Source organism: Hetaerina americana, unplaced genomic scaffold (genome assembly GCF_022747635.1).
Source record: "Hetaerina americana unplaced genomic scaffold, ioHetAmer1.1.p SCAF_6, whole genome shotgun sequence".
In the NCBI taxonomy this organism is placed as follows: Eukaryota; Metazoa; Arthropoda; class Insecta; order Odonata; family Calopterygidae; genus Hetaerina; species Hetaerina americana.
The window spans coordinates 16,124,748-16,701,463 of record NW_027287205.1 but is presented as its reverse complement, the minus strand read 5'-3'; the positions used below and the strand labels follow the sequence as shown (position 1 = coordinate 16,701,463).

General features: G+C 39.0%; 9 protein-coding genes across 16 annotated transcripts in view; 8 read left to right on the top strand and 1 right to left on the bottom strand.

Annotated features, from left to right (window-relative positions):
• ena (ENAH actin regulator enabled) overlaps positions 1–19,080 on the top strand; it is a 47,063-nt gene extending 27,983 nt beyond the window's left edge. The window contains exons 6-10 of one of the 3 annotated variants that reach the window (XM_071593473.1): positions 1,259–1,613; positions 1,657–1,759; positions 3,485–3,706; positions 7,287–7,584; positions 12,088–19,080. In XM_071593473.1, coding sequence (XP_071449574.1) covers positions 1,259–1,613; positions 1,657–1,759; positions 3,485–3,706; positions 7,287–7,584; positions 12,088–12,116 — 1,007 coding nt within the window. In that variant the 3' untranslated portion in view covers positions 12,117–19,080. Of the gene's footprint in view, positions 1–1,258; positions 1,760–3,484; positions 3,707–7,286; positions 7,585–12,087 lie in introns of those variants that run through there. The other 2 variants (XM_071593472.1, XM_071593471.1) reach the window with 2 other exon arrangements.
• A 2,868-nt stretch (positions 19,081–21,948) lies between these two features.
• Positions 21,949–130,583, top strand: LOC139695407 (uncharacterized). 5 transcript variants are annotated; one of them, XM_071594144.1, is made up of 18 exons: positions 21,953–22,843; positions 57,997–58,092; positions 59,406–59,585; positions 65,940–66,167; positions 68,235–68,304; positions 73,342–73,450; positions 74,710–74,905; positions 75,586–75,724; positions 80,343–80,467; positions 84,427–84,450; positions 89,477–89,521; positions 93,987–94,062; positions 95,123–95,344; positions 106,054–106,216; positions 108,296–108,403; positions 111,648–111,802; positions 126,109–126,134; positions 128,431–130,583. In XM_071594144.1, the coding sequence occupies exons 1-17, from the start codon at positions 22,241–22,243 to the stop codon at positions 126,132–126,134; spliced, it is 2,565 nt and encodes an 854-aa protein (XP_071450245.1). In that variant the 5' UTR covers positions 21,953–22,240; the 3' UTR covers positions 128,431–130,583. The 5 variants fall into 5 exon arrangements, with proteins under 5 accessions (XP_071450246.1, XP_071450244.1, XP_071450245.1 ...); XM_071594145.1 differs by lacking the exon at positions 126,109–126,134 and having other exon boundaries at positions 21,949–22,843; positions 80,376–80,467; positions 111,648–111,800; XM_071594143.1 differs by lacking the exon at positions 126,109–126,134 and having other exon boundaries at positions 21,951–22,843; positions 111,648–111,800.
• Positions 130,584–136,223: 5,640 nt separating this feature from the next.
• Positions 136,224–238,922, top strand: LOC139695088 (pleckstrin homology-like domain family B member 1). The gene is made up of 16 exons (XM_071593715.1): positions 136,224–137,022; positions 193,697–193,833; positions 199,519–199,841; positions 202,713–203,086; positions 209,767–210,391; positions 216,072–216,188; positions 219,726–219,925; positions 221,735–221,834; positions 226,217–226,441; positions 227,688–227,798; positions 229,966–230,260; positions 231,883–232,198; positions 234,094–234,253; positions 234,584–234,766; positions 235,407–235,757; positions 238,241–238,922. The coding sequence occupies exons 3-16, from the start codon at positions 199,551–199,553 to the stop codon at positions 238,427–238,429; spliced, it is 3,537 nt and encodes a 1,178-aa protein (XP_071449816.1). The 5' UTR covers positions 136,224–137,022; positions 193,697–193,833; positions 199,519–199,550; the 3' UTR covers positions 238,430–238,922.
• A 5,928-nt stretch (positions 238,923–244,850) lies between these two features.
• Positions 244,851–325,856, top strand: Polr1A (RNA polymerase I subunit RpI1). Of its 2 annotated transcripts, XM_071593798.1 has the most exons (33): positions 244,851–245,080; positions 246,217–246,265; positions 246,361–246,532; positions 249,679–249,852; positions 252,051–252,239; positions 253,014–253,224; positions 254,547–254,618; positions 261,483–261,624; positions 264,023–264,163; positions 266,466–266,609; positions 269,842–270,062; positions 271,092–271,227; positions 274,786–275,011; positions 278,300–278,414; positions 280,842–281,034; positions 283,932–284,111; positions 286,275–286,433; positions 287,251–287,420; positions 288,666–288,951; positions 293,431–293,559; positions 295,344–295,508; positions 297,691–297,854; positions 300,322–300,553; positions 302,957–303,234; positions 305,127–305,285; positions 308,767–308,914; positions 311,243–311,360; positions 316,310–316,416; positions 317,570–317,689; positions 320,052–320,213; positions 321,773–321,883; positions 324,225–324,417; positions 325,625–325,856. In XM_071593798.1, exons 2-33 carry the CDS (start codon positions 246,257–246,259, stop codon positions 325,726–325,728), a joined length of 5,130 nt encoding a protein of 1,709 aa, XP_071449899.1. In that variant the 5' UTR covers positions 244,851–245,080; positions 246,217–246,256; the 3' UTR covers positions 325,729–325,856. The 2 variants fall into 2 exon arrangements, with proteins under 2 accessions (XP_071449899.1, XP_071449900.1); XM_071593799.1 differs by lacking the exon at positions 246,217–246,265.
• A 1,870-nt stretch (positions 325,857–327,726) lies between these two features.
• On the top strand, positions 327,727–342,496 carry Dus2 (Dihydrouridine synthase 2). The gene is made up of 8 exons (XM_071594044.1): positions 327,727–328,165; positions 328,243–328,381; positions 329,931–330,087; positions 331,593–331,768; positions 334,491–334,841; positions 338,765–338,864; positions 340,962–341,281; positions 342,295–342,496. Exons 1-8 carry the CDS (start codon positions 328,006–328,008, stop codon positions 342,401–342,403), a joined length of 1,512 nt encoding a protein of 503 aa, XP_071450145.1. The 5' UTR covers positions 327,727–328,005; the 3' UTR covers positions 342,404–342,496.
• A 6,411-nt stretch (positions 342,497–348,907) lies between these two features.
• Positions 348,908–404,435, bottom strand: LOC139695057 (serpin A3-4-like). Its single transcript, XM_071593664.1, has 7 exons — positions 404,292–404,435; positions 377,359–377,616; positions 370,429–370,598; positions 364,765–365,147; positions 358,464–358,671; positions 354,724–355,130; positions 348,908–350,404 (listed from the first exon to the last, which is right to left on the bottom strand). Exons 2-7 carry the CDS (start codon positions 377,540–377,542, stop codon positions 349,858–349,860), a joined length of 1,899 nt encoding a protein of 632 aa, XP_071449765.1. The 5' UTR covers positions 377,543–377,616; positions 404,292–404,435; the 3' UTR covers positions 348,908–349,857.
• Positions 404,436–424,788: 20,353 nt separating this feature from the next.
• Positions 424,789–456,637, top strand: LOC139694980 (sodium-coupled monocarboxylate transporter 2-like). Its single transcript, XM_071593535.1, has 13 exons — positions 424,789–424,955; positions 427,289–427,448; positions 427,958–428,023; positions 429,235–429,286; positions 431,089–431,156; positions 432,145–432,299; positions 433,460–433,600; positions 434,943–435,051; positions 439,746–439,855; positions 445,345–445,528; positions 449,573–449,659; positions 455,241–455,443; positions 456,315–456,637. The coding sequence occupies exons 1-13, from the start codon at positions 424,807–424,809 to the stop codon at positions 456,586–456,588; spliced, it is 1,758 nt and encodes a 585-aa protein (XP_071449636.1). The 5' UTR covers positions 424,789–424,806; the 3' UTR covers positions 456,589–456,637.
• Positions 456,638–473,304: 16,667 nt separating this feature from the next.
• On the top strand, positions 473,305–518,212 carry LOC139694978 (sodium-coupled monocarboxylate transporter 1-like). Its single transcript, XM_071593534.1, has 14 exons — positions 473,305–473,408; positions 487,491–487,769; positions 488,246–488,405; positions 488,920–488,985; positions 491,149–491,200; positions 493,813–493,880; positions 497,272–497,426; positions 504,211–504,351; positions 505,012–505,120; positions 508,280–508,389; positions 511,026–511,209; positions 514,636–514,722; positions 517,187–517,389; positions 517,870–518,212. The coding sequence occupies exons 2-14, from the start codon at positions 487,507–487,509 to the stop codon at positions 518,153–518,155; spliced, it is 1,884 nt and encodes a 627-aa protein (XP_071449635.1). The 5' UTR covers positions 473,305–473,408; positions 487,491–487,506; the 3' UTR covers positions 518,156–518,212.
• A 2,349-nt stretch (positions 518,213–520,561) lies between these two features.
• On the top strand, positions 520,562–526,087 carry LOC139695261 (uncharacterized). Its single transcript, XM_071593955.1, has 2 exons — positions 520,562–520,659; positions 524,409–526,087. Exons 1-2 carry the CDS (start codon positions 520,562–520,564, stop codon positions 525,568–525,570), a joined length of 1,260 nt encoding a protein of 419 aa, XP_071450056.1. The 3' UTR covers positions 525,571–526,087.
• Positions 526,088–576,716: the final 50,629 nt, after the last annotated feature.

Genomic DNA, 576,716 nt, shown 5'->3' with positions numbered 1-576,716 from the left:
GAATTGGTTAAAATTTTACTCAGAATTTATTTGCTGTGGCCAAATTCTCATGTTTATTCATTTGTCAACATGCTTCAAAACTCTAAAGGAACCGCCACCTTGTGATCATGTCTGTATTTGAGCCATTGACAGTGAATAGGGGGGAGGGCAGGAGAGTGTTAGAGCCAAAATGTTATGCTATCATATTATGATTGTTCAATTGCTATTTGTGAATTTTGCCCCTCAAAAAACAATTACAAGGGTCAGGACGACAAGGGAAATTTGAATAATGGATGATGTTGGATGCCTGAGTAATAGAGTTCCAATATTTTTTCTATACCCCTGGTCTTGGTCTATGTGATATGTGAGATGGTTCTCCATATTATTATAATTCCTACTTTGCAACAGAATTACAAATTTGGGGTGGTAACCCAGTCGGGAATACGTCTGGAATCAATCAATTTCTTGATATATTCTTGATTAAATGCGGAAAAGTATGAAATTTTCCAAATGGGGAATGGGAACTTAGATATCTGAAAATGGTTTGATTCTGAGCCCTGGGAAGAAAAAAATGAGGAAGATAATGGCAGGCTGGTCGGCAAATGAAATCAAGAAAGTAAGTGGACACAGTCAAATGAGTGGTACAGATATTTCAACAGATTATGATATTGTCAGTTTAACTACAAAGTATACAGTTAGTTTCATTTGTAATTCTGTGGAAAAGTAATAATCAAAATAGTTTATGGGTTTCACCAAGCTAAGCTTGCCAAAGTACTTGATTTCAACTGATTGTGGTAAGGTAGATTTCAAGTGCCATGAGGTTGCTTGTGGAGCATCATGCTGCTCAACGTTGAGGAAGATAAATATTGAGCGGCAAAATGCTCCATAGACAACCATCCTGAAAAGCAAATTTCAGCATCGCCGTGAATACCTACAATCTGAGTTCTTAAGGGTCATACAAAAACTAGTTTCAATAAGCAGAATGTGTGCATGTAATGATGCCAGGGAATGATACACTCTGTTGAAGAGTAAACGGATGAGCCAGAGCATTGTGGTGTGTGGGTGATGCAGAGAGGGGGAGCGGGAGGTATCCTCGAGAGGAGAGGGCCTGCCCACTGGCGCGTGCTCTCCCGGGAGAGCAGTGCACTGCCGCCACCCCCATGCCCTCGCTATCTCTCTCTCTCTCTTTCTCCCCCACCCACCCATCCACCCACCAACCCACCCACCCTCCTCTCTCTCCCCCCCCTCTCTCCCCACCACTCGCCCCCGTCTCTGGCAGTAATTGGAACGATGGCTGGCCCTAACAGTGCCTCCTCTGTCCCCCCCTCCTCCCTGCCCCCGGGCCACCACCGCACCTCTTCGGCGCCGCCAGCGCCCCAGCAGCCCCCCGCCCCCCCACCCCCCCTGACCCCTACGCCCCACCAGCAGCAGCAATCGCCCTCCTCCTCCTCCTCGATGGTGGTGGCCGCCGTGCCCCCGTCCCCTCCGCAGCAGCAGCCGCCGCCGCCGCCAGCCCTCCCCCACGCCCCCCCCGCCCCACCCGTGCCCCCCGCGCCCCCGCCCCCCGCCCCGCCGGCAGGTGGACCCGCGCCGCCCCCGATGCCTGCTGGAATGGCGCCGCCGCCCCCCGCCCCGCCGGCTGCCGTCATCGCCGGGGGCCCTGCACCTCCGCCGCCACCCCCCCGCCCCCAACATGAGCCGGTCGTCGAGTGCCGATGGACCAGAGACGTATTCCCTGGCGTCGGCGCTGCAGAACGCGAGGCTGCGCAGGGCCAGCAAGGTGAGTGCCAGCAGGGGAAGGGGGATAGGGTTGAATTCATGGTGGAGAGGAACCAAACAACGAATGGCTGCAGGTGCAGTGTTGGCTCTGACGGGAAGCTAGCATCAGCAGTTCTGCTGCAGATTGATCACACTTTACTCTGCTTGCCAGGCTGAAGAGTGGCAACCTTACCTGCTGGCTATACCAGAGGTTGCAAGTTCGTTGCCAACCTAGTAATTTGGTTTTCTCCCACCTCAGAATTGGCTATTGTGATTGACTTTATTTTTGTTTCATCTTTCTAATCTATTGTATACATAGGCAAAATGTAGGATATTTTTGCATTAGTGCCAATTCAAAATTGGAATGGGTTAGTTTCTGAATTAAAGGTGTCATTTGTAAGTACTAAATTGGATGCTGGATTTCATAGCAATTTTTTAAATGGCTACTACTGATAAGGCCCTTCATTGTTAAGTGGATTACATTTTCTGGTTAAAATGATGCTGTGAACTATTGGATAGAATGGTACATCTTCCCTAGGAGCTCATTTCCCAACCCCTAAATCGGAGTAAGTCTTAATCCATGCCCATGCCCTTTGGCTTGGGCTTTGGCTTTCCTCTCTCTTTTTTTGGTTGGGTATAGGCATCTGGAGTTGGGCAGTGTCTTCCTATAATGTCTTGAACTAATTAATTTGTCACAAAGTTCAAATTCAGTAGCATGATTCCTCATCAGCTGAAAGATAGGGTACATTAGCCCCCACTTGATTATCCGTTATAAAGGGGAAATTGGAAATTATTTGTGAGTTTCACAATATATTATAATTGCATGGTTTTGACAACATCAGTGGTAATGTACATTAGCATAAAATATTTACCAAAATGGGGAGGCCCTAATTTTTCCTTTACCATTGATTTCTACATGTCTTTAAAATGCTTTGTGCACACGTTTATTTTAAATATTGGCTTGGGGTACATGTTTTATCCTATTCTGAAGCCTTATTAGCTTGTATGTACTCTTTATGTCCCCTTTGCTTTTTTCAACTATTTCCCCTAATTCTTCTCTTAATGTCTTTCTTGTGCAAGAGACTTGAATATAAGTGTCTGACATCATAATCACAGCCATGTTTAACTTGAATCAACTTGCACTGATCTATTTTCATCCCATTCCTATTTCAGAGATAACTTGTAGTTCCTTGAGTGTATAATGATCTAGATTGATTACCCTCTAACAGAACTCATGGTCATGCAATACACTTAATACTACATAACTGATTTTGGTTAGGTTTGTAGCATTAATGCACTATAATAAATTTCTAAAATTTTTGAATGCTTATAAATTAAATATTTTTTACAATGCAACAACTTCCAAGTGAAATGCGCATTTGCAGATGACTTTGTTGAAAGTGCCTGTCTTTGCATTCCTCGCAGTTTATTTGAATTGTTAACGAATATATTTGGTGTATTTATGATCAAGCATTCACATTAAACTGATACTATATTGGTAATTAGTTGTTACTCTGTAATGGCCAAAATGATATCCATTCTTTCCAAAGAGCCTCAGACTTTGTGAAAGTCTCTTATTCAAAGTTATGATTCTATTTTTGGGAGTGGAATCACATGAGCCTCTACTTGAATCCAAGGTGCCTTGTTTGATTTCTGTGGTCAAACTTTCTTTGTGCCACTTTTGGAAGAGGTGGCTGTGGTCTATGGAAACATGAGCGTGTGCTTTTATTATGTATTGGCTCCTCAGCAGGGGAGTGCCCCATCTCCCTTCCCATCACAGTCAACGGAGAACAGCGGGAGCAGCACAAGCAGCAGTGGAAGCAGCAACTATGGCACGCTGGGCCGAGGAGGGGGAGGAGGAGGCAGTGGTGTTGGTATGGCCAGCATGATGGACGAGATGGCAAAGACGTTGGCACGCCGGAGGGCTGCTGCCGAGAAGCAGGACTGCACAAAGGTTGACATGCAGCAGGTTCGGCATCCCTCTTTTTTCTTTGTAGACACTTGCATGGTAGGTGTTGGCAAGTCAAGTGTTTTCCCTCCAAATGTTTTAAGTCATTCATTTTATATATAAATATTAATTGGAAGTCCTACTCTGTAGCTGCCAGCTATTATGTAGGTTCATTTATGTAAGCATAAAACATAGTTAAAAGTCACAGCAAGAGTTTTAGATTGCACAAGAATTATTTTTTCCTCTGTTTCAATGTCTCATTACATGGTGTTTACATCCTATTGTATTTTATTTCTACTATTGATGTACAATGTGCCCCTCCATACACAACTGATATATTACATGGCACATTGTATACTCTCCCATGGACTACAACCTAGATGTGGTGGAAGAGCTTTTGCATTTTGATGACCCCTAGAGCTTTGCTGGCTGGAATAATTGAAGTATTTGCTCCTACTACGGTTGCCCATCCCAGATAGGTCAAAGGGAATTAGACTGACGATTGGTAGTCATAGAGCATCTGATCCTCAGTGGGATGGCCATTTGAGTGATGGTGTTACATTAACAATAATATAAAAGATGGTAAAATGAAACTACCTCAGTTAATTTTCCTAGGGATGTTATGTAAAGCATGAGTGATGGGAGCAGCGCAAAAGACACAAAAGAGGACCAAATTAGTTAGAATAGAGTCTCAAAATGGGGATGACGTAGAGGATAAAAAAATTATAAAACATAAAGCAAGAAATGGAGAGAGTAAGTGTAGATATTAAAATGCTGTGCCAAGGGAGATGGAAGGATAATGTAGAACAAAATCACACAGTAATATACAAAGCCTGTCCCAAAAGTAGTAGGATTGAGTCAATTCAAAAATATTTATTGCCAGAATTGATACATTCACTCAGAATCCTTTAAAGTAACACCTTTGTGCGTCCACACACCGCTACTAGTGGGTTTTCCACGCTTTGTGAGCCTTCTGGAAGACTGCACCTGGAATGCTTCTAAGCTCATTCATCATGGCCTGTTGTAACGCTTCCACTGAGCTGTAGTGTGGCATCCTTTCAGCATGGATTTGAGGTGGGGGAAGAGGAAGAAGTCTGTCAGGTGGGGCATTGTCTAAAAAATTTGATCCTCACTCACATGAAGTTGATGCACATCACTTGTAGGGAGCCAAGTTCATTAGAAACCATGCAAACACTTCACATCTGAGATCCCTGTCCAACAGAGCCTTCACTCATGAAATATTTTCATCACTTTATGGGGTTGAGGGGCATCCTGAATCTTCAGTATCTACTCTACCCTCCCAAAACAACTTCTACCACTCAGAAACACCCGAGCTACCTTGAGCATCTCATGAGTCTCTTTCATAGTTTTTCCCAGTTTCATGCAAAATTTGATGGGGTCATGCTGTACCAATAACCGGTTCCTTGCGGAGTGGAACATGGTTATATTATTAAGGTTTTGCTAACAAATGATCTGCACTTCGCAAAGGCTGGGAGCCAACTGCCTTTAAGCCTCTCCTGAGACTCCCCTCCCTCGAACCCAGCCAGAGGAACCACATCCCATCCATCTGTCTATCCGGGAAAAAATAAGTCATACTACTTTTGGGACAGACCTTGTATAGTGGTGGGGATGAGGGCCTGCAAGGAGCGGTAATAGTATTGAACCAAAATGTAGGGAGAATGGTAGTTAAGATTGAGCAAGCTACTACTAAAATATCATTAGTAAAATTGTTAAAGGTGAACCGATGAAATTGATCCTTGTTCAGGTGTACATGCCACATTCAGGCGTACATGCCAATCATAAATTAGTAATAATGAAGTGTGGAGTCCAATTCAAAAAGATAAAACAGGAAAGATGGTTTTAGGGAATGGAATTTGGAAGCATTAACCAGAGTGACAAGAAAGAAGTATCAAAACCATGTGTTCAAGTGATGATTAGAAATATAGATGAGAGTTGGAAATAGAAATTGGGAACATAGTATGAGGTAGAAGGAAGTATAGAGTTAAATAATAAACTGAGGGAAGAAATAGTCAGACAGAAAGAAGCGTAGAGGAATACATAGTACGAGGGTGTGGAAATTTTATGACGTACAGGCGAAAGTAGTGTGCTGCAAAGGAAGGTGAAAGCACTGTCCAGAAGTAAGAAGGGAAAATTCATGAAAACAATCCAAGATAAGCCAGGAATCCAGGATATGTGGATTTTAACTTAGGGAATTGGAAAACGCCTGCTAGAGCAAGATCTGGAGAGTAGGTTAGCTGGGGGTTCAGCGGTTTGCTGTTTTTGGCCAAAAAATTGGTAACAATCAATTATGTGTGTGCCAGTGTGTTGTCGTGATGAAAGCACCAAGACAAGGGTTTTTCTGCATTACTGGTCTCTTCTGCAACATGGCGTGTCTCACCTTCTCATTACCACTATTTAGTGTTGCCCATTCACTGCTTGTCCTTTGGGAAATATTCATAATGAATAATCTCTTTCCAATCAAAGCAAACGATCGATATCACATTCCTGTTCAATCGTGACATTTGAGCTTTTTTGGGTTGAGGGAAGATGCCCTTTTCCGCTGTGAAGACCTGGCTTTGGTTTTTTTATCATAGCAATAAACCCAGGTTTCATCATCTGTGACAATTTATTTTAACAAGTTTAAGTCATCGTGGGAACGATCAAGCAGTTCCTGACTGATGTCGTGATGTTTTTGCTTATTCATCTATAAACACTTGTGGTACAAATTTGGACGTGGCACGCTGCATGCCCAAATTTCCGTCAAAATGGTGAAACACAAATCAACAGCAATATTAACTTCATTGGTAATCTCCTTGACAGTTAACCTACTGTTTCCATGCTCTAAATCATTCACACTGTTGATGTGGGCATTGTTAGTTGATGTCGATGGTTGTCCACTTCTCAATTCTTCATCAGTCGAAGTTTGTCCAGACTAGAAGGTTGTACCAGTAAAATTGTGACTGACATATATGCTCTGCCAAATACCTCTTGAGCCATTGCAAATTTTCAGTTGCTCTTTTCCTGAGGTTAAAACAAAATTCAACGCACATGCACTGCTTCTCTAACAGCTTCATTCTCACAGCACAAGAATTTGTACAGCAACTATGCACAAGCTGAGACAAGAATCGCTGTAGTGCAGAGACAAGTTGACAAAAATGCCACAGTCGAGGTGGTGTTTGATTTCTTACAGATGCCACTGGAAGGCGACAACTCACTGATTGTGATCTGTCAAGCAGTCAACGTGTAGAAAGTTCAGTCTCATCTTTTTTTGTGCAGACCTTGTATAACTCTGTAGATTCGTATGTTTTTGGTAGTTTATTTTTCATGTAAATTATTACATGGCTATATTAAATATCAATATTGTGTATCCTGTTTGTCAAGACTCCCATTTGCACCTGATGTTATTGCAAAAATAACTTGGTGACTCGATTTAAACTCTCTAAATATTATTTGATCTTGATAAAACTTCACCATCAGCGTTTTTAAAATATTAGCAACATAGGATTGATTGATAAATGATGCAGAATTCAAAAAGGAAGCAATACTTAAGTGTGTGTGAAGCCTGGAGTTGTCAACTTGTCCCCTTGTTAAATTATTGCAGGAGGGGGATGGTGATAAGAAGCCCTGGGACAAGGGACCACAGGCCTCCGGTGGTGGTGCTGCCACCAATGGCAGTGGCTCCAAGTTCTCGAATGGGGCATCGGATGGTTCCCCAAAGCCATCCCGCAAACGGTTTGGGTCGGCCTCAGAGGAGTCAGGGCGGCCATCTGGTGCTGCTGAGGGGGCATCTTTGTCTGCCATCAGTGCCGCCACGCCCCTCGAACTGGAATCCTTGAAACAGGACATCCTAAAGGAGATGCGCAAGGAGCTGGGCCGGATGAAGCAGGATATCATTGATGGTGAGTGGGAAGGAATTAATTGATTTACATGGACAATGAGAAGCATAATGACGGGCAACCAATGGATCATCCGGTCATTGTACCCCAATAAGCCATTTTTTCACTGCATCGTATTGCAAAAGGTTTGGGCATTCCTAGAGCCAATAAATATTGGTGCACGATGAGATGCTTCCATATGAGTGGTCCCTCAAGTGCAGGGACATCTGTTTCTGGGAACATCTTTAGTTTAGATTTGTTGACAACCCTAATAAGCAAATCATTCATAGTATGTGGTAATACTGCATAATACACCAATAATAGTGAAATATGTAATTACAGGCAAGCAAATCTACTTACTAAGTTGATAAAAAGTAATACTGTTTGATCTTGGAAATAATGGCTTGAAATGACATGTGGATTTCCTTTGTTTGGGTGGAAGCTAGTATTTATAGTTAATTCATTTATTTAATTATAAATTATTTTAGAGGTGGTTATCGAGCTTAAGGTTACTTGAATGGCAAGTTATGTGTTTGGCCCCGCAAGAGGCATTCCCTCTTATCCCATTCGCATCCATTGCCTTTTCTCCCACCTTAGTGAAAATGGCTCATGACATTAAAGGAAGGGGATCAGGATGGTGAGGTGGCTAACGTACTGGCTTCCCATCCAGTGGGCCCAGGGTCAAATCCCAGTGGTGGCAGATATTTTTCAGTGGTATCCTGATCCCTACTTGAGGTGTGTGGCGGTTCATTTGTTGATGTAGCAGTTCATTTGTTTGTGCAATTCAGGGGTGTGCCGCGAGGTGTCACCCTAGGCACGACCCACGAGGAGGCATTTTGACCCACGTGGAAGTAGTCACTTCTCAACCCCAGCCGAGCGTTCATCCCTCTTGTGCACGTTGCGCCCGTGGCATATATCTTACCGTGTTGACCTTGGTCTTTTATCCACAGCACTCAGAATAAATCTGCTGTTCATTCAAACGCTTTATATGTGCTTTATTAGTATTTCCTAGCACCGCCTGCGCTAAAATAATTTCCAGCACTCCCTCCCACAAGGTGCTTTGTATAGGGCACTTTGGGGAGCGCGCCCGAGTCCGTCATATGGGACGTTAAGCTGCGGACCCCTTGGTACCTTTCGTTAAGAGTAGGCTAATGCCAATGCCAGGTTTTTCTCCACCCTTCATCCTTTCCTGTCCATCCCTAATGGTGCAAATGATCTTAGCTGTCGGTGGCCTTTCCTAAAACTACGACTACATTTATGAAAGGTCTTCCGCCACACTGTAATAATTTATTCACCTGGCTCTTGAGCATACAGTTAATTATGAGTGCTCTAGAACATTGCTTTATGTTAGCATGAGTTACTGCGAATGTTGCTAAAATTGGTTTTTAAGCAGCCTTATTTATTTTTCCTTTGGAATGATTGAAAAAAGGAGAGTTACTTCCAAATTAGGCTGTAAAAATTATTTATAAAGTGTCATCGAATATTCATAACTGAAACACTCGTAGGTGAATGGTAATGTAGATAAAGCTATCTGTATTTAATGCTGGGTAGAGGTGATTGAGGCTTGTATTGCTGAGATCTCTGAAATGTCTCTCGCTGGGAACCACATAGCAATGTCCTTTGAAGCCCTAAGTTTGGTTCTCTGCTGTAACACCCTTCTCCGAGTGCCCGTTTTCCGGTGGCAGGAAGTGTGAATGTTGGTAGATATCATTGGCAATGCTAGTCTTAGCCAAACTTTTCTATTAACCTTTTCTAGGATAATATCCAAATCCATAGGGCTGATTATCCAATTGATAAATCTAGCAATTTGGTGTAGCAAGCACACAGATTTATCATAAATAATTTGAAACAATGACATGAATTTAAGTAAAATGAACTTCACAACTGATATGTTGCATTGCACATTGTATACTCTCCCTTGGACTACAATCTTGATGTGGTGGTCGGGCTTGTGCATTCTCTTCATCCCAAGGGCTACTCTGGCGGAAGCAATGATATTTGCTCCCGGTAGGGTCATCCTTGTTGGATAGGTAGAAGGGTGGAAGCCAGACACAAGGTAGTCTGCACAGTATCTGTACCTCAGTGAGATGGCTGCAAAGGCATCTGACCCCAGTTGGGTGGCCATTGAGTGATGATGTCATGTTCAAAACACTGATGAGTAAGGCAGCAAAAGGCCAGGTCAGTTAATTATACAGTAATGATGGATATAGATCTAAGAGTGAGTCTGGACAACAACAGCACTTGGCCCACGGGGCCTTGTGTCATTCCTGGCAGGAGGAGGGGTAAGGCTTCTGAGGTTGTCGTCACAACAACAACAGCAGCAGAGAAGAATACACATAAGATAACTGAAAAAGGTGGAATAGAGGATTGGAAGGTTAGGATTGTGTTGAGGATGGGAAAATCAGGAAATATAAAGTGAGAGATAGAGAAAATAGAGATATTTTAAAGTTGTCTTAGGTTAGATGGTAGGACATTAGGGTATTGTGCAATAGTTACAGGGTAATATATACAGTAGAGGGAAGACAACCAGCTAGAGGTGGTAGTAGAAATGACCAAAAAGGTAAGAAAAGTATAGTTAACAAAGAGCAGGCAAGTTATAAAATATTTTTGGTAAAATTAAAAGCTGAACCAATGTATGTGGTCATTGTTCAGGCCTACATGCCATGCCACTCAGCAGTAATAGGTGGGAAGAACTTGATAGGGTATACATATGATCAATTAGAAGAAATAATTTCAGGTGTTTCTGGGAGGAAACATTTGATAGTGATGGGGAATCGGTAAATTGAGAGATAGGCATGAGGAAGAAGACTGCAGGTTAGGAACAAGGAATGAATGTGAAGAGAAAGCAATAGAGTTCTGCTGCAAATAGGGGTTAATCATAGTGAACATTTGGTTTAAAAATCAGCATAAGCATAGGTGTACATTGAAAATGCCTAGGAATTTAGATGATAATAATTCTACTTATATTATGGTTAGGCTCAGATTTAGAGACAGCATAATTAATTTACACCGTTTTCTGGGAGCTGATGTAGATTCAGATCATAACTTACCACTGGAGAACAATAAAGGAAAAAACTGATTAACCACTCCAGCCAGTATAGGTATTGAAATGCCTGGGCCCCACTTCCGTTATTTCATTCGTTCAAATCTCTCCCTGTTGCAGCATTGTTGAAAATAATTTATATATTTTTAAATATTTATTCTAAAATTAAAAAAAATTTACCTTATGTTAATTTGCTTATTTTATTTAGTAAAAATTTTATTTACATTATATTTTATATTTTCACTTTTTTATTTGCCTTCAAGTTTCGAGCCTCTGTTATTTTTGTTCAGTTTTGTGTGATATAATTTGAAGCAATCCTCTAAATATAGGCCTGCATTGCAGGTGGGGCACCAGTACACTATATCCCTCCTTTTACCTTGTGCAGAGCACACCTGACATCTTCTTTGAGGCCTGGACTTCTTTCCGGTCGGCGGTATGTTTTCAACGAAGAGTCTCTCAAGCGAAATTCCTCACTTGAACTTGCACTATCACATCCAATACCCTTTTCTCTTTCTCCATCCAGATGTTCCACTATATTCTCCATATTATTTTCAATCAAAATAAGCTTATCCGTCTTAGAATGCATTACGTTATAGACAAGTCTTTTGTACTTCTCTTTCTCAAGAAAGAAATCTAACAACTGAGGCTATAGATGGTGGTGAGACCTTTTGCCCTCGCAACTGTTATGATGAAACAGACAGAAAGAATGATACACGAATGGTTCCAGAGAAATTAAATAGGGAGATCATATCAAGCAATAAAGACAAGAGTTATATCAAGAGCCAGGAATGACAAGGAAAAAAATTACATTGAAAATTGATAAAATGACAAGAAAACCTTGGATTAAGGACAATATGATTAAGAAGATACGTAAGAGAGGGAAATGGAAGAATGTAAACACAGAATTAGGTTGAAGAGGGTAGAAATAGATAAATAATAAACTGAATTGGGAAAATAATGGGGTAGAAGAAATGTAGTGGAAGACACGGTGAAATTAAATTGAAAGTTTATAAAGGAAAGGTGAGGTTGGTGGGCTGTTCAGGAAGTTGAAAGCATTGTCAGGAAGTAAGTAGGAAAACCTTGAATATAATAGTTAAAACATTGGACTAGAGGGATTTAGTATTTGATTGATTAATATATTCTTATGATCATGTTTTGTTTGTTGGCATCCTGTAATTGACTCAACTTTGGTATTGACCGTAGTTGGAGGAGAAAATGTTGTGAGCTAGAGCAGTTCACTTGGTAAAGTTACAATTCATGTGCCCATAATCCAATATGCAGCCACCATTTCCATATATTTGCGGGCATGTAGAGCCTCAATGAAGATAATTTCATTCTGTCCTCTTGATTCTATCCCTTTGTTATTTTTGCGTGTGTCTGTGTCAGTCGCACTCATGATGCAAAGTCTCAAGGTTCATATGGGGAAAGATTTTTGTCCTGATGAGTGTGTTGACTCTCATACTTCCATTTTTATATTTTTTCAGCAATCAAGATGGAGTTGAACAGGAGGTAATGCTTCTAGTGGTAAGTTTGCGCAAGCCTAGTTCCTAAAAAAGAAGATGGCATGGAGACATTGTGAGGAGGGAAGGGGGGAGTGTTTCATTTGGGGGCTTGAGGGAGGTGTGTTCTCCACACCACAAGGTGCGCAATGAGGGAGATGAGTGTTGGTGTGTGGCTGGCTGGTGTGAGCATCCCCATGAATGAGAGAAGATTTGCATGTAGGGGTGCACAAGAGTGTGTGTTAGAGTGAGAAGAGGCAGTGCTTCTCACTTGTCGTTGGTTGCCCCAAGCAGAGGGGCGGAGGGAAGAATATGTTTTGTTTAAGGGAAGCTATGTGTAGAGTGCCCGACCCCTCTCCCATCTTATATCAAAATGACCTTCATACTTTTCATTGTATGCTATGCAATTATGTCCAAATACACACAACATGGTCAATCCATTACACACATTTGGCGCTAAAACTTGTAGCCAAGGGGAATTGATGTGGGTGAATGGGCTCCAAGGTACTTTGTCCAGATGCATGGCAGCTTCCCCTTCGTGTCATTATGATTGCCACTCCTTTCTTTGACTTTTAGTTGCCACAAGGGTGTCCAACAACACATGAAAATAACATCCATATCAATATTATTCTCTGTACATATAAAATATCTACTCCTATCTCTTCGACCTGCTGCATGCAGGGATAGAAAACTGCTTTTGATGAGTATCTCCAATTGGTTTAACCATGTTACGTGCAAAGCATATGAGTGCTGACTGTAGCCAAAAACGTTTTGGAGTAAGTAGTTTCAATGATTACTTTAATTTTGCTGAAAAGGAAGTTGCTCATGCAACTGCATGATACTACTTTGGTTATTCTTGGTATTAAATAATGGGATGTTATCAAGATAAGGTGTTCATAATTGAGACACTAACTTCCATTTCACTTGAATATGACTAAGTTCTAGGGAGTTAAAGAGTCATGCTCTGAACATTTAATTTATATCCCTCCCTTGTCTGGACAATAGATGTGATGAGGACTGAGGAAGTCTGCTTAAAGTGTGGTTATTTACTGGTACTGTTATTTCTTTGGGTTTCTCATTATTCCAATCTAGATGATTTCCAATCCGTAAATTCAGCATCTTAGATGTAGGGTTGTCAGTTTTTCTTAGAACTTTTGAAACTTTCATGAAAGCCCCTTTTTTTTTAAATCCAAAACGTGGGCCCACATTGTTTTGCTTATCTATGAATGCTTTGAATGTCATTGCCGCGGTTAAACTTGTGCATTGAAGGAATGACAATGGTATTAGCTTCATTCAGTATTTGCCTGTGTGCTATCCTGGGTTACAAAATTTTTGTCGGGTTGTTTAAGAGGCTTTGGGAACATATATTTGGGGTAATTATATTTCTGTGGAAGAAATTGTTCAGTACACGTATGTGAATAATTTTCTAGTAGTCATTCACGGCAGTCAGTGGAATATGCATTCATTTTCTGGGTGTTGCCATGTGGACAAAATATCTTCTTGGGAGGTAGTATGTCGATGTCAATGGTAGATACTCCCTGGTGAATATGTAAATAATGGAAATAATATGAACACTAATTTATATTACGGGGTGACTTATCATCAGTGAGGTAATTATAAGGTGTAAATCAGTGGTGTTAACTACAAGAAGATCAATGCGTGAATGAAACCTTAATTTAACTCCATTAACAGGTAGCAAAATGACTGAATAGGGATATTTTTGGCCAGGCATGGGTATCTTATATCAGAGTTAATGCATCTATCATGCATACTGCAATGCCTTAATGAAGATGATGACTGGAATATTAGCATTTAAGTATTTATTTACACATTTTTGCCTAGGAGTATCCACTATTGATATCAGCAGCAGCCAATGACAATGACTTAAGTACGCATCATTTCAAAGGATGTATTGTTTATTGAGGATATGGGTCAAGAGCTGAGAGAGGCTCATACGTGGATGGCAGAGGCAGGAGACAAGTGCGTGCACCCATGCATGACCAGCGGGCTCTGTTTTGCCCTGCCTGCATCTTTTTCTCTCCTGATACACCAGATGTGTGTAGGTGGAACTGCAGCCAAAAGGGAGGGCTGGTTGATGTGGGGTTTCCCAAGGGCATGGAGGAGATTGCTTGCCCTTGGGAGAGGGAGTTGCACCGCTCTCTCCTTCATCCGAATGCACGCACACACCTTCATACGGTACAAGGGGGTGAGGAGTGCCGTGATCCCTCCCGCCTCTTGAGAAATTGCATCCGAGTAACCAATTGTGCCATGAGGAGCACCTTGGACACGAGGGGTTGAGATGAAGTGTGATGTCAAGGAAACGGGTGGAGCTACTCTCTGTGTGTTTTAAACAGAAAATTATGTGCTTGCAAAAAAATAAAATAGAAGTAAGCATGCTCTGTAAGGCATTCGTGCAAGTAAATACTCTATACATATGCATTTAAAAAAAATAAATTTGTTAATTTAATGGTGCTTTATGTTCAGTAGAGAAAAGGTAAGGAGAATTGTATTTAAGTGAGAATTTTTTAAGTTTATAAGGTAGATGAAAATATAAATACATTCATATGCAGACATATGCTCTAAACCTGTTCATGAGGTTCTGATGCCATTTTAAACTTTCTTGACAAGTTATTCCATAGAAGAGAATGGTTGACTGACACGGGATTCTGCATATATATTTGAATTTTGAATCAAGGGTACAGCTTTGATGAAGTTGCATGTGACAGTATTGACTTTATTGCCATCTTTACCGTTGTGATATAATTTTCACCTCCTGCTTCTGAATTAGTTCCAATTCCATATATGTCTTTTGGAGCTTTTGAAAGGCATCCATGTGGAAAATATTTCATTCCTTCCTGTCCCAAATGATGCGTGATAACAATTAGTCTTTACAAAATATAGTGTGATTTTTATCGATAAGTGTTTTGAGTCACAAGGAGAAAGCCCCTGTGACAGAACTGTTTGTATGTTATTGTTCTACCGGCATAGTTTGCATTTCTCTGGTCAGGTTGGGTCTGTTGTCTTTGTAATGGTAGAATAATAGTCCCTGAAGAAGAGCAGAGGTCTTTGTGGTACTTTGTTCCTTGTGAGGTGCACATTTAAACCTCCTGTCATGCCTACCAGTCAATGACAGAGCCTGTTATTGTCACCCATCAGTAGAAAGGGACTTGTGAAGTAGATAAATTGGTAGCCAAACTCAACTTTCCAACAGTTCATAGGAGTTATATAACACCCTAATAGCCCAACCATGCATTTGCTTCCTGTGGCAATCAGGAACATCATAGAAAAGAAATACATGCGGAGTTCACTCGGGAAAACTTTTATTTGTGAAGTTGCTTGGTATTGTCTTTATTTTTCTTGTAAAGAAACTTTCTTCTGCTGCAAAATGGTCAGTGTTCATATGTAATTAAAAAATGCTTAACATTCCATTTGAGCAATGCATCCAAATCTCTAAGTGGTAATTGACCCTTGCAATGGGTAGGGTTGATGGTTGATAGAGAGAGAAATTAATCATTAAGGGTTTGGTAATGAAGGAAGACACTTAGCTTTTCTGCATAGAACTTTTTCTTTATTAAAACCAAGGTTTTGTTACAGTGCAACATCTTCAGGTCTGAACACCTGAAGATGTTATGCTGTAACGAAACCTAGGTCGTAATAAGAAAAAAATTCTATGCAAGAAAGCAAAGTGTTGTCTTTCATCATGAAGGATTTCCACCATGTTATGCCTGAAACTGTATATTAAGGGTTTAGCTTTTTTGGAGCTCATTGTGAGAAAAAAAGAATAATATTGAAATGTGTCATCATGCATGTGTAATTGCAGCAACCCATCCTAACATTTATTTTGAATGGAAGCTGTTTATGGAATTTTTGATTTTGCTCCTTGGTGGTGTTTCACCAGGACTGCCCCCTTTGGGATCCTCCCCCCTCTCACTTTTCTGTGCAATTGCGTACAAATTTCAGTGGATTAGCTTTGTTGCTGTCAGTATTCATTTGCATTTGCCTTATCATGGATCAAAAGTGCCCTGAGGTCAGAGAGATGGCATTGGAGCTGTAGATCTTGGGAGTTGTGATGCCCTTCCATGTCATTTGAATGAAAAGGCTGTCCACCAGGGTACATCCCTCTCTGCTGAAGGCATATCTATGCTCTTCTCCTTCTTAAAGGCCTGTTGATCAGTTGATTGGTTCATCCTCTTGGGTTCTGTATTGAGTGACCTGGGAATCTGTGAATATGCATGTGACAGTAGACAGCATGTGGTTCAAGTCGCTATGAAAAATGTGTGTACCACAATCTGAAGTCATGGTTAAGAGTTTGACTGCAAGGCACAGGGACATGGTATCTTCTTAACAAGAAGGGAGATATATTCTTATGTGTAGTCCAGGGATATTACAGATAGTGCTGACAGAGATGCTCACTTGAGTGTATGGGAGGGCAATAGTTAATGCCTGATAGTCTTGTTTTGCATGCCACAAAAGAAAGATAAGGGTGTCCCCTTTAATAATCAGTTCTTTGATTCACAATATGTCATCACATAATCTCATGGCACCATACTCGTACTTTCCCAACTCTAGTCTCTTGATTCATTAAAAATATTGATGTTAATTTTTCCGAATTTGATGAGCCAACGTAGTAGAGATGAGGGTATGGGGGTTGAGCAAGTGTATCTTGTGAATGGGAATGACTTCAGAGAACCGTATGTGACCACTTGAATATCCCCCATCCAGCTGGCATAATTAATTTTGCTGGAATGTTTTCCTTAAGGTTCAACCATCCATTGCAATTAATTTTCATGCATCATCATTGTTTGCTGTTTCTTTGCTAACTACCAAAATTAATAATTGCATTTCTTCATATTTTCTGCAGACTGTTCTCTTTTGTCAAATTTTTATTTTGTAAATCAAACAATACATCCACTGAGACCTTCCAACTATAAGAAACGTGCGTCTAAGATGTAGGAGAAGTAAATACTCGCGTAGAGACGCGTAAATACTCTCACAATTTGGGGGGCTCAGCGATGGTTTGAGTTGTGAAGTATGAAAGAACTGCAGCCATCCTGTGAATTACTTATGAAACACTTTTCCTTATGGTCTGCCAAAGTGAGATGCTTCTTGAAAGTGATGAGTGATGGCACTGACAGAATAATGGAAGCTAAGCTCTCAAAATAGAGTTCATCAATGGAAAGGAAGGTGATTACATCAGTCTCTATGCTTTATTCACAGGGCATGGTGAAATTTTAACAAAAAAATGTTTGAGTCATCTTGAGTGCAATAATAGGTTTCATAGGCAATCAGTTTCCAAAATACTTGAATCTAAATTGTGAATCCGGGCCTGCACAAGGTCAGGGGATCTTTGATAGCAAGTTTACTACAGCATGCTTCAAGTATTAGCCAATAAACAATTTGTTTTTTGTTGAGTTGTTTGAACTTAACAAAGGAATTTCACGTTAATAAATGGTCAATAATACATTGAAATGCATTATGGTATTAGCATTTAGGTACTGACTGCAGCTGGGCATTGCTAAACATGCCCTATGAATAAAATTTCTGATTGGACAATTGCTGTTCATATCCGTACACTTTCAAGAAATATTTGAGCAAGTTATCAAGTAAGGACTTTAGTGAGAAGTATGAACTCTCCCCAATTGATTCAAATTAAACCTGGCTGTTGGCCTTGGTAGTGACATTCAAGCATCTTGTCGGAAATAACAAATTGAGCAGAAGATTTGGGAAGGGGCTTGAGACTGATGTGTTGCCAATTGAATCATTTACCGTTCCAGTTTCTGTTTCTCTCAATTTAAATATAAATTCACTACCTGTATTACATTTTACCAATTCTGAGGAGACTTCTAATACCATTCCTGTCAACATTTTTATACCTTCCCGACAGCCATGAGCCTGTCATCACATTTTCAACAACAACTTCCTGATAATAGTTAAGTATACTGAATGGCATATTTGATACTGATAATCAATGATATTTGTTTTGCATTAATCTCCTGTGTGAACAGTGTTGAGAAGGATTAAACTTCCTGCTTCATACTCCACCACATTGGCATTCTGCTGAAATGGATGTAAAACACCATAATTAGTGTTAACTAGAATTGTATTTGTTGAATTCTGAGCTCTGAAGTGACTAAGATGTTGAAATAATGTCTAAAATTCACTGATCGCTTCTAATATCCAGGAAGATCAGCATTGTGGTACACAAGTTCATAGTCTGTGGCATCAAAATTGGATTGGTCAAGTAATACAACTGATGCTCAAAATATTATAATTATGTGTAACTCCCACTCCCAAGTAGACATTTCTTTCATCATATTCGAAACTTTCAACTAATCCTCAGAAAGTGGTATGATGAGTGTGTTATTGTAAATATTTTTTATCGAAAGAGCATTTTCGAATGGTGGAGAAAAAACCTATTACTAGCAATTGTGCATTTCATGTTTTATTTCTAAGGCCATACTTGATGAGGTGAGAATTATATTACAAGGCATTTGCACCTTCTGATTACAAAAACTAGTCTTAATATTAAATGAAAGGATTCCATCTTTTTAAATATCAAGAGGCTGTAATTGATGGGTTTAAAAAAATAATACTTGTTATTAATAGGGAATGCTTTTTTGCAGCATTTAATGATGCATTCAGTTCACATGTTTCTATATTTATAAATTTTGGATGAGTTTGAAGTGTCCTAGGAGCATATGGGGAGGAGAGGATTGATTGTTTTTTCAAGCAAATTGTGGCTATTCCCCAAGGAGGGTGAGAAGTACCTATCTTACATCATGTGAAAATTATAGTGTTACTTCTGCCCAAGTTTATGTTATGTCCTTCCTAGGTAGAGGTATCAGTGCTATCCCATATGGCCTATCTGTGCATTGAAGAAGAAAAAGAGAAGGAAGTCTCCAAAAAAGAAAGTGTGCGAGTTCACTTTATATGTATGTGTGTATTATATATATATATATGTATATATAATACACACAATGTACTATATATAATATATATATTATATATAATATATATATATATATATATATATATATATATATATATATATATATATATATATATATATATATATATATATATATATAGATGAGCACACTTCAATGAGATTGTTTCAAGTGCATGATGAGTGTGTGACAGTGTTTGAGGTATCCCATGAGCACATGAATCATTCTCTCTTTAAATGTTTTAAGTTTGCTAACTCATGTGTGCTGTCCTGTAGATTAATAGGTTTTTGTGTAGTCAAGTGATGACATTTTGTACAGTTAAATATGGGATGTATTGTGGATATATTCATGTAGTTGTATCATCAGTATAAATGCCATGAAATTCATACAGATAAAAACATATGACATTCTATATTTATAATTGTACATTACCATATATTATATTGTTATGGTTGGGATTTTGCATTTTTATGTACATAATGACAACATCGTAAGTTACCCTCAATTTTCATGATCTTACTTTGATAATGAAAGTTTAGTTGGGATTCAAAATTCATCATCTCCATGTGTTTTTTGGCTTTTTTGATGGTGTATGCTTCAAAAATTGTATGTCTGGGATTTTTAGTGAATGGTTATGAGGTAAATGTCATCATTATTGTACGAGCTGTAATGGCCAAAATAGATTTTTTATCAAAAACCAACAAGTCAGAATTTCACTGCTAGAAGTGTGTGTGTGTGTGTAAGGCTGAAAATTAAAACCCTTTGAATTCTGTTCCACTTTTGGATTTTGTTAATGCGCAATGTGCCTTGAAACCAACACATTTGTTAAATGAATGATAAGTATAACTTCTGAAATGTTTTGATGATAATACTACTTTGTTTTATAATCATCTTATCTACCTGTGACCTTTTTGCTCTGTTTGTGTTTAACTTAGTAAATAGGGTGTGGAAGACCAACCTGCAAATTTACTCCTTCTTTTCTTGTATACCTATAATTCAGATATACCCATGGAAAACCATGCCCGATATCATGGTAGTTATATCTGTATTTTCTTTTTTGTTACTCCACTTAATTATTTAAATACCAGCAAATCATATTTATTGGCTGTAAATAAAAAATAATTAGACATTTAACTGTTGAAAGTGAACTGAATTTTGATTTGATGAAGTGTAAATAACATTAAGTATCATGTGAAGGTAGATCAGTTTCAAGAACTTTGAAGTTTTTTTAGTAATTGTTCTTCCAACGTTGATATATCATTATTGATGAGCACTTAATTCAGTTTTGCAAAATGTTTTAAACGAATTTTATACTTTCTGTTAATAGTTATTAATTATTTCAAAGGCTGCATGTTAGGAAAATTTTAATGTTGATTCATATTCCCCAGTTTATTAGACTCTTTAGAACTGCTATCTTGTATCATTATATATGTATTTCGTTTATGGAGAAAGTGGTTGCAGAGATCTCATTTTATGTAGCAGAAGTATGATTTAAGGGTAAGACAACTCCTGGTTTACAACGTTGTGTAAATAAATGTATATTGTATGTATCTAAATCACAACTTGTGTTTCCCACATCTTTTGCTGGTAGGAATTGGTACATTTATAGTTTTAGTCAATTTTTTGTTTGTTACCATGGAAAACATTTTTTTAAATCGGTGTGGCCTTCTGCGTTGTTGTATCACTAATAGTGTACAACTTTTCAGGACTGGCTTGATAGCTAGTTTTGACCAACTGCTCAAATTGTGTCATCAATATGCTTTGGATGTAGGTATGCTAGGCCACCATGGTTAACATGCCGGACGTTTTCTACCCGAATTGACAAGTGTAAATGACATTAGATCTCATTAGGAATGCTTTCTTTCATGCACTTGTGTACAGGATCATAAACAGTGGATTATGTTCGAACTGCCTGTAGTATAATAGTGAAGTTTATTCCTATCCTCATAAGTATTTGTCATTTTGCATTGTATTTTGAATAAATTTATGAAATTGGAAGTTGTTATTGCCATTAATTATTCACGTGACAAGCGAAGAATTAAAATTGAGGTAAAGACGCAGAACTGTATAGCCATACGAATTGTGTTCTTTTAAAAATGGATGAAATTCATAGTGCTTGCGTAATCACAACCGAAAACTCAAAATTAACTACTGTAATCATCCATTAAATTTTGCAAATCATACCTACCAGGAACAATGAAAGTATCCCCTCTTTTAAGGGGAACTACGCCCTCGCGCGATGGTTTATTTTGCCGCGACATAGAAGTTTCATTTTATGGAAATTTCCTTTTGACGTTATGGGTTAATTTTAATACTAAAAATATTTAGCCTGGACTTCACATCACGTTGATATCCACTGGGAGGTATGGAAAAGCAGGACTAATTGAGCTTGTTCGCCAAATGCAGTGGTAAGTACTCCGTTGAAAGCTAAAATATTCAGGCTAATACAACATCCAAGCTGATCAGAATATTAAGGCACTTAAGATATTTTACATCGTAGGGCATCGGTTGGCCTAACAACGAGAATAAAGAGTTCAGCGAAGCATTGCGCAATTAGTGAGGGCAGTGGTGATAATACCTAGCAAGCGTAACTTGAAGAGAACGACGAGTTACTTTCATTTCTGATTAGGAGAACTAAACACCGAGCATTTAGATGTGATTAGGTAAACAATAACATATTATGTACACCAACCAATAACATTGTGGCAGACGACGCCATCGTATTATCGATCGTCATTTGCTTTCGATGCGGGCGAGAAATCGATTTCAGCGCAGCGATGTCGCAAACAAGGGTGCCCCCTGTTTTTTTCTTCCTCCGCGGCGCGGGGAAGGTGGGAGGGGGGATTATCGCAAAACAGCTGTTGACGGATAGATGAGTAAAAGTCGGCGAGAAACTGAACTCGCACGGCGAAGGCACAGCAGCATTTTGTCGCACGAAGTGAAAGAAGAGAGGACTGAAGGAGGGATCGGAAGCGCACAGAGGAGCACTACTTGTGGCGGCGGGAGCGACCACCCGAGTGTTGTTACCGCGCACCTAGCGCGCGATCTCTGTCGGCAGGGAGCCCTCGGTCCAAGCAGGGAAACCCGATCTGGCGGCTAGTCGTAGCGGCGGGGGCTCGGGAGCTATTTTGGCCCCCCCCTCTACGCGACCACCCCCACTCTTCCCTGCTTGTCGTTATTTATAGAAAAAGATGCCGGATCCTGTCCCGATGCCGATTTGGAACTGGCTGGCGGAGGTATGGAGCAATATGGCCGACTTGGCCGACCGGATAGACGACCTCATCTGCAGCTTCGAGGGCAGCGGTGACACCACGATGGACACGGTGGCTATGCTCATCTTCGCCTGGATGGTCTTCGGGGTGTTCGCCCTCTTAGTCGGCCGTTACATCTATGGCCGCTTCATCTCGGGCTCTAGCCTCAGCTGGGGCAGCCACAAGTCGTCGGCGGACGACCCAGCGGCCGTCGCGGCGGCCTTGACGGCCGCCGTGGCTCTGCCCCCGGAAGAAGGTTCCGCCACCCCCGGCGCTAAGGGGGGAGAACACCGTCCCCGTTCGGTGGTGCCCCCGACCCCTCCGATGCGCAAGAGGCTGTCGGCCAAGGGTTCGGCGCCAGCCCCTGCCCTCAAGGCCCCCTCCCTGTTCCCGCCCCCGGTGACCACTGGCCCGGAGATCGAAAGCGTTAAGTGGGTGAACGCAGTATTCGCCTGGCTTTACTCAGACCTCACGCTCGTCAACGACCTCGTGGGCGCCTGGATTCAGTCGCTGAACGAGGCGACCAGGAAATCGGTGACTGAGGTTAGTTAGTGTGTGTGATAAACGAGCGGAACAACGGCTCCCATTGTTCGTGCCCCTCTCGAAGGTCGATGATATCCCCGAACCATTCGCGAGTCCATCCAACCTAAATCACCGCATGTTAAAAAAAATAATCCGTTTCACGCGATCGATGCCGGAATTTAAAAACTCATCCTCCCCAGAGATGCATCTGTTATAGCCGCGAGTTCAACTCTTTTTAAGATTTTGTGCATTTAAGGATGTATTTATATCTGCACTTGAGGATATGTTCATTGCGCTAGCATGAGACGTAGTAACACGGATTGCCCTTACAACTGAACGTGATGGACCAATATTCTAATGTATCATTTGAAAGTAGATTGAATAGGGGCTCTGTCAAAACTCTCCTCACATAATGCTAACTGACGGAAATACGTGTAATGGCTTTTCTCTGTATCAATTGGGTAATATATTGATGTTGTGGAGCAACACCCTCCGAAATTAATGCATTTCGCGCATTGTGATGACAAGTTAATTGAAAGTGAATGTTTTTAACATTTTTTGGATTTATGGATACGCTGTGTAGGATTTTGCTCTCTCCTGACGTGCTGTATTTTGTTTGTGCCGTTGCCAATAGCAACAGTGTTATCGGCATGATGAATGCGGTAGGTTGTTTTAACGACGTTTAAACGTCTTCGGTGTTCAAGTTTATTGTGCCTTCACTTCAAGTTCCGTACTGGATTCTTTCTGCATCGCCATCGTTTGGGTGAAATGTGAAATTTCAACCTGAAGCACGCAACCTTTTTTCCGGTATTCCACGTACCCCCTATTCGTGGAAGTGGTTTGATTTCCAATGAATCTATTGAATATGTTCTACGGCCGATGTCACGGTTCACGGAGAAACTGTTCGAAGAGCTATAGATGTACCCTGAGGTACCCACCAATACTCACGATTGACATGGCGTATTTGAATTTTTAGTGCTTTAGTCGTCAGCACGACGCGGTAGCAACCCCCTGCAATGCGACGGGACCAGTGGATGATCATGACTACGGCGCCGCGGAGATGTTAATTCGTAGCTTCTCGAAAGATGAGTTATCTGATTTGCGAATTGTGGGCTTCCACGGATGTGGTCGGAGGCCTACGAGTGAACAGAAAGTATTGTTATTCTGAGAGAAGTCACTCCACCTTCAGTGTGATTGTTTGTGCCCTTTAGACCGAGGGGTAAGAACCATCTACGTAGAGATAAAGCTTAGGCCGTGAATTAAAATTAAATGAAGTCAAGACATAATCGATTTGTTCTTTCCTGAATGTAGATGTTCAACATTAATCGGGCCCGTGAAACCCTATTGCCGAAAACTGTACCGCATTGTATTTAATGCGACCCATAGAATAGGAGAGGTCAGAATTAGCAACAATTTGGCGTTATCAATTTATTTTTAACGGGTATCCTGTGGCTATGGAAGGCACTAGTTCCTGCACACTTTCGCACTACTGCGAAAATACATTCAATGCAAATATACTGTACACTTTCAGACTTCGTGGAATTGTTTAATGTACTCATTCCAATGCAAAGTGCACATTGACTTAAAAACTATCCCGATGGTTTATTTACGGATATTGATATAACTTCTCCAACGTCTTGGGACATATTTTTGGACTAGGGCAACTTTGAACTAAATGCACGAGGCTTTTATTATATGTATTATTTACGTGTATGTTGTCTTTGGAGTTACTTCTTCAACAATATCTGCATCCCCCTTTCTCCGAATTCGCCTCCCCCCGTGCTTCTTATTCCCTCGCTCCAGAAGATTGTGTTTTTGGAATCCGAAAGAACCCTGGAGGTATTCAGAGCCTAATTACGAGGAATACATTTATTTTCAGTCATTTCAGGACTATTTATTATATGAAGCATTTGCAGACGGGAGGTACTAGCTGATGAAGGAGAGTACAATCTTTCAGGAAAGATGTGCAGTAACCTCTCTCTCCATATGTGGCCCCCACTCAGTCGTAGGAGGTGGTCTCGAATTGGCCTTCGTCTTTGCAAGGCAGGCAAGTGGAGGAGGATGAGGACGCAGTGGGTTGGGGGCTTTCGTGGATGAGCGGTGAGGGAGAGAGTGAAAATAATGGAGAAGGGCGGAGTGCGAGTGCGCGGGGAGAGAGGGCGGGTGGGGTGGGGGATTGATTATGTGGCGGGAGGGGGGGAAGAGTGGCGCAGGCTCTCCGACATGTCCAACCCCAGTGTGAAACGAGCGGAGGGGGAAAAAGGAGAGGTCTCTTCGCGCGAGGAGAATTCGCGGAGAGAGTTTACATGTACGGCGCCTCACCGTGGCGTCCCCGGCGATGTCCTTCCTACCTCCGAGGGCACTCAGGAACGCCAGCGAAAAGCGATCACGGGCCCCTCCCTCCTGCGACTGAGCCACGCGGCGGATGTCGCTGAGGTCACTTCCACGTGAGCCGCGTCGCCGCGCGCGTGGATGGCGTGTGGCATCCACGCGATGATTTCACCGCGTTCGCGGGGGAAGAGGCGCGTTTGTGGTCGTCGAGGGGGCCTTCATCCTTGGGGTCTGGGGCTCGCGGAATTTTCGTGGGAGTGGGCAATTAGGCCCCTAGGGCAATTAGAGGTAGTATTCTCCCCTAACAGAGTGGGTAACGTAGTGGGATGAAATGTTAGTCTTATATGTATGCACTCCTATCCGTATTGTTGGGAACCTTTCTTTTGGTTAGAATTTTGGACGATTGTCGCTGTCTGTTGGTTTTTACTGTTTTTTCAGTTTTAGGCAAGCGAAAATTTGACGAAAGGATGTCAGTAGAAAAACTACGAAAATTACTAGAAAATTACCCATCCTCTGGTATTCATTTTCTCTTCAATTAACTAATCGAGTTATTAAAATAGCGTTTTAGGTTGATGGTATTGGATGAGTGCTGCTAAAATTGCAGCTGGAAGTGTGCTCCCTCCCTCCTGGGAGCGTCAACCATTTGTACTCATGTTGGTATTGACATTTGAGCTTCTCTTTCAACCTCCAAAATTACGAGTGACCAATGATTCCAAAAATGAAAACCCAGCGTCTCACGCTGTAGAAAAGACCTTGTTCTCTTTTTTTCATTCACGCGTTATAAATAATTCCAAAGCCTTAAGAGTAGGACCACATACAGTAGGTACGTCAAGGCTTAATCAATTTCAATGTACATAAACAGCCCAATTACGGATCCTATTAACTTCGTTAATTTTGATATTAGCTATGAAATGGTGGCTTGGCTACCATCTACCATGAATTAGCTATTTCCCGAGTCGCCTTTTATTTGTTTACGCGAACGAATATTGTTTGTAGGAATTGAAAATCCTACACCGATGTTCGTATTTTTTCGGTGTGTTGATAATTTTTCGATTCTGGTCTACCTTTGCGCTAATAACCAAGTTAGCGCCTGTGGAGAAAATTGATATGAATTGTGAATGCTTAATGTACTGCTTAATCAACCACGAACGGAACAAATTTTCCAATTTACCCCCAATTCCAATATTCTTTGTGACCCGGGTGATATTTCTTGTGAGTTACCTACCGCTTGACATTGCTTGTTGTCAAAAGAATGCATTAAGTTGATCAACAGTGATAGGGACACACAGTCTTCTGCTCGAAATTCAATTATCAATACGCACTTAGGCTCTGGATAAATATATACCACGAAACTCGGGTGGAAGAATGAGGGGATGACTATTGTATCAAGCAAAGCGTTGCATTGTGACCAAAGTGACCCTTTAATAAAAATGGAAAAAAGATTCGCCCTATTCCTTGATAATAGTCGGTAACTATCAATGATCGCCAAAACAAAACCCTCACTCATTCCAGGCCACTTGGACCTTATTTACTACACGCACAGTAATTGCATAGCCTAATAATATATAAATCTGAAAGTTAAAGTGTTTGTATGTTTGGAGGCACATCACACCACGTCGGTAAGGAGTAAGGGATTTTATTTTTATGCACGAGCAGGTTATGGCATAGCATTTTTCTCCCAGAATTAAGGTGTGAATTCATTCACGCAACAAGGTGGAACAATTAGACTACCGCATACTTTATGTAGGCTTTGTATCTTGTACAACTGTATATTATGTTTCATGCCGACAGCTAAGCAGACGCTGACGTACGTTGTGAACAGATGCTACCAAATCGATAGTCTCGAATTATTTCCTTAAAAGGCATTTTTTCGGTCAACGGCTGTAGAATATTTTGTTGGTCTTAAATTATTTCTTTGAGAAATACTGTAAAAGTGCATCAGTTCGTTTTTTTTCGAATTCCGTGGTCCCGACTTAATGCACCTATCAGGTAACCACAAGCCACTTTAAAAACCCTCGTATGTGCATGGTTACTGCCAGCCACCGCTAGAGTGTCTGGGCATGGGTGATTACACCATAAAATAGTCCAACTGATATATTCCTGAATCCTCCGGCAGTTTCACCAATGTCCGTGCCTAATGTAGTGTCAAAACCAAATGTTGGTGATGATTAACCCCTGTCCCCGGTTTAACTATTACTTTTTTCCCGCGGTCATTTCTGGTCCCTGAACCGTCGTCCGCCACATACCTACCATCTCCTCGTTCACCTACCGTCGCATTCCAGTCCTCTATCATTATCAAATGTTTCCCCTCGGGAGCACCCACAATTATGTATGCGTCTAACTTGCCGCACACCCGTATCAACTTCTTCCTCTTTATGATTGCTTTGTGGCATATATGCCTGAACAATTACCAAGTTCGTTGGTTTAAGTTTCAAGGGTAGAAAGAAAAACTTAGCTATTCCAAATAAAATATTCATTTTACACGACCATGGTTTAGATGCTATGCATCATCATTAGATGGTGTTTTCTCCCTACCCTCCTCATGAAACAATGCCGCTAAGTAAATCCCGACACAGTAATGCTAGGTTCAGCTTGTCTCTCCCAACTACTGGGTACGACTGACGGCCGATTGGGCCTAGTCCTGTTGTTGCCAGGACTCATTCTAATAATCCTGTCCATCATCGGTTCATGGGGATAATTTGAAACCACCTCGCATTGAGGTGGTTTCCCGTTGCTTTCCTCAATAGTGTTTTTAGCATGACACCGTGACTCAATGGCCGCTACAATGGGGTCAGACGTTGCACGGACTACCTTTCTTCTGGCTCCTAACATTCGTCCTATCTGACGTGGGTGACCCTACCAGGAGTAAATATTGTGGCTTCCGCCAGCACAGGGGTCTCTAGGGGTCCTCAGAACGCCCAAGTCCCTTCATCACGTCATTGTTGTGGTCGATAGGCAGTATCCTTTTTAAGTCTGAATTTTAATTTAATATACTTCAAGTCATAATGCCCATGCAAATGTAGTTAACGGCTGATGAGCTAACAGAAATACATGAATGATAAGTGTCTCATTTCGTCGATTTTCTTCCAAAATTCCTTAGTGGCTTAATTGAATATTTTTTCGTGTGTAGATTCTTTGATAAGATTTAAGTTGATAATTAGGACTTTCCGGTGACGTTGAGTGCTTTCACATACTTCAGCTTCATAGGCGCTAGAAAAATTCAACTTCATTTTCATGCGGTTTATGTCTGCATGTCAGTTATCCTGCATTTGAAACCCCAGGTCCTTCGGAGAACTCCGAGAAAAATATGTCTTCGACTGTTTGTCAACATCCTCTTTGGGCCTCACGGCTGAGTGAGATGATGCTTGCCAAATCAGTCTTGGAAACGTTGCTGTGCGTCATGTGGCGACACGATGATTAACTCGCTCAAAGCAATAGTGATGATTTTTCACATATTGAATATTCTATTAATGCTTGATCAGGTAATTAGTTGAATATTCCTAAGTACCCTCAGAATTAGTTTTTTTGGATGATTAATGGTTTCATTGTGACTATTTCCTTATTGACCGCGCCCCGCCTGCTGTTTTCCCTTCTTATCAGTGTAAAAAAATACGAAAATTGAAGGGTTTTATTTCTGTAAAGAGGATACATTTAATTTTAGGTCTTCTTCGAGGAATTTCCAACAATGGATCATGGAAATGTATCGATGGATGGCTCCGTTACAAAAGAATTTAAGTGATCTCGCCCAACGTACTCTCGCGCAGCCTACTTCGCTCCTCTCTTTTCCTATGCGTTGTGAAGGGAGACAATGCTTTTCCTCGCGGGCGTTTTAAAACTGGAGAAATAAGCGTTCTCAATTGTATTATATTTTTTTCGCATTCTATTCCTCTAATTCTTTCTTGTGAAAACCAATGCGAAACGATTATGGGTCCACCATCTATGAGCAATATACATTGAGTATTCCTTTAGTAAGTTTTTATTAAGTGAATAACTAATGGAATTTTCCAATGCTGATACCTTGCAGATTGTATAAGACGATTTGGTCGTCTAGGAATCATATGGAAACATCGTGGTTTCCGACAAGGGTAATCATTATGACTCGTGATATTCGAGGATCAGTAGAACTGGACCTATTTTATCGATTTGTGTAATAGGTGAAACGATTGGAAGAATTAATACTTTTATTTTATTATATTTTCCTGATATTTCTCTCGGCTATTTAGATAAAACAATTTGTATAAAATTATGTTGGCTGATTTAGACACCATTCATCAACGGAGTCTGAAAAATCCCCTCGCTATCCCATTTTGTCGAGACAGGCATATCTTGAGGAATCCTTTGTTGAAAATTACTAAGTTAGTTTACGCCCCCACCTTCAGATAACGGAACTATATGGTTTGTATAAAAAGTATCGGGAAAAGTTGCGGAAAAATAGATTGATTTCAGATATTGATTCCTACAATGCCTCAAAATTCTCCCAAGTCATCCCTTGAGCGACAAACCACTTTTACCAGCGGCTTTTCCACGACTCGAAGGCTCCCTGTTGGCAGATTCCGCACGGACCCCTAAGGGTACCCGTGCAAGCTTCTTTGATAGCAGTTAGGATACCATGGTTTTGTCCTTGGAAGGAGGATTTCACTTATGGGAATAGGTAATAGTCGGCTGGTGCCAAGTTGGAAGTGTAATGAGGCTGGGGAATCGTCGCGATGCCGTTGCAGAAAGTCTTCGCAAGCAGCCGCTCGACTCTGCTTTGGGTCCTTCGTCTAGACTTGCGGGACGACTTTAACGCAGATCTTTCGCATCTTCAAATTTTCAGTGATAATGGTGTGCAATGTCATCTTACCAATACCAATGCCACTTTCTTTCAGTTTTGAGAGACGAGGGCTTTGAAATTTCAGGTCAACCGTGTTCTCAATGTATTTTAAGTTACACTTTATCAAAGTCCTTTCATTTGTCAATTGTCGGTTTCTTTGCTGGTGATAAATATCCCCGAAAGCGCCAAGCCGTTTTTCGGTCGTTGACTGCTTGCAAGAGAAGCCGTCTTGATGGCAGCATGTGAATTTCGTTTTTATGCAGATTTCACTTAAAAAATGAAATGTAAAACTGTTTTTGGTACTCATCTGAAATATAGTCATTATAGGCCATTTAAGAAAGAGTATTAGTAATGAATGAATATTAGAATGAGTATTAGAATGAGCAAACTCTTCGCTGATGGCTAGTTTTTCGAGAACCTTGAAAAAATCAAAAATATCCGATGAATCAAAGTGGGAATGTTGTCTCGAGTGGTAATAATATTAGCCACAAGAGGTTTCGTCACGGCCTGCTATTTTCAGTTGTACTCGTGCAAAACGTCCGAACTAATGTGGCATATCTTACTTAAGTGGTCGTGCACGTTTCAATTTTACTTAGCAGGTACAACCGTGTACCGTCGACTCAAGAGACCAATTGTCAACTGAAAATAGTATGTCGGCGGTCAAGGACCTTAAAACAAATACTTTAAACCCAAGCACTTGTTAACAAGAATAATTGAATACAACTAATAAGATCGGGGAAAATTTAAGTTTATTTAACATAGTTAACTTTAATTTACTACGGCTCGTCACTTCTCTTATCCTTTATTTTTACTATCTTATTGGTTGTGGAATGTCTTGCCGATTGTATAAACTTTCGAAAACCCTTCTATTAATAGCGCCTGTTTGAGAACAATCTTGATAATCAAATAGTTAAGTGTGTATTGAAAAACACCGCAGCTCATTCCACAGGGTTTTCGTTTTTTTCGAGTTGAATGTTAAAGTTATAAAGGTTTTTGTCGTCTTCCTTTGTGAATATGCCAGGTAATAAATAATCATAATCTCTGTGGATTAATGATTGAATTGGCTTCCCGTTGCCTACCTCAGTAGTAGTTTTTTACGTGACACCATCACTCGATGGGTGCCCCACTGGGGTCAGACGCCTTTGAAGTCGCCTCACGGAGGCGGGAGAAATATTTACTCCTGGCACGGTTGACCCTGCCAGGAGCATATATCAATCCTCCCACCATCACCCTTGTAGGGTTCATCATTACGCTTAAGCCCTTCCACCACGTCAAGGTTGTAGTCCATAGAGAGTAAATATCTCTATAAACTATGTTTACATGGGTATCTATTTTTTTTGGAGTACCTTTTCGAAGGCATTTTGAATTCTAAAAACTCAGTATCCAATTGTGTATTCTCTCCACCCTATGTCAACATATTTCAGAAGCAAACTTACCTAAATGTCGCGTACGATCTTTTTTTCCCAAACCTGTGCTGACCCCGCCGTAATGTGGTCCTGATAACTAAAAATAAAATTATATTGTTACGAGACTGTCTTCTATCGACTTGTGAAAAAAACTTAGGAAAAAAAAGGTGCTGTGTCTTTAGCATGTTACTATAGAATTCTAGTCGGGACCTGGTGATTTGTTTGTTTCAATAATACGGGAGTGTTTTTCTGTTTCTTCGTAGGACAATAATAACAATAATATTCCGCTCATGAGCTCTTCCGATATCTGAGAGGCTTCGTTTTCTGGACTAATATTTTGGTCTAGACTTGCTGAAAAAAAATGCTTAGAATTTTAACCCTCTGTAATAATGTCACCATTTTCTACCTTTAAACAGTGTGCCGAGTGGACGCCTCTCCAGTATTTCCCTGACTTACGACCGAAATGATTCAGAATCGTCCTCGAAGTACTTTGCCTTTGAAGGCGTAAGGCATTGCGCATAACACTTTTCCCTATGATTATATTAGCTTGTCTTTTTTTGGGATTGCAAGTTTTGATACGTTGTTTCCGTGAATATTACGTAATGTTTGATGGCCCTTTTCGCACGAATTGTTGACTCGCAAGTTTTCATTGCCTAGTTTTTGAGACGGTTTTTGTCTTTTTCTTCAATGCATTGAACGCAGCGGCAACGCTTCCCATTCTGTGCAAGGCTCGTGTGGATGTACCCCCTGCCACACACCTTGCTGATGAATTGTAGCATACCATGTAGATAAAACGGCCAGCTTTCCTGTTTCATCCTGTTTTTTAAAAGAAATTTAGTCTTCCTTAAGGGCAAGGTCTCAAACAGTCACGATAAGTGTGCTCGCGGGGATGACGAGCATTCTTAATGCGGAGTATCGAATCATTTGGATTGGTGTGATTCATCGAGTGACGTGCCTCACCTTTGCGTAATTGGGAGTAGCGCATCAAGGCCGCCGAGGTTCGCTCCCCCTCTCTCTCAGCGACCCACTGCCCGCTTCCTTGACCCCACCGAGACGCCGAGAGAGTCACGCGCTCGAAATGGAAAATGCGAGCGGCTGCCTCGTCTCTTCGTCGATGTGTGTTCAAGTGTTTGTCGCTTTGGGAGGAGAAAAAACATTCCTCTTTCTTGAACTACAATTCATCAATTTATAGACATTCATCCTCATTGGAACTAGTCCTCCGAGAAGAATATCAGTCGATGGTGTAGGAATGTTGAATTGTATATTAGTTTTCAACTTTCCATTAGCCTTCTCTGAACGAATATCTACCTCATCCGACAAAAGAAACGGAAATTCAAAAAAAGCGAAAGAGGACAACATGTCAATCCTCTGATGGTATTTTTCTCTTGTTCTTGCCGTGTTGACAAAATAATATTTGGTTTGAATAATTTATGACTTCAGTGGTACCAAATCCATCAACTCCCGTTGATGAAAATTTCTGACACTACTTTTATCCCGTCATATAATATATAATATCCCAAAATATATGCAATGATAAATATTTCTCATACCCTGTATGTGTCGATGTTTAAACCCTAACAGCCTATATCTTTAGAGAATACCAAAAAGTCTTCGAATTATATCTTTCTTTGGGATGCTGAGATAATATGAGTAAAAATGCAATTATGAAGATTAAATATGTGAAAGCCTATCTGAAATTTTAAAATGAATTACATTGAACAGAAAAATGTTTCCAGTGAATGACGAATTTATTCTGTGAGTAAATGGGGATTTGGATCTCATGTGATGATATTTTTATCTTTTAATGCGTGATAAGTTCGATATGAAAATTGGTTATCGGAATCTTGGACCCGAGGAAAAGTTCATAGCTTGTTGATCCCATGTGGCATTAAGAAGTTTTTTGAATTCCCTGCATATCACTTTTAGTAAAGAAAGCATAGATATGTGGGAATATCAATAGCAGATTTGCATAAGAAGCGTTTACAAAGAGACGGAAGCTAAAAGAAAATGCCGGAGATGCCGCAGCATAAACTTTTCATCCGCTATTGCAAATTACAATGCAACAATTTGGAAGTGATTCCAAATCATTCGCCTTGACCGGGATTCGAACCCCGAATACCTCGAGGAAGAGAAGACTAGAGGAAACTTAAATGTGGATCGTTGTTTTGCATTGTCCTGAATATTGTCGTTGAGGCAGGAGGATAAACGTAAATTTGAGACCCAAGAGGTGTGGGTGTGGAAAAGAATGGAGTACTAAAATGAACAGCATGGGAAACCGAAGATGAGGTTTTATGCATGGTAGGGGAAAGAGGTTGTTGGTCTTCACAAATGCTACGAATTAAAGAGGAGAAGTGCATAAAGGAGATGGGGGGAGGCAGAAGAATGCTGAAGACATTGAGAGAGAGGCAGGGAGAGTGCCGGCGAAGCAAGGGAGAGGCAGGGCGAAAGAAGAGGCATTTTATGGATTAAATCGAGGGAGGTTGGAAGGGTGCAAAGCTATAAAATGAGTAATTGTGACATGCATTTTGGGGTTTAATTTAGGGCCATTTCATTCAGGGCTTAGGAGTAAAGTAGTGTGTGTATAGTGCCAGGGTCTCTCAAAAACCCGCCTTAGCGGTAGAATACTACTGCTTATAATAATAATAATAACAACAAAGAATAACCTGAGCCTATACTAGTAGATTACTAGGAATAGGTCGGAAATAGGCGCAATAAGTGTTGTGTTGTGAAGAAGAAATGTTGCGCAGGGATGCTACACAATGTAAATGAACAATAGTAGCATTTATTAAAATGTGTCATATATAAAAACTGCGCTTGAATTAGTAGCAAGTGATATGATATTTCCCGTACTGTGGAAAAGTCACAATAATTAATTTGAAGCCATTTCAAGTTAGCCGTCGCATTAAATTAAGGAAAAATCGTTGGAAATTACGTGTGCGTCGATGTGTTACCCAGAAAGTCACCGTTAGGGTGCATGGCAAGGGATTATTCAATCCCACAGATTTTCGTAGTTTGAATTTTTGTGAAATAATTCAAGTATTGTAGATCCTGATAGCTACAGGTACATGCACACTACAATATCAAAGTGTGATACATTTCTATGTTTATACGAGACGAGATGTTGGTGAGAAGGACAGTGAACTAAGATCATATGAAATAATGACAACATTCCGACTGCCACTGGTCTTTGAGTGGCAGGAATTGATTTCACTACAGCCAAAGAAGTAAAAATTAAGTTGTCGTAAGGTTTGTCTCCAACAAAAATGAAAGCTATTTCAAATAATGGAGCTAATGCTAACTTCAGCCAAATGCACATCACTATGTAAGTGCAAAATACTTCTCTACGCATGGGAGCCGAGTTTCTAGTAATAAGAAGGGCAATAAAATGAAGGTTAGAAGAAGTTAGATGACACCATGATAGGCTACTTAGAATAAAAAAAATTACATTTGTCCCCATTGTGCGGTCGTTTGCAGCTATTCTGATTCCTTATCGTCTGTGGGAAAAATGACCAATTAAATCTGTCTGTTCTTGACTCAATCCTTCTAATTTAATTTACATCATCTCTTCTACCGTAAAACAATGGAGATAAAAATACATTTTCAACGTCATCACTAAAGAGACCTTCCAATTTATACAAGAAATTTAATCTGCACTTTCACATTCGCTCCGCGAGTGATTCCTAACCTAGTTCCGCTAATTATTTTGATACGCTACTCAATTTATCATATCAAAATTATACAAATCAAGCTCCTCTACGCTGCACGGGTAGGCATTCAATCCAACTTCTTAAGGATTCCATATGCTTGTAGCATATTCCGAATGAGGTCTAACTAGCGAAAGATAACGTTGCTCGGTCTCTCGCTTCATTTGAAACTAAATAATTTATCAATGAGGACTTTAGAGACCCATTGTTTGATCTACTCGCTGACCTACACAGTTATCTAAAAGAGGCCTGCATTGTTGGAATATCCTACCAGCTACCCACTTGGCGCCCTCGGACGTGTGGTGAACACCAGAGAAGTGCAGAGGGTGCCTTTATGATTGAATTGCCAGACGTAATTCGACGAAGGAGGCCTGGATGTCCGTACAGAAATGACGCAACCTCTGGTTTATGACCTCCACTTGGCTTCGAACCAGAGCTCCACGATTAAGCCTCAGGACATGGCTATAAATCGCGAGTTTAACATCAGCACCCTCGACGCCACCCACCACTCCCAATTCAGAGTTCATTTTCCGTGAAGGAATGTAGAATTCCCTCAGATCTGCGGTCCACGGCATCGTTGGCGCCAACACGAGCCACGACCCGCAGCCCAGATCACTTCGTGCCCGCAGCCGTCTTAGTCACCTGAGAAACGCCGCCACTCGGAATGCAGCAACCCGCCAGCCGCTGGCTCACACACTCATGGTCTGCCCTTTCCAGCATTACGCGCTTGACATTACTATTGCCTTTCCCCAGAATCCCCTCCTCTTTACTCTGAATGTTCCTTCTGGGTGGGGCTGCAGATACCACAAGACAACAGGGCCAGCACCTGACATCTGTAGGATACGTAAATGAGGATTACCTTCGCATCTCCCATCCCTCGGCGCTGAGTTTACTTCTCACAGTTACTGCGCTAGACAATTTTTCACCCTTCCGATTTGCGGATTAGCGCCTTTACTTCACCGTGAGGGCAGCTTATCGAGCGCTCTGCCGCTTGTTGCATTCGGGCGAACCCATGCCGTCCGTCCCATTAGCGCAGCGAGTTGTCGTTATTCCACCCAGAGCCATATCCTTCTCCAGAAGAGTAGCCTTTCCTTCCGAAGCTTAGACGCGATACCCTCAAACGTAGCGATATGGACCCTTGGAACTATGCCTTCACGGGTGCAGATGAGCATCTTGGCAGTAGTTCCAGTAGAAGTCATCCTTAATCAATCGAACTTCCCAAAATTTTGAACATAGGCTCGGACAAAACCCGGACAATTACGATTTACGATGTGATAATTTCATAAGGCTTAATGAACGCTACTTTAACATTGATTTAAATGTAGAGCTACCGCCTGGCTAACTAGTATACCCACCTCCCACCCAAAATCTGTGATGAGAACAGACACCAGAGTGCCCCGGTTGCTTAAAAGATCGCGTATCTGATTGAAAATTACGTTTCCTGGATAGCTCAAGTGGTTGGAGCATCCGCCCGGCAATTGGAAAGATTCGGTGTTCAAGTCCCGGTCTAGGAAATATTTTTGCGCTTGTGATCTGCTTAATTCCGCCTTCCCCACCTCTACTGTGTTTGTCCTTTATGTGTGTTCCTATCCCTTTTCCTTATATCTATTTCCATGTGAATGAGTTTGTGTGTGTGTGTGTATATATATATATATATATATATATATATATATATATATATATATATATATATATATATACAGCAGGTAGGTAGCGGGTAGATAGCAGGTGGGTGGAAGTAGGTAGAGAGCGGGAGCTCGCAGAAGCACATTCTTTCATTTCAGTAATCTTCTCCTGTTATATTGGGTATCAAGGACAAGATGCTGATCAAATCATTAGAAATTCGCGTTCGAAAAGGGTTTTTATTTAATTATCTAACTCATGAATTTATTAAGAAGGTTTATTCCCTTGGACGCGTTAATTCAAGTTTAATCGCCGTATGCGGAATATTAAAAAAATAGTACGTGACAGATTCGTTCCGCTTGGAAAAGTATTGGTTTTTTTCTCATTTTATAAAAATGAAAATGTTATTACTCTTCAATAAAAAATGACCCTAATCATTCTTTTTACGTGTAAGCAACGTCTTGCATTTCCTTTACTCGTCCTCCAAATTTTAATGGTCCTTCTCGAAGTAGTCCTCATTGGATACATTGCTCTTTTCCCGCCACTTTTTCTAAGTCTTCAAAGATATGCTGGAAAGTATTTTTTTATTGTTCCTTTGAAATTGTCAAAGTGGCCACCGACACTGCTTATCACGACGAACAAACGCGAGTGAGGAAAGAAGTGGGATACAATTGAGGAAAAATAGGAACATCTGAAAAAAGGGACATCGAAAATCGCAAAAGAAACAATAGGAAGAGGGTAGGGAAACCATGGATTACGGGCGAGATCATTAAAACACGAAAGTAGGAAATGGAAGGATTTAAGCAAATACGGAGAAGGAAGTATAAAGAGTATAAAATAAAATTAATCGAATAATAAAAAGAGCAAAATAAGCGTAGTGGAAGACGCAGTGCGAAAGTATGGAAAATTTATAAAGGAATGGCGAAATTCGTACGCTATATGTGCAGGTAGGTTAAAACCCTGTCAGCAGGTAAGAAGGGAAATTCGTGCAACCAATGATAAGTCAGGGAAATTTATAACTGAACCAGGGAAGATTAAAGAGATGTGGAAGGAATATATAGAAGATCTATAAGGTAAATAGGGGCTTGCAAGCTTTGATGTAGACAATATGACGTAGAAGATGATAGGTTATGTCCAGGTTTACTCAACGGCGTAATAGAAAGGGCATTGAGGAAATTAAAATCAAATAAGGCCGTGGGGGTGGACAGCATCCCAGCGGACATACTTAAAGGTTTAGGGAAATATGGGAGGAAGAGTCTATTGGGATTAACTCATAATTGATTTAATAATAATTAATTCACATCTATGAGGAAGGAATGTGGCCTAAAGGCTTCGTCAGGTCTGTGTTAGGTCCTATGCCAAAAAAGAGAAAGGCAGCAATATGTGAGGACTATAGACCAATAAGGCTGATTTCGCACGCGGCTAAAGGGTTTCTCAGAATCATCAAAAAAAGGATGTAGAGCCAAACAAATGATTACTTTGGGTTCAGAAAAGGGAGAGACACACTTGATGCCATTTCAGTAGTGAGTTCACCAATAGAGAGGAACATGTGTATATTGCAATGAGGATGTATTCGTCTGTGTCGTAGATTTCGAGAAAGCGTTTGATGGAGTGAATTAGGTGGAATTAATTATTGTATTACAGAAAATAGAAGATTGGAGGGATAGGATTCTTATCCGCGTGATGCATGTGTCAGAGAGTGCTCAGGTGCGAGTGGCGAACAGAGAGTCGGGACGCGGTAGAGATGGAAATCGGTGGAGCATTCATAAAACCAGATAGGTTTGCTGATGATCAAGGTTTAGTGGCCAGTCAGCCAAAGGTTTGCAAACGTTGCGGAGAGGAGGACTTTTAAAGTGTAAAAATCATTCGCCTTGACCGGGATCCGGATCTCTCGATGTCTAGCCGATTGCTTTAGCCAGTTTAACTACCGAGGCGTCCTCTTACACTCAGAAAATTTCATCCTGGAGAAATCCCGGTCAAGGCATTTGATTTTTACAATTTGAAACATATGCGTTTTAATGTATACTAGCGGATAGCTCCGTTAAAAGTTCCTGTCGCGGCATCTCCCGCAATTCTTTGAAGTTGCTGTGAGCTTTGAAATGTTAGTGCGATAGGTATAGGATGTGAATAGGTATTAGCAAAACAAAAATTATTCGGTTTTTGAGAAGGAGGAAGTTCAAGTTAAATATTAAATCAGGGGGTCATGAACTGGAGTTGGTGGATGTTGGAGAAATCCAAAGGAGGCAGGGAAGATGGATTAAGAGCCTTTTGATTGTGAATGGGATGTTAAAGAATGTAATAGAGGGGCGAACGGGGATGGGGAAGTACTGGGATAGGCATGTTGGACGGAATGGAGGAATTTGCGAATTGGGGGATTGCAGATAGACTGACTGTGATACCCGTTTTCAGGATGTTTTTTGTTAGGAGAGGTCTTGTTGTACAAGGTTTTATGCATTGTCCGTCTAAAATTATATATATAAAAATGTATATATTTGTAAATATATATATATATATATAATATATATATAATATATATATAATATATTATATATAATATATATATGTATATATATATATATATATATATATCTATATGCACATCTATATGCATATATGATCCCGGGCACCTGCCCGGGAATCGAACCCGGGATCCTCCGGTCAGTAGGCCAACGCTCTAACCCCTGGACTACCGCGACCCACGTGATATATATATGTACATATGCATATATGTATATATATACATACACATATACATATATGTGTGTATATATATATATATATATATATATATATATATTTATTTATTTATATATAAATATGGGTCGTGGTAGTCCAGTGGTTAGATGGTTAGATATATATAATATATATATATATATATATATATATTTAGTCCAGTAGTTAGAGCGTTGGACTGCTGATCAGAGGGTCCCAGGTTCGATTCCCGGGCAAGGCACTCTTGGTACCTAGAGCTCCACCCAAGCTAAAGTGATTTTTCGGGTCAGTACCAGATCTTCCTGGGAAACTATAACCGGCACAGGGAAAGGAACTGGCCCCCCTACCATGATGTGTGAATTTTCACACGCCGTATAGGGCGTACTGGGTGATATCTATCATCACCTACTAAACAGACCTTCGGGTTGATTACTGTGTTTGTTTTTTTTATATATTCGTTCGTACAGTCACCCTTCCTCTATTTCTATCCTTAATGGTGAAAATGACCTGAGCTATAGGTCGCCTCCCCTGAATCTACTACTCCTATGTCTAACACTAAACCGTAATGTCTTGGCTTGATATAAGGTGTGAAAGATTTTTGCTGAGAGGGAAGAATATTCGTCGAAAGCTAAATTAATAATTTTCCCGCTCTTAAAGTGTTTATACGATTGCCAATCATTTCAGAACATCGATTTTTCGTCCTTAAGGATTTAAGTGTAGGATTGCGGAAAAAAAACTTCGTTGACACTGAAGACCCCCGGGTCCACTTTCTGTTCAGATTGAGTGTCTCTCCTTGTTAAACATTTTAAGCCGTCTTCTGCCTGTGCTTTGCGGAAGAGCACTGTCTCCATTAACCTCCTGTCGCTGTAGACATGGGTCGCTGCTGACGATTTGTTCCATCGAAAGCAAAACTTCGACTCAGTGTAATCGTCGTCGCGGCCTTCCCCTTACTTACCAAAGGCGAGCTCGACAGGATTTAGCTTGAATCGGCTGCCTCTGGTGCATTACTGGAGTTGAGTCAGTTGAAATCTTTACGACATATGCTAATAAACTTAAGTTCAATAATACGAATGAAAATTTAATGGTCGCTCTTTATTCAACGGCCTTCCTATAATTTCTTCTGTGTTCGAATTAGATTTTTTAAACCAGCCCCAGCCCAACAATTAATTTCATTCTGGAACAAAACTGCATGTTTTCTATACTTGTTTATTTTTCGTTCGCGACGAAAGTATGCATGTACCCATCGCAGCCTCTATTTCGTTCCAGAATGAAATTTTACGATTGAAACAAGGAATTGAGTTCCGTCCCCGTTCTTTTTCACCAGCAGTTTCGGTTCAAGTCGGACATTAGTTATGTTTCGCTTCACCGCAAACTTTCCAGAATGGACACACGAAGCACGAGAATTCGATTGCATGTTTGCATTTGGAGATACAAGTATCACCCTTAGTTTTTCTTCGCAGACTGATTAATGTGTTAGGACTTAGAAAATCTCTCCGAATAATGCTTCTCCTTTTGGGAATTATCCATATTGGAAAATAATGGAAAGAACAGTCCAGAATTACCTCTGATTTTATTTTCGCGTCTCCGAGTTTTGATTCCGTGAGTCACCGTCAGGTTTCATCGCTTCACGATCGACCTCAGACCACGGGAACAACTCGTGACCGACCTGTTCGAGGTGAAGGGTTTGATTTTTGCGGCCGCTCGTGTCCCGTCAATAAGAGTTTATTGAGGCGGTGGAACGAAAGTCGCAACGGTTTCAGTAAAAACCAGAGCGAAACTATTTGGAGGGCGAATGCGATACGGAAGAGTTCCTTTTAGTTACTCCTGACTCCCATTCAAAATATTTCGTTCCACTTGCGGTTCATTGATCGATTTGCATGTAGGTTAAGGTAATACCGAAGGATATTACGAAGTGGAGAGGGGTTGCAAAAGGGAAGGCGAATTATTTAAAGGCTAGAGTACACGATATTCTGTCATATTAAAAAAAACATTTACGGCGAAAGAAATTGAATGGGAATTACGAATCCATTTCCAGAGAGGGAAAGATTTAATTGAAGTGACGAACATCTTATAATGTGATGATTTCGTTGGAAAATCGTCGTTAAATTCTTACGCTTGACGGAAAAACTTTGTGATTATGTGCCATTGCTTTTTACATTCAATTTTTTATTTTACCTGCTCCGCGCCTTTTTCAAATGAAAATACGCGTGTAACATGAATGTGTCAATTCGTTCCTAAGAATTGGCTGAAAAAAGCCGCCTGCAATCCGATCATATTAAGTTGGAATTCAATGCGATTTAATATGATGTAATTCTCATGTATCACTCCATTTATGAAAGCTAATTTATGTTAACAGCAAGCTAAATTAATTCTCATCAAGACTGAAAAATGCACTTTGGTGTTCAGATGAAGCTATTTTAGGTTCGAATTTTATGTTATATTACGAGAAAAATGTCGTCAGTTACGTTGATTTAGCCATGGATACGTTGCACATAATGCCGATAAAATCGTCAAAAATTCGCATTCAAAGTGATATTTTTTATGCGTGAGTCGTTCAATAAGTCCTTTGGAATAAATAGAAAAACAAATTATTTTGGGTAGATTCTTTTTATTTTTCAACATAATCTCCATTTAGTTCGATAAACTTTTCCCAGTGTTTCTATGACTTTCCCAAGACTGTGATTTTTGAAGGTCGTTAAAATAGGCATATGGGCCTGGCGATGACATCCTCGTTCGATGTGATTTTTTCCCCGCTGATAAATTTTTTCAAGTTTGGAAATAAAATCTCACTTGGGCTTCATTTGGTGAATGTGCTGGATTTTGTAATAATTCGACCTTAAATTTCATAATTCCGCTGTCGCAACTGCGCAGGTGTGTACCCATACATTGTATTAATGGAAGCGATTTTTTCCTTTGTCTAATGAAGATGTTTTTCTTGATTTTTTCGCTCAACCCAAGCAATAGATATTCATAATACTCTCCAGTTATCGTTTGTCCTTCTTGTTGCTTGAACTCATTTACCCAATTAAAAACAGTCGCAAACACATCAGCTTTTAAAAACCCGCAGGCCACATGTGCCATAAACTTCATTCAACTCCGTTTGGATGCCAAGCCTTTCAAATAGAAGTGCCTAATTACTGCACGAAACTCCAATTTTGGAAATAAAAAATGCGCATTACTTCAGTCGACTATGAAAATAAACCATTATACGGTATAGCTGTAACTTGAACAGCAGTCTAGTGGGAGATGTGGCTTCCCAGATACTACGAGCGCCATTTCTTGGTTTCAATAGGACTTATTGAACAACCCACGTGTGTACAGCGAGAGAGACAATAAAATGGACTGAGAGAAAGCTTAATTGTTAAGCCGTACTTAAGTTTCGTGGCCGTAAGTCAAATATATCATATTTTAATGATTGAAATGAAATCGCATACCATGACAACGTTTTTCCCCATTAATTCACGTTGAAAATCATAACAGTTACTGGAGCGCGGACTCGACCACTTTCATAAGCTTTAGTAATTTTTCCTCGTCATCCCCGATGAACAGCAACGACCTCTGAAAAATTCACCGCTTTTGCAAGGGTAAGAATGCTCTTTTTTTGCCAATGAGTCGGTTCGCTTATAAATTTTTAATCAAGCATGTATATTATACAGTAAATAGTTACCCGCATTTTGCATGTTGGATTAATGAAGCGAAATTAATATGCAAGACAGGATTGACAATCGTCAGAAAATATTTGAGGGTGTTTTCAAACCGTAGTATGGTTGGAGATTTCACTATACTTGGTGCATAATTTCCTCTACAAATAGTGCCTTCACTTTCAGTTACTCGCCATCTTGCATTTCATCTTTAGGCGATACCGAAGGATCTCCACGGTTGGTGAGAGAGTACGTAGAGCAGCAGCACACAGTAGGCTCGCATATTTGCATATATTATTCGCATTTGCTTACAGAATTCAGTTATGAAAACTATTTCATGTACCCATTCAACAATAGAGAATATCATGCAAACTAAAAATTCAGAATAGTATAGACATTTTAAGTTCGCCTTTCGCGTTGACGAGGTTCGTCCGTCACCTTGCAAAAATAGCTGCGGTCATAGCGGAAGGGCTTATAAATGTATTCTTACCGGAGGATGGTGCCGTGCCCATCCGCTGGGTTCTCTGGCACTCGCTCATGACGGCAACAGACAGAGATTTTCCTCGAGGAGTATGCTACTGTGGAACATACCGAGTTTCTTATTATTTAATAATAATTTATGAATGTTGGGCTCCTTAGTGGCGTTATCTATCGCATTCATTGCGAGACTTGAAGGTTAACAAACGTGAGCTCTATTTTGGATTCACTTTCCGGAACCGGGAAAGTGGTGTTTATTTATTGGGCTTTGAGGGTGGTGGCACGAAGGATGACATCAGCCGATTGCTGCGCGCACTCACGCATGTACTTACGACATCCAATGCCGTCATCACTTGACACCAATTCATATGAGGTAGGTTTCGAACGCGCGGCCAATAGGAGGCCCGATCTGCTTCCATCGTAAGGGTGGAAAGATATGACAATGTTGTAAAATTTCACAGCGGTTAGGTAGTTAGCAGCCCGACACGCCTTGGAACGTCATAGTCAAGTCGCTAAAAACAGCACAAGTACAAAAATAGTGTGTGGTGGTGGCCGGACGGTGAGTGCACCATTTGAGTTATGTTATCACGTTGTAAACACTATTGAGGAAGGCAATGGGAAACCACCTCAATTAAATATCCCCAGAAGGTTCAAATGATGTAACGTAATACGAAAAAGTGTCTTGGGAACTGCAGACTCGCCCACGAGGGGGCGCAGTGTCGCCCCGAGGACGGGGCAAATTCGTCATCAAACGAAATATTTGCCCAGCCGATCGATGCTAACAGAAGTGAGACAGAAGAGGGAAAGAAGGGTCCTTGAATGTTAGGGCGAATTTGGAGGCAAGGAAATTTGGAAGCATTAAGGTTGCAGAGGGGATTATAGGCCTATGCGAGGTGAGGGAAAAGCTGCGGAGATTATTGGAGCGATAATTGCGGCGCAATAAGAGAGCTGTCCAGAAAGTAGTTAACGTTTTGAAGTGAAATATCAACCTAGTTACAAAACAAAGTTTTATAATATACATTTGAAAGGCACATTATTTAACTATTTTACTGCATAGTTGTCATTCAAATGGAGGCATTAATCATAACTATCCACAAACTTTTCAATTCCGTCTGTGAATAAATAGACTCCCTGTCACAAGGCTAGTCCGACTACTGCGGTCCTCGTCGTAAACATTGACGCGACAATTGTTAAACTGAATGTGGTTTTTGCCCGTAGAAACTAATCGCAGATCGCACTTCACAACTCGTGGGAGTTTCTACTCTAGCGCAAATGTTAACAGATTGTAGTGAGCAATGTAGAAGAAGCGCAGTCTGCGCACTACCACCGCAGGATGCGTACTGAGTGTAGGGACGTTTAGACACCAAGATGGTGGCTCTAGTCCTTCCCACCGTCATAAGTTAAGAAACGTAAGTTACTTTCTGGAACGCCCTCGTTAATAGCGGAAGGCCAGCGTGAGGTTTCCATGGATTTTAATGAGAAACTGGGGAGAAGGGTAGTTAACGTGGAGCTAGTGAATGACGGGATGTAATTAGTATAAATAGGAGCAGACACGCTCTGTCTAGTGGTGACCCTGTTGCGCATGCCCTCAATCAGTCATTTGGAATAAGAAATAAAGTGTGTATGTACGATATGTGTGACGAATTAATTGCTAATATACCTGGATGAAAACACTACGTAATGACGGAAGATTATAATGCAGTGTTAGTGAAGGGAGAAACGGTGATAAGGTAAGAGAGTACGGTTTAGAAGAAAACAACAGATCACCGGAAGAATACTTAAAGATGTTTGGATTTGTGCAGCTTGGTTTAAATAGCAAATGTGTTAAGCAAAATGGTCGACGTAGAGATGCACATGGGAAACACCGGAAGATAGAGGGAGATCTTAAATTAGATTATATTATGGTTAGATTTACAGAGTACCCTGCTAGCCACCGCAAGGGTGAGGCTGGGGGAATTACACACCAGACTACCCTTAACCCAAAACACCGTTCACTCGTATAAAGCGAACGGTAACTACGGCCTTATGAATATAATGGGAAGAGTCAACCCCAGCCTTACGATACGAGTACGGCTGGGGTTGACTCTTCCCATTACACCTTTCACTCTTAGCGAACATATATTTAGAACATATATTTGAACTTATATTTGGTTGATTATATGTTTAGGAATAGTGTGATCTAGTCACACCGTTTCAAGGGAGCAGATGTGGATTAGAATGTGCTGTCATTGAAGTGCAATGTTAAATTTAAGAGAATTAGAAAGCGATAGTGAGTAAGAAAATGGAATGCAGATAACTTAACCGATACGAAAAGGAATGAGTACTTAGAAGCAGTTGATTAAATCCTGAGCGAGGGTACGGGGACGAGTGTAGTAGAAGAAAGATATTCCAGATAAGGAATAAAGAAAGCCGAAACAAAGAGAAAAAATAATTGGGCAAATGTAACGTGGTTGAAGAACTGTTTGAAGATATGGATGGTTTACAGATACCGGGCTAAATGAGCTCGCTGTACTGCAAGGTGGTGAACCTGGGAAGATGTACGAAAGGATATTCCATTTTTTCTATCAAATATTCTCTATACTGTCCATCATAAAAGTTTTGGGTATCGTAGTTCAGGTGGTTTCCCGTTGCCTTCCTCAATAGTGTTTTTAACGTGACACCATCACTTGCTGGCCGCCTCACTGGGGGCTGTGTCCTTTGCAGCCGCCTCACTGAGGAACAGACGCTGCGTGGACTACCTTTCGTGTGGCTCCTAACCTTCGACCTATCTGGCATGGGTGCCCCTACTAGGAGCAATTATCATTGCTACCGCTAGCACAGCTTTATGGGGCATCGGAACGCACAAGCTCTTCCACCACGTCAAGGTTGTAGTCCATGGGAGGGACTATCAGATTTGCAACGGGTAAAATATTAATCGAAGCTGAAGGAGTTATGACGGGATTAAATACTACTTAGAGTAACTACATGTATGGTTTAGATTGAGTTTTGATATTCATTCAATGTATTTCACGTATTTAAAGATGGTATTTGAACGGCCCTTAATAACTATTTACCTAAAATTTACGCTTAAGTATCGTGAGAACTTCCATTTTCTTTGTCATGCCATATATTTCTTTCTGGGTCTCCATTATTTCTACCTGCATGCGGTCCAAAAGCCCGCTCTCTTTGTTCCTCTACCTCGCTTATAGCTAAGGTTCTCCCGTGTAATGCTGCGTGCAACATCCTTTCAACTACCGTTCAATAGTTTCTCCATCGAATTCTACTGTACCTTTGTCGGAATTTTCCCCAGAAACTTCCTCTCTTCGCCCACCTTATTTAACACCTTAGCCTCTCCACTGTCCGACTTATTTTCTTCGTTTTCCTCCGCCACCCTCACGACTACGAAAGCCTCCAGTGTGCGCTCTTTTCCTTCGCCTCTTGACTTATTGTACACTTAGACAATTATTCTTGTAGATGCCTCTTTTGCCAAAGCCATTCTTTTTCTAATGTCTCCACCACTACTAATATCCCCTTGTACTCTAAAAAACTGCCCAAATAAATGAACAGCTCCATCTACTCTAGTTTATTCCCTCCTGAAATATTTAACTTACCTTTTCTACTTATGGTGAATCACATTATTTTTGTGTCCTTGTGATTAATCGTCATCTCTTACCTCGCTCATTATTCCCAAAAAGAACTCAATAATTACTCCAATCCCTTGGGTATTGGACTCACTATTGCTGGATCATGTGCAGACCTAACTGATTAATCATCCCGCCGTCCACCCACCGCTAGGTCTTCCCACGCTGCTCTGAACATCTTCTCAGAGTATACGTATGAGGAAAAGTACCGACGATAACGGCCAACCCTGTCTTACTCTCTTGCCAATCCCTGTCCATCCCAGTACTAGAAGACGATCAGGCAGCACAGAAAAGGCAGGAAGGTAATCCGTAGTTTATAAATACTAGCGGAGTAAAATAAATGAAAATGAAGAGAATTTGTTTAAACATCTGCTGTAGTTCAAAAGTTTTCGTTTAATTACAAATCTCAAGATGTTGCTACGTGTCTTGTTATCCTATGAAAGTAAATTTCAGCTTCTCACCGGCGTTTGCAGTCATCAATGTATTTCCTTGTTTTTCATGGAAATCACAAAAAGAGCTGCGTGGCTCGTCAGATCAACTTGATTATTGATTGTGTGTGTTAGCCCTAAGATTTCTCCTGCGGACGATTTTAGGGCCTGCAAGCTAAAACGATAAGCTGGGAGGCAGTGGCAATAGTTTTAATGACTCTTGTTGAGGCAAACGCTGCTGTGTAAAAATATCCACTAGTGAGACCTTGGCGATGAATCATCGTTATTTTTCATTTTCTCAGGCATCCGTTTATTCATTTGAAATTGAAGCTTAAACTATCGTGCTAGCTTGTAATTCATTGCAGGAAAACCTATAACGATGCCTTCAAAGTGTTACGCATTTATTTCAAGATTAAATTCAAGCGAAATATTTTTTTCTCTGGCACATTCTCTATGCATGAATACTGGAAGATGTTGGCTCGGTTAAGATAAGAATATTTCCTATTGATTTTTTCAATTGTTAATTTACCCACTGAAGATGGTGGAGATTAAATATATTTGAAGGTTTTGCAGCACATGATAGGTAGGTGGTAATATTGAAATGAAAAGTATTGAACTACATCCCGCGACTTGCGTTTGAATGGTGAGACCTCGTGTTTAGTCTCCTTTTCAGCATCACTCACACAGCTTCACTAAGGTATGAAGAGGCAGCTTTAGACAGCCGAAAATACCAAATAGAAAGATACTTGTCCTCTTCAAAAGGATATTGAATGCCTTTCAACGTCATTCGTTCCGCATGAATGATCCTCTCGCTGTCATTAATGCGAAGAATGAGGCCTCTTTGAACTCTCCCGAACTCTCTTGCCTTATTTATTTTTTCTAAGGTCTTTTGACCGCCCTCCTTGTAGGCCTTATGCTTTACTGTCTCAAAGCAAAACTTGACGTCTAAAGTCAATATCCGGCATCATCTCGGAATCGCTAGAGGCCATGTGATCGTTTCGAGGCCAAATATAAGGTCGCTTTATCCGCATGGCCCGGCCGTAAGGGTTTCGGAATAGCCGTGGTAATTAACCTTTAGGAGACAATTCAGTTTCTCAGCGAGTTTAGGCCATGGTACCCTGGAAACCCCTTTACCTGGTCTTTTTCAACTCTTCTTTTATCTGTTTTAGGTAATCCGTAGTCGAGGTGATAACGGTCTCATATTAAGCAAGCCGGAACGTATATAAAGAGTTGAGCCATTTTTTAAGTCTCTTTGTGTCGCTCCTATATTTGTTTTGGCAACCTTTCTATCATCAAGAAAACTTTTCACTTCAAAACAAGATCATTCTTAATGCAACAATTTCAGAGCGTAAAAATCATTCGCCTTGACTGGGACTCGAACCCAGATCCCTCAATATCCGGTCGAGTGCTTTAGCCACTTAAGCTACCGAGGCGTCCTCTTAAACTCTGAAATTTTGGGGCTTTTAAAGGAACTAGATGTTATGACGAAATACCGTACATACAATGTCACATGCATTCCTAGTCGTGCGCGAGGCGCCACTATCCACGAGGTTAAAGCCAACTTTAAACACTGGTGTTTTCCCTTTGACAAATTCCAAAGAAACTGCGGGAGATGCCGCAACAGTAACTTTTAACGGAGTCATCCGCTAATGTGCATTTCAATGCAACAATTTCAGAGCGTACGAATGCTATGACATTGCATTATGCTATGCATTGACATTTACGAATGCATGTGACATTGTATGTACGGTATTTCGTCATAACATCTAGTTCCTTTAAAAGCCCCAAAATTTCAGAGTTTAAGAGGACGCCTCGGTAGCTTAAGTGGCTAAAGCACTCGACCGGATATTGAGGGATCTGGGTTCGAGTCCCAGTCAAGGCGAATGATTTTTACGCTCTGAAATTGTTGCATTGAAATGCACATTAGCGGATGACTCCGTTAAAAGTTACTGTTGCGGCATCTCCCGCAGTTTCTTTGGAATTTTTCTTTGGAAGATCATTCTTATCGCCACTCTGTTGTTTCTTTAAGCGGTTATCGTCAACAACGATTTCTTGACGCGATGATTCATTCGTAGCAGCGATGCTGACTGGGGTACTTGACTAGTTTGGCAAAAAGATTTAAACTAAGAGATGATATACCCGTACCTGCTGCTACCAGTTGTCGATTACCTTTAAATCCTTTCTTTGAAGTACTTGCACAATTTGTTACTAAATTGAGTGCTGATTTAAACAGAAGTGGTTGCTAAGTCGGGGTCAACTTAAAACCCTCGTTAAACGATTTTCCGTTTCGGGAACTTATAGTCGGACAAATTCGCAAGTTTTGGATGGCTAGGATGGATTTAGTGGTTTGCCTTTGCCTCATTTATGACAGCATTTGAAATCTGGTGACCGTAGGGTATTTTTTCACACTTAAACTTCCAACTTATTTGTGCATCGACGGAAAACTCGAAAATAAAATCCCTCGCCAAAGACTTGATGGGGTCATCAGTCACAAACTACTCATAACTATGTAATGTGTTGACCAAATCTCAGTGGAGGTAGAAATGGCTAATTTTTATGGAATATCTAATGTCAAACCAGCCCTTGAGGTCTTTCTGTTCCCAAATCTTCTTCGAGATAACTGCCGCACCAGCTGTTACGGTGAATGACTTCGATCTCAAAGCCACATCCATGGCTATAATTCACGTTTTCAGGTACTTATTGTTGAAATAGACAAATAGACAGACAATTCAGTATTCGATGGATAACTCTAGGTAAAATTAAGCCTTCAGTGTCGTAATAACAGTACGAACATCTCAACTTGAGATTGAGGCCCAACTTTGTGCAATCTTTCCATCATGGAAAACAAATCACTTTTTAACATTTCACACCAATTTTAAACTACCGAAAATGGTTTCAGTTTGTATCTTGATGCTGACAGTTATGAACAAGTGTTCATTATGATTAAACCCTGTCGCCTGCAGATATCAATTTCTTCCTGCACGCGGTCATTCCTAGTTCCTAAATCATAGTCCCGAACCTCATTACCACATCTTCCTTAAGACTACCGTTGCATTACAATCCCCCATCACTATCGAATATTTCCTTTCGGAAACACCCGCTCCTCTTATTTCCTCTTAATTTATCATGTACTTGTAAATTAATACCTCCCTATGAATGTGTACGTATGAGCGCGTATAGCGGAATATGTGGACAAGCTAAAAAATGTGTATATTATTAGAAAAGTGTTGAGGAAATGTGATAAAAAGGTGAAAGAGAAATATTATCTTTCGCTCGTTGGGCCTCATTTAGAATATGTTGCTAGTATATGGGATTCTCATGAAGTTGGATTGATTTGCCGAATCAGATCGCGTGCAGCGTAGAGGAGCTAAATTAGTGAAGCGTTGTTATGAAAAACTGAGAAGCGTATCAAAATTATTAGAGGATCTAGGTTGGTAATCACAAGGAGCGACGGTTAAATTAAAGAATAAATCTCTAGCATAAATTGAAAGGACGTCTCTTTAGCAATGATGTTGAAAATGTTTTATTATCCCCATCGTATTACGACGGGAGAGATCATGCCAATAAAATTAGAGAGACAAAGTGTAGAACAGATAGATTCAAGAGGTCATTTTGCCCACGAACGATAATGGATCAGAATAAAATAACGTTTGTCCGACCGCGCTGAGAGGGAAAGGTGTTTTGGGTCAAGGGTAGTCTGTTGTGTAATCACCCCCTGCCACGCACTGGTGGCTCGTGGGGTACTAAATAAACTATTTAACTAAGTAAATCTGAACCTCCTATTCTCTGTTTTCTTCTCCCCTACTGATGTCCATACCATTTTAGCATTTGACTAAGGGAGCATTTAAAACTTATTTAGAGGATAGTCAACGGAATATTGAGTGTAGAAAAGGTAATTCTTTTTAGGAATTGTCAAATCTAAATTAGTCCCTTTGAAGTGGCATGTATGCAATGGTAAAAAAATGAGTTTAAATGTGACAACCCATCAAAAATTGTAAACCTGTTTAAAATGTATTTTATATCACTTTTTGTCACTCAAGGGAACATTAATTTCAGTATTGACATGCAAAATAGTATAGATTAAGTATTTGAAGCTATTAAAACCATTAAAACTAAAAAAAATCAATTGGCCTGATAATATTCCCGCTCCTATAGTTAAGAAATGTAAGAATCAGGTGTTCCCCGAGGAAGTGTCACCGACCCTCTTTTTCCTTATTCATTAACGACCTTAACTCAGTGATTAATTGTATGATATGTTTATTTGCCGACGACTCAGTGGCCAACAGATATCCGTACTCCTAAGGATAAAGTAGCTTTGGGAGACGACCTTAACGTTATAAAACGTAGGTGCGATACCTATCAATTAGAACTAAACTTAAAAAAGTGCGTAGTGATGAATTTTTGGATTAGGAGCTGTTCCATTCCTTTTAACACCTACTGCATCAGGTGCGCCTAAATGGAAGTTAGACTCGATAAAATAATTAGGCGTAACCCTTACTCCCGATCTCTCTTGAGTGAAACGTGTGCTAGGATATGTAGACCAACTAGAAATATATTACTTTTATTAATATAAAATCCTGACGTTGAGTAAGGATGTTAAGAAAAGACTCGTCAAAACTTTGATATGGAGCGAAGTTATGTACGGTGCGGGAACATGGTCATTGAAGCAGGATGATAGAAGTAGAATGGAGTCTTTTGAAATGTGGGTGTGGAGAAGAATGAAGAAGGCAAAATTGACCGAAAGGAAAACAAATGAGGAGGTGCCAGGTATGATGGGGGGAGGAAAGGGGATTGTTTGGAGAAATCATAAGGATGCAGGAAAAATAGATGAAAAGTATATTGATCGGCAGTGTGATGTTGAAGACTGTGATAGAGGGGAGAATATTAGGCAAACAAGGAAGGGGCAGGAAGAGGATAGGGATATTGGAAGGAATGAAGGAAGGAAGGAAGTATACGGAGATGAAGAGGGCCTTGTTGTAGAGTTGGATATTGAGTTGTGTTTTGTTAGGAGATAAGATATTTATTACACATGACGTATTTGGTAGTTGTGTCCATCCAAAACTTATCTTAACTGGTAGATTGCCTAATAATAGTCAATATAACAAGTCACCGCTAGGGTGTGTGGCTGGGGGTAATAACCCACCAGGCTACTTTTTACACAAAATACCCCCCCCCAACGAGGTTGGACAAACGCTATTCCAATCCTTTATCGTTCGTGGGAAAAATGAAACCTAAAATCTATCTGGTCTACACTTGATCTCTCATAAGGATGTATTAGAATTAAAACGTATTAAGATGTATTGGAAAAGTGTTGGCTAAATGTGATTAGAAGGTTAAAGAGCGATGTTATCTTAGGCTAGTCGGTCTTCATTTAGAAATATGCTACTAGTAAATGGGATCCTCGTGAAGTTGGATTCATTTCCAAATTAGATCGCGTGTAGCTCAGCGGAACTAGATTTCTAAAAGTTGTAATGATTATCCGAATGTAAATTACAGTTAAATCTCCAGCATAAATTTGAAGGAGGTCTCCTTAGCGATGACCTTTAAATGTATTTTTAGCTCCATCGTTCTACGTTAGGAGACATCATATAAATAAAATAAGAGATTTAGTGAATAATATATTTAAGATTTCCTTTTTCCCACTAACCATAAGGGACCAGAATGACACCCTATCCGACTGCGTGAGGGGGGTGGGGGAAGGAAGTACAGTATATTGTTTTTTTTCATTCCAGGAGAGTAGAGTCATGCGTTGTCTTTATCTAATCCAGTTTTAGTTAAAGTTTTGCTTGTTGTCTGCAGCTACTTTGGCATGCGTAGAGAAGTATACAGGGTCCGTACAATAAGTATCGCGACTGGTTCGCTGTAGCTTCAACGGAGCGGTGGATGGGGGTCCGACCGGATATCGGTTCGACTTCATCGAGGCGGTTCAAGCGGCGACGACAAAGGCTCTCAACAGTATTCCGGAAATCGACTTCCAGCGGGCTTTTGACGAGTGCCAGACGCGCCGAACTACAGGTGTATCGATGCGGGAGGAATGCATTTTGAAGATTATTAAGTAATTGTAATGATAACTGCAATAAATTTTGAGTTTTGGAACCAGTCCCGATACTTATTGTACGGACCCTGTAGTTCACTTAGATACCGTAGTGCATGTACCTGTTTTTATAATGAACTTCTTTCTTTGAATTATTTTACGTAAATATATTGCTACTAAATATTAATAAAAACTGAATTTTTGATATAGAATCCCTGGTGTGTAATCACCCACACATCCATCCTAGCGGTGGATTGCAGGGTATCACGTAGAATAAAATAGAAAATGGATGCAGATCGGGATTCCTTTTTGGCGCGGGTTCGAAGCCCACCTCATATTGATTGGTGTCAAATGGTGACACTATGGATATCATAAGTACGAGTACGCGCTGCCATCGGCTGACATCACTCCTCCTGCCACCACCCACAAAGTATATATGAAACATACCACATAAATGCGATATATGCCACTTTCCCGATTCTGGAAAGGGAATCCAAAATAGCACTCATATTTGTTCACCTTCAAGTGTCGTAAAGAATGCGATAGATAACGCCACTCAGGGGATTGACAATTCAACATTCATAAATTATTATTGAATCATAAGATACTCAGCATTTTCCAGAGTAACCTACTCCTTCAGGAAAATCTCTGTTGCCATCACGAGAGAGCGCCGGTGACGAACCCAGCAGATGGGTTCGGCACCAATCTCCAGTATGAGTGCATTTTTGAGCCCTTCCGCAATGATCGCAGCTATTTTCCGGCATAGAAAGCGCCCAGTAATATCTTCAATATGCTACAGGTGCAATAGTAAACGAATAATACTGAACTTCATATTCGGTAACGCGTTTACTGAATGTAAGCAAACGATTTCCCCCTTCCATTTTTCCAGCACTGAGTGGCATCGCCTTCGATAAGGACGTCGCAAGCGTTCATTTTCGAAACTTAAATGACCTGGGCGTGAGTCGGCAACAGTTACGAGTACAACGTCGCGGTCAGTCCTTCAATTCTTTTCATTCTCTGAAGGTGACAATCGGCGGATGTGACCGGACACCCGTACATTCCCACGCCCCAAGGCTTTTGACTTGTATACATTTTCCCAGCATGGATATTTGTGAAAATAACATCTTCTAATTTGATGTAGTCCAGCAATACATAAGCTACTACCTAGATGTTAGGTAAAGGCAATCTATGATAGGGCTACCAGTGGCCAAGCTCGGCATCGCCGGACCATTTTATCCGCACAGCTGTAACTGTTTGTCCCCTATACATTTACACACAACTTCCATTTTCGCAGCTGCCACCCACCCCACGCTTAAGGTCCCGCAATATTTCCCCATCCCCTCCGTGCGTGTCCACCGAATATGCAATGACGAACGCCCCCTTCCCATGGCAATATGCTGTGCGGGCAATCTCCACCATTCCCTCGGCAAACGCCCGCGAACTACTCAAAAAGTCCTCGGACCAATACCCATACCGCCCTGCTTGACTCAGCATTTTCACTCCCCCGACAAAATAATGATTCAAAATCCCCCCCCCCCTTTACGACCAGCCCTTCCGACTTCTTTACGTGTCCCCGCAAATTTCGCGCGGCGTACTATAATCCATAAGACTGCCACTTTGTCCCCCTCCACTCGCTCTCCCGACTTCCTCCACCCTTCCGCCTCCTCAGCCCCCTCTTCCGACTGAAAAGGGTGGTAGTTGAGGCAGGTGGTTGTGCCCTCGAGAATTTCAATCAATCCTCGTATGAGTTTCCTTCATTTTTGCGTGCCCTTTTTTTATGTACCTCTGTATGTTGGTATATATATGTATTGCATAAATCGCGGTGGGATTTGTTTTTCGCAAATAGCTCAGCAATGATGAGCAGAGGGTTTGAAAATGCATGCCACACCTCTGTCATAAAAATGCGAGAAGGATACCGACGATGTTTACGGTTTAGCATGTAAATCCCCTCCGGGCGTATTATTTTAGCAGATAAATTTCCGGTTTATAACTGGTCATTCGTATCTTTTCTGGAAATTTATGGCCCCTTGGAACACCTTGGCCCAATCATGTTCCGAGTGAAATATCTTATCTAGCATGTGTGGTTTTTTATGTTTAAACTGGGACAGTACTCCACCCATTTGATGAACGGGAAAGAATTAGAGCGAAGCCTTCCATATCAAATACTGTGCCCTGAGCCACCCGACGATATATTTAAGTCACCCAAATCAGACGAATTACGTTTCAAGTTCCTTAGCGTTGGCTGAACTCATTTTATTGCCTCCTGAGGTTTCAAACGAATTTCATTAGCTCCACATCGTCTGGGGCGAAGGTGTTGGGGGGGGGGGGCATCATCGCCATGTCGCCTTATTGGAGTGAGGGGGGCGGGGTGAGAGGCTGAAATTGAAGGAAATAGCCCATTGACCAAAGTTATTACCTCCTTTAAATTGGGAAATTTGCTAATTTTCTTACTGTATCTTGATTGTTTTATCAGCTCAAAATTTAGATTGTGATATTAATGGGTTCGTAGCTGTAACGCTGGGGGCTTAATATACGAAATTATGGCATGAATGTGATATTAATTGTGATCTAAATAAAGAAATGAGTGAGAAAATTGGACAGTCTGTGGTAAACTACCACTGTTCACTGAAGTATGTAGTAGTGTGTGCTTGTATAAATATATAATATAATACAGGTATATATAGCACCTGTATATATATCACTTTTTGAAAGTCTCACGGACGTGAATAATAATGAATAACACTTAGCGCTGGTGGGCACAGACAAAAACACAGAAACACGCAAAAAAGAGACTCACTATTTTTCGAATTTTCGGTTGTCGTTGCCACCTTCATCAAAGAAGAGAGGGATAGAACTGAGGCTTCATGTACTTTTATGTTTTTTCAAAAATTATTTATTTATTCATACATATCTATTTTTCCCCTTCAAAGTAACCCCCATTAGATATTATACACTTGTGTCAACGTTTTTTCCAATCCTCGAAGCACTTCAAAAAATCATTTTTTGTGATCTTATTTAGCTCCTTCGATGCAATTTTTATCTCGTCTATCGTAGCGTAGCGTCGTCCTTTCATGGGCCTCTTCAGTTTCGGAAACCAGAAGTCACTGGCCCCCAGTGACTTCTTCTGGTTTCGGGGAATACGGTGGCTGCGGCATCATTGTTGTGTTGTTTTTGGCCAAAAATGTGTGAGCAGGGGCGTTGTCATGGCGCAAAAGCCAATATATGTTCTTCCACAAATCAGGGCGTTTAGGGCGGATTGCTTCGCGCAAATTGCGTATGACTTGCAGGTAATATTCCTTATTTACCGTTCTTCCCTGTGACAAGAACTCATGATACACCACACCCCTGCAATCGAAGAAAACTGTAAGCAAAACTTTCACATTCGACCGAACTTTGCGCACTTTTTTAGGTCTTGGCTCTCGCTGCAGCTTCCATTGGGATGATTAGGCTTTAGTTTCCACCTTATAATCATAAACCCATGATTCGTCACCAGTTATGAGCAAATTTGGGTCGTCACGGAGGGAGTCCAACACCTCATTATCAATGTTAATGCGTTGCTGTTTTTGGTTGAAATTGAGCAATTTTGGTACTTATTTCGCGGCGACCCAGTTCATGCCCACATCATTGGTAAAAATCGAATAGTACCAGCCAATCGATATGTTTAGGTCCTCAGTAACTTCTCTAACGGTGATTCGACGATTGGCCAATACTATTTTCTTCACTTCATCAAGGTTTTCGTCTGTTGTTGACGTGCTCGGACGTCCGGCACGCTCCTCGTCGTTCACAGCTTCTCGGCCCTCTGAGAACATTTTGTACCACCGATAAACGTTGCTTCGATTAAAGGGAGATTCTCCATATGCCACAGTCAACATTCGGAATGCGTCCGCGCACTTAATTTCGTTTTTCTCACAAAATTTTATACAGGTTCTTTGATCCATTTTTGGGAACAGGCAAAAATCGAAGACCAGCCGAAACACGTCCCTGCAAAACAGCTGTCAAAAATTACCGGAGCATTCAAAACGGCCGAAATTTTCGGGATAAGGGAGAGACATAATTACCATGCATAACGTCACAAAAAAATCAAAAACAAATATATGTAACCCGCGGAAATTCAAAATTCGCGATACTTTTTGGACAGACCTCGTATATATTGTGAGATCAGTGTCAGTACCTTTTCCGAAAAAGGTAAAGGCTACAGCATGTGAGGACTGCAGAAAAAAATATTGAGCTCAAACCGCAACCCTGTTTTAATTATATTAAGATAAGATCGCAGCTTAAACTTAACTCTCCTGCATTGTACTTTCCTATGATGCAGTGAATTGAAAAAGGTACCATGCCATGTTGATTAAATGTTTAACTAAGCTCCTGTTTCTTTCTCTCTTCAGCATGGCGTTGGTGTTGAGTTCGTCCGTGTCCTGCCCGAGACGCACCCGCCTTCCTTGACCAACGTCTTCTCCGACTGCGCCCCCAACGACGATGTGGTGAGTCTTGTATTGCCTGCAAGCCTGAGTGGTGTGCTATACGCTAACCTACTTGGTGTTATTATTTGTTAATTTTCAGATTGACGGCAGTATTTCTCAGTATATCCTGAAATTGAGATTTCTCACAGAGGAAACTGACAGATGATACGCCATATCATGATAGTGAAGAAAGTTGAACAATTTTGAATGCCTCGGCATAACAATTATGTAATATTATGGGGTTGTTGCAGCATACCTAGGTGCCATTACTTTATTCCATATTCACTTATATTGAGTGAAATGAGAACTATAAGGAGATCCAAAATTTTGGAATATCATTCAAATAATCCAAAAGTAACATGAGGGTTAATGTTTTACATAGCTCAAATAATGTTTGTCCAAAATACTTGAACAGTGTAGCTTTATAGTGTAAACTTTGTACCTCTTAGCATTGTAACATCGATATATACATACATACTCTCCTGTGCCTTATTTGTGAAAAATGATCTCTTCCCGGTCAATTCCAGTTTCCACAATCTCTACGCTCACTCCAGAAATGACATTCGTTGCAGTCAGCAATACTCCCACAGCTTATATCTGAAAGGTTATTAACAATTTATAATAATTTCTGAATTATATTTGTTCAGTTTCTTCAACTCTGGTTTTTACATCTAGACCCAACAAATGTAACTTACTAAAGGCTATTGGTATATATAAATGGTTTTCTTGTTGATGGCATTAACTAGTCTATTTAGTGCGATTAAATATAAGTGCTAATTATTCATAATATATTTCTAATTAATAATTGTAATATTTTTTCATGTACCTAATTGACAAAGCTTGGGGATGATTATGACTTAGTGATGTTAATAAATTATTATTATTACTATTGCCGAGGGCCTCAGTACTTTAATTCTTATATGCAGTAATTTCATTCATCAACTGACCAAGGGTGGGTCCAATCAGGGTCCAACCCTTGGCTATAATGGAGATCAAATTGAAGGTCCTTTTATGTTATTTATTGTGTACCTTTTTATATTTTTGGTTGGTGTAATGTTCTTGTGATTCATTTCATTATTCAAATTGCTGATTTAAAAAAACTAAGCTTTTATAATTTTTTTATGCTGCTTCCTTATTTGAATAGTGCACTTTTCCACTGACTCTTTGTAAAAATTGTTAGAAAATATCACAAATTACTTCATTTGGTGTGACTTCTGTTTTGTTATCAAGCTTAGACTAATAAACTGGCTTTCTCTTCCTCTCCCTTTGTTTCCTTTGCATCACTGGGATATCCACACCACATGCTTGCATTCCAACTGATGCTGCTGCAACAGACGATAACGTGCGACTGCGAGGCTTCCCCAGCCCTGCAGCTGAAAGCATTCCGACAGAAGGGAGACAAGGTAGATGTGTCCCACTACCGGGTCAATGTCAACAGACTCAGGGCCAGGCTCAACATCTTTGCCATTTCCGAGAAGCTGACCACTGACCTCAAGTTTGATGGATGGCCTGAGGTATGTAATCAGCACAATAAAAGAGAATGTATGTGTGAGTGCGTGTGGATGCCTGTCAGTAAGGAAACATGTTTACAACACAATGCCGCTAAAAAACAACAGTTTCTTTAATTTTGATCGCTGCACTCAGTTATTCTATCGCAAAAAGTGCCATAGTAAATTAAATACATGTGTAATACACATTCAGAATGTGAAGTTAGTCAAAATGCATAATTGTACCCAATTTTGTTTGCATTTAATAATCATTATAAATGTGCATTTTAATGAATTTTCATACAATTTCTATGTACTGTAAATAAGGTTGTTTTCAGTGGATGAGGAAACTGAATAAGGTTTTTTAGTCTTAGCATTTCTTTGACACAAAATAGCATGTGATCTTTCAATTATCCCATAGTCCATTAGTTCTCAGCTAAATATGCTTCAGTTGGCTGGTTTTCTATATAAACGTGAATTGAGCACTTAATTGAGAATTAATGTCAATTTTGTCTGAAAATCAATGAAGCTGATTGATATGATTTCCAATCTGTCATGAAATATTAATGTACAGTGTGCGGTGCTTAAATCCGGACAAAGATCCGTTTCCTCGAATGAGGTTTCCTTGCTGGGTTAGTGAAACCTTCTACAGACTTCTCTGAAGCATTAAACATAGCCAATATATCATAAATAGTCGATCTGGGATACCCGAAGAATCAAACTATTTCACTGGGCGAACGCCCAGCATGAAGACTTACAATAATAGGGGCTCTACAATTGTACTTCACACTTGTACCTAACATCTCGGCCAATTAGAGGTCATGACTGTTCACTAGATGCCTATAGCTTTCAAGAACGCCAATCGCGACCTCCAGTGGGACTACGATATGGCGGGAAATTCAAATTGAAAATTGTCCAGATTTAAGAATAGCACCCTGTATATACTTGAATTTTTAGTAACATTGTCAATGGAACATGCACACTGCAAAGGGTACTTTGATGGCTTTCAATATTGATTATTAGTTGTAATCAAGTTACTATATACTGACTGATTTTTATCCTGTTTATTTTACCAATATGTTTAACATTTTCTAAAATTGCCTTACCACATAATACTGACACTACAGCACCTCATATAATTGCAATGGAGAAAATTTAACCCACCTTCAAGTCATTGTTGCTTTGACCTGGCCTGAGCTATCCTCATTTTTTTTGAAGTTAGTAATAAAATCTCTGCTGGCCAATATGAGATTCCTAGCAAGTTACTCAAAAATGTGGAAAAGAGTCAAGATCTTTAAGTTATCTTGGATATTAGTCCAGTGTTTGCTGGTGTGCCACAGAGCTCTATCCTGGGACAAGTTATGTTTCTCATTTTTATAAATGAATCACCTGTAAATTTTATATCCAATGATAGCAGTGATATTTCATGCATGCTGATGATGTGAATATTGACAAAGCGCTCGTTGATTCGTGAAATGAGGCAGCATTTAAGATGCTAAAGTGGTGTCTGGATAATAAACCAACTCTGAAAGGCAAGAAAATTCTTATTTGACTTTTCTCAACTTCCCCCATTTGTCTATTTGATATTATTGACTCACAACTGAAATGGTCTTTCCACTTTGAATAGTTGTGTAAGAAGCTAAATTCTGCCTATTATATTTTGGTTGTACTAAAATATTCTCATAGTGTGTGTGTGGTAAATAATATATTTCATTCATTTTTATTCACACGTCTCATTTGGTATTTTCATCTCCTGAGGTGTAAAAGGTTTTTAATATTCAGAAGTAAATCATAGTGTCTATGTGTAACTCTGAAGCTCATTGTTGGCCACTATTCAAAAGAGATTGGGAATCTCTGCTGTGCCATCCATGTATGTCTTTAATGTGACAGTTAATGTAGAGAATGAATGGCTTTATTTTTAAGGAATGGCAATTACCATAACCATTTCACCATGAAAATGAGTAATATTGTGCATTTAAACTTCAAAGTTTGTTACCTAGAATCAAAAGTCATGTGAATTAAGTTATAAAATCCTCTCCCATCGCATTTGAAAGTGTTGACAACACTAGAAGCATTTAAAATACAGTTACATAAGTTCCTTCTTGAGTAGTATCTTTACCATGTAGATGACTATTTCAATCTTCATGGATAACTGTGTGTTCTCTTTGATGCGTAATGAAATGTGATGTATCTTATACATTTAATCCTATGTCTCTTGGACAGATTAAATGTTATTATTATATTACGAGGATCGTCTGAAAATTATCACCCGTTCATGCCATATGGAGCCTTTGCGATGCGAGTAGCCACAGCTGAATCTCAAGCACCTTCAGTTGTTTGTCTGCACACTGTGTTGAATGTTTCGTAATGCAGTGATTGTTTTTGTTTTTCCTCTGAGTGTTATCAGGGTGTAAGAAAATTGAAAATGCAGCAAATTGAAAAGCACTTACAAAGTAAGGGCTGTGATCAGATTCCTTGATGCAAGAAATATGCGACAATGTGATATTCACCATCAATTAAAGGATGTTTATGGAGACAATGTAATTGATCAGTCATCTGTTCGGTGCTGGTGTCAAAACTTTAACTTGATAAGGGAGAACTTCCATGATGATGAGCATTTGGGGTGCCTGCTCTCCTCCACGGCAATGTCAGGCTTCATGCGGCTTGGAAAACACAAAATCATATAAAAAATTCAAGTGGGAAATGTTGAACTATCCACCTATCAGTGCAGACTTAGCTCTTTCAGATTTTCATCTCTTTACAAAGCTAAATGACTTTTTGGCAGGAATGAAATTTCGAAGTAATAAAGAACTAAAAGAAGAGGTGACTACTCTTTGCAATGGACTGGAGACAGAGGAATGTGAAGCTGGAATACAAAAACCTGTCAAACATTATGACAAATGTATAGATTTGCATGGTGGTTATGTAGAGAAGTAGTTTAAGGTTTTTAATTAACATATGAAACATTTTTCAAGAAAAAATGAATTAGTTATTTTTCATTTCCAAAATGGTTCTACTTCCTGGTCGATCCTCATGTCAATACAGAACAGTCTCTCAAAATGAGTTGGTACAAGGAGCAAGATAAGGAATCCCTGGCAATAATGCTCAATAGAACTAGTCACATGATAAAACCCAAAAAATAGTCCTCAAAACTTTGAAAGAGTCAAAGAATTTGGGATAAGGAAAGAAAGAGTTACATTGCTCTACCAACATGAATGCCATTGTAACAGTATGAAGCACTCAGAAAAAATTCTTAGTAAAATGAAATTACTTAAAAATGTAGAACATATTAAGGGGAATGAGACTTGGCATTCATTTGGTGATAAACCATTAACACTTGTTACAAGAAAGAAAATACTCTATCCTCTCCTCTTTTAGACCCATGCGTGATCTCTGAAAGTTACCACTCAAGAGTCCTCAAAGAAAGAGTCCTTTAGATATTTTTGGAATTGTCTCCCATGTACATCAATAAATGAGACTCAAATTGTTTGAATCAGATCATTGGTACCGGGTGATGCATTTACTTTGCTTTTACACAGAGACCTACGGTACCTTTAAATTTCTTCCAAATCAGATGTTTTTATTTTGTAGCAATATATTCACAGAAATCAATATCTTGAGAAGTAGATTTGTTATCATAGAAATGTGCTCTAAGATATAAATTATTTTCTACCTTACTTTCTTGAGCATTGTTCAGTGAATGGACGACAGAGACATCATTGCCTTGAGTAATTAATGTGAAGTAAAAATCATACAGTTATTTGCACATTTGATGCTCTTTGTCTACATTTGGATACATGTTTCCTTTATCTTCCATTTTATACAACCCATCAACTTAAATTCATTATAAATATTAAGGGTCATGTTAGTCGAGGGTAAATCGTTGGACTACTGCCCTGAGGGTCGGGTTTCGATTTCCAGGCAATCCTCCCTGGGCACCCTCAGCTACACCCAAGCTTTGTGATTTTTTGGGTACCAGATCTTCTTGGGAAACCATTACAGGCACAGGAAAAGGAACTCACCCCCCTACCCTGAAGTATGAATTTCATACACCATCAGGCTTAGTACTGGGTGAACTCTGTTCCCTACCAAACCGACCTTCGGGTTGATTTCAGTGTTTATGGCTTTATGGTGTCGAGACATAAAAAAAATTCAATTTCTTGTGGCATCAATCGTGGAAGTTTTGGATATTCATAATGAAATACAGATACAGGAATACTTTTTATAAGTGGTTATTGGTAAAATGTGCTACACAGTAGAGGTGGGATTTTCAGTTCATTTTAATGATTCAATGTGATTTCATTCATGCCAATGACTTAATCTTTCAAACTGTTCCCAATGAGTCAAGTTACCACTAGGAACCAAATCCTTGATCAAGACCAAGATCATCATATGGTGATGAACCAGCACTGTGGTGAGATATGATATAATTAAAACTTTGTTCTGCATATTAAGTGATTCATATGCACATAATGCTGTGAATTGCAGCAATTGATTTTGATTTGTTTAGTGTCAGGAACCCATATATTGCATTAACTTTCAATATGGAAAAGATAGAGGTTTGTGGAGTGATTAAGCTCCTTTTGATGAAATACACAATAGCTGTTTATGGAAATGATAGCTGATCATATGACACAGTTATGAGGCATAAAAAGATTTTTCTAACTGGCCACATATCAATCATAGATGATCCAAGAAGTGAAAGACCATTACTCATGGGCAATACTGCCACAGTGAAGAAAGTGCAGGACTTAATTCTATTAGGCCAAAGAGCAACCACCCAAATGATCATGATTGAGACTAATCTTAGTAATGTGGAAAATTATTCATGAAGAACTGCTCATATGAAAGGTGTCAGCATGCTGAGTTCCACGACTACTGACTCCTTTTTGGAAACAAACAGGGCGTGACCTGAAAAGGGAGTTGTTGAGTTGTCCACTATTACAGTATCCTCATATGATATGGAAGCTGCTTGAAGTGGTGGTCTATTCATTCTCTCAGGATGAGCACTTCTCACAAGGGTGCAGCATTGAGTGCATTGGAGCAATCTCTCCATTGTGGCCAGAGAGGGTGCAGGCTGATGGCCACTTGCTCTTGCTCAACTCATCTCGTCTCATGAGTGTTTTGAGGCGGGCCACTTTTTCATCTTTTATATGGCCATTGCAACATGATCTTCGGCAAGAGTGCAGTCGCCATAGATAGTACTCTCTTTTTTCCTTACATGCAAGCATGCATTTGATCACGTGTTCATGTTTGTCAGGGAATATAATGGCCCAGCCATAATGATTTAAGAGGCAGAATTGAAGTTTTTTGGAATGAATACCTGAACAGCCTGAATGCCAATATGCTATGTTATACAATCCATGTTAAGAATGCCAATATGCTATGATATTTCTCTATTATTTTACAGTGGAAATGGAAGTAGTCATTTTAAAGTTTCTTTATTCATTTGAAATTGTAGCTATTGTATCATATTTCTAGGCACCCACATAGTAGACTCCCCAACCTCATTACAGTCCAAAATTTGGATTAAAGAATGTCTTGTTTGTAGGCAGGGGGTATGATGATAGATATATTTAGCTTACAGCAGTTGGCAGCCAACATCTAGTATCCTTCCATTCCCATCAAAAATCTTACTTTGCTAAAATTACCCTGAAAGAACCCTGGCAAACTGTCAATATACACATTTGCAAAAGTAATATCACTTAATTCATGATTTATTGTCAACTGCATTTTATAAACTTAACCTTTCTAATAATGGGTAAAACAGTTAACGGTAAATCTGTTCAGATCCCACCTTTGAGTCCTAAGTTTTCCATCAGTACCAAAAAAGAGATTGGTAGAATGAAATGACTAGTTTTACTTGTACCTTCAACTTTAGTGTGCTTTGTAGTCTAGTAGTAATAGGTCTTCTTTTGACACTTGATTTACATGTTAGAATCCCTGGGATAACCCCCATGAACGACCGAACCCATCTACTTTGGAAGCTCTGTGGTATATTCGTCTATCGGAACTTTATGGGAAACCAGAGGCAACATAGGAAAGCAAACTGGCCATCTTTATTGAGTCTCAGGAATATCTATAAAGTGGGCCGATGGGAGATCTCTGCCATGCCAAAGTCAACCTATGGATCTTTGAGGGAAATAGCACTTGAGAAGGACACTGCCTCTCTCGTCCATCGTTAATTATACCCCTTCCTTTTTGTATTCCATTGTGCCTTTGTATGTAATTACCTACTCAAGAGTCAAAAGTAATGACCTCAGGGTTGATTTATGGAGGGACAAAGCATTAATTGAAATTGCTCTTTTCTCTTTTGCCTTCAGACACCTCAGTTTGACTAAACACTTGACCCACTATTAATGATTGCACCAATTTCAACAGGTCAAAGTGTTCCTGGCACCAGTGGGTGTGATAAAGGCTTCATCCAGTGGTGGCTCTGCCGCCCTCGAGGAAGAGTCGCAGCTTCGAGAGGTGATAGGGGAGATAGTAGTGGGTGCCATACGAGGCACCTGCTTCTCATGGAACATGGGTGTGTACGGCACCTGCCCACGACTCCTCCGAAATGTGCAGCTTCCCGGCCACCGACTTCCCCTGCACTACGACAGCATGGTGAGGAATAGTGCATGAGGAGGGGGTGCAGCAAGTGGGTGAAAATGATTTCTTCTAAACAGTCAGTATGTCAAGTTTCATTGAATTGCTGGCGAGTTCATTCATGCTAACGAAAGTCCAGAGGGGCCATAATGGATCTTCTTTTTCATGTTACTGTTATCAATAGCCATTAGATACATTTTTCAACCTCAGGTTAGTTCGCAAACCTGGTTCTTGTGATTCAATTCTAATGAGTTGTGGGAGTGCCAAGAATGTTGATTCGATAATAATTGTGGGAGTTTAAAATAAAAAGAAGTGAAATTTGACAGGTTCTGTGTGTGTAACTATGGTTCTTACATTAATTTCTTATATGTAGTTAAGATTTTGCTGATTAAATCTTCAAAAGTACTCCTAAGACAAAAATATGATTTGAAAGAGTTGGAGTAACCACTTGGAACAATTTTTTGCCTGCGATTCTTATATTAATCTTTTTCTTTGGTTACATTTTCTCTTACTACTTCCTTAAATGATGTAACTTCTTCTTTAGCTTAGTTTTCCAGCTCAAAAATATATTCATTTTGAAATTTTGTTTAAAAGTTTTTACCATTCATTCAATATTCTTTGAGTTTGAACATTTTTTTCTAAAACCATGAGGTGCAGTGTCAGGTACTGGGTAAAACCAGGTACCCTGCACCACCGCAATTGTTATGATATTTTTTGTGAGCACTGCCAGACCATGGTGTAAGTTAACAGGGTGTGCCTCACACCCCAGTCATGTTGCCTTCGATATTAATTCCTTTTTATCATTGTATGACCTGCACTAATGTTTTATCCATGTCTGCCTAGTTACTTTGCCTATTCCTTGACTAAGCATAGGTTATTAATGGGAATTTTATGAGAAATTCAAAGCGATCACTTCTATTTCATTTTTATGAAGCCTCTTTTCAGTATGTTTCCTTTGCTCCATGGTGCACTAAAGTTTACAAATACCTTTATTGTAAATTCCTTTCATGTATTAAGTGTATTGATTAATTGTAAGTTATGCAGGTCCTTTAATAAGTCCTTAGAAAATCCAAGAGATGGCACTAATAGGTTTCATATTAGTAAGTTCTTTCAATAGACTGCTGTTTAAGTTTCTGCTTTATCTATCACATGGTTTCATTTTCATAGTCAATTAAAGCAACTAACTTTTTATTTAAAAAAAAATGAAAAAAAATTGGGAATAATGGTCATTATTCTAGCTTGCTGATAGAAAGGCTTGCACTGCTCATTTTTTTCCTGCCATAGAGATAGCCCGTATACCTTTTTTTCTGTAATGACAGCATGATATGTTCTGCTGGAATGAGCCCTGAAAATCATACCAGGATTAATTTGTTTTTGAAAATAGGCATAAACTGATTGCAACCTTTGGTGATGCCATTGGTCGCATTAATTACATACAAGACCATGCTAAACTTTATGCATATAGTATTTATATCCCAAGATAGACTTTTATCCAGGTAAAAGTCTAAAAATTTTATCTACGTTTAGATTATTAACTTTTCTCAACTCTTAAGAAAACTTAATGGTTTTTGAGTCATTTACAACTATTCTTTATCTCAAAGCCATTTATTTCAACTTGTGTTGTCGTGAAGATTCACCTTCAGTACGCTGAAGAGGGCTACTTTGTGGCTGAAATATGTGTATTCGCATTCACCTTTCTTATCCCTTTCCTTATTTACCATTTAACCCATCCTTTGACTTATGGCATTAGCCAACTTATCTCATTTGTACTTTGTTTTGAAAGGTAAACTGTTTACGGCTATTCAAGCTTTAAGTAATGTTCAGGTTTTTAAAAAGATATTATTTCTATGGATGGCACATTCTCAGACTGGCAAAAAGCCAAACTTAGAAAATATTATTACAAGGGTGTGTTTTCAAAATATTTATGGTAATCCACTATTTTTGTGGATTTTTTATTTCAGGAATAATTTTAAAAATTTGACTCATTTATCATGAAAAAATTTAAAATAAATTGGCCTTCATTTGTGCCTAATCATGTTCTGTGCCTGTATGTTGCATATTATTATCTTACCTCTCTGATTTCAGATGAACTCGACAGCTGAGAGGAGGTTGTTAGTCAAAGTCATCAAGGCTACTGGAATTGGTGGCGACAGAGGTTTGTGGTACTTTGTCTTTGAAATCCTCTTTGCATTCCTCATGACTAGAGACTGAAAATTGGTGAGCACAATTCCTGAATTGCACTGAATAAATTGGCTATTACTGTTCAAATATGTGGTGATAAAGTGGAAATTTAAAAATTTATATACCAAAAAATTTTAATATATTTAGTGGAATTATGTAAGATGAGAACTCACAATCCTTAAAGAATTCGATGTTTTCTGGCTTAACTTTTTGGAAAACCATTATCACTGAAGTAAATAAACCAATATATCTTTCCACTCCATTTCATTTGGTACTACTAGTTTTGACAGGTCCGCGTCATCCTCAGGTTAGGAGGATGATGCTGATGCGCCAATAATAGTTGTACTGAATTAAATTGAATAGAAAGATATATTAGTATTTAACTTCAATCCTTAAAAAATTCATGCTTTGTCAAATTTTTGAGATTATCAATGGCAGTATTATACATAATTACTTTTCTAAATATTATGACTGCTAGGGTATGATAGAGTATTTTACATAAAAATTTTAAGGAAATCAACTAGAAAACTATTAATGATAATTGATTGTATTATGCATATATAACAAATTACCATCCCATTTCCACAATCCCTGTTCTTGTTAAAATGTTTGAAGTTATAATGAAAGATCAAATATGTTTGTTTTTTACACAAATAACCTGTTTTCCAAATCACAGCATGGTTTTTGATCTGGGAAATCTACAATTATGACTGTAGAGTCCATAGTTAATTATGTCATTAATGTATTTAAAGAGAAGGAATCAGTCTCTGTGACACCATGTGATTTTATTAAGCCTTTCAACTGTGTTAATTATTCAATATTACTATCAAAGCGAGAATATTATGGTATTAAGAGAGTTGCACTGAAACTAATGAAGTCATATTTGGATGATCACTACCAATTAGTTGAACTGGATGGCTTTTGATCTGCAGCTCTTAAAATAAAATGTGGTGTCCCACCGAGCTCTGTGCTTTGCTTAATACTTTTCATTGTCATGGTCAATGATTTGTCCTTTAATATGAAATATAGACCTGTTTTATAAGCTGATGACACTGCTTTTGTACAATGTCAGCATATAGAAGAAGGCACTATGTAGTGATGCTCAAAGACAAGCTAAGGAATGGTTTGATATTAATCATTTACATTTAAATGCTGCAAAAAACCAAGCATATTGTATGCAGTATCAAATAAAAAATAAATGAAATTGAAACTGCTAAAATATTAGGAATTTATATTGATACAAAACTTAACTGGGAGACCCACATTAATCAGATCTGTACTAAACTGAGTAAAGCTGTTTTTATATATATCTTTAAGGCTCTGATTCATTCATGTGAAAGTTAATCTAGAATCCTACCAATTATGACTCATCCATGAGGTGAATAATTGTTTGTCTACTTTAATTCTATTATGCTTATAAATTTAACCTGTTTCTTCCTTCATTGATGAATGTTTTTTCAAAGCCATATATTTAATAAATAAATTTTGAGCTTTTAGGAACCCAAATGGTTCCGTTGATTTTCACCAAATGATAGCACAGTACATAACATTCATTTGTAAATTTCTATGTGAATTTTTCAGTCCTGTTTTTATTTTGCAGGGAACTGTTTATACTTTTGTAAAATATGTTTTTTTTTGGTAACTAGTGGCCCTAGGAACTTCTATTCAGATTATTGTATTTCCCTAAGTGTCTTTGTTATGATTGAAGCATTTTTTCGCTGTTAAATAATGTAGTATATTTTATGTTGATTTATATGTATTTAATTTTTGGCACCAAATATGGCAGCCATCACCACACTAGGTTGGAACAGGATCCTGTGATGCTTTCCATCCACCACCTTGCCACAGTCATGATTAATTTGTTTCTGGTCGTCACCTTGATTCGATTTGAGTTCTTTGCTTAGTCATTCATTGACAATCATAATATTATAAACAACAGTTATTTGTTTCTCCCAATTCTACATTAAGTGCTGTTGGCTTCAAAGTCTCCTGAAAGATGCTTCCAAGGTAATCATTTTCGATGCAACCATTAGGATGAAACAGTTGAAAAATTGAGTATCCAGGGAGTAAATGCAAATTTGTTGATGCATGTAGATTATTAATGTGTGAAGACTGCATGCTACAGGGTTCCACTGTGTGTGTTGCCCTCTGCTGATAATAGTGTTGCAAACGTTACAGTTGATGTCTTCAGGTCAAAGGGACAATGCAATTTTGGCTGCCCTTATATAGGTGGCTTGATGGCATTGCTTGCTCTCTGATTGCCTCTTGCCATTTCTATGTGCTGTAGAGCTGGTGACCATCTTCCCTGCTGAAATTTGCTGGTTTAGCAATTTCAATGGTCCTATGGATAAGCATAGGATAGTGCTGTGACTCTTCAATATCACATTGGCTTCATCCATGTTTGTCCTCTGTCCAGGCTCTGACCAGGCATGTTCTGCCACTGCTGAAAGAGGGAAGAGTTTGTTTTTCAGGGCTCTCTGGTGTTCATAGAGGTACTATTTAATTGATCTGCCTGTCTGGTCTATGAAGGACTTTCCACAGGTGCACTTCATCTGTTGTACTACTTCGTAGGCAGTGTGTGGGATATCGCCAGACTTCTAGGCACAATTTAATCTCATCATGACATCATATCATGGTAGTATCCTAGCAATCTTCTCCATGGTTTCTGCTGCTGAAGTTGCTGTATGGAGTCAGTTTCGGTTTATATTCCTCCTTGGAGGTCCTTTTTGGGGCCAAATCCTGCATTTATTTCACCTTCCAGGCAGTACTTCTCTGAATCAACTCTCTGGGAAAACCATTCTTCTGCAGGGAAGAAATTAGGTGTCTCTTCCCTGAGGGAAGAGATTCACCATCCAAAATGGAGTGTCTCCGGTGAACCAGTGTCTTGATCAGTGATGCTTTCTGTATCAGGTGGTGGTGGGAAGAGGAGTGAAGGTACCAGTTGGTGAGCATCTTCTTTCAGTATACTGCATGACCCAGTTTCCTGTCTGCTTTCTTGGTTACCAATACACCCAGGAAGGGTATTCAGCTATTCTTGTCCATCTCCATGTTGACAGTTCAGATGCTGGAGGAATTTTTTGATCTCTTTGGCTCCATGGACCTGGATGACAAATGTATCATCCATGTATCCTACCCACAGAGTGGGTATCTTCATGTATGAGTCCAGGACTTCCCTTTCAAAGTCCTCCATGTATAAATTGTCAACAGCTGGTGAGGGGGATCCCATGGTGGCTCCCTCTGTCTCTTCATAGTCAAGTCCATTCCACAGAAAGTTTGAGTCAATGAGGCAATGCTCCGCCACCTAAGGGAAATCTTCTGGTACGCCTTCATGGGTCAGCCACCTGATGATATCGATGGAGTCTCTGATGGTAACATTTGTGAAGAGAGATGCAATTTCAAAGAAGACTAGTGGATCACCTTCACTTAGAGTGGTTCCCTGAAGAATCTCTTTGAAGTGAGATAAGTTCATGATGTACAATGTCTCTCCTGAGTAGAGGTGGTGAGTTAATTCCAGGTACCACACCAAACTGTAGGCGGAAGAACCAATGGTGCTCACAATGGACCTTGGTGGTACTCCTTCCTTGTGGTTTATAACCCTGGTGATTTGGAGGCTGGTAGTAGAAGAGCTTGTTGCTCCTCAAGTGGTATGAATGATTGTTTTGAGACTTCTCATTAAGTGCTCCTTTTTTTGCAATTGATTCAGACTTCAACTCTTATTAAATGAAGAACACAATGTATTTTTCCACTGCTCTTGACAGTGGACAAAGAACAGTGGAAAAATAAATTGTGTTCTTCATTTAATGATCATGAACTTCCTCAAAGTTGAGCCAGATACAATTGAGGGCATCTCTTATGATAACAGCAAGCTTGCCATAGTTTTTTACTTTTGAGATGTGTACTGTAGTGTTCCCCTTGTCTGTTGGGATTATGAGGAGATCTTCGTTGCTCTTATTCTTCTTACGTGGTTTTCTCTCAGCCACTGTGGCATTCAGTATTGGAGGCAGTCTCTTTTGAAGGATCCATGATACATCTTCTTTAATGTCATCAGAAATGTTCCTAGGCAGGTTGCGGATGAATAGCTCTACTTCTCTGACAATCTTCTCCTTAGTGATGTCAGTGGAAGCTACAGCAATATTAAGTCTTATGTTTAAAATAGAGAGGGCAGAGTTGCTCAAGTTACGATTTGTATGGTTGATGATGTCTCGATGGTGCTTTTCAGGACCAGTGTTTTGGTATAAGGGATGCTGTCCATTCTTTGTCTCGTAATCCTCCATCTGCATCTCCTTGGTAGAAGAGAAGATTGTATGGAAGGAGTCATATGTTATCTTCAACTTGAAGATACTATTTATTACGTTCTATTTAAGTATATGACTTTTATTATTAGTAATCCAGATAAAGGCAGCATGTTCCCTTAAAGACCCAACTAATGGAAAAGAAAGCAACCTAAGGCAAAATGTTTCCTTAAAATATTTGGCAATTCCAATGGTAAATTGTTAGTGAAGTGAGACAAGTTGCTTTCATCTGTATTTTATCATTTGCCTCACCACCTCATTAGCATGATTTTACCCTGGAAAATATAGAATGATACAATGACCACTAAAAATGCTTGTCTCAAAGAAGAGAGTACTAATTGTTGCTGGGTTAAATAATACCCATGGAATTTTCCTTCAAGGTGAAACCAAAAAGAAAATTTCAGGTGTTTGCTTTTCATACACTCAATTTTTCCATTCAAAAATTATCAAAACATTTTGCTGTGGTGCAGGCTTTATTTTGAAAATCTTGTGCTAAACGAGGATTAATTAGTGTGTGGGTGTCATTAGCAGAAAGAATAGCTTTTGTATCTTTTATTTGTGGTAGAATTAATAGAAGCCTAGAGAGTTTTCCTCCATTTGATTTAATATTGTAAAGGCCATAAGAACCCACTGTATGCTGATGTAATGTGCTCTGTGCATCTGTTTGGGAATTGGTGCTTTGTGTTATGGTGAACCCATTTCCCTTTTGATCATTACAGACGTTCATGAGCCATTTTGTGTGATAGAGCTGGATGACCCTCCGCAGAAGAATCAAACGGCTGCCAAGAAGGGCACTAACTGCCCTGTCTGGGACGAGCACTTCCTCTAGTGAGTACAAGTGCTGGATGTACTGGTGGCCTCTTTTATTTCACGGATGACATGCTCAGTACTGAGTTCTGATGGCATTAATGAAATGGCTGATAAATGAAAATTGATAGTATGAAGAATTTTGATGGAAAGCAGTTGGTATTATAAAAGCTATTTTGATTATAATGATGTATATTGGTTCCTAAAAGACATGTTTGTGACATTTGTGGAACATGTCACATTGGTTGAAAATATTGCAGACCAACAAAATACATTGCAATTAGAGTTTGAATACAAATGATACAGTCACAAATTAAAAAGAAAAGAGTAAAAAGGCACACTAACAAAATACATTAGAATAAAATTATTCATCCTCAGAGAGGGACATGAATTTATCCACTGTATAGAATTATGTTGATGGAGTTATTTACAGAGGTGGTTTCTCATTGCCTAACTTAATATAGTTTTTAATGTGACACCATCATGCAAATGACCACATTACTGGGGTCAGATGCCTTTGCAGACACCTCACTGAGGAGTAAAAGCTGCACAGATTACCTTTTGTGTGGTGCCTACCCTTCCACCTATCTGGCATGGGTATGGATCAGCCTAGTAGGAGCAAATAGTATCATTCCTCCTACCTGCACAGCTGTAGGGGTCATCAGTATGCACAAACCCTCCCACCAAGTCAAGATTGTAGTTTATGAGGAAGGATTTCATGAATATGAAAATTTTTTGCTTGTTATAACTTTTTATAGTGTAAATCCATTTAAGAGGGAATAGCTTTTTAAGTAGGATAGGATTTGAATTTGTTGAAAACTTCCAATTTATTTTTGATTTGTAATTTGAAGGAGAAATAGTGATTTTCTGGCTGCCATATGAAAGGAACATGCACACATATGGCTTGAAATGCAAACCCTATGAAGGAAACAAAACTACACTGCTGGTGCAGTTTGCTCCCCCCCTAGGTAAGGCATCATGATGATGCCTGGGATGATGTAGTTAAATTGTTTCCCCAATCTACTTGGGCACACATTCGTTGGCTCACCATCATGCTCATGTCATAACAGTGGAGTAAAATGGAATGCAAATATTTATTGAATTTTTCTCATAACAAATTTCCATCGTATGGAAAAGAAACATTCGAAATTGAGGAGTGGATGCAGATGTAATTCTGTTGTGCCATGGTATGGTTTCCTACATTGACTTTACTCAAATGGTATTTAATTAAAGTCTTTGGAGACTGTTGTGAAAGTAAGAATTATTAATTGGTCTTGCAGTGACTTGAGCTCATCCTCCGCTGAGATCTTGTTTGAGATCTATGACCGAGGTGCTAAGATGCAGGAGAGTAAGTTTCTTGGCCTGGGTATAGTGGGTGTGGAGGAGTTAATGGTTAACCCTTCACAGAGGCAGGTCATTGCCCTGCAGTCAAGGCCATACGAAGCCGATGATGTGACTGGCTCTCTGACGGTTGAGGTAAGAGGCTCTTCACTCTATGTAGCATTAGTCCCTCTATTCAAATTTTCCTCATGTTGCCATGGTACCAATAACCTAAGGGCATCCGCCAATCTTCATTCACATGGATTTGAATTATTTATTTGGATTTGACTTCCTTGGAATATTCTCTGAAACCATTGAATCGAGCAATTAGGACATGCATTCCTGTAGCCACATCGTTGGTTGCTTTATTTTTACTTATGCTATTTTGTTTGTCTTGAAATAAATTGGCCTTGTGATTTAATTATAGTTACATCAGAGTATCATATTTATTTAAGACACATTATTTATAAATTTAGTATTTATACTAAAATTCCTTATTACTTTGCCTGCCTTCATCTAAAACACTTCAAATAAGCAGAGTTCTCTCATTAGAGGCCTCCTATTTTGTTTTTACTCTTTTCCTTCCTTTTTGAGAATCGTTTTAAGGAATATATCATATATTTTAAATCACTTATTGTGTAAAATGTTAATTGAAAGATATGGTACATGTTAGAAAGGACTCAGTGTCATTATAAACCTTGGAATGGAAAATCTGCTGAGACTTGGAAATTTTCTTATATTTTTACTTAATCAGATATATTTATTGTGTTCAAAATGTTTACTCTTCCCCACACCAAGTGGTGCTTTCCCATCATCTAAAATATGGCATCTTTCAGTTCCTGTTTATCGAAGGTGCAGAGATTCCCTCATCCGGCATCTACCCCAGCTACAAGCTGAAGGAGACTTCCAAAACACTGTCTCCATCTGGAAAGGTTATCACAACCACCAAAACAGTCTTCTCCAAGGCAGGAGGAGGTGAGTTGAGCAAGGGAGCATGTTCAATTCGTGTACCTCTTCCTTCTGAAATATTTTTAACTCTCTGATTAAAATTTTAGCTCTCAGCCTGGTACCCATCCAAAGTCTAATGATAACATGTTATTGGCAAGTTGAGGGGCTTGGCTTTTAAATGCGAGTACTGAATCTCTCGTGTTACTATGGAAAATGGGATAACATTGGATATTGACTTTTTTTCTCATAGAATATTTGTATTTAGTCTTTTCTCTTGCGTGTGTCATGGATGCTGGCTAGAGCTGAATTTTTTAAACAGGCTGTTTTTAAAAAAACTAATGAATATTTCTATGATATGAATTTCTACAATGGAGATCCAATGTTCTCAGAAATATCTCATCCAAAAGTATAGAGTCTGGAGAACTTTACTAAGTCTTATTGAATGAAATTCAATGTCCTTATGACTGGTAGGAAAAATAGACCAAGGAACTCCACTTCAAGTTTAGAAAAATCTTTTCTTCCCCTTTTCTTAACCCTTTGCACTCATGTGTAACTTTGTTGATTATCACAGGCTACTCTATATTTAATTTTTAATCACCTCATTTTTACAAGTGATGGTACCTGGGTGAAAGACTACATTTCTCTTGATATTAAATTTTTATTTGGAGATTTTAACAGTGAAAATTATTTATTGCATTCATTCAATTATTTTAATTTCTATAATTTTTCATGGTGTGATATTTTCTGAAACATTCACTTATAAGAAGACCTGGATGAATTACACATGTCTGGCATATATATTTGCATGTCTCGCATATAGAAATTCCTCTCTTCTTCGATCTGGCTTTTCCATGATAATTTACCTCTAGGAGTCTGTATTCCATCTCTGGATTCCCCCATGAAATCATGCACAAATATCCGAATAAATTTTACATTCGGTATTGGTTTTTCATGTTTTCTTTTTTGGTATTCTTTGTACAAAATGTAAGAATTCATAACACCGACCTCAAGCACTGAGGAAAACAACTTTCATCACCATTTGAGTGTCTTTCTTAGAAAGCAGTATGTGCTTGAGTAGTTTTCTGCCAAATCAACTCCCACATAAATTTTGTATAGTTAGTCACTACCTTGGGTTTGCAAATCTTTTTGTTCCCATCACCATGCACTCTACTTTCCACTGACTCAGTCAGTGAATTGTCCCATGTGCTGAGCATTAGACTACCCTCTTGTCCTTCGATAAAAGAAGTATTACACTTGGATTCCTATAAGCCACTACCTCTCCTTTCTTTAGCTTGGGATATTTGGCTATGGTGGGATTGTTATTTCGACTGGACATTATTGCCAATGTCAATGGCATTATATCTATATCCTATATTATCATCACTTTCACTTGAGTAAAAAATTGTGCATCTCCATTTTGTCTTTGTGAATTTAACAACATTGTCACTCTCAGTGCATTCAACCTGTTCTTTGGATGAATGCAGGGATGTTTTCCTTTCCCTAGTTCCACTTAGACCAGTGCTAAGTTCATCCTCATATGCCAGATCAGAAAACTCACTTTTGTCACTATTATCTTCTCAAGAGTTCCTTCATTGTTATATAAAATTCATCTTCACTGCTTACAAACTCCTTGGAAAACTTATCCATCTTCAGGAGTGTTAATTTCTTTCTGATTATTCAACCGCTCATCAGAAAAGCATTCATCCAACTTCAGGGAAAGCATCATGTGAAAAAGAACCCACTGTCATGAAAACAGCTGAAATATACTTTTAGGAATATAAGCAAATGGAAGGTGATTTGTAAATTCCTAATTGTCTATCAAGTTTCGTCTGAATCTGATACGTGATAATTGGATGCTACCATTGCAAGAGTATAGGTAATTAGGTTGTTTGTCAAGAAAAGATGATACACAGTATGCTAAAACAGTATGACTCACTGCAGGCACCTTCTAACTCAAGATGTTGATTATATAGAAGACAAGAAATAATAGGCAATTGACTGGACTGAAAAAGCAAATACAGGACAGTTAACAGATATATGCGATCATCTGCTATGATGATGATATTGGTTCAAGATGGCATTAATGTGTAGGTTTATTATAGGTGCACATTATTTATTTATTAAATAATCTCATTCATCGTAGTTATAATTTTCCACCCATCCTTAGATACTGATGGCAATTAGAGAATTAATTGAAAAATAACAAAATCACCTTTTCCCAAGCAGTAAAACTCCATGGTGAGTGTTGCTTGACAAACGAGAACTAGTTGGCACCAGTGTTAGCCATGTTGAATCAAACTCAGCATCCAAGTGCAAAAGATTAATAGATAGCGGCACAGCACAAAACAAAAATGGCTTATGCTACCAGTCCAATTGAATGATGAATCTCTCACACCATGATTACTCAGAAAAATCTGTAATAGACATATCTATGGCTTATTTTGACCTTCAATTAAAACTTTTACCTAATTTATTTTTTGATATTGAATCGATTTCCATGTCATACATTAATTTATATGGGAAAAATTGTTTTCTTTATTGAGTATTTTGCTTTACGAGAAAGATCCTGGAATGAATTATGTTCATGGTGCGAGATTCCACAGTAATAGAGATAACCACAGGTAAAAAACACAGATATTTTAATGTATTTGAGAACCACTTTTTTGTCCAATGCCCAGTGTTATAAAAATACTAATATATTAACATATATTCAAACAATTCTCACATAAAAACATTTCGCTATTCATTTCTTTACAAGTTTATATGGCCGAAATGTAACAATAGATTTTAATTGTAAGCCAGTTTTCTTCATGGACATGTCTTCAATTACAAACACTGAGATGCTTTCAGTCATTTTTTCAGGGCATGATAACATTGGAAATCATAAATATTGCAAAGAATTGTGTAAATCTCTTGTGCAGTTTTCAGTTTATGATCATATGTATTTTTGTCGCATACTTTTGCATCCTTATAAGTTGTAAATTTCATTTTCTTTATTGACTATTGACCACAGGCAGACCATGCTATTGGTCTAAAAACCATTGTTTATGTAATGGGATCATGGGAAAATTAATAATTCTGTAAGATTGCGCTGTTATTTCTGTTGAGGATCAGCTGAATTTTGATGTCTGCATTAGTTTTAATAGAAAAATACTAAATTTGTATATGATCCCAGGTTAGTCCAATGGACAGAGTGCTAAACTACTGACCAGTGGTCCCAGGTTGGATTCCTGAGTATGACTCTGGGCACCCTCAGCTTACCCAAGCTGTGTGATTTTTCATGTACCAAATCTTTCTGTAAATACATAGCCTGCTCACAGAATGAGTAATTGCCACCACTTGTTGTGAGCTAGGTGAGCTCTACCCTTACCTATCAATCTGACTTTTGGGTTGATAATAATGGTTTTTTTAATGTAAGGTCCCTAGAAATTACATACAGTACACACAAAAATGGCCACTTTAATTCAACCTATGTAATTGTTTTTGTAAATTTTAGGTCTCCTATGTGTTTGTGGGAATAGTTATTTTTGTATGATATTTTTGTTTTCCCTTTAAATAGAATGTATTTCTTGTATGTTTGTTTATTAATATGGATAACTAAAGCCAATTAATTATTTCTTATGAAGCAATTTTGACCATCCCTCCAAGATTTGGTGGAAATCTGGTTTTTCTATATCTGCATTTAGAACCTAGTTCTACTGTGATAGTGTTTCCCTGTTTATGTGGGCAAAATGCCCTTCAATCCATGCACATGATGGACAATTATTGTTGTATTTGAGTACTATCCCTGAAAAAAAGACATTTAATTAGAGCAGTATACCTGAGAACTGTTTTTTATTAATATCGACATGAATTTCATCAAGTGTCATTTTAATGTTACTAGTTAAAAAAATAAGCTATACAAAAAATCATTGTTGCCATGAAACTTGAACCATGATATGCATGAAGGACCAAATTTTCTTATTCTTTTCACCATTTTCAATACCTCCATGTAAAAATGTATAAACGTGTAGATTTTGAGTGATTTTTGGCCCTTTGGAATGTGGTCAAACCACACTGTCACTACTGGCCCATACTCCTGTATCAATGCCATCTTAGAAGAGATTATATCTGTGGAAATTACAAATTTAAGAATCAACTGTAAGGGAAATAATTTCTAAACTATTACTTTCTTACTTATCACTGGGGCACAAAGGCCTTGCAGTATGTCACTGTCAATTAAGAAAAGCCATTCTTATCTTTTAACATTAATAAGAGAATAGTATGGAAAAGTAATGTTTTGCCGTCATCAGATTATTTGGGTTCACGCATTATTGTATTATCGACCAATGACAGTGGAAATGTATGCAATCCTGGTGCTATATCCCATCCTGATCAGGAGGCTCAGTAATGTCATAAATGTTTGGTCATACCATTAGCTGATTCATGCCCTACCTCTATTTTATCTCATTCGCTACTCATCAAACAACTGTAGTCAGCCAATAATTGTCCACCATGAGCAAAGCTTTAAGGTCACTTTTCATTTCCACATCATATGTGTAGTAATGGTGGAGAAGTGCAAGTTGATTTTCTTTTTGCTATGGACTCTCTCTTGCCAAGCATTTTTTTTTGGTTGAAATGAAAGATGGGGAATTTATTGTCTCAGAGAGCCTGACGAATGGAGGTGATGTGTTGACAGACTCTGCCCTCAGGGACCTTGAGATGAGGACGCGGATCCCGGGAGCAGTGCAGCCCAGCAAGAGCACCCTGATCATCCACAGTGTGCAGAGGGTGAGAGAGAGATTGATTTGTATGTGTGTGTGGGTTTGCATTCAGGCCTGTTGTGCATGTCACATATCCTATTTACACACACATGTGTGTGTGTATTTATGTATAAAATAGCAGGTTTTCCGCCTGAGACAAGTTAAATAAATAGACATGGATATTATGGTAGAAATTGAATTCTTAGAAGTTGGAATAATAATTGATGCCATTAATTGATTTACGCTCCAGGGATAGGGGAAGAGCGATAGAGTTGAATTTAGGGACCTTGCATGCAAAGCCTTTTTTTATTGTGAGTTATTGGGTGCACTGATTGGGGCATCATGAAGTGGAATCTTTCCATTACACCAATATTGATTTTTTAACTTGAACATCCATCACAGAATAATCCTGATGATCAATTTGAAAATATATAACAATGAATACTTTTCAATCACACAGGGAAATAATTATACATGGATTACTTGTTTTTGTGAGTTTATTACTCTTACACCAAATTAAATTATGGGAGGGATTTTAGTTTCAATTAGCTATAAAAACATGTAGTAGTTGCCTTTATATGATTTCTATTATTTAACCAACATTCAGATCCATGCTACAATAATGTGTCTTGTTCCTGTAAAAATAGATCCTGAAATGACATGCTCTACTTCTATAGAGAATCGAATTAATGTCATCATGTCAGAAATATAAAAATAAGAAAATTTGAGTCCTAATGCTTATTGCACATAAGAGAACAATGATCCCTGCATTTAAGAATGCAAGAGTGGGGAAAAAACTATTTGATTGCATAAATAACTGATATCACATCACGTAAAATATTTTTCTGTCATCGACTTCTCCTTCATTAGAAGAATTGCAATGCATCTTCTTGGAAATGAATTTTTGTGTGAAGTAAATTTTGAGCATGATGGAGTAAATTTAGTTTGATACATTGGTATTCATAGAAAATGCATTCATTCTGTTCATTTAACAATCAGTTGAAATATTTAATATTGTAGTGAATGTGTTTCTCATTTGAGCAATTAATATTTTTATCAAAATAATTGAGTTAACTTTGGAATGAATGCATGTTTTATAGTCTTTGATTATCCTATGCTAATCCTTTTAAAGTATGATAATGTACTCACATTTGAGTGTCGTATTCCTTGCTGTCCATTGGGTTCTTAATTAGGCCAATTAGGTCACAGAATTTTCAACTTTTATCACTATAGATATAGAATGCTCATATTTCTTTTCACTGATTAAGAGGCAGTATAGTAAGGTGTTGCACCTCACTAAGTAGGCAATTACTGTAAGTTTCCTACTCCCAAAGGATAAAACAAATAATGATTTTATGCATTTGATTAGTTTCGTTAGCATTTTTATTCACACAGTCTGGTACAATATATTCTTATTTATTGGTACTTGTACACTGGGTGTTCCTCATACCTGTATATGAGAATAAATGTAGAAAATTTGTGTTCTAATAACTTTCAGTTTTCATTTTACTTGGTAGTACTTCAAACCAATTACTTAATATAATAGGTAACTGGATGAAAGCATCAATGAGTCATAGTTTATTGATTTTTTTCTTTCTCTAAGGCTGCAGTTAATCTTTAATGACCTGCATGGTTGATATATTTAATACTTTTACGTTAGTTTTATCTCAGTTTATATTTCTTTATATTGTGTATGCAATATCTCAAGTGATTTTTTTCAGTTTTTATGTTTGAAATTTTATATTGACTTCAGTTTTTATATATAAGGTCTGTTTAAAATGTATCCCAAAGAAAATAAGTTTTGCATTCAATTGGATTGGTACATGCACAGGTTTACCTCCAGACATTAGCTGTGTTTTTTGGCCCGGAAACATTTAAAACCTGCCAAATTCATCTGACTGCCATGGAAATTTTTGTTGGAAACGTGTTTTGTATCGTTATCTAAGTGATAATGTAAAATTAAAGTCATTTAATATATGTACATATTCAATCTCCTACTGTGATAAATGTCTCTGCTTCTTTTTCTGGTGTACGTCCTTTTTTGATTACCTGATTAAATGTGCCTAATTGATAACACAATGTCCATTTACTAACAGGTTCTGAATCCTGATTTTAAAATAAGAATATATCTTGCCATATATTTAGCAGTGATGTGATTTAGCAATAATGATACTTTATTAGCCAAACAAAAAACATTAACAACAATCATGCACCAAGTAAAAATATTCATTCATAGAGTTCCTTATTATCATAAAAACGTATATCTATCAAATACATGTTCAATTCTTTGGTAAATTTTGGGGCATTTTTTAGCAAATTTAACCGTTTTGGCAACACATTAAGTAGTTTCAATGCGGTAGCATGAAGCGGAAGCTTCCTTGAAATGTTTCTTACAATTAATAATTTACACTCGCATGATTATTACCCATGGTGTCATGTGTGTGATAAACATTATTTTTGTCAAATTAAATAATATCATTGTGAGAATATACTGATTTATGAAAAATGTAGATATATAACCGAACTAATTTAACCGAAAGTTAACTTAAACCTTCATTTAAGGCCAAAACCCAGTTTTATGATCAATAGTTGAGTTCAAAACTAAGACAAATTCCAAAGAAACTGCGGGAGATGCCGCAACAGTAACTTTTAACGGAGGACGCCTCGGTAGCTTAAGTGGCTAAAGCACTCGACCGGATATTGAGGGATCTGGGTTCGAGTCCCAGTCAAGGCGAATGATTTTTACGCTCTGAAATTGTTGCATTCAAAACTAAGCATTAAACAGCTCAATAACTGGCAGAAGAGATTACTATGATTATGTTAGTCTCATTCACTAATGAGCATTCTTATTTGTTTATAAAATCAGATTTGTCCGTGCACCCCAAGTTAAGTTAACACCATCCATTGTAATAATCTTTCTTATCCAAATGGATAAGAAACTAACCATTCATGAACAGCATCTCTAATATCAATATACCAGTATTTATTTATAAGTAGGGTATGGTCAATTAAGTTGAATGCCTTATTAAGATTAAAAAACAAGACATGTTTGATTGCGTTTATTATATTCATGAAATATAAATTCAAAATTTGTTAGAAGAGCTAAGATTGTACTCTTGGCTTTTCTGAAACTAATGACTGTTAGATAAGGTACTAGTATTACCTAGAAAATTTATCAATCGGTTGCAAAAGATATGCCTATTAAAAATGATAGCGAATTAAGGCATTGGTGACATGGGTCCATATTAATGTCATTTTTATCCCCTTCATTTTGGAAAAAGGATACAATTTTTGAAATTTTTCAATACCTCAGGAAATATTCTCTCCAACAAAGACCAGTTCATAAAATACAGTAGAGGTTCAATCTTGGCTTACCCATCTTTTTTTAGAATTTCTCGAGGTATTTCATTTGTACCAGCAGATTTCCTCTTGCCAATCCTTAGGAGATATTATTTTAGTTACTACATATCACCATGTTTTAGGAACCATTTATTACTGCAATGAGTCAGTATAAGAATCTAGGTATTTTCATTCGAAATATCCCTATCCTATTGATTTTAATTTGTTATGCAGGCTATCGCAGACTAGGTTAAAGCAAGTTGCTTACAAAGATTGTGCATTTTTTTCAAACAAATATGATAACATATACCGTTTACATATTAGTTTTTCAGGTTTCCTTTGTTTCACATTTTTTTTTACCCTTATTCTACTGGCATTAGTCACAATTTATGTAAATTATGCCTTTTTCATTTTTTTTTTAAATGGATACAAATTTATTATTAGATTTATTGCTATTTTTAGTGTCATAAACCTAGGGCTGGTGCATTAACGATTTGCATCACATAACTGCTAAATATGTCCCTATGTCATGGATGACTATTGTAGCAATATCATTTCCCTTTGTAGTATGTGACATAACCCTCTTTATTTAAGTTTTAAGGTGTGCTCTAATGCTTGTGTTGTTTTGCCTGGGATCTGTGGAAATAGCAACCTCAGCCACATGTTGTCAAGGTATGTGCAGCAAATTATTTTCATTACTTGTAAACTTAAAAGCAATTGTGCTCATATCTAAATACTTAAGTAATGATAAAACAGTATCAGCTGTAATTTGACTAAATACTAGAAGAATACTTAGTACTAATCTATAAAAATATACATTTACGAATATTTTGAGAAATAATTTCTATATTGTAGTGCTCTTGTATGATATTGACAGAAAAATGTTTACAAATAGCTGTCAACTCTCCTGTATTCATCAGTCAAAGTTTTTAGCACAATTGTACAATCAAATTACTTGCCAAATATTCTATAAGCAATCTACATTGGTATATGCTCTTGAATATGAAACAGAAATGAAAATGAAATGGCATTTGAATAAATTCTTCTGACAGTATATGCTCCTTACCCTCGGAATCAAATGCTATCACATGGTTCAGTCCGAACTCAATTTTCTATGATGATTCAATCCTAATGGATAAACTGGATAAAACCTAATTTTCAATTTAGGTTAATTGCTGAGATGAATAATGTCAATTGTTTCAGTTATTTTGGCCTTAAAACTTACAATTTTTCAAGATAATATAAATGGTAAAGTCAAGTACTAGGAAAAATAAATTTGGATGCATATATCTTTTGGCCTTATGCGAGCTCTGAATTGATCCATTAAAGACATTTAAGAACTGACTGAAAATAACGGTGACAGTTTGATGAAATTGTCTTCTCTTGTAATGGTGTCATATTTTTTCTCTCAATGATACCTTGAAGCAAATTTGAAAGTGATTTTTACCTAAGCTCTACATAAAAATTACCTACTGTACTACTTTATTTATCTTCTACTACCTTGATCAAAAATTTCCCGGAATTTATTCAGAAAATTAAAAATACAAGTTTATTCATCTAAATCTATATTGTCCCCTTCAAAGTAATCCCCATCGACTGCAACACACTTATGCCAGCGCTTGATCCAATCCTCGAAACATTTTTTATATTCGGTTTTCGGTATGTCCATCAGTGCTTCCTGCGATTTTTCCATTACTTCCTCTCGGCTGCTAAAACGCGTTCCCCGTAATGGTTTTTTAACTCGATTGAACAGAAAGAAGTCACAGGGAGCCAAATCAGGTGAATTCGGTGGCTGTTGGATGGTATTTGTTGCATTTTTCGTCAAAAAATTACGAATAATGATAGCACTGTGCGACGGTGCGGTATCATGGTGCAAAATCCACGAGTTTTCTGCCCACATTTCTGGTCTCTTTCGGCGAATTGCTTCACGCAAACGTCTCATAACGCCCAAATAATACTCTTTGTTTACTGTCTGGCCTTCTGGCAAAAATTCATGATGCACTACACCGTTGTAATCCATGAAAACCGTCAGCATTGCCTTCTTTTTTGACTGAAAACGACGTGGTTTTTTTGGTCTCGGCTCATTTGGTGAACGCCATTCACTTGCCTGATGTCTGGATTGCGTGTCGTACTCATAAACCCACGTCTCGTCTCCAGTAATGATCCTTTTGATGAATGTGGGATCGGATTCAGCCTCGCAAATCATGTCTTTTGCGACGTCAACACGGTCTCTTTTTTGCATGAAATTGAGGTCTTTTGGCACCAACTGCTGCTACACGACGGAAACCCAAATCATTAACCACAATGTCTTGGGCGGATCCATAGGCAATGTTCAAGTCCTCCGCTATTTCTCTGATGGTTAATTTGCGGTTATTGACCAACATTTCTTTTACTTTATCAATTTTTTCACCGACTTTCGATGTCGATGGTCTGCCACTGCGTTCATCATCTTCGATTGACTCACGACCACTTCTGAACCGCTCGTGCCACTGGTAAACGACCGTTTTTTTTAGAGAATCGTTGCCGAAACACTTTTCCAACATTTCCAACGTCCGTGCGCCACTAAATCCGTTTTTTACGCAAAATTTAATACAAGTTCGTTGTTGCAAATTTAAATCCATTTCTGCAATTGTAAAAAATCGCCAACACACACAGAGATAGATGTACTCTTGGCTACGTAACTTTTGCAAATGTCAAGTTATGACACTAAGATTTAAAGGGAATATCAACAACAGATGTACCAATTTAACAAAAAAAACAGAACTCAAATCGGAACGATGGGAGCGCCACACGGTGGTTATTCCGGGAACTTTTTGATCAAGGTAGTATATTCTGATTGATATAATACCTATAATAGAACTTCCAAAATTAATAGGAGGTATGCACAAAATGGCATATGATTCCCATCAGAATATTAATGCTTGGTCTCTTTTATGTCAAGTAAGTGGTCTGTGAGTCAATGAGCATTTTGGGTTGCAATCTTTCTTTCCCATCCAAGCTGCTCAGAGTTCTTGTTAAAAAAATTGCATTTGAATACTATTCTTAATTGACTTTGAAATTTAGTAATAAGTTTTTATATTATTCATTAATTTATTATGTAGAGTAAATAATTTATGGAATTTGAAATATATAAGATTGTAAAAGTATAGCATAATGTGAAATCATTGTGTTTATAGTATCAATAGAATAATGTTGCATGTTTCAAATGCATACTCCTACATGTAGGTATGTAGATACTGAAAGTGGAACCTCGTGCAATGAGCACAGTGCATTTTCCAGTCTTTTTCATAAAGCAAAAACACTCGTTTAGTGAAACAATTCTATGCATTTAAATTAATGTAAAATACAAAAATGTGTTCCATGCTGAAAAAAAATAATTTGGTATGGAATTAAATACACACAATCAAGTTACCCATTTGCTTCCCTTAAATACTACTTCAGCAGTTGATGCTCTTGACATTTTATAAATGAGGTCAGTGAAAGTGATTTTCACTGACCTCATCACACCTTCTCACAAATGATGTTCTCGTTAATAGTGTCACATTCCAATTGCTTTCTGTTTATCCATTTGAGAAGCAGCCTTTGAACATTTTTGAGAATACATAATCATTGTGTAAATATTCTTGTCACTCTCTTTGAAGAATCCATCTTCTCAATCTGTCCTTGTTGTTAAAGAGAATGAAAATTTTTGATGTTGACCAATTGTATGTGCGTACTAAATCAGCCATGCTCTCACACCTTGTTACCACTTTTCAATGATTTCACTTTTAATTTATACTGTTATTTTATTATATTATGGTGGTCTCCTTGTGGATTTTTCATCAGAGACATTTTTAAAACTATGCACAAAATATTATTAAACTTTTCACTAATAATGTCTGAATATTATTAAATTGGAAAAATATGTGATCTTTATGGACGCTAATGCTAGCAGAATGAGTGCTAAACACAAGCTGAAGTAGCAGGTGCATAATTATTCTGTGAATTCCCCTCTCCTTGTCACTCATTATGCAAAAAGTCACTTGTTTAGCGAGTCAGTTTTGGCAACATAATTTTACTCATTATGCAAGGTGCTTGTCAAGTGAGGTTCCACTGCATATATTATTGTAAAAGGATGTATAAGGGTAATATGTTGTGTATACTGCTGCTTTGGCTGCATACATACTTCACCAATTGCCCAGCAATGGCATTATATGCTACTCTCATTATAATGAGTGATACTTTTCCATAAAATAACTTTGTGGAAAAACACTATTCATGGCATTATTCAAAGCTCCCCAAAAGTTGAATTTGTTGAAGCAATCGACTTACTTATCTCCTCAACATTGACCTTTAATTCAGAGATATATGTCATAATATTAGGCTAATGGATTTGGATCTTTGGTTTAATTAAAAGAAGTACTTTCAGCATTGAACAGATCAAGTCCGACACTACTGCCTGCATTTTGAGAGTAAATCACATTTGCCTTCTAGGCTGATGGTCATTTGTTGACCCACCCAGGAATGGCTCAATAAGAGCGGCATTAGTGGGCGTTCCATTGTCACAATCATGTGTGATGGGTTTAGTGTCTATGTAGGCTTTGGCGTAGACGGAGAGTGGATGGAGAGAAGGATTGCGTGGAATGGAGTTGGATGGGTGGGTGAATAAGTTGATCAGGTTTGCATAACACCAGGGGATTGCAGCCAAATTCTGAGCACATTCCTGGAAAAAATATGTGTTCAGTATTAATCACAATTAAATGTTAGCATTCAGTTTTTGAAGAAGTAGAAAGGCTAAGTTAAAAATCACCGTTGAGAGATCAGTTACGCCTCTTGGAGCGGGAGATTTGGGGAGTGCATGACAAGGAGGAGATTGGGCATAGTCATGAGAAGAATTGAATTCAGTAAATAATCATTTATTAAATGGTAATTGATAATTGGGATCCTAAATAAAGACTAATAGAAAACACTTTTGAAAACATTGATATAAAGCATAGGTGGTGCATGGCTCCAAAACTTGGCCGTTGAGAACCGAGGATGAGACGCCTGGAGAGGCTTTAGAGATATGGAGAAAATGTAGAGAAAGTAGACTAGATGAAAAGGAATACTTATCAATGAATTGCTAGGCATGGGAATAGCAGTGATGATAAGTTTATTGGGAGAAATTCAAAGAAGGTAGAGAAATGGATCGAGGAGGATGACTGTGGAGGAGTGGTATGCTGACAAGGATATGAGTGATGAATGTTCAGAAGGGAGAATTTAATGAATGAGCAAATGGTGGGAGAAAGATGAGAGAAGGTATGGAGGGTGACAAAAGCAAGTATGGAAAACTGAAGAAGCTTAGAGTGTAGAATATGATAATGCAAACAAGAGAAAGTGCCAGTGAGTAAGTCACACACTTTGCTGATTTAGTAGTGGCGAACTATCCAACATTCTAGTGAGTTGACTAATTGTCATAGTAAATAGATGAATGTTAAACTTCTTATTAGTTCAGACCAAAGGTTGTCCAAATTTTAATAATTTATTTTTCTCAGAGGAACCAAATATTGTCCTAAAATCAGTTTGCTGTGTAGCTAATGGTGAAGTGTGTATGCATAGTTTTGTACTTCCTGCTGTTTGTCATTAGGGAGTAAGTGAGGGATTTGAAAAATCCCTTTAATTACCTTTCACCGCTGTGTGTGTTCTCTTACTGTGACTTCCACTTCCTTGCTGCTCACAGGTGGAACAGACAGAGACTGGATGCTGGCAAGAGGTCCCTGAACAGGTATCACATGCAATTGTTCTTTATGTAGCTTTATGTATGTGGGGAATTTTTTTTACACACGTTGTATGATAATTATAAAAATGAAGATACTCGTCACACGTAAAAGTGATTACTTAGCTTACCTTCTTCAGATTCAATATTATTAAAAACCATGTTGTTCAACAGAACTGAATGGTGAAAGTTGGTTTGTATCATATGAATTAAATGTGGCTTTTGATTATGAGTGCTGTAAAAATTGTAAGCCTTGTATGATACTTCTTGTCACTTCATAACGTAGGGCCTACTTTTGGTTCGGAAATTAAGTTTTAGACTCTACTAACAAAGTGAAAGAATTTACTATATGTTGTGTGTAAATGTTCTTTAGCATTTCGGTGGAGGACGAAAGGAAAAGTATAAATATTGGAGTTAAGTGTATGGAGAAATGTGTGGAGTAAAATGTAAATTTCCAGTAATTATTGGGAAATAATCAAATAACATATCATCAAGGGTTATACTTCCTGTATTTTCTCATTGCAGAGTTCCTCTTTGAAATTAAGTCAATTTTTAAAGAAAAAAACGTTTTTCCTGCTCTAAAAATCTATTTCATATTCTTACCTACAGGTATGTGAATGTTAACACAAATATGGCCGCTTCCAATGAATATCCTCTTTAATCTGTTGCCTTCACCTGTTGCATAGGACTACTACTGAAAGCTTCAATATAATAATCCAGATCGTTAACTGGCTGAAGCTTCTATTGGCTCTGACATTGACTATAGTGACTCCAACTGAAGTAATAGTAAATATGGGTCACTGTGGTAGTGTATAATCAGCCAGTTAGTTACCTCCTAGTCTCACTTAACAGTGGCCCAAGTCTATGTGATAGGTGCAGAGTAGATTGCCCATTGTCTGACATCCTGACTTTGTCATCTGATGGGTTGATCGTCCATTAGTCCAAGCAAGCCTAATTGCCTTATGCAATTCCTCTCCTTATGTCCCTACTACTCTGACTCTGTTGGTCCAAAATAGATGTAATCTGCTTTGTCTCAAGGACTTTGGTTTCAAATGGAAGCATTGTTATGGAGGGAAAAAGGCAAGTATTAGTGGTAGTATAATCCGTTGTTATAATCTTGTAAGATTGTTTCTAGGTACCTCAAATTATGATTTCCCTAAAATGATGTTATCCCATGGGGTATACTCTTTTCCTTTGCTCCCTATGAAAATTTGAATGGTGGTTTTGTTGTAGAGATATGCTTAATTTTATATTAATATTAACTCACTACTTCATTTTAGTTTATATTATAGGTTCTCTTAGTAGGTTTCTCAAGTCTTCATCATGAATGAAATTTAGTAAAGCCTTGTCTCAATGTAATTATCACTGTTTTTTTCCTTTACATTGTAAAATGGGAAATTGCAGGAAGAGAAAAAAATTGAAGTAGGGAATGATATTCAATGTTGAGCACATTTTCTTTATCAGAATTATGGACCACAAAGTTAGAAACATCAGTTTTTAGTTTGTGATTCATTCCTTAAAAATGTGTTTCAGATGTCTTGAGATTTCTATTTCATTTATTAAATGTTGAAGTGAATGTGTGCGCTATTATTAACTGGTCAATAAAAGATTAATTGGAAAGTACCTAGGAATCAAAGTTGATGTTGAAGTTAACTCTATATCCATTGTAATTAGGTAATCTTAGGACAGGCAGTAGTAAGTGCTGTCAATGCGAGCTATGTCATTGATGAATGTGGATATAAATATATCTATAAATACATAAGGACAGTAGAAAATGAACCCTATTTTAATCCAACTTTGTCATTCTGATTGCATTAACTTTTCAAGGCATGTTAATTATTTTTTGATGTTTATTTAATCTTTGCAATAAACTGAATTTAAACCACATTTATGAATATTTTGAAGTGACGTTTTTTCAAATTTTCTCAAAGCATGCTTCCCATTGAACTTTTTCCATTTTTCTTTTGCTGAGATATATGTGAAATGAACACACCTGTCAACTGACATGCATGCCATTTTAAAGGTCGTCCTGAGTGTTTTCTAGGTTTGGGGTTGCTGTTAATTCTATTATAATATGGAATCTGACGTGACTGCAAAAATTCAAAAGGTTTCATTTGGGTTGCTGTAATCTTACTGACTGGAATAAAATATTCACCTCCCACTCCTTTCACAATAAAGGAAATGGTTTTCCTGTGAGCAGTCCATTTAAACTTGTGCTAAATGGAACACTAAGTTTTATATTAATTTGATCGAAGAGTTGACATAAAGACAGTTGTATTCACATCATGGATCATAGTGAAGTAGTGAATGATATGTTCTTCTTCTCATGTGCAAATGTACACATGCCATTGATGTTTTAATTGTGCTTATGTGAACCATTTATCTACATTTAAATGCAAACCACTGCAGTTATACTGTGGTACATATGGAGAGGATGTAATTTTGCTTGATCTATTTAATTTTTTATTGATGCCATCACTATCCTGGGCTGTCAATCTGTGGATTGGTTTGCAGTGACTCTTCAAAAATGAACTTTATCAATTAGCCAATCTCTCATCATCCAACAACCTTGCTCTGAAATTTTCCATTATCTGCTCCTCATAGTTCATTATCAAACCTTGGTAAATCCACCGCTTAATATTTCCTTCTGTAAAGATCTTCAGTAAGCTATTATGCTACCAGATATAACAGTTAGTTTCTCTCTTCTTCTTTTTGTGAGGGTCCTCCATAATCTTCTCTCTTCACCCACTTTTTGAAGTACCTACTTTTTCATTTGATATTCTCATTTTGAACTCATCATTTTACAGGACCACTTGTCCATAACTTTTCAACTTTGTTAACTCTTCTCTGCCGATCCTATTGTCCATGTCTCATGGCCACAAAAGAGTGAACTCCATATGTAATTCCTTATTAGTAATTGTCATGGGTTGATTCTACTGATATTTATTATTTTATTTTGGCATACTATATTTCAAATCCCTATTCTGTTCACTTTATCCTTCATGCCTCTTCCATCACTAGTGTTTGTCATCCCTAGATTCCCATGAGAGCGTAGAGAGCACAATTTTATTTTTCCTCTTTCTCTCAGCCTCTTATCCCATGATGCCTTTGGGGTTGGAGTTCCCATCTTTGATTGGCTCCCTCTCTACTCTTGCCCCTGTATCTCCTCCTCAAATGCCTATTGTCCACGTCCCACCCATCCATCTTGACTCAGTCTTCTTTTTTCCTCTTCCGTACAATTTCTCTACTCTTTTCCAGCATATTTTTTGCCAAATTTCAAAGAAACTGCAGAAGATACCACAACAGTAACTTTTATCGGAGTCATCCGCTAATTTAAATTTCAATGCAACAATTTCAGATTGATGCATTGATATTATTTGCCCTTCCACTCAACTTGTCCAAACTGTCTTAGCCTTCTCTCCTGAACCTTTTTCAAGAATAGACCCCACCATGACTGCTCCTGTGATCTGATCATTCCATTCTTGCCTGTCCTGGTAGCACCTTTGCACATTCACCTCAACATCCTCAGCAACATCCATTTCCTGGGTTTCATTAAACTAGCCATTTCTCTGCATCACAGGTCTCGCCTGATATCTTTCCTTTCATCTTAACATTCACCTTTCTGTTGCACTGCATTTCATTCTTGGCCATTTCCTCTGTCTCCAGCCATCCATTGCTCCACATCTCAATCCAGTCCAACTCTTTGGCTAATGGTAGCTTTTCTTCATCAGGTTTAACTTGGATGCTCTCCTCATTTTTTATGTCATTACCCCATTTTAGCTGTGATAATCCTCATCACACCCCTTTCACCACTTGAATCAATTCTTAAAATTTTCTGATATAAATTAATCATGCCCAATTATCCCAAATTTTTGTTGTACACTCATAGTTTTCACAATGATAGAATCAATCAAGGAACAATGCTGTTTTTGATGGGATCTTAATTTGTCATATGCAGTCACCTAGACTCACAATAATCACCCCTTCAGACTCAAAAAGCAGTGCAGTCATTTTGAGTTAGCTGATGAAATTACGATATTTGGACATTTTTTCAAACATCTTAATTACAATTTACAACGCATCTCTCAGCATTGCCCCCAAACATCCATTTTAGAGACAACTTCTCAAAGTGAATTGTAATGATGCATCCTGGAACCTAAATTTAAATGAAGTGACAACTAATGGAAATATAAATTTCACACCATTCATAGTCCAATTCCACGGAACCAAATCATGTCACATGTAATGACACATGGAAATAGGATTTTCTCAAAATTCAAGGACTCAACGGTGACTATTCATAGTTTTCCACTTCCTTTTAGTGGTCCTTTTTGTAGGTGATGTGTTATACCAAATATTTTTCGCTCTGATTATGTACATGCCTAAATATTTTGTGAACTTAATTTAATATTCATCATACTTGATGTGTTGCACTAGTGGAAACAATATCTTCTCCCCATGTTGTCGATTCCAGCAGCCAGGGACAAGGGAGGCGGGAGCGGTGGGCATGGACGTCGATGGACAAACTGTCAGCTCACAGAGCTCCGATGGTGAGTGTGTGCAAATCTTACAAGTCAATTAAAATGCACACTTAGGTCTATATGTTAAAACAATGTGCTTACCTACAATCAAATTTATTAGAGAACATAACTAGTTTTGATGAATTGGCTATCATGTGGTGAGGGTATTATGAGAACAGGATAGAAGTATACATCTTTGATTGATGTAAGGTTGGGGCTGGATTGTATTATTTATTTCTGGTGTAGGTGAATATATTTCATTTTGAAAAGAAAGAATCAAATAAGACATCCTGGAAAAGTTTGAAGATCTCAAATGCATGCATAAAGTTTAGCAGAGTTTCATATGTAATTAATGAGGCTAGTTTTATCACCAAAGATTGCGGTGAGCACATGCCTATTTTCAAAACCAAATTAATTTAAGGATTTTATGTACCTTACTGCCAGATTTAAAAAAGAACTAGGGAAAAATCTATTGTAATGGGTTTGAAAAGTTGAATAGATTACTTAATAAGGTCAGAGTAGTAACTGATGTCAGTTTTATAAGGGATGACAAACGGTGGCCACAGACCTACTCATTATGCGGTATAAATGGCTTTTTTTAGCCTGGACTTTTTGGACTAGGGATTGATTTTTTAATGAATTTTGTTATGTTGTATGCCTTATACTGCACTCCATTTTATCTTCAAATTACCTTTACTTTAGTATTATATTTTATTAAATTAGAATGAATATAAAAAATAATGTTAACCTAATAATGTCTCTAAATTTCACTACTTTCAAATTCCATGAGGAGTGGGGTGATCTATATGATGAACATTGGACAACCTCATGTTCAGTCTTCCAGTCTCAATAGTGTAGTAATAATTGTTGAAGTAATTGAAATACTACTCTAATACATGATTGCCAATTTTTGGTTTAGTTTCAATAACAGCATGAGTAACAGAAGTGAGAAATAAGTTTAATGACAAACTGTTATATTCAATGGCCGATTAAATTTGGGTATGATTGAAGTAAGTTGCCTAGCATTAGCTTATTCTCCCTTGAGATCTCATTGACTTTGTTTGATTTAATTTGTAACTGTGTTGCTTAGAGCGTGGGAGGAGTCGTCGGAAGAGGAGGGACTTCTTTGGCACGATAAAACGTCGTCTTGGGCGCTCCAGGACACGCTCCAAGTCGATGGATCCAGGGGACCGAGGCGAATCACTGGGCTCTGGCAGAGGCGGTGCTGTGGATCCTATGGGGGTGTTACCACCTGGTGCAGCGAGGTCCATCTCAGCTGACAGGGCGAGGGACGTTTCAGCACACTCAGCAGGTGCCAAGTAGACACACCTCATTCCCTTTTGTCCAATGTTAAGAGTTCTCTATGTCAAGAAAATTGACCCAGCTCATTGCCACAGAACACTAAGCTGTGACAGATGTAGAAATAGATAGACACTATGGTCAAATAATAATAGGATGAAGAGGTTCCACCCTTCCACTGAGTTCATTTTCTTGACATTATAGTATATGTACCTTTAATTCATGCTTAATGCATTCCTCTTCATATATCAGCATCAGGATAAATAATTAATCTTTGTAGCCCTCAGACAATTGAAGAAATGTGAGATTTGATGGAAGTAGAGACACAATCAAAACATTTTTGATAGTTAACCCTGAGTTTTCTCAGATAATTCTGTCACAGCATCACTAGTATGTTTAGTATAAAAAGCAGCTAGTAAAAAGTGTAATAATTGTCAATGTTCCATCCACTTCAAAACTACACCATGATAGACGAGTTATTATGCTATTTTCAAATCAAACAAATTTATATTACTCAGAAGAATGCATCAATGAATGTCAAGAAATATATTGTATCATGAGCTTCATAATGTTGCTTCCTCTAGTAAAACTTGAGTTAATGTAAAAAAACAGAAACATTGGTATATGGGATCGTAGATTTGGTACCTTTTCAATTTTAGGAACTGGACATGCATCAGGTCAAATGCCAAGTTAGCATTGTCAAAATTTAATGGTAATTACCAAGAGTCGTACAAATAGAGTTAGACCAAGAAAAATTCAAAGATTAATATAGGTGGAAAGATATGGTATTTATTCCTCTGGTATTTATTCAACCTGAAATAAATAAAAAGTAAAGAGGGACACAAGGAGGCTGTAGCAGCCCCTTGGGAGGAAACCTAATAAGACCAAGCTTACCCTTGTGGTGGAGGCCAGGAGAGAGTACACACTCAAACAAGTCTGACAATCTTGTAAAAACTTGAACATACTCGTGCTAAGTAAGAACAGCAGGCACATTGCATTGCTTATACCCTTGACACCATTACTTTTTGTGAATGATACATTAAAAAATAAGAGTCTGATCATTTTTCCTTTCAGAATATTCACTCCTATTAACTAATTTCTCTTACACTGCCCAATGTTTGCCATATTCTTTAACCTCTTTCTCAGTTCTTATTATGTTTCACTTATTTACTCTTCTCTTTCCTAGACTTCTGATATTCCTTGTTTTAATAGTAAAAAGCAAAATAAAGTAAGCAATGTAATTACTTCAAAATTGGGGAAAAAATTTAGTACTGTAAATGAATTAATTAAAATAAATAATATTCCACATTGCAAATGGAAATTAGTATTGCATATGGTGCATTTATGCATTAAGTGTGCATTTAAATACTAATTACTTAAATTTCATTATTTTTTGTGAAAAGAAGGTAAGTGAATACATTCATTTACGAATTTTTTTAAAAGGACACAAAATATGGAAAATTCACTGCACATTTAAGTTCTGTCAATTGTAATTTGAGGTAAATAGTCACCATGATTACAGTTATTTTGATCATCTTCCTTTTCAAGCATATATTTGTTTCACAGAATAAGTGATAAATTGAAAAATCAATAACAACTGACTAGAAATTACAAAGTTTTGTATAATTCTTAGGGATTTCTGTGCATCGAAACAGCATCATTTCATTTAGATTCTTTGGCTAAAAGAGAAGTAATAAATTCAATAATTTCATCTTTCTTAGACTACCTTGAGAATTAAACTTGAAATAACTTAAGAATAAAGGCATTTGGATAGTCTAAAAATATTTAAAATATACCAACCAAAATTTTATAGGCATAATATTACAGCATTTGCTCTCTGTTTTCATTTTTTGCATGTCAACATGATACCATTTCATAAATATTATCTATTGATGTGTTTTGGATATAGTTGATAGTTATAGTTATTCTACAGTGCCAAATATATGATTATTATGGAGTCGACATTTACATTTTTCCTGGATGCCTTATTTTCCATTTCTTTTTTCAAATCCCAAAATTGTTGCATCGATGATCAATAGGTCGTTTGCTCCCATAACACTAGAGAAGCCACAGTGTGCACTCAATTATATTTGCCTAATTTTGGGCAGATTCTGACTCTGTTCCTATCTTTTGTAGTGAATTTTAATTTCAGGTGTGTTAAAGTAGTTATGAAGTTTAGTGGTATATTCTGTGAAGGAGGCAGATAGTTAGATATAAATTTGACTAGTTGGTTACTGTGTTGATACTGCTAACCAGCTGTTTTTTGAGGCAACCTAATCTGTTGGCATGACCACTCAAATGCAAAGTGCAGACTCTTTATTTCCGTCTTTTACTATTATTAAATTACCAATAAGAAATGAGAATGGCATGATTGTTGTCAGCAAAGGGAGAGCACTACTGCTTGAAGTGGTAACAAGGAGACGATTTCCCACAGATGTATTAACAGGATCCATTGAATCAAAGATAATATTGGACATTTTAATCCTCAGAGTAGGAGGAGGAATATCATTGTTCTTTTGGGCTACTGCAAAGGGAAAACAACTATTTCAAAAATATGCCGGCAATGTCACTGTGCAGTGAGTTGCCGTGGAGTAAGTATGACTGTGGAGTTTGTGGGCTATTCATATTTCCCCACCTCCTTTTTATGATCTCTCAATGCTGAAGTGTGACAGTGTTTGCTTTATTTTTGAAATGTGAATTTCTTGATAAGAGAGCACAATTTTAAAATACATTGGAAATTTCTTCACAAATATTTTTCTACAATGCTTTCATTTGCCATGAATTCATTCGGTGTGGCCCATATTTACTTCAGTCATGAATTGCTCGTAACCAGTGAATAATGATTCAACATTGTGGTGAAATAGATAAGCTACTAATTTCTCCTTTAGTAGAATAATGTGAAGCATTGTCCATATTTCTTGCATAGCATTTGACTTTTTTCTGATTCTATTTGTCACTTATCTGGTATGTATTTATTCCATAATGAGCAATGGTTTATATGATTTATTTTTATTCTATGGGTAATATACATTTAACTAAGAAATTGATGCTTCTATTCTTTAAAAGGCTGGAATATATTATTGATTGAATTTTATTCATAATGTCTGTAATATGTTTGTTGTTGCTGTTTAGTGCATGTCTATTAATTTAGTAAATAATTAAGTGATATTTTCTTCTTGCATCTCTTCCTGAATTAATGGCATTTGGATTGGTAAGTGTAGAAAGCATTTAGGTACTATCATTCTTCCTAGTAAATTAGCTAGCATAATTACCTCTTACCTAATTCTCATTATTTGTATTGCTTCCATATTCAAATCATTCATTGACAGTATGATGTAAGTTGGTAGAATGTGATTGTAACTGTAAAGTAAACTATTAGAATGAATGCCCTATGTTGTAATCTTTAGGAGGGTGGGGTAGTTCAAGAATATGCAAAAGGAAAAGGGATGGGGGAACATTCAATCTAAGATAACAATCAAATTCACTCTTCCACTCAAGTTTGTGGAGAGCAAAGAGCTCTTATACCAGTGACCTTTGAATCCTATTTGTCTATGTTGTACTCTTTAGGAGGGTGGGGTAGTTCAAGAATATGCAAACGGAAAAGGGATGGGGGAACATTCAATCTAAGATAACAATCAAATTCACTCTTCCACTCAAGTTTGTGGAAAGCAAAGAGCTCTTATACCAGTGACCTTTGAATCCTATTTGTTTTTTTCTCTTCGTTATTTCTCTTCATAAATCCTGATTTTGCGTTTGTGTGTGTGTGATTGCTACTCATGAGGGACACTGTGCTCCAAGCAACCCTAAGTGGCTGACTGTGTACAACTCTTTATATTTTATTGTTTTTCTCCTTCACTCTTTTTTATTTAAGTTTGATTTATAGGCTACTGCCATTGCCACTATTACTGAGTTCGTCATCAAAAAACCTGATTGCGTGTGTGTATGTGTGTGATTGTGACTCACGAAAGTCACCAGTTTGCTCCACACTATTTCAAGTGGGACAGTGTATTGCAAAACTCTAAAGAAACAGCCATGGGCATTCATCCCAATCATTAATGGTATGATATTATAATTTTTTTTAATTAACATTTTCAGCCGAGGAGGAATTTATAACAGTGTTATCATACAAAACATTTATTGTTTTAGATCAATGAAAATAATTTCTGTTGCAGTTTAAATCCAGGAATTTGATTGACATGCAATTGCTCACTTGACTTTATGCAATGTTCTATTTTCATTTGGGTTATCTGTTAAAAATTCTCTCATGTCCAAAAAGAAGTATTTGGGGTTTTCCTTATGGTTATTGACAATCAGATGTGCATGATTCACTTACTTGTGCCCCATAGTGATGCTACAGGCTGGAAATTCTATGGTTTACCGATAGAAATTCTGCTTGGAAGGTTTGTTTTGGAGATAACGTGCATTGAGGACCGGTCAGTCAGTATCCATGTGTTACCTCAGCAGCTCTAGGATCTTCCCTCCCTCTACCCCTCTTTGTCAGTCTTCATCAGGCCAGATTGTGTCTGAAAATCTATGTAAAACGAAGTCTCCTCTTGTTTTCAAAGTCTTCGCCAAACTTCTTTTGTCTCTCATCCTTTTAGACCCTTTTCATTAGCAGTTATATGTGTCAACTTGATCTTCACCTTAATCCTCCATATTTCAATCAAAATCTGATTCTCCTAGTCTTCTCCTTTCCACTGTTGTTGTCATTTACCTCATGTCCACAAAGCAGGCATCTTCCTCAGATGCCTGCTTTTTCTTTAATTGTTTCCTTGTTGGAGGAAGCCAGCCATTAGTAGATTTACTTAATACTTTTTCACATGGGCCAACCTGTATTTGTCTTCAGATTGCTTCCACCATTGTAGTGGATGTATATCAATTCTTCTTGATTCATTAAACTTGCTTGCTGGTTAACATTAATCTCTTTCACCTCATTCACTCTCCTATGCCATCCCATTTCTCTTATTACTTCAAATATTGTTTTATCTGCTTCTGCTTCCATCCTCTCATGGAGAAAAATATGTCTGCCCTTGTGAAATGCTTATTTGGTCCTTTTATCACCATTGGTTTTCTGCTGTTGCTTGCCCTTTTCACACTCTTTTTCTGTGATGTCTCTCCATTTTTGTCGTACTTCATCTTACTGATTCTGTTCTCTTTCAAATTGCCAGCCATCAGCATATATTTTCCTCTCTGACTCTAGGACCAGCTCCTACAAATTTCCTGTCCCTAAATTGTTTCTAATACATAATTCTTCTTTTTTCCTCATGGTAGTACCTAATGACAACATTTTTAGTCCCATTTTTTCCATTTAATTTCCCTACATCTACTGGTCTACAACCATTCCCAGCTTGGGAAACATCTGTTCATAATTTGTATGCCTATCAAATGTAGATTTTGATTTGTTTCTGACAACTATTACTATATATTGCATGGGATGCCTGCTTACTGCAAATCTCTTTTACCCTATGCTATTTCCTTCTTTGGCATTTCTTTACTTCCTACCTTCCTTTCATGCTTACTCTCTTTTCCTCCCTGTACCTGCCGAACATCTCATATATATCACTCATATCCCAGACAGTATCACACTCTACCTATCTCATTGTAATCTCCTCTCCATCCGTATTTCCTGCCTCCTTCAAATTTCTCCCCACACCATTATTCTTCTCCTATGTGTATGTATGTGAAACATGGAAAAACGTGAAAAAATTTGTCCTATGTCTTCCCCTCCCTGCTTCAAATCATTACCTCCATTCTTCTCAATGCCTTCTCCTCAAAATTTTCTTATCTATAATTAAAATGCTCATTTCTACTTAAAGTAATAGCCACAATTATGATGTCATGGCATTTGCAGAAGCATTTGGGGAATACAGCCTTGAATGCATTTACCTAAGGGTGGTTTAAAGCATGTTAATTTTTGCAAATTCTGTTAATTTCATTTCCATGTTGTTTATTATGATTAAAAATACATACACTGTACCACATAAATCTTCTATCTTTCTATCATAGCTTCATCATTTATTTAGAGTTTATCTCGTAAAATAATACCATACTGCATAAAGCAAATTGTATATGTTTATAAAATTCCTTGCTCCTATAACTGAAGAATATGTCATCTTTAAGTAATAATCTTGCTGAAATTGGAGGAGTAGGTATCTTTGGAGGATCCTTTTGGTTTCTAAGTGACTGTGTCTTTATTTGCCTTAGTTTGATACGGACAGTAGACAGATGTCTACCTTCTCAGAGGCAGACAATTCATTAATAATCATTAAATGAACAAATGCATTTCATAATTGTAATATTTTCACCAATATTTCCTTAGCAGTAGGCATGTCTTAATTGTCTCTAGGTGATATTGTTGTAGATAAAAGTTTTTTGTCATACTTATGGTGTTATTTTCATATGGTCAACATTTTATCATGAAACTATGATAATGCATCATGGTAAGAAAAATGTTATAATAGTGCCGAACTTTGTATTATCAATGTTCATAATATCATTGACTCTTCTCTTCCTGCATTGTTTTTGTCCTAGATAGTCTGAATTTAAATTATCGCCTCAATGCAAAGTATTTGAATGATACATTTTTTTATACGCACCCAGAGCATTTAAATGTATACCACCCAAAAGTACAGTAATTCAAAACTAGAAAATTTAAGGTGCCACCCTCTACATTGGTACAAATTATGAAGAAGCATAACCCTGATAAATGAAGGAAGAAATAAGTTCTAACAAAAACATAGGGTTTGTACTGAGTTGCAAAATATGTATTCCTTTCAACACTTGGTCAAATTAGTGAAAATATTTGGTCTCGGCAGTCAATTACTGATGACTACATCTACGTTTTTGTCCCATCCAATGAAATGTAAAATTTACAAATATCTGGACAGACTTGTGTCTTGGGTAGTGACTATTTAAGGATTGTAAAACCAGAGTTACTATAAAAACAGAATCAATTGTTTGGTAATGGTTTTGTTAGAGATCGGATTACATTTCACTTCAGTGGAACCACTGAAAGAGGTGAAATAAGTTTTAAAGTGAAAGATTAACTGGAACAAAAGTATAATGTAAGTCTGGAGGAATAAAGAGGAATCATTCCAGATTAGGTTCTCCCACCTGATAGTTTCATTCTTGATTTTCCTTTACCATTCTGATTTTAATGCATCCATGTCCCTTTCTCTCTACCAAAACTTTTATGAATGAATCACTTTATCTTCGAGGGCTGCTCAATGAAGACTGTCGATAAGCTTTTACTCTTTATGTTTTATTACCCAAATATTTAATTTCATGTTATATTGTTACCTTGTGTAATGTGTAATTGGTTAACTTTCATTGAATTGACCCGGGCCGGGCATTGTTTCAGGAGCAGCAATTGTAAGTGGAAAAAATTAAGTTTTCCTTTGGAAAAAATGTAGGCAACATGTGATTTTGCATTGAAATTTTACTTTTGCCTGAACAAACCATCACCCAAGGCTTATGTCATGCTACAGAAGGCTTATGGAGAGTGTGTTCTTCCGTATAACACAGATTTAAGATGGTTTAATGCTTAAAGAGGAGATGCAACACATTTTAAAGGAAGGTAGACCCACAGCTCCAGCCACTGCTCTTAAGGAAGTAAACATTAACAACGTAGCCGCCATTGTGAGAAATGATCATCAAATAACATCTAGAGCACTATTAGAAATAATGAAAATTTCATTTCAATACACCTACCCATACATTGGGAACAGAAAAATTACACAGGAGACGTGTGTGGTGGGTTCCAAGACTGCTCATATAGCAGAATAAATGCTTGTTCAGATGCAGGTTTGTTTGCAGTTGATGCTATAGGAAGATGGGGAGTTTCTTTTGAAGGTTATCACCGCAGATGAACCTTGGCTACATCATTTTGACCCTTAGAGCAAACAATGAAGCACCTCTTGGTCAAAATCTCCGGCAACACCAATACAGAACGTAGCCAAAGTGGTGACTGTCATATCAATTTTGGATATTCAGGGAATGGTATATCAGCATATCATACCAGTGCATGCAAATGAATGGCAGTTACTACATGTAGGGATGTACTTAAAATTCTCCAAGGTTATATCAATCACAAAATAAATTTCTATGCGACAGGCTCTGTGCTTCATCATGCTAATGCACCACGGCACAGTGGGTGGTGTCCTTTATATTTCTAAGTGTGTAAGGATACGTATTTTTGGTGGCTACTTGTTTTTATTCCTTTTGCCAAATATGGTCAACAATTTAGCAGCATTTTAACCATTGGCATAATCAATGTTTTATTCCGTTCAATTTTTGACTGAAGGCATTAGGGGGAATGGGAATGTAAAAGTAGTGATTCAAGAAGCAGACGATTTATTTCCTTTGGGGAGGGCGACATTTAGAAAATGAATGTATTGCATGGTCAGTTGCATAGAGAGAGTTTCAAGTAGATGTTGCATAGTTGGGTGCAATTTTGTAGATGCATGGTTAGATCTAAGAAAAGTAAGTCGTCAAATTTTTCTATTTACTATTTACTATAATTTTAATTTATAGTAGGTGGATGGAATTTAAATAGCTTGTGTTTATCAATCTTTATATTCCATTCCATGCAGAATACAATGTCAACATTATAGTGCCAGGAAGCAATATTTTGTTGGTAGTGGATTTTTCATGGAACAGTTTAGATTCACAGATATCCATGAAGCTTTGTGATATGTTTGAGGATGGTGCATAGTGAGCCCTTCAGGTTGTCTTTAGCATTTGTTGATAAAAAGTTATTAAATTTGGAAAGTAAAAAGTGCCAACAATACATGGATGTCACTAATCACAGTCAGTAGAATTTCATTTTAAATAAAATAATGTGCGTAAGATGAAGAGCATCTTTAGTAGAAACATTTATGAGTAGATTTTTTTTTAATCCAAGGGTACTGTTTGGAAATAATCACCAGCACACCTATGATAGATAGCATCATAGGGTAATAGAGATGTGAAAACCTTAATGTATGTACATGATGGTATTTTACTAGTACAGGAAATACATTTTACCCATTTTACTGGAAGTTTTTCAGAAAAGCTGATGTATTTTGTATCCAAATTAAGGTAATAATCAGAAGAGAAGGGCAACTCTGACTTTTACCCACGTACAATAGAAAGAAATACTAGCAAAGAAAGATTTTCCATGATATGGTTTTTGTCTTTTCATCTTAAGTAATTAACTAAAGAAACCCCAGTTTTTAATGGCAATAATATTAAGGTATTCACAATGACTTCCAAGTCAGCAAGATAATGAAAGGCGTAATTCATAGAAGAGTTAATTCTCTATAAATTATAACTGTATGATTCTAGATTTGGGATTAAATAAAGCAAGCATTAGCTAAATGCTTCATTGGGATTTTGCAAGCACCATGGATGTGGTATTGTAGGCTTCATATTTTGCTGTTAATGAAGGCATTATTAATATTATTTATAGTGTTGCGTAGAATAGGACACTTTCATACTTTGGAGACATTTGAGTTACCAAATGAACGAGTCACCTGGTTCATGAAAACTATTATTCTACTTTTAATTAGAAGTTTTGGTGGGAACTAAATGGGCTCACTGAAGATATTGGAAGAGCAATGGTACCAACAATAGGCATCTTACATATTATAACAGTAACAGATGACTTGCCTGTCATGAAAATAGGAACCCTAGCTTAGCTGTTTTTGCAATAGAAATCTAACCCAACTCAGCCATGGAAAAAATAATCGCGCACTTTTCTTAACAATATTTTCTATGGGATGGATGTCCTTCAAGTTTACTTCTATTATTGGAAACATATATTTACTGAGAAGTAAGTGACCCTAGAGTTATGAATTTATTGGTAATAGCTTATGAGTATGGTTTTATATCATAAACCATCTTCGAGCATATTTCAATATTATGCACATAATATCCACATAGTTTAAAGGCAATGAATGTAGGTGATTTCTGCATATTTAATAAGATATGGGTTATTATGGACACCTCCTGGATTCAAGCCCTTTGTGTGGGCTAAAAAGAATAAGAATTAAGGGTTATAATTTCGGATTAAATATCTTCAAACCAGATCTATGTGCTGTCCCGCCACTGATGAAATTCAACACCACTCCACACTAACTTATTCTGCTGTGTTGCAACACCCAAGTCAATGAAAATGAGTCATGCAGGGAAAAGTCCATAAACTTCAATTTATATATTGGTTGAGAGCATCTGCCCGGCAAGTGGAAAGATCCGGAGTTCAAGTTCTGGTCTAGGGAATATTTTTACACTCGTGATTTTCCTGATTCCGCCTTCCCCACCTTTAAAGTGTTTGTCCTTTATATATGTTCCTATCCTTTTTCCTTATATCTATTTCTATGTGAATGAGTATTTGTTCGCCGTTTGGCAGGATTTCATGTTTGAATGTGTGCGTGTATATTATATATATATATATATATATATATATATATATAAAATTTTTAAATGCCTTGCTTGGATTATTAATAAATCTCCTTATCATTTTTCTGTCCTTCATATTCCATTTAGATTAATAATGTTCATCCAAATTTGGGAAGGTGGTGGTGCTGTTATTTGTATGTTTGATGGGTGGTTGCAATGGTACCACCAGTGCTGTGCTCCCTCCTCTGCATCTTCTTCCTCTTCTCTTATTATCATCGGAACTTCTTGTACAGCCCTAGGTTGTTCATGACCTCCAGCTCATTTCCTCTTGTTTTATGTTGGCAGGGGGGTACTTGAATGTTCCAGGGGTGGGAGGAAGGGGCATAGATGGTAACTCAACCCGTTCCAGCCTGAGTGAGGCATCTGGAATCAGTGGAGCATCAACAAGGACTTATGTCAATGAAGCATCAACCCTGGTCCTTGAAACCGTTGAAAATGGCATCAAAAGGTGAGCAGTGTCCACATCAGTGGGTATCACTAACTGCTGATATTATTTAGACATGATAGTAACTAAATAAGTTCACTGTTGTACATTCTCTAAATCATCAGAAAGGGCAAGATTATGGAGGTTATTAATATGGTATTATTTAAGGAATTTAAGCATTTTGTTTCAAGGTGCTTTCTTTTGTGCCTGTTTTTGAAATTAGTATTAGTAGCAGTAGACTATCACTCAAAGGCAGATTTCTGATTGGCACTTCAGAGGCATAAAGTATTTCAATGCTTCTAACCCATGCCCAGCATTACACCAAACTACTAAAGGGTGTCCACATTGCTGAGAACAATTCTTCAGCCCCAATTACTGTCTACCATGTGCATGTGGAGTATGTTGGTTCTCTCTTCCTTCTCCCTTTGCTTGCAGCCTTAGCATTCTGCTTTCTACATGGATATATGTACACATATGACCCACATCCTTTTCAACATCTTGTGATATAATCTCTTTCAGCATCCACTCTTCCTGTCTTCATTGAATTTCACCCACAGCCGTGTTTTGTATTCCCTTCCTCCATGCCTTCATTTTTTTTCTTATATCTGCCCATTTAATTTTCTCCATTTTTTGTCACACCTACAATATCTCGGGAACTTTAATTCTTGTTCATACGTCCATATTAGCAACCAAATTTGGGAATCGCTTAACATAATAACTACTCCTTTTCACTTATATTTTTTTAGCATCTTTGGCCTTGTCATTAACTCTTTCCTCTCTAAGATCAACAGGCTAGGCTGTCATGTGGTGGGCATTACAAATATTAGAAAGAACTATCTGATTACACCAATATTTTTTATTTAACTTCCCAGTTTCAAGATAGCATTTTCTCATAAAGGCACCAATTTTTTTTTAAACCCAGATGTGTTATTAAAAGATTTAAAAAAAATTTTAATTTACCTAACTTCCTTCCTCTGTTTAAATGCTTCTTTGCTCAGTTCAAATCTTCTCTAAATGCCCTGAAAACTTTATGCCAAATTTCAAGTAAATTGGTTGTCCATGGGCTTGGTCATCCCCTTGCTGGACTGCATGGCCACCCTCAGATGCAGTGCTGTAAATCAAGTCATCAAGTCTGTCAGGGTATGGTAGATCCTCTTGGGGGCTTACTGCCTTAGACCACCTTAGGGACAACTAGGCTGGTGGTGGAGGTCTTGTGCCCTGCACAAATCAGGCTGGGGCTGGTTCTTCCTCTTGGGCCCCTAAGGGTTGATCAGGACCCCTTTGTCCTGACTCCCCTGTGGTGCACACAAATGGAAATCACCACTGTCGTGTGATCAACCCCAAATGCACCTTCGAAGCCCCCGTAATAGCAGCCTTGAAAAGTAGTCGAAAACATAATCTGCCCAATTATGTATGCAAGTTTGCCATGGGGTTATATTTGCTATATCCCTAATACATCTTTTTGCATTATAAAAACTCTAATGAAGCAAAGTAATGCTCCCCAGAAAATAATTCCGTAGCTCATATGTGACTAAAAGCAGCCATAGTAAACCATTTTTAGTATATTTAAATCTATCAACAATGCTCGTAAGAGTTCATAGAATAAATCCACTGTTTGCCAAATGGAACATTGGCCATTGGTATGGATCCCCCAGTTATAGGGGGAAATGTATGAATGGAATCAAAGGTAATTCATGGCACCAAATTCAGGGTGACACTGGTACCTGTACATTGTACTAGGTATAGCAAAATGACCATCATGTTACCCTAATAGTATTACATATTCCATTTTGATTTTGCAAGGGATCACTCTAATTTGGGATCTCGGCATCCTTATGAGTTGATGGGGCAGGAGAGTTGTTCTTCCAAAGGCTGCCTGCCTAGGAGTTTCATTCCATATTTCTCTCAACATATGTATCATGGAGAACCTGATAACTAAAAACAACAATAAAATAATAATTAATAATACATTGTGGTGTGCCATGTAATTGTTTGAATCTTATGAATAATTCCTCAAATGTCAATTAAAATATTCTTTGTAAGGTGCTTTAACTCCAAAAGGCATATTTTAATCTACCTTTTCCTGAATTTTGTTCCTCTCAGGCATTATTTGGTGCCAATCACCATGGCAACGAAAACTAAATGGAAGAAGAAAGGTGTGAAACTGCATATATACAACGACCACACATTTGTAGCCAAGCACCTGTCTGGGTGAGTACTCTTATCATTGAACACCTCTCTAGAAGAAAGATGGAATTTGATAACTTAGATACCTATTCTTGATTACAATAATAATAATAATTTTTATTTGTCCAGAGACCATCATACAAAAAAAATGTACATAGTATAGGACACGTCAATATATACAATAATACACAATGTAAATACATATGCCTATTCTAAGTTTCATGTTCCATGAAATTCCTAATAGAATAGAACAAATTCCTTTGAAGAAAAGCTCTCAATTTTCTTTTAAATAGATAAATGTTTGTGCTGGATTTCAGGTCCTCGTTTAGCTTATTAAACATAAGGAGACCCATAGATTTAGGGCCTAGTGCGGTGGTTCTAGTTCTTACGTAAGTTCGGTGCAGATCATTTTTAGACCTGGTCCCATAGTGGTGAATACCACAATTTGTGTCATACATTGAAAGGTTTACAAAGGTGTACACCAGTAATACATAGATATAAATACATGGCAAAGGTAGAATGTTCAATTTATGGAATAATGGACGACAAGGAGCATTATGCTCTGCTTTGACAATTAGCCGTACGGCTCGCTTTTGAATTTTAAATATTGTGTCTGCAAGCGGAGAAGAACCCCAGAAAAGGATACTATATACTATACAGGAGTAGATATTTGCATAATATATTGACATGAGGACATCCATTGTTACGGTAAACCTGATGCTTCTAATAAGGAAGCAAATGGTATTAATTTTTTTGCCCAGGTGACATATATGCTCCCACCAGGACAACCGCCCGTCTAGAACTATTCCTAGGAATTTTGCATGGGGCGCTTGGGGAATTAGTTTTCCACTTGATTCAATTGCAAAAGTGGCCATGTTTTTGTTTTTATTAGCAAAGTAAAGTAGTTGGGACTTTTCCACATTTAAATTCAGCTGATTCCTGCTACACCATGAGTTCAGATGTTGAACGGTTTGTTTAGCATTGTTTGTTAAACTTTGGACTGTAGAGGCAGTGAGTATGATACTGGTATCATCTGCAAATAGGAGTGGATCATCCCTTTCGTTGGTTCTTATATTCTCAGGTAAGTCATTAATGTAGAGGAGAAACAGGATAGGACCCAGAACTGAACCCTGTGGGACACCTTGGCATACAACTTTACCCGGATAGATGAATTTTTTTCCATCATTGAGCAATACCACGTGCTGCTGACGGCCCTGAAGATATGAGACTAACCAGTCATGTGCATTGCCCCTAATGCCATATTTATGCATTTTTTGCAATAGTAAATTGTGATTTACTGAGCCAAATGCGTCAGAAAAATCAAAGAACATTCCTACAGATTCTAACTTGCAATCAAGAGCTGTCAATATATTATCAATTGCCTGATAAGTAGCAGATTTGGTGGACCTATTCTGCCGAAAACCATGCTGAAATTTTGACAGAATCTTCTCAGATTCAACATATGGGATGAGGCGATTGAGAAACACTTTCTCAAATATTTTGCTAAACTGATTTAGGAGAGATATTGGGCGATAAGAATTCATTTCGTGGGGGCTACTTTTCTTTTTATAGAGCGGGATAACTTTTGCAACTTTCAAAGGAGGTGGGAATATTCCTTGCAGCAGGGATTCATTTATAATATGTAATAGAGGTGTCCTGATCAGATGAAATGAGCGTTTAAGAACTGGGCTGGGAATCTCATCCAATCCTGAACTAAATTTATTTCGTAGATTCTGAAAAATATTTTTCAATTCTATGTCTGTGCAGGGGTAAAGAAATAAGGATTTGCAAGAGCTGGTAAAGCTTGGCTCCAATGGGTGAGCTGGATTTAGGGGGGCACTTGTTTTGGAGAAAAATTCATTGAAACTATTTGCTAGGATGCTGTAGTTGGAGATAGGATGGCCTTTGGGGTCATTGATATTGAGTTTGACTCTTTGTTTTCCTGCTCCCTTGGCTTCATTAATTATTTCCCATATGGCCTTAGTCTTATTTTCTGCCTGATCAAGTCTATAGTTGTTACACGACTTTTTAGCATCATTAAGCATTTTGCGGTATAATTTTTTCAAGATTTTAAATTGAACTACAGTTTCAGAACTTCAGTGAACTTCAGTTTTTTAAATTGAACTACGGTTTTACAATATATGCTCACATCTAAACACATCTGCTAATCTAATGGAACTTAGGCCTAAATTTATAGATCTAATGCGGGCCAAAAAAATAAAACTTTACCTAAAAATTCAAGATACAAAAATACCATGTAGATGTTTTGGAAAATGTATCTATATTAAGATATCATTACTTTGGTTAGATATAATTTAATTTACTCTTTGAAGGTTTCTGTGCAATTCAGCCTAAATTGATTAAGAGTGATTTAATGTTAATTTTCATTGTAATTTCAGAGAACTATTTTTTCTGCTCATAGCTCATATGTCAAAGAAATAATTATGCTAGAATATTTATGTGGCACTGTAAGGTACTATTGAAAAGGTATAAAATATTTATTTTTGGTAAAGCATGTGATTTTTGCAGTAACTTTTGTATCTGGGATGGTTAATTTAATACAAGCTGATAATTTAATTTCATAACTATCATAATTGTGAGTATTAGTTGTCTGCAAATATATTTTATTAGAAAATCTAATTTTTTAAGAAATTAATTAATTTAGTCCTATCTAAGTATTTTGTATTTGGAATATATGAATGCATTTGAAATGGGAAATCTTTGTCCTTCAACCAAAATGTATCACTCTTTTTATTTTATTATTTACTTTTTTAGTTCTTAAAGTGTTGGGATAAGCTCTATTTTGTTCCATAATTTTTTTAATTTATCAAGAGCAGTGTTAAAATTATTCATCTTTGAATTATCATATTGCATTATGATGCTCATATTGATGGTATTTTTTTTAGTGATTTATTGAAATATATTACCGTATTTTCCCATCGATAACGCACACCTTATGTATAATGTGCATCTAGAACTTAGTAGTTATCATCAATTTTGTATAGATACCTATATTTGGTCAAATAAATTAATTTTGTTTCGAAGAATTGATGAACTCATAAACTACTCTTTAACAGGGTTGTAAGATTCAAGGAATGGAATATTAGTGCCTTGACATGAAAATGGCCGCCCACTCAGGAGAACTAGAAAGGAACCTATTGATATTTAATATCAGGCAAATCATTGTATCTAATATTATGGGAAATGATTGACACAAGTAATAATAACAGTGATCCTGTGTCATGAGTCTTTTGTGTTTCTGTTGCAGTGGGACGGCCTGCCAGGTGTGTACCAAGTCGGTGGCTAGGCGAATAGGGAAGCAAGGCTACGAGTGCCGTGACTGCAACCTTAAGTGCCACAAACACTGCCATGTCAAAGCGGACAATAACTGCCCCCTGTCGACAATACACAACATAGAATTGTAAGTATAATTACTTTTGCATGATTAAGGGTCTGTTTGTCATGGGACTATGGAACAAAATAGACATTTTAGAAGGTGTAAGAACATGCTACAGGAATTTATTCACCATTCACTCTACTTCAAGCATACAGCAAGAGAGAAGTGATATGATGCATCAATGACATCAATCAGTTACTAGATTATGAATCAAAAATGAGTTAATAAAAAAATATATCAATACATCCCCTCAATCTAGGTACTCCTGTATTACAAGAATTTATGCATTTATCTCAGTTTTACCAAAAAAATTTCACAACTTAGGAGACAATTTAACTCCTTTACAAATTTCTTATTTTTGGGGTAATATGGGGGCTTATTGAGCCAATCTGCAAATAAATGCTCGGTTGGAAGATCTCAAGTTCAGTTTTCTTAGCTTCCACTGCATCTTTCTGAAAATGATATTATGCATCAACATGTTTCACTCACTACGAGACATTCTGTTGTTCGAAATATTTTGGGTAGATTGGCTATTATCATTGGCACCTTGGAGTGATCCCATATATTCAGCAGCAGTGCTTGAAGTCATGAAAAAATTTTGCTTTTTACCTTCTCAAGATACAACATTATTTCCCAATTGAAAGCATATTCTGTATAATACGTCATATCATCGCAGTCATATCTCTATTATAAATATCACAATATTCTAATTGCACATTGGCAGTGCTCCTCTTAATGAGAGATATTATACTGAGACAATACATTGGTGACATGAGTAATGTGTGGCCTATTATTTACATCAAGGTACATAAGACAACCTATCAAATTTTGGTTAGGAGAATTTCCACATTTTTCCCCGTTTAAGAGTCTAATTTATTTGAATAGGAATATGCACAGGCTTGGCATTTCCCTGTCATGCTTAATAGGATAAACTCAGTTTATTTGCTCTGGTCAGGATAAATAATGTTGTTCTCCCTGATATGTTTTTCTAGTGCATTTGTGGCAAAACCAAGATCCTGAATTTTAAACTTGGTCATGAGATTTAACTTAAGTCTTTTGTTGTGTTAACTTTATCTCCAAACACAAAAATGTCACCTACAAGTAAGGCTGCAATTATTTTTCCCTTATCTTCAAAATTAAAACAAACACATGGCTCGAGTTTACAATTATCATACCCTTGGTAACTAAACGCTTTATCATTTTGCCATTCCAAATTAGTGAAGATTAACTTAATCCATATAAAGGTATTTGAAGTTTACACACTTTTCCTTCATTGCCCATTTCAATGCATCCTTCAGGTTGGTACATGTACACAAAACCCTTCAAATCTACATGAAGAAAAACATTTGTTACATCTCAATGGATAATATCACACTTGTTCTGAAATGACAAAACTAACAGAATTGGTAGAGTTGAACCTCAAACCGCTAGAGAAAAAAGTTCTTTATAATCCACTCCATACTGTTAAGTGAATCCTGTAGCAATAAGTCTGGCCTTGTAGTGCACACTGTTGTCATTTGGCTTTTTAAGTTTAAACATCCTTTTACCTGCAGCAAATTTAGCCTCTGCAGGTCTATCAGCTGATTCCGAGATTTTATATTTTCTAAGTAACTTAATCTCCTGGTGCATTGGTTTTTCACGACATTTTCAATCAGGTCTGGACATAGCATCTTTAAGACTAACAGGATCAATATCACCACTCACATTTTGATGTACCACCTAATCCTTAAATCTCATGGACAGATGAAATTCCCTTCTAAGTCTCTCAGCAACAACCCTTGCCTGTGGTAATTCTTTTTTCATACCTCTGGCTGATCCAGTGCATCCACCTCTTGATTTGACCCATCACAGGCTTCATTCACTTGGTGACTTTCAGACTCATATGTAGCTAAACAAGGAAAAACATAAACCATTTGTGTTTGACTATCTGGATTTAAGGTTGTATTTCAGATGACTGTTTTGAAGCATAACTTCATCATGTGATCTGATAATCTTTATTGAGTTCTTGGAGATAATGAGGCGATAACGTTTTGTTTCTTCTCAAAAACCTACAAAAACATGCAGGCTTGATTATGGATCCCACTTCATGCATAGTTATTGAGCTATGTGAACGTAGATAAAATGTACAAAAACCTTGAAATTGCTGATGTCCACCTTCTGCTCCATCCATAACTCTTCTGGGAACACTCAAACTGAATGATGAGCTTCTCTATTCTATAAAGAAGTACTATGAGTTGAGCAAGCTTCAGACAACTTTTGGGCAACGCAAAGAGCCTGTTACCATGCACCTACCCATTTCACGAACAGTTCTCAATGCTCTCTCAAATCTTCCATTTTGCTTCGGTGTGAACAGGACTGATGATGCTCAATGCCCATGTTGTTTGAAATAATTCTTATGCATTCATCCACATGCTTCTTACTGCTGTCTGTGTTAAAGGATTTTATCCTGCACCCTGTAGCATTCTCTAATTTTGGTTTATAAAAAGAAAAATTTTTCAGGCAGCTTATCATTAGTCTCCAGCAAATATGAAAAGGTTTTCATAGTGTCAGAGTGCTCCAATTCCAGCTTCTCTGCTGTCGCTGCTGCTTGCTTTATCTGCTGTCTTCTGCTTGCTCTTGAGGCACAAGAATCTAAGTAGAAATCTTATTGGTTGGGTATGCCACCTACAGGCAATCCAGTCAATGAACTGGAAGCACCATATCTTTGCTTGTTGTTCCAGTGATATTTCTTCGTTGTATTGGTTTTCTGTGGTGTGTGATCCCTTTCTACTGAAAAATCAGAAATTCTACTTAGCATTCAGGTTTAAATATGTCCCTTCTGTCCACATTCATAACAATGAAGATTTTTCTTCTTATGCCTAAGATAGTAGTTTTGCTGAGATTTCTTGATTATCTTCTGTGATGCACACACTTGTGATTTTTTTCCAGAGACTAATACGGCTGACTGACTGTAAGCCTCATCTGATATACAAGTACAGTCTTGCAGAAGTAACTTAGTTCATACAGGCGGAGAGGTTATGCAAACACTTGAGTTCTCCAATGCCATTCCCATCTGTTTATGCTCTGTTAGAAATCCTCACAACATGACAATAGATATCAAATCATTATTCAATCCATTGTCAGTGCCCTGGATTTTTTCTTGTCCCACCTCTCATTCAGGAGCACATCAAGCAAGGCTATTTGTTGATTCATACTTATATCTTCATTAACCTTTGCTAATTCAGATCAAGCATTCCTGATAGTCTGGCAGTAGCATACATGCAAATATATTTGGATGAAAACGTGAGCAAATTTAGGGGCATGATCGCTTTGTTGTCTCTGTCTTCATCAGATGGGATACCAGCTATATCATGCAGTTCACCAGTTGCAGAAACCCAGTTTTTACATTTTTCAATAGGCTTTTCAAATAAAATTTTCAGTCATGGTAGTCATAAGAATCATGTAATTTGTCAACAACCAAACCTTGGATCTGCATTAAGAGTCAATACAACCTTTGAAGTGCAACATGGTTTCATCCCAAAATTAATTTACCATAAAACACAAATACTGGCTGTAAAAGTTTACACCCAAAATCCAAACTTAACTATGGTGATGTAGTTGGTGACTTAATTGTTCTGGGCTCATAACCTATTGTCACCTTCACAAGTTTAAGTGTCTTTTTACCATGGAACTATTAATTGAAGTGGCCCATTTTCAAAGGCACCGAAACATACAGGGACTTTACTTACTCTGTGATCTCATCCAAACAAAAAAGAGAAGTAATAGTATATGATACATTGACACTGCAATCAGTGACTAGATTAAATGATTAATTATTCAGTGATAAGCATATTCCAATTATGAGCATGGCTTGAGGAATTCAATATACATGGGTATGTATGAGCAGCAGGTGGTGCTGCTATTTTTCCCTCCTTGACATTTTTTCCATTATTCAATTGTTGGAGGGGATATACACTGACAAACACTCCATATATAGTAAGTTATGATCATGACAACATTTTCTTTTGATGAAGCTTTTTGATTCAAGTTAAATATATCCAAATTTACAGTGAACTTTCATCTCTCAAGAGAAGTCATTTTTCACATTGTGCAATATGAAATTAATTGTGTTACACACCCATTCTCAGTACTTTTTGTTCAAATATTCATAAGGCACCAGTTTATAATTAGAAAAATCTCAATTCTCTCTCAAACATGACTTCTCCTTTTGCCAGCCTGGAAAATTCTTGCAATTATGGTATCCCCCCAATGGTGTGCCTACTCTGTAATGCTCCTGTTGAAAGCAAGTGCTGTATCTTGCATTTATTAGGAATCTAGAGTAGTGACAGGATTTCTTTTTTTATTAATGTGAAGAAACAGCAGAATGATAACAGAGGTTGCTTGAAAGGATGTGGAATGATGAATTAGGTACATTCCATCACCTCTTACATTCCCTCTGATAACATTCTCAATCTTCATCTTGACATGTAGCGTAGCAATAATCATCTTGGATGGGCAACTTGAATTCATTACTCATTCTGACCAATATTAATTACACCTTTGGTGGGAAAAATAGCCATTCATGATGTAGCTGGGTGGACAAGAATATAATATATCCACTGGCCAAATCTCAGTAAAAATCAATTTCAACACAATGATGCTGACTGCATTGCTAGTCATTTCATCAATCTTCCCGGTGGAGTTATGCTAAAATCCTGTTGTCAATATACATAATTCATAGAAGAGGTGATGAACTTCTACCTTAAATGAAGGGGTTAAGAATTAATTCCTGTAATTTTTAATTTAATTTTTGGAGCATACTTTTGTGTAGCTACAAATCTTGCCCATGGCAGAGGGAGTTTGCGAGTAGGTTGGAGGCCTTTGAGAGATTGTGGTTGTGTCCAGAGGTAGAACATGGTAAGAATAGAAGAGAGTGGTTTAGTTTCAAAAAGACTGCAAGATTGTTCATTGGTTGTACTGTGTTCATCAAAAACAACTATTTCTGCTAGTCTGCTTTTAATAATTATGTTCTTGGGCAGGTGGGCAAGTGCCTGGTATATAATGGCTTAGTCAGGTCAGCAAAGTGAATTGCTTGGACTTGAATCAGTCAATGTGTAAGGATTTAGTTGGATCTGTTCCACTTCCATTGACAACCCATTTCCGATTTTGTGCCTAATGGTGTTGTTAGTTTAACGTGAGTGGGCTCCCTTGTGTTTGGAACTCAGGGTGTGGTGCAAGAAGTAGCAAAAGGTCTCCACAATTTTCTGGTTGAGGCAACAATGCTAATTCTTATAAATTATTGTCAAATGTATTTGCGGTGTAATCTGCTTAATTTTTGACACCATATCTCATTCTGTTGTGGTTGATGAAAGAATCTTTAAAATTATTAAGCCCTTTTTGGGCTGGTAAATGGTAATTAGATATATTTTGCATCTGAATTACATTTAGTCCCTTTATGAATGCTTTGAATGCCTAAAAGTGCTTTTCTCAACTTTGGTGGTGGTGACTCTCTTCACGTTGATAGTAATTAAAAAGTTGTGTTCACTCTAACAAAATTTGGTAAATGCCTCAGTCATAGAAGACCTATTGAAGAATTTTGTGAATGTGTTCAACTACTTCAGTGGAGCAACGATCTACATAAGAGTTTGATGAATTTTGACATGAAACTGACTTCAGAATTAATCGCATCATATTTTAGCCTTATATGTTATAATCTCTGAGTTGCTGCAACTCTGATTATTTATGATATTTGAACATTTCCTTATCAAGAAGGAGAATTTCAACACAGTATGTTTGTCTACCTGCTAGTCATGCTGCCTAATTTTTCATGGTATTGCCAAAGTATTTGTTGAGGTAGTCTTAAATTTTGATAATATTAGGCCTTATCTGTTAATGATTCTAAGAAACATACTTAGTTGGTTTCACAGAATGTTATTTTGCACAACTTGGTTCAAAGAAAAGCTGACATCTTCTGGTGTATTCATTCTGTGCTATAGCTTTATAAAGTCACCACAGAGTGAGAGGGTGGGGGAAGAGGCACAGAGTGAAGGAGATGATTTTTACTTGGTAAGAGGAATTAATGGGAAATTAAACTTCCTGGATCTCCATTGGTACATGTTGTGGCAGTACATATGGATCTGCAGTGTTTAGATAAACCTCATGTACTGGCCTAGTCATCCATTTCTGCTCCTTCATTCACATTAGCTGGAGCTCTCCATCATTTATTTTATGATCAACAGCCTTATACATACACCACTTTTTAATAAGGATTTCCAATTCCAGATAGAGGCCATCAGACGTATTGTAAATAATGAATGCATATGTATGTGTGTGTGTGTGTATATATATATATATATATATATATATATATATATATATATATATATATATATATATATATATATATGTATATGTATATATATATATATATATATATATATATATATATATATATATATATATATATATATATATATATATATATATATATATATACACACACACACACACACACACACACCCACACATACATACATCCATCATTTAAGGAATCCATCATCAAGGAATATATAGAAGAACTGTACAGTAAAAAACTTAGACCAACAAAGTTAGACATAGAAAAGGAACATGACGTAGAGGCAGATAGCTTAGGTCCAGGCATACTCAACGATGAGATAGAAAGGACATTAAGGGAGATGAAACTAAATAAGGCCGTGGGGGTGGATAACATTCCAGTGGAACTACTGAAATGTTTAGGAAAATGTGGGAGGAAGAGGCTATATGGGCTGATTCGTAGTATCTATGAGGAAGGAATCTGGCTGGAAGACTTTGTGAGATCAGTTTTATTTCCTATTCCAAAAAAGGTAAAGGCTACATCATTTGAGGACTACAGGACAATAAATTTGATATCCTACGCAGCTAAAGTTGTTCTCAGGATCATCAACAAAAGGATTAAGAGTAGGGCAAATGATTACTTAGGGGATGATCAGTTTGGGTTTAGGAAGAGGAGAGGTACGCGTGATGCCATTGCAGTAATGAGATTATTAATCGAGAGGAATATAGAACACAACCAGGAGGCTTTTGCCTGTTTTGTAGATTTTGGAAAAGCATTTGATAGAGTGAATTGGGAAAAACTAATGAATATATTGAAGAAAATAGGAATCGATTAGAGGGACAATCCGCAACCTGTACATGTCTCAGACTGCTCAGGTGCGAGTGGGAAATGGGGAGTCCGGATGAACAGTGTTAGGAAGAGGCGTAAGGCAGGGTTGCCCATTATCACCATTGCTGTTCAACCTGCATGTAGAGGAAATAGTAAAGAGGCATGGGAGGAACTGGAGGTAGGAATGAAAGTGGGCGGGAAATTTGTTAAATCAGTTAAGTTTGCTGATGACCAAGCTTTAGTTAGTCAGTTAGTCAAGGGGTTGCAAGCATTGCTGAGTGAATTGGAAATTCAGTGCGACAGATATGGGATTAGAATCAACATTAATGAAACAAAGGTTATGCGATTTTCTAGAAAGAAAAAGGCTACGCTAAACATTATAATAAGAGGGCAAAAACTAGAGCAGGTAAAACAGTTTACGTTTCTCGGAAGTGTTTTGGACCAACACAGTCAAAGTAGTAAGGACGTAAGGAGAAGAATTGCGCTAGGCAAAGAGGCTTTCACAAGGAGGAAGGAGTCAATGACAGGGTCATTGAGTTGGGATTTTAAGAAAAGACTCATAAAAACTTTGATATGGAGCGTAGCTATGTATGGCACCGAAACGTGGTCATTGAAGCAGGAAGATAGACATAGATTGGAGGCTTTTGAAATGTGGGTGTGGAGAAGAATGGAGAAGATGAAATGGACCGATAAGAAAACAAATGTGGAAGAACTTGGTATGGTGGGTGAAGAGAGGGGTTTGTTGGGAGAAATCCAATGGAGGAAGGAAAAATGGATGAAGGGTGTATTGATCGGCAGTGGGATGTTGATGACTGTAATAGAGGGTAGAATGTTAGGCAAACGAGGAAAGGGAATGAACAGGATAAGGATGTTGGATGGGATGAAGGGAGGAAGGAAGTACTCAGAGATGAAGAGGGACCTGATGTAAAGTAGGATGCTGGATTTTGTGCTTTGTTAGGAGTCACAAAATATTTATTTGGTAATGGTGTCCATCCAAAAATCTACCTTAACTGGTAGATTACCTAAGATCAATATATATATATATATATATATATATATATATATATATATGCACACACCATAAACACGGTAATCAACGCAAAGGTTGTTTTGGCAGGTGATGGTAGAGTTCACCCAGTACCAAGCCTGACGGTGTGTGAATTTTCACACATCAGGGAAGGGGGGGCCTCTTTCTTTCCCTGTGCCGATTATGGTTTCCCCGGAAGATCTGGTACCCAAAAAATCACATCACTTGGGTGAAGCTGCAGGTGCCTAGAGAGGCTTGCCTGGGAATCGAACCCGGGCCCTCCGGTCAGTAGTCTAGTCAGTAGTATATTTATATATATATATATATGTATAATATATGTATAAATATATATATATATATTTATACATATATATATGTATAATATATGTATATATATATATATATATATATATATATATATATATATATATATATATATATATATATATATATATATATATATATATATATATATAGTTGTGGTAATCCAGGGGATATTTCTATGAATTTATAGATTTAGATTTCTGTGAAAGTTACTGACAGGGAACGCTTTGGGAACAATAGTCAGCTTTAAAATATGTGTATACATATTTGTATGTACACTCGTGTACTTATGAGCATGTATTTACACACACATATTTATGCATACAGCATGTATATATGTGTTTTTTTCAACACTTTGTGGTCATGAAGTCTGTCTGTCCTTCACAGTTTAGTCTCTGTAGTTTACACGAATCACCTGTAGCTTCAGATTTCATCACATCTTCAAAATTACTGCATTGTGCATTTCACCACACTGCTGTTATAGTGCGTTGAATTGTGTTTCATCTTGTTTCTGCAAAATTATTATTCATTCATGCCACGTTGAATGAACCTTCCTGCTTCCCACCATACCTGTATTCTTTTTAGTAATTGATTTATCAATTTGATAGACCTTTTTTGTTGCACTTGGCAGTCTACAACCCAGGGTCAAGGTTGCCCTTCCCTTCAGCCCCCACTCCATCTACCCCTGTTTCCTTGCCTTCATGTGTTTCTATTCATTTGACCTTCATGTTGAAATGCAGGGCATTATGGTGAGTCCTTATTTTATTCACTTTCCCATCATTCTGTGTCATTTTAAAAATTGCTGCCAGCAAGATGCAGTGCCTGTTAGTCTTCCATGAACTGTACAAGTACTTGTACACTACAGAATGCAGTCAAGCAACTAGTCAAAAAACAAAATTCTGCCAGTAACAAAATAATTCAGTTGGAAGGCTGTTTGGTATTTACTATAGCGAAGCTATCCACTGGCATGATGGGGCTCTCTTTTATGTATCCAAAATGGATTCCATCATCCATACTGTAAACAATAATATATGGGCATATGATAGTTGATGGCCATCTCATTGTAGGATGATATAGTCATATGTTGAAGGAATGGCATGTCAATTCATGACCCATGGAATTTTGTCATATTATCTTGTCATTCTCATCTGTGTGTACATATATGGAGTTGCAGAAATTGTCCAAATAATGCACATCTGCTTCCACTTCATCATTGTTATATCAACATAATCACCCACATTTACAGAATTATCCAAGTCATCCATATTTTCAATACTTACTGGCTCTCAGTTAAAAGTTCCTCAAACCATCTGTACCAAACTGGTTTACATGAAGAAGTACTGATATTATGTCATTGTACTTCCATGCTTCACCAGTGCTGCAGGCATGGGGGCATGGGTCAGGGCTAGTTTTCTCCTCAATTTCCTAAGTCCGACCCCATTTATATCTCTGAGAACTGCTGATTTTTGACTTTAAATGCCTTGGCCTAGTCAGAGTGTGAAAGAGGACTACGATGTACCAGTGACTATAACCTTGATGTTTTATGTGGAATATACTAAAGCTTAAGGGGAGAAAATTTAGAAACTGGAAACTATCACCTCCAAATTTTCTTTACAAAGCACTTCTCTTCATCTACAGTCCTATTCTCCCCTTAACCTCTCTCCCACATTACTTTACACAATCATCAATGCATTTCACGCACCATAATGAAGCCAGTGAAGCAAAGGGAAGAAAGTGAATGGCCCTGAGAAAGTCTTATTTTTAATCCGTCCATATAGCAAACTCTCTTTGTCAAATGTGCTCCACTTGTTTTGAGAACTTATTTTTTTTTCAATTAAGTTCTGCAGGAGACCATTTAATCATAACAATCACTTGATTGGAACTCCATGATAGGTGAACGTAAAATGGATTCACAGAGATATTAATAGATTGTGTTATGATTGGATGTAGTTTCAGAAACAGCATGATTAATTTACACAGTTTCTTATAAGCGGATGCAGATTCAGATTATAATTTAGTAATAATAACATCAGGTAAAGAAGGATAAAACAGAGAAAATGGATGGGGAAATGGAATGTAGAAGCATTAAACAGAACAACAAGAAAGGAGTATGAGTGGGCTTCAGAGAAAATTATAATTGAGGAAAGTGAGGTGGGTACCATAGAGTAAAAATGGGAATGTATCATAAAGGAATGTCAAAAAACACAAGTGAAACTATAGGAACAGTAAATGAGAAAAAAAACAGAAAAGTCATGGATTAAAGATGAGATAATTAAAAAGATAGGCATGAGAAGGAAAAAAAATATTGTAAAAACAGAATTACAGGGTCTGTCTCAAAAATAAGTAGAATGACGTTTTCCCACTCTCTGAAGCTGGGTGAGTTGTGGCAGGATATGTGATGGGAGGAGGTCTTTGGAAATCAATGTGACCCACATCAGTTCTCTGCAGGCAATTAAAGTGTGCAGATTGCTGCTGTACTGGACCCCTGCTCAAGGTTCACCTCACGAATTCATGATGCCACGTTCTATGGAGAAACAAAATGTGATAACATTTTGTGTTAATCTTGGAAAATCCAGTTACCATGACCATGGTTAACAATGCTTACAGAGATGAAGCAATACCCCAAGGAATTTTTTTCCACCTGCACAAGATGCTCTTTGAGGGTAAAGACAAGGAACTGTGTAATGAACAGGATGTGTGCGATGAACGGGATATGTGTGATGAAAATGTGCAAAAAGTGAGAGACAGGCTCAATTCCAACCAATGCCTGAGTGTCAGAATGGTTGCAGAAGAGTATAATATTCCAAAAACGGCAGTGCTTGGTATTAATAAAAAAGATATAGCCATGAGAAAGGTGTGTGCCCACGGAAGATGAGAAGGTTGCTTGTGTGACAATCTTGCATCATCTCTTGGACCACTGTGAAAGTGACCTCCAGCCCCATTGTGGCACCACTAGACTTCCTTTTGTATCTAAGAATAAAGAGCAGCTTATATAATTAATGGTTTCTGGCATAACTTTATGGAACCGATTCATTATAAATAAATGAAAGGACTAACTTTGTAGTTCCACACGAAAACGATTTATTCACACGACCCGGGTTTCGAAGTAAAACTTCATCATCAGGTGAGGCTCACCTGATGATGAAGTTTTACTTCGAAACCCGGGTCGTGTGAATAAATTGTTTTCGTGTGGTACTACAAAGTTAGTCCTTTCATTTATTTATAAAGAGCAGCTTGAAAGGCAACCATTTTGGAATGCTGGATGTAACGTCTGAGAGACCATGACGAGGTGCCTGAATGTACCTGTACAGTTTAAGTGGCAAAAATTATGTAATTAGAGTTTGAATTATAACAACATTCTTCATATTCACCAGATTTTGCCCCTAGTGATTTTTTAATTGCCAAAATCGTAAAAATGGCTTTGTGGAACACGACTCAGTTGTACAAGCAGGTCATCGCTGACATAGAAAACTATTTTGAGGTCCTTCAAATATTCTCCTTTTTGGATGACTTAGAAGGTTGAAGAAGGCTGGGAAAAGAGTAACAAGCTGGAAGAAGATCATGTTGAAAAAAAATCTACGCAAAATAATTTTTTTTCTAAGGACTTATTCCTGAGGAACAGCCCACGTACTGATGATAATGTAGATAAATTATGAATTGACCCTGGAAAGATATCAAGAACAATGGAAAGAATACTTACAGGATCTATATTAGGCCAGCAATTGTAGACATAGAAAGAAAATATGAAATATGTGAGGGTAGCTTAGGTCCAGTTTTACTTGATGGCAAGATGGAAAGGGTATTAAGGGAATTGAAATCAAATAAAGCCTCGGGGGTAGACATCATTCTTAAAGAACTAAAGGTTTAGGAGCAGGGGAAGGAAAAGTTTTTATGGACTAATTCATAGCATTAATGAGGGAGGAGTTTGGTCAAAAGACTTTGTGAGATCAGTGTTAGCTCCTATCCCAAAAAAAGGGAAAGGCTATTTAAAGTGCGGACTTCAGAAGAGTAACCTTTATTTTGCATGCAGCTAAAGTAGTTCTCAAGATCATCTGCCAGAGGATTAAGAGTAAGGAATATGATCACTTATGGGATCAGTGTGGGTTCAGGAAGGAGAAAGGCATACCACAGTAATGAGTTCACCTAATGGAAAGGAACATAGAATACTTTTGGGATGTAATAGTCTGTTTTGTTGATTTCATGTAGGCTTTTGGTAGAGTGAATTAGGTGGAATTAATGAATATATTGCAGAAAATGAGTAGATTGTTGGGATAGAAGCTTTACTCTCAACCTGTGTGTCTCAGACTTCTTACGTGCAAGTGGTAGATGAGAGTCTGGATGGGCAATGTTAAAAAGAGGAGTAACAAAGAAATGTCAATTGTCACTTGTGCTTTTCAATGCATATGTGCAGGAAATGGGGAAAAATGAATAGGAGGTACTGGAGATAGAGCAAAAGTAGGTGGGGTATTCATTAAACCAGTTAGGTTTTCGGATGATCAAGCTTCAGTTTGCCAGTCAGTCAATTGGTTACAAGCATTGCTTAGTGCATTAGAAAGTCAATGAGATAGGTATAGAATGAGAATAAATGAGGAGGTGGAACTGTCAATGTGTAATGGAAGTGTTCTGGACCAAAATGGTGAAATAATTGGGGACATTAGAAGAAGAAATGCATTACACAAAGAAGCTTTCACAAGGAGGAGGAACTTAATGACATGGATGTTGCATAAAAATGTCTAGTAAAGGTTTGTTGAAACTTTGATTTTGGGTGTGGGACAAACTATGATCATTGAGGAAGGAGGATCGATGTAGATTGGAAGCCTTTGAAATGTCGGTATGGAGAAGGATGGAATGGTTAAAAAAAAGAATAACTGACAAAGAAGTGCTAGGTGCAGTTGGGTAGGGTAAAAGGAGAAATCCAAAGGAGGCAGGAAGTGTTGATGCAGAGAATTTTTATCGGCGATGTAATATTGTCGAATCTGAGAGTGGGGAGATCCTTAGTCAAGTGAGGGGAGGGAATGGACAAACATATTGGATGTGCTGAAGGGATATAACCTGTATGTGAGCTAAATTTAGGGTTTATTTCAGGGTCAGGTTGAGTTTTGTTAAAAGAGGCCAAGAAAAGTTTCAGTGTTCAGACTATATCCATTGAAAACTTACCCTTTTTGGCAGACTATCGAACAGGGAAAGGAAATGGGGTTCATACAAATTTTTGTGGTGACATCATGCACCTTTTTGAGCTTATATCATGCATAGACCTTATTAGTGAGGTGAGCTACACCTCCTAACTTATCAATGACAGCATTTTGGGTGACATCTGTAGCATATGGAATAGCTGTTGTGAGAAATCAATTCTTTCTTGTATCACTTTCGTCTTCTTCTATGGATTTACTACTCAATCAGGGAAAAGCAAGGAAGGACTGTTAATATGCAATTATTGCAATTTCCTTTTGACTGTTCACTACCCTCTGACAATATTGCAAAAAATATGAGGCAGTATGCAAATCTCTAAATATTAAAGGAGTACTTAACGTTAACCTTATTGATAACCCTGAAGCTATATCAAGAATAATTTTGTTTTCAAAGGAAAGTGACCTTTTCCAGATTGACTAATACTTTTTATCCTATTATTAGTGGTAAAATATTACCGTGAAAGATACATCATCTCAGGAAATAAATAGTATATTTCATACAATATTCCTCAGATTTGAATTCCTTTCTCTCTATTAATATAGGCACAGTAAGGGGAAAATTACCTCAGTGTGTGTTCAATCAATGTTAGATATATATACATATATATGAAGTGTACTAATGTCTTTTGTGTGCTCTTTTCCACTATGGGTCCCTACTGCCTGTATTGAGTGAATAGGTAAGTTTATTCTTTCATTACTACAAGATGCTGTTCATTCTTTGCTTTTTTGAAGTGTGCATGGGTGTGTATTCCTTGCATCTGTTGTTTCATGCCTTGTCTGTTCTCATTGGCTGCATACATATTCCTCGTATGATGTTTAATATATACAAAGTACTTCCAAGGTATGATGACTTATATAAAACTCCTTGTGAACTCCTAAGGATTGACATTTTTAGCCAGTTCTATTACTCAAACATACAGAATTATTTAAGTTTTACTTAAACGGCAGAAAAAGGTTATCTGCTCATGAATAAGTAATTCACTCATGGTGGACAAATTAGAATATTTGGTTGGACATTGCTGTGATTGTGTGAGTGTGATTATTTCATCTCCAGTCATTTGCTTTCAGGTTAGATATATTTAATAAAAACCTAGTTTGTGGGATTGACCAAAGGCTGCACTCAGATAGTTCTCTTAATGTGATTTCTTGCTTACTTTCATCTGCATAAATTATGCATTTTAATTTTTTTTAGCTGTTTTAATGTACAATGCAAAGGGGTTACATTTTAGATCTTAAAGATGTCGAAGTGTTCCATTCAAGGGGAATGGACTACGTGTGTGTATTTCAGGGTACAAGACATTATAAAACTTTTTCATCACTTCTGGCTAATTTATGATCTCACACTGTTCAAGAAAATTTGAACTAGAATAATTTCTGAGTCATTAACATCTTTGTGGCTCCCAGTGCATCGTTTATTAACATAACAGTTTTGCCCATTCCATTGATAGTCAGATAAGAAGAGTGCCTCTAGTGGCATTCTAAAAGCACCAAATACTCTTGAAATGTCTATTTTCTGTCACATTAGCCATTTTAAGAGTGAGATATCACCCACTGGAATTAAGGTTGGAACTCCCTATTCACACTCAAATTTCCTAATGTATGAGGTCTATCCCAAAGGTATCAAAGCTGTGCTCATAACTCTGCACCAGAACATTCAAACGACTTCTTTGAGCTATGAGCGCAACCAGTGACTCTTTATAAACTCACCGGCTGCTGCAGTTACCAAAAGTACATGTTAATTTGTGCGCGGCATGTATTTTTATACAATGTATTTTTTGTTTGTCAGATTTTGTTATCATTGGAAGTGATAGAAGAGATTTGACCAACCAATTTGCATCATGTTTTACTTTAAACTTAAAAGGAGTTGTGTGGAAACTATTACAATGATACAGAAAGCCTTTGAGGGCAATGTTATGGGTAAAACACAGATAAAAGAGTGGTTCAACCAGTTTAAAGATGACTGCACATCTGTTGACAGTGACCCACTTTCTGGTCAACATTTGAGCACAATAATACTGGAAAATTTCAAAAATCCATTTATGTTCAGCCTCGTGGTGTTTATTTGGTGAAAAAGTTGTCATTAATCTCACGATGATGGTGGGATGCATGCTGTAATGAATAAGGGATGAACCAGAGTGGGACTGGAGGGAGTTAACCCAGGACAATTGAGATTGGGCTGTGAAGATGAGAAGGGGCTCTGGGGATGAGAGATGGTCAAATGCACAAAAATGTTCCTTTAGCAGCTGCCCATGCATGCAGACACAGAAGTTCATCTCCCACAGCATAGGGTTTTGAGAGGCTTCTCTCCCTCGTAAGAAGGCCTGCACATGGCTCTTTGAAGCCAACCAATATCCATCTCTCAATGTTGTCCACTCGGCCTTTCCCCCTCCCCTTTTTTGCACAATAATTTATAACATAAATATGCTATCGTGTAAATATTTCTTTCCAGCCAGTTGCAGGTGCTCACAATATAATTCTTTTACATGCTGTGCATTGTGCTATTTTTCCCGTGTTTCTAATATATTATCTTTAGGCTAATCACAATAAAAAATATTTTGGTTTTACATGCTAACCTGTGGTTAATTTTTAACATACTGTATTGGAAAAGTTGTGATAGATTGGAAATAATGCAGCAGTGTCAACGTTAGTGTTTTCTTGATATTAGTTGAGCTTTAAATGTCTAATGTCTTGGAATTTGTGTGAGGACTAATACATTCCTTTCCCAAATGGAAGAGATTCTCTTCGCAAAAGTGTATTTACCACGCAAAACATTTACAACAAATGTGATGGCCTGTCTGAGTATTTATTAGTAAGCTTGTGTATTGGTTCATTTTGGATTTTGATTTCAAAATAATCTCTCCTGGATTTCTTCAGTGAACATCAAGACAGCCTCATCTGATAGCAGGTGCAAATTTTATCGAATTAAATTATTTAAATTCCCTCCATGTGATTGTGTGCATTTATCTTTTCCAGGGTGTTGCCCAGGACACCCAGCAAGCTTGCTTACCCAGGGAAGAGTCTCTGATTTATGCCACCATCCAGGGGTTTTAATTATGTTAATGTTGACAATGAAAATATTAACGACAGTTATGATAATAGTTTTGTATGAATGTGCACGCACATGTGAGTGAGGCATATGCCCAGCAGCAAGAGTGATGAATTGTGGATCTGTCAGAAGAATGGGATGGGCAGTTGATAAGAGTTTATCTGGATCTCATTGTTTGTTTTTACCAACCCAGAGGACAGATGTTACAAACTGTTTCAGCATTTTTTGTCTGCTGAATACGCAGTGTGTGCTTGTTGCCTTGTTGTTTGAGGGTTTGACGACTGGCAAAGGAATGTCATGCGCTGAGGACTGGACTCCAAAGGTGTACTTAACCTAAAAAGAACAGCTTTGTGTGTGAGGAAGCTTGGTCATTGCAATTAGGTAGCTGATGCTGGAATTGGGACTTATAAGGGAGTGTGCTTACGTCTTTGTACTTCAAACAATTCGAATCTGTATGTACGTGATAACTGCCAGGGAGAATGTTTCTATTTATGTAGTTATACTGAAGGGTGTGTTTAGTTGTCTCCTCATTAGCTGGGATGACAGAGGAGCAGAGGATTTGGGATTGCGTTATGTGGATTCCGTTCCATTTTTATTCATTTGTTGGGATGGAAGAGATGCAAAGGGATTTTTGGTTGTTGGTGCGTGCATGTACTTACCTAAACTTTGTTCCTGAGCCCCTGGTAAACCTTCCTCTGAGCCCCTTTCTTACTCAAAAACAAAAGAGTGATGATAAATGTAATCAGTTGTGTTTACACAGTATGTTCTGTTGGTTAGTGGGATTCTTGACTGAGGGCGGTTGTTGTTTATAGTTGGGGAAAAGAATGGATTATAGAATGAAGTTTTTTCATCTTCTCTCGAAAGAAGATGAGGTTCTGTGTGTGTTTGATTTTCACACCTGCAACTGGCCTGCCTGGATGCTTATGCCAACAACTGCCCAAGTACTTCTTGTCACGCTTTTGAATCTTGCTACACAACAATTAGTCATGCAGGAAAAATACGAGTGTGTTATCAATTCATTTGATAATAATTAGTGTAATATCTATTTTTTAAGCATGTTGCTGAAGGAGTTTTCCAATAAAATATATTCCAGATATAATCAAAAGGTTTGGTAACTAGTTGCCTCACCTTCTACTGTCATTATTTTTGTTATTTTGAAAGAAAAAGTATTTTGGAGTGGAGGTTGACTAAAATTCATGAACAAAACATGAAATATTTGATATATAAATATATATATATATATATATACACACATGTTTGAAAGAGGGATTTGTGTTACCTGTGACACTGTTGATCTATAGTAAAATTTAACTCCGGAAAACTGAGTCTAAATTTTTTAAAATTAAAGAAATGTTTAAAGCTATTGAAAGTACACAAGAATAAATTTTAATGAAAGGGTTTAGATTCCTTATCATGTTACACATGAACAAATTTTAAAGTGACAAGTTAATAATTTAAATATATTTAAATTTAGGTGAACAGATAGTTATGACAAAGTTGAATACTCTCAATTCTCATTGAAAACATCCAATCTAAAATATAATAATTATAATATTTATGTAATATGTATATCACATTTGTGTGAATAGGTGCATGGCAGTGCCTGTGCTTGCCTTATCTTTTTCCATGTGTCACTTGCACACTTTGTTTTATATATAATATCCACACACTTGTCTCCCCTTTATGCATTTTTCAAGGAACATTCATTTTTCAAGTGAAAGGAACTTCCTGTTGTAGTGAATTGAAAATTTGAATAGTAATTATTTATGTTGCTGTGTGTGTGTGAGTAAATATAACTATATAATTTTACACGTGTCTGCATGTCCAAAAGCATTCATTGTGCATATATCACACACATGTATTTTGGAAAATTGCTTGTGCTAAATTTTACACTTAGTTGCAAGATTATGCATTCAAGATCATTGCTACAAAGTATGAGTTTAACTGTTCATTTGAGAGCTGAATACAATTGATAAATCGTCTGCACTGCACAACACTGAAATCAAAAGTTTTTTAGGGAACTCTTATAAAATCCACATGATTTGTGCAACATAAATTAGAGCTTCGCTTGTTGTAGAGACAACTGATTATATATATATATATATATATATATATATATATATATATATATATATATATATATATATATATATATATGTTTGTATTGATTTAAGTTTATTGAAGTTTTATACATTTTCTATGAACACATATTTATACTCTAAAATGTAAATATTATTTGCTCTGAAAAAACAAAATATATTTATTGATTGACCAACTCAGTTGAGACTTCTCTTGGTATTGGATTAACAAAGGTCACTCTGTTGCAATGTTTTAATGGGAAACCTTTTCATTTGCTGTTAATGCTGAACTGGAATCATTTGGACTGTTTTGGTATAACTGTAAATTGTTGAATACTATATTTGTTAAATTTATGTAATTTATGAAAATAATGAAATGTGTATCAATTTTTATTATTTGGCATGTTTTTCATTTGATATGAAAGTATGTTTCTAAATACATCAGTGCCTGATACCGCTAATTTTCTTCGTATTTTTTTCACTTCCCCAGAGAAATTTCATTGTCGACAGTTCTATGGTTTAAAAGAAGAAAATTGGTATAGCAATTGAAAACAAACTATAAGTGGTATGCAATATTTGGGTTGGTTATAACATATTCTGAACCTCCCATGGTATTCAGTGTGGATACACAATGATTACTGGTTTCCATAGGAGAGGTATAACGGCAATATCCAAATAAATATGTAGGCAATCTATACAAATGCATGGCCACCTACAGAGTCTGTATAGGCATCTGCATAGGTTACTAGAGCTGGTGTAAGTGGCTGCAGAAGCATTGTCCATGCAGGCCAAATTGGGCACTTCTTCCTTTGGGATGAATAATGTGAAGTGTGTGGCATGACCTTCAGTAATATTTTCTTAACTCCATCATTTCACCTTCTGGATAATACTTCTATTTATGATTAATAATAAGTACACTCTTTTGCCAAAAGCGAGCGTACAATCATACCAATACACCCCACTAGTTGCACTGCTTGTTCCCCGGCCTTCTCGGGTTGTGCCAGAGATAGGGCGGTGTCCCTCACTGTCTTATGCCGAATGAATATCCAAAATGCTTGCAACAGTTTATTGCAGTAAATCCTCACTAATCTGAACTATGTTGGCGATATATTTCAATAATATATATCACCAATCTTTCCCAAAAAGTACTCTGTAATAATTCTTGAGAAACTTTGAACAAAAACATCGAAATCCGAATTTAATTCTGTAATATCCTGTACATTTTATCTACTGCTTTACATTGGAATTAAGAGCCAAATTTTATTTAAATTAATTAAAGATTAAGTTCAGAAAAAACTGAGCCAGTTTCTGTTCTAATACTCAACTGCAATGACCCAACTTAAGGTCACCATTTTCTGACATACTTAATTGTTATCATGGTAGTAGTAATATTAGTTGCTTTAGGGGAGGCAACCGACAGTGAAGGCCATTTGCACAATTAAGGATGGATGGGGAAGGAGGAAGGGTGGAGAAAAACCCGATGTTGGCATTAGTCTATTCTTAAAAAAGGTGCCAAGGGGTCCACAGCTTAACGTCCCATTTGACGGACGGCATACTTACTCAAAGGGCCCTCCACAAAGCACCTTCATCGTAGGGGTCGGGAAATGTTATCATCCACCATCAAAGTGTTGACTACCCAATGATGCCTGTATTAATGTGTGTTTGTGTGTGTGTATATATATATAAATAAATAAATAAATATATATATATATATATATATATATATATATATATATATATATATATATATATATATATATATATATATATATATATATATATATATATATATCCATCCACACTCTTACATTTTTTTGATTTTCATGAAATGCTTCAGCTGATATTGTTTTATATAATGGCACGATTTGATAAGAGGCGATTAAATCACACCACAAGAAGTACACTACTTTTACATTTTGAACGAAGCTGGGAGGCGTCTAAGGATACACGGTAGAGAACGTAGTTACTCGGCTGGTGGCAAAATAGTATGCATCGCCGTTGAAACGAATGTTGACATTTTATGGCTATTTCGATAGTAATGAATGATTGGGTATTTTTAGCTGTCTCGAATTCTTAAAAAATCCCTTCTCTTTTCCGTTGGAATTATCAAAACATTGGGTCACATTCAGTCATCGGTGCTTGCAATTACTCTCTTCGTGGTTCAAAAGCGTATTTATCAGCAGTCGTGGTAGTCTTTTATCGATAATGAAATCCCTCCTCCAAAACCAGCGAAATTCACTGCATGAAAGTAATTGGCAAGTTTTTCCGTACTATTTCTTGTGTTTCATTTCCACGCATTCCTAAAAAATGTGATCGTTCAAGCACGTACCAACTGTGATTGGCCTATAATATTTTCATATTATGATAAATTTACAATTATTTGAAACTTCTGATGCCAGCATGCATGATTTCCTTCCTGACCGTAATAATGTTTCCCCATCAATTTTCTTTGCCACGGAAGCACAATCCAACAACTTCCTACCCTTTCCAGGCATTTTAATAAAAAGAACCCGAATAATACGTCGACCTGCAAAGTATTTACGAAACCGTCGCAATCATTCCTTAACATCCCTTGTTCCCTTTCTTCGCACTCAAACAAAAATCCTTCTTTTATTTCGTTACAGGACACCTTTTGCTTCCACTTCATAAGCATTTATTTTCCAATGAAATCCTACACACAGACACACCTACCTTTCACCAATTACTGACAAAAAATATAATAAACTCGCTTTATATTCGTGTTTTACCTATGACCTTCAAGCTATTTAAAAAACATGACATAAAGTTCTTTCTCAAACGAAGTCAAATAAAAAACTAATTTCACGTAGTGAAGATGGTACGCCTACTCTTCAGAAATCTGGTTCCTAAATTGAAAATTCGATGCCCACGCCCTCTTGCAAAAACCATGTACCGGACAAAAGAAAAGTTAACTCCTCATCAAATTCAAAGAAAATTGAGAGAATTGTAAATACAATAGACCGGTAAAATCCAGCATTGCCAAATATTTAATTAAATCCAACCACTCCGTAGTATCTTCTGCAGACTTAAACCTCCTAAGTAGCCCACCGGCCATTTCCTTGACCCCTTCGAATGAGTTGTCATCCGTAAACTCATCATTAGTTTAAATTCAGATCGTGGCCACATTGTTTCTTCCCCTCTTCCAAAAATTATCCTCACGGATTTCCCCCACTCATTCCATCCCCTTCCGCCTCACTTCCCAGCGATCTGTGGTGCAATCATTCTTTGCCTGAAGAGCGCCTTCGAGGGTGACGACAACTTGCCAGTGACCACCCCTTTGCTCGTGCCGGTCTGATAAGTGAATGGACCACCATCATCGTCATCCAGGTTACTCCCACGGTCGCCGATCATCGTCAAGGGATTCTTTCTCCAGATAGCGACCGAGCCCCGTGAGACACCATTTGCCCCGTTTAATCCCCACCCCTCTTACCTCGTGTCTCCCCATTTCACCATCACTGACCATCGAAAACACTCCCAAGAAATCATTCTCCACCTGCACCCTCTTTCGTACATTTAATTCAAAACTAAGATAATACCGAGTTATCCTTCGTCGGGCTTGTAAATGTCTCAACCGATGTAGAATCCTTAGAGAAACTCAATTTTTTAGGAAATAACATTATCTGAGGTTCAAGGTTGCATACATATACTTTCCCTTACTGATGCCTATTTTTCGCCTGCCAAGTATTTGCTATTCTTCGAATTATCGGTATCTTAATGCTTCTTATGTCGCTGGTTATCCCACATAAATCATGCAACCGTTAGGACGTCATTACTCGATCTCAACGCATAGTTACCCTTAGCCGTAGAATAAACTGAGAAAAAGTAGGTTTTGTCGCAAACATCGTGAAGTTATTGGGGGGAGATTGGATTGTGAGAATATGAGGAGCAATGCAACAGGAGAAGAAGAATTAGAAGACGGCAGTAGGTGAATCATTCATAAAGGAAAATCTCAAATTTCTGACAATTTTAGATTGGGTAAGTTTTCAACTTTCTGTCATAATCAATCCGAGATTGTGTAAACGACATCCATCCGCCAGTCATAACAGATATTTTCTTAGGACAATTGTTCCACGTGAACCAAGGACGTGAAAAATTGAAAAAACTTCCGAATGCTAAGAAAGACATCACGGGGTGTTAGCGAAGCGTCTGGAAATATCCGTGGCTGATTTCAACAAGCTCGGAAAGACAAAGAATGATTGTCTTTGAGTGGCGCATTGAAGTCTTCCCCCAATCACCCTTCCTTACACTCCCCTCTTTCGTCATTTCGTTCTTCAGTTCCTCGTACCACCTACTCGGCGTCAGCACTTCTAAAATAACCATACTTTTCCACATCTTTACACAAATCCTGTCTCGACCATTAGCCTTCTACCTTTCAGCATTTCCTTCGCCCACTTCTGCAGATTTCACCCTGCAGCTTCCCCACTACTTCTGCATAAAACCTCGTCTTAAGTCTCCCTCTCTGAACCATATTACTTTCTCCATGCCCAAACCCCTTGGGGTCTAAATCTTTACGCATCCTCTTGCCTCAAAACCTAGGGTTTGCATCCATACTCGCTTACGCTCAATATTAGTCTTTGCTTATCTCTTTTTGTTACATTTACTTAGGTCCTAACATCAAAATCCGTTGATAAAAATGATTATTTTGGTAATGCTTTCTTCTCATAATATGTTATAATAGAATGTGAACAGAGTTGAAATCATCCTAATGTTTTGCGTAAAGTAATTTCCCGTAATAGAAATGTCACGGCTGCGTATAGGTTCAATAAAAAAGAAAATATTATGAACTTGTCACACCATTGTAGGTGAAATGAATGATAAAATAAGTATAGGATCGCGAAAATATATTTATATATGCCCGAAACAACACGAGAGTCAACTCTCTCACATAGAGGGGTCACGAACACAAATGCACTCACAACTGGCGTGATCTGCCGTCCAAAGCCACTGCGAGGTGAGCCCACGAACACTAACTCCTAGGCTACCACACCAATCGTATTAATTATTCACTGGTGCACAAATGGGCGATCATTTTCCTATATCTAGTTAAGTATTTGACTGGGACCTAATAATTATTCCTTATTAAGTTTTGATAATTATTTGATATTAATTGCTTATTAACATCGCATTTTCACGAAGTATGACTGAGATTTAATAGGATTTATGATCTTAAAAAGTCGATTAAGATGTGCGGCAGAAAAGGGAAGACAAGGAGAACACCATAGCGACAAGAGGGATTTGAATTGTTCATACGATAAAACTCAAATGTCAAAATAAAAGTTCGATGTTCTTTTACTTCGTTGACTTATTATATCTCTAATGTTTCGTGTCCTGCTGTCGGAGATTCATTCTTGATGACACCCCGGGCATAGAACGCAAACATTTGAAGAAAATACCAAATAATAATACATATATGCCCATAAACATTCAATCAAAATTCAAACCAATGGAAACAAAAAAGAAAAACTCACAAAAAGACTTCAAATGAACCCGGCGAACGATAAGATCCTTGGCGCTACTAACGGACAATTTTGAAACTCCTTGCATCCCTGCCCGTGCTACAAGGTACTATCCTCCCTCTCTCGGCTCGGGCCTGAATTAATTAAAGAATAGAAACTCTACTGTGGGATACGGTGAAACGAAAACTTCTTCGGGCAGGAAGTCGGTTTGTGATTCGGTGAGAGCTGTAGTAGTTATGAGAGGTACGAGTAACGTCGAGGGAGAAAGAAAGGGATAGTTTCCGCAATTTGGACGTCAAGGCGGGATGCTATATCATCCTCCCGCGTAACTTTGATGTTTGTTTTCCTATTCTCGGGTTGATGTGTGTGACCCCGAATACAGGAGTATGAAGCTGAGCAGCCCGCCACTCCTTCTTTGCCGCCAGGCGGGCCTCATCTCACGAATCTTCACCGTCCCTCGACAAAAATCCATGCCTAGCCATTGACGGTTGCTTGTTGGTCCCATTCAGTGTTGTTGGTGCGTTGCCCCTACATTCAAGTGCGTCAGTCTCGCTAAACTTCGCGTGGTTGTTATCACTGCCGATAACCCATCGGCAGCTACAGGTGTGAGCGTGTGACGTAATTATCAGCCTTTGGATTCCGAATTAGCTTGGACCCTGCGCCGTCTCGATTTCTGGCGTGTCGAGGAAAGAGAGAGTGTTCTGGGCGTTGGATACGTGCTTCTCCCGAGGAAAGTGATGCGAGCAAACAAATGTCCTCTCCCTGTTATGGCGCGAGTGTGTGGGTGTTTTGTGTGCTATGTCAGTTAATTTAAGGACTGCATTCACCACTGTGCGCTGAGTGTGCACACCTTACTCCTAGTGCAGGATCAGTTTCTGCTTCTTCCCCGTTCCTGCCCTCAGCTGCATTTTTTCAACTTTGTTCCATGCTACAATCTGACGCAAGTCTATATAAATAACATCTCAAGGTGAGTTTGCCTTTCGTTTAATCTTTCGTAAACCCTATCATCTACGCCGAGGTAAATCTTTTAAATGCTCGGATAGTAGATCCGATTGAACTTGAGTGCTCAGTTGTCTCTTGAACAAGTACTTGATTGAACTTAGTACTTAGTATTGACTAGTTCGTTTTCGAGAGATGGGTTTGCATTTTAGGTACCTTTGGCCCCGGCCCTCAATTGGAGCCCGGGCCGCGGCCAGTTTCTTAGCTGTCTCGTTAATAATAATCGCACTATTCGTCGCCGTGTTAATTTTGCTTTCCCCATGGGAACGTTCTTCATCACTTTGGCCGTTCGCCGCCACTATTATATTCGCAACGTTCGTTGCAGCTGTGGTCAAGAAAAAGGGACCGAGGGAGCAAGCAAGCACGCCTCACTCACGGCTCACTGCCTTTGTGCCTCGTCTAGCCCGAGTAAAATTTCTCTAATAAACGGTCCAAACTTTTACTTGGCATCCAGACCACGTTCTACGAAATGTGAATTATGGTTTCCAATCGCCGTAATCGTTTCGAATTTCACAGATGCTCGCGTTGGTGGATTGTGGAGTCGACACGACGATTGTCTGTTATCTGGTGAAATGTTGTTTACGATGGAGATTTCGCAACAGCGCGGTGGCGCTTCATTAATCGGATTGCACCGTCATGCGATGTAGCATATTTTTATGGGATTACGTGGGCGTAGGCTTTAGGTCACGACTAAAGTGGGTTCGGCAGAGGCGAAATACTCTCGGGAAATTAAACGTTCAGTTTTGTCTACAGTGATGTTCATTTCTTAGGTATGCACGTAACTCAATTGATGTCAATTACACAGGTCATCAACGTGCTTTTGATCTGTTGTGGTTAAGTCCTCTATGATAATAGCTCTCTCAGTGAGGTGTAACTAAACAAAGACAACTGTTACGATAAATATCGGTTTCCTTAGAGACCCTCTGCCTGTTTATGAATACCGAACTGCTTTCCATTCCAGGCAAATTTACTACATATATTGAAAGTATGTGTTTTTGTTGCCGATTGCTTTTATTAGTCAGTCGTTATAAATGGCGAATTATCTGTGAAGTGTCCCGTCTTTTGTGGCTGTTTATAGGACGTTTAAAACATTCATGCGGATAGTAACAGAGTGAAACTGACATAACTCTGCTATTATAAATTGATGTAACTACTAATTTTTCTAGGTTATGAGTGAAGCTATACAAAGCCAAAGCTGTCACCGAATGCTTCCACTTGGAATCGCTTTCGTGTTCCTTGTGATTTGAATGACAGCCGTTTGTTTAAGGAAATAAATGATCATATTTCACTTTGAATCCTTCTGCACTGTTAATCAGGTACATGTAGTGCAAGTATATGCTGTAATTGTGTTCCTGCAGATAATTCTCCCGCTAAGACAAAAAAGTCAAGTGGCGTGTCTATTTTTTAGCATTAATTTAAAAAATAGCCTCTCCGCAAGATAGTCGAAAATTCTCTATCTAGTTATCTATAAAAATTCTCTCCTCAGTGAATACAAGCATCATAGTCTGTTAGTATTATTTCCCTGATTCTGTCCTCAGATTATAAATGCCAAAGTGAATGGATATCGCTTCTCAATCGAGAATTGCTTCTTTGGGAGGCGCTGTGCAGAGTAGTCTCATTCATTTCCTAGGAATCACTACCAATGTAGAGTACTTAGTCGAGTGTCTTTTCGTCTTTGGTTACTTACAGCACGACGAAGCTAAATCGTTACCAAGATCATATCAAAATCATGATAATGACTTGAGCTACCGAAACCTACGAATTAAGAATCTTCTCTTGCATTTACTATTGGGTAATTTACTATTGGGTATGATTAACAAGGCAGTGACGTATATTTTGACTTAATCTTAGAAGAATCACACTCTATGTGATGATATTGTTTAACCTATACACTTTCGGTTACCATTTAGATTGTAAACTTGTAAACGTTGTCAGCCGTTGGCAGAAAAAAATATCACAACATTTTTGCCATCGATCGTAGGCTTTCGAATATTCCATTTTATGGTGTAATTTTGAATGAGGCTGTCAATAAATGGTAACATGTTAGTGAATATAAATTTCAAGAAAATGTCTGGAAAAATTATGATATAGTTTTCTTCAAAAATGCTAATTTAGGCATTTGCCAATTTGGTTTAATACAGGACGTATTTCGTAAAACGTTCAACTCAATGATACTTGAATCGAAAACTGTAGCCGCGGATAACATGGTAAATATTTGCAATTTATAAATTAAATAACTTGTTGTCGAAATTTGGTTTATACGATAAAATCGATGGAATGACAAATGAACTTCAAAGAGAAGTGTTACTTTCGTTTGGTTGGCGCTTATCGAAATCTCGCCCTTGGGCGATGAGCGGCTGGCTCTTTGAAGGTCCCGGGTTCAAATCCGGGTGATGACGTCTCGGGTCACCGGCGGGTATGAACGCGATGAGTTATACGTCCACACCTAACCCTGCGAGCCGCCACGAGGGTGTATGGCAGGGGTTATAAGAGTAATCTGTGATAGTTAAAAAATAGCATTCGTGTAGGCATATTTCTAGTGGCAGCCTGCTGAAACATTGGGTGAAACGAGGTGATGCTGTTGGCTGGAGACCTTTTATACTTGCCATGGATGTAGTGGGAGGGCAACCTTCATTTGTGCATCACCGGGCGGTATTAAAGATTGTTTGGCTGGGCCAAATTTATGTTATTACCGGGAATGACGCGTTCACTAAAAATGTCTTGCGCGCAATTGATAAGAAGCATTTTTTAAATCTTACATCCTAAAGCTTTTACTCTACTCAGTCTTTCAAAAATAAAATTAATAAAATACCATTTCTTTAAAAAAATTCATTCTGAAGTTTAAGGCTCAGACTTTTATTTTGAGCCTTACTTCAGGAAATATCCAAGACCGAAAAGGGCAAAATGACCGCTGCCAAAAGTGAAGGTGATCAAACCGAAGTGTATCCCGTAACATTATTTATTCAATGCCTTGGAATGGATTTAATTTATTTAAGCATTGCATAATCATGGCTATTTTTACAGTAATTGAACCAGGGCTATTTTATAGTGTACCAATTTATGACACCTGGACTAATATTCGAAATGAAAAAGCGCCGCGCTATCCTTGCCAGGATGTCATGACTACGAGCATGAAAGATTTGAAAGAGATAAAGAATACAGAGAGGATATCTATGGTTAACATATTAGGTCAGCAAGCTTAGACATGGAAAGTAAAAGAATATGACTTTGTGAATAGCTTAGGCCCGGCAATATGTAATAGCCAGATAGAAATGGCATTAAGAAATTTGAAATAAAATTAGGCAGTGGGGTAGACAACATTACCTCGGCGCTGCTTAAGAGTTAAGGAAAATATGGAAGGAAAATTTCGAATCCTTGACAAGGAAGGAATTTTGCCGGTAGACTTCATCAGATGAGTGGCAGTTTCCATGCCACAAAAGAAGGAAGGCATATGTGAGAACTATAGAACAATGTTTGATTTTACCGCAGCTTAAGTGGTAGTCAGGATCATCAGAGAGAGGATTGAGAGTAGGGCAAATGATTACTTACAGGATAATTAGTTTGTGTTCAGGAGGGGTAGAGACCATAGCAATGATGAGGTCACTAATGTTAGGGAACATCTTATCTACACTTAATCTCTCTAATTTTATTTACATGATCTCTCCTACCGTAGTACAATAGTACTGATAACACATTTACAGCATCATTACTAAAGAGACATCCTTCTAATTTATGCGAGAAATTTCACACGTAAAGTAACCTTCGCGCCGCGTGTGAATCCCGACAGGGACCCTCTAATAATTTTGATACGCTACTCCGTTTTCATAATGTTTTGCAAATATATCTTCTCTACGCTGCACGCGTACTAATTCGGCAATTAATCCAACTTCGTGGGGATTCCATGTACTGGCAGCATATTGTGAATAAGGTCTAATGAGCGAAGTATAATATTTCTCTGAAAACTTTTCATCACGTCTCTCCAATACTCTCGTAATAAATGTAATTTTTTTATTAGCTCGTCCAAATATTCCCCGTATGTGTTTCACCCAGGAGAGGTCAGTGTAAGAGATGGAGTCTTTCCATGGTCGAACAAAATATCATATAATTGCTAGTTACACAGTGGTACGCATCAATAGTCAACAATTATATAGACGATAAAGAGAAACATAGAATACCTTTAAACTATATTTTTGCCTGTTTTGAAGATTTCGAAAAGGCGTTTGGTATAGTGTATTGGGAAAAAATAATGAATATACCGCATAAAATAAGAGTAACTTGGAGGGTTGGGAGACTAATCCTGTACATATCTCAGACTGCGAGTGGTGGATGACGAGTCCGGATGGGCAGTGTTAGGAAGAAGAGTATGATAGCGTTGTCCATTATCACGTGGTGTTGAACGTATGTATTTGCGGAGGAAATTATTGAAGAGGTGTGGGAAGAACTGGAGATGGGAATGAAAGTCGGTGGAGATTTCCTAAAATCAGTTCGATTTGCTGATGATCAAGCTTTAGTTTGTCAGTCTGTCAAGGGGTTGAAAGCATTGCTGAGTAAATTGGCAAGTCAGTGCTATAGATATGGGATGAGAATAAAGGTAAATAAAATAAAGGCTATGCGGTTTTCCAGATGGAGAAAGGCTAAGCTAAACGTTAAAATAACAGGGTAAAAACTAGAGCTAGGAGAACTAGTTTATCTAACTCGGAAGTGTTTTGGACCAAATTGGTCGAAGTATGAGGAACATAAGGATACGAATTGCGTTAGGCAATGAACGTTTTATTCCTGTAAGGAGGAGAGAGTTGATGACAGAGGCATTGAGAAAGGACGTTTAGAAAGGCATTGGTACAGCGCGGAAACGTGGTCATTGAATCAGGATGCCAGGCGTAGATTGGAGGATTTGGAAATGTGGCTGTGGGATGCGAAGAATGGAGAAGGTGAAATGGACAGAAAGGAAAACAAACGGTGAAGTGCTAGTCATGGTGTAGGAGGAGAGGGGATTGTTGGGAGAAATCCAAAGGAGGCAGGAAAGATGAATGCCGAGCCATCTGGCACTGATGTTGAAGACTGTGATAGAGTGGAAAATGTTAGACAAGCAAGGAAGGGGCAGGGATAGGATAGGGATGTTTGATAGAATGAATGAAGGAAGGAAGTATACGGAGTAGAAGAGGTACTTATTTTTTGTTATAAGTAGTCTGGTGTATAATCACCCTCTGCTAAACACCATAGCGGTGTTTAGCAGAGGGCGCAGAGTGAGATTGGTGGGTACTATGTAAGTAATAAATAAATAAAATAGTCTTCTTCGTGGCAGGTGAGTCGATGTGCTTCCTTGCTCATCTCTTTTGTCTCCAGATGATGTTGATAGATTGAAGGTTGTACCAGGCGACCAAAAATATCCTTTTCGTCTTGCTCCGAAATATTCAACATCTCCATTGACAGGTCGCGCCATGTTTGCTTCTGAAAAGGGGTCAGTAGTCATGGAACCACGCGTGTTGTCACCTTTGACATGTGCAATTATTGGTGAATAATTTTCCCCATGCCGTAAATTCAATCAGTCTCATTTGTGATCATTTGCGTAGTTGCTATTTGGTCTAATAAGATCAAGTTCTCCACTTTCTTCACTGTGGTCGTCCACTTCATGTATCGTCTGTGAGGGACATGTAGCCAGCTTCCAAATTCCTTTTCCATCTCACAACTGTATCATATTACGGGCTATCATTTCCATGGATAGCCATCATTTCATCCAAGTGGGGTTGCCTGGCACTCTCTCACCTTTCAAATGAAGGTATTCAATCACGCTGCGTACCTCTATTATCTCCATTCTGTGAATTACCTCAATTGCGGCTTTCTGAAACAAAATATATCGGCATTAATAGCAGTAATTGGCAGAATAATATACATATGCATTAATTAATTTGCAGATTACATTTTATCCAGATATTTCGGTTATTTCTTAGTAATAATTAAAACCGCATGCGGCACCCCGTCGTGCATATATCCGTTGAGGATCGCGTTTTATAAGTGTGACACTGTTTTCCATAATAATGCAGAACTCGTGCCATATTTTCATTGTTTTCGTACATAATTATCCTAGGGAAAATTGGCGGGGTCTATGTAAATACATGTATTTCCAATGCATTTTAACAGCATTCGGAAAGGAGATGTAAGGAAGGGAACGATTAAAATTTCAAAAGAATTTTGAAAACGTAATTTATATTTTCAATGTTTCAGTCGCGATAGTTCTGTGAGTGGAAAATGGAAATATACGTTAAACATAAAAGGAGTTGACCACTTTTATATCAGAGGCTATGAAGCCCACTCGAATGAAGTATGTGCTCATAGTTCTATTTCTCATTTGCAATGAAGTTTTAAGTAATAACCCAGTGAGGTGTGCGTGCATATTTCTTTTTTTGGATGAATCATTATACTTGATGTTATATTTGTCACAATCTGCGGTGAACTTCGTCTTAAAGATAATATTTCTTATTGTTTCCTGCTTACGTAAGCCACAACTTCTTATTCCTATCTCATGTTACGATTCTTGAATATTTCATCTTTTCCTATATCGTTGGAAACCAGTTGTGGAGATAGCTGAACCTTAATTTAGCAATTTTTAATAATAATTTCCAGTGGAATGAAAAGTCAACAATTTAAATGAGGAGAAATAGTACTTTCTCAATTTTATTTCCGACCTAACCCTCCACAATTTCAGCAAAGGCTATGTGAGCATTGCACGCGTTTTCAATGCAAGTCGCAATGAATTATCATAAGGATTACAACTATTACAAAAGTTGGCACCTCGCAAGGTTGCCCCAAAATATTAACACGGATGTAAAAATTAAAAATGTTTGAATTCATTCAAGAAATTATACATAATGTCAGCAGCTGCAACACTGGGATGCTACATCATGTAGCGAGAATGATGAATTTAAGCAGCGGTCACACCTCGAGAACACGTTTCGCTAGTTGTATATTATTCACGCCTCAAGTTTCTTCAAATGCAGAAATAGCTATATGCTAGCACTCATTGCCAATGCTAATTTTATAGTCAGCTGTAAAATAGTAAACTGCAAGCCACCGCTAGGGTGAGTGGCAGGGGGTGATGTCACACCGGAGTACTTTTGGTCGAAATTACTCTCTCCTCCCCCCCTCTACCCCAGCGCTGTCGGACAGCGTTATTCCGACCCCATATCGTTAATGGGAAAGACGACGCGTTATCTATCTGTTCTACTCTTAATCTCTCACATTTTTTTTACATGAATTCTCCTAGCGTAGTACGATGAGGCTAATAATACATTTTCAACGTCATTGCTAAAGAAAACACCTTCCATGTCGTACGTATCCTGTATCAGGATACGTGTACGGGATACGTACGACATGGATATACGTATCAGGATTGTCTTCACATCATTTTAGGCATCCCTTAGTGGTCGTCGTAGTGAAAATCAATACAAATGTTGTAGTCACTTTAAAGTATTACTCAGTATCGGAGCATATGTTTATTTTTACCTATTCTGCAGAACTTGTAGCAATATCAGTTAATTTACATGCGTCGCCCATTTTTTTGTCTACGATTAGAATTGGGAAGTGTTCCCCCTCCATCATTCTTTCGAAATTGGATTGGCTGGTTTGGTGGTCTTGCAAGGGAATTTCGGCTGGCAGGAATGCTCAACGCTTTGTTGCCACTTCTCCTTTGTGGAAGGGGCGGGGCCAGATTATTACGACCGAGGGTCGCTATTATCCGACGCCATTTATTGCGACCCAGGATTCAGAATCGCGATCGTCGCTATTACCGTCTGTAGTATATCGGCGATATACTACCTTGATCAAAAATTTCCCGGAATTTATTCAGAAAATTAAAAATACAAGTTTATTCATCTAAATCTATATTGTCCCCTTCAAAGTAATCCCCATCGACTGCAACACACTTATGCCAGCGCTTGATCCAATCCTCGAAACATTTTTTATATTCGGTTTTCGGTATGTCCATCAGTGCTTCCTGCGATTTTTCCATTACTTCCTCTCGGCTGCTAAAACGCGTTCCCCGTAATGGTTTTTTAACTCGATTGAACAGAAAGAAGTCACAGGGAGCCAAATCAGGTGAATTCGGTGGCTGTTGGATGGTATTTGTTGCATTTTTCGTCAAAAAATTACGAATAATGATAGCACTGTGCGACGGTGCGTTATCATGGTGCAAAATCCACGAGTTTTCTGCCCACATTTCTGGTCTCTTTCGGCGAATTGCTTCACGCAAACGTCTCATAACGCCCAAATAATACTCTTTGTTTACTGTCTGGCCTTCTGGCAAAAATTCATGATGCACTACACCGTTGTAATCCATGAAAACCGTCAGCATTGCCTTCTTTTTTGACTGAAAACGACGTGGTTTTTTTGGTCTCGGCTCATTTGGTGAACGCCATTCACTTGCCTGATGTCTGGATTGCGTGTCGTACTCATAAACCCACGTCTCGTCTCCAGTAATGATCCTTTTGATGAATGTGGGATCGGATTCAGCCTCGCAAATCATGTCTTTTGCGACGTCAACACGGTCTCTTTTTTGCATGAAATTGAGGTCTTTTGGCACCAACTTTGCTGCTACACGACGGAAACCCAAATCATTAACCACAATGTCTTGGGCGGATCCATAGGCAATGTTCAAGTCCTCCGCTATTTCTCTGATGGTTAATTTGCGGTTATTGACCAACATTTCTTTTACTTTATCAATTTTTTCACCGACTTTCGATGTCGATGGTCTGCCACTGCGTTCATCATCTTCGATTGACTCACGACCACTTCTGAACCGCTCGTGCCACTGGTAAACGACCGTTTTTTTAGAGAATCGTTGCCGAAACACTTTTCCAACATTTCCAACGTCCGTGCGCCACTAAATCCGTTTTTTACGCAAAATTTAATACAAGTTCTTTGGTGCAAATTTAAATCCATTTCTGCAATTGTAAAAAATCGCCAACACACACAGAGATAGATGTACTCTTGGCTACGTAACTTTTGCAAATGTCAAGTTATGACACTAAGATTTAAAGGGAATATCAACAACAGATGTACCAATTTAACAAAAAAAACAGAACTCAAATCGGAACGATGGGAGCGCCACACGGTGGTTATTCCGGGAACTTTTTGATCAAGGTAGTATATAGGCGATATGCCAGCAATTTATTCCGACTCCTAACCAGAATAGCTACCCTGGGTCAGCTAATGTTCAAAAATCGCGCAAGAAAACTCTTCTACTCTGAGATCATTGCACATTGCATGACATTAGAACGACAATGTATTTGTGTTTTTATATTTGCTGATTTATTTTTCCTAATTTTTTCATGCAACAATTATTAAAACTTATCTACATCTACATAATACCTCGTAAGCCGTCGCAAGGACGTGTGGCAGGGGCTGGTAGGTCACCAGCCATCCTACATATATTCCCTCTAATTCCTCATGCATCTGGCACCTCGTGATCCATCGAAAACCGCTTAGAAAGGGGGCGACCGAACACGAATCAAGCAACAAGGCTACATGTATCACTAGTATTACATGGTTAGCAGCTATTCCTATACCTGCAGGAAGAGGATAGGAAAATAAGTTAAGAAGGCAGGCACACATGCAATTAAGACACTAATTGGTGGTTAGTATTCTACGCATTCCGGACGGACAATTCACAAATACATTACTTCATATGCATTATGCACCTACACTCCACCTGGAACAAGGGCGCACGATGGGGGACGTTAGGACGCAGGCTTGGAGAGTATTCTGTGGGAATTTAATCTTGTATACCCCTATTTTCAGCAGCGTATACCTATTATTTTCTTAGATGTTCCCCCTTTTATTGCTGTCAGGAATAGTGTGCGGGAAAAACGAATACTTGAATCTATCAGTTCGACAATCTCTTTAATTTTGTAGCAATTGTCGGCCTTGTCAATGCAATTAGGAGGCCTAATTATATCTCCAATGTCGGATTCAAAACCACAAGCTTTATATCTTAGTAATAAGTTTAATCTAGCCCCGAGTCTTGGCATGTATATTAGGGTTCCCACCCCAGATGCCCTATTAAATGTGTGACGCTTTTGTGTCCGGTTCGAGTTTTTAACAAACCTAGCGGCCTTTCTCTGTACCCTATTCAATTTTGTCATTGATGTTTTTTGAAAAGGATCCCAAATGCTCGCCGCATACTCAATGTGGGGCCTTACTAAAGATAAATATCACGTTTTCTTCTCTTTATCGTCGCCAAACCTTCCGACTATGCGTTTGACGATTGCCAACTTTTAGGGCCCTTTACACAAATCGTGCGTATATGTTTTCCCCAAGAAAGATCCGATGCAATGGTGACTCCTCAAGTATTTTACTTCACCCACGACGCTCATCCGAGCGCCTCCGAGTGTGTCTGTTGGTAAACTTTGGTTGTGTTTTTTATCGTATAAGAAATGCATGATGATACATTTTTTTCGTATTTAATTCCAACCCCCATTCTTCGCACCATTTTTTAATGTTGTTTAAGTCAGTTTTTAGTGATTCACGATCTGCGTCATTGGCTATTTCCCTGTAGATTACAGTCTCGTCGGCAAAGAGTCATATACTGCGTATTGTCCTGGTGATATCATTATGTATTTAAGAAATAGTAGTGGTCCTATGACACTACCCTGTGGGGCGCCGGATGTTTCTTGCACATAATTAGAGCTTGAGCCATCTATCTCTACCCTTTGTTTGCGGTCAGTTAGGAAGTACCGAATCCAGTTTATTATTTAGTCGTTTTTCCATAACATTGCAACTTGTGAATTAATTTAGCGTATGGAGTTTTATCAAAGGCCTTTTTGAAATCCTAAAACATCGCACCTACTTATTAGTGTTTCCCCCCGATTGTAGAACGTCTTGTATATAAAGGCCCATCTGCGTTTCACATGATCTCTCCTTCTGAATCCGTGTTGTCTGGATAATAGGTTGTAAGTGTCGAGGAATGCCATGACGTTACTAGGAATAGTGTGTTACAAGACTTAACAGGCGAGGGAGTTTATATATATTGGTCCGTAATTACCGGGGTCTTGTTTATTTCCGCTTTATAAAATAGTTATGATGCTGGCTATTTTCTAGTCCAAAGGGACGACACCTTCTGGAATCGATTTATTAAATATGTATTCAGAAAAAGGCATGATTTATGGTGCGAGCTCTTTCAGTACCCATACGGGAAGATCCTCTGGTCCGGGTGACTTACTGGGTCCGGGTGGCTTGTAGGGTGCATAATTAAATAAATGAAATGAAAAGAAGGACTTCAACTGTTAGTGCGATGCTGAGGACAGGTAAGTTATGAAATGCCAAACGACAAATGGAGAGAAGAAATACACGCATAGTAGACCTGTGTCGGGAAGAGGTTCATGAACCAAGTTAAGACGTGTAAGAGCTACCCCGGCGCAGTAATTACAACCTGGTGATCATGGACAGCAAACTGCGATACCAGAAGGTGAAGAACGAGACACAACCCAGATGGAACACAAAGGTACTAGAAGTAAAGAGCGCAAGAGAAGAGTTCACCACGGCCGTCGAAAGGGAAATAGAAGGAAATAATGAAAATACCAGCACTGACGGTCGATGGAAAGTATTGAAGGATATAATTCCTAAAGCTGCAGTTGAGCTACTTGTGAATAAGGCGGAAATACTCGTATATAGGAAGCCGTGGATAACAGCTCAAATAAGGGGTCTCATAGACGAAAGAAGAAAATACATGAATCCAAGAAAGGAAAGTGATGAATGCCTCTATTAACAGTTGCTGAACCATGTCATACGAGAGTGCAAGAAGGCAAAGGAAGAACGGAAAGAAAGCTGCTGTGAGGAAATCAATGACAACATGAACAATGGCAATAGCGAGACGGCTGATAAAACTAGTGAAGAAGGAATTCGTAGAAAGAAAAAAAATCGCTAAACATCCGAGCCGCTAATGAAAAATACTAATAGATGGTGACGGCATTGGGAATAGATGGTATGAATACATTGAAATACTCTATCAAGCTCCCAAACCACTAGAAGATGGCTTAACAAAAGACGGAAGCATGATAGGTAAAAATGATCGGGGTCCGCATATATTAAGAAGCGAATTCGACAGAGCCGCGGCAGACCTGAGAGACAATAAGCCACCAGGAATTGACAAAATAAACGGAGAAATAATCAAGTCAGCCGGGGTCAAAGCGAAGGATGCCCTCTATGGAATAATCCAAGATAGCTATGGCAGCGGAAAGATACCAGAAGACATTGAGAAAAGTATAATGATTGCAATACCGAAGAAACCGAAAACAGATAAATGCGGAGAATACAGAATATTGAGCTTGGTGACTCAAGTATCGCAAATCCTTACTCGGATAATTAGCCGAAGGATAGAAGGAAACCTCTCAGAGAACCAATTCGGATTCGGGAAAAACCAAGGAGCAAGACAGCAATCCTCAGCTTGAGAGTTCTGGCCGAAAAAATGAGACACGTCAATAAGCCATTACATTGGCATTAGTGGACTTGGAGAAGGCCTTCGACAACGTCAAATGGAACAAGATGTTCAAGATATTATAAGCGCTTGAATTGGACTACAACGACAGAAGAATTATCCATAACCTCTACAAGAATCATTTTACAGCAATACAAATGAAAAATTGAAGAAAAAGAGAAGCCAAAATTAACAAAAGAAAAAGACAAGGATGCAACCTCTTGCCAACAATATTCAACGCATACCTGGAAGAGGCAATAAAAGAAGCCCAAGAATATAGGGTATCAAGGAGTCAAGGTAAATGGAGAAGAAATCAACATGCTCCGGTTTGCAGATGGCATCGCAGTAGTGGCGGACACGCGAGAGAACCTGGAAGCAACTCTAAGTGCTATGGACCAAGTACCGGGGGAATATAATATGAACATCTACAAGAAGAAAACTAAAATCCTTTTGCCGGGAAGAGAGAAGCTGAATGCCGGTATCACAATTCGAGGGGTGAAACTAGAGTAAGTGGAATCCTTCATCAACCGGGGCAGCAACATAGCATGAGATCGAAGAAGTTCGACCGACATCGAGCGAGGATTAGCTCAAGCTAAGAACGCATTCATGAAGAAGGGGCAATTAATATCTCCAAAGAACCTAAGGCTGGAAACAAGGGAGCAATTCGTCACCTATTTTTGTGGAGCATGCTGAAGATCAAATGGACAGACAGAGTAACGAATGAGAAAGTATATAGAAGAGCGGAAGATTATAGGACCATATGGAGAGTTCTGCGGCAAAGAAAGAAAAAGATGGATTGGACACATATTGAGGCACAATGGATTGAATAGGAATATAACACGAGGAATAATTTCACGAGGAAGACCAAGAGACATGCACATAGGACAAATTAAGGAGGACGTAAAACAGAGAAGGTATTAGGGATTGAGGGAATTGACATTCAATTGAGTAGAATGGAGGAAACCAATCCTAGGATTGAAATACTGACGATGGTGATGAGGCCTGTGTGAGGTGAAATAGAAAGTGGGAATAATTGGAGCGATAGTTAAAGTGTAATTTATAATGGGGGAGGAGAGTCATCGTGGGGTAGTTTTCGTACTGAATAGGAAATTCGGAGTAAGGGCAGTGAACGTAAAACCAATGTGATAAAAAATAATTCGTAGAAATAAGAGCAATCCCGGGCAACTTATTGGAAATCCAAGTGTACGTACTGATAAGTAGGCAGGAAGAAGGGAGTAAGGTTAATTATCCATTGAAGTAAATAATCATATATTTGGTGACATAGGAGTTGTGGTTCGATTCATAGATTACATGTTGTGCCTAATTGGGTGAACAATCTTTGCGGGCGAATTTACGTTAGTAGTAGTAGTTTTATGGGAGCCAACCGGCAGCTAAGGTCATTTGCGCCATTAGGGATGGATGGGAAAGGGAAGGTGGAGAGAAACCCGGCGTCGGCCTTAGCCTTCTCTTGTCGAAAGGCGCCAAGGGGTCCACAGTTTAACGTCCCATCCGAAGGACGTCGTACTCACTCAAAGTGCTCTCCTCAAAGCACCTCAAGTAGTGATCCGGGATACCACTGAAAAATATTTGTTGTGTCCAGGATTTGAACCCGGGCATTCTCGGTGGGAAGCCTGTACGTTAGCCAACGCACCTTCCCGATCCCCTACAAATTAAATCTCTTGCATGAATTGGAAGGATGTTTCTTTAGCAATGATATTGAAAATGCGTTATCAGCCCCATTGTTTTACGGTAGGAGAGATTGTGTCTGTAAAATTCGAGAGATTAAGTGCTGAACAAAAAGATTTAAGATGCCATTTTTCCCACGAATGATAAGGGATCAGAATAAAATAACCTTTGTCCGACCGAGGTGGGAGGGAAAGGTGTTTTGGGTCAAGGGTAGTCTGGTGTGTAATCATCCCCTGCCAAACACCCTATTGGTGGCTCGCTGGGTACTAAATAAAATAGAAATAGGATATCGTTGCATTCGGCCACGTCGCAAAATATGTGCACGCATCATCTGCCCAAACAACCCCAGCCCTCTTTTGATTTCATCGTGCGGGGACCGTACTTCAAATAAATTTCAAATAACCGATACCTATGACAGTGTAACCAATTGTAATCTGTTTACGTTGGTGAAATATCTAACGCCCTTCCTATCCGAACTAATAACTACCAGAAAGTCACCGTCGAAGAGTCTGATATCAAAACATGACCTCATCCACAAACTCTAATTCGATAATTGATTTTTCGTTCCTATCCTTCACGGCCTTCATTCCAGTACGTCGAGTAGAGATCATCAAATATGGGGTAATCAATAATTTGGTTAGAAACGTCATTCTACACGAGATCACTCAAGAATGTTCATTAAACAGCATTGTCTCCGGATCCGCAAACATTTATCTAATCCTGGATTAGATAGTTACCCTTTCCTCATATCCAAATTGAATGCCACTCCTGCCAATGCCATTGTAGCCTGCCCCATTCTTCCCCCCAACATACCGTTCTCCGCTCCTATCCTTCTCCTTCCGTCCTCCATTCTCCTCCCGTCCTCCATGTACTATCCACAATAGAACAAGACACTAGCAATTCGTTCTTCTTCTGCTGATGAATGGGCCGCTATCTGGTCCCGAAACGGGTCGCCATATAATGAAATCCTTGCAAAACGAATACGACGGTAACAGCACAGAAGACGTCCATAATAGTTATGATAGGGACATAGAATTTTAGAGCGATATTGAGGGCGGGACAATTAAGAGAATTTAAAGCGAGATATGGCGAGAGGAAATATAGATATTTTACGTATGTGCGAGGTGAGATGGAAGGATAGTGGGGATTAATGGAGTGATAGTTATATAGAGTAATCTACAGTGGAGGGGACGAGAGCCAAGGAGGAGTTGCCCTTGTATTTAATAAAAAGGTAGGAAAAAGCTTAATTGACGTAGAGCAAGAAATGGATAGAATATTATACGTGTATGTAGAAGTAAATGCGGAACCAACGAACTTGGTCATTGTTCAAGTATTCCTACCACCGAGTAATCTAATGGAGCAAGAAGTCGATAGGGTACACTATCAGTTAAATGATGTAATCGCGGATTTTCTGTGCAGGAAGCATTTGGTAGCAATGGGGGATTGGAATGCGACGGTAGGCGAAGGAAGAGATGGTGATGAGGTGAGAGATTTCGGTGTAGACACTCGTACGAGTAATAACCGTTGGGAGGAAGCAGTTGAGTTCTGCAGGATACGGGTTAAAAACGAATACATGGTTCAGACACAACAAAAGGAGTAGTTACACAAGGGAAAAGCCTGGCGATTGAGGAATCTATCAGATAGATTATACGATGGCTAAGCACAGTTCCCCGGGAGCAAATACGGACTCAAGACTATTATTTAGTCTAAATGAAGTGTAGCGTCGGATTCGGAAATATAAAATTGGAAGACACCTTAGGAAATGGAATTTGGAAGCATTAACAGGGACGGCAGCATGTTTGAGGAAAATTATGAGTGAGAACAGGGAGTTGGGTACTATAGGGAAAAAATGGGAATACATCAAAGAAGAGACCTGCAGGGAGGAAATCGTGCTGGTTTTTCATCAATAACCCTTGACTATCGAGGCTTTTCGCTATCGAAATAGCAATTCCATGTTCCATGATCTTGCATGATATGGATATGAGGAAAATACTACCTTGATCAAAAAGTTCCCGGAATAACCACCGTGTGGCGCTCCCATCGTTCCGATTTGAGTTCTGTTTTTTTTGTTAAATTGGTACATCTGTTGTTGATATTCCCTTTAAATCTTAGTGTCATAACTTGACATTTGCAAAAGTTACGTAGCCAAGAGTACATCTATCTCTGTGTGTGTTGGCGATTTTTTACAATTTCAGAAATGGATTTAAATTTGCAACAACGAACTTGTATTAAATTTTGCGTAAAAAACGGATTTAGTGGCGCACGGACGTTGGAAATGTTGGAAAAGTGTTTCGGCAACGATTCTCTAAAAAAAACGGTCGTTTACCAGTGGCACGAGCGGTTCAGAAGTGGTCGTGAGTCAATCGAAGATGATGAACGCAGTGGCAGACCATCGACATCGAAAGTCGGTGAAAAAATTGATAAAGTAAAAGAAATGTTGGTCAATAACCGCAAATTAACCATCAGAGAAATAGCGGAGGACTTGAACATTGCCTATGGATCCGCCCAAGACATTGTGGTTAATGATTTGGGTTTCCGTCGTGTAGCAGCAAAGTTGGTGCCAAAAGACCTCAATTTCATGCAAAAAAGAGACCGTGTTGACGTCGCAAAAGACATGATTTGCGAGGCTGAATCCGATCCCACATTCATCAAAAGGATCATTACTGGAGACGAGACGTGGGTTTATGAGTACGACACGCAATCCAGACATCAGGCAAGTGAATGGCGTTCACCAAATGAGCCGAGACCAAAAAAACCACGTCGTTTTCAGTCAAAAAAGAAGGCAATGCTGACGGTTTTCATGGATTACAACGGTGTAGTGCATCATGAATTTTTGCCAGAAGGCCAGACAGTAAACAAAGAGTATTATTTGGGCGTTATGAGACGTTTGCGTGAAGCAATTCGCCGAAAGAGACCAGAAATGTGGGCAGAAAACTCGTGGATTTTGCACCATGATAACGCACCGTCGCACAGTGCTATCATTATTCGTAATTTTTTGACGAAAAATGCAACAAATACCATCCAACAGCCACCGAATTCACCTGATTTGGCTCCCTGTGACTTCTTTCTGTTCAATCGAGTTAAAAAACCATTACGGGGAACGCGTTTTAGCAGCCGAGAGGAAGTAATGGAAAAATCGCAGGAAGCACTGATGGACATACCGAAAACCGAATATAAAAAATGTTTCGAGGATTGGATCAAGCGCTGGCATAAGTGTGTTGCAGTCGATGGGGATTACTTTGAAGGGGACAATATAGATTTAGATGAATAAACTTGTATTTTTAATTTTCTGAATAAATTCCGGGAAATTTTTGATCAAGGTAGTACGGTAATAAAATTGATCGGTTTTTCCTTGCCTCCGTTTTTAAATGATATTGCTACATTAGCCATTTTCCATTCAATGGGAACCTTCTGTTCTTATAGCATTTTCTTAAATAGGATTTCTAGATGGGGTGCATATTCCGACGCTAGTTCCTAAAGTACGAGTATAAAAGCTGGTATTTGATTTAGCCAGGATAATTCGTTAATGTTAAAAATTGTCAGCAAACGTTCTATTCCATTGTATGAAAGTCAATGTTGGGTATCATTTGGCGAGAACGATTTGGTAAGCTATCGAAGACATTCATTTCGACGCATTGATAGAAGAAATTAGTCGAGTCGGCCTTTTCCAAACTGCTCGTTATTCTTTCGCCTTTCTCGTTTTTGAGTGAATCAACTGTTGACTTACTATATTCCCCTGAATCTCTCCGACATAAGACCAACATGCTTTCGGAATCTTGGTAAAATTTTCTGTCAATCTTTTCCTTATGTATTCGCGTGACGCTTTTCGAAATGCCTTCATGGTATTCGCTCTAGATATCTCATAATCGTGGGTGGTCTCTTTCCTTTTGTCGCTAGAGATGTCGTTCCTAATACTTTTCATCTTGGCGTGACATAGCTTTTGCGTCGTAATGATTTTCTAATATCCGCGTTGTGCCTTCTAGGTTCTGTGTTATCTTTTGTAAATTTACGTGGAAAAAAGCTGTTGACTGCTGAGCGAGTGATTTTAAGGATGTGATTCCTCGTATCCTCAGCATTTCGGAGTTTACTACAGGGTTCGTCCGGAAAATAAGTGTACTGACTCCTGGGCTCTGACGGGCTGCGATTGGAGGGGGGTATGTTGGCAAGCGACGCTGAAAAAGGCAGTCGGCTCTGAGCTGTGGTGTAGTGAGGAGCTCTGTTAACGCGAACCTCCACGCTCGACCCACGTCACGGAACGCGATGCCGAAGTTTTTGGAGCAGAGTTATTCCATCAAATTTGCGGTAAAGCTTGGGAAATCGTCTACCGAAACTGTCGGTATGATTAACCAGGCTTACGGGGAGTCAGCCATGTCCTGAAACATGATCTTTCGGTGGCACAAGATGTTCGTTGAGGGCAGAGAAGAGGTCGACGACGAGTCTTCGAGAGGTTCCCGATGATGCCTTCGCGGGAGCGTTCCAGGAATGGGAACGCCGCTGGAACAAGTGTATCGACTCACAAGGGTCCTATTTTGAGGAATATTAGCTTAAGATATGTAAAAGTGTAATAAATTTTTTTTCCTGAGCTCAGTACCCTTATTTTCCGGACGAACCCTCTATCTTCCTTAATATTAGCAAATTGACTCCGTTACATGCATTTTAAGCTATTAGAGTCCTCTTCTTTAAACAAGTAATTTTTTTTCAATATTTGTCAAGTAAATTTTTATTTTGAGCTTCTTATATCCGACTCCATTTAGGGAAAACTTAGTGTTTACTGCTCCGTGATCACTAATTCCTTTAATAGTTTCTGCATTGAAGACTTTTTCGGGTAAGTTTGTAGTTAATAAATCTAGAATATTACCGCCCCTAGTTGGTAGAGTGAAAAGTTGACGCATGTAATTCAACGTAAAGGAATCTAATAGCGACTCGCTGCTATCTTTGTCTTTACCCTCCGTTTTAAAACTCAATGTGCCCCATTAGATAGATGGGACATGGAAATATCCACCGATTTTAATCTCGCGATCGTTGTATTGGGATTAGAAACTTTTGATTGGCCGGACAAATTCTAATATTGAATTATCATTATCGTCCGGCGGCCTGTAAAATGCAAACGCAAAGTCTATAGAATTCAGGAATTTAATTGAACCCGAAACGCTTTCCAAACTGTAATCTGGAATCGCCGCAGCTCTGTGAACGCAATTGGTTTTTTACTGCAATAAAGTCACCCCCGATTTTATTTACTCTGCTATATCTGTAAACGAAAATGGAGTTAGGCCTCCCAATAGCACTTCCTGACTGCCCTTTTCCTTCTCGAACTATGGAGTTCCCGGCGTTTGGGGTGGATCTCACCGCCGTCATTTGCTTTCTATTTGCGTAGGGTTAACAGTCCACCTTCTTCGTTTTTTACGTGCTTAATTTCCTCGGTGCACTGCGTGGCGTTGTCGTCATCCATAGTCCCAGATAAAATCTTGGAAACCTCCCCAACTGAATTGAATACTCCCCTTTGTTGCGCTCAAAGGATTTTCCTCTCGCCGGAATAATTTTACTAAGATCCTGTTTCTTCTATTTCTTCCATTTTATGTGTGATATAATTCAAAAAAAGGGAACAGTCTGGGAGGTTTGCCCTTGAATCCCTGCTAGGACTCATGAAAAACTAATTCAGAATGGATATCAGGGGATGGATATCCATCGTTCGAGATGCTCCCATTAGCTAATATTCACGGTAGTAACCATAATACCATGGCTATCTTCACGTTTATTCCTCTGCGGACCCTGAAATCATTAAAGAAAAGGTTTTTGCCGATATGCTTGTACTATAATGGTCTTTGGTCTCTCCTATAATATTCACTACATTTGGAGCTCAACTCGTAAGCTGGCTCGTCCTTTGAGAAAATAATTTTTCAAACGTCTTCTCCTCATGCTTTCATGGAATATATGTATGTACTCGATGTCCCTCTTCAAACAGTTCAGAATGTTTTATTCTTGAGCTTTAACTCTTGGACGCGGTCCCGTAGCCGTGATTGGCACGTTTGCGGGCACAATTGAAATGCAGTACTGCGTGGCACTCAGGGGCGTGTGGCACACGTTCCACTCTACTGTCAATCTGCAGGCATCCGGAGATGTTGCCTTTCCCGCTGCCCGAAATCATACCGTGGCGTTAATGTTGTCACTGAGTTTGGCGTTGAATTGAATGCGAGGAATTTTAAGGGGATCCAATTGTCCTAGTGGTATTGATCTCCAGGATAGCTTCCGGTGTAATTCAGTCAGGGTTTTGTGGCCTATGGGTGAAAATCAGTGATTTTTATCTTCCGTGTACAACTCAACTTGCAAGTGCTTTTTCAATAATTCACTCAGAAAATTGGTTCCTTGATCCGGTTGTTGAGTTATCATCATTTTTTTTGATTATCATCAGTTTTTTGTTCGAGTTACCGAACTTCAGCACCACATTTTCTGAGAATGGTCTCGCTTTGGTGTTTGCATCGTTCTTCTACATTGGTACCTCCATATAGTGGGGCCGTATCCGTGTCTTACCGGACGAAAGTCTAGAAATAAAAATTCCATTTTCAGTATTTGAAACAGTAAGTTTGTATCCGATACTTGATCTGCGTAATGGTGAATTGAACTGATTAGTAAGTATGCACCTGCACGCACTAATCAGTGTGACGACAGGCGAACGGAGCACTCATGCCACGGACGCCGATTGCGAAATTCACCGTATACTTCAAAGTAGCAATATGTACATATATGTATCTCTCTAAATTGCCTGATTTAAATTTTGAAATATGAAATAAAATCATGAAAGTAAATATTATTTGAAAATGTTTTAAACGTTTTATCAGCTAGATTAATAATGAATAACTGATCGTAGCACTTTTACACTTGATAGTGGAAAAGTGCTACGATCAGTTATTCATTATATTCGACTTCCACCTCATCACGCCCAAAGCTTGTCAATTGAATAATAATAGTTCATTTCATGGCATGAAAATTTAGTTATTTAAAAAGATGTCATTGTGTATGTATGTATGCATCTAAAAGTTATATTGCCAAACGAGTTCATCTCAAATTTTGAAACATGTTATAGTGTAAACCATAAAGGATTAAAAAAACTAATATACTTACTGTATTTATAATCTAATAATCATTTTAATTAAAAATTAGTGTTCAGCGATCTAAAAAAATGTAAATATAATTTGAATTCTTTTAGAAGTCTGAAAATGCATTAATTTATTTTTGTTTGCTTACGGTAGCGTTTTGCCCCACTGGGTGCCATGGCAAAGCTAGAGAGATCTTCATGTGAGGTGTAAAGGCTCATGTTACCACTTGTACTGACCTATAGTTAGGGGCCCTAAGATATCTATTGCACATTTTCAGGTGTCGTCAGAGTTACCTCCGTGGGATTGCACGGTTCCCTCGGGTTATTTTATACTGTTGGTACACCCTGCCACTATGAATGTATGTCTTTATATCATGTTTCATGCCTTACCTTGTAACATATGTTTTTTATTCTCTTTTTGAGTTGTGCTGTCCCCCAGGCGGCGAATCGTAGAATTCGCGATTAATTTTTATTTTGCACTCTTGGGAAGATTCGGCGGCATTTTCCTCTTTATTTTTCCGCGTGCGCCATTTCTTCCTCTTCGTCCTCCTTCCAGTCGGTTTCTTCGTCTGCCTCTCTCCTTTCTTCTCTTGATTTGCTACTCTCTCTCTTTATACGATGCTAAGCGCGTCAGCATTCGAAATGGGCTCTCCCCTTTTGTCCACCACCCGATAGTCCCACCCTTCTTTACCTTCAGGCGCCAACGCATGCGCTTGGGAACCGACAGCCTTCACGTTTGAAGGTCCCCGGTAACGGCTGGTCGGATTGGCCTTCCGTGGAGGTGAGATCGGATGCATTTTGGACTCCAGGCAATTTCGAGAAGCTCGTCCTCATTGGTGGAGAATGTCTTCACCTGGGTCTCATCCAGGGTCACACTCACGAAGGAGATGAGAAGATCCCTTCCGGGATTTCCTTGAGAAGGTACGATGGTTTCAATGCCTTATCATCTGTGATCAGGACGGATTTCTTCCCGAGATCCTGCTGCTGCAGAATCGGTTCGGTAGGGTTCATCTGAACATCGTGTTCTGCTCGTAAAGCGTGCCCCCCCATTCTTCTCCATGGGTGCAATTAACGGTTTGGTTATTTGGCTGCAACCGGGGTGAACGTTCGTTATTACCTTATTAACCCACGAACCATTTTCATTCTTTTGTGGTTGTTTATAGGTCATCAACTTAACAGCTCAGTCTACTTCGGGTTTGTCGCCGTCCTCCGTGATGTTGTGGCTCGGGTACGTCTCATCCTTTCGCCGAAACTCGAATTAGTCGGGATGCACATTCAGCTGGTGTTCCAATTATCTGTTGAGGATTTACGAATGCGAATCGAGGTTGAATCTCCATGAATGACGATATAGTTTAAATGCACGGAGCATTTTATACCCTGGAGTCCCGTGAGCACCGTAATCATTGCTCCCTGGAATGTGGTCAAAAGTCATTCTGGAGCATTTAATGTGTCCATGTTTGACATACTCAATGCCATTATCTCTCTTTCCTCCTCCTTCATAGAAATATGTGGAAACCCACTTGCCGTTTCGAGTTTTGCCCTGTTGTTGGGAGGGGGGAGGAAGGCGTCTCTCATCGTGACGTCAGTCGGTTTGAAATTACCAACTACGGGTACTATTCGCCATTTTCTTTTTGACCGGATGATCACCATAGGAGGAGAATTCCATATGCGCTTCAACTGTAAGTGATAATCAAATGTTCCGACTTCTTCGTTCGTCGTTAACTTTCCCCCTTCCCCTTGATGTGCCTCGAGCTTTCACTCTGCTTGGCTTTGCTCCTGTTGACCGAGTCAATTTGAATCTTGGCGGTAGAATCACGTGCTTCGCCACGCTATTGCACGGCAGAGAGTCTCCCAGTTGGCAAAACACATCTCTTTTAAAATACTTAAACTCTCATATCCCCCTGGGTGTGTCCTCTCTCGACTTCATCTCTCCCAATCGCGAGACTCCAGCCGACGAGATGAAACTTGATAGAAATATGCCGTCATTCCTCATCGCCAACTTCTGGTGACTTGGGTCCCCTTGGCCTTTTTCTCACTCGATCCCTTCGATTGAATCAGTTCGGCTAGCGAGCGGTCGACGTTCCAGCGCGGATTCTGAGACTAAACCCACGCCGACGCTCTCGTGCACGAGAGACATGACATTTTCTCTGCGATGCCCAACCTCCAAAGTGACGGTGGCCTTTTTTCTTCTAGTGGGGTGCACATATCTTATTTCCGCCGATCTGGTATCCGAGGTGGCCTTTTTTCACTTATCTGTCGGGCATCCAATATCGAGGACGTCCCCTGAATCTCTCCTCCAGTGAATTCGGTAGCCTATTCAGTGGCTTCGAGATGAGCTGTCTCTATGGCCTGCCAACCGTGAGATCATTTCCCACTGCGTCTCACTGCAATCGCTGTGCCTACTCCTGACCCCGACCGTTGAATATCGTGTCCCCTTGACTTTGAGTCCCTGCAAACACTGGTTGCGAATGCTCGAGTGGCGTGGTGCCAACACCAAAGAGTGACACTCATTCCATCGATCACCTGTGGACGATTCTTCATTGCTGTTATTCATTACGTGGTGCAACCTCTGTTCGGTGTTTTTATACCGTTACGGGGGATGCAGCTGGCGAGGGAAGAAGTGGGTGTTCTGTAGCTCACCGTGAAGTGTCCTCCGGTACAAAAGCAGTCGTATTTGATGAGTTGAAATGGGAAGATTGCTGAATGTAAACGGCGGAAAATTGGAAACACTAGAACAGTAAACATGAGCAAAATGGACGTTTTTGTATCTTCCGGCATGGCGTTTGCGAAAGTTGGCTGAATAAGCGGAGAGATGGAAGGCACGCGAATCCTGGAGGAAAGGGAATGGGTTGCGTTCAGTTTAGAAGGGTGGTTGACGTAGATAAAACAAATAACAGTGTAGTCCATTCCAAAATTAATATATTGTGTGGAACAAAAACTCATGTGCGAGAATGATTGTACGATGTATTGCGTGTGAGTGTACCTTCTACTGTAGTGGTGTTTGCATTAAAATAGGTGAGATAGGAGAGCGAGGAGGAATGGGTGGATTGGCGAGGGTATGCAAACATCTCACTCTGTTCGATGCGCAGAAAGAGAGCGTGTGTGAGAGTCGACCCACAAGAGAATATGTGAATAAAGAAGGACATGGAGTCATAAGAAGATGGATGCATGGGTGTGCAACTGAGAAGAATGAAGTATGCAAGGATATTGTGGTGTGTGGGTTTCCTGAAATGAGTTTTTTGACTGCCCACACCGAACTGGATTGGCATGGAAGGGGACGTAATAATTTACAGGACTAATGGTGCATGTAATTACGCAGGAATGATGGGCTAACAGCAATTGCATCGCACCCAATGTCGAGGGTATCCGTTGGCCGCCAAGGAGGCGAAATGAGTAGGCGGGCCGACGCTGGATCTCGTCCCTTCCCAGTAAGCTGGCCCGCGCCCCTTCGACTGTTGCTCCTGTTATTTCGAGAGCCGAGCGCGCGAGGGCGTGGGAGGTTCAGAGGCCGTGGGTGCTTGCTTGAAAGGAAGCGCACGTGTTTACAAACACCGGCCGCCCCATCTGAAGATTTTTATCCTTGCACTCACTCGCGCCGTTCCACCTAGAGCGGTAAGCAAAGTCAAAAACAAGTCTCAATGTATTTCAAGGGACCAGCATACCATCGAACCACCATCCATCCCTCTCTCTCTCGATCCACCAACCCTACCTCAGCATGTCATTGTGATTCCCCTCCATGTTTCCTTCAATTATGATCTATTGTCAGTAGTAACATGCCTCAGGATGTGTCAAATACGAGTTTCTTTGTTCTTCGTAAGTGTCCTCCACTTCGAAGAAATTTTCATTTGTTACTCATTTCATCCGTTTTATTCTCGTCGTTCTCTAACAGCACCACCGTTTCCTTGTCTCCAGTCTTCTTTCCTCGTCTACTCCTGTATTCCAAGTCTCTTTTCTGTAGCAAAGTAGACTTCTCACGTATATAACACTTGACAAATGGTTCCATATATCCATCCTAGGTCTATTTACCGCCGGATGTTGTTTCTTCTGATATCAATCTTAGCCATGCCTATTCTCCATACTCTATCCCTCTTGCTGCTTCGATCGCCTGTTAACCTACTGCCTAGGTATCAAAACTCTTCCACGTGTTCCAGATTTTCTTTTTCTTCTCGTACTTGAAAATTATATGTGTCATTCTTGACTGCGTCCAAGTTTCTTAGTCTTTATCCTGTTATTCTTGATATTGTACTTTTCGTCCTCTTCTCCAGCATAACTACTATTCTTTCAAGGTATTCTTCCCTCTCCCCAAGTCAATTTATTTCGTCCACAAAATGCAGCTCACCTGCTTTTCTCCATGTATTCGTACGCCATCTCTTCAGCTTTTCCTCGATTCCTCTGATTGTCTTCTCTCTATGCCCATATGTGTATGTATGAAATTGGATAGGCAAAAATGAGCAGATCTGTCACATAGCTATTTTCACTTTATTTTCTTACTTTCACTGTATCTGATCACCACTGGTTGTTCTCTACATGTATGTAGAGCGTGATTCAATCTCGTGTCGATGTCATTCATTCCGATTTTCCTTAGGATACGAGCTCTTATTCCATTCCACGTTTTCAAAAGCTTTCTGCGGCACAAGAAATAGATCTATTGATCTTTCTGTATATTCTTCTCCACGATAAGTTTGAGTTTGAAAGTAGTTTCCCTTCAATTGTCCCCTTTAATTGTTCCTTCCAATTGCTCAACTTTGTGGAAGTTCATGTTCATTAAATGAAGAATACAATGTATCTTTCCACTGTCCTTTTATTCACGTACAACTAGTTCCAACGCTCAAGCGTCATCATCGGGTACCTACCTGATGATGACGCTTGCGAGAAATTTCGATTCATAAGTCGTCTGGCCGACTGCTCTAAAGTTTTCAAATTATCCCACCTTTCTCTTTTCTTTCGCTTGGACATAATTACATTCTTCTTTAATTTAATTCGTATTTCTCCGTTCGTATACGAGTACATATAAAATATTATGTTGTATAGCTGTACTAGATCTTATTTCCTGCTCTCAACAGCTTCCGAGGCGGTATCTTCGATAAATGATGCCTCTTTTGATAAAGTAGCTTTAGCAGATGCAATACTTGGTAATTAAAGTCAAACTTAAAAGTGCGTAGTTATTAATTTTTGGAATAGTAGTAGCAACCTCCCGATCGTCTACTACAGGGTACGTTCCAAAAGTAATTCAATTGAATTTCCCGTGCCACTTATATTGATCGGAGTGGGATTAAACCAATTGCAGTAGGTGGAGGGTGGGTGACGCTAAGCTTTGCCGCAAAGCCGGTCTCAGTGATCTTCAAGCTGTGGAAGCGGCAGGACGTCAGTTGTATATAAACCTCTGCTCACCGACCGTATCACGAAAAAAAATGGAATCGATGATCGAGCAACGTTTTTCGATTACTAAGTTTTGTGCTAAACTGAAAAATATCTCTTGAGGAGACTAATAAAATAACTCGTGAGGCTTACGGGGACAATACTCTTTCTTAAACTAGAGAGCTTGATTGTAGAATAGATAGATTTTAGACATTTTTCCCACAAGCCCAAGCGAATCACAATAATACTATCATCCACATCTACTGCTATACACTACCCCGCAAGACGTCGAAAGGATGTGTGGCAGAGGGTGTTAGGTCACCAGCCATTTTGCATCTAATCAAATACTTCCACGAATACTTGGCATCCGGTGATCCTCTTTTAAGGGAACGTGGAAGGGGGCGGTCGGACATCATTGACTTAACATTTGTTACACACATTACAAATGTTATAATTTTTTTATATACCCTGAAAGCCACCGCTAGGGTGTGTGGAAGGGGGTGAATACACACCAGAATAATTTTACCCGAATATGACCCTACAGCGGTCGGACAATGTTATTGTGATCCCCTGTCTTTCATGGAAAAAAAATACGTGCATGCTAATTACGTATTCCCCTCCCCGGACTACAACCTTGACGTGGTGGAAGGGCTTGTGCGTTCCGATGACCCCTAGAGCTGTACTGGCGGGAGTAATAATTATTGCTCCTGGTAGGGTCACCCATGCCAGATAGGTCGAAGGTTAGGAGCCAGACGAAAGGTAGTCCACGCAGCGTCTGTTCCTCAGTGAGGCGGCTGCAATGGCGTCTGACCCCAGTGGGGCGGCCAGTAAGTGATGGTGTCACGTTAAAAACACTATTGAGGAAGGCAACGGGAAACCACCTCAATTATCATTCCCTAGAAAAATATGATGGACAATAGAGATATTTTGAGTCCTGGCAACCACGGGGCTCGGCCCAATCGGCCGTGTGTCGTGCCCGGCAGCGGGGGAGGCAAGGCTTCCGCGGTCGTCATCCCACGAAACCCTTGCAAGGGAAAACCAGCAGCAGCAGGACAGAAGACGCAGGAGAAGAAGACAAAATTAGTTAGAATAGGAACGTGGAATGTTAGGACAATGACGAGGACAGGGAAATTGGAGAATGTTAAGCGAGAGATGGAAAGGGGAAATATAGATATTTTAGGTCTATGCGAGGTGAGATGGAAAGATAGCGGGGATTACTGGAGTGATAAGTATAGAATAATATACAGCGGTGGGGACGAGAGCCAACGAGGGGTTGCCATAGTATTAAATGAAGAGGTAGGAAGAAGCGTAGTCAACATAGAGCAGGTAACGGATAGAATACTACTAGTGGAGATAAAAGCAGAACCGACGAACTTAGTTATTATTCAGGTATACATGCCACCGAGCAACCATAAGGAAGAAGAGGTCGATAAGATATACGATCAGTTAGAGGACATGATCGCGTGTGTTCCAGCAGGGAAACATTTGATAGTGATGGGGGACATGAATGCGACGGTAGGCGAAGGAAGAGATGGTGATGAGGTGGGCGACTACGGTTTAGGCACGAGGAATGACCGCGGGGAGAAAGCAGTTGAGTTCTGCAGGAGACAGGGGTTAGTCATCACCAACACTTGGTTTAGACACCACAAAAGACGCAGGTATACATGGAAAATGCCAGGTGACTCAGGAAGATAACAGCTAGATTATATCCGTAGCATTTATGAGGAGGGAATCTGGCCGGAAGACTTTGTGAGAGCAGTTTTAGTTCCGATTCCGAAAAAGGTAAAGGCCACGTCATGTGAGGACTATAGGACAATTAGTTTGATATCCCACGCAGCTAAAGTTGTTCTCAGGATCATAAACAAACGGATAGAGAGTAGGGCAAATGATTACTTAGGGGATGATCAGTTTGGGTTTAGGAAGGGGAGAGGTACGCGTGATGCCATTGCAGTAATGAGATTATTAATCGAGAGCAATATAGAACACAACCAGGAGGTATTTGCCTGTTTCGTAGATTTCGAAAAAGCGTTTGATAGAGTGAATTGGGAAAAACTAATGAGTATATTGCAGAAAATAGGAATAGATTGGAGGGAAAGGAGGCTAATCCGCAACCTTTACATGTCTCAGACTGCTCAGGTGCGGGTGGGAAACGGGGAGTCAGGATGGGCAGTGTTAGGAAGGGGTGTAAGGCAGGGTTGCCCATTATCACCGTTGCTGTTCAACCTGTATGCAGAGGAAATGATCAAAGAGGCATGGGAAGAACTCGAGGTAGGAATGAAAGTGGGCGGGGGATTCGTAAAATCAGTTAGGTTTGCTGATGACCAAGCTTTAGTTTGTCAGTCAGCCAAGGGGCTGCAAGCATTGCTGAGTGAATTGGAAATTCAGTGCGACAGGTATGGGATGAGAATCAACATTAATAAAACAAAGGTTATGCGATTTTCTAGAAAGAAAAAGGCTAATCTTAACATTAAAGTAAGAGGGCAAAAACTAGAGCAGGTAGAACAGTTTACGTATCTCGGTAGTGTTTTGGACCAACACGGTCAAAGTAGTAGGGACGTAAGGAGAAGAATTGCGCTAGGCAAAGAGGCTTTCACGAGGAGGAGGGAGTTGATGACGGGGACTTTGAGTAAGGATGTTAAGAAAAGACTCGTAAAAACTTTGATATGGAGCGTAGCTATGTACGGCGCGGAAACGTGGTCATTGAAGCAGGAGGATAGACGTAGACTGGAGGCTTTTGAAATGTGGGTGTGGAGAAGAATGGAAAAGGTGAAATGGACAGAGAAGAAAACAAATGAGGAAGTACTTGGTATGGTGGGCGAAGAGAGGGGTTTGTTGGGAGCAATCCTATGGAGGCAGGAAAAGTGGATGAAGGGGGTGTTGACCGGCAGTGGGATGTTGAAGACTGTGATAGAGGGTAGAATGTTGGGCAAAAGAGGAAAGGGAAGGAACAGGATAGGGATGTTGGACGGGATGAAGGGAGGAAGAAAGTACTCAGAGATGAAGAGGGACCTGGTGTAGAGTAGAATTTAGGGTTGTGTTTTGTTAGTAGTCACAAAATATTTGTTTGGTAGTTGTGTCCATCAAAAAACCTACCTTAACCGGTAGATTACCTTAAAAAAAATTACGTATTATTAGCATGATCTCTCTTACCGTAGTACGATGGGGGCAGTAATACATATTCAACATCACTGCTAAAGACCTTCCAATTTATTAAAGAGCTTCAATCTGTAATTTAACCTTCGCTCCGTGAGTAATTCCCAGCCTAGCTGCTCTAATATTTTGCGATAGGCTACTAAGTTAATCATAACAACGTTTTACAAATCTAGCTCCTCTACGCTGCACGCGATCCAATTCGGCAACGAATCCAACTTCGTGAGGATCCCATATACTTGCAGCATATTCTAAATGAGGCCTAACCAACGACAGAAAACATTTCTCTTTCACCTTTTCATCACGTTTACCTAGTCCTCTTCTAATAAATTCTTATCTTTTGTTAGCTTGTCCACATATTCCCCGTATGTGTGTTATCCAGGAGATATCGTGGGCGAGGGTAACGCCTAGGTATTTAATTGAGTTGACAAATTCGATTTCGGTGTACCCAATGCAATAGGCGTTCGGGAGAGCATTGCTTTATTTCCAAAAATGTATCACTGCGCACTTTTTTAAGTTTATTTCTAATTGCCAAGTGCCGCGCCAGCGTTATATAGCATTAAGGTCATCTGACAAAGCTGCTGTGTCCTCAGGATCACGGATATCACGGTAAACCACAGCATGGTCGGCAAATAAATATGTCTTACTAGTGACTACTGAGTCAATGTTTTTAACTTAAAGTAGGAATAAAAGATGTCCGATAACCCTTCCTTACGGATAACAACTGAAGTAACTTATGTCAGTAACCGCTCCGTTGACTACAATACGAATAGAAATGAGGAATCCTATTTAAAAATGCGGGCTAACATGAAATGCAGTCGCCAACTGTCAGGTAGAATTCCACTCATGCGGGACGGACCATTTACAAAAACATAAAGTAAATTAGATGTTCAAATTTATTTACACGACACCCCACCACCGTGGCCTACGGGTGCGTGGCGGGGAGAGAGGGAGACCCCAGCCATTAAGTCAGTTGAGAAGGAATGTAACGTGTATGTTCCTAACTATTTTCGCCGGTGCCAACCCATTCCCGGCTTGTTTCTTCCCCCTTGAAGAAATTTTGTTGCGAATAGTGCTCGGGAAAAATAATAGCTCGATCTATCCGTCTGACAACCGATCTCTTCTTTCGTGGCAGTTGTTTGTCTGATAATGTAGTTTCGGGGCGGAATTATATCTACTATGTCCGATGAAAAACCACGTGGTTTATATTTTCGCAATAGGTTTAATCTTGCTCTGAGTCTTCGCATATCTAAGAGTCCCTATCTCAGATCCTGTATTAATGCGTGACGCTTTGTGTTCTTTCGTACGATTTTTTCGCGAATCCGGAGGGCTCTCTCTGTACCTTGTTTAATTCTGTAGTAAGTATTTTTTAGATGGATTCGATGTGCTCGCAGCTCACATTGTGTAAGGTCTCACTAAAGAAAAATAGCCCTTCTTTTTTACTGTTTTATCGTTACGTTTTCCAACTATACGTTTGACGAATACCAACATTACTAGGGCCTCTTCGGAAATAATGCGCATGTGCTGTCCCCATGTTTGATCGGATGCGATGGCGACGCCCAAATATTTTGCGTGGTCTGGAACATTCATCCAACCACTTCCAAGTTTGAAAGTTGGTAAAGTCTCCTCGTGATTTTTCTTAAGAGGTGAATAGCCGTACAATACAATTTTTAGTGTTTGAATCCGAACCTCTTTCTGAACACTCCTGGTGAACTTTATCTAAGTAAATGTTTAGTATTTGACGATCCGTGTCGTTCGCTATTTCCGTGTAGATTGCAATGTCTTTGGCAAACAGTCTCATGTTGAGTTTTGTTTTCGAGGTGGTATCATTAATGAAAATAGAAAAAAGCCAATGGCCAATGACGCTGCCATGAGGGACGCCGAATGTTACCTTTACATAGTTAGAGTTTGAGCCATCTATTACTACCTTATGTTTGCGGTGCATAAGGAAGTTCTGAAGCCATTTTATTACATTATCGTGTATTCTGTACCCTCAGAACATAACAATTTGGCATGTGAGACTTTTATGTAGGCCTTTTCAAAATCCAGGAAAATCGCATCTACTTGTTTGTTCTTTTTCCCCAATTTTAGAATATTGTCTAGCACCAGCTGGCTTTCACAAGTTCTCTACTTTCTGAATCCATATTTTTTGCTGGATATGAGGTTGGGAGTACGTGAAATGCGATGGCGTTGCTAATAGTGATATATTCTAGGATTTTTTAGGTTAGGGGGTGTTAAGGATATTGGTCGATAATTACTGTTTGTCTTGTTAATTTTCACTTTTTAAGATAGGCTTAGCATCATCCAGTCAAGAGGAGCTATGTCGTGGTATACAAGGGAATAAGGACCCCATCAGATTATGGGCTACTCTCTACAGACTAAGACACCATATCGGATCGGTGCAAGGGATGGGAATTAGTACTTAGCTTAGGCAAATGCACAGTTTTGAAATTTTGGAGCGGAAGAGGTGATAAGTAGTATTGTTATCATAGGTAATATACCGGTGAAGGTAGGTTTTGGACGGATAAAAACTACCAAATAATTCTCTTGCCTCTCCCAACTAAACGCAACCCATACCTATCCCATTCCTGCCCCTTCTTCATTTGGCTAACATTCGGCCCTCTATTAATCTTCAACATCCCATGGCCGATCAATATGATTTGCATCAATTTTTCCTGTTTCTTTATGGGTTCTCCCAACAATCCCCTCTCCTCGCAGACCCTACCTAGTACTTCCTCATTTTTTTTCTTTCAGTCATTTCTCTACACCCACATTTTAAAACCCTCCAATCTGCGCCTATCATCCTGCTTCAATGACTAGGTTTCCGCGCCGTGCATGGCAATGCTCGATATCACTGTTTTATATATATATATATATATATATATATATATATATATATATATATATATATATATATAACAGTGATATAACGAGCCTTTTTTTAACATCCTTACTCATCGTCCCTACCATCAATTCTCTCCCCCTTGTGAAAGCTTCTTTACCTGATGCAATTCTTCGCCTCTTGTCCCTACTAATTTGATCATTTTGGGTCCAAAACGCTTCCGAGATGCGTAAAAGGTGTGATCAAAAAAAGACAGGTCTGATTTTTTAACTTGTTTATTTCGAGGGATACAGCTTAATTGAACTTGTCACCCTCAAAGCACATGCCTTGGCTGACGACACACCTTTGCCAACGTTTCTTCCAGCTCTCGAACGCTGCCTGGTAAGCCGCCTTAGGGATCCTCTTCAGGTCCGCCCTACAATTAGTTTTAATGTCCGCAATAGAGTCAAATTGGCGTCCTTTCAAGGTTGATTTTAACTTTGGAATCAAAAAAAAGTCTGATGGAGCCACATCTGGAGAGTAAGGTGGCTGCGGGATCACGGAAGTTCCGGTTCTGGCGAAAAACTCTGTCACGACCACCCGCACCCGCGGGACGAATTTTGATGCGACGCGCGTCATGCCCCAAATGTCTGTCAAAATTGTCTGAAAGGTTCGAAAATAATGTTCACTTCCTCGGCTCTCCATAACTCCATAACTGTTAAACGGCGATTAGCCCGCTCCAAATCGTTCACAAATTTGACATGGCTGGGGTATGTCGAAGTGGAAGGCCGCCCCGTTCGCGAATCTTCATCTGTCGAGTTTCTGCCCGATTTAAAACGATTGTACCACTCAAAACATTGGCTTCGACTCAAAGCTTCATTAACAAAGGCTTGCTGAATCATTCCAAACGTCTCTGTAGCACTTTTGCCAAGTTTGAAACAAAATTTCACGCACACACGCTGTTCCTCTAGCGCCTTCATTGCTGCCGTTGAACGCTGCGACGAACAGGCCATCCGGTCTTTTTTTTTTATCACGCCTAGTATGTTCCACCTGCTCGAGTTTTTTCCCTGCTATTTTAACGTTTAGCTTTGCTTTTCTCTCTATCTGGAAAAGCGCATAACCTTTGTTTTATTTACGCTTATTCTAATCACACATATATCGAAATCGCTTTGAAAGAAGGAATTTAATAATTTAGCCTTCTTCAAGCCTCTGGTTACTCTTTCGCCTTAATCATTTTGAGTGAATTTTCAGTTGCCACACACCCTTGCGGTGGCTTGCTGGGTACCAAAAAAATGCTAAATACTAAAATCTCCCTGAACCACTCTGAGACACGATCAAAATGCTTTCGGATTCTCGTGTGTATTTTCAGTTAATCTTTTCCTTTTGAATTCCCTTAAAGCTTTCCGAAATTCCGTCTTGACATTCGCCCTAGATATTTTATAATCTTTTGTGATCTCATTCCGTTTGTCGCTGGAAATATCGTTCCTTATCTCTATTTTTCATCTTGGCGTGGCTTAGCCATTGATGTTTTAATGATTTCCTTGCGTCCGCCTTACACCATCTATGCTAATTGTTATATTTTATATATTTACTCCTAATGACCCTGTTACCTGCTGAGCGCATGATATCAAGGAAGTGATTCCATGTATCCTCGGTGTTTATTATTCTTCTTAAAATTTGCAAATGAACTCTGTAGCAATCAAAAACATTCTTTTAAAAATCGAAAGGCAGTATTATGGTCGTGATAATACTAGGAAGAAGAGCGCACACTACTTTAACCGTAATTACGTAATATGTGAACACACTCGCCTCTCCTTCAAAAATTCCGTACATGTAGTGTGTTCATGTTATATTATAATATTTTGGTGTTTCCTCTTCATACGATAGCATGGCATTTTCTGAATTCATTTGATTACTTTTGCACATTTTTTACGTTTCTTTGCCATTCTTCAACGGCTTTAAAAGATTGCGTAAACTTCCTAGAGCCATTCCGCGTTGGTTGTTATAGATGAGGGCACATAGCGGAGCAAGACTTCGCTCCAGAAAATGGCGTTGGCTCTCTCAGAAGTCGAGAGAGAAGGGATCGCATTCGAGGGGAAAGTCGTAAACTGTTGAGTGAGCGCTGCTCCCACGCGACTCTCGCTGTCGCACGGAAACATCGTAAGTCGTGTCATATTCTGTCGCGCCGGTGGTGTGCTCTGCTTCGACAAGTACGAGGTATGAGGATACGTATAACACTAGGTCATGAGCTGATATTTTTCATTCATATTGCGGGTTACCTCGGAGAATTCCTAACCGAATTTTAGTTCTTGTGCTCTTTCACCACTCTTTTCTGGTGCCATTCTTTTGCTTAAGCGTTTTCGAAGGAGTCTAGAGAAAAAAGTAGGATGCTTGAGGTTGTATTAACATGTGTACGAAACTTGCCCTCAGATGTCCGTGAATTTCGATCTCACATTAAAATATACGCGACTACCCCGATATCCACCGAAATGGATTGTAGCAGGGGGTCCAAATGTCAAGTGGAAAGGGCGTTGAAGACTGTGATGGAGTGGAAGTAATATTGAAGACTGATAGAGTGGATAATGTTAGACAAGCAAGGAATGGGATAAGGATGTTGGATAGAATGAATGAAGGAAGGAAGTATACGGAGTTGAAGAGGGACTTGTTTTTTGTTATATGTAAGTAGTCTGGTGTATAATCACCCCCTGCTACACTCCATAGCGTTTGATTGCTGGGTACTATGTAAGTAATAAATAAATAAAATAGTCTTCTTCGTGGCAGGTGAGTCGATGTGCTTCCTTGCTCATCTCTTATGTCTCCAGATGATGTTGATAGATCCAGGATTCATCCATTGTACCAGGCGACCAAAAAAGTCCTTTTCGTCTTGCTCCGAAAGATTCAATGTCTCCCTTGACAGGTCGCGCCATGTTTGCTTCTGAAAAGGGGTCAGTAGTCATGGAACCACGCGTGCTGACAGCTTTGACATGTGCAATTGGTGAATAATTTTCCCCCATGCCGTAAATTCAATCAGTCTTATTCATGATCATTTGCGTTGTTGCTCTTCGGTATAATAGGATTAAGTCCTACACTTTCTTCACTGTGGTAGAATCGTCGGCGAGTGATGGTCATCCACTTCATGTATCGTCTGTGAGGGACATGTAGCCAGTTTCAAAATTGCATTTCTACCTCAAAACTGTGTCATATGACGGGCTATTATTTCGTCCGAGTGGAGTTGCCGGGCACTCTTGACTTTTCAAGTGAAGGTACTTAATCATGCTGCGTGCCTAATGCCCTAATACTGCGGGTTACTGTAATATATGGCTACATGAAACAAAACAAATCAATATTAATAGCTGTACGAGTACTTGAGACCTACGGGCTGCAGGATATTGTGATAGAGGGGAGAACGTTAGATAAACCAGGTAGAGAGAGGAAATTTATCTATGCATCTATGAGGGTTGTCTGAAAGGTTTCCGATCTCAACATGAAGATGACAACTCTCTTCAACAAAAGTTGGGGAAGGTGTTTGCCGCTTGCGTTGAAAGGTACTCAATAACATACCAGCCATTTTGGACGATGTTGTTCTTTGACAGTTGTTTGATAGAGTCGTTATGTGGTTTTTGTGAAAATGGAAAAATATTAGTCGAGCTGTCATTAACTATTTGTTTTTGAAAGACAGTATGTACGCCTACAGATCAAAGACGGGTTAGATGCTGTATACGATGACTCAGGAGCATTATTCACGACCGTGAGATTCTGGCCATCTGAATTTAAACGTGGACGTTGGCTGGGCAGCTGAATTTAAACGTAAACCTTGGCTGATGATGAGCGTTCGAGATGGTCAAAAATTGCGATAACCGTCGATAACATCGATAAGGTTCACCAAATGGCACCGGACGCCCGTCTAATTGAGGTTAGAGGGCAGAGGCCATGGGCGTATCGAAGGAACATGATTGTCATATGCTCTTATTGACTGAAGAATTGGACATGCGTAAGCCGCGCTAGGGGGAAAGGTATTTTGGGGTAAAAGAAATCTGGTGCGCCTTCGTCTGTGCCTTGGAGGATTCTTTATAAATAAATAAAATAAAAATATCCGCGTGTTAGTACACTTTGGTCTAGAAACGCATTCGAACGAATATTTCTAAGACGCTTTTGGAAATACGACACCTTTTGAAGAAAGTGTTTTCTATCGGAAAGACTCATCTGCTCATACTACGGCGGTTGCCATGGCTAAAATTCACGAATTGCACTTCGAATTGCTCGACCACTCAGCGTATTCGCCAGATCTGCCCCCCAGCAACTTTTCCTGTTTCCTAACTTTAAAGTTTCGCTTGGAGGAAAGAGATTTTCATCGGGCGAGGAAGTTATCGCGTATGTAAACGCCTATTTTGCGGAGAATTACGTCATCTACTCTTTGGAAGGGATAAAAAAGTTAGAGCATCACCGGGATAAGTGTATTGATTTACAAGGAGAATATGTTGAAAAATAAATTTGAAGAAAAAGTTTGTTTATTCGTTAGGTCGGAAACTTTTTAGACTACACTCGCACATGTTACCCGGAAAGCTACCGCTAGGGTGTGTGGCAGGGGGTGATAGCACGCCGGGCAGCCCAAATTAAGTTTTTTCTGGATTTTTAGTTGCCCTATATATGCGTGCAAAATAATTCAGTGTGCGTTTGAGAGTGCGTTGCTTTGCGTGCTCGCGCACGCACGTGTACCTCGCTCGCGGTAAGTGTTCACCAAATTCGGATACAATTTCCACATTTTGCCTTGCGTGCAATTCCCCTGGTTTGTCTGACATCAGCCTCAAATGATCGCGACGTGCGAGTTCTCTTCTTTGTAGTTTATCCATGCTCCGAGGGGCTCCTCCCTTATTGGATGGGTGCGGGAGCAAGCGGCCCCCGTGCGTGGGGAATGTGGGCCATTCGTCGGCACGCGTTCGGAATAATGGGGCGTGTCCCCCCCTCTGTCTGTGCGGGGTGTCTAAATTTACGCCGCGCCCCCCTCCCACCCTCGGGGCTTCCAGGGCCTGTTCCCGCCCCTCGCCACGACCTGGAGAGGGTGAGAACAACGCCAGGCATTCACGGGTTGACACGCCGCCCCGGGGGGGGGGGGGTCGAACGCCCAAACATCCGGTCTCCGTCCCGCCGCCGCCGCGCCCTCGCCTGAGCACACGTGACGGGTGGGTTTGCCGATCCTTTCTTTTCACCATTCCTTGTGCTGGTTCCTATAGTCTCTTCTTCTAGTAAATGCACCTTTCGCCGTCGCAAACGTTCCCCTAGTATCACTTCTCCTTAACTTATTTTCCTCAAATTCTGCTCAGATACGTGAAATGCTCCACCTTCTCTAGTTAATTCCCACATGCTTACCTAAAATTCTATAGTTCCTTCATGCTGACTTCCCTCTCCGAGAATATCATGGAATTTGTTTTCTTGTGGTTGATCTTAATCACTTAATTTTCGCGTTGCTCCCGTAAACCGTCAATAGTCATAGTAAGTCCTTAGCTATCTGACTCACCATTACTTGATTATTTGCAAAACTGACGAGGTTGTCGGTTTCCCGCGTGATCTAATCATTTCCTACGTGATTTCGCCGCCGTGATTAATCGTTAAGAAATTTAGATTTCATCCTGGAAATTTCTTGATATTAATATTTGGTCACCGTGCTTCACAAATGTGTTTGTTGTACGTATTAATGTCTAAAATTACCAAGTGGGAAAGTTATGAAAGGCTAATTCTTTGAAAATCACCATGGATTTTGAAAAAAAGTAATTGAGTCCAGAGGGTAGAGGATGGACTACTGACAGGATGAGCAGGGTTCGATTCTCGGGTACGCCTCCGGGCACCCTCAGCCTCACTTAAGCGTTGTGATTTTAGATCTTCCTGGGAAAACACAGATGGTAGAGTGAAAGGAACTGGCCCCGCCCATTATTCTGACGTGTATATCAGGAAACGCCGTTGGACTTGGGGACTAGGTTAGCCTGGACCTAGACAGTTTCCTAAACAGTTCCTAACCATGCCTCCCGCCACTAATATTTAATTTAATGATTGTTTGAATTCGTCAATTACTCCCTCCCTTCCCCCCTCAGACACACCTTTAAAGCTCAGAACTCTCGCTGCATCTCTGGTAAGCTTCCGCCTACCCCGTTCCGAACCTTGCCCACTAGGGAGTGTACCCTTCGCCTTCCCATTCACCCCCACCCCTGCCGATTACCCCTAAACCTCCCTTTCCTGTCCTCCCCACATCCAGTACTCTTCTTCCGTTTAAAAAGATGCTTATGCCACGGAAACGTTCAAAAACAAAGTTGCCAGTACCTTGTCATGTTTATAAGTTTTATATGTCATCGCCATTCGTGTGTGTGCGTATAAAACAACGTAACACTAAAAATAATCCCCTCTACGTACAATACCACACACTTCCTTTCTCCCTTCATTCCGTCCAACATGCCTATCCTATCCCTGCTCCTTCCTCGTTTGCCTAACATTCTTCCTTCTTTCACAGTCATCAACATGCCATTCTCGTTCAAAATGCTCTGCATCCGTCTCTCCTGCATCCGTTGGATTGGTCCCAACAATCCCCTCCCCGCCCCCAAAAATACCTGGTACATCGTCGTTTTGTTTTCTTTTTTATCCATCTCTTCTGTTCTTATCCGCACCAAAATTTCAAAAGCCTTCAATCTACGCCTATCGCCTTGTTTCAACGATCATGTTTGCGCGCTGTACAAAACCACGCTCCAAATCAGTGTTTTAACGTGCCTTTTCTTAACAGCCGTACTCAAGTTCCTGTCATCACTACCCTCCTCCTGGTGAAAGCTGTTTTACCAAATGCAAATAATTCCTCTTATATCTCTACTACTGTGCCTATTTTGGTCCAAGAGATTGGTTAACCTTTCCTCATGCTCGACGTAGTTTATGTACTCGAGTTTCCCGCATACCTGCCGGAAATTTCCCATCCGGAAATCCATCCCAGTTCCAGTTATAAGTGAACTTTGTGCATTACTTAAGACGTGTGTTTCCCAAAATTATTTCATTTTTAATGGTACCTATTTCCAACAACCCAATGGTTTAGCCATGGGCTCGCCCTTGTCCCCACTCCTGGCCGATATGTATATGGACAATTTTGAAAAAGTTTTGTTCTCCTCAGCCTACCCTCTCATTAATAATGTATTTTGTTGGTTAAGATATGTAGACGATGTCTTCTGTGTGTGGACAGGTTCTGATAGGCAACTAGATCAGTTTCTAGCACATCTAAATTCTATCAATTCTAATGTACAATTCACGTGTGAAAAAGAGGAAAAAGGTTCCCTGAATTTCCTCGACCTATCCATTTCTAAAGACAAAGATGGGTTACAGTATTCCATTTTTAGGAAAGAAATGTATACAGACCAATTAATTAATTCCTCTTCAAGGCATTGCTTCACCCAAAAGCTTTCGGCATTTCATGCAATGATCCACCGTTTGACCGCTATCCCTATGTCAAAATTCAATGTAAATAGGGAACTTAATGTAATTAAAACGTTAGCAGTAAACAATGGGTATTCAGAAGATCTAATAAATAAACTTTACCGGAATAAACTTACAAAAATAGCCTTAAGCCACATTTACAACCCCGAACATGTAAAAGATCCCACTGCCAAATGGCGGAGAATACTATATCTTGGGACTATTTCTCAAAAAGTAATTAAAAGTTTACCTAAAGAAAAAATTAAATGTGCCTTTTACAGTCGTTCATGCCTTAAGAACCTGATCTCTCACACTAAAGACAAAGTCCCCGAAAACGAGAGGAGTGGAGTGTATGAGTTAAAGTGCTCGGATTGTAGCACAAAGTATATTGGACAAACAGGACGGAAATTTAAAGAAAGGATTAAAGAACACCAAACATGTGTAAAAAATAAGAACATAACATCCCTCTTTGCAAAACACCTCATCGAAAGTGATCACAAAAGTGACTTTGTGACAAAAATTATTCATTTTGAAGAAAAAGGTCAAAGGCTCGATGCTTTGGAGCAGTTAGAAATTTTGAAATGTGTCCGTTGGAAAGATGATCTTGCCAACGAAATTTTGTATCCCTCCCACTCCCCACTCCTAGACCTACCACTCTTCTAAATCAAAAATGTAATTCTCTTTTCTTCCCAGCTACATTGTAACCTTTTTACCCCTCCGACCTCCCTCTCTGACCAACCCCCCCCTCCTATGATCAGAAGGTATATATAGCCAGCGTGCTTCTATGAGGACCACCTGATGATGACGTTCAACGTCGAAACCTGGGTCGTGTGTTTTTAAATAAAGTGTGTGGAATTACAAAGTCAATTATTTCATTACATTTCAATATGTTATGCAAATTCCACAAAGTTACGCCTGAGACAACAAATTGTAAATTCAATGTTTTTAATATTTCAAAAGTGACTTCGGTTGCTTACAATTTGGATTTCTGATTGTTAGGGAAAAGAATGAGTATTTTTATCTATATGTACTGGAATCCATCTCCCTTAATTTACTTAATGGTCAGATCTACCAAGTAGGGTGGGGCCATTATAATTCCTTTAGTGCCATCGTTAAACTCGTTTGTTCTGAACCTTTCTTAAAGTCCCAAGTTTCTCTTATTCTCTTCGTATTTCAAGTGGCTCCCAGCCAAAATCCCCTTAGAGATCTGTCGCACTTGTGTTCTTATTATAACAATTTTTAAAAAAATCTGGCGGATTTTCTCTGGACTTACTCTAATTAGTTTTGCCAAATTTTCTCCAGAGGATCTTAAATACTTGCGGCATATTCCAAATGAGGTCTAACTAGAGCAATTATTATGAGAGTTCCTTATTCAAGCATTGTTTTTTTCGCTTAGGCTTTAGATTCCATTCCAAAGTGTAACTTATTGAGTGTGTTAAATTAAGGTAACTCCTCTTAGAAATTTTAGCTTTTCCCTTCACGTTGCGGTTCTCTACTCTTCCTTGTGGTTGTTATAATTTGTCTAATTTAACAATAATTTGAAAAATATTACCTAGTGTGATGACATCTTGTTTAATAATTGCTAGTGATTTCTCAAGCTTAATCAAAAATTCCTTACTTAAAGAACATGTATCTTTGGTGTCAAAATGAAAACCATAAAATTAGCATCAGTAGCGCGTTGTATTTGTTTCCTTACCAGAAATTCTGCTAATTCCATTCAACCCCTTCTTAAGTTGGAAACAATTCCAATTGAACACTTTGAATCGGTCAGGTTTCTGCGACTGCATACTCTTATAAGAGAAGGCTTTCTCTGGAATACACGCATTGGTATGATCTTACCAAAGGCTCCTACTGTCTTTTTCAAGTATCAGATACTTAGACACACATAACTGTATTCTTTCTGTGAAGGTATTGCTGAATTTATCTGCGATGTAAAAATTCATCCCCTTTTGTCATATATACTGTGTAATACTCTATATGCTGTTTACTGTTTAAAACTTAGTAATGACACACTGAGTAGCGCATCATAATTATTAGTGGAGCTAGTTTCAGAATCACCAACGGAGAAAAGGTTAAAATACAGATTAAATACCTTGCATTGATGAGAATGATATCTTTAGCAATGATGTTGAAAGTGTGTTATTAGTGCCATCGTACGATGGTAGCCTCCATAAATTTAGAGAGATTAAGTGTAGAACAGATACATTTAAATATCATTTTTACCACGAACGACAAGGGATCAGAAGAACATTGTCCGATCTTGGTAGGGCCATTCGGGTCAATAGTAGTCTGGTATTTATTCACCCCCGGCCGCACACCCTAGCGGCGGCTTTCAGGGTACTATTAAATAAATAAAGATAATCTTTTGGTGAAATAGCAATAGAGCCAGAAAAGCGTTTTCAATTCAGAAACAGGGTCTTAAAAGCATCACTCCCGAATTGCCACGTGATTTCGTCCCCCATTTTACTCATTAACAGCTATTGGTATTAACTCGAAGTTTTATGGATGTAAAGTTTTGGTGTCTGGTTACGTCCGTCTGTTTTTGAATGTTGTCTATCATTTCTTTGTCGAAAATTACCAGGCGGGGAAATCAGTGCATTCTAGAAGTTTTTAATCAGGAACTACAAATACCGAAAAATCAAAAGACGTATGAATATTTCTGATTGTAGCAAGTCGGATTATTCAGCATATTGATAACAGGTCAGATTAAATGAGCTCCACATATTTCTCGGGTTTTCACTACGCTCTTTAGTTTGAATAAACGCCTTCGTAAAGAAGCGAGAGAGATCTTGACCACGGGATATGCCGGAAGAAAACTCTTGTTGTCTGGTCTTTGAACGCTTCTTTGCATCATCATTCAGCGCATCACATTTCACTGGGGTGCACACTAATGCATCGTGCATACTGCTTATCGGACGCCATTTCGCTAGCCCCGGAGAAAACACACCTAATGGCAGCTCTAGAAAGAAAAGGGGAGGAAGAGAGACGTGACAAATGCACGATCCTAGAAGGAACAAAAAACGCCAACTATCCCGAAGGATTAAGGCCTACACCAACATCCATTCCAATGCAGGAACCACCAAAAACATTGCCCCAGTCATGAGCAAGCATGGCGTCAGCCAAGGTACAAACTGCCTGACGAAAAAAGCAGACAAAGAGGACTAAGGGGAAAGATTTCGAAAATTGAATAAGAGTTAGTTTACCGGGTGCCATGCTCTTGTGGGAAGTCTTACATCGGCGAAGCCTGCAGATCAATGGGTAATTTAATACGCGTGAAAGAACACCACAGGGCTGAGGAGAGAAAACAGTTATCCTGCTTGTCCGCCGTCTCCGAACTTGCGTCGGGTGAACGATGGCATGACATGGAAGTGGAAGAAGCGTGAGTAATAGCCAAAGAATGCCATTCCAGATTGAAGAGAGGCAATCCATAGTGTAAAAATACCGAGAAGGCCAATACGTTGTGCGTGGAAAGGAATTATCCGGTAGCCAACGATTCGGAGGCGACCGAAACGACGAGATGGGACGCCCTATAAAAGGCGGTGAAACTTTCTGCGATCTAGTTTAAATCTGGAAATGCCGCTGGGACACTGTTTTCTGTTCAAGCGAAGGCGAAAACCAGGGAAATATGCGGGGGTCAAGGTAGTTTCCTTATTTTCACGGTAAGAAAATTAGAATGCGAGATTTGTTTGCGATCGAGTGACTGTGAGGTGTCTTTCCGCACATTCATCTACATACTGCCTTGCAAGCCGTCGTAAATACGTGTGGCAGGGGGTGTAAGGTCACTAGCCTTACTATGTCTGATCAAATACCTCCACAAGCAAAAGGCACCTCTTGATCCATTTAAAGGGCTCGTGGAAGGGGCGACCGGCCATCATTGGTGTAACATCCATTACACATTAAGAATGTTATCCTGTTAGTGACCACTCCATTGACTACAATACGAACACATATAAGGAATCCCATTGTTTAAAAAAGGCGGGTTAACATGTAACGCAGTCACCGAATATCAGGCAGAATGAATTAGATACACACATTTATGTACACAAATCCCGTCCACTCAGGCCAAGGGCGCGTGGAGAGGAGGGGGGGGCGGGTGTTAGGACACCTGGCATCAAGTAGGTTGTGGGAGAATGAAAATTGTATGCTCCTTACTATTTTCACCAAGGCCAATGCTCCATGCCGTATCCGTCTTCGTGTTTCCCCCCATGAATTGTTGTCGCGAATTAGTCGCAGGAAAAACGAATACTACTGATCCGTGCTGATCGTGACATATGAAGTTAATGCAGTCGAGTTATCCCATTATCGAACTGACAGTAATGTGCTCCCTAATGGTACAAAAAATCGACGTGAGGGATTATTATTATTAGGTAATCAACCGGTTAAGGTAGGTTTTTGGATGGACATAATTACTAATTAAATAATTTGTGACTCGTAGCAAAACACAACATCCTACTCTGCATCAGATCCCTCTTTAGCTCTGAGTACTTTCTTCCTCTCTTCATCCCGTCCAACATCCCTATCCTGTTCTTTCCCTTTCCTCGTTTGCCTAACATTCTCCCCTCAATCACAGTCTTCAACATCCCGCTGCCGGTCAATACCCCCTTCATCCTCTTTTCCTGCCTCCACAGGATTTCTCCTAACAAGCCCCTCTCTTCGCCCACCATACCAAGTACTTCCTCATTTGTTTTCTTCTTTGTCCATTTCACGTTCTCCATTTCTCTCCACACCCACCTTTCAAAAGCCTCCAGTCCACGGCTATCCTCCTGCTTCAATGATCACGTTTCCGCGCCGTAGATAGCTACGCTCCAAATGAAAGTTTTTACGAGTCTTTTCTTAATATCCTTACTCAACGTCCCTGTCATCAACTCCCTCCTCCTTGTGAAAGCCTCTTTGCCTAGCGCAATTCTTCTCCCTACGTCTCTACTACTTTGCCGGGTTGGTCCAAAACACTACCGAGATACGCAAACTGTTCTACCTGCTCTAGTTTTTGCCCTCCTTTTTTAATGTTTAGCTTAGCCTTTTTCTTTCTAGAAAATCGCATAACCTTTGTTTTATTAATATTGATTTTCATCCTATACCTGTCGCACTGCATTTCCAATTCACTAAGCAATGCCTGCAGCCCCTTGGCTGACTGACAAACTAAAGCTTGGTCATCAGCGAACCTAACTGAATTTACGAATTCCCCGCCCACTTTCATTCCTACCTCCAGTTCTTCCCATGCCTCTTTAATCATTTCCTCTGCATCAAGGTTGAACAGCAACGGTGATAATGGGCAACCCTGCCTTACACCTCTTCCTAATACTGCCCAACCGGACTCCCCGTTTCCCTCCCGCACCTGAGCAGTCTGAGACATGTACAGGTTGCGTATTAGCCTCCTTTCCCTCCTATCTATTCCTATTTTCTGCAATATACTCATTAGTTTTTCCCAATTCACTCTATCAAACGCTTTTTCGAAATCTACGAAACAGGCAAATACCTCCTGATTGTATTCTATATTGCTCTCGATTAGTGATCTCATAACTGCGTTGGCATCACACGTGCCTCTCCTCTTCCTAAACCCAAACTGATCATCCTGTAAGTAGTCCTTTACACTACTCTCTATCCTTATGTTGATGATCCTGAGAACAATATTAGCTGCGTGGGATAAAACTTATTGTCCTATAGTCCTCACATGATGTAGCCTTTACCTTTTTCGGAATAGGAACTAAAACTGATCTCACAAAGTCCTCCGGCCAGTTCCTTCCTCATAAATACTACGGATCAGCCCATATAGCCTCTTCCTCCCACATTTTCCTAAGCATTTCAATAGTTCCGCGGGAATGTTATCCACCCCCACGGCCTTATTTAGTTTCATCTCCCTTAATGCCCTTTCTATCTCATTGTCTAGTATGCCTGGACCTAAGCTATCTTCCTCTACGTCATGTTCCTTTTAAATGTCTAACTTTATTGGTCTAAGTTCTTTACTATACAGTTCTTCTCTATACTCCTTCCATCTCTCTTGGGTCTTTCCTGTGTCAACTATTACCTTACCCGCCTTATCTCTAACTGTTAGCATAGATCTCCCTTTTTCTTATTTCTCGTTAAAGATTTAACTTTGATGTACAGCGCACCGATTTCACCCTTCCTCTGCAGACTTTCCGTGTCGACGTGAGGGATATTAGTATGTATTTATTTGGATGTTAATTAGCACCACTTTTAAATTTGCTTGTTTCATTTGCGGTTTTCCATTCCTTATGGGCTTTGCATTCTGTGAGGGATTTCTTGAATGTTACTTCGAGATATGGCGTGATATTAGCCCTTGGTGGCTTTAGCACCCTACCCGGTATATTTTCGAAACCCTCGTATTTGTTGGGTTTAATCTCTTCAAGCAATTTGATAATTCCTTGTTCGTCCGCTGTCGCATTAGCCATTGGTTCGTTATGTAGAGTATATGAGTATCTGGGAAATCCTCGGTGGCAACATCGTTCCTGAAAACGCTTTGTTAGAATTTATTGAAAGTATTAGCCTTCCTTCGCTTTCATTGTGAATAGTATCGTTACAATCCCTAAAGCAAGATACAGTTTGCACATCCCCCTTGACCTCCCCGACAAAATAATAGGACGCTTAAGGGTCACTCGTACATTACTCGTCCAGTTCTTTAGGTTTAAAGCCTCGCAAGGCGCTGCGTAATTGTCTTTTAGTTTCAATTTTAGAAAGTGTATACTTGTCCAATAACTGCCAATGCTCCAAAGGAGGTGCGTAGGTTCTTGTCTGCTCTCCTTACTATCGAGTGTGACATTCTTTGCTTTCGAATCGCTTTCCTAACGTCATGAATGTACCATCTGTGCTTGCATTTGTGTATTTTGTACGAATAAAGTATGTTGATGTCCCCTTGTATCATATTATACTAACTAATTGTTTCCAAGCTCCTTCAACGTTGGAATTACTTAGGTGCATTTTAAACTCGGGTAATAAAGATTTTAATTTATTGGCAACATTTCAAAGTCAGCTTTATCGTAGATATAAATTTTTCGTTTTGGTTTAATACTCTTTGTTATTTCTTCGTCAAATGCGATAAGCACGGATTCGCTCAAGCCCTCGTCATTGGCTACAATCAGTATACGCTCTGAAGTATTCGTAAGCAATAAGTCTGATATGCTTTTTCCAAGGGTTGGTGCGCACTTCATAATGAAGTGAGGAATTTCATTTATTTGCTCGACGTTTGTATCTTGAACGTTTATCGTCCCTCGACATTTTGGACATCTGTTCCCGTAATTTTTAATCGAATAAAAGGAAAAAAAGAATTTAAACTGAGCGTATTAATTTTCATTAGCTCTGCGCCCGTAAAGTTCTTCCGAAGCGAAATAGAAAGCATTTGGTGTTTCATTGAAAAGCTGGCGTCAAAGAAGAATCTACTGTTGCGCATATTATGAGCCCGCTAATTCAAATCATAACTCGGTGCTTGAGTTAGAGGAGCAATTCAGGGAGTCATATCTAGATGTAATGGTTGTAAGGTGATGATCGGTGGAGATTTCAATATCGTATCAATAGAATGGGGCGTTTACAATTTCAAAACGGGCGGAAATTACTCAGACATCTGCGAATCGCTTTCAGACACATTTGCCAATCATCGTTTAATGACATCGCCGACATCGGTAAATCTTTTCTTGAGCTTGTAGTAGCAAACATACACGAGCAGGTTTTGAATTTATTTAACGTAGAAAGAATTAGTGATCATAATACTGTCCACGCCAAATATTCAGAATAGGAAAGAATGCAATTCTTAAATAAAAATTTCTACTTCTATGACAGCATAAGGAGTGATCAATTTCCTAAATTCAAGTAGTTGAGCCACGAATGCAATGTTGAAGCAATATGGAAACACTTCCTCGATGTCACCATTTCAGCGATTGATAAGCCAATACCTTGCAAATTAAAAAGAAAAAACGCAGAACTTAGTATAATATTGAAGCACGGAAATTGTTAAGGCTCCAAAGGGTGTGCCACATATGTAGAAAAATTCCGGTGTAAGATTTTCCTGATAGTGACCATACTAAGCTATTAGAAAATTACTTAAAAGTCAAAGTCCTGGGCAAAAACAGCCTTTCGGAAAGCGCTGGCTGATTTCAAGAGTAAAATTTGGGGAGATTCATCGATCAAAAATCCCAAATCGTTCTGGTATTATGTGAAAGAAATTCATGGAATTTGCCTTCGGAACGCTCACTAAAAGACGGGAAAAGTAAAAAAATAAAATCCAGCTTTGAAGAAGTTAATTTACTGAAATCCTTCAAAAGTATATAAAATCCATGACAGGAAGAAAATAACATGATGTAATCTCGTCAATACCAGCACGCGATGAATGGTATTGATACGTATATCGTGTCGTGTAGTATTGAATCATTTGGAAACACTCAAAACCAGCTAGCCTCGTATAGTGGAAATAACACTCAGGTTGATGCGATATTTTGTTTTGAAAAGGATTTCGCCAATTATTCAATGAGATGGCAATTGCAGAGTTGAAGTTGTGGGATATACCATAATGTTATATGCTGGAATTTTTTAATAGTCGCGCAAAACGAGTAGTTATTAATTGTACGGTTAGTTAGTTGGGGTAACTTCCGGTGTCTCACAAGGAAGCGTCATAGACCCGCTTTTATTTGTTCTACATATCAATAAATTGGTGTCTTAGGTAGCACAGTCAACCAGATACGTGAACTAACAATTTGAACTATCGAACTTAAAATTTAAATACTTGGCTTTCCCACAAAGAAAACATTTTTATTTACGACCTAGGTTTCGTTATGGTATAACATCATCAGGTCAGACCTTTTATATATAATTTTAAGTTCAATATGAAGAATTTCCACCAAGTGACGCCAGAAACTGTATTATTCCTTAATTTGAACTAGTTTTGAAGTCGTTGCCGCAGTTTGTACTAAATTAGTCGAAGCTAAACTTAATAATTAACTTATTACTCTTGTTGCAATATTTTACCAGATATGGTGTTATGATGTTACCATCTGTCTCGTATTCTTCTTGAATTCGATAAGTGTACGCAAAAACATTTGCATGTCGGAATTTTTAATGGGGTTATGTCTCATGCATAGTAGGTGACTTTGTTTGTTCGTGTGCTGTGCATGCCGGTGTGGATACACCCCTTGCCACACCCCATCCTGGTGGCTTGCGGGATATTACGTAGATATCTGTCGTAGGGTGGCGTCATCTAGTTCCGAAAAGAATCGAAAATATATCGTGAAAACATATTATTAATATTGTATCATCGATGAAATCTTTGGAAATAAATTATTATAGACGATAAATTAATGCCTTTCGTAATTTAGTTGAGTGTACGTCATTGCCCGCGTTGTGCGTTAGAAATGAATAATAGTTGATAGCATGGCACCATTCCTTCGTAAGAAAAATACCCTTTGACACGCAAATGAGATCTATTCGAACATTAATGTAATCATTATCGCTCGATTATAAATTGCGGCTTTCTGGCGGTTTTGTAGAAGGAAGGGAGACGGTGGAAGGCGCCTCGGGGGCGCTTGCATTGGCTTCACCGGCCTTCCCGCAGGAGACGCCTATTTTGGGCGATGGGCACCCGCGGCATCCACACTCGCTTTCCGCCCGCCCTTGGCGGCCTGATCAAAAGCGGCTCCGGATTCACTTTTGGTCAATGGCAACATGCTCCCGCAATGCAATTACTAGCGTCATAAATATTCACCCTAATTTCACGTTACAGATTTATGGCACCAATTCATTCTTGAGACTGTAATTTTTGTGATTTTTATAACTGTAATCAATAACTTCGTTTTTCCATCGATCCTAAGGGCGTATACAAGTGCCAATCTTTTTTTTTCGCCTGCAGTAAGTGAAGCCGCGTAATAAACGTGGATATAGTACATCCTCAAATTGCTCAATTCATCCTCCTCATATGTGTATGCATTATACCTATGGGCTCAAAACTCTAGCCATGAGCAAGATATTTTTACAACCATCTCTGCTAATAGTCGTTAAACGTTAAACCTTTTGCTAATTTTATTAGACCTATAAAATGATTCCGACTTTTTCCACTCTCGAAATTTCACATGATGAGGAATTTCATTTTGTCTCTTAGAAGGACAAAAAGCCAAAGTTTGATGGCAGGAGTTGAGGCTGAAACCTCTTTTACATCTCCACTCCCGTCTTTTAGCTGTGCCTCCGGGTGCTGTGCAGAAGCAAGCCATGCTCTCACTTTATTCAGGGCTCTCCAAGCAATTCTCGCACCACCTCACATCATCTCAACCGGCAACGCTGCAACATGACTTTGCCTTGTCATGACTTAGTTTTATAAAAATACGCATTGAAATAACCAAAACAGTCATTCCGAGTTCCTCTCATCTTGAATTATATCCGGCACCATTTCTAATAGATTTTACATAATATTGTAACTTTCTGGTTTGCCGCCTGCCCTGCACCCTTTCTTCCAAAATTACATGCTGAATTACAACAATATTAGGATCAATGGAGAAGAGATAAACATGTTACGCTTCGCCGACCAAAATGCAATGATAGCAGAAAACCAGGAGGATATTGAAAGGTCACTAAACGTATTGGATCAAGCACTACAAAGTTACAACATGAACGTAAACAAGACGAAGACTAAAATCCTGGTGTGTGGAAGAGAGAAACGGAATACAGTAGTCACACTGAAAGAACAAAAAAAAATTTGAGGAAGTGGTTTCCTTCACCTATTTTGGAATTACCATCACGTGGGACGGAAGAAGTACTACAGACATCAAGTGAAGAAAGCTCAAGCTAAGAGAGTATCCACCATGAAAAGACAACTGCTGTGTTCAAAGAAGATAGAACTACAAACGAGGAAACAATACGTGAAAACTTTCATATGGAGTGTGGCATTCTGTGGATCAGAAGCATGGCTCATCGGAAAAGTAGACGAGAAAGACTAAAAGCCTTAGAAACCTGGTGCTGGAGAAGAATGCTTAAGATCAAAATGAAGAAGTATACAGAAGAATGGACAAAGAACGGACCTTATGGAATACCATAAAGAAAATAAGAACCAGATGGATAGGCCACCCCCTTAGGCACAATGGATTCGTGAAGAATATACGAGGGTTGTCCAAAATGTAACCTCCGTTTGCGTGTAGCGAGCGAAGTAATGGGGAGAGCTGAATGTTTGTTGTATTGACACGCACACCAGGGCAGTCAGGACTTGATCTACAGGGTTCGGGAGGCCATGCCGGTTATCGGATGTTGGAAATCCCGCCAAATCTAAAATCCGTTTAGTGATAAGGTGTGCACTGGCAATAAACTTCAAAACTGCTGGAATTCATCGGGAAATTACTATTCTGTGCGGACCAAATGTGATGGGTGACAAGAGTTGTGCGTCAGTGTTGTCGTTCGTTTAAAAGTGAACACAAATGTCCATGATGATGATGACGGAAGTGACCGCCCATCATTGGTGAACAATGAACTTCCCCAGAAATTTGACGAAAAGTTCGTGAAAACCGGTGTTTTACGATATCTGAAATATTTAGAAAGTTGTCCACAGATTTCTACGACTCTGTTGCATGGAAACACAACTGCAAAGTTAGGCTGCTACATGTTTTGTGCTCGTCTCGACGGAGAACTTCAAGATACCGTCATCGGTTGGCTGCGTTCTCAGGCGGCAGAATTTTATACTAAAGGAATTTGGAAACTATTTCAGTGAAATGACGAATGTTTAAATCTGTCTGGCCAATATCTATAAAAACAGTAGAGATATGTAGTATTTAGAAGAAAATAATAAATGTTCTGTATATATTCGTGTATTTTTTATAGCATAACAGAGGTTACTTTTTGGACAACCCTCGTAATAGAATGAAAAAGAGGGAAAAGTCCTCAGAGGAAGGCCAAGGGATAAATACATGGGACAAATAAAGAAGAAATAACATTGCAAAAAATACCAGGAAGTAAGCCAATTAGCATCAGATATGGTAGAATGGAGGGCTGCAGTCAACCAATCTTAGGATATAACGACCAGTGATGATTCCAACAACCACTATAATTCTGCCACCATGTCTGCAATCAAATAAATAACCTGATTAATACACGCTATGCATCATCTCTTATCATAATTAACCCCTCAAGCCGGCATAGGTATTTAAATGCTTGGGCCCCACTCGTGGTATTTCATTTTTCTAAAATCTCTCCCTGGCGCAGCATTTTTGAAAATAATTTTTCTATTTTAAAATATTTATTTTAAAATTAAAAAAAAATCAACTCATGTTAAATTGCTTATTCTATTTAGTACAAATTTTATTTACGTTATATTTTTTATTTTCACATCTTTATTCGCCTTTAAATTTTGAACCTCCGTTCCATAAGTCCAGTTTTGTGTGATATAATTTGAGTTAATCCTCTAAACATAGGCCTGCATCGCAATCGGGGCAACAATCCACAGTATCCCTCCTTTCACCTCGTGCGGAGCCCAACTGACTTCTTCTTTGAGGCCTGGACTTCTTCACGGTTGGCCGTATCCTTCCAACGAAGTGCCTCTCCGCCGAACTCCCAAACTTGAACTCGCACTAATACTCACTTCTCTTTCTCCGTTCAGGTGAACAACTAAATGCAATGTATTAGCTTCTCTCCCAAAAGCTTATCCCACTTGGAATCCATTTCGGAGTTTATATACAATGCTTTTTTACTTCTCTTTCTCAAGAAAATAATGTAACAACTGATACTACAGAAGGTGGGGAGGCCTTTTTCCCTCGCAACTGTTATGACGAAACCGAAGGAAAGAATGACACACGATTGGTTCCAGAGAAATTAGATAGGTAGGTCGTATCAAGCGACAAAGACGAACAGAACCAGAGGACAAATCGTAAATGCGAAGAACTCGCTTATCTCATAACGACGAACTTGATAGATTTATCTCCCTTATAGAGTGCCTTTTCATGTAGCCGAAACAGCACTATTAGCAAGAATCAATATCTCAGAGGCCTAGGCCAACCATAGATATTAAAAATATTCGATAGCGCCGCAGAGAAAAATTCAAAACCGAGAGTGCGTAGCGGGGCGTACGGCGTACGTCGATCCGCGGATAAGGCCTGCCGACTGCGACGTAACGCGTACAGAGAATCGCGCTGAGGGGTTAATACTTCTAGCGCCCCCCATCTCCTCTCAAATGTCCAAATCCCTCTACAGGGAGCATCATGCATACCCCTAACTTCCCATCCGTTAGCCTATTCTAACCTAGCCTTTTTTTTCTAACACTTTTCCCACCATTATTTACTTCCCCTCCTACCCTTTTAAAGATCACTTGTCCCTGTCCAAAGTTTAAGATATCTTGTGTTGTTGTGATGGTATCGTAAACATTCCCTGAAACCCCTTTAGCCTAGGTGAAAAAAACACAAGAGAGCTCCCCTCCCCCCAAAGTCCCCACATGAACTTGGTCTCCGTGAAGGTCTATCCAAAGAAGACCTCTCATAGCTCATCCCAACTTAACTCAGCTGAGTTCTACCTTCTTCCAGAAACTCATAAACCCAACAACCTAGGCTGACCCATTGTCACCTTCCACAACTCTTCAAAGGAGCATATTTCCACTTTTTTTTTAGTAACACCTTCAACCACTTGTCAAACCCCTGCCATCGTACATTGAAATACCATTAACTAGAGATACTAGCTTCAGTTTTCCTTGGATGTGTTGGAAGGGCTAGCAAGAGAAGTAATGGCTTGGAAAATGGCAAATGATGTTGGCCAGGAGTGTATTTATGGGAATTCACAGTCATTAGCAATAAAAATTCAGTTTTTCAATATACATTTAAAGTAGCAATAGCAGTTCTACAATAATAGTAGCAATTCAGCAGTTCTACAATATCTACATTTGATTAAGAAATCGGTCTTCCATTAGAGACTTAGGGATCGCCTATCAATAACAGGAGTCATTGCAAATTGTCATTGTTGAATATTGCAGATCATTAGTTTATTTGGAAAGTTAATGGATAAAAGAGAAACAAAGGTATGAGGTATAGTGATGATATTGTATACAAATTAATTTTACTTATGCAGTCAAAAATGTATTCCAAAAATAAAATTATGACCAATAACCAAATAATTATTGCCAAAAAAAGTAATTTCTAATTTTAAAAGAAGTATAATTTCTAAAAGAGCATTTGCAAGTGGCAAAATTTTCATTTGCGTTGAATAATCACTGCTGCCATGTTGGACTGGATGGCATCTTTAAGTTAGCATTTCTGCTTTGTGAGGCCGTGCTAATAATATGATCAACAAACCAAATGAGTAAGGTTGTTTATGCTGTCATCAATGTGTCTGAAAATGCCAAAAAAATGATTATAGTAATTGCTGACCCCAGTGGTGGGTTGGGGGGTTAACAGCCTAATCTGCTAACCCCTAAGATCATGGGTTCGATTCCTGCCTAGGTGGATTTTTCTCCATCCAGGGCTTGGGTGTTTGTAACGGTTTCTATTGTTATATCATTGTGTTAAAAGCCCGTTGTAAAGGCCAGAGTACTGTTTTTGGGTTAAGTGCTTTTTTTCTGGGACATCATCATGAAACGAGAGATTGATGAAAAAAAATGATCTCTGCTTGTGTACCAGATCTACTGGTACACTTGCACAGTAAAAAAGCTGCCACTGGAATACAAAAGAAAGGCTGTAAGACGCCAATTCTGGACACTGATGGGGAGAATGAAATGGCCATCGATTTCCAATATTTTATGATAAGCCAAAAAAGTCCTGGCAAAAAGTTAACGGATAAATAAACATTGATTCAGCTGCTAAGTTTGAAAACAATTCCTTTGACCCTTTTATGTCTGAACCAAATATTTTTCATAAATTCTTACCTGAAAAAATCAGTGCATCTTTTGCATTGTCTTTTGGGTAGAGAAATATGAAATAACAGAAGATTAGAGTAGACTGTAGGGATTGGAGATTTACCTCCACTCTGTACACTGCTTATATGCAAGTGGTAGATGGAGAATCAGGATGGGTAGTGTTAAAAAGAGGGGTAAGACAGTGGTGTCCATTATCACTCTTGCAGTTCAATGTGTATGTAGAGGAAATTGTTAAAAGAGGCAAGTCAAAACCTGGGGAGAGGAATGAAAGGCAACAAGGAATTCATAAAATCATGTAGGACCATGAATGATCAAGCTTTAGTTAGCCAGTTAGCCGAGTCATTACAATAATTGCTGAGCAAATTAGATAATCAGTGTAGGTATGGAATGAGAATTAATGTAAACAAGACAATTTTGAGGTTTTGAGTAGGATGAATGCTGAGTTCAATGCCCAAATATGAGGGCAAAAACTGGACCAGGTAAAAAATTTAATGTCCTGGAAGTGTTTTGAGTTAATTTGGTCAAAATAGTGGAGACATAAGAGGAAGAATTATTTTCGACAAAAAAGCTGTCACGAGGAGGAACAAGATGACAGGGGCATTAAGGCAGAAGTTTAAGAAAAGACTAGTGAAAACTTTGGTATGGAATGTGCTTTTGTATTGGGTGGAAATATGGTCATAGAAGCAAAATGACAGGTCTAGTATAGAGGTTTAGGTGTGGAGAAGGATGGAAAATAAAAATGGGTGGAAAAGGAAGAAATGAGGAAATGCTAAGCATGTTGACAAAGGAGAAAAGATTGGTAGGAGAAATTTGGAGGCAGAAAAGGTGGATACTATTTTGAAGGACAATAAAATGTCAAAGATTGTGATAGAGGGGAACAGCAGTAAATTGAGGAAGGGGTGAGAAGAGATGTTAGATGCATGTTGGATGGAATAAAGGGAGGAAGGAAGTATGTTGAATCGAATAATGTTTATTTTAGTGTTGGGTGTCAGGTATTTTCTTGTTGGGCAGAGCTGAAAAAGTAGTTTTGTTTGGTTAGTGGTCATCCAAAACCTACCATAAACAATTGGCGACCAAAATAAAATAATGGGATATTCGCAGTGCGTGGAAACATTTTGGAGGGGAATTTGAGATTGAGAGTTTGTTAAGTTGGAAAACAGTTTGGGAAAGGGAAAAGTTAGGGTTTGTGTCATTCTGTTTTTAGATTTGTCATTGAAGGACCATGATTCCAGAACTCTACAGGTGAAGGTTAGGTACCAATTGTGGGAGGTCTGACTGCAAAATTTTGGGTTCATGGAGCGAGATTGTTAGGGATTTGAGGTCTCTGAAAATGGCAGAATTTATATAACACCAGTAAGCTTATGTTAATTTGCATTAGCTATGTTGTGATTTGGCTGTGTTTATGTAGACATACCCTCCAGGTTAAATAGGCTGTGATTTATGGTCGAGTCCTGTGGATTCTGATTGCCTCAAGGGGTTGATATTCTCCAAGGTCCTTCTCAGGACCATTGTTTGGGATTTGGATGCAATAGAATAGTATTTTCCATGTCTTTGTCGAGGGGACTGTCTTCCCTGTTGAAATTCCCATGATTTGTGAAGTTGACTCCCTTCCCCTCTTCAATCATTCCCTTCTTTCCTTCGCCCACTCCTTCTTTCCTCCCGATATCCGAAATAAGTGAGTTCACACATTCATAATTTGCGTGTTAATGATAACAAATATTTTTAACCCAGTTCCCTATTTATTTGGATATTTTTGTTATTTTGCAAAATATAGTAGAATGTAAGGGTTCTAATATCCTGCTGTTCTCCATAGGGAAGGCATATGGGCAGTGTTTGAGGCAAGAGAGTGACAATGCTGCCCTGCAGCACCCTCACAGCACCACGGAGCACCATCAGGAGGCACCAACATCCCTTGTACAGCTCCTCCCCCTGAGAACAAGGCGGACCAGAGTGAGTGAAGCATTCTGTTGAATACCCTGTACATGGCAGGGAGAAGCAGCCCAGGGGTCTCTGTCGCACCTGATCAGCACATTGCAAATATTGATGAAAATGCTCATATGCGATTGAAAATGGCTGATTTATTTTGCATACCATTTTAAATTGAAAGGAAAAAGCGTTGGCATTCATTTTATGTTCAGAAACTGTTGCATAAAAAGTTAAAATTAGAATAACCGCATGAGACCAAATGAGAAAAGATAGTCATGCAGTATTGCATTTAAACTTGAAGTCATGCATTATCCTTCAGAATACTGGAGCCAGCAGCCAAAAGACATTTTGGCCCACCTCCAACTGAGAATAATATGAGAATGGAGAATGCAGAAAATTGATTCATTGAAAGCAGATATGAGTTGAAAAAACTTTATGTTCGTGTGGTCCCAAATGGCCAAAGTTCAAGGAACATGTTAAGAATTGGATAAAACACAGGAAGAAAGGAATTGGTTTTGTAACAAAAATTGTTTAAATTGAAGGAAGAAAATTAGTGATGGGAATGTCTATTGGTGATTTTTCTGGGACAGCATTATGGTCTGAAGGATTCGTGAAGAGAAATTGTCTCTGTATGTATACTAAAACGACAAAAGCACAAAAACTAACACTTGAATTTGAAAGAATGGTTATGGAATTCCACACTTAAAATAATTTTGCGTGTAATTTTAGTGGCAGTGATGATGAATTCTGGGATTTATGATGAATTAACGTTTATGCGGTTGCTGATTTTTAATGTAATAATTCTAATTTCTTCCTATTCTATTAAAATCAAAATATTTTTCGGTCTGATTAAAGAATGTTTTGTAAATTCTAACCTGAAAAATAATAGTGACGGGAATAGCTCCTATGTGCCGGTTCATCTTAAGGGCCGAGAAATGTGGTATCTGCCACTGACAGCTCAGGTGTGAGTGGTGAATGGAGAGTCGGAATAGGGAAAGAGGCCTTGGAAAACCTGGATATGGTGCCAGTGGACAAATCATTAAATCAGGGTCATGAATATTCAAACTTTAGTTAGATAGTCAGCCAATCATTAATGAGCGCATTAGAAAATCACTGTAAAAGGTATGGTTGGAGAACCAGTGCCGACAAAACAAAGTTTATGAGGTTTCAAAAAAGAAAAAGTTAAATGCTACAATAGGAGGGCACAAAATAGGTGGGGTAAAAAATGTTAATTATCATTTAAGTGGTTCAGACCAATTTGGTAAAAGTACAAGAGCCATCAAAAGAAGGTTGCATTATGCAACAAACTTTGAAGAGTATCTGGGAATTGGTGACAAAGCCGTTGAGTAAGGATGTTGAGAAAAACCTATTTAAAACTTTGGTTTGGTGTGGAAACATGGTCATGGAAGCAAGGTAATGGGTATCAATTGCAGACTTTTGAGAAGTGGGTATGGAGAAGGATGGAAAAATTACAATTAGCAGAAAGGAAAACGAACGAGGAAGTGCTAGGCATGGTGAATGAGGAGTTAAGGATGCTGGCAGAAATCCTAAGGAGGCAGGAAAGGTGGGTATAAACCATTTTGATTGGTTTTTGAAGATGTGATGAGGGGAGGAATGTTAGTTAAACAGGGAAGGAGAGGAAATGAAAATGTATGTGGAACAGAATAGTTTCTAGGTTTATTTACACAACTCAATTTTATTAGGAGGAATAGGTTGGCAAGTGGATACTTTTTTTATTTTCAAAAGGCATTTTACAAGTTACTCCTGGTAAACTCATACGTAAATCAAAACTTGCTGGTATAAATGAGAGGGCAATAAATTAATGGAAGACTTTTTGTCAAAACGGGTGCTGAGTGTTGTCCTTGATGGTGCCAGTTCTGTTAGCATATGAGTTACCTCTGGTGTACCTCAGAGTAGCATTATCAAGCCCCTGCTTTTCTTGATTAATGTGAACTAGTTTAACTGCCAAATGGATAGTCAGATTAGTTTGCTATGGATGAGTGGTGATTTAGTGGAAGATTTCTGAGGAAGAGGTTAATATTGGCAAAGGATCTCGATTGCATTTCAAAATGGTGAACAAACAAAATGTTAAAATACATAATTGGAACTGTCTCTGCTGACTTATTATAAGTCCCCCACATAGGCAAAATCTGCAATCAAGCAAGTAAAAATATTGGGATTCATTAGATGCATTGTTGACAGGAGTCCAAGGCCAAGGAACATGGCAACCATGCTCTCTTGAGGCCCCATGTAAAGTGTAGGATCTGATGGAAAATGGCTTCATTCGGAATATTGATTTTTTTGTATGTAGATGGTTACACTGAAGTCAAAGAACTTTCCTCTTTGGATAGATATGCTATATGTACATGGTCAATTTAACTGCATTCTAACCTTCTGGCTTGAGACAAAGGCTGCTTACAATGGAAATAGAAAAATACTATTTCATCCGTGTGTGGTCTGATAGTTTTATTCGGAAATCTTATGGTTCATGGGTAAAATGACTTTAAATTTACCTCAACCACTAAAGAGTCCTCTTAACAATTTCGCTCTGTGATGACTCCCAATCTAGTTCCTCTAGTAATATTGATATGCTACTCAGTTAATTAAAACAATGTTTTAAACTCTAGCTCCTCAGCCCTGCACACAATCTAAGGTGACAATCAATCAATCTTCATGAGGATCCCATATACTAGCAATGTAGTCTACCCATTCTTTTTTGGTATTCCTGATGCAGTAGGCGCTTGGGAAGGAATTACTCCTGGTCCAAAAATTCATCATTATGCCCTCTTGAAGTTTAATCCTAGTGGGCAAGTGTCCTACTAAATTTATATAGCATTAATATCCACAATTTTTAAAATTTAATGCTAATGAAGTAATTTAATTCCCATGAGGTATTTTTGGATAATTTTGATATGAAGTATCTTGGGGATGTGCCCTTTCAAATTAAAATTATTCAAGTTGATAACTGAAGACTCATCCACCCATTAGCTCATTTGCCAATTTTCAGGCTTCAATCAACACTTATCTGTAGTGGTGTAAACACATAGTTGAGCTTCGTATAGGGTGCGAATTTCATTTGGCAGAAGATAATAGGCTCTTCTGATTTAAGTACATGTACAGATAACCAAGTGAGAGAGATGTTTGTGAGTAAGATAAAAGAAAACCAGGAGGCAGAGAGCTGATCACTTCAAGCCTTAAACAAATATGCATTGGTCGATGTGCAGATGGTTTGTATCAATTGATTATTTATGGTTCTTATCCACAATTTTTTACTTCTCTGGGAATTATGGGCTCTTAAGTTTCAGATTTTCTCCAGCTATGTTTGAATTTATCTCTGCCCTTTCCCATTTTCTTCATAGACTACACTTATGTGCTCATGTATTTCATCTCATTCATATGCTACTGATGTAAGTATTAAACCTGAATAATCAAAGTGTTCACTGGGTCAATCAACTGCCTAATTGCTAAAACTCTGTCGGTGACTGTAAAAGACTTGACTTTCTTTTTGTTCGGATATTTTAAATGTAAATGTAGATCCTGCACTATTTTCTTCACTTTCTCCCTCTTATAAATCATCTTAGGTTATAATTTCCTAATTCTAATTCCCCTTCCATCGTACCTTACTTAATCCTAGAATACTCATGTCTTTTCATTTCTCTCGTCACATTTTCAAATTTACTTTTTTTATTGATTGTTTTCTTGTTCCATGCAGCAACCAGTTCTTAGTCCAAACATCTTCTATTTCCTCTTCCCCTTGTCTGTTGCATCGCTCAGTTGTCCTGGGCAAGTGCCCACCCGAAGATCCGAATGTGGGCATATTTTACTGTGAAATAATTCTTTTCAGGTATAAATTTATTTAATGAGGACAGTCCAGATGGACTAGGGTTAAGCCACTGGTCTTTAAAGGCTCTACCGTGTCTACTTGTAGGAGTGGAGGGTCGTTGGCTTCTTGTTTAACACATCCTGTCTCCCTTTTACCTCAGGAAGATACACGTCAGGGTTCTCCCTTCATCTATTCTAAAACTAAAGTGGCATCCTAGCATCTCTAGCACTTCCAGAGAGGATACGTATCTGTGGAGTATGCGACTGAAAATACTGATGGACTCCCAGAAGCACCCTCTTTCCAAAAAGATCACGGAGAAATGTGATAACTTTCAAGTAATAAGCCTAACGTTATATCACACTGGAGGTCTTGGCGTGATTTAACCACAGGAGGAAGGAATAAAAAGAAGAAAATTTGTCATAGAAGATCACTTTGGATTTAGGAGAGTTAGGGACCAAGAGAAGGTATTAAAGCTCTTGGTCTATACATACCTGTATGTGAGAAAAGTGAAAAGGAGCTACTGGGATTAACATTTTGCATGTGGGAGAAGTGTTTGGTAATACTCATTTGAAATAAGTAATAATAGATGAGCACAGCAGAGATCTTATGATGATACAACCATAACCTGATGAAGACCAGAGGACTGTATTTGTATGAACATCACAGTTAGGAAGCAAGAGTAAGGAAAGGATTACTGCAAGGATGATCTAACCTTATCATTGCCCTTTTTGTCTACATCAAGAAAAATCTAAATTAATACAAAGGATGTGCTTCAGGGATGTACATCACGGAGAAAAGTCAATTTCTTTCTTCATGCAGCTGAAGTAGTCATTGTAGTTTACACAAGGTCTCATAAGATGTGTCAATTTGAAGGTGATTAAGCAGTGCCACCAGAAGATGGAAATAGGTGAAGATATTGCAAATGACTGAAGTTTAATAGGAAGCATGGATCACAATAGGGAATGAAAAACTGGAAGAAGTTGAAGATTTTTTATGCATTTCCTGATCGCAACAGCAGAATAAGCGACAGTGGAAAAGTTGATATTTACCTGAATAGCATAGAAGGCTTACTGCCAGAAGAAAGCTCCAGAGATGGCCAGCAACAGGCCTGAAAGTGAGGAATCACTCTCCCCTCTGTGATAGCACACAAGTCTGGAGGTTGCTTCTCTCCATGCAAGGCAGGCTGCCACAGAGAAGAGGGAAGACCGGGAAAATTTGGGCATGTTGGTGAAGGAGCGGATGTAACTGTTGAGGAAGAGTTGCGTAGATGTCAGATGATATGGCATAGGCTGAGGCAGAAGGCACCATCACTTTCTGAGGAGAGGATTTAGGAGGTACACAGGTGGTAATAGTGCTAACATGTGGGTGGTGGGACAGCCATTGTCACAGCAGACAACACATATTATAGCTTTCAATGCATCCACAGGATGGGCATGGGGCAACCAAATGAAACTCTTCCCCTTGTGATCATTCCCCAACCCCACTCACTCTCCAGAGGATCAATGTTCCTACTCTTATGAAGCTGGCCTAATATAATGACTAAAAGAGCATTTTTATTTCTTGATCATCCCATTAACTTTCGTTGCCATTACATTTGCATTAACATAAAGCTTTCCACACTATTTCTCATTCTGCACCCAGCAGTCACTGCTACCCATTTGAAGTCTGGTAAACTACCACTCAGTCACCCATGCGTAAAACTGAAGAGCTCCAAGCATACTTTTTCCTCCCATTATTGTCCCCTTCAGTGATTGCCTCTCTTTAATGTTTATTTGTTGTATAAGTTAATGGTTGTTACTGGACGTCTCTCTCAGTTGTGCTTACTAATTATGATGTCAAAGTATTTTGATTGTGATGTATTCTATCCATTTCTCTAATGGTGGCAGCACTGTCGATATCAGTTCTGGCGACCGGTACCATGGACCAGAAGCCCCCCGCGGTACCCAGGGGCGGAGGAGGGTCTTGGCGGGCACCCTGGGGTGAGGAGCAGCACCACACCAAGGGTGTGCCATCGCAGCAGCACTATGCACCACGAGAGAGCAGCGTCGAGAAAAGGGCACTCTCACCAGGGTTCGACATCTCAGGCAGTGGTGGTGATGATGCACCACTGACGTGCCGCTCAGCATCTTCCTCTCCTTCGGCCACGCTCAACTGCAGCCTTGAGGAGCTGAGTGCACGCCGTGAGGACCTCGAGAAGAAGCGAAAAATGGTAAGAGTGAACCATACTGATTGGATACCCCTTGACAATCAAAGTTGGAAATATCAAGGTTTTAATCAGGTGTCTAGTTACCAAATCAGACATATAGTATGTTAGTAAGCCAGTCAACCTTGGGATTAGAATCCATGCTTGGCACAATGGAGAATCAGCGGAATATGTATGGGATAAGAAGCGATCATAAGAAAACTGAGGTTATGAGATTCTCAAGAAATAGGAAGACTATGGTTAACATTAAAGTTGGGAGACACTAGAATAGGTGGATCAGTTCACCTATTTACGAAGTGTTTTGGAGGATAGTGTCTAGAGTAGTAGTGACAATAAAAGTAGATTTGCACCTGGTAAGGAGGTAGATGTTGATGACAGGAATCTTAGGTGAAGATTGAAAGAAATTGCTAGTAAAAATTTTAATATGGAGCATAGTTTTATATAGTTCAGAAATGTAGTCATTGATGCAAGAGGAGAAGTGTGGATTGGAAGGCATTGAGAAGTGGGTGTAGAAAATAATTTTAAAAATAAAAAGGATATAATGGGGAAAAAATGAAGAAGCTCAGGGTATCATAAGGATAGAGAGAGAGATGGCTGTTTGGAGAACTTTGAATGAGACATGAGCAGTGAATGCAGAAGTTTCTTTGAGGTAATCAGTTTCTGAAGACTGTAATAGAGGGCAATACAAAATTTTCAGAGTGTAAAGACAATTTGCTTTGACTGGGATTAGAACCCGAATCCCTCAATGTCTGGCCAAGTGCTTTAGCCAGTTAAGCTTCAGAAGCATCCTTACACTCAGAAATTTCGGGGGCTTTAAAGGAACAAGATGTTGTGGCAAAATACGGTACATACAATGCCACAGGCCGTCATAGTCATGTGCCAAGCACCACAGCTCCTACCCTAGTCCCTAACTTACCCACCATAATGTTTAAAGTTGGCTTTAAACTTGAGGACCGTGGTGGTTTGTGCATGACTATGAATGCCTGTGGCATTTTATTTATGGTATTTCGTCGCGACATCTTGTTCCTTCAAAGCCCCCAGAATTTTTGAGAATGAGAGGATGTGTTGGTAGCTTAACTGGTTAAAGCACTCGGCTTGACATTGAGGGAGCCGGGTTCAAATCCTGGTCTAGGTGAATGATCTATATGCACTGAATTTGTTGCATAGTAAGGCATATTTAGTGGATAACTTTGTTGTTAAAGGTTGCTTTCACAGCATCTCCCGCAGTTTCTTGTAATAGAGAGGAGAATTCTGGGAAAGTGAGGTAGAGGAAGGAAATGATTAGGTGTTTGGTGTGGAGTTGAGAAAGGGAAGAAAGTATGCAGGTGTAAAGAGAGATTTATTGTATAGATTTATTGCAGGTTAAGGATATTCTGGTGCCCTGTTAGTTAGGATTTATAAGAACAATAGTGTTTTGTGCCAGGGTCCATTGTAAACATATCTTTATGCAATAGATTAATGCTAATAATACTGATATTTTTTCCTGTTGGTCTATTTTTGCAGCAAATAAAATTTGAACACTTCTGCACAGTTTTTACCTGTGCCTCGCAATTACTATAGTTGAGCAATTTCTCTGAATTTTTATACTTTTCTCAATGTCCCTTTTGAGAATGTCTGGTGCTGTATTTGTGGCTAGCAAATCTAAGAGCCATAAAAACTTTTCTTATGCATACAAGATGTCATTTAGAAGTGTTATCCTTAGTTAGATAAATATTGAAAAAAAAATTCCTTGTGATTGCCATTTGTTCAAGATGGTGGCATTAGGTCAAAGGCAATTTTTGGATTTTTTTTGTCTTAATCGAGGAAGCCAATGTTTACTGTATTCTATAAAAATAGTTTCTCTAAAATATTTCCAGGTTCATTTTGCATAGATGGCTCTAATCTCTTCGTGGTGGGACACTGAGACTACGATAACTAGGGCAAAGCTTCCTTTACAAATACAAATACTCAAATATCTGTTTTGCAAAACATTCACCCTTAGTGTTCATTAGAGCTTAAGTGGACCACTTCCTACCAACTGATTGCATTTTGGTAGAGGGTTCCTGAAAGACAGAGTTGGTGTCCTCAGTAAATTTTAATAGCTCCTAATAGCAAATGTAGGAGTCCCTCATAGTTTGTTGCAGAGATTTGGTGTGTTGGTGCTTTTTCATCGCAATCCTGACAAATTTCTGTATTTAATATAACTGTGGTTGAAACATGGGTACACTATTACACTCCAGAGACAAAGGAGCAGTCAAAACAAAGGGTCTCTGCAGGCAATCCAGCTCTGAATGAGGCTAAGATAGTGAAATGGTCCGACAAGGTGATGGTCATCCTTCATTTGACATGAAATGATTTTGATATCCATGTGTATGACACCGGGAACAGCAGTATGATCTATGTCAAACAGCATCTCAAAAATATCTTGTGGAAGCACTGGGAAATAGAAAATAATTTTAACTTTCTTCCGGACTCTGTTACATGTGCAAAGGCTACATCATATTTACAAAATCTATAACTGTGTTTAGAAAAAATGAAACAACATTACGATTTTGATTTGTTTTTTTAATTCCTGTTGCTTTACTGATGAGAAAAATATGGAATTATGAATTTAGATATTTGATAATTCTTACAATTGTATTACATTTTCAATGAATTTCACATATTTCGATTGTTTGTATTGGCAAATCCCACAGTAGCTTTTTTGCTCTGTATATGATCCCTGGGGGAATATTGTATTTATTATTTCACTTAACGATTGTAAGAATGTTTCATATATTTGTCAACATCAAACTGGATAGTGGTGACTATTTTGATGCGGCATTTTGGTATCCTTCGTTCAATGTCGCTGTCATTTCTATGTGATCACACTGATGCATTGGTGTCTTGTCCATGCAGGTTCAGAATGAGCGGCTCCGGGAGCAGGAGACGCAGCGCAGGGAGCAAGTGCGCCTTGAGGAGATCTTGAGCATGTGTGCTGAGTACGAGCGTCAAGTGCAGCGGGAGCGAGAGGAGGGCAAGGGCACAAGTGATGGGCCAGGAAGGAGTGCCGTGGTGGGAACGCCATGGCAGCAGAGGGTAGCCATGGCAGCAACTCATCATCCGACTGATGGCTGTGAGAACAACATTGAGGATGACCCCAGCAGTCCACTGGACAGTCCATCCCCAGATGGGAGCCCCTCGACTCCATCTCCTTCCTCTCCACTTCTGTGCCAGACGGCAATGGCAACCCCTCCTGTCACCTTGGGGAACCAGCTGGTTCACCAGAACAGGTGAGTTGATGGTGCACTTGGATCTCTTGAGTCCCTTGAATCTCTCCTTGTTGTCATCCCAAAAATGGAGGGGAGGTCTGGTGAAGCTTCTCATTAAGAAATGTGTAAACTGGGGAAAAAATCCTGTTGTATGCTCCTCTTTTCCCAATTGTGGGACAGCATTCCTGGTGTCTCATTTGACCAAAAGAAACTTCTGTTTCCAAATCATCTTTGTGGGTGAAAAGAGATGGCTGATGAAATTTTCTTGTTTGTGATTAAAATTCACTGTAGGTGGATTTAGCATTCCAGTGACCTGAGCAACATTTTTGGATCCCATTAATTTAAAACAATTTTGCATTCTGAATTTTTTATATTTTTGCATAAAATTTAACACATCACCCAGTACAATTTATAGTTATCATCATATGCATCTATAATTATAATTATCAAGTCAATAATATTTTGAAAATATAATCATTTCACTTTGATTTTTTGTGGTGGTAATGAATTAATTAATTATCTAACATGAGAAATGTCTGCAGAAAAGGTTGAGACACTCTGAGAGTTTCTGAATCAAAGTCTTCAAAATGAGTAAAGTCAGTTTTCATACGGGAAAGGGCCTCTTATAAAATTATTGCTGATATGTTTTTTGTTTTGCATTGAAATGTATTGATCACCTTAGTTTTCTTTTAAAAAGAATTGAGTTTGGGCACTTGTAATCTGATGGCCCAAATTTGAATGCTTACTATTTACTTCCAGGCCTTATTATCGGTTTGCACCGTACATTCAGGCAATCCATAGTTGATCCTATCATTGGGAAACCTTGATTGAAAGAATATGAGTGCATAGTTGGCAATTGTTAATTACTACCAATATATGTTATAGCATTTTTTATTTATCTTAGCTTTTTCCTCTAAAGATAGCATCTGTTCAAATGGGGATGGGGTTTATGAATAATGGAAAATCTAGAAAACTTAACCCATTTTTATGATCTATTTCCACAATGTATGCAATTGCTAAGTTCAGTTATACTTTTGCAAACACCTTAGGGCCACTTAGATTTGTAGTTAATACTTGTAGCTGTTTATATTATTTTCCATGAAGGTGAAGGTTTTTTTTAGGTATATAGTGAGATCAGACAAGAAATACAGCATTAGTGGATGAATTTATTTGGTAAACACATGAGAAGAACATCAAAATTAGAATTCACCAGAAAATTAATAATTGTCCAGCATATCTATAAGATTTTGTCATAGTTTTATCCTCATTCACTCCTATTTTTCCAAAAATGACTTTGAATGGTGGTCTGTTTCTTAAATTTCAGTTTTATGTCTCTTAAGTTCCCTCATATTGCATTGAGTGCACTAGAAACATCATCATCGGAAATGTCTCTGTTTAAAAAAAAATCATGTATTGTTCCAAACACAATCAAATAAAAGTTTGCCTTAGGTTGCAAAATTTTTATGCAGGCCAAACATTGTAGAAATGAACATCAGATTAGATGAACTTGACCGGATGAAAATAAGTTGTCTTATTTTGAATAAATATAACCTCTGCTATTTAATAGTTTCAATTTATTTAATAGATGTTAAATATATTTATTTTGAAGATTAGTTTTCTTCTGAGCAGTACTCTTTCTGCTTTCAGATGCGAAAAATTATCAAAAATTTCATAAACTATTTTGCCCTAATAGTTTAGAACCAAAATAAATTGCTTTCAATTTGCACAGTATATTGGTAATTATCATAAACAAAAGGATAGAGAGTAGGGCAAATGATTACTTAGGGGATGATCAGTTTGGGTTTAGGAAGGGGAGAGGTACGCGTGATGCCATTGCAGTAATGAGATTATTAATCGAGAGGAATATAGAACACAACCAGGAGGTATTTGCCTGTTTCGTAGATTTCGAAAAAGCGTTTGATAGAGTAAATTGGGAAAAACTAATGAGTATATTGCAGAAAATAGGAATAGATTGGAGGGAAAGGAGGCTAATCCGCAACCTGTACATGTCTCAGACTGCTCAGGTGAGGGTGGGAAACGGGGAGTCAGGATGGGCAGTGTTAGGAAGGGGTGTAAGGCAGGGTTGCCCATTATCACCGTTGCTGTTCAACCTGTACGCAGAAGAAATGATCAAAGAGGCATGGGAAGAACTCGAGGTAGGAATGAAAGTGGGCGGGGAATTCGTAAAATCAGTTAGGTTTGCTGATGACCAAGCTTTAGTTTGTCAGTCAGCCAAGGGGCTGCAAGCATTGCTTAGTGAATTGGAAATTCAGTGCGACAGGTATGGGATGAGAATCAATATTAATAAAACAAAGGTTATGCGATTTTCTAGAAAGAAAAAGGCCAAGCTTAACATTAAAATAGGAGGGCAAAAGCTAGAGCAGGTAGAACAGTTTACGTATCTCGGTAGTGTTTTGGACCAACACGGTCAAAGTAGTAGGGACGTAAGGAGAAGAATTGCGCTAGGCAAAGAGGCTTTCACGAGGAGGAGGGAGTTGATGACGGGGACTTTGAGTAAGGATGTTAAGAAAAGACTCGTAAAAACTTTGATATGGAGCGTAGCTATGTACGGCGCGGAAACGTGGTCATTGAAGCAGGAGGATAGACGTAGACTGGAGGCTTTTGAAATGTGGGTGTGGAGAAGAATGGAAAAGGTGAAATGGACAGAGAAGAAAACAAATGAGGAAGTACTTGGTATGGTGGGCGAAGAGAGGGGTTTGTTGGGAGCAATCCTATGGAGGCAGGAAAAGTGGATGAAGGGGGTGTTGACCGGCAGTGGGATGTTGAAGACTGTGATAGAGGGTAGAATGTTGGGCAAAAGAGGAAAGGGAAGGAACAGGATAGGGATGTTGGACGGGATGAAGGGAGGAAGAAAGTACTCAGAGATGAAGAGGGACCTGATATAGAGTAGGATGATTGATTTTGTGTTTTGTTAGGAGTAATAAAATATTTGTTTGGTAGTTGTGTCAGTCCAAAAACCTACCTTAACAGGTAGATTACTAAAAAAAAAAAAAAAAAAAATTGGTAATTAAAAAAAAAGTGTTTGAAGCAATTCAGCATTAGATAAGGTTAGCTGTAAATCATCAATTTTTGCATTTTAAAAGGGCTAATCTTTCATTATTTCATGAGCACATCTTATTTCTTCTTAAAATGCTGCGTACGGATGGTAAGAATTCTCATAAACCATCGTGGATGGATGATGAGAATTCTCATCATTCAAGAGCATCATTTTAAACTATTAATTAAAATTATTTGCATCTTTGTTGGTAATTTTTCATTTGCTTTTCATCATTTAATAAGAGCAGTTGTAAGTTTTTGATTTTGTTCAGTTATTTTGTTTTTCTGTAATGGTACGAAACTTCAATTTCAACAGCTTGAAACTTATTCGTCGTCCCACTTCATTTCGGGGTTAATATTTCTTTCATATCTTCCACGTGTACCCCAAAGCTTTGCCTCATTATTTCTTGAGTGTTAATCCACATGACCCTAGCTGAGCTACCTGCAAGGAGCCTTATTTCTATCATCTAAAGGACCATTGCCTTGCCCACTAATTCTACCCCCGGCTAATTGAATGCACTCTCAGCTCTGCTCCTTCACTTCAAACATTCATTGTGGAAAAATTGAGGGGGCCAATAATTAATCATGCATTGTTCTCTTATGGCTCTAGTCAGTTCCTTCTCTTGATGTGTCCTGAGCAGTTCGTTTCCTTGAGGCGTGGAGAATTGTGATTTTGGTTTTGTGTTTGTCTTGTGAGAGGGTTTTCTCAGTCTGTATTTTGGAAATATTTAAAAGAGTATTGCATGTAGAGGCATCGCATAAGAAAGAGAGTTCTTTGCACGAGGAAGAAATTTTATTAGATCTGTGCGCCAATGACATGTCAGATGTGCCATTAGAGTATGATAAAGCATGTGATGAGAGTGGAAGTGATAAGAATATTGTAGTGAAGGTCAGAAATAGAAAATCCACTCCTCTCTAAATAAGTGAAAGTGGCTCCAATAAGAGTGCCAATGAAGACAATGCCTCACGAGGAATCTGTACTACACGCATCAGGTCAAATAGAGGGCTCCCTCCCTATATTTAAGAGTGAGACAAAAATGATGAAAAAGATAGAGTGCACATTTTCTCGTAAAGGTGGTGTCCTTCTAGTGATTTGGAAATACAAAAGGGAGGCGAGGATGATTAGTGTTATTCACAGCACTAGGATGGGTAATATACCACTAAAAGATAGGATCACAGGACTGCCAATCAAAAAACCTATCTGCATTTTGAAATCTGTGCGCCAATGACATGTCAGATGTGCCATTAGAGTATGATAAAGCATGTGATGAGAGTGGAAGTGATAAGAATATTGTAGTGAAGGTCAGAAATAGAAAATCCACTCCTCTCTAAATAAGTGAAAGTGGCTCCAATAAGAGTGCCAATGAAGACAATGCCTCACGAGGAATCTGTACTACACGCATCAGGTCAAATAGAGGGCTCCCTCCCTATATTTAAGAGTGAGACAAAAATGATGAAAAAGATAGAGTGCACATTTTCTCGTAAAGGTGGTGTCCTTCTAGTGATTTGGAAAGACAAAAGGGAGGCGAGGATGATTAGTGTTATTCACAGCACTAGGATGGGTAATATACCACTAAAAGATAGGATCACAGGACTGCCAATCAAAAAACCTATCTGCATTTTGAAATACCATAAGTTCATGAAATCCATAGACAGGGTGGATATGTATTTATTATAATATACAATCATGAGAAAAGCAATGAAATGGTCAATGAAAGTTGTGCAATGGCTTATTAATTGTGCTCTTTTTAATGCTTTTAGAGTTTATAAAACACTAAATGAATCAAATAGCATTCGATTTTAAAGGATTTCTGCTCCAGACTGCCAAAGAGTAGGCAATGAGTAGAGAGGAGCCAGATGAGTTATCTTCAGAGGATAACAGCAATGATAAGCTGACGCAGTGTGTTCCTTTAAGGGATCACCTACATTGTCTTTCGAGAGACATTAGTAAACATCATCTCGTTCTTATCGTGGGAAAGGGGAAGAAACTATACCACACAAGAAGATGCAAAGTGTGTGCTTGAAGAAAAATTAGAAAGGAGATGGGGTGTGAGTGCTCTTTTTGCAATGTTCTACTCCACTAAGGAAAATGTTTCATTGATTATCACACGATGAAGAAATTATTTGTAAGTATTACATTTACAGCTCCATTAAAAATTTTCAATTTTGAAGAAAGTTATGACGATTTTACTGAATCAATGCATGTTCAAAAACTACACTTTAAAAATCCACCAGAATGGAGGGTTAAAACATTTAAATACCCTGGTATGGAATGTTTAAGGTCTTCTTCATCAAAATGGCATTAATCGGTACGGTTTTTAACAAGTATGATGTCTTTGTCATTGTCCCCCTGCTGCTTCTCTCCCAATACAATACAATCTTCTCCTACATCCACTTTGCCTGCCCTCTTCAAATTTCTCTTAACAGCCTCCTCTTTAGTCTCTCCTCCTATGCTTAGCATTTCTTTGTTTCCCCTGTTCTAATATTTTTCCATGTTTATTCACACCTACAATATCTTAAAAGCTTCCCAAGTTTCCACTTATATTTATTTTTAAGTCTTTACTCCAGATCCCTATCATCTATGCCCTCAAATTTGTAAAATGTTCTCCAACTAAGACAATGCTTGCCCCCAATGCCCATTCTAAATTCTGAATCCACTGGGAGAGAATTCAGGTAAATATTTCTACCTGCATGAATTGTGATTCACCCTCCTAAATTTTCAATGAATGTAGGGGATTTTCTATGTACCTTATTTAATTCTTTGATTAACTTTCTCTCCCATGGTTCCTCATGCTGGTACATTGTGCATTTCCATGAAAATCAAAAGGGCAGCAGTATTAAAGACAATTGCAGTGCAGGGTATTACTCAGTAAGGCTGATACCCTTGCAATCGTTATCAGCCCTAGGCTAGTTATGATATTGACACTAGGGATGGGATTAGGATTCAAAGATTCATTGAAATCCTTTCAAAAGCATGGATTCAAATCAAATCTTTGAATGAAATCATTGAATCGTGATGCTATGCTATACAAGTTTCCTGTTCACTGTATCTGGGAAACAATGACATGACATAACTATGGACTATAGTCCACTTCAAGCTTGTTTTTATCAAAATGTTGATATAAATTAGTCAAAATTTAAGGATTTACTTTGGGGCATATTCCTAATTCTAATGCTGAATTCCCAGGCTGTAGAACTAATTTAGTTAATATTTCTAGATATTTTGCTTGAAAATTGTCAGTCATAGTTACAAGTGAATGTACGAAAGAATATTGGGCATTCCCTCAATATGTATAGTTCCATGTGCTGCCGTCACCGCGGGAATGGGATGGGGAATAAGGCCATTAGTGTAGGGTGGGTAGCACTAAGAAGAGTGCAGGTCAGAGAGGGGTTTGACCTTCCTTGATCCAAACAAAATTTGTCCTGGTGAGGTCTAGTAGTGTTCGTAAGTTTTGAGGACTTTACTCTCGTGAGCAGGGAGATCGAAATCTCAGTGCTCTTCTTTTCCTTTTCTCTCAAAGTTAGGAGAAACAAGATCTCATGACTCAACCTAATGCATGAAATGCTCATTTAAATTTACTTGATAAATGATTAAAATATCTGCATGAATGGATAAATTATTAACCCATTGCATTGGTTGTCAGGATCAAGACGAACGGGTCTTTGCCGAGAGACAAGCAGCGCCCACTCCCCTCATCCACACCCACGGACATACACTGCCAGAGGGGCAACGGTGGTCCTGTTCCCCCAGCCACTGAAGCATGCAAGTCACTCACCCCTTCACCTGATGCAGAGTTCCCCTTTGGCTTCAACTTTGATGCCAGCACACAGTGGCACAGTGGCTCTCACGGCACAAGCTCCCTGCCGAGGCACTTTGGGCACTCAAAAGGTATCCGGGGGGAGGAGGTCCAGCACAATGCCACCATCTCAAAAGCAGTGGCATCCCCTCCCACCTCGCCCACGCACCCACAGAGTCCTCGGACGCGCATACGCACCAATGCAGCATCAAAGGTGTCATCAGTCCTCCCACCAGGTGGGGTGCCCAAGGGTGGTGTGGCCTGTGAGTCAGAGGAGGTGGAAGGTGTAGAGGACAGTCAGCATGTGACAAGGGCAGCTCTGATGGTGCTCTCTTTGTCACATGGGCGTCCCATTGGTGGGACGCTGCCAAGGAGCATGGCAGCAGGCTCGAGAGGGCGAGACGGGAGGACTCCTCCTCCCTTGTCGCCAAACAGGGTGCAGAATATGGCAGCAGAGGAACAAACCAAAGACGTGAGTTCCTTACACTAGAGATTTGTTTGGAAATCATGAAACCCATTCCTTCCCACCACCCACCCATCACCTGTCATTTACTGTCCAGAGTTCACTGAAATTGGGTAATGCTTCATTAGATTCAAGTTGACTCTCTTAAGTTTCACTTTGTCCTCTGCCACATTTCTTATCTTATCCTCATACCCACAATCTCCCTGCTTTGTTCTCTTCCTGTTTGATGACTTCTTCAGCCAGCACCAGATGCTGATGTCTGCTTCCCATCATAGCTGCAGTCATCCTTGGGTTGTGTTTAATAGGAAATGCTTATTAGTGCCATATTGTCTGGTCTGATGGAGAAAGCACGACTTAAGGGTAGTGACTTAATTTCACACACTAGCTCTGAACTAACCACTTCCACAGTTACTGTAGGTAGTCCTGTAATAAAGTGGTTTGATACTTAATAGGGTATCTTTTCATGAGTATTATTCTTTCCTCATCTCAGTTTTGTCACTTCATCATTTTATATGTACACATCGTTTGGCAGTGTTCATAACTCTTCCATGCATATACGTGTGGGCAAAGATCATGCAAGATGGCCAGACAGTGGGAGGCAGACCCAAATCTTTCAAGGTTACATCTTGTTAGAATCTGAGAATTATTCAAAAACATCTGAAAAACCAGATTTTTTTAGGAATCTCTTCAGAATTGAAGAACGTCCTGCTGAAGATGTTGACCATTAAATGAAACCTGATAGTATTTGAATACATTTTCTGAGGATTCTAAAAAGTTTTAATTTTTTCCTTTTATTCTTTGTACATTTGGTAGGTTTAACATGGCTCTGCTCTTGCTTTAAACATTCCTTAAATTAGGGAAAAAAATCTAGATTTCTTTTGCCTTTTCTCCTTTCTCCGGTGGACGAAGATTCTCTTCAAACAAAGAACTAACAGCTGAAGTATATGTAGATAGGTATTTTGCATACCTGAAGGAATTTTTGAGAAGGGATCAAGACATTGGAACATTGCTGGACCAAGTGTAGTATACTGGGAGACTATATTGAAAAATGAATGTTTCACTGGAGTAAGTTGTTTATTTCTATCCCATTTTTAGGACTTTTCAAATTACTCTAGTACGTAAGGAAAAAGAAGAATCGGTAACTTACTTTTCTGGGGAACTTTCATCTTTGCAATTTATCTGTGCCATTTTTGTGTGCTTGCAAAGGTTAATAATATTTTTTGCATGAATCATACTTCATGTTATCTCTCTAATAGCCACAGGATGTTATAAGTTTACATTTTGTTTTTCCAGGAATGATAGAAATGGATGTGAGAAATAATATAATATTGGTGTTAAATGAATAAACTATGTATGTATACATGTTTACAATAACTCAAATTAATTTTAGTAAGATAATATGTGAAAGCAGACAATAATTTTATTTAGCAAAGCCAAATTTCCTTTATCAATAATTACCATTCTTATAAAATTATTTCTCTGTAGATGTTGGATTTGGTGGTTTATATGAATATACTTTTGGTTTTGCTTCCAATGACCACATAATACAAGATCCAATGTGACAGTAAGATTTTTTAGTTAAATAAGAAAAATATGCCTTGAAACATTTCTCAAAGAATCAATAAATAATATGTGCAAATACAAAAACAATGAAAATGTAATTACATTCCTATTCTAATATTTCTCCTCTTCTGAAAGTAATAAGTCTTCTTCTGTCTGTATCCTTCGAGATAAGGTTTTTTTCTGTAAACCCGAAAGTGAATACATCCAGAAGACTTAAGGATGCACAAAAAAAAGCCATCTCCTCCCGATCCCAAAGACGCTAGGTGGAGGGGAAGGGGTGGGTGGTGCCGGGAGATGAGGAAGGCAGGGGGACATTGGGAATAATTGCCTTCAAAAGGTGATGAATAAATATTTGCCTCCAGTGCATGACTTGGTTTGTTTTAGCAACAGAGACTTAACAAAAATAAGAAAAACCAGTTAGTTGACAATTATTTTTCTTAGCAATGATTATGAAATAGTATAATATTTTGCATTGGGAGCATAAAATCACCATTTCTTAGCAATGCTGTGGCAGCTAAAAGTTTATATCCACAAATTATTATCAATCGTGAAAAGAATTCAAATGCTATCTGCTGTGACATTTTCAGCCGGGGTAGGATGCGACTTTAATGCCTTCTGTATCTCACAATCAAGTATGCCTTGACTTAAAGCAATCCTCATCGACTTCGTATTCTCTTTCTGTCTCTATTTAGTGGTCTAATATCCATCCCATCTAGTTCTTCTTTGTTTTTATTTTCCATTTGCCTCAATCTCTTTTGTTTTGATTAACACTTACTGTTGTTAGTCATGCTGTGTGAATGGATTTTTCTTATCCTAGTGATGATCCTTGTGTCTTCTTAATGAAGTCAAAGAGAAAATCACTAACACTTTCTCACAAATGATGTTTTTATTAATATTGTCGCATTGCAATTGCTTTTGTTCATCCTAATGAGAAGCAACCTTTCAACATAATTGAGAATATGTTATGGTTGCATAGGTAATCTTTGAAGTATCTATCACCTTACTCTTGTACTTGTTCTTGAGGAAAGTGCAACTTGCTGATGTGGACTGATTGTGTGTGTGTGCTACATCAGCCATGCTCACATTTTGTTCTCTCTTTTCAGTGATGTAACTTTCCATTTCTACGGTTATTTTAATTCTCGTATGGCTGTCTTCTCTCATCTTTTTTTTGGGGAAATTTTTAAAATTATCCTCAAGATATTTTTAAACTTTGCACAAAAACATCAAAAATAATATGTCTAAACCCAATTTTGGAAAAATGGGTGATCACTAGTGATGCTATGATGCTAGCAAAACAAGTGCTAAACTCAAATCAAAGCAGCAGGCATGCAATCAATCTGGCAAGTCCCTTCTCCCTGACACTTGTTCTGCGAAAAATAGCTTGTTTAGCCAGTAGTTTTTCATAAGCATTTTTTGCTTTTTGCTCATTGTGTAAATTACTCATTGTACGAGGTGGTCATTAAGTGAGGTTCCACTGTACTTCCAATAAAGTTAACCTAAATTGATATGGCAATGACCATTATATTGATGAATATTTTCTAAAATTTGATACACTAATCAAAAAATTCTCCAGAGCATACAGAGAGAAAGGCAGATTGTCCCAGGTGGATAAGCTCAAAAGTCAAAAAAGTAAGTCTTTTGATTTAACTGGTTCTTGTTTCACTTTTATAGTTCATCTAGGGTTAGATGTTTCAAATGATCTTATGTCACATACGACAAAATAATTACTTAACTGCCAGCCAGTCATTGTCTAAATATTTTTAGTTGAATTAGTTACATACTTTTTTGAACTTTCTGAAGAGAACAAAAATAAGGTAATCATTTTAATCAGCTTGCACAGTCACTTCTAATGTACCTTGCTGGGACTGATGGACAATCTACTGAGTGGATAACTGGATGTCAGATAATCAGTGCTCTGCTCCATCCATTTGTGAAAAACTGGTTGATCATTGTTGTTGATAGTAATATTAGCCTTTTGAAACATTGTCAACAGAACTAATTCATTCTTTGCTCTTACCATAGAAAAACTCATTGAAGTCTTAATACTGACTTGACAAAGGTTAAGGTTACAATCAGTTGCTAAGTTACAACATTGATGGTCCTTTATCTGCCTTGAAGAGAAGGATAAGGGAAATATTTATTTCATGTATTCAGAATTTATTATGATGGATGAGGTTTGTGTGGCCATTGTCGAAGGAAAATTGTATTTGATAGCAAATTTGTTGGTTAGGTAGAGAAGACTTCCTGGCATTTGTTTACAACAGGAGGTTCTTCACCTCAGCTCAAGAAACAGACAAATCCATGTGCATGCTTGAAACAAAAACAGGATGTTTCAATATTTGAGCATAGAGTATAGACTGGATTAATTTTTTTTGGTGGATCTGTGAATTATTAGATGCTAAATGAGTTTTCTTGACCATAGCAACATCTAATAAATATTGATAATTTAAAATATCACCTTGTTTCCTTTGATTGGTTTTGCCATGAGAATCTTATGGTTGGTAAATCCGTGATAAAGCAAAAAATGAATATGTATATTTAACTGTTATTTATCATAATGAAGGAAATTTTGTGAAAAATATATGATCTATTTTAAATATCACATTTTCTTGTTGTCTTTTTTGGAGTTTCTTATTATTTATAAATCTAACAACCTTGTACATAAGTGATGGCCCTCTTAAGCCATCTCTTGAATCCACACCAACATGAGTATCTTAAGTGATTTCCCTGTAGACAGCACTCAGTCATTGGGGGAGAGGGAGTGCTGATTCATGGGTTGTATAGATATAGAACCTTTCTGGATAGAGAGGGAGCATTTCACTATATGATCTTTAATAAAATTAGCCTTTTGGCACAAAGGAATGGTATTGTTATATTGTTAACTGGATACAAGCAGATGCTATTAGAGTGAAGTTGAGAGAGAGTTCAATGAATTGTCCCATTTAATGGAGACATGTCCTGGGAGGATTATTATCCTCACTCGGGGGTGGTGACGGGGTGTAGTGACTGACCACCTTCTACCAGTATTGGGCAAGACCAGTGCATCCTCTCAAGGGTACACTCATGATTTAATCACCCATGTAAAAGAGAGGCATCTGGGAACTCTTTCTGGGCTCATGCAGATGGCCATGGATAATGTGCAGAGCTAGTCATAATTTGGATTTTGTTAGAGAAAAATATGTCTTAACCAAGTGGATGCAAAAGCTAAGAAAATTACAAAATTTACTGACTTAGGAATTTGGCTTTTTACAGTGTTTGAATGTATTCTACCAGTTTTGCATTGTCGGCAATGAATCTTTTTCAGCATGAGTTCCTTATAATTTTAACTGATATGCTTCAAAATTGATAACAACAAAGATTTTCTCACCCCCTAGTAACAACTAAATTATGATCAGAATCCGCATTCTTCCCCAGGAAGCTGTGTGAGTTAATGATGGAGTTCCTAAATCTTTGTCCAACTGACATTTTAAATTGAAAATTGGCAATTTTCCACAAAAAAATTTAATGCAACCGGTTTCAATGTAACTGCATCATCGGCAGGTAGTTAGATTGAAACTGGTCACATTAAATTTTATTTTGTGGAAAATTGCCAATTTTTAATTAATCATGATATGCCACCATATCACGCCTGAAACGTGTCTTTTTATCCAACCAACATGTTGTATCTGGACCATTCCTGTTTCTCCCAGAATCTTCCATGTGTATCGATACCTGTGATGTTGTTTGAACCAGGTGTTAGATATTTTCAGACTCTTTCTCCTACAGAACTTCATTTCTGTATCTGTATGATCATTGCTAATACCAAAACTGTACATATCTACCCATTTCCCATCCCTCTGATCACATATTACTGCATTCCAATCCCCTATTACTATCAAGTGCTTTCTTCCTTTTATGTTCCTAATTATTTCTTCTAATTGATCCTACAAACTACTTATTCATCATGGTGTCTCATTGTCAACCAAAGTAAATGCTTTGGTAAACTGAAGCCAACCCATTAAAAACTGGCAGGTGCATATTGAATTAAGGCTATCGCAAAGTTGATTGCAATATTGTACTCATGTAACCTGTTGCAGGGTTGAAAACTTAACTCCATTTGGAAGTGACTCTTGGTGGTTTATTTCAGTTGTCACTTGAGGGGGAGGAGCTGAAACGGGAGCGTGGGAAGTTGTTGGTTGCATTGGCCGCAATCAAGCGCAAGATGAATGACATTGAGAGGCAGCAGGAGGAGGCGCTAAGAGAGGTGGGTCTCTCTCTACCTAGTGCACGTTGGACTTGCAAAATGGTGGCTGCTAGAACATATTAGATTTTCCTCTTCCTTGGTGATGTACATTACTGTACTTCATTAAAATTATCATTCATTACACTGTTTAAGGTTTTCTAGAATAATTAAATGTGAGAATTTTGCATGCATTTTCAAAGCTCTCAGTAATCTTGGAAATGTGATGCTTAGACAGGAAATATACAGGTATCATATAAGAGTATTCATACTGTTTTTGGTTGGTTTAGTGTGTTGAATCTTAATTCTGTTGATGGGATTTTGGAGGTATTGCCGCTTCTACCTTCAGGTGAGATATAATTCCTTTTAACTTTTATATGCACTACTGGCATAAAAGTGTGCGTAACTCAATTTTCATGCTTTAGTTGTCCATATCGTTTTGTCTTGCATGTCTAACAGGTCAACATATTTATGAAGTGTCCGATACACTTTCTCCCTTGTGTGAAATGAGAGGCCAGGTCGGGGCAGGGAAGAGGTCTGCGCAAGTGATATGGATGGGGAGAGAGTGGATAGATGTCATATCTTAGTGAGGTTTTAAACATCAAACCATTTTCTTTATGATAAAGGAAGGATACAGCACTTTTCCACAAAGTAAAGCTTTATTGCATGATGTGCCTTTGGACCCTCAGAGCCATCCTTAGGTACAAGATGAAGAGACAAGATACTTACCAAATACATAGCAAAAAGGAGGTGGAGGAGGTAGAAAAAAAAGGAAGGAGGTGGAGGGAGGGAGTGTTGAAAAATAAGGAGAGAGTGTTGGGAGAAGTTAGTAACAAAAGAAGTAGGGGAGGGGAGAAGAGGAAGAAGGATACTGCAGATGGAAGTGCCACTGCAGGGAGTTGATGGAAGGGAAGCTAGGAGGCAAGGAAAGGAAGGAAATTAATGCTTCAGGAAAGGTGTGGCAAGGAAGAGAGAATCCTTTACAAACACTTGATCATCAAGTGTAGACATTGAGACTTGCTGTACAAAATGGAATTTGTTGTCTCGGGCGTAACTTTATGAAATTTGCACAACATATTGAAATGAAAGAAGTCAATTTTTAAATACACATGAACTTGATTAAAGCACAACCTTGGTTTCAGCATGGAGAGTATATATACCCTCAGAGCAGGGAAGGGGGTTGGGCGGAGTTGGGGAGAAAGGGAGGGTGTTGGGGGTAAAAGAAGGTGATGAGTTCTTGGATACTCCTGTGGATAAAGAGTAGCCAAGAACTCTTGACCTTTATTACAAGTTTGAAATACCTGTATTTTCTAAAAATTTTTTGATTTCACATCATCAAATGTGTTAAATAATATTGTTTTAATTCAAACATTTTTGTGCTATATGAGTACGCACCTACCCATTATCATTTCCCTCGCATTCATTAGCCATGAGAATTCCATATTCCCCTCTAAGGTGAGCAACGATATGGGTTTACCATGCAACAAAATTAGTCATTAACTATCTAAACTGTATTATTTGAATCAGTATTGTATGAAAAATATGAATCCGAATCAGTTATCCTTTTTTAAAATTTATTTTACCCCAGTCATTTGTTTTTCATGGTTTAACTTCTCGAGGAGAATACATTCGGCTGTTCACTTAATATCAGTTGTGTTTTTGTAAAACCATAATTTCACCTCAATAAAAATGACTGAAAAAAATGTACTTTCCAATGCTAACAGCTTTGAACACAAAAAATGGAAAATTATGATTTAATGCTCCTACCACATTTTTTAGTACTTCTTGGCAAACCACATGAATAATAGCAATGAAAAAACTTAATAATGATAATTTATAGAATTAAAATTATGCATAAATAGGATAATCTTTACCAAAATTTTTTATCAAAAGTTGCTGCTGAATTTTCATAATTGAAATGGATGGCCTTGATGTGTCACCAGTTCATGATTTAAGTAAGAACATTGGGGAGAGGAGGAGGGTGGAAATGTGGGGACCAGTAGAATGGGAGGTTTACTTCCTGTGTTCCAAGTCCACAGAAAGAACTCTGGTAGGATGTATACTCTTTATTTTGATAAGTAAGCTCCATAACTCTGCCGTACAAATGCTTACATGTTCAACCAACTTGATTAGATAACAGTACCAAAAGCAAAATGCTTATATTTCAACTAAATTTGCTGTGAAAACAGTATTATTTTAAATAATTAGTATTTTTGTGATTCCTGTGCCACAATAGTATTTCTCTCTGATTAAGAAATGTGGAGTTATGAAATACCCATTGTCACTCAATGAATTTTAATTTCCTAGCAAGTACAGAGAAGTTATTCATTTTTTGATGTGAAAGAAATAATATTTTGTGTATTGCTCTACCCCTAGGATATCAGAACAAATATTAATGCTTTTAATTTACTGTGGAGAGGAGTTTATTGGGGTAGTTATAAACTGTTAAATATATATAAAAATCATCAAAAATAATCTACTTGACATTGTGAAGGTAATTATTAAGTCACTTGTGGTATCAATGGAAATTGCTGCTATTGATACCTTAAAAAATTTTGCAATGCCAAATTTCACTCCCCATCTTTCATTTAGTATGATCAATGGAATAGAATGAGTGGAATAAATGAAGAGCTACCACTTAAGTATTCTCATTGTAAAAAAGTCAATTTGAAGTAGTTTTGGTACATCTGCTAATTCTCTGGATTGGCCAATATTTGCGTGTCTTTCAATTCTTCTTCTCCTTTACATTCATATTTTACAATTGCCATATCTGTCATAAACAGTTCTTCTCTGTTCCCAGCTTAAGTGCCGGACTTTTAGCCTGAGGACATCCATCCAAAGGTCAAAACCTAACCTCTCCTTGGCAGGGCCCTCTTCATTTGGTCCTCAAAATTTACAGTAACCTTCCATAATCTATTGAATGTACTGCCTCTCCCACCATATTTAGGATGAAAGTATTTAAACTATAATATTTCCAAATGTATTATACTTTGTATGAGTTCTTTAACAGCAACCTTTTGGTGCATTATTTTGCTACCTAAGTATTGAATGTTCATTTCCTCTCTATGCTCTTTATCATTGATGGGAATAATAATGGAGCGTTAGGATACTGACGACTAGAGACTCAATTCAGGGTGATGCCTCCCCTGGGCACCCTCAGATTCACCCAAGCTGTGCCATCATTCTGGTGTGCCAGATCTATCAAGGAAACTGGTTCCCTTTGTAACCATGGTGATGAGTGAATTTTACACACCATTATGGCTTACTGGTGATAGGTGAAATCTACCCTCACCTGTTAAACCGTCCGACTGTGATTTTTTATATTATAATTATTGTTTTTATGTTACATTTTTTCTGTAGTAATATTTTCATTTTGTTTGCATTGAATATGTAAATTAATCTCAATCATCATGCGATATAACTTGTTAAATATGGTAGAAAGACCTTTTTGAACCTGTATTTAATACTGACTACATATGTCAAAGAATCATGCTCTCTGTGCATTTGCTATTAGTTATGAACGTGTCCCTGTAACATGTGTCTGTTGTTGTTGTTGTGCAGTTGGAGATGGAGCAGGCCCTCCTTGAGGGGGAGTTGAATGCAGTGCTGGGTAAGGTGTCCGAGGAGGATTCACGTGTTGAGAACTTGGCTCGGGACCTTGCTTTGTATGAGCGCAAAGCAATGGAGGAACGGGAGTGCACACTGAGACGGTTGTCAGATTGCCAAAGAAGGGTCGAGGAGGCACAGGGGATGATGCAACGGTGTGTGAAATTTGCCCTCTAATACGTATGTGTGTTCGGCCTATCCTTCTCCTGAACTCCTCCAGCCCCACTCTCCTCTCCTGTCTCAATCAGATAGGTTCCCCCACATCTGAGTGAATGCAATCAGGAACCACTATTCCTTGTTCCTCCTCCTTACTCTCCTTACCATTCTTCTTGAGGCAAGAGTAAACTACTGGTGGTGATGAGGTATTGGCACAAATAATCATCAGTCATGCTGGGTAGCGTGATTTAACATCATTTGGATGGAAAATTCTGTTTCTTATTTGTATTATGTTCAGTTGAGATATGTTTGTAGGAAGAGTGCTATACCTAGCACAGCATACCATTCTTTTTCACTGAACTGCCATGCAAATGTGATTTTTAATTCTAGGTTATGCATGATTGACTGGAATGTTTCTGTATAAAATTTAAAAAAATTATGGTTTTTTAAAAATCTAGAAATTTTTGGAGCAAAAGCAGATATGTCAGATAAAGGAAGTATTTTGCTGCAGAAAGGTGTGGAATAGAGGCAGGGAACAAGTGTATGAGAAATGAAGATAAGTGGGGTATAATGAAGAATTCTCCCTTGGAAAACCTAGAGATTGTAATACAGCAGGAGTTTAATGGTTGTGCTCAGAAATCACCCTCATACTGAGTTGACCAACTGTGGAAAAATTAATTTTCAAATATTGCAATAGGAAACCCTACCATTTGTGTTTTGATGAAAATCCTTTAACTTTGCAGGAAACTTACATTGCAAATAATAAGTACTTGTATGCGTAATAATTTTCATTCATAATAATTTTATATTAATTAACTCCTAATTGTTCTTTAAATTTTCTTACTGCCCCCATTTAGGGACTAAACTGATAAAAGGTGCAAAAAAAACTTTGTCCCCAGATGCGTTAATTCAGGGTTCTACTGTAGTTATTAAGCAGGGTTGTAAGTCCATCAGGGAAGTTGAATAACCCCCAAGTTCTTTAAAATATCAGGGAAAATTGGGGCCCACATTCAAATAATTTGAAGGAATCCTGCCAAAATTTGTATAATTTATGAATGAACTTAGGTATATTTTTTGTTTTGTGAAGGCAATCATGCTGTGATATCATTGTAAGCAATAGCCAAAATAACTACACATGTCACTTATCACGCATTCTTCAGTCACTATCCATCTGACCTGTCTCAAGAGGCTGGAAACTCCTGGAAACTACTTAACTCTTAGCTACCTGCAATATGAGGAAATTCAGAATCATCATTTTAGCTTTATCCAAAGAAACCTTCAGCTTTACCAGATAGTATCCAGAAACAATGATCCCCAGCTTCCATGGAATATCAATATCTAGCACCTATTAAGGCAGCTGGGTATAAATAAGTTCAAATCATTGAAGCTGTGTTAACATTATTTTCAGCTTACATTTTAATAGTGGCATATCTTATGAAAAAAATGGATCTCAAGTCATCACTCCCCAGTGTGGCATACATTTCATGGTACTCACTATATAGCAGTTAATGTTTTGGGACCAGTGCGATCATTATTTAAATGGATGTGGAATAGCCAGTCTGGTGGAGCTGGGTCCATTCAAGCAATATGTGAAGCCTTATGTTAAGTAGTTGCTGGATTTGCATTTGTAATTTCCATTTTTTTTACAAATATTTCACTCTTAATTGGCTCTCACTTATGTTATTCTCTAGTTTTATTTTGTTGTAATACTTTGTTTTATCTCTGCTTTAATTTGTTTCACCTTATTTCCACTTACAAGTGGATTTCGATGGGAAGTCCTTAAACCTTGACCATTAAACATTTTTCAGGCTTGAGACTGACTTGCTTTCCAACAAAGACCCTGATAAAGTTGAATTCCTGAGGGAGCAACTCAAATACCAACAAGAGGCACTGGAAGCTGAGAGGAAGGTGTTGTGTTCTATTTATTTTAAATTACTATGATTTCATATTCTGAAACATTATTATTTGCATTGGTTTATTTTATTTTTATGGTTAGAAAATTATGCTGAAATTCAAAATCTGTTAGCTTAGTTTAATGTTTTTTACCCACTTATGTTGTTAGTGTGGGAGGTTATGGTAGATCAGTGGGTAGAGGGCTGGGCTACTGGCTGTAGGGCCCCAGTTGACACCTCTGGGTGCCTTCAGCTTCACCTGAGCTGAGTGATTTTTTAGGTCCCAGATCTTCCTAGGAAACCACAGGTATAAGAAGCTAGCCTTCTTTTATTACCCAGATGTGTGAATATCACATATCATATAGTGCTTAGTATTAGGTGAGCTTTACCCTTGGCTATCGAACCGACCTTATGGTTAAAAACTGTACTGGACATTAATATGTATCAGGAAGAGAAGGTGCCATGTTACACTTCTTTCATGTGCTCCAGATATTTACATTTCTTGAGCTTATGCCATCAACCATTACTTTCTTTATGGTGAGATAAGAGTTTCCTAAATCCAGTTTGTCACTTTCCTATTACCACCACAAAGTTTTAGTTTGTGTATGAGTTTGTTGTGCTTTCTTGAAATCTAAGAATAATGTATCAGAGTATTCTGATCCCTGATTAAAGGATGAAATCAGTAAAAATTCCTTTTTTTGATGTGATTTACTTATTTATTAAATCATGTTGCATTCAGCTTAGTATTTTCAACCTATAAACAAAAATATGCTACAAGATTTTGCAAATATGTTGACCATAGAGATATTTTTTTATAATTACTGGGATCCCTCCAAATGCCTCAGTTCTCCATGGGGTTAATGTGAACTGTCCTCCACTCTTAAAGTCATTTAACCTTCTCTAACTGGCACAAGGAGATACTTTGGAATAAGTAACGGTTTATTCAGCAAGTTCCTACATTCTTGCTGGTATATCTTCTAGATTTAAGGTGGATATTGTCCAATTACATTGTGATGTGGATTTTGATGGTGGGGGATTTACAAGGAGGCTTGGTGGATTTGAGTAAGTCAGAAAGTCTAGTGGGACATCCATACGTCATGGCGGGACATGTAGGGAAAATGTTGGCTGTGGTCTTATGGTTTTTTTGAGGATGGGAAAAAGGTCCTTGGCAATGGTATTAAGAACTTGTATCTCAGGGAAAAAGGTACACAAGATGGAAAGAGGGTGAGGATCTTTGGTGGAGGACAGTATGAGTGTGTGTGTAGATTTTTTATGTAGAAGGGATTTAGGGAATCTATGTTGGAGGAAGGAGTGGTGGAGGTTATTGGGAAATTTATTGAGGGAATTAGGATTATGGCAGTTTCAGTGACCTCAAATGGAAAAGATTAAGGAGAGTGAATGTTTAATGTGGGAGTGATGGCACCTACTGCAACGAAAGTATTTCCATATGTTTGTAGGCTTGATGTGGACATAAGTGTGAAATTTATTATTATTGAGGGAGATGTCCTTATCGAAAAAGTGTTTAGAAGAGGAAATGGTAGAGTTGGAGGAAGAGGAGCCATTGACGGTGAAGAGGGAGTAGTTAATGGTTCCTGCATATCATGAGAACAGAGAAGGAAACTGTCATGGATGAATTGGAGTCAGTTGAGTGATCTATAGGGCTAATTGGATAGGAATTGATCTTCAAGATGAACAAGGTAAAGGTTGGCATAAAATGGACTAAATCTAATTCCCATGGTACAGCCTTCAACCCGGAGGAGAAATTGAAGGAGAAGGAATTTTGGACGAGGATGAAATGGGAATGATTAGTGAGAAGTGCAGTGCTAGGGATGTGTGGAGCTGTACATATTGAAAGGAAGAAGCTGAGGGCGGAGAAGCATTGGGTGTATGGTACGGAGGTGTTCAAGGAGGTGATGTCAATGGTTGTCTTGGGAATTGAGAAGTCATGGGGAAGGGTGGTTGAGTTCAGGAGTTCAAGGAAATACTAAATAATAGGCATATTTGAAAGCTAAGGGCTTTTTTCTTATGTTTAAATATGAGGCAACTGAAGTTATTGTTTTGATTCAGTTAGTGTTTGCCTGTTGGTGCAAGTAAATTGCAATGTCTGTGAAAATTGTTGCTCTCACCTGTTGGGAAGATTTTTGTGGAAAAGGATCATAAGCTGACTAAATTCATTGGGAGTTGTGCCTGGGTTATGGACCTGCAGTACTAAAAGTAAGGAAGGTTAGACAATGGTGTTGAAGACTTCCGAAATGGCCTCACAAATGTGCATGATGAAGAGCAAAGTGGGAGGTTCAGTATCAAGACTGATGAAATCATTCAACTGGTGAACCAAAAAATGCAATCTGAATGAGTGCTCTGGCTGATTACTTTCCTCTTGTTCGATGGACTGCTATTTACCCGATTGTCACGGAAAATCTGGGATATCAAAAATTGTGAGCAAGCTGGGTAGCAAAAATGCCTACCGACCTGCACAAAGAACAAAGAATGTTGAGTGGGCAAGCATTTTTGGACAGCTATGGACAAGATTGATCATCCATCCTACAGTCCCAACCTTGCACCTAATCATTATATCCTATTCTTGCACTTGAGACAATGGCTTTATAGACAATGGTTTGAAGAGGGCAAAGATCTCAGACCACGATTGTCAACTGGTTGTTTCCAGGTAGCAAACTTCTATGCTAAGGGTTTAAAGAAGCTGGTGCAGCGTTATGAAAAGTGCTTAGAAGTGAATGATGATTATGTAGAAAAGTGAAGTAGGTTTTTGGGTAGCTAAAACCACCCTTAAAAACTTTTTATACTCAGTATATTTATTTTTATGACCTAATAGCTCTTACTTTTCAAATATGCCTCATACCTTTGGCAAATGGAGGGATCAGACTTTTGTTTGAAAACTTTGATCAATAAAGGTAGAGTTCATTATAAGGGTGTACTTATTTTTTAGTAAGTAGTTGATTCTCAGTAGAATCTATCTATAATATGTAAAAGGAATTATTTTATTATGGCTCTTTGATCCTAACTATATTGTAAAATTCAGAAGTAATAACCTGGAAAAACTACAAATTTTTGTGAAGTAAAAACTTCTGTTAAAAAATTGTTTAAAAAAAGATTTGATGATACACATTTAATGCAGATTTGATGGCGTAACTCTATATGGAAGCCCTCTGGTTCAACATACCTAATCCAGAACCTTGAATAAAATATTTCCTTCGTAATCATCACCAGGTGTTAAAGAGTATAAGCAATAGTTACAGTTGAATAGCCTAATTCCATATGGAAGTCTGTTATAAAATCCATTAAGTTTCATAATTATTTCTATTTAAATTTTGCATGCTATATTTTATATACCATAGTGTAATATTCTAACTAAACATCCCGAATCAACCTTCATGTATTATTTTGATACGAAATAATACAGAAAAACTGGATTAAAATTCAAGCTGGTCATTAAAATATTGATAGTTCACCATGCCAAATTATTTCCTGAAAATATAGCTCATATTCCCAGATTCTTTTTCTGAATGCTCTTCCTGTATATTTAATATTAGCTGCTGGGTTGTAAATATATTGTTTTTAGTACACTCCTCAGTAATACATGGTTTGTAGAAAAAGTGTCAGGAAAAGTTTCATAAAAATAAATTTGTTTCAGATATTGCTTAAATGTCTCAAAATTCATTAAAGTACATCCATTGAGTGTCAGTACACTTTTTTCAGTGGCTTTTCCACAACTCAAAGGCTGCTTGGTTAGTGGATTCTGGAAGGTCCATAAGGGTGCGCTTGCAAGCTTCTTTGATGGCACTTGAGGTCCCATGGTGATGTCCTTTGAGGGAGGATTTCACTTTTGGAAATAGGAAATAACATACTTGCGTCAAGTCAGGACTGTAAGGTAGTGGGGTAATTGTTATGATGCCATTAGAGAAGGTCTTTGCAAGCAGACACTTAACTCAGCTCTTGGCCGTCCATCTAGGCTTTTGGCAGGAGTTTAGTGCAGATCTTTCACATTACCAAATTTTAAGTGACGATGGTGTGCACTGTTATCTTGTCAATACCAATATGATCTGTCATACACACACTTATCGACGGTCTAAATTCACTACTTCATGCACATATCAGGAAAAAATTGTTACCAATGCTTTTTGTACAAACCTTGTATATGAGATGCTACCCAGAAGTTCCCATGAATGAAATACTGATAGCTCCTTCCTTCTCCAGTACCACTAAAAAACCAGTTGGTTGCTTTTGCCTTGAAAAACTATCTTTGCATTGTACATCTTTTGATGTTCTATTTGTGCTGTTTCAAAGTTAGAAGCTATGAGTTAAACTTGATTCTACTTATGCTTTAATTGTTTAAAAAATGGCCCATGGCCAAAAATGATGGTGATTATTGGTTGTAAACAGGCATACGAGGACTTGGAGTTTCAGCAGTTGGAGCGTGAGGCGTGGTGGGAGGCAGGAAGGGAGGAGATGAGTCGAGAGGCCCTTGAAGTGTCATCTCGAGCCAGGGGACGACGCCAGCGTCTGGAGCAGCTACAGGGGGCAAGGGAGGAGGCAAGGGGTGCTGCTGAGTGTGAGGCGTCTAGGATCCAGGCCCAGAGGGACATGTTAATTGGCAGACTTGACCAGGTAGGGAGTGCGATCTCGAGAGAGGACGTGGTGCTAGTAATATTATTGCAAATTGAGGCAAAAGTACCTCGACCTTATCTCTTCCCACTCAGGGAATGCACTCGTCATTCTTTCGAACTGTTTTTCTTTTTCAAACTTATTCATTTTCAAATGATTAGATCAGATTTCATAATGCCTGTTTTCATATCAGTTTGTATCATCTTTTGTGTTACTAAATATATATGCTCATTTCCTTGACTCGCTTGCTCTACTGCTCACATGCCTTTTTGCTTTGCCCATGGCATTGCTATCTTCAGTAGTATGCATCACTCATTAGGATTTTGAACAGAAAACTTTGCCAGTTCAGTGTTTGTTCCCATCCCAAAAAAGGATGGAGAGGAAGGCAAGTGATTACTTAGGGAATGATTAGTTTAGGTTCAGGAAGGGGAGAAGCATGCTTGATGCCAAAGCAGTAATAAGGTTACCATTAGAGAGGAACGTAGAATAGTCTGGATGCATTTGTTTGCTTCTTGGATTTTCAGAATGGGTTTTATAGAGTAAAAATGGTTGAATAAATGAATGTGTAAGAGGTGACAGGAGTAGATTTGTGGGATAGGTGACTTATCTGTAAGCTGTTCATATCTCAGATTGCTCAGGTGTTAATGGCAGATGGAGAACAACTCATAACAATTCTACAAGTGCTTTAATATCTGGTTTGTGTCAATGGTAAAGGCTGACTGGCACTTCAGCTTCAGAGTTTTCTGTTAATTTGAATTTGATTAAGTTAAGTTTAAGCCCTAATTCTGGATGGCATGAGTGGTTCAAAGGGAGAACTTGAATTGTATTTGTGTTTCTGGGAGTCTAGCTGTGTTTCTCATGATATGAAATTAGGGAGTACAACTTCTACCTTTCCCATAATTCTGGAAAACTTTTTAGTTGAGGGTGTTTCCATAGCTGACCAAACAATCATTTTTTTGTTGCAATGCAGAAAATACCTAGCATTTGTGATTAAACAGATTTTTAATAAAAAGAAAGAGTTTGTTCTGTGGAATGGTATACACATGAGGGAAAAGGTGAAGAAGCAAAATTGATTGGCTATTTTGTCTACAATCGGGGGGGGGGGGGGGGGGGTTGGCTCATGTTGCCCTTGGTTTTATTTGAGCTTTGTTGGTGTGACCTCTTGAATGAAAAGTGTGTAGAATTGCTGATTGCCAGTCATATTTAATTGCCCTCTCATCTCTATTTCTCTTCTCTTGTGGATGTGTAGGGTCGACAGCGCCTCAAAGTTGTCGAGAGGAGGTTGAGTGACCTTTCCCAAATGGGTGTCAGTGGTGCTTCATGGGATGGAAGTCCAGAGGGGTCCTCGGATCCGGATGAGGTGAGGATGCTTCCCTCCCCCACTCCACACACCTCCCCTTACCTACCCACTCTTGGAAAGAGACATCCATATGCCATTGAGGATGGCCATTGGAACAGCAAACCTTGTTTTTCTGAAGTTGGTTAAAATGAGTTCAAAGTGGAGTTTCCCTAAAACCAGAAATATCTAATGTATCAAACCATTCACCTGTGTAACATTTTGCATATGATATCATGTCACCCACAATTGATTGGCTGTTTTGCAGCATTTCTCAGTTTTTTCAAAAATATATTGTGTCAATTACAAGATAAAAGAACTCATTTTAAGATTTAAATTTATAAGAACAACAATATCTCTGAGTGTAGTGGTTGAACAATTAATAAACAATATTTTTCCGGGATAAGGAAAAGGTAAGTAAATGGCAGAATGAATTTTTTTGGTAATGGGACTTCATTCTTGGTATATAAATTTATTTAAATAAATCTAGGACTATTAGCCTTAATGCATCAGCTGAATTAGCTGGGAAATACCTCTAATTCACTGGGCGTCATGAAAGGTTCTATACAACTTTTGACTGAACACTTGTTGAAGGCTTCCTCTATGACAAGTCTCCCAGCCTTAAAAATCAACATGTTGGGAGCCCCTCATTCGGGGTACAAGTCCTTTCCTTCTGGAACTGGACCAAAGTAAGTTTGACCCTTTATTATATTAGCAACACTCCTGGAGACCATGCGAGATTGTCACTCAAGCAGCCTTCTGATCTGTTGACAGCACCTTGGGAACCATCTTAGCTCACACCTTTCTCATGTCTTAATCTTATTTAAGAGTATGAAGCTCTGTGGTTTTTGGAAATATTGCATTATTCTGTTAACATGCTGACTCTCAGGCCTCAATCGATATTGAGCATGTCTCAAACTTTTTGCACATTTTTGTCACACTGTGTCATGTTCCTCATCATCAGCCTCCTCTGTATCCTCCTGGAATATCTTGTGCCAGCCGAAAGCCATTCTTTGGCTTTATCTCCATAAGCATCCTGGTCATAGTCTCCTAACCAAATTTTCAGAGATAAACAAAAAATTTAATCGTGTATTGTTGCTCCGTGGAACATGGTATCATTAATTCATGACAAGACCCTCCTACCAGGGTTGGGGCCCAGTCTAGCTGCAATCTGCTGACTAACATTCTGAAGACAACTAATTAAGGTCACATTGCTCTCTCAAGACCTCTTACCACCTTAACAGCATTAGCCATCTTCATCAGCAAAGAAAAATCATTCTACTTATTGTTGGGGTAGACCCTGCAGCTGTTATTACATTTTATCTGACATACTTCATACCTTTCTTCAGCCTATTTTTTCCAGAACCAAGATTATGAGTTTAATGAGAAATATAAATTTTTTCAGTGGTATAAATTGCACTGTAATTATCTTAGCTGTCCAATTTTAAGTATGGTGTCTTAATAAAATATAATGCTTGTAACAATTTCTATTGCAATCTGTTATATATAGATGCTTCTGTGAGTCAGATTTTTATATAATAGTACACTGAAAAATATGGGATGTGGTAGTCCAGGGGTATAGCATTGGACTACTCACCCAAGGGTTTGGTTCCCCAGGCATGCCCCTCTGGGTACCCTCAACATCATCCTAGCTGTGTTGTCTTTCAGGTACCAGAATATTCTGGGAAACCATAGGTGATACAGGGAAAGGATATGGGCCCCTAATTACTTTGATCTGTGATTTTCACACCTAATTAGGTGAACTCTACCATCACTTATCAAACCTACCTTTGGATTGATAATGGTGTTTATGGCTTTATACTGAATAATAAGAGCTTAAATGAAATGACCACAAGAACAGTTTGATTTTAATGCTCTAAGAAACTTACAAAGATTCTAGAATCATTTAAATTTGAAGATATTGATTTTTAAAAGTCACTTCTTGTATCTGTGGCTATATCTGTGATTTATAATGGCAAAAAATGGGGCAATTGGTGATGACTGGCAAGATATAAAAGCAAGTCAACAGGTTGACTACTTGATGCATGAGGCCCTGTTGCATGAGATTGGCCTGAGTTGAATGTTCCAAGCACACCACCTCCTTGCCCTCCTCCCTGTGGTCACTTGCCTGGCTCTACCTCTGCTTAGTAATTTCATATTCTACCTTCTCACACAATATGCCTGCTTTCAGAGTCCACCCTTGTCTTCAGCTGAGACAACAAGTAGCAGTGTGGCTGTGAATACATTGCCTCGTGGCCAAGAGCGATTGACAATGACGGCACTGTCCACAGGCCACCTCGAGCTTTTGAATGGTATGGTGCATGGCTGTGTGCAGCGAAAGCAGTCTCAGGATGACCTGGACCGCATAAGTCGAGTGACGTCAGGAGCACCAATAGATGTCTCTAGTGGAGGTTCCCTCGGTCGTCGGACAATTGAATCTCTCCGCACCATTGAGAGAAATCGACAGATACATCTTGTTCAGCAAGGTGAGTGGATGTGTGAGTGTGGAATCGCATATTGTGGATGATTGCATGCATAGGGATGGGGTCAATATCCAAGGTTCAATTGACTCATCACAAAATCATTTAATCTTGAATCCCCTTTGTTGCAAGTTACTTGTATGTTTTATTAAAGGCATAACAGAAATTGGATGCTAATTCAAAAGAACACCAAACAATGCAAAACAACAAAGACAACTCCCACATGGGGAGCCTTGGGTTCCTATCAGTTTTTGTTGAATCTGTTATTTTTGTTGCATGTTGAGTTTCCTTTTTTTACAAGCATTGGTTCCCCTAGACATACCTGTTATATTTGCTTCATCGTAGTTGGTTGTATGTTTTGGTGGAACACCTGTAAGAGTTCCTTCTAAATTTGAAAGGTAGTCATTTACTAATTCAGGTGGAAACAGTTCAGTGGCCCTTTTCATGTTTTCCTTCTGGTTACCTTCTAATTCCTTTAGGAAAAGTTCAAGCACCACTCGTCCTAAGGGATGTTTTCTTTGAACCCTTGAATTATGACTCCCTTGTGACTGAGATTACCTTCTGTACAAACTTTCAAATCTTGTTTCATCCATGGATAACTAAATCACTGAGCAGCTGTTGTTAGAGCTCCTGCAACTTTTTTTTCCTCTACAATGCTTAAAATGGGTGGTTTTCCTCTACAATGCTTAAAATGGGTGGCTTTTCCTGCTGAATTTCCTATCTGAATTCAAGCCAAGATTTTTGCCATGTGGTACATTTTGGGACCTCAAACTTTTCAGCTGCTTGGGCAAAAGACATACTTCAGTCTCCAAAGCATGTCATAACTTTGACGAGGGATAGTGTCACTTGTAAGCCCTACCAGGTTTATTTATATGCCTATGTGGACTTGTTTAAAAGAACTCTGCAAATGGTCATAATTTGTATTTTCTTTAATATTTTTTTATTTATCTAAAGTTATCATAGTGGGTGTGTTAGTTGAAGGTATGGACTATTACTACTTCCATCGGAGGCATTACATTAAACTACCCTTAATGAATTCCAGAAGAAATTAATAGAGGTTATTAATTTTAATTTTTTAAGCACTAATTTGATAAAATCATTAAACTACTTACCTATTTTCTTCAAAACAAAAGGAAAAATATTTGTCATGATAGAAAAGGGTAAGGAATGTCTAGTAGAATTCAGTTTTTTAAGTACTGCCAGTCTAAATATATGAACTGTGGGAACTTTTTAAACTTTTGTTTTGATTTCATGTAGCCATAACTTATACATATATATTATGGATTTATGGTACTATCACATCTGTATAATCTTTATAATATTTAGACAAAAATATTTGTGAAATTATTCAATCAGTAGTAACTTTAGTATTATGGTTAAAATTTATAGGTATGTCAGTGAACATATAAGGAAAAAACTAAATAATTCCCACACAGAGACTTACAGTACTTTATTTAATATGTGAGAATAAATGAAGTCATAGAAGACTGAATTTATATTGCCAGATTATGCCCTACCTTCAGTTTTCCCCCAGGCTGATGGGCATTCGGTGCCTTAGGATGACTTATGTGGGGAGGAATTAGGAATTGTATGCACAATGACACTAATATTGCCTTCCACCTGTGCAGGGAGCCAGGTGATAGAGGAAGAGCGCAGGCGGGTTGAGGAGTTGAAGAGGCGAGCCCAAGACGAAGTCCGTGCCAAGTGGGAAGAGGGAAGGTTGCGCGTTCACACAGCCTGTCGCAGTGACAATGCCACAGCAGCACTAAAAGACGTCGTCCCGGCAGCTGGTGCTCACTGCCTGCCTGCCTGCAATGGTGGTACTGCGGGTGCTACGCAAGAGGGCATTGGGGACATACGGGCAGTACATTCAGAGAGCCTCAACAGTATTGGCGGGAGTGAGGACTCGAGTGTCACAGAGAGCAGCGATGCACCTGTGGAAAGGTTGGTGTCCATCCGCTCACCCCATTGTACTCATGCTTGATTGTGCCCTAGTGTGTTCAACAGCCCATTAAAATTGTACCTGGTGAATAGGGGTTGAAAGAGACTACAAATCCACATCAAATTTTGTGTTCATGCAAGATTTCCATTCCAGTTGTACTACAAATTATAATAAATTTATTGGTCCTGTTGATATGTTAGTACATATATAGGCCTTGTCAAATATACATTAAAATAGTAGTACATATTACAAGATTTAAACATCATACAGCAATATTAGCAGTCATTTAAACAAGAATTCTTTTACATTGTAAAAACAATTGTCAAGTAAATATTTTTTTAATTTAATTTTAAAATACACCATTCTTTGCTCATTTTTTATTTCTATTGGCAAATTGTTAAATAATTTACAACCCATATACGTAGGCCCATTGCTGAACATAGAAAGTTTATGAGAACTTGTTACATAATTGGATTTTTTTCTGGTATCATAGTTATGCACATTTTTATTTGTTTTTAAGTTAAATTTACCTTCAAAAGTTTTTACAAATAATATGGATTCATACATATAAATGCAGGATAGAGGCATAATCCTCAGCTTTTTAAATAGGCCTCTACAGCTATCTTTTTGACTAGCATTACAAATTGTTCTTATTGCCCACTTTTGGAGTTTAAAAATTCTTTCAGATGGAGGGGAATTTCCCCATGCCACTATGCCATATTTCAATCTGCTATAGACATGTGCATAATATAGACTTATGGCTGTGTCAGTATTCGTAAGTTTTTTCATCCTTCTGATTAAATAACAACCAGAGGCAATTTGAGATGCAAGATTACTTATGTGTATGCTTTTACTTAGTGTTGGAAGGTATGTGCAAGTTTGTAATTATAATTTTCTACTGGAGACTATCACGGTGTGTGAGACAAATATTGAATTGCTGTCTCTCCTTCATCTCCTATCATGGAAGAATACAGCTATCCATAGGTGAAGCAGGAAAAAGTTTTCTTTTTCCCGGCTGAAGAAAACTGCATAGTCACAACAATATTTTCATTGTTCTCAAAAAGCAAAAGAGATGAAAATTTTATAAGATTCTATTTCTATTTTTTTTTAATTATGCTTCTAATCATTTGATATTTAAACTACAATGCAGTGAACCATATCTGGTTCCTGTTATATGCAGAAATACATCAAATGTCTTCCAATTTAAACTGGTTGGAAAAATCATTGCCAATTTGTATTCTGTTTTTATTCAGAGAAAGTTATTTATTATGTCACCTGTTTATAAGTTTTGGCATCCCATTTTGGCATATTATAATATGTGGCTTGAATTTTGAATAGTATCAGGCCCTTAGTTGGAATGAGAGAAACCAAACTGCTTGGGTACAAAGACCTATTAAAAAGTTATTTGAATGAAGAAGCTTTGGGAAAAAGCCAGCAGTTGATTGAGAATATTTTATGTCCATAACATGGTTAGTTAATGGAATGTGAATTATATGCTGTCCAGAAAAGGCTAATGCTTGTGTATCATTACCCTATTGACCCACTATGTATTCTATCCATCTCTCTCAAATATCTCGTGGTTAATTTACTGCTGTATCTATGATAATGTGCGTGGATTTTCCCTCCATACTGTCTGTATGCTTTCATCTTCCTGTTCAGCATCCTGATCCCCCCCTCCTCTTAAATCCTCTATACCTCAAGTTTTCAATATCTGCTATACCTAAATCTGTGCTTAATCATAATGTAGTCAAAGTGATACCTTTCTGAATCCCCAGGCATTTTCTATGAAAACTTACAACTGTTGTTGTTAAACCAAGTAAGTGTTTGTTATGATTTTACCACATTGCCCTCTCAGACTCACCATTAATCGATGTTTCTCCTGGTATGTTGCCTGCAGCACTACAAGCAGTGAGGAGGCAGTGACTCAGGGTGCCCGGGGACATGTCACAGAAGCCCACAGAGGCAATCGCAGGGCCTCAGATGCAGCATCAAAGGTGTCTGCTAACGTGACTGCAGGTGGTGCGCCAGCCCAGGGAGTCACAGTTGGCAGGGTGGATGTGAGTGTCCCTCCCTCTCTCCCTCTCATCATTCTTCCCATACATTCACAGATGCTAGTGTAATGATTCTATGGGCATGCATGCATGCATATTAGTAAAATAATTCAACCGATAGATTACCTTTAATAATAATTTTCCTATGATGATGAACTGAATACTAATAGTATTGATAATATTTTATTGAAAATGGTAATGATAGTATTTTTTGTCCCATTGAAGACCCAGAATCGAGTGTTCCCAAGTTCACTTTATATTCTGCGCTGAGAATCCCCACTGCCACTCGCACATGCACTCGCCACGCATTTTAATCAACCTCTCCTATTGACTCAGGTACTTCCCAACTCTGAGGGAGGTGACAGGAGGAAAGACTCTCAACAACAGTTGGCACCGTCAGAATCTTTGGGTGTTGAGTTCAGTTCAAGACCCATATCGGATGCCTCCTCGGAGGGGGAAGAAAGCAGCAGAGGAGTGAGGCGACGAGCAGCTTCCACTGGGCGACTTTCAAGTGTGCAGGTGGGTCCAGAGCAGGGCCATGATCCCGTGTTCATGCCCAGTGCTGAGAGAGAGTACATGCTGCATGTATGCTGGGAGTTGTTGTGCTCTCCCTAAAAACAAGTGTGGCACTTTTCTGCAGCCTTTTGAATATGGTTTGGAATGGGTAATAATAATAATCATTAAAGTGCCCACATAACTGGGAAGATACCTGGGGATTTACTCTTCATATTCCACACATGCTGAAGCAGTGTTGTTTGTTTCATAGTAGCCCTTTCCTCTTCTGGGACTATCTATGACTATGGTTGGAGACAGGGCTGCAGTGCTGAATTTGTGGCTATCTAGCTTATACAGTAATTTCATTTGTTGCTTGACTGTACCCACTGTATACTGTAACCATAGTTTTCCTGAGAAAATCTGGCGATTTTCGCCTGTGTTGTACATAATGTTAGCCCTTGAACACCATCAAGCTCGCTTGGTGCTCAATCTGAGAATATCATATGCCACAGTCAACTGTATGATGAAATTATTCCTTTATTTAAAGAGATAAAATCTTTTCTTCAGAGTGCCGCTATCTACGAGGTGTGTGAGTGCACCTAATTCAGGTGGGAAGGTGGACCTCTTCTCTCCTTGTTTGACCATTCCTCTCTCTCCCTTGCAGCACCTGCGCCCCTTGACGCGGTACCTACCCATCCGAGGCCAGCAGCTGGACCTGCGAGCACACATGGAGTGGGCAGGCCACCAGCCGGACCAGTGCCCCCATGTGAATCTGAGCGCCTCAGCCTGCAGGGGCCACCTGCTCAAAGCACCCGCTTCACTGTCAGCATCTGTTGTGCGCCGTGCATCATCATCGTCATTTGGTGGCAGTACCAGGGGGGGTGGCACCCTGCTCTCGGGGCTCAGGGGTGGTGGGTGGGCACGGCGGTGGTTTGTCTTTGATCGGTCGGCCCGCTGCTTCTCGTACTACACCGACTCCTCAGAGAAGAAGTCCCGGTGCATTGTGGACTTTGAGGTGAGGGGTGCCCCGTGCAAGAGTAACAAGTAGACTAAGACTGACCTCTTATCTGTTCACTGAGGAGCAAGACCCCCAAAGGTCAGACAAGGAGAGCATAGTCCTAAAGGAAATTCAAAATAACACTTTAGAAGTACAAATAAATTAATCTATTATGCATGGTAATCTTCATAATATATTTAAATTTATGCTTTCTAATATATTGCTATGAGTCGCAGTAGTCCAAATTAGACTACTGACTGGAGGGCCCGGGTTCGATTCCCAGGCAAGATTCTATGGACACCTGCAACTACCCCGAAGCTATGTGATTTTTCGGGGACACACCACATCATCTTGGAAAACCATAGCCAGCACAGGGAAAGGAACTGGCCCACTCACCCTGATGTGTGAATTTCACACGCCGTTGGGCTTGGTGAACTCAACCATCACCTACCAAACCAACCTTTGGGTTGATTACTGTGTTTATGGTTAATATGTTGCTCTGTGATACAGCTATTCAATTCAATCTTTTTTTATTATTTTTAATGGAAGCCAAAGTCCCTCAGTGCATAACGAGCAGTAGTAATATGTGGATTAAAGTTAACATTATCTTAGTGTAGAATTAACTCTGTCCACCAAGTATTTTGTCTCACTCTATCAAAAGGACATTGTCTCATGAAGATGTCACCTGCATATTTTACTTTTCAAGGTTTGTATTATTGTACTATGTGCCAGATTTTATGCACATTGAGATGATAATAATAATTGGAGGAAAAACGAAGAGTATGGTAAAGATATTGGAAACAACATGTGCATAACACAGGCAAAAGGAAGATAAGTTAATTGTTCTTGTGGTAACTTTCCATTTGGCTTATGTAATGGGTGCAAACTCACCTGCCCTATCTAGTAAGTTGCTACAACTGACAAATTTTGTGTTTTTGAAGTAGAAAATGGTTTTGGTAAATAATGCATCAAAACTTGGGTCACAATAAATAATAATTTGGTGGGAATTTGATTTTTTGGTAATTCAGAATAAAGCTCTGACTACATTGGAGGACTAACAGATTGTCACAGTAAACACTTTTATGTGCTTGCCTTCTTTTTATGTGTATTATTTAGAATATTTTTTGCCTGCAACACTTTTAAAATTCCAGATGTTTGCTGAATGGCTTTTTCTAATGGACAAAGTTGTTCACTTTCATTTAATTTATTTTGTATTCGAAATGTAGTCATCTTGATTTCCATTCTTGGTAACTGGGAGATTTTGATTCATTGACTGTTTAAAAAATATTCTTGGCATTCATTTTTCATTTCATTCCTTTGATTTTGATAATTTCCTTTCAGCCAAAACATTTTCACCTAAATATTAGAAGGAACCTTAATATGAAATTAATTGAATGCAACCGAACCTAACAAGGTGATCTTTCATTTTAGTTCATCAAGCTAATTGTTGAGTATTATCCTGACTACTGTCAACTCCATTAGTCCATATTTTTCAGTAAAAACCATTTTCTTAGAACTTCTTTTTCAATTATTATAAATTAAATATTAAAATTGTTTTCAGAAGCAATAAATACAGAAAAATTTTAGTTCAGAAAATCCTTTGATAAAGTGCTATCAGAGCAAATCTAGGAGAATACAAATTAGATCAGTCTGAACTGTCTATTTCTCATGGGATATTCGTATTCCAGCAAAAAATTGATATCATTGGAAAGGAAATTAAAATTCCTACCAATGTTTTAAGAATAAAATTTTCATCTCTATGAAATTAGAAATGGGGCGATGGAAAAACAACTTTTGATCAAAGTAATGTCTTAAGATTTCAGTTTCTATGTAAGTTGTAGATTATGTCCTTGGGAAAAAATAAAAAAAAACAGTATTTTGGGTAGAAATATAGATTTGTGTTTGGTATTGCCCTCATTTACATCCTCATTTTTAATTATCTCTGCTGTATTAAACACGAATGTGTTGATTATGCTATTATGTGATGTCAGTAGTTTAACCACTTGAGCTAATGAAGCCGGATTTTTGCTAATTTTCCTATGCAGCTGGTGTTCCAATTAACTGATGGCAAATTAAAGTCACTAGTGACTACAAATACACTGCTGTTATGTTTGGTAAAGGATGGGGTTATAGGAACACCTATGCTGTAATCAGGAGGTCTATGGAATGAACACATGAAGGAGCATTTTTTATTGTAATCCTTCATATTGCCCTGAATGCTTTCAATGTTATCCTCATCTCCTTAACAGTAGCTTTTAAGTTAACATTAATGAATACTCCTCCACCAAATCTAATAAGTCTGTCATTTCCATGAAAACCTAAGTAAAAACCTTGGTGCCAAGGTGTATAGCCGGTAGCAAGTGAGTACAACCAGTTTTTGCAAGAGCTCACTGAGGTACATGTTTTCACTTCAACAGTTGGACAGATAATGTAATATATAATTGAAGAGTCTTTTTCTCATTTCCTACTCTTAGTTCCAAATGCATTCTGATTCTCTGCAGGCAATCCAAGATGTCTATGTGGATCACCTCAACTCTGTGAAGTCTCCAAGTCCAAGGCTTACCTTCTGCGTCAAGACTCGTGAGCGTGCTTTCCACTTAGTGGCACCAAGTGCTGAGGCAATGCGCATATGGGTTGATGTGATATTCACTGGTGCTGAGGGGTACATTGGATTTGAATATGTCACATAATGTGTGATTTGCTCGCTGCATGCTGGCCCATTAAATCTTTTCAAGCTGCTTAAGAAGAAGGTTCTTTCACTTGTCTTCCAAGAGAGAGAGGAAGAAAGAAGAATATCTCTTGTCAAAATAAAAAAGTATCAAGTGCCATTTTGTTCACTTTCACTGCAGCTAATTGCAGCAAGCTTAGAAAGTGAATGATATGTATTTTTGTAGTGCTTTACATCTTTTGTTTTTTTTTTTCCTTTTGAAGAGCTGAAAGACTGGAATATGGGGGCTGTTGGAAAAATTCAACAGGGATCAGCTGGTTAGTCTAATTATTAGTTGTTGAGTCAACCACATGGCAGCAAACCTAGTTCAACCCTTTCCTCCTTAATGTTTCATTGATCATGAATTGTGAATCATGAATTAAATTCAAGAAGCCTGAAGAATGAATTTATTTTGCAGCAAATGATATTTTTTCAGCTCCCCAGGAACATTAATTGAGTAATAAATATCAAATGTATGCTCCATTTTAATAAAATGTTTTTACACATAAAATAGATTGCCTCATGCATTTAAAACAGAGATGGGTAATGTTTATGTATTCTTACAATGCAACAATTTCAGAGTGCAAAAATCATTCGCCTTGACCGGGATCCCAGTCAAGGCAAATGATTTGTACTCTCTGAAATTCTTGCATTGTAATGTATATTAGCGGATGACTTCATTCAAAGTTACTGTTGTGGCATCTCCTGCAGTTTCTTGGAATTTATGTATTCTTTCTTCACATTTATCAGACATTAGTTGATTTCTGTGGTTTCATGCTTTCACTAGCTAAATATAGTATACTCCTTATTATAGACTGCCTGAAATAGCATTCTAAAGCGTTATTCAAGAGAAGGAAGAGAAGCAGTGAAGCTGGTCAGAAAAATATTCAACCAACCAAAATGCACCAAAAGCTGCATTAGAGGGTGTAAAAATACTAGCCATGAAAATATATTAAGCGGAATAAGGTTTCAAAGGAGAGATTGGTACTATTATAAATAGTTGCACAGTTTGTTAGTTTTCACATAAAATATTTGAGTAGTCAGTATAAGGGTACAACTGGTATCATAAATAAGGGCATCGTCCAGGTTCATGTATTATGAGAGATGCTTGCGGCCCCTTTTTTTGGCTGAAATATAAGATGGGTACATATTTGTCCCACATATGGTAGATTAAAAATTGTGAAACATCTTACATTCTAGCCTGACGGAAAATACTTCCCGAACACAACCTCCACGTTGTCCAGGTGATGTGTGGTTACTTTTCATGATACATGGAGGCGCACTCCTGTCATCATCAGCCACTCCCAAATATATCCGTGTTATCACTGATTGCCACCCCTGAAACTCTTAATTGGGCTGCCCTTTAAGGAGTTTTTCTCTGAGAAAATGGAGGAATCAGAGGCATATAAGCTGGCTACCTACTTATTTTTCTTATTTGGTTTCATTTCTTCCGAATTATTGTCATCTTTTTCTCCAAATTACTTTTTTGTAAGATTTTATTAAGTGTGAAACTTTTTAAATTCATGAACATGCCACACGTTGAGAAAGTATTCCTTTGCATAAGCCTAGTTTATGCAAAACTTAATGTCACTTTGCTTGATGTGCCTTCCCTACCCTCCAGTATCATACACATGATTAATATGCATTTTCTCCACACCCCCGCTTGGTAGTAGGGAAGAAGGGGGGGCAGATTGGCTGCCCATAGGAACAGTTGCATTTCCCTTAACTCCCCAGTGTGGATACCCAATCAGAACTTAAAAAGTGACTTTAGGCAAAAGAGAGAGAGAGAGAGTAGATTGGAGTTAAAAGTGAAGACAGCGTTTTTGGAGGGGGAGGTCATTCCATGATGACATGTAACAATAGTAAGGCCATAACATTTCAGACTACGTTGGCACTGTTTGATGCCTCCTAGGTATGATAGCTAAGCTATCACAGGGTGGAATGCAAAGTTGTTGCTGTGATGGAGAGGGATGGGTAAGTTCTTGCCATTATCAAGAGTACCTTTATGACAAAGGCCATGGAACTGAAGGTCAAAATTCTGGAACCAAGTAAGTAAATCTGACTTTTACTCCAAAGTCACACTGATACAAGTTACATTCATAAAATAAAGTGGTACATACTTACAACATCATTGGTTTCAGAGGAGCTTGGCCAAGATGCTCATAGGAGAACTATAGAATTGAAATAATTCCATTCAAATGAAGAAAACAGATGGGTAAACATTCAAGGCATCAAAGAAGAGTGAGCCAAGTTGCTTCAAAGAAATAATGCTGCAGTCATATATAAGCTAGAAAACGTAAGTACTGTTAGAGGAAAAGAACAAGAAAAATACCCAGAAGACTTTCCCACAAATCCTTTTTCAGTATATTTCAAACCAATCCCAATGATAGTGTACACTTTGTTTCATTTGTTTTTATTTGGTAGTCAACCAGTTAAGGCAGGTTTTGGATATATACAAACTTAAAACCCATTTGTTAGCTCATTAGATGAATCTGTAAACAAGGCTGCTTCATGTCAAGTGGTTTTAGTGCCATATTTGCTGTAGAATAGCGTTTGTGTAGGTAATATATGAACTTGGTGTCTAATTTAAAAATATTATTCAGATGATACTTGGGTAATGAGTACTAGTACTACTAATACCAAAGTAATACAAGAGGGTTTATGCATTTGATTGATCCTCAAATGTTCGTATTTTGAAAATGACAAAGTACCTATTCTCCCATATGCGATATAGATTTCAGGCAGGCAGATCCATCACCTCAGCTGTAGAATATAATGTTGGAGAAATGCTTTTGAAGAACATTAATATGTGAACTCAATATAATGTGATATATCTAGAGTATTTGAATTTATCTTGCACCATATGCTATTTGTAAAAAGGAATTTTTATTGTATTCAAGGAAATGAACTGTAGCTGATCAAGTGTTACTGGAAAATAGTATATGTAGAGTATGGTAGAGCACTGTTAAGAATGTAATAGAGTGGATGATGTTAAGCAGGGATTAGTTTTGAATCGCTTCCTATTCCTGGTTATGATCAAGGTCCTTTCAACTAATGTTTCAGGCAAAACTATGGTATTTTCAGATGATACCACCTTTATTCTTCAGGATGAAGATTTGAGTATAGTGAAGAAACAAGGACTCTTACACGAAGATATATCTTGTTCATGGTTTCCTGCTAATTATCAAAACTAAAGAAATATGAAACACAACTCTTAACATTTACTCTTCAACTACCATGTTCAACCAGTTTGATTTTAGTTGCTCAGTTAAATTGTTGGGATTTTTATTTGATGTTTGACTAAAATGGGATGAACATGAACAGAAATGGTGTGTAACAGATTTTCCGGCATCACCAAGTTATCACAGAGGCTCAAAATGGTGATTCCTCAGGAATACTGCTGAATGTTTCCTTGCAGTTTTCAGTCATCTGATCAATGTCAGTGGTGCAGGCATGGGTTTTGCATTTGCTCCCCAAACTTCCTTAGTCTGATTCCTGTGTTTTTTATGGATAACCCCTGATTTTTTATCTTAATTTGGGTGTAGATATCTTGGCTTAATCAGTATGGGAAGGAAAACTACAATGTCTTTTGACCCTACTGTTCTATGCAGAATACAGTCTTTTATTGAGATTATTTAATTTTAAGAACTGGAAACTGTTGAAGTGAAATTTACTTCCCATTCCCACATGGGATGTCTTTGTTTACAGTGTACTCCTCCTTTCCGAAGTCATCTTCAACATCCTGCCCTCCTCTCCCTTGGAGAAAGAGGGGAAATGTGGAAAACCCAAAGAAACAGGGAAAGTAAAGAAATGGAGTGGTAAAAAGAGGGGGGGAGATAAACTCTTGTGGTCATTATTTGAGAGGATGGTGGCAGGTAGCTGGTATCCTGGCGGTAGGAAGGAGGGAAGAATAAAGAAGGGTTAAGTGGGAAGGGATAGGGGCAGGTTGAGGGATGAGGTATAAGTGATTCTAAGAAGAACATTATCATGGAAGGGTTGTTTGATGCAGAGTGAAGGGTAGGGGGTGGTTGGATGGGAAATGCACGAGAGCTTCAATCCAGCATTTATAAGGTGTAGGGTAATTCCTGTGATATGCGCTACATAGGCCAGACCGGAAGAAGTTTCAAAACTTGAATAAAAGAACATGAAAGATGCTGGAGGAGTTATAGTGAAACATCACTCCTAGCTAAGCTGCTACAATTATCCCACTCATGTAAATTTAATCTGGAGATCAACACTACGAAAATAAGGGCAAAAGACTTGATATTTTAGAGCAACTTGAAATTGTAAAATTAAATACAGATGTTCTTTTAAATGACAATATTTTTATAAACCACTCTCCTCTGCTCAGAATCCTGTTTCCACAGCAAAAATTGAAACCCCCTCTCTCCTATTGACTCCACCCCTCGCGCATGATGATGAAATAACGGATGTCTCACCAGAATTGGTGAATGTATGGTGATGAATTGGATTAACATGAATTAATATTCAAAACTGTGATAAAGTACTGCTACAGGATAAATGTGTAAATAATACATTGATGATAAGTGTGGAGTACATTCAATAAACCATGGATAGCAAACAATAAGGAGGTGTTACAAAATGAAAAATACCCACAGTATTCAAGGCAAGTGTTGCTTTGATAGTTAAGGGGAGGGCTCATCTAATGCTGAGCCCAATGCAATGTAAAATTCGCTCATCAAGGCAGGGGGACCAATTATTTCCTCTATCCAGCCAATGGTTTCCCATTAAGATCTGATGGCATAAAAAAATCAGTTTTGGTCAAGCTCTGGGTACCCAGAAGCATCTCTGGGAGTGCAATCAGAGCCATCCCAGTCATTACCTAATATGTTTATTACATCAATGTACGTGTTTTGGTCAAGCTCTGGGTACCCAGAAGCATCTCTGGGAGTGCAATCAGAGCCATCCCAGTCATTACCTAATATGTTTATTACATCAATGTACGTCCTACATCTAATACTTTTTGTGAAATGCATCTAAAATATTATGCATTTCCAAAACACTACTCTGATTAAAAACTGTTATCGAAACTTCATGCAGGCTTCTGAGATCCCTTCTTTCCAATAAGATACTTGTGGATATGAGGGATAATACCTCCAGCAATTGTTGCTTGTATAAGGCTGTCCAATTCTTCATCTCCTCTGATTGCAAGCTGAAGATAATGAGGAGTGAGTGCTGTGCTGACTGGCCTACCTCAACCCTGATAAAAAAACTCGGCTAAAAAGAAGGAAATGCTATAATGATGCAATATTCAGCAATAACATTTGGTGATTGACACAATCAAAGGCCTTGGAGAAATCAAATAATAAAACAAGAGATTCCAGTTTATTGTCTATAAACTTAAACATCAAGAAAGGCAATCTAAGTTATCAATTAAATAGTGAATATTCAATGATAGCCAAAAGTAAAACAACGTGGAATCAACAAATACATTAATTAAATACCTTGCATATAGACAAAAGTCTTTATTCAGGCAAAATTGAGACCATAGGGTCCCTTATTTCATTTAATCTAGAAGTATGGATGACATTGAGCAGAGCACATTATTAACTAAAAATCATAATTTTGATTTATTCATTCAGAGAATGCCAAATCAAATGCTGTGACATCATACCCATTTTGATATATATCCTGTTAAAAGTAATATTTTAACAATCACAAGGCAAATCCAGATGATACAAAAGGCAAAATAGTTAGAGAAACATTGTCTACTGTAAATTTCTAGTAGGAAACTTACATTAATCCTGAAAAAAGGTAAAATAACTAATTATTAGGAACTATCAACTTTAATACCTTTCCCAGAAATAAAAAATCCCGCTAAAACTGAAGAACTCCAAAAATAATTTGTTAACATCATTGGAAAAAACACATTTGAACTCATGAACAACTTAGTATGTATTTGCAGAATAACACAAGCTTTAGGAAATATATCCTGTTTTTTTACTGCCTCAATTCTCTTTGACACTGGCAACAAATGTACAAAAAATTGCAAATATTGAAGTAAAGGATTATGAAAGATATGCTTAACCACAATAATTAACCCGAAGCTTGGTTTAAAAAATGAGGAAAGAGTCCACCTGGTACTAAACTCAATGTACCTCTCAAATTGAGCAGAGCAAAAGTCATCCAGGATGGTAAAAAAATGACACCTCTAAAAGAAAACCCGATTTATCGAGGTAAAGTATAGGATCGCTAATACTAAATTCATTAAAATTAGAAGTAAGTGTCGCATTGATTGTATATTTTTTATATATTGTCGCTAATTTCAAAAGATTTACATTATCATAAGCATTTAAAATTTTCAAACGCCGCCACTTTGGCTAATGTCACGTGGTACTCAGTTATTTTGTCTAACTTCACACAGATCCTTGGCGCTATACCTAATATCACTAGTATGTCTCGGGGTTCTCTTCGTTTTGCCTAATGTCACATGACCACTCCTTTGTCAATGAACAATCCACAATGATGCCAACTTCTATCTGTTGGTATTGTAATGTCTATCGGAGAAATCAGGAACGGAGAGTCGATTGATTCCTTGGTCGATCTAAGATCGAGTCATCAGCAGTCTTAAAACGAGTGTTCAGAAGCGGAGATTCAATAGTGTCCGGCACACGTGAGTGGAACTTTCCGATTTTAAAACTAGTCTGTGTTCTTGTCGTTCATTTTTAATTTGTATATGCTAAGACAATTTGTTTCTTATGCTTTAGGAGTCTTTTTTGTGATCTTTCATGACAATCTAGTTTCATATGGTAATATTTTTACTTACGAGTTCCAATGTATTCTCATTATATTGAAGAGTCATGTTTACGTACTTAGCGTCAATAAGTCAACCATATGAGAAATATCTGGCGAAAAAAAATCAGTGAATGTTTTTGATTTTACCGCTTTTTTGCTAGGTTGATCGCTAAGTTTTTGCTACGGCTAATTTAACCTATCTCTATGTCACTATCTGTAGTTTTCTGTACTCGCTTTAATTTGAATTCCATTTCCTCACCGTGACAGCCATTTGGGTAAAGGAAGGCATCAAAATCCCGTAATCGCTGTTGTATTATACTTGATAAATAACAGATTTTTTCGTGGCAATTGCTTTAAGATACATCATTGTTTCATACAACTGACTCAGCTTATAATGAGATTTCACAGTTGTCGCTCTACAATTGAAGGTTTATCATGATATCGTATGGATACGATAACGCGAAATTTGAAAGTGCATACTGTCGTCACGATTCCCTAATTACACTACATTGCTCTACGAGCAAACATACGTTGTCCAACCCTATAACTCTGGGCTTGTATGTGTTCGCCCATTCCCTTTCCTATTCTGCTCGCCAAAATTTATTCCCGTCATACTCTGTACGGTATATGGCAAGATCCCTTCTTATTTAAGAGCTCGACTACAACATCGTTAATTTGTTTTACTGTGTTTTTCATTTAAATGTACGATGGAAATGTATTCATTTAACTTTTATACTCCTTACTAAGTCCTTTTTTTGTGGAGGTGAGGGCTTGCATTATATACCGAACTTCATTAAGCAGAAATCATCGTGCGCTTTGACTTCTTGAGTCCATAAATTCAGAGCGTATAAGGGAATTCCCTGATCATTGCCCCATTCATAGACGAAAACATTTACATGAATTAAGACATTGAGTGAGTGGATAGAAACTCATATAAATATGCATAATTATTTGTTTTTGTTTTAATTTATATTATTCCTATTATCATTGTTGTTTTTCTAACATTTAATGCAGATTTTGAATGAGATGCCCCTCCTAGTTGTGGACTCCTACTATGGACTTGGTAATTTGTTAATAACTTTGCTGAATCTATTAGATCTCCTTTAATCTTTAGATTTGGAGAGTTTGTCTGGTAATGGCATTCTGTCCTCTTCCCAGGCAATGCACGACCTCAAGTCTACTGAAGGCTACTCTGCGCTTGACTGTGTTTCCTTCGGGCTCTTCTCTACTGATGAAATCAAGAAGCTGAGTGTGCTGAAGGTCACCACACCTCTTTCCTTCAACTCCCTTGGTCATCCTGTGTCTGGTGGCTTGTATGACAAAGCTCTTGGTAAGTGTCTCTCCATGCTCTGTTACTCACCCTCAAGAGAGAGACGGGGAAGGAAAGACACCTTCATTTATGTCAATATTTACTCTAGGATGATGTCTACCTTAGCTAAAACTAAAGAGGCATTCACAGAAACCTTCTTCATATTTTTTTTAAAAAGCCGCAAACAAAGTTTTTTATTATGTGCACTCCATTTTAAAGTTGAAATGGAAAGGAAATATGTGAAATAAAACTCATTTGCAAAATTTTAAATCTTTAAGGGAAGTAAGTGTATTTGCTGTCTAAATTGATTGCTGATAGAGATGTATATAATTTGGCCTGTACTTCATAGTCACGTTCTTATCAATTAATGAAGAGAGTATTGAAACGAAATTATTAACTTTGTAATTCCATGCATTTTATTTAAAAATACGACTCAGGTTTCAATGTTGAACGCCATGATGATGACGTTCAATGTTGAAATCTGGGTTCTGTTTTTAAATAAAATGCTTAAAATTACAAAGTTAATAATTTCATTACAATGTGCTATGCAAATTCCATAAAGTTACGTCGGAGACAACAGATTTTAATAAAGAGAGCACAATGGTGCTACATTTGTGCCATGGGGATAGGGTGAGGGGAAGTAAAGGAGGAAAAGTGTAGGTGGGAAAGGTGAGGTAACTGGTGGCCCTTGCAGGCTGGAAGGGAGTAGGAATGTGGTGCTGGGAGTAACATTATATTGGAATAATATACATTCGCTTATAGCAATAAGAAAGACCTTCGAGAATCTTGAAGTTGGCTTCCTAGGGTGTGATGTCAATTGAACTCATTTTTGGTGGCAGGAGAGTGAGCACACTTGCCAATGTTAAGTGGGGAACAACATTAAATTCACTCAAAAGTAAAAGGGGGTGATGTTTGGTTACCGTTAATGTTTTTATTCCTTACAATGCTGCATTTTCATGATGACTGATGTTGGTGGTGAAATATCTACTTGATCTTCATGAAATATCTGGCTTTTCATTCTCATAAATCATACTCACCACTCTTTTTTTCCTTGTCAGTGTTTCCTTCATAATTGCACCATAGCTTCGATAATTTAGAGTGCATACAACAAAAGTAAAATCTTTTTCTTGGGGATGAAATTCACTATTTGTTGAAACATGTTAATAATAAAAATTCTTTTTTTTGCCACTACTGTGTCACTGTGTTGGGATCCAACTGAGGAGAATTAGTGAAGATGATGGCCATCATTTTGATTCTTATGGAGTAGTAGGTTATTGATGAGGTCCACACGGTGTCTACTGTTGATAGCCATGACTTTGACATTCCTTGTATCGTGTGCAGATTACTCTGTAGTGGTACAAATTATTTGTATGCTCTTTGTATTTAATTCCCAGTCCCTGGTCATTTTATGTGATGTAGATCATTAGTGACCAGTAGCAATGTGTGGGCTTAAGTGTTAATTAGTATGAGGGAAATTTATGTCAAGGATGGGGTTTCCTAAAGTCCAATAATATCAATATTTTTAGAGTAAATTGGACAATTTGGCAATATGCTTGATGGTAATTTATTCAATTTACATTTATGCATAAAATTTCATGCATTTATCTTAGAGATTTTTTGTACCTTTTTATAAGAATGGGGTTGTGGTAGTTCAGGGGTAGAGTGTTGGACTACTGACCAGAGGTTTGATTTCTGTGCATGCCTCCCTGGACACCCTCAACTTCACCCGAATTGTGTGATTTTTCTTGTACAAGATTTCCCTGGGAAACAGGCAGCACAGAGAGAGGATCTAGATCCCCTACCCTGATGTGTGAAGTTCACATGCCAATTTTCTTAGTATTGGGTAAACTCTCCCGACATCTACAAAACTGACCTTTGAGTTGATGACCATGTTTATGGTTTTTTTATAATACTCTAGTCGCATTTATGAGAAAGGAATTCAGCAGGAAGATTTCGTCAGATTTGTGCCAATAACTATTAAAAAATAAGGACTGTCATATTTGAGGACTATAGAACAATTAGTTTGATTTCACACACAGCTAAAGTGGTTCTAAGGATCATTAATAAGAGAATGAGGAGAGGAGGTAAAAGTGATGCCGTAGCAGTAAAGGAGTGCATTTCAATGCAAATGTAGAGGAAATGATTGGAATGTATAAATTCTGTTAGATTTGCAGATGATCAGGCTGCAGTTAACAAATCAGCCAAGGGGTTGATTGATTGTGGGTGTTTCTTGTTGGTATTGATATGTTAGGAGGCCCCCAGGCACTTAAGACCTCTTGGTTCACTGTGCCGATCCACAATTAACCCGCCTGCCATGACAGAGACAAAAGTACCACAGTAAAAGTATGGAGGCCACCCATTTAACCTCCATCTGGGCCCAGCATTGCTGAACATCACTCATCCAATGGGTACCAGTGTGACTAGGCCCTTTCCACAACTGAATAACCGGTTAATAGCATTATTGAGGACATTAGAAAATGAGTGTGATCATTATGGGTCAAGAACTTATGTTAACAAAAGAAAGGTTATGAGATGTTCTTGAAGGAGGAGGACCAAGTCAAATATGAAAATAATGGGAGGGCAAATCTTAAAGCAGGCGGAACAGTTTACCTACCTTGAAAGTGTTTTGGAACAAGATGATAAAAATAGTCTGGGTGTAAGAAGAATTGTGTTGGACAAGGAAACTTTCATGAGGAGGAGGGTATCAATGATAGGGGCTGAGTAAAGATGTTAAAAATAGGATTGTGAAAACTTTGTCTTGGGGCATGGTTAGTACAGAATTATCTTGGAATATATGAGAATACAATAGGGATGTTGGAAGGAAAGAAGGGAGAAGGGAATTGTTTGAAATCGAATAACAGTTCAATGTTGTGTGGGTGGTCAGGTTGTCTGTCTTGTTAAAATAGTCTAAAAAATATAGCTTTGTTCTGTTCAAGTCCACCTTAAATAAGCAGAATGCTGAATAATGGTAATAATTTGATATGTATGCCTCTTACATTATGGTTTTGTTTTAAGTGACCATGAGTGCATTTTTCTATTTACTTTTATATATGATGGACTTTTTTCGGAATTGGCATGCTAACTATTTGTGTGATTGTGCCTATCAAGGTTGTTGAAATCATTCAAAGATAGATAGAAGGTAGTGACATTGGAGTGCATTCTTACAGGGTCATTGACAGAGGGAGACAGGTGCTCAACATGTGGGAATTCCCACTTTGGCTGCCAGGGTCACATTGGACATATTGAGCTGCCAGTGCCAGTTGTCCACCCTTTGTTCCACAAGACTGTACTGACCTTGCTGAAGCTATCATGCAGGGCCTGCAACCACATCATGATCCCTGGTGAGATGTTCTCTTACGAGCAAGGCCGTATGAAACTTTTTATGGGCCAGTGGTTGGATATTCACCCTAACAGACCCCTGTATCCTGTCCTAGTCGCAGGAAGGGTGATTATTGCTCTGTGAACCTTGACAATAGTTCAATCTTCCATGCAGTGAGACCCTTAATTAATGTACCTTGGTTCAAATAACATTTGCAATTATTCAATTTAATCGATCTTGGCTGCTTTCATTTTAAGTCATTGATGCATTCAATGCCTCAAATTTAAATTTTCGAATAGAGTAGTCATAGTTTTAGGGGAGGCGACCGACAGCTGAGGTCATTTGTGCCATTGGGGATGGACAGGAAAGGATGATGGGTGGAAAGAAACCCAGCATCGGCATTAGCCTACTCTTAACAAAAGGCACAAAGGGGTCCATGGCTTAACGTCCCATCTGATGGACGGTGTACTAACTCAAAGTTCCCTCCATAAAACACCTCAAATAGGGATCGGGATATCCCTGAAAAATATCTGCCACTGCCAGGATTCAAATAAGTGAATATTAAATGAGGATCTAAGCCTTCAGGGCGTTGTGATAAGCAATATGGAAGAATTGAACCAGTCGCTCTTTTCTGTATATTCAAATAGAATTAATGGTAGAGCTCCCTTGACAATTTTTAAAAAGATTTGTAGTTCAGAAAATGTTTGATTTTATACTTTTGATTTTCCATCTATTATACCTTCTGCTATTTCATGCAGAGTATAAATTCTCCTCTGAGTAGTTAATTAGGTTTTTTCTGAAATCTATTGCTGTTCTTTCTTCTCCTGCATTTTTTGGTGCTGCCTCCAAGTGACCGCACATGAAGTCTGATTTACCCAGATCTCCCATGCTATCCTCCAGTCAATTTTAAGATGGAGTTATTATAAATTGGAGCACCTGTGTTCCAACTATTGGATAAGGCTGACTTTAACTAAAATATCCCTAAGATACATAACTGTGTGCTAAAATTGATTTCAATTCTGCTCAAGACCAGCAAGTATGTACAGGGTCGCACCCAAAAGTGGTAGGACTGATTTTTTTACAAGAATTTTATTGACGATATACTTACATCGACTAAATAATCTTCAAAGTATGCTCCTTGAGCTACTACACACTTAGTATAATGTTGTTCCCAATCCCCGTACGCCCGCTGGAAATTTTCATTGGGGATGCCGTTGATGACCCTCGTCGAAGCCTCTTGAACGGCCTTTATCGAGTCAAAACGTCATCCCTTGAGCTGTCTTTCCATCAGGGGGAAGAAGAAGAAGTCCGGTGGTGCCAGATCGGGAGAATAGGGCGGGTGCGGCAACGTGGCAACGCCGTATTTGGCCAGGAGCTGTCTGATGACAAGCGCGCCATGGCAGAATTTTCGGCACCATCTTGGCGCACACCTTGCGCATGGCCAAATCCTGTGAATAATGCGTTGGATGATGGATGTAGACAGACCCAACTGGTCTGCAATTTCTTCACTGGTTAAGCGTCGGTCTGTGTTCAGCAGTGTCCTCACTCTGTCCACATTCGTGTCGGTTCTTGCTGTCGACGGCCGTCCAGAGCGATGGTCGTCTTCACCGAGCTCCCTACCCTCTTTAAACAACTTGTGCCACTCAAATACTGTGGAACGGCTTAAGGCAGTGTCCCCATAAGCCTGCTTGATCATATCGAGGGTCTCAGTTGCCGTCTTTCCAAGTTTCGCACAAAACTTCACGGAATAACGTTGCTCTAAATTCGGATTCATTTTGTTTTTCGACGAGGACAAAAAACTTGCTTCACTAAAAACGGTGTCCTCCCTCAACAACAGCCCGCAGGCGACTGAGGTTAGTGTTGGTTTGTTGCTAAGAGCCCCCTCCACCTTAGCCTGCCAGGCAGACCCCCCTCCACCGCTCCGTTTGTACCAGAGAAAATCAGTCCTACCACTTTTGGGTGCGACCCTGTATGATCCCCTCTAAATAGATGGAAACTACATCTAACAAAATCAAATGATGACAAATTGGTTAATGAGTGGACTTGACAATGATTAATGGTTAATATTAGTGTATTTGTTCATTAGTGTGTACATAATAATCCATATTTCAATTGAAGGATCTCATAATTGTGAATTTTTCCAAAATTTTTCATCATCACCTATGAAATGGATGACCTATTTCTGCTTGAATTCTTTACCATAGTTTTGTTTATTTTTAGGAAACTTCAAAACTCTTCTTGTAAGTCAGCTGAAACTTCTTGATTTGGGCCTGATTGTGGAGGCATATAATGCTGAAAGGGCTGTGATTAGTGCTCTATCACAGTTAGAACAAAGCGCAGACCTCTTCAAAGCTGACACGATGCTGGTGAATCAACAGTTGGATGCATATGTGGAGCGTGCCATTAGAGGTAGTTAGTCTTAACCCTTGATGACTATTGACTACCTCCTACTTATCTAATTTATGGACATTGCGACCATTGTAATAGAGGCATCATAGTGATGTGGCCACCATGTCACCATGGCATCTTCAATGAGACTAACAGAATGTGGTGACACATCATAATGATCTCGATGTCAGTGTGTTCCAAATCTCAGAAGGGCCCTCAGAAGTATTATTGATTCGGCATCCAAGCTTCCGAAGTCAGTATGTAAATATGGGGTGCAGCGCTTAAATTGAGACTTCAATTTGAATTTTCGGCCATTCCCTAGTTCCACTGGAGGTCACTATTTTTGATCTTGAAAGCTATAGGCATTTAGTAAACAGTCATAACCTCAAAATTGCCAAGATGTTATGAGAGCGGAGTACAATCAAAGGGCCACTATTATCGAAAGTGTTGGTGCTGGGCGTTAGATTTCAAAATCGTGTGATTCTTCTGGTACCCCAGATCAGCTGCTTACGATATTGTGGCTAAGTATAATGCTTTGAGAAGTCTGGGGAAGGTTTTGCTTACCCGGCAAGGAAATCTCATTCGATGAAACGCGTGTCCAGATTTAAGCATTGTACCCAATGTATATATGGCATGATCAGTGTGCAAATAAAACTTTCTTTATAGGTGGAAAAAATGTTGAAAAAATTAGGTAACATCCTTTAGCTTTTTTATCATCGCCAAATAACTTTGTCAATTTAAATTTATCTCAATTTGGGTGTGAGAAAATTGATGGGTTGACTTTTATGCTTCCAGAGAGTAACTTGGATAAGGAGAGTCATTATTTGGAGAACAGGAATGTTGAGCAGCTCCGGAATATTTTCTTGGGATCTGTGATACAGCAGGTGCCAAGAACGAAGTCATGTCTTCTATGCAAGGTGCCGAAGCATCCGATCAAGCGACTGGGTGGGAAGATTGTTATGGCAGTGATTGCACGTGTGGAGGTGGCCCCCAAGCACACGGCCGAGTGAGTGAGCAGATGCAATTCATGCTTGTGCCAATGATTCTTTTGAGTGGTGGGGTGGAATCTTGATATTGTATAATAGCTGGTTACCATCAGTATCAGCTTCATTTAAAATCTAGATTATTTGTTTTGTGATGATAAATATTCCTGGACAATATTTCTTTGTCAGTAAAACTTTCATCACCAAGATCATTTAATCATTAAGATTTAATAAAGTACGCAAATCATTGTTAAGTATGAATTCTATTTTATGTGAAAATACAAATTGAATGGCTAAATAAGCGAGGCTCTCAAAATTCTCTCAACTTGTAAAAAAGTAGTTAAGTAAAGTCCTCTAAATATAATAAGTAATGTGTTTCCCATTAGGTGCACCTACATATTAAACGCACCCTGATTTTTGAGGTTAGAATTGACATAATAATACTTGGATCAGACAAAAAAAGGATCAAAGTATTTTGATGTTAACATTAAATATGCAGAACATTGAATAGTTTTCTGAAAAAATTAGCAGCTACACATATATCAATGTTTATTCATCATAGAATCCCAGAAATTTGTCATCATTGCTGCTAAGCTGCAGTTATTTCACTGGGATTGTTACTTTCCTCTTACATAGTGTCGTCTTCACTTCCATGCCGTGTATTGCTATTACTAATTTTTAAGAAGACATTATGATGCCTACTTTTAACTTTCCCCATTCATCCCCATCTGTGTGATGTGATGAGTAGGTGCCATATCTATGTGTTGGTAACCTATCTTTCGTATTCAAAGGGCGATTTTTGTGTAATATTCAGTGGAAGCTTGACCTTTTAGGGGCAGATGAACATAAATTTTTTTTATTCATATCTACATGCCCTAAACGTGCCTTCTGCTCCCTCTATTTTAATATCATCTTCTTCGTCTGAGTTGTCATGTGAGGACGTTACCCGGCCTCCAATGAGGCTGGCATTTGGAAGCATATCCAGTATAGGGGACATTTTATTGAAGATGCACCACCTAAGAGATCAGGATGGTGCAGTGGGTAACATTCTGGTCTCCCACGCTAAGGGCCTGGGTTCGAATCCTGGCGACTACAGGTATTTTTCAGTGGTGTCCCAATCCATACTTGAAGTGCTTTGTGGATGGCACTTTGAGTAAGTATGCCATCTCTCGGATGGGACATTAAGCTGCAGACCCCTTGGTGCCTTTCATTAAGAGCAGCAGGAACGATGCCGGGTTTCTCTCCACCCTTCAACCTTTCTTGTACATCCCTAATGGCGCAAATGACCTTAGTTGTCGGTTGGATCCCATAAAAACTACTAAAAAAATTCTTTCCTCTTCCCTAGGGGCCAGAAGAAGCCACCCAAAGCCGTAATGAAGAAAATTGGCGAATCTGTCCTGATGCCGAATAAGATGAGGTAAGTCCTTGGGATGGTTAATATGGATTTCTCAAAACATCAAAGCTACCTGTGTGTAAATATTATTTGTGTAAATGCTTACGTTTAATAGGACCTGATAGAACTAACTATACTTTTAGTGGCAAATAGTTGAATGAGACTAGTGAGGAAATATTTTATTTTTTGGAAAAATCAACTTGGTTAATTCTTTTTTTTTCACTCACTATGCACTTAACACTGTACAGGGTGCAGCTACATAATTTTCTTTTTAATAAAGCAAAATCCCTTTAAAAAAAAGGAAGTTATGTTGCTGCATCCTGTGTATATAGAATATAAAAGAAATTGGAAATAGTTACTGCATTGGAATAATAGTTAACGCTTTTACTTCCCTGGCAACATTATCATAGTCTGTTTCCATTTAATCCTTTCTAATAGTAGATGTTAGAGGAGATGTGATGAGGGAGTTTTTTGTCTTCAGTTTAGTTCACATGCATTTACCTCAAATGGACAATGGTGTGAGGTGAAGGAAGTAAAAGAACTAGGCAAGTAATGGAACTTGAAAAGGGAAGGTTGTAAAATCTCAATGTCCTAGGATGTAAAGTCATATTGAACAACATAAGGGTATAATACATGATGGAGGAAATGGAATAGGTCTAAAGAATTAGAATAATTGTAAGATCAGTGCAATAGATAGTCTGGTAGAGGAAGGAAATTTACCATCCATAAGAGTGTCTGTACATATTTGTGTGTTGAAGATTGGATCTTTACATTGTAGGCATCAATGCATTCTTCCTTTAATCTTTTTATTCTGTAGCCAACTTTGGCTACAAAACAGTTAGTCTCAGAGTCAAGTATTGATTGCAGCGTATTTGTCTAGTCATCCCCTGTCCTCCCCTGCCTTCAATGAAATGGCTCAGGTGATACTGTATATAAATGATTCCCTCAAGAATTGGGCCTGCCGTGTGAGGGAAATGATACCTGTGTGTTGCACCACAAAACCAAAAAAGAAGGCTTGGAGGCATCAATCAGCCCTTCACTCATCCCTCCCTTTCCAACTGGAGGGAATGTGGGTTGCCTTCCTGAATGATTACCAATGCCTGTGTTGATAAGCAATATGATCATGAATTGGGTTTTGTGACCCTGCAGCCAATCAAAATCATACTTTGCAGCCAATCAGAAGCAGGTTACAGAGGAGATTGACAATGAGAAATGCTCTGGATGTCCATCAATGACACAGGGCAACAAAAATGCCCTATGAGTTAGAGACATGTTCAATTCTGATCAACATTTGAGTGCCAGAATGTTAGCAGAAGAATGCCATACTCCGAAAACTACAGTGCATCGCGTTCTTACAGAAGATTTAGCCATGAGAAAGGTATGTGCCAAGATGGTCCTCAAGGTGTTGTCAGAAGATACTAAGGATGCTCAGATGTCAATATCGAGTAATCTCTTTCACCACTGTGAAAGTGACCTCCAGCCCCAATGTGGCTCCTCAGAACTTCTCTTTGTTCCAAAGAATAAAAAGGAAACCATTAAAATACCAATAAACCAATAAATGGCAACCATTTTGGAATGCTGGATAAAGCCAAAGGAGGCTGTGTTGAGGTGCCTGAATGAGATTCCCATCAGTGCCTTCCAGGAAGGATTCCACGACTGACCAAGGTGTGATGTGTCAATGCACTGGGGTGGTATTTTGAATAATTTTAGCAATTGTCCTTTTATCTGCAATACATTTTTATCCCAGATTTATTTTACTTATTTTTGGGACAGACCCTGTAAATTGAAAACTACAAGTTATGCATGCAGTTACGTATAAGTGTCTTAAGTCCCAGTACCATCCAATCCTACGTTGTTGTCTGATCTCTACTGCAGGTACAATGATGAATACAGAGTCACAATAAATTAGCTGGGGTGCGCACAAGAGTTTCCAGTAGGTAATATTTTGAATGATTTCTAGGAAAATTATATGTAATAAACTGAACTATAATGATCATGCATGTAACAAAATCCCTCCTATAACAAGATGATTTTTTGGTCCCTTGTACTTTCCTATATTTGCACATGTTAATTATCACACATATATAGAGAGTTAGGATGAGAAGAAATCACCGCGATAGTGAACTTGTCTTTGGTCCCTTTACCAATTATAACCGCTTTTATAATGAAATTCTCTCAATTTCAGTCACCTATTCATCCCTTATCACATTGTAAGCAGTTCTGATGTGTGGCCATCACTTAAACCCCCTCAGAGAGACTACGTGCAGTACTGCTGCTACTGGACAAATCCTGTCCTTTAAGTGTTTGTGGAAAAGGAAAACTTCATTGAGAACATCTTAATTCTCTTTGAAATTTTTTAATTGAATTTAAGCACTCATCTGGGTATTTAATTTTTCCATGTCCAACCCAGGGTGGGTATTTAATTGTACACTGAGCCCAAATTTCTATTTTTGTCATAGGATGATTAAACCCAAATATTTTATAATTTTTTTGTCGTATAAAACAAATATATTGAGTAGTCATTTGAAATGATGAAAATATTTGGTTTAAATTTTTATATTAATGATAAATCTTGATTATTTAACGAAGTTAAAAACGAAAACAATTTACTAATTCGTACAATTAATGAAAATATCAACGTAGAATGAATGCTATTTATGATATATGGTTAAATCAGTGGTGACAGAATGTTTCGACCAATGGGCAACATGTAAATTACAATGCTGGAAATTTTGTAAAATTAAGGGGCGAAACAGGCAACCACACAACACAATTGTATTTTTTTTATTATTTACTCTTCTTTAGTAAAAAATTTTTTTAAATGATTGCAATACTTAATTTCTGCTCAAAAACCCTTCAATTTTTTCACAACCATCAAACAAAAAAATAATAACCACAGGACAAAATGAAATTGTTTGAAGCAAACATGAAGAGAAATGAAATTCTAAAAAAATGGTATGGTAAACCATGACCATTATTTTAAATTTGCTGTACATCTATTAGTTTTACTCCCAAAAAAATAAATTATTTTTAAATTCAATTAATATTTATTTTTATAAATAATCATTAGTATGGTATACTCGGAAACAGAGCAGGACACAAACCAACCCAATAATCAGGACACCAATATTTTTTTAATTCTTTTTCCCCGCTTTGTGGCACGCTACACATCTTTTTCTGGGGCTTTTTTTTGTCTTTTGGAGGACATTATCAATAAAATGTCTCTTGGTAAGGCAAGATGGCTCAGGAGATTTAGATGGCCTTGGTCTACGTGGGCATCTTTTCCATATGTCGCTATCAATATTTCAGCAAGCAAGATTAGAAATTCTTTTTGATTCAGTTTCCCTTTATTCTTTTTATAAATGGCATAAGCATTCAACATTGTCATGCCCATCAAGGGCCGAAATATTTTTTTGATAGTATTTTTTGGCCGATTTCTCGCAATTTTGTATATTTTTAGGAGTCAATATCAACCCAACCCATATTCTTATTGTAGTCTTGTACCACAATTGGTTTCACCAATTTTTCCCCCAATTTTTCAGTTTTGCACATTTCAGTTCCATGAAATGTGCTCACCATTATCTCATCTCTTTTGTCCTTCCATTTCATCACCATCTCTTTCCCCATCGTCCCAACCACATCTGTTCTATTCTCGAATAACTTGACCACTGCTCCAGGGCTAGTGTACAAATTGTCTAAATATATATTATGCCCCGTACCTAGCCGATTATCTGCTAAATGAAGGACAATCCTGGTGGTGACATTCTCTTCTTTATATTTGTCCGAATACATTGTGTCCTTTTCTGTATAAATCATAAAATTCAATGTATAGCCTGGCTCACCTTCACATAGCACAAAAAGGGTCAATGAGAATGCAACCCCTAGGGCAGCGACATAGCTTCGCTGAAAGTCGCACAGGTACACAAAAAAATGTCTGAAGTTCCATCTACCGAGCAGAAAGTGAACTTGTTGGATGAATCTACGAATGGCTGCAATTGCATGATGGAATATCATGGCATTATCATTGAAAATGAACATAAAATCGGTGTGATGCATACACACGGCATACCCACGATGGGATAATCTCCTCATGATGTATATATACGGCATACCCAGATGAGTGGTTAAAATACACAAACATATTATATTAGCAACTAAATTAATGAGAAATGGATTAGATAACATCCCCTGAAATGGATGGTGTTGGTTGGCTCTAGCTTGATAAAACCATTCTACAAGCACTTATCCTAATTCCTCATTCCTTGTTGTTCATAATTTCTTATTTTTCATTGCCCTCTACTTAAACTTATTCAATGCTCTGTATGCTAAACCAGTAGGGAGAGTAGATGATGAGATGCCGTATTTCTTTGCTCTGCCCTTTTATGAAATTTTAGAATTATTGTCCATGTACCTGAGAATATTTATCTTCACTTTGATGGATAGAGTTTTTTTCTAAATTTTATTTTTTAAGTTCACTTTCAGCCTGAACAGATGACATTTTCGTAAACCTGTCGCCCAGGTTGTGAACAATCAACCTCACTGACTCAATTTTGTGTGGTCTGAGTTCTAATGCTGTGATGCATGTATTATTGGGGGGAGGGAGATGTTTCGAGGCCAGTGGTAATCATACTTGCAATCAATTAGTATTTTTGGCCTCACATATTGAGTTTCATTACGTTTTCTTTCATTTCTTTCTTAGATTTTGCATAGGAAATACTGATCTGGTGTGGGATGAGGTTTTGCCACTTATAGTTAGATTTTTGCATTAAAATTTTCTTAAAGCAAGTGGAACATGTGTAGCTCTTATGTAGATTTCCAATTCCCTAATCCACTTGCTAATGCTAATGGTATTTTGCTATAGAGATATATTATGAGTCAACATAGGAACATATGTAAAACTCTATTACTAAAAGAATCATAGTAAGGCACTCATAAGCTAGAGGATGTAAAAAAGGAATGAAAATTGAAAAAAAAATGGTTACATTGTGAGACTAAGGCAAATCGTTAAGGATATGTTGTGTCAATACAGATGATTAAGAACAAAAAACCTGCGATCCTGTGAAAATGCCATAGTTCAGATTAACAAAATCCTGTTAATAAATAAGTGAAAGGCTGATATGCTCTAATTTATTACAAGCAAATTTTACTGAATTTGTGTATGACAGGACCCATATCATGGCTTAGATTTCATTTAGGCACATTTCAACTGATAACAGCTAAAAATATATGCAACATGTGACTCTAGCAGGAGGCTCTTGAAAAGATGTGATGGCTTTTAATTTTAAGCTGGATCAATTTTGTCAATTCAAGAGTGATATTGTGGAACATTTGTGCAAAAAATGATTCCATAGGATCATATCTCTGCAAATTTCCTCCTAAATATTTTATTTTAGGAATTGAGATTCCATCGTTTATTCTCAGTTTAAAGTCTCATCCAAAGACTTTTACTTAGTCCATGACCCCCTTCCAGCCATGAAAAAGCATGGACAATGCCTCTGTAACATTTTAATAGCTCTTCAATCAATGTAATCCCCTCCGTTTTGTCATTTGAAGATTATAAACCAAAATTAGTTTTATAATATTCTCAAGAAAAACCTAATAATTATCAGTGAATGATTGAGCCATTAGTAGTTAGTAGTGATTCACTTCAAGCTCATCATTTGGTGTTTCAAAATTTGGTACTTCCTCCGTACAAATCAGTCCATTCAATAGCATATCCATCCTAAAATCCAAATCATCCTTAGCTCACATTTTATTACAAAACTGGAAGACTATTAAAGGCAAACTCTCTAACAATATTAATGACAAATAGCTTGTTCCACTGAAAGAATTTTTCAAGAATTTCTCCAGAACATATTTTAGAGAATCCAGGATTACAATTTTGGGGTCTAGTTGAATTAGTCACTACCCCCCAAAATAGTGGATAGTATGGATAATTTGAGCCATTCCACTATGTAAATTCATTTAGGTTGTCAGTTACCAGGTTCTGGATTTCACAGTTTCCTCAGGCAGCTCAATACAAGTCGAGTAGCATGTTGACAGAAGCAGCAAACATTTTAAACCAAAAGAGAAAAAAAAACAAATTGATTGGAGTTTGGCTTAATACTCAATCTTTCTCTCTTGAAATAACTTCTCCTGTGGATGGAAGGGTTAGCCTCGTGAGTGGAGTTGCACAATTCAGCTTCCTTTAATCTGGGAATTGAGCGATTTATTTTACTCAAGCCCTACCAAGATAGATATAAAAATCCAGCCGCAGAAGAGAAGGCTTTAAGTGACTTGGGAAATGAATAAACCAAATTTATGGCAGGATTGTCAATTTTGTGAGGGTAGTAGGTCATACATCAGGGAGTTTTAGTTATCAGCTAATGAAGGAATGTTTCCTTTATACTTGATGGATTGGAATTATTCTCTCTTTAAGATCTTTAACCTGTTACGGTACTTTTTGGTGAAAATGAGTGTGGATGTTACATGATGATGGGTGGCTAAGGTGGACATTGTGTTTTAATTTCCCACCAAACCACAATAAATAACTTAAGAATTGATTTGATTGATGAGTATAAAGCTAACCTCACACCAGGCATTTAACAGCCACAAATTAAAAAAATTGGTTTATGCAATATTAAGGGCACATTGCCTCAAATTGGTCTCTTGGTCTCACATTCAAAAGGCCGGTTGCGAAGTAAAGAGGGGGCTCATTTGTGTTTGTGGTGTGGTTGGGGAGTTTCATTATAGTCACATACCAGTGGAGCCCCAGGGTCCTCCCAACAGAGTGAGTGGCCCAGTGGCTCCATCTCTCTCTTCACTCCCTACTGGCCTCCCCCACCTCAAAATATGTTGATAGGGATCAGGTAGCTGATTAATCTTAACAATTTTGGACTTTGATTCTAGGGATTACCTGAGACAAGTTTGGGAGATGGACAAGGAGTTCCTGTTGGCAATGTTCCCTGTACTGAGGAACAGTGATCAGCCCTATTCCACCGACCTCTTTTTTCTAGACACAATCACTGTGATTCCACCTTCTGCCAGACCGGTAATGCACATCTGTTAAATTTCGTTTACTCAAATTATTCAATAAATATCACCAGAATAATTAGACTAGTGACTATTTGGGAATTATAAAATGATCAATGAAAAAAGGGGGGATATAGCAGTGTGAAAACAGTAGCTTTTGACGTAAATGTGGATATCAAGTCAACATAAAGAGTATAACCCATGGTGGCCAGTCTTGCTTAAATCATTGAACTCCAGGAAAAAACCTGGATTTGCAGAGAATTAAAATTGTGTCCAAGAACAAAACCTGGACACTTCTCACCAAGCTAACACAAAAGTACCTTGAAATTTCAAATAATAATTTGTATTTACAAATAATATTCCTGGATATAATTGATGAACATCAGCTTAAATGGGGTACACGCCCACATTATTTCTGTAAGATATTGAATGCTTAAGTTCACATACTTTTAATACTAATCCATACACTTAGTGTAAAAGTTTTAGTAAAGTTTTACTGTGTTCAATTTTACTCAGCAGTGAAAAATAGTAGTGATCTTATCAGGCAAATCTTCAAAAGGGCATGATATCTTTGTAAGGCAAAAAATATTGTTAAACTTACTGTAAAGCTAAGTATAGAGTTCATTGTAATAATAATAATAATACATTTATTTGTCCGGAGATTTGTTGCATATTCATACATACACAAATATAGGGCACGTCAAATATAATTTTCACAATTTCACAATAGAAGAGATACAATATATAAATATATATATATATACATACCAATACACTAGTATAATTACATATCAATTGTTTAAGCCGGAATTGATGCATTGCGACAATTCAAGGTATTCATTTACAGAATAGAACATATTATTTTTTAAAAGGTTAAACAGCTTTTTCTTGAAAACAGGTACCTTTGTTTCATATTTGATTTCATGGGGAAGTTTATTGAATAACCTTGTAACCTTGTATAATTGTAGGTTATAATTCAAACAAAATGCCATGCTGAAAACTTGGCCATGTATCTATATTTTAAATTTATGACTACATTAATATGTACATCAAATAATTCCACAAATTGAAGCCTCAAAGTGTTAAGTATATTACTACATGTTTGTAATAATATATTTTTAAAAATTATACAATGCTTTTCGCGCTTGTGACTCAACAGTTATTAATGATCCCTATGTAAATTTTCAGTTATCAAAAATATGTTCAAGAAACTTTCAGTTCATTCTATGGGAGTTGAACTATGTAATGAATTGCCAACAAGTCAATATTTTGGAAAAATGTTAGATCATTTGGAAATGATCTGAGCTTATATTTGTAGAAAATTTTTATTATGATATTACGGTGTTTTATGAGTGCTATTTTTGTATATTTGTCATCATTATCATTCTGGTCCTCACTGCCCCACCACACTAACCCATCCTCTACCCATCTCTTCACATCCTCAGAGAAATTCACATCCCTAACATGCTTAACCAACTTACTTCTCTTCCTCTCTGCCTCTCCCTCCATTGCTCCTTCTGAGAAACTTCTCATCTAGCAATCCTTTCTCAGTACATACCCAAGCCAGTTCTGCTTCCCCTTTATGATGGTGTCAATCGGCACCTTCCCCCTTCTCCGATTCTCCTCTGCACCACCTCCTTCCTTACCTCATCCAACTGGGTGATCTTCGACATTCATCGGCTAATCCACATTTCAAAGACACCTTGTAAGAGTTCTCTTTGGCCAAACTTGACCGTTGCCACCAAGAAAATTGCCTAATTGCAACGTAATTCTAAAATAATAATAATCTTTTTTCAATAACTTTTCCTCACAATCCGTCTCATGTCCATGTAGCATTTCACTCCACTCATAACAATTCACCCACCTCTGTCTCCTTTCAAAATACATCCCATTGCTTAATAATCTGCTTTTCTTCATGCACCTTTGCCACTTTGGCCATTGCTATTCTTACTTTAATTTCATTTTACACACTTCTATTATTTCTTTTCCTAAATATTTTTTCCATCTCTCAATTTCCCATCTGCCTCTTCTTTATGAATTATTCTAGTTGTTCTGCTCCCCAATTTTCATCACCTGGGCTTCCTTTGTGTTCACTCTCAGACCCGTCCGTTCGATTACTACTCCCACCTTTAATAAAATTCCTGAGATGTACTTTAGATGGCATTTTGTAAATTTAAAATTGTGGTACACATCTTGTCCATAATCTATTATCTTACTATTTTGAATTTTTCATACCATAATGTTATTAAATCAGAATTTTTATGCAACTGGTCTAAACATTAAAATGTGCATTTCTAAACTTTATTGTTTATTCTGTTCTTCCTGTTTCATTCATTTTATTCAGTCATTACATTCACTCTAGAAATAATTTCATTTCTTGTGTGTTAATTTTTAGCATTTGTTTTCCATGTTCACAGATTCAGTATTTCAATAACAAGGTTATTGAGCCACCCCAGTCAGCCACGTACAAGAGTATAATCCAAGATTCAATGGTTTTACTGCACTTGGCAAAGGCTGTGCAGGAAGGAGGGATGGAGAACTTGACTCAGGAAGCCAAGGTAATGAATGACTGCTGTGCCCATTTGAGGTCTGATAGACAAGTAGAGATAAAGGTGGATTAATTTGTATCCATTGCTTGCTGTGAAGGAAGTGATGAAAGTGCAATAGGGAAATAATTGGATCAAAATTTTGTGCGAGTAAAACTGAACAATTGCAAAAATGATGTAACAAACCCAGATATCTAGCAAAAAAATTATTTGCATAATTTAGATATGCAACCTAGATGGTGATTTGTGGGGTAATTGAATCCCACACGAGAGAGATTAACTCATGCAGAACACACAAGCTTGCAGACAAGTGTACTACAGGACATGTAGACATGCTTGCACAAGCACATTCATTTGTTCATGGACACGCACCCTGCCAGATGGCCCTGGGTGAAAGGCCCAATGCTTGCCACATGAGCCTCAGGATTCATATACAGATTGCTTTTGGTGGGGTGGCACCTTGTTTGGGTTTTGGAAATTCCATTAAGGAAAAGTCATCTGCTAATCATGGCTACAAGCATCCTAGTGGTTTGTGGGTAAATTAATCCCTGGGACTGGGACCTACCAACCATAATTAACTCTGGGACTCAAAATATTCAGTAAGGTTGTTTACTATGCTTTCTGTGAAAATGTTATCATTAGAAGCATAATTCAGTAAACGCTCACTGATCTGAACTTGGCTGATCCAGACCCAGGTATCATCGAATTGAGTCTGACCCTATACCAGGGGTGGCTTATTAAGGGGCCGTGGGAAGCAGCCATGCTGTACTTGGCCAAAGTTTCTGTATATGTACGAGGGTCATCCGGAAAGTAGTACCCGTTCGTGAAATAAAGACACAAAAGTAAATATTAACAAACATAAAAAATTTTATTTGAAAGAGGATACTTTAAACTACTTCTCAACATAATCTCCAAGCAAATTAAGGCATTTGTCATAACGTGTGACAAGTTTCTGTATTCCTGCTGCATAGTCCTTCGCCGCCAGCTCATTGAGATACGCGAGGGACCCATCTTGCACAAATTTTTGCATAATGCAGATGGTGTTTAACAATTTCATGAACAATTGTTCGAGAAACATTGGGAAAATGCTCACAGATGTCATCAATTGTGACGCGCCGATCGTTCCTCACGAATTCGTCAACTGAGCTCACCAGTTGGTCTGTAATGACAGACGGTCTCCCCGAACGCTCATCGTCGTGTGTGTTCCCCCTCCCCATGTTGAAGTTGCGACACCACCGCCGAACAGGCGACTCGTCCATTACATTGTCTCCATACACCTCCTTTAATTGGCGATGAATATCACATGGGCGAACGTTTCTTGCATTGAGGAATTTAATCACTGCCCTCACTTCACAACTGGCGGCGTTCTCAATTTTTTTAAACATTGTAAACAATCACAGAAACAACACAGGCAATGCTAGCGTCACGCAACTTGGCTCAGAGAAGGCAGACAAGCCACTGAAGCTATCTGACCTCGTCCAGCGGCTACTCGCGTCGTCAGCACTTCATGCGGCACGAACGGGTACTACTTTCCGGATGACCCTCGTAGTTTAAAATAATTATAATATTTCAGTAATGCTTCCATAGTCCTCTTTTAAATTATAAGTAAACTGTTGTCTACTTACTGTTGCTTCAAGAAAAATAATTCATATGTTCATATATTGGCTGCAGGTTTTGCAAATAAACATACATAAATTTGAAAGAGATATAGTGGAGATCTTTACTTTTCTCTGGTACTTCTAAAAGGGTGCTTTTATTTCTTCCTTATGAATTCCAAAATATCAATTTGGTATTTACTAACTTAGGGAACGTAATGATTCTGAAACCAGTTCATTGTGATAACCCCAATACACAATGCCTCTACTGAATTATTTTGAGGTAACGAGAGGTCAATGATTATTTTCCTCAGACTTCAAGATAGTCTATATTTCCCCAGGCCAACACTATTCAACATGTGGCTATGATCATCATTAGCCAACAGGCAATTTTTCATCTGGGAACTCTGGATTCACTTGGAAAAGCTTGCATAATTGCCGCCAAAGCTTTTCAAGCGAGCATATTTCATCTATATTAAAGATATTAAATTAATTTGAGTCATATTCAATCATCAATGGCAAAAAAATTTATGCAATTAGTTCAATTGAAATATCAGCACTTGTGATGCAAATTTATTGAAAATTTTATGCCTTCTCGTAAACTGAAATAGCCAACCACAACTTGCAGTGAAGTTCTCCACATGATAATATGTGTTTTGGGGACAGTGTGTGTGTTGTTGACTCATATTTGTTCTCTCTCTTTGTCTTCCCTTATACAGGAAGTTTTGGCGCATGTGAAGGGTGATGATGCTGTGGAGAAACTTCACAGGGTGTGGCTGGAGTTGCAGTCAGACGTGGACCACCTTCTGGATAAGGACCTCAACAAGACAACCAGTGGAACCCTCGCTCTTGGTGTCAAGCAGGTGATTTTTTGTGGAGCCTGACTGGAACTCATTAATGCAATAGTCTTCCAAATTTATGCTGCAAATTGCTCTCATATTGACTACCATTGTTGCAAAACTAGGAGGTGATCATGTCAATCAAGATATTTGTTGCAACTATATTTAAGAATGTTTCAGTGTTGTGACAATCACTTTATATCCTTGAATAGAGTTGATTGCATATGAATATGTTCCTATGACACACCACTATCAGGGACTTACATTACATTAATCTTTGTGTACCTTCAGAGGAGCTTGGTGATATAAAAATTGAGCTTTAGCATCATCTGCAAAGCCCAGCAAACTTAACTCATTGCAAAAGGTACGGTTTGCTTAATTCAAGAACATGACTAAGTATCAACAGAATATAATTGTATCCCAATGGTGTGATAATTATTACTGTAATCTTAACATAGACATGTTGGCTAACACAACCGTTAAAACTGAATTTTTGAATATTCTTCAATCTTATAACTTGCATGTACATAATAAGAAACCCACTCCCATGAGTACACATTCTTCTTCCTCACTTGATGTTTTCATTTCTAATTTTGATGTTAATGAAGTAACTACTAGGAAAATCCCCTCACATCTTTTTGACCATTACCTCATTGTTGCTACCTTTATAATGAATGCTAACACTCCTTTGTAGGTTATTCCACTTGATCTTTAATAGCTGTAACAGCCATAATTTTATGAATCTCTTGTGGCTTTAGAAGTGGCACAATGTGTATAACACTGCCTCTTTTGATGAAAGCTTTGATAATTTTTATACTAAATTTCTGCACTACTTAAATGTGTCATTTCCTGTTCAGTACAGAAAAGGACCAGGTCTCCTAAGTGTAAACTTTGGATAAGTAATGAAATACGTTACATGGCTCGATATGTTAGAGAGCTGGCTATTTCTAGTAAAACTAATAGCAAACTTAAGACTGAATATATAGAAAGGAAAAAGCATTGCCCCCAAATATTACAATCAGCTAAATGTTGTTATGATGACCATTGAGTCATTAACTCTGACAATAAATCTAGAGAAATCTGGAACATTATTAATACCCCCAGAAACAAACCTAGAAAGCAGTCTCAAATTCAGATTAATGATTCATCAGGAATTATTATTTCAGACTTTTCCAAACTTGCCCATAACTTTACAGATCACTTTCAACCTTCTTCTATTGCTAAGCAAAGCAACTCTCCTAATTTAGAAGTCATTGCTGCTACCCACTCAAAGTCCATATTTCTCTATCCCCTCACAAAATCTGAACTGAAAAATATAGTGAAGAATCTAGGTATAAAAGAAAGCTCTGGTTTTGATGGAATTCCCGGTTACATTATTAAGCAATATATTGGCTTCATTATGCAGGCTCTTCATTTTCTCATAAATGAATCTTTCCGATTAGGAGTGTTTCCATCCCCTCTGAAGGTGTCAAAACTCATTCCACTGGATCTGGCATCATCACACAGCTCTTCCAGAAGTTCACACTTCTCTCTTTCTTGTAACAAACATGGTATTGTAACTATAAGAAGCAAAGAAAATATATTTCAGATATGCCACTTGATCTATTTTGATAAAGGAAAGTGATGCAATGTTTCAACAGTCATGCACATGGAGTGAATGGCAACCACTGTGGAGTATATGGTAACACCCACTTGAGGATATTTAAAACTAATAAAAAGGCTTCAGATGGGTAGCATCTCATAGACCTCATGTTTTGAAGGATGGCTAAGAAGAAAATAATCCTGAATCCATTGGCCAAAGTGGAGTTCCAGCTTCTACAACATTTGTATAATTGGCATTATTAATTTTGGACAAGCAGATGCACATAACTTATCATGAGGGTATACAGGCCTTTGTAAACTTGGTGTACTTTGGATGAATATTTTAACCCATCTACTGACAACACTACTTTCTGAGTGCGGTTGCGATTATAGGTCTTCATCTAATTTAGAGGAATTCCTCTGATTCCTATTCTATTGAGTTTAATTAGTAGTCTATTGTGGTTTACATTATCATCATTATGGATTTATTTTTCCTAAAACCAAATTGATGTTTGTATAATATAACATTTTTCCAAAGAAAGAGGTTAGTTTATTATACTTAACCTTTTATAGTACCTTTGAAAAAGAAAGATATAGGTCTGTACTTCTATTTAAAATTTTAGTCCCCTTTTTTGAATAAGGGTTTAGCCGTAGCTGTTTTGAATAAATCTGGAAATTTTCCCCTAGCAAAAGACAGGTTGCAAATATTCAAAAGCAGGATTATAATTGAATAGGCCCAGTGTATCAACATATAATTTAGTATGCCATCAAAATCAGATGAGAAGTTATTCTTCAAGCTCATGATGATACTGAGGATTTCCTTTCCATTAGCTGGACTTCTATGAAAAAAAAAGAAAAATGACAGAGTTGATGGTAGTATTAAATGAATTTAAGTACATGTGTACGATTATTACTGTTATTTTCCATCTATCAAGAGGTCGTGAAATATTAATTGAAAATATCAATAATTTTGTTTGGGTCAGATGTTTTAATTCCATTCTGAACAATTTCCAAAGAGTCATCAGGTGTTGAAGTATTGTTATCAATTTCCTCAATGCTTTGCTTTTATTTACAGATTTGTGTACGACTGAGCTATATAATGCATTATTTTGGCTGATATCTCTCTGAATATTTAAATATTGCTTGTATTTTAATTATATACTGGGATGATTTGAAACGATACATGGCTCTTTTCTATGCCTACATGATGTATATAACCCTTTTGTTATCCATGGGCATAATATTGAAGGCGAGTTTGGAGTATGACTTTTTTTCAATAGGAGAGCTACATTAAAATTAATTTTAAAAATATCTCTAAAAATTTTGCATTTTCATATTTAGATCTGGTATTGATCATCCTCTCCCCCTCCATACATCCCAGAGAGGTCATACTAGTGCCCTTATTCACTTAGTGACTTCATCCTCCATCTTAAGAAGTGGTTAAGTCATCGGTGGTTTGAGAAAGGGAGTATTTGAAAAATGGCAGTGTTAAACTGGTCAAGCTCGCGGGGGACAGTTTTTTTTAATGAACAGGGTTTAAAAGAATAAGTTGTGTGAAAATATAGTGTGAATGTGTGATTGTTGTTTTCTTTCTTGCTTTGTTTCTTCAATGATCTGCCAGGCTTTAATTTTGAAACACACCTCTCATATCTCATCTTTCCTTTTGACTTTCAAGGTCCTTGAGAAGAAGGAAGGCTTGTTCCGAATGCACATGATGGGCAAGAGGGTCAACTTTGCCGCTCGAACTGTCATCACACCTGACCCCAACATTGATGTGGATGAAATTGGAGTACCTGAGGCCTTTGCCCTGAAGCTGACATACCCAGTGACTGTGACGCCATGGAATGCAGAGGAACTGCGGGCCATGATAATCAATGGCCCGCAGAACTATCCCGGGTGGGTGAGTTGGTGGGGTTGGAGACGATGGGGCTATTGTGGCCTCTGGTGTTCATTGGGTTACAAGGACAGTCATGAACAGTGAGAGTCGAAATAAAACCATGGGGGTCCAGCAAATCAGAAGCAAGTCAAATTGAGAGAACTTGAAAAATGTGAAAAGAAAATATAGGGAGGGCTATGGCAGGTGGGAATAATGTTATATTGCATTAGGGTTTTGCCAGTCAGGGTTTTCCTCTGTTCACTGCATTACATAATTGGTTTGGAAATGATTCCTGGCAAGACCGTGGAACCACTTCCTTATTCAAGGAACACCAAACTATGAGTAATCAACTAAATCAAGGTGGATTTTAATAATAATTATTATAATGCATTATTTGTTCAAGCATCATAGTATAAACTAAATACATGACAAAAGGCACTTAGCATAAAAAAAATACTCTGGCTCTAGGTGGTGGGTATTTTCAGAGGCATTATCCAGATTGTGTGTAGCTTGAGTTCTGAAAACATTTTGGCATAAAAGAGTGCAGGAATTTTTGTCATCTGTTTGAGGTTTTATTTGTAGATGGCATATGACAAGAGTGCCCCAAACAGGTTCAGGGAATGTCTCATGCAGCAGGGGCTACTTACAGAGAACCCAAAAGCTCTCAATTAACTTAAGGGCTGATGCCAGACTGGGCATGTGTGACCTGCTCTTGAGATGTAGATGAGGCAAGGAACAGAGGATAGTTGGCTGAAATTGAAATCAATAAAGCTTCCCTGCCACCTTGCAGTGCTGTAAGTTATAACTATAAATCTTTCCTGTGTGTGTCCCTGTGACTCACCCAACACAACTCCATCCAACGAATTGAAAAGTGTGGTAGAGGGAGAACTTGGGTAGGCTGTTCTCTATGTTGTTCACCAAAGTTAAGAAATGTGTGATATTTAGAAATAGATCTTCTTGGCCTTCCTTTGGAAACAAAGGAATGTTATTCCAGAAACTAATAAAACGGGATCCAAAAAGAGTAATAAATTGTAATCTTATGTTTGCAGTGCAAACATGGTCCAGAATGATGATGGCACGATCAGTAAACTGAAGGCAGAGGATGAGAGGCAGAGGAGAGGTGTGGCCAAGAGGCTGCTGACACCTTCGTCCGAGAGGAAGTCGACAACCCCTGGCCTCAAAGTGGTGAGTGCTGCCCACCCACATGCATTCTTCCCTTTTCCTATTGCTGACAGTAAGTGGACCTAGAGGTTCATAGTTTCACAGTGTAGTGCCAAGACAAGGGAAAGACGATAAAAGGGTCGAACAGCCTTTGGGAATTAATTCTTGGATTTTTTAAGTGCTGTTAAAGAACAGGCCCCTTGTTCAATTGCGATTTGGTTAACATCAATTCATTGTCATAAAATTTGAAATCACCTTGTGTAGTCCATTTAATGAAGAACTCAATGTATATTTCCACTGTTCTTTATTATGTAAAACTAGTTTCAACGCTTAGGCGTCATCATCAGGTACAAATTAATCAAGTTGCGGTCCATTTATATACCATTCTTGTTGGGGGAGGGGGGCGGGTGAGAGATGATAATTAACAGTTGTGATTTCCACTACACTTGAAACTACAAGTAAAACTGTACTACTCAATTTGTACTATGGGGAAATTTACTCAAATATAACCTACAGTATAATATTATGGGGATCAGCTGCTATTTCTCAAACCATCTTTAAAATGCAAAAGAAAGCTATTAGAATCATCGCCAGGAAACCTTACAATGCTCCATCAAGGCCTATTTTCCATGAATTAAATTTGCTACCACTCCCATGCATCTACATTATGTTTTTAATTCTATATATAAAAAATAACATCGGCAACTATTCTCTTAACTCTGCCTATCATCATCATTACACCAGAGGCAGGAATGACTTCCATTATGGGAATATAAGAACTAAAGCATTGAAATTAGGACCCAATGAAATGGGCATCAGATTATTTAACAAACTACCCAAAAGTATCAAGGATACACAGGGAACTGCCGTATTCAGGCATAAACTAAAAAGATATCTACAACGCAATATGTTTTACTCGGTTGATGAATATCTCAACAATATTCCGGACCAGTAAGTTCATACTTTTAGTTTCTAGCAATGGTAATGGTCTGATTCATGTTTGTGATCAATGATTTTTCTGAATTTGATATTGTATGTGCATGTTACAGCCGATGTTCATGGGTTTGTACCAAACACTTATGTAACTATGAGCATCTATTCTTTTATGTATCTTAACTGAGCCTGTGTCTTTGCTCCTCATTGACGTGCCTTATATCATGTACATACTTCACCCACCTGGTATTTTTGTATTGTGATCTCTGGGCAAATAAAAAGTAATAATAATAATAATAACTATATTATTTTTATTCATGCAACCCGGGTTTCAAAACTTCGCATTGTCTTCAGGGGAAAATTGCATGCATGTTAGCAAATATATACCATACATATAGACATATACTATAATTGCCAACCTGCATGTAATTTTCATCTGAAGATGACATAAAGAGTTGAAACCTGGTTCACAATTGTTAATTATCATTTTACTCTTGAATATGTAACCTAACAGTATCACTTGGAAGGTGATAGTGAGCCAGGCAGCCAAGGAATCACTTCTATTGAATTTTTTGACACAAATTGAGAAGTATTAAATAACCACCATGAAACAAAAGTAATGAGATTATGGAGAAGTGGGAAAGATAAGTTAAATATTATAGGATGAGGTTAATAAGTCAGAGCAAGTGTAGTAGTTTGTGTATTTGGGCAGTTTTTAGAGGAGAAAGGGTATTGTAATGAGGACATTAGGAGAAGAATTGTATTACCAAAAGAGGCATTTGCCAGAAGAAGGGCATTTATGGATCTGAGACATGGTGCTTGAGGCAAGAGAATGGGCCTAGGGGTGAATGGAGGATCTTGAGATGGGGGTTTGGTGAAGAATGGAGAAAATAATTTGGATATAGAGGAAGGCAAATGCTGAGGTTTCAAATCAGGTGGGCAAAGAAATGGACACTGGTGGCAATCTGCAAGGGACAGAGATAGTGGGTGGAGGAAATGTTGAAAGGTAGCGGTATGTTTTGAAGGTTGTGATTGGCAGGAGAACATTATATATAAGCAAAGTAGGAAGATTGGCCTTTTTAGGCTGCATGAAGGCAGGCAGAAGTTAAGAACAAACAACAAAAGGTAAGAGGTGGGGCGAATAAAGAGGTAGTTCTCTGTCCACTTAGAAGTAAACAGTCATTAGGGAGCATTAAAAAACCAACTGTAAACATAAATTATCTTGAATGAATAAAATATGACTTAAGGCAACTAATTGGACAATATCCAATGGGACATAGGACAATATCCAATGGAATCACTTTTTTCTCTTCAAATCTAGTGTCCACTCAAAAGTATCTATTCCATTTATGTATTATCTGCCATTTGAGAAGGTTATTGGATGTCTATGAGGGCCATTACAAATGTAATGGTGATTTTCTTATATTTAATTTTCTAATATTTTCTTATATATTGGTAGGCCAGAAAAAAGTTGTACACATGCATCGCTATCTATTGATTGTTTCTGAAGCGGCTGAAGTTAATGTTTTGATTCAGTAGTCGTTTGCCAAGTTGGTGAATACAGGTAACAAAGCAGATGAAGTAGAAAATTTGGTGAGATGATTCAATTTTTGTGTGCAAAAGGATCATCAGCTGCTCCAATTCATCTGGAGTTTTGTGTCTGATGAAAAGCAGAGCTGCAGGCCCAGTATCCAGGTCTTGTTCAATGAGTGGACTAAGAACTGCGATCTGATCGATGACTGTTGATTAGTTCTCTGGGTGATAAATGTCCTCTTTTTGGAGGGCACCACTATTTACGAAATTGTTATGAAAACGCTTGGATATCACAAATTGTCGATAAGTTGGGTACTGGAAATGCACACCGAACTACACAAAGAGCAGAAATGTTGAGTAGACAAGCAATTTTGGACCGCTATCCCTGGTCCTGACCTTGCACGCAGTAACTATTTCCTCTTCTTGCACTTGAGACAGTATCTCGGTGGAAAACGGTTTGAAAACGACAAGGAACTCAAGACTGCCATTGTCAACTGGTTCAATTCTCAGGCAGCTAACTTCTATGCGGAGGGATTAAAGATGCTGGTGCAGGGTTATAAAAAATGCTTTTAAGTGAATAGATATTATGTAAAAAAGTGAAATAGGTTGTTAGAAAACTAAAACTGTCAGTAAAAACTTTTCCTACCTATATATTTTTTTATAACCAAATGACACTAACTTTTCAAATATGTCTCATACATGAGTGATATTTTGAAGAATTATGCTTTAGGCTTTAATCATTCCTAATTCTCTTAGAAAATGTTCATTCTGCTCGTATGTCTATTAGATGGAAGCATACACAAAAATGTCACATTGTCTGCAAATTAAATTTAAGAAAATTTGTATGAATGTAACCTTATTTTCAGTTCATTATTTGACTGATTCACTTTGGAATCCAAAGTGGCAAACATTCATGTACTCTCAACTGCTGATCTGCTACACAATAAGAGTAATCAAAAAATCTAAAATATGTATATAATTAGACCAGAGTGTACTGTTTTATTTCTGTGAAATTGCCACGAGGTGCTCCAGACACTCGTCAACTGTTTGGCCTTTGACACAAGAGGCCCTACCCAGTTTTCGGATGATTTAATTGGAGTATTGTCCCTTTTATAGGTTTTCCGCCATTTGCGCAGTGGAGACCCAATGCTATTGAACCGACAGCCAACATTGCATCGTCCGAGCATAATGGCACACCGAGCGAGGGTCCTGAAAACAGAGGATAGGACCTTCCGGCTGCACTATGCCAACTGCAAGTCCTACAATGCTGACTTTGATGGTGATGAAATGAATGCACACGTCCCACAGAATGATGTCGCACGAAGTGAAGCACATAATCTAGGTGAGAGACCAATTTTGCAAGTTGCGATCACAATTTGAGAGTGTAAAACTATTTCTTTTAGTATTTTGAGGTGTAATGAGAGTTTTGAGTCCTTATGAATCATATTTGTTTGTGGATTTTGAAGTAATTCCCATGGAACTAGTTAAATGTGTAGGTAAAGGTGGGAGGGAGAGTTTCTATGGACTAATTTGTAGCATTTTTAAGAGAAGAATTTGGCGGGAAGACTTTGTCATATCATATGAATTCCTATTCCAAAAAAGATGAAGGCTACATCATGTCAGGACTATAGAATAGGTGTAGATTGGAGGCTTTTAAAATGTAGGTGTGGAGAGGTGGATAGAGAAGGTGAAGTGGATAGAAAGGAAAATAAATGAGGAAGTGCTAGGGATGGTGGGGGAGTTGAGGGGATTGTTGGGAGAAATCATAAGGAGACAGAATAGTCAGATGCGGAGCATTTTGCTTGGCAGGCTGGAAACGTTGATAGAGGGAAGGATTTTATACAAGCAAGGAAGGGGCAGCAATTGGGTAATGATATAGGATGGAATGAAGAGAGGAAAGAAGTGTGTAGATGGTATATGGGTTGGTTGGTTGAATGGGTTGGTTGGATGGAAGGGTAGATGGGATGGAATGGTTGGGTTATGTTTTGTTAGGAGTGTCTAGGAATTAGTCGCTCTACGGTTTTGGAGATTGTGTCCATACAAAACCTACCTTAACCAGTAGATTAGTGTTAATAATATATATATATATTAATATTGTGATTATTTTTTAATCAAAATAGGCACTAAAACATCATTTTATCATATAGTATATGCAAAAATATCATTTACTCCCTTCCCTATTTTAGAAAAAAAATGCATTTAGAAAACCTTATGTTATTAATGGAAAATTATGATTAATGGAAATGGGTATACTTCTTTACAATATACAATTTATTACAATACATGAAATTTACTATAAACCATACATTTTTGAACAAAATGCATTTAGAAAACTGTATGTTATAATGGAAAATTATGATGCATGAAAAATGGCTATACTTCTTGAAAATATATCATTTATTACAATACATAAAATTTACTACAAACCATACATTTTTGAACAAAATGCATTTAGAAATATGTATGTTATAATGGAAAATTATGTTGCATGGAAAATGGCCATACTTCTTTACAACATATCATTTATTACAATGTATAAAATTTACCATAAACCGTACATTTTTGAACAAAATGCATTTAGAAAACTGTAGGTTATTAATGGAAAGTTATGATGCATGGAAAATGGGTATACTTCATTACAATATATCATTTATTGCAATACACAAAATTTACTATAAACGGTACATTTTTGAACAAAATGCATTTAGAAAACAGAATGTTATAATGGAAAATTATGATACATGGAAAATAGGTATATTTCTTAACAATATATCATTTATTACCATACATAAAATTTACGATAAACCGTACTTTTTTGAACAAAATGCATTTAGAAATATGTATGTTATAATTGATAATTATGTTGCATGGAAAATGGGTATACTTCTTTACAATATATCATTTAATACAATACATAAAATTTCCTATAAACCATACATTTTTGAACCAAATGCATTTAGAAAACTGTATGATATAATGTAAAATGGGTATTTTACTATGCAATATATCAATTATTACCATATATTAAATTTACTATAAACCCTAAATTTTTAACAAAATGTATTTAGAAATATGTCTGTTAAAATGGAAAATTATGATGCATGGAAAATGGGCATACTTCTTTTCAATATATCAACTATTGCAATACATAAAATTTACTATAAACGGCACATTTTTGAACAAAATGCATTTAGAAATATGTATGTTATAAGGGAAAATTATCATGCATGGAAAATGGGTATACTTCTTTACAATATATCATTTATTACAATACATAAAATTTACTATAATTCGTTCATTTTTGGACAAAATGCATTTAGAAATATGTATGATATTAATGGAAAATTATGATGCATGGAAAATGGGTATACTTCTTTACAATGTATCATTTATTACAATACATAAAATTTACTACAGACCGTACATTTTTGAACAAAATGCATTTAGAAATATGTATGTCATAATTAAAAATTATGATACATGAAAAATGTGTGTACTTCTTTACAATATGTCATTGTTTACAATGTATAAAATTTACTAACAACCATACATTTTTGATCAATTATGAAGGAAAATTATGAAGGAATGAATATGAAGGAAAATTATGATGCATGGAAAATGGGTGTACTTCTTTACAATATACCATTTATTACATTGCATGAAATTTACTATAAACCATATATTTTTTAATTAAATGCATTTAGAAATATGAATGTTATAATGGAAAATGGGTATACTTCTTTACAATATATCATTTTTTACAATACATAAAATTTACTATAAACCGTACATTTTTGAACAAAATGCATTTAGAAATGTGTATGTTATAATGGAAAATTATGATGCATGGAAAATGGGTATACTTCTTTACGTTTTGCTCATTACTACTCTGCCATGAATATCACCTGAATGGGACATTGCCAGTGTACTTTCTGAAGCACTTCCCACTCCCAATGAATGGAAGTGATAACTGGGGTTGACTCAGGAGTGAGGAAGGAGTGTATTTGTGGGGATGCAGGGACTTGGAGATAGGGACAGTGTACAGAGAGAGTTGTCATTTTGAAGTAGTGAAGAAATTTAGTTTGAAATGGAGAGGGGAATGATGGAAGTTTAAGCAGGACTTCTAATGCAGAGTCGTCTTTGAAAAATATTTGCTTAGGGTAAGATCATATGATAGGACAAAACTTTACACTTTAAAGTACAAGAATGGTTATGATAAATAATGTGAATGAAATCTAAAGTGCATTTTGCATTTATTGAATTTGAATTCATTATTTTGATAGAATGTGAAAAAATATTGTTGATTTTACTTGCTAGTTAGCCTGGATATGACAGAAATCAGAGTCTTAAGTGCACTCTTTGCTCCCTCCTTTATGTCTTGCCTGAAATGGTTTTTTCCTTCCTCCTTTTTCCTTCTGTCTACCCATTGCTTTTTATCCATGTATGAGTAATACATGAAACGTGTGAGACAGTTTGCTATATGCTTACTGCAGGCTCACAATGGCATGTTTTATTTTTGATGGATTGAGGGAATTTTGGATTTCTCTATTGTGCCCTGTGGGCAGTTGCCTCTTCTACATCTTTGTGGTAATCTGTGAGCTTTGCAATCATCCTTTCTTTTATGCTGCAGTGTCAGTGGCCCATCACTACCTTGTTCCCAAAGATGGAACTCCCCTGAGTGGCCTCATTCAGGACCACGTGATTGCTGGTGTCAAACTGTCAGTTCGGGGAAGGTTCTTCTGCAGGTAATGCACCAAATTCTAAAATATAACAGCCATAATTTTATTTCTGTAAGATTACACCAAATGTGTACCACGATTTTGTGTGACAATGAACACAGAAGCCTTGCCCTCTCCCACAACTGGGAATCGCTCATGGACCAGTGGGCCAGTGGACTGCAAATAGTGAGCTTGCTCTGAAAAAGGTGAAGACAGTCTTAATGGCCATGAAGGTGATGGTGACTGTAAATATAAAATGAACTTACCTATGGTCGTGAAGCAATGAAAACAAGATAGCCAAGACTGAAAACTTGTTTGGCATTAGATTGTAAAGGGGGAAGGGGAATGAAACAAAGTTACAAGTAAGGGGAAAGATAGGGAAAACACACCATGTCACTTGGATGTGTTCGGGAAACAGTGACCGTCATGTACCTCAGTCACCCACAAAAAGGCAAAATTAATAATAAAAAAAATGAAACACTTACAACCAATTGATCGCTAAGGTGTGTTATGGAATAGAAGTCACTCTCGTGAATCGCATTCACACGCATACACTCAGGGTTTACAAGGGTTCCTCATATGCCAGTGACCCATCAATCACATAGGTAATACAAAATTATAAATTAGCTGTACGCACGCTTTCGCTCATATACTTAAATCACTGAGGTGTGTTTGAAAACTGGGACCTTTGCGATCAAAATTACTCACTCATTCAGGGTTTACAAGGACTCCTCCTAAGCTTGGAACCCACCAATCACACAGAATTGACAAAATGAAACCGAAAAGACTTACGTAAACATGCAATCACTCAATTACTCGGGTGTATTAGACCATAGTGAATCGCACACACTGTGCAGATTATCAGTTAAGTAGATTATCCATTCTGCTCTCTCTTCCTGGCACCTCGACATTTAATAAAATTAAAATCGTAAGGATAATTAAATGCTTTGAAAATTTGATATACCTATTTGAAAAAAAATTAAGGTTTGAAATACCTGGGGTTCCTTAAAAGTTTTTTATTTCACAAAATAAAAGATTGCCAATAGTAATGAATATTTTAATATTATCTTTTATGTAGTATCCACACTCTCCATTATTGTTTCCCTTGCACATTAGCCCTGAGAATTCAATATTCTCCTCTAAGGCAAGCAAATACATAGTTTTACTATGAAAAAAATAAGTCATTAACTACCTTCTAGGCATTATTTTAATTGGTATCATATGACAAATTTGAATCTCTAATAAGGATTCTATGATGAACTTAAGTGTTTTGCCAGTCATTTGCTTTTTTTCTGGCCACAAGATTGTGTTAGCTTTCTGAGGGAAATATGTTCTGCTATTCACTTTATAGTAGTTCTTTATTCTTTTAAATCTATAATTCTACGCTTATAAATATGGCTGAAAAATGGAAAAAAATGTACCATCCATTACTAAAAAAGTGAATTAATCACAAGAAATGAAAAAGGGGAGTCTTCAAATATATCTGTTATGTCTTGACCATATTTTCTGTGTATTTTGGTTATCTGTGATTTTCAATTATCCAATTCATCATGCATCTATTAGCATGGATAATTGAGAGTTGACTGCACTTTCAGCCATGATTAACTGCTGTCAGTGTTAAAATCTAGTGCAGTTTAAGTTATACTGGCAAAATCGTGTTGGTACATCAGTAATCATATGCTGTATTACTTAATTGCTTTAACAACTTCAAACTATTATGCATATAAATATTTCAGTGGTGGATTGTATTGTCTGCGTTTATGTATGCCAGAGAGCATTGGTGACGGTGTATTGCACATTACAGCTAGAAATGCTGGTACAGTTTTTCTAAAGTTAAGCTCTCATTTATTTAAATAAAAACTAGATCTATTAGTAAGCTTAATGTATTCTGATGTATAAATTAAATGAGATATTGCAATTTGATTATGCATAATGGCAGCATTTCCTTGAGCATTTATTCAAGCAACTTTTGGGGAACATTAATAATCCATTACATGTAAATTATTTGTATCTAAATGAGACTGCTTTGCACTTTATTGCGTCATTAAATTTTGTTGGCAATCAAGATTGCACTAGAAAGGTGGGGAAAATATTCCATGAAGGTGTATCAAATTCCCAGACAGATAAGATCTGACCTGATCTAAGCTTCTCCTGGCCCCATCTAGTCGGGATTAGTTAGGGTCTACTGTATTCAGTTTACATGAAAACCCTTCCTAAATTTTAAGGCCCTGTTCTTTGCTATGATTCAATCTCGTAGTTTGATTTCCTTATGTCCTCCAAGTCCTTACCTCCTTAGGATTAGTGTCTCCAGTAAGAATCTACATTTGTATTGGACTTGCTTCAAGACTGTGGGCTTTCTGGGGTGCACAACCATTAAGTCAGCCATCACTGGCCCTGGGCAATGCCACTGAATATCTCTCTCTTACTCTCACTTTAATGTGTTCCTACCTTCAGGTCAGATTACCAGCACTTGGTGTTCCAGGCTCTCAATCAAAAAGGTGGCTTCATCCGACTCTTGCCTCCTGCCATCTGGAAACCCCAACCCCTATGGTCTGGCAAACAGGTCATCTCCACTGTGATTGTCAACATCATCCCAGCTGGCAAGAGACGAATAAACTTGCATTCTAGGGCCAAGATAAGTGCAAAGGTTGGTAGAACCATTTATTTACTCATTCTTTTATGATCACTCAACTACTATATCAGAGGACAAATGATGTATAACACATGCAATTAGTAATAATGTGAATAGAGAAATATTTAATTTCCCAATTGCAAAACAAGTGTGTCTGTGTAAGGAATTGGTTCCTTCTCCTTTGAAACAAATCAAGTTCATTACAATATGCATTATAGAATGGTCACAATATGTTTTATGTTGAGTTTTCACAATAGCTTGTTTTTAATTTGTTTAAATTAATTTTTGGTTTTTTTGGTTTTCCTCTAACATGAGGAATGAAGGAATTCATTATACTCACAAGGTTAGCGTTATACTTGCAAGGTTAGCATTTTGCTGATATTGATTTCATGATACAATTACTATAAAATATTTAGTTCTTCTTTTCTCTATGCTTTGAAAACCATACAGTTCCATTAAATCATCATAACTTATCTTATTTTTAAACGTTGGATAATAATTACCTCTCTCATACTAACATAACAAAAAAGGCGAATGATTTTTACACTCTGAAATTCAATGCGACAATTTCAGAGTGTAAAAATCATTCGCCTTGACTGGGATTCGAACCCAGAGTCGAGTGCTTTAGCCACTTAAGCTATCGAGGCGTCCTCTTAAACTCTGAAATTTTGGGGTTTTTAAAGTAACTAGATGGTGTGACGAAATGCCATGCATACAATGTCACAGGCATTCGTATTCGTCCGCGACGTGCCACAGTCCACGAGGTTAAAGCCAACTTTTAAACACTTATGGTGTTTATACCTTGACAAATTCCAAAGAAACTGCGGGAGATGCCGCAACAGTAACTTTTAACGGAGTCATCCGCTATTGTGCATTTCAATGCAACAATTTCAGAGTGTAAAAATCATTCGCCTTGACTGGGATTTGAACCCAGATCCCTCAATATCCGGTCGAGTGCTCGGGGCGTCGCGCACAAATACGAATGCCTGTGACATTGTATGCACAGCATTTCGTCACACCATCTAGTTCCTTTAAAGCCCCAAAATTTCAGAGTTTAAGAGGATGCCTCAATAGCTTAAGTGGCTAAAGCACTCGACCGGATATTGAGGGATCTGGGTTCGAATCCCAGTCAAGGCGAATGATTTTTACACTCTGAAATTGTTGCATTGAAATGCACATTAGCGGATGACTCCGTTAAAAGTTACTGTTGCGTCATCTCCCGCAGTTTCTTTGGACTCTGAAATTGTTGCATTGAAGTGTTTGATGTTAATGAAAAGTGTTTGAAATATTATCTTCAATGTCATCTCTAAGGATCAGGTGGTATAAGGGACTTTTCGTCTCAATCTCGCCCCATGAAGTCCCTGATAAATAAAAAAAACTAAACATGAATAATGGGACAACAATGAAGTAAATGAAGTTAGATTTCAATATGTGTGTGTAAGTGGCTTCCTTTGTTCTAAGAAATTTGGAAAACATTATACAAAAACACCAAAGAAGGATGAAAAATACACAACTTCTGCTTTCTACCATTACAGAACATACCAGGACAAGATCAATGTGTAATGTTGACTATGATGAAGTAAAATTGATAGTAAGAGTATCTATGTAGTTGACAACAATTACGTGGCCTCCATGGCTCTACCTCTTCTCTCTCACTCTAACTCTCTTTGTTGCTTGCCATGTTCAAAGCACACTGGGACATGCCCTTCACTCTCTGTTTTTCAGCAAGAAATCCAAAAACAAGATCTGAATATTCAACCAGCAGATCCACTGCTGGATCTCATCTCTTTCCATGTTTTCATATCCGCATGAAGACACCTAACAGGAGAGTTGTGTGGCATTTGCATCCACATCTATCTGTTTGATCAAACTAACAACAAGTTCATGAAAACGTTCCATCATTTCATATCCAGTTAGGATTTTATTCCAACATTTCTTCCAAGTTTCTCTATTCCCTTTCCCATGCCTTTGAAACATGAAATACATCATAATTATGCAACATTCTCTCTCTAAAATATTTTCATCCCTTGCAGCTAGTATCTTGAGCAGTTCCCACCACTAGTGTTTTTTGTGCTTCTTTACAGTGTCAGATCAATAGCATGTCGAGACTAATGAATGCATTTTGATTGTTATACCTGACATTGGTGAAGCGCTACCTAGAGTAAGGACAGTTAACACATTGAAAGCAGCTTGACAAAGAAAAGAAGAATATTTAATTATTTTAAAGATTTAATGAAAATTAAGGCTTCATACCCAAGACCACTGGGGGTTTGAGGGTGATACAGGATCTATCTCCATGGGTGTAGTACAGATGAGAACCCAAAATTTTCCCTTGAAGATGCAGCCAAGGCAGTTACATCAATTCCATGTAATAATGTACGATAAAGTTATGTCTTATTAATGCTTTCTGGCTAATTCCTTTTAAAATTCACCATAGGAAGTATTATAGTATATACTTGAACCAAGAATACTATGTATGGAACAGGCTTCCTATGAGGCATGCCCTGGCTCCTGCCATTATGCAGCAGTCAGCCTGAGCATGGCTAGCTAGAGACATTTTTGATGCATTTAGAGCTATAATAGTGGTATATTTGGAAAGTTGATTATTAACATTGAATGAAGCAAACCAGAATATGATAGCAGCTGGGCATAGAAAAGGAGAATATTCAATATTTTTAAACATTAAATGAAAATTAATGCCTCTAGCACTAGATTGTAGTTCATGCCAATCTTAACTTAGGCCAACACTTTCATGTACCGTACAATAATTTTTGTGAACTGATACTATTTTTTTAATTGAAAAAATGAGAATCTCATTTGATAGGTTTGATTTCTTACTATTTTTCTCACTCTCCTCAGCTTCTCTTCTGATTGGTAGTGTGTGTGGGTGGCTGTGCTTCCTTTGTTTGCAGGACTGGGGGTGTGGCCAACCGAGGGGCTGGTGGGCAAGTGGGGGCAGGTACCAGGTTGGGGTCCTGGACTCCATGTCAGAGGCTAACGTTGTGGTGCGTAAGGGGGAGCTGCTGTGTGGGGTGCTTGACAAGATGCACTATGGTGCCACACCCTACGGCCTCGTGCACTGCATGAATGAGGTGAGTGACAGTTGATGGAGCAGAGAGAGATTATGCAATGGTGCACAATAATCTAGTATGACTAAATTTTTCGATGGCCATAGTGCATGTGATCACTGGTGTTTCTGGAGAGAGCCTTCACTGCCATCTTCTCGTCCAGGGTGTGGTAAAGAGCATGTGCACTGCAGAAAGACAGGGTATGTCAGTCAGTACATAGAGAACAAAACACTGATCACATAGTTGTGAAAGACATGGCTAGATAAGTTGATCCTTCTTGCCGCTATGTAATTATCCCAGCCATTATATTTAACTCACGGATTAATGCATATAGCCAAAGTATGTATCAATCAGTCTATGCAAATCCTTAAATAAAAATAGAGAAAAATGCAGTGGTGAAATTCATTACTTTGTGCATTAGGTGATGCAGCAAGTGATTATGTAATCTGTTGACTGTATTTATATTTGAGACTTTATCAGTGAATGTTTATAAAAACATAACAGATTCACAGCCATTCCTGGTGGCTTCTTCAAAGTTAATGATGGTCAGCAATTGGGAGGGAAATACAAATGGGTGACAAAGTCATGTTGTGTGTGCAATATAATCCTGAGAAAAAGAGATTGTCACAATTCACCTAAAGTAATCAACTGGAATACCAGTGAAACTTTAATGTTTCACTGGTTTTCACCCTTCAATTTTTGCCTTGAGGAAATGGGCTGCCGAGTTTAAACATGGCTGTGAAAGTCCAAAGATGATTCATGTGAAGGATGTCCGAAAAATGCAACCCACTGGAAATCATTGAAAAAGTGCCCAATATGATTTTGAAATATTGGCATACGAAGGTGCCTGAATTAGCTAATACTGTGAGGTTGTCAAAGGAACACATTGGTCACATTTTGCATGAGGAATTACATGTGACAAAACTTTGTGTTAAATGGGTGCCATGTGTGCTTACTGTGGATCAAAAATGCACTCAGATGGCACTTCTGAGTGCATCTGAGTGCACTTCCCAAAAAATGAGAGTGATTTTCATTCAGCATTGATATGTGACGTTGGATTAAACATGAATTGGCCATTACACACCAGAATCAAAAAAACAAGGCAGTGGATTGGAGTCAGTTCTTCAGCTTCGAAGAAAGTGCAATTGGCAGGAAAGGTTTTATTTGTGACGTTGGTGTTAGGTGGTTACAATATTAACTTAACAACATTAGTTTCTCAAAATAAATATGTAAGTGTCTTAGTGTGCCAAACGTTTAATTTCAGAGAACATTGTGATAGGCTGTGTGGAAGGTTATGGAGAGCATACCATTATGAAACCATAAACACAGTAATCAACCTGAAGGTTGGTTTGGTAGGTGATTGTCGAGTTCACCCAGTACTAAGCCTGACAGCGTGTGAAATTTGCACATCAGGGTAGGGGGCCAGTTCCTCTCCCTGTGCCGGTTATGGCTTCCTGATTGGTGATGTTAGTTTTTTGAGATGAGAAAGGAATTTCTAGTTGACTATCTTTGGAAGGTAAAATTATAACTGGTAAGTTCTAATAAATCTTTTAACAAAACTGGATGCAAATATTCATGAAAGCAAACACTGCTTGCCCATGACAAATCTTTCTCTGTAGGAAAAATGCACCTGCCCGCAAAAGTGTCTTGGCTTTGGGGAGATTGAGGGATTTGCACTATGAAGCGGACTAATAACATTCACTCAATTCCCATGATTTTGTTCCCTTGGACTTCCATCTCATCTGAGAAGTTGCAAGTCTCCTCGCTGGTCAATTTTTTTTCATGTCATTTGCAACTACAACTGTATAACATGACTAATCCCACTGTTGCATAATGCAAACTGACTTCGCACATACCTCTCACTGCCACCACCAACCAGCCATGCATAAATGCAATAGACATGTAATTTCTCTTTTGTTAAGTTGTTGCTAAGGAACTGCAAAAAATAAAAAAATTAACTCGTCAAAAAGATAAGGTTAGGCAAAGATATTGAAAGATTTTTTTCTTTAATTTTACATTGTGCTGTCATTTAACTTGTCTAAATGGATATTAAAATATGTCACATTGATTAATAAATGCTATAAATATTTAGTTTGCATTAGAGCTAAGTGGAAGTCATGAATTGTGGTCTAAAAATAAAAATTGCCAGTTATTATGTAGTTGAAGAATTTTCTCATTGGTCCCCAGTTGTATGGAGGCAGTGTTTCCCTGGACATCCTTAGCTGCTTCTCCAAATTGTTTGGGGCATTCCTACAAATGGAAGGGTTCACCCTTGGAGTGAAGGACATAATTGTGACCCAGGCTGCTGACAACAAGAGGAGGAAGGTCATCTCAAAGATACATCAGGTAGAGTCGCTTTTTATGGTTTTTATTTTTACTGTTGTTTTGTCACCAGGTAAGTGTTGGATGATCCCTGAAAACTATCACATGTTATATTGAGACACTGAAACATTTGCGTGGAACAGAGAGATCTTTTGCCTTATACATGTACCTTTTCCTCCCCTTTAACCCTCTTCCCTTCAAATGATGACCCTCTCTCTCTTTCTCTTCCCTTGCTGCTGCTAATGTTGTTTACCATTTGGTCTAGTCCTACCCACTGCTTTCTGCCTAATGCATCCACTGTCCCTCCCCTAATGTTCTTGCCTCGACTGACTGCTGTATGATACAAAAAATGAGATATATATGGAAATATAAAAATAATGCACTCTCCAAATCATCCAATTTGGTAAAAAAATACCACTGAAAACTATTTTGTTCTAATCTTCTGTGGGGTGCTGCCAAATTATTTTTCTTAAAAACCCCTTGCTGTGGTTTACCCAAGTATGATCTCTCACTCGGCGAAAGGGATCTCTGAGGGGCACCTGGCAAGTGGCTACGTAAGCTAAAACCTTGAAAAACTACAAATAATAATATGGATCTTAATTTCCAACCTAAAATTAGGTGTTGCCATGCATATTAGATGGAACACATTATGGTATTTTACATAAATTTATTTGGGGAAAAATTGTCTTGCTTTGCGAGAAAGATTGCTGAATGAACTATGCTTGTCATATGAGGTTCCACTGAATGTCCAACTAATAAGCATCCTCAATACCTTGATTTTGGACATAAGCACTACTGACTCATCAACGATGTCCTCATCTCTCTCTCTCTCTCTCTGAAGGCTGGCAGGAGGATTGCCCAGACAGCGGTGGACATGGATGAGGATGTAGATGAGGAGACGCTGAAACAACATTTGGAGGAGGCATATCGAAACGATCCCATGAAATGGCAAACTCTTATGGACCGATCATACAAGGAATCACTGGACAACTTCACCAATGAGATAAACAGGTGGGAGTGAACTTTGCCCACCTTAATGTATTGCATGCAGATGGATGATGAAAGTCCTCACCATTTCCATCCAGTGAATCTGAACGAACGACTAGATTTCTCGTCATTCAGACACATCTATTAGAACATTTAATGTGACTTACTATCCATTATCCAATAGACTTATCTCTTTCAATTTACTTAAACATGGGAGGCAGTGCTTTGCGAGACATGTAATTAGATTTACGTTCTCATGATTGTCATTAGGTTGTGGGCATGCGATGGGAGCAAAGAGATTCCGGGGAAAAGGTGAAAAGTAGAAAAGCTAATTCAAAGAAAAAATTCAGAAGTCTAAACGACAAAATTCAAAACTCATTGGCTAAAACAGCAAACAAAGGACCTGTTTGCTGTTGGCTATTAAGGGCTTGTAAAGAGATGGGACAAGTGTCTGAATGTACTGGGTGAATTTGTAGAAAAGTGAAATACATTTCAGGAAGTTACATTTACTTTGATTATTCTTTCCTCTGCCTCTATCCAGTATTGTAAGTAATTATTTTATTCCAACATCAGAAAAGAAATGCATTAATGGAGTACAATATCACAGGGAAATTATAAAAATAAATAATATGGTTGTGAGCCGCAGTTTTAAATCATGATATTAAATTATAATAATGTAGGCAAATTTTGATTTATCCATGCGAAATAGCCTGAAAAGTTCTATGCTTTTAGTTGGGGACTGCTCTTACATCTGAATTATGTAATACATAAAATTAATGGGATAGAAATAACAAGATTTTAAGGTATTTGATTTTCATATGGTGTAGCATGAGAATTCTCTCATAATGCATAAACAATTATGAGTGCCCAAGCAAGGGGGTAAGTTTAATTTTAAGTATTCAAAAATTTAGGAATTTTTAACTCCAGGGCGTAAGAAATAAGCCAATTAAATGGAACTGTTATTAGATAAAAGATATAGCTCCAATTTAGATAAATACAGCAACCCTTGCACGTGCCTTTTGTGTATTCTCTTTAAATTAGTTTCACTGGAAGATGAGTTTGTAACATTTAACATTTTTCTATGATTTACAAAAATTGAATTTTTTCATATAATTTACAAAATTTCTCATTTGTATTCGCTGCAGAGTATGATAATCCTCAGTTTACTTTTCACCACGATACATACTATATTCTCTGAAGTCTTCTGCAAGAAGTGAGGGAGTGATAACTGTGCATAGTTTCTAATGGTCCCCCTGTCTTTTTTTCAAGGGTCTGCATCCCTGAGGGACTTTTAAGTAAGTTCCCATTAAATAACCTCCAGTTGATGATCAAGTCTGGTGCCAAGGGGTCAACTGTGAATGCAATGCAGATCTCATGCCTCCTCGGCCAAATTGAGCTCGAGGGGAAGCGGCCACCGCTGATGGCGACATGCCGGACCCTGCCATGCTTTGCACCCTTTGACCCCTCTCCAAGAGCAGGCGGCTTTGTTGATTGTCGCTTCATGACTGGTGTGAGGCCACAGGAGTTCTTCTTCCACTGCATGGCTGGGAGGGAGGTGGGTGACAACTCTCTCAGTGCAGACACACTGCCATGTTTTCCAGCAGCCAGTACACTTGTCTGCTTACCAAGACCTCAAATTTGTCACTTCTATTCTCGAGACAATGGAGAATTATTTTTGTGTTCATTCATAATGCATGCTCTCATGGACTTAATAGAAAAGTCATGGAATGACATATGTTGTAGAAATTCTGGCAAATTTTTTAAATTCGTCCATAAACTTGATAGAAAGGTTGAAATAATAAGAAGCATCCCATTAAATCTAAACTGCCTAGTGATGCCATGTGATATCAAAGTACATCAATATACATTCAACAAATTCAGGCGAGATGTAGTGGAAGTTTGTCATTATGAGAAAAAACGAAGTTGTACTTTTCCACAGGTTTATTGGTAATGTACAACACGTTTAGGTTCACAGAACCATCCTCAGGCACAAGGTAAGGTTGAAATAGTGAATATATGGTATTTAAACATGTTTTGAGGAAGGGGGAGGAAAGGAATAGGGAGCAAGGTAGGCAGGCACATAGAAGGGAAAGATTGAAAACCCAAAGACAACAGAGAAATCAAAGAAATGGAGTGGTAAAAAGAGGGAGGGGAAAGGTATTGAGATGATGGTGGCTGGTAGCTGGTACCCTGGCAGTAGGCAAGAGGGAAGCATACAGACGGGTTAGGAGGCAAGGGAACATGGGAGGGACAGAGGCTGGTTGAGGGATGAGATATATGTGATTCTGAGAAGGACATCATTTTGGAAAGGTTGTTTGGCCCAAAACTGGGAGTGGAGGGTAGGGGGTGGGTGGATGGAGAAATGTGTAAGTGTAAAAACATGTATAAATATGATGTATTCACTATTTGAACCTTGTCTTGTACCTGAGGATGGTTCTGTAAACCAAAATGCGTTGTACGTTACCAATAACCTCATGGAAAATTGCAAATTTGTTTTTTCTCATGACACCATTACACACCCTTAATTTCATCTTGCAACAACTTCTTTGCCCATTGCATCTAAAAATCAATTAATATCAGTTGTTAAAGAATTAATTTACCTGCCAGTAGTGACGTTAGAAAGTTATAGAAAAAGAAAAGTTATATTTTTGAGGTGTCTGCAGGGGTAGAATAGAATAGTATGGTGGCAAAGTCTTCCATAATGTGTGGGGAATGTGTGAATGACCTGGATGAAGGGATCAGATGTGCTGACAAATATTAGCAGTGACTTTGTAGAGAAATGTTGAAGAATGGTTAAAAAGCTGAGTCCACCCAATGCCCAAATGATTCTGAAATGACTTTCTGGATTTGACTCTGATCACCATTAATGCAATTATTTTGTCTGTGATGGAGTTAAATGTATTGAGCAATATTCCATACTGAAAATTTGCTTTTGCTCCTTAAACTCATAAGCCAAGGCATACGTAATTCTACAATGAATTAACAAATCAATTTCAAAGGAACCAGGACCGGGAGCTCCATGTATCTGAAGGAAGTAAACTGCTGCTGCTATTGTGAGAGAAGATCATCAAATAACATAAAAAGCACTGTTATAAATAAGGGGATTGGGATGGTGTCTAACGTACTGGCTTTCCACGCTGACGGCCTGGGTTTGAATTCTGGATGTGGTAGATTTTTTCAGTTGTATCCCAATCCCTACCTAAGGTGCTTTGTGGAGAGCATTTTAAGTGAGTCCACCGTCTGTGGAATGGGGTGTTAAACTACAGACCCCTTGGCACCTTTATGCGAGAGTAGTCTAATTCTGACATCAGGTTTCTCTCCAACCTTGCTCATTTTCCATACATCCCTAATGGTGCAAATGACTTAAGCTGTCGGTCACCTCCCTGAAAACAACTACTATTACTACTGTTAGAAATAATGAAATTTTGATTGCATGTCACCCACCCATACATTGGGAATGAAAAAAATTGTACACCAGACTTGTATGTGTGTGATGGGCTCAAAGACTGCTCTCATATGACTTAAAATAAGGACTTTTGAGTGCAGGTTAGTTTGCACCAGGAGCAAGCAATGAAATAGCTGTTGGTCAAGATTTCTGGCATCATCATCAAAATCATAGTTGTGACTTCTGCTGGTAAAATTTAAGTAACAATATTTTTCAATATTTAAGAAATGGTCTATCTACTGAAGTAATCGAGATAGAAACTTAATTTTTAATTGTTATTCCTAAGACTTCTCTACATATTTACCATCCAGTGAGACCATGAATTTCTCCCAACATATCCAGACCTTTCAAAGACCATCATTGTAGAACTTAGCAGATTGCATCGAAAACCATTGTTCCATCTCTTGAATGACATCATTTGTGTTGTCAAATCTCTGACCCCATAATGGTTTTTTGAGTTCTGGAAATAAGAAAATGTCGCTTGGGGCAAGATTGGGAGAATAGAGCGGATGTAGTAAAATTTCAAAGCCACATAGCTTTGATTTCTCAACCGTACCTCAAGATGAGTGAACAGGTGCATTGATGGCAAGAAGACGGATGCCTTTGGTGATCATACTGTGCCGTTTCTTTTTCAGAGCATCATGCAATTTGTTCAACAGGCACCAGTGATGGTCTGACCCTTCTCCAGATAGTCTATTAAGATGATTCCACGACAGTCACAAAAAACAGCATGACCTTCCCTGCAGACTTCTGCATTTTAAGCCTTATTTGGGGGAGGTGAGTTGCTGTGCTTCCATTCTTTACATATGTCTTTGGTCTCTGGATCATATTGATAGACCCAAGATTCACCCATTGTCAATAGGCGATCAAAAAAACCTCTTCGTCTTGCTCCAAAACATTCAACATCTCCCTTGACTGGTCAGGTCGTGTTTGCTTCTGGAAAGGAGTCAGTGGTTGTGGAACCCATTGTGCTGACATCTTTGACAAGTGCAGTTCTTTGTAACTAATTTTTTTTGCACTACCATAGTTAACATCAGTCACAAACCTTTGTTTATTTAGAAAAATTGAAAAAAAATTGAATTTATGCGGTGATTAAACATTTTCATGTAAAAGGCTTAACAAACACCAAAAGAGATCAAAGCTGAGTTGGATGAAGTTCATGGCACATCTACACTTGTGTATACGACTGTTAACCATTGGTTAATGAATTTAAATGTGGCAGTACATCCATAAATGATGAACATCATTTTGGACATCCAGTGGAAATAATTGGCAAAGTCCACAATATGGTTTTAAGTGATTGGCAAATCAAAGTTTGCAAAACATTTGAGGCCTTAGGCATATCGCAAGGTACTTTGATTTTGCATGAAAAATTGGGTGTGAAAAAATGTCTGCATAGTAGGTGCTCATGGTGGGTGAATGGAGAATAAATGCAATCATGTGGTGAATTTGGAGGCTGGTTTGGTGCTTTTTCACCACAATGCTGATGAGTTTCTGTGTTGATGAAAAACTGTGGTTGAAAGATGGATACACTACTACTACTCTCAAAACAAAGGAACAATCTAAAACAGTGTGTTACTAAAGGTGATCTGTCTCCTAAGAAGGTGAAGACTGTTAAATGGACTGACATGGTGATGACTACAGTTTTTTGGGATGGACGCTGAATTGTCTTCATCAATTTTAAAATGGACGTATGATAAAAGGAGAGAATCCTGCATTATTATTGCACCAGTTGAGCGAAGAAATTAGGAAAAAAATCCTCATTTGGCAAATAAAAAAATTTTCTTCCATCAAGGCAATCCTCGGATGCACACCTATGCAGTTTCAATGGCAAAAATTATGGAATTAAAGTTTTGAGTTTTTACAACATCCATCATATTCACCTAGACTTGTAAATGATTGAATCGGAGCTAGTAAATCATCGATTGACGTTAGAAAAAACAACTTCATGTTTATTCATCGGCCAACTTTCCAAGCAACATTAACTAATTAGATGCAGATCAAATAGGTCTCTTAATTGATGAAAACTCATTCTGAAGAACCATATTATTTATATTTCCAAGAAAATTTTTCAAGGGTTTTTATTTATAACTTTGAAGCCCTGCTAGAAAAAGAAATGCAAAAATATTTTGTCTCCATTCATTCCTACCCGATTTGTACAGGATGTGGCAACATAACTTCCTTTTTCCAAATGCAAAACACTTTCAAGAAAGGAAGTTATGAAGCCAAACCCTGTATTTACATAACCTGGGTGAGAGCTACAAAAAGTTGATTGGCATCTGAAAAAAACTGTGAAATTTAATAGCAAACATTTTTCTGTGACTAATTTTCTTAACTCCTCCAGTAGCATTTCACAAGGTTTTCAAAATTAAACCTCTGGATTTATTGGTGAAATCTATCATAACCATTCAGAGGATATCCAATCTCTTGTAATTTTGCCATCACAAACCTAGCACTCCTAACCAATTCGGAAGAATATGGCCACAACATCAGATCACCATCTATTTTTTTCAATATGCATCTTTATTTTATTCTTGCAGAATTTATAATGGCTTGTTAATGTGTCAATTTTTTTGGATTTGATTTCAGGGTTTAATTGACACAGCTGTGAAAACAAGTCGCAGTGGCTACTTGCAACGTTGCCTAGTGAAGCACTTAGAAGGGCTGTCAGTCAAATATGATTTAACGGTCAGGGACAGTGATGGCAGTGTGGTTCAAGTAAGTTGTCCAGCTTAATCCATTAATTAATTTCAAATGGCACTATTGTTATCTATAAATAACTGCAGTAAAATCTCAAATTTGTAGAGTACATACATTTATGTATTTTTTTGTGGTTCACATTGGTTTAAGGTTTTAAACCTTCATGAAATTAATTAGTATAGTGAATATATCAAATTTTCTATATTTTACATATAAGTTAAATTTAGCTTTGCTTTTGCAAATGTGTGAATTTGGGATCTGATCAAGCATCCGGCCCAACCAGGCAAACTATTCCAATCTCTGAAAATCAAGCATGTTTAAATCGTAAGGAGGTGGTTAAATTAAGTAGATCCAACCTAGCTACATATACTGCAGTTATTTCAAGATTTTCACCTCAGCATATCCAGGGTTCTTAGCAAGTATAGATGAGTTGTGGTCAGTAATGATAAGAATATGTTTGTAATTATTATTTAAACTTATATTTGGACTGATTACTTGCCAATTCCAATAATTTTGGGTTATTTTGTTAGAAATATATAAAATTGTTTTCATTTCTGCCAAAATAACTAGTAATTTTTTTCTTTAATTATTGAATATCTGTCCAATTGTGTTAAATGATATTTCAATAAATAAGAACAGTTAAGTAAATTTTTTATTTTGCTCTTTTGTAAAAGTTAACCCAATATAGATCCACTCTTGTTATTATCTGGGACATGTGGATTGGCAGATGAGTGTATCTACCCTAAAGTTCAAACACCCTTAGAATGCAAATTCATCAATATTTTTCCACATTTCATGTGACTTGGAAGTTTTTCACTTATGATTAGAAGGTCTGTCCACTCTCTTGGCTTTCTCAAAGAAAAGATTAACATACATTTAAACTGCAGTTTCTGCACCATACCATTTACCTAAATATGATTAACATTTTTTGGAACAGGGATCAGTTAATCTCTGGAATGTGATCTTTTTTTCTATCATTTCAAACCATCCATATTTTTCTTATCAAATGTACAGGGTGCGGCACTTAAATCTGGACAAATTTCAATTCTAATTTCCCGCCATATGGTATTTCCTCTGGAATTCGTGGTTGGCATTCTTGAAAGGGCATCTAGTAAACAGCCATAACCTCAAAATGGCCAAGATGTTACGCACAAGTGTGGAGTACAATGGAAGAGCCGCTATTATCGAAAGTGGTAGCGCTGGGCGTTATATTTTGAAATAGTTCGATTCTTCTGGTACCCCATATCAACTGTTTACAATATTGTGGCTAAGTATAATACTTCGGGGAAGTCTCGGAAAGGTTTTGCTATCCCGGCGAGGAAATCTCATTTGAGGAAATGCGTGCTTGTCGGGATTTAAGCGCCGCACTCTGTACATGCCTACATGTACAAATAAATTAGGGATTGGGTTTATTCCATTTTTGATTCTTTGACTCCACAATAATAGGGCAGAAATTGAGGTTGGATACTCTGGGGTGCATCCCAATTCTCTCCTTGGGTAAATGCTGTTGTGATTCTCCCATAAATATTCCTCAAATCTCTGTTGAAGTGGTCCTAAAAGGTGCATACTAACAATCCATCAAACGCACCAAATTGAGCCAAGTAGAAACAGAGCTGCAGTTTGAAATGCTGAGGTGCAGTCCAGTTCTCACTTCAAGCACTCTTGAAGTTCCTACTTATTTCTTTCTCGTTTATGAGTGGACCTGCTGTGAATCCTAGTGAATATTTTGGCTTAGAAAGTCACCTTGGATTGTTATCACCATCAGTGTCTTTCAACCTGTCTTTGCTTCTATCCTATATCAGTTCTACTACGGTGAGGATGGTATGGACGTCGCCAAGTCAAAGTTCATGAACGAGAAGCACTTTCCTTTTTTGGTGGACAATAGGAAAATAACCCTGAGTAAAGAGGTGTGCTCTCGACTGCAGGATCCAGAAAAGATAGAGGAAGTGAATGCAGAACAGGAAAAGGTGAGATTCTCTCTTATGTGTATATGATGGGTGGCCACCCTGCATGGGGAAACTGATTAATATTAATGGGGTACTAGTTACAATCTCAACCCTGTGAGGTGCGGCTATTATCCTTAAAAAAAATTTCTCATGTGTCTCACCATGAACCCATCAATGAATCAATGGAGTTGATTGAAATGGACACATTTTCATTGTATTGTCCATGCTTCCCCTAATGATTTTCATTTTTACAGTGGACCTGAGTATGTTAGTTATCAAAGTGTTCCAGTTATTTAACTAAATGAAATAATATAAATAATAGCTTTTTATTCAGGAGCTCTTCCTCAAATTATTGCTGTATGGTTTGGGGGCTCAGTACTGTAACTTTGAACCTTACATGCTAAGGAACCTGAATTTTATTTGCTCTTAAAATTTTAATTACATCACCACATCATCACTTTGAACCTTACATGCTAAGGAACCTGAATTTTATTTGCTCTTAAAATTTTAATTACATCACCACATCATGCCTCTCCTCACATTATTCCATGGAAGTGAAACTTGGGGATTCCATGATACCAGGTCAACTAAATCTTGAGACAATGAGAAGTGTCTGTGGTGGCAAGTGAACTATGAAACACTGTAGGTTGGATGTAATGGTAATAGCCAAGTACAAGGATTGTTTTAAGTTAAAAACAGTTTTGTCATTAATAAATAATTATATGTCCTAATAGTTATCCTACTTCTACCACGTGCAAAATTTCTCAATGTTTCTACATTCTGCTGTGGAGATCCTGATTTTTTGCAAACAAGACCAAACTTTGTGATTTCCTCTCATCGTAGAAGTTAGTTGCTGGTCCATCGAGCCAAGCCACAGCTGTATCTTTTGCCTGTTTGCCAGTTTTCATCCATTTCCCAAACACTCCCCTTAAGTTTTATGGACAGGCGGAGGTGTGAAGGTACCAGTGTAAGATGTAGGGAGGATAATGGATGGTTCCCTATGGAAATTTCACAATTGCATTGTTTGTTCTACATATTGGTGTGCATTGTCATCAAGCAAGCACACTTCACTGAGTATGCCACACCATGGGTATTATGTAACACATCATAGCTTTTTCATTGTTCTACGACATATGTTTGCTTTAAAAATTTCTCAACTAGGCAGGAAGCCAACATAAATATTGCCTTTTCTGCCCCATGAAATGTTGATCATGATTAAAAGGTTTCTGGTTGAATTTTCATGAATTTGTTGAGATTTGCAGGTGATGCTATTTAGGAGGCTGCAACTCACCCCTTGGCATACGGTGTGAGACGTGGGGCTTTGCCTTACCTTGTAATGATGTGATGAATCCAATCACCATGTCCCTATAATGGCACTCCAAGGACTAACTCTTGAGAATTAGTTTCTGCTTGTGCATCTGAGCAATCATTGAGCCCATTTTCCACAAATATTTCCATATTGTAGTTGAATGGTTAGAATCTGATAGAGAAAAGATTATGAAACATTTGGGAAAGCGTCATGAGGCTCATCAGTAATGCACCTCCTGTTTTGATGAAGATGCACATCAAATGTGCTTTTATTGTCATTACTCATGATGCATCGGTTTACTAATCATGTATCAATTTTCAAATTTCTCCTTAAAGCATTAAACAGTGCAACAGTTTTCCTAAATTCCCTTCCTTTGTTAAATGTTCCCCATGCACTTCCATGAGCTGATGATAAATTTTTCAGAGAGATTTTTTAGTTCAAAAGTTTAATCACTGAATTCACCTCACAGTTGGCAGGACGTGGTTTCATATAAGGTGCTCCAAAAAATCAGACGTCTCAGTGAAATGCCTGGTACACTCTTTCTTAAGATGTTAACCTAAGTTCCCCATCACATTTTAGCCCAATGAAACCAAAATCAACAGTAATCACTGTCTACTGCGAAATCATTCGAACCCTTTTGACAAAACAGGGTTTTAGGAGGTAGATAAAGTGATTTTGTTGACCCTGCTGGTGTACCTAAAGCTGAACATTTAATACTAGGCCTTCACCCAGAGTTTTTTTGGATTAAGCTGATTAACAATTGCATAATAGTGATTAAAATAATTTAAGTGCTCAGGGACATCTCTTCCAGACTGCTGAGAGAGTGCTTCCCTTCTCACTGTGTCATCTCCCCACCCAAAGACCCTGATGGACATGCATTTACCCTCCCAACAGGTGAAGGAATGGCGCAAGATCCATGGAGAGGGGTGCCACAAAGGGTTGCGTGAGAGCTCTTTGGTAAGGTTGGATCGTGAGCACCAGTTTCGTTTGGCACCGAAGGAGAGGCATGCGTGGTATTTGAAGGTGCTTGCTTCAATCGACCCCCTTGAGAGGAAAAGGTGGGTTGCAGTACAATTGCCTTCGCTACATTTTCCATGAAGTGTCATTCCTGTGATTTATTTTTAGTGTGTCTTTTGTGATTTCTTCTGAGAGTTCAAAGATCCAAGTTTTGATGATTTAAGTTTAAAGATTTGAAGATAAGCAATATTCTGGGATTTAATGTACTAGCCTGACTGTAATGCACCTTGAAAGTATTTAAGTATTTAAAACTTGGGAAAAGGAAAATCCCATTTAATTTTTTTTTTTAAATTATGATATGGAAACATTAAATGTTTGAAGTTTTTTCAACAGCCTAAAAACAAATTTTCATGTCAGTATTTTAATTAGGTATAGCTTTAATGCTTTAGCAAAGCTTTGTATAGCTTTTAATGGTTTAGCAAAACTTCCTTGAATGCAGGAGTAATATACTGCGGTGGTGCTGCATTACATGAATCTGTGTTGCAGGAATCATTAATCATTTGGAAATGATTGGGTTACACTCCATAATTGGAAAAAGTACAAGTGGTTTCATAAATGATAAAATAACTTAATATTTGAGTCAAAACAGTATAATCATCAAAACTTTTAAAAAGGTAACAATTTACTATTGCTGATTAGGGAAAACATACATAATGTTGAGTATTTTTCTTGGTGAATTGGTTCGCGGCTTATAGAATGAAGTCATACATTCGTATACCCATGGCACATAAGGTGTGTGCTGGTTTTAGAGCACATTTTGGAGTAAAAAAAGTCTTTTGGGCCAGGAAATATCTTGATTAACTTCCAAGTATAATCACTGGGAAGGCATTGAGCCAGAGAAGTATGGCTTCAAACATAAAGGCTTTTTCTTGGAAACGTACTACTCCATCAACCAATGCATGTTTTGAAACCACTGGGTGGAATTTTAAATGACTGCATGGAATCTGAAATTATCTCGAAACTTCTAAAAAGTGCGCAAAAGATAGCTCTAGCAATGCAACATGTGTGGAGTTGCTACTGTTTAATCTGATCTTTCTTCTTCTTATATGTATGCCCAATTAATTTACAATGTAGTGCTTAGAAATTGATGCTTGGAAAGATGTAAAAGGATGTTCGTCTTTGTTTTCAAAGGTACATCTGGAGAAAAACGTTTCATTATGTCTGGGCTCTTATGGTATTAGCATTCAGCTGCCCTGTTGGTCCCAATGCCATTCTGCGAATCATGAGAAGTAAGAGTCAGAGCCTATCAATTGCATGAAAGGAAAAGTAATAATGGCAAAATTATAGCGGTTCATACATCAAACATGGTATAAGGAAAATTTTCAAGAAACAGGGAGATTCCAGGATGGTAACTTTTAATGGAGTTGTCCGCTAAATGTGCAGTACAATGCAACAATTTCAGAGTGTAAAAATCATTTTATTTGGCCTTGACTGAAATTCGAACCCAGATTCCTTGATATCCGGAGTGGAGTGTAAGAGGATGCCTCGGTAGCTCAACTGGCTGAAACAATGGGCCGGACATCAAGGGATCCAAGTTTGAATCCAATGGTCTAAATGAATGACTTTTACTCTCTGAAATTGTTACATTGTAAAGCACATTTAGCCAATGAATATGTTTAAAGTTACTGGCATGGCATCTCCCGCAATTTCTTGGAATCTGTCAAAGGTGAAACACCCCTAGTGTTTAAAGTTGGCTTTAAACCTCTTGGACTCTGGCGCATCACGCATGATTATAAATGCCTGTGACATTTTATGTACAGTATTTCATCACAACATCTTGTTCCTTTAAAGCCCACCAAATTTCGGAGTGTTAGAGGATGCCTTGGTAGCTCAACTGGCTAAAGCACTTGGCCTGACATTGAGGGATCCGGGTTCGAATCCCGGTCAAGGTGAATTATTTTTACTCTCTGAAATTGTTGCATTGTAATGGCAAAGGGTATAGGTTAATGGCATCATCATCATAGGTAATCTACAAGCAGATGTAGGTTCATGATAATCCCTAATAACTGTTTTCAACTTCTGCTGTGGGTTGCCACTTGTTTCCTAGCATTAATTCCTTTTTCAGTTCTTCATACATTCTGGAGATGTCCAAGGACAGCTCCAAGTCTTATCTCTACTTAGCACTGACTAATATCCTGAAATGCATACAATACCAATTTTTTCAGCCAAACAAGCCTCCTGCCTTCATGCTATGCTTATTCTCTTACCTTCCTGTTTCCCCTACTCAACATTCTGCTCCTTTCTGGTTCAGTCACATCCTTCTCAAAACCTTCCGCTCTCACTGCAGTATCTTCCTCCATCTGCTTCTATTCATTAGATTTCAACCAATAACTTTTCTCCACTCCCCATTGAATTAATTTCTTTGTCTTCTATTATCTATCCAGCTTAATTTTTTTCCATTTTTACTCCATAATGGTGCCAAGAAATGGAAAATATTGGAGGGTCAATTACATTGCATGTGAGGCATGGAATTCCCTACTTTTTAATATTGTTTTTTATCCCTCACAGGGCAATGATGGCAGGAAGATGCCCAGATCCTATTAGTTCAAAATTCAACATAGGCTCTGTGTATGGATCAGTGAGTGAGAGCTTGGAGGCTATGATGGAGAGCTACATGAACAGAGTATGCCAAGGTGGTCACACATCTGTGAGGAAAAAGGATGTTAAGAATTTGCTGTACTTGAAAGCAATGCAGTCCATCAGTCAGCCTGGTGATCCAGTCGGTCTCCTAGCTGCTCAGGTATGCACATGAGCTGGGTGAGCATATGGATAGTCTTTATGGAAGGTTGTGCTGTGCTTAAGGACTCTAAATGTAATGCTTCACTTCTCAGTGGGTTGTTCATAGATTGCATTGGTTGAAATACTACCTTGATCAAAAATTTCCCGGAATTTATTCAGAAAATTAAAAATACAAGTTTATTCATCTAAATCTATATTGTCCCCTTCAAAGTAATCCCCATCGACTGCAACACACTTATGCCAGCGCTTGATCCAATCCTCGAAACATTTTTTATATTCGGTTTTCGGTATGTCCATCAGTGCTTCCTGCGATTTTTCCATTACTTCCTCTCGGCTGCTAAAACGCGTTCCCCGTAATGGTTTTTTAACTCGATTGAACAGAAAGAAGTCACAGGGAGCCAAATCAGGTGAATTCGGTGGCTGTTGGATGGTATTTGTTGCATTTTTCGTCAAAAAATTACGAATAATGATAGCACTGTGCGACGGTGCGGTATCATGGTGCAAAATCCACGAGTTTTCTGCCCACATTTCTGGTCTCTTTCGGCGAATTGCTTCACGCAAACGTCTCATAACGCCCAAATAATACTCTTTGTTTACTGTCTGGCCTTCTGGCAAAAATTCATGATGCACTACACCGTTGTAATCCATGAAAACCGTCAGCATTGCCTTCTTTTTTGACTGAAAACGACGTGGTTTTTTTGGTCTCGGCTCATTTGGTGAACGCCATTCACTTGCCTGATGTCTGGATTGCGTGTCGTACTCATAAACCCACGTCTCGTCTCCAGTAATGATCCTTTTGATGAATGTGGGATCGGATTCAGCCTCGCAAATCATGTCTTTTGCGACGTCAACACGGTCTCTTTTTTGCATGAAATTGAGGTCTTTTGGCACCAACTTTGCTGCTTCTCGACGGAAACCCAAATCATTAACCACAATGTCTTGGGCGGATCCATAGGCAATGTTCAAGTCCTCCGCTATTTCTCTGATGGTTAATTTGCGGTTATTGACCAACATTTCTTTTACTTTATCAATTTTTTCACCGACTTTCGATGTCGATGGTCTGCCACTGCGTTCATCATCTTCGATTGACTCACGACCACTTCTGAACCGCTCGTGCCACTGGTAAACGACCGTTTTTTTTAGAGAATCGTTGCCGAAACACTTTTCCAACATTTCCAACGTCCGTGCGCCACTAAATCCGTTTTTTACGCAAAATTTAATACAAGTTCGTTGTTGCAAATTTAAATCCATTTCTGAAATTGTAAAAAATCGCCAACACACACAGAGATAGATGTACTCTTGGCTACGTAACTTTTGCAAATGTCAAGTTATGACACTAAGATTTAAAGGGAATATCAACAACAGATGTACCAATTTAACAAAAAAAACAGAACTCAAATCGGAACGATGGGAGCGCCACACGGTGGTTATTCCGGGAACTTTTTGATCAAGGTAGTATATAAAAATTGCTTTGATGGGCCCACTCCATTCTCAGATCCCTCGATTTTAGGCCAAGAATCAAGGTTCAAGATTGAGTGCTTCAAGAGTTGCAGATCGATTCCAGGGTGCATTCTGATCCTCAACCTCCAGGGCGCATCACTGGGTGCACTCTGTGGAGATTCTGACATTAATGTGCTTAAATTCCCGCTGGTGCAGTCCCGAAATGTGAATGCTAATAAACACACCAAATCAAGGAATTAGAAATAGAACCGCAGTCTGAAGTGAGCTCCAATTCTCCCTTCAAATGCTTTGGAGTGCCATGAGCACCAGATTGCCCTTTCCATTCCTGCATCCTTATTTTGAAGCATTTGAAGTACTAACTGCTTTGCCCTCCAGCCTGGTACACCTGGTACAACTGATATTGTGATACATGCTTGCTGCAGGTAGACATGAGAAGTTTGATGCACATTTGATGTGATAATTGAAATGGCAAGAAAAAGCATTGACAAGTACATGTATATTAAGCAGGGATTAGAACACACCCCTAGTGGTTCAAAACTCTGAGTGTAGCTCCCCAATGTCCTCTCTCAGCCCCTCTTTTTATCTCTATCTCTCACTTTTACTTTTACTTCCTCCTGTCAAACCTCCATTATTGACCTCACCATTATTTTTTCCCAGTACTGAAACATAAGGCTCATTTAATTTTAAACCCACAGACTGATGAAAAGTCCGTAATTTTAACTGTAAGGACCTCGTTTGCCAATCACTTATTATAAATATTATTATTATCACCTTGTAGAAGGAGGAATATAAATTTGTGGAAATGGTGATTATCCTGGAGTTGACCCTTGTCATTTGCCCCTCCTCCCAATGTGGTATTTGTACAGTGTTCAGTATGGTGTTTGGGTAATTGCTGCTTTTGCAGAATTGTGCCTAATCTTGGGGTTATTTTGTGTGTCACTAGTCTGTAGGTGAGCCTTCCACACAGATGACCCTGAACACATTCCACTTTGCGGGTCGAGGTGAGATGAATGTAACCCTGGGTATCCCACGACTGCGGGAGATCTTGATGGTGGCCTCAAAGAACATCAAGACGCCGAGCATGGAGATCCCGTTTGTGAATGGCCTGTCCAACGTAGTGAAGCTCTCAGAGGGCATCCGCCGCAAGTTTGCACGTGTGACGATGGCTGATGTGCTGGAGAGTGTTCATGTCAAGGAATACCATGAGGTCGACCCTCAGAGGTGGGCATGCTGACCCCCATAGGGATTATATCAAACTAATATCATTTTCAAATGTCATTTTTTGGTGAAAAAATGTGTTCTGTAATACTTCTGCCTTATCAAAAATCTTGGCCATGTTAGTGAATATTCTGTATTTAACATTTGTGTGAAAATTTAATTATTTTTGTAATATCTTGCTTCATTTATGGGAAATAATCTACGATAACCTGTAAAATTACACCTGAATATTTAAGGGGAGGAAGCAGGCATGCCTTCAACCCCTTGCCAATCCCCACCTCCCCATCATCTGGTCAGCAACCCCTTCTGCAACAGTTTCATTACATGCAAGTTCGTAGATGTTATGAGACCCAGTAGAGATCTATGTGTGTCTATTAGGCTTTTTGTTATTTCCTAATATATATTGGAAATCACTGTTGTAATAGTGAAGAACGTGTGTTAAAAATTCATCAATAGATTCAATAGTCATTGCCTTGTACCAAGTAAGGAGTGCCCAGAAATATTTATTTTTTTTTTAATTTTAAGTTGCTGTAAGTTATCAGTCATTTCAATGCATTTAACAAGAAACTTGATACATTTTTGTGCATAGTAAAAAAATATCAAATTGTAAAGTAGACTATACAAGTACTGGATTTAAAAAAACTTACTGTAAATAAGGTGCTTGTGTTGCATCATCATAGGATCATGGAATTTTGGTAATACTATACATAAAATGATCAAACTAAAATGTGCCTGTGTCGGCTGAATTTTAATCAGTAAAAATTTTATCCAATAATAACTTTATCTTCATTGTGACCTTTGTATGCATCGAAACTGGGGGACATAAGGAATATGATTCAAAATTTATATTAATTTGTTTTGCTTTGTGCCACCTTTAAGCAAGCTACAATGAAAGTGTAAGGCTATAATCAGATGGTTAACAATTAGAGAATTTCTAATAATGCATAACAATTCTTACAGTTTATTGTTGAATGCATTGAAATTACTGATACATTACAGCTAATAAAAATTAAATCTGCATGCAACGATACTTGAATTTGGTACATTCACAACCTTCTCATTACATTAGATTGTAATTTAACTATTGCAAGCAATGGCATTCTTAACATATGTAAGTAAACCACGGTTTTTATAAACTGTTCTATGTGTGAACTGCACTTAGAAAACTCATGATATTAAGCGACATCCATGCAGAATAATTCTCAATGAACGTGCCGAAAATTTTATCAAGTGAAAAAATGGTTAATCATATAAGTACATATTACTTGATAAATTTTTTCAGGAACATAATTATATCTTAAAGCAGGCTATGTGTGTATCTATTACAGACATTAAAAATCTCTGAATAACACAATAATGACCCAGAAGGTTTATAAGGTTAAAGAGTGGAGCTCACCGCATTTCTACCTAGCCCCATACAGTGTGCAAAAGTAATGCATAAACAGGTTATTTCCAAGAGGGGACAGTACCTTATACCATATGTGCTGCATGCTGTTTCTCAAGAAGATTTTGCACCCACAAAATTGTACTGCTTGGGAGAAGCTGAAGTTTCCCCAAGGTGTTGCCTGAAATATGTCTGGACCCTCTGATCAGTAACTTAAGTCCTAAAACTTTCTTTCTGTAAATAAATATCTCATATTTATGAGAAAATTATCACTTGTTTGCAAAAGCATTGATGTTTTCTTGGATATCTGAATGAACTATCCATTAGCTTCACTTGGATAGTGGGATGCAGCTTTCTTTATTCCCCATTTTGTTGTGTGAATCACATTGAACAGGCATTGCAGGGTAATGATTCACTAGTATTTAGGGTGTCATTCATTATTATGCTGCTGTCTGTATATTTGAAGTTTGTGAATGCACTTTCCTTTATTATCACTTGCTCACTCTTTCAGGGCCAACTGTTATGACATTCAGATGTGTTTCCTGCCCAAGTCTGAGTACCGGAAGCGATTCAGCGTGAAACCATCTAAGGTCATGAGGATTGTGGAGAAGCGCTACCTCACAATGCTCTTGTCCAAACTCAGCAAGGCAGCTGTGACAAAATCTATTTCGTGAGTTTATTTGTATTTCCCCATGGATTAGCCTTGAATGAAATGGCCCCAAAGAAGGAAGAGAAGGGTATTTTTAATGTTTTCAATCTTATCAATTTGAATACTTATTGCTGCTTATTGTTCATTTAGATATTATCATATTCACAAAGTGGTAATTCATTCTGGAAAATAAAGATTATTTTTAAAGTCTGGCCTTTAATATGTGGTTCGGGGATATCATAAGTTTATCCCAAATTGTTATTGAGAAGGGTATTTTTTTTACTTTTGAGTTTTGTTCACGTTTATCATAGGTGATCACTCATTCAAGTCTTGCCAAAAATGGTTATTGTTTTTTATGGACATCAGTGGCTCAGATGGCAAATGAAGCAGTGAGGTGATGGGCCACAAAAAAATCCCTTAATAGATTACAAACATTCAGTACATTTTATTTTCAATGAAAAAGGAAAAAAATCCACAAATGTCTCCTCACGGTTGTATAAAAAGTATCAGGAAATGTTTTGGGAAAATAAATTTATTTCAGGTATTGCTACAATGCCTCAAAATTTGTCGAAGTACATCCCTTGAGTGTCGGCACAAATTTGCCGGCTACTTTTTCATGACCCAATGGCTCTCTAGTTTATTATGGATTCCTGAACGTCCTAAAGGGTATGCATAACAGCTTCTTTGATGGCATTTAGGGTCCAAAGGTGATGCCCTTTGAGGGAGGTATTCACTTTTCAGAATAGGAAATAGTCTTCTGGTGCAAAGTCGGGATTGTAAGGGGTTAGGGAATCGTCGCAATGCCGTTGCAGCAGGTCTTCTCAAGCAGACTCTCGACTCTGCTCTTGGTCCTCCGTCAAGACCTTGGGGACGAGTTTAGCACAGATCTTTTACATAGCCAAATTTCCAGTGATAATGGTATACACTGTCATTTTGCCAATGCCAATTGATCTGCAATCATGCACACACTTAACAGATTATCTGAATGCAGCACTCCATGCACACATTGCACATTATTGTCAGTTCTTGATGTTGACAACCGTCCAAGTGGGGCCAATGCTCCATACTGTTGCGGCCATCTTTGAAGGGCTTGTGCTTCTTAAAAACTGCACTTGGTGATTTCAGCATGCTTTCATCCTTGAACACTTGGCAAATCATACCCAACGTACCCGTACCCAATATCCCCAGTCCAACACAATATTTGATGGCGTAGCATTGTTCATTCATTTGCTTTATTTTGCACTTGCACGGAGTCACTCAAAAGGGGTCCACTAAAAACATGATCCAGCCTGAACAAACGCTTGTAAGTGTGTGTGTGTGTGTGTGGTGGGTCTTGAAAGTCAGACCCCCCACCATCAAGGTGTGAGCGCACTGCAACACACAGTCACGTTACTTCACTCTTTTCAGAGCAGGCTCACCCTTTGCAGTCCACTGTTTTGACTGTTCTTTTGCCTCAAAGAGTGTAGTGGTGTATCATAGTTTCATCCACAGTTATAAATTGGTACAAAAAATTGACCGTCTTCACTTATACTGCTCCAATAGGGACTTGGAAATGTTCACTTGAATCCGTGTTCGATCCTAAGTGAGCAAACACAGCACCCGACGCACAGATAGCTTACACATGTCTAAGTTTTCAGTCAATATATGACAAAAGCATTCTTTCGATAATCCCATAGCCTCTACTATCTCTCTTCATTCAATGCCCATAGCCTTTGATATATCTTATTTGATGGTTGTCCAGTACCATTTAGTGAACTTTTCTGATGTTATTGGTAGTTGTTGCAATTTTAGGCTGTCCTGAATGATTATCATCAGCCAAGCTGGTGGGGCCATATTTAAATTTGGCTGCCCAAATTTTCACGCCTGTACTTGATGCTTATATTGCCTTACAAAAACAAATATTGAACAAATAGGTGATGGTTAAGGTGTGGTTGGTAATCTTTAAGTGTCATTATACAGGGTCGCACCCAAGAGTGGTAGGACTGATTTTTTTACAGGAATTTTATTGACGATATACTTACATCAACTTAATAATCTTCAAAGTATGCTCCTTGAGCTGCTACACACTTAGTATAATGTTGCTCCCATTCCCCGTACGCCCGCTGGAAATTTTCTTTGGGGATGCCGTTGATGACCCTCATCGAAGCCTCTTGAACGGCCTTTATCGAGTCAAAACGTCATCCTTTGAGCTGTCTTTTCATCAGGGGGAAGAAGAAGAAGTCCAGTGGTGCCAGATCGGGAGAATAGGGCGGGTGCGGCAACGTGGCGATGCCGTATTTTGCCAGGAGCTGTCTGACGACGAGCGCGCCATGGCACGGCGAATTGTCATGATGAAGCCCCCAGCAGTTTGCGATGGCCAGTCGGACTCTTTTCACGCGTTCTCGGAGGCGGGTGAGCACCTGCACGTAAAAGTTCGCATTCACAGTCTCCCCTGGTGGGACAAACCACATTCGTGTCCACATTCGTGTCGGTTCTTGCTGTCGACGGCCGTCCAGAGCGATGGTCGTCTTCAACGAGCTCCCTACCCTCTTTAAACAACTCGTGCCACTCAAATACTGTGGAACGGCTTAAGGCAGTGTCCCCATAAGCCTGCTTGATCATATCAAGGGTCTCAGTTGCCGTCTTCCCAAGTTTCGCACAAAACTTCACTGAATAACGTTGCTCTAAATTCAGATTCATTTTGTTTTTCGACGCGGACAAAAAACTTGCTTCACTAAAAACGGTTTCCTCACTCAACGACAGCCCGCAGGCGACTGAGGCTGGTGTTGGTCTGTTGCTAAGAGACCCCTCCACCTTACCCTGCCAGGCAGACCCCCCTCCGCCGCTCCGTTCGCGCCAGAGAAAATCAGTCCTACCACTTTTGGGTGCAACCCTGTATATAGTAAGAGTATTTTGTATCATGTATGTTCTTGTGTATGTATGTATGTGCATTGTAAGAGTGACTGTTGACCAGACTTGACCGTTGCCACCAGGACAATTGCCTAATTGCAATGAGATTCATATAATAATAATAAAAATATTTAATGACTGCTCGGTACTCAATTTTTACATTTTTCACAAAAACCCTCACAATGACTCACTCAAATGATTGTCAAACTATAACTGAGTGTCCAAATTGGCTAAAATTTTGGTGAGCACCTTCAATGGATAAAACAAACACATTTCCCAACTTTTGCTGAAGATTGCTGGTATCTTCATTTTGAGGGTAGAAACTTTTCATACTATCTTTATAAGGACATTAGTATTTGATATTGTGCATAGGCTAGATGCTGTTTCAGTGGAGGATAAGCAAAGTCTAAGAAAAGCCTAATTGTCAATTATACCAGCACAATTACTATTTATACTAATCTAACTTGATAACAGGACAAATAAAGAGCATTATTTTAATAATTTTTGTGGCATATTTGCACTAACTTTTTTTTTGGGATGCATTCCAAAGCTATAGACCATATGAGGTCGTTTGTTAGGGTGTCAATTAAGTTGTCTTTCCATGCTCTCCCAGCCTCTTCTTTGACAAGGGCAAGAGCAACTTGAGGTTGGGTAAGGGAGGTGAGGGGGAGGAGGATGATGCAGTGGGGGGGGAGGCCGCTACGGAGCCTGTTACCGTCCCAGACATGAATGAGGCTGAAAGCTCGGAGGACGAACTGGATGTGAGTCTGCCTTCATGAAATCCTACATTCCTACCTCCATATAATAATAATAATAATTAAAAGTGTTCATTCCATCAGTCAATACAGCTATGGTAATCATCAAAGTAAGTACGTATCATCATGAAAAAATGTTGATGAATAATGGTAAAAACTAATTACGAAAGATGTCTACGCATAGTTAAATTCAAATGGTTCTCTCATTAAATAAATAATTTGAATTGTGAAAGCATTTCTCTACTTGGTAAATTTTTAGTCCTCTTCTAAACGTCATAATGGATGAAACATTCTTTATTTCAATGGGCAATTACAGTAAACACTCAATTATCCATGGTGGATTATCAGTTTTGTCGATTTTTCAAGGAACTCCCTTCCCAGCACCTTGAAATATTAACAAAATACAATTGTAAAGCTAATTGAATGCTTTGAAACTTCAATATGTTTTTTTAAGGGTAAAAATTTTAAATATATTGGCGTTATTAAAAGTTTTTATTTTAAGAAAACTACTTGAGTGAAAACCTACTTTAAACTGTAGACCGACTAATAATAAACAATCATCTGTAAGTAATGAGGATATACTGAAATTTCAATGGGCTAGAAGTAATGTAAAATGACTGTGCATGTCAATGTGCCCTTGAGTCTAAATATGCTCGGACCATCTTACTTTTCTCCTTAGAATGTGTGGATGGTTTGATTGCAACACCAAATACAACTAAAAAAGGGCTACCAAAACCATGATGGCATTACAGTAACTATTTTTGTTTATTTTCCATGAAAAAACTTACAAATAAAACATAATAGTGCAAAAATGCTAAAAATATTAATTTCATGATTAATGGAACTACTTTATTCATATTTCATTCATAAAAATTACAACTTTGATACCACTAACTAAAAGGAACCCTCCATTGAGTAAGAACTATGTATAGTACCTTTATATTTCCTTTTGGTGTTCTCCAGCATAGTATGTGCATCTTATATTTGTCATAATCAATATTGATGCTTTTCACTTTGAATAATATAATAAATTTTTCCATGTTTTCCATGAATTAGGACTTTTTTCTCTGATCAACAAAACTAAGGCAAAACTCAGAATGTAATCTGTGAAGGACAATGGAATTCTCCTATAAATTTTGTATTTATTGCCTTAGTGGAACCTCGCCCAATGACCGTAATTCATTTCATAATCTCTCTCATATAGCGAAACAGTCATTAAGCAAAACAATTTTTTCCTACAAATTTATAAATTATTTTAAAATAGGGTAATGCGTTCCATGCTGAAAAAATAAAATAGGGTAATGCGTTCCTTGCAGAAAAAATAAATGATGTGCAAATTTTCAAAGAAAATTGTGTGTGCATTGTTCTGGATTGTGAATCATCTTAATCTTTTCTTATACCCCAGAGTGAATCAGCCTGGAATGAGAGGGATTTGGATGGTGTGGTGGCTAATGTACTGAACTCTGAAATAATGGGGGCTTTACTTTTAAATACCTTTTGCTCATTATGTGAATTACATACTATCTGAAGTGCTCATTAAGCAAAGTTCCATTGTGTTTGATTGAGGTTTTTTGTATTTGCGGTTTCGGTACAAAAATATTCCCTCACAAGGAAAACATTGAAAAACCACGTCATGCCCTTCAATTATGATAATAATAATATTTTCATTGTTCACTGGCAATGCATATTGTAGGAGTTGTCAAACACAAAGAAAAGTACAAAGAACAGGTATATTTCATCACTATGAATTTGCTTAAAAAAGAGCATACACCTTCAAGTATGTAATTGAAACATTATACAGTATAATTACTTGTAATTCAAATATTCATTCAATGAATAATAACACTTAATTAGGAGGAGGTTCTTCAGTTTCAATTTGAAAAAGCATAATTCATTACTCATTTTTAATGAGTGTGGTAATGTGTTCTAAATTTTGACTCCCATATCCATTGGGCTTTTTTAGGAAATTGCTGATTTCCGTTAACTTATGTGGATGTGGTGATGATTTCTTTTTGAAAATGAGTGAATATTTGGCATTTATATGTAATGCCTCGGAGACAAAATTAGAATAATGCTCAAGATGAAATACCTCTAGAGACTCTATTTTGCAGGACCCTAATGTTGTACATCGCAGTGTACAGTTTAGTACACAGATCATTAACATGAATCATTGAATTTTCGGATATGCAATGGGATGTAAAAATGATCACATAGATATATGATAATAAAAAAATGGTGATGAAAAGTGATCACCTGATCCCGTAGATATTTTTTGTTTAGGATTGTGTCTGAACGCATTAATTATTAAATGTTCACATTTCCTTGTGCACCCAGGCGGAGGAAGATGCTACAAGTGCTCACAAACGAGCCCGCCGAGGTGACAACCTGGAATACGAAGATCCAGAGGAGGAGGTTGAAGCAGAGCTGCGGGAGGAGATGCAGGAAGAGGAGGGTGAGTCAGTTGGAGGGTCTGCCACACTGCATGCCGTGGAATGCCCTCCTAACCTCCCCTTGTCCTCATTCACTCAATACCTCGCTCACCATGACAAATCTCTGATCCAGAGAGCATGTGATGTGGGAATATTGTTACCTGAACTTGTTAACGAAATTACTTGTGATATTTCAGTCAGGCTGACCACTGGAGCACTCAAATGGGAATTGATTTTTATATCAAGCCTTTGGTTATGATATGTTGTAGGAAGTGACCAACTTGCTTGGCTTTTCATAACAAATTACCTGTGATAATCTCCCTATGCCTGGCTCCCATGCTGCCAGCAAGGCAAAACACAACATCCTTCCCACACATCCAATTAGTGCTGTTATAAAAAAATTCTACAATAAATTCTCAGGAATGAACTCGAACAATTCCTAACCTGAAAGTCGTAATGATTTTCAACTTAGATAATCTTCTATCAATTTCTCCGATCCAGAGTGTGTTACTTTCCCATGAAAAAGCTGGCACTTGCTATATAAGATACAGCAAATGAGAATTCAAGCCCATAAATAAGTATGCAAATCTAGTTAATGTGGGCCAGAAGAGAGAGAGGGAGGGAAGTATCCAAGAATAACAATGAGAAGAGCAATAATCTGGAATTGGGGAATAGTTGAAGTCTTTTTTACTGTGAATGTAACTGAGCATATGTGATAGGCTTCTGTGTTACCTCTGCTATCCTTGTGAATCTTAGATCTCCCCATGCTCTGGGTTCAGCCCTGTCCAAGTCAGAGATTCAAGGATGACTTGAATTAGTAGAGTAAGAGTGGTAGGAACAGGTAGCAGGGCTCTTTCTCTCCGCTGCCTATTTTTCAATGGCTGATTGGTTTTCATTAGGGATTCAAAAGATGTTTCCAATAATTATTGGGATATAAGCAATGGATCTCATGCCAGTATTTGCGCCAATGTTGCTTTAGTTTTATACCTTCCTATGCTGTGATTTAATTTATCGCACCTAATGCAATTCATTTTCATTTAAATTATTCCAGGTTGTCTTAGAGGGCTGCCTGTATTGATGTGAATAGCCTCTGAAACCTACTTGATGTATATAGGTTGTGGCAACATAACTTCCTTTTTCCAAGTGCAAAAGGCTTTCAAAAAAGGAAGTTATGTTGCCGCTCCTTGCATATGCTCACCTCAAATGTGCACCCTTCAGGAAAATTTTAATGGATAAGTTAATTGGTTGTTTCACTAGGGTGATGATTTATTTCCTTGCATTAGTTATCCCTTATTTTCTTTGCTTTTTCTGTTTTATGTACGAAGTTAACAACGTTAGTCTTGTTTGGGAAGGTGTAGGTCCTAAATGGAAAAGCATATTTTTGACGACACAGTTTAGTGGGACATGGTTGATATTTACTAGGACATAACAGTAGTATACAAGTTAGTTATTGCTTATTGATTTTTGTATTTATCACCTTTATGCTATTCAGTCATAATGCTTGTCATCTTTTTGGGACAGTTTTACTCCAGTCCTCATTGGGGAGGCATATACAGGCCTGTATTTTATGACACAGGTTTTTTGAGTATGGTTGTTCGTTACAGGAATGTACAGTTCATCAATTTATTCCCTGATCTTTCTCATAAAGCAAAACACTCAACACTCATTTAGCAAAACATATTTATCCATATAAATTAATGTAAAATATGGTAATGTATTCCATTCCAAAAAAAATTAATTAAATACGAGGTTTATTCAAAGAAATTAATATATATATATATATATATATATATATATTTATATATATATTTATATATAAATAAATAAATATATATATATATATATATATATATATATATATATATATATATATATATATATATATATATATATATAAATATATAAATATATATATATATATATATATATATATATATATATATATATATATATATATATATATATATATATATATTTATATATATATATATATATATATATATTTATATATATATATATTTATATATATATTTACATATATTTATATATTCACATATATTCACATATATTCACATATATTCACATATATTCACATATATTCACATATATTCACATATATTCACATATATTCACATATATTTATATATTGTGTAGAAAATTGGTTTAGATCATGGATCATGTTCATCATTTCTCCTATTAGATTTTTGTCAAATTTGAAAATGGAAAGAATGGAGTTTACATATTCAGTAATGAAATCATATTCTCCTTCATTTTGTCTGTAATTGAGTTCCTCAGTTAAAATTTTATAGTACTCATGCTTACCGAATGGTGTCATCATTTCTTACTTCTACTACAACTAGTGCACCATCATAGTTTCTTGTTGTTTTCCAGAAGACACCAGGTGAGCATGTTTTACTGCTACCTGAATTGTTTTCTGTGTGCCATTTATCTTCAGCGAAGCAAGTTCATGCATAAATCTTCCATCAGCATAGAGTCAACTCGAATAATTATCTAGGATACCATTTGAAAGTAATCTCCACTCTTTTCTTCATCGCTCTAACTCAGATTCCGGGATGTTAAGTTGAATCATGTTTCTTCCGTCTATCTTGAAACCCTTGACAGTAATAGTCTTGAAAATATCATTGAAGATGGCAACGTTTTGATTACTAAGGGATTGTGAAGCAGTTTTAATCTCACTGCATTCACTTTGGAAAGCACTTTTTGTATTTTTAAGCTCATGAAACCTGCTTGCTTGTCTGCAACTTCCATTCCAGTTACTGAAAAAGTATTTCACATTGCTTTTACTCAGTGATGATCAAATCTCAGATTATAAAAGTATTGCAAGCATGCAGTCCACTGTGACTGCAAATACATGTAGTGATGACAAGTTTCTTCCATTTCCTCCAGTGGTTGGTGATTTGGCATTAGGGACAGCTTAGACATTGAAGTCAATCCTCATATCAGTTGAATGATTAAATTCAAGTCAGAGTTCAAAAATTTGTTTTGTTAAATTTGAATATTACCCACTTCCATTAGCTTGTTTTATTGTCTCCAATTCCAACCATGATTACTTTTGAGTATTGAAGTATTATGTGTAATGCATTTATACATTGCAAGTACATAGTTAATTATAAGTTGCTCATATTTCATAATTATATGTGCAAAGAAAGTAAGTGGGTGCAATCATTAACCACTAATCTCTCTGTGAGGCCTCAAAAAATGGAAAATTCAATACACCTTCATGTTCAAGTAGTTATAATTTGAGGTAATCTTAATATCGTAATTAAAACTACTTAAGTAAGTCTTTGTATTATTTCTCTCCTTTTCATGCATATATTTTTACTAATTGAGAACTAAATCTCAAATCCAATAATAACAAAATAAATATATATTTTATATCTATATAAATTGAGTATTGTAAGTAGAAACAGACAATCCTTATGTTATATGAGCCTCTACTTATGTTGATTCCCCACTTACTTCAATGGCTGCTGTCCATGAGGATGCCTTGTTGCTTTGGCAGTTCCTGAAAATTAATGCTACCAGTATCTAATGTGCATGTATTTCTTGTTATTCACAACATGCCGAAAAAACATGAAACACACTGTGCGACAGGTTGTCTGTCATTAAACTACTGATGTTTTTAAACTTTTTCATTTTCATACCTCTTAGTGTAATTGTTACAATGAAAGTTTTTCCCCTGAAAGTTGATAACTCGGTATTTCATTTAATAGACAGGTGGCACCACTGCCAAACAGTAAAAGGTGTAATGTGTGGGGAATTAATAAGCCCAGGATGACAAAGTGTGAAGAAATTAAAAAATCTTATGAACTACACTTATTTTTATTGTAATTTAGCTAATATTGCTTAGGATCAAGTTTAAGGTGTGAGCCTGTGCTGTTTAACATGTGTCCAATGTCTTGCAGAAAATATAACCCCCCCAAACTTCCTAGAGATTGTCCGAAAACACCTTCAGGTTGACATACCAAGCTTTTGTTGCCAAACTAGGCTGCATCTTTTCTAGCCTCTCCCTCTCCTTATGACACAACTCGTTCAATCAGTCAAAGATGTGAGTTTTTATTTGTCCCTCAAGGCCTTCCCACATGAATTTCTCTCATACCACTGATCCTCTATACCACTGCTGATCGACATAGCAAGCATTCCTACTATTATAGCCAAACCACATGAAAGAGGCACCTGAGAAAGTGGAATGAAAGAATACTTGTTTCCAAATGGCCAATGAAAAGAAAATAATTACTGTTAATGGTAAAGTGGGATGTTCCAGATGCTAATCACAGAAGAAATTCAACTATGCTCATATTTTTCAATCAGATGAAATGTCGTGAATGTATGCCAATGTGTGCACTTATAGATGTTTTCTTTTTAATTAGGGTATCGCAAAAATATCCTCTGCATAATGGGAAGAAACTAGTGGCGCATTTCAATGCAGAGAGATATGAGATCTGTTGGGAATGGGGTGTTACCCATATGTGCTAAAATATAAATTATTTTGTTTCCCAGCATTACTTAAGTGGTGGTGATGATGACTAATGGTGACAAATTATCTCAATGGACTCTTGTTCAAGAGTTGAAATTGAAGATGAAAAGATTTCTTTTTTGTCAATGCCTATGCCCTTAGTGAGTATCTAAGGTGTAAACCACTAAGTGATACTTAGTTGTTGGTCAGCACTATAAGGGAATTAACTTTCATCACAATAATAAATTTATAATGTTATTAATATGAACTATGTTCTTTTATTTAAGGTCTCACCAACCAGCAGTGTTTTTAAGATATAATATGTCATGCTAGTGGTCCAGATGGTAGCTATTCTTGTTGTATATTCTTTGTCCAGGAATATCATGACTATCATTTGGAAGCTTGATTGCCTCTGAAATACATGTTTTTGCATTCAAGATCTTTTGTGTTCAATATATCTTGGTGTGAGCTTCATTGTTTTCCTCGTGGTTGCAGATGATGGTGATGAGGTGGAGGTGTTGGAGGCGAGCAATGCTGGTGTCGTGCCAGAGGAGGAAGTGGCTATGGAAGATACTGCGGCCCAGCTCGACGATGATCTGTTGGTGAGTATCATCAGAGTTCAGGAATTTATCAAAGCAAGCACTTGGTTTGAACACCACATTGGACATCATCTGTATACGTGGAGGATGCCTGGGTATTTAGAGATATCAGTTAGACTATATTATGGGTTCACAGATTTAGGAACAGCATGATCAATTTACACAGTTGCCTTGGAGTAGATATAGACTGAGATCACAATTTATTACTGATAGAGTATCTTGCAAGGATGAAAGGGGCAAGACAGGTGAGGAAATGAAATGTAGTCATTAACTAGAGCAATAAGAAAGTATCGGCAGGCATTAGAGAAAATCATAAGTATGGAAAAGAAGATGGTTCAGTGGATGAAAAATGGGAACATATAAAAGAGGGATATCACATGTTTAAACACATATTAAAAATTATGAGATGGCTGTTGAAACATTTGTTCATTCAAAGTGATTCCTCAGAACTTGAAGTTTTCAGAACTTCTTTAAAGTTCAATGCAACAATTTCAGAGTGTAAAAACCATTTGCCATGACTGGGATTTGAACCCTGATCCCTTGATGTCCAGCCGAGTGCTTTTGCCAGTTAAGCTATCGAGGTATCCTCTTAAACTCTGAAATTTTGGGGCGTTGAAAGGAACAAGATGTTGTGACAAAATACCGTACATTAAAGCCCCCAAAATTTCAGAGTTTAAGAGGATACCGCGATAGCTTAACTGGCAAAAGCACTCGGCTGGACATCGAGGGATCCAGATTTGAATCCAAGGCAAGGCGAATGATTTTCACACTGAAATTGTTGCATTGAAATGCATATTAGTGGATGACTCCATTAAAAGTTACTGTTGCAGCATCTCTCACAGTTTCATGGAATTCTTTAAAGTTGTAAGAGAATGAAAATGATTGTCTTTAAGATTTTGTTAATGTTCCATTATTAAAGTAAAATTTAGGGTAATGTGCTCAAATGCAGGAAATTCTATTACTTTCATAATCAAGGTACAATTAATCCCTTGATTGTGGAAGTCCACACATTCTCAATTTGGAGCTGAGAAGTGTTTGGAATAGACATGCATGCTAACTCACATGTGGGTATGATTGTTTCAAGCATTTAAAAGTGTGCACATTGAAATGATGGACTTCTGATTGGTCACCCATATGGCATTTGGATGCTTTTCAGTTTGTGGTGAATGATGAGAGTGCTGCCGTGAGGAGAAACGCTGTACTATCCAAGAGTCCCCTGGTGAAGAATTATGTGTTTGATGTCAAGGATGAACTTTGGTGTGAAGTTGTACTCAGTGTGAGTATGTTTGTGTGTAATCTTCATTACATTAACAGAGCTTCCTTTGAGTCATTGTGGCAATGATTTATTATTTTTGTTCACTGCATCAAAGTTTCACCATAGGTCTTATTCAAAGTTATACTTTGTTCTGCATACAGTTTACTCTTTAGAGTTCTAGACCTTACTGGTGCTTTGTTGTGCATAATCTGGACAGAATTACTGTTATATAGAATGGGTTGTCATTTTAGAGGTTACCAGTTGGCTGTACACTGCATGCAACAGAAACATATGTTTGCATCAAGTTTCTCTGAATATGTTGCTAAATAAGTTTCACAGATGAATCATCCATTTTAATTTTCATATGCTACATTTTATGCACAGTTATGAAGCAAGTCATATGTTTATCAAAATTAGGGTATACTTCCCCAGAGGGGGTGAGCACTGCTTGTTTTATGGCAGCCCACCCTCTCCTCGGACCTTGCAAAACTGTAGCCATGCGGCTGGATCCCTAATTATCACACCAGGTGATTTCATTCATCACTTGCCTTTACCAATCGGGTGGATTCCCCAGCGCCAAAAATGTTTTGGATCATGTCTGGAACAAACCACACAATCCTTATGAATTTTTTCAAGAGGTGGTAAAATGATATGTAGTTTTTAATTCAAACTCTGTAGGAGGTCTGATGACTTTGGCTGGCCCCTGGGAGTTGTACCATCCATACCACCCCTACAGGTCCTGTGGTTAACTGGTTAATGAATTTAATGTGTGAATTATTCATTTAATGTAAGGTGAGGTGGCTAATGTACTGGCTTCCTACTGAGAGGGCCCAGGTTTGAATCCTGGAGATGACAGATATTTTTCAGTGGTATACCAATCCGTACTTGAGGTACTTTGTGTATAGCACTTTGAGTGAGTATGCTGTCTGTCAGATGGGACATTAAACTGTGGACCCCTTGATGCCTTTCTTTAAGAGTAAACTAATGCCGATGCTGGGTTTCTCTCCACCCTTCCTCCTTTCCAATCCATCTGAAATGGTGCAAATAACCTCTGCTGTTGGTCGCCTCTCCTAAAACTACCACTGCTACTTATTCATTTCACCTTTGGTTTTCAGGCTCTCTGTATGTAGCACATATGAATTCTCTACTCTGATTTCTACAATACGGAAAAAAAGCTTTCTCTACCATTCAATGTCTTTCTCATAGAACAGTAAATGGTCTTAGAGTGATCATCTGTGTCTGAACAACCCTTAAATTTAGTTTAATTCACAACCACCCTCCAATGCCTCACACCCTCCTCTCCACCACCTACATTTTAGAAGTACAGTATCATGTGCTTAGAATTACAACTACTCTTTTGTCTTTTCGTGCCTTGAGCCATGCGTTTCCAGCTCTGTAGGCCAACAACCTTCCTTTTTTCAGCCTTGGATTTGTATTAGAGCTCGAGTCTATTGGACATCACAATCCCTGTATAGTGGCTCTCACATTTGAGCAATTGGATCTCTTGGTCCATTGTGCCTATTCATAATCAACCTGTCTGCCGCTTGCAGACTGGGGGCAAGAGTATCCCAGTAAAAGTGCAGTACTTTAATGATCTACAATGCAAACACAATAATGAGTCAAGTATCATTTCTAAGGGAAAAAAAATTTCAATTTGTGCATTAAAAGCTCAAATTACCCTTCAATGACTTTTGGCGTTTCCCACCCCTCACGCTGTCCTAAGGGAGCTTCATTGGAATTAAGTTACATATCTTGAGTTTCACCATGTCCTCTGCCACGCCTCACATCCTATCCTCATGCCCTCACTCTCCCTGCTTTGTCCAATACCTGTTTGGAGACTTCTCCGGCCAGCACCAGAATGCTGATGGCTGCTTTCAATCATAGCTGCAGCCACCCTTGGGGTTGTGTTCAATGGGAAATGTTTAGTTGTACCATCTTCTCTGTTATACAGTGGGTGGACTCACACTAGCCCTAGAGTAGCCAGCTCAGTCTTCGGATGGTAGATTAGCATATCAAACAATTTCCAATATAAATTAACTTGATAAAATTATTATGAGTGCCTTTTTCATGGAAATTGTACGTGATTCCTTTGGCTGTTTCATCGTTTGTATTTTGGCTTTGACCTCTTCCATGGGTGGGCATCTAATATATTGTTTTGATGGTCCACATTTTAGGTCACTGTCAACTTTTTAGGGAATTGTTGACAAATTAGGCATCTTGTGAGATAAAGTAAGGCTTTGAATTGAGCCAAAATGTTTGACTACTGATATTCAAATATTTAATCAAATATTATTAAATTAAAATTTGATTGAAATATTGAAAATTTGATTGAAAGTTAAATATTCCATCTGTAAACTTTTTTCCTCTTGTGTCAAACTCTTAGTTTCCAGTCAGTTACAAAAAGATTGATGTGACATCGATAATCAAAGAGACAGCTCAGAAGTGTGTGGTTCAGGAGGTGCCAGGGATCAAGAAGGCCATCACATATGCTGACCCCTTGAACCCTTCTTCTCTGATGCTGAAAACAGATGGCATCAACCTCCTGGTAAGTCACCATTGACAGTTGTGTTTGCAAATCTAAGCATAAAATCCACTCACATCCTCTCATTTTCTCTCTGCTTGCCAGGGAATCTTTTTGATGCAGGGTAGGATACCCTGTAGAATCTCATAATGTAAATGCATATGTTGAGGTAAATACTTATTCTTTTTTGTTTTAAAAATGAAGGATATCACGTGATTATGTGATATAAGGAACATATTGAATCAACATTATAAGTTCTCTTTGTATTTGTAATTAGTTTTGCATAGCATACATTTCAAATAATATGCCTATTGTTGCTTATTTTTATTATCATTAGTAGCTTGCATTGGTAACCAGGTCTCCGGTAGTTTTCTTAGGCATCCCTAGGAATTAAGAATTGACAATGTTTTAGCTTTTACGTGTTGGAATTTCTACATTGTGTATGGGAAACAGAACCACGGCAATTCCACAATTAATATTTATTGACTGCCATGGTTTCACCAATGTATGGCATTTATCAGGTGTGATGATGTCACACAGTGGTGAAACCATGGTCATCAATAAATATTAATTGTGGAATTGCTGCATTTCTGTTATCTACGAATAGAATGAGAATGGACGTTTGTTTACTACCCTATCTTACATGCATGTTTTATTAATTTTAATATTATCATTGATGTTTTATTTTGATTAACTGTAATCTTAAGTTTGCTAGCATAGGAAATGTTTCTGTCCTCAACATGAAGATGGCAGCTCTCTTCAGCAATAGTTAAGAAATGTATTTTGCCAAATGCATTGAAAGGTACTCACCAACATTTTACCCATTTCAGACTCAGTTGTTGCTTGACAATCGTTTGAGTGAGTCATAGTGAGGGTTTTTGGGAAAATGGAAAAAATTGAGTATCAAGCTGTCTTTGAACATTTGTTTATGAAAGGCAATGTGCATACACAAATTAAAGACGAGTGTAGGGACTGTGCAGCATCATTTATGACCGTGAAATTTAGGGTAGCTGTATTTAAATGTGGCCTCACCAGCTTGTCTGATCATGAGTGTACTTTGGGATGACCAAGAACTGTGACAACCAGCAATAACATTGAAAATGTTGAGCAATTTTTACTGATTGACCGTCAAATTAAGCCCTAGTGGATTGGGCTTTTATTGAATGCACACATCTGCTTACATAATGACTCCATACACAAGTGCACTGTGACCCCACAATGAGAAAGAAATGAAGGGCTGTTGCTGAACCTAACAAGAAATTGAAATGTGCAGATATAAGTCAAACTGCTGTGGCCCACAAGTTGGAAGTTAATCAAGCAGATGGAAGATGTAGCCTGTAGGTTGTTAATTCAGTTTTTAGGTTTTTCATTTCACACACATGGACAAGTCTTGTTTTTTCAACAAAGGAAAAATTAAATGTTAATAGCAAATAATTTTTCATATTAATTTCTTAATTTTCTCCTTGAAATGGAATTTGAAAAGTGATGTTGTTGAGGTAGAATCAAGTAGTTCAAAAATACAATTCTATTTTAATACTCTGTGCTAAACCTTACTAAAATTTTCCTCTTTTCTCATCTATCAGGAGATTTTCAACTATGACCACATCCTGGACTTGAATAAGCTGTACTCCAATGATATCCATGCTGTTGCCTCTACTTACGGAATTGAAGCAGCCTGTAAAGTTATAGTGAAGGCAAGTCTCCTTTTTGGTGTGTGAATCTTGATTGATTGCCATAACGGTTTCAGGTTTAACTTTGTAGAATTCCTTCATTATGAGGGTAAAAAGAAACTTATGTAGGAAATGTTGTTTCTTTTTACCCTCATATTGATTGATTGTGTTCTGTTAAATCTTCTCTAATTATAGTCCCCAGAAAAAACATCTGTTAAATTATCCTGTTAAGTTATTCTACTCTCTCCTATAGGAGGGAGTAGAATCCAGGGAAATTCAATATGTGTTAAGGTTTCTATGCCTTGGTTATCACTGTTTCCTGCCCAGGCAACTGCAATTTATATCTGTGTAATGTGATGTAGTTTCAAATAATTAATAATTTAACTGTTGTAATATCTCAGTTTCATAGTTTATTTATTCAGTCATATACTGGGGAAACGTTTCACAGGATGGAGATCAGTTTACTTGAAAGGAACTCTGCAGATATTGTAGGTTGTATTGAGAGGCCGATGAGCTGTGGTAGCTGATTGCTATGATTTATTGAGTTGCAATTTTACATTGGCTCCACCAAGCTTGCTAGTTACTGGGTAACTCACTATTGAGAATAAAATAATTAGTACCATTGAAGCTCTGAGTGGGTTTCTTGTAGGAATGACACCAGAAGGCACTAATTTGGTTGAAAATTTAGGCAGAGGTAAATGAAATGAGTATAGATTTGCTTCTTTAATTAGTAATGAAGAAGAACACAAGTATTAAATAGGAATTAGCCAGTACAAGGCTAATCATTACTATGAATACAGTCAACTCTCTTTAGATTTAAATTCAATGAATGAAAAACACTGTAAATAAAAATAATAAAAATCTGTGGAAAAGTACGAGTCTTTCTTTCTTTTTAGTATGGATATTAAATACTTCCACGAAGTGAAGCCTGAAACAATTGAATATAATGAAATTAGTCTTGATTTCCTTGATCTGGTCCATTCATTTCCATTCACTGTTAAACTAACCTACAATCTACAATAATTAGGATAAACAATAAGAGGATGGAGAGCAGGGTAAATGATTACTCAGGAGATGACCAGTTTGGGTGCAGGAAGTGGAGAGGCAACCATGAGTAATGAGGTCACTGGGAGGAACATAGAATACAATCAGGATGTACATATGTCTGTATCATAAATTTTGAAATAGCATTTGATAGAGTAAATTGTAGAATTAATACATTTTTTGCATAAATTAGGAGTAGTCTGGCTGGATAGGTAATTTATCCACAACCTGTATGTCTCACATTGCTCAGGTGCAAGTGGGGATGAAGAATCCAGATGGGCATTGTTAAGAAAAGGAGTAAGATAGGGGTGTCCAATATCATTCGTGTTGTTCAACATACATGTGGAGGAAATGATTAAAGAGACATGCAAAGAACTGGAGATAGAAATCAAAGTTGGTGGGGAATTCATATAATCAGGTTTGGGATCATATTATAGTTTGTTAGTCAGCCAAGGAATTTTGCAAACATTGCTGAGTACATTGAAAAGTCAGCACGATAGGTTTGGAATGAGAATCACTTTAAATAAAATAAAGTTTATGCACTTTTTGAGGCAGAGGAAGACTAAGGTAATGTATTAAAATAGGAGTTTATAAACTATAGCAGATGGAATAGTTCTATCTTGGAAGTGTTCTTGACCACTTCAAGCTGGTACCAATTACTGGTAACAAAGTAGTAGGGACATAAGGAGAAGAATTGCACGAGATAAAGAAGCTTTTATAAGGAGGGTATACATAAGTGATACGAGGGACAATGAGTTAAGATGTTAAGAGAAGGCTTGCAAAAACCTTGGTTTGGTGCACAGTTTTTTAACGGTGCAGAAAAATAGTCACTAAAGCTAAATGTTATGCACAGTTTTTAGGCTTTTAAAATGCGGGTGTGGAGGAGGATGGAAAAGGTGAAATGGACAGAGAGAAAAACAAACAAGGAGGTGCTGGGCATTTGGGGGGGAATAGGGGATTGCTGGGAGAAATCCGAAGGAGGCAGGAAAGGTGGATGCAGAGCATTTTAATTGGTAATGTGATATTGAAGACTGTGATAGAGGGGAGAATGTTAAGGAAACGAGGAAGGGGTAGGAATAGGGTAGGGTATATTGGACAGAATAAATAGAGGAAGGAAATTTGCGGAACTGAAGAGGGGTTTATTGTATTGTGGGATGCTAGGTTTAAATATGTATGGATACATATTACACAGTTACACATTTTACTGTAGTGTTTGCTGGGGCCTAGAGGTTTAGTAGTGTCATCTCTTTGGTATAGCCAAAGCTCCAGTAATGCTAAATGTAAAAGTATTTTCATGTGTGCATGAATCTATTTTCCACAGGAGATAACAAATGTGTTTAAGGTGTATGGGATAGTTGTGGATCCGAGGCACCTGTTGCTCATATCTGACTACATGACTCGTGATGGCATATTTCGACCAATGAGCAGGCGAGGTCTGGAGGACAGCGTCTCACCCTTCCAGAAGATGACCTTTGAGTCCAGCATCAACTTCCTCAAGACTGCTACTGTCAGTGGTGGGTAATCTTATCTCCCTCACCCTTTTGTCTCGCTCTCCATGGCCATCAGTTGGCCTGTGGGTGTCCAGTGACCCCAATGAAGTGGAAGGCAATGGCCACTTAATTTTTATTATCAATTCTGAAGCATGGTCTCAGCATTTGTGTTGCATTCTTGTCATTGTAGTGAGGGGGAGGACTGTTTATGTCCCTCTAGTTAAGCCTTACAAAAGATAAATAGCATTCTTCCCTTATTAGATACTTGCAAAAATGTTTAACAATAATAATGAAAAGTTACTGATACAAAATCGTACTTCAACCTGGTTGAGAATCATTTTAATCTGTTAAAATGTGATATTACCATTTCCAATAGGGATAAAAAAGTGGCCTTCATAAATTTTATATCGCCGCTTTCCTTATTTCAAGACATTTTATGCATTTTTTGGGAGTCCTTTTCCCGTTGTTAGGTAGCATTCTGGAACAAATGCTCGTGTGGCATCCGTCAGACTCCAGCAATCCAAATGATATTAATTATGCAAAGAATGGATGAATTGTGTTTTTATTATGTATTTATACTTAGGAATAATGTAGTGAGTCACTTCAAAGAAGAAACTACCAATAGCATATTTTCATTTTGATACATATACAACCTTATTTTTCAATACATTCAGCCAAATATTTTGGTCTAAAAAAGTTTAAATTATGTATTTATATTCATGCAAATGACAGGAATACATTTTGTATTGGTAATACAAAAAATATTTCACAATTTGCACCTATACTTTATCATTAATTTTTTTGTTTGCTAATTTAACATATTTAGCCGTAAGTATATTTCTTGCAAATTTTTATTTCATAGTTCTAATTTTTTACGCTGGATTTTTGCTTAGCATGTCCTGGTTCCTTCTCTATCTAACTTATACCTGCATCTCTTCTTCTTTATTCCCTGGGTATTGGATATTTGACCTTTTTGAAGATGTTTCATGGCTAAGTATGAGCAAGTACTTCAATAAAATAGTCTCTTCTGATTTTTTTGCTATCCTCCCTGGTCAAGGTTAGTCATGAACTTTAAATTGCACTAATGTTTTTTATGCCTCCAATTGGTGGAGAAAACCCTTTTAAGTAAGCTACAGATTTGTTGCAAACAATCATTTTTATTGCACATGATTATTGTGATGCCATGCTAACGAACGAGTTATGTGATTCTGCTACCGTGGTTGTTTTGCAGGTCGAGTGGACATGCTGCAGTCACCATCGAGCTGCCTTGCCGTGGGTGTGCCAGTGCGTCTTGGAACAGGGATGTTCGATGTCAACATTCCAATCTCTTGTTGACATCAACACTGCTTCTGGCTGTGAGGCAATGTGCCAGTGGGGAAAACAACATGTTCGCCCATGAATATTGTGGGGTCACAGTGCAATTGTGTATGGAGTGATTATGTATGCAGATTTGTGCATTCAATAAAAACCCAAGTTTTAAATGTTTTCTTTTGTAACCAATGACCCTTTTCCATGTTAACTTTTGCAATCTCATGTATAATCCATTTTCATTATTAGTTCAGAATATGTAATATGTTGAGTTGTTGAACATTCAAAGTAGGCATTGAAACATGACAAACAACCCCCTTTATAATTGAATTGCTGAATTAAAAATTGATAACAACAATGCCTTACACATGGCTATCATTTGTTTTGGGAAGAAGACAAGTGAGCTATTGGCTGTGAATGTAAAGATAGTTATAGCCAATAAAAAAAACTTAGAAGGCTCGAATAACATTATTTTGATGTAGTAGTGATTCTTTCGGGTTTTCTTCCGCGTGTATCCATTTTCCGGACAATATTTCACCAACGTTCCAGTTGGCTTCCTCAGGTCCACTGAAGGAACTGAAGGATACACGCGGAAGAAAACCCGAAAGAACCACTTCCTACATCAAAAATCTCAGAGGAAGCCTACATGGAAACTAACATTATTTTGGTCTGTCAGTAACCATCAACAGGGGGAGTAAAGGGCTTGTCAATGAGAAGACTTCAGTACAGTGGTGATATGTGCACCCCCTCCTCTCCCCACTGCCAAATTGATTACTGAAGTGAGTTAACTATGTGGGGGTAAGGGTAGAGAGCAGGGGGTGCATTATTAGAAAATTGTTTAAAATCTTCAACCAATTTGATAAGTGGGCTGTTTATGATGCCTGGCTCATTCATAATATTTTCTTGGCACATCTATGTGTGTGCGCTCTCATTGGTCTTGAGTTTGAAATTGTCTGTCGGTTCAATTAACTCTAAATCTCTGAGTGTGATAGTGTCACTTGACATCAAACAGTGGTATGGTACTAATGTCTTCTCGCTGTTAAGCCCTGTTGATTGTCACCAGCTGATTGAAATAATGTTATTAGAGCCATCTAAGTTTCTTTGGCTTTTGGAATTAATTTAAATTTATATTCACAGTCAATAGGTCATAAATCCTCTAAGAACTGGTATCTTTACAGTTTGAAGGAGAGGAGTTTATATAAGATTGAGTCCTTTAGAAAGTTCCATAGAAATCTGCAGGGTCTTCCGAAGAACTTTGCTAGATATCCAATGGGACCGCAATGTCATTGCATTCTCTGGTTCGCCAGAAAACTCGGGCTGGCATTCACTCTGCTTTGCCGTTCTGCTATAAATACATTCTGTAACTATAGTCCAGCTGGCTGGCGGGAAGTGAATGGTCCACGAAAAATGATGCAATTTTAGCTCTTTAAGTTAGTTTTAAATTTTTCCGAGAAAATTAGCCGAAAGCATTTATGCAAAACACAACAGCAATTATATTTTTTTAAAGCAATGGCTTTCTCTTATCTGTTTACTTAGTTTTTAATGCTATAACATTCTTGGCGATAAACAGTGAAATTAAATAATGTCAATTTTCATAAATAGTTGTCTTCACGGAAAGTACAGGCTTCCGTTCGTGGGGAGTCGCGGCCGTAATTTAGTCAAATTAAATTCTGGCTAAAAAACCCTATCGTTAGGACGATGTCCGCCTATGTTTACATTTGAATATATACTGTCAGCGCATGCAGTTAATAACCAACTATATTAAAGCAACCGACTCATTTTCAATATTCGACGATACTTGTTTATAAAGTACAACGACATAGAATTTTGATGCTGTCAAAATTCAGTGGCAAGTGCGACGAAGTATCAGTAATTTTATTACTAATTTTAGAATAATATTTTCTTGTCAAGCTGGACAATTCTTTAGGCTTAAATGCGCCCTGCGTACTCATTTGTTTAGAATCTTGAACCTAGATTTGGCGACGAGGCTCGAATCTCTCATTCTGCCATTGGAAGAAAGCGAATAAGTTAGGTTGAGAATTGATGACATCACGGCCAACCCGCTTTACGACATGTGGTTTGCTTTCTGGCCCTGGCGATGTTAAAGGGCAATGAAACATGCAGAGCTGAGGTGGAAATTATTTATCGCTCCATTTACAAGTAGGAATGAAGTTACTATGACTTAATATTTACGCGAAGAAAGTCGTCAAACACCCTTTAACCGTGTCGATTTAACAGTTCTAGGGTAACAAATCAGTTCGGCTAGGGTAATGAGGTGCAAGAGTACACTTAACCATCGCAAAAATGTCAGGATTAGATTACAGAAATAAAGTAATTCTAGCTCCAATGGTCAGAGCTGGTACTCTACCGCTAAGATTACTCTCATTGGATTATGGCGCGGACATCGTTTACTGCGAAGAGTTGATAGATTGGAAACTCATTAGGTCCGCGAGAAAAGTGAACGGTGGGTTATTCTAAATTATGTTAACATCATTTAATTTTGGTTTTACTGTCATTATAATAACGCGTACGTGTCCTCAGATGCCTTGGGAACAGTGGATTTTGTTGACCAAACTGATGGAACCGTGGTGTTCAGAACCTGCGATCAGGAAAAGGGCAAAGTTGTCTTGCAGATTGGGACGTGCTCCCCGGAGAGAGCTCTTGCTGTGGCAATGAAGGTGTGAGTATAACTTGTTATTGTTATGATTAATGTTGTGAGTAAGTAATTTAGTTACAATTTAAGAAATAAATACCTGATATCACTCACACGTGACGATCACTCCAATTTTGTAATGTTAACAGTATATTTTTGGAGATGGCCTTTTTTTCACTATTCTGTATTTCCTTAAGCATTTGTAGCTTCAAACGACATTCGATTCATTCCGTTAACATTCGCATAACTTTAACCGATTGGTTGTCATAGCCTGCCTAGATAGGTCTTGTATTTCTGCTTTGTTCATTGATGGAAAATAGATGGGCGTCTTTAAATTCAGATTTTCTTTCCCCTAGCTAAATAGATTACTTTTTTACCCAATTGGGTTTTGGAATTCACTCCATATTGTGTTGTCAGGTTTTGATCAATGTTTCTTGAGCCATTTCTGGTGGCCTCTTCTTATGGTCAGAATTTGTCATGCATGTTATTGTAGGATGTTGTACTGAGGGAGGTGTTGAGGGACAGTAGGCGTTTGAATCATCTTATGTATCCATTTGTTTGGTGCTTGCATTTGATCTCTCCAACTTACGATGGTTTTTCAGGTGTTAGGATAGTGTTTACTTCACCTCTCCAGAGTAGTTTTAAATGTTGAATTATTTTAATTGAATTCTGAATGAACCTAGCCACTCAGCATATATCACCTTTGTTCAAAATCCACTCTCCGGTACTGAGATGGTGAAATTTGTTCTACTTAGCCTGTTTGTGTTCTTGCATGCTACTTTGAATTGACTTTTATGACTTAACAGCATATGCTATTTTGATAATTCCAACTCATGCACTCCTTCATTTGAATATTGTGGCACTGGTGAAGGTGTGTGTGTGTGAGGCTTAATTCCTCAACTGGGACAATAGCAATGCATCCCTGTGAGATACTGTGTATGAGTGAAATCTTCTAACCCATTAAGTGTATCCATGACACCAGTACCCTCTGGCCAGACTATTGAAACCTCAATCAATGCCCTTCTTGAAATGTCTTTCAAGCCTGCCCTTTCCAAAGCCAGCCCAAAAAAATTCTTAAAATGTTTTTTTAGGCTGACCACAAGAAAAACTTGCTATCACATAATAAGTACTTAAGAAGAAATTATGCTGAGGTGAATTGAACATTTGAATCAAATGAAAATCTAGATAAAATAATAATTAATTAATAAAATATCAATATGATTATAGCTATTGTTTTGGAGCAACAAGGGACCAAATGGTCAGTTATTCACAGCATTGAGGGTCAGTTCATATCACCACAACCAAGCCATTAAACTATCTGGCTCAGAATTTGATGTAATTCAATGTGGTTATACTCCTTTTCGAAGACTAATTCTTTGAAATTTTGTCAGTCTTCATTGAACTTGATTTATTTTTGCTTCTCATTTAATGATTCTCCCGGAAGAATTATGAACTTTTCCTGATACATTTTATACAAACCATATGTGGTCATTTAACAGGCTATCATTTCTTTAGTGAAAAATGAAAATTGCCTTATTTCAAATCCATGTTGTTTCCTTTCCTCCTTATGTGGCAGTAAGGATGATGTGGCGGCTATTGATGTGAACATGGGGTGTCCAAAGGAGTTCTCTCTGAAGGGAGGCATGGGTGCAGCACTACTCTCCAAGCCAGACTTGGCATGTGCCATTATCTCCACACTGTCATCCAACCTTTCCATCCCAGTGACATGCAAGGTATCCCTTCTCCCGAAAGTGTTTTAGCCTTCTCAAAAGAAAAGGAAGGAAGGGTGGAATGCAATCATTATTTTGTTGCCACTTGGATTTTGAGTTTAAACTTGTTAGAGTAAAGGAGGCAAATATATTTACGTGCAAATTTGTAAGGTACTCACAAATTTCATTCCATTTTTTAAATTAAATATATTTCTTTCACTTACTCTACAAATTCCTCATGGTAGAAAAATGTGCTAAATAAATAGTTTGAATAAGATTCTTAGGAGTGTTGATTTAAAGGGGCTAGAATGTATATTCTGTGATTGCATCTATGCATATTTGCCTTTGATTCCATTTCTTTAAGAGAGCTCCTATGTTACTGACAAACGTTTAATGAAATAATATGTCATTAATGCATCCTCTCCCTATGGATTATAACCTCGACTTGGTGGGAAGGTTTATGCATTCTGATGATCTCTAGAGCAATGCTGATGGTAGAAATCATCATTGCTCCTTTCAGTATGCCAGATAATTGGAAGTGTATCAGCCAGATGAATAGTAGTCTGTGCAGCATCTGTTCCTCCATGAGACAGTCCAATTGGCTGTGTCATGCCTGGGTGTGGGTTAGGGAAGGCTTCTACAGTTGTCATCTCATGAATCCTTGCGAAGCAAAACCAACAGCAGTTAAGATGCAGAAAAAGGCTGAATTATTTAGAATAGGAATTTAAAGTGGACAATGTCGAGTATTGTAAAATGAGAGTGTATAAAGCGAGAGATGGAATGGGAAAATAAAGTTGTTTTAGGGCTGTTCGGGGTGAAATGGCAGCAACTGGGACCACAGGAGGGATAATTAATTATGGAGCAATATATTGAGGGAAGAAGAGCCAGTGATATGTGTAAATAGTATTAAACAAAAATTAAGGAAGAAACCAAGTAATCATGGAGCAGACCAGTCATAGAATATTGATAGTAAACGTAAAAGATGAACAGTCCTTGACAGTCCAGAAGCTTAAACCAATCACGTATTCAGGAAAAAAATGAATGACTGGAGAAAGGCTTAACTTTAAAAAAGGATCGCTAATTAGGAATCATATTGTCATAAAATACCAATTGAAATAATGCACAGTAGATAGTTAATGACTTATTTGTTGTATAGTATAGCGATGTATTTGCTTGCTTTGAAGGAGAACATGGAATCCTAAGGGCTAGTGAATGCAAGGGAAATGATAATGGGAAAGTATGAATAATAAAAACATGTTTAATTTAAGCATTTAGTGCTGTTGACTTTTTATTTTGAAAAATTAAAAACATTTAAGAGAGACCAGGTATATCAAACTTATATTTTTAAAAAAGTATATTGAAATTTGTAAACATTTATTTAAACCTCTACATTTTACACAATGAATTTGAAAAACCTTGGCCATCAAGGTACATTTCCAGCAGAGAACCTAGTGAAATGAAGGTTGATAATAATGTGATTCATTTGTTCTTATGCAGCGTCTGTACTTTTGTCAATGGAATCATTTTAGATTCGAGTGCTTTCATCTGTGGAGGAGACATTGCAGCTTTGTAAGCGTCTGGAGGCGAGTGGAGCGGCAGCAATAGCAATCCATGGGCGAAGAATTGATGAGCGCCCACAGCACATGAATCGGAACCAAGAGATAGCACAGGTGGCGCGTGGTCTTTCAATCCCTGTCATTGCCAAGTGAGTCTCCACTCTAGTCTTCTTCATGTCTCTATTCGGCCCCTGGAGACAATTTTTATTGTGCCTAAGGTCAGTCAAGGATTCAAAATTACCTCCAGTGCTCATTTGTCAACATACATTTGGAATAAACCCTCACTAATCCAGACTACATAGCACCAGGGATAGTTAATTTAAAATTGGCAATTTTCCAGAAAATAAAATTTATTAATGCGACCGGTTTCAATGTAACTACATAATCGTCAGGTGACGATGCCAATTTTTAATCAAGTATGATATTCCACCATATCATGCCAGAAACGTCTCTTTTTATTAACCAGGGATAGTCCAAATTTGGAGACATTGTGATATCATATAGAATAGCAATTTCTGAAATAAAACTTTTCCCGATACTTTTTATACCCATCTTGTATGTGGAGGAAATTGTGATTGTGACATGGGAAGAACTGGAGGTAGGAATGAAAATTGGACTTCATAAAATCAATTGGGTTTGGATTATAAAGCTTTAGTTTGCCTGTCAGCCAAGGGCTGCTGAGTGCTTTGGAAAGCCAGTGGGATAAGTATGGTATGGGAATAAATGTAAACAAAACAAAGGTTATGTGGTTTTTGAGAAATAAAAAGGCTAAGCTAAATGTTAAAATAAGAGGGTGGGGCTTGTATGTGTAAAATAAGTGAAGGTCTCGTTAGTGGCTCTTCAAGAACGTTGGATCATATGATTGTTAATTTTTAATAATGGGTTGAGGGGTGTGATCTTTACAATGGAATTACATGAAACAGTTTTTCAATATTTAATGTCAAATTGTTTTCTTATCAGCAAACGGCCTAGTAGTGTATTTTGTGTTAATGAAAGAGTAAACACCCAGAGGGCCCAGGTTCAAATCCCAGCGGTGTTGAATATTTTTCAGAGGTCGATCCCTACTTGAGGTGCTTTGTGGAGGGCACTTTGAGTGAGTATGCCATCCATCAGATGGGACGTTAAGCTGCGGACCCCTTAGCACCTTTCGTAAAGAGTAGGCTAATGCCAACGCTGGGTTTCTCTTCACCCTTCATTCTTTCCTGTCCATCCCCTATGACGCAAATGACCTCAGCTGTTGGTTGCCTCCCCTAAATACTACTACTACTGAAAGAGTAAATGGAACATCAACATAATTTAGGGTGGAAGTATTGCTGTTGTATAATAAAATTACATTGATATTTGCCAAATAAAGATACCAATATTTGAAGTGATACCTTCCTGGAATACAAATAAGACATTACTGTTCTGAGAAATATTATATTTTTGTGTTGTTTTTTATACATTGCATTCTGACAACTTGAAGTTTAGGCAGTGTTAATTATTGATTCTGCCCTGGTTACAATCAAGGCATGAAGTTAATGTAATTTCTGGGTCTTACTTTTTCACTATATAATACTGCCACCACTGTAATCAGCATGAAGGTTGTTTTCATAGGTGAGGGTAGAGCTCTCCTAATATGGAGCCCAAGAGCATCTAAGATTCAGACATCACTGTGTAATATGTATATAAGGTCTGTCCCAAAAATAGTATGACTTATTTTTTCCCGGGTAGATGGACGGACAGGTGGTGGTTTCTCTGGCTGGGTTCGAGGGAGGGGAGTCTCAGGAAAGGCTGGAGGCCAATGGCAGTTGGCTCCCAGCCTTTGTGGAGTGAGGATCGTTCGTTTGCAAAACTTGTTGTAATGTAACCAAGTTATGCTCCGTCATAAACCGGTTACTGAAACAGTACTATGCCATTAAATTTTGCGTGAAACTGGGCAAAACCGGGAGAGAGACTCATGACATGCTTAAGGCAGTGTATGGTGGTAACACCGTGGGTAGATTGAGTGTTTTTGAGTAGCACAAGTTGTTTCGGGAACATAAAGAAGAAGACTCCTAATGTTCAGGGCACCCTTCGACCTCAAAAAGTGAGGAAAATCTTGCAAGAGCAAAGACTTTGCTGGACAGGGATTGCAGATTGTGTTCTCATGGTTTCTGATGAACTTGGCATCCCTAAAAGTGATGTGCATCGACTTGTGACTGAAAATACTCCCATGAGAAAGATATGTGGGGAATTGGTGCCGTGGTCTCACAGACCAACAAATGGAAACTCGCATGCGGTTCTGCCAAGAACTTCTCTACCATGTGAGTGAGGATCCAAATTTTTTAGATAATGCCCCACCAGACTTCTTCCTCCTCCCCCGCCTCAAATCCATGCTGAAAATATGTCACTACGACTTGATGGAAGTGTTACAACATGCCATGACGAGGGAGCTTACTAGCATTCTGGGCACCACCTTCCGGAAGGCATGCTAGGTGGGGAAAACCCGCTGGCAGCGGTGTGTGGATTCAAATACTTGAGTGAATGTATCAATTCTGGCAATACATTTTTTTAATCAACTCAGTCCTACTATGTTTGGGGCAGACCTTGTATGCTAAATACTTTACTTAAATTAGACTAATTATGATAAATACATATAAGTAAGTAAGTGTAGGATAATTAATGCTCATTCTTTTAGTGAATGTATCTCAATCACCTACTCATTGAATTCTTATCATGTGTAAAATGGGCAAAAATTTCCCCTTGGATACTTTTTGCTGGAAAAGATGTTCCTGAGATCCATTCCTTTGGCATTTAATGTCATCTGTGTGCAATGTTTTGCATGCACACTGTGCACTGCAAGACATTTGATAATGACGCTCAGACCTTTTTGTGCTTCCTTTTGCGCAGTGGGGGCTCGAAGGAGATCACTTGCCACAGTGATATTGAAAAATTCCGGGTGGCATGTGGTGCTTCGAGTGTGATGCTGGGACGTGTTGCCCAGAAAGATTGCACCATCTTCCGGAGGGACAGGCTGCCATCAGTGAACCCACCGCTGCGGGCAGAAGGCGATGGGAGGGCTGACTTAGAAACACGATGGAAGGCCTTGGAGCCCCTGATACATGATTATCTCGTGTATTCAGTGCGGTATGCATCACCTGGCCCCAATGTCAAGTACTGCATCCAGGCAATGCTCAAGGACCTCCAGGAGACGCCGATGGGGAAGAAGTTCCTGGAGGCACAGACGCTGCTCCAGATCTGGTCAGTCAGGGTTGGGGAAGATCCCCTTCTCCTCCAGCAGGGGTCTTTATGATTGAAAGAGTAATATATTTATTGCGTCATTTTATAACATTTCATTACAGAAAATGATTATGCATTTGAAGGTGAAAAATTTTGAACAAAAAGTAAATATATTGCAATTGTGAATTCAATAGAAAATACATACACAAAGTTAAACAAAAAAATGAGTTGATGTACCATTTAAAATTAAGTGAACCCATGCAATAACTCGTTTATTTTGAGTGTACCTCAATAATATTTCCTAATGGTATTTTCTGTTATATATACTGTAGTTCTGTTGGTAATTTATTCAATGCTCTTTTCATTAGTGAAGATGGCGTGGGAAAAATAATAGTTTGTAGTTATTTCAGGCTTGTAATGCATCAGAAATAAGTTTATGTTGGAAAGCATAGACAGAAAATATGTAAGCTATATAAAGTGAATCCAGGGTTTGTGGGTGAAAAATCAGTGGATTAGAGGTTTTTATTGTTTAGAAGAGGGTGTGTGGAGGATTGAAATGGTGCGTTGGCTATGTACTGGCTTCTAACCCACAGGGCCTGGGTTCAAATCCTGGAGGTGGCAGATTTTTTCAGTGGTATGCTGTCTGTCAAATGGGATGTTAAACTGTGGACTCCTTGGTGCTTTTTGTTCAGTGTAGGCTAATGCCAATACTGGGTTTCCCTCCACCCTTCCTCGATTCTCATCCATCCTTAATGATGCAAATGACCTCAGCTATCGGCTGCTTCCCCTAATGGTTACTTTTGTTTTCATAAGTTCTAGAGATAATTGAAATCCAAAATATATCATTCCCATTAAAATGAGCCTTCTCACAAAATGGAAGGAATTATTCTTGTGGCAGCATCCATTTGGACATTATTAAACACCTAATCATCAATAAGAGGATAAAGAGGAGGTTAAATGATTACTTATGGGTTGATCAGTTTGGGTTCAGAATGGGGAGAGCATGCACATGCTATGGCAGTCATGAGGTCACTAATGGCAAGGAACAGAGAACACCATCAGGATATATTTGTTTGTTTCATAGATTTAAAGATAGCTTTTGATAAAGTGAATTAGATAGAATTAATGAATGTAATGCAGGAAATAAAAAGTAAAATGGAGGAATGGAAGACATATCCACTGCCTGAGTATATCTTAGGCTGGCCAGGTGAGAGTGGCCAATTGGAGAGTTTGGCTTGTGCAGTGTTAGGAAGAGGGGTGAGACAGGGATGTCTATTATCATCAGTTGTTTTCACTGTATATATGAAGGAAATGGTAAACAAGTCATGGGAAGATCTAAAGATAGGAATGAAAGTCTGTGGGCAATATATAAAATCAGGTTTGCAGATGATCAAGCTTTAGTTTGTCAGTCAGCCCACAGGTCGCAAGCATTGCTGAGTGCATTGGAAAGTCACTGTGATAGATATGGGATGAGAATAAATTTAAACAAAACGGAGGTCATGTGATTTAGAGAAAGAGGAAGGCTAATTTAAAAATATTAAGGCAGGAGGTGGAACAGGCTACCTATTTCCGAAGAGTTCTGGACCAAGATTGTCAAAGTAGTTGGACATAAGAAGAAACTTTCACAAAGAGCAGGAAATTGATGACAGTGACGTTGAGTAAGGATACTAAGAAACCACTTGTCAAAATTGATATGGAGTTTGGTGTAATTTTGAAGCATGGTTGTTGAAACAAAGCAATGTGTTCAGATTGCAGGCTTTTGAAATATGGATGTGGAGAAAGATAGAGAAAGTGAAATGGACAGAAAGGAAAACAAACAAGGGTTCGGCATGATTGGGAGTAGAGAGAATTGTTGGGAGAAATCCAAAGGAGGCAGGAAAGGTGGGTTCTGAGCATTTTGATTGGCAATGGAATGTTGGACACTGTGATTGAGAGGAGAACGTCAGGCAAATGAGGAAAGGATAATAATAGGATGGGTCTGTAAGATGGGACAAAGGGAGGGAGGAAATATGTGGAATTGAAGAGGGATGTAATGTAGTGTTGAATGTCTGGTTAGGTTTTTTCAAGAGGCTAAGTTCTGTAGGAGTGTATGGTCTGTGTTGACCCAAAAACCTACCTTGAACGGTCTAATAGGATAAAGTCAACTACTTCCTTCACTGTGTTAGCATTGTCCATGGGCGATAGTCTTCCACTTCTTGGATCGTCCGAGAGGGATATATGACCAGTTTAGAAAGTCCTTTCCCGCCTTACAGCTCTGTTATATAAAGGGCTATCATTTCCATAAAGAGTTATCATTTAATTGTAGATTTGGCGGGCACTCTAACCTTTCAAATAAAGGAACTTAATCACACTATGAGCCTCTTATCTTCTGCACACTGTGAGTCACTTCAATCTACGGCTTCCAGAAACAAAACAAATCAATATTAATTGCTGTAATTTATAACATTAAGTAAAGGAGGATCAATTAATTTGCAGAATAAATTTTATTCAGAATTTTTGGTTTTTTCTTAGTATTGACTAAAACTTTACCTTAGCCCCTTGTATTTACAATGTGATTTTTGGCCCTTAATTCTGACACTGATGAAAGTTACAGTAATGTAAAATGAAGTAAATATGATGTTCGTAAGTCTATAGGGTATCATGTATCGTAATGTATTACTATTGCAAATTGGCCTGCTCTCACAATGGAATATAAAATGTCCAACGACAGAAGTAGTACTCAGAGGAGAGGTGGGTTTTGCTCGTGGATGGAGGCGTAGTGTTGTTTCATTGAAAGCATTATGTTATTTAATGCAAGTGCTGAAGTGACCTGAGCAAATTTGCGATTGAGCACCGCAGAACTCTTCCCTTGGAATTTCAGAGTTCTTTCAATTTTTGTGCCCTTAATATGTTAAGCAGGGAGGAAATTCATTTAAATTGCCGAAATGTGATATATATGTGAACAGTAGCCTTAGGATTGATTATTTATTTACAAAAATGTAGTGACTTAGCGCGTTGAAGGTTGTGGCATAAGTGATGCTGAAACACCGCATAGCTTTCATTGGCACCAAAAACAATTTAGCAACAAAATGCACTCGATATACATGCATACAGTAACACTACACTTGTACAAATACATTATGCATGTGGATTACGTTTAATAATTGGTTATAGGTCCCAGTTGAGTATTTTATGACAATGTTCTAGCTCTTCTTGTATAGTTTCTCCTTTCATGGTACTCGGCTTACGTGGCAAACATTTTATTTTATCGCAAATGATAAATGAAATATGGACATTAAATATGTAAATAAATTTTTCTGGTATTTATGGCTTAGTTTTTGGATATATTTAATATCAGTCTACGAGTATTGCCATACCTTTAGCAAACAGCAAATTTTGCTTTGCTGAGTGTGCTTCACATGCTGTTGCTTATTTTTTTAATTTTTGTATTTGCCTGCCAATTAATTATTCATTCACTTTAATACAACTTTCAAGATTATTATTGTTAAACTAATGCATGTAGGAGAATAAAGCAGGGATGATATTAAAAGAGAGGATTTAAAGAATGATAGCGGACTTCCCTTCAATGGGGAATCTTGTGCTTCATAAAGTAATTGACAATTAAATGAATAAATTGCATTACTTAGAAATTTTTTGAATGGCAAATATTTAAGTGTGCCGTGCTTCATCATTTACTTGCATTGTTTATTTATACAATCCTTATGAAATAATTGACGAATGAACTTCTTTCAAGTGATGAACCAAGCTTTTCTTGAGGCCTTGGTAATAATCTAATTTATTTTCAGCTGCGAGGCTCACATTTAATTGGGTAATAATAGTTAGTGTTTTCAATTATTTATTTGACGGACATACTGCCTTTAAGGGCTCATGAAAATGGTTTTTTTTTCCCCTTTGAATGATAGTATTGAGTCTCTCTGCTGACACAATTTGATATTTGATTGCAGTGACATCTGGGGGATGGGTGAGTTCTGCCGTTTGTCTGAAGAGCAGCAGCAGGTGCGGAGGGGACTGTCCTGCCACTCACCACCGGCATATGTACCTCAGGTGAGTGTGCCATAGCTAACTGAAACCCTAAAGGTGTAATGATAGCGAATCAGTTGCTTGTAGATCCTATGGCTCCATTACAGCATACATATACATAGGGAAAAAATATAAAGGTGTGAATTTCATGAAACATTAAAGGCAGCCAATCTCAGCATACATCTTCAGGTATTGAATTTTTCAGGAAACCCAAAAAGTTTTATTTTCCATCCTCAAGATGAGATTTTACAAAGTAATGCCTAAAAGCATTCATTTCACAAAATACATAGTCTAGTATTACAGTTTGTAAGCTTTTAAACGTAGAATATTCAAGTGAAAAGGATCCAGATGCAAGAATTACATTCCATTTTTGTATAGGAAGGGAAATGGGCATCAATGGAAATGAAATCCATAAACATGATCATTTAATAAGTACATTATTGAATGGAAGCTCAGTAAAATACTTACAAAATTGTTTGCTGTATCAATATCATTATTACCAAGGGTGATTTATTAATCACTCATTAGTTAATTCCTACAGCTATCACTGTGACATATATTCTGTGTTTGACCTGTATCTGATGTTATACCATAAAGAAACCGAGGTAGTAAATAAAAAATTTTTCTTTGTGGAAAAGCCAGGTGGTTTAATTTCAATTTCAATTGCCTTTTGTACTTGGGGGTGACCTGTTAACGTTTTTTGGTTTTAGGGTGTTAAAAATTGGGTGAGTCTTAAAATTGCCAGTGTCTTAGATTTGAAGAAATATGGTACTTACATGGCATACCTGTTTTACGATGATAGTTGACATCCTCTGAGAGGCTAAGGAGTAGTGACTACCAAAGGAAATGCCAAGCATTATGAAGTGAAATGTAAAGTTCTTCCATCGGACATACATTCAGGGTACTGAATTGTCATTTGCAAGAACATCAGTGAGTGACAAAGAATAGACAACCAAACCTCTATACCAATGCAGAGCACACCTGGACCTGTCCAATCCACAACATTGACTTTGATAGTGCTGAACTGATCTTACAAAAAGCCCTTACTTCCTGTTACTCATTTGGGTGGTCATATAAATGCTAAAAAACCGAACAGCTTCAGTCCAGAAGACAGTTACATGCTTTCCAGCACCTGGAAACTTGTTTTCAACAAGAAAACTCCATAAACATAGCAGTTTCAGGTTTGACTTTGTGGCATTCCTTCATGATGAGAGTAAAAAGAGAAACTTAGCACTTCCAAATAAAGTCGTTATGTGCAAGTACAAAGTTTCTTTTTTTACCCTCATGAAAACTCCAAACAGCCAATCAGAGAGCTCCTAAGTTGGCCAATTAGTGTGCACTAGAGCAGGGGAGAGGTATATATGATGGGCAAAAGCCTGCATCACACACTTTTGACCTGAAGACACCAACTGCAATTCCAGCGAAACTGTTTTCCCAGCAGTTGGGGCCATTGAGGAGGAAATCCTGGAAACTTGAATCTTCAGTATAACATATCAGTTTTTTAAGCTTCTTAATTTTTTACCTGGATAAGGTTATACTGTTCTTCATTGTGCAGGATCTTCATCCATTCTTCTTTGTTTTTTCTTACTATTCAGCTTATTTCATAGATTTGATTTTTATAACATCTGCCCTTTATTAATCCTGGAGTTTTTACACTTACATGTCCCTTCTCTTCAGTCCAATACTTTGTCTGTGATTTATTTTCCTTTTCAGAGGTTTCCATTGGTCTATTATCATATTAGCAGCTTATCAAACTTCAGTCTTCTCTTCTTGCTAGCTTTCTGCAATCAATCCTATGTTTTTACAGTTTCCATTAATTTTCCAGTTTCTGTTGGAAATCTGGAGTTTCCTTCAATTGTCAAACTATCAATGAGTCTTCATTATCTTTAATTTGAAATGGCACTTCATTAGCACTTAACTGCTGATGAACTTTACCCCTAGATTACTTTTCAGTCTTTATTTGATTCCTAAATTTCTATGCCACTTGCTGCCAATTTGATATCTTGTTAATTTCAAGGGGTCATCATTTTGTACTGGTAACTCATATTAACAATTTCACCCTCAGAAATGAGCAACACTGTTGTGTTCTGTGTTTGTGATATTTATTTGCATTCCTGGAAGGTGGTCCGGATGGTGAGGGATGGCATGGAGGAAGATTTCAAGCCCAAGAAGAAGAAGACGTCGAATAACAACAGCGATGGTGACTGTGACACTGCCACGACAAGGAAGAGCGAGGACAGTAGTGAATGCCCTCTGGTGGAGCTCCATGTGGCATTCTTACGCAGCCTGTACAAGGAGGACCGGGATCTGCCCAAGACGCAACTATTGGGAATCTCGCGGAAGAGGCACCTGGTGCAGCCAAAGTACAGGACAGAGCAGGTGGACAAGTTGTTCCGATCAGAAGTGCTGTTCAATGGACAGAAATACACATCCACATACTGGTGAGTCCTCACCTCTGATTGGTGGCATAGTATTGTTAGTCCCTGTCTGCCGAGGGTACGCCCTGCCTCTTTGTCTGTCTTGTTTGCATTGGATGTTTTATTTCATTTATTGCTTTCAAGGTTGCTTGAAACACTCATTCACTCACTATCTGCTTAAAATGTGTATGGTTGCAAAAGTATTATGGACCAGTAGGTCTAGGCGTCAAGGTTGAGGTGCTCTTAAGTGTCTGGTTTTTATCTTATTTTGTGTTCTTAAAACTGTCAAGTAGACTAATTTTTATAAAATGTGTTGATATTTTTGACAATAGTTCTCTGTTACTAACGTAGTAAACTGCAGACACCAATATTTTGTTGGGTAATTTGTGCATGCTTGTAATATGTATTTTATTTGAAAAGTGCTGCAGTGGTGACACACTGCAAGGAAATTGTTAAAGCATTAGATTAGTTTTGGATTTTTATTATTTTCCTTTATTTGCAGTATAAAAATTGCAGAGTAAATGACTGCAAATCATTGTTTTTTAGCATATTTAAAAAATTGCTACTCAAATTTTAATAGATAAAATATTAACTTGCTAATGAAGTATTTAGTAGACTGTAATCTAATAATAAAATCCGTAGCCTATACCTAAAATTTTTCTGCAGCAATTTGTTGAAGTGGAAGAACACTGCCAAATAATTTGTTTAATTATTCAAATAGTTTCAGTTTGCTGGCGTTATTATTTTTGTTTCGTTTTTTTAAGTTATCATGCAACTGAATGCCATGCAGTCATTTTTCATGTGTTTAGTGCATCTCAAGTAATGAGTGATCCATGAAAAACCACCCTCTGAATACAATGACTATTAGAGTGATCTCTAATAATTTAATCAGTACAAATCAATCTCTGTCGCGGCTGAATATCAAGTGTGAGATGGAATGCAACGCATCACCGTCTCACTTTCTCTGGTGTGTGGTGACCTAAGTCGTCAGTTGCCCCTCTGCTGAGAGTTACACATTTTGGTTTCTCTTCTGAAAGGGAAAAGAATAAGCGGGCAGCTGAGCAGGGGGCAGCACTGGTGTGCCTTGTCTCGATTGGTGCTGTTGAGCCCAGTGGCCATGCCCTAACTCTGCACACTCGCTTCTGATTGGATGATGGGAGATGCTGTGGTGCTGCCTCACTTGATTGCGGTGCGAATCTTGTTGTACACTGTTTCACAATAAAGAGAACTCAATTTCTATTCAATGTATTTTCTCTTCTTGTGGTCCCTTGAATTCAATAGGCACTGTCATCCTGACAGGTACCCAGTTTTGTATTTGGTGCATTTGATTCTCAAAAGCCATGTTTTCAATTTACTGTTAAGTGCAGTGTGGGAGAGAGCAGTAGTAGTAATAGTCTGGTGGACTCTTGTTATTAGGGGGGGATACATTGAGGGAAGTTAATTTTGATCAGATTAATTGACTTGACAATGACACAAGATGTTGAGATTGTGAAATTTTGAATAGTGGTGTTATACTATGGCTAACACAAATTTTCACAATGAGGCTCCTAAATCTGTACGTTTTAATTAATTGGCTGTCCAAAATATGAGAAGTGTCGCATAAATATGTATGTGTGTGGACATGAACAGAAAAGCTGAAATTGATATAAAATGAACAAATTTCAGTTTTAATGGCAATTAAGTTTTTCCTCAAATATTATTAACATTGTAAAATAAAATGGAACCAAATATTTAATCTACTACCTTGATCAAAAAGTTCCCGGAATAACCACCGTGTGGCGCTCCCATCGTTCCGATTTGAGTTCTGTTTTTTTGTTAAATTGGTACATCTGCTGTTGATATTCCCTTTAAATCTTAGTGTCATAACTTGACATTTGCAAAAGTTACGGTCGGTTTTCGGTATGTCCATCAGTGCTTCCTGCGATTTTTCCATTACTTCCTCTCGGCTGCTAAAACGCGTTCCCCGTAATGGTTTTTTAACTCGATTGAACAGAAAGAAGTCACAGGGAGCCAAATCAGGTGAATTCGGTGGCTGTTGGATGGTATTTGTTGCATTTTTCGTCAAAAAATTACGAATAATGATAGCACTGTGCGACGGTGCGTTATCGTGGTGCAAAATCCACGAGTTTTCTGCCCACATTTCTGGTCTCTTTCGGCGAATTGCTTCACGCAAACGTCTCATAACGCCCAAATAATACTCTTTGTTTACTGTCTGGCCTTCTGGCAAAAATTCATGATGCACTACACCGTTGTAATCCATGAAAACCGTCAGCATTGCCTTCTTTTTTGACTGAAAACGACGTGGTTTTTTTGGTCTCGGCTCATTTGGTGAACGCCATTCACTTGCCTGATGTCTGGATTGCGTGTCGTACTCATAAACCCACGTCTCGTCTCCAGTAATGATCCTTTTGATGAATGTGGGATCGGATTCAGCCTCGCAAATCATGTCTTTTGCGACGTCAACACGGTCTCTTTTTTGCATGAAATTGAGGTCTTTTGGAACCAACTTTGCTGCTACACGACGGAAACCCAAATCATTAACCACAATGTCTTGGGCGGATCCATAGGCAATGTTCAAGTCCTCCGCTATTTCGCTGATGGTTAATTTGCGGTTATTGACCAACATTTCTTTTACTTTATCAATGTTTTCACCGACTTTCGATGTCGATGGTCTGCCACTGCGTTCATCATCTTCGATTGACTCACGACCACTTCTGAACCGCTCGTGCCACTGGTAAACGACCGTTTTTTTTTAGAGAATCGTTGCCGAAACACTTTTCCAACATTTCCAACGTCCGTGCGCCACTAAATCCGTTTTTTACGCAAAATTTAATACAAGTTCGTTGTTGCAAATTTAAATCCATTTCTGAAATTGTAAAAAATCGCCAACACACACAGAGATAGATGTACTCTTGGCTACGTAACTTTTGCAAATGTCAAGTTATGTCACTAAGATTTAAAGGGAATATCAACAACAGATGTACCAATTTAGCAAAAAAAACAGAACTCAAATCGGAACGATGGGAGCGCCACACGGTGGTTATTCCGGGAACTTTTTGATCAAGGTAGTATATGTATTCGTCATGAATAACTGCATTAAAACCTTGATCAATGAGCACCTTGCATAACAAGTGATTTGCGTAATGAGCAAAATATATTAAAAAAGGATTCTCTTAACAAGTGACTTATTGCATATCAAGTGACAAGGAGAAGGGAATTCCTGAAATGATTGTGAGCCTGCTGTTTCAGTGTGTGTTTAGCATTTGTTGTGCTAGCATCTTGATATTCCTAATGATCACACATTTTTCCCAAGTTGTATTCAGACCTATTCTTGTGTTATTTTGAACACAATTTAGTAATATTTCGTGCATGTTTTAAAAACTGTTTTCAAAGAAAAAGCTGCAAGAAGACAACCAGAGAATTCAAATAACAGGAGAAATTAAAAGTAAAATCATTGAAAAGCAACAGCGAGGTGTGAGCATGGCTGATCTAACATGCATGTGCAATCAACCAACATGAACAAGTTGCACCATCCTCAATGACAAGATTCTGGGGGTAGATGCTTCAAAGGGAGTGACTAGGATGTCTACACAACAGTTACTTATTCTCCATGATATAGAAAGTTTGCTTGTGGATTTATCCAATGTTTCCTGCTGCATTCTTTGTATTGTCTCCATGTGACAAAGCCAGCATCTCGATCTATTAATGATAGTGAACCACCTTTGGTGCCTTCCTCCATGTAGTATATTTGTAACCAATCATTCGATTTCCTTCCATACATCATGTGTAGTTGCTCAGTTATGCCCATTTCTCCCTCCACCTTCATCACTCTCCCACGCTTATGCAGTAAACTTTCAATTATCAATGCTTTTGGTTGCATGATGAAGCACGGATAATCAAAAAATACAAATAACCAAATAATGCAGAAAATATGGTCATGATATACATGGAGACTCCTTTTTCTTTCCATGTCATTAATGTGCATATTTTAGCAATGGAAAGTACATTTTTTTCCATTTTCAGCCATTTTTATAGGAGTGAAATTATAAGAACACAGAAGTATCATAGAGTTAATAACAGAACGAATTTTCCTCATAAAGCTAAACCAATTACATAGCCGGAAAGAAAAAAACCCTGGAGGACAGAAATTCATGTTAGACAAGGAAGTGCAAGAAGCAGTCGTCAATTGGCTTCGTGATGTGGTGGGAGAAAGGTACGACGCTGGTATTAAAAAGCTGCTTACAAGGATGCAAGAAGTGATTGATCGTCGAGGCAACTACGTAGAAAAATAGCTAAATGCTCAACCTTTCCAACGATGTACGCAAAGTTGAGAGTAAATTTGGTTTTCATGAAAAAAAATAGGGGACCTTACTTTTCGAATCGCCCTTGTACGTACTCCAGTAGTTCTGTGAATTTAAAAAAATAAAATGGAGTCTAGCTATTTCATGCAATCCCACGGTTGCTAAGCTAATTAATTATTCTTCCTGGAGCTACTGATTAGGGAATAATAACAGGTGGAAAGTGTTGAAATTGTGTCGGTAATTCGTAGGCCTTATAAAAGAGAATGTGTGGTTTATATGGTGGCTCTTCTTGATTTAAAAGGATTAGGACGTGAAATATGATCAATCAGTGCAGCAATTAGCGTTAAAGGTGTTTTCAAGTAGTAATGATATATTTTGATTTTTACTCCTTACGTTTCTGTTTTATTCTTTTCCTGCAATGTACAGAATGGTTGGCACGCAATTAATCTTTCTGAAGAATGGTTAAAATTATGCCTCAAATGAAGCATGGCAAAATGAATTTTCATAATTTTGTCACCAGAACAAAGGTAATTCAAAGGTCAAATTATGGGGAATTGAAGAATTCTGCCCACCTTTAGGTAGTAGCGATCAATCTTGCCAGTTCAATAGTCAGTTATTGGAGACTGAAAATCTTCTGTGACATACAGGTTATAATATTCTGTAATAATAGCCTGTAATATTCAAGTTTTTAATTCTCCCTCTAGTATTTGATATATTGCAAATCCATGTTGCAGGTTTTGTTTACTATGCATAGCTTTGTGTAATTCCTCTTCCTGTCTTTGCCAAGTTTTAATATTTTCGATTTGCGGTCATCCTCAGTTCCTCTCTGCTAGTGTTTCCGTGTTCCTTGACATAAGTAATCACCCCTAGTTTGAATGCAATAACATAACAGAATTTTCATTGTTTTTTAGGTATGCTTTACCACGAAATCTCAGCATAAAAATTACTTAAATGATTTGGAAAAAAATTTCATTAAAAAATGAGTGCCAATATTTAAAATGAAGCAATATTTTAATTGACTTGGAAATGTGATGATGATTGTAATCAAAAAGCACCAAACCAGCCTCCAATTGACCACATGATTGCTTTTATTCTCCACTGAGAGCAAACAAGGCCCCCTTTGCACCAACATTTTTTCAATCTGATTTTTTGTGGAAAATTGAAAGCACTGTACTTATCAAATCTTTAGTCTGAAACCTGTGGCCTCAGCTATTTTGTAAACTTTAATTCAATAGTCACTCAAAATCATACCATGAATTTTGTTTATTATTTCAGAGATGAAGGATTAGGTGAAGAAGGGACTATCGAATTTCAATATTTTCCCAATAAAGACATTTTATTATTATTAATCATTTCAGAGAAAGTCTCCTCCACTGGACATCTTGAATGATGTTCATCATTTGCAAATGTATGGCTCTAGTTAAACTCATTAACCCCATTGTAAACGTTCGCAAACATAGAAGACACGCCATGAACCTCATCCAACTTGGCTTTGATCTCTTTTGGTGTGAAGCCCTTTGAATAGAAGTGTTTAATCATGCATGGCACTCATACTTCTCGGCATAATACTCATTTATTTCCATTTTTCCAAATGAGCAAAAGTTTGTTGCTTCAATTGACTTTGAACATGAAACCACATGATGTATGTAACTGAAACTTGAACAGCACTGATGAGATATGACATTTACCAGAAGCAAATCATTTGTGATTCTATGCACACCGTCTCTTGGATTTTATAAGGAGTTATTATTACCCTTTGAATATGGATACTAAATACTTCACGAGTGAAACCTGAAACTGTAGAGTATTCTCATAACCTTGGTTTGGTTTACTTACCATAGAGTTTAATAATCGTAGATTATACTAATTACCTTTGGTAAATTGATCTTATCTGAATTCTATGAAACTGATTGTTTTGATTTATTTCTAACATTTTTGAGGGAGTAATTTGATCAGAAGATTAGTCAGATCAGTTTTAGCTCCTATTCCAAAAATGGGAAAGACTGTGAGGACTACAGAACATAAAAGTTTGATTTCTCATTTGATGAAGCACTTTTCCAACAAGCACACGATTCTCATACTAATATACTGTTATATTCTATCATTGACATCTTTTCTAAAGAAATTTCAACAAATGCCGAGCCAGCCATGAGTGTAAAAGATAACAGTATATCATCATATGAATCCTTATTTGTATAAAATGAATTGCTTTATAATGTCTATGCTAGTACTATTTTTCATCGGTATGTTTGAAGCATTTCTCTTGAAAGAAATCTTCTTAGCCATTCTTATTGTGCCTACCATATGTGTTCTCATGCTTCCTCCATTGCGAGAGTTCTTCTTGACAAAATAGCAAAGCTCTTCCCACTTGTTCAAGTGTGTCTTTCCCTTGTCTTACTTGGAGATTATCTTCCTCACCTTGACTGCTGACCCTGATTAGTCCTAATGCAATATTTTTGTGTTTCCTTGTGAGGTTTCCATTCTTCTCACCACATCACAGCTGTATTGCCTATGTATCACACAGCATAATTTTTCTTTCTATGTGTTTTTGTGCCATCTTTTCCTTGATCTTATGAATTGTATTCCCAGTGTACACATTATATATCAAGGATGATAATGAGCTACCCTGCTTTAATCCTCCCTTATTTATTGTTAATCCTCTCTTATACTTTATTATATTTGCCTCCAATCACTGCTGCCTGGTCTCTGTATTTAGCTTAGATCTGCCTCTTGTCACTGTACAAAGTTCATTACTATTTCCTATTGGGTGCATAGCAACATATTGATGCCATCATTCTCCTGTCTGCAGTGTCCAAAGCTTTCTCCAAATTGCATCTAGTGTCTTGAAACAACTTGTCATGCATCTGTTCACTTACCTTGTCTTGACTTAAGTTCTTTATAAATTAGGCAAACTAAATTATTGAGGTGTTTGTACTGAATATTTTGAAAAGGGGATTGGGTTGGTGCAGTTGCTCATATACCGGCTTCATACCCGAAGGTCCAGGTTCCAAGTCAAGTGGTTGCTGGCTCATTTCATTAGTATCCTGATCCTTACTGTTTGACATGTGGGGAGTACTTTCAGGAGGGTACACCATCTGTTGGATGGGATGCTAAACTATGGACCCCCTGGCACATTTCATTAAGAGTAAGCTAATGATGATGCTAGGTTTCTCTCCACTCTTCTTCCCACTTTCCTTGGACATCCTACCCATGTTGAAATATCTGCTTATTCATAATGGTGCAAAAAACCTTTACTGTTGGTCGCCTTCCCTAATAACTGCTATTTTGATATTTCAAAAAACATAATTGTGCAGTACACAAATATTTATTAATTTTATACAGTTATTTTTTCATTTTGCAGTTGAAAAAAGTATGAAGGATGTGTATAAAGCCTTGTGGTAAAATTAAATTTATTTTCACTGATCATTTAACTTTTATGCCATTTGATTATCATTTCTTTGAAGATAATAAATATGCTGTTTGTTTACCTGCTATAGCTGCCAAAACTGTCTATAGCTTGGTAAATATCCATTCACCCCATCTATTGGAACTAAGAGTTACCTCGCGATGACACATATCTGGGTGCTCCAGATATGTGCCTGGGTGAATAGGACAAGGAAAGGTGATGTTTTATCTTTTCTACAATTGTTGTGTCAGCTTTTGTGCTGAAGTTTAATTCTTCTGTTGCCCCCATAATTGGTCATAGTTTTAATGGAAATTGCCATGGTTGTTGAAAACATTGCAATTATATGAAATTCTTTATTTTTACTCAAAAACGAAAAGAAAATGTGACCAAAATTGTCTATGAAAAATATCTTGTTCCTTCTACATTGAGTTAAGAACCTGAGTAATTGTGCTCTGTTTTCAAATGAGAGGGCAGTACTGACTTTTTAAAAATATATTATTCAATGAAAACTGTCCACTGAGAGGCACACACCCTTGATATTGAAAACTCTGTTTGAGAAACCTCTTCCAAAAAATGGCTATTTCAGCCATTCCTGCAGTTTCTTGAATGACCTACTGGTTCAGTCACTTGATTCAAAAACCAAAGCATTATCTGTTCCCTGTAGAGGGAAACCTTTATCTGCTCATTTGACTTTCTCCAACAACCTCCCGTTCATGTTTTCAGTGAATGTTAATGGTTGTTGATGAACCAAACATTCTGCCCATGTGCCATTCCAAATGTTTTTTTGTATGTTGGAACACGTGTGAAATAGCGTGCATTCACACAATTGTCCGTCAGTGCATCGAGGAGGCCTCTTTCCACCCCATCCTTCTGTTAATCCCCACTCTGGGCCCTCATGATGGATCAGCCACAGATGCCCAGAAAATGGGTGTACCTGTGACTTCATGTCGGATGATAGCGAGGAAGGGGGAGTTGGCTTTAAATATGGCAGAGTCAAGGCTATAGTCCACTATTACGGCAACTGTGCCTGATGTTGCCTCAGTGCCCTCCTCATTGACATTCAACCTGCTCTGCTGCCACACCTCATTGATGGCCCAGCGGGTGCCACGGCCCCCCACTGTCTGGTTCACTGCTCCCGATAGGTCAGAGTCGTCCCCAAAGATATCGGTGACCCCCAGAGTGCTCAGTGCATCCTTAAGCTTGACATTGGAGGTCATGGACAGCTTGGGGATGAAAAGGGACACCCTCATGAGCGTGGCTGATGCCACCAGGGCATTAAACTGCTCAGCTTGGAGTTGGTGGGCGAGTTGGTGGAGTTTTGTGGCTGAGAATGGGCTTCGGGCTGGTGCTCGCTTGCACACGTGCCCCTGGCAGTGTGATGGATGGAAACCATGGGAGGCTTCCTGCTGAGGTGTCTGTCGTCGCCGTAGTCTCTGAGGACTGAAAGAGGAGAAATTAGTAAGGAAAAATGAGGCTGAGTTGAATGGCCACATCAATGGGAAAAACATAAGAATCAATGAATGTGGAAAGAAAGTAATTAATATATTGTTTTATTTATGCATAGTTTGAATTTTTAAGATCAGAATTGAAAGCTAAAACTTGAGGGTCAAAGTGTACATAGGTGATTCTTTTTTGGGATTAAAATCTCAGCTCCAAAAAAACATACTGCCTTAATTCTACGATGAAAATGGTATTATGATGCTGTGGGAAACTAAAAAATCCATCATCATGCATACATACTATAATAGTTAGCCTTGAGATATCAAAATGATAATTTTTGGCCATGATGAAAATCTATAATTCCCAAGAATAGAAATCTAGGGCCATGGAACTATACATACGGCATGTGAAAAAATCAAATGTTTTCCCTTGTTTCATGTGAAAAATGGGAGTTAAGCTGTATCGTACAGTGGGTTAAAATATATGGTATGGATAATCAGGAGCAATTTTTTCCTGAAGTGACTGTACGTCCAGGGGCACAGGCTTGGTGGTGGGACATTAAACTTTCACCAAGTGCCGATTGCCTGCAAGCATTTGTTCTGGCTAGGTCGTGTTTTTAGTGAACCCCTATCGAGTGACTTGGTGCAAGTGCAAAATTCAGTGAATGATTGAACAGCAGTAAGCCATCAAATTTTGTGTTGGACAGGGGAAATTGGGTATGGAGACCTTGGGCATGATTTACCAATTGTCCAAGGGTTAAAGCATATCACAAACTGCAGATTTTTTAGTGACACAAGTTCTTCAAAGATGGCTGAGAGAGTGTGGAGGATGAGCCCCACTCTGGACAGCCATCGACGTCTAGTACCAATGACAATGTTCAATGTCTGTGTGAAGTGTTGAATTCAGACCATTGGTTTGGTGTGCGCATGATCGCAGATTGTGTTAACATTGATAAGATGACTGTGCATAGCATTATTACTGAAAATTTGGCAATGCAAAAGATCTGTGCCAAGCTTGTCCTGCAAAGACCTTCTGCAACGAGATGCGACTATTCCCCAACCCCCTTACAGTCCCAAATTGGCAATAGCAGACTATTTTCTAATCCCAAAAGTGAAATCCTCCCACAAAGGACACCACCATGGGAACCTAAGTGCCGTAAAAGAAGCTTGCACTTAAGGGCCTTCCAGAATCTGCCTATCAGGGAGCCTTTGAGTTGTGGACAGTTTCTGGCAAAAGTGTGTTGACACTCAAGGGAAATACTTTGAAGAATTTTGTGGCATTATAGCAAAATCTGAAATATATCTACTTTTTTAACTTTCCTGATACTTTTATACAAACCTTTAATAAAGTATGTACAGAGTGTTTAAGGAATGTCCTATTATAGTATTTGGGTTATCTTATTCGGTGAGTTGGGGATGAAAAGTACACCATGTCCAACAAGGTAATAACCTTACAAATGTAAAATAGAAGGGAATGGAAGCCATAATAAACTAATGTGCTGTAAAAGGATCCAGCCTCTTGCCAGCACTACTCAATGTTTATCCAGAAGTGGTAATAAATGAAGCACTAGAATGGGGAATGAAAGGAGTTGAGGTGAATGTCAAAGAAATTAACATGCTCTGGTTGCTAATGGATAACATCGCAGTATCATCAGAAATCTGAGATGACTTGCAAGCCACTCTGAATGCAATGGCCTTTAGGAAAATAATATGAGTATCAACAAGAATAAAACTACAATTTTCATGTGAGAAATAGAGAGAATAGAAAGGTAGATATCACAATTTGAGGAGTTAAAATAGAGCAAGTAGAATTAGTCATCTTCCTTGGTTGCAGTATAACTTGGGATGGACCAAGTTCGACTGATCTTAAGCAAAGAACGGCTCAATCTGAGCAGGTATTCATAAAAAGAAGGCAACCACTATGTTCATAGGACCTGAGGCTGCAAATAAGGAAGAAACTTATCAAAACTTTTGCATGGAGCTTGGCACTTACAGATCAGAGACTTAGAGCATAAGAAAGGTGGACTAGTAAAGAATAGAAGCCTTGATAAAATGGTGCTGGAGGAGAATGGTGAATATTAAATATGCAGACAAAGTGAGGAGCAATGAAGTATATAGAAGAGCAGAAGAGAAAGGACCATAGGGAGAACTGTACATCAAAGAGAATGAGATGGATCAGACACACTTTGAGGAAAATTGGATTATTTGGAAAAATACATGTAATTGAAGGGAAGATCCTATGAGGAAGCCTACTTAGACAAATTAAGGAGAATTACAAAGAAATGCTCTTAGGGGCGAGGATATTAACACTGAATGGAGAAGTATAGAGTACTGCAGTAAACAAATCTTTGAATTTAAATATTACTGATGACAGCATTTGCAATTTCACATAAATTTTTTGTGCTAATACCTTTAAAAATTAATATTGTTTCTAAATTTAATAAAACTGTATATTTTATACTTCCACATGGTATGCATAGTAATGTAATGGAATAGCTTAAATTCACAAATATTTCCTATAATTTGTAAAATCTTCTTAATGTAGCCCAAATCTCAGAAAGTATCTATTGTTTTGTCCATTCATAGATAAAGGCTGTGTGTCATTATATTAGACAGATTTTATGGCACTGTTTTGGTCCTGACATTTTGTAACCTTCGGGAATCGAGAGTGGGAAATTGTTTTTCCCAAGCATACTCGAGAATTCCCAAAATAATATCGTTTTAAATTTTCGTTTATCATCTGTGTTATGGCTGTAACATTAATGCTAATGAACAGTAGTAGTAGTATTTAGGGGAGGAGACTGACAGCTGAGGTCATTTGCGCCATAGATGATGGACAGGAAAGGATGAAGGGTGGAGAGAAACCTGGCGTTGGCATAAGCCTACTCTTTACGAAAGGCACCAAGGGGTCAGAAGCTTAACGTCCCATCCGACGGACGGCGTGCTCACTCAAAGTGCCCTCCACAAAGCACCTCAAGTAGTAATTGGGATACCTCTGAAAAATATTCAACACCGCCGGGATTTGAACCCGGGCCCTCTGGGTGGGAAGCCAGTACGTTAGCCTCCGCACCATCTCGATCCCCGCTAATAAACAGAAAAGCTATAGAGAAGGTGGGGCAACCGGGTTCCTGGCCCTGGCGCACTCTTTCAGAGTTTTCTAGACACTTCTATTGGTAATAGGTCTACACAAAACTTGAGTAGATAAAATTATAAAAAAATAAGAGGCAATATCATTTTAAGGTGAGCTAACTAAGGAAATCTAACGTCATTCACCTGAAGATGCCTTTGTAGACAAATCCTGGGTTGTGAAAATAACTAGTTCTCTGGGTGAATACAAATTGTTTTCTGTTCTCAATGATCAAATGTGCTCGATTTACAGGTACAAGGTCTAAAATTAGCTCGTCATGTGATATCTGATTCTGGTGTTGTGCATGCATGCCTGGTGGTGTGTAATGTTGTAACTTTAGATAGAGATAAATTGAAAAAATGTCTAAGAGATACCTTATGCATGGTAGATTTATTTCCCACTGTGGGTGTTGCTTGGTTTAAGAAGTCGATTTTCTCATTTTCCCCACCAAATTTTCTTGGGATTAGGGACTGGGAAAGCATAAAATTTCCCGAGAATGGTGGGAAGGAATTCCTGCCGGGAAACCCTATTCTTGATGCCTCTTAGATCGAGTGTTAGTTTATTATAATAATGTGCAAACCCAATATTTTTGGTCCCTGGTTTAGTATGCACATAGCTCTGGTCAGGGCCATTATAACTCCTTGTAAAATGTTTAATGAAAATAGTGTATGCATCTAAATGGGAGGGGGAGGGAGGAGGATCAAAAAACAAATGTCTCTGGGTACAAAAATGTGTCCATGGCATTGAAAATTTAATATGCATTAGTGCTGAAGACCGTCTCCATCTATATATGTAGCTATTTTGCATTCAATCTTTGCAATTCATTCTTGGTATAAGAGTAGAAAAAACAAAGAAGCAGATTTACAGGGTTGGGTATGAGTGTGATTTTTATTTACTATTTCTCCAGCCTTAGGAAATTCTAAATATTCATGAAAAGTCCATATAAGATTCCCTGAATTTAATCTATGATCGTAAACCATGACTCAGATTATTCACCCATTAATTTCTATTCCACATGAAAAATATGTTGTTCTCATTATTTGGGGTTGGATAGTGTTTCAAAAAATGGTAGTATACGTGTAAATTTGTTTAAGTGTTCCATGAATGTTACATTGCCATGTACTGAGTTATTTAGCCATCTGTTGATGAGTGCAGCTTATTGACATTTTACTCAATATATTTGGTGGACTTACTTGGAGGCCTTTTGTTGCGAATGGCCATAGGGCTGCTGTGACGCAGTGCCATACGGGAATCTGGTTGTTATAGGTCTGGCTCCCCTCTCATTCTCTACATTGTAGCTTGTTTGTTGGCCGTGGGTGGTGGGGTATGCGCTGTATAGGGGCAGTGGGCGGGGGATGTCTGGGTCAGCCAGTGCTGACCGTGTAGAGATGGAGTCTTCATTCTTGTCCCTGTGGGCGATGAGCAGAGGTGGCAGAGGCCGTGGGCCCTTCCACTTGGATGGCCCCAGGGGCATTATGAGATACATGGCTGTCTCATTGTTGGTGTAGGGTAACACCACCATTTTGCATCCTAGGGACTTGCTCTCTGCGTAGGGGACCTCAAACTCCCCGCTCATGAAGTCTGCCATCTTTGTGCGACCCTTTTGTGGAGGAAAGGAAGTTTTGAATATGGTAAGGTATTCAGGCACCCAGTGCCCCCATATTTTGGAGCACCCTGTGGTTCTCTGACACAACTCTTTTGAATTTCACACCAAATTTTATTCAAATAATCTGGTTCAGGAATTTGAATGCAAATGCAAAATATGGTTTGATTTTTATTCAAGATATCATTCACAGCTGTATTTGAAAAATTCCTGAGTTGTGCAAATTTTAGAGTTGAAGGGGAATAGTGAATTGAAAAATGTTAGCATCACTAATTATGGCATTATTAGGTAAACATATAAGGAGGCCTTGAAATATTATAAAATTATGTTATTGCTATATTCTTAATTTCTAACAGCTCATATACTAGCAATTGTCTCGATGGGAAAGGACACCCACATGAGTTTTTGGCATTTTTGACATATTTTTGAATTTTTTAAAAGGATCTCTTTCCATCATTACATCTCCAATACTTTGCCAATATTTGTACAATTAAGCAGTTCATTTTAATGAAAAAGCATAATTTTATTTTTCATATAATATGTTTTATTACAAAAACACGAATTAGGTTTAATAAATTTTTGCTATTAAAGAGTCCCAAAATGTTACAATTATTGCAATTGACCTTACTGAGCTCATTGCATTAAAATACCCACTAAGTGACATTTTGAGAGGAATAAAAATGAAACTTTTGTCTGAGACAATTTTGGCAATCTGGACCACTGCCACCTGCAAATAAATGGGTAAATGTAAGGTTGAATTTGCAACATATTTATGTCACTGGTTTAGCTCAAAAAGGAAGTACATTAATACTGTTTTATTATATAAGCGATTATCAAAGATTTTACAATACTTACAACATTTATGTGTATAATTTGATTCTGGCTGCCCCTTGTGCCCTGGCGTACTTCCAAGGATTCCCTCCCTTGCCCTCCCACCCTACCCTGTCCATCTGAAGCGGCTTACTGACAATCCCATATGAAGATCCTCCTGAGCTCCTCCCCAAAGCATTGAGTTCGTGCATAATTGGAAATGATTAAAAAACGCTGGTATGGACTATTTTTCAATTGTTCAGCTTTGATTCAATTAACTGGTTACAACATTACTGCCACAATACACTAGAAGTGCCAATATATTAGTGATATGAGTAGACGAAGGATAATTCTTGCCAATTGATGGAGAAAATTAATTCATTCCATTCCTGGAAATTGCTATGCCTTTTTAAGTATAAGCTTAAAATATAAACAGTTTTCATAGTTTTTAGTAACAAACTAATCACATTATGGTCAATTTTTTCTACTTATTAACAGCAGTAATTTTTTAACAACAAATGCATGCACAAAAATAAGGCTACCATAAAGCTGCATCAATAATAATAAAATTGTGAGAACTAAAGGCTGATATATAATTTCACATGCTAAAAAAGTAGTTATAAGAATCATTAATAGAATATTGCAGAGTCGTGCAAAAAACTACCTAGCTGAAGGTCCGTTTGACATTAGGAAAGGGGTTAGGAACTTGAGATACCATTGCAGCGATGAGAATATTAGTAGAAAGGAACATAGAATACAATCAGGATGTGCTTGTGTGCATTGTGGATTTTGAGAAGGTGTTTGACTGCATAGAATGTGCAAAGTTGATGAGGTTATTGTGAAATGTAGGAATGTACTGAATGGTGACCCAACCTAAACTTTTACGTATATCAGATGGCATCAATGAGAGTACCACAGGGAGAATCAAGATGGGTAGTGCTTGGCATGGGACACTGGGTTGTCTGTTATTACTGGCACTTCTCTACATTTGTGCTTAAGGAATGTGAAGGGCAGTGCTGATATGGCTGGAGCTGGAATAAAAGCAGGCAGCAAGATAATAAAGGAGTTAGGTCTGGAGATGATGAAACAGTAGTGAGTCAGACAGCCAATGGGATTGTAGTTATTATTGAGTGCTCTATAGGAACAATGTGAGAGGTATGGGATGAGGATTAAGCAAAAGGAAACAAAAGTAGTGGGAAAAGTAGCACTGTAAGATTCTCAAGAAATGGGAAAGCCAAGTTAGATATTAAAATAATCAGTTTGGAAAAAACCAGAGCAAGTGTATCGGTTCATGTAGTTGGGCTCTAATTTATAGGAAATGGGGGTTTTGTAATGGAGACAATAGGAGAAGAATTGTAATGGCAAGAGAGGCATTTTCAAAGAGAAATGATGACAGGTGCACTGAGTAAATACATGAAGAAAAGATTGGTAAATACTTTAAGATGGAGTGCTGGTGCTTTATGGATTTGAGACCTGATTTTTGAGTTAGTAGCATGGACATAGATTGGCGGCTTTTGACAAATGGGGGTGGTAGAGAACAGAGAAAATAATTTGGACGGAGGAGGAAAAATGCTGAGGTTTTAAATAAGATGGCTGAAGAAAAGGAGTTACTGGGAGAAATCCAAGTAAAAGAGGTAATAGATAGGGGAAATATTTTAAGATAATGGAATGTTTTGAAGGCCATGATAGAAGGAATACCATTGGAAAGGTGGGCTAAAGGAAGATAGTGGTATTTTTAGCCAGCATGAAACCAGGCAGAAGTTATGAAGAAAGAAATAAGAATTGCTCATCATACTTAAATAAATAATTCTAAAAATAAATAGTTCTAGGACCTGCCCAAAATTATACCATTCAAATAAGTAGGACACCTTAATTAATTTAATGATATGTGGGAGCTGTGAAGTGGGACACAGTAAACCGAATGAGTATGTCTATTTTATGAGTCTTAGGAAGTCCATAAGAGTCTGGATGCTGAAAATTGGTTCTCATTGACCAATCCCTACTTGTCTTTCACACCAAAAATTTTAGAAGACAGAGATACACTTTTCTTTCTTTCTTCCTTTGATAATTTTGTAATATATAGTCTCTAGGAACCGTAGAAAACATACCTTTAAAATAAGTTGAATACCCCTATTGACTGATCAGTTAGATCATACTTCGGTGAGAGGGAAATTTCTAATGGAGAGCATCCAAATGTCAATTACAGCCGTTCAGAAGGAATCTGCACTGCACCTGTTTTTGATTGAAACATTTGTGAGCGTAACACTTTTAGTTGCTTTCTGATGCCATGTTTGTAACATGCTAATAATACCTACATCAATGCTTGCCATAGTCATTTGTGAATATTTGGCATCAGTATTCCTTTCATTTTCATGTGGTAGTTCCAATTTTCACGCATGATACTTCCTATTGCTATGGTCTGAAAAAGTGAGATTGTTCCTTGTACTGGTGTCTGTTGAATGAGACATATGCATGCATATGTCTGTATATGCAGATGATCTCTCTGCACAGACCCCTCACCGTATAGTCTCCATCAATGTAGAAGGTGCCCCTGGTGGTGAACTGCTTGTTAAACTGGTTCTCCCACATTGCTTTGAAGTGGGTGACTGAGCTGATGATGGCTGTGGTGGTCCGTGGTGGCAGGATTGGCATGAGCTGCTCTATCTGGCCCTTGGAGGCCCTCAGGGCCCACTGGTTGATCTGCTGCTGTGCCGATAGCGGGTCTCCCCTGTGGTGAAAATTTTGAGGCAAAAGCACTTTAGCAAAAATGTTCAACTAAAGGTTCAGCCCACCTTCCTGTTAGGTTGCAATTTGCCTCATTTTTTTGTTGCTCATAGTATGACAAACAGGCATCAGTCACTACTGTTTCATGTAATCATTTCTGTTGCATTGGCATGGGTTTTTTGCCCACAATAGGTATGTATTTTAATTTTAATATAAATGATGAGATGAAATCAGTGGCTTTATTTCATTAAGTCCTTGAGTTGAATAAGTGCAAGATACAGGGTTCGTCCGGAAAATAAGTGTACTGAGCTCAGGAAAAAAATTTATTACACTTTTACATATCTTAAGCTAATATTCCTCAAAATAGGACCCTTGTGAGTCGATACACTTGTTCCAGCGGCGTTCCCATTCCTGGAACGCTCCCGCGAAGGCATCATCGGGAACCTCTCGAAGACTCGTCGTCGACCTCTTCTCTGCCCTCCACGAACATCTTGTGCCACCGAAAGATCATGTTTCTGGACATGGCTGACTCCCCGTAAGCCTGGTTAATCATACCGACAGTTTCGGTAGACGATTTCCCAAGCTTTACCGCAAATTTGATGGAATAACGCTGCTCCAAAAACTTCGGCATCGCGTTCCGTGACGTGGGTCGAGCGTGGAGGTTTGCGTTAACAGAGCTCCTCACTACACCACAGCTCAGAGCCGACTGCCTTTTTCAGCGTCGCTTGCCAACATACCCCCCTCCAATCGCAGCCCGTCAGAGCGGTGCTGGGCGCGCCTGGAGCGGCGCGCCCAGCCCAGGAGTCAGTACACTTATTTTCCGGACGAACCCTGTATGTTCATTCTGCCAATATTCTCGGGGGAGTGTGTCATCCAATGTAGATAAACTGTAATGACTATGCTTTCCTAGCTAACTTCTCAGTAACTCTTTCATCCTAAGAGTGTGTTTAACATGAGCATTTTCCATGATGCTGAAGTGCTGAAATCTTCAGCGAGGAATATTTATTGAAATATTAAGAACCTTCTTTACTTGGAAAAGCTAATATTTTATTTATTATTGCAATATCGTGGTAGTCCAGGGGGTAGAGCATTGGACTACTGACCGGAGGGTCCCGGGTTCGATTCCTGGGCAAGGCACTCTGGGCACCTGCAGCCCCACCCAAGCTATGTGATTTTTCAGGTACCAGGTCTTCCTGGGAAACCATAACCAGCACAGGGAAAGGAACTGGCCCCCCTACCCTGATGTATGAATTTCACACGCCGTCGGGCTTAGTACTGGGTGAACTCTACCATCACCTACCAAACTGACCCTCGGGTTGATTACTTCGTTCATGGTTACAATATCAATAGTTTCATTTTTTTACTGCACCTACCTTCTCTCTTCTTCAGAAACAGATTAACACTTAAAAGTTACATTATATTTTGAGTATCTCATCATGAGGTGGAGGGTGGCTCCTTCAATAAAATAAATTTGTCATTTGTTATAGTGATAATCTTTCTCCAGTTTTATGCAGCAGCAAAAAATTAAACATCATAAACTACTTTAACAGTAATATATTAACCTCTTATCTGGAAACTTGAAACTAAAATTTGAGCAATGTTTAGTAGTATTGCTCCATTAAAAATATCAAAATATATGGTATATGCCAAAGATTGCTAGAAAATGTGAAGTTACAAATAAACTTTTATGTTTCCAAGCATCACTTTGGAGTGCTTCATATTATTTTATGAATGAAAATAACTTAGTAAAGTCCATAAAAACATTTTCATTCTCCGAACCTGATTTGACTCATGCAAACATGATTTTCAAGGTGATTAGAGCTGCGATTGGGGAGTCTAATAATAAGTAGGTACAAAGTGAGTGGAGGATTCCTCTACAGGGTAATTTCTGACTCCCATTGGTCAAACGTACCATAGGGGTATTTTAATAAGTGTTTGGTTGTATATTTCTTTTAAAGATCAACAGGATTTGTTTACAAACTAACTGGAGTTGACCTAGAAGTTGTTGATATGGTAAACAATCACTAAAGACTTAACTTCAGGCATCCACGTATGTAAAATCTGCAGGAAAGCATATAAAAACTTGGAATTTATTAGACACATTGTTGGCAGGAGTGACTATAAGGTCAAGGAATGTTGTTACCATGCTCTTGTAAGGCCTCATTTAGAATATGCATCTAGTAAATGGGATGCGATTGAAAAAGGCCTCATTTGGGAAACAGAGAAAGTTCAATTCTGGGCAGCCCATTTCTTTAAAAACTGTTATGATAAAATGAAAAGCTTCACTGAAATATTTCTAGATTAGGGGTGGGAATCATTAAAAGAAAGACGATTCAATGTCAGGTTAAGCTTACTAAATAAATTCAGATCCGCATGTTTCAGCACCGAGGTCTCGCAAATTATTCGTACTCCAACACACATTGGTCGCTTGGATCATGGATATAAAATTTGTGAAATAGATTCCAGAAATAGCTAACTCAAGGACTACTTCTTCCTTTGGAAAATACAGGATAGCAACTGTAGGATTATAGTTGGCAAAAATTCCACTTGCCACCCACAGCATCTGGGGAATAATTAGTTCTTCTTAAATGCATGTACTTTCTCCAAGCTCATGTGTTTTGTTCTTGAAACCCTTCCTGAATGGGAATGCCATTAAAGAATATAGTGCTCATTACATTATTGCTTACTCTGTTTTGGTTGTTTTTAATATTCCCCTTCCATCCCTCGTCTCTCTCTGTGGGGGGGACCCTCCTACTGCCTACAGCCTTGTGTCACATTGCTGACCTGTGTCCTTGGTGGCAGAGACTATCATATGTGTCACGTCTATGTGGTAATGGAATTTCACCTTCTTACTTTTAAAATTTTAGCTTGCATGCTATTGGATAAATTTTTGCTATATTTTTTGGTGCATGTGTTTATTAGTTCAGAGTACATATATGTAGTTACGTACATTTAAGTTAAAAGGTTTTTGCATGAACACCACTGTTGGCGTTATTCTAGATTTGAGGTGGATGAACCATTTAGGTAGGTTTTGGATGGACACAACTACCAAGTAAATATTTTGTGAATCCTAACAAAACGCAACCAAACATTCTACTGTACAACAAGTCCCTTTTCACCTCTGCGAACTTCCTTCCTCCCTTCATACCATTCAATATCCCAATTCTATTCCTTCCCTTTCCACTATTGCCTAACATACTCACCTCTATCATATTCTTAAACATCCCACTTCTGATCAAGAAGCCCATCATCCATTCTTGCCTCCTTATGACTTCTCCCAACAATCCCCTCTTTTCTTCCACCATACCTAGCACTTCCTTATTTGTTTGCCTTTCTGTCCAGTTCACCTTCACCATCCATTTCCACACCCATATTTCAAAAACCTCCATCCAATCTACGTATATCATCTTGCTTCAGTGACCATATTTCCATGCTGTTCATAATTATGCTCCATATCAAAGTTTTGATTAGCCTTTTCTTTACATTTTTACTCTACTCCCTGTCATCAACTCCCTCCTCCTTGTAAAAGCCTCTTTGCCCAGTGCAATTCTTCTCCTTGCATCCGTACTACTTTGACCATTTTGGTCCAAAACACTTTCGAGATATGTGAACTGTTCTACCTGCTCTAGTTTTTGCCCACCTTATTGTAATGTTTAGTTTAACCTTTTTCTTTCTGGTAAATTGCATAATCTATGTTTTATTTATATTAATGCTCATCCCATATCTATCACACTGAATTTCTAATTCACTATTAGTAGTATTTAGGGGAGGCGACCGACAGCTGAGGTAATTTGCGCCGTATTGGATGGACAGAAAAGGATGAAGGGTGGAGAGAAACCTCGCGTCGGCATTAGCCTACTCTTTACAAAAGGCGCCTAGGGGTCAGCAGCTTAACGTCCCATCCGATGGACGACGCCTCACTCAAAGTACCCTCTACAAAGCACCTCAAGTAGGGATCGAGATACCTCTGAAAAATATTCAACACCACCGGGATTTGAACCCAGGCCCTCTGGGTGGAAAGCCAGTACATTAGCCCCCGCACCATCTCGATTCACCTCCAATTCAGTCAGCAATGCTTGCCATCCCTTGGCTGACTGACAAACTGGAGCTTATTCATCAGCAATCCTAACTGATTTTACGGATTCCCAGCTGAATTTCATTGCTATATCCAGTTCATGCCATGCCTATATAATCATTTTCTCTACATATCACTGAACAGGACCAGTGATAATGGGCAACCTTGCCTTACACCATGGATCCTAACACTGCCCATCCGGACTATCCATCCCTCACTGGCACCTGAGCTGCCTGAGACATGTACAGGTTGCAGATTAGCCTCCTATCTCTCCAATATATTCCTGTTTTCTATCATCCTCATACTTGAGGCAACAATATACGTGATCACACAATATATTCATTAGTTTCTCCCAATTCAGTCTATCAAACGTTTTTACAAAATCTACGAAAAAGGCAACTACATCCTGATTGTATTCTGTATTCCTCTCAATTAATAATCTCATTATTGCAATGGCATCACACGTACCTCTCCCCTTCCTAAACCCAAACTGATCATCCACTAAGTAATCATTTGCCCTACTCTCTATCCATTTGTTCATGATCCTGAAAACAACTTTAGCTGCATGGGATATCAAGCTTAATGTTTTTGTACTCCTCACATGATGCAGCCTTTACCTTTTTGGAATAGGAACTAACACTGATCTCACAAGGTCTTCCCACCAGATTCCTTCCTCAAAGATACTACAAATCATACCTTATAGACTTTTCCTCCCACTTTTTTTTAATTACAGTAGTTCTGTAGGAATGTTGTCTACCCCCACGGCTTTATTTGATTTCATCTTTAATGTCCTTTCCATCTCATCGTCGAGTATGTCTGGGCCTAAGCTATCTTTTTCTATGTCATGTTCCTTTTCTATGTTTAATCTTGTTGGCCGAAGTTCTTTACAATACAGTTCTTCTATATATTCCCTCCATTTCTCTTGAATCAACTATTAATTAATTATTTGAATCAACTATTAATAATTTGAATCAACTATTAACTAATATGTATCAACTATTATCTTACCCAACTCATCTCTAACTGTTAGCCCAGATCTTCCCTTCTTACTTCCCAATAATGATTTAACCTTGCTGTACAGCGCACCAATTTCACCTTTTTTCTTCAAACTTTCCATATCCTTGCACTGCATCTTCCACCATGCTTCTTTTGCTTTATTTGTTGCCCATCTTTATTTATTATTTTGAAACTCTTCATACTTCCTTCTGCCTAACTAGGTGTTTATATTCTTCCATTTTCTTCTCTCATCTATCTTTCTAATCATCTCAGCCATAATCCATGGTTTTCTTGTCCTTTTTCCCATTTATGGTTCCTATAGTTTCTTTTGCGGCTTTTGATATCCCTTTTTTGATGAATTCCTCTTTTTCCTTGATAGTAGTCAGTCTTTACTCTTATCCATGATTTCCTCTGCAGCCTGCTAAGGTACTCTTTTGCTAGCATGCAAAAGAGAAAACAAAGCCTAATACTGTTCACCCATTTTTGCATTAACCATAAAAACAGCTATCAATCTAAAAGTAGGTTTGATAGTTGATGGTAGAGCCACCTCATACTAAGACATATGGTATGTGAAACAAAAAATAGGTAAGGTTAGTCAGATCCTATCCCTGAGCCACCTAAGGTTTCCCCGTAAGTTCTGGTATTCACAAAAATCAGTCAGGGTGAAACTGAGGGTTCCCAGAGGCATGCCCTGGTCCCCTGGATGTTAGTCCAATGCTCTACTGGACTGCCACTTCCCCCTTTCAGTATAATAAATGTACAAATAGTCCACACCACTAGGAGGTTTGTGTACAGTTTAATGACATACCAGAATACAATATACGAATAAGTGGTGCATTTTTCCACCTATAAACTTCAAACCCGGCAATTATAAGTCATGAAAATGGCGAAACATTTTCGAGATTGGGGATTTACTTGCGTTAAGTACAACATTAGTCCATTTTATTGTCAAGGTTCCGATGCCAGAAACCAAGGTCAGGCGCCGTATTTAACCGCTCGGTGGTCGAAGCGGAGGGCTCCACTCACCTGAAATCCACGGGAAACGTCTCGCCGGCGTAGTCGGCGGCGAGGTGCGCCAGAAAGGGCCCGTTCAGGGCTGGCGAGCCCCTTTGGTGGAAGAGAGCATTCCCCACGGACAGCTCGTGGGACTCGCTACCCCTACGGCTCCACACCTGCGCGAGTACGGCGCGGAAGGACATGTGGAAGTTGCAGTCAGCCTGTGTCGATCCGGTCAGCAGGGTCGCCAGCTGGTCGGCGGTGCGGCCCCTGGCGGCGAGCATCAGCTGTCCGAGAGCCGAGGCGAGTCCCAGGGGCGAGAGAAGCAGGTTGGTGGCTGAGGGGTCCCTTAGCTGAGACTCCAGGCTGCTGGAGAGTCGGAACATGGCGTCCACGGCTAGACGGACGTCCAGCTGGGCCGGCCCCATGTTTTTTATTTTACAGGAGCGAGAGAGAGAGAGTCATATTTATGCATGTGCGTGAGCACTTATTCAATGCAGACGTTCAGCCTCACATGCCTCCGTTAATTTCATGTTCAAATACTCCATGAGCACTTACATTTTCTTATTCATACGGGTTAAGTGACGATTTTCTTAAGAACAAAGCCACATCTAATGTTGTTAGTCCTTCATGAGGTAAGTATTGCATCACCTACGGCAAATGACATCATGGAAAATAAATCATACGCACATTCCAGTAATTATGCCACAAGTACATGCTTAGAATGGAAAGAGGTTCTGTGAAACTGAAGTGACCAGTATTTACGTTGCAATTGTTTACTGACCCATATAGTTCGTAAATACGCTGTTGCTCTAATCGGAAATGTCGGAGGACTACGTGCAGTTGCGGCGGCATTTTAAACGCTGCTGTCCTTGCCCTGGAGACTAGTTGCTTTGCAATGAATATCAATTTTATTCGGAGCTTTCATTTTTTTTAAAAACAGTTCTGCTGTTTTGGGCTGAGTTCAAGTTTTGCTAGATATTTGTAAGCTTAAGAAGTTCTATACGTCCGAGAGTGGTCGTCACGAATGGATCCGGTTGTGATGTTTTTGCAAACGTGACGTTTATTTTCTGGTATTAGTGTTTTTAGCGTACTGCTTCAGCTTCAATATACGTGTATAATATATATTATAATGATATATAATATAATATGATATGATATAATATTAATTGATATGATATTATAGCCTGAGGTATTGATGTCTGCAATTTTTGTGTTTTTATAATATTATTATGCATAATTTGCGGAACAAGTTCGGAAGAAAACATTCCTTGCACTGGCGTCCATAATTGGTCCTAACGCCGCAGGTCGGTGACGGGATTTCGTGCACTTTCCTATCTCATCCGCAGAAGGAATTAAATTGGCGTGCTCAGTATCTCATTTGGACATATCGTCCATGGTGACTATGCATTCATGTAAGGGTCTTATGAAAGAACGTGTATTCCCGTTGAAAGTTTCGAAGAATTTATGCTGTGATTTCATATATCCTTAAGGTCACAAGGACACAGACGACGAAGATTTGTCATGTCTGGATGTAGCTAAATATACAGGTACTGAACCTGTTCGTAACGAACGCCACTTTCTTCTTGCTCTCCCGTGTCTTACGCAATTGCTGATTTTCGTTTCGGGTGAATCCTAAGTGTTCCCCATCGAGGGGAAAGTATTATGTGTGGGGGAATAAGTGCATTCCGCTCTAGTAATTATCATTTTATTGCGCTGCAAAAAACACAAGCTTCATAAAAATATTTTGGCGAGCCTTTTCTTAACATTGTCACTCCACGTCCCTGCCATCCATCAGTGATAATGGAACCCCTGTCTGACCCTTCTTCCTTACCCTGCCCTTCCCGACTCTCCTTCCGCCACTCGCACCTGAGCAGTATTTGAAATGTGCAAGGTACAGATCCCATCCCTCCCATTTACCCCTATTTTCTGCAATGCATTCATTAATTCTGCACAATTCACTCTATACAACGCTTAATCGAAATACTACGAAATACGAAAGAGACTTAGAATCCTCATCCCCATCCTAATTGTACTCGATGCATTCCATGTTCCTCTTCACTTTTGGCCTCAGAACTGCTATAACTGGCACAGGGAAAGGAATTGCCCCCCCTACACTCATGAGTGAATCTCTCACGCCGCTGGGCTTAGTGCTGTGTGGACTCTACCATCACCTTCCAAACCATCCTTCGGGTTGATTACTGTGTGCCTATGTTTTTCGGTTTTTTCTTATGCATAACACAAGTAAAGGGCAGTCACATATCTAGTTGACGTTTCGACGGCACGGCATCTTATTCTGATGATGACGGTCGTGTCGTCGAAACGTCAACTAGATATGCGAGTGTCCTTTCTCTGTTTCTTTGTATCGTCGCTGAAGAGCGTTCTTTTTCGAAGATATATACGAGGGCGGTTCAATAACTACCCGTGTTAGAAATGAAGAAACCATTTTTTCAAAAACATTTTTTTTATTTTTCAACATAGTCCCCTTTTAGAAAGATACACTTATACCAACGTTCCGGCCATTTTTTTAACCCATCCAAAAAATAGGATTTGTCGAACTCTCAAAAATACGCCTATGTCTCGGCGATAACTTCCTCGTTTGAGCTAATTTTTTTTCCCGCGAGCCATTTGTTCATGTTAGGGAATTAGAAAAAGTTGCAGCGAGCCAGCTTGGGTGAATACGGGGGGTGCGGCAGCAATTCATAACGTAGTTCAAGCAGTTTGGCGGTGACAACTCCGGATGAATGTGTTGTCCACCGTGAGCAATCGCGGAACCCATCGGGCCGACAATTTTTTCATCGCCACCTTATCATATAAAATATTAATTGCCGTTCCGGTCGACACACCTCTGCTACTTCGCGCACTTACGTTCGTCGATCAGCGAGAATCATGGCGTGGACTTTTTGAATGATTTCCTCGGTAACCACGTCTGCCGGGCGTCCTGGTCGCTCATCAAAAACAGATGTTCGCCCAAGTTTAAATTCGTTGAACCAATATCTAACTGTGGTCATAGATGGCGAATTGTCCCCATAAACAGCATCCAACTTTGCTTTTATCTCCTCGCATTTATTCCCATCCAAAAACAAAAAGCGAATTACCGAACGATACTGCTCTTTTTCCATCTTAGCGAAAATCACGAAACCCGTCTTACTCGAATGGCTGCCAAATCCAAACTAACCTTTAAATCAGTCTGAAATTTGTTTCACCGTCGTTTGATAGATGGCAGCACACGATGATAGCATAAACTTCCCCCAGGAACGCCCTTTGTCGTCAAAAAGTCGTCAGGTGCCCAGAGTGCCTTGCCCGGGAATCGAACCCGGAACCCTCCGGTCAGCAGTCCAACGCTCTACCCACTGGACTACCGCGACCCATATATATATATATATATATATATAGCGGGTCGCGGCGTATATATATATATATATATATATATATATATATATATATATATATATATATATATATATATATATATATATATATATATATATATATATATATATGGGTCGCGGTAGTCCAGTGGGTAGAGCGTTGGACTGCTGACCGGAGGGTTCCGGGTTCGATTCCCGGGTAAGGCACTCGGGCAACTGCAGCTCCACCCAAGCTAAAGTGATTTTTCGGGTACCAGGTATTCCTGGGAAACCATAACCGGCACAGGGAAAGGAACTGGCCCCCCTACCCTGATGTGTGAATTTCACACGCCGTATAGGGCTTAGTACTGGGTGAACTCTACCATCACCTACTAAACCGACCTTCGGGTTGATTATTGTGTTTATGGTTTATGGTTATATATATATATATATATATATATATATATATATATATATATATATATATATATATATATATGTAACACTTTTTGAAAGTCTCACGGACGTGAATAATAATAATAATAATAAAATTTAGCACTAGTGGACACAGACAAAAACACAAACACAAAAAAGAGACCCACTAAGTTTCGAATTTTCGACGGTCGCAGCCACCGAAAATTCGAAACTTAGTGGGTCTTCGATCGCAGCCACGCGAAGGTGGCTGCAATCACCGAAAATTCGAAAATTAGTTAGTCTCTTTTTTGTGTGTTTCTTGATTATTTGTCTGTGTCCACTAATGCTAAATTTTATACATTATATATATATAATATATATATATATATATATATATAGTATATATATATATATATAGTATGTATATATATAATATATATATAATATATATATATATATATATATATATATATATATATATATATATATATATATATATACAATTATATATATACATATATTATATGACATTTTATTGTTTTCTTACGATTTATGATAAACGGCACAATAATAAAATTATATCCAGTTCCCCGGCGTCGTGGCTGACTCGGTGGAAAAGGGAGTCATTCTCGCCCATGACTGCTAGACTAGATATCTGATTACGAGAAGAAGCCAGATGGAACTTCGCTCGGGAAAAATGGGTAGGAAATCTTTTCGAGTTCTACAAGTCATCTTTTTTTTTACTTCGGCGTATGAAGTCATTCTGCTACTTTCATTTACTCAGTTACTCAACGTCATCTGTGTCAATGGCATTGCACATTCATTAATATTTATCAGTCCCACTTTATTACACCCTGCCCTTACGGCATCGCGTGCTAATCGTTCTTGGTATAATCTATTCTGCCTAAGCAAAAGAAAATAATGGATTTTCCTTGAAATCGTCTTGAATTTTACTTCAACTTTGCCGCTCCTTTAATCAACTTTAACTTTTTTCTTTCATATTATGGTCCTCTACGCATTAGTAGTTATATCAGTCGAGAAAGAAATGTTAACAAGGCAGTGGACGAACTATTACAGATGCGCTGCCTGCTCGAAGACGATAGTTCTTCGACGTTTGTGCGATGGCAGCCTATTGCTAAACTATGAAGGTTTCCAAAAGAAGTTTTGAAGAGAGCAGAGCTAAAATAATAAAATACGACTCTTGTTCAATAAAGAGGGGTTGTACAATTTTTATTCGCACATTTATTTCGCAAGACGATGTTCTTTGCCATGAAATTAGGGACAAAATCAAGGAATATGTACTCTCCTATACATTTCAAATATCTATATTGAATAACTTGGTTAAATTAAGTTATCACAAGAATTAAAAAACTCGTACATCCATGCAGAAGACGCCGGATTTCTCTTGCCTTTTCCCACCTCGAGTTAATAAAACCTTCCTTTTGTTCATGATTCCATGAGTAATAATAAGTGTACTCTCCCAAAGAAAAAACCAGAGTTATGGTGGCTAACATATGTCCGTCATGGTGATTATTCTTTTGCTGGTTGCCACGCTTCAAGCTCTTGGAATTGCGTGGTCGCAATATGGCGTATTTAGGATACACTTCTTGTATCATAAATCTAGGGGCTGAAATAAGTGCTTAACTTTGCACCCTCTAATTTCCTAACGAGTTTGAACACCCTTCAAGATGGCGTCCTCCCTAAATTTGAGCGATTTAGGTGCCTAACCGATGAGTTTGGACGTAGGTTAAATTTCGAAAATCCTTCTAAATAGCATTCTCGTGACAATGCTGGAACATTTGAATTTTTGACTGTGTTTTTCGCGTATCGGGTCACCACCGTGGGACGACACTGCCCCTTCCCTTCCCCGTCTCACCGTCCCTTCCCTTCCCCGTCTCACCGTCCGCTTGGACCAGGGGGGCGTACTCACCGGTGGACGTCCGTCAGAAGGGTTGAGGAATGGTGACTGGTTGCTCCATGCGTACTCGGGCCACTTCGCGGTTGGGCACTCGGGTCGGAAGAATGAGGCGCCACTGGCGGGTGCCGCGGGATACTGGGGCCGGGCACCGGCGGGTGCGGTGCCATTTTTCCTCGGGCGCCCTGCAGCGGGATGGACTGAGGTGAGAGGGCGAGCAATTGTCAGGGCCGGGAAATAGCCAGGCGCAGAGGTTTGCTTCCACTCTCTTGGAGCCCGTGAATATTAGGCAAAGGATGAGATAGCGAGGACTTCGATTTAGGGGCATGGAATGTCCACGGGGAGAGAGTAATAGAGTTCTGCAGGGGATAGGGGTTAGTCATTGCGAACACTTGTTCTAGACACCACTAGAGGCCTATGTATACCTGCATGCATAGTACATGGTAGTATGTATAGTACAAGGGAAAGATCCGGAGATTCAGGAAGACATCTGTTAGACTATGTTATGGTTTGGCACATATTTAGAAACAGCGTGTTTAATTCGCACAGATTCCCGGGACCGGATATTGACTCATATGCTAAAATATTATAAGTACAAGTAAAAGCAGAACCAAGGAACTTGGTCATTGTTCAGGTCACCGTCACCGAGCAATTATAGGGAGGAAGAAGTCCATAGGGTGTACTATCAGTTGGTGGACATAATCACGGATGTTCCTGAAGGGAGACATTTGGTGGTGATGGGAGTTAGGAACTAGACGGTAGGCGAAGGAAGAGATGGTATTGAGGTGGGGGACTACGGTTTAGAAACGAGACACGACCGCGGAGAGAAACCAATAGAATTCTGCTAGAAACAAGGGTTAATCAACACCAGCACTTAGTTTGAGCACCACAAAAGGCATACGCATGTATGCATGGAAAACGCCCGGGTATCGTGAGAATCACAATACGTACATTACGGTTAGACGCAGATTAAGGAACAGCATGATTAATTCGCAGTTTCTCTGGAGCAGTTGCAGTTTCCATTCATAATTTAGTGATACATAAGGGTGGCGCCCGACCGCAATTTATTTATTTATTTTAATACCCTGCACGGGAGACTGTTTAAGAAATCGTTTTTGGATGCTTTAGCGGGAAAGATAAGGAAGGAGTATCAGCAGACTGCAGAGGAAATCATTGGCGAGGAAAGGAAGCTGCCAGGCCACCGCCTAATACTATCGAGGAAAAACGTGAACATATCAAAAAAGGGATATCAAAACCTGCAAACGGAAGAACAGGGAAAATGAATATTAAAAGAACAAGGAAACCATGGATTGAGGACGAGATGATTCGAGTAATACGCGAGAGAAGGAAATGGAATACTGCAAATGCAGAGTTGATTAGAAGGAAGTACAAAGAGTTAAATAATAAATTGTGACGGTAACAAATAAAGCAAAAGAAGCGTGGTGGAAGACGCAGTGTGAGGATATGAAAATTTTACTGTTGGGACGTAAGAAGGGAAAATCCGCGCAAACAATCAAAAATAAGCCAGGAAAATTAATAATTGAACTAGGAAAGACTCAAGAGAGGAGGTGGAATGTATACGTATATACGAGATCACGGATTAACACTATGGCAAAGACATAAGTCTAGCAAGGTTAGACAAAGAAAGGGAATATGATGTAGATAATTATAGCTTACCGTAGGTCCAGGCTTACTCGATAGCGGAATGGGCATTGAGGGAATTGAAGTAAAATAAGGCCGCGGGGGTAGACAACATTACTACAGAGCTACTTAACAGTTCAGGAAAAAGTGAGGTCAATAGCGCCCGCGAGTTCCTTCAGCGACTTGAATTGGAAGGCGAGGAATTTCTGATTTGATTTTACAAGTAGTGGAACACACAATACTTTCCCGGAAAATATTGGCCCTAACAAATTCTCCGGGTCCGTTCCCGTACTAGCTCGTATATTTAAGGAAGTAGAGTTGGGCATTCGGCCGTATCTAGAATTTATGCTTAAGAAGTCCCATGTAGATCACATGACTCTCTGTGCCTGAAATACGGCAAACGTAACACCTATATTTGAACCGGAGACGGGGGAACTGAGTCATAACAGACCAATTCCCCCCCCCCCCATCCCCACCATTCAAGATAACGGAGCATATAATCGTTAGTTTTCTATTGATACGAATCGATAGTAAAAAGCTTCCGGTGCCTGTGACACGCATAAAAATATCCTGGGGTGGATTAGAGACTTTTTGAATGATCGCGTACAAAGGATAGTCATGGATGATATTAGCAGTAATGCGGCAAAAGTTACTTCAGGTGTTCCACAGGGAAGTATTATCGGATATATTTTATTTCTTATTTACACTATGGACATTTAACTTCGTGGCTAACAGGCCGTTAAGACTCGTTCGTTTACTGAATGAAATCTGAAGTTTCCCCGGTGTTCATCCACAATGGTTTAGGCTTTCGGGAGTCCCTCCGCGCTCATTTTAAAAGTTCAATTCTAAATAACAAGTGTCATACCAATATCGTTTAACATTTTGGTCATCTGCATATGTTTCGGGAACCGTGGAGAGAATCGCGAGAGTTCTATCCAGACACAATGTAAAGACAAGATTCGCTTGCTGCAAGGGCTGCAACGGGCGACTATCTAATTTATTAATTTATTTTAGTACCCTGCAAGTCACCGATAGAGTGTGTGGCAAGGGATGAATACACACCAGAATAGTTTTGACCCTACCGCGTTCGAATCTGTTATTATGATCCACTATCGGTCGTGGAAAAAATGGCATCTTAAATCAATCTGTTCTATACTTGACCTCTCTAATTTTATTGACATGATCTCTCCTACCGTAGTACGATGGGGTTAATGATACATTTTCAACATCACTGCTAAAGAAGAGACCTCCTTCCAATTTATGCAAGAGCTTCAATCGGTAATTTAACCTTCGTTCCGTGAGTGATTCCCAACCTCGCTGCTCTAATCTTTTGGATACGCCACTAAGTTTATCCTCACAGCGTTTTACAAATCTTGTTCCTGTACGATCCACGCGATCCAATTCGGCAATTAATCCAACTTCGTGATAATCCCATTTATTTGCAACATATTCTAAATGATGCCTAACCAACGACAGATAACATTTCTCTTTGCCTTTTTCATCCCACTTACCAAGTTCTCTTCTAATAAATCCTAATCTTTTGTCAGCTTGTCCACATATTCCCCGTACGTGTTTTGGAGTGAGGGTAACGCCTAGGTATTTAATTGAGTTTACAAATTCCATTTCGGTGTTCCCAATGCAAAAGGCGTTAGGGAGAGAATGACTCTTTTTCCAAAAATTTATCACTACATACTTTTTTAAGTTATATTCTAATTGCCAAATGTCGCACCAACGTTGTATAGCATTATGATCATCTGAAAAAGCTGCTGTGTCCTCAGGATCACGGATATCACGGAAAACCACTGCATCGTCGGCAAAGAAACGTATTTTACCAGTGACTACAGAGTCAATGTCGTTGACGTAAATTAGGGAATAAAAGAGGTCCGATGACTCTTCCCTGGGGAACACTTGAAGTAACTTCTACTGTATTTGACCTAACTCCATCTATGACTATTCTTTGTACCAGACCATTCAAAAAGTCTTTAATCCAACCCCGGATATTTCTATCTATGCCATATATGTACTCCTAGCTTTGCGAGTAGTTTACTATGAGGTACTTTGTCGAAGGCTTTCTTAAAATCTGGAAAAATCGCGTCCATTGGAACATTGCTCTCTCCCTTAATAAGAACATCATGAACAAAAAGCGCAAGTTGTGTCTCGCAGGATCTCTCTTTTCGGAAACTGTCCTGATTTTTCATTAATAACGTCTGATTATCGAGGTTTTTCACGATCGAACTATCTCACTCAGTATCTTGGTAGTTACTATCTTTCTTAAAACTTGCAAATTGTCTCTGTAGCACTAACCTCAGGCCATTGTAGCCCCCTTCTTTAAACAAGTAAATTTTCCTGTTATGCTTCTTATTTCGGAACCCATGTAGCGAAAACTTAGCAATTACTGCCCTGTGGTCACTAACTCTTTTTTTGGTTTCTACAATTAAGACTTTTTCGGGAGTATTCGTTGCTAACAAGTCGCTAATATTATCGCTTCATGTTGGTGAAGTGATTAAGTTGATTCAACGAGTTCAACGTTAAAGAATTCAACAGCGATTCGCAGATATATTTGTCATTGCCGCCCGTTTTAAAACTTTATGTGCTCCAGTCAATAGATGGGACGTTGAAATCTCCACCGATTATAACATCGCGATCATTGTGTTGGTATAAGAAACCTTTGATTGGCTGATCTAATTCTAGTATTGAATTATCTCTGTCAACTGGCGGTCTTTAAAATGCGCATGCATAAATTCTTTGGGATCGAGGACTTTTAATTGAGCACCAAACGCTGTTTTTTAAACTTCGGCAATTAAATAGGAATATGGATATTTTTTCCTTGAAATTACGGATTTTGCATTTTGAACGGGGATCGTCTTCTTATTAATATTGAATCCGTTATAAAATTTTCCGTTCGTTGCTATTTGATCCGTGTTAAATGAACTATTGCTAGCACTGAACCTCACTTCATCCAAAGCTACATAATTTGGCAAAGAAGACTTTAGAGACCTACTATTTGACCCACACATTAACCTAAAAAAGCCTTGCAACGCTCAAATATCCTACCCGCTATACACCTGGCGGCCTCAGACGTGTAGCGGACACCAGAACGGTTCAGGAGGTTCCTACGCGATTTGATCGCCGGTTGAAGGCCGACGAAGAACGCTCCGATATCCCTGCAGAAACCGCGCAATCTCTGATTGATGCCTTCCACTTGCCTCCAAACCAGAGGTCCATGATCAATCCTCGGGACAAGGCTGCAGATCGAGAGTATCACATCAAACCCCTCGACACCACCCACCCGCTTCACTTCGTGATTCTCCTTACCTATAACTTCTCTCGTTTGCGCAGAAAAGTATAGCTCACCTAGACACCGTTGTGCATGTGTATGTGATATATACTACGGTATCTGCTGTATCAATGGCATAGTATAAAACATTTGAATAGTTTAAATACATATGTTTATATTCTGACTAGCAATTAAGAAAAACTTAATTTTTGGTGTAGTATGTCTCTTATGTTTTGTCTCTTAAACAAAGTTAGACATAGAAAAGGAACATGACGTAGAGGAAGATAGCTGACGTCCAGGCTTACTCGACGATGAGATAGAAAGGGCATTAAGGGAGATGAAAATAAATAAGGCCGTGGGGGTGGATAACATTCCCGCGGAACTTTTAAAAGGCTTAGGAAAATGTGGGAGGAAGAGGCTATATGGGCTGATTCGTAGTATCTACGAGGAAGGAATCTGGCCGGAAGACTTCGTGAGATCAGTTTTAGTTCCTATTCCGAAAAAGGTAAAGGCTTCATCATGTGAGGACTATAGGACAATAAGTTTGATATCCCACCCAGCTAAAGTTGTTCTCAGGATCATAAACAAAAGGATAGAGAGTAGGGCAAATGATTACTTAGGAGATGATCATTTTGGGTTTAGAAAGGGGAGAGGTACACGTGATGCCATTGCAGTAATGAGATCACTAATCTAGAGGAATATAGAACACAATCAGGACTTATTTGCCAATTTCGTAGATTTCGAAAAAGCGTTTGAGAGAGTGAATTGGGAAAAACTAATGAGTATATTGCAGAAAATAGGAATAGATTGAAGAGGCAGGAGGCTAATCCGCAACCTGTACACGTCTCAGACTGCTCAGGTGCGAGTGGGGGACGAAGAGTCCGGATGGACAGTGTTAGCAAGAGGTATAAGGCATGGTTGTCCATTATGAGCGGTGCTGATCAACGCATATGTGAAGCAAATGATTACAGAGGCATGGGAAGAATTGGAGGTAGGAATGAAAGTGGGCGGGGAATTCGTGAAATCAGTTAGGTTTGCTGATGACTTAGCTTTAGTTTGTCAGTCAGCCAAGGAGTTGCAAGCGTTGCTGAGTGAATTGGAAATTCATTGCGATAGGTATGGGATGAGAATCAATATTGATAAAACAAAGGTTATGCGATTTTCTAGAAAGAAAAAGGCTAAGCTAAACATTAAAATAGGAGGGCAAAAACTAGAGCAGGTAGAACAGTTTACGTATCTCGGTAGGGTTTTGGACCAACACGGTCAAAGTAGTAGGGACGTAAGGAGAAGAATTGCTCTAGGCGAAGAGGCTTTCACAAGGAGGAGGGAGTTGATGGCGGGGACGTTAATTAAGGATATTAAGAAAAGACTCGTAAAAACTTTGATATGGAGCGTAGCTATGTACGGTGCGGAAACGCGGTCATTGAAGCAGGAGGATAGACGTAGACTGGAGGATTTTGAAATGTGGGTGTGGAGAATAATGGAGAAGGTGAAATGTACAGAGAAGAAAACAAATGAGGAAGTACTTGGTATGGTGGGCGAAGAGAGGGGTTTGTTGGGAGAAATCCTATGGAGGCAGGAAAAGTGGATGAAAGGGGTATTGACTGGCAGTGGGATGTTGAAGACTGTAATAGAGGGGAAAATGTTGGGCAAACGAGGAAAGGGAAGGAACAGGATAGGGATGTTGGATGGGATGAAGGGAGGAAGCAAGTACTCAGAGATGAAGACGGGTCTGATGTAGATTAGGTTACTGGATTTTGTATTTTGTTAGGAATCGCAAAATATTTATTTTGTAGCTGTGTCCATCCAAGAACCTACCTTAACCGGTAGATTACCTTATAATAAATAATAATAAATATGTCTCTTATATAATCATCTACTGCCACATGCCCTTAGTGGAGCTTGCAGTGTAGCTAGATATACTCAGTGTTTGGCCGGTGATTTTTCGAAGGAAGAGGGATTCGCAAAAAAAATTAGAGACATCTATCTATTCCGAGTTCCGTGAGACACACCAGCCTGTCGCTCACCGCTAATTTGGCTGAAGGCGTCCGAGCCTGGGAAGGCAATGTGGTGGGTCTCGGTGACTGAGGACACCCAAGGAGCCTGCGCCTCCCGGGCGACGGGCTGCTCGGCCACCGGCGACGATGCAGATGACGCCAGCGTCACCAGAACCAAAAGTGGAGGCAGTAGTGGGAGTCTGGAGGTCGCCATGGCGCTCTTCCTTTGCTCTGCAATGGTCTTGATGTCGCGTCTGGAGCCTTCCGCCTTTATGACCGACCGCAATCCTGAGAAGAGGAAGTAGGGAATGTTATGCATGTGAACACTCGTAGATTTCATGGAAATAATGCGTGTTTTGGATGTGGCATTCTTTCGGATGGCTAGTGCGTGTATGTATGGACCTTCGGCTTCAACTGCCTGGAAGGTCTGCGGATGGAGAAACACGGCCTTCGCTCTGGCCTCACCAGTCTGGTGACAGTCGTGCCGGTTCCCGCAAAATGGAAGCCCTAGAGGAATGAAGAGGGAAATACGCGGCACGGCGTGGAGTACCAGATTGAATCATGCAAATTGAGGGGACATTTTAGATTGTAATAGCTGAAGGGATGTTCCAGAGATACTGCGGAAAATGCCGCGACGATAACCTCTTCGAGTCAACCACTGTCGTGAGATTCACATATACGAGGATTTTTGCAATGGGCCAATTCAAATTATTGCACTTCAAAATACTCGCTTTCAAAGAGTTTATTTCGCGTCGCCAGGACTTCGTCGTTCAAATACACACCTCGAACAAATGGGACCCAGGGCGGAATTAATCCCGTAGATGGAATTAAACGGGATGCTGAGTAAATTCATCCATTTCGTAAGGAACCATCATTAAAAAAACAGAAACGCAATATTTGTATTGGATATATGAACTGACTCCGGAGAGATTAAACCTATAAAACTTTACTTTCAACTATGAAATCAATTCTTCTAATTTGGTGGTGTACACCGCGGATATTAACCCTCCGATTTCCATACGTTCCATTGTGTACGAAAAAAATTAAAATTATGCTCTTCGCATTCTTCAATTTATCAGTGGAATATTGTTTGGTTCTAAATTTGGAATCATATTGGTGAGTATTCAAGGGTCTATAAATTTGTATTTGGGGATTATAATACTCCCTTCCTAGAGGAGAAAATTTCACTGCTCTTACCGCGTGCATCTCTATCGCTTGAGCAGGGAGATGCATTGTTTTCCTAAGATTTTCTTCCAATGAGCGTGCGGAGTGCAAGATAAGACGGACCAGATTTATCGCATCTTAGCGGAACATCCGAAGATTTTACGGGAGGGGCGCGTGACGCACACATGGGTTAGTTTTGTTAGATATTCTTGAACTGTTTCCGGAAAGAATTAAACTATTTTGCTTCCTTGTTGGGAAACTGATTTTACTACTTTTAATCTGCAATATAGTTCCTTTTGTAGGAGGAGAGGCAGCTTCTTCCCCAGAGTGACAGCGAGGAACAATTCAATCAGTTGATCATCCGTTTACTGCTTTACTACCTTCTAAAAACTGCTTTGGAGTTGTTCATTGTGTCGCTTTAAAGGGCATGATTACTTTTTGTCTCCTGGTGTAAAAAGAAATAATGGCTTTCTCTTCTTTATTTAACGGCATTAACTCCACGGTTAATAGTACGTTAAGATACGTTTATTTGCCGACGACGCAGTAGTTTTAACTACGTACCTACGTACCCTACAAGCCAACGGTAGGGTTTGAATAGAATAGATAGCATGTCACCGAAAAGGGAAAGAATAGTGTCTGGCGACGGACATCCGTCATCCCCCAGTAAGAGTCATAGGTCCACATTTATCCATATTATATGCTAACGGCGTAAGTGGCACAGTCTAGTGTTAGATACGCCTGTTTGCTTACGACGCTCTAATGATTAGAGACATTCGCAAACAGAACTTTAATGATGCATTGGCTGAAAGCCTAGAAGCAAAGAGAAATGGTGAGGGAATCACAATTACTGTTATTTAAATTATTGATCTTAAAAGTTTTGGAAAAGGGTTAGTTATCTCTAAACAGTTAATTAAAATAATCAAACCGGAATAAAGAATATAAAATTTATAAAATACTTCATTTTGCTTATTACCCATGGTCATTTCTCAATGAGAAAACACTTAAGCAGCGAAGCGAACCGAAAATTACGACTCATCCAGAGGCTTTCGGGGAAATGCGATGAGATATTGCAGGAGCGTTTTTACTTCACGCTCGCTGGACCTCACTCGGAATGAGGAGATGTCACTTGGGATCCTGACGACGTAGGCTCCATGAAATTATTGGATCGTGTGCAGCGTAGGGCAGCGAGATGTGTTAAAAAAATTGTGACAAACAAAGCATTTAGGGTGGGAACCACTCCAAGATCGCAAATCGATCTATCACTTGAATCTCTCCAAGTTTGATTGTGACCTCTATATTCTGAAGACGCCACACAGCACATCCATTGCAACAATTTCAGAGTGTAAAAATCATTCGCCTTGACTGGGATTCGAACCCAGATCCCTCAATATCCGGTCGATCGCTTTAGCCACTACCTAGCTACCGAGGAGTCCTCTTCAACTATGAAATTTTGGGGCTTTTAAAGGTACAAGATGTTGCGACGAAATACCGTACATACAATGTCACAGGCATTCGTAGTCGTGCGCGACGCGCCACAGTCCACGAGGTTAAAGCCAACTTTAAACACTTATGGTGTTTATACTTTGACAAATTGACAAAAAAACGTCGCGCACGACTACGAATGCCTGTGACATTGTATGTACGGTATTTCGTCACAACATCTTGTTCCTTTAAAAGCCCCAAAATTTCAGAGTGCAAGAGGACGCCTTGGTAGCTTAAGCGGCTAAAGCACTCGACCGGATATTGAGGGATCTGGGTTCGAATCCCAATCAAGGCGAATGATTTTTACACTCTGAAATTGTTGCATTGAAATGAAAATTAGGGGATGACTCCGTTAAAAGTTACTGTTGCGGCATCTCCCGCAGTTTCTTTGGAAAACGCACAGCACATATTGAGAAAGCGTCGCGTAATAGAAGACGAGACAATGCATCCAAGACCATAGAGAACGAAATTAAGAAACGGTGGCTTAAAGATGTTGTTTTCTTCGAGAACAATAAGAGAAGGTGATGGCGGATACCCATAGCAACGAGGGAGAAAAGGCTATCCTTTGGTAGAATATACGAGTTAATAGGGATCCTATTGTATTTCTGCTCTTTTCGTGTCGCTGCGGAAATCACCCACTCTTATCACCCGTTTGCCGTGTGGGTGCTTTCCACATATTTTCATCCCTTGAATTAATAATATTCTTTTTAATATTGTTTGAAATACTAGAAATATTTTGCAACAACCTTTGATTGCTTGGTTTGCTTTATGTCTCCATTGAAAATCGTCGTATTTTCTACAAGAATCTGACATGTGTTGTCACTCATTACATAGCATGACTTTTATGTGGCTGCCGGTGTTCCAATGTTTAATACGTTTGATTGTAGAAGGATAGTCGTTTCTAGTAATACTGGATATAGTAATAATAATAACTGCTACTGCTTGATGGAACTACTATTTTATATTAATACGAATAATGCAATTCGTGTAGATTCTCACCAAAATTAAATTCCTGCAGATTAATGACACATATTTTGATATTTACGCTACAAGAACCTCACTCTAAGTATCCTAAGTCCATTCTTTTGCACTCCCATCACGCTGCGTAATATCCATGGTGCAAGAGCGATTGAATGCACATTTTTCCCCTCCGACTTACATGCCGAAAAAGCGAAAAATAGGCACAATTCAAAATGCAAGTTATTTAACATGCACTTCAAGCCACATGAGATTCTTTTATCCCGGAAATTGGTGCTCCATCCAAACAGAAGTAAAATTATCCACGTTTCAAAGATAACAGCTCCTCAATGAAATAACTGCACATAGCTGAAGACGAGGAAGTCGAGGAGAGGAAAGATCATTCGAATGTGGTTGTCCATAACGGTGGAGATTAGAGTGACTAAACGGCACCAGTTGGGTCTGCGGTTTCCGCTGTTGATGTCATTACGTTGACCATATCCTTTTATCGCGCTTTTGCAGCGTATATTGTACGAGTATTGAAAGAAACTTGAGTCTACTGCTATACCCCAGAGACAAAACAGCCGTCAAAGTTGACAAATATGTCTATTCACCACCACCAAAGAAAGCCAAGGCAATACGGTCGGCCGGAAAGGTGATGGCTTCAGTTATCTGAAATGCCAAAGGGATTATGCAGATGGATTATCTTCCCACAGGTCAAACAATTACTGGAAAACACTACGCTAACCTCTTGGACCTACTTACACAAAAGATATAATGAAAAAAGGCCAGGCTTAGCAAGGAAGGAAGTCATCTTTCATCAAGAAAATGCATACCCACACACAATTTTCGTTGCCATGGAAAAATACGTAAACTAATATTCGAATTGTAGCCGCACTCGCCTTATTTGACTGATTTGGCTCCTTCAGATTTCTATCTCTTCCCCAAACTCAAATTTTTCCCAGGTGGAGGCAGATTCTCTTAAAAAAAGAACAAACAACCGAAGTAGACGGGCATTTTACAGGGATCTAATTTTCGAGATGGGATCAAGACATTGTAACATCGCTGGACCAAATGCTTTAGTGTGCAGAGAGACTACATTGAAATATAAAAAAGTTTCACGGAAGTAATTCGTTTATTTCCATCCCATTCTGAGATCAAGACGGTGCGATTTTAAAGGATAAGGAATGTTTGATTAATGCTGTAATGGAACGATAATTCAAAGACACTTTTACCCTATTAAGATGACTTCGTAAAATAGTTTTTTTACGTCATAAGAATTAAATATCACATTAAAATTATTTATTGATATATTGGGAAGCCAATTTCGCCAATGTGGCCGTCTGCCTTGTTTATGACTCAAGATTAATTAGTCGGAACGAAAATATAATTGTCCCGCTTCATTCGCATTTGCACCCTGAAATAGATTGTGACATCTGGGCGTATTTATAGCCTGGAACCAGTGTGTCCATTTTCTCATGCGTAGCCGCCCTCTATGTACACCTGGAGACTCGCAAGGGTCTTTCATACTTCTCTACTCATCGTAAAACTAGAGCTCTGCCATAGGCGATGCGTCTTTGTTTACATCAATTGAAATTATCTAAAAAAAACGTTCAAAGCATGACGGAATGCTTTCAATGGGCCCCCATAAACTGCGCCATAACCTGTTATGTATTCGGCCAATTATTGATGCGAATGCCGATTGAGGTTTCCGAGATGTAAAAATGCGGAACTGCTTCCAGCCGGACGTCCACCCGGGATATGATAGACCGCGCAGGGGTGAACGAACGAACGATGAGTGGGCGATGGCGACATCAACGGGGGATCCACCAGGCGCTCTTCCCTCGCAGGTCCCCTACGTCCGCAGACACCCCCTGCCCACCACCCTTGAGCAAAGAAACCCGCAGTCGCCATCTTGCCGGCGGAACAAGTGCCCTCGAAGGCTTCGAGTTAATTGGTGGAGGGGGGAGGCGGCGACCTTGTCCCTGGCCGAAGAGCGAGGGGAGGCGGTGCGGGGCAGTTCCGTTGCTCTGGTGACCTTGTACACCTGCTCGCGGGGGGGAGGGGGTGGGGAAATCCTGCTTGCCGATTCACGCGAGGCAGTGCCCCGCCCCGCTCTTCTCCCCCCGCTCATCGAAATCCGGAACGGACTCGGCTGCTGACAGGCTTTCTGTTGGGCCCTAACTGGTGGTCCAATGAGATGGCTGCCGAGGCGCACAATTTCGCATTCTTCACGCAGCCCCTTGAGCACGCAGATGTTTCGGACACTGAGGAAAGCAATTGTTACGGAACCAAACACAAATCAAAGGAAAGTGTCCTTTCTTGAAGAATAGTTATCTTACGTCGCTTGGTTGTCTTGGTAACAGTTCCCACGGAATGAGTCATAAATGGACTATTTAATGTCCCTAAAGTCACCCTAATTACCATTTACTCTGATATCTGGCGACCCGACAAACCATGCCACGTGGTTTGACCCTGCCTCATAGATTTCATAGCTTTGAATAGCAAACATTTTTGCGAGGGGGGCGCAGGTAACACTCACTGACTCACACCACTACGGCTACTTGCAGGGTATTATGTATGTGTATTCATTTTATTATTATTAAGTAATCTACCGTTTAAGGTACGTTTTGGATGGGCACAACAATCAAATAAATATTTTGTGACTGCTAACAAAACACAATCCAGCAACTTACTCTACATCAAGTCTCTCTTTCTCTCTGTGTACTTCCTTCATCCCGTCCAACATCCCTATCCTGTTCCTGCCTTTAACCCGTTTGCCTAACATTCTCCCCTCCGTTACAGTCTTCGAAATCCCACTGCCGAACAATACGCCCTTCATCCATTTTTCCTGCTTCCTTAGAATTTTTCCCAACAAACCCCTCTCCTTACCCACCATACCTCCCCATTTGTTTTCATTTCGGTCCATTTCACCTTCTCCATACTTCTCCAGACCCACATTTCAAAACCCCCCAATGTACCTCTATCATCCTGCTTCAGTGACCACGTTTTCGCGCCGTACATAACTACGCTCCATATAAAAATTTTTACCAGTCTTTTCTTAACATCATTAGGCAACGTCCATGTCATCAACTCCCTCCTCCTTGTGAAAGCCTCTTCGCCTAGTGCAATTCATCTCTTTACATCACCACTACTTTGACCATCTTGGTCCAAAACACTACCGAGATACATAAACTGTTCCACCAGCTCTAGTTTTTGCCCTCCCATTTTAATTTTTAGCTTAGTCTTTTTATTTCTGGAAAATAGCATAGCCTTTGTTTTATTAATATTGATTATCATGCCATATCTATTGCGCTGAATTTCCAATTCACTCATTAATGCTTGCAACACCTTGGCTGATGAACAAACTAAAGCTTGGTTATCGGCAAACCTAACTAATTTTACAAATTCCCCTCCGACTTTCATTTCCTACCTCCAGTTCTTCCCATGCCTCTGTAATCATTTGCTTCACATATGCGTTGATCAGCACCGCTCATAATGGACAACCATGCCTTATACCTCTTGCTAACACTGTCCATCCGGACTCTTCGTCCCCCACTCGCACCTGAGCAGTCTGAGACGTGTACAGGTTGCGGATTAGCCTCCTGCCTCTTCAATCTATTCCTATTTTCTACAATATACTCATTAGTTTTTCCCAATTCACTCTCTCAAACGCTTTTTCGAAATCTACGAAATAGGCAAATACGTCCTGATTGTGTTCTATATTCCTCTAGATTAGTGATCTCATTACTGCAATGGCATCACGTGTACCTCTCCCCTTTCTAAACCCAAAATGATCATCTCCTAAGTAATCATTTGCCCTACTCTCTATCCTTTTGTTTATGATCCTGAGAACAACTTTAGCTGGGTGGGATATCAAACTTATTGTCCTATAGTCCTCACATGATGAAGCCTTTACCTTTTTCGGAATAGGAACTAAAACTGATCTCACGAAGTCTTCCGGCCAGATTCCTTCCTCATAGATACTACGAATCAGCCCATATAGCCTCTTCCTTCCCCTTTTTTTATTTCAGTAGTTCTGTAGGAATGTTGTCTACCCCACGGCCTTATTTGATTTCATCTCCGTTAATGCCCTTTCTATCTCATCGTCGAGTATGTCTGGGCCTAAGCTATTTTCCTCTACATCATGTTCCTTTTCTATGTTTAACCTTGATGGCCTAAGTTTTGTATCATTCAGTGCTTCTATATATTCCTTCCATCTCTCTTGATACTTTTTTCTGTCAACTATTATCTCTAATTTTTAGCACATATCTTCCCTTCTTACTTTCCGATAGTGACTTAACCTTCCTGAATAGCGCACCAATGCCACCTTATATATGTATATATATATATATATATATACACACACACACACACACACAGACGCACGTGTGTGTATGTGTGGGTGTGCATACATATATGCATGATTATACTATACATGAATGTGTATAGAGATGTATATTAAAATATATAAATATTTTTCATAAACAGTTCGCATACACACACATGAATTACTTTGTTAGCCACTACAAATTCTATATAGTCTTCCTCCTTCAATAAGCAGAAATCGTTCTGAGGAAAGGTCCTCAAATTCAAAAATAGTTTTTATGGACACACTGAATGCAACGAAATGGGAATGCGCAAGCCCCAGCTAAGCAACCCTTCGCACAAAACCAGACCTCCCAATCTTCCCTCTTGGACCACTACACACATGGCATTACATCTTTTTCCTTTTGGCCCCAAGGAAAAGAAATTCATTAAATTCGAACAAGTTATAATCTGATAAAAAAATTGAAAATTACCATTATTCGTTCTCACCGCGCGCAAAAACTCCATCATATATTGAAATAATTATACCTTCGTTTAAATAACCACATCCGCACGCCACCTCTTCTCACGAAAGCCTCCAGGTCTGTTTCAAACGACTCCCAAACTTTTGTGGCGTCATAAATTCCACAAGGTTCATAAAAACACGCCACCCTCTCGCTCCACTTCCACCCCGATCCCCTGCTTGATTCCACGTTGCACGCACTGCCCTCATCTCCGGTCCACACACTCCTTGTCAGCACCAGGCATTCCTTCTCAAGCCACTTGTACATCGCAATACATCATGCAGCAATTTGGAATTAATTTCTGCTTCTCCTACGAATAGAGTGACAGGACGAAGAATACAAGAAAACTTTTTTCATTGCAATATAAATGCAAATTGAAAAATCACATCTGCTGCCTAATCTCGCAATCATTCATTCGCTGCATTGTGGTTCCTTATCAGCACAGCAGTTCGCGAAGGGAACACACACTCAGTCTCTTGATCCGTCGGTGACATCGTTTAATCTGCATACACAGACGAGTGCAGAAGCACACTTATTCATTCGATAGTTTTGGATGGATACAGACAACACGCATTCGTTTTTATTGCCACTCCTAACTAGCACACAACCTCACCTCCGACACTGCAATAAGCCCTTCTTCAATTCCGCATACTTAATTCTTCCCTTCATTGCGTCCAGCATGTGAAAAATCCTTTCCCTTTATCTCTATTCCTTTTTCTTGCCTAACATTCTGTCCACCATCGCAGTCATCAACATGCCATCGCCAATCAAAACGCTTTGAATCCACCTTTCCCGCCTTCTTCAAATTTATCTGAGCAATCTTCTCTCCTCCCCTTTCACCATGCCTAAATTAAAGTGTATTTCATCGAGTGTCCACCTCCAAAGTCCAAGTTTTATGAAGCTTAGGCACGTTTCCTTATTTCTTCACATATTGTTTACTTAAATTTTCTTGCAGCAGAGATAGTTATGAGAATAGTCAAATTAAAAAACGCATGCCTTCCATTAAAGGGAAGCCCTCAACTAAGACCAGATTTCAGAAATTTTTGTAGGGGATCGTTGTTCTATGGGAAAAATCCCAAGTATTCCTCTCAATTTGAGTTTAAGGGCAGGGGATACCACTTTTTGACGTGCCTCGTCAGGTGGTTATTACTGCATTTGCATGGTATAGTGGCTTGTGGTGGCAGTCTGTAAACTGTACTTCTTATGCGCTTTTTTGCACACATTCGTTGCAAATTTACAGAAATTTTGTCCTCGGTGGGTAGTTTCCCCTCATCGGCGTAAATTCACCATTTTCAGAGTTGTCAACTATGCTTTTTTCCGTGGTCTCATTTTTACGATCCATTGTATGCATGTACTTATTTAGAATATCCTATGTAAAAAGATAAGCCTAAAACTGAAACATTTTTCTTCTGCTATGCTGGATTTTTTAAGAACCAACAGTTGAGTAACTTTCAAAATTTGCACATTATTAAATGTCGGCACTTCACTGGTAAAAGCGTACTTTTTGCCCATATGCATGGGTCGCCAAGCTACGGCCCTGGGACCAGATGCGGCCCGCGAGGCCCTCACATCCGGTCCGTGGAGATCTTTTGATCTACGGGAAAAATTACGGAAATTTACGTGCACCAAGATCAGCCACTTATATGGACGTTTCGTTTTTACCAAATTAAAATAGAGACGCGCAGCCGTGCGTTATGTTTTTCAACCGATCACTACATTGCAAAACTTTATTCGCTGCTTACTTTTTCTACTTCTGTTCACAGTCATTGAGATAAAATAACGCCCTCTAGTGTCACATTTTTAAAATGGGTTGCTCCTTGTGCAAGACTTGAGTATTTTGATCACAGTTTGCCAATTGCGGTTGACTGATGCGATGAGGAGGTGTTGGTGTCAGTAGGCGTTTAAATACAAAAATGTTGCCCTCTATTTTATTTTGTGATGATTTCCTTACCAATGTGTATTAAGTATTGGGAATGTCGTTAGTTTAACAAGAATTTTCCGAACAATCTAAAGAGGAAAGATTAAAAGTAACAACCTCTCTATGATAAGTGAATACATTTATTCAGACAAGTTTAACTAAAGAAATCATAAGAATTAAAAAAGAATTGTTTTGAATCATTTGCAGCTATAATTGAGACGAAATCAATTCGCATAATCAGATTTGTTGAGCGATATTGTGTGCAAGATACTTTCCGTTTCATTCTTTAATTATTCATATTCATTCATCGTTCTTTATTCATATTAATGTCACTTAATTTTGATGCCCAACGGTGGCCGAGAAGAGGGAAAGAAAAATAGCGATGAGTGTCGGTAATTTCAAGAAAATTGGAGTTTGAAATAATTCTTCATCATATCCGGTGAGAACGCACGCATTGTGGTTTGCAACGAAATCGTGACTGTGATGAAAGAATACAAACTGCGCCGTCAAATCTGAGCTGAGTTTTTGAATTAAGAAAGGTAATAGCTGACTTCCTGGAAAGTATAGACAAGTCACACCCATTTCTGCCTGATGAAGAGTGGGTTTGAAAATTGGGCTTTACTTCAAACATACCTAGTCGTTTAAATTTTCTGAACCTAAAACTACAAAGAGAGAAAAATGTAGTTTATGATCTATACACCCACCCAAAGGCCCTAAGATCTAAATGTGTCTTGTTTTAGGAACAAGTACAAGCCAAACAACTTGACGCACTCTCAGAAGTGTTAAGTCTTCGTGGCTGAAGCAACAGCTGAGTTCCTCACCTAATTTGCACACGGGATAATCAAAGACCTCCAGCTGCAGTTTCAGGAGCGGTTTTCTGACTTTCAAAGGCAGAAGAAGTGACTCTGTTTCAAAACCCATTGGAAGCAGATATGACCAGTTGCTCAGATGACCTGCAGCTGGAGGTCATTGAAATTTTTATTTTTATTTATTTTAGTACTCTGCAAGCCACCGCTAGGGTGTATGGCAGGGGGTGAATACAAACCAGACCAATTTTGACCCAAATATGACCGCGGTCGGACAATGTTATTCTGATCCCCTGTCGTTCGTGGAAAAAATTGCCTCTTAAATCTATCTGTTCTATACTTGATCTCTCTATTTTAGTGGCATGATCTCTCCTATCGTAGTACGATTGGGGAAATAATATATTTTCATCATCACTGCTAAAGAGATGTCGTTCTAATTAATGCAAGAATTTGAAACTTTAATTTAATCTTCGCTCCGTGAGTGATTCCCAGCCTAGATGTCTAATATTTTGGATACCGTGTTGCACCGACCACTATTCTAATGTTCCATGTCTCTAATCTGTAAGAGTGCCATGATCCCTACGAAGGTTTTCACAAACATCTTCCTTGCTGCAGCCTCAGGTTCTATGCACATTCTGGTTACCTCCTCCATATGAATGTCTTCTTGTATTGAGCTATTCTTCGCTTGAAGTCGATCGAACTTTGTCCATACCAAGTTATATTGCAGCCAAGGAACTCATTTGTTTTCCTTTCTGTCTGCTTCTCCTCCTCCATCTTCTCCGTACCCACATTTTAAAAGCCTCCAATTTCTAGTCTATCATCCTTCTTCAATAGCCACGTTTCCGTGCCGTACATAAGCGCACTCCATGTCAAAGTTGTGACGATTATTACTAACGGTTATCTACCGGTTATGTTAGGTTTTGGATGGATACAAACTACCAAACAGTACAGCGATAATTTCCTTGCCCCTCATAGCGAAACACAACCCAACTTCCAACACTAAAGTCAACCCCTCTTCAATTCCGCATACTTCCTTTCTCCCTTCATTCCGTCCAGCATCTCAATCCCGTTCCTTCCACGCTTGCCTAATGTTCTCCCCTCTTTCACCGGTGCCAATGTCCAATTCCCATCTCCCTTTCTCTCTCTCAGCAAGCTGCGAATTTCGGCACATGTAGGCACAAACGACACCACGCACCTCGGATCCGAAGCCGGATCGAGATAGTGCCGTGGCTATCGTACTGGCTTCCCACACAGAGGGACCGGGTTTGAATTCCGGCGGCATCGAATAATTTTCAGTGGTATTTCGATCCCTACATGAGGTGCTTTGTGGAGGGCACTTCGAGTGAGTACGCCGTCCGTCAGATGGGACGTTAAGCTGCGGAGCCCTTGGCGCCTTTCGTAAAGAGTAGGCTAATGCGGACGCCGGGTTTCTCTCCACCCTTCATCCTCTCCTGTTCATCCCTAATGGCGCAAATGACCATAGCTGTCGGTCGCCTCCCGTAAATACTACTTCTACTCGGATCCGAAGAAAATCTACTTTCTTTTGAGAAGCTTATTTCGGAGGTGAAGCGGGTTGGGGTGCAGTTACAGAATCAGTAGTTAAGTAATGCAGTAAAGTTAAGAATTGCTCGATTGACCCGCGATTTGACCTTGGTGGAATGATTTGGAGCCGAATAGAAGGGGTATATAATAGATGGAAAAATTTTTGTCGGGGAATTGGAGTGGACTTGATTGACTTGCGGCCTTGCATCGTGTCGGTAGCTTCTCAATCGTTCGGGAGTACACTATACGGTCGAGGCATCGCAAAAGGTAGCGCATAGGATTCAGAAACATACAAGGAGAGATAAGCATAATTAGTAGATACCAACCTTAGAGAGTCGGTAAACTGGTGGGAATTCAATTTTCAAGAATTCCACGGGTATTTCATACAAAAACTGCACCAAGGACGACGGAAAAATTAATGAAAGGTAGGACTTCGTAAACGAGAATAAACAAGCAAATATAACGCGTGGAGTAATAAGCATCGAGAAGGGAAATCACAATGAAATGTATGAGGATATATACCGTATATCTGTCGTGGTAATCAACTGCCCAAGTCCGAAAAACAAAATAGTCGAATTTTATCATATGATAAAAAGTACCGAAGTCAATATACTAATTGTAGAAACCAAGAGCTGTTTATTACTACACTTCTCAGACGAGGAGATTGTTCTGAGGTTTTCTCGGGTCTTCCATCGGGTAAGGGTTCCACGTTGGCCGACGTTTCGAAGCTTAATTCGAGCATCGTCCTCAGGGCAGATGAGTGCCAGGTCTGCTTTTGGCCGTTTAATATACAGTGTATATGTGGCCACGGGTCAGGTGACTCGTGATTGGTCCGTGGTGGAGGGTAAGGTGTGGGGGCCTCCTCGGTCGCCGTGGCGCTGTGTACTTTTCCTTTCATCTTTAATATTCCACAGCACCGGTTTCCACGCGTTGCTGATGGAATAACCTGAGTCTCTATTAAAAATCTGACTATCCATCCGTAGTTCAATAGCTTCTTTGATTACTTGGTCCCAGTTATCAATAGAGAGGGCAAGAAACTTTGTTTCATCAAATATAATGGAGTGGCCCATACAGATGCTATGTTCAACAATGGCTGATTTCTCCATTTGCCCCTGTCTTAGGTGACGTTGGTGTTCCTTAAATATGGGTCTCAATGGTCTCTCCAATGCATACGCCTCCGCATGCACAAGGGACCTAGTAGACCTAGATTTTACGGTTGGTGACCTAACACCCCCCGCCACACGCCCTTACGGCGGCTTGCGGGGTATTATGTAGATGTAGATGCCTTGAGTCTTCAAGCCATTCGGGTCCTTGACTCTGACGAGGAAATCTCTGATTTTTCCTGGTAGATTGTGGACGGCCTCGCTTTTGTGCCGCGCTAATATCCTGGATACCGAGGATACATGGCTTCTCCTTTTCCTCCTTCGTCGTGCGCACCCACGGGGTTGAAGGACCTATGGCCCTTTAAGGGCCAATGAAATTTCGCGTCCACTATATCCATGTCGGCGAAAGGTCGTTTTGAGGCGACCTTGCTCGTCCGACAAGCTGCTCTTGTCTTGGCGATGGCCCTGGAGCAGTTCAGCACTACTTGTCGCTGGATGGGGTGGTGGTGGCTCCTTCCATTAAGGTACAGTCCCAAGTTCGTTGGGTGGCGATAATAATCTGATCCGCTCCCGGTAAACAGTGAGGATTAAACACGCTGTTTCTACATCTGTGCCTAACCATGATGTAGTCTAACAGTTATCTTCCTGAATCATCCGGTATTTTTTAAGTATATCTACGCCTTTTGTGGTGTCTTACCCAAGTGTTAGTTATGATTAAGCCCTATATCCTACAGAACTCTCTTGTTTATCCCCGCGGTCATTTGTCTTTCCTAATCTGTAGTCCCCTACTCCACTAAAATTTCTTCCTTCGCCTACCGTCGCGTTCCAATTTCCCCATTGCTATCAGACGTTTCCTTCCTGGAGCACCCGCAAGTATGTCTAACTGATCGTCAACTCTATTGACTCCTCCCTATGAATTCTTGGTGGTATGTTTTTACCTGAACAAAGACCGAATCCGTTGCTTCAGCTTTTATTTCTACGACACTTCTAATTTGGTCATTTACCTGCTCCGTATTCACTACATTTCTTCCTAACTTATAATTCAATAGTATTGCCTCCCCGAGCTGGCTCTCGTCCCCTACGCTGTATATTACTATATAACTATCATTCCAGTTATCTCTGCTAATCTCCCAACTCACCTCATCCAGAGACCTAAAACATCTACGTATATTTTCTCTCTCCATCTACCGCTTTATGTTCTCTTATTTTCCTGCCCTCAATGTTGTCCTAATATTCCAGGTTCCTATTTTAAATAATTCGGTTCTCTTCTTCGGCTTCTTCTCTGCTGCTGGTGGATTTCGTTTGCATACGACCGTGGTGGTTGAGCCTCTCCCGCTACCGGCATGACTCTCGGCCCAATGTGCGGCCTCAAATACCACGAGTCATTGTCTTTATGTGCTCGTAATTAAGTGTTGGGATTATAAACTGAGTTGGTTTACCGTTGCTTTCCTAAATATTACTACGATCATCATTTGAATGGCTCCTTCGATCTACATATCTGACGTGACAGGCTCCAGTAGAAGTTTAACTATTATCAATGCAATAAAACCAATGGAGAACTATGGTTCATCAGATTTCGCCAGCTTTTCCACCACACCAACGTTGTTGTTCACGCGGAGGAAGTATTACTGAATATAATATTTTAACATAAAGCGTTTTTCGTGCATGAAATATTTTCATAGCCAACAATAATAAGTGTAGACGAATACTTTCAAATAAGTATGTATTAAAGCTTTTCAATTCCTGTTAAATGTAAAACAGTTCATGAAGTTACCATATTGCTTTTATTGGCATATTCAAACTGGTATATTTATATTAAAACATTTTTTTTCAATTGATTTTTTTCCATTGCAATAAAGTTTGAATTGAATTCGTTTAAATGAGAATCTAATGGAGAGACTGGGGGAGCTGATAAGCGCAGTAACTCCTATGACATCCGTGGGAAATGTAAAATAAAAATAGAAGATATGATTGAATTCGTCTGCAATGACAATAGGCTTGGAATACATTCAGTTCTTAAAGGAAAAGCTGTTTCGCGAGAGCATATGAAACGTTGTGACTGGCACAAATACAGAATATTACTTCCTCTGAAATATTAAACTAGGAATAATTTATAAATATCCAACATTAACTGAGTAATGTTACTTCACGTAACACAGTGATTACACAGTGATAATTTTCGAAAGTGAATAAGCGAGGACGTATTAATAACCGATGGCTTTGACTGCAATCTGCAATGTTTGTTCGTAATATAACGTTTCCATATTTCCAGTACAAATATTATTTCCTCTATTAACTGGACAGAATCTGCTTAAACCAAGTCATTCGTTCGGCGAATAGGTCATTTGGTATGACGATGATAATAAAACCATAAACTTAGTAATCAACTCGGAGGTCTGTTCGGAAGGTGATGGTAGAGTTCACCCAATACTAAGCCTGACGGCGTGTGAAATTCACACATCAGGGTAGGGGGGGCAGTTCCTTTCCCTGTACCGGTTATGATTTCCCGGGAAGATCTGGTACCCGAAAAATCACATAGGCGGAGCTGCAGGTGCCCAGAGAGACTTGCCTGGAAATCGAACCCGGACCCTCCGGTCAGTACTCCAACGCTCTACCCCTGGACTACCGAGACCTGACATTCAATGCCCTACAAATACGGTCGGTTTTAGGGTAGGGTAGACAACGTAAACAGCAAGGTAAATAACGTTCCAAAGCTCACAATCGATGCCATCATATTTGATGAAAATTTGATTTATCATATGAATGAACAAATAGGATGAGGGCAAGTTAATCTCCAAGATGTATCATTGAATGGATATTATTATACGTAATTATAAGTAAGCTTAATGCGATGAATTTGGAAAAAATACTGTTAGGCTACCTAACCGCAGTACTCACCCATTCTGTTCAAGAAAGAATTATGAATAGTAATTAAATTAAAATTCAGCGATCACTCCAGAGCTTGAAACAGATGCACAAATAAAAAAATATAAAAACACCGTGAAATCCTCCCAAATTTGAGAATTTAACTTCGATCATCAACAAACCAATACACTCGTACGTTCCGGTGAAATGATTGGCCTTCCTTCTCGCCCTTCTCTTGGCAAACATAAGCGGTGCACTACAGTGCTATTTTCAAAATAGCTTCACTTTTAATTTTCTTAAATATTCCGTATAAATATTTCCAGAATTTCTAGGTCAGATCACCAGGCTTACATTTGAACGTTCGGGGAATTTGTCCTGTCTGTGACGTCACACGGACCAGTTACAAACTGGCCCCAAAACCGATCCGAAGTCAGAATACGTCGCGCCACCTCTATCTGATATCTTGTACGGTATTCTCGAAGGAATCCTCTTAATGCATCGTGTTTAATATCCTCTTCACCTACCGTGCGACTCCATCCGGCCTGAGGGAGATACATCCTCGCTGACCGTGTATGCTTCGAGGCCGTCCAGGGAAGTTGAAGGGAGGGGGGGTCGCGAAAAAAATCGTCCATGACCTCCGGCGAACCCGGTCGAAAGGACAGGGTTGGACGTTGAAATGCTTAACGGTTCTACTTTGAGTCACACAAATATGTACATAATATTAGTGGTTTTAACATGATAATTTGCGGAATGGAAATATTTATACAAGCTTTAGTCTTTAAACAGTGCCGTTAGAATAAATGGTATTTTAAGATAACTTTCGCACTCAATAATCTGCGAACCCTCTCAAGCGCGGTTGTCATTTAAACCGAACGAATCCGAAAGGAGAGTTATAAGAAAATCGCTCGCCTAAGAAGAGGTTGGTGGAAGATATGTAACTTGTAAAATTTTAATGTGACTACGTTTACTCGTATTTAGAACATTTTAGAAGATCGTTAATCCATAAAGTTCTTTATGGATTAACGATCCATAATTCTACATAAAACCCTTCGTAATCGTTGAAAAAAATGTGATTCATTAAAGGAGAACTTTGCAATTTCGAACCATATTACTTGGGTAGCTTTTTTGCAAAGGAACAGCAACTTGTTGTTTACAAAAGAAGAGCAGTTAGTTGGTGTCTTCTGTCCGCTAATGCTCCACGAGCCGATCCAGAGACTACACAAAGGTGCATAATTTAAGTGTCACTTCTTGAAATGTCTTTTCGGTCTTAATTCCACCCAGATTATAGCTTCCCCATGCATTAGTTTTCCCATGACATCTTTAATAATTTCTGAAAGTCAGTTTTAATGCGCAGAAATTACCAAATCACCCTTACGAATCGCCCACACCTCCAAAGAGTGCGCCACCACAATCAGAGTTCCCGACCGACCGAGCGACGAAAACATTGACCTTATTTTTGGCAATGCTGACAGTCGAAAATATCATCGTCAGATTCTAATTCTAAAAGAGTATCGCCGAATCGGATGATATAAATCACGTTACGGGAGTCGGTGGTGAAATACATTAATTTTACTAACATGGTAATATGTGTAAATGTTATGATAAAATATGATGAATGGCTTATACACCATTCATTGAAAAATCTCTCTTATTATTATCATTAGCCTACCGGCTATGATTGGTGTATGACACCCTCTGTGTATTCTTCTGTCCGTGAAATCTTTCCTTGCTGTCGCAACCTCTTCTTTGATTAATAGTTACCCGTTGGAAAGCTAACACTGAATGGAATAGACTTACTTGCAGCCTAACAGTTCCTTCAATTTCCTGTGGACCGCATCAATTTATGCGGATTTATTCACTCAGTCTATTTAAACTCTTCGCATCCATGCACCAATCTTTCCACCATATTTACTTCGACCTAATAATTTCTCGTCTAAAGTTATTGTTTCGCTCTTTATGCTTTCTTTTGCATAATTTTGAGCCCACTTCATTCCATTTCCTTCCTCCATACATTTCCCTAATCATATATTGTGTAATACATGGCTTCCCAATCCTTTTCTAATTGCTATTCATTTGTTTCGTTTGCCATTCTTTTTATTCCCTGCTTGAGATATAACTATCTTTTTTCACTGCACCTGTTTCCTTATCCTAGTTAAGAATTTTATCGAAATCCACCGGGCGCTACTTTCTTTCTGCACCCGTTAATCATCACAAATTACTTATTCTATATACTCCTTCACTTACTCAATTTCTTAAATGTTTTTGCACTTCAAGAACATTTAGTTGAGATTTTTTTATTTGGTTTTTATTATTTTTTGGGATGAAAAATTGAATTAGTCTTCCATTGTCGTTATCAATAGTGTTTTTCATGTGATACCATCACTTTCAATGGCCGCCTCACTGGGGTCAGACGTCTGGGCAGCCACCTCAGTAAGAAACAGACCCTGCGCGGACTACCTTTCGGCTGGCTCGTACCCTTTGACTAATCTGGCCTAAGAGGCCTCATCAGGAGTAAATATCATTGCTTCCGGCAGCACAGCACAAGAGGTCATTAGAACGCACAAACCCTTCCACCACGACAAGGTTGTACCGGCTGTATGTTGTTTATAATGAGGGTTCTCATATATTTATGCTCCGCGGTCGTCATTTCACGTAGCCCTTACAAAGAAAACCCGAAAGCAGCAGCTTAGCAGAAGAGAAAAAGGCCAAATTAGTTAAAATAGGAACTTATTTGTGGGTTTCGAAATTAGAGAACATAAAGTGAAAGAGAAAATATAGATGTTTTAGGGCTGTGCGAAGTAAGATGGAAGGATTACAGGGATTGCTGGAATGATATTTAAAGGGTAATATACAGCTTAGGGGAAGAGAACCAACGAGTAGTGGTAATATTATTGTGCGAAAACGTCGGAGGAAGCGTACTAAACATAGAATAAGCGACTGCTATAATATTACCAGTAGAAGTAAAAGCAGAACCGAAAAACTTGGTCGTGATTGTTGGAAAAAATCCAAAGGAGGTAGGCAAGATGCATTCAGAGCGTTTTGATTGGCAAATGAATGTTAAAGATTGGGATAGAGGGGAGAATGTTAGGAAAGGGAGGAAGGGGCAGGATGTTAGACCGAATGAAGGGAGGAAGGAAGTAAATAGAGATGAAGAGGGGCTTTTGTAGAGTAGGATGTTGAGTCGTGTTTTGCTAAGAGAGGTAAGGGAATTGCCACTGTACCGTTTAGTAGCTTGTTTCCATCCACAGCCTACTTTAAGCGTTAGACCGATTAACTAATGTTTGTGTATATATGGTTGGTGGCCTGACACTCGCACCACATGCCGCGAAGGTGGCTCGCGGAGTATCGTGTAGATGTTGATGCTCAAATTATTTATACGGCGGGCAGGCAAGGTGCCAACCTATCAGAGCGCGTCATCACTGCTGTCAACATCGGTGTGCTCATTCGCCGACGACTCTTGTGACAGCAGGTGAAGATATCACTTTGACCTCAATGGATTTTATATGGTGTAAATTTTACTTAGAAGACACATAAAAATTAAGTCTATCAAATTACCGTTCCTGTTATACGGGACACACATCCCGTCACCCCTCCTTGTGGCTGATTGCAGTGTTTTGTGTAGATTTATAGCCATCCTAAGTTTAGAAAATGGTTTGAGAAATGCGACATTTATAGCCGCTTATGGAAAGAATCGATTGTAAAGAAACGGCTAAGCATTCATAATCAATGACGCGTTAAATAAACATTTAAAATAAAATAAATAAAACAGCAACGCCCATTTTCAACCAAAAGTATGGTCATTTGGCATATACTATATGTAAGTAATCTCCTCAATCGTATGTTTTCGCTATCCACGGCAATCACTTGCATCCAAGGACTTGCATTGGATGTAAGCTGTAGGAAGAGGAAATGCTTTAGTTTTACGGCTTACGTCATACGGCTCGTGAGCAGTGTCGAATGGCCTTGACGCGGTCAGAGGACCACGGACACCTGCCCTCCTCAACCTTATGATCATCATCCAAATAGATAACAATTACGAGTGGAAATGAAAGTCATTAGGTTTACTTTCATTTGAAAATTGACTGTTACCCTTGAAGTTGACTTAGAGAGATCGTTAGCGTGTATCTCGAGATTTTGCAGTCCCCCTGGGCTTTATGGGCTCCCGCCCAGTGCAGACCGCCAACCGGCCGTTTCCGCCAACTTCCTCCTGGGGGGGTTGTGAGGAAGGTTGGGAAGAAAATTGATTTTCTCGAAAAATTAGAAAAAATATTTGAATCCGACTTGTCGTTGAGAATGGTGTCATTGGTATTGCACACTCAGCCCGGTCGTTTTTAAAGACCTCACCCCACCCTAGTCTCCCCCTCCATTTCCATTCCGATGATTCCGATGACCGCCAGCCGCACACTCGATTTGACCTCCCTTTTCCTCGGCCCACCACTCTTCCTTGTGAAATGGCTCCCTAATCCTCTTTTCCTTGTCCCCGTATTCTCCCAAACCTTCCCCTCCGTACATCATTACTCCCCTTCCACCCCCTCCTGCACCATCCCTACAAACATCCTTCACAACCTTGGTGACCTGACTGTTGAGAGCCATTCTCCAACGTCGCCCTGTAAATGACTATCGTGTTAAAAGCGCGGTCGACGATGGCTATATGCGCGAACTTGCTCGGAAAATAACCAGGCACCACCTTATGTCCATTATAGCATGTGAAATTCCACAAAGCTGACCCTTATTAATGCATAATAATAAGGAATTAGGCAAAAGTAATGACATTGAAGGCACTTGCTTCATGCTGACTTGGCTCTCAAAGCACATGTGCCGACTGTTGTCCAGAGAGTCGTATTTCACGAGTCGTGTAAAGGTCACACGAGGTGTATTATTTTAGATTCTCGGAAAGTGTAAATATTTGTCTACGCTCGTGAAGGCAGTCAGAAATTGGTTGATGCAACTAAACGGGATAGTATTGGAGAGATGTACAATTTAACTGAGAATTTGCAGACAAAGGTAAAAGAAAGTGAAATATTAACGTGAATTAAAAGTAACCAGGGATCGCAATTTATCGAAATTATTATTTGTGGGAGAGTGAGCTCACCGGTCGGCCTTGGAGGTCACCCATTCTCCGCCAGGGTGGAAGATGGCGGAGCCTCTCGAGTGTGTTTGAATATCTCTCGGTTCCATTTATGATCGACCTTGGCGACGGGGAAACGGAAGCCCGATGGATCGCCAATGGTGATGGAGACGCGAGCGTTGGAGGGCATTAATGGGAGTCGGCGCTGACGGCTCGGACTCGCCAAACTTAAGAGATGGAATGGCTAAGGTCGAGATTAATGACGTGAAGCAAAAAAGTGCATTTCAAAAGAAAGACGAGGATGGTCATTTTGAGCGTGTGCTCTTTCTTATTCATTTCTTGCCTCGAGTTTTTGGTCACATCATACAGGTATGAGAAAATATCAATTAGATCGATCGTGATGAATCGCAAGTCATTTCATTCGCTTAAGCACCTGCCATATTCCCTGCACATTGACTGCCTGCCTTTTCTGCACCAGCCATTTAAATTAACCTTAAATGACCGCTCAAGTTAAAGTATACACCCAATTCAAAGATGTCATGACGGTGAAATTGGGCGTTCATTTGAATTGATGGTGTGTATCCACTTACTTACATGAGTGCAACTTAAATATTTCATCAAAATGGCCGCCGTTCGCTTTGTTTTGAAAAGTGGGAAGAGAGCCAAAGCAAAGGTAAGGGTAGGCGCAGTAAAAATAGAGTAGATGAGTCAGAGAAGATTTTTCGTAGAAGTAAGCGCATTGCCAACAAATTTGGTCATTATTCAGGTGTACATGAAAAGTGATAGTAGGGAGGAAGAAGTCCACACACCCTGTAAGGCCATTAAGAGGTAATAATGCGGATGTTCTTGGAGGGGAACAATTGATAGTGATGGGTGATAGGGACGGGATGTTACGCGAAGGAAATGATTGTCGTGAGGTGTGAGACTACGGTTCACGGACGAGGGTAGAAAGCAATTGAGTTCTGCAGTAGACAGGTATTTATCATCGCCAGCACTTGGTTTAGGTATCCCAAAAGGCGTAGATATACATAGAAAATGCCAGGGGATTCAGCAAGGTATCAGTTAAACTACATTACGGTAAGACGTAGGCTTAGGAGCAACGTTATTAATTCGTGCAGTTTCCTGGACTTTGATCATAATTTAGTACTAATGAAGTGCAATGTTAGATGCACGTGGATTAAGCGGGGAAGACTGATTAGGAAGTACAGTGCTGTAGCCTTTAACTGAAACGATAAGAAAGGATCATTCAGTGAGTAGGTTGTAGAGAAAATCATTAGTGAGAAAAGTAAACTTGGTTCTAAAGAAGTAAAATGGGAATATATCAAAAAGGGGATATGAAAGTCAGCGAAAGAAACTAAAGGAACATTAAATAAGAAAAAAACACAGAAAACTTGGATTACGTACGAGGTGATATGAAAAATAGACGAGAGAAAAAAATTGAAGAATGTTAACACGGATATTGTTAAAAGGAAGCAAACAATTGAATAATAAAATGAGACAGGAAAATAATAGAGCGAAAGATGCGTAATGGGAGCCGCAGGACGAAAATACAAGTATAAAGGGTTTGCAAAGGGTAAAAGTAATGCGCTGCACAATAAGGTGAAAGATCCATCTGCAATCAAGAATGAACAATCCGTGCACGTCAATAAAAATACGATAGGAAATCAATAGATTAAACTAGGAAAGATTGAAGGAAGATGGAAAGCATACGCATAGGAGGAATATGGTAATTTGTAGAAAGGGTTCAGGCATAGAGAGAGAGTATGAAGTAGATGAGAATAGCCTGAGTCAAGCCTTACTACCTAATACTAGCCTTACCACATCCCTAGGGAACTACAGAGGGGTTAACGAAAATGTGGGAGGGAGATTTTTTATGGACTAATTCGCAGCATGTATGTGGATTGAGTGTAACAGGAAGATTTAGTCAGATCACTAAAAATTCCAATCCTAAAAAAAGGAAATGGCAGACGTATGAGAAGACTATAATAATGCGTTTGATACCACGCGTGGCTAAAGTGATACTCAGGATCATCATAAATAAGAGGGTGGTTAGGAGAGAAAACGATTATTTAGAGGATGATCAGTTTGGGTTCGGGAAGCGGAGAGGTACGCGTGGTGCCATAGAAGTTATGGGATACATGATAGAGAGGAACATAAAATACCATTATGAGGTATTTGTCTGCTTCGTAAATTTCGAGGAGGCGTTTGATAGAGTGGGTTGGGTGAAATTGATGAATGCATTGCAGAGTGTAAGAGTGGATTAGATGGATAGGAGACTTATTTTAGCCTGTAAATGTCACAGACTGAACAGCTATGAGTGGCGGATTGAGAATCGGGTTAGGAGGAGGGGTAAAACAAGGGTGTCTATTGTCACCCGTACTTTTGAAAGTATGCGTGGAGAAAATGGTTACAGAGGAATGGGAAGAACTGGAGATAGGAATGAAAGTCGGTGAGGCTTATGTTTTCCGACGATCAAGCTTGAGCTAGTTAAGGGGTTGCAAAAATTTCTGAGTGCAATCAAAATCAGTGTGATAGATAATAGCTGTAATAATAGAATAAATACATAAAAGATGTGATAATGATCAACATAAAACAAAGGTAATGAAGTTTCCGAGAAACAGGAAGGCTAAGTTGAATGAAGTATTGCATTAGAATTGCATAAAACCTTTTTCACAAGGAGGAGAGAATTGATGGCAGAGACATGGTGCAAGGTTGTAAAGAAAAGACTCGATAATACTTTGATACGGAGCATGGCTTTGCATGGTGTGAAAACAAGGGGTCACCAAAGCAAATTGATATTGCTAGATTGGATTCCTTTGGAGTTGATAAAGTAGAATGATTTGAAAACGTTAAATGGACGGAAAGAACAATAAAAAAATGAAGTATTAAGCATGGTGGGAGAGGAGAGAGGGGAGATATTCCAGGAAGGTAGGAGAAGTGGATGCAGAGGATTTTGATTCTTGTGGGTATGTTGAAGACTGTAATAGAGGGGAAAACGTAAGGCAAACGAAGAAGGGGTAAGATAGGGATGTTGTTCAATTGTAGTGTGTGTGGCGGTAGGTTGTCTTGTAAGGCGACGCTAAGAAATGTAGGTGTATTCAGTCTGTGCCAATCCAAAACGTACCTCACACGGTAGACTACGCACCAATTATAAATTCCATTAAATATGTGTGCACTATTTAAATTTATTGAACCAAAATAGATTTTCTCACTAGACTTCGTGGTGCGGAGTGTATGGACCTAAGTTTAGTAGACCAAGTCGTAGGAGTCCTTCTTGCCATTTTTAATGTTTATCGGTTGGTGGCTCTTGTACCTGTAGGGTCGAACGTGTGGCCAGTCTGGTGCGAGTGCCATGGCTCGTGTGCGATGTGTCTGGTAAATTTAGGAATAAGTAAAATAATGATTTCTCAGAACAATCCACGCGAAGGGCAGGTGTAACTAGGTAGTTTTAGGGTACACGTAAATTCGGTCTTGAAACTTGATCAATCGAGTATTATCGTGAAATATGCCTTCCCCCGGAAATCCAAAAACGCATGACGTCAACCTACTATACGGTGTTTACTTCTGTAACAAAAAGAATTGCAACTTTTTCTTCTATAACGTCTGCTCTTCCATTGATTACCTTCACTGCTTACCTTTTGTCTTTTCTCAGCATCCGAATGTTATCGCACCTTTCACAAGTTCCAATTTATCCATAGGCATAAATTTGATACTAGATGCGTGGGAAGGATCTTAAACTCTTTTGAATGTACTAAGGCATGGTATATATTCCTAAAGCTCTGCAATATGACCCTAAGATTCCTGTTACCATTATTCTTCAGAATTCTTAAATGAAGGGGTGAAAGGGCATTGCTTTTCGATAAGTGAATGCAATGATTATTCCACGGATTTCCACAAATTGTTCATTTGAAGCACTATATAACAGTGCGAATATTCGGAGTTGAAATTTTTAGCAGTTATTAAAGTAATCGTAATCGATCGTAATCGTTTGTGGTATTTCGCGGTCGGCACGACCAAGGAAATATGTAAGAAAATATTTTCTCAATGGCAGATGTCTTCTTTATTTGAGCAAAGTTGCAATACCACCGAGAAAGTAGTTAGCGAATCAAAAAAATACGTTTCGATAAATAGGATTTTCAATTCCTTCAAGAAAAAAATTTGCGAGAGAAATTGGCCGATGCCACTAAATAGGAGTATTTTTCTGGCAACATGTAATTCATAGAAACTGAAAATGGCCTTTCCTTTAGTGCCAGTTTCTCAAAGGTACTTGAGCTTCAAAATTTCCAAATTAATTCATTTGATAGGTTGGCACTACTCCTTCGACTTCGGGATCATGTACAAAAATGTAAGTCTCAAGGATCTTTTAACATTAAGATTCGCTGGATTACGTAAATGAATATTATGCTACATACTATCTAATGGTCGCGATATTTACGGTCGAAATACAAACAATATTACCATTTCGCGAATTATGGTCCCAAACTAAGTGGGAATTACAATTTAAGGAACATTGAGCCAAAGTTTTTAGTCGGACACGTTATTTTGAATGATCTTTCAGTTGAAAAGAGCGAGAGAAGTTACATCAGGCAATGGAAATTTTCGCCATCGCTCCGTAGCTCTATTTTTTCAAATTTTCGGTTTCTTTACGTTGAAAAATCATTTTGGAAAATGCTAATACGTGATTATAAATATATGATATTTCGCGTCAGTTGTACAATATTATTATGGAAAGAAAGGTTCCTATGATTATGGATATGATTCAATAAATGTATGGAAATGCAAGGCTTGTTTTTCTATTCCCCCAAGTTACACTTTTTGACTCACTTTTACTATTTGACTTACCCTCTTCGGCGATAACACTATGCTAAAACAAGAAAGAAATTAATCTAAAAACATATTGGTTTGTGCCGATTGCCTGTTTGTTCTTTTAAAAGTTTACTAAAAAGCATTCGGCTGCATTCAGCGCCAAATGTTTGACAATGGCTCGTCGCCGTGGAAGACGTCGACTAGACAACGTCCTGGCACTCTGAATGCGAGCAATGCTTCGCCATTGTCTTCGAAGATGTAGTTGATCCGGTGACTACTGAGACAAATACAGTTTGTATAGCCTATTGTTCAGTAAAACCCTACCGTAAAAATGGTGGATAACTCACTGAGTTTAGGGCTTAAACGAGAGATCACTAAAACGAGCCCAACCAGTTTTTCACCGCAACCGCCCTTACTCACCCGGGTCGTCGCGCCGGCCGCCAATCCCCTCTACCGGCGGCGGGGCGGTTACTCGGAGCACCAGAAGCCTCGCAAGAACGGAGCATCCACACACGCAAGCACAAACACTCACTCACGAATAAGCCGCTGGCTCACTCTCTACCTCGATCACTGTCGCCCCTTCGCGAGTGTGAGCGCGTGGCGGCCACCAGAATTCGTTCCCTCCGACCGTGTCCCCATCTGTAGGCGTGGGGAAGCGAGCGTTTTCCCCGCGTTTTCGTGTTGAAAGTGCGACGGCGACGATTTTCCCCTTGGAGAGTCTCGGAAATTTTATCGGATTCTCGTCATATGTTTGTATTTTTGAGTGGCTGATACCTGATTAAGCGTTTATTAATTATTTTGACATTGGTCCGAATCCAAATTCGAGGTTGATTTCGATGCATTGAATTATTTCCTAAAATTAATAACGATGACAGCTGATTGATTTTGTAACAAGTAAGAGTACCTCCTCGAACTCACTGTGTTCTTCAAATGTTTTACATAGCAGCAAAGGAGAATAATCTTTTGGTGCATTCTTCCGCACGACTGCATTGCACGCACGATCTAATCAGATTGACGAAACTAAATTTCATCGATTTAGGTGCCTAAGAGTTTGGGAACGTCTTATGTGGCGCCAGTTCGTGGGCGGCGCTTTTCTATTGTCGCAGGGTAAGGCGGTGACCGATAGGTGATAAGAGCTAGTACAGAATGGGGAAGCGGACCGATGACGAGAGGCTCGTCATTGGTGGCGCGTGGAGTGTCCAGTGAGCCTTTGTCATGCAAGCACTGCATCTATTCCTATTTTTTTCTCGACAATCTAGATACTCCACAAGAACATCTTCTCTATTGAGAATATTATATGAAGATGTTGATTAAATGAAAATGAAGTAAAAAAGAGAATGAAAGAATTTAGAGCAAATTGTTAGTTTGAACATTTTCACATAAAATCCTCCTAAATGAATGCCTACTCTAAATGTTAAGCTGAAGAGTAATTTCCTTTTAATGGCAAATTACGAGAATTTTTCATTTTAACAAACCGTCTCTCTAAGTTTCCGTTTCTCTTAAAATTTTGGGTGTCTTCACATTTGAAATCTTTGAAAGCATAACATTTTTGGCGGATGGAATAACACAACTAGAAAATATTTTAGAGACACTCATATTCATCATAGGCTATCTGCCAGAGGATTGGTTTGGAGTAGCTCTCCAATCTCTATCCTGTCCAATCTGCCAATCCTTTGATTGCCTCCCGTAGCTCCGTGCAACAATATGCTCCATTTCCTGTTTCCAACAGTATATCATTGGACTCTCTCGGTAATTCTTCCCCTTCATGTTTCTTCAATCATGTTCCTCAGTAAAATATTTTGCATCAGGATGTGCCCATCCAATGGATCTCTTCTTCTCGTGTGTCCTCTCGAAGTTTCTCTCTTAAACTATCCCCCGAAAATCCTCCTTCTTCATTTGTTGCACTACCCATTACAGTGGATTCTCGTACAATTAGCATAATTCGTTCCGCGATCTTTCTCATAATTCGAAACACTCCTTTAGCGAAACAAATTTTTGCATATAGATTAATGTAAAATACGATAACGCATTCCATGTCGACAAAATTAAATTATATGCAAGGTCAAGGTTTATTCAAAGAAATTTATTTGCACAATAAAGGATCATATTCATATTTTCTTCTATCGCGGATTGAAGCGGCCTCGAATGCGAGCTCAATTTGTAAAAGCAAGGAATTAAAAATAAATAACTTATCATTGAAGATATATACCTAATTCCTTTTTACTAGAAAGCTGCCTAGAGAAGTTTATTTTTGTAAAAATACGACTCAGAATTATCATTAAATAAATTAATGGCGCGCATCGCCGATGCCTTATTAGGGCGATGCCTATTACGTATGGTACGATAATACAGTTTCCCGTGACCTCCACATCACATTTAGCCAACGGCTTTGGACTTAGCACTTCTTGAATTTCCGTGGAGGTTCTAAATGGTAAAGAAGAAGGAGTTTAATTTTAAAATCGCCACTTGCATTTTTGCAATATATTAGCGTGAGACGGCCTTTCAATGGCTTGTGGTCGGGCAATTTAATCTCTTCTCCTGTTTTATCTAGAAATATAGGTTCGCTTCGGCATCTTCCTCCAGAAGAGACCCGTCAAATTAGACATTAAAAGAGACAATTAAAAACCTATTGGGACTGGTAAACTTCGGAATCTACAAGCTTCTTGAAGGCCCCGATGAAGTTCTTTGCTGCCTTTGAGTTGGTCGGAGTTTGCTGCTTCACCATGCCAACGCCATGGATGCCGGTTCATCTCGTAATCTTATCGAACCACTCACGGCTCCCGTTAAATACATCTCAGCCGTTGATGATCCTGAAATCTTATTAACGAGGTCAGGGAATTCACTTTCCCCCTCTCAAAAATTATATTTTCGTTAATGCTATGGCACTGTAATGGCTTCTCATTTATCCATATAGGAAGGAACCTTTCAACATTGCTGAGAATATGTAACTGTTGCATAGATATTTTTGTGAATCTCTTTGAAGAAGCCTTGTCCTTGAAGAAAATGCAAATTGTTAATGTTGACTGATTGCTGGTGTGTGCTAGATCAGCCACGCTAACACATTTTCCCCGATTTTCAATGATTTTACTTTTCATTTCTACTATTATTTTTATTCTCTCATAGGTTTTTTTCTCACGGACTTTTATTCTGGGTCTTTTTTAAAACTATGCACAAAATATTATTAAACTTAACACAAAAAATCTCTGATAATATGTTTAGAAAAATGTGTGATCACTAGTGACTCTAAGATGCTGGTGGAACGAGTGCTAAATACAAACTGAAGTAGCAAACTCGAAATCATTCCAGGAATACCCCTCTCCTCGCCACTCGTTATGCGAAAAAATCACTCGTCAAGCGAGTCATTATCGGGACCAATATGTCACCCTTAAGGCGGATTACTCACTATATGAGGTGCTTGCTAAGCGAGGTTCCTCTGTACATTGTACAGGTCAGACAATATTTGACATTTTTTATGACAAGTAGCATACAGACTTCCTTCATAGTAGTGTATGTGATCCTGATGGTGCACTACTCCTCTGGTAACCGTGCGATTTATTTTATGATAGAGAATTGGATAATTAAATGAATCATAGGTTTTGGGTAGGTCATAGAAAAGGTCAGTTAGAAATGATATTTTGTTAAAAGTAGCATAATTAGCTTGAAGTAAGTCATATAATGCTGATATTGGTATTTTGTCTTTGGGGAAGCCATGTTGAGAGTGGGATATTATATAATATTTAGCAAACAAATTATATATATAGGAATATATTATTTCCTTTAAATTTTGTAGAGGGATGATATGATGGCAGTGGGCATGTAGTTGATTAAATCATATATGAATGGGCTCTTCCTTATGAATAGGAATAATTGATTCACTTAAAATTTGATAGGGGAAGAAACCTTAGTAATGATGGTATTGTACTGATGATACGAGCCTGTTAGTGTGTGATGAACTGGTAGCAATTGGCTCATAGGTGGCCAGGATTCTTATCCGGGCCAGCTGAAAAAGTATTGAAGGATCCAAAAGTGAGCTTCATTTTCAGGAGATGGTTCATGGGTAATGGAATTACTCATATTTGCTACATTGTATTGGGAATGCAGGGGAGTGGTATAGCTGTGATTTATTGTGGGACTAAATGTTATTGCAGTGATGATGTCGATAGTATCTGAGGAAGACTGTTGAAAAAAATGATTTAAGCATGAGCAACTGACTGCCAGTCAGTAATTTATTAATCATCAATAGATTTCTGAGGCAGAATTAATTGAAAATTGTTTTTAGTTAATCAGTCAATCAAATTCAGTCAATCAAAGTGATTAGAAAAAAATAGGAAATACTGCCTCCAAACATATATGAGTATGCATGGAGAACTGAAATTCATTAAAAAAATGTCATGAAAGCTTTTTCCATAAAATCTTGATCCTTTTATTATCATACAATGGAATGGAGGTACTTGATAATTTCAATATTTAGTTTGAACTCACTTCAAGTTAAGGAGGCCATGTACAGTTAGTTAAGCCCCTGTGCTTCATGCATGCTGTAGAGATATTTTATATTAGGCACAATATAATCAGCTTCAGTGTCAATTCTCCTGATTGAGTGATATTCAGTTTATTTCTTCTGCAGCAAATTATTTGCAATACCAAAGTCACTTTCAGCAAATTATGCATGGCAATGGGAATGATAACAGTTTGCTTGTAACCTCAGTTGAATTTGGGTATTTAGTTTCTGTCTCATTGCAAAGCCTGGCCACCATGCCTTCTTTATTGAATTAGGTTTTAACTGACTCATCATTTTGCATTCCTGGAGGGTGTTCTTTCATTGAAACAGCTGGTTGTCATAAGCACTGATTTCTTACCTATGTTGGAAAATCATTTTTTTTAATTCAGAAAATATTTCTTTTTAACCAGAGGCTGTTATTTTCAAATTATTCACAGTATCTACTTACTCAGGATTCAGGATCTACTTTGTTCAATAAAGAACCATAGACAGTAATCAACTTGAGGGGTCAGTTTGGTAGAATTTACCCTGTACTAAGCTCAATGGCATGTCAAATTTGTACATCAGTGTAGGGGGATATGTTCCTTTACCTGTGCCAGCCATGGCTTCCCATGAAGATCCTGTATACGAAAAATCACACAGCTTGGGTGGAGCTGAAGGTGCCCTGAAAGGTATACCAAGGAATTAAACCAATGGCTTCTAGTCATTAGTCCAATGCTCTACTTCTGGACTACCACGCACCACACTTGATAAGTATCCATCAGAAAATGTGAACACTGATAAATTTCCATTTGGATAATTCCTGAGAAGAGGAAATTTTATGCATATACTTTCATTTGGATAGAGTATTTGCGAATGGACATATTTCAATTTTGAGCACAGTGATTTTCCAAGGACATAGAAAAGTTAATTTAACATAAAATGATTCAAATTGAATTAAAAGATCAAACCATAAAGGCTGAATTATGATTTGTGAATGAAAGTACATAAGGATAGAATGTATTGAAGTAAGGTTCTGTATTCAAACCATATATCATATTATATAAATGCCTAAAAAGCATTATATTCATCAATAAATATATTTCAAGCAATATATTTATTATTCACACAAGTAAGCTTGCAAGTTCATTCATGCAAAATACATTTATCATTAAAATTTCTTATTTATCTGGCTTGATATGTTTCTTTCCTTTTTATGCCATTTTTTACGTAGTATTTACTAAGGATGAGCTTCATTTGATACTTTTCACGAAAAATAGCCACTTTTTAAGGCCCCTTTACTCTTAGTAAGACTTTATTATTTCAAGAAAAATATTTTGCTGGGTCTATTAGTTAAAATTATCTAACAATCAATAATAGAAATTCATGATAAGCTTTTGATTATTATCCAAACAAATTCTATAATGGTTTTAATATCACCTATCCACAAATAATTATAGAATATATTTTAAGGATACCTTTTAATATAAGCCTATTTAAAAGAGTGTTTGGGTATTTGAGTGCCTTTAATGTAGACCTTTACATTCTCAGGGTATGGTCACCTTTCATTACACTCCTAATTGTTCTCATGGGGTATAGATTTTCTCTTCAAAGTATGAGGTACCCTTCATCTCCTTACAGGTTCAAAGCTATGCGTTGAATAAATAGTGCAACATTAAATGTCTATGTTAGAGAGCTCCATTGTACTTTGGTGACCCAGATACGTCTTTAAAAAAATAAATTTTAGCAGTTTGTGATAAAATTGGACATTTCTTGACATTCCCAAAGCAACAGTATACATGTTAACTTCTTAGAGAACGATGATTCTCTTAAAATAGTAAAGCTATACAGCAGTGTTCTGTAAACAGATCTCAAACCTCCTGAACCTATTTGTGGACCTATATCACAACCCGAAATAGATGCCTTTTTCATAAGGTAACGTTTAATAACATCTCCATAGCTGTCACAGTAAGAGTATGAGGTGCCGAAAATACATTAATAATGGATGTGAAATGTGGAAGTGATCTATAAGACTGGGAATAAAAAGCACCCATGGATTTAAGTCCCTCTTCACTCTTGCGAATAATGAATGAAATTCATATTAGCCGCAGCACTGTATATAGTATGTTTTTAAAATGTCATTTTCACGAACGATAAGGGATCAGAATAACATTTTCCGATAGCAGTAGGTAAATGAAATGAAAATAATTCAAATTAAGTGCCGAGGAAAGTTTAAGTATTACACCAAGACGAATTATGAACCCCGAAAACTTAATTTTTACCTGTCGACAATTTATTAATTATTAAAAATGTACGTTAGCCCCAGAGTATAGACGCTAAAATCAAACCGGCAGCCTTCCCACTCCTCCCCCTTCATGCCTCATATGTACAATCTCTCCACTCCCTCTTCCCTTTCAAACGGAACAATTTTCCAAATTTGCTATCAGGAATATCAATTGCACATGTAAATTCTCCATAAAACAGTTTATTACGACAACTCTACGTAGTTACAGCCGAAATCCTGTACTAAAAATTGAAATCCTTATTTCGATTCCGGAAATAGCGATCGCTCAATCGAGGAACATTTAGACTTAGCGAGACAGACAGACCCGGGCATTGTTTCTGGAATCCGGATATAAGGAGAGAGTCCACAAGGTTTCCGAACAGCTGTAAGGAAATTCGTGAAAGACAATTCCCAGTCGCCAGATCACAACACCGAGAAAACTAGTGGTTCCTAAAATGAATGAGATATGACAATCACCGATCACTCCTGCATCCGCCCACTCTGCCGTCTTCGTGTGAGTGCGCTGCCCGATTAATGTTTTGAGGAATGTTTGGGGTGAAGATAGTGGGGAGGGGGAGGGATTGGGTGGCGCGGTCCTCCTTGGTTGTGGCCGGGCGTCTTCGGACTGAAATTCCGCTGATGCAGCCAGGAGAAGAAGGAAACAAGGGGCAGTCCTTCAACTACGCAAGGCTGCCTTTTACCCCCTCAACCATTGGTATGATTACTTCAAATATTATTACTCCCACTCTGCCCATCTCACGTAATAACGGTGCAGTTGTTTACATTTAAAGCAGATACCTAATACTTAAAAAAGTGCCTTGAGGTCTGACGACAGAGTTTTTCAACACGAATATCTTTGTAACAGTCCAATTGCAATTTATTAGTGAAGACAGAACACAATTAACTGTGGCATTCTCAATGCGGTGGTATCTGAATATGCGCAGTTAAATAGAACCAACATTTCCGACAGATTGATAATTGCGTTTATAAATCAAATAAATAAACTGAATGCATCCAGATCTATATAAATATACATATTCTATGTCTCTATCTATTAGTGACCTCATAACTGTATCACGCGTATCCCTCCCCTTCCTAAACCCAAACTGGTCATTCCCTTAATGCTGCCCTACTCTCCATCATTTTCTTGATGACTCTGAGAACCAATTTAGCTGCGTGCAAAATCAAACTTATTGTTCTGTAGTCCTCACATATGGCAGCCTTTTCCTTTTTTGGAATAAGAATTAACACTGACCTAACAAAATCTTATAGCCAAATTTCTTCTTCGTCAATGTTAAAAATCAGTCAATATAGACTCTTCCCCCCACCCTTTCTAAACCTTGAACTGGTTTCCGGGCACCTCCCTTACCTTTTCACGAGTGCGAGTTACAGGACTAACGTCGGAAAAGATTCCACGGAAGGCCTGGCGTACGGAGAAATCTCTCGTAATCCCTGTGTGTATGAGTGCTTGAGACTGGCGAGGATCAATGCTATTTGGTATATCCCAGTTGGAGAGTGCATGATTAATTTGCATTTATTTTATTACTTGTGATTGGTGGGCCGCTGGCGTAGGAAGACATCTCTCGTAAGCCCTGTGTGTGTGCGTGGTTGAGATGAGCGAGGGTCAATGCTATCTAGTACACCTTAGCTAGAGTGTGATTTACTATCGTATGTTGGTTTAATAGTTTGTTCCGTCTTAACTCCCTATCAATTTATTTTATTTCAATTTTTACTCTCAATATTTCCACACCATATCCTTTGCTCGCCATTAAGTGTTCACCTGGGGTTGATCTTTCCCATAACTTCAATTAGTTCCGCGGGAATGTTTTCCACATGGCTTTCACCTTCCTGTATAGCGCACCGATTTCAACTTTCCTCTGCAAACTTTCCATATCCAGGCACTCTATCTTTCACCACTATTCTTTTGCTTTACTTGTTACCCACCTTAGTTTATTATTTAACTCTTTATACTTACTTCTATCTAACTCCGTGTTTACATTCCCCCATTTCCTTCTCTATTTTACCTTTCTAATAATAGTCCATGGTTTCCTTGTCATTTTACCATTACCAGTTCCAATGCTTTTTTTTGCGGTTTTCGAGTTCACTTTTTTGATATGTTCCCATTTTTCCTCTACAGTCCCCAGCCCCTTTCCTCATTCATGATTTTCTCTATAGCCTGCTGTTACTTCTTCTTGTCGTTCCTGTTAATGCCTCCCAATTACACATCCTGAAGCCTCTTCCCTGTATAACCTTTTGGAATCGAACGGACTTCAGAAGTATCAAATTATGGTCGGAGTCCATATCCGGTCCCAGGAAAATGAGCGTATTAATCTTGTTATTTCTAAATCTAGGTCTAATCACAATATATTCTAACAGAATCCCCTGATTTCCTTAACCCCCGGATATTTTCTATGTGTACCTATGCCGTTTGTGGTGCCTAAATCATGTATCCGTATTGATTAACCCCTGTCTCCTGCAGAAGTGTATTGTTTTCTCCCCGCGGTCATTCCTTCTTCCTAAATCGTAGTTTATTACCTCTCTACCATCGCATTCCAATCCCCTATCACTCTCAAGTGTTTCCCTGCAGGAGCATACGCGATTTTATCCTCTAATTGATCATACACCCTATCGACTTCTTCCTCCCTATCATTGTTTCATGGCATGTACACCTGAGCAATGGCCGAGTTCGTCGGTTCCACTTTTACTTCTACTAGTAATTCTTGTGTACATATACCTCCGTTGAATGGGTTGTCCATTGGTGACTACTTTTTGTTTGTGATATGAAAATAAGCCTTTAATTCAATACATTTATTTCTCATTGCCAATTTGGCGTTTGTGTGTGGATTTTTTAACTTTTGGTTTAAATTAAACTTTTCAGCCGTTGGGTTATGTGCGATGGTGAAAACACCTGAAAAGTTAATTTTTTTAGGATGCAAGCGGATTCATCTACGTACAAGGGCAAGCGATCGGTATTGTACCGATTGAGTGAAGAAACCAAGAAAAAACCTCCTAAATTGGTAAAGGAAAAAATTCTCTTGCGTTAAGACAATGCACAGATGCCCACCTGCGTGCTTTCGATATCGAAATTTAGGGAATTAAAGTTGAAATTGCCACAAAATCCGCCATATTCATCATATTTGGCCCCCAGTGTTTGTTTTAATTCCCTAACTTGAAAAAAATGACTGGGTGGACAACGATTCATATCGAAAGAGGAGGTTATCGCCAACACTGTGCCCTATTTAAAGGAACTTCCGGAATTATACTTTTTGGAATGCTTCGAAAAGTTCGAGAAGCGCTGGGAACAGTATCTCGAGCTAACAGGGGTTTATGTTAAAAAAACTATCCAAAGTAACTTGTTTTTATATTTTTTTCTAAGTACTTATTGAATAACAAACGTATTAGTCCAGAAAGTTAGACACACATATATAGAGGATATGACGTACATGAGGATAGCTTATGCTCAAGCATACCTGATTGCAAGATAAAAAAAGGTATTAAAGGAAATTAAATCAATGGAGGCCATGGGGACATTTATCGTTTCCGCAAGACTGCCAAAGAGTGTAGGAAAATGAGGAAGGAAGAGTTTTTTGGACTAATTCACAGAATTAATAGGGTAAACATTGGGCTTGAAGATTTCGTCAGATCAGAGTTACCATCCCAAAAAAGGAAAGGTAGTTTTATGTGAAGACTATAGGACAATAAGTATGATTTCACGTGCAGATAAAGTGGTACTTAGGACCATTGATAGGTGAAGAGGGTGGAATATGATCACAATGGATGATAAGTCGAGTAAGGAGCTTCGGAAAAGGCTCGTCAAAGCTTTGATACCAGGAGTGGTTTTTTACGGTGCCGTGATAAAAAAGGTGAAATTATCAGAGAGGGAAAACAAACCTGGAAGCACTGGGCATGGTGCGGGAGGAGAGAGGATTTTTATCTGAGATCCAAATGAAACGCGAAAGGTGGATGCAGAGCATTTTGATTTGTAATGGAAACTTGATGGCTGTAATAGCAAGGAGAAAGTTGGGTAGACGAGCAAAGGGTAGGAAAAGCTTGATCGTGTTGTACGGAATGAAGACAGAGAGGAAGCATGCGGAAATGAAGAGGGGCTCATTGTTTCTAAAGAAACTAGTCATTTTTTATTCCTTGTCCATCCAAAAGGTGGTGTAGTTTTTTCTCGTGTGTGTGCTCATTTTCCATCTGTGCATATTTTTTCTTTGCTCACGTAAATATTAGTTTTTTTACGTAAAAAAACTAATATTTTACGCTCACGTAAAAGTTTTTTTTAGCTCAATTAACACTTGAATGCGTAATTATTCTATTGTTCCCATTCATATGTCACTGCTTCCAGGCTTCTTATGCCCATCATCTTCTTGAGTGTTTCATTTAGTCTGCTGGAAACGTCGGTGGGTGGAAGTGAGGTAACATTGGGTGAATAACAGCATAAAGCCAATATGCAATGAATGAATTGATGCAGGCCATCTACGATGGACATTTACAACGTTTGAGGCATCATTTGTTAGTCGATATCGCCCTTCGGAGCGGTCGCGCGTGTTGAGAGCGAAACGTACACGTAACGATGGGTTTCTCCGTCGTAACGTCACTCCAAACATCTGGCCGTAATAATGATTACTGGAGATTCAGCCCGAATTAAACTTCTTTTCTAGTGCACACTTTTTGCATTTGTTTGCTCAAACGTTTTCAAGTATTGCCCCCATTATAAGTATCTAAAATAATTAAAACGAAAGATAAGCGGGAACCAAAAATTCAATTTCAAGGTTAAATATCCAACTACTATTGAGCAAACAATGCAGAATGTGAATTTCCAGTTCATTCAAGCACATTCCTGGAGAGGCTATTCCTAAATTAAAGCAAACGGAACCGAGAAGGTCATGTCAGTTGTCAAAGAGCAATGCGTCTCCGCAGCCTCGAGTCATAATTATTCACTGGGCAAATAAGAGCCTCCAATTGGGCGGGGATCTCGCCCCTCGCCCCTCTTTGTCGGTCGATTTACGATCCAGTGGTGCGCCCCATTGTTGCGGGCACCCATTGTTTGCCCCCCTTTTGACGGTTTAATTGGTTCCAGTCGTGTCGAGGGACCCGAGGGATGGCGTTTAAGGAACGAACGCATGCCTGTTACGTCGTCGTCCGTGGAGCGTTCGCAGGATGCTCATAGGGGGCTTTGGCTGCTACGATAGACACTCGAGCGGTGAGTCTGCTGAGGTTGCTGCTCTGGGATAGGCGAGAGCCGGCCAACCACTCGGTCAGTCCTTACTTTTATTCACAGAACGGGCTGATCGCAGGGCCAAGGAGAGCTAACCACGCTTGCTACACCGAGTGTAGATGGACCCCTGAGAAACGGAAGTTAAAGCGCGCGTTCTCAACTCGCCGACGCATCGACATTTTCGACGTTTACAACGATTCTTGTTCAGTGAATATCTTCTAACGTTTGTATCAAATGGACCTTCACTAGTGCCGCCTGCTTTGAGCGCCTTCTTTTTGCTCATTCTAGTTTTTTACTTTCGTGATATTTGTTACCGTTGAACAAGAGATAGCCGAGACCGTAAACTTTAGTTTACCCAAAGTTTACGGTCTCGGCCATCTCGTTTTCATTACTTCATGACTGTAGGCACGTACAATTTATGTTTACTCTGTTACCATTATACCTTATTGCCTCCTCTTTGTGATGAGTGTTACCTACGCGATAGCCAACCAGGATGTTTTTTCTTATAATTATCATCCTCATCGGGAGCCAGTTATTTCCGATAGGTCCGAGCACTCCCTCCTTCCCAATTGCCTTTCTTCCATGCTCCCTGTAAAGCCTTCCTTCGGCTTCCTTTCCTCAGCCGTGTTTGCACGTGGAGCTGCATTGATTCTAATGAAATCATGTTGGAAACTGACGTGATCAAGCCTCCACACATTGAGTTTTCCTCGTTGTTTCTTGAATCGGTTGCTGACTCTTAAGAGAATATTACTTGAAGATAAATTTGCTAACCCAACTCTCATTTTTTTTCTTATTGTGGTCATACTTTCCAACAACATTATCTCTCCTTCCCTCCACGTTGCTCCACCATATACTCCTGGTTCCATTTCTTTCTTCTCAAACTACTCCTATTTCTATTATCCGTTACTCTATTGGGCTGGGCTCGCCAGGTCGATGTTCTGTGCATCTCCCGAATATGAAATACAAGAACCAAGTTAAGAAGTGTAAGAGCTGCCCAGGCGCAGATATAAATAGTAATTACAGCCTGGTGATCATGGACAGCAGACTGCGATACAAGAAGGTGAAGAAAGAGATACAACAACCCATACTGAACTCAAAGATACTGGAAGAAAATAGCTCAAGAGAAAAATTAACCACGGCCGTCGAAAGGGAAATAGAAGGAAATAATGAAAATACCAGTACTTACAGTCGATGGAAATATATGAAGAATATAATTACCTAAGCTACAAATGAGCTCCTTGTGAGTTAGGCGGAAACATCTAAGAAGGCATGGATAACAGCTCAGATAAAGAGGTCTCATAGACGAAAGAAAAAATACAAGAATCCAAGAAATGAGAGTGAAAAATACCTCCATTAACAGTTTCGGGACCAGGTCATGCGTGAGTGCAAGAAGGCAGAGGAAGAATGGATAGAAAGCTGCTGCGGTGAAATTAATGGCAAAATGACGAGAGAAATAGCGAGATGGCTTAGAAACTAGGGGAAAGGCAATTATGGGAAAGAAAAACAAAATCGCAAAACATCCGAGCCACTAATGGAAATATACCAATAGATGATGACGACATTGGGAATAGATGGAAAGAATACATTGAAGTACTCTATCAAGCTCCAAAACCACTAGAAGATGGCTTAATTAAAGATGAAAGCATCATAAGTAAGGACGATCGGGGTCCGCAGATATTAAGAAGCGAATTTGCGAGAGCCGTGGCACACCTGAAAAACGCCAAGGAACCAGGAGTTGACAAAATAAACGGAGAAATAATCAAGGCACTCGTGGTCAAAACGAAGGATGCCGTCTATGGAATAATCCAAGAGAGTCACGACAGCGGAAAGTTATCAGAAGACTTCGAGAAAAGTATAATGATTGCAATACCGAGTAAACCGAAAACTGATAAATGTGAAGAACACAGAACATTGAACCTGGTGACTCAAGCTTCAAAATCCTTACTCGGATAATTAGCCGAAGAATATAAAGAAGGCTAGAGGGAAGCCTCTCCGAAAACCAATCCGGATTCAGGAAAAACCAACGACCAAGGAAACAATTCTCAGCTTAAGAGTTCTGGTCGAAAAACACGGAAATAAGCCATTATAGTATGTGGCATTCATGAACTTGGAGAAGGCCTTCGGCTTCGAATGGAATAAGATGTTCAAGATACTAGAAGCGCTTGGATTGGACTGCAACGGCAGAAGAATTATCCATAACCTCTACAAGAATCAGGCTACAACAATGCAAACGAAAAATGGAAGAAAAATAGAAGCCAAAATAAACAAAGGAGTAAGACAAGGATGCAACCTCTCGCCAGCAATATTCAACGTATCCTTGGAAGAGGCAATGAAAGAAACTCAAGGATCGGGTATCAAAGGAGTCAAGTTAAATGGAGAAGAAATCAACATGCTCCGGTTTGCAGATGGCATCGGAAACGGGAAGCGGCGGAAACGCGACAGGAACTGCAAACAACTCTAAGTGCTACGGATCAAGTACTGACGGAAAATAATGTGAACATCAACAAGAAGAAAACTAAAATCCTTGTTTGTGAAAGAGAGAAGCTGGATGCAGGTATCACAATTCGAGGGGTGACACTATAGCTAGTGGAATCCTTCATCTACCTGGGCAGCAGCATAGCATGATATGGAAGAAGTTCGGCTGCAGTAAACCAATCCTAGGGTTGAATTACTAATGATGATGAATGACATCTACTCTTGGTTTTCCTTGTTTAAATATAAACCTATTGACTACAGCTTCATTGATTTATGGGTTTTAAAACGAACTACAATTCCTTGCTCCACGGTTGATGCACGGTAGAAACATTGAGGTCACACATCTATCGTTTCAATAGGTATCTTTTTGCAGCGTCCTTCAGGAGACGTCTGGGAACTTCATTAGAAAATCATCATCACACCTGATGATGTTGCCTAGCGACGAAACCATGTTCGTGAAAAATAAAAATTCTAATGCATTTAACAAAATTAGTCTCCATTCATTCAGTACGAAAGACTGCCATCAGTATCGCCTGAGACAGTGTATTACATTATGGTAAATATAAAATATTGGGCATAATTTTCATACATTTTTACGGAAAGCTTTGCAAGGTTGCAATTATTTATGTGGCTTTAGTGTTTTCAATTAAAAAGTAAACTACCAACTGTTTGTTAGAGTACCAGCTACTCTTTTGTCGCAAGTGGGTGGATCTAGGTGTCCCCCCCTCCCGACTTCCCCCTTATTGTGTTTGCCAAATATTTTCAACGAATGAGAGGGGAATCCGAACTCCTAGCTGAGTGACTTTCGAGTTAAGTACCTGCTTCCTTTAGGTTTTTGCATCTCGGCTACAAGCAGTGCCTTCACCTTATATTGAGGCTATATTTGGTTCAATGTTGAGGATTCGGACTGTACTTACAAAATCGACACGCCATGTGCTCACCCCAATGATATATTATGAGACGCGCGGATATCAGGTAAACGTCTTGGGTATTTCAGTTCACTTAGTGAATGCATACATTGTGTGAATGGGGAGGGGAGGAACTCCGGAGTGGGGCTGGGAACGGGGCTGGCACTGCGAGCTCACTTTGGGGAGTTCGTCGCGATGATTGGGGTATTCCAGAGGAAATGAATGAGCGGGTGGGACGGGGGACGGGACGGAGGAGGAGACTGGAGGGAGTGCCGTTCAAACGGCGAGATTTATCGAATGGAGAGAAGGGGTTGGGTGGGTGGGGTAGGAGGGCATTTAAACTCTACGTAGTGTCTTGAGCACGTGTTTTCTTTTTCCTCCGTTTCTGCTCACGCATTCTGCCTCTTACTCTCCCCCTTCAACTAACAGGGCCCCCGATTCGAAGTCGCCCACTCCTCCGCTAGCGGATGCGTGTCGTCCGATGGGGATCTTGCCTTTGAAGAGGCACTTCTCATTTGGCCTGCTTTCGAAATATCTGCCGCCTCACCCGCAGTCCCTACTGCCCGGCAAGTCTCGCATTGTTCACGCCGGACTTCGTCATTGACCTTGGTGAGCCATCGTGATTGGGGTGTCAATTGTTACCCTGTGGGTATTTTTCATCGATACAATACCACGCAAGCCGCCGCAAGGGCGTGTGGCCGGGGGGGAGGGGTGTAATTTTCCCATGCGTATGAACAAAGGACATTTGCACATACCTCTTGAACCAATAAATGGTACACTCACCAATTTCTGTTTTCCACATTGCTTCCTGAGATGGACCTAATTGCTGCAAGTGAACTTTTATGTCCATAATTTTGAAAACATATTCCTAAAGGGGAGGAAACGGAAATGATATTTAATTTTGTCAAAGTTCTGTTTTGATTATCACCTGATGGGACATTGAGTGTGACGACTACAATTGTGAACCATGTAATCGATGATGTAAAACCGAATATTTCGATGCATGACAAAGAAATATTATTCCGATGCATAGAAATGTTAAGATCCAGGGTTATTCAACTGTTCTTCTTCAACCGTTGCCATTATAGCATTGGTACGTTTGTGGGATGCATTAAAAAAATAGGTGCTTGCTGATGACTGCCTAATGCCATAAAATATCATCGAAGTTTAGAAACCAGTAAAAGACATACACAAGGATAACATTAAATTTAAAAGATAGTCTTGTTTGGTGCAAGATTGCCGTTTGGTGTTGCCACTAGTCGACTGTGACCAAGTCGGTTAATACCGTTCAAAGATCTCCGATGGGTGTCACCGTTTCTTGTACTGGGACCGGAGTAGGTTTTCCACGTCAAAATAAATATGAATGTGAATTGCCCGGCACGGTCATTATTTCCTGGTGTTAGTCCAAGTTTATGGAGTACTTCATTCTGTATTTTCACGCCAAAGTTTGATTACTGACGGAAAATCGTGCTGGGCTTTAATTCTTGGTGTTCATCCAAGTTTGTCCGGGTACGATAGTGGTCTGAAAAGTTCTCGGCCTCGCCCATAAATAATCTACTAAAATTTGTTATCTCAGGCGTAACTTTGTGGAATTTTTATAACATATTGAAATCTAATGAAATAATTGACTGTGTAATAATAAAAAAGATATATAAGAAAATAAATAAGAAATAAATAATATAAGAATAAATAAGAAATAAGAATAAGAGATAAGAATAGATAAGAAATAAAGTGTGTGGAATTACAAAGTCAATTATTTCATTACATTTCAAATAATCTACTACTCGGAGGAGTTTTTTTTCTCAATTTGTCACAACTGTGAGTTTCGCTGTGTGAAATTGCAAGCCGTTCCATCCAGAAATTCGCCGTAGGCCGTCGTTTGAATAAATTGTGGTGCTTGTGTTGTTATAAATGGAAAAAATCCGAGTATTTACAGTAATAAAGTTCTTTTGGCCGAAGTTCATTCGAAGATTGTAAATGTGTATGCAGACTCTTCTCCTTCAATTTCCACACTTAAGATATGGGCGACCGTTTTTAAACGTGGCAGCGGAAGCCCCCAAGATGATTCATGTGAAGGACGCCCAAAAAGTGCAACTACCCCTGAATAAAAGTTCACGATACACTTTTGAAAGATCGGCGTACGAAGATGTGTGAAACTGCTTATACTGTGGGGATATCAAAAGATCGCGTCAGTGAAATTTTTCAAGAGGAATTGCGCATGACAAACTTTGCGCAAAGTGGGGGAAAGAGCGTGTTTACTGTGTATCAAAAAGGCATTCGGGCGACACTTTTCAAACAGAGCTAAGCGTACTTTAAGAAAAACAATAGTGGTTTTCTGCGTCACTATGTGACCTTAGGTGAAACCATTACGCACTGGAATCGAAAAAACAGTCCGTGCATTAGATGGAGGCCGGTTATTCAGCACCGATGAAGGCGGGGCGATGCCATCGGCGGAAAGGTCATGGCGTCCGTTTATTGGGATACGAAAGAAATTTTGTTGATCAACTATCATAGAAAAGGTACAAAAATAACTGGAGAGTACTCTTCTAACCATCTAATGAAACTAGACGCAAGCATTGACGAAGGCATAGTGTACTTACACGGGAAGAAAACGTTTTCCATCAGGACAACGTATCTGCCCACGAAAGTGTCTTGTTAATGGGAAAATTGAGGGAATTGCAATATGACGCGGACTTATAACATCCACTCTATTCCCAGGTTTTTGCTCCCTCGGACTTCCATCTCTTCCGAAAACTCAAAGTGCAGTAAATGTGTTAAATTATGGCGAAAATCATATAAACAAAACTTTTGACATATAATTTGTGTACTATGCACATTAATGGTTTCCGTAAGTAACGTAATACCTTGTCAAACACAAAAGGCGGGGCAGAGGTTTAGAAAATATATTATATTATTGGAAGTACATCAGGAGGGGGGAAGTTGGTGAAAAGTTGATAAGCAGGAGTGGCGAGGAAGGGGCAGATGCGATGGGCATATTGCATGGGAATGTGGATTTTGGTGGTGAGGGGATTTAGAGCGAGGCTTGATGGATTTGAGTTGGTCGGAAAGTCTAAAATGTTGGCCGTGGTCTTATGACGTCTTGATGATGGGAAAAAGATCGTTTGCAATGGTATTGATAAATTTTATCCCAGGGTAATAGGTATTAAAGATGGAAAGAGTACTAGGATCTTCGGTGGAGGAAGGCTTTGGTGTGTAGAAGGGTTTATAGTTTTTTTATGGAGAAGGGATTCAGGGCACCTACGTTGGAGGAGGGAGTGATGGAGGTAATTGGGAAACTTATTGAGGAAATCAGGATTACAGCAGTTTCAAGGGTTTCAAATAAAAAGGGAGAAAGGGGAGTGAACGCGCAATGTGGGAGGGAAAGCAGCTGCTGTAATGAAAGTAATGCTCTATGTTTGTGGAATAGAGAGGACAAAAGTGTGAAGTTTATTGTTTTTGAAGGAGAATTCCACAAAGATAAAGTTAATTTAATGATACAAATTAGGGAGGTGAAGGGAAGAGAGGGATGGATAGGTTAAGGGTGGAAATGAAGGAGTCAAGGGATTCCATACCGGAATCATTAGACATCAATCAGGTCTTCTTAATTCAACACGAATCAGATTGCAGCGGACGGAAAATTTTAAAAGGGATTCAAGGTTAATAAGAAGACGATGCTTGTTCAAAATTCAAAAAAATGTAATGTCACGGAAACATTATCTGTATTGGTGGTTAATTGCCGAAGTTTAAAAAACAAAGTCGAAGAATATCATCACCTTCCAAAGAAACTGCGGGAGATGCCGCAACAGTAACTTTTAACGGAGTCATCCGCTAATGTGCATTTCAATGCAACAGTTTCAGAGTGTAAAAATCATTCGCCTTGACTGGGATTCGAACCCAGATCCCTCAATATCCGGTCGAGTGCTTTAGCCACTTAAGCTACCGAGGCGTCCTCTTAAACTCTGACTAAACATCTAGTTCCTTTAAAAGCCCCAAAATTTCAGAGTTTAAGAGGACGCCTCGGTAGCTTAAGTGGCTAAAGCACTCGACCGGATATTGAGGGATCTGGGTTCGAATCCCAGTCAAGGCGAATGATTTTACACTCTGAAACTGTTGCATCATCACCTTATTGAAACAAAAGAGTAGACATACGAGGGACCCGTAATTATTGGGACAGAAAGCTGGTTATTCACTGATATTCACCGACGGTGAAATTTTCCCAAAATCCTTTTCCATTTACAGAAATGATAGAAAAAATAGGTTCGGGGTGGTGCCTTTATTGCAGTTAAGCATTCTTGCGTCAGAGGGCTGAGGTGATTCCGGGTAATAATTTGGAAAGCGTTTGGTGATAAATTAAAAGTCCTCGATCCCAAAGAATTTATACATACCTGTATATGCGCATTTTACAGACAGCCGGTCGACAGAGATGATTCAATACTAGAAATAGATCGGCAAATCAAAGGTTTCTTATCCTAACACAATGATCGCGACGTTATAATCGGTAGAGATTTCACTGTCCCATCTATTGACTGGAGCACATATTGTTTTGAAACGGGCGACAAAGACAAATGTATCAGCTGAAAAATCCTACCCGCTACACACCTGGTGGCCTCAGACGTGCAGTGAACACCAGATGCTACAACGACCCTGTCATCAACTCCCTCCTCGTTGTGAAATCTTTCTGCCTAACGCAATTCTGCCCGTGTTGCCTTCATCGTAACCGTAGGCGAACTGAATATGTTTGAAAATGCAGCGTCGGCTGCATACGCAATACTGGATTTAAATAAATGAAACATGTATTACTAATGCATAAACAAATAATAGCAAAATTTTTGTATGCATTAAATTATGCGAATAAAAATACATGATCAGGTTTTATGGAAATTCTGCGTCAAAACAGGTTTGTTGACCTTCCATAATGTTGACATAAGGGCTACATATTAGTGTGTCCTTCCTATCACTGCTTAAAGAGTTTGTAAAGTATAGAACTCCATGGTTCTCTAGTTCAATGAAGGTCCATGACTTCACGGCCCGGCAAAAACCATTACGTTTAATGGCAAGAGTATACAGGTGGTCCGTATTTCCGCCCTTTAATTATAATTATTATTGGTAATCTTCCGGTTAAGGTAGGTTTGGGATGGACTCAAACCTAATAATTCTCTTGTCTCTGCTAACAAACCACAACCCAAAATCCCACCACCCGGCCTTTGCTAAAGGGCGGACTAGGCTCCGAGTCGAGTGTCACTTGACGCGGCGACGAATATCGGCAGGGTACGCAGAAGGGTCTGGGCTCAAGCCTGCATGGAGCCGCCGTCAGTACAAATCTTGGTGGTAGTAGCTAATTAATTGAAGGTTTCATGTTTATTGAATGTTAAAATTGCCACGATTAGTTGAAGAGTCTAAATACAGTGACAGAGTTAACCGGGACAAACGTTTCCTCCAGCAGCCACCCTGGAAGAATGGCCGACTTCAGCAGCTCCGGCGTCGAGGCGTGGCCGTCGTCCACAGCCCTCCCCATCCTCCTCGGCACCGAGGAAACGTCGGCGCCGAGGCACTTCGCGTGGATCGACTATATGGTGTTCGCGGTGATGCTGGTGTTGTCAGCGCTCATCGGGGTCTACTTTGGGTTCTTCGCTAAGACGAAACAAGACACGGCGGCGCAGTACCTGATGGGTGGGAGGGCCATGGGAATCCTGCCCATTTCTATGTCTCTAATTGCCAGGTGAGCAAAATGGCGGGCGGGCGTACTATCGCCCCGTAAATCGCCGCCAAAGTGAGTGAGCACCGGTCGCGGGACAGGTACTTCCGCTGACATATTTTTTAGCCAGTCATTATATTTTTAATTTATTTATATACCCTGCAAGCCACCGATTGGGTGTGTCTCAGGGGGTGAATTCACACCAGAATAATTTCACCCGAACGTGACTCTAACACGGCCGGACAATGTTATTATGATCCCCTATCGTTCGTTGCAAAAATGACATCAAAAATCTATCTGCCACTTAATATCTCAAATTTTACTGACATGATCTCTCCTACCGTAGTGCAATGGGGGTAATAATACATTTTCAACCTCACTGCTAAAGAGACCTTCCAGTTTATGAAAGAGCTTCAATCTGCAATTCAACCTTCGCACCGTGAGTGATTCCCAGCCTAGCTACTCTAATATTTTGGATACGCTACTAAGTGTATCATAACAACGTTTTACAAATCATGCTCCGCTACTCTCCACGCGATCCAATTCGGCAATTTATCCAACTTTGTGATAATCCCAAATATTGCAGCATACTCTAAATGAGGCCTAACCAACGACATATAACATTTCTCTTTTACCTTTTCATCATCCAGTACTATTCTAATATTTCCTACTTTTTTGTTAGCTTCACCTATTTTCAGCATGTGTTTCACCCAGGAGAGATCGTGAGGGTAACGCCTAGGTATTTAATTGAGCGTACACATTCCATTTCATTGCTCACGATGCAGTAGGGTTTCGGGAGGGAGTTGCTTTTTTTCAAAAAAATTATGACTACGCACTTTTATAAGTTCAATTCTAATTGCCAAGTGTCGCACTAGCGTTATATAGCATTAAGTTCATTTAATAAAGCTGCTGTGTCCTCAAGGACCACGGATATCACGGCAAACCACTGCGTTGTAGGCAAATAATCGTATCTTACTAGTTGCTACGGAGTCAATGTCGTTAACGTAAAGTAGGAATAAAAGAGGTCCGATGACACCTCAAGTAACTTCTACTGCATTTGAGCTAGCTCCATCAATTACTACTCTTTGAACCTGACCATTCAAAAAGTCTTTAATCCAACCCCGGATATTATTATCTATGCCATACGCTTCTAGCTTTGTTAGTAGTTAACTATGAGGCACTTTGTCGAAGGTTTTCTTAAAATCTATAAAAATCGCATCAACTGAAACATTGCTCTCTCCCGAAATAAGAATATCATGAACAAAAAGTGCAAATTCTGTCTCGTAGGATCTACCTTTTTATGAAACCTTGCAGATTTTTCATTAATTATGAACTATATTATACCTGATTATTGAGGTGTCTCACGATCGAACTAGGAACTATACTTTAGCAACTTTTTGCATGCGTGTGTGCGCTGCTGTGGGTGTAATTTTCCATGTTGTTGTTTTACATATGGTGTTGTTCTTTAACGGTTGGTGACCTAACACCCCCCGCCACACGCCCTTGCAGCAGCTTGTGGGGTATTATGTAAATGTAGATGTATATGTTTCATAACCTTGCACAAAATGAATGCGAGGGATATAGTTCTATAATTGCTCGGTTCCTGCTTGTCTCGGTTTTTTTAAACTTGGTGTTACATTAGCTATTTTCCAATATCTATAATTAAATAAATGAATGCCATCAGCTAGTGATGCGCTAGCTAATGGCATTCTCTAACACACTCTGTTTATAGGGAGGCGCTCTGATGCGAAAGTCCTACCCTTTTTTTGAACACATCTCAAAGATCATGAAATTTATTTTTATTTATTTATGCACCCTGAAAGCCACTGCCAGGGTATGTGGCAGGAGGTGGATACACACCAGACTAATTGTTGCCAGAACATGACCATACTGCAGTCGGACAATGGTACTATGATCCCTTATCGTTCAAGGAAAAACTGGCATATTTAATCCATCTCTTCTACACTTAATCTCTATAATTTTACTGGCATGATCTCTCCTACCGTAGTACGATGGGGGTGATAATACATTTTTAAAATTACTTATAAAGTGGTGTTAAATTTACATACCACTTCACCCGTTATATTTTCACACCTTATGCTTCCCATGGTGCTTTCAGACTAGTGTTTCTACCTTTTATCCTTAGAATCCCTACCCCATTCCGCGAGGAACCGACAGCCGGTTAGGATTCGGAAATTCTCACACATTTTTATGCCTTCCGACTTAACAGTACTATCCCTCCCCTGCGCAGCATCCCCTTCTCCATTTTATGCCCATAAATGCTTTTCCAAGACACATGCTTCTTGACTCCGTGCCTTCTGAGGACGTTGGATTCTAACCCTTTTTATTTCTCGCAGCTACATCTCGGGCATAGCGCTCCTGGGTCTCCCCGCCGAGATCTACACATTCGGGACGCAGTACTGGGTCACTGTATTCTCCGAGTTGTTCGTCTGCTTGACGATGTCCGTGGCGTTTATTCCCGTCTTCTACGACCTCAAGATTACTTCCTCCTATGAGGTGAGCTCAAAGTGGATCCCAAGTCATAGGACGAGAATCTACGATCGAATTGGTTGAATGAAAACTTATTCTTCCAAAATTATTTCAATTCATGGGAAATTTAGTTGTCAGAGGGAGTAGCAATTCTACCAGTCAAAGTAAATTTTTATGAACCCAAGGACTGAGGTACACCTCCACTCTTGCAGGACATATCCAACACTACCCCAACATCCTGATCACAGTTCACTGTTCCTCAACTCCACCCATTTCTCTTTTCTATTGCCCTTCATGTGTCTCCATGAGAAATCTTTGCCCACCAATCTTCCCCTTTTGTTTAATGTCTCAACATATGATTCTCGTTTCAGTACCTACGTCCGTCTCTACATTATCCCTTCTCTAAGTTCCAAGGAGTTACATTTCATGGCTAACATACCAATTTATTTCTCCTATTAGTATGTCATCTTTAGTGTTAATGATTGGTTTTGATATAAACACACGAATCTAAGATATTGATTTTTTTTTCCTTCCAGTATCTTAAGCGTCGGTTCAATAACAGCGTTCGCCTACTTGGGTCAACCATCTTCGTGACGAAAATGGTGAGTGTGTGTGGGCTCAAAATGAAACATGGTTATCACTTTGAATTTCATATATATATATATATATATATATATATATATATATATATATATATATATATATATATATATATATATATATATATATATGTATGCATATATATATAATACGAAATATATATAATTTGTTCTTCTCTTGAAAAAGCCGAATTTCATATCCATACAATGATTACATTTTTTATATGCTGTCCTTTTTATACATTAAAAACATTCTGTTCTTTGCTTACTCTTCGTAAAACCAATAATCTTTCTTCCAGTATTCGCACAGCGTTTGACCTCAACATGCATCATAAAAATCTGCCAAGATACACAGCATCATACACTTATTCATTATTCCATCGTTTTGCTTCAATTTGCCGCAATCCTTGTGTTTCTCGTTGAACAACATGGCTGCATCCATTTCGGACGTATTTTTTCTAAACCTTATTCTCTGTTACCTCATGGAACTATCCCGGGGAACCCTGTACATCTGTTTAGCCCCGAATTGATGCATGGACTCCACTAATTCTACCTGCCATATACATGCATCAGTCATGAGACCATTAATACATGAAACAGGAAATATTGATTATGATCGCACGCTTCTTCCTCACCGTTCTTACTTTTCAACCATTCACTAAATGACCATTTGTGTGACATTTATAAGTGTGCCATTTCTTTTACCCTCTGTCATTGTCGAAGTTATCTCCAATGTCTCACAAGGCAAAATGTTATCTTCTTTTTTACTGCCAAAGGGATACAGTTAGAAATTTTTATCTACCCTGTGAAAACGGGATTATTCCTATGCTTATTCTCATCTTCTCCATATCAATGTTTGTCGAGGAAAACTTTGGTGGTTGCTGCAGGTTTTATTTCTGACGATCTAAAAATGTGACCTTGGACTTTCTCTGTTATGCAATGTTCACAATAGAGCTTTGAGCTGCAAATCAAGTGCAAAGAAGTTTCTTTTACTCTTGACCACTATAATTGCTATCCTTGGACGTCTAAGTCCCTTTGAATAGCCTTTAAATATCAATTAATGCTATTTTGAGGTGTCTTGTCGGGTTTTGTTAAGATGAAAAATGGTTTTGCAAATGTTGTTACTCGATCTTTCAATATTTAGAAGCTAAGCATTGCCCAAACTGGCTTGCCTGATTCACTGATCACCGACTCCCTTTCTCTTACCTTTTCAGATGCTCTACATTCCAATTGTCATCTACGTTCCTGCTCTGGCATTTAGTCAAGGTGAATATCGTTACGCATTTATATTGAGGAGAGAATGAGTGAGTAATTGAGTGATGGGCTCCATCTTTGATTCCATAGCCTCCTTCATTCCTAATATTCCTTCTGAAGAAGGTTCAGACACCTATATTGTAAGTGTTACTTTTTGTTTTTTGACATTAGTGGATAATATTTTTCTAACTCATTTATTATATGCACATTATGTTTCATGTCGTCCAAAGAGTAGGATTTCGGAAGGTACTAAAATTGGAATTTTTTTGTTTTTAGGCGAGGTGTGGCTCTAAAATATCAATAGTTAAGGGTTTTCAAGTGGGTCGGTAGGTCAGATGCCGACTTTTTGATGGCTAACTCCGTCATAATTCTCAGGGTATTAACCTGGTCTTTTTTGAGGAAGACAAATGATTGAATAATTATAAAAATCCATTTTCTGTTCAAATACTACCATCTGCATGAAGGCACACAGTCTTGAGCTCTGCGGGACAGTACGAGAGATGACATTATGAGGATGCGTCATGTCCACATATTTTATTCAGCCACAAAGGTTGCAATCTCGGGAACTCTCGACTGGCCTCTTAATTATTCACCCAACATTTCTGATAAAACCGAATTGGTCTCATTGTGATATCGCAGTCCTTTTTAAGACTACTTAATTCAAATTACCAACTCAATCAACAGATTGTAGGTTGGAAGGGCGATTCAGGCTTTTATTTTCTTTCGAGTTCGAGGAATTGAAGTATGTAATTTCTTTGAGATTAGTTTCATGTTCAACCTTTGTATTAATTTTAAAACATTTCGTAAAATAATGGAATTGATAAATTCAACTGTTGCTCTTTCGGAGAAATTCCTCATTTAAGTATTATTTTTTGTAAATTTGGAAGTGCTAAGTGTAAGTCTACTACTGATAGCTGTGTGGTAATGACCTCAGTTGCTTAAATGTTTGGATTACAATTTCCCAAGACCATCTGATGCAAATACTAGGGTATTATTAAAATCAAGTTATTAATGATATAAATATTACATAAATAAATCATCCAAACTGCTAATCAAAATCACGAAAGAATTACTCCTGTATTTATTTATCGTCAAGCATTTTTGGTCGCACTCAATCCTTGTGCCATTCTGAGTAATTCTGAAATGCATTTCAGAATTATGAGCTGCCGATGATTATGGTGAAAGATGATAATAGAGTGTGCTTATGATTATTGGCCGGCTCTGTAATTCAGCAATGTTTTCAGTTGTGTTGAGAAAAAGATTCTAATGAGTAATGAATTGACACGAATGAGATAAGTTGGAAATGGAATGAGGTTTGATAATCTTTTAATAATATCCCCAATCAGTTTCCATTTTTAATTATGTAAATATATTCAATTTTGCATAAATGCAATGACTTGTTCCGAAATCATTCTGTAACAACAATGCAAAAGTGCTTTTTATTGGATGCTACAAATGCCGTTTTAAGTCTTGGTGTATTGAATTCGTGCCCTTTCGACTACCTAAGATACGGCCTCGTTCTTTTTCGTGGCTTTGTTAAAAATGGAGGCCCTTTTGAGAGTTTTAGCGTGGGTTTATCACGGTCTCTCCGCTACAGTGCCATTTCCCGCAGTGTCTGCACCGCGTCCCATTCTCGTCTGGCCGGAAGGTATCATGGCGCCCACCCGCACGGCGCTCTTTGATTCGGCAGGTGGCGTGCTTGGGTGGCGATGCGCCCTCGTGCAATGCCGCCGGGGGAATGCAGAACCCTCCACTTACGACGCGATCTCTCGTTCTTCTGTCTCTCTTCCATGTCCGCGGCCACGTGCGCGCAGTGACGGGCTTTAACCTGCACCTCATCACCCCGATCGTCTGCCTCGTCTGCATATTCTACACGACGCTGGTGAGTGGCAGGCCGAGTCGACGCCGGCTCGAGTTGAACTAAATAGTTCATCAGTGTTGGCTATTCTTACAACACAGATAAACAATGCAAATAAGTTATTTTATCTTCTCTCTGAACATTATTCGCAGCATGTAATTCATTTTGTGGTTGTTGGCACACCAAAATTGGCTACAAAGACATTTTTTCTCATTTCTCATTTTCTGTACAAAGACATGGCTTTCTAAGAAGTGTTTGGACCAAGATGATCGAAGTATTAGGGCCATAGGAAAAATAATTACGTTAGGCAAAGAATTGTACAAGGTGGAGGGAGTTGATGACAACGATGCTAAATTAGGATATGAACAAACTATTATTGAAAAATTTTGTATGGAACTTTTTTGCGGCACGGGGACTGGATCACTGAAGACGTGATAGACGTAGAAAGTCTTTTGACTAGTTGAGGAGTCTAAGTTAGGCTGAGTAATAAGATAGAAATGGAGAGTTAGAATGGAGCAAAGATAAACCCCCGAAGAAGCGGTGGGTGGAGGAAATTGGATTGTTGGGACAAATCCGGAGGAGGCAAGATTATTGATGTCGAGCATTTTAATTGGAGATTAGATGGGAGATTATGGTTTGGGGTTGGATCATAGTTCGGGCGAGGCTGAAAATGTAGCGATGTTCACAATCTATGCCCATCCAAAACCTGCTATGCTGCTATTAAATACTTGACTATTTAATATGCAATAAACATGTATGTTAGGTTTATCAGAGTAGTTTCTGTGGCTCTCTTAACTAATGTTCATAGTTCTTAATCACCCGACTCCAGGACAAGATTCTCTAATTTGACCGAAGTTTATTGCAACAAGTAGTCTTCTATGTCCGGTTCCTTACTGAAATCTTTTTCGTGGTGCCTGGTGTGGGTGCCCCCTCTGACTTGCGCGCCATTCACTGTAGATATGTGCGCTTCAAGCTTTACCACACCCGTGCCCCTATCTGCCTCTCCATCCAGGGAGGACTCAAGGCCGTGGTGTGGACGGACACTTTGCAGACGGTGATCATGTTCGGCGGGGTCATCATCATCCTGGTCGTGGGCACGCAGCGGGCGGGCGGATTGGCGGAGGTGTGGGCGAGGAACGAAGAAAGCGGCCGCGTCGAGTTTTTTGTGTGAGTAGTGCCCCAGGGTAAAAATGGGCAAACACCTCGGAATGAAAGGGGCCAGGGAGACGAAACTAAAATCTCTTCTTGTGTCCTTGGTGCAGTGGTGTCGTTTTGAAGGTTGACATCAAGGTGTCATAAAATGGGTGGCGTGGTGATTAAATGGATGCGAATGATGATCTCTACTTGTAAGGCAGATTGACCGCGGCATACCTTCAAAGTGTCCATGATAGGCTCTTTAAAATAGAAGCCTTTTTTATGCACAGGTTTTACTTTAAAGATAACGTTTATGCATTTTAATATTGCACATATACTTCGTGATTGAGAAAGGCGACGGGAAACCACTACAATTATTTTTCCCAAGACTGCTAGTATGAACTAAACTGACAATGAATCCTTCAACTACGGGACTCTATAATATTGAGTTTTGGAAAGGTTTGGTAAATTATCTGCACTATAAAATAAGTGGCCAACAATTTTTTATTTTGATCGCACTAAATAAAACTTTTCTTTTGGCACAAATCTGTAATTGAATAAAAGTTTTCCGCTAGTAGCTTTAGTGATGGAAGTGTTGGGTTGTGGATTTATGATAAAAATGTGCCGGCTTGCAATTGGACATGGAACCCAAGCAGGCTTACTTGATCGAGATATTAGAACAGTTAATAAATAATAATATCATTAGTTTTTGCATTTCTCAACCTCTGAATGCTAAGAATTCAGCAATTGCCTCTGTTGAAGATATTTGCAGGCCCCGAGAAAATTTTCAGAGAATGGATCCCTAAGAAAAGCAAGGACGGATATAAGTACGGATGCGGTGGGAAATAATTTGACACTATTCCAAAAAAAGATTATCATCGGAAAATTGTGTCGCACAAAGAGTTGTATCAGAATAAAGTGAAAACTAATGAGAGCAGCCGGCAGTCGAATGTTTAGATTAGGTTAAAAAGCTACTTGTTACTGCAAAATAATTGGTTTTGTGCCGTCCTTAGTTTTTCATTATCTGTCCTATTGAAGAGTCGTAACCTGAAAGATCAAGATAAGTGGTTAATTAAAATAATATATCCTGGGTGAGTCATGTCGAAAAGAATACGCATGTACCGATTTGTATGCCTCGAAGCAGCCGGGAGATCCGGAATCTAATTCGGTCGCCCGAACGGATGTCTTTGCAGATTCGACATGGACCCCCGCATCCGCCACACCTTCTGGTCCATCACCATTGGCAACTACGTGAGCTGGCTGGCGTCGTATGCCGTCAACCAGGCCATGATCCAGCGGTGCCTCGCCATGTCCTCCCTCAGAAAGGCGCGCATGTAAGCAGAGGCCGTGTCGACGCCTGAGTCATGCTTTCCTCGCTCAACAATCGGGTTCTTGGATGCTATTTTGGATGGCTGCGGAAGGCGTCAGTGCCCAGTTCACGCGCGTCTAAGCGCCTCGTACCACAAACTACTGTTTTAATATCTTTTGATATTGTATTTTTGAAAAATTCTTGTGATTTTGTTCAAATACAGGATGTGGTCTTTTGATGGTGGTCTGTAACCAAACATCTAAAAAATTGTTATGACCAACGCAGTAGCGTAACTACTTTGCTAGAAAATTTAGGCTGGGATTCCCTTACACAGCGGCGTTTACAATATAGATTAAACTTATTAAAAAAATTTAAAGATGGGTCCTTTTCCGATGACATCAAGAACATAATACGAACCCCAACGTATTACGGGCAGAGGGATCACGAATGTAAGATTAGAGAGATTGACTGCAGGACAGACAGATTTAAATGGTCATTTTTTCTGAGAACAATAAGAGACCAGAATTCTTGACTCGAAACCTAGTACTCGAAATCCCCCAGGAGCCGGCTCGACATAATAAGTATTAACCTACAAGGTAGCGACTGCGCAGGGTTATACGATTATATTTATATATGTATATTTTTTTATATATTTTTTTTTGCAGGTTCCCCTTACCTTTCCCCATCCATTTGAAAAACCCTAACCCCCTCATCCCTTACCCTTTCCTCCTGGTGCTGCACCCCCTGCCACACACCTTTTTGGTGGCTTGCAGGGTATTGATGTAGATGTAGATCTGGTGAGGAAGGCTTACCAGTGGGTTAAGGGAGCCTTAGAAAGCCATAATTAATATTGGAAAGAATATTATTGATGAGAAAAGTCAGCATTGCAAGATGAGATATTAGTTTTGAGTCCTTGTTTGGAGATAGTCAATAGATCCAAAACACTTTTGACTATTTGTTGCATAACCTTGCATTGGCTGTGGCAAGCTTTGTGTGCACTATTTTTGATGATTGCCCTTAAGAATCAATTAATGAGGAGTGTGCCTTCCAATATTGTGTGCTTATTCAGGTAGCATGTGTTCCCCTGCATTGCCCCTTGGTATTTGCATCGTTCTAGACCTGGCTTAATCATCTAGTTGCCTACATTTATTTCCAGCTGTATCTCTTCTCAACGCCACTCTTAATATATTCTTAGCATATATATGAAAAAGCAATGGTCATAATCGGCAGTTCTATCTCACTCCTGTCATGGAATAGTAACGTGACTGCTTTGAGGGGATCTGCGGTTCCCTTGGTGACAGCAAGGCAAACTTTTATAAATATTGAACTTATCCCCATGGGCTAACTGATGCTCTTTCCCTCCACAGAGCCACCATGGTCTTTGCATTTGGCATCATGACAATTTTATGCCTCAGCTGCTACACTGGCATGGTTATCTATGCAAACTTCCACGGCTGTGACCCACTGCTTCGAGGTGTGAGTATTCTGCCAGAGTTACCAATTTTGAGGGGCCAACATCAAGAGTAAGGTGGGGTAAGGGTGGGTTCTGCAAGCCACTGTAAACAATAAGTACTTAACACAAGGTTGAATTCGTTAGAAGCATATGCATACTGAGGTATTCCTCAGGGAAGTGTCATGGGACACTTAATCTTCCTGATATCCATCTTCTACCATGCTAACATGAAATGTGCTTGCATAGTATTAGAATTATTCCATTATTTGCAGACACTGTAGTAGTTTCGAGGGAAATAATGACACCAGCAGTTTCCAGGCTACTCCCTAGTTATTAAAACCAGATATCAGAATAGTACAAGGAAGCATGACAAATGTGTTGAGCATGAGAATTGTGCAGTTATGGAATTTTGGAATCAAAGGAAATGGAAGGAAAAATAAAATATAAAATAGATAGGCAGTATTAATTAGGAAATTTAGAACAGGTGAAATACCCAGTTTTGATACCAAGATAAAACAGTTAATAGGGTAAATTTCAGGCAAATATGTGGGCCAGGCATAAAGAAACTAGTTAACATCAGACAGCTTGTAGGAAAAAGTATTGCAAGAGTGAATGAGAGGAAATACTTTGCTTGAATTATGCCATATTTGGAAAACATGGAAAATTTAGGGAAATTGAAAGAGTTCAGAAAAACTGCTAGGCTTGTAAAACATTTCTTAGAGAGGCAAGTTAGCATAACATTATGGATGTGCTGTAGGGGAGGGAGATCAGGTGAGAGAGCTGGAAGATCTTAGGATCACAAAGATAGTGAGCTGACCAAATGCTATTAGAATGGTACCGAATGAATGAGTTATCCAATGGAACTGAGGGAATTATTTATTTTGGCCTCTTACGACAAGACTTCGCCTTTAGAAGATGATGATTACACTATAAGATAAAACCACCACCAGGATAAAATAACAGAGATACATGCTACCATTGGGAGTTTCAAATACTCATTCTTACCTAACACCATATGCATTCAGAATATTAAAAGATAAACATTATTTATTTTGCATTGGTCCGAAAACAACTTTGGCCTTTACTTCTGACTTTGAACAATTATATAACAATGTTACAATTACATTTACCCAAGCTCTAGGTGGAGGAAAACCCACCTAGGCAGGAATCAAACCCACAACCTCTGGACTTGCAGATGACATAATGCTGCCACCACTGTGGCTGGCAAAAGTTATTGGTAGTTTACCATTTGAGGTAGGTTTTCAATTGGCACAGATTGATCATTACTACATATCTCAGCTCCATCCAGAGAGAGGCAGTCTGACTAACCACATTACATCAAACAGTTCTTCAATTCCACATACATTCTACCATCTATAATTTTGTCCAATATGACTAAAAAACCCCTCATTCAACTGGATTGCCTAACATCCTCCCCTCTGCATTACAGTATTTAACAATATATCACCAATAAAATTCTTGGAATCTATTCTTTCTGTCTTCTTTATAAATCTCCCAAAACTATCTCTTCTTCCCAGCATTCCTATTACTTTTTGTTAGTTTTTCTTTCTGTCTATTTTACCTTTTCATCCTTCTCTACATCCATTGACCTAAATTCTCCAGTCTGAGCATATCATTTAACTTCAGTGGCTATGTTTCAGCATCAAACAAAACCATGCTCAATTTCAAAGATATCACAATTCTTTTCTTGACATTCTTTTTCAATGTTCATATTATAAGAGTTTGTAATTTTCCACAGACTTTATTTCACAACACAATGCATTTCACCGACTTGTGGCATCATCAGGTACAAGTGACAGGCACAGCTGTTGAATGTATAACCATTGGACAGAGGAGAGGGGAAAGTTGAAGGTGGGGGGTGGGCATGTTTTCTGGGACTCCAAAGTTGGTGGTCATGGCTTTTTTGGTTAAAGGAAGAATAGGTGGTGGTACCCTGGTTATGACTAACCATTGGGTCTGATCTGGGTTTATGGGGTGGCTTGTCGGGGTATTTTTTGGAAGTGAAAGTTGGTAGTTGAGGAAAGAGAAAACAAAATGGAAGAATGTGTTATTTAGGTTATGAGGTTTCATTGGGTCTGGTCATGGCATAGATGCGACTGGGTACGTTGAACCGATGGGTTTGTTTGCCCTCGAGGTCAATTTTTTGGAAAGAAGAGGAGAGAGATGGATGTATAATTGCTCATTACAAAGTATTGTATTGGGATCTGCCATGTACTTTCAAATCTCGATTAACTCTAGAGCATCCATTGTCAATCCTTTAGGGAGGACATGTATTATATGGACAAAATTATGGTTGCAATCTAAGAGGTGTTTAGCGAAGATAGAATTCAGGTATTGCTTTCTGTGACACCTGGTGTGCTCTTGGGCTCGTGTTTTGAAATTCATCCCATTTTGACCAACATAATAAGTGTTGCGATTATCACATTTAAGTTTGTAAACGCCTGATTATTAAATATATCCAGTTTTTCTTTGCCATTAACAAAGACTTTGGAGAGAGTAAGGTGTGTGTAAAAGGCCGCTTTGAGTGTAGTTGGAAGGTGATTTGAAATTTTATAGGAGAATCTCCTAGGAAAGGGACCACTTGAAGTTTTACAATGGAGGGCTGAGAGGGGTAAATTCAACTTGTAGCCATTGTTTTCTGCTTTTTTTGGATTATTTTTTTAACCAGGTTAGGGTCGTATCCATTGCTGGTGGCTTTATTTGTAATTGTGCTGAGTTCCTAATTGAAATTCACACCACCACCTCTTCTTTCTTTAACCAAAAAAGCCAAGACCACCAACTTTGAAGTTCCAGTAAACGTAAAAACAGAGAGTCCCTCCACCCTCAACTTTCCCCTCTCCTCTGTTTGATGGGTGTATATTCAACTGCTGTGAGTGTCACTTGTACCTGATGATGCCGCAAGTTGGTGAAATGCATTGTACTGTGAAATAAAGTCTGTGGAAAATTACAAACTCTTTCAATATGGACATTAAATAATTGCACAAAGTGAAACCTGAAAGTGTAAAATACATTCTTTTTCAATGTTTACTTAATTCGTCCTAAATGCTTCTGAAATATCCTTTGCCTAATACAATTCTTCTTCTTCTTCTTTTCCTGCAACGTTGACTATTTTGGTCCAAAACACATCCAAGAGAGGCAAACCATTCGCCCTGCTCCATTTTCTGCTCAATTATTATGATTTTTTAATGTAAAAAAATCATCATAAGAATAGGTACACATGGATTATATTGTCAGAAAAGTATAGATACATGTACCAGCTAGAGTAAATTATGATTTGAGAAGGATTTAGATTTAGAAACAGCAATGTTAACTCAAACGGTTTCCTCAGTATGGAAGCAGATTTCTATGATAATTTAGGTTTATAAAAATGCAATGCAAAATTCAAGAGTATTATGGGACCTATGGGCCCATGGAAATATCAAATACCGGATGAATGTGATGTCTTGAAGATTTTACCTGAGTAAAAAGGAGTACGATGAAAACTTAATAAGTAATGAGGATAGAGGAATGAAAATGGATGGCGTAAGTTTCATAGAGCTTATGAATGTGATAGAAAGAGTTGTTATGGTAACAATATGATGGTTCAGGATCAGATGACTATGGCCAAGGGAAAGAGAGTTAAAGAGGATAGATGAAAGATGAAATTAGAATCTCAGAAATTGAGAGATGAATATATACAGATAGCCAAACAATAAACTTGGGATAGGAAATAATGAGGCCAAGAAACAAAGTGGAAATAGTATCAGTGTGATATGAAGACATTTCAGATTGAAGGCAAATTAGAAGTAGCCCATCTAAGTGCTGCATAAGAAGGTTGGAGAAGCATCAGGATGTAACGAGGTAAGATACGTGCATGACTACCATCCCTACCATGCCTACCATCAGAGAGATGTGAGATGGAGAAGTAGTTAAAAAAGCTGAAGAGATTCAGGAAAGGTAAAAAGAATTTACATATTTCTTTATTATTTCATTTTGTTATTTTACAATGGTAAAATATAAGCTAATGGGTAGAATAACTTCACGGTAATGATTCTTGCATAGTTAGTTAAAAAAAAGAAATGTAATTTGATGCGGACATGGATAGTCTGGGTCCAGGAATACTAGATAGTGAGATAGAAAAATCAATAAGTGAGTAAAGTCAATGAATACAGTATGCATAGATATGTGCCTCTTCTAATTATTCTGCCCTCAAAATGGTCCTGATATTCCAAATCCCTATTCTAACTAGTTCAATCCTCTTAGCTATCGCTATGGGGCTTCATTTATTTGACCCAGTCCTGTAGTTTCAAGGACTCATTTTCGCTATAATATTCATCTTTAAAGTTTTGAGATGCATAATACTTGTACAGATGTATTCCTGCTGTTTTTCTCAATGGCACTTTTAAAATGACACCGTCATTCGATTGCCTGCCCACTGGGGTCAGATGCCTTTGCAGCCCCTCATCTAATAATGTGTCTCATTTCTTTGCATTACACTGCTTTTCCCATGACTACTTTGAGCTAAAGAGGGCGAGCCATTGTGGAAGGAAATCATAATAAACTGTGCCGCTTTCTTTTATATAACATTATTTGAATTGATATTAATATGTCCATGGTAGGGGTGACAGTTCTAGTCTGGATAGAATTGAATGGATTTGAAAATAAAGAATGGAATGAAATATGGCAATTACCATCGTCTCCTCTTTCCTTAATGCAGGCTATAAAGAAGTCAGACCAGCTACTACCATACCTCGTGATGGACATGTCATCATCCATCCCTGGCTTGCCTGGAATATTCATCTCAGGGGTGTTCAGCGCTGCTCTCAGGTGAACACTGGAAATAACCGCTGTTGTCAGGGACCTGCTGGTAAAAAGTTGTGGCCAGTGCCAATCCAACTCCCCTTGATGTGTCTTTCATGTGAAGCGAGTCATCTGTGGCAGACACAAGGGAGAGCCTGTCTAAGACTTAGTCAAATTGGGCTTGGGAGATTGGCAGGTGACTGCATCGCACATACACACAATCTATATATATGAATGTAAACAAGTCAAACCAACAACCCAATGAACCGTGTATGCTTGTTGGATTGTTGAACTATGTGCATGGTGCCAGTTATGTTAGTTTCTGTTGTTGCTTAACTGTTTGTTGAAAATGGAAATTGACAAAATCATGCAGCAATGAATCAACATAAAGTTTTTGGTGAAATGCAGTTAAGTTATCATGAAATTACTGAAATGTTGACCGCTGTTTATGGATATAATGCTCTGAAGAAAACATCCATTTTCAAGTGGATTAAGCATTTTAAAGATGGCCGACAAGACATGTATGATACAATGGGGGATCAAGATGGTGCAGAAGCTATTGGAATGGCTTCTCACCCAGAGGGCTCAGGTTCAAATCCTGGCGGTGTTGAATATTTTTCAGTGGTATCTCGATCCCTGCTTGAGGTGCTTTGTGGAGGGCACTTTGAGTAAGTCTGTCGTCCATCGGATGGGACGTTAAGCTGCAGACCCCTTGGCACCTTTCGTAAAGAGTAGGCTAATGCCGATGCCGGGTATCTCTCCACCCTTCATCCTTTCCTGTCCATCCCTAATGGCGCAAAGACCTCAGCTGTCAGTCACCTCCCCTAAATACTACTATGATAAAAGGGCGGGACGACCTTCAACCACCTGTGTTGTTGACAACATTGATCGTGTGGCTTCCCTTGTACTTACTGATTGTTGGAAAACTGTCCAAATGCTTGCTGATGAACTGAATTTAGGGAAATCAACAGTGCACACTATTTTAACCAAACATTTGGGTTTGAAAACATGTGTGCAAAAATCGTGCCCAAGCTGCTGACGCCAGATCAAAAGTTGAAAACAGTTGATTGTGATATAGATTAGAAAAATTCACCTGAAAACGATGCTGGATTTCTCAATAGTGTAATCATTGGTGACAAATCATGGTTTTACGGGTATAACTTTGAACTAAAATTGCAAAGCAAGGAGTGGAAAGCAAAAGATGATCCCCAAACCAAAAAATCAAGAGAAAGCTGATCGAAAATCTAAATCATGCTCCTGGTTTTCTTTGATGCCAAAGATGTTGTAAATCATGAATTTCTTCCTGAAGGACAAACAGTAAATGCTGAATTCTACGTTACCGCACGCGATCTCTCAAGCATTTTAGAGATCACGTGCGACCGAATTTGATTCAAGGCGATGGATGGATCATTCACCATGACAATGCACCTGCACATTTAGCATTGATTGTTTGCCACTTTCTGGCAAAATATTCAATCACCATCCTTGATCATCCTCCTTATTTGCCAATTCTCACCCTCTGTGACCTATTCTAAAAATGCAAAAAGGTGATAAGGGGACAGCACTGGGAAGATTTAGACACAATAAAGCAAGAAACCACGAGAAAACTAGAAAGCCTAACTGCCAAGGAATTCCAAGGGTGCTTTAAACAGTGGAAAAGAAGATGCAATAAGTGCATAGCAAGGAATGGAGAGTACTTTGCATGGGGACAAAGTCGATGTAGACTAAAATTTACAAAATAAAGTTTTTATGGCCTCAGTTTGCATACTTATTGGACAGACCTCGTATACACCTGTTCTATTGTTTTGAGTTTGAGCGGAAGGTCATAGGGTGGAAGGAATTCTAGAATGGAGAACCACAATAGAGACCTATAGCATTTATCGAAGGGAAGAATGATGTTTGGCGGCAAATTTTGGGATTTGGAGCATCCTGATCAGGGTAGAATTCTTGTATGAGGCATGGTGGTGTCGCGTCCGAAGGGGGAAGTGGAAGCGACTACAAAAATAAGAGAAAACAGATACTGAAAGAACACTGCGGAACGTTTATTATCTCGCTGCTCAGTTACAGAATGTCCGTAGGTGCGGACAGTACAAGTTGCTGCTTGTCGCGATAGCTCTTGCTGCGGACTGGCAGCTAATTGGTTTATGCGCCTTCGTCTCCGCTCTCTAGTGCTGTCCTCTGGTGGGAAGGCTAGGAAGACTAGTTGATAGATGAAATGTGGTGACCGCCACAGTGGCTATTAATTCTAATAGTTAGGGATGTGGTACACTGTCCAATATGGAAGACTACATAGTTGGCACTTCAGAAGGTAAACTACATTGCTGGAGGTACACGAGGAGTATTATTATAATTATTATTACTTATTATTTGCCCAGAGATCATAATACAAAAACACCAGGTGGGTGTATGTACATGATATAAGGCACATCATAAAGGAGTAAAGATACAGGCTCAATTAAGATACAAAAAAATGTGGCTCACAGCCACATTATATTTGGTGCAAACCCATGAACATTGACTGTAACATGCACACGAAATATCAATTTAGAAAAATCTGTGATTATTAATATGAACTAGACTATGACCATTGCTATAAACTAAAAGTATAAACTTACTGGTCAGGTAATATTGTTGAGATATTCGTCAACTGAGTAGAACATATTTTGTTGTAGATATATTTTTAATGTATGCCTGAATGCAGCAGTTCCCTTCGTTTCCTTTATGCTTTTGGGTAGTTTGTTATATAATCTGATGTCCATTTAATTAGGCCCTAATTTCAATGCTTTAGTTCCGATAATGGATGTTGTGCTTGCCTCTGGTGCAATGATGATGATAGTCAGAGTTAAAAGAATAGTTGACAATGTTATTTTTTATATGCACAATTAAAAACATAATGTAGATGCACAGGAGTGGTAGCAAATGTAATTCATGAAAAACTGGCCTTGATGGAGCATTGTGAGGTTTCCCAGTTATTATTCTAATAGCTTTCTTTTGCATTTTAAAGATGGCTTGAGAAATAGCTGATGATCTCCATAATATTAAACTATAAGTTATATTTGAATCATTTTCTCCATGGTATAAATTGAGTAATGCAGTTTTACTTATAGCCTCATAGAGGTGTCTTAATTAATAGCAGGTTGAACTGAGCTTATGTTTAATAATGTCTTTATTAAAATATTATGTTACTGAGCTTATGTTGCAGGGCTTTTACATGCTCATACCAAGAAATATTTGCACCCAGAGAAATACCTATAAATTTACATCCCGTCACTTACTCAATTGATTGGTGATTAAGTTTTAACAGAAGATTATCTGTCACATTCTTATTGCGCGTAAAGTATAATATTTTACTTTTATTTACATTTAAGTCTAGAAGGTTATCTGTACACCACTTTTTTATTGCGAGTGTGACAGACTTTGATTTTTCCACAAGGCTGGGATATGTTTGTGTTGATATTATTATATTAGTGTCATCAGCAAACAACACTGGTATTATTTCATCATAATTCAGTAGAAAATGGAGTGGCCCAATTGTTGATCCTTGTGGAATGCCTTTGTAAACTTGGTGTACTTTTGATGAAAATTTTAACCCATCTACTGACAACACTACTTTCTGAGTGTGGTTGATGATATAGGACTTCATCCAATTTAGGGGAATTCCTCTAGTTCCTAATCTATTGAGTTTAATTAGTAGTCCATTATGGTTTACATAATCAAAAGCCTTTGGCAAGTCAGAAAACATTCCAAGAGTTTTGCGTTTAGCATCTAGTGAATTAAGTATGCTGTTAATGGCCTGACATATAGCAGTTGTGGTAGGCCTTTCAGATCTAAATCCATGCTGAGAATTTGAAAGTAGGAAGTTTTTTTTCGAGGTAATGTGCTATTTGCATAAACATGGCTTTTTCAAATATTTTAGCAAATTTTTTTGGATGCTATTGGTCTGTAGTTGTTTAAATTATTAACACAGCCATATTTTTCATGTATGGGCACTACTTTTGAATCTTATAATTGGGATGGGAAAATCCCTTGCATTAAAGATTCATTAATCAAAAAATAAAGGGATGCTTTTATGGCTTCAAAACAATGATGAACAACTTTACCAGGAATTTCATCAGGGCCAGTATTGTATTTGTTTCCGAGTGTGGAGACAATAGTTATTAGATTGGTTTCAGAACAGGACTTGGCAAATGTTGATGTTGGTGCATTTGCAAAAAGCACATTAGCTTGAGAAGTAGTTGGTCAAGGAGCTGATAAGTAGTGTTTGTTTAATTTATTAGCCAAAGATGAATACCTTATGGTGGTGTTCATGATTGTTAGAAATTTGACTGGAGATAGCATGCTTTTTAAGCATATTTGAGTAGTAACAAATCTTTTTAGTTAGCCATGGCTTACATTTTGTTCTTTGAAATATTTCCTGATGTGTTATTGAAAAACACAATTGAAAATTATGTCTGAAAATTGAATGAAAGTAATTGAAGCCTTTGTCTACTGACTTGGAGTCATAGACATTGACCCAGTTTTGAGGATGTAGGAGGAGCAGAAGATGCTGCATATTTCCATGTGTAAAGGCTGCCTAAGGTAAGTTTTATCATTTAGGCTCTCCATTGGTTGGTTAGCATCAATACTTGTTTTCACCATACTATGGTCTGATATACCTAGGTCATGAACAGTTGTTACTACTTTTTCTTGGTTGAGGTTAGTCACAGCTTAACCAATTAGAATGGCAGATGTGGGAGTGAATCTAGCAGGATTATTATTAAAACATTCCATGCTATAAGTTTAGAATAAAATCAGCAATTCTGGTCTATGAGCGGAGTCAACTAAGAGATTAAGATGAGGTCAGCGTTCAACCCAAGTATCCAGCTGTCTGCATATAAGGAACAAAAGAGTTGGTCCAGATTTTTAATAAATGCTTGAAAATCCTCAAATAAATGAGCATGAGTAATCCCACAGGAGTTTCACGGAAACAAACTGCACTTTCAAAATCTTTTTCTTGATTGATATCAAACTTTTATACTATATAACTTTTATAGATTGTTACAAAGTTATCATTGTCATTTTGTAACAGTGTTTTCCTACGTAAACAAAATTTGTTACATTTATGACAGAGCCTTATTCCCCAACCTTTTCCCCATTCCTGCAGTAGTGACATACCAGAGCCCCTGACTTCTTCTCCCATCTCTTATTTGCTCCCCTCCTCATTATTTTTCTAAAAGAGTGGCTGGTTCCTTCGATTCACCAAATGGTGATCGTGCTGATTCTTTTTTCCACAATCGGTACGAAGAAGGCGCGATCACGGCAAATGAATGCGAAGGCAACCTCATGTAGGCGACTCTCAGTAAGGACCTACCTCTTGCTCCAATTGCCTCAGCTGGAGATTTTATCGGTAGCATGGTGAGCCACGGGTGTGTTGGTTTTTGTAAATGCTTGGCAACTTCCGACAGGGCATGTTTCACCGATCAGCGCTTTCTCTCTTTTTCTCGTTGCCTCTGGCTGGTTGGCCGTGATGGCACTAGCTCCATGTCGACGGGCCTCAATTCGATGAGTGGCGTCATCTACGAGGACTTCGTGCGGCCCATGTCTGGCTGGAAACACACCGAATCCCGCGCCAGCGTGGTGCTCAGGATCACCGTGGTGACCATTGGCGGCATCTGCGTCGCCCTAGTCTTCCTCGTTGAGAAACTGGGCACCCTCATCCAGGCGAGTGCTCCCCATCTTTGCGGTTGCTCCAGTGGGAGCGCTTATCTCGAATCGTAACTCTCCGTCACGATCACGGTACGCCTTGGATTCGCACCCCTTCGAACACTCCGTCTCGTGCGTCAAAAAAGCAGCTCTTTGAGCCACCAGTTTCGAGTGACAATTCTGGTAAATGGCGTTATATTTCCGCTCGCTCTTTCACCTCCCATCTCGTAATTAGCGGACAATTACTGAGTCGTGTTGTGAGTGGCAACAATGGACACCATTAATTGATACCAATCCATCATCATGGAGTCGAGGCCCCTTATACATGCTCATTCAGGTTAAGCCTGCTGATATCCGGAACGATATATCTGCAGTGTATCAAAGTTACTCTATTTTTAAACAATAAATTATATAAGAAATTGACGGGCGCCATTTTATGAAGGGTGCAGGTTGTCATTCATGTTAGCATTATTGAAATAATTATCTAGTTCAGATTGAATTATTGAATTTAAAAAAAAACAATGGTAGAGGATGGCAAATCTACTTTTTAATCAGGCGTAATATTAGAAATTACATAGATAATTCGTTTAAAGCATGAAGAATATAAAAAACGTGGCCAATTAGGCATTACAAAATCTTCTTTTATTCAAGCCATAGCAAAGGTAGGACAGGTATATATTGTATTTTGTGTTATCATGCCCCTTTAACGGGATAGAAAGTTTTAGTTTTATTGGTATTTTTTAGTATTTCCATATAATATTTTGCTTGATTGACAAAAAGACAACTTTCTTGAAGAAGAATTGACGAAATAGAACTAAAAGCTCGCAACATTTATTTTCTTCGTCTTCGATCTTATGCTCCTGTCGATAAACGGATCAATTACGAGTGTCAAGTTGAATTGACTTTGAATAAGCCCTTTTCCGTTGACATGCTTCCTATCATTCGCGAGTAAGTCGCATATCCTGGCCTATTGAAGGGCATGGCCACTAGGAGCCGAAGGCTGCAGCATCACCGTCGTGACGTCACAGCCGCCAGCCATCTCTCCGTTCGGTGGCAGCAGCGAGGGGACTAGCGCATTTGGCGCTCCCCTTGTGCCCTTCTCTCCTGGGTGACTTTTTCATGAGACATTTAATTGCTTTCCTTAGTTGAAGCGTAGACAGCGGGGATGCACCAGTGATTTTATAAGTACACAGCGATATTTTCCTTTACTTTCGCGAGAAACATTGTTACGTGGGATATAAACATGTTTTATTCGATGACGTCCTCTATTTAGGAATTCTTTATCATTGAAACTTTTATCGAATCACTCTTAGATGAGTGATTTTATGATTGAAAATCCGCATTTATCCTCAAACTTTTGTTTTTAATTCAAATGTGAGCAATACGTTTCAGCTGTAGTCCTTCAACTAGTCCCTTGCAGCGATTTCATTCTTGCTGAGGAAAGGCGGTCAGTTTCAAGGGAGGCCTTTGCGCCTTTGTGAGTCTACGCTCGGGAATAGCCTGAGTGTCGCGTTTGGAGGTCACGAATGAGTGCCAGGTCCGGTTTGGACAGAGAGAGAGAGACGTGGCTTTGGCGGGGGCGGCGCGCAAGTTCCTGGCTCTTCTATGTTCTCCGAAAACACATAGTAAGAGTAAAAACCCCAGACGCCCATTGTTTCTAGCCCCAGCAACCTGTTGAGTGTACCTCCAGCAATTGATCATTTCCTGCACACCCCATTGTCGCATCTCTTATCTCCTTCATCAAAGACTCCTACCACTTCCTCAGCTTTCAACAATCCAATATGCGGTTCCCTGAAGAATATACTACCTTGATCAAAAATTTCCCGGAATTTATTCAGAAAATTAAAAATACAAGTTTATTCATCTAAATCTATATTGTCCCCTTCAAAGTAATCCCCATCGACTGCAACACACTTATGCCAGCGCTTGATCCAATCCTCGAAACATTTTTTATATTCGGTTTTCGGTATGTCCATCAGCGCTTCCTGCGATTTTTCCATTACTTCCTCTCGGCTGCTAAAACGCGTTCCCCGTAATGGTTTTTTAACTCGATTGAACAGAAAGAAGTCACAGGGAGCCAAATCAGGTGAATTCGGTGGCTGTTGGATGGTATTTGTTGCATTTTTCGTCAAAAAATTACGAATAATGATAGCACTGTGCGACGGTGCGTTATCATGGTGCAAAATCCACGAGTTTTCTGCCCACATTTCTGGTCTCTTTCGGCGAATTGCTTCACGCAAACGTCTCATAACGCCCAAATAATACTCTTTGTTTACTGTCTGGCCTTCTGGCAAAAATTCATGATGCACTACACCGTTGTAATCCATGAAAACCGTCAGCATTGCCTTCTTTTTTGACTGAAAACGACGTGGTTTTTTTGGTCTCGGCTCATTTGGTGAACGCCATTCACTTGCCTGATGTCTGGATTGCGTGTCGTACTCATAAACCCACGTCTCGTCTCCAGTAATGATCCTTTTGATGAATGTGGGATCGGATTCAGCCTCGCAAATCATGTCTTTTGCGACGTCAACACGGTCTCTTTTTTGCATGAGATTGAGGTCTTTTGGCACCAACTTTGCTGCTACACGACGGAAACCCAAATCATTAACCACAATGTCTTGGGCGGATCCATAGGCAATGTTCAAGTCCTCCGCTATTTCTCTGATGGTTAATTTGCGGTTATTGACCAACATTTCTTTTACTTTATCAATTTTTTCACCGACTTTCGATGTCGATGGTCTGCCACTGCGTTCATCATCTTCGATTGACTCACGACCACTTCTGAAACGCTCGTGCCACTGGTAAACGACCGTTTTTTTTAGAGAATCGTTGCCGAAACACTTTTCCAACATTTCCAACGTCCGTGCGCCACTAAATCCGTTTTTTACGCAAAATTTAATACAAGTTCGTTGTTGCAAATTTAAATCCATTTCTGAAATTGTAAAAAATCGCCAGTACACACAGAGATAGATGTACTCTTGGCTACGTAACTTTTGCAAATGTCAAGTTATGACACTAAGATTTAAAGGGAATATCAACAACAGATGTACCAATTTAACAAAAAAAACAGAACTCAAATCGGAACGATGGGAGCGCCACACGGTGGTTATTCCGGGAACTTTTTGATCAAGGTAGTATACTTGCTCATGGGCACCATACCTCTTCTGCTTCCCTCTGTAACCCGATCTGGGCTTCCTCTGCTGACCTACTCATCTGCTTAGCAGATTCAGTTAAGTATACAAGAGGACCTTCACATTTAATGGAAAATATTTCCTTCAGAAGAAAATCACCCCCAAGGGCACCTGCATTACCCCTTCTTGTGCCAACCTCTTGATGGGCCACCTCGAGAATACTCGCCTCCCAAAAGAAGAGATTCTTCTGGGTTTCATCGAAGGCATAGTTCTTATTTAGGCCCACGGACATTGAAAACCTAAATCCTTCCTCGATATCTTTCTCATTTCCTACCTCGGACTCCTTTGCAAACTTCTTAGAAATCGGCATCATCCTACAAAATAATACCTTTGCCACTTCCGTCCACAAAATAACCAACAAACCGATACCTCCACTTCGGCGGCTGCCATCCACCCGACCCTGAACGCCCCACAATATTTCCCCACCCCGCCCGTTCGCGTTTACCGCGAATGTAAAAATGAATGCCCCCACTCTCCAGCAAATACGCCCCTCCTGCAATATACGACCTTCACCACTCTCGCAGCAAACGTGGATACCCCTTCGAATTTCTTAAAAGAAAATGTTTCTTCAAAGAAAAAAAATATTCAAAATACCTCCCCCTTCTGGCTTGCTCCTCCATCTCTTTCGCCGATCCCGAAAATTTCAAAGACATGTCCACAAGAATCCCTCTTTACCCTGTTGTTCCCCCTCCCCGAAAATCCTCACTATGCAACCGCCCAAAGTGTGTAAATTCTGCCCTCTTATCCCCGCCACAGATTTCTCTTCAAAACGAACTTCAAGAATCTGAAGTGCAGTCGGAAGAGGAGGTGGCGCTTGATATGTTCCTTTGGTAATTTAATATTTTCTTTTCTTTTCCATTATGACGTCCAGGCATCCAAGAGCATGGGGGCCATCACGGCGGGACCGTTGCTGGGAATCTTCTCTCTCGGCCTCTTCTTCCCCTGGGCCAACTCCAAGGTCAGAGGTCAACAAGACTTGATGAATCATTCTTTTGTCAAATGCCTTGATGCACAATTGACATGCAGGCAGCTACGTGTAGTGCCACCTCTAATCGTTGAAATGCAGAGGCTGTAGTTCGCTCTGGCGAGAATTCCATCTATTCGATGTCTTAATTATACCTTTTTGAAGAGCATTTCGCTCTAAAATACACCGTATCTGCAGGCTATTGAAGGTCCTCTGCAGCTATTAGTGGTAGTAGTAGTATTTAGGGGAGGGGACCGACTTCTGAGGTCATTTGCGCCATAGGGGATGGACAGGAAAGGATGAAGGGTGGAGAGAAACCCGGCGTCGGCATTAGCCTACTCTTTACGAAAGGCGCCAAGGGGTGCGCAGCTTAACGTCCCATCCGACGGACGGCGTGCTCACTAAAAGTGCCCTCCACAAAGCACCTCAAGTAGGAATTGAGATACCTCTGAAAAATATTCAACACCACCGGGATTCGAACCCGGGTCCCCTGGGTGGGAAGCCAGTACGTTAGCCCCCGCACCATCTCGATCCCCTCCTCTGTAGCTTCCGCGATCACATATTGGGGGAAAATCTCATTATATTAAACTAGTCAAAAAAGGGAGTCTAGGCAACGGTCATATCCTACAGAATCCAAGATATAGATAATTACCTCTCATGAAATCCTCTAATCTATTATGTGCAGATTACTAATGCATTAGACCTCAGGAACACCTGGTACACTCATACATACCCGAAACCTCAATCTTTTAAGACCTTCAAACTTTTCTCATCTACCAAACCTGGTACGAGTATTTCCCTGAGATACTCTAGGATTACAAACCGTGAAGTGAAAGGTACGAGATTAGGATACTCGTGGATAATTTACCTCAGAATTTCTGGGGAAAATAATCTACTAATACTAGCAAGGGATCTATATTGTTTGAAAATGCAGTACGAAATTGGGATTGGGACTACACAATAACAAATGTTCAGTTCTAAATTTATTTAAAAGACCCATTGATTTGTTCACTAACTTGCTGTAGTAGTTGATTCAGTAAAAGTCCAAGGTGTAGCTTCAACTGGCGACTATCATGGGGCCCTCACATAAGTAAAGTATTCAGGTAAGGAAAAAAGAATTGGGATTCATGAGATAAATTGTTGTCAGGAGTAAATTGCAGGGTCAAGGAAGGTTTCTACCAGAACGGAGAGCTGGTTTACAGAGGATGTTAATGACAGCGAAGTTTTCCCTTTAGGTTACAGTACATACAGACGAAACAGGGGTTACAGAAACGGATTCATTACCATTAAAAAAACACTTTGAAAGCTATCCGCAAAAATGTGATGACCAGATTGAGAGCGTTTGGTGCACAATACAAAGATATAACCAGAAAAAAGTACACGTATGCTCATTTTACAGGCCACCCGAATCTACTTCAGATGCGATGGAGGCTTTAAATAATCAAATAACGCATTTTTTCCGCAAGAACACGAAAAGCGACATTATAGTTGGGGGTGACTCCAATCTTCCTTCAATAGACTGGAAAAATACTGCATTAATACCGCTGCAAGAAACTGCGAGTCGTGCGAGGCTACCCTTGATATACTAACCGCCAACACAATGAGCGAAATAATGAGAACACCAACTAGGATATACAAAACTCTAGATTTTTGCTTAGTAAACGGGAATAAGTAAACTTAAAGCAATTTTAATGGAAGCATCTGTTCAGGTAAACAAATTCGTTGATAAGGTAACTTCAAGGATTTTGCCACGTGTCTTATAAAAATCCTACAATTACACATTACGAAAACGCTCAACGCTGGGACTGAGGTTACATGGAAGCAGTTCTTGGACTTAATTAGACTCGGTAGAGAGCTATATATCCCTACGAAAGAGTAAAACGATAGCAATGGACCAGAATGATAAAGAAGTGGGATTAGATGGGATTTTAGACAACAAAAGAAATTGCACTCGAAATACAAAAACAAAGCATTGAAAAACGGCCAAGGAACGACTTCTGAAAGTGCGCGAAAAAATACTTGACACATCATAGGGAAACAAAGAAAACAATACAAAGCACCTTAATAAATTTTAAAAGAAAGATTATGTGGGTTTACTTGGAAAATGACACTAAGGCATTATGTTCGTACCTTAAGGAATTACATGGAAAACGTCCAACCATAGAGGCCCTCAAAGGTAACAATGGTAATATACATACAGATAGCACCAAATTAGCGAATGTTTTAAATAATTTATTTCAAAGCGTGTACACTAATGACAGAGAGATACCCTGTGAAGGCCATGTCACGCCTATCGCAAAGATGGATGACATTAGAATTACGCACAAAGGAATCACGAAACAACTTCTACACATTAAAATCGATTTCAGAAGGTATCGTTCCCATATCTCACAACCTTTTATCCAACAGACAACACGGGTTCAGAAAGGAGAGATCATGTGGAACGTAGTTGAGACTTTTTATACACGACGTTCTACAATCGGGGGAAAGAAACAAATAATTAGGTGCGATATTTTGGGATTCCAAAAAGGCCTTTGATAAAGCTCCATACGCTAAATTAATTCACAAGTTGCAATGGTGTCGAATAAACGACAAAGTAATAAACTGGATTCGGCACTTCCTAACTGACCGCAAACAAAGGGTAGTGATAAATGGCTCAAGCTCTAATTATGTGCAAGGAACTCCTACTATTTCTTAAATATATTAATGATATCATCAGTAAAATGATAAGCAACATAAAACTATTTGCCGAAGACACTGTAATCTACAGGGAAATAGCGAATGACGTAGAATGTGAATCAATAAAAACTGACTTGAATAACCTTAAAAAATGTTGTGAAAAATGGGGGCTGGGATTAAATACGAAAAAATGTACCGCCATTCATTTCTTAAACAGCAGAAACACATCGAAATTTTAACAACTTACAAACTTGGAGGAGTTTGGATGAGCGTCGCGGGTGAAGTAAAATACTTTGGGATCACCTTTGCATCGGATCTTCCTTGGGGAAAACACAAACACACTATTTCTGAATGGGTGGTTAAAAATCTGGCATTCGTCAAATTTATTTGTCGAAAGATGTGGTACGAAAATGTGAAGGGGATGTGGTATTTTTCTTTAATAATGCCTCCCCTTGTGTATGCAGCGAGCGTTTGGGATCCATTTCAAAAAACATTAATTACAGAATTGAATGGGGCCGCTAGGTTCGTTAAAAATACGCACCAAAGGACACAAAGCGTCACACATTAAATATAGAATCTGGGGTGGGAACCTTAAGATATGGAAAGACGCAGGGCTAGATTAAACTTATTAGTAAAATATAAAGCGTGTGGTTTTGCATCCGACGCTGGAAATATAATTAGGCCTCCTAATTACATCGGCGAGGCCGACAATGATCACAAAACTAGAGAGTTAGACTAAAAAACTGATAGATTCAAGTATTCGCTTTTCCCGCGCACTATTCGTGACAACAATAAAAGGGGGAACACCTAAGAAAAAATTAGGTACGCAAGGTCGAAAATAGGGGTATACAAGATTAAATTCCGACTGAACACTTTCCAAGTCAGGCGTGCGAACGCGCCCCGCCGTGCGCCCTTGTGCCAGGTGGAGTGTGGGTGAATTCGTATATGAAGTCTTTTGCATTTGTGAATTGTCCATTCGGAATGCGTATAATACTCACCGGTAATAAGTGTCTTAATTGCATGTACAGATATGCCTGTCTGCCTGTCTTCTTAACGTATTTTCTTGTCCTCTTTGTGTAGGCATAGAAATAGCTGCTAACAATGTAATACTCGTAATATATGTAGGCATGTTACATGATTGGTATTCGGTCACCCCCTTTCCACGCCCTTTTGGTGGATCGCGGAGTACCAGGTGCTTGAGGATTTTGAGGAAATAAATGTAGAATGGCTGGTGACCTACCAACCCCTGCCACACGTCCTTGCGACGGCTTGTGGGGTATTATGTAGATGTATACACTGAAGGTGTTGAGAGTGGGGTTGGCTAGGGGAGAGGGAGTTGGGGGTTTAGCGTTGCAAGAGGTGGTAAGATAAAGGCCATAAGGACTGGTGTAGGAAGAGAATGAATGCATACCCACTATCCCCCCCGAAGCCATTAGCGGCGACGAGGTGGAGTGGGGAAGGAGTACTGTAGGGACCGGTGTGGGTCTCCATTCGCCTGATAAGGATTGGGACACTTCTGGTAGGGGAGCGAGATTTTAAAACCAAATTTTATTCAGTCCTTGTCCAGTTCTTAGATTCTTTCTTATTTCCAACTTCTCCCATTTGTCCAACTTCAATTAATTCTAGTTTCCAATAAATGTAACAATATGTATTTTAGAACCTCATTTGAAATAGATGCCATAAAGATTGCTCTGAAATTATTGGGTTCTTACCTACCGCCTTTCTCAAACACAAGCTAATTTTAATTTTAGCTAATTTCCGATCCTCAGGTACATTCTGTTCGGCCAATGATTTGCTAAAACTAATTTCTAAGAATGGAGCTATTGCTGACACCAATGCGGGCAGAAATCTCATCGGGATAACCTGACTTGTTGAGATTGAGTGTTTCCAACTGATGCAGTAGTATTCCATGACAAGCTATATTAATTTCATTCATTGTATGCTGGTATTAACGAGGTAATATTACCTTAGTTTTTTTCCTGACGTGGATTAAATGTCACCAGGACCTGATCAAATCCCTGCCTATAGTATATGAATTCATGGCACCAGTAAGAGCATAATCAGATCCATCAGATGGCATCTCGTAATTTGGAAATAATTTTTAACAGAACCCTAAATGATTTCATAGTACCTAAGGACTTTGAAAGTAACCAATATCACACCCATATTAAAAAAAGGCGATACATTTGATTCGAGTAATTACTGACTATTTTGTTTCTTGGTAAATGAATGAGAAGGCAAAATAGCTTTGTTATCCACTAACCTTATGTGTTTTGCTATAATAACCCATTCTTTCCGAATGACCTCATTCGTGTTCCGTTCATCTGTTTTTAAGTCTCCCTTTCAATCCCTCGTCCCTCTCCGCGGGGGCAAATTCCTGCTACCTGCAACGTTGGGTCGCATTCCCTGCCATTTAGAGACTCTTTGGGGGTAGAGTGTTTCGTGGTGCATTTTCATGTGGTAGTGATGTTTCAATTTCTTGCTTGTTGTGTCCTGGCTTCCGTGTTGTAGGATGTCTTTCGTGCTGCATCATGGGGTGCAGTTTTTTAGTTGTTTTGCGGTTTATGTGTTTGCATGAGTATTGGATGAAGGGATTTTTGCATGAGTGTCTGCGCTGCTGTGGGTGTTATTTTCCGTGTTGTTTTTTTTGCATGTGGTATTTTTCTTTTTTACGGTTGGTGACCTAACACCCCCCGCCACACGCCCTTGCGGCGGCTTGCGGGGTATTATGTAGATGTAGATGTTATTTTAAATTAGTCAGGCCTCAACTAGAGTATGCTGCGAGTGCATGAGATTCTCATGCGGTTGGCTTAGTTTTAGAACTTGATCGAGTGAGACGTAGAGCAGCTTGGGCAGCGAGATTACCGTTGTCCACGGAACCATTCACTCCGCACAGGGAGCCCTGGCCGGCGGCGTGATCAGCCTTGCCTCGGTCGCCTGGGTCTCCCTCGGTGCGCAGGCGGCCATAGCATCCGGGCACATTTCCTACCCCAAGAAGTTCACTACTGTTGAGGGCTGCGCCGTCGACCCGGCCAACCACACCCCCTTACGCAACACCTCCTGGACGACCGAGGACCCGCTAGATGAGCCAATGAACAAGTGAGTTACTGTAGACCTGCCCCATCGTCGCGTGCGTCCATTAAGTGAGGAAGATTGTCATCTGCTCTTGCCCAAGTCTAGTCTCCACGAATCACTGAGTGCAGGGCAGCTAAGACATTAGTGTATTTCCCTGAGCCCATGTAGTGTGAGTTACCTCTTCGCAAGAGGGATGACATGTGACGCCCAAAGATATTGCATTACGCATGCTGCTCTTTTACAGCAACTAATATCTAGGACGTCCTAAGCGGAAAATCTTCTTAAAAATTAACAAATGCCTATCAAAACAGGCTTTGGAGGTTCCCATCAATCTGCGAAAATTCAACCATATAATTTTTGTTTAACTTGCAATTTTTTCCTCTACAGATTTTCGTTGATTCAAATTGCCATTTTGCATTAGAAAAGATTGTTGATGGCGTATTTGACCTCGTATTTCTTACAGATTGGCGGATTATGAAGGAAGGAAGGAAGAGTATTACTTGATACAAAATGGAATTGAAATAAATCACATCATAATCACTCAATAGTTGGTATCATAATTTCATAGATGCATCAAAATTAGTATTTAGTGGGTTGTTAAATAAGTTCTTAGGAAAAACATATTATTTTGTTTTGATTTTTTTAATTTATTGACATAATCTCCTTTTAACTAGGTACACCTTTCTCAGCGTTTCTCCATTTTTTTAAACCGCCCAAAAAGTGGGATTTTCGAAGGACCTCAAAATAAGTATTTTTGTTGGTGATGATCTCCTCGTTCGACATGAATTGTTCTCCACCGAGCCATTATTTCATTCGCGTGTATAGTATATCTGCCTCCCGGGCCCCCGTTCTCACTACCACCATCTTATTCTCTACCTCCTAAAAGGAACAGCAGCAGCATATTCCCTCTCTACTCCCTGTCGTACCTTTGGTACACCACCATCGGGGTCATCATCGTGCTGTCTGTAGGACTCATCGTCTCGTGGGCCACCGGGTTCAATGACCCTGCGGATGTGGACCCCCGACTCATCTCACCCGTCGCCCGCCGGTTTTTTGCGGTTTCGCCGAATGTTGGCAAAACGACGGCTAGAAGTAAAGAAGGCGTGAAGCTCCTGAGGCCACCGCAGGCGATCGGGGTTCGCGATCCGGCGAACAATGAGGCAGTCTGATTCGAGCTCGACCCGTCTCTCTTTCTCCTCAATCGCTTGCAGCTGTTTGGATCACGATGTGCGAAATAAAGTAAATTGAAAGAAAAATGATGAAGCGTTATGATATTTAATCGTTTGCTATTATTATCGTGTACACCTATCACACTAGTACGAATAAGAGAAAAATCACTGCATAGCCGATGTACACATGTATGTTCACTGACCTCTATATCGGAAAATGTTTGGGCTGGCGAGAAGAAACATATTTGCCAACTATTTTCATGATGCGGAAGAACAATAGCAGCATAAACTGGCATAATTTGAATGAGAACAGTGTTAGGCATATTAAACGGTGAATTCAGGTCTTTTTAAATATTATTTGTGAATATGTGCTAGTGATGGGGGATTGGAAGGTGTTGATACCTGTAGGCGAAGGGAGAGATGGTAATGAAGAGCGGGACTATGGTTACGGTTTTGGAACAAGGAATGATTGCGTGGAGAAAGCAATTGAGGTTTGCAGGAGACAGGGGTTAATCATCACCAACACTTAGTTTAGTTACCACTAAAGTCGTCACCAACACTTGGTTTAGTCACAACAAAAGTCGTTGGTACTAATTGAAAATCCCGGAGGTACAGGAAGATATCAGTTAGACTATTAATGTGGTTAGACGCAGGTTTAAGAACAGCGTGATTAATCCGCACAGTTTTCCGGAAGAAGACGCAGGCAATAATTTAGTAATAATGAAATGTAGGGTCCGATGCGCAAAGATAAAACAGGGAAGACACTGCAGGAAATATATTTTGGGAGTATTAACCGGAAAGAAGAGGAAGGTGTATCAGCAGGCAACAGCAAATCGGTGGTGAGAGAAGGGAACCTGGGTTCTCTACAGGAAAACTGGGAACATAAAAAAACGATACCAAAAGCATAGGGGTATCAAGATGTTTAGAAAAACAGATAGGAGAAGGGCATGGATGAATGTAAATAGAGTTAAGCAGAAAGAGGTGGATAATAAACTGAGACAAGGTTCAAATAGAGCGATAGAAGCATTGAGGAAGATGCAGTGCCAGGATTCGGAAAGTCAATGGAGGGAGGATGTAGTTGGTGCGATTCACAGGAAGGTTAAAAACCTGTCGGGAAGTTAAACGGGAAAATCGTTGCTAAGAATCAAAGATAAGTCAGGAAAAGTATTAATTGAACTAGAGAAGATTAAAGAGAGGTAGAAGGAATATGTAAAAGAAGAGTTACGGCAAATACATTAGATCAGGATGATTAGACATATGTAAAGAGCGAATGCGATGTAGATGAGGATAACTTAGGTCCAGACTTACTCGATGGCGGAATAGGAAGGACATTAGGAGAATTAAAAGCCAATAAAGCGTGGTGGGGCACATTCCCACGGAATTACTTATAGGATTATTTAAAGGTGGAAGGACGAGTTTTTACTACTAAACTATTTTGTAGCAATTATGAGGAAGGAATTAGGCCAGACAACTGTGTAAGATCAGTGTAAGATCCTTTTCCAAAAAAGCGAAAGGCCTAAAGAATGATAAGTCTGATTTCGCACGCAGGTAAAATGGTTCTCAGACATGACCAGTTGGGGTTCAGGAAACGGAGAAGAATGCATTATGTCATTGCGGTGATTAGGTCACTAATAGAGAAGAACATAGAAGGATGTTTGTCTGTTTTGTAGTTTTCGAAAAGGGTCTTGATATAGTAAACTGATTAGAAAGATTAATAAATTACAAAAAATAGAAGTAGATTGGAGTTATAGGAGCTTACGTATCCACAAGCTGTATATGTCTCAGACAGCTCAGGTGTGAGGGGCATCTTATCATTAAAATAGTGTGCACTGTTGACTGTCCTAAATTCAGTTCTTCAGCTATCATTCGGACAGTTTTTTGAAGATCCGTAAGGACAGGGGACCGCACACGATCAATGTTGTCGTCAAAACAGATGGTTTAAGGCCGTCCCGGCTTTGTATCATCCGCGGCGTCTTGTCGGCCATCTTTAAAACGCTTAATCCACTTGAAAACGGATGTTTTTTTCATAGCATTATCACCGTAAATAGCTGTCAACATCACAGTAATGTCTTGATAACTTTTACCGCACTTCACTAAAAACTTGATGTTGATTCGTTGCTCCGTGATTTTGTCAATTTCCATTTTCGACCAACAGTAAAAACAGGACAACAGAAACTAACATAACTGGCTCGACGATCCGCCAAGCACAGACGGCTCATTGGGTCTCAGGCCACTAGCGCCGCTAGTGGGCCGTAGGAATAGTCTGCGTCATGTACGCCAGATTGCACCAGTTGGCACATTTATTACACAGACCAGGTATATACAGGGCGTGATGGGTATTGTGCTACTGCATATTGTGACCTACATAATGTGTGTACAGCTGCACACGTGTAAGCAGATTGACAGAAAGAGGTCTTGATTTGGATGAAATTGAGACCAAATGGTCGCTTCCTCCATTTAACCCATAATCATATGTGTACATATTATAATGGCCATAAAATTAATAAGTAAATGCATACATAATACCTATACATATTCATACACTTAAATGCATATAGACCGACAGACATACATTATGCCCAGATATGCATATCTGGGCATAATGGACTTCACAAGACCAAAGGAAAGGAAGGTAAGGGCTTAATAGTTTTTCAGGTTAACTGCATAAGTAGTCAAAATAAAGCATGTCATTTTGAGATGTTAGTTGATGCATGTAATCCGGATATTGCGATAGGCACACAGTCGTGGCTAAGTGATCACATTTTGTCAATCGAGATTTTTCCTCAAAATTTGAAAGTTTACAGAGGGGATAGGGATGGCCGTGAAGGGGGAATATTCATATGTATAGATAAAAACCTAATAAGAACATTGGAATGGGTAAGAAATGATTGTGAGATGATATGTGTTCATGTCAAAGGTAGGAATGGAGGGAAAACTTTTAAAATAGTTGCCATGTACAGAAGCCCCAACGAAAGGATGTACGCAGTCGAGGTATTAGCATAGCCCCCCTAGCCCCCGAGGATCATACCCTCATAGATGGGGCTGGGAAGAGTAATCTCGTGGGTCAAAAATTTCATGGAAGGTCGAACACAAAGGGCCAAATTAGGAGATGTGTATTCTGAAAAAACGAGGGTAACATCTGGAGTCTTACAAGGAAGGGTACTTGGCCCACTCTTGTTTTTAATCTATATAAATGATCTCCCAGTAAATATTAAATCTCAAATAAGATTTTTTGTGGACGACTGCATTATCTACAGGAAAGTTGAGAATGACAGCAACCTTGATATACTGCAAAGGGATGTAAATAAAATGGTGGATTGGGTGACAAATTATGGGATCGATATAAATGTTAGCAAATGCAAATCCATAACTTTTAGGAACAAGGTAAATGGAAGCGATGGGGACTACAAATTCTCGGAAAATGTCATTCATAGAAGTGATAGCTGCAAATACTTAGTGTATATTTAACCAAATATTTAGGTCGGGGTCTAAACGTGGAATACATTGTTGAGAAAGCTTTCAAAACTCTTCATTGGGTGATGAGAATCCTCAAAGGGAGCAGTAGAGAAACTAAGAAAAAGGCATATAAAACCCTGGTAAGACAAGTTTTAGAGTACTCATCCCTTGTATGGGACCCACATGAATAAGGACATATTATTAAACTTGAGAAGGTCCAAAGAAAGGCCACCAGATATGTACTGGGGAAGCATAGGATGATGGAGAGTGTGACTGAAATGTTAAAAACGCTGGACTCAGAATCTTTAAAAAGTAGAAGAAAAATAAGTAGACTTTGTGGAATGTTCCGCATTCTGAAGGGAGAGAAAGCTTGGGCAGAACTAAGGAACGAAGTGAGAAATTCAAATTTTTTTGGGAGAAATGGTCATAAATTCAAGGTAAAAGGCCAGGCAAAAGGATCAAATAAAAAAAATTGCATTTCGTAACAAAGCAGTTGTTGATTGGAGCACTTTACCTGCAAAACTATTCGAGCCCTTTCCTGACAGGGTAAACACTTTTAAGAAAAGATGTAAACAATTTATGCAATAATTTGATTGATTGTATGTAACAGCATAGTTTTGACTTTTTATCTTGTCGATTGGGAAGATGATGTTAATTCGATGGGGATTTTCTTTTATTTGTGTAAGAGATTGGTGTTTGAAAGTTTCCTTCAAGTGTATTTTTTTACTGACTGATTTTATTTATTATCTTTTGTGATATTGATTGGATTTTAGATGTCATGTTATTTTTCCAAGGCAAGTTTGATTGTCATACCTGGGGTTTGTGTGCCACCTGACATTGTCTATCTGCACATGTAAGTTTCAATAATAATATTATCTAAACAAATACATACATCCATGTATACATACACACATTCTATGTAAATTAATATGAACCTACACCTATACATGTACACAAAGTAAATTACAGTGGAGAAAGAAAAAAAATAAAATTGGAAAAGTCTAATCAAAGAATGAGGCTTTTGGGAAAAGCTTGGGGAATTGTGGTGCTGCTCAGCTAGTAAAAACACCTGCAAGAAAACATCCATGAAGAGAAAAAGGGTATGAAAAACCTACGAAAATCCTATGGATTTGAAGAAAGATGCATATACATTATAATGATTATTTTTCACTTTTGTGATGCATGGATGAAGCATGAATTGTTTGATCAGTCACAGTGTTCTCCCTGAAGATAATAAATTGAAGGCTCCTTGGCTTCTTGACTCCTAAAGCTGTACTGGCTGGAGAAATTAAAACTGCTTCCAGTTGAGTGACATATACCAGGTAGGTGGAAGGGTAGGAGCCAAATGAAAGGTAAGTCCATGGAGCATCTGTTCCTCACAGAGGGAGCTGAAAAGACACCTGACAGCAGTGGGATGGCAATTGAGTAATGGCATCACATTAAAAATACTATTGAGGAAGGTAGTGGGAAATGATCATTTAATTTTCCTGTAAAGATAATGGACCTAGATCTGAAAATGAGTCCTGGCTAACAAGGGACTGCACCCAACAGATACCCATTGCTTGGCAAGCAATAGAGGCAGGGTTCTCTGGTCATTGTCTCATGATATCCTAGCAAAGTGAAATCGAAAGCAGCAGCACGAAAGACAAAGAGGACTAAATTAATGCATAGTTTCAGGTATAACTTTGTGGAGTTGTTCCATTATGAATAATGTTAAAACAAAACTTGGCAACTCTAAATAAAAAATACGCTTTATTACGACCTAGGTTTCACTGTGGTGTAGCATCTTCAGGGGAAGAAGTTATATTCACACAGGTATATATACACATACTACCTTGATCAAAAAGTTCCCGGAATAACCACCGTGTGGCGCTCCCATCGTTCCGATTTGAGTTCTGTTTTTTTTGTTAAATTGGTACATCTGTTGTTGATATTCCCTTTAAATCTTAGTGTCATAACTTGACATTTGCAAAAGTTACGTAGCCAAGAGTACATCTATCTCTGTGTGTACTGGCGATTTTTTACAATTTCAGAAATGGATTTAAATTTGCAACAACGAACTTGTATTAAATTTTGCGTAAAAAACGGATTTAGTGGCGCACGGACGTTGGAAATGTTGGAAAAGTGTTTCGGCAACGATTCTCTAAAAAAAACGGTCGTTTACCAGTGGCACGAGCGTTTCAGAAGTGGTCGTGAGTCAATCGAAGATGATGAACGCAGTGGCAGACCATCGACATCGAAAGTCGGTGAAAAAATTGATAAAGTAAAAGAAATGTTGGTCAATAACCGCAAATTAACCATCAGAGAAATAGCGGAGGACTTGAACATTGCCTATGGATCCGCCCAAGACATTGTGGTTAATGATTTGGGTTTCCGTCGTGTAGCAGCAAAGTTGGTGCCAAAAGACCTCAATTTCATGCAAAAAAGAGACCGTGTTGACGTCGCAAAAGACATGATTTGCGAGGCTGAATCCGATCCCACATTCATCAAAAGGATCATTACTGGAGACGAGACGTGGGTTTATGAGTACGACACGCAATCCAGACATCAGGCAAGTGAATGGCGTTCACCAAATGAGCCGAGACCAAAAAAACCACGTCGTTTTCAGTCAAAAAAGAAGGCAATGCTGACGGTTTTCATGGATTACAACGGTGTAGTGCATCATGAATTTTTGCCAGAAGGCCAGACAGTAAACAAAGAGTATTATTTGGGCGTTATGAGACGTTTGCGTGAAGCAATTCGCCGAAAGAGACCAGAAATGTGGGCAGAAAACTCGTGGATTTTGCACCATGATAACGCACCGTCGCACAGTGCTATCATTATTCGTAATTTTTTGACGAAAAATGCAACAAATACCATCCAACAGCCACCGAATTCACCTGATTTGGCTCCCTGTGACTTCTTTCTGTTCAATCGAGTTAAAAAACCACTACGGGGAACGCGTTTTAGCAGCCGAGAGGAAGTAATGGAAAAATCGCAGGAAGCACTGATGGACATACCGAAAACCGAATATAAAAAATGTTTCGAGGATTGGATCAAGCGCTGGCATAAGTGTGTTGCAGTCGATGGGGATTACTTTGAAGGGGACAATATAGATTTAGATGAATAAACTTGTATTTTTAATTTTCTGAATAAATTCCGGGAAATTTTTGATCAAGGTAGTATGTCTGGGGGTGGATTGGATGTAAAGGGAGGGGTAGAACACCATCCTTGACTGCTGATTGGGAAGGTCTTGACAATGTAAGGGCGGGAAGAGGGGAAATGGCAGAGTTGCTCGTCACAGACGGTAGGCTCTCCCAGACTTCCATGTGTTTTGCCACCCCAAGGAGAGGAGAGTGATAGAAAAACATAAGGTCATTCACAAATGGGTTTTCACCATAGTTGTTAAGAATTTCCCAATGTTCAAAAATGTCTAGCCTGGCCCCTATGCTTTCAAAGTGGAGAAACTGAAGGTGAAATCACTGGTGTGTTGGTTGTCCAGTAGGTAGATGTTTGGTGAACAAAGAAGAAGAATCATTCCTCCTGAAGCAATCTTATTCTTTGATCCTTTCCTTGAATTTCCTCCTGGTTTGCCTGATATACATGGCCGGGCAGTCCCTAGACTGTAATTTGTATACTCCACTTTTGTCAAGTTTTTCCACTTAGTCTTTGGTTGGTCTTCCTGGAGATACTAAATTGAAGGCTCCTCCCAGTCCACTAAATATTCAAGTCAAGGAAGTTAAGGGAGCCGTCATCTTCTATTTATGGTCGTGAACTGAATGGCTTTATTCTGTTTGTTTAAGGCTTTGGCGAACAATATCAGCTGTCTCACAGTGCCACTCCACACACAAAAAATGTCATCCACATAGCACCACCACTTACACGCCCAGTTAAGACCTACTATGTCACAAAAAAATATGGTAGTTTCAATTTGAAATTATCCATGAAAACTTCTGCCAGTAATGGTGATAAAGGGGAGCCCATGGCAAGCCCACTCCGTTGATGGTAAATTATATCTTTTAATTTAAATTAGTTCTGAGACACACACACCTCCATTAACGAACACAGCTCAGAAATCACTGGGACCACTATGCCTTCACTGAAGATGCTGCACCGCAGGGAAACCTAGGTTGCAATAAAGCTTATTTTTTATGTGGAGCTACAAAGTTTCATTTTAACATTATTCAGGACTGAATCAGTTGGAATAGTGACATGGAATATTGGGTCAATGTCGAGAGTAGGAAAATTAGGAAATGATAGTTGGAGAGAGGAAATATAGATGTTTTAGGGCGGAGTGGATTACCAGAGTGATAGAGTAATATATGGCAGAGGGGAAGAAAGCCAGGGAGGGGTGGTAATAATATTGAATTAAAAAGGTCAGAAGAATCATAGTTAACTTAAAGTAAGCGACTGATAGAAAGTTATTACTAAAAGCCAAACCATTGAACCTGGTTATTGCTCAGTTATACAGCCCACCATGCAATCATAGGAAGGAAAAATATATATTATTAAAGATCAATTAGAGGAAATATTTACAGTTGTCCTTGGGAAGAATCATTTGATAGTGATGGAGAATATGAAGACTATGGTAGGAAAGGGGAAATGAAGGTGGGGTAGGTTATACAATCATGGAACGATGAATGACCACAAGAAGAGTGCAATTTGGAGTGCAGTTTTGTACAAGATGGAGTAATCATAACAAACACTTGGTTTAAATGCCATAATTAGTGAGCTTACACATGGTAAATTCCCAGGGATTCAGTAAGATAACAGTCCAGCTATATTATGGCTAGATACAGATTTAGGGGTATGATGATTAAAGCACATGGTTTCCTGGGTTATAATTGGTGTTTAGATCTTTAATTTGTACTAATGAAGTGTAACAGCAGATACACAAGGATAAGAGAGAAGGCAGTTGAGATAATGAAATATAGGAGCATCGACAGCAATGAAAAGAATCAAGTACAAACAGTCTGTAGTGAAAATTTAGTGTGGACAGGTACGCAGGAAAAATTAAGAAAAAAGAAGCATATCAACAAAGTGAGATAAAAAAGTCAAAGGAAACTATAGCTGAGGTAAATAAGCAAAGGAAAATAAAACCATAGATTGCAGATGAGATAATTAGAAATACTAGATTAGGAAATGCAAGCATTTAAATACAGAGTTAAAAAGAAGTAAGTTCAAAGAATTGACTAATTCATTATAGAGGGAACCTAGTGGGGTGACAGCAGTGTGATGGAGGATGCAGGACAACGATATGGAACATTTCCAAAGAAAGGGTGAAATTGGTGTGCTGTGAAGGAAAGGGAAAGGACTATTAGAAAGTAAGCAGGGAAATATGTGTAAATAATCCAAAATAATTCAGGAAAATTATTGGTTAAACTCATAAAAATTAAAGAAAGATGTAAAGGATACACACAACAGGTATATGGCAAAGATACCAACGTCCTTCAATAACTCCTTAGATAAGTTCTAAGATACTATATGTCAATAGATAACACTAGTAGTACCAGAAAAGGTTTGCTTTCAGTAAACCTCGTGTCCCAGCAGACTGCTGTTCAAGTTTCAGCTATATCCATTTTGTGGTTTTATTTTGGAGTAATAACTTGTGTTTATTTAGATATATATAAAAAAATTACTTTCGAGCGGTAAATAAACATTTCTATTTAAAGACTTAACAGTGAAAGATATCAAAGCCGAGTTGGACGAAAGTTCATGGCATATCTGCTCCTCTGTTTTCGACTGTTTACAATTATATATATGAGTTTAAACGTGGCCGAACATCCACAACTGATGAACATCGTTTGGTACGTCCAGTGGAAATAACTTCCTCCGAAATGATTGACAATATCCCCGATACGGATCTGGGTGACTGAGGAATGAAAGTTCGCGAAATAATTGAGGCTACAGGAATATCACAGGTGCACTGTTAAAATTTTACACTAAAAATTGGGCGTGAAACAAATTTCGGTAAGATGGGTTTTAATTGCTCTTTGTGGAGAATATACGCATTTGTGTGGTCCAATCGGGTCCAATGGCGCTTTCCCGTCGCAATCTTGACAGAACTTTTGCGTCGATGTAGAACTGCAGGTACAGTACTACACTCCAGAGATTAAGAAACAGCCAAAATAGGAGGTTTCTAAAGGCGTTCCGGTCCAGAGGAAGTCAAAGACGGTGAAAACGGCTGACGAGAGGCTGGCCAATGGTTTTTAGAATGCAAGTGGATTCATCTACGTGCATCGCAAGAAGGGCAAGTGATAATTGTTGGGTATTATGAGTCGGTATTGTAAAGATTGAGTGAATAAACCAAGAAAAAGCATTCTCCTTTGGCAAAGAAAAATAATCTCTTGCGTTATCACAATGCACAGATGCACCCGAGCGTAGTTTCGACGTCAAATATTTTGGAATTAACGTTCGAATTACAACATCAGCCGTAGTCACCATATTTGGCCCCCAGTGCCTGTTTTAATTCCCAAATTTGAAAAAATGGCTGGAAGGATAAGGGTTCACGTCGAACAGGGAACGCCACCGCCAACACAATGCCCTATTTGAAGGACTTCCCGAAATTATACTTTCTGGAAGGCCTCGAAACGTTGGAGTAACAATGGGAAATGTATCCGAGCTAACAGGAGATGATATTAAAAAAGAAAAAAAATGTTTTTATATTTTTTCCTAAGGACTTATTGGACAACAAACGTAGTAGTCCAAAAAGTTAGACATATTTTGAGGATATGACGTACATGAGGATAGCTTAGGCTCAAGCATACTTGATTGCGAGATAAAAAAATATCAAAGAAAATGAAATCAATTGTGGCCATGGGGATATTTATCATTTCCACAGGACTACTAAAGGGTGTAAGAAAATTTGGAGGAACAAGTTTTTTGAACTAATTCGCAGCATTAATAAGGAAGGAATTCGGCTTGAAGATTTCGACGGATCAGAGTTACCATCCCAAGAAAGGGAAGGTAGCTTTATGTGAGGACTACAGAACAATAAGTATGATTTCACGCGCAGATAAAGTGGTACTTAGTACTATTGATTTTTGAAGAGGGTGGCACATGGGATGATGAATCGAGTAAGGAGCTTCGGAAAAGATTCTTTAAAGCTTTGATACCCAGAGTGGTTTTTTACGGTGCCGAAAAAGGTTCCTTGAATCCAGATGATAGGCAGAGATTGAAGGCTTTCGAGACGTGAGGAGGATGAGGCCAAAGGTGAAATGAACAGAGAAGGAAACAAACATGGAAGCACTGAGCATGGTGTGGGAGGAGAGAGGATTTTTATCTGAGATCCAAATGAAACGCCAAAGGTGGATGCAGAGCATTTTGGCTACTAATGGAAACTTATGGCTGTGATAGCAGGGAGAACGTGGGGCGGACGAACAAAGGGTAGGAAAAGCTTGACCATGTTATACGGAATGAAGACAGAGAGGAAGCATGTGGATATGATGAGGGGCTCATCGTTTCGAAAGAAATCAGTCCTTCCTAATTCCTTGACCATCCACACGGTGGTGTCGTTTTTGCATATTTTTTCTTTGCTCACGTAACTGTTATAAAAGCCACATTAGTGAAGTTTTTCTTGGACACAATGTACACTTATCTTGTGAATGCGTACATATTCCATCACTCGCATCCATTTTGGCCTGCTTGAAGTATTTTTATGCCCATTATCTTCTTGAGTGTTTCAAATCTGTTTGAGACGTTGGTGGGTGGGAGTGAGGTCACCTTGGATGCATAACAGCATAAAGTCATAATGGAATGCATGAATGGATACAGGTCATCCACGCTGGAGTTGTAAATTTTTTCAGGCATCTTTGCATTATTTATTCGTGGTCGCGCGTGTTGAGAGGGAACGTACGCGTAACTCTGTCGTAACGTCACTCCACACGTCTGGCCCTCATAATGATTTCTAGAGAATTGTATTCAGCCAGAATTCAACTTCTTATGTAATGCACGCTTTTTGCATTTGTTTGCTCAAACATTTTAAAGAATTGATCCCATCACAAGTATCTCAAATTAATATCACGAAACATGACGGGGACAATATTTAAATTTCAAACATACATTTTCATCTACAATTGAGTAAACACTGCAGAATGTGGATTTCCAGTTCATTCACGTACATCCCTGGATAGGCTTTCCTAAATGAAAGCAAAGGGAACCGAGATGGTCATGTCGGTTGCCAAAGAGCAATGCGTCTCCGCAGCCTCGAGTCATAATTATTCACTGGGCAAATAAGAGCCTCCGATTGGGCGGGGATCTCGCCCCCTGCCCCTCTTTGTCGGTCGATTTACGATCCAGTGGTGCGCCCCATTGTTGCAGGCACCCATTGTTTGCCCCCCTTTTGACGGTTTAATTGGTTCCAGCCGTGTCGAGGGACCGAAGGATGGCGTTTAAGGAACGAACGCATGCCTGTTACGTCGTCGTCCGTGGAGCGTTCGCAGGATGCTCCTAGGGGGCTTTGGCTGCTACGATAGACACACGAGCGGTGAGTCTGCTGAGGTTGCTGCTCTGGGATAGGCGAGAGCCGGCCAGCCACTCGGTCAGTCCTTACTTTTATTCACAGAACGGGCTGTTCGCAGGGCCTAGTAGACCTAGCCACGCTCGCCACACCGAGTGTAAACGGGTCCACGAGAGACGAAAGATAAGGCGCGCGTTCTCACCTCGCCGACGCATCGACATTTACAACGATTCTTGTTCAGTGAATATCTTCTAACATTTGTATCAAATGGACCTTCACTAGTGCCTCCTGCTTTGAGAGCCTTCTTTTTGCTCATTCTAGGTATTTACTTTCTTTGGTAATTGTTACCATTACACCTTACTGCCCCCTCTTTGTGATAAGCGTTACCTACGCGACAGCCAACCAGCATGTTTTTTGTTATAATTATCATCCTCATCGGGTGCCAGTTATTTCCGATAGGTCCGAGCACTCCCTCGTTCCCAGTTGCCTTTCTTTTATGCTCCCTGTAAAGCCTTCCTTCGGCTTCCTCGTTCAATAGCCATTCCGCTTTCTTAAGGAATTAACACTGATCTCACAAAGTTTTCTGGCTATATTCCTTCCTCATAGATACTATGAATTAGTCCATATAGACTCTTCCTCCTTAAGTTCCTAAACCTTTTAGTAGTTCCGCAGGAATGTTGTCTACCTCCATGGCTTTATTTGATTTCATCTCTTACAATGCCCTTTCCATCTCATCGTCGAGTATGCCTGGACCTAAGCTATCTTTCCGATGGAGATATGGTAACCGAAAAATCACACGGGCGGTGTGGAGCTCCAGGCACGTAGAGTGGCTTGCCCGGGAATCGAACCCGGGCCCTCCGGTCAGTAGTCTAACGCTCTACCCCTGGGCTACCGCGACCCATTTATCATATATATATATTGCTTATAATAATAATAATGTATATATATATATATATATATATATATATATATATATATATATATATATATATATATATATATATATATATATATATATATATATATATTCAAACACGAAATCCCGCCAAACGGCGAATAAATACTCATATATACAGAAACATATATAAGGAAAAGGGATAGGAACACGCATAAAGGACGAACACAATAGAGGTGGGGAAGGCGGAATCGAACGGATCACAAGAGTAAAAATATTTCCTCAACCGGGACTCGAACACCGGATCTTTCCACTTGCCGGGCGGATGCTCGTCCTTTATGCGTGTTCCTATCCCTTTTCCTTATATATGTTTCTGTATATATATATATATATATATATATATATATATATATATATACATATATATATATATTGTATGTGTGTCATCATCAACGGTATTTCAATCCTAATATTGGTTTACTTCAGCCCTCCATACTTCACTATTTAGTGTTAATTCCCTCACCCTCTGATAGGTTCCCTGTTTAACGCCCTTCTTAATTGGCCCTATTAACTTGTCTCTTGGCCTTCCTCGCGGGATATTTCCTTCAATTTTCCCTTCTTTCATGTTTCTAACTCGTCCATTGTGCCTCAAGGTATGTCCAATCCATCTAGTTCTTCTTTGCCGTAGAGCTCTCCATATTGTCCTTTCCTCTTCTGCTCTTCTAAATACTTCATAGTTCCTCACTTTGTCAGTCCATTTAATCTTCAGCATTCTCCTCCAGCACCATGTTTCAAATGCTTCTATTCTTCGCTGGTCCACTTTTCCAATATTCCATGTCTCCGATCCGTAGAGTGACATGCTCCACACGAACGTTTTGACGAACTGCTTCCTTGTTTGTAATATTATGTTCTTTGAACATAGCAGTTGCCTCTTCTCAATGAACGCCTTCTTTGCTTGGGCTATTCTTCGCTTGATGTCGGTCGAGCTTCTTCCATCCCAAGTTATACTGCTGCCCAAATAGATGAAGGATTTCACCTGCTCTAGTTTCATTCCTCGAATCGTGATCTGCATTCAGATTTTCTCTTCCACTCACAAAGCTTTTAGTTTTCTCCTTGTAGATTCTCTTATGAGTATTATATTCCCGAAGTACTCGCTCTTGCGTCTCTGCTGCTACTGCGATGTCCTCTGCGAACCGCAGCATGTAAATTTCTTCGCTATTCATCTTGACTCCTTTGATGCCCATTTCTTGTGCTTCTTTTATTGCCTCTTCTAGATATAAGTTGAATAGTGCTGGCGAGAGGTTGCATCCTTGTCGAACTCCTTTGTTTATTTTGGCTTATATTTTCTTTCCGTTGTTCATTTGCATGGTTGTAACCTGATTATTGTAGAGGTGATGGATTATTCCTCTGTCATTGTAGTCCATTCCAAGCGCTTCTGGTATCTTGAACATTTTGTTCCATTCAACATTGTTAAAGGCCTTCTCCAAGTCCACCAGAATGCCACATATAATGGGTTGTTTACATGGGTCAATTTCTCGGTCAGTACCCTCAAGCTGAGTATTGCCTCTCTTGCTCCTCGGTGTTTCCTGAATCCGAATTGGTTTTCCGAGAGGCTTTCTTCTACCTTTCCTTCTATTCGTCCGCTGATATCCGAGTAAGTATTTTTGATGCGTGAGAAGTCAGGCTCAATGTTCTGTGCTCTTCGCATTTGTCTGTTCTAGGTTTCTTCGGTATTGCAATCAATTCACTATTTTCGAAGTCTTCAGGTATCTTTCAACTGTCGTAGCTATCATTGGCTATTTCATAGAGGGCATCATTTGCTTTGACCCCGAGTGCCTTGATTATTTCTCCGTTTATTTTATCAAGTCCCGGTGCCTTGTTGTTCTTCAGGTCTTTCACGTCTCGGTCGAATTCACTTCTCAGTATCTCCGGGCCCCATTCGTCTTCCTCTGTCACGCTTTCTTCTTTAAGTAAGTCACTTTCAAATGGTTTGGGCCCTTGGTAGAGATCTTCAATGTATTCCTTCCATCTCTTCCCAATGTCTTCATCTTCTCTCAGTATCTTTCCATTAGCATCTCGGACGTTGTAGGATTTTGTTTGTCTTACTTGCAACAATTGTGTCTTCACCAGTTTGTTAGCAGTTTGAATGTTTCCCTTCCTTATGTTGTCCTTGATTTTCTCTCTGCAGCTTTCTATCCACTCTTCTTTTGCCTTCTGCACTCTCGTATGCCTTGGTTCCGAAACTTCGTTTCTTCCTGGGCTTCCTCAGCTTCGTTTCTTGGATTCTTGTATTTTCTTCTTTCTTCTATGAGGCATCTTCCCTTATGAGGTAACTTACTCACGAGTTGTCCATCTGTTACTTCGGTTGTGATATTCTTCATTTCCTTCCATCGTCCTTCTACGCTAGTAGCCTTTGTTCCTTCTATTTTTCTGTAAGTGGTAGTGGTACATTTTCTCTTGTCTTCTTTTCCTCCAGCGTTTTTGTGTTCCATCTGGGTTCCTGAACCACTTTCTTAATTTTCTTGTGTCGCAGTCTGCTGTCCATGACCACCAGGTTGTGATAGCTATTTATATCTGCGCCGGGGCTTGCTTCTGCCTGGTTCCTGTATCTCGTTCTCACGAGGATGCTGTCAATTTGGTACCTTACTTTGTCCCCTGGTATCTTCCAGGTGTATCTTTTTCTCCGATGTTGCTCGAAGAGGGTGTTTGCCACTATCATTTTCTTCTCGTTGCAGAATTCTATCAGTCTTTCTCCCGCAGGGTTCCATTTTCCCAATCCGAACTGTCCCATGCTCCTTCCCTCTCGGCCCACTCCAATCACAGCGTTCCTGTCTCCCATCACGATTACGTTCTCCTTCCCTTTTGCTGCTCCTATAACTTCTTCCAGTTGTTTGCATACTTCTTTTATTTCCTCTTCCGAATGGCATATAAGCTGCACTATCACTGTGTCTGTAGGCTCTTCCTCTAACCATATCAGCAGAATCACTGTATTGCCAGCACGATTCGACTCTTCTTGCCCACTCCTTGAATACTATGATGCCCACTCCTGCAATTCTCTGTTCGTCTCCTGAGTGTATCACCCTGTATCCGTCGCTCCAGAAGTCATCGGCCCCGGCCCACTTAATCTGGCTAACTTCTAGGATGTCGATTTCCAATCTGTCCATTCCCATCTTAGCATTTTCCAACTTCCCGCACACTCTCAATGATCTCATTTTCCTATCACAGTCCCTATCCTGCATTCGTCTACCTTGACTGATGTTCCCCTCCCAGTAGTTCCCACTCGGAGATCCGATTGAGGGACTATTTAACCTCCAGAAGATTTTACCGGTAGGAGTGCCATCACGTCATATGTGTAATGCAAGGCTGCACATTCTGGGGAGAATAGTTTGTTGATTTCCCGTTGCCTTCCACAATGCAGTACTGTGGCCGATGCCGTGCACTTCACTCTCGCCCGCAGCCGAGACAGCTGATGCCGGGCCGACCCACTCGGTCTGCGTCACCAGTGCCTAATGGTTAAACTGCCGCCTTTCACCATGGGTTCAGGAATCTATTTTTCTCGTTGCAAAGTTCCGAAATACCATTATTGTATTTTTTTGTTAATGTGTAGTGGTGCGTGTATATATGTGATTATATATTTTATTGCATGTGCCTCGTAACAATCTAATTAAGTGCGATGTGCAGTCCTACTAGAAACGCGAGATTTTCCAAATCATTATTTTCCCATATTGCTTGAGTCAAACTACCTCGGGCTTCACGTTGGCAGCCGATTGCGGGGGGAACTTCCTCCTCTCGCCTCGCGCGCCCCCATGTCCAAGTTCCCCCAATCGTGGGAGAGCACACTCTCGACCCCCGTCCCGCAGTGCATTCGGCGCCTGCCTGCGTGCTCTGCCGCCGCGGGAGCGCGGGCTCACGCCGAGGATAGCCCCCTCGTACCGACGAGGGTGAAGGCACCGCTAGTGGCAGGGCCCACCGTTGGTCATCGGGGCCGTGCGGCGCAGACTGGAGCGTGCCCATCAGATCGGCCATTTCCGGGTAAAGAAGGATTCGGTGTTTGCCACCCTGCTGAGTCCTAAATATTTCGTCCCGCTGATCGATTAGACGGTAAATCAGTATGGAAGAATATGAGAAGAACACACGGACCAGATTCGGGTTCGTGAGTTCTTCTCATCCATGCTTTTGGTTCTTATTTCATTCCGCAGTGCAGGCAAATAAATGCACCAAAGATTTGACACAGATTTTTTTCGGGAATTTTCTTAGACATCTCTAGTATTCTTGCTTTATTAATATCTAATCTTATATTTTATGGCGCGTGGCATGTTCACATATAGTCGTCCGAAGACTGCATCAATTATTGCTCTTGTCAACAAGCCATTATAACATCAGTGACTGTGATTCTGATAGCAAGGCATATTGAGGTAATATGCAATCTTTCCCCTCTCTTTCTCCATAAATAGGTTACTGACAAAAAGCTTTAGTTTGTTCATTCAAGTATGATATCTAAATGCCGTATGAAAAATAGTGCTTTGAGATTCTGAAAATTTGGCCATGATTTCGAAAGAAAACGATGTGCGGCGTCGATATTTGCATGGCTGATAAACTCACATGGATCACGTGAATGGAGTTGCCGCTCGTATGAGACAACATAAACGAAGAATCAAAAGTCCTAGGAATCATCGCGAAACCGAAGTTATCTTTAGGTTTTAAATATTAAAAGAAAGTGATTCCTGAATCTTTCAAGAACTCTTGCGTGAGGATGCCAGCTACTATCTAGATTAATAACAAATTGGCAAGTTTCCACAAAATAAAATGTAATGCGAACGGTTTCGATGTAACTACATCATCATCAGGTGATGATGATGTAGTTACATTTAAACCGGTTGTATTACATTTTATTTTGTGGAAACTTGCCAATTTCTTAATTAATCATGACATTCCACCATATCAAGCCTGCAACGGCTCTTTTTACTTTCTAGAGACTTAGATACAATATCGGATTGGTGCGAGGAATGGGGATTACTGCTTTAAATAGGCAAATGCGCAGTTTTGAACTTTCGTAACAAACAAATTGGTGAACAGGGCTTGATTATGAACTAGAGGGTTCAGTGCTAACTACGGCCGATAACGTTAAATATTTTGGGACAGTTCTAACACCACGCCTTTCATGGGGAGCAAATATTAGGAAAATATGCGGATCCGCTCTAAATAAAATCAACTTTATTAAGCGGGTGATGGGGAATTCTAAAGAGAAAGTACTCGTAAAAGATTGGTGTTATTTTGCTCTAGTTAGGCCTCATTTGGAATTTGCCGCAAGTATTTGGGATCCTTGGGAGAAAATTTGGCAAAAAGAATTAGATAAGGTCGAGGGAAAATCCGCCAGATTCGTGATAAATTGTTAAAATAAGAAGAGTTTGATGGGAATCTTAGGTGAATTAGGCAGGGAGTCACTTGAGATGCGAATAGACCAAGCGATACTTTTAGAAAGGTTCAGAACGAACGAGGTTAGCGATGACACTAAAGGAATTATTATGGCCCTAACACTATTTGGGCAGAGCAGACCATAAAGATAAGATAAGGGAGATAGATTCCAGCACAGATAGATAAAAATACTCATTCTTTGCCCGGAAATTCTGGAATCATAATAGAAAGAAACCAAAGTCACTATAGAAATATTAAATACATCTAATATACAAGTCAGGACAAGATTAAACGTTGCTTGTGTATGTTAGTTGATAGGATATATATTTGCATACGTGTAAGTTACAAAGGTTTGCATGAATATATGCATGTACGACTATATGGGTGTAGATTGGCATGAATTTATGGATTTTATTGCGTTTTAATTCTTAATTATGGGTGATAAACTAACCCCGCACCGCCACACGCCTTTACGGCGGCTTTCGGGGTACTATGTAGATGTAAAGTAATCATAAGGAGAAATAAGTACACATAGTACAAGATCAGTTGGAAAACATAATTGCGGATGTTCTGAAAGGGAATTTGATAGTGAAGGAACTCGAGGGTAGGCATAGAATGAGATAGTTATTGAGGGAGGGGAGTACATACAGTTTAAGATCAGGAAATGTACATACGTTCCTCGTAGATGCGGAAGAAATAGTTCCCACGATAAGATATTCCTGCGAGATCGGGAAGCTTTTGTTCCCAAGATCATTTACAATTATTTTTGGAATTAACTCGTAAGTGGGCTCTTGAATTTCAGGAGAGTTTTGTAAAATGTTTGTCACATATAACACTGACAATATTCTTACATGAGGGCAAACTAAGCATACATAATTAGAGTGATTCATAGCATTTAATGAGTTGTACAGCTCATTTTTGTTTGAAGGTCATTTAATTTCAAAAGTGAATTTCTTTATCTTGAACTTTCCCGATCGCTATTGGCAAGATATTTCTAGGGATCTAAAAGCTATTGGAATTCCGCTATAAAAATTACAACAGCTAGTTCAAGAAAGCTATTGTCAGAATATAATTGAATGAGTGGTATATTTTACGGCGATGGTAAAAATTGCAATGCAATTTCTACAAGATGCTTTCGCGAGTCATGCTTTGCGTTTTCACTTTTAACGCAGCTAAAGAGGAAAGTCAATGAAAATGGGTCGGGAGTGATTTTTTCCACGGGGTAATAGATCTTCTCGAAGTCGCCCATTCTGAGTTATCCAATTGTTATTTAGGTTTTGAAATATAATCTCGACTTTTCGCTGGAATATTTAACATAACTCTCTCTTATCATCGTCCTATTTCTCTGATTGGTATAGGTATATAATGACTGGTAGAATTGGATGAAACGTAACTAGACGACAAATGAAATGAAGATTCCATTTATATATTTGCGGCTGAAAAACAAGTTTTTCCCGATTGTTTGACGATAAACAGAGAAACGCCGCAGTTTAGCAGAGGTTAAAACGAAATATTAATTTTTATTTATTTGCCTTAGTGCCATGCAAGCCACTGTAGGGTGTGAGGCAGGAGTTGAATACACACCAGACTAGTTTTGACCCGAATATTACCCTACCGCGGTCGGAGAAAATTATTCTGATCCCTTGTCGCTCGTGAAAAAAATGACTTCTTAAATCAACTGTTCTACACTTGATCTCTCCAATTTTATTGACACGATATCTACTACCGTAGTACGATGGGGGTAATCATAAATTTTCAACATCCTTGCTGCTCTAATATTTTGGATACGCTACTAAGTTTACAATAATAACGTTTCAAAAATCTAGCCTCTCTACGGTGCACGCGATCCAATTCTGCAATTAATCCAACTTCGTGAGGATGCCATATACTTGCAGCATATTTTAAATTAGTCCTACATAGCGAAAGATGACATTTCTTTTTGACCTTGTTATCACATTTACCCAGTACTCTTTTAATGAACACTACTTTTTTGTTAGCATGTTCACATATTCCCCGTATGTGTTTCACCCAGGAGAGGTCGCGATTAAGGTGAACGTTTAGGTATTCAATTGAGTCTACACATTCCATTTCGGTGCTCCCGAAGTAGTAGGCATTCGGGAGGGAATTGCTGATTCCAAAAATTTATCACTACGTATTTTTTTAGTTTGATCGCAAGTGCATTGAATTTAATGCATGAAATGCATGCAATTCTATGATGCAAGGTCAATGACCGTAAAATGAGATTTTGCTAGAGTACTATCTGATTATACCTTTTCGAAACTCATAAATGCGAGCTATTGCTGGTTTTTCTAGTGTAAAATATAAACCTATTGACAGCAACTTCATTCATTTATGGTTTTAAAACGAATTACAGTAACGTGCTTCACCATTGGTGCACGGTAGAAACATTGAGGTCACGCACATATCGATTCAACAGTTATCGTTTAGCAGCGTCCCTCAGGAGTCGTCTGCGAACTTCATTGTAAAATCATCATTATGCCAGATGATGTGGACTTGCGACGAAATCATGGTCGTGAAAACTAAAAATATGAATAGAATTCACATTCACAAAGTTAGAATTCCTTCATTTACTCCTAGAATAAATGACATCCACCAAGTAACATCTGACAATGTTTCCAATTAAAAATAAATTTCATGCGCGTACCATGGTCACAACTTAGAACTTCATAAACCACCTTCTGTTTGTTAGGGTACAGCCACTCTTTTGTTGCAATTGGGTGGATTTAGGTGTCCCCCTTCCCGACTTTCCCCTTATTGTGTTTCCCAAATCTCTTCAACGAATGAGAGAGAAATCCGAACTCCCAGCCAAATGGATTTCGAGTTAAATCTCAGCTTTCTTTAGGCTTTTGCATCTCTACTACAATCAGGAACTTCACCTTATATTGAGGCTATATTTGGTTCAATGTTGAGGATTCGGACTGTACTTACAAAATCGACAAGCCATGTGCTCTCCCCACTTATATATTATGAAACGCCCGTATATCAGCTAAACGTCTTGGGTATTTCAGTTCACTATGTGAATGCATACATTGTGTGAATGGGAAGGGGAAGAGCTCCGAGGGGGGCTGGGAACGGGGCTGGCACTGCGGGCTCACTTTGGGGAGTTCGTCTCGATGATTGGAGCATTCCAGAGGAAATGAATGAGCGGGTGGGACGGGGGAGAGGGCGGAGGAGGAGACTGGAGGGAGTGTTGTTTAAACGGCGAGATTTATCGAATGGAGAGAAGGGGTTGGGTGTGTGGGGTACGAAGGCATTTAAACTCTACGTAGTATCTTGAGCACGCGTTTTCTTTTTCCTCCGTTTCTGCTCTCGCGCTCAGCCTCTTACTCTCCCCCTTCAACTAACAAGGCCCCCGATTCGAAGTCGCCCACTCCTCCGCCAGCGGATGCGTGTCGTCCGATGGGGATCTTGCCTTTGAAGAGGCACTTCTCATTTGGCCTGCTTTCGAAATATCTGCCGCCTCACCCGCAGTCCCTACTGCCCGGCAAGTCTCGAATTGTTCGCGCCGGACTTCGTCATTGACCTTGGTGAGCCATCGTGATTGGGGTGTTAATTGCCCTGTAGGCATTTTTCATCGATACAATACCCCGCAAGCTGCCGCAAGGACGTGTGGCCCGGGGGGGGGGGTAATTTTCCCATGCGTATGAACAAAGGGCATTTGCACATACCTCATGAACCAATGAATGGTACACTCACCAATTTCTGTTTTCCACATTTCTTTCCAAGATAGACCTAATTTCCCTTAACTATGATATATCGTCCGTCCAACACAAATCCACGCTAATACCTTGCAAAAGACCAAAATGTAAAACATGTCCCATCTTCACCACACCTCTTCCTCCCCTCTCAACTTACCAATGCTCACCCATTCCACGGAGCTCCCTCGTGAAAATCTTGCAATATAATTTACCCACTGAACAAAAAGCCCTGCCCATCCTCCTACGTTGGAAAATGCCCCACACTCCTGTCCACAAGTGTCCGCGTAAACAATCCAATCACCGCGACGCCACTTGTTATGCGTCAACCTTTCTACCCCTCCAAAAATATGCCTCCCTCCGTACTGCCCCTCCAATGAGTGTTTGACGTCTAAATTACTGTTATTATGACGCTTCACTTGCCATCTTAGAAACATCGTGGATGGTGAAAACTCTCGAGGTGGCGTGCAATTGACTCGTATTAAAACTTAACTTTTGATGTTGCCAGCCGACACTACATTAATCCCCTCTTTAATTCCGAGCATATCCGTGTTTCCTTCATCCTGCCCAACAGTCCTATCGTATGTCTTACTCATTCTCGCTTGCCTCACGTTCTCTCATTTTTCGGAGTCTTCAACATCTAATTGCCACTCAAGAACCTCTGCATCTATCTCTCCTGCCTCCTTTGGATATCTCTTAACAATAACCTCCTCCTCCACCGTACCCAGGACTTCCTCGTTCGTTTTCCTTTTTGACCATTTCAACTTCCCCATCCTTCTTCACATCCACATTTCATAAACCTCCAATCTACGCCCATCTACAACGGCCAGATAGTAGCGATGTACAAAACTACGCTCTACAAGCAGAGTAAGCTCAAAATTCGAGAGAAAGAGAGAGTACGGAGGACATGGCGTGTGGAATGGACACTTGCCCGTTCCATATTCAGCGAGCGTAATTCCTTGAACCTGGCAAGTAATTAGGAAGAGTTTAACACGGTGCATCTTCCTTATGCATTCAAATTCCATCGGCATGATCACATTCGAAAGATTGTACGAAGTTCCTCTGCCGAATTCATAAAATAAAGACAATGAATTTACTTATTTGGATCCTTAGGCTGGAATTAAAACCAATGCACAAGTGGAAATACAATGATTAATAATAAAAAATCGATTCCACACGTATCATAAGCATAGCCGCTCTATGCCATAGGTGGAAATCTTTGTAAATTCATTTAAAGTAAAGCACTCAATATAATGTTTCTCCTTCTCAACTATTAGCCTCAAAATCATGAATTTATAATGTTCAAACCATTCCACTCACCAAATGCAAAGCCCTTTTATTGGGCAATCTTTCATATCCTGAGAGCAGGGTTCCACTGTACTATACATTGTACCCTACAAGCCTCCGATAGAGTGTGGCAGGGGGTGATTACACTCCAGACTACATTTCCCACCAGCGCGGTCGGAAAATGTTATCCTGATCCCATAAAGTTCGAGGAAAAAATCATATCTTAAATCTATCTGTTGGACACTTAATCTCTATAATTTTACTAACATGATCTCGCCTCCCCTAGGACCATATGGGTAATAATACATTTCCAACATCACTGCTAAAGATACCTCTCTAAAATTTATGCAATATATTTAATCTGTAGTTTAAACCTTTGCTCCGTGACTCCCAGCTTAGCTCCTCTAATATTTTGGATACACTACTAAGTTTATCATTACTACGTTTTGCAAGTGCATCTCCTCAGCGCTGTCCGCGATCCATTCCTTCAATCGATCCAACTGTATGGGGATCCCATTTACTTGCAGCATATTTAAAATGAGTCCTAACCAGCGAAAGATAACATTTCCCTTTGACCTTTTCATCACATTTTCCCAGTACTCTAATAAATCCTAATTTTGTATTAGAATGCCCACATATTCTACGTATGTGTTTCACCCATTAAAGGTCGTGAGTGCCTAGGTATTTAATCGAGTCTACACATTACATTTCGGTGCTCCCGATGAAGTAAGCGCTCGGGAAGGAATTGCTCTTTATCCAAATATTTATCACTTCGCTTTTTTTTAAGTTTAATTCAAATTGCCAAGTGTCTCACCACTGATGTAATAGCAATAAGGGTCATCTTATAAAGCTACTTTATCCTTAGAACTACGGATAACTCCTGTAATCCACTGGATCGTAGGCAAAGGAACGTACGTATATTACTATTAACCACGTAGTTAATGCCTTTAACGTTAAGTAGGAAAAAAAGAGGTTCAATAACACTTCCCTGGGGAGTTGACTTTTACTGCGTTAGAGCTAACACCATTTAGGACTACTCTCTGTTCGCGAAAATTCGAAAAGACTTCAATCCAGCCCAGGATATTTTAATATGCCTTATAGTTCTGGCTTTGTGATTAATTTACTATGAGGCACTTTGTTCAAAACCTTTTTAAAATCTAGAAAGATCGAGTCCCCTGGAACATTGCTCTCTGCCAAGCCAAAGATATCATGAAAAAAGGCTAAGTTGTGTCTCGCGGGATATACCTGTATGTACATTTTCGGTAACTGTATAGGTTTTTAATTTTAACTCTTGACCAATGAGGTGTCTCACTGTCGAGCTAACATTAATAAATTCCATGACCTTGTATAAAATTGACGTGAGGGAGATAAGTGTCATAATGCTCGAGTCCTCCCAGTCTACGTTATTAAATATAGGGGTTACGTTATCTGTTTACCAGTCACAGGGAGCTTTGCGATTCACTAGGGATTTCTTAAATATGGCTTCTAGATACGCCACTGTTTTCGTCACCGGTTCCCTAAATATACTAGAAGATGGCATATGATTGGGTCCGGAGAATTTGATAGACTTAATATTTTTCAGCAAACGATTTGTTTCATTTCTTGAGATTTAAATTTTGGGTATCGGTTAGCGTAGACGATTTGGTAAGCTATAGGAGACATTAGGTGAGACATTGGTGAAAAACCTTTGAAAGAAGGCCTTTAATAGGTTGCCCTTTTCCAAACAGCTGGTTAATCTTTCCCCTTCATTGTTTTTGGATGAATTAAACGTGGACTTATTACCGTCCACCTTTCTGCCACAGGAACAATTCGCTTTTTGATTCTCCTTTAAATTTTCATCTAATATTTTCCTTTGGAATTAAATTAAAGCTTGCCTAAATTCCTTCTTGGATATATTCTTATAATCGTACGATAAGTGGTCTCATTCCATTTTGGCGCTAGAGATAGCGTTTACTTCCCATCTTGGCGTGAAATAGGCTTTGACGTCTTAACGATTAGTATCACTTAGGTTGCCTATTATCTTTTATAAATTTAATTGGAATAAAACTGTTGACAGCTGAGCGCGTGGCGGTGTTAGGAGCGTGCATTCATGATGGATGAGGTCCCCAGTCAATGAGAAGTGCTCCTATGCATTAGGGAATTCCACTTCATTGAAACACAGGCTGATGCTTATATCCTTGGGCAAAGTACTAGTTTTCATTCAGTGTGGAGACGTCACCGGGAGTCAGAGAGAAGAGAATGCACTGTACTCGATCAATTCATCGGTCAGGTGCAAAAGTCTCAGGTGATTCTCATCACTGATCTTGAGATAAAACAGATAATACTGGAGAAACACAGTATCAAACATGGTGGGTGCCGGTTGACGGTCCGACTACAGGTGGCGCCATTAGGCGCGGCATGTCGCGGAAGAGTTTCAATAGATGGCGTAACTCGTTCTAGCATAGTATAGGCGGCGCCACGTGCGCCAATCCTCCGTCCGGTCCACAAGCGGTATCTCGCGCACTCTCGGTTCTGCAGATGACCGATTTGTCGCTGGCGAAAGTTCAGTATTGCGTTTGAAATAGTAATGCTCGGAAGAATGACTCTTATTCGTTTGAGGTATTTCATAATGAAGATTATATTGATGGCGTATTTTGTTTGTCGTTGATATGGAATTTTGCAAAGGTCCTGGGATGAAAGCCCGTTTTGATTGTCCAATGACATTGCACAACTTCCCTCCTTAGTCCTTCATCCTCTGCGCCCTTCCTTCTCACTTCGGTTAGCGAACAGCCCCTCTACCCTATTCAATCCTCCGGTCGTCCCTCTCAATGTCGCATTCCTCTCTTCAACCCCACTACAAACTTCCCGACTCTAAATGCCTCCCCCTTATCCATCTTCACTATGGGTTCATCTCCCCGTGGAGTTTGATTTTTCTGTCCAAGAACATTTGTGTCATGGAGGGTATGTCGCATTTTTATGTCACATGGAAATTAACTCAAATGTTAATATCTATCCGAAATACGATATCTATCTCGTATATACATCACACGAACTGCAACATGTACTGAAAATTGTAATTTTAATTGCGGAAATTTTCTTAGTTTCTTATAGGTTTTCTGACAAAGATTTGCGGGGAAAAAACCTTACAGGTTCAGGCTTCACTTCGTGGAAGTTTTATATATCCATCAAATAGGGAGAGAGCGTACTTTTCCTCATAATTTAAAGTTAAATTATGTGAAAACGTTACGTGAATTCATTCGATAGAAAAGGTTTGTGGCTTTTACTACTTGCGGTCCCCTGGGACCGCTGAGTCACCCTGCTTCCTCCTCCGTATTCTTCTTATCAGGCTACAACTCGTTCCACTCGTCTTTCTGTCACTTTGCAAAATTTATTCCTCTCTTCAATCGGTGAATGGCCGCTTTATAACCAACAGATATCGTACTCAATCCTTGAAACCACTCTCCGGATAGTTCTCCTGGCAAATGGCGCGTGGATGTCGGTCAATTTGTGAAACGGTGGCGCTACGCTGCACACATGTGCTCGTATGTCGCAGAAGATTGAACGTCCTTGCACGTTGCCAAACCTCTCCAGGGCGAAGGGCGGGTCCGAACCCCACCCGAAAGGTAGTTGCCAAAGTCGTAAGAAGTAAAACTTTCGAGGTTGGAGATTAATAACCGTAGATTCGACAAACTGAAGTTCGAACTCCGAGAAAATATAATCGACTGGTGGGCAAAGACACAGCTGCCGAGCTCAATACACCGTGCAGCTTTGACGTGAGGTCTACCGCAGATCTCAGCTCTGGTGCCAAGGACGCAAAGTGCGCTCTAGTGGGCCGTTTAACCAATCGCGTTGTGCGTTATGCCAATGAGGCGGCGCACCATTTTGCTGCCAATTAAAGTTCTCTGGGTCTGCTTTTTCCAATTAAGAAAATAACAGTAGTTCTAGCGTTAGTAATAGCACCAGTTACAGTTACTTCAAGTTTTAAAACCCCGATATTCATTTTGAAGCACCCTGTCGATTAAAAGCAGTAGAATCGTGCATAATCGGGCCGAGATTCTTGGCTGCTTAGTTGTTTAAGATATAACCAACTGAACGTCGGAGAAATCCGTATAAGCACCATTGAGTTCAATAACCAAAAGAATTGTGTTTCACTTTCTCTTCACGAATTTCACTAAACACGGAGCGACATATTGACGCGTGGACAGACGCGCAGAATCAACTTGTGCGTATCCATAGCTAATTTAATGGGAAAGGGAAACTTGAAATTTGTACTTTTTTCACTTTACATGAAGGGCTTCATGTCACTTACTGTGAACTCGTCCAAATTTTTATCTAGGCACTTAAAAAAAATGCCATTAATGTTCAAGTGAAGTTAATTGCTCCCCTCTCTAATATGATTACAGTGCATGCGGCTATTTCTGATTACTTCATAAGAACGAAGGACTGTATGTATATTATACATGCATTGTCATTAACAAATTGTTTGGGGCATGGGGGTCAGGAACATTTTTCCCTCTTAAGGAATGGGGTCTGGCTAATAAAGTATGCTCCACGAAGACAAGATTCCAATTAATAAAATACTCGCCGGAAATGTGAGATTCCAGCTCGATCGAACGATTATCGCCACCAAATATCTTCACACTCTGCGAATGCATTAGTCATTCCCCCGAAAAATGTTTTCCCATTCACAACAAAATGTTTTCTAACTTTTCGAGTACGTTTTCGATATTATCCTTCTCATTTCGCTCCGTCTTTCATTTTGTAGTATCTTCGATTCTCTTAAATCACCACAGTTCTGTTTTCCACAACAGAACTCATTCATACCTTTAAACAAGCCTGAAGCCTTCCTCTAAACAAGCCTCTTAAAAAGGTTAGTCCATTCTTATACCAGGGTTCTTCACACACTCCAAGCCAATATATATATAAAGCTTAATTATTTCATCAATACTGCTTCCGAAGTATGTACGTAATTCCGTACTCTCAAACATTAAATCTTCCACGTCTCTCCATTCATTCAAAGGTAACTTAGTTCCATACCTTAAAAATCGGACGTTTTAATGCTTGGTTTCTCTGTATATATATATATATATATATATATATATATATATATATATATATATATATATATATTTCACAAGGAGGAGGGAGTTGATGACAGGGACTCTGAGTAAGCGTGTTAAGAAAAGACTCGTAAAAACTTTGATATGGAGCGTAGCTATGTACGGAGCGGAAACGTGGTCATTGAAGCAGGAGGATAGACGTAGATTGGAGGCTTTTGAAATGTGGGTGTGGAGAAGAATGGAGAAGGTGAAATGGACAGAGAAGAAAACAAATGAGGAAGTACTTGGTATGGTGGGCGAAGAGAGGGGTTTGTTGGGAGCAATCCTATGGAGGCAGGAAAAGTGGATGAAGGGGGTGTTGACCGGCAGTGGGATGTTGAAGACTGTGATAGAGGGTAGAATGTTGGGCAAAAGAGGAAAGGGAAGGAACAGGATAGGGATGTTGGACGGGATGAAGGGAGGAAGGAAGTACTCAGAGATGAAGAGGGACCTGATGTAGAGTAGGATGATTGATTTTGTGTTTTGTTAGGAGTAATAAAATATTTGTTTGGTAGTTGTGTCAGTCCAAAAACCTACCTTAACCGGTAGATTACTTAAAAAAAAAAATATATATATATATATATGTATGCAATATGATGAGTATTATTATTTCTCCTATCATTATCCATTATCTATGGCTCCGATTGTTAGTCTCCTCAATTTATTTCTAATTAATTGAGTGTTGAAAATACAAGTAACCGCGGGAGATGCCGCGACCATAACTTTTAACGGAGTCATCCGCTTAAATATTACAGTGCAACAATTTCAAAATATAAAAATCATTCGCCTCAATCTCACATATCAAAGATCACGATATTTGCATCTCTGTTCACCCGTCATATTCCCAAACATGTTGCTTCCCATTATGCCTTCAGACAAATGAGCACTAGCTGAAGGGCCCACGCGGAAAGAGTGATTAGGCGTGGACTCACATTTAATTTGCGCATATACGTGCAAGAGCTATATAGCAACCTTCAAATTTTGCTCGGGATGGGCGTTTGTAAATGATTACACTCCATGTGTGTCCTATTAAAATTAAATTTTACTGAAACTTTATATACTTAGAGATAAATTACAAGTATATAGTTCAAAAGATGAGAATACTTTTCACAAGCAGCTTCATATGACACAGTGACTAGATTAAAAAAGCTTCGCATGTAATATTAACTGCTAGCAAAGGTCATAATAGGTAATAAAAGATTTATATGTGATAAAAAATGGATAAGATTATCAGTATTCGCATAAGACCATTAGCATAAAATAATTTGCCGTTAAAAACATAGTCTATCCAACGGCTAAATAAGATCTATATGTCACTCTCGGGTAGACTTAAAAGGGCATCGGAGGATGAGCGTTTTGAGGCGATAAAGCAGAATTTCAATGTAGCTCGGGTTGCTACCGTCGTGACCGTAGGCGAACTGAATATGTTTGAAAATGCAGCGTCTTGCTGCTTACACAATACTGGATTTAAATAAATGAAACATGTATCACTAATGCATAAAAAATAATCGAAAACATTTTGTATGCATTAAATTATGTGAATAAAAATACATGATCAGGTTTTATGGAAAATTCTGCATCAAAACAGGTTTGTTGACCTTCCATAATGTTTAAATGAGGTCTACATATTAGTGTGTCCTTCCTAACGCTGCTTAACAAGCTTGTAAAGTGTAGAACTACATGGTTCTCTAGTTTAATTAAGGCTTATCACTTCATATCCCAGCAAAAACCATTACGTATAATGACACGAGTATACAGGTGGTCCGTATTTCTGCACTCTGATTATAATTATTATAGGTAATCTACCGGTTAGGGTAGGATATGAATGGACACAAACTACCAGATAATTCTCTTGTCTTTCCTAACAAAACAGAACCCAAGAACCTACACCACAAAAATTCTCTCTTCAACTCTATATACTTCCTTCCTCCATTCACTTTTTTCAACATCCCTATCCTATTCCCGCCCCTTCCTTCTTTGCCTAATATTCTCCCCTCTATAATTGTCTTCAACATCCCATCGCCAATCAAAACTCTCTGATCTACATTTCATTGCTACATTTGAATTCTCCCAATAATCCTCTCTCCGCCCAACAATTTTGTAGTAATTGTTTTCCTTTCTGTCCACTTAACCTTATACATCCTCCTTCACACCCACATTTCAAAAATTTCCTATCTACACCTGCCATCCTGATTCAATGGTCATGTTTCTGCGCCGTTCCTAACTACGCCTCACATGCATATCAAAGTTTCAACGATCCTTTTCTAAACATCCTTACCCAACGACCCTGTCATCAATTCCCTCTTCCTACTGAAATCTTCTCTGCTTAACGCAATTCAGCTCCTTATGTCCTTCCTACACTCCAGAGATAAGAAAGCTATTCCACTTTCTGAAGTTCATGAACTCCTATTTTGATATGTAGTTAACTTAGCCTTTCTCTTTCTCAAACACCGCATAACCTTTGTTTTATTTGAATTTATTCTCATCCCATACCTGTCGAACTGAATTTCCACATATTTTAAAAGAATAATCATATATAAGGGGTCTCAAATTTGCCACGATCATTTAAATAGTCTAGAAAGAATGTCAAAATTAACCGAGACAAATTTTTCCCTCAGCAGCCACCCTGGAAGAATGGCCGACTTCAGCAGCTCCGGCGTCGAGGCGTGGCCGTCGTCCACAGCCCTCCCCACCCTCCTCGGCACCGAGGAAGCGTCGGCGCCGAGGCACTTCGCGTGGATCGACTATATGGTGTTCGCGGTGATGCTGGTGTTGTCGGCGCTCATCGGCGTCTACTTTGGGTTCTTCGCTAAGACGAAACAAGACACGGCGGCGCAGTACCTGATGGGCGGGAGGGCTATGGGAATCCTGCCAATTACCATGTCCCTCATCGCCAGGTGAGCGCCGGTCACGGGACGGGTGCTTTCGTAAAGAAATTTCTATGTTAGTCATTATTAGTTACCATTAACTAGCGCCACGCTAGCTAATACCACTTAATAACACACTCTGTTCACTGGGGGGTGCTCCGATACAAATGCTCAGCCCTTTTCTTCAACACATCTCAAATATCACGAAATTCACATATCAGTTCACCCGTTACATTATCAAACATTATGCTTGCCATGATGCCTTCAGACCAGTGTTTCTCCCTTTCCTCCTTAGAGTCCCTCCCCCTTTCCGCGAGCAACCAACTACGGGGTTAGGACACGGGAATTCACACACATTTTGTGCCTTCCGACTTAAGAGTACTCCTCCTCCCCTGTACTGGGGCCTTTTCTCAATTTCCTACTCCTAAAAGCTTTTAATTGACCCTCTCATTTTGTCCTTGTGCCTTCTGAGGACGTTGGATTCTCTCCCTTTTTATTTCTCGCAGCTACATCTCGGGCATAGCGCTCCTGGGCCTCCCCGCCGAGATCTACACATTCGGGACGCAGTACTGGGTCACTGTATTCTCCGAGGTGTTCGTCTGCATGACGATGTCCGTGGCGTACATCCCCGTCTTCTACGACCTCAAGATTACTTCTTCCTACGAGGTGAGCTCAAAGTGGATCCCAAGTCACAGGACGAGAGCCTGCGATTGAATATTCTGATCACAGTTAACTGTTCTTCAACTCAACGCATTCTCTTTTCCACAGTCCTTCATGTGCCTAGCTGAAAAATATTTCCCCGCCAATCTACTCCTTTTGTTTGATTTATAATCAGACGATCCTCTTTTCCCTTTTTCTAATCAGACGATACCTCTCTCGGTCCCTTAATTTTCCCATGTATGTCTGCCAAGGTATTGCAGGTTATTGCCAACATACCTCCTGTTATTTTTTCCCCTTCAGCCATGTTTACTCTCGGGTTTGAATTGGTCCCAGTAAACTTCTCCTTAGCCCTTTAATTCTAGCCGTGACCTCTCTCTTTTGTCTCCGTCTCTGTCCAATAATATACTGAATACTCAGAGTAAATTAATGAAATTTCTGCTTAATTTTAAAATTTACATTTATTTTTGATGTAAGATATGAATCTAAGATACCGATTTTCTTATCGTTCATTTCCTTCCAGTATCTCAAGCATCGGTTCAATAACAGCGTTCGCCTACTTGGATCGACCATCTTCGTGACGAAAATGGTGAGTGTGTGTGGACTCGAAATAACATATGGTTATCAATTTTAATTTCGTATTTATATATATATCTTTAGAAACAATTGAGTAACTTTACAAATATGTACATGCAAACAGACATATTTCTGCGAGTACCCTCAAGCCCACCAAATTGTTGCTTGTCTTGAAATACCCAAATTTCATATCCATACAATAACAGAGGAGGATGTATGAAGTGAACGGTAACTATGGCCGTGTGAATATTATGGGAAGAGTCAACCCTAGCTGTACTCTTATAAATGGGCAAGTGATGGGTGAGGGAAATTAGAGAGGCAAGAGAAAGTAAATAAATAGATCAAATTAAATAAAAATAAAAAGTGAAATAGGGGTGGGGTGGGTTAAAATAGATAACGGTTAAACCAAAATATCATGGCAAAAAACGCTCAGGCTAAGGCGTACTAGATAGCATTGACCCTCGCCTTTATAAAGCACTCACCAGTCTGGGGCTTACGAGAGATCTCTGCACCAGCGGCCCGCCGATCGCGCGTAATAAAATAAAATGGATGAAAATTAATCACACACTCTCTATCTTCGATATACTACAGCATTCATCCTTGCTAGTCTCAAGCACTCACACTGAAACAGAGCTTGCGAGAGAATTCTCTCTGCACCAGTGGCCCACTGACACAGGGTTTCGACAGCAAAGCAGTCCTTTCCAGAGAAGAATGGAAATGGGCCACTGGCGCAGAGAGAAGTCTCTCGCTAGCCCTGGTTGAATGTTAGTGCTTGAGACTAGCAAGGATGAATGCTGTATAGTATATCCAAGTTAGAGAGTGAGCGATTAATTTGCATCCATTTTATTTTATTACGAGTACGTGCGATCAGCGGGCCGTTGGCGCAGATATAATTATCTCATTAGCCCCTGACTGGTGAGTGCTTGATAAGGGTGAGGGTCAGTGCAATCTAGTACACCTTAGACCGAGCGTTTTTTGCTATCATATTTTGATTTAACCGTTTGCTGTTTTGAACACCCTTATATCATTTCATTTTATTTTTATTTAATTGGAGTTATTTATTTATTTACTTTCTGTTTCCTCTCTATTTTCCTCACCCATCCTTTGCCCATTTATAAGAGTACGGCTGGGGTTGACTCTTCCTATAATAGAGGAGGAGGACATTTTTGTATGCACTGCCCTTTTTCTATATTAGGAAAACATTCTATTCTTTGTGTACTCTTCGTAAAGCCAATAATCTTTCTTCCAGTATTCGCATAACTTTTGACCTCAACATGCATTATTCAAGTCTGCCAAGATACACAGTATCATACACTTATTCATTATTCCATCGTTTTGTTTCAGCTTGTAGCAATCCTTGTGATTCTCGTCAAATAACATGGCTGCATCCATTTCGGACGTATTTTTTCTAAAACTTATTCTCTGTTGCCTCATGGAGCTATCCCAGGGAACCCTGTACATCTGTTTAGCCCCGAATTGATGCATGGACTCCACTAATTGTACCTGTCATATCCATGCATCAGTCATGAGTACATTTATGCATGAAACATGAAATATTAATTGTGATCGCACGCTTCTTTCTCACCGTTCTTACTTTTCAACCTTTCACTAAATGACCATTTGTGTGAGAGCATGTATGAGTGACAATTCTTTTATCCTCTGTCATTGACGTACTTTAAACCTCCAATGCCACAAGGTATAAGATTGTTTTCTTTTTTTATACCAAAGGAATACAGTTAGAAATATATTTAACCTGTGAAAATTGGATTATAACATATATGCTTATTCTCATCTTCTCCTTATCAAAATTTGTCAAGGAAAAATTAAATGGTTGCTGTAGTTTTTATTTATGACCGTGTAAAAATGTGAGCTAGGACTTTCTCTATTATGTGATGTTTATAATGGACCTTTGAGTTATAAATCGAGTACAAAGTAGTTCCTTTTACTATTAACCACTATCATTACTATCCTTGAATGTCTAAATCCCTTTGAAGAGCCTTTAAATATCAATTAATGCTATGTTGAGGTGTCTTGTCTGGTCCTGTTAAGATTAAAAATGGTTTTGCTCATGTTGTGACTCGAGCTTTCAATACAGGTTGTATTTAGAAGCTAAGCATTGCTAAACCTGGTTTGCCTGATTCACTGATCACTGACTCCCTTTCCCTTTCCAATGCAGATGCTCTACATTCCAATTGTCATCTACGTTCCTGCTCTGGCATTCAGCCAAGGTGAATATCGTTACGCATTGATATTGAGGAAAGAATGAGTGAGTAATTGAGTGATGGGCTCCATCTTTGATTCCATAGCCTCCTTCTTCTCTAATATTCCTTCTGAAGAAAGTGCAGACACCTACATTGTAAGTGTTGCTTTTTATTTTGTATTTTCTGACATTAGTGAATATTATTTTTGTCACTCATTTATTATATGCACATTATGTCTCAAGCCGCCCAAAGAATAGGATTTCGGAAGGTGCTAAAAATAGGAATCTGTGTTGGCGATGTTTCCCTCGTTCGCCGTGAATCGTTTTCTGCTGATCCATTTTTTCAAATATGGAAATAAGAAAAGTCATTGGGGCAAAATCTGATGAATACCATGATGTGGATGGTGTAATGATTCGAACTTTATTTTATAATTTTCGACATCGAAACTGCGTAGGTGTGCACCGGTGCATTTAGAGGAAGAAAATCTTTTTTATATGCCAAATGAGGACTATTTTCGTGGTTAAATCACTCATCCGGAGCAATACAGACGCACAATACTCTCCATTTATCGTTTGTTCTTTTTGCAAGTAATTGAAGTAAATGATGCCACGTGCATCCCAAAAAAACATGGCAATCCCCTAGTAGGCCGATTTCACCGTCTCCGCCTCATTCGGAGCCGGATTACCTTTAGAAACCCACTGTTTCGACTCTTCCTTTGTCTCTGGATTGTAGTAGAGTATCGATGTTCCTCCCGCAGTTGTGACGTTAGTATCGACGCAGGAACTCAACAGGAATGTGACGGAAAAGAGACAAATCAGCGCCAAGTCGATCACACGACTGTGTTCATTCTCCACTGAGAGCAAACGCAAACCTACTTTGTCAAGATTTTCTGGCACACAATTTTTCGTGCAACATTAAGGAAACTGTACCTGTTATAAGCCTGGCGCCTCAAGTATTTTACGCACTTTTATTCGTCGATCATTGAAATCTGTATGGTCGATTTGTTCGATCATTTCGGAGGAAATCACTTCCACTGCACCTCCCGAAGAATATTCATCTTTTGTGGATGTGCGGCCAAGTTAAAAAGCACTTCCCCAATTATAAACAGTCGCAAACACAGGAGGAGATCTGCCATGAACTTAATTCAACTCGTTTTGATCTCTCTCGGTGTTAAGCCTTTTAAATAGAAGTGTTTAATAACCGCACGACACTCATTTATTGAAGTTTTCTAAATAAACAAAAGTTTGTTGCTTCAAATGACTATGAAAATGGAACCATATGGTGGATATAGCTGAAACTTTAACTGCAGTCTAGTGAGAGATTAGGTTTATTAAAAGCAAACCTTTTTCGATTGCTCAGGCACGTAAACGAGAGCACGTAACTCATATTTATGTTGGCCGTATTAAATTTGTTGAATATTCTTTAATGCATCATTGAATAAATATTCATTTTTTTGGTTTTGAGGCGAGGTGTGACTCTAAAATATCAATATTTAAGGTGAAGCCTTCATGGGTTTCCAAGTGGGTTGGTAGGTCAGATGCCAACTTTTCGATGACTAACTTCGTCATAATTCTCAGGGTATTAACCTGGTCTGTTTTGAGAAGGAAAAATGATTGAATGATTATAAATATTCATTTTCTATTCAAACACTGCTATCTACATGAAGGCCAACAGTCTTGAGCTCTGCGGGACAATATGATTGATGATATTATAAGCATACGTCGCGTTGACTAATAGCTGTGTGATAATGGCCTCAATCGCTTAAATGTTTGGATTGCAATTTCCCAAGACCATCTGATACAAATAATATGGTATCATTAAAATCAAGTTATTAATCATATATATTACATAAATAAATCATCCTAACTGCTAACCACAATCACGGAAGAATGATTCCTGTATTTATTTATCGCCAAACAATTTTGGTCGCACCCAATCCTTGTGCCATTCTGTGTAATTCTGAAATAAATTTTACATTTCATCAATCATGCTGCCGATGATTATGGTGAAAGATGATAATAGAGTGTGCTCATGATTATTGGCCGGCTCTGTAATTCAGCAATGTTTTCAGTTGTGTTGAAAAAAAGATTCTAATGAGTAATGAATGGACACGAATGAGATGAGTTGGAAATGGAGTGAGGTTTGATAATCTTTTAATAAGATCTCCAATCAGTTTCCATTTTTAATGATGTAAATATATTCAATTTTGCATAAAGGCAATGACTTGTTCCGAAATCATTCTTTGATAACAATGCCAAAGTGCTTTTTATTGGATGCTACAAATGCCGTTTAAGTCCTGGTGCATTGAATGTGTGCCCTTTCGACTACCTAGGGTACGGCCTCGTTCTTTTCCGTGCCTTGTTAAAAATTGAGGCCCTTTTGAGAGTTTTAGCGTGGGTTTATCACGGTCTCTCCGCTACAGTGCCGTATCCCGCAGTGTCTGCACCGCGTCCCATTCTCGTCTGGCCGGAAGGTATCATGGCGCCCACCCGCACGGCGCTCTTTGATTCGGCAGGTGGCGTGCTTGGGTGGCGATGCGCCCTCGTGCAATGCCGCCGGGGGAATGCAGAACCCTCCACTTACGACGCGATCTCTCGTTCTTCTGTCTCTCTTCCATGTCCGCGGCCACGTGCGCGCAGTGACGGGCTTTAACCTGCACCTCATCACCCCGATCGTCTGCCTCGTCTGCATATTCTACACGACGCTGGTGAGTGGCAGGCCGAGTCGACGCCAGCTCGAGTTGCACTAAATAGTTCATCAGTGTTGGCTGTTCTTACAACACAGATAAACAATGCAAATAAGTTATTTTATCTTCTCTCTGAACATTATACGCGGCATGTAATTTATTTTGTGGTTATTGGCACACCAGAATTGGCTACAAAGACATTTTACACTAGCACAATAGTGGAGCATAGAAACACAACAGTTAGGTCGTTACAAAATAGTAATGAGTTATAGCGCACAATAAATCATTCATCGATGTAACGTTGACGCATAACAATATAGGTATTGCTTGAAGAGAAGATACTCCAGCACGTACAATTCATGGTGGAATTCATAATTGACAGGGAAGGGAACTGGCGCAATTATCGCTAGATTATTGATAAACGAGTTTTTAGGGCTTTTAGCAGCAGACTGCACGTTATCCGTTCTTAGCTTTCCTCATTTTCGTCTGCTATATTGTTAAATATGAATTCATTTGATTGACAAATTTTTTGCGGCAAATCATCGTCAGCCACTCCTCATCATGAAAAAGCCAAGTTAACTCTTGCGCCAGTCGCCCTCAATTATGAGCATCGGAATAAAATTAAGGTTATCGTTTGTAATAAAAATAATTAATTCAGCTGAATGTATCTTTAAAATGGATAAAATCGTTTATGTAAGCTAAGATATAATTAAATAAGGAAATTATTGTATTATCAAATATATCATTAGATCTAAAACGATCGATAAATGACGACATCCTTAAGAATATTTCTAATTATCGCGTTAACGTTTGAGTTTGAAACAGAAGATTACATAATTGAATGTGAATATTAGAGTTACACATATGACCGTAGTCCATGACCATTGCCTTAGTAATTCGTGTGATCAAATTCTCTGGCAGAGAGAAGCAGGATTGAAACCTCTAATGGAGATGGAAGGAGTACATTTATACTTATATAATGGTATACCCAGAATATATGACTTGATATATCCAATATACCGGTATATATTAGAAGTCGTTATATCTATCGGTAAAACCGGTTAATTTTTGATGATCGGTCTATTTTCAGAATACTACGTTAGCATTAAAGTTAGGTTTTGAGCTACCCGAACGACTGTTCCTTTAGCGTACACGTATTAGGAGAACGCCCTTTACAATGCAACGCTTTTAGAGTGTTAAAATCATTCACATTGACCGGGATTTGGGCTTTTATCCCGCTCAAGGTGAATGATTTTTACAATCTGAAATTGTTGCACTGTGATGCACATTTAAGGGATAACTCCGTCAAAAGTTACTGCCGCGGTATCCCCAGCAGTTTCTTGGAACGTCCTTTTGTTTTACCCTTATTATTTCTTCCATAATTTCTTTGTAACACCTACTAGCTTTCGTACGGCCGAGATGCTTATACGCATTATGTCTTCCATTAGGCGGTGATTTCTCAATATGTGCTGTGCGTCTTCAGAATACAGAGGCCACAACAAAAGATGGAGAGATTCAAGCAATAAACTGATCTGCGATCTTGGAGTGGTTCACACCCAAAATCCTTTGTTTGACGTAATGTTTTAACACATCTCTCTGCCCTACGCTGTACACGGAATATTGTCATGGTGCATACATCGTCAGCATCCCAAGTGACATCTCCTCACTCCGAGTGAGGCTGAACAAGCGCGAAGTAAAAACGCTCCTGCACTTTATAATTGCACTTCCCCAATAGCCTCTGGATGCAACGTAATTTTCGGTTCGCCTCGCCGCTAAAGTGTTTGCTCCTAGAGAAACGGTCATGGGTAAGAGTGTTTGCATTATTTTCCCTTGAGTAGTAGATTTTCGTTTTATTCTGGCTAAATACACTGACTAGTAACCACAGATAGGCTGAAATAATGGTATAAGATCAAATGGAGAAAATGATTACGTCCGTCCTTGGAACAAAACATTTGACGACGATGGGCATGGAATGTGGTGGTGGGCGAAGGGAGAAATGGGAGTTAGGTCTGGCATTGTGATTTAGGACGCAAGGAATGGCCGAGGTGGGGAAAGCACTATATTTCTCAGGAGAGTATGTTTAATCATAATAAACACTTAGTGTAAGCATCGCAACCAAAGTACTTATGCGTGGAAAATACTAGGAAATTCAAAGAGATATCAGTGAACTATATCATGATTATTATGATTAAGCACCGATTTAGGAATAGCGTAAATAATTAGCAGTTTCTTTGCGGCTAATACGGATTCCTTTCATAAATTAACTCTAATATAGTCAAACCTCTGATTCAAAAGGATGAAGCAGGGAAGTTTAAGGAAGGTTAAGGAAATGGAGTGTAGAAGCTTTGACTGAGAAGAAATAAAAGGAATATCAGTAGGCTGTAGAGAAAATTTTGCATAAGGGTAAGGGAGCTACGAGCGTAAAATAGAGGACAGATTGGAATATATTAAAAAGGGATCTAGGAAACCGAAAACGAAAGTGTAGGAATAGTAAATAGGAAATAGCCAAGGAAACCACGGATTACAGATAGCATGATTAGAAAGAAAGAACAGAGAAGGAAGCGGATGAATATGTATACAGGGTGTGTCCAAAAAAAGCAATTTTTGATTCATAAACATAACAGTTTCAGGTTTAACTTTGTGAAATTCCTTCATTATGAGGGTAAAAAAGAAACTTTACACTTTTACAATAAAGATTTAATATTTCACGACCACGTGATGATGATGAGCGGCATCGAAACTATGGTCGCGAAATATTAAATCTATATTGTGTAAGTGTAACGTTTCTTTTATACCCTCATAATTTTTGATTCGTTGATTTCGAGAAGGCGTTCGATTGAAGAGGATTAGGCAGAATTAGTTAATGTATTGAAGAAAATAGGAGTACAGTAGAGGGATTGGAGACTTATCCGCACCCTGAACGTTTTTCAGATCACTCAGTTGCGAGTCTTTTGAGTTGTTGAGTTTGAGTTAGGCTTAGGAGTAGAATAGAATAGGAGAGTTGAAATGTAAAGAAAGAAAAACCACCGAAAAGGTGGTGGTGGGAGGAGACAGATTTGTTGGGACAAATTCGAAGGAGGCAAGATCATGGATGCCAGAGATCAGATTGGGGATTATAGTGTGGGGTTGGATCATAGTTTTAATAGGTTTATCAGAGTAGTTTCGGTGGTTCTCTCGATTAATATTCATGGCTCTTAATCACCCGATTCCAGCACGCGATACTCTTATACCTCCCAAATTTATTGCAACGAAATCTTCAAGTCCGGTTCATGACTGCAGCCTATATCGTGTTGCCTGGTATGGGCGCATCCCCTGCCTTGCGCACCATACGAATGAATTTGAAAGTATCACGTGTAGGTATGTGCGTCTCAAGCCGCACCACGCCCGTGCCCCTATCTGCCTCTCCATCCAGGGAGGACTCAAGGCCGTGGTGTGGACGGACACCTTGCAGACGGGGGTCATGTTCGGCGGGGTCATCGCCATCCTGGTCGTGGGCACGCAGCGGGCGGGCGGATTGGCGGAGGTGTGGGCGAGGAACGAAGAAAGCGGCCGCGTCGAGTTTTTTGTGTGAGTAGTGCCCCAGGGTAAAATGGGCAAACACCTCGGAATTTAAGGGGCGAGGGAGACGAAACTAAAATCTCTTCTTGTGTCCTTGGTGCAGTGGTGTCGTGTTGAAGGTTGACATCAAGGTGTCATAAAATGGGTGACGTGGTGATTAAATGGATGCAAATGATGATCTCTACCTGTAAGGCAGATTGGCCGCGGCATACCTTCAAAGTGTCCATGATAGGCTCTTCAAAATAAAAGCCTTTTTTATGCACAGGTTTTGATTTAAAGATAACGTTTATGCATTTTAATATTGCATATATACATCGTGATTAAGAAAGACGACGGGAAACCACTACAATTATATTTCCAATACTGCTAGTATGAACTAAACTGATAATGAAGCAGTCAACTACAAGACTCGGCCCAATAAACCGTGTGTCTAGCCAGACCGGTAGAGGCATGGCCTCCACTGTCATCATCTCACGAAATGCTTGCCAAAAGAAAGCAAAATACTACCTTGATCAAAAATTTCCCGGAATTTATTCAGAAAATTAAAAATACAAGTTTATTCATCTAAATCTATATTGTCCCCTTCAAAGTAATCCCCATCGACTGCAACACACTTATGCCAGCGCTTGATCCAATCCTCGAAACATTTTTTATATTCGGTTTTCGGTATGTCCATCAGTGCTTCCTGCGATTTTTCCATTACTTCCTCTCGGCTGCTAAAACGCGTTCCCCGTAATGGTTTTTTAACTCGATTGAACAGAAAGAAGTCACAGGGAGCCAAATCAGGTGAATTCGGTGGCTGTTGGATGGTATTTGTTGCATTTTTCGTCAAAAAATTACGAATAATGATAGCACTGTGCGACGGTGCGTTATCATGGTGCAAAATCCACGAGTTTTCTGCCCACATTTCTGGTCTCTTTCGGCGAATTGCTTCACGCAAACGTCTCATAACGCCCAAATAATACTCTTTGTTTACTGTCTGGCCTTCTGGCAAAAATTCATGATGCACTACACCGTTGTAATCCATGAAAACCGTCAGCATTGCCTTCTTTTTTGACTGAAAACGACGTGGTTTTTTTGGTCTCGGCTCATTTGGTGAACGCCATTCACTTGCCTGATGTCTGGATTGCGTGTCGTACTCATAAACCCACGTCTCGTCTCCAGTAATGATCCTTTTGATGAATGTGGGATCGGATTCAGCCTCGCAAATCATGTCTTTTGCGACGTCAACACGGTCTCTTTTTTGCATGAAATTGAGGTCTTTTGGCATGCTACACGACGGAAACCCAAATCATTAACCACAATGTCTTGGGCGGATCCATAGGCAATGTTCAAGTCCTCCGCTATTTCTCTGATGGTTAATTTGCGGTTATTGACCAACATTTCTTTTACTTTATCAATTTTTTCACCGACTTTCGATGTCGATGGTCTGCCACTGCGTTCATCATCTTCGATTGACTCACGACCACTTCTGAACCGCTCGTGCCACTGGTAAACGACCGTTTTTTTTAGAGAATCGTTGCCGAAACACTTTTCCAACATTTCCAACGTCCGTGCGCCACTAAATCCGTTTTTTACGCAAAATTTAATACAAGTTCGTTGTTGCAAATTTAAATCCATTTCTGCAATTGTAAAAAATCGCCAACACACACAGAGATAGATGTACTCTTGGCTACGTAACTTTTGCAAATGTCAAGTTATGACACTAAGATTTAAAGGGAATATCAACAACAGATGTACCAATTTAACAAAAAAAACAGAACTCAAATCGGAACGATGGGAGCGCCACACGGTGGTTATTCCGGGAACTTTTTGATCAAGGTAGTATGTAGCTCAGAGGATACAGAAGAGGATCGAAGTAGTGAGAATCGGGACTTGAAATGTTAGGGCGATGTTACGAGTAGGAAAATTAGTATATATAAATTGAGGTACGGATGGAGAGGAAATAAAGATCTTTTAGGGCTGTGTGAAGTGGGATGGAAAGTTGGCAGGGATTATGCAGTGATAGTTGTTGAGCAATAGACGGTGGACGGGAAGAGACCCAGCGAGGGGTGGAAATTATATTGAAGGAATTGATAGGAAGAAGCGTGGTAAAAATGAAGCGAGCGACTAATTGGATACTAACAGTAGAAGTAACAGCTGAACCAACGAGTATGGTCATTGTTTAGGTCTACGTGCCATCAAGCAATCATAAGAAGGAAGAATTCGACGGGGCATACGATCAGAGGACATAATGTGTGTTCTTGAAGAGGGTAATTATTAAGGGGGTAATTGATCCAAAATTGCTACGAAACAATGATATGATATTTTTCACCAACAGCAGATACGAATAGGAAGGGGTAGCGAACCTATGGCATGCGTGGGCAAAGTGGCACACAGAGCCATTATTTTGGCACGCAAAGCTGGGAGGGGGCTACGGGCAATCCCACGGTAAATACTCAATGGTTGGCACCTGAGTCAAACTACTGCATCGTCAGCAAATAAACGTATCTTACTAATGACTACGGAGTCAATGTCGTTAGCGTAAAGTTGGAATAAATGAGGCCTGATAACACTTCCCTGGGGAACGCGTGAAGTCAATTCTACTGCATTTGAGCTGACTCCATCGATCACTACTCATTGTAATCGACCATTCAATTCGTTAAATAAAGATATTTTTCTCCATGCCATATGCTTCCAGCTTCGTGAGTAGTTTACTATGAAGTACTTTGTCGAAGGCTTTCCAAAAATCTATAAAAATTGCGTCCACTGGAGCATTGCTCTATCCCGAAATAAGAATAGCATGAAAATAAAGCGCAAGCTGTCTTTCTAAAGATATACCTTTTCGGACACTGTGCTGATTTTTCATTAATAGCTCCTGGCCATCGAGGTGTCTCACAATCGAACTAGCAATTATACTCCATAACCTTGCACGAAATGGATGTGAGGGAAATAGGTCTGTAGTTTCTCGGTTCCTTCTTGTCTCCGTTTTTAAATTTTTGTGTTACGTTAATCATTTTCCGATCTCTGGGTAACTTGTGATCTTTCAGCGACTTCATAAATATGATTTCCCGATGCGGTGAAATTTCCGAAGCTATATTTTTAAATATACGAGCGAATTAAAAATTTAGCGAAGAAGAACTATGGGTACAGTGAAGTTTAATTATTTTGATAACGTTCCAATAATCATGAAGATAAAAGCTTACGTAATGGAACGATGATAGATAAGTGCAACTCATCAGATTACACAAACGATAAAGTGTAAGGAATACCCCAAGTAAACAAGAAAACCTTCTCAGTTGAATTCAAGGACAAATTGAATGGAGTGATAACATTTATAGAGTGACGATGAAGTTCATAGGTTTCAGAGCAGAACTCGATGCACATAGAATACATGATAGCATCAAGACATCAAGCAAAATGGTGTAAAATAGTGCTACAAATGACTGCTCAAATGGCTACAGAAAATATTTGATCACCAATAAATTTGTGTACTGCAAAGCAAGGATGTGGAAATTTTACAGGGGAAGAGTGGATTTGGTGCACTATACAAGAAGGTTGAAACATTATCGGGAAATAAGAAGGGAATATCTGTGTTAACAATAAAAGAAAAGTAGGGGAAAATTCTTGTCTAACCTGGAAAGATCCAATGGAGATGGAAGGAATATATAGCTGAGGTCCAGACTTCCTCGACGGTGAGATAGAAAGTGTATGAAGGGAAATTAAATTAAATAAGGCCGTAGAGGTAGAAAAATTACCGCGAAACTACTGAAAGGCTTATGAAAATATGGGAGGTAGAGTCTTGATGTACTATTTCATAATGGGATAGGAATTGGGCCGGAAGACTTTATCAGATCACTAGTAGTTCCTATTCCAATAAAGGTAAAGGCTACTTCATATGATGACTACAGGACAATAAGTTTTCTATCCCACGCAGCTAAAGTGCTTCTCAGGATCATCAACAAGGGGATAAAGAGAAGGGCAAAGGATTACTTAGGGGATAATCAGTTTGGGTTTACGGAGGGGAGAGGCACTCGTGATGCCATTGCTGTAATGAGATCACTAATGTAGAGGAATATAGCATACAATCAGGACGTAATTGCCTGTTTTGCAGATAATGGAAAGGTGTTAATAGAGTGAATTGGGAAAGACTAATGAGTATATTGCAAAAAATAGGAATAGATTGTAGAGACAGGAGGCTAATCCGCAATCTGTACATGTCTCGGACTACTTAGGTGCAAGTGGGGAATGGAGAGTCTGGATGGGCAGTGTTTGGAAGAGGAGTGAGGCAGAGTGGCCCATTATCACCTATGCTCTTCAATGTTTATGTGAAAGAAATGATTAAAGATCCATGGGAAGAACTGGAGATGGGAAGGAATGTAGGCGGGAAATTCATAAAATCAGTCAGGTTTGCCCATGATCAAGCTTTAGTTTATCAGTCAGCCAAGAGAATGCAACCATTGACTAGTATATTGGAAATTCATAATTGGTAGGAGATCAGAATAAAGGTACATAAAAAAAGGTTATCCAGAAAGAGAAAAGCTTAGTTAAATGTGAAATAGATGGGCAAAAACTAGAGTAGGTGGAGCAGTTTACATATCTCGGAAGTGTTTTGGGTCAAAATGATCAAAATAGTATGAATGTAAGGAGAAGAATTGTGTTAGGCAGAAAAGCCTTCTCAAGGACGAGAGAGTTGATGACAGGGATGTTGAGTAAGGATGTTCAGAAAAGGCTCGTTAACTTTTGATATGGAGCGTAGTTATGTACGGCATGGAAACATGGTCATTGATGCAGGATGATTGGCGAAAATTGGAGGCTTTAGATATGTGGGTGTGGAGAAGAATGAAGAAAGTCTAGTGGACAAAAAGGAAAACAAATGAGGAGGAGCAAGTAATGGTGAGGGAGGAGAGAGAATTGTTGGGAGGAATTGTAAGGAGACAGAACAAATGGATGCCAAGCATAATTGATTGGTGATGGGATGTTGAATACTGCAATAGAGGGGAGAATGTCAGGCAACCATGGAAGGAACAGAAATTGAATAGGGATGTTGGATGGAATGAGGGGAAGTATACGGAAATGAAGAGGGTCTTGTTGTAGAGTAGGATGTTAGGTTTTGTGGTTGTTAGGAGAGACAGGAGAAATATTTGGTAATTGTCTCCATCCAAAACCTACCTTAACCAGTAGAGTATCTATAATTATAATAATATAAACTGTATTGTTCACCACATTTCTTTCACCCTATTAGTATCCTGCCTTAGTTAATTATTTAACTCTTTATATTTCTCTCCATTCAACTGTTTAAATATTCTTTCATTTCCTTCTCTTCTCTTTCTTTATAATCAATTCATCAATATCCCATATTTACCTTGTTCTTTTACCTATTTACTGTTCCTATAGTTTATTTTGAGGCTTCAGAAATTGTATTTTGCATATGCTCCCATTTTTTCCCATTCTTAGGTCTATGTCAAATCATAGTAAAGTCTAACTGATATCTCTAAATACCCTGGCATTTTTCAAGTACTCTAATGTCTGCAGTGGAGTTTAACCCTAGGGTATTCATTATGTTTAACCCTTGTCCATTGCGAAAGCCTGCTGTTTTCTTCCACCAAGGTAATACCTTGTTTCTATATCATAGTTCTGTACTACCCATTCTTCAATGAGTAATTTTTTCCACTTAGTTAGGATTGTTTTCACGGATTGTCCCTTTTTACATCCTAATAGATCTTTCACCTTTCCATAAAGTGCACCTATTTCACCCATCGTAAACATTCCATATCCTGGCACTTATTCAAATTTAATTGTATGAGACATCTTAAATGAATTGCTAGGTCCCAAAAACTCAACAAGAACAAAAACTCAATGAAGTCTTCAATCGGTTGAAGAATTTTCGATAAGGATAAGTTGCTCCATAGGTCACCCTAAGCAGTGGTGGAAAAACAAATAAAGAATATGCTTCTTTTGGAGGTGTCTCAATATGAGCAAACAACACAAGGTTTTGAAATAAAAGTATGATAAGCATCATGCATTGCCATTTCTAAGTGCTTAGTGCTTATTTTTGGACATGGGATTAAAGTGTTTAATTCCAACCAATAAAAATAGATATTGGTCTTCTCAATGAGAGAACTATGAAATGAGGAAATGAGCAACCCCTGCCACTGCCACGTTGAATATGACAGAGCTTCTGCTTCTGGAAAAAAATTTGAGAAAATTTGACTGGGTGAAAGGAATTTAAGAGTAAGCTGTGATAAGTTATGATTTAATTAAAACATTTGCAGCCAAAAAAGTTTTTTACGATTATGTAAAACTTACTATAATTTCTCACTTAAGTATGTAAAATCAATAATAATGATATGATTATTAAAAAAATAATGAAAATCAAAATTTTATATAAATATTAACAAAAAATTTAAAAAATAATAACTATTATATTGGTTTTTGAAGTAACTTTTGAAAGTATCCAATGCTGGTAGTGTGTTGCAAAAACTTGCAAGATTATTATTGGAATATTGTGTCACACAGAGTGTTGTATGAGAATAAGTATAGTGGAAACTAATGGAAGCAGCCAGCAGTTCAATGTATAGATCAGGTTAAAAGCTGTTTGTTACTGCTAAATAATTGGTTTGTGTTGTATTTGGCTTTTCATTGTTTGTCCTATTGAAGAGCTGTAACCAAAAAATCAAGATAAATGGCTATTTAACATAATATATCCTCGGCGAGCCATGTCGAAGAGATAACACATTTACTGATCTAAATGCCTCCAAGCAGCGGGGAGATCCAGAAACTAATTCGGTTGACTGAACTGATGTATTTGCAGATTCGACGTGGACCCCCGAATCCGCCACACCTTCTGGTCCATCACCATTGGCAACTATGTGAGCTGGCTTGCATCGTGTGCCGTCAACCAAGCCATGATTCAACGGTGCCTCGCAATGTCCTCCCTCAGAGAGGCACGCATGTAAGCACAGGCCGGGTTGACACCTGAGCCATGTCTTCTTCACTCCTCAATCGAGTGCTTGGATGCTATTTTACTTGATATTAGTTTTGAGTCTTATTTGAGAGATTTTCCAACTCCTGCTGGTGCATAGATAAAATATGGTTGCTGAACTGCAATTATATCCAGGCCAAAGTCTACCGGCAATTTTATTACTTCATCATCTTTAAAATATTAATGTGAATGTGTAATAATAATATCAATGTTAATGCAATTTGGTGCTTTGAAGATCGATTGGGTCTATTGTCATTATGACCTATTTACTGCAATGGTCAATAGACCCAAAACTCTTACAGACTCTTTGCTGCATAATCTGAAATTGGCTAAGATCATGTGTTCCACTGCAATAGGCCTAGGTCTTGGCATTTTTCTGGCCCTGACTTAGTCATCTAACTGCCTACATTTATTTTTAGCGGCAACCCTTCCCAATGCCACCCTTAATATATCTTTTATGTATATGTGAAAAAGCAAAGGTCATAATTAGTAATTCTATCTCACTCCTGTTGTGGAATAGTAACATGACTGCTTTGAGAGGATCTGGGGCTCCCTTGGTGACAACTAGGCAAACTTCTATAAATATCGATCTTAGATCCATGGCCTAACTGATGCTCTTTCCCTCCACAGAGCCACCATGCTCCTTGCATTGGGCATCATGGCAATTGTGAGCCTCAGCTGCTACACCGGCATGGTTATCTACGCAAACTTCCACGGCTGTGACCCACTGCTTCGAGGTGTGAGTATTGTGTCTAAGTTACCAATTTTGATGGGGCCACATCAAGGAGAGGGGTGAGGGAAGGGTGGGCCCTCTGCAAGGTAGTATAAACTATAAACAAGAAGTACTCATCGCCAGGTTGAATTCATGAGAAGTGTATACATACTAAGACACTCCTCAGGGAAGTGTCATGGGGCCCTTACTCTTCTCGATATCCATCTCCTACCATGCCAACATTGAATGTGCTCCCGTAATATTAGACATATTCAGTTATTTGCAGAAACCACAGTGGTTTCCAGGGAAATAATGACCCTAGCAGTTTGCAGGCTTCTCCCTAGCTAAAAAATTTGTTGTCTCTCTCTTACAAAGTCAATTATTTCATTACATTTCAATATTCTCCCTAGCTATTTAAATCAGATATTGGGATAGTGAAAGGAAGCATGACAATTGTGCAATTATGAAATTTTGGAATCAAAGAAAAGGAAGAAAAAGTAAATTATCAAAAGATAGGTAATATTAATTAGGAAATTTAGAACAGGTGAAATAATCAGTTTTGATACCAAGATAAAACATTTAATCGGGTACATGTCAGGAATATATGTGGGCCAGGCATAAAGAAACTAGTTAATATCAGACAGCTTGTAGGGAAAAGTATTGCAAGGGTGAATGAGAGGTAGCTCTTTGCTTTATTTATGCCATATTTGGAAAACATGGAGGATTTAGGGAATTAGAAAGAGTTCAGAGAAACTGCTAGGTTTGTGAAATATTTCTTTGATAAGCAAGTAAGCATACCATCATGGATGTGCTGGAGGAAAGGGAGATCTGGAGAAAGGGCTAGGACATCCTATGATCACAAAGGGAGTGAGCTGGCCTATTTATATTAGCTTACACCAAATGAACGAGCTATTCAATGGTACCGAGGGAATCATTATGGCCTCTTATTACTCTATAAGATTTAACCACTGCCAGGATAAAATGAAATAGAGACATGCTGTCAATGAGAGTTTCAAATACTCATTCTTACCTCACATCATGCAATCAGAATATTTAAAGATAACATTATTATTGGTAGTCAACCATTTAAGATAGATTTTTAATTGACACAGATTGATCAATGCTACATATCTCAGCTCCATCTAGAAAGAGGTAGTATGACTACCCGCACAACATCAAACAGCTCTTCAATTCCACCTACATGCTATCACCTTTCATTTTGTTCAGTATGACTATCCTTTTAACCCCTTCATGTACCTGGCTTGCCTAACCTCCTCTCCTCTCTATTACAGTCTTCAGCAATACATCACCAATGAAATCATTTGCATATATTTTTTCTGTCTTTGTTAGAAATTAACCAAAAACCAACTCTTCTTCTCAGTATGCCTGGTAGTTTTCCTTTCTGTCCATTTCACCTTTCCCATCCTTCTGTACACCCTTTGACCAAAATTCTCCTGTCCAAGCATATCATTTAGCTTCAATGACTATGTTTCAGCATAGTACAAAACCATGCTCAATTTCAAAAAAATCCTTTTCTTAAAATCCTTATTCAATGTTTACTTCATTGGTCCTGAATTATTCTGAAATCTACTTTGTCTAATACAATTTTTCTTCTCCTGTCTCTACTACGTTGACTATATGGGTCCAAAACATATCCAAGAGGAGTAAACCATTCTACCTGCTCCATTTTCTGCCCAATTATTTTGATGTTTTAATGCAAAAAATCATCATTAGCATTGGTACACATGGATGATATTGTGAGAAAAAGATAGATAGATGCACCAGCTAGAGTAAATTATGATTTGAGAAAGATTTAGGAACAGCATTGTCAACTCACACAGCTTCCTCAGTATGGATGGAGATTTGTGTGATAATTTAGGTTTCAAAGAATGCAATTCAAAATTCAAGAGGATTATGGGGCAAATGGAAGTTTCATAGAGCTTATGAATGTGATAGGAAGAGCTGTTATGGTAACAATATTCATGGTTCAGGATCAGAAGCCTTTGGCCAAGGGAGAGAGATGAGGATATGTGAAAATAGAAGAATCACAGACATTGAGAGGTGAATACATGGATAGTTAAACAATAAACTTGGGATAGGAAATGTTGAGGCTAAGGCAATACAGTGGAAATATCAGTGTGATGATATGGAGACATTTCAGATTGAAGGCAAATTAGAAGTAGCCCTTCTAAGCCCTTAAGTGCTGCATAATAAAGTTGGAGAAGTACTAGGATGTAGCATGGCAAGATACGCACATACCTTCCATTAGATAGACATGAGACAGAGAAATAGTTAAAAAAAGCTGAAGAGATTCAGGAAAGGTAGAAAAAATTTACATATTTATTTACTATTTCATTTTGTTATTTTGCTATGGTAAAATAGAAGCTAAATATGTAGATTAACTTTAAGTTAATGATTCTTGAGTAGTTAAAAAAAATGTAATTTGATGCAGACATGGATAGTCTGGGTCCAGGAATACCACATTGTGAGATACAAAAATTGCTAAGTGATTAAAGTCGATGAATGCAGTAGGTAAGGACCCGTACATTTTGTAATTATACTATCCTGAAAATGATCCTAACATTCCAAGTCCCTATTCAGACTAGTTCATTCCTCTCAGCCATCATCATGGGGCTCTGCTGATTTTGCCCAGTTTCCAGGACTCATTTTCACTATAATGGTAAAAATTTGTCATCCTTAAATTCTTTAGATGAGTAATACGTGTGGAGATATTTTCATGTTGCTTTCCTGAATGGCAGTTTTGACATGACACCATCACTTAATGGCCTCCCCACTGAGGTCAGATACCTTTACAGCCCCTCATCTAATGAATTGTTTTATTTCTTGCATTGCACTTTTTTCCGATCACAACTTCGAGCTTAAGTGGGTGATCCATTTTAGAATGATAGCGTGATAAACCATAACATTTTCTTGGCCTTTAGTTTATTTGAATTACTGGTAAAATTTCCATGGTAGATCTGATACTGCTATTCTGGATATAATTGATTGAATTACAAGAAACTGTGGGGAATGCCATGGCAGTAACTTTTGATGGAGCCATCATATACACATTACAATGCAACAATTTCTTTACACCCTAAAATTACTATATAATCGATTGGAATTAAATATCAAGAATGGAATGAAATATGGCAATCACCGTTGTTTCCTCTTTCTTAAACACAGGCCATCAAGAAGCCAGACCAGCTGCTGCCATACCTCGTGATGGACATGTCTTCATCCATCCCTGGCTTGCCTGGAATATTCATCTCAGGGGTATTCAGTGCAGCTCTCAGGTGAACACCAGTGATGGCAACTTATGATGGGGACCAACTGGTCAAAAAGTTCTGGCTCGTGTCCATTTAACTTACGTTGATGTGTTTGTCTTGTGGAGCAGGTTGTCTACGGCGGACACAAGGAAGAGTTTGACAAGGAGATTGACGGGTGACTGCATCACATATGCACACACACTTCCCCAATCTATTCTATATATATATATATATATATATATATATAGTATATAAATATAATATATATATATACACACATATATATATACATATATATACATATTATACATATATATATACATATTATACATATATATATATATAGTATATAAATATATATATATATATATATATATATATATATATATATATATATATATATATATATATATATATATATATATATATACATATATATACACATATATATTGAACAGATCGTAGTACACACACACACCCATATTTATTTTTATATATTTTTATTTAGAGTTCAGAATATTGATTTCTCAGCCATTGAATACTGCTAAGGTGGGTGCAGCTGCTGTCTTGAAATAGCTAAATAGCTTACAAGGGTTTGACTGTGGCTATGATTATGAGAATATCAATATTTGTAGAGGAATCCTCCTCCAAGTCTTCAGCACAAAACGCATGTTTTGTGTGTCAACAGTAACGGGTGAATGCATCCCCTGTTGGACTGCCACCACCAGATGGGTGGGTGATGGATCTTGCGTGACACCAAAGCCATTAGTCGTTGACAAACGAGGTTGTCTGGGATGAACTGGAAGATTCTGCAACCTTGCAAACCTTCCTCCATACCCCAGGTTTCTGACTCGTCAGTGATGCATATAAGCACTGGCTAAACATGCATGCTAACCAGCTCTTCCCCTGCTCACAGGCCCTGGTTCCATATAAATCATTGGCTTGCACATTGGCCATCAAATAGCACAAAATAAAACTTGCTTCTTCAAAAGTTTGTGGTATGCATTGCAATTTCTTGATTGATGTCAAACTTTTATAGACCATTGTTACGAGGTGACCATTGTTGGAGAATACTTGTTCCCCAACCTTTTCCCCCATCCCTGTGGCAGTGACATACCAGAGTCCCTCCCATCTTCCTTCCCATTTCTTATTTGCTCCTCTCATTGTTTATCTAAATGAGTGGCTTTTTCCTTTGGTTCACCAGATATTGATCATGCTAATGCCCAGTGCATGCCCCGTTGGAACTGTGGCTTTTAAAGGTTTCCTATGTATCCATAAATTCCTGTGGCCACTTTACAAAGGGAGCTCCTAGCCTTGAAGTCAATTCCATCTTTTCTGCTCCAAATCTTTCCATTTTTTGATAATCTATTCATTTGATTGATACTTAGTCAATCAACTTCAGGACATGCTTGTATACTCACAATATTTAATGCTGTGTGCCCACCATCATCATTGAATAAACAACCTCTTATCCAAATCCAGTCTGAAATCATAGAATTCAGTTCCAAAATTTTCCATCTTGCCTATGAAACTCTTCTGCAGAAGCCCTTTTCTATACCGCCTTCTTGATGGTTTTAGTTTCCTCTTTATCTTGGGGTTCCCCTCCACAACTCAGTCACACATGTGACTCTAAATCTACTTTGGGACACATCTTGCCTGCATGCATTTCATATCCAGCGTATGCTTCTCACTATTAGCTACCATCCAACGTTTAAGAGGAATGAAACAATTTTTGATGCATCCACGGTTGTATCTAGGGTGGTGATTGCTTAGCCAAGATGGTTATTTGGTATTTCAGGACTTAGGGATGGGCATAGTGACTCCTCAGCTGGCCTTTGATTGAGTTAGGCATGACAGACTTTGGTGCTTCGCCTAATTCATATTTAATAAACCAATGATTACCTCCACAGAAGAGGCACACGCTACCCACTCGGCAATATTTGGCGGTGTACCTACTTCTTTGACACGTATCGCCTCTGTCTTGTTAGGAATATATGCACGGGAAGATGAATTATTTGTGTGCCAGTTCGAGGACAATTCTCCGGCACGCGAAACCATATTTGCAACTGAATTTTATTTACATTTTGTGTTCGGTATAAGCGAGCTCTTGTGCTTCAGTTCAGTACGAATGAATGCCACAAAATAACGCACCAAAAAACGGTAATCATCAAGAATGTGAAAATATTAAAAAAACTTCGCAAGCGCAGTTATCATGGCATAAAATAGGCTCAAACCAAAGATCTTTTTCAGTGGTATCTCAATCCCTCTTGAGGAGCTTAGAACAGAACACTTTTGGTGGTTACGCCGTCCGTCGGATTTGACGTTAAGCTGTTGACCCCTTGGCGCCATTCGTAAAGAGTAGGGTAATGCCGACGCCGGGTTTTCCTCCACCATTCCTCCTTTCCCTTTAATCCCTAATGGCGCAAGTTGTTGGTCGTCTCCCCTTATGACTACTACAACTAACTCAAGCAAAAGTGTACTTGGGGCCATTGTGATTTCCTCCGTGGTTTCTCGACACGAAGATTAACTTCGTAATGGTATTAAGGTCCGTACCGAGAGTGGTTCCTAAGAATGCTCGGCAACTTCAGACAGGCCATGTTTCACCGATCAGCGCTTTCTCTCTTTCTCGTTGCCTCTACCCCATTTTACCGTGATCGCTCCAGCACCATGTCGACGGGCCTCAACTCGATGACGGGCGTGCTCTACGAGGACTTCGTACGGCCCCTGTCTGGCTGGAAACACACTGAATCCCGCGCCAGCGTGATGCTCAAGACCGCCGTGGTGATCATCGGCGGCGTCTGCGTCGCCCTAGTCTTCCTCGTCGAGAAACTGGGCACCCTCACCCAGGCGAGTACCCCCCTCCCGTTTTCGCGGTTGCTCCTGTGGGAGCGCGTATCTCGAATCGTAACTTTCCGTTACGATCACAGAACACCTTTGATTCCCCCCTTCTGAGACTCCATCTCGTGCGTTGTACTCCCAAACAAACACCTCTTTGAGCCACCAGTTTCGAGTGACAATTCTGGTAAATGGCGTTTTATTTCCGCGCGTTCTTTCACCTCCCAGTAATTAGCGGACTATTTCCGAGTCGTGCCGTGTGTGGCAACAACGGACACAATTAATTGATGTCAATTCATCATCATGGAGTCCAGGCCTCTGTATGCCTCAGCCTTGAATACGTTCATTTAGGTTGAGCCTATTTATGTATATCCGAAACGATATATATATATATATATATATATATATATATATATATATATATATATATATATATATATATATATATATATATATATATATATATATATATATATATATATACACATCTATAGCGTAACAAAGTTCCTCTATTTTTGATCGACAAATTATAAAAGAAATTGACGTGCGACATTTTACGAAGGGCGCAGGTTGTCATTTATGCTTAAATTATTGAAATAATTGTCATGTTTAGATTGAATTATCAAATTGAAAAAAAACATTGGCTAAGAATGGCAAATCTACATTTTAATGAGGCGTAATTATACTAATTGGATATATAATTTGTTTAATGCATGAAGATTTTTAAAAAACATGACCTATTTGGCGTCAAAATAGCTTTGTTCATTCGAGCCATTGCACAAAAATTTGTAAAATTACGTCTGCCAAAATGTATTTTGAATTATCGTGTATTAATGATGGGGTAGAAGGTTATAAAGTGTTATTGGCCTAGTTTCGAATTTCCATATTAATAAAAAATGACTCAATTTCCTTGGAGAAGTATTGAAATAATAGAACTAAACGCTCGCAGCATTTATTTTCTTAGCCTTCGATCTCTATTCGATCTTATGCTCCTGCTGATTAACGGATCAAGTACGAAACGTCAGGCGTTCCTCTTCTTCGTGTGAAATTGAATTGACTTTGAATAAGCCCTTCTCCATAGAAATAAACGCTCCTAAATGCCTCCAATCGTTCGCTTGGCAGTCGCAAATCCTGGCCTATTGTAAGGCATGGTCACTGGGAGCCGAATGCTGCAGCATCACCGTCATGTCGTCGCATCCGCCTGTCATCTCTCCGATCGGTAGCAGCCGCGAGGGGACTGTAGCGCATTTGGCGCTCACCTTGGGCCCTTCTCTCTTGGGTTTAGGTGGTAGAAGAGACTTCATAGTCTCAAATCTCGCCCCAACATAAAGACCACTCTCTATCTACCTCTCAGTAGACTCCCCACTCGCCGGTGGATGAGAAAGGGGCGACCAAGAGACTACACACTCTCTTCGTAGCCTGTCCAAAGTTAGCGACGCCAAAATATATTTTCAATATTAATTCAAGTGAAAGAACTAATAGGCAGATTAAAAAACGGTGACTTTTTTAGGAGACATTATATTGCTTTCCTTAGTTGAAACGTAGAAAGCGGGGATACATCAGTGAGTTTTATAAATACACAGCGATATTTTTCATAACTTTCGCAAGAAACATTTTTACGTGGGATATAGAAATGCTTCATTCGATGACGTCCTCTATTTAGGAATTATTTATCATTGACTCTTTTATCGAATCACTTTTAGATGAGTGATTTTATGGTTGCAAATTTATATTTCTCCTCAAACTTTTGTTTTTTATCCAAATTTGAGCAATACTTTTCAGCCTTTAACTTGTCCCTTGCGGCGATTTCATTCTTGCTGAGGAAAGGCGGTCAGCCTCGAGGGAGTCTTGCGTCTTTGTGAGTCAACGCTCGGGAATCGCCTGAGTGTCACGTTTGGAGGTCACGAGTGAGTGCCAGGTCTGGTTTGGACAGGGAGGGAGACGTGGCTGTGGCGGGGGCGGCGCGCAATTTCATGATGTGTGCATTTCACACGCCGTCGGGCTTAGTACTGGGTGACTCTACCATCACCTACCAAACCGACCTTCGGGTTGATTACTGTGTTTATGGTTTATATATATTATATTTGTCGAAATATAATATATATATATATATATATATATATATATATATATATATATATATATATATATATATATATATATATATATATATATATATATAATTTATATTTCGAGGAAAAACGAATTTAATTTATATTGAATATAGATAGAATCTGTTGTGGAATCTATCTCCCATATCTTATCCTTATGCTTTAAGCTACCCAAATAGTGTGGTGCCATAATAAATCCCTTTGTGTCATGTTTAAACTCGTGTGCTCTGAATCTGCGAATAGTCTGAGCCTCGCTTGTTGTCTTTACGTCTCATGCGACTCCCTCCCTAATTCCTCTAAAATGCCTGTAGCACTCTCATCCTTTTCATAATAAATTTTGACGAATCTGAACTTTCTCCGAAATTTATTTTATTCTTTTATCAACGATTGTTCCCAAGAACCCCAAATACTTGCGGCGTTGTCCAAATGGACTCCAAGCGAGCAAGGGATCAAGCGAGATATTACCTCGCTAATCATACTACGCTCCCTCTGCTGACTTTCTCATGCATGGCAGTGTTTACGAAGAGGACCTTCACATTTAATGGAAAATTATCCCTTAAGAATAAATTTACCGCCAAGGGCACCTGCATTACCCCTTCTTGTGCCAACCTCTTGATGGGCTACCTCGAGAATACTCGCCTCCCAAAAGAAGAGATTATTCTGGGTTTCATCGAAGACATCTACCTTATTTGGGCCCACGGACATTGAAAACCTAAATCCTTCCTCGATATCTTCTCATTTCCCACCTCGGACTCCTCTGCAAACGTTCTTAGAAATCGGCATCATCCTACAAAATAATACCTTTGCCACTTCCGTCCACAAAATAACCAACAAGCCGATATCTCCACTTCGGCGGCTGCCATCCACCCTACCCTGAACGCCCCACAACATTTCCCCAACCCGCCCGTTCGCGTTTACCGCTTATGTAATAATGAATGCCCCACTCTCCACGGCAATATACGACCTTCACCACTATCGCAGAAAACGTGGATACCCCTTCGAATTTCTTAAAAGAAAATGTTTCTTCAAAGAAAAAAATATTCAAAATACCTTCCCCTTCTAGCTTGCTCCTCCGTCTCTTTCGCAGATCCCGAAAATTTCAAAGAAATGCCCACAAGAATACCTCTTTACCCTGCTGTACCCCCTCCCCGATAATCCTCACTATGCAACCGCCCAAGGTGTGTAAATGCTGCCCTCTTATCCCCACCACAGATTCCTCTTCCAAACGAACTTCAAGAATTGGAAGTGCGGTCGGAAGGAAAGATGGCGCTTGATATATTCCTTTGGTAATTTAACATTTTCTTTTGTTTTCCATTGTGACGTCCAGGCGTCCAAGAGCATGGCGGCCATCACGGCGGGACCGTTGCTGGGCATCTTCTCTCTCGGCCTCTTCTTCCCCTGGGCCAACTCCAAGGTCAGAGGTCGACAAGATAATGAGTCAGTCTTTCGTTGAGTGCCTTCATGCACAATCGGCGTGCAGGCAGCACATACTACCTCTGGTCGTTTAAATGAAGACACTGTAGTTACGCCATAGTATCTCTGACGAGAATTCCAATTCTAAGTCTCAGTTATACCATTTTGAAGGGCATTGTTCCCCTATTTCGCTCTTTCCACAGACTGCAGCAAATCCCCAGGCTATTGAAGGTCCTTTGCAGCTTCCATGATCACATTTTGGGAGATTCGTATTTTGTAAAACCAATCATAAAAGTGCGAAAGGAGACTAGGATTCGGTCATATTCTATCGAATCCAAGAATTCGAGATGTGTATTGAGTCCTTTCACGAAATCCTCAAATCCAGTTTGTGCGGATTGCTAATGCATCGGGTCCTAGGAACACCTTTTACCCTCATACAAACCCGAACCCTCCATCACTTAAGACCTTCAAACTTTCTCATCTCCCGAACCTAGTACGAACCCGAGTATTTCCCTGGGATTTCCAACAGCGAAGTGAAAAGTACGAGATTAGGATGCTCATGAATGATTTACCGGGAGATTTCCGGAGAAAATAATCGATTAATACTGGCAAGGGATCTAGATTGTATTTCAAAATGGTATCTGAAATTGGGATCAGAAATAAACGATAACAAATGTTCAGTGTTAAATTTCTTTAAAAGATGCAACAATTTCAGAGTGTAAAAATCATTCGCCTCGACCCGGATTCAAACCAGATCCCTCAATGCCCGGTTGAGTGCCAGGTAAGCTAACAAGGCGTCCTCTTAAAATCTGAAAATTTGGGGGCTTTTAAAGGAACAAGATGTTGTGACAAAATACCGTGCATGCAATGTCACAGGCATTCGTAGTCGTGCGCGACGCGCCACAGTCCACGAGGTTAAAGCCAACTTTAAACTCTTAGGCTGTTTATTCCTTGACAAATTCCAAAGAAACTGCGGGTGATGCCGCAACAGTAACTTTTAATGGAGTCATCCGCTAGTGTGCATTTCAATGCAACAATTTCAGAGTTTAAAAATCATTCGCCTTCACCGGAATTCGAACCCGGATCCCTCAATGTCCGGTTGAGTGCTTTAGCCAGTTGAGCTATCGAGGCGTCCTCTTAAACTGTGTATTTCGTCACAGAATCTTGCTCCTTCAAAAGCCCCCAAAATTTCATGAAATTGTACAGTAACTTTATTCATTGAATGCTGATATTAACGAGGTAATATTACTTAGTTTTTACCAACATGGATTAAATATCGCCAGAGCCTGATCAATTACCTGCCAATAGAATATGAATTGATGGCATCAGAAATATCTCCTAATTTGGAAATAATATTTAACAAACCCCTAAATGATTTCACAGCACCCAAGCACTGTAAATGTAGCCAATACCCCCATATATAAAAAAGGTGATATAATCGATTCGAGTAATTACTGACTATTTTGATACTTGGGAAATATATGAGAGGGCGCAAAGGAGCTTTGTTATTTTAAATTAGATAGGCCTCAACTAGAGAATTCTGCTAGTGCATGAGATCCTCATGAGGTTGACTTAGTTTAGGCCAGAGCTAGCAGACTCAAGGACTCGTCCTTCCCGCGGTCAATACGTGATAGCAGCTGTAGGGTTAGAGATATCAAAAATCCCAATTGCTAATCGCAGCGTCTAGGGAATTATTAGTTTTACCCAAATGCATGCACCTTCGCTAGTGTATTTTTTATCAAATCTCCACCCGCATGACCGCATGGGACTGCCATTTAATGACTGTAGTCTTGGTACAATGTTTCCTGCCTTTCTTCGTTTTTTGTTTTTTTTTTCAAGTTTCTCCTTCCATCCCTCGTCTCTCTGGGTGGGGGAACGTCTACACCGTTCACTGCCTACAGCGGTGGGTCAATTTCCCTACCTGTTACTTTAGGGACGGAGACCATAAGTTGCATGTCCGTGTGATAGTAGAATTTCCCCTTCTTACTTTTCGATTCTGCATGGCCTGTCTTGATACGGTAGGGGCCTGTCGTATAAATAGTTTTAGTTCATTTTTATTCCCTTTTTTCGTTTAACAAATGACAAATTTACCCATGTTTTGAATTAAGTCATCCTCCAGCACGTATTAAAATTTGCACGTTTGAAATAAATTTTACCACATTGGTGGGTGCATATGCATGTGTATGTTAGTTGATAGTATATGAATTTGCATGCATATAAGTTGAACAGGATTTTGCTTGAATACTCTTATATACGCCTTGGTGAGTTTAGATTTGCGTGGATTTCTGGTTTTGTGTATAGTTTTATTCTATTTTACGGGTGGTGACCTAACACCCCAAGCCACACGCCCCTGAGGCGGCTGGCGGGGTATAATGCAGATGTAAATTTAGCACTTGATCCAGTGCAACGTAGAGCAGCAAAGGCAGCGAGATTCCTGTTGACCAAGACCCATTCTCCCTATTCAGGGGGCCCTAGCCGGCGGCGTGGTCAGCCTTGCCTCCGTCGCCTGGGTCTCCCTCGGTGCGCAGGCGGCCATAGCATCCGGGCACATTTCCTACCCCAAGAAGTTCACTACTGTGGAGGGCTGCGCCGTCGACCCGGCCAACCAAACCCCCATACACAACGCGTCCTGGACGACTGAGGACCCGCTAGGCGGGCCCATGAACGGGTGAGTTACAGAAGATGAAGGTATCGGGTAGGCATTCTAGAATGGTTACTAATCAGCCACCATTATAGAGGTGAGAACTCGCGAATCCGCGTACATATTAGCATTGCGAGCTCCTGTCCTTTATCCTTATACTATTTCCATGTGAATGAGTATATTTTTTCGTGTTTGAATATATGTATGTTTGTATATATATTTATATTTATATATGCGTGTGGGTCGCGGTAGTCCAGGAGGTAGAGCGTTGGACTGCTGACCGGAGGGGCCAGGGTTCGATTCCCGGGCTAGGCACTCTTGGCACCTGCAGCTCCACCAAAGCGTTTCCAGCCTCTGAGTCCGAGAGTTGTCCTCTAGGTTTGAAAAAGGAGGGGAGGGTTTGTTAATTAGGGAAGAGGTGGCGTGTGTGCATGCATTTGTGTGTTTATGTCTGTCCTCTCGGCCCCCGTCCTCACTACCACCCTCTTATTTTCTACCTCCTGAAAGGGACAGCAGCAGCAGCGCATTCCCTCTCTACTCCCTGTCGTATCTTTGGTACACCACCATGGGGGTCATCATTGTGCTGTCTGTGGGACTCCTCGTCTCGTGGGCCACCGGATTCAATGACCCTGCGGATGTGGACCCCCGACTCATCTCGCCCGTCGTCCGACGGTTTTTTACCCTTTCGCCGCATGGCGACAAAACGGCGGCCGGAAGTAAAGAAGGCGCGAAGCTCCTGAGGCCACCGCAGGCGATCGGCGGTCAGGAACCGGCGACCAACGAGGCCGTCTGATCCGAGCCTGACCCGTCTCTCTTTCTCCTCAATCGCTTGCAGATGTTTGGATCACAATATGCGAAATAAAATAAATTGAGAAAAAAGTGATGGGAATGCGTTTTGATATTCTTTCCTTTCGAGAAAATGGCTGTGGCTCTCCTCACAAGTGAGGGGGCATGTGTGGCTGGAGGCAAAGGGAACATCTCAAGCTGTCTGAGGGAGGGAATATTGCGCAATGGAACCATTTATAAAATTCGCTTGGAAAATTACAGATATAGCGAAAACTGATGTAAATTAATGTAAAACGTTCTTCATAACATTATTCCACCTGATATTATATTTGTTTTGGACAATTGTTAACGCTCTCTTTCTTACATACACACAAGTACAAATTTCCCGGAAAAATTAATCACTTGGAAAAAAAAAGAATTTGGATCGTTTGCTACGAGGGTCATCCGGAAAGTAGTACCCGTTCGTGCCGCATGAAGTGCTGACGACGCGAGTAGCCGCTGGACGAGGTCAGATAGCTTCAGTGGCTTGTCTGCCTTCTCTGAGCCAAGTTGCGTGACGCTAGCATTGCCTGTGTTGTTTCTGTGATTGTTTACAATGTTTAAAAAAATTGAGAACGCCGCCAGTTGTGAAGTGAGGGCAGTGATTAAATTCCTCAATGCAAGAAACGTTCGCCCATGTGATATTCATCGCCAATTAAAGGAGGTGTATGGAGACAATGTAATGGACGAGTCGTCTGTTCGGCGGTGGTGTCGCAACTTCAACATGGGGAGGGGGAACACACACGACGATGAGCGTTCGGGGAGACCGTCTGTCATTACAGACCAACTGGTGAGCTCAGTTGACGAATTCGTGAGGAACGATCGGCGCGTCACAATTGATGACATCTGTGAGCATTTTCCCAATGTTTCTCGAACAATTGTTCATGAAATTGTTAAACACCATCTGCATTATGCAAAAATTTGTGCAAGATGGGTCCCTCGCGTATCTCAATGAGCTGGCGGCGAAGGACTATGCAGCAGGAATACAGAAACTTGTCACACGTTATGACAAATGCCTTAATTTGCTTGGAGATTATGTTGAGAAGTAGTTTAAAGTATCCTCTTTCAAATAAAATTTTTTATGTTTGTTAATATTTACTTTTGTGTCTTTATTTCACGAACGGGTACTACTTTCCGGATGACCCTCGTATTATTATCGTGTATTCCTATCACACTAATTCGAATATGAGAAAAATAGCTGAATAATTGATGTGTGCCTGGATGTTTACTGACTTCTATCTGGATTAGTAATAGTTTTTAGGGGAGGCAACCGACAGCTGAGGTCATTTGCGCCTTTAGGGATGGACAGGAAAGGACAAAGGGTGGAGGGAAACCCGGTATGGGCATTAGCCTACTCTTAACGAAAGGCGCCTAGGGGTCCGCAGCTTGACGTCCAATCCGACGGACGGGGTACTCACTCAAAGCGCTCTCCACAAACTTCAGTGGCATACCACTGAAAAATGTCAGCCACCACCGGGATTCGAAGCCGGTCCCTCTGGATGGGAAGCCGGTACCTTAGCCACCGCAACCTCCCGATCCCCTCTTCCTCTATCTCGAAAAATGCTTCGACTGACGAGAAAAAACATATTTACCAGATATTTTCGTGATGCGGAAGAACAATAGCAGTATAAACTGGCATAATTTTACAAATGTGAATGAGAGCATTGTTAGGTATATTCAACAGTTAATTCAGGTCTTTTTAAATGTTATTTATAAATACGTGCTGGTGATGGGGAATTGACAGGCTATGATAGGCGAAGGAAGGGATGGTATTGAGGTGCGGGACAATGGCTACGGCTTAGGAACAAGGAATTATGGCGGGGAGAAAGTAATTGAGTTTTGCAGGAGACATGGGTTAATCATCACTAGACTTGGTCTAGTCACGACAAAAATCGTCACCAACACTTGGTTTAGTCACCACCAATGTCGTAGGTACTAATTTAAAATCCCGGAGGTACAGGAAGATATCAATTAGACTATTAATATGGTTAGACGCAGGTTTAAGAACAGCGTGATTAGTTCGCACTGTTTTCCGGGAGAAGACGCCGACAATAATTTAGTAATAATGGAATGTAGCCTCCGATTCACGAAGATAAAACAGGGAAGACACTGCAGGAAATATATTTTTGGAGTATTAACCGGAAAGAAGAGGAAGGTGTATCAGCAAGTAACAGAAAATCATTGGTATAGGAAAACTGAGAAGATTAAAAAAGGATACCAAATGCAAAGGGATCTCAAGATGGTTAGAAATACGGGCGAGAGAAGGAAATGGAATAATGTAAACAGACTTAGCTAGAAAGAGGTGATAAATGAACTGAGATGAGAATCAAATAGAGCGATAAAAGCATTGAGGAAGATGGTGGGGTACGAGGAAATGGAAAGTCTATGGAGGAAGGACATAATTGGTCTAGACTTACACGATGGCGAGGTAGGAGGGCCATTAGGAGAATTAAAAGCCAATAAATCGTGGGGGTAGACCGCAGTCCCACGGAACTACTTAAAGGTTTAGGAAAATAAAGGAGGGCGAGTTTTTACGAACTATTTCACCTAATTGTAAGGTGTCAATCGGAATCAGGCCGGACAGCTGTGTAAAATCAGTGTTAGATCCTTTTTCAAAAAAAGCGAAAGACCTACAGAACGATAAGTCTAATTCCGCACTCAGGTAAAGTGGTTCTCAAAATCATCAACCAGAGTATGGAGAGCAGGGCAAATGATGACTTAGGAGATGATCAATTGGGGTTCAGGAAACGGAGAGGCACGCGTGATGCCACTGCGGTGATTAGGTCACTAATAGAGAAGAACATAGAAGGATGTTTCTGTTTTGTAGTTTTCGAATAGATTCTTGATAGAGTAAACTGATTGGAAAGATTAATATATTGCATAGGAGATAGGAATAGATTGGAGTTATAGTGGACTTTCGTGTCCGCAACCTGCTCATGTCTCAGACAGCTCAGGTGCGTGGGGCGGATGGAGAGTCCGGATTTGAAGTGTTAGGAAGAGAATTAACTACAGGTATGTGGAGAAAATAGGTAAAGAGTCATGGGAAGAACTGAAGAAGGGAATAGAAGTTATTGGGGAATACATTAAATCTGTTAGATTTGTTTGTTGGTCAGCCAAAGGGTTTCAAGCATCGCTGAATGCATTGGTAAGTCAGTGGGATAGATATGGGACGACAATAAATTTAAGTAAATCAAAGGTTATGCGGTTTTCAAGAAAAAGGAAAGGTAAATTACATATTGCAGTAGTATTTAATGAACTAAAGGAGGTGGGACAAGTGAATTATCGTGGAAGTGTTTTAGAGCTAAATGGTCATTGTATCAGGGTCATAAGAAGAAGAATTTCTTTAGGGAATTTAGTTTTCCCAAGAAGGAGGGAACATATTAAGGGGTGTTGAGTTAATATATATATAGTAAGGGCTCGTTAAAACTAGTAACAGAAACTCAGCGATTCCACATTTAACATTTATTGACTACCATGGCTTCACCAGTCCGATGATGCCACCTGATTACACCAGATGATGCCACAAAATGTGCAATGGAGAAATTCCACCGAGTAACGGTTAAACAGTGTTATGGGATTGTTAAAACTTTGATGTGGAACGTGGTTTTGTGCGCTGCGGAAAAAATAGCATTGAAGCAGGATGATAGGCGTAGATTGGAGGCTTTTGATGTGGATGAGGAGAAGGATGGATAAGGTGAAGAAGTGGACAGAAAGGAAAACAAATGAGGAAGTGTTGGAAGGTATGGGGGGGGGGAGTAGAGGGGACTACCGGGGGAAATCCAAAGGAAACAGGAATGATGAATGAAGAACCATCTGATTAGGAATTGGATATTGAAGACTGTGATATAGGGGAGAGTGCTTGGCAAACGAGGAAGGGGAAGGCATAGGATAGGCATGTTCGATGGAATGAAGGGAGGGAAGAAGTATGCAGGATGAAGAGGTACTTACTATAGTGACACGATTTCCCATTTCAGTCTTTTCTTTTTGCTAAGAGAGGTAAGTAAATGTATTTTTGTACAACTTTTTAGGCTGTGCCCATTAAAAACCTGCCCTATCCTGAACACCTATAATAATAATAAAACTATCTTGCCTTGTAGTAATAAAAATATAAAATATTCTTTGGTGGTTCGAATTCATTAGAGGTAGATGTTACTTCAAGAGTTCCACAAGGAACCTTCTATTCATGACATGCATTAATGACTTAAGTTTCCACACAAGCGGCAACCTTCGATTACTTGCAGACGACACAGTAAATTACAAATAAATATGGACGTTAGATGTAAAAAATTTACAGCGCTAACGGTTTGAAGATCAAGAAATGATAAACAAGGGGTAAATTATAAAATAGTCGGGATTGGAACTAGATATTTCAGGACAGGTAATATACGAGAGTGTTACTCTGACTTGAAACCTTTCATGGAGTACACACGTCAGAAAAATGCGTGGTTGAGGTTACTAGGTAAAGCTTATAGAAGCTGGTTGAGGTTAGATGGATTGTAGGAAAATATTATGGAAAAGTAAGTGAGAGTAAAGTTCAATGTATGCATAAACTAATAGTTTTGCGGGTACAGCTGGTGCCCTACCTACACCCTCGCCACACACACACTTACGGTGGTTGCAGGATATCGTTTCGATATTTATTACTCTTGATGAAATACAGTATCTGTATTATCTTTTTGTGAGTTCTTGCCATCAATGGAAATTCTTGCTCACAGTTGCATGAGAAATACAGAAATCCCATCAATTTGCACTTAATAAAATATCATTAGGTTTGCCCTCGAATTTTGATGTGAGGGAACTTGTCTGGTTGGAGTAAGAGTTTTCGAAACCTAATTGACCAGCATTCATTTGAGTGCTTCTTTCCTCTGATTTTATACTGATGCTTTGAGATGGCGTGTTTCAGTTGTGTACTCATTCTAAATAATTATTGGTAGCACGTATTGGCCTATTACTATTCTTCTTTTCCTTAATGACGCCTTTTTATGAGTAATTTGATCCAGTACTGATACATGAGGACCATCCCACGAACCCAATGAAAACTATTTGTTTTATATATACATATACCCGCATATTTAAGATATAAATACATTACGTATACATGTTATGCATATAGCATATATGTTATGTATAACATGTATAGATGTTATGTATAACATGTATAGATGTTATGTATAACATATATACATAACATATCGCATATATAACATATGTATATATGCACATATATACCATATATATGTATACATATATACATATATGTGTGATTTATGTATATATTTGCTATGTAAATAAATACATATGTAAAACTTGCTATAAAATAATCAATGAACTAATTATTGTAGCAGGTTACTAGGTTTATTTTAGGTTAGGCACAGGGGTTCCCGAACTATATTCCGCGGAACACTGGAGTTTCGCTCAACTTGAATAAGTGTTCTGCGACAATTTGGAAAGATTTTATGCCCTGAATGCCATTTAAAGGTCTGCTACCATCTACTCACAGTATTAAATGAAAAATATTTTTTAATTTCCAGCTTTGTGTGTGTGAGCGCGTGTGTGAATATTTTAGGCAAAAGTGGCGCTGTATAAATAATACTTGTTCCCTCTGCCCATGTACTAACAACTCGGGCGTTCCAACTAGTTATAAGTAACTTTTGTAACTCAGTGCTGCTCTCTCTAGGCTGCTGTTTGAACTAATAACAAACATGCTTCTAATATTGGATATTTTAGCAGAAATGAAGAACATTTTCCATCTTTGCATTAGGTGCCACCAACATATAGAATAGAACTATTATAACATATCGATAAATATTACATATATATTAATAAACAATTGTCGATAGTAATGGAACCAAGGCCATATAAGCATTACAGAGCGCTCCGAGTACGTTTATCGCTCTTACGCTATCTTTTTCATGCCGCTGCACGTCTAGTATTTTTTCCGGAGGACAAACTGAGATAGCGAATTCAAATGCATAATGTGTCTCAGAAGTTGTTATCCTTGAGAGAAGATATGACTGGATTGGCCTTTTGCTGCTCTCGGTTAGACGCTCGCACATATTTCAGTGAGTACACACCGTACTTCCTGAATTGATATTTCGAGACCGCGCTGAATACGCAGTGATAATGGACCAGTTTAAATGGGACGAGTGCAAGTCCAGCGTAGTGAAATATTTCGATGGTTCTGAGGTCAAGCTTTTAAAATACGACGTGCAACCTGCCAGCCAGGCACCCATAGGGTTCTTAGGGATACACATGCGAATCGAGGCGACGGTATTGGTGAACGGCTCCGAGGAGAGAAAGGTATCGCTGTTCGCCAAAAGACCGCCGGCAACGGATTCGCATTCGGCGTTCGTCGCGTCCTGTGGTCTCTTCCGCCGGGAGGCCACCATGTACACGTCGTTCGCTCCGAGGCTGAAGGCGGCGCTACCCCCCGGAGTCGCGCTCCCCGTGGCAGACTGCTACTTCGCACGTGGCGAAGACTCCCGCGAAGATTTGATCGTGATGGAAGACCTTCGCGGTGGTGGCTACAAGATGGACGACAAGAAGATACCGATGGACCTCGCGCGGTGCCGTGTCGTCCTCGACGCCTTGGCTCGCCTTCACGGGGCTTCCGTCCTCATGGAGCGAAGCGCCGGACCGCTCTACGAGAAGGGGGAGTTCCAACGCATCGAGGAGGCCGTTTTCGTTGACGACATGTCTAACCCCTCGTGCCGCTGGTCCAGGTCGTCGGCGGAGACATTCGCGTCCGTGGCCTCTCACGTTTGGCCCCACCGTTTCGGAGATGAAGCGGCCAAAGCCAAGTTGTTTGAAGCAGCGTGGATGGGCTGGAAGGAGATTTTCCGCGCTGTCAGGCCTTCCGAGCGCTATCTCAACGTTCTTTGCCACGGGGACACATGGGCTAATAATATAATGTTCCGAGAGGGAAGCGGGGGTAATGTGGAGGTGGTTCTGGTCGACTTTCAACAGTATCGCTATGCGCCGCCGGTGATGGATATATTGTTCTTCCTACACTCCACGACTAGGCGCGAGTTCAGAGACCGCCACTTGGAGGACCTCCTGCAATATTACAGAGAGGCTCTATCCTCCGTTGTGTCTCCCGAACTGGCCGATCAACTCCTGCCGCTGGACGATTTGAGGAAGAGTGCCGAGGAACTCCGGGTGTTCGGGCGCCTCCTCGCGACTTCCCTGCTGTCAGTGGTGCTTCTGAGTGACGAAGAGGGGATTGAGGCTCCGGAGAGCGATGGCAAGGGCGACTTTATCGAGAACATGGTCCGAAATCGGAGCGAGGACGTGCTGCGCGGCATCGCGAAGGACGACAGCACGAAGGAGAGGATACTGGAATCGTTCCAAGAATTCCTGGAGAGTGTGGGTCTTTGGGAATGAAATAAATCGAGAGATGATGGAAGGAGCCGCCATTGCTCCTCTCCGATAGGCAACTCTTCCCATTTTCTTGATATTCAAACGTGATTTATATAGTGCTATTTTGTGTTATGGAGTGACGGGAAGATTTATACATTACATACTAAGTGCTACTGATAATGTAAATTTTGGGTACTTTTTTGAAACCGAATAATCATCTGAAATGAATTTGTTGAGATGAGTTTTGTTCAGTTTGTTAGTACAGAGACGTGATGTTGTCAAGTTAGGCATCTTCTCAGAGTGTCCAAAGATTAACTTTCTGGTTGGTATTGTTGTGATGACCCATATTAATGACCCACATTTGTATTACAGCAAATAATTGATCACACAAATGATCCATTTGAGAAATAGCACTTAATATTCTTGAAAAAATTCCAAACCATGATTGGAATTTACCACCTGACATGATTTAAATCGCATAAGAGAAATTTGTCATAAATTTAAAATATTAACATTTCCCAAGCACCTTTCCCTTCTAAAGTTTGATCAGTCAAAAAATGTCTCTTTTAGAATGCACTTGTAATGTACATTAATTGAATTAAAATTAATTAAACTCCTTATTTAGACTTCTTCCATAATGCTCCATCCTTGCACACAAACTTCTTTCATTTCTGGTATCTTGATAAATTGTTTTTTGCATGCTCCTCTGTTCACGGGTATGGCCATTTTTGCTGCAATCATCTATTTTATTTTACACTCCTTGTGATACCAACAACCCCTGCTTTTACACACCTTATTCTATGTAACAGTCATTCCTTATTTCTCTCCATTCTTAATACATATGTCAAATAGTGCATGAAAAACCGAAGATAAATCTGCAGTCCTTGAACACTGAACAGGTATTTGAATGTTCAGTGGTAAAACTCACTGTCAATGAGCAAACTCATATTATATTTGCACTGTATCAATCTCCAGTAGGATCCTTTAGGGAATTCGTTGATAAATTGGACTATTTGCTCATGACAACTTATTCTAAGAGGCCTACAATAATTCTCACTGGAGACGTCAATTGTAACCTCCTTACTGATGGTAATAATCCAAGAGAACTGCTGTCTCGACTAGCCTCCTAAAACTTAAAACCCTTGGTGAATAATCCTACAAGAGTTACAGCTAGTTCTAAAACTCTGTTGGTAAACATCTTCACAGACTACCCAGAATCCCTAGTTAAAACTGTTGTTTTTAACCTAGCTCTGTCTGATCACAGGGAAATTATGTCAGTTTTCAATGTGTCTGAAATTAGCAAGTCTGCTGTCGCCCCTACCATATCAAAGAGGGTCTTTAGTGACTCTAATGTCAGCCACTTTCAACTTCTCTTGAGTCAAGAGAATTGGAAGTTGTTGAATGAGAATAACTCCCTGAACAGTAACTTTGACCTGTTCTACAGAACGTTTTTCTTTCACTTTGAATCAGCATTTCCTTTTTTACCATTTTAAGCATCCTAAACCCATTCATAAAACCTGCACCATGAATATTCTAACTTAAAAAAGCTGTACCGTATTATGATAAAGAAATCAAAGAAAGAATATAATGATAAACTAATCTTAAATGCAACCAATAACACGAAAATGGCATGGCATATTATTAAACAAAATTCTATCTAATGTAGTGCAGTTACCAGACCAATTTAGGAATGATAAAAATAAACCAGCAGATCCAATAAAACTGGCAAACAAATTCAATAGTTCCTTCTTAAAGCTACTGATGGTTAGATGGTTAATGTACAAGATCCTCCTCATGATATCAATATCTTCTTTGCTACGTCTTACAAGTCCATTTTTCTTAAACCATGCAGCATTGTCAAGGTAGGAAAGAAAGCCTCAACTGATATATAGTAAATGGTATATCAGGAAAAACAATTCATGATTGAATAGATGAAATTTTAAGTCCCTTACTCTTACTTGTAAATCAGAGTCTGAGAGAAGGCATATATCCTGATGCCCTCCAAGTATCCAAGATAATACCAATTTATAAGAACAAAGGGGAAAAAAATGATGTGGGAAATTATTGGCCCATATCTATACTCCCCCAGCTAGGAAAAATATTTGAGTATGTGTATAATAAAAGGCTAATAGAATTCCTTGAAGGTAATAACCTGCTATCCCCAAAACAATTTGGATTCAGAAAAGGGAAGTCAACAGAGCAGGCAATTTACAATGCAGTTGACTCCATCATACAACCAATTAACTCCAAGCAGAAAGTAATCGGTGTATTCTTTGACTTTTACAGAGCATTTTATTTGGTTGAGCTTACAAAACTCTTGTTCAAATGTGACCAAATGGGTATTAGAGGCAAAGCACAGCAGTAGTTGGGAACATACCGCAAAAATCGGCAACAAAGGGTACCTGTCCAGAAGAATGGGAATACCTTCCTCTCTTCACCATTAGGTGTTGAAAAAGGTGTTCCTCAACGGTCAGTGTTGGGTCCATCTTTATTTCTCATTTATATAAATGACCAACCCAAAAAATTGCGTGTAAATCCTCTGGGTAACTGTGTCTTATTTGCAGATGATGCGAGTATTGTGCTGTATCAGAAATCCTTTGAAGATTTGATGACTTTAGGTAAAACCATTATTCAAGACATGGGCATGTGGTGCTATGGGAATAACTTTATTCTCAATGAAACAAAAACTCAAGCCATGATTTTCTCTGCAAAAACCTGCCATTCTGATAAAAGTACTTCTCAGCCCATGTCAAATAACTTTAAAATTATTAACGACTATAAATTTTTGGGAATACCTGAAATGGGACCTGTACATCACAAATCTAAGTAAAAAATTAAATTCTGTGTACTATCTTCTTTCAATGCTGAGACATACTGTTAGAATGGATGTATTAAAAACACTCTAATATGGTCTATTTTATTCTCTTGTATCATACGGTATGATAACCTAGGGATGGGGTCATCAACTAAGTTAAATAAAATATTTATTATTCAAAAGAAATTGCTTAGGTCCATGTTCAATAAACCCTATAGAGCCCACTGCAGACCTCTCTTTCAAAGCCTTGGCATCTTAACAGTCCCTAGTGTTTTTATTTATAATTCGGTAATTTTTGGAAAAAAGAACATGCCTTTATTCCCATCAAATAATGGCACACACGCCTATGGGACTAGGACAAGAAATCATCTGTGTGTAGTGTCTGCTAGCATGACAATGATGCCCAAGGGACCTCATTCTCTGTGCATCAAAATATTCAACAGGCTTCCCATTAGTTTAAAAAATGAGAAATCACTCTCTATTTTTAAAAATAAGTTATTTATGTAATTAAACAAAAAATGTTTCTACAGTGTGAATGACTACTTCAGTTCTGGGTAATTCTAAATTTTATATTGTGTAAATTCTTAATTATGTGTGTAGGTGTAATTTTATTTTATTTTTCTTTTCTCTGGCTAGTAATCCAGTCACTGTACTTCTTTATGTACCCTATACGATTACATAATTGTATGATATTCTGAACCATACTACCAGTACTATACTACTCGTCAATTGGGGAAATAAAAAAAAATTATTATAAATTAAAAAAAAAATAATACCTTAATGTCTTAATACCATGTCAAAAACAAAGTCTAATTTGATCATTCTGAGAATTTACTGATTTTGCTATTTGATAACTTTCCTTACTTTATTTTAAAACATTTTTGCATATTAACGTTGTCTCTGCTATCTTATTTCCTTCTTTAGTATGAGTTGAAATCATTCTGTGATATTTTTTTTAACATTAACAAAATCTTTTACTTTTTGAATCCACTAGGAATCATTGCTCATTCTTTTTCGCCTGTAGTTTAAGCATATTCAATTTTTTTTCTCAAGCATCACTCATCTGTTTGGGATATATTACATTCCCCATGATTCAAGCCAATTAATCCTTATGACTGAATCCATTTTACACTTTTTCCTTGCTGTCATTAACTCTCCATTGCTTTTGAATTTTTATATTTCTTGCTACTAATTTGTTCCCCAGATTAACATCTGAAAAACTTCCATATTGTGATCTTTTCCATATTCAGCAACTCTCATTGGCCTCATGCCCTGCAAAAATTCTCTCAGGCTCTCATCACACACAATGATATTAATGTACTAGAATTTCCCTTTTGTCCCACATTAATATGAAAATACATTTATGCTTAAGCTATTGATTTTGAGATGCATAAACCCTCCAACTCCATTCTAAAACCCAATAAATCTTCTCAATTACCGTTTACTAAAGGTTTGCCAGATGGTCCTAACACTTTTCTTGGAGTATCTCTTCTGCTATCAACCATGCTAAAATAGTCACAAAACAATATTTCACAAGGATCACACTCAAAACTCATTCTATCTCATTTAGCCTTGAACTCACCCTTCATACTTTCAGTCTTGCTATCATTTGAAGCATAACAAGCTGCAATCATAACTCTTCTAATACCAAATTATATATGAATTCAGAGCAGCTATGGTTATACTAATCTTCATCCATGCATCTGGACTCTCATTCAGTGCCCAGCATGCAACTTCCTAACTCTGCCCATCATTAAACTCATGATTCTAATGCCATGCTCTTGCCATCTGCTCATCTGCAACAACACATCCACTTCTTTTGTCAAATTACTCACATTGTAAATATGCATTAATCAACATAATCATACAATGTTTCCATTTTGCATAAATGGGTTTTGAGTTGTTTGAACCGTACAACCTCTGAAATTTTGGATGGCGGTAAAAATATCAATTCTTGGTAAGCACAAATTCATATGTATTTTCTGAAAGTTCTGTACTTATACTGGGTTTCATGGGTATTGTGCTACTGTATATTGTGAACTACATAGTGTGTGTATGCACTGTAGCTGAGCATGTGCAAGCAGAGTGTGTGAGGGTAAGATGCATGAGATTGTGGTGGAGGGAACCCCAGGATGGAGGGTTGTTCCATAAATTAGGCAAAGAGTGTTTTGGTGGACATGATAAATCAGGGTTATGACCTGAGGTATGATCATTAGGTAGATATACCTATGCCAATGGTGATATTTAGGTGCATAATCCAGGAGTGCCTCTTTTTGCTTGTTTTCCAGCTCGTTAATTATGCAGTTAATAATGCTGAGAGCAGGGTGACTGCTTTCAGTGTTGCTTGACTAGGTGTCAGGTTCCTTGGTTGGCCATGCCAGATAGTGAAGAGAAATGTGATTCATGAAGAAGGCATAATACATGGAGGATATATGGAGACTAGATCGTTAGGTTGTGGAGGATTGAGGGAAAGGTGGGAGAGGTGATGGCAGCGGTGGAGGAGGAGGTTGTGTGGATGGAGGTGAAAATCATTGAATAGATAAGCATTATTTTTTTCAACTGATCTAATATTGAGATTTTCAAGGCAGTCCAATTTTGCACATACACCATGGACATGAAGTGCTCCTCGAGTAATATAATATGTATAACAATTTATATTTTTCTATTTTGTGACATTTGATTGGGAGTATTGAACCTCAATCTGTACACAATACTCTATAGTTTGAAGGATCAAACATGTATTTAGAAATAATAAGAAATTTACCCTAGGGTTAAAAATTATAGGAGCAGGGCATAATTTTATCTTCTAGCAAAATATCTGTGACCTTGTATGATAAAATACCTACTCATGACATATTTTAAAATCGTGTAGGAGAGTCACACCAATGGGGAGAAGTTAAGTTCTACAAGATATTGAATCTTTCGATCTTCCTTCTTCACAGATAGAGGGTGGCTGACAAAGAAATGACTTCACTCTGCCCAAAACCAGTGCAGATTTTTCCAAGCCTTAAATGGCTCACAACAAAGGCTACAAAAAAAACCAGAAATTGCACTTAGCACTATCGCACAATCATTGCTAATTGCATGATGCAATTCCCCATGAAAAAGATTAAAAAGACTTCCATCACCAGTCAAGCTTCAAGCCAAGTTTCCCTAGATTTCAAGTTCCCTGGCTTTTTATCACCAGTCCTTATTTATCTGAGATAATGAGCAATTCTCTCTATCAAAAACCTTTTTAAAATATACAAAATAAGCAAATGCATCCTGATTGTATTCTATATTCCTCTCTATTAGTGATATTATTACTGCAATGGCATCATGTGTGCCTCTCACCATTCTGAACCCAAAATCATCCCTGATACCCCAAGTAAGCATTTGCCTAGCTCTCCATCTTTTTGCTAATGATTCTGAGAACCACTAAAGCTGTATGCAAAATCAAACTTATTGTTTATAGTCCTCACATGATGTAGCCTTGACCTTTTTTGGAATAGGAACTAACACTAATCTCACAGTCTTAGCATTCCAGAATGTAACTTAGTTGAGTGCTTCATTCAAGCTTGTACTTTGACTCTATACATCAGTTCTTCATTTCTATGGAAATGTGTAAAACTTTTGAGTAAATGATGATTGTGGACACAGTTAATTCAAGAGCTTTCTTTAACAATTAGCAAAGAGCTTATACATGATAGGCAGTTGCATGCCATGATGTCTCTCAGATATAGTGTCTTCTTTTCAATGCTAATAACTTCAACAATTTGCAGCATTTGCTCGAAATGTCAACTAATCACAATAGTTTAGAGACTACCTTGTTAGATGGCATGGGATTAACTGTTCTTTGATATTGGCATAAATACTACCTATCATTTGAAGCAGATGAAAGTTGAAAAAAAATTGGGCCATGGTTCAATAACTCCAGCTCTTTTATCTGGAGATATGAAGGAAAATTGAAATACCTTATTGAAACCTTGTTGAAATGAAAAAATATTTTCTTCTGGAGATACTCTGAATCCTAAATACATCAGCATTCCCTGATACAATGGCTGCTGTTGAATCTGTGAGTCAAGCTCAAATTTTTAGTTGGAAACCCTTTGAGAGTATGCTCAATCATCATTGAGACTGCTTCACTATGGTTTTTCATTTAAGTTAGTGGCTCTTCTTCATTTTTGTTTTTTTAACCATTCATTTTGTGTTTTGCAAAATTTGAGTTGTTTCATAACAATATAAGTTAACATCTTGGACCAAATCACAAACTCCAAGGCTCTAAAGATTGTCAGTATCACTCATTAATCAATTGATGTTTTTGAACACATTTTTAACCCACATCTTCCCCATGCAAGGCAGATACCATGATACTTAATCATCTCCCTCCCTCCCCCATTTTATTCCATTCAATTATACCAATTTTTTCATAAGATTTGTGTCAGACTTATCCACATATATGCACATATGTGTATATGTATGTATCCTATGTATGCATGCGTATTATAAAATACTCCAGGGAAAGGGAATTCTTTTGGCTTCTCCCCATGCATTCCCTGTAATCAATTTTTTCATCTTTCATCTTTTTGGATTCTTGCAGAGAGCTTCCAGCAGTGACTTATGGAGTTGCCATTTCTATCTTCTTTTTACTCTTGGCTGATGGAGGGATTCCCATTATCCCAGATTGTGTTCAATGCATTTGTAATCTCATTAGTTGACATTAGTTGGGTTCATTGTAAGCTCTTTCCATTTGTAATGCCTTTTTTGTTGAGGTACAGGTGTACACATGTGTATGTTAATCTTCTTTTTCATGGTAGAAAAAATATAAATTTCTTCTGATAGATTGAATATTAAAATCACCCATTATGGTGTTGGTGATTATTTCATTTGGAAGTGGGAATAGAGGTTTCCTTCTTGAGACTATTTCAACACCCTCCTTTGAAGGTTTGTTGAAGCTCCACATGTAAAGTAGATTTCCAATCTATGGATGAACTTCTAGACTTCATTTTTCATATTAATTTAACCAAAACAATATCATGCATGAAAAATGAAATAGCCAAGGTTGTAAACTTGATTGACATTAGGTTTGTTTAAAGGGGCGAGGTAAAAATAAAGTTACAGGTAAAGGGAAACATAAGAAACACTCATAAGGTCACTTGGGTGTGTTTGGGAAATAGTAACCCATATGTACCTCAATCACACAAAAACAATGCAAAATAAGTAAATAAGGAAATAAACTTACAATCACTTGATCAATAGGGCATGTTAAGGAATCGCATTCACACACACACTCAGGGTTTGCAAGGATATCTCCTATGCCAGGGACCCATTGCACACGCACAGAAATAAAAACAATTTGAAAAAGAAATCAAAAAAAGAAAAAGGCCCAAGTTCATGTTTGCAATCACTCAATCGCTCGGGTTTGTAAGACCTTTGTGAATCCCACTCACTCACTTGTTCGGGATTCATAAGGTTTCCTCCTATGCCAGTGACCCATCAATCACACATATGAATACAAAATCATAAAACTGATGTATGCACATTTTCGCCCATTCACTCAATCACTCGGGTGTGTTCTGAAACAGGGACCTTTGCAAATCACAAATACTAAGTCGTTCATGGTTTACAAGGATTCCTCCTATGTCAGGGACTTGTCTATCCCACAAAAACAAATAAAACGGATGGACATAAGTTCTCGCTCATACACTGAATCACTTGGGTGTGTTCAGAAACAGAGGCATTTGCATATTACATGTACTCACAATGAAGGGGTTTACAAGGATTTTTCCTTTGGTATTGAACTGCAGTCGCACAGAAGTTACAAAATAAAACATAAAAGACTTAATCCCTATGCCAGGGACCCGTGAACCACACAGATACAAACAAAAAATAAGGCAATAAGTAGCAAAGGTATATAAGTGCCTAGAGAAAACCTGACACCAGGTGTTTTGCCTGCCAAGCAGGCCTCTTCAGAGAATAATCTTTGTTTTTACCTCCTCCGCCTTTAAGCAAACCTAGTGCCAATCAAGTTTACAGTCTTGGCTCTTTTGTTTTTCATTGCTTCACAATCATAGGTACGTTTACACTATCATGTATTTCTTTAAATGAGGAGTTATTTGAAATTAATTCTGAATGTGGTCCAATATGGTGATTTCATGACAAAAATAATTCATTTGTATGACTTTTTCACCTTGCATTGTGGATTAGTATATATTCTAATATTGATAAGGAAAGATGCAATTTATTAAATCTATTATGCTGGATTAGTTTCAGTTAATTCATCCCCAAAACTTTATTGTTTATCTAAACCTTCCTATTTTTTGGGAATCACATTAACTTAATTTTCCTATGATTATTTCTCATCCAATACCTATTGCACTGATTTTGTAGTGCTCATTAAACAATGATTGTAACTCTTTGGTCAACTTGTTCACTAGTGCTTGACCATCTGCAAAATTTAAGTTATCTTAAGCGTTTCCCATTCACTTTCACTCCAGCTTCCAGCACTTCCAATACATGCATAACTATTTCTTCTACAAGTGTACAATAATTTCATTCTAAACCACTCTTCTTCTCGGCTATGAAATTTCTTCTGTATTACATACATGTTCATAATACTAAAATTAAGCTGATGAAAAATATTTTTCCGTTACATTTTGTTTCTTTAGTCAATTTCATATAATCATTTTAATTTGTAAAACTGTTTCATTTGCTCAAAATTTTCAACTTTGTCCTTTGGGTTCATAGCCCTGTATGGCCAGGAAGTAAGGGAAATATCAATAGGAAATAGGCTACAGATTTTCACTGTTTATAGAATATGATGGAAAAATTATCATACCCATAATTACCTTTGCCAAGGAGAAAGTTTGGATGCATGATGCTTTTATGCCATGCGATTGCGGTTGTCGAATTTCCTTTGCCCCTCTCCATTCTCAATCTTCAGGCACAATATTGCCATCATCCCATTCCAACCCTCGTCCTTGTCTTCTCACCCTCACTAAATGTAATCACTTTATTTCATGATTTATCCGATCGTCTCTCAATCCATCACCAAGACATACATGAAGTTGTCACCGTGGCTAGGTATCAGCCAAGTAAACCAATGCACTTGGTATGATTTGCATCCACAGTGTATAGTAAGTAAAGCGAAATATGGCCATGGACTTTGGGAAATATCATTTGGATGTATGAAGAATTGGAGCGTTATACATGGTCTATGCAATAAATACGCAAACTGGTGCAATCTGGTAGCCATGTTGCGGATTATAGCCCTGCCCACTATTGGCACCAGTTGCCTGAGACCCAATGAGCCGTCTGTGCTTGGCAAATCGTCAAGCTGTGCATATGGTGCAGTTATGTTAGTTTCTGTTGTCCTTGTTTTTACTGTTTGCCAAAAATGGAAATCGAAGAAATTGCAGAGCAACAAAATGACATGAAGTGTTTGGTGAAGTGCGGTGAAAGTTATGAAGAAATTGCTGAAATGTTGACAGCTGTTTACAGTGATAATGTTCTGAAGGAAACATCTGTTTTCAAGTGGATTAAGTGTTTTAAAGATGACCAACAAGATGCTATGGATGATGCTAGGCCGGAAAGACCTTCAACCACCTGTGTTGACAACAACATTGATCATGCGTGGTCCCTTGTCCTTACTGATCGTTGAAAAACTGTCTAAATGATAGCTGATGAACTGAATTTACGAAAATTAACAGTGCACACTATTTTAACCAAACATGTTGGATGGATCCTTCACCATGACAATGCACCAGCACATTAAGCATTGATTGTTTGCCAGTTTCTGGCAAAACTTTCAATCACCATTCTTGATCATCCTCCTAATTTGCCAGATATCGCTTCCTGTGACTTTTGCCTATTCCTAAAATCACTGGGACGATGTGGACACAATAAAGTGAGAAATGATGAGAAAACTAAAAAGCCTAACTGCTGAGGACTTCCAAGGATGCTTCAAACAGAGGAAAATAAGATGGAATAAGTGCATATCAACGAATAGAGAGTACTTTGAAGAGGACAAAATCGATGCAGGCTAAATTTTGCAAAATAAAGTTTTTATGGCCTCAGTTCACGTATTTATTAGATAGGGTAGTAAGCATAGCCAGTATTACGATTTGCAGGTAATCGTGATCCTATTGTAATGATATTCTATTCTTTTAGGTTCAGCCACTAGAGGGAGCAAACATTTTGATATGTAAATACAAGGGGTCCACAGCTTAACATTCCATCCTACGGATAGTGTACTCACTTTGTGCTCTCTACATAGCACCTCAAGTAGGGATCGAGATACCACTGAAAGAATCTGCCATCTCAAGGAGTTGAACCTGGGCCCAATGGGTGGTAAGCCAGTACATGAGCCAGTGCACCATCTTGCTCCCATGCCACAATTGTCATAAATGTTTTAGTGCAAAGAATAACTCTCAAGTTAAAGCATTAGTATACTTAATACTTTCAGGCTTCACTTAGTGGAATTGTTTGATATTCATATGAGAAGAGTGTAATTTTCCACATACTCTAATGCCTGTGGAAAATGACAAACTCTTTTAATATGGACATTAAAGCACAAGATTTAACTTGAGAGCTATTCTCTGCTTGATATATTCCAAGCTCCTTCCAACCCATGCCATGAATGCTGTCATATTCTTTGACTGAGTTGATCACGCTAACTATTAGGGGATCACAGGTTGGCCTTTCAATAACAGGTGACAATCATCAATTGCCCCATATGCTACATGTCATCACTCTTCAGATTTAAAATCAACCTCAAGTAGAAAACATAAAATGAATTAATAAATATCAATGTATACAAATTATGCACCCAGGCTTTATACAACATTGCCGAGAGCTTCAACTTAAATATCTACCTACTAGATATTTTGACAAACCTACAGAGATGATCTGAAAAGATCTCAGTCTGATGATGGAAATGGCAGTTTATGCTTTAAAAAAGTTTTATTTTTCAACGAAATCACCTTTAATATTAATACATTTCATCCAGCGGTGTTCCAGTGTTGTTATCCCTCCTAGTGTTCCCCAAAAGTGTTGCAAAGTACTCGTCCAAAGCCAAGCTAAATCAGGGGAATAGGGCGGCTGTTCCAGCACTTCATAGTAAAAATCCCTCAATTTTCTCATTACCAAGACACTTTGCAGGGAAGTACATTGTCCTGATGAAAAATGGTTTTTCTTCCTCTGCAGCCAGGTCTGCTTTCATCAATTTTACCATCCAGTATCATTAGAAAGTTAGAATAATACACTTCATTTATTGTTTTACCTTTGTTAAGATAATTGATCCACAGAATTCTTCTTACATCCTGAGAACTGATGCCATGACCAATGGCACAGTCTTTGCCTTCTTTAGAGCTGAAGAACTGGCTTCTACCCTTGGCATGGATTGTTCTTTTGATTCTGGTGTTTAATGGGAAATCCATGTTTCATCTATTGTCACATATTGATGTAGAAAATCACTCTTGTTTTTCATTAAGCTCACCAAGCACAGTTGCGGAAGTTTTGTCTGTATGTGTTTTTTCACCCACAGTGAGCACGCGCAGCACCCATCTTGCACAAAGCTTTGCCATGTGCAATTCCTTGTGTAAAGTGTAACCAATGCATTCTTTTGTAGTCCCTACATTACTTGCAATTTTCTGCACCTTTGTATGCCAATCTTTCAAAATCATAACTTTCACTTTTTTGATGATTTTCGGTGTGGTTGCACTTTTTGGACATCCCTCACGTGGGTTGTCTTGGAGGCTTTCTTGGCCATGTTTAAACTCAGCTGTCCATTTATTCAGGGTGAAAATTGAAGGCGCATATTCCTCATACTCATTTATCATACTTGTGAACAATCCTCAGATGAATTTGATCAGCATTGAACATTCTTTTCCCAAGAATTTCATCATTGAACGACACTCAATTTTTTCCATTTCTAAAAACACGCACCATAACTGATTCAAATTACTGCCTATAGTGAACTGCTGGATGAATTGGCTTACAATTTCACATGATATCTAGTTACAGTGACGCTGACATCAGAGAAAAAAAATCATGCAATTAAGCTATGGGCAAGGCTGAGAACTTTTTAAACTACCTTTGTGCCTGCCCTTGTTTTATGAATACCATCATGTACAATTTCTTTTCTTTCAGCCACGTTAAGAACATTATCCTGAAAACCATGTGGATGCATAGTGTCTTATGTGCATTGAATTTCTACTTATGAATAGATTAAGCTTATTTTGTAATAGGAATGATATTGATGCATTATTAAACGAACAACACCTGGTTTCAGCCTTTTCTTATTTTTAACAAAAACATTAGCTCCAGCATTTAAGTTTGGCTTACCTCTGACACATTGGTTACAGTCACATTTTGTTGCAAGCTAATTAAACTTTAGTCTATCAGGCACCCTCTTTTGATCTTGTGGTTTTTGCCATTCCTTAAAAAGGAATTACTTTGTTCCTAGCCTACGACGCTAAAAGTTGTGCTGACAATTCACCCATTCCAGAAATAGAAGAGTTTCCATGATTGCTCTCTTAATATCCTTTTGATTTTCATCACATTTTCGTACCATATTTTCAATTTCATTAGCTCCTGTTTCCATTTGACCTAGAACACTTGTACAATTGTGCTTGCAAAATGAACTTCAAATTCCTATTCACTACCAACATTTTGAAAATTCATTTAACTAGAAGGTATATTACCATAAATGGCTAAACTTGGAATACAATTAGTTACAAAAATAAGTTTTTAACTTGCCAGAGTAACATCAAAATTCTTAGAGGATAAAATGACTTGCTCTTTTAATTTCCAATATTGATAATCTATGGCAACCATATAAGTTTTCTCAGTGAAGTCCAATGGTTCAATGTCAACCTCCTGTGAGGGCCCTGGTTCAAATCCCAGAGGTGGCCGATTTTTTGCAGTGGTATCCCAATCTTTATTTGAGGTAGTTTGTGGAGAGCACTTTGAGTGAGTATGACGTCCATCGGATGGGACGTTAAACTGTAAACCCCTTGGCACCTCTTTTTAAGAGAAGACTAAAGCCAATGCTGAGTTTCTCTCCACCCTTCTTTACCCATCCATCCCTAATGGTGCAAATGAACTTAGCTTTTTGTTGCCTCCCCTAAAAGTGCTACTATTAACCTCCTTCAAAGGTAATCCAGGTGTCTCATGTCCAATCATTTGGTCTTTCACATTTGTGGATATACGTTTTTCAGAAACACTAAACTGAGCTGCATGCGTCTCTATATTTCTCTAATTACCAGTACATATGAGTATGCTAAGCTACTTGAAGTGCTCTAGCTTTTATCTCTTCAATTACCATATATTCCCATATACTTAGGTGTATATTTAACTAAGGACTTAGGGTGGGGGCTAAATGTGGAGTACATCTTTAAGAAAGCTTTCAAAACTCTTCATTGGGTGATGAGAAACCTCAAAGGGAGTGCTAGAGCAACCAAGGAGAAGGCGTATCAGACCCTAGTAAGACCAATTTTAAAGTACGCTTCTCTTGTATGGGACCCTCATGAAGAAGGCCATATCAAAAAACTTGAAACGGTGCTAAGAAAGGCTGCCCGATATGTACTGGAGAAGCATAGGAGGATGGAGAGTGTGTCTGACATGCTAGAAATGCTGGGCTGGGAACCTCTACAAACTAGAAGGAAAGTAAGCAGACTTTGTGGAATGTTCCGAATTCTGAAGAGGGAGAAAGCTTGGGCAGATCTTAGGAAAGACGGGGAACCCAAATTTTAAAGGTAGAAATGATCACAAATTTAAGGTAAAATGCCGGGCACAGAGAACAAATAAAAAAAAATTTCTTTTCTAAATAGAACAATTGTTGATTGGAACACCTTACTTGCAAAAAAATTCGAGCCCTCTCCTAACAGATAGTATACTTTTAAGAATAGATGTAAGGTATATATGTAATAATTTGATTGATGTGTGGTGTATTATATTATATGTAATAGCTTAATTTTTTAAATTTATCTTTTTTTCTTGCTGATTAATGGTTGTAAATGGGATGGGGATTCGCTTGTTTTGTTAAAGAGATTTGTGTTTTGAAGTCTGATTTTATCTATTATCTTTTGCGATTATTTGGGACTTGTTTGCTACCTGACAATGTCTATCAGCACATGTGTATTTTTAATAATAATAATAACATCCTTTTTAAAATAATACTTGTAGTCTCATGTACTTTTTAAGATTAAATGTTACAATTGACTTATCACAAAGGAGCACTAAGATACTATATCCATACATATGCAAGGTTTGTTCTAAAAAAGGTGAGACTGTTTGAATAAATACTTGATTTTATTATTTTTCCTTTAATCATGCTTACTGCCTTAAAATATAGCCCTTGGCTGCCAATGCAATGCTCCCAACGTTTTTTCCAGTTTTTGAATTCCGCATTAAATGCTTTTTTCAGGATATTCTTTAGGTCTGCAGTACAATTTTGTTGGATGTCTTCAATAGTTTCAAATCAGCTTCCTTTCAAGGGGGATTTCCAATTACAAAATAGGAAAAAGTCTGCTGGAGCAATATCCGAACAGTAAGGTAGCTGGGGGATCACTGGTAAAACTGGGTAACAATCAATGATGTGTGCACTGATGCATTATCGTGATGGAAGCACCAAGAATTGTTTTTCCAAATTTGTGTTCTCTTCCAAAACATGGTGGGTCTTAACCTTCTCATAACGTCAATATAGTGCTGTCCATTCACTGTTTGTCCTTTGGGGACATATTCATAATGAATAATACCTCCCCAATCAAAGAAAATGTTAAACATCACCTTTACATTTGATTGCAACATCTCAGCTTTTTTGGGTGGTGGAGAAGATGGCTCTTTCCTCTATAAATGACTGGGCTTTGGCTTCTATTTTATGACCATAAACCCAGGTTTCATCACCTGTGATAATTATTTTTAAGGAGTTTCAGTTGTTATTTGAGCGATCATTTAAGCCTTATAAATCCCTTGATCCTTTAAGCTCATAATTTGCACCACTATTTCTGTTTGGCCAACCATTTAAATTTTACGAAACCTCTTTTAAAGACAATCACTTGCTGTTCCACCTTTAAACTCCATCTTTCTTGGTTCAATTTTTGCAGTAGATCACTTCCACAGAAAATATGAGTAAATAGTAATGGTGTGAGACAACACTGCCCCCTACCATTCCCTTTGGGTCCATACCACTAGGGTGGTTTGTAATCACCATTTGCCACACACCCTAGTGATGGCTCGCAGGGGACTAAATAAACTAAGGTGTAAGCAGTGGGTAAAAAACATTTTCTCAGAGGGAGAGTGGCAAAAGAGAAACTAAGAGGACAGATAAGAGCAGCAATATTAAAAAATATGGAGCAAGAGGGACTTGACATCAAACACTAACTTGAAGGAAGGATTTGAAATGAGGAATGGCACTATTATGGCAAAGAATTGATTGCCTATAGAAGTTGAAGACTAATAGTCTGCAATTCACTCAGTATTGCACGAATTCTCTTGGCAAGCATGGATACATAACATGGAAAAGGTTTAATATGAGATAGGTAATGAAATATTTAAACATATACCTGTATATTCTAAAAGGCTAATATTTACATCTAAAGATATAACATACGAGACATAAAATATTTAACTTAAATAAAACTTTCAGTTTTATTAGTATCAATAATAATCAACATACTATAAACGCGGATTTTAGGAATCAGCTGGCATTTGGTGCAGTTTTTGAAATTACTTATGAGTGTTTTTTCACCCTCGGATTCCCAATTATACTTAATGCCAACAATCAACTTTTTGATAGTCAACTGTACTGCAATTTTTACAGATTTGAATCCTTTTTAACTGGTTAGGAAACGGAGGGTACCAATCCAGCACTTAATGGTTCAAGTCGCAATCCACACGGTATGCCTTACTAGGCGAAAATACTGTTCAGAGCTTCAATAAAAATGAGAATTTCTAAAATTGTTCCCACTACACCCAGGTTTCATTAAGTCCACCAACCTCATGTTGTATGTAGATTCACTGTCGTTAGTTCCTCAAATCGCTGACTGTTTGAGATTAATAATTATTGTCATGTGTACGCAGAAGCTTGGTAAATCTCCGAGAATATTTAACTAGTGACCAAATGCGGAAGTTGGGAAATTCTCATATGCCGGGACTTCATAATATGATACTATATTTTGTGACGATTGGGTTTCATTAATCCAGCCCTTCAACCTCGCAGCTCAGAATATTCAGTCTGTTCAGAACATAATCCTCGTTGTGTTTCATGAAAACATACTTAGTTGTTGAGGTCGTCTGACCGTCTACAAAAGATGGCACCATGCGGTATTCATACCATGTGTTCACGATAACTATGACTCATAATAAAAGTAAACCATTCCAATCTTTTGGCCCAAGCGAGATTTTGGATTACATTTGCAGAGCGGGCGTCGGCTCTCAAGGGATATTACGAAAATTCAGTGCTGTAAACAGATCGGAATGAAGGCGGTGGAAAGGCGAAGGGGAGAGATGGTTAGAGGCAGGGATGGAAGTCACGATTAATATCCTTTTGATCCATCTCCGCTTGAGAGTGGGAAGGGGAGAATGCTCCTCGAGAGGAAAACTATGGGGACCAATCACGGTCGCCTTCTTTCCCGGCTGTGCTTTCGCGCGGAAGGGAAAGGAGTCTGGGCCCGTCCAGGACGGAGGGAGCGTTCGCCCCATTGAGAAGTTTGCGGGGACTAATTCCCTGGCGTGCTTATGTTGTGACTTATATCGGCTTCCCTTTTAAGGGTGAGGACCCAGCATACGAGGCATGAACGATGGCCGCGGGATGGGTTTACCCGATAAGAAAGAATACTTTGCAAGTTGAACATCTCTGAAATTCGGGTCCGAACCTACCGTCGGACATCTAAGTTCGGGAGTTAAAGAGTACTTGTGTGATGAACTGAATATTTCCTATGCAAAAGTGTTGAAAGTCATTTTTATTCAGCGGTTGCATGGTTACACCTATTCCTTCAACCTTAGAAGTCAATGGGAGAAGTCGTGATGATGATTCAATTGGTTTCCAGACGTCCTACGATGGACGGACCACCAGAAATCAAAAGCCTGTTTATCGGACTCATTGCGCTTGATGATTTTATCTAATAGCGAGGTTGCATTATGCCGATGTCTCATTTCTGTTAATTGCAATATGACAAGGTAGGAATGAAAAATTAATAAGTCATATTTTCTAAATTTATTAAAGATCTAATAAGATTATTTAGATATTTTTCGATTAGTTGAACAATATATTTTTATTTTTTAATGATATCAAATGTAGATACCCTGAATTTCGTTATTTTATGCCATTACTCGAGGTAAAATTACCCGGAATACACGTTTCTCAAAGCCTGGGCAATTGGAAATCCACCTTCTGTACCTTAGGCTCGATATTTGATAATGACGTAATTAACATATACTTTGGCCCATTAAATTTAGAGAAGGTCGGGTAGGAAAAAAATGGGTGAACTCTGGATGGAGTATTTAATCAATAAAGTTTTCTTTTATTATTATTATTAATTTTCCCTTTCAAATATCGGTGCATGGTGAAGGAAAGGGATTTCTCGACTTTTTCGAATCGAAGTGGGAAAAGGGAACCGGAATGAGAAAATGGATTTTTATTTTCATAAAACCCGAAGACGGCCTCTTCAAATCACTCATTCCACAGCAAAATATAAAACCAGCGCTCCTCCTCTCTCCCTCCCTCCCCCACCCCACCTCCCTCCATCGAGAGGGAGCACAATCGAATTAGCCTCGACTGATAAAGAAACACATTCAACACGCAGAATCGCTGTTTTGGTTTGCCTGGATCCAAAGCAAAATGGGATGCAATAATTTTCCATGATTTTTTAATGCCAGACGTTCTCGAAGAAAAGCCAGGATTGCAAATCTTGCTGGCGGTACGAAATTAATCATTCAAGTAGTTGAGATTAAAGTGATCTCCTACCCTACCGATGTATAATATTTAATTTAATTGTTTCTGAGGCACCATTTATTAGATTGACCTTTTTCGTAGCTCTGCTGTCACTTGCAGAAAATAATGGTGACAATATGACCCCTACTCAGAGTCGTTTTTCATACCCACTGCCAAACAAATAAGGTAGAATTGGTCCTTAAATAAAACTTTCCCTGGTTTATCAAAATAATAATAAGGAACTCCCCTTCGATCACCCAATAGTTACTCAAGTAATAAATCACGGAATTCTATGAGAAATATATTAGTTTTTAAGTCAAGAATACTTGATTTATTCTTGTTCTATATGTAGTTAATCATACGATAGAAGTACAAAGGGGAAATTTCCATGATTTTTTAATGCCAGACGTTCTCGAAGAAAAGCCAGGATTGCAAATCTTGCTGGCGGTACGAAATTAATCATTCAAGTAGTTGAGATTAAAGTGATCTCCTACCCTACCGATGTATAATATTTAATTTAATTGTTTCTGAGGCACCATTTATTAGATTGACCTTTTTCGTAGCTCTGCTGTCACTTGCAGAAAATAATGGTGACAATATGACCCCTACTCAGAGTCGTTTTTCATACCCACTGCCAAACAAATAAGGTAGAATTGGTCCTTAAATAAAACTTTCCCTGGTTTATCAAAATAATAATAAGGAACTCCCCTTCGATCACCCAATAGTTACTCAAGTAATAAATCACGGAATTCTATGAGAAATATATTAGTTTTTAAGTCAAGAATACTTGATTTATTCTTGTTCTATATGTAGTTAATCATACGATAGAAGTACAAAGGGGAAATTTCACAAGATATATAATCCAATTACCTCATTAGAAGTTTGGTTTTTGATACTCCACTTGTTAATAATTTGAAAGGAGGATCGCCCAGCGATTGTGAGTGCACATTTGTCAAGGCATGCTGTGAGAGGAAAGCAAGACTTTGTGACGACATATAAGTTATGTAAGAAATTGTTAATTTTCGCTGAAAATATTGCACTGATTGTGCTGAATGTTACATAATGATATTTTTTTAAAGTTTCTTTGCAGTGGTGTACGTTACCTTGCATTTATTTCTGCGGAGATAGCCTTTGACACCCCCAATCTATTCCCCCATTGATAGAGCCGATCCAACTGTCCCAAATATCTTTCCTCAGCATTATTTCAATGATTACTTTGTTGGATTTTGAAAATTCCTCTTTGCTGCCAAGAACAAGTCCCATATTAACCCAACAACATCGCGGCCGCTTGAATTTTTAACTTCGGACATCATTTGACCGATGTGCAAGGTCGCAACTTCATCTTCCCGTTTATCTTCCATCTCCTCAATTTAGTGCTCCAAGGCATCCATAGGTGTGTCAGCACTTTGGCCGAATGTGGCACCAAACTCAATCTTTAATGATCTTCGAATGCCTTAGTCCTCGTTCTCTTTGAAATCGATCTAATGCGCAATTTTTCAAGTCTTCGGATACTTCACTCCCTTAGACTATAATCGGCGTGAATAGGTGCTCGAGGTTGGCAAAACTCTGTTAAATCACAAGTGTCAAGAACAGGAGGAAGAGGCACACACCTATCCTCAATCCACCGTAAATACAACATTGATATCCAGCAAACCGTCTATGGGTAACAGTTCACCGACCGGAGGTGTGGCACCACGACGGGGATGTTCTTCATGGCTGAACAGGAAGTTTCGCGAAACGGAAAATCTACGTGTGAGATGATTGCAAACATTCGTGCCGATGAGGTGGTCTGACTCCAAGCGAAGGTCCTGGAGTAGAGTGACAACGTCATCTGTAGGGTCCGACCGATCGCGCCCTTCGCACCCAAGCAGAGGTGTACCTGGCTGCGTTGGGTCCTCAGCCTGGGGCCGAGTGAGACCTGCGATTCCGGATAAGAGGTCTCTTAGGAGGTAATACCAATACCAGGGTCATCTCCAGGTGAGAACTCATTAAAGTCTACGGTACAAAAATAAAAAAAACTGGTGTTCTCCACTCCAGCTGCCGCAACACGCGCGTGCGCGTACGCTCGAACATATCGAAACAATCTCCGGAAGGAAAGGTAGGAATGAAGGGAGGCTTAAAAAATGAGGTTTATGGAAAAAGCTGGAGAAATTACTCGTGAATAGGAAAGAGGAAAACTGAGTAATTGGTAGAAAGGGGGAAGAGTGCTGGGAGGGGAAGGAGGTTGACGGAATTGGTTGCGGATGGCATCTCCCCATTAGGGGGGAGGGGAGAAGGGGTATCATTTCAGAGTATTCTATTTCATCCGGGGTAATAGCAACTGAGAAGGACCCAAGTCCATTCTTTCTCCTATGACTTAAGAAGCAGAAGTGTGGCTGTGGGGAGGAATCGAAGGAAGTAGTGTAAAAATAATTTTTTTGTGGATGGAGGAGTGTTTAGAAACCGGAAAAGCTGTGGATAGGGAAAACCATCAGACGAGACTGTGATTGCTAACACGCCTATTTATAAATTGGTGCATTGATCAATATAAACGATAGGACATAGGTTAAATTTAAAGTTACATAAAATATATGACGATGCTTGAGGTGCAGGATAAGGCGGGAAGGGATATTAGAAGTTTTAGAAGGTTATTTTGTGAGGGAGTGTGATTGGTCAGAATGGAAAAGGTTTTGCTCCTTGGGATATTGCATGAGTTGGTGGGACGCTGGGAGAGAAGGGAGGGGGTAGGATTACTTAATTGAGGGCGTCTGGGAGTTTTCAATGAGTCACCAAGTGGATACCATCGTACACTGAGGCATTTTGCTTCTGTAAAATGTCATTTAAAGTTGATCGGCAGGTTGCTCAGGATGGAGGGGGTTGCAAGGAGGAAGAAGAAAGGTATCTCTAATGTGGTTGGGAGGGAATGGGAGAATTGTTTATTAGTGTGCGTAGTTCAGACCGGGGGTTTTAAAAGCCCTTTGCTGCCAGATATGTGTCCACTCTCGGGGTTTCAACCTCAATGCTGCCTTCTGGTTTTGGGAGGACTTCTATTCCTATTGCGACAAAGTGGTTACCAAAGGATTGATTGTGGCAAAAGGTGAGTTTAGAGATGTGTGATGGAGAAATGCGAGACACTTTGTCAAATTGCGATGATTGTCGATATGGATGGAGATGGTGGTGGTGCATTCGAAAAAAGAACCAGAAGTAACAAGAGACTGCTGTATGTAACATTTTTCGAATCAAAAGGGGCCACTGAAAATTGTTTGGAAGAAGAAACTGTCGAGCGAAAATGCTTCCACTTTTTCCTCAGTCCCGAATGCGAATCCCGGATGTCATAACTTTTCTATGGAGACTTGCTTCTCTTTCTGTTTATCCGTAAATGTCTCATAACCTAGTTTCCTTTAACCTATATCAATATGTTTTAAATCAACTAGCGCGGTGCTGCATGATATGAATATTTGACGCGAGTTGCCATCTTCCATCCTCAAGTGTGTTCAAGTGAGTGCATAAGTGTCGTTTTCTCGTAGCCTACTCCTTCACATTCTTTCCCATCCAAATGCACACGTGCGGAAAAGCACACACATCCATGCTCGCCCAACAGAAAGCAATTTCAAGGAATATGACCGAGGAAAAAAAATACTGACTCTCTTATTTCAATGTAGATGGGATGCACATATATTTCCCATTGTTGTAGTCTTGGGTGAAGAAGGGGACAAAAAACTTGTGGAGACAGATAGTCAAGTCTGGAGAGAAAGAGGAAGAAAAACAGTAGATCGAACGAAACACTAAATGCTTAGTCTGTATTGTGCATAGTACATGAAATTTGGCTTATCACGGATAATATTTGAAAATTGACTAGAATAAATTCTATGGAGAGGCACAGTGAATTACGTCAATTGTTGAGGGTTATGGCAAAACACGAGAGATTGGCTTAAACTTTTGCATTCTCTGGGGCGTAAGGAAAATGTTTGTATTGCGCAATAGAATCTCTGGACGAAATGAAAAATAATTTTTAGGGACGCCCCAAAATCAGCCTTAAACTGGCAGACGGCAGAAGCTAATATTCAATGTCACCAACTGATATTAAATGCCCGTCGTTGGAACCACCCCAACATTCTTGTAACTACTCATGAAATATATTTTTCGTATATTACCCAGTCTAGCTGCAAGAAGATGAAATTGCTAGGAGGTAATCATTTTCCGGCTGTATTCTTGAAAAGTAATTCAGTGATTTCCTCTCAAGCGCACATCCTATTTACTATTAGCCCTCACATGAGCAACAAGCGTCGCCGAGGAGCCATAGGGAATTGATAACTTCGCCGCCGCTTTGGTCAGTCCGGCCGCCGCCTTGCTTTTCAATTGGACACGGCTATCGGGAGGAGGTCGCGAGGATACGCCCCCCGCATCGGACGCGCGTTTATTTTCCTCCTAGTCCCCGAGAGAGACCCTCTCCCTTCAGAAACTGCCGTATGTTAGGGCGGGCGAGGGGCTGGCACTGATCTATTTGAACCGCTCTACCTCAATTTGCCAAGGTCCTAAAAAATTGGCTTCCATTAACGCCAGTTTAATGCCCTTTTAGAGCGTCGACGTCCCTCGCAATAAATCCGGGTCGTAGCCAAGATTCGATTTTCTCCGGGAGCAAACACTACTCACTGCTCGCCCGAGGGAAGAAGGAACGGATGGGTGCGGGCGGGGGATAGGTCTCTCTTCTCGGGGGGGGGGGGCTTGCTTTGCGCTTTCAACCGTCAGGGACGAGAGAGAGGGAGAGAGGCCTCCTCCTCCTCACTGTGTTTGCGCTCTGCCCTCCCGTGCCCGGGAGATTCAAAAACTCTCCCCTCCACATTGGACTCCTCTTCATATTTGAAGACTTTGCTTCCCTTTCCCACCCTGGCGCACTCTGGGAAGGGGATGAGCGGGTGATGTGCGATCTGATTCAATCTGGGCTTCGGCAAATGACATTTAAAAGTCAGCCACCTAATCCGATATCCTTTGGGGTTATTCTGTTGTTCTTTCTAGAGCTGGGAAAAGGGAGATGAAAGGGAGGGAGGGTGGGTCTCGGTGCTCGCTGCCTATCAGGGATAAACAAAGTTAAGTGAGCGGGATTTTGTAAGTTTTGAGGGTGAACTACTCGCAATCCTTCCATACCCAGGAGACCGTCTCGCGTAGGCATTTAGTATTTCTTTTCTTCACGTCTCAGTATTAGCAAATGGTTATTATCTCAAAGACAAAAGTATGCATCTAACTGCAAAAGACCGAAATTATCAAATAACTATTTTTAAGTTCGTGTTTTATAATGTATGCTTTGCTCTATTAGGCAAAATAAGCTTGGTGGAAGACGCAATGTTACGATATGGAAATTTTACAAAGGTAGGATATGTGTACAATAAGATGGTAATTATTTCTCTCAGATAATGCTTCTAACGTTAATTCAAGTGCGAAGGAGTCAAACTGAAATGGATTTGCCTCTGTAAAAGAGTGTATTCTGAGGCCGGCTTCTGGTCCTTACCGCATGGCCACTGTACTTCGCTTTATGATGATAAAAGATGCCGGATTTAAAGTTCTACTTACTTTGAACCATGTGTGAGTGTGTATTCCTTGGTTATGATTTTGTGCTACATTGTCATTTGGTGATAGACCCTCCTTTCGTACCGACAGCATAAATGGTTTGGCTTACCTGTCGATGGAAGTTAAAAAAGAAACTAATTCACTAGTTATTGAAACGGAGATATACTCGTACTATGATATTAATGTTATCTTTTACATATAATATAAAAAAATATTATCCTTTGATGTTTGATAATGCAAACTTTACGCAGGAACCATGAAGTATCACCATCTACTTGAATATAATGTATTTTAAAAAATAATTTAAAAAAATAATTTTGCTAATACTTTGGAGAATATAACATTTAATTCCTCAAATTCAATGGAAAACTATCCAAAGACACTGGGACACTGAATATCAGTTTTTATATGGAGTGCACTTTCCACACTATGAGGAATGGGCGAAGAGAGATGGACGCGAAGTAGACCGAAAGCGAATTGAATGTGTTTAGAATGACGAGCGGAGGAGGGGGTCACGTGACTTGCGAAGAATTTCGCGAAGAGTGAGCGATGCTGGAAACATTGGGAGAGCGTCGGAGATGGATTTGGCTTGGACATCCGTCGGTGATGGAGACGCCTCTTGACACGGAATCGACAGGAAAACTAAATGGGAAGAAATTCGGTAAAGGAGCAGGATTAAATGAATAACAAAATTGAACATGTATTCAAGGGGGAAACGAATATGTATTGGGGTTAGACAAAGTTGGTACTAAGGAAAATAAAGTGCCAAGCTGCTAAAACATTGACAGAATTCATTGGGGATCACAAAAACTTAGTAGAGTTTACCAAGCGTCATTGCGGTGAGACCGGTTACATCGCGTCCATGACATACTGAGGTGCGCTCATTATCTCGAACCCAATTCACTTTTTCAAACGCATTCCCGAAATATAAAAGTTTCAAAACAAACAAACACTCGTACATCCTGATTGTACCCAACGTTCTCTTCTAGAAGCGATCTCATTACTGCTATGATAGCATGCGTGCCTCACCCATTCATGAGCCCAAATGGATTATTTTCCAAGTGTGCCCTCCTCTCTACCCTCTTATTATTGCTCTTATGTACCACTTTAGCTGCGAGCGAAATCAAATTAATTTTTCTATGGTCGTCCTGTATACCTTTCACTTTTTCAGTTTGGGTATAACACTTATCTGACGATATGTTATGGCCAAGTTTATCCCTTATATACTACGAATTACTCCATAAAATTCTTCCGCCCGTGTTTTTTTTAATTAGTTATGTAGGAATCTTATCTATCTCCACGGTATTATTTGTTATGCCTCAATGCTATTTCAATCTCGAAATCGAGTAAACCTGGATCTAAACCATCATCATCTATGTCATATTCTGTATGGGTAGGTGCTCTGGCCTAATGCCTTTAAAATACAGTTTTCCTATATACGAGGGGAGCCCAAAAATAACAGGCATTTTCTTATAGATTCTTTAGTTCTCAATATATTTACATCAAATTTTGTTCACCTTCAAAGTATCCCCCATTGACCACAATGCACTTCTCCAAACGATGCTTCCATTGTTCGAAACATTTCTGAAATTCATTTATCTGGATGTTCTTTAGGCCTAGCGAATATTCTTTTACCTCCTCCACAGTGTCAAAACGTTTTCCTCTCATGTCCCTTTTGAGTCTGGGGAACAAAAAGAAGCCACAGGGAGCCAAGTCCGGTAAGTAGGGGGGGTGGACAATCGATGTCATGCCGTCTTTTGTCAAAAACTGCATCACGGAGAGGGCGGTATGAGCCGGCGAGTGAGATGGCGAGGGACAAATTTGGCTGCAACCCTTTTCATATGCAAATCTTCTGATAGAATCCTCTGAATTGAACTCCACGACACTCCAGACATCTCACAGAGTTGGTCAATGGTTCTGCGACGGTCTTCACGAATGTGGGCATTGATTTTGTCGACGTTTTCGTCAGTTCTTGATGTTGAAGGGCGGCCTGAACGGGGTTGGTTTTCAATTGACATTTCATCATTTTTAAAACGTGTAAACCACTCGTAGACTCTGGTTTTGCTTAGGGCAGCTTCCCCATAAGCAGTCTTGAGCATTTCAATAGCTTCCGCGGCCGATTTCCCCAACAGGAAACAAAATTTCACTGCAGCGCGTTGCTCTTGATAATCCGCCATCACGTTTTTCGCCGAAATGAAAAAAAGTTGTTTCACTGAAAAGCTCTCACGGATGGACCGATCCAGTCACAGTGACGGCGCTGCGCATACTGACGCAGGAGGCGTGAGCCTGACGTACGACCGGCCGAACAAAGGCTTCCCCCACTCTCGCTCCCCACCGCAGCCCGATTCCCGTTACTTTTGGGTTCCTCCTCGTATCTCTCGAATCTTCTCTAGGTCAACTTATATTTTCCCCGACTTATCTTTGACCCTTATCATAGCTTTTTCCTTATTAATTCCTGACAGTTTTTTAACCTTCCTGTATAGCAAACAAATTTCACCCATCCTCTGCAAGATTTCCATATCCTCTCTGTGTCTTCCACCACGCTTCTTTTTCTCAATTTGTTATCCACCTCATTATTATTTTACTCTTTATACTTCCTTCTACCTAACTCGGAAATTACATTCTTTCATTTCCTTCTCTCGTCTGTCTTTCTAAATATTTCGTCTGTAATCCATGGTTTCCTTGTCCTTACCCTATTTACTGTTCCTATCGTTATGTTTATGACTATCCCTATCCCTTTTTTGATACGTCGTATAACCCGTCTTCCATGTTTTATTTTTTTGAATCTGACGTAACACTTTGTTATTACTAAATATGATCTGAATCCGCATCCGCTCCCGGGAAACTATGCGAATTGATCACGATGTTCCTAAACCTGTGCCTAACCATAATACTGTACAACTTATAAATTTCGGATTCCCCCAGCATTTCCAGGTGTACCTACGCCTCTTGTAGTGTCTAAACCAAGTTTTGGTGATGTTTTCCCAAGTTTTGGTGATGACTACCACTGTGCCGTGCAGAACTCTACTTTCTCACCGCGGTCATTGCTTGTTCCTAAACATTGTTCCCATGTCACAATACAATCTCTTCCTTCGCCTACCGTCGCGTTTCAATCCTTTATTACTATTGAATATTTCCTTCCTGGAACATCTACGACTATTTTATCTAATTGGTCATATTCCCGCCTATTTTGACCTATCACGGGTGACCCTTCCAGGTGTAATAGTCATTGCTCCCCCCAGCGCAGTTCTAGGGGTCATCAGAAAGCACAAGCTCTTCCGCCACACCAAGGTTTTAGCCTATGCGGGGGATGTATATATATATATATATATATATATATATATATATATATATATATATATATAAAGAAGAACACTCACACGTTATTTCTGATATTTCGACGGAAACACTCCGTCTTCATCTGAAGATATACCTGTAGAAGTAATGTCATTACTTCTGTATCTTCAGATGAAGACGGAGTGTTTCCGTCAAAATATCAAGAAATAACGTGTGAGTGTTCTTCTTTTTTTGTGTTTCTATATTGTATGTTACTGTGTATTGTACTATTCGGCACTTCCGTGCTACGTCTACGAAAGCGCATATATATATATATATATACATATATTTTAATTCTAATATTTTCCCGATTGATCTTCCACATTTCATGTTTATGCATAGGGGGTTTTCTACGCCTGATTTCATATTTCAAATCATTTATCCCAATAAAAGATTAGTTCGAGTTTTGACATGACATTCGATGAAGAGTGTGTTTTAAATAAGTAATTCAATTTATTCCCGTCCCAATTTTAAGTGTTGTTGTCCTTTATGGGGTTATCTTCTAGTAGTGGGCGAAGGGGCCATAAAATCCAGAGAGTTTCCGGTGTTCCCCATGCACCAAGCAGCCTTTAGAGATGCGGTGAAGGGTTTGTCTCCAAGAGAGATGGAGTGTTTCTGACAAGCACGGGGTGAGGGGAGGAGGGGCGAGAGGAGGAAAGGGATCGGGGACGGGCGAGAGTGGGAGGGCACAAAAGAGAGATGGGGGAAAGTTTATCATCTAAAGTTTAAGGCGAGAACTGGAGCGCAAAGGGTTCCACGGACGATTTTGACCATGCCAAGTTGAGGAAAACTTTGTTGAAATTGACACTACTCCTCTGTTTACAGAGATTAAATGGCTTTTAATGCAGTTATTGTAATAAGAGGAAGAGAGGAGTCGGCGTCAGAAGAAAATTAGATGAATATGAAATATCGAAAAAATAAATGGAAAAATGAAGGCTGCTCTAAGCCAAGCAATAATTCCGGCGTTAGAAACAACGGAAGGATAAAGTGAAAAGCAAAGCAGATAATTTTTTACAAATGCAAGACACGAAAATTAAGAGAAACAAAAAAAAGAGATGATGTAATACAAGAAAATCATGAAGACGAATCGTATGACTGACGGAAATTGCTGTGAAGAGTGGAGGAGATGGGAAATATTTGACTCAACCAAAGGGGTGGTAACCTAACACCCCCCGCCACTCGCCCTTGCGGCTGCTTGCGGGGTATAATGTAGATTTAGATGTATTTTAGAATCATTGAAAAGAAAATACGGTCTGATAGGACACGCTTTTAATCTTGTTGGCTCATGTAGGAGAGTTTTGGGACGAGCGGTGTATAAGATAAAGAATACAGTTGAATACTCCAAATTTGATCCATCCAATCACGGTATTCTTGCCGAATAAAAGTAGATTTTGGACGGTCCCCAGCGAATATTGCTCTTACGTTAAACGGTAATCACCACTTGTTATATTCTTTGTTGTTATTTTCTTTTATAATTAATCGATCTGTTTTAGGATTAATACTAAATAATAAGTTATAACTGCCTGCCTTCATACCCTCTATTCTTTTAATTCATTCACCTTTCTTATCTCACGTTCTCCCTTATCTCGCGGGATTCAATAGAAAACTGTCTGTCAATGCTTCTTCCGCTCACTTTCTCTTGCCTTTTTCGGATTTCCCTCATCGACTTTCTCTCTTCGCCCACAATATTCAAATCCTCAGCCCTTGTCTTCCTCTCTTTTGTACTCATTTTCTCCGCCACACCCGCATCTCAAAAGACGCCAATCCATGCCTATTCTCTTTATTATTACGTTTATAAAGCACCAAGAGTCCATGTAAAATTCTTGACTAACTTTTTCTTCACATCCATACTCAACGTTCCCGTCATCAATTCTCTTCTTGTAAATGCCTCGTCTACTCAAATGCGGTTCTCCTCCAGATGTTCCCTATTGCTACCGGTGCCACCTTTTCTTCTAAATTATTGCCCAAATACATGTGATCTTCAAACTGCTCTAGCTTATGACTTCCCGCATTAATATTTAACTTAGAGATCTTATTTTATGAGCATCTCATTACTTTAATTTTCTTGACGTTAATATTCCTCCAATGTCTCCTTAAATGTTTCACTTTAATAAAACAACAGGGCCTTGGCCGTCTGATTCACTATGGCTTAATTATCTGCAAATCTAACTGACTGACCAAGCTACTTTTTAACATTTCCTCAGCATACATGTTTATATTGAGAAGTACCCGGCTATAGAGGGATCTTTTTTCTTCACTGCCAAGCCAATTACTACACTATCGATTCTCTCTCTGCTTCTACCATACCTGTCTCGTGTACTAGCCTCTTCACTCCAGAAATCTTCATTTTCCACAATATATCCAATTACTTTTTCCACTCTAATAGACGAAATACAAAAAGGCATTCTGATTGTATCCAACACTTATTTATACTATTGTTAACTGCATAATTCCATGGGCTCTCCCCTTTCTAAAGCTAAATTGATTCTCGTCTGGGTAGTTGCTTGCGTTATTTCGTAACCTTATATTGATGATTCTCAGAACTACCTTTGCTGCTGTATGTGAAATTAAATTTATCGTTACATAGCCCTGACGCAAACCTGATTTGAAATTTTTCGGGATGGAATCAAAATTGGCCTAAGGAAATCTTCTGGGTAAATTTCTTTCTCATAAATACTGTGTATAACATTTAAAGATCCCTTCCACTTTCCTAAACCTTTCGTAATTATATGGGAGAATCATCTATTCAGGGATCGAGATGGTGCGGGGGCTAACGTACTGGCTTTCCACCCAGAGGGCCCGGGTTCGAATCACGGTGGTGTTGAATATTTTTCAGAGGAATCTCGATCCCTACTTGAGGTGCTTTGTGGAGGGCACTTTGAGTGAGTACGCCGTCCGTCGGATGGGACGTTAAACTGCGGACCCCTTGTTGCCTTTCGTAAAGAACAGGCTAATGCCGACGCCGGGTTTCTCTCCACCCTTCATCCTTTCCTGTCCATCCCCTATGGCGCAAATGACCTCAGCTGTCGGTCGCCTCCCCTGAAAACTACTACTACTACTACTATCATCTTTTCTAATTGTATATTTCCCCGTCATCTCCATTAGCGCTTCTCTCTGTAGTATTCCTGACCCAAGCTATTCTCAACTATGTCGCATTCCGTTTCTATTCCTGAACTGGACGGCGTAACATCCTCGCCATAAACATCTTCTACTTGTTCTTTCCACCGTCTCTGGATCGCTTTTACATCATTACACATACGCATTTACTCTATTACATTTTCTGTGTTATCTCTTGAGGTAGGTATAGCTTTTTTCTTGCAGCATTCCGACAATTCTTTTACATTCTTACATCACGCTTTTACTTATATTTCCACCACTTTTCCTTGACCCTCTTACCTTTCGCCCCAGGTGAATGATGTAGCTATCTGCACAATTTCTTTCCCATTTTCGTTTTTACCTTCTTGCATTTTATTACTCCTTCAATCCTATTAATCATCTCTCCCAGAAATTATCTCATTCTCCACCATTCCTATTGTTCCCTCAGCTGCAATCCCGTTCCAAAGCTCCCCTCCAACTTGCCCCAATTGTTTTCAAACACCTGTTCTCAATTATATACTATTTGGTGCTTCGTTCCTTACACTTTTTAGTTATTCTCTAAGATTAGCTTAAAAATGATCTCCTTCTTCTTCGTCCGGAAGGCCTTATTCTTTTTCAATCAAATACTCCATATTTTAACTGAAAATGTTATTTCAGAAGGGCAAAATTATCTTAAAAAGCATGGCATTCAAGTCCCATCACAATCATGATTTCCAAGGTTAGTATTTGTGTTATTTGCGTTAGCTTGTGCGAAAGAAAGTTTCCTATAGTCCCCGATAAACCGAAAAGTACTTTTTTTCGTTTCCCCCGAATCTCTAACCCCTCAAGTATGTTGTTCTGCAATGCTTGCGAATTTTTGACCTCATCCCATTAAACTATACAACTAACTCTTTTTTCACATTCAGTGAATCATTTTGAATTTCAAATTTTCACCATTTTTTATTTTGACCTGTAATTAGCCTAAATATATGCTTATATATTAACACCTTTAACATATTTTTAGTAGCAATGGATTTAAAATATAACTTTCACATTTGTTGATTTTTTTTAATTTTAGAAAATTTAGTAGTGGTTAAAGTAAATTTTAAATGGAACATTTTGAGATCTTTGCATGCCTGGATTTGTGATTGAGTACTTTAAATTTTAAAGTTGGCTGTAAGGAGCTATCTAATTCCTCTGAAATTGCCTTTACCTAGGTTGTACCTGAAGTCACAATTGCTATGCCGAGTAACTGATAACATGGACTTTTCTTATCGTAACCTCCGTAGTATCGTTAGAATGAGACAGTGTCTGAGTTCTTCCGACATAATTGCTTCCGGTAATTCTGCAAGAAACGTTCCCAAGAGGGCTATCGGAGGAGTCTGTGGAAGTGTAGATTGCTACGGAGGACACCGACAGACGAGTAATTTCCCCAATCGTGGATGGATCGTGGACAGCGGTTAGCTACGGCTCCGGGGGAAGGGGGAGGGAGACCTCGAGTGTCCCACCCATCCATCCCGAGGCACCCACCACTCGAGACTCTCACGCGGGGGATGGGCTCGCTGAGGTATCTCTCACCAGGCGGTAGGCGCGGGCGGTGGAGACATACTCTCCGAATTAATCGAGTCTCCTAGGCTGGAGACATCGGGCTGCGAAATCGATTCCCTATTGCAATTTTTCCGCCCCCCGCTGGGTTCACCCTGCGCCGAATCCACCCTCAGCTCTAATCGCAAGAATGCCAAGCTCATTTCACAAGACATTAATACTGCCCGAGCCTATCTCACGGCCGCAATCGTTTTCTCAGTCAACCTCAGACACCAGGTACACAAGAAGGGAACAAACACTGCCGTCACCTTAATGGAGGGAATAGCGAACGCTTCGTTTTTTTTGTTCGGGTCTCACGTAACAGATGAACACAACGCCCTCTTCCGTCCCCCCTCCCCAAACAGACGGCCGACGAGGACGCCCCCTCCTCCTGAGCATTGGGATAATCCATGGAGGGGAGGGGGCAGAGGTAAAGGAGAGGGGGGCGGCTCACGACGCATCCCTGGCGACGATGTCTTAATTGCTTCCTGGAGACCTCCTCAAACTACACGCCCTTAAGACACGTCTCACTTACACAGCAGCCTTCGCCCCCTCCCCTCTCCCTGCGGAAGTCTCCGACTGGATGGGGGCAAGAAAGGGCGTCGGGTCTCCCTCGTCATCACCCTGGCCTCCCCGTTCCCCGAGCGGGGGCATCATCAGACCCCAGAGGGTGACGCCTCTGCGTAACCCAGTTGGATTGTGGCCTGCGATGCATTATGGGACATATTAACGGGACGGAGTTCTGAACGCAGGTCTCGAGAGCAAAGACGATCATGGTGACGGTGAGATATGGCGAGACACCTTTGAATGTGATACGTATCTTGTTCACTTTTTTCGTAATGAAATCAGTCATAGTAAAACAATAAATCATTTTTTTCTTATTATAATTTTGTAATCATGCAAGTAGTTTTCCCAATATGCTTAAATGGCCACTTAAATTAAGTTTCATAAGAAAGCATACTAGGGCGTGTTTAGCCGTGGCCTATTTGTGTCCCCAGAAGCATTTCTGCCTCAATTTTCTAACTCAAGAAAGCCCAAGAAGTTCAACTACAGTTTATTTTATTGCTATTAGCAAACGCTTTGAGTGCTAAATACGAGCATGAATGTGAACTAATCACTTGAGGCTAATTTTAAATTTGCATTTTCCAATTTAAAAATTTAAAATTTTGTTAATCATCTTTTTAATTCAACACTTGATGACTGCAAAAAACGTCAGTGGTGATTTTAATGATATTTCGTATTTTACTCCATTACGTCGAAGTAATATTACTAAGTAGTACTTACTACTAAGTAGTTACTTACTAAGTACTACTACTAAGTATTACTTCTAAGTAATACTTACTAAGTATTACTTCTAAGTAATACTTACTAAGTATTACTACTAAGTAGTACTTACATTGTACTTCAATTCCATATCCCAGATTTTTCGCCATTAAAACAAATTCAGATGGACCTTCTGAAGCAATTTTGTGTTAAAAGACCAAATGTATGATTCGCAAATATTTTTTGTTAATGCAGCAAGGTATTTCACACCAGTTCAAGAAACGCGATCATTTGAAGCCATTGCTGTTGGTTGAATATCTGGCGAATGAAATAAAATAAAATTGAAGAGGTCCAAATTCAAGATATGTCACGCCATCGAAAGAAGATGGCCACCGAATTGAAAGGGTCTTACAGTAGAGCCGTAAAAAATGAGTGGTACCCTTGGACGTTTGGTGTGATTGCATAATGAAGCAGTTTCATAGAAAACTCAAAAAGTTTAAATTTGGGTGAAACGCAGCAGTATCTCAAATAAACAGGAAATAAAAATGCATTGTGTGTTTAGCATCCATTCGCATTCAATGAGTCGGTTGTGTAACCATGGGATGGGGACCCTGGAAGTGACGGTCGTTTCATTAAGCTGGCCAGATACGCCCATTGGACCGACGCGAGAACTGGAGCATTAAAACCTGTTTCCTGTTGTTTTGCAGAGAGATTTAAAGCTGTTTCTGCATGGAGATTATCCTTTCGATACTAGAATCAACAATGCTGACGAGTCAAGACAGCTCTCCGTGCAACGTCTAATAATAAAAAGTGCGTCTACAGTCGAATGGGAAGAGGTACTGATCGGATGGACCGGATTCCCGGTGACATCGGCCATGCTCAGCAATACCCAGGCTGCATTGTCCTTTCAGGAATTGTCGCCCAGTGATACCGTCCAGTGAATGAACTGCACCCTTACGCCTGTGTTTGAACTTCACGCACGGCGGCCTGTTAAATATACGCATCCACTCACATACCGTCATTGTTAATGTCTGTGGACAAACCCGGTCGCGCCTCTCTTGGCCAAAAGGGGAAGTTAAATTGCATGCAGGCGTTAGATGATTCCGAATGAAAGAGAAGGACGGCGAGAGGTGTTTGTTTCGGGATTTTTGACTTAAAATTGAACTAGTTTATTATTCCTGCTAATTGGAATTTGATGGAGTACGGAATTACCTACTGCATATGCGTTTCGGAGGAGAAAAGATTATTTTAGTGCAAGAGATATCCGAGTGTTGCAAATTTACCAACGTCACCATTGGTTTATTTTGATGCAGAGGTTCAAGTGAACTGAATTCCTAACAGCATACCTGCATTAAAAATTTGTATGAAGTAAACAGTTGGTGGCAGAGTAAAAATCCAGTATCTACAATTATTCGGCAAACGTTAGGTAATTTTCCAGGAAGGTATTTCAATATTTTACCAATTGGATAATACTGAGGCGCTAGATAGCTTTTGAAAAAATATACTGATATAATCAACTGTATCTTCATTTGAATGATCTAGAATTTCACAGTAAAAATATCTCCGCAACGTTATCATGAACAAAGTCTGCGAAAGAGATTAATTCCGATTTTATTTTTTTAAATGTTGAACAAAGTAAAATACGTCATTCTTCAAATTGAATTTAATTTAAAGGTGACTGAATAATCCTCGCCTAAATAGGAAATTGTTTTTCAAAAACACTATGATGATACGTCAAAACAAACTACGTTTGGTTTATAAATAAATTATAAAATTTTTGTTTTTTTTACTTAATGGTTTATTTCTTTTCGTCTGCAGTCTATTTTAACTCTAGTAAGTTTTTTCTTCTATGAAATAGAGTTGTTTTTATAGATTTGTAAATATATCAATATTTTGAATTTTTATTTGAATATACTATATAGTGACGTAGTTGATTATTTTTCGGTGTAAAACTACCAATAATGCATTTTCTTGCTATTAATATTTAAATAACCTTGAATGAGGCACTGATAAAGTAACTTATACTTGTTTCCTGGAAAAGATTTAAATGATTTACCTGAAACATATATTAAAGCATAAAGCTCGTAAACATAATGCAAATTAAAACACGCGAATCAAAACATATAATATTTCTTACTCAAAGTAGATGTTCTCCATGAATCCGTTGATTTCTGATTATATATATTTAAAGGTTTACGGATTTTTTTTGGAATTTTCGGCTATACTTAACATTTATTCATTTGAAAATTTTCTGATAGAATTTGCAATGGTTAACAGAAAAGGGTGAAAAATATCATACCTTTGGACATCGTCCAGGAGCGTATGAAGTTTTGACCACTATGTAGGAGCGACCTTCGAGCACTGCCCCGCAGAAACTGAGGAAACGAATCGGTGACACAGGTTTGTAACAATCACAAAGCTTCATTACATTGATAGGTAAATGTGGTTTGGTTAAATTTTCCATGAAATATTTGGTATAGCTACGGTTTGTTCAACTGATTGCTGCAATATATAATATAGTGTACATATTTTTCAAAAATATAGGATAAACAAGCATATAAACATATCAAATAATTAGCTCTGATTTTGTTATTGAATATTCAAAGATTACCATATTATTACGAGACTATTACTATATATAGTGTACATATTTTTCAAAAATATAGGATAAACAAGCATATAAACATATCAAATAATTAGCTCTGATTTTGTTATTGAATATTCAAAGATTACCATATTATTACGAGACTATTACTTTCTGAGCACCGTCGGCCAAATACGGGTAGTAACATTAAGACACAACAAGTACATTACGACCTTCAATTTTTAACTTCAATGATCAATTTTTCCGTATACTAATTCCTTTTTAAATTTTCGTCCTATCTCTTTAATATATTCCTCCAGAATTTCAAAATGCCATCGATTATCGTGATCGTGCCAGTCCTTTTTTTGATAATTTCTTCCCTTTTCCCCTTTCAGTAATATGTATGGTATTGATATGGCGTAATATCACCCAGGAACTGTTGGATATACACTTTTGTAGTATACCTTAGCATACAGGAGCTAAATACGTGCTATCTCAAAGAATAAAATTACAAAGTAAATGATAAAAAATAGCGTTAAACAAAGCCAAGACACTACAATGATGATTAAAGATAAAATAAACTTGTGACCTTATGGTCCTATTATTGACAAATTCGTAACTTATATTTTATTGAAACCGAAAATAAATTTATAATGCTAAAACAGAATCAAGTCATACCCTTCCTGTGACACATAAAAGTTTTAAATCAAAATATCGACTGCATTAAAATTGAAAAACACAGGACGACTACGGCGGTAAAATATTGAATAATTTGAGGCAAATATATTCATCGCCGTAACCATAATGCAACAACGGCAAACCCTTCAACATTGTCATTGGTTTTGGAAATGGACATTTCTCTCGAATTATTCATTGAAACGCACAGATTTTTTACTCAATGTAAATTGAAATTGGAGTGTTTTGAAGGGGTTATATCCAATCGGTATTCAACCAATTAGAGATTGGTCTCGGGTGATAATTCATTCATGAAAAATAAAAGGAGAAAAAGGAATATTGAATAATGCAACTTATTTTCTCCTGCGCAGCCAGTATAATTTACTCGTTTGACTCATTCTAAAAATTACAATTCGATTTACTCCAACATTTTCAACATTTCCTCCCCCAGTTACATTTCTTAAAAACTTTAACTTGCTCAAGTATTCCTTCCTCATCAACAGTGTAATACTACTTCCGAAATCTCAAAATTGAAAAAAATCGCTTGTTTTTTTCTGGAATAGGGAGATTTTTGTCAAATTTTACGCTATTAACTTGATAGAATGAGAGATCATGCACGTTTTCTGAAAAAAAATTATCAGTTTGGATTGAAATTTGCTGGAATGTACCATAAATGATCACACTCGCAAAATAAAAAGTGAATATTTGATACACGCCGAGGGGGGAATGAAAACTGATTGTGAATTAATAATGTGCCATATACATTTGAATTGCGGTGCGAGGTGCACGATCACCATGGAAATCACCATGGAAACACGTCGAAACACCGTGGAAATCCAAATTAACATTTCTAGTCACTCATCGAGTGCGCGCACTGGAGGCACCAGTATTTATTCCTGACTCAACTTCTGTTGCCATTTAGATATAATTGTATATTTTTTATGATTGATTTCCAGAGAAAAATTCTTTTCATTCCTCTAAAAGGTCAGTTAGAATATCGGAATTATTACAAAAATAGTGTACTAAATGCAAAAAACTGTGCTGAGGGACATAGATCAGTCTAAGCCCTTTAATGCTGTGTTGCGCCCATCGACAACTTCACTTTTCCATTTATTATGTAATTAGGAATTTATGACTAATTTCCTGCAGTAAAATTAGCATTTAGATTTAAGTTAAGATCTAATTAGAAGTTAAGTTAGATCTGATAAAGTGTAGTTGAATAAAAATATACCAATCAACTATGTATATGTCCGTAGGGCAGGGCTGGATGGAATACGCTCTTCTCATACTGGAACAAAAGTGCTACACAAAGCGAGGGAGAGAATGGAGGATTGCCTATCAATTAAGTTCGGGGAAGATTTCCAAATAAGCGTCGGGCGAATTTTTATTCTACTTTAACTCTGCCGATGTAACGAAACCCCACTGGGTTTTTAATTAACTATTCTTAGATCGGGAGAAAACAACATCCAAGTCGATGGAGTATTTTTGGATTTCAAGAAAGCCTTCGATAAAGTCCCGCAAAATAAATTACTACACAATCTTCAAGGCTATAGTATAAATAAGTAAGAAATAAAATGGACTAGATACTTCTTGTCACATAGTAAACAAATAGTAGTCATCGATGGATTGTCCTCAACAGAGGAAGATGTAACATCGGACGTCCCTCAGGGAAGTGTAATAGGGCCGCTAATATTCTTAATGCTCATTAATGACTTAAGCTAACGAGCTAGTAGTAACCTTGGATTATTTGCTGACGACTGACGTCGAAACCGCAGACGCCGAAGCTGACGCCGACGTCGTCGGATTGGGAAATTTGGATCTCAGCAGATTATGCGTATCTAGACACAATATCGGATTGGCGCAAGAAATGAGAATGGGGATATACTAATATAAGCGAGTTCGTAGCTTTGAAATTTATAGGAAAATAAGTGATGAGTGGGACATAAATTATGAAAATGAAGGGGCGTCAATGTTAACTACGGCAGGTCAAGTCAAATTCTTGGGGGTAGTCACCATGCCTTTCATGGCGAGCACAAATCAGGAGAATATGCGGATCCGCCTTAAAGGAACTCGGCTTCATTAAACGGGGGGTGGGAAAATGTAATATGATAGTTGAATAGACGCGTTTAATAGATATTTGGAATACACTGCAAGTATTTCGGATCCTTGGGAGAAATCGTTGATCAAAGAACTATATAAATTTCGAAGAAAATTCAGATTATTCACTAATAGTTACGAAAAGAATTTGAGTGTTACATGACTTTTAGAGGAATTAAGCCGGGAGACGCTTGTGATGCAAAGGGAACCAGTGAGATTTGGATTTTAGCAAGGTTCAGAGCAGACGAATTTGGCTATAATACAAAGGAAATTATTATGGCCCCAAACTATTTGGATAGATTGGATCACAAAGGAAAGATGAGGGACATAGACTTCAGTGCAGATAGATACAAATATTCGTTCTTTCCTCGGACGATCAGGAATCATAATGGTAAGAAATAAAAGTCATCATGGAAATACATGCTGATGAATAACTGATCGTAGCACTTTTCCACTTGATAAAAATATTTTTATTTACGACAGGGTTTCGATGTATTACATCATCATCAGGTCTCTGATGAGGACCTGATAATGATGTTATACATCGAAACCCGGTCGTAAATAAAAATATTTTTATCAAGTGGAAAAGTGCTACGATCAGTTATTCATTATGTTCGACTTCCACCACATCACGCCTGAAGCTACTCAATTTATTCGAAATACATGCTGTTGAGACATTCAATTTGCAAGTCAGGAGAAGATTAAAGGCTGCGTAAACATCAGGTATATTCGTTGGTGTGTGTGTTCGTGTATGTTAGTTGCTAATATATGTGTAAGGTCTGTCCCAAACGTAGTAGGACTTATTTTTTCCCAGATAGACGGAAGAACAGGCGGCGGTCTCTCTGGCTGGGTTCGAGGGAGAGGAGTCCCAGGAAAGGCAGGAGGCCTGTGGTAGTGGCCCATTGGCTCCCAGCCTTTGCGAACTGCGGATCGTTAGTCTACGAAATCTCTATAAGGTGGCCTCGTTACGCTGCGTCATGAACTGGTCACTGGAACAGTGCCTCATGACATGCTCAAGGAAGCTTATGGTGAGAACGCTATGGGTGGATCGGCGCAAATGACCTTAGCTGTCGATCGCCTCTCCTAAAACTACTACTACTATGGGTAGATCGGGTGTTTTTGACTGGCAAAAGTTGTTTCGGGAGGGTAGAGGAATGTTGATGACGCTGAACGTTCGGCCTCTATAAGCGACGAAAATCTTGCAAGAGTTAAGGCTTTGCTGGACAGGGATCGCAGATTAAGTGCTCTTATTATTTCTAATGAACTCGGCATCCCAAAAAGTGATTTGCATCAACTTATGACCGAAAACATGGGCATGGAAAAGGTGTGTTCGAAGTTGGTGCCGCGAGTGCTCGCTGAGTAACGAAGTAACGGACCACTTTGTCCAGCTCAACGCGGTAACACTGCCTCAGCGCTCGGACGAACGAAAGGAAACTCAAATGCGGATCTGCCAAGAGCTTATAGAGCGTATGTGAGTGAGTATCAAATTTTTTTACAAAATATCCGACCAGACTTCTTCCTCTTCTCCTGTCTCAAATCCATGCTGAAAGGACGTCACCACGGCTCGGCGGAAGCGTTACAACAGGCTGTGACGAGGGAGCTTAGCAGCATTCCGGGCCCCGCCTTCCAGAAGGCGTGCGAGGCGTGGAAAATCCCCTCGCAGCGGTGTGTGGACGCACAAGGGTGCTACTTCGTAGAATTTTGAGTGAAGACATCAATTCTGGCAATCAACTTTTTTTCATCGACTCAGTCCTGCTACTTTTATGACAGACCTTGTATTACCTGTGCGTAAGGTGATATGGACTTTGCATAATAATACACGTCTGTATTGGTGTAAATTGGTTGTTTTAAATTTTTTGTATGTTGTTTTATTCTTTTTCTAAGGGTGGTGACCTAACACCCCCCATACGCCCTTGAGGAGGCTTGCAGGGCATTGTGTGGATGTAGAAGCAAATGGACCCTGAACGTGGATTCTCGAGACGACTTGGGCATGCTTTTGCCTCAATGGCAAGATTTCTTCAGTTCCACAGAGTTCTACACTCCATAATAAGGTAGTTGTAAACACTAGTTTGTGTGCTTGTCGTCATGCCTTTCCTCCTAGTCTTTACTTTACCCCACAACGCCATTATTATTCCCTCAATGTCTCCTTGTTCCGCCCAGGCCATTTTCACTCCCAAGTCACTGGCACCTAATCTGTGAACTGCTCTGCTAGCTAGAGTGTACCCCTTCCTATTTTAATACACCTAGAGACTAGTATTTTCTCATAAATTTCGTTTGCTCAAAAGTTACCTTAAAGACGGTAGTACACCAAATAATAATGCCAATGGTAGATTCTACGCCAAACGTCGCATTTTTGGAATCACTTTTACGGAGTTATTCGGAATCATTTGACAATTAAAATTTTATCATGTTACCGTGCTTTCGTTAAATCTCATAATCTAATAAAATGGCAGAAAATACGACTCGTATACTTATTATTTAAGTCCATGCTAACGAAAACGCCAATTATTTTAAAATTATAATGCTTTTTCATACGTATTGTCATATTATCCGCCTTTTAAATAATTTTAAAATAATAAAATTGGCAATCGGCTCATGAAAAAATTCTTATCGGAAACCTTTTAAAAATACAGAACGTAAAAGTTTGTTGAAAATAGTTAGGAAAAACAAATTTTAAATCCAATGAAAGTTTATAAATATACTTTATACGTTGATTTTTGAGAAGCTCGCATCCAAGTAACCCTAATGGAAAAAACACTGGAATACGGAGCTGACGAATTAATTTTCCGAATTAGACAATCTCACATGCACCGTGGAAGAGAGAAAAATTGATACTGCACCAGTCAAAATAAACTGCAAGAAGTTCTGAACTTTTAATTGCCCAAAAACAGCAGTGATATTTTTTTATAGTGAGTAAATTAAAAGAGTGATTATTTTGGTGAGGATGAAGAAACCTTCTTTGTCGTTGTAATATTTATTCCAAAATTCTCTTTCTCTCACAAATTTAAATACCTTCCTTTTCTTAAAATCTCAATTAGAAAGTATAAGTACTATTGCGTTATGCTACAATCCATGCTGTCGCCAATCAAAAAGGGAGTGAACATTTTTAAATTTTGAATGAAATAATACTCCACGTGCTGAAGTTGCGATTTATAAATTTTATGAATTGAATACATGGCCGTTCTTCACATTATGACGATATTTGTTCTGAAGGACACTGCACTAAATCTTTCCAAAGTCCCATAGGCAGGGCCACTTATCCAGCCAGCGGCACGATTTCCTCGTCCCAATAACTTGGAAATCCTTAAAGGCTCTCGCATTCCCCTCTCCAGACGGAGCGTGCTTTTGACCGGTCTGTGGATGGAATTTAATTTTCTCAGCTCTCGTGCCCGATCAAATAGATGCCAGCAAACTGGCCTTTAAAAAGACCCCATCCCTGTTTATGTACTTAGACACGGAAGTGGGGTTTTGTAGTGCAAACATACTCAGGGTCAATAATCCTTGAACATCCTGAGGAAAATATCAATATGAGGTATCCTTGTAATTTTTAATTAAGCTGTTTGTGCACATAAAAGCACGCTTCATTAATGTCCTGGTCTACAAATTAAAGTTAAATGCTTTTTAATTGTTTTAAGAAAACAGGTCAATGCTCAATAAGATATTTTTTTTTAATTTTCCAAAATTATTGCTTTGTTTCCTTTTAACAGCATTCGAAGTGGACATTTGCACGCCCCCTTCCTGAAATTTACGAGGAAATAGTAGTCACTGGTGCATTAAAATGGGAAGGGATACACTCGAGCAAGCGGAGCAGTTCACGGATTAGGGATCAGTGACTTGGGAGTGAAAATGGGCCGGGCGGAACAAGGGGACATTGAGGGAATAATAATGGCGTTGTGGGGCAAAGGATTTGGCGAGAAGGGGAGGCATGACGACAAGCACCCTAACTAGTGACGGCAGTATTTAAATAGTAGACGGCAGTAAGATCTTACAGGCGCGTTAGGACACCACCCGTAAAACAGAATAAAACCACATGTAAAACCAATAAAACATGCCAATTCACACCAATACAGACATCTATAGCCATGAAAAAGCCATTTTAACTTACACTCATCTAATAAATGCCTGCCCTACAGTGTGTTCTCCTTCATTTCCTCAATTCTGCCAGATTTCGCTCTGCCTTCCTTCTCACACGTTTACCCAAAGTTCAGTTTTCTATTATGCCTTCAATATACCACTACAGTATATTTCAATATTTCCTCTGCCCACTTCCTTTGCCTATTTCTTATTTCCCCAAAATAAACTTCCTCTTTTCTTCCACAACGCCGAGGATGTGAATCCTCGGAGTTTGTCGTCTCCCCTATCCAAATTATTTTCTCCTCTCTCCTTCGCCACCTACCCTTATCGCAAGAGTCTCCACTCTACGCTAATCCTCTTGCCTCCAAGACCAGGGCCACACGCACGATAGTGCAACACTTTGTAATAACGAAAGTTTCTATTTATATTTTCCTCACATCTTTTACATTATTCACCGATCACCAGTGTCCCTCTTCTTGCAAATTCTTCTTTCGGTAAAACAAATCTTTTCCAAAATCCCTCCAGCACTTTTCCCACTTTTCTCTAGATTACTGCTTTAACACATGGCCATTTCTCCACCTACTCAAGTAAATTTCCTCTTGATTCATTGTTTGACTTAGCTTTCCTTTCTTCTCAAGGAATACATCACCTTTGTTTTCTTGTTGTTGATCCTCCATTCCATGTGCCTCGCATTTTTTCGGTAAAGCACTCAATAATAATTTCAGCATCAATGGCTGTCTAACTCACGAATGCTTGAAAATCCGCAAACCCAACTGCATTCATCGTTTCGCCACCTAATTTCATTCCCAGCTAAAGCCCTCACCCATTCCACCTCATGTATTTTCAGATTACTGGTGATCACCCCACGGTCAGTCACATCCTTTCTCCCATTTCCACATATAGCTCTACTGTCTCTACTTAATTTATGCTTCGAATAAGTCACCAATCCCTACGTACCATTCCCGTTTTCAGCAATATTTCTGTTAGACTATCAATTCAATTCTACACGACAGACACATTTTCAAAATTCGTTAAGCACACAAAGACTATGAGGCTATGGAATCTTCTTTCTTAATCTCATTGATGCTCCTCGTTCCATCGAAAGATCTGGTATTCTTGAAATTACGCATCCTCGGCTGGTGCTGTGAGACATCACTCAACTGAATTCGGGACCCTCCGCGGATTAGTGGAAATGAACATAGATTGATGAGCGGTAGGATAATTGCCAGAAACGGTATAAATCAATTGAACCGTCATAGAAATACGTAATATACGCTGAAAAAAATGAAAGCGAAAACTTCTAAGGGCACATGTCTGACTGAGAATGTTGGCTCTCTGAACTCTGAGCACAATTTAATTTTCCAATTCAACCCAATTAATTTTCTATAGGTTCATTAGTACTACTAAAATTCTCGTCTTTCGTGCAGGAAGTGAAAAGAGATGGAAGTATTTTGGCCAAAAGTTTCCTCTACATGCATGAGGGGATTCCAGGAGACTTGGTGCGGAAAATGGAGTGAAGTCATTCAATATGGAGGCCTCGTTTAGTCGCGAGGGTCCATAATCCTCAGGTGTGGAAGAAGGGAGATTAGGGGTACGGAATAAACTAGGAGCGACGCGACGGGACAACCTCAGCGCCATTTTGATAGGAACCATCCCTTCAAAAGATGCGCAAGGGTTCCCAGAGAACGCGTTTTCCCGAGGCTAATTTTCCATCCCTTACCTACGTTTACACACGCATGCCCCTAATGCAATAAATAATTGTACATTGCATATCAACGATCGAGAGGGAGGGAAAGGTAGAGGGGTGGAAACGGGGAGGCGAGGGATACCGGGAGATGAAAAACTCAACCAGCGAAGCATAGCGACGAGGGGTACACCCCCGCACCCAGTGCAGGGAGTGTTTATTTCGGTGGGGGAGGGGGCGGAGAGGAAGCTTTTTCTCCTCAGGAGGGGAGCATGGGCCCGTCATCGGCCTGCGAGGGAGTTGACCCCCCCTCCCCCCATGGGGCTTCCCCCTCTCAGAGGACGGTGGCCCCTCCGGCCGTTTCCCAAGGAGATGGGAAGATGGGGGTCGCATGCGACGAGGGAGAGATTCGAGAGCCAAAGTAATCGGTGGTGTGGGAATCAGGGTGAGGGAGGGAGGAGAGGAGGGGCGGGGAACCACAGAAACCAGAGGGGGGGGGAAAGAGCGATGGCGGGGCGATCGACGGGCTGCTGGCTCCATTTTCATGGGGCCCATCCACCCGCGGGTGCTCCCACCTGGCGGAACGGATTCGAACCGACACCGATCCGAGGACTCACTCGAATCCTTTCGTTTCTACGCCGTCGGCTATTTCATTGAGTCCTGCCTGAATTGGGTTGTGCCGCCCGTTGCAAACATTACCTTTTTTCTTTTGAGGGGAAGACATGTCAAGGAATGCCAAATACTCACCACTGCCACTCATTTCGGTCATGTTAAGTATGAGGGTAAAAAGAAACTTAACATTTCCACAATGAAGTTTATTGTGGAAATGTTAAGTTTCTTTTTACCCTCATAATGAAGGAATTCCACGAAGTTAAACCTGAAACTGTTATGTTGACATGTTAAGAAGCAGAACACACCATATAAATTATGAAATAACGTTTCCAAACTTGGTCTTCATATATAGCAAATGGAATGCATTAATGGTCATACGAGAAACAAATGCATATATTCATGCCTGAACTTCTGGAATCAAAAGACAAAAACAGGCTCACATAAGTAATTTAACCACTCAGTATTTTATGGCTGCTTTCGATACTGCTTCAGATGCCACGCCGATGGATTACGAAAGAAAGTTGTGGAATATATATTGAAAGATAACTAGATACACGATAATGAAAAACATTTGTTAGCAAAGACACCATTTATATTCCAGCTGTCAGCAAGTAATGTCCGGTGTCGAAGCTTTATTGCCGCTAATGTTTAACAATATGCAAAAAAATATGCTCATTTAAAACATAACAAAAAATTCATTTTTGCGGTCTTGTATAATTTTTTTAACGTGTATTATTAAGAATATTAGAACATATCATAATTTGATATCATATCGTAATATGATAGACTTGCCCCTCCTCGGACTACAACCTTGACGTGGTGGAAGGGCTTGTATGTTCCGATGACCCCTAGAGCTGTGCTGATGGGAGCAATGATAATTGCTCCTGGTAGCTTAGACCCGTGCCAGATAGGTCGAAGGTTAGGAGCCAGACGAAAGGTAGCCCACGCAGCCTCTGTTTCTCAGTGAGTCGGCTGCAAAGGCGTCCAACCTCAGTGGCCATTGAGTTGTGGTGTCACGGGATATTTGCCGAAGACATATAGATTGCGTCTCGCTCTCAAACGATTAGACCAGATATCATAATGGCGTGAAAAATTAGATATGTAAAAATATCAGAAACAATATTACACTGAAATTTCGGGTTAAAAGAAATGAGGAAAAAGGGCTTAAATTATAAAAAACGAGAGTTGCCCTTAAAGTTAGCTCCGTTTTCGTGCCGGGTGGCAATTAGTGGAGGGAGCTGAATGATCGCTTCATTCACGTGCATAGTAAGTCAGTACGCCTCGCACTGCATTGGTTGGAAGGTCGCACCGCTTGTCGTTTGTTTACAATAGCGAGTCAAAATAAACAACACAACAGACATTTCCGCCGAATGTGAATTCCGTTCAGTGATAAGGTTTTTACTGATAAAAAAACTTCAAAGCTGCTTAAATTCATCGGAAAATTTGTGTTCTATACGGGCCTAATGTGATGAGTGACAAGAGGTGTGCATCAATACTGTCGTTCGTTCAAGAGAGAACACAAATGTATATGATGATGACAGAAGTGGCCGCCAATCTGTGGTGACCTATTAACTATATCTGAAAATTGACAAAAAGTTCGTGAACACCGTTGTTTTACGATATCTGAAATCTTTAGAAAGTTTTCTACAAATTTATACCACTATGTTACAAGGAAATATGGCTGAAAAGTTAGCCTACGAAATGATTGTAATCGTCTCGACGATGAACTTCAAGAGGCAGTCATCGGTTGGTTGGGATCTCAAGTAGCAGAATTTGCTGAAGGAATTTGACACCTAATTCAGACAATTATGACTCTATATATAAACTAATTATGACAAATTTTTAAATCTCTTCGGTGAACATGAGTAAAATAATAGATAAATATATTTTTTTAAAATGAAAATAATACATTTTATGTATCTATTCCAGTGTATTTTTTTATAGCTTAACGGATGTTACGAGTACTTTCTGGACAGACCACGTAGATGGGACTGAATTAAGAATCTCAGAACAGGTTAAATGCGAGGCTAAAACCCAAAGATCTCAAATTAAAAAAAACAAGCATTTATTTTCAATACATTTGATAATTTTCAGTACATTTTTGAAGGCTTAAATATTCCACTATTTTTCATGCAACTGCCATTTAGGTCGTTGTATTTTTGGTAGGCGCTGGGGCAGTTTTTATATTCCCATGTCATACCATCCCATCGTCATGTTGTTGAGGAAGCGTTGGACCTTACCTTTCACTTATTCTTCGTCGCTTGTTATGCGAGACGAAATCTTGATGCTTCACTTCTCAGCAGAGACCAAACAGCAGTTACGTGAGTGGCGGCATTCCTCTTCTCCCAAGCCGCGAATTTTATTCAAACCGACAGTCTGCCAGCAAATGATGGCCACTGTGTTTTGGGATCACAACGGTGTATTTTTGGTCAACCTCATGGCTCTTGTACCACAATATACGCTGATAGGCATTGCGAAACATGGAAACGGCTCAGAGGGGAAATTCAGGACCAGAGAAGAGGGGTGTTGAGCAAGGGCGTAAGCCATCTCCACGACAACACTCACCCCCACGTCGTCCGTCAAACCGTCGCTTTCCTGCAATAGTCTGGATGGGACATCGCCACCCATACACCCCACATCCCGGAAATGGCACCCAGTGACTACCACGGCTTGCTTCCGAGGTTGAAAGAAGATTTGGCCGGAAGGCGCTTCAATAACGAAGACGAGGTGACAGATGAGGTCAAACGCTTCCTCAACGACATGGCGGCAAGCTGGTGTGACATGGGAATATAAAAACTGCTCCAGCTCCTACAAAAAATTCATCTGCGGAAATTTTAAGTACATGAAAAAATAGAGATGTTTAATCTTCCGCATAATGTATCAACTATTGAAAATAAACGTTTTTTTATTCAATTAAAGAACGCCGCCATTTCTTTTGGAATTACTCTCTTAATTAGTTGTCAAAATTAACATTAAAATTTTTGTAGCCAGTCTTTAAGAAGATAGGTTTTATTAAACGAGCCTTAAAAAAGTAAAAAAAAATCATCAGACGGGTTGTAAGAAAATGATAAGAGAGAGGTATTACGCTGTTTAAATGAGGACTACACTTGGTATATATTAAAAGTATTTGGCATCCATGGGAGAAGAGGTTATTAAAAGGTTTGTAAAAAATTGCGACGAGAAAGGGAGTAAGGGTGATGGATATTGAGCAGGAACTAATGGCTTAAGGGATTAGGTTGAAAGCCCCTTGACTCACACAAAGACAGATTTTTAGGAAGACATAGGACACAAGAGTATTCTTGGGATACTGAGAAATTATGATAACATTAAATTAGATTGGTAGATTCGATCACCGGGATGAAATAAGAGAGGTATATACCATCATGGGCAAATTCAAGCACCCGCTCTTACCCCCTCGTACGATACACGCTTAGTAAAATTGAACCCAAGCTCCATTCTAATATATTTTCTCAAAGATTAAAATTTAATGAATTAGGTTAAAAAGCACGCATTGCGATGCATACTTGCATGCACCCACATGATGCTCGTAGTTGAAGGTCCATATGTCTATGACTGTTGGTGTACCAAGTGTGTATTCAAAATGCATGAATTAACTGATATTAGCGCATGCATGACTGGTGCCCTAAAATCCTTTACCACACACTCTAGCGGTGACTTGTGAGGTATTGTGTAGATTAAACATCACTATTATCTGTAGACAAATAAAGATCTTTTCAAGAGCTTACATTCAAGAGAGATAGTAAATATTTTGGAATGGTACATTCAATGGGGTTCAGAATTAGTGGCTAAGAAACCGCAGAACACGATTTAAATTAAAGAGCAGCCGGGAAGACAGACAGGAGACCACGTGAGCGCTGCTGGTCACGTCCCGGTGGATCAATCAGTCAATGCGGTGGTAGTCCACTATGATTCCCTTAGCGTCTCTATTAATAAGGTCATTTTCTTTCTTCTGTGTAAACAAAACAAAGGTTATGAGAATTTTCAAAGAAGAGGACGGCTACGTTAAACGTTAAAATAGAAGGACCAAGGTGAGAGCAGGTGGAATAGTATACCCATCTTGGCTCTGTTCTGGTCCAAGATGTTCAATGCAGTAAGGATATAAGACACGTTGATGCGAGATAAGAATTGAGTTTAGCAAAGAAGATTTCGCAACGAGGAAAGACGAGGCTGGAATGTTAACTAAGGATATTAAGAAAAGACTCATAAAACTTTGATATGGAGTGCAGTTTTGTGCGACCCTGGTATTTGGCCGTTAAAGCAAGACTATGGGCTTATATAGGAGGATTTTGAAATTTGAATGTGGAGAGGGATGAAAGAAGTGAAGTAGACTGTGAGGAAAACAAACGAGGAAGTGGTGGACATGGTGGGGGGAGAAGAGAGGAATGTTGGGAGAAATAAAACGGAGTTAGGAAAGATAGATTCAGAGCATTTTAGTTGGAAATAGGATGTTAAAGACTGAGAGAGAGAGGATATGTTAGGCAAATGAGGAAGAGGCAGGATTAGTATAGGCATGTTGGATGGAATGAATGGAGGAAGGAAGTATACGGAGGTGAAGAGGGGTTTATTGTAGTGTAGGTAGTTGGGTTGAGTTTTGTTAGGAGAGCTAAGGAAATGTGTCTTAAATTCTGTTTCCATCCAAAACCTTCATTTACTAGTAGACTAGGGAATGGTAATAACTGTCCTCCTTTCAGTGTCTCCTAGAACCATGAAAAAATAATTTTACGCTTTCTGTTCATGCAGTTGAAAATTCTCCACGAAGCGGGCATCTTTTCTCTGCGTATTTTCTCCTGCCACGTTATTGGAGGAAAGTGCCCTGCCTTGGAGGAAAATGGCCCTTATTTTAAACAATGGTTAGCAGACCACTCGATAATAAGAAAACTAGAATATTCTGCCGTCAAACAAATCGACGTGTACCAGTATACGTACTATCAGTTAAGTGGACCTTTTCAAAGCATGTGCAAATTTTATAGAATTTAGTATATAGTATGTTATCTACACGATACCCAGCAAGCAGCCGCATGGCGAGTGGCTAGGAGTGTGTGGGCACCAGCCAACTAAGCACAAATATGAATTCTTACGTGCATATTAAAAATTAATTTTCTCTGATACATATGTATGAATGCCCAGTCAATCATCTTTCTATCGCATTCTCGTAGTTTTCAAATGGCCACAAATGGCCAAATGGCTTGTGGCCATTTGAAACACTCCCAAAGTCATCCTCTTAGTACTTCAACTTCCATCTTCCATTAACGCCTGCCGTAATCACTAGGAAAATTGCCTTCTGCCGCTGTTGCCTTAATGAATGCCCCTTGATCTCCTGCTCACGCTTTCTACAAGCATTTAGATGCGTTTTTCAGAAGATCCTACCATATTATTAAACGTATCACCTTTTTTAAATAAATGTCGTGGAAAGTACCAAGTATTTTTTGTTACTCCATGTAGAAAATTCATTACTGCTACGGTATCTCCCCTTCCTCAGCCCAAACTGATAATCACTTTTACCCAAACTGATAATCACTTATCAAAGTAGTCACTTTTTAACCTCCCTAGTTGATGATAGTAATTGCTGCTTCTTAAATCAAAATTGTTTATCTATAATATTCACAAATGGCTACCTTTCTCTTTTTTTGCGTTGGGAACTAACACTCATCTGGACGAAATCCTTCGTCCATAAGAACTCTTCCTGCAAAGCTTTCCTGGATCGCTAAGTAGTTCCGCGAAGATGTTGTCTTCCACCAAGTCTAATTCATCCTGGTTCCCCGCCTCATTTTATCATTTAATTCTTTGTACTTTCTTATAACTTATCCTCCGTTTATATTCTTCAAGGTTCTTTTCTCGTCCACCTAATCAAGAATCTCTTTTTGATATGTTCCCATTTTTCATCAATTCAATT

Coding starts and splice junctions, on each gene's coding strand:
- LOC139694978 (XM_071593534.1), top strand. CDS start 487,507: ATGGCCGACTTCAGCAGCTCCGGCGTCGAGGCGTGGCCGTCGTCCACA. Junction 493,881..497,271: donor GCATATTCTACACGACGCTG/GTGAGTGGCAGG, acceptor CTCTCCATCCAG/GGAGGACTCAAGGCCGTGGT. Junction 497,427..504,210: donor GGCCGCGTCGAGTTTTTTGT/GTGAGTAGTGCC, acceptor ATGTATTTGCAG/ATTCGACGTGGACCCCCGAA.
- LOC139695261 (XM_071593955.1), top strand. CDS start 520,562: ATGGAAAGTCTATGGAGGAAGGACATAATTGGTCTAGACTTACACGAT. Junction 520,660..524,408: donor AAAGCCAATAAATCGTGGGG/GTAGACCGCAGT, acceptor GCAACCTGCCAG/CCAGGCACCCATAGGGTTCT.
- LOC139695088 (XM_071593715.1), top strand. CDS start 199,551: ATGGACCAGAAGCCCCCCGCGGTACCCAGGGGCGGAGGAGGGTCTTGG. Junction 216,189..219,725: donor AGGAGGAGGCGCTAAGAGAG/GTGGGTCTCTCT, acceptor GTTGTTGTGCAG/TTGGAGATGGAGCAGGCCCT. Junction 232,199..234,093: donor AGCGATGCACCTGTGGAAAG/GTTGGTGTCCAT, acceptor TGTTGCCTGCAG/CACTACAAGCAGTGAGGAGG.
- LOC139694980 (XM_071593535.1), top strand. CDS start 424,807: ATGGTGTTCGCGGTGATGCTGGTGTTGTCAGCGCTCATCGGGGTCTAC. Junction 424,956..427,288: donor TCTATGTCTCTAATTGCCAG/GTGAGCAAAATG, acceptor TATTTCTCGCAG/CTACATCTCGGGCATAGCGC. Junction 445,529..449,572: donor AACTGGGCACCCTCATCCAG/GCGAGTGCTCCC, acceptor TATGACGTCCAG/GCATCCAAGAGCATGGGGGC.
- Dus2 (XM_071594044.1), top strand. CDS start 328,006: ATGTCAGGATTAGATTACAGAAATAAAGTAATTCTAGCTCCAATGGTC. Junction 328,382..329,930: donor CTTGCTGTGGCAATGAAGGT/GTGAGTATAACT, acceptor CTTATGTGGCAG/TAAGGATGATGTGGCGGCTA. Junction 331,769..334,490: donor TCAATCCCTGTCATTGCCAA/GTGAGTCTCCAC, acceptor CCTTTTGCGCAG/TGGGGGCTCGAAGGAGATCA.
- LOC139695057 (XM_071593664.1), bottom strand. CDS start 377,542: ATGGCGACCTCCAGACTCCCACTACTGCCTCCACTTTTGGTTCTGGTG. Junction 355,131..358,463: donor ACATTGATGGAGACTATACG/GTGAGGGGTCTG, acceptor CCTCCACAAAAG/GGTCGCACAAAGATGGCAGA. Junction 350,405..354,723: donor TCGCAACAAAAGGCCTCCAA/GTAAGTCCACCA, acceptor CTCCTCTTTCAG/TCCTCAGAGACTACGGCGAC.
- LOC139695407 (XM_071594143.1), top strand. CDS start 22,241: ATGCCGGATCCTGTCCCGATGCCGATTTGGAACTGGCTGGCGGAGGTA. Junction 66,168..68,234: donor CCCTGCACTACGACAGCATG/GTGAGGAATAGT, acceptor CTCTGATTTCAG/ATGAACTCGACAGCTGAGAG. Junction 84,451..89,476: donor CTCAGCCACATGTTGTCAAG/GTATGTGCAGCA, acceptor TGCTGCTCACAG/GTGGAACAGACAGAGACTGG.
- Polr1A (XM_071593798.1), top strand. Junction 254,619..261,482: donor CTGATGCCGAATAAGATGAG/GTAAGTCCTTGG, acceptor CTTTGATTCTAG/GGATTACCTGAGACAAGTTT. Junction 317,690..320,051: donor GGTGTGAAGTTGTACTCAGT/GTGAGTATGTTT, acceptor TCAAACTCTTAG/TTTCCAGTCAGTTACAAAAA.